Genomic DNA, 486,815 nt, shown 5'->3' on the forward strand with positions numbered 1-486,815 from the left:
TTCTTCTTTTCTTGTTCCCATCTGTCCTTTGTTCAATATGAGACCGAAGAGAGACAGAAACGAGATCATTTTGATATTCCCCTTTTTGTTCATATGCCTTCTCCCAAGGAAAAGAAACGCGGCTTGGTCCCACTCCAGGTGTTATTATAGAGGGTAGCTACAGAAGGATATGCAAATAAAATAAAAATAAAATCCCTCAACTCATTTTTTTAAATCTTATAGAGCAAGAAGCGGTGTATCTGGGTCTGCTCATAACCTGCTCTCGGGGCTGAGCTCTGGACAGTCCCTCGAGAAGATGCTCCAGGGACACCCACGCAGCCCCTTGGGTTTATCCCCATCCACACTCAGCTTTCGTCCCCCAGGTTTCACCCCGCATTGCAACAGCATTTCACAGTTGCTCTCAGCCCCTTTCTACCTCCCCAAAACTCATCCTGTCCTTCCATCCCTCATCCAAAACCAAAGGCCAAGGCAGCAAGCCAGCGGCCAAATGCTTCAATGCCCCTTCGGAGCATCCCAAATCCTGAATTCCAGACAGGCATCTCCACAGAAGCCCCACTCGGGGGCATCAGCGGGGGCTGCACACAGAAAGTTTTGAGCTTCTGGTGCTTTTTTTTTTTTTTCCTCAGTTACTAACATTTCGCATGTTTTTTCCCCCTGCTTCTGAAAATAGGAAGACTTAAGCTCCCGGCTGGGTCAGATAAGCGGGGATGCAACTGTTTCGCCCTGCAAGCTGGCAGTATTTTCTGTACATTGTGAATAATTTCAGGTATCCAGAGTCTTTCCTTGATGTCTCCTGGTTTGAAATTTCTTTTCAAGAAGAAAAGACTCTTTTCCTGAGTGCCCTCCTTTTTGAAAAAAATTCTTGCTTGCTTTTTGGATCATCCCCTACTTTATCTTCCTTTCTAGTATCCCTGCAAAACATTGACCTAAAAATCTGGTTTAAATGCCTTTCTGAAAACCCAAGCTGCCAGCCCTGGCTGGTATTTATTCTTTTTCCTAATAAAGTTCCTTTTTTATTCTGCTACCAGCAAAATCATTCTCCCAAATCTCAGCCCTTTTTGAAAACCATCTGGCTTTTCCTTTGCCTGGGTCTTCTGCGAGCAGCAGATAATTACTCGAAAGGGTGGGCTGCGAAGGATTTTTGCATCATTGCAAGAATACAGCCACTATTATTCTACATGCCATGCAGCCTTTTAGAAAATTAAAAAGGCATAACGAGAAACATCTTACTCTGCTCTGAAGGAAAATAAACTACGTTGAAGTTTCTCCGTTCATCTCAAAAGAAAATGCCAGGGTAATCCGAGACAGGGACCGGCTGGGAGGGAGGGAGGGAGCTGGGGTACATGTGTGCGTGTATATATTTTCAAGAGATGAGATTTTGAAGATGCTGCTGAAACACTATTTATAGCCCAGACCTTTTAATACAAAACACTGCTGAAGAGGCAACTTCAAGGACATGCTGAGTGGGATTCATTCAAAGTTTGCTCAGGAACCTCTTTCTAAGACCAGGTTTTCCTTGCTGAAAATGCCGGGTGCATATGAAGGGGGCTGGTATTTACACCGTTATCCTGGACTTTCACCCTTCTCTCCATGCTCAAGATTTCCACCAGCTCCCTTTCTCCTCCCTGCTCCTGCCCCCTCTCCCAAACTCACCCAAAATCCTTTGAAAAAGAGTTTTAAAAATTCGTAGAAAGAGAAATGGTGGAGACCATCAGCTTTTGCATGGCAGCTCATGATTTTAAGGGCTGGAGCTGATTTGCACATTAACCTACCCATGGTGATGCCCTACTGCCGGCTCCCGTCCCTTGAGTCCTGCCTGCTCTACTTATTAAATCCCACTGGGAAAAATAAGGAAGAAGCGGGGGAGAAAAAGAAAAGAAAGAAAACAAAACAAGACCCAAATGAAAAACACATCAAGCCTCAAACGAGAGGAAGTTCAGCGTGGGATTCATTGTCTCCCTGAGCGCTGAAACGAAGGGCTCAGCTTGTGCCGGGCACACACTGCCCTCCAGAGACACAGCCCAGCAGCGAAGCAGGGCTCCCTGCCAAGGAGATGCTTTCCTAAAGGACCCCCCAAAAAACCTCTTTCCCCCTCCATACCTTTTAAAAAATTCTTTTCTTTTGTCTCAAATAGCTGAGGATGGGCTCCACAGCTAGGGCAGTCAGGGGTTTTTAGGGTGCATGTGCCTGGTAGTTGGGACACTCAGTATTTAAGGCACACAGTAGAGACCACACTGGGTGTGCGACCACCCCCCACTAACCCTGCACCCTCCCAGACTGCAGCACCTGCATCCTTCTGTCTCCAGAATACTTAGAGAGAGGATGCTCTGGGATGGGGCCACCCCTTTGGTGCAGAGCTTTGTGGGGAAGGACCCAAGAACCTGCTGGGGGCATGGGGTGGAAATCCCACTCAGGGCTCCTGGGTTTGCAAGCTGCTCAAAAGACAGTGCTCGGGGTGCAGGATGGTGCCCCTGGGCCAAAAGATGGTGCTGGAAGCTCACCCAGCCTTGGAGAAAAGAGGCAGCATTGGCAAGGAGGATAGGGGAGGGATGGGAGCCTGTTGCCATAGTGGGATAACACCAGGCTGGTGTTCCAGTTGGGCACAAGTGATATTGATTTTTTTTTTTTCCCCAAAAATAAAGCCATAACACAGCTTTCCCCTGCTCCCCGCCCCCCCCCCCCCCCCTCCGAGTTCAGCAATTTTCAATTAGTTCTGTTAGTGTTTTTTAGCAAAGCAAGAAGAAGGGACATCTTTCATCTCTGTGTCCAGAAAATAAGAGGGAGGTTTGTGAGAGAGGAAAGGTATTGGGGCACAGGAAGAAAACAGCACTTTTGAGAACTAGGCTTTCTAGTTTTGGGAAGTTTGGGGAAGTCTGAACTTCCCTCAAGGATATATAGAATGAAGCTAAAAGCAACATGGCTCATTTTCTTGCAAAAATGCTTCATTTCAACAGCATTGGTCTGAATCTTGCAAACTGCTCATGTGACCTTATGATTAAGAGGAAACACAACAGCCCCACTGACACCCACAGAATAAATTGGTATTTCACTCATGGATGATGTGGGGTGCTGCTGGCTCCGAGTATTTCTCTGTCTCCTGAAATACGCACCCAGGGTTTCTCTAGACCATCTTTAGGATCGCTGAGGTACAAGGAGGTTTTGCCATTCCTCTCACAGAACTCAGTTTTCTTTGAAGGAAAACTGCCTTAAAACCAAAATAAACCTATGCTGCCAGTTAAAAATTGGGGAAAGATATTCATACCCAGTTTGAGCCACATTCATGGTTTTCTGAGAGGGCAAAACCCATATTCCTGCATAAAATAGCCTGGATTTATGATGGGAACAGAAATGAGTAACTTCAGCAATAACTAGGTGTTTCATGGGGTGCCCTGTTGGGCTGGTCTGGGGGTACCGGTACAGGATAACTCAGTGGCATTGCTGTCTTTCTGCATCCTCTACTCCTATTTGCATGACGGCGAGCAAATCCATAAATGAGTATTAAATATCCAGGGTGACAAGGCCTCAGAAACAAAACTTTGCAAAGGGTTTTTCGAGGCCCAGGTGAAACCATATCAAATCTCCAGAGCTGGCAGGCAGTGTGGGGAGGAAGTTGTTAACATTTTGGTATGAGAAGGTACCTGCTCATCCTTTCAGCCTCCGCCGTGCCCCTCGTCATTCAAGCCAGGCACATGAACAGTTACGGTTAAGAGCACAAAACCTTTGCACAAAACACTGCTGAGTGACCCAGTAACTAAAAGCTCATTTGCATTCATTAACAGTCCTGAGCCAAGTTCAGAGCTATTACTGCAGACCTGCTCCCCCTCCTCTCCATCCCCCGCCCCGTCCCCCTTACCTGCCCTGTGAAAGGTCCCTCTCTCCGGCTGAAGCTCAAGGGATCGCGCTGGGCTCAAGACCTATCAAGTGACAGAGAAAATAATTCACTCTGAAAGAGGATGCATCCCCAGGGCCAGGCGCTGAGGCCTCCAAAGAGGTGGCTCCGCACCGATTTGGGAGGTTTTGCTCCGCTGGGAGAGGCATGGATGTGTCCGAGTGCTTCCAGCTCTCGCTGCTTCCCATGGAGCTTGGGAAGGGGGTGGCCATTCCCGGGATGAGGTGGGAGAATGATCAGGGATTTTATTCCCCCTGCTGCATCCTTCTAATGGGTGATGGGGTTTAAACCTAGGAGAGATGGGGCATCTATGTTGGCATGAGTCGGCATACAAAGAGCAGGTTTGTTTGCATCTGCCTCCTGCAAACATCCCCTGTCTCCCTTGAAGGTCTCCAGGAGTGCCACAACACTCTCTGGGACACCCTCCCTGGGGAGGTTTGTTCCCCCAGGAGGAGCTCTCCTCTCCCTCCAAGGGGACATCCAAGTAGCATCCCAGCAAGTCCTCCTTAGCTCTTGGTAGGTACTCTGCACCCAAGGTTACCTTCAATGACAAATCAGTGCCCCAAAACCTCCTACATTTGGAGCCCGATCAGGCACAGCCTCCTAACCAGGAGGATGAGGAGGATCCTGATGAGCTGCTGGCAGCTCCGGGGCACCATGCCTGCGAGTGCCATCACCACCACGGCAGCTCCAAAGGTTGCTGATGCACCACCGGGAACGAGCACCTCGTGTCTGCATCAGCTCGTGGGTGTGCACCAGAGGATGGACCCGCAGACGCAGTGGTCTCCCAGGACAAGGGATTGGGATTTCTGCCAGTGGTCCCCGTTCGGGCTCAGCACCATGCAATGCTCATATTGCACAACACCGTGGCCCAGAGATGGGCTGCGACGTACAGGGATGGATCCCGATGCTCAAAGCTGCTGTAAAATCTCCAGGGCGCTGGGACATCCTTCTCCGTCTCGCATTGTCTACCTCTAACACTAGACGGTTCTCATTAAGGCCTGCAATTGATCTCCTGTCTTTAAAGGAAACAAGAAAGAAGGAACAAACCAAAAGGGATCCTCCTTCCTTCAGCCCAGGGGAACAAATCTGGCTTTAATTTCTTTTCCTTTTCTCATTCCAGTCGGGGATTTCACTTTAACGATGCTGCCTTCCCCATTCCTCTTCTTCTGCTCCTCAAGAAACAGGAAAGTACCCCCTCTGCTTTCCACGTTTCCTCCCTTTGTTCTGTGTGCTGCTTCTCTGATTTATGAAAGGACTTTTCTCTCCCTGTATCTTTCTTGTTGGGAGTTAAGGACCCCCAAAAAGTGGCAGTCCCCACCCTGGAGTTCAGAAGATCTGCTCTGCAGCTTGCTCTGATGTTTCTGACTGGCACTAAGCATTCCATCTCCACTGGGAAGATGCTGGAGGACCACACCTTTGGAGCTTCTCCTTTCGGAGGGGGCTTCAAATTTATGCTACTGAATGGCTTTGATTTTCAGTAATGGGAGAAAATCCACTCCAGCACCCAGTATAATTCATACCCGAACAGGTAGGAGGAGGCGGACGGACTGATCCATGGGGATCTCCCTCTCCAGCAGATTAAATCCTGCACAGCAGCACCGTGGAAGACCCAGGAGAGATGGTAAAAGTCACCTTCTTTCCCTGACCCGTGGGCAGACTCTTGCTGGCACTAATCATGGTGGGGTGTGAGAAGGGTGTGAGAAGGGATGGTCACTCTCACACAGATGGAGGGTGTGAGAAGGACCCTGGGCTGCTCCGAGGGAGTGGAATGATGATACCAGGAAAAAAGCAGGATTTCGGTGTTGAGGTGGGAAGGGGCATGGAGCATAATGGCCTTTTAAGCAGAAAATGAGACCAAAATATGTTTTTTCATTTGGCATATGCATCAAAAAGTTATTAAAAGGGACTGGTTAAATATCTCATTAATGAAGATGAATGATGCCTCAGATTTGTTTTTAAACAGTTCAAAGCAGTCTTTTTCTGACCTCCCAAAGTGTGCGTGTGGAGGGGGATCTCAATGACTTAAAATGTTCTTTTTTTTTCTTTTTTTTTTTTTTTAAAAGCAGCTTAAACTGATTTCAGTGCTGGAGTTGCTGCTGCACACCCTGGGAGGGAGACATCAGGCTGGGACATGAAAAAAAATCAGTTTGCTGAGTGCAGAAACACACCACGGATCTTAGGGGCTGCTCTGCAAATCCATACTCTCCATCACACTACAAGATGTTTATAGCTGAAAAAGCTCCCTCCTGCTAGAAAGCATGCATGAGAGCCTGGGACAAAAAAGCTCCAGAGGATGAGGCATCTTATTCCCCTGAAACCACATCTGGACCTTTCCCAGATGACAAGCTCCACAGGATGCAGGTTGTCCCATCACTATGTTCACCATCACCATCCCACAGTCCAGGCACCCCAGCCTGGGACACCAAGCCTTGCTGGGGACCAGGTTGGATGGGGTGCCTGCCTGAGCTCTCATTCACATGGTCAAACCCCCAGCCTGCCCCATGAATCCCGAGCCCAAAATAAAAAATATCCCAGCACCTGCAAAGGCCAGAGATGGGAGGGAGCGGAGGGCAGGGGAGGAGCATGTTTTCAGATTGGTTTTTGATACACAGCCTAAAATGAGGCACAGAGGAGCTTCTTTTAAGAATGATTGCATTAAAATAGCCCTCTCCATTACACAGACACTAATAGAGGCTCAGTGCATTATTTCTATCAAAGTGCAATTTGCATTTACAAAGGGGTCCTGGGAAGTGATGGATGGGGAAGGAATGGAGAAAGGCTTGTAAAGCTGAGCGTGCTCATCTTGGAGTAACTTTCAAGCACAAGGCGGTTTTTCTTACACCTTCCCCTCCAAAGAAACTCGTGACGTCTGCTTAAATGAACATTCAGGCTCTCGCCTTTCACCCCGCAGCCCATCAATAAAAGCCAGAGGAGCGGAGGAGAAGGGATATTCATTTATCTTCATTAGGACTCTGGCCAGCTCCTCTGATCACCACGTCGGTGTCACTGGGAAGAGAAAAAGCTACTGTTCCTTTCCCCAGCTTCCCTGCCCGCACACACACACACCCTACCACTGGGCCAGCAAGCGTCTCGGCGTGGTGGGACCCCATTCAGTACCTGCCCTCAGCCAAGGGAAAAATGGGGTTTTGGGGGTATTCCCCTTTCCTCTGCTCCTTCTCAGAAGCTGAGCTCCAGGAGAAGAGTGGGCAGTGAGGGGAGAGTCAAATTAATATCATGAGATACTCATCGGTGGAGGCAGATTAAAGAGGGGGGGGGAGCCCTATTAGACAGGCAGAAGATGAAAAGGGTGATACCTGGCTTGAATATCTTAAAGGGGTGATACCTGGCCTGAAAGTACAGTCCCCTTCACCAGCCTCCATGGTACCTACTTGCATTAGCCATTCAGAGGTCCACTCCTGCTTTGAACAAGCGGGATCATTCATGATCACCCTCCATGCCTTGCACCAGGTTTCCTCCCATGGACATGCTGAAAGACTCACTCCTTCAAAGCCCTCTCCAAACCTTGCTGGGATGCTAAGGAACAGAGCCACCTCCTGCTGTGCTCAGGGACCACAGAATCACAAAACGGGTTGATTTGGAAAGGACCTTAAAGATCACCTAGTTCCAGCCCCGTGCGCAGGGACACCTGCCACTAGGCCAGGTTGCTCCAAGCCCCGTCCGACCTGGCCTTGGACACTGCCAGGAATGTCACGTAATTGTCGCTGGACACTCTCCCACCTCTTCCTGTGAAGGATGCTCCTGGGAGCCAAGTACTGGCAGGCAAGTACTTACAGAGTGAATGGGGACCCCAGGTTCCCTCCCGAAACCCAGCAGCAGCTCTCTGAAACATCCTCCTGAAATGCACCATCAGCTTTCCCATCTCTTTCCCTGATCACCCTGAGAGACATCCATTTCTTCTTTGACCCTTGATAAATTTTTTCAGCCTTGGTGGCTTCTGGAGGCAAAAAGGTCCACTATCCACTTTGAAAAATAACCAGGAGGACCAGGCCTTGAAGAGATGTCAGATGTCAAATTTAGCCTACCTATTTGCACCATCATATTAAAAGATTAAACTTTTAAAAACAGTTTGCACAGCTTTGTGCTGCCTGGTTTTCACTGTTTCTGCGTTTAAGTTCTCATGGCATACCTGGGGATGGAAGTCCAGAGCAAGAATATCACACCCCAAAAGAAATCTCTTCTTTCATCAGGTGTTTCCAATCTCCCAAGGTCTATCAGAGCAGCCTTCTTGGCATCTAAAAGACATCATCTGAAATGGGAGGGAGCCCACAGGGAAACATGCTTAATGAGATGGAGGAATCACTTTACAATGGAAAAGTCATGTTTGGAGCCCACTGCTGACAGCGGGTTTGGTTCATCCCATCTGCCAGCTTCTCAAGAGCAGGGAGGGAATTGGGTATTATTTCGTCTCATCAGTTTTGGGACTATTTTTCTCACATTTTTTTCTCCCTTGCTTTTGTGTGGGGGGTCCTAAGCCACACACTAGGCACCAGCCCCAGCAGAGAGGTGATACAAAGCATGGAGCAAGGGGTGATCCTTTCCTTTCAGCCCTGGGCACACCTGGGTGACCCGAGGAGGACCAGCCCCTGCTCTGGCCACCATGAGAATCAGCACGGTCCCCTCTGCTGCACCATCCCTACTCACACCACAGCCTTATTCACCAGCAGCAAAAACACCCTGGAAAGAAAAACCAAGAATATACCTTGTGACTGCTGGGCACTAAAGATGATGAATTGAAGAGCAATATTGCTCTCACAGCATTTTACAGGCTTCCCCAGCAGCAGCTTCTCTGCTTCACAGGCAGTTATTGCCTCTATTTTCTCTCTGGTTTATGGGATTAACAACCATATCACCTCTGCCCTTCCTAACCTACCATTCTGCCTGACAACCACCTTTATTTTTTGCCTAATTGCCCAGCTGACATCATTAAGTCACATTCAGTCATCCTTGGCCAGGACTTGGCTTGAAGTGTGCTCTACCCTGGACCCACAGAAAGGGTCACATGCCTGAAAACATGTTCAGTTCCACTCACAGAAGTTCAATTCCACTTGCAGAAAATACCGCTTCTACCTAAAGCCCCACGTCAGAGCTTCAGAAATGGGACAGAGCAAATGAACTCCTTGCTCTCACAGGTCAACTGCCCACGTGGTCAGAGTTGGCTTGAGCATCTCTCTGCTTCACAAAATGCTGCAGAAGACACAAGGACACACCATGCACTCTGTTCACAGAAACAAGGTGTTTTATGACTGTGCGCTACAAGGAAGGAGAGATGCTGGACAGAGATATAAGCATGTCTAGGTACTTCCATGCTAGCCACCACTCAATGAATCATAGAATCACAGAATTGTTCAGGTTGTAAAAGACCTGTAAGACCAGTGAGTCCAACCGTTAACCCAGCCCTGGCAAGGCCACCACTGAACCACATCTCCAAGCACCACAGCTACCTGTCTTTTAAATCCCACCAGGAACGGTGACTCCCCCCTGTCCCCAGGCAGCCTGTGCCAGCGCCTGCCAGCCCTCTCGGTGCAGAATGTTCCCTCACACCCAATCTCACCCTCCCCTGGCGCAACGTGAGGCCGTTTGCTCTCGTCCTGTCGCTGGTTCCTGGGGAGCAGAGACCGACCCCCCTGGCTACAGCCTCCTGCCAGGCCGTTGCAGAGCCACCGGGTCCCCCCCAGCCCCCTTCTCTCCAGGCTGACCCCCCTAGCGCCCCCATCTCAGCCCCCCCCCCAAGGCTGGTGCCCCAGCCAGACACTGAGGGGCTGGAGCGTGTCCAGAGACGGGCAGCCGGTGTCTCCAGGAGATGCTGTGGGAGACGGTGCCAGAGGCTTCACTAAGGCCCAGGCAGACACCGGCCACAGCCTTTCCCTGTCCAGTGAGAGGGTCACCCTGTCACAGGAGATCAGGTTCACCAAGCAGGACGTGTCCTTCATAACCCCATGCAGGCTGGGTCTGATCCCCTAGTTGTCCTGCACATGCCACGTGATGGCCCTCAGAATGATGCTCCATAACCTTCCCTGGCACCGAGGCCAGGCGGGCAGGCTTCAGCTCAGAGCAGTTCAGTTCTGTTAAGCCATGCCAGCTTTCCACTTCCAGCCCCAACCATCATTATTTTGTTGCTTTTCTTCTCCTGTTCGCTAATGGAGGAGTGTGTTTGAACAAAGCATTTGCTTTTCAGACAATGCCTAAGGAGCTGGGAGTAGCTATCAGACCAAGAATGACCTTCAGCCCTGTGTTCATGCTCATGCTGGCAGCCCCAGTAATCTCCCCAAGCCAGTGTGGATGCACCTTGCTCAGAAAACCAGCGTGCTCAGTGGTGATCCCCCAAGTGTCACACAGCATCTGGGAGGGCTCTCCACATTGCATGCTTAGGTCCTGCTGCCTTATGGGTAAGCATAGTCACAGGCATTGCAGCAGGTAAGAGCAAACTCCTTCTTGTTCTACCTCCTGAAATATTTCCTGGTCTATGCACATCTTCAACTCACGCCAACTGATGCTCGGTCAGCTGATAGCTCTCCATTGCATTGACTACACAGACTAGATCTTCAAGCAAGTCTCACTTGCCCCCACAGAGGTACGAAGTGGTGTTTTAGCTGCTCGAGGTATCCGAATTGTCTATATGGAGCCAATGGTAAGAGCTCAGCACCTCTGGGAGAATCACATCCTCCTTGAAAACCAACTAGAGGGAGCCCAGGGTGGGCTCTCTGGGTGTCTCAGACTGGTACTGGCTGCTGAGGTGTCCGCAGCTGAATTGCACCTCTACATTTAGGTGTCAGGGTCTGGGAGCTGAACCTTGCCCAGTGACCAGCTGGAACACATTCACCAGGGACAGGCCAACCCCTCATTTATATTACTACAATAAGGCTGGAAGGACTTCCAAGGCAATCTCATTCAGGGAGCCCCAGATTTCATGAGTGGTGCAGTAAACTGCTTGGTTTCTAATTCTGGGAAAGAAAAAATGCACATTGGGGGAGACTCAAGGGAAGAGGGGGCGATGATGCTACTGTGTCTGCAGCAGCAGAACTGCTTTAAGAAGCCAAATTCCCAGCTGACTTAGCCACAGGATTATCAGAAAGATCTGGGTTTGAACAAACAAGAAAGAAAACCCTGAAAGCAGTGTTCAAAACAGCTCTGTTACTGGATTGTTTTGACAACCCAGCTTGCATCCTTACTATCGAGAAGACAGCAGCTCCCACCACCTCCCGACCCCGAAGCTGGGGGAACCTGAGCTCCTTCCACGGTTCAGAATCTCTCCAGATGCATTTTTCTGGCGTGGCATTCAGCGCATTGCTGACCCCCAAGCTGTGCAGGGGACCCCGCACAGCATCTGCTCCAGCACAGATGGCTCCTGACACGCATCAGTCCTCTCTCTTCTCCAAACTCCATGGAGGGAGACACTGCCCTGCTGCAGCCCCCGACACAAATGCCTGTCCTCACCATAGAAAAATGTTCCTCCTAACTTCAACCTCTCTGGATGTAATTTAAGCCAATTACCTCCTCTCCCGTTCCTGGTGAACAAGGAGAACAATTCATTCCCTTCCTCTCTGCAGAAGCCTGTTACATATTTGTAGGCTGTTATAAAGTTTTCCTAAACTAAACAACGGCAAGCCTTTTGATCTTCCTTCCTTGGCCATGATTTCCAGTTCTCTGGTCTCTCTTGCAGCCCAGCTCAAGCCTGTCTCCAACTAGTCTGTGTCCTTCCAGCACTGCAGCCCACAAACTTGGGCTCAGATGTCTCAGTAGCACCAAGCCAGAGAGGGAGACCGGATGCTTGGACCATGCCCAGCAGAACCAAGTTCACACCTTCCCTCTTCCATCATTTTTTGATGAGAAAAATGGTTTTCCTGAGCATCAGTTCTCCCTGGCTCTACCTGGACATAGCATTACCCAGATGCAGACGCACTCAGCTTTCCTTGGGTGCAATTTCCCCAGTGGGGTGGGGAAAGCGGCTGTAAAAAAGTATTTAGAAGGGAGCCAAACAACTAGGTGTGTCTCAGAAAGACCAAGGTGTACTTTAGTCATTGGCTTATCTATATGGGAATGGGGTCAGGGTGACCTGGGGTTAAGGATGTCCCACGTCACATTCACCTGCTTTCTAGTAGTCCTTGGGAAAAAAAATAATAAAAGATTGTCCACTAGGTGACTAGAAAAACAAATAAAAAAACAATATGCCAAAAAGCAAGGAAGGAGTCAGTCCCCTTTGTACGGGGGAACTTCCTTGTCGAAATTCCAGCATGCAAATCTCCCTGCCCATCCCACCTCCCCAGCAGACAGGCAGATCAAAAGTGCCAGGGAAGCACAAGGGTTTCTGATCTGCACAGCATGGGGCAAGGAGGAACAGGCAGCTCAGGCAGCCTTGGATGGCAGTGGAGACTTCTCCAGTGCCAGTTAATACATGCACTGCTGGGTCCCAGTTTTGGGGGGGAAGTGGTTTTCCCAGGAGGGCTGGGAGGCACGGCAGGAGCCAACTGTGTCTCGCCAGCTGCTGGGAAGGTGAGGGCTGCTTCTTGTCTGTGCTGCCAGGAATTAGGCCTTTCCTGGTTACAACACCAGCTGCCACAGACATGGCCTTAATCAGCAAAAACAGGCATCCTGACAGAAAAAAAAAAAAAAGAAAAAAAAGAAAAGAAAAAGAAAAAAAAGATACTACTGTAAATTAATATGAATGTTTGCAATTATGATTCATTACTATCACTTAGGTATTCACGGCTGGATGTCTGGTACTTATCCAAGCTGTAAAGACTTGAGCTGTAGGTTTGTTAAATGAGAGCCTGGTTGACCATGTCTGCGCTGCAGAAGCAGGAAGGTTCCATCTGCACCGGTGCAATGGACGTGTCTGGGACCATCCTCCAGCCCCGAGCCCACCTGGCAGTGACAAGCCTTTGCCCATTGGATTGCCCTCCCCTACCTGCCAAAACAGGGTGGCTACATCCAACCTGCCTATTGGGAAGGGTCTGGGGCCAGGCACACTCCCGAACCATGCCTGAGAATTACTGGGCGAGCGCTAATAACTTAACAGCGAGGATAATTGGTGTCTGAACCCTGGAACTGTTTAATTTGATGGTATAGACACAGCCTCAGGGCTTTCAGTGCAGCCCTACCCCGGGAAAGCATCCCAGAGGCTTGAAAGCATTCAAGCAGGTGTGAAATGTTTTCCTGGGTTAGGACTAAGGGTTTGGTCTTAAGCTGAAGTCAGTGGTGGGGAAATCTTGCCCTGGTAACCCCAAAAGGCCAGTCCTGACATATACTGTGCTCAGTGTCCAACACCAGGCTGGGTTTTCAATGAAGCCAGCACCCTCATGCACTCCTTCCAGCACCTTGGGGCCAAACCCCAGAGAGATGTTATCTATCCCTGCATGCCACCACACCCGTGCACGAGCCCTAGGCTGGTCTGCCTGCAGACAAAGCTCACAAACCTCTCCTGAAGTCAGCGAACACTGGAGCCAGGCAGGAAAGCTGCGACTTCACCACTCCTGGGGGCTGGATCTGCAGGATCATCCCCAGAACTGCTTGTTCATGGGGATATTTGGCCTTTGTAGGTCGCCACAGTGAAGCTTTTGATGCCAGGATGTCCAGGGCATGACTCCGAAGGCTGTGTGTAGCCCAGTCTGCCCTTGGGGATTAACTGGTTTTGCACCCCTTCTGCCAAATTGACAGTGGAGTTGTCTTCTCCTAAGCAGTGCTGGAGAAGGATGATTTTTTTTGGCTGAAGCAGAAACTAGTGCACAGCATGTGGCTGTGCTGATGAGCCTGCTTCATTTCTCCTGGGTCTGCTGGTGAGACAAAATAACTCAGGAGGGTGGGGAGTCAAACCTCACTGCAGCTCTGCAGCACTGGAACCATGACCCCCTGGGAAGCTGGTGACTGTGGAGAACGAAGGGCATCCTGACTGATGCTGCTCACATCACTTCTGCACGCCAAGGGCTTGCTCTGCGCTGCATCACAGCTTTGGGGGACTTCTGACCAGGACCTTAGTAACAAAATACAAGTTGTAGGTCTTTGGTACCCCTGGCTGTCTGCACTCACCCTTTAACCTGGTAACACCCTCATGCTTCTGACAGCATATGCAACCTGAAGCCCAGCTGCGCTATTGTAACCTCCTCCCTGTAAATGCTGTTGAGACCCCTCCTTACACCACCTGCTTTGAGATTAACAAAATATTCTCAGCCACTTTAGCCATGAACTATCCAAAGGGACCTGAACCCATATGCCAGGTACAAAGATCCTTTGATCGTCTCACCAGCCCCATGCTGGGCATGTTTTGCCCATCAAGCAACCAGGCTCCTAACTAGTTGCTTAACCAAGGAAGTTAATTCCTCACCCAAGTTTTGCATCTCTTAAGCAGTTACCTTTCCATAAATGGGAAGGAAGGTACCTTGGAGCAAGATATCTCTTAGCAGGACATGACAGACCATGGTGGGATGGGGAGGGTGGGGCTGAGTATCACAGACACACAGTGAATGCTCAGCTCGGGGCCTCAGGCTGTTGCACTACACTGCTCCACCTCCTGACAACAGTCCGATGCAAAACCACATTTTTCCGGCTGCAGTGACTGCTGGCTACCTTATACCTTGCTCTCAGCCCTCTGAGCAGATGGATATATGTGGACACATCCCAGTCTATACCTAGACAGAGGTGCACAGAAGAGCTGGAGGGGTTTCACAGCACAAGCTGCAATGCCAAGGCCAGGCTCTTCACATAGCTTTCTGCTTTTTCACAAGCCAGGGGAGCTGAGGGCAGCTGACTATCCTGAGAGAAATATCTCAACCCCTGGGGGATATCAGCCAGGGTCTTCCTCTTTACAGCCCTTTAGTATGTGTCTAATTCCCACCAAAAGCAAATTTAGACAATAAGCATTAGTCTCCCAGTGATCTCTCCCTTATAAAGCAAATCTCACCTTCTCCAAATGCCCAAAAGCTGTGCTGCAATGAACAGGAGAAGCTGTAGCTGCAGGTGGGGCTGGGAAAGCTAAGGGAGGAGCACCCACTGCTGGAGTTGCTCCAGCTGGTCTTGCAGAAGGTCCACCCCTCAGTGTGGGCAATATTAAGGATATTCACCTGAAGGGTGCTTTTCCCCTCTTCTGTGGGTTTCTTCTAACCTAAACCATGATGCTGTGAAGAAGTGGAAGCTGCAAGGCAAGAAGGTAGGAAAGACCTGTCCAAACATGACAGCTTAGAGACTGTTGCCCATCCTTTCTTGGACAGATGGGAACAGAAACATGCCTGGAGATCCAGTCACCCCCATAGGCTCTGCTCTGGAAAACCTGTGGCTTTGGATTGTTAAGAGGCTGGTAGGGTAGAGTGAAAGCTTGGTGCCAAAGATCTGGGGAGGAGAAGAACCAAGTGCTGCCTTCAGCCAGGGCTTTTGCACTTCATGGTGGAGAAACGTTACCGGAGCTGCAAGTGATAGCAGGATGGGGCCGTAGACCATCCCTTGTACTCTGCACAGTCCTGGGGCCACTGTAGCTTGAGCCTAAAAAGCAGATGATAGCAGAAAAGACTAAGTTCAGGTTCTCTCCAGGTCTCCGTGTAACCTGCTCCCTGCAGGCAGCAGCTGCCTGGCCCCTCCAGGATGGGTTTTTTTACCAGGACTGTGAATGGAGAAGAAACAGGATCGTCTTCCTCAGTTGGGAGTCCCCTGCATGGTGAAGCAACAAGTGCTCAGGGCCACCAAGGGAGAAGAAAACAGGTCCTGCCATTTCACCAAGGACCATAAGTGAGGACCCGGGCAGCAAGCGTGTGTCTCTATGCCCCCCTCAAAGAGGGAGCCGACATCTGCAGCAGGCCAGCTAATGAATACAAACGACTGCCTCGTGCCCTGCCGGGGGGTCTTTAACACTTCACACGTCTCAGTGACGTTGAGTAATCATCTCCCAAAGGCTGCTCAGGCAGCCCCTCCATCCCACGGCAAGCGGCGTAGAGATGAATGACTGCCAAGAAGACACGGCATTGCAATAATTTTTCATCCACAGTGTTGCTTAACCTTTCATGAGCAAATCAGATTTCCCTGACACTGGCTTGGGCACCGTACCTGCATTAAGCATTGCTGGGTCAGGGAGGGGCAGCTGTGATTTATGCCTTCTCCCTGCTAATCGGATTCTGGGGCAGGCAGATATTGATGGGCGCCTGCCTTTGATCCATGGCTCTCGTGAGCCTTCATTCAATTACTGCCCCACAGAATGCAATTAGCAGGGCTGCGAAGCCACGTGGGTCTCATAATCACGGCACAGAGGAAAGATGAAGGGGCTGTCACCTGGAGGAACGCCGCCCGGTCCCACTCTGGGGATCGGATGCACTGCAGTGCCTTTGGACAAAACACTAAGGAAGCATCAGGGAAGAAAGAAGAAAAGCCCTGTTTACCCCAAGCAGTCCCATCTTGCTTCTTCCTCATAGCAGAGCATCACCACATGATGCTCCCACCGCCCTTGCCTTCGTTGCCACCTGGCTTGACCACCCTTGCCCTCTTTGGGCATTGTGACTGCTCTGCCATGTTACCCCCTGCATGACCCAGCTTCACATCCAAAATCCGGTTGCTCCACCTACTGTGTCTCCCTGCCCACATTTCTTCCCCTGTATGTAATGCTCTCTGCTCATTCCTCTTGGATTTCATCCAGTCTTCTTGCCAGGAGAGGTGAAATCCCTTCCTTAGCTGCTTCATCTCCCTCACCCATCCTTATCACAGGTTGTGCTATCTCTGAACTATCTGTTCCTCTCCCTTCTCGTTTGTTTATCTGCTCTAACAACTGCCTTCACCTGTGCTCTCTGGGCGTGTGATGACAGCTGTCTCCATCAGCTTTCTTCCTCCACTTTTGCTTTAAACTCTTCAGCCCTGCAAACTTTGGTCCTTTTGGTCCAGTGTCCATCTTCCCACTCATTCCTTGCTGTCAGGACTGGGCCAAAGTTCATTAAAGATGCCCATATTCTTTTATCCATCTCACACAATCTTCCCAATCCTTCCAGAATTGTTGTTGACCCGTGGCAGAAGACACCTGGAAAATCGCGCCCCCCTCTCCGCCCCCACCCCCCCAACATCACCACTGACAGGGATCACAATGATGTCAGCTGGGATGAACGGAACAACCACAATGAGTGGAGTGAAGGCAGGAGGGTGTGGGCCACTAGAGTAAAGTGCAGGGTCATGCACCAAGCACAGAGCCCTTCACCTCAAAAGGGCCAACGAGAAGAAAGACCTGGATGCGATGGTCACTGCCTACAGCAATTCTGTCATAGCACTGAAAAAGGGTGTTTAGTATCTGGTGAGACATTTCCAGTTGAGACAGTGAAGCATTAATGCCTGTGCACGTGCCAGTCCTGGCAGCTCCTTGAAGCACACACCTTTTTGGTTCACCACGTTGAAAGAGAGGCTCAGATGGGAACATGTATGGGAGATGGGGAACACGTATGGAAGATGGCAATCAGAAAATGGAGAGGCACAGGGAGCCTAAGGCCCCTGGCCTCTGCTGAGCAGGGAAAACCCCAGGTGAAAAGACAGACTGATTTCTCTCTCTACACACACCAAAAGAGACAACACAAGGTGGGGAAAGAGCTAATAAAGTTGAAGAACAAGAGCTGACATAAAAGCAAGTGCAAACTGGTTTTAGATAAACATTGGCAGGACATGGGACAGAGACTTTCAAGTATCTGAGAAGTGAGATGCTGGAAAGGCTTCCAAATAGGTGTCTGGAAACAAAATCCTCACTTGTTCCAAGGGGGAATTTCAACATGACTGACATCAGTTTAACACCACAGGACCCGATGAGATCAGCCAACACCTCCAAGATGTAGATCCCCAGACAGAGGCTTTGGGGTCTGATGTGAGCCCAGCTGTTTTGGGCAGTATTCCCCTGCCTGTGTCCAGGGACCTACATCCGACCTAATCAACCTTTGGAGCCAGTGAAGAGAAGGGGATGTCTGGGCCATCAGTATCTGGTGCTTAATGAATCTGGGGGCTGGTCGGGAAGCTTTTGGCTTCCTTGCTGTCTCCTGCCTTCAGCCACCACCCTGACTCAGAGTTCAGCGATCACCCGCGTTTGCTATAGCTGTTTTGCAAAGAGTTGAATCCCAAACCCACAAGCAACCACAAGCAGGGAGGTTTTTTCCTCCTTATTTTCTTCGAGGCAGGCGAGACAAATATTTTCAACAGATATTCCTGAGCATTTATTTCCTCCTGTCTCTGTCCCTTCTTGCCTTCACCTTGATTTACCTCTTAACCTCCTTCCTTGATGAGATTGGCTGAGGTTGCAGGAAAGTGGAGTTGTCAGATGAGCCTGTCTCCAGCCCATGGGATTTTCCTCCTTAAGGGCGCCAGCTTCAGCAGCCCCAGGAATGGAGCTGCCATGGGACAGAGTAAGAGCTTGGGACTGGAAGACGGAAGCATCAAGCTGTGGGCTTGCTATGTTGTCATGTCCCACATACAGGACAGTCATCAGTCTGCACGCTTAGCACCCCTGGTCCCATCAGCTGCCTGGTGTCACCGTAGAAAGCAGTCACAAAGTGGGAACGAGGTGGTTGAGTATCAGCTCTGTCAGACCAGACCTAGTGGTAACAGTGATAACCAGGGTGACCATAAGCCCACAGTTACCGCCCTTGCGAGCACAGCAAACCATGCTCTCAGAGCTGTGTTCAGATTAGACAGTAGGAAAGTCTCCGCTTAGGAGGGTGGCGCAGCCCTGGGACAGGCCACCAGAGGTGGGAGATGTCCACCCTTGGAGTTTTTCAAGGCTCAGTCATATAAAGCCACAGCCAACCCGATCTAGCATTAGCAACAGTCCTGCCTGGAGCAGGAAACTGGCCTTAGAGATCTCCAGAGGTCCTGTCCCACTGGAGAGGGTGGGAGCATCTCTAGGTCCAAGCATGTTACAGCTGTGCTGGATCTTCTTCCTTGTGGTGTCCTGCAGACCCCACAAAGCAATGCCGATGGCGATAACCCAGCTAGACTTGCCACTTGGCCTTCATCCCCTCTGTGCAGGAAACGTAACACAGCGAGCCATCGCACAGAGATGTTAAATCCCCGCATAGAAACTCAGTACCCCACAGAAGACATCAAAATGAGAAATTCTTATTTTAAAGATGAGAAAAGCAAGGCATGGACAACCAAAAGAAGCGACCCAAGGGCTCAGGGCACACTGCCTGCACCTAGCCAGCGACATGGTATGAGGCCAGGGTGTGAGTGGAGGTGTGGGGTCGTGTCTCACCCCCTTGGCTGCACCGTCCCAACTTGCTCTTCTCCAGGGGTGCCTGGGCATGTTCCTGGGGATGGTTTGCTCTTGGAACCGCTTGTTGGATGGATGAGGCTGCACCTGGCATCATCCTCCAACACTGGGCTTGCAACATGTTCCTAGGGGTGGGACAACAGGCTCGCTGCTCTGGCAGCCCTCTGCATGGGATGGGGGGTGGGGGGGGGGTGGGGGGGTGTCTGTCTGTGTGTGTCTGTGTGTGTCTGTGTTCTGTGTGTGTCTCTGTGTGTGTCTCTGTGTGTGTGTGTGTCACAAGAAGTCCTGAGGACACCTGGGGTCAAAGTCTTGGTGGCATGGGGACAACCAAGTGGCTCTGCTGTGCCACTCAGCTGCAGTGAGGTTTGACCCTGCTTTGGCACTGTTTTAGGTGCAGACAGAGCCCACACACACCGTATCACCCAGTCTTTGGTGTAACATCACTGTGTGCTGCAGCATCCTGCATCTGCACCCCAAAATGTACCTGTGGCTGCAGCTCACTGATCCACTGGCTGGGATGGTCCAAGGAGATCTCTGCCCACCATCTCCCACCGCAGCCATGTAGAACATCTCCAGCTCTCCCACCTGGGGCTGCGCATCCCCTGTAGCACGGTCCTGAGCCTGGAGCATCTGGTCTGCTCTTAGCATGGCTCAGCACTCAAAATAAACCAAACCAAGGGGGCAGGGGCCAGCGCTGAAGTCCTTCACCCAGGCACCTTACACAGAGCTGCCCTGTGGGAGCAGACATCAGGCCAACCCATGGTGCTGTGCCGGCTGCTGGGTCACAGGGTGGGCTGGCCGAGCTTGGGGGACTTCATGCATTTTTGGGGTCCCACCTGGACCTGCAGTTGGAGGAGATGGCACTTTCCCCTTTGTTCATGATTGCAATTAACAGGTAGCACCCAAGAATACTCAGAGCTGAACAGATTAAATTTGGTGTGTTCCCATTCTCCTTTTATCCTCTTCTGCTCCATGTGCCCATGCAAACACCCTTAGCAGGGGTTTGGTTAAAATCAGGCACCAGGGAGCACTTTCCCTCTCCACTCCACTGAACTAACACACGGGACTCCCTGCCCCAGCAAGTGACAGAAACCAAAAGGGATACATAGCTTAAAAAGGGTTTTAGAGAAATTCATGCAATACAGTCCATTCAGGATCCTTTAACACAGCTGCTGCCTTCCACGAGGGAGTCCCCCAACCCATGAACATTCCCTAAATCCTTCACTCCTACACACTGTACCACATCATCTGCCTGAGCCCTTCCACCAGACCTCCCCATCACCCCTACCAGGGGGGCAGGACCTCCACGTCCCCCCCAGCCTGGCACGCTCAGCATCACCTGACCCCATGGAGATGCCCCAGTGCTGTGCCTCTGTTTAGGATTACACGCGGAGACATCCCAGTTAGCCAGTTTTTAATTAGCATGTGTCATGTTGATTTTATATCATTTTAATTTCCTAATCAACGTGCCATGTGGTACCAAGTCAAACATCTTATAGAAACCAAAGTCTACTGCACGTTCAGTTCCAAGGCTGGGAGGTATTTGGGGAATCTAATACCCTAATGCAGTTAGGGCCAGGGAAAAAAGAAAAAAAAGAAAAGAAAAAAAGAAAAAGACCAACATGCTAATATAATAATCAAATTGCAAAGGATGATAAATACCATGAAAGAAAACATGCAATGTGAGCGGGCAAAAAGATTTCCCATAGAAAGCTAATGCAGCTCCGCGTCTCTGCCTCGATGAACTGCCTATTATCTCTGCTCTGCCCTCCAGAGCCTTAATTCCTACTCGGGATTACTTTCCCCATCTGCAAACCTAGATGTAATCAACAAGAGCAAGGCGGCTACTTCTTAAAACACCAGGCTTGGGTTTAATCATGCTTGTTTATGATAGAAACCAATTAAAATAGCCACCAAATTAGGCAAAACTTGGCTTTAGCTCACAGCATGGCAATGCAACACGGGGTGCGGGAGGCAGCGGTCGTTAAAGGGTCGTCTCCCCATGGGACAATCTGTAAATCAGGGTGTTTAAGCAGCAAATCTTTGCTGGTGGTACAAAAGAGATGTTTGAATATTGTCTTTTATGGTAATTAGGATTTTTTTTTTTCCGGCGAGGTGAAGGCAAAGGCAGTGCCTTCACAGTGATGCACACAGCCACAGCGAGCACCGGCACTTATTTAAACAGTTATGCTGTATTGTTTAATAGAAGTTACAATAGGATAAATGTACAGTTGAAATCAACATGCTAATTTCTAACGCAATTTAACTTGTAAACCATGCAGTCCATTTTTTAATCAGTCCATCTCTTTTTCTTTTTCTTTTAATCAGTAGCTCTGCTAGTAAGTTTTAAGGAAAAAAAAAAAAGTTCCCTTTAAAGTTAAACCTAATTTACTAAATTTTCCCCTTATTGTGCAACGACTTGTGCAAAAAAAGCTGTTTTCACCACATTAGTTTACCAAATCACATCCTTTCCCCACCCACCCCCACCCTCCCCCCCGAAAAAAAGAGAAAAGGCAACACAAGCAGCCAGTGGACAGGGAGGGATGGGGACTGGGGTGTGGGTGTGTTTTTATGTCAAAATAAAATCAAGAGGGATGAGCCAAGGCAGAAAACAACTCGGTGCAGCCTGGATTCCAGAAGCCTGACCCTGAGCTGCCCACGGAGGTTTTGGGGTGCTGCCCCCAAGTCAGAGGAGCTGCAGGTGGGATGGATGCTCCCTCCGGCCAAAGTTCCCCCAGCCTGGCCCCGAGGACCCAGCGCGGCCCCAGGGGCAAGGGATGGGCTTGAGACCCCAGCAGCAGCAGCAGCAGCTTTGGAGGGGAAGCAAATCAACCCGGTCCCCAGATCACAGGCTGAGCTCCCCCTCTCCCTTTGGTGTTTTTGGGGTGAACCCCACCCACAGCATGGTGTATTTGGATCGCTTCCCTCAAACACACAACTTTCCCAGTTGACAGCAGAGATGGGCCCATCTTGAAGTCATTTGGGATGAGATTTATTTGTCAGTTGTGTTCCCTTCCAGCTCCCCAGCGGTGTGATTAACACAAGTCGTGCTAGTGGGGACACACGCACACTGGGTCTCTGGGCATCACGGAACCAGAGGAAATGGGGCACAGAGACCCCAGCAGCCCCGCGGCACCAGGGAATGGGACATGCACCCAGCTGGAGCGTGGGAGGCTGGTTCGATGCTCCAAACCATTTGACAGTCTAAAAAACCCACCAAACCCAATTCAGAATCAAAAGGAAAAGCCAAATGGAGGTGTGATGGAGAGGTAGGAAACAACCAAGGGCAAAGACTTCTCTGCCTGGGGTTTGAATACTGGTTTGAAGGGATGCTGGAGGCACACCTATCACAAACCTCCCTCACCTGCCACTTCCCATCATTGCTACCTCAGGGGGTAAAGGATTTTTACCCTAAAAACGGCTTCAGTACAGGAGGTGCCGACAGCAGCCAATGCCACCGGGCTGGCCCCGACTCCATCTCAGCCTCCGCTTTCCACGCTGCCTCCCAGCATCTTGCAAACAGTCTGGGGCCGGCATGCAAACGCCCACGCCTTCTGCCCAAACATCCATTCTTGCAGCAGCACAAAAGCAGCCAATTTTTAAGAAAACAAAACCAAAACAGCCCCTCAAACAAAGCATCAGCCAGCTTCTCCCCCTGTCATCAGAGCCTGGAGTTGCGGTTGGATGTAGAACAATGCAAAATCACTAAGAGCATCTGACTTGAACTCCAGCCCTAGGAATAAAAAAAAACAACCAAAAAACAACCAAAACCCCAAAACCAACCAACAAAAAAAACCCAGAAAAAACCTCCTCCTCCTCTGTCTCACACACATGCACACGCGCTGATGTCTAACAGAAGCCATCCCCCTCATGTATAGGTACGGTTTGGGCTGTAAGTTAGCACTTTAGAGACCTTATATAAAATTATTCCCAACCCCTGGGCTGCCTGCACAACCCCTGAAGATTACACAGAAGATAAGATGTGCAGATGCTTCTCAGGAAGCCAAACTTGTCTTTTTTGGGTTTTGGTTTGTTTGTTTTTTCCCACTGGTGCTGAAATATGTTGGCTGGGTCAGGGAAAATGTGGAGGATAACCCAGCTTTTTCTACAGCCACTGCTTAAAAAATAACTAAAGAAGGTTCAATGTATGTACATGGAGGTGTTAATAGCAGCATTACTTGTTTTAGGGGTTGCAAATCTTCAATTATAGCAGCGGGTTCTGCCCCTGTTTCCCATCCCCTTTATAAATTTATAGCAACAACCTTTCCCTTCTAAGCAATACCATCCGTATTGGAGGATACCAATCATTAGCGAGAGATTTAGAGGGGATTTTAAATGTCTTCCAGGGCTTTTTAAGCAATCTGTTTAAAAGATTAATTTTATTTTGAAGGGATGGAACTGCATCTCTCAGAACAAAAAGTTAATTAGGACCAGAGCACCAAAATGCCATTTTTTATCCCGGTCTGTGACTTGCGGTTAGGTGCTTGACCTCCCGAAATCAGAAACTCGCTGCATCTCTGCCTTGGCCGAGTCTGACTTTCCCAGCAGCAAGTTCTGAGCACCAGAAGCCAGTTTGCAGGATCCCAATCCCGGCCTCTCCAAGCAGAGCTTAAAGGAGCAAGGAAATCCACCCCGGGCAAACATGGTAATGCCGTGTCACTCCTCTTTTAACTAAAGCTCGGTGGAGACGACGGGAAAGAGAGCCAGGATGTGGGATGGGGAAGGCTGGGAGCTGTCTGGAGCATTTGAAACAAGGTCTTGCCCCAAGACCCAGCTGCTTTGGGGTTTTTATGCAGGTATACCTTGTGCAATGCAATACAGGGGTCACCCCTGGGAAAGGGGGGGAGGGGAGGGGGGGAAGGAGTTTCAAGGCAGCAGCAGGAGCTGGATGCTTTTTTCGGCTCACACCAACAGCAGCCCAAAGCCCCTTCCCTGTGTCTCGGGGACAGGAGGTGATGCTGCCTGGCGGTGCCTGCTCCTCCTCCCTTCATCCCGCACTTGGCACAGAGGAGAGAAAAATCATCCCGGCTTCAAAGCAGCGCCTTCACCTGGCAGCAAAGCCAGCAGCTGACAAAAGTGATTAAAAATAGTGTTTGACAGTCTATACTCCCACTAATAAAATCTGGAAATGCTGGAGTGCCTTATTTGTCATGCTTGCTGATGCTCAGTGATGCCATTGCTAGCATCTGTAGCAGCTTGATTTGAAGGATTTTAAAGTGCTTGTTACCATTTAATGGCCCTTAACCGAAGCACCCTGTGGACAGAAGCTTCCCCTGTTACTGTCACTATTGGGTAGCTGGGATTTTGTCTTAGTCTCCATCCTCTGGGTAGAAGCTCAGGTCTGATACTTGAACCAGCTGATCCCACCTGCTTTCACAACCCCTTTGCACTCTTGTCCCCACATCTCTCCCATGGTGGCATTGCCGAGGGATGGGGAGGAGGAATAAAAGTGCACTGTGGTCTTGCGGCTCATGGGACACGTCTTGGCTGGAGGGCTGAGGGCTCTCCCATTGGTGCCAGGACTATAAGGGCCCATCTGCTTCCCTTCCCTGGCAATGTGGCGAGGAAGAGTTTTCTATCGGAGTCCAGCATGCTGGGAATTTTTTTCTTCTCCGTTCTGCAGGATTTGGGATGCCAAGATCAAGCTGGGGATCGCCAGGGGCTCACAGGGGTCATGGTGAAGCCTCCAGCCTGGTTCACGCTCAGGTCCCTCATTTCGGACAGCAAGAAAGAGGTCACCAGCAGGGAATGGGCTGAAGTTCATTTCACCTGTCCCTCTGAAAGCCTTCGCTGGGTCATATGTAGATGTATCTACAAAGATGATCCATTTCTGGCCATGCTAACACCAACTTTCGTTCAGCTGCTTCTTTTCCCCTCCATCCTTCTTACATATACTTCAAAGAGGCATTAAGAAGAAAGTAACTTCTGATCCCCCTCAAAAGCAAGGAACCGTACGGCCAGGTTTGGTTCTTCCCTCTTAATGAAAATAATCCACTGGTCTTCATGGCTGGAGACCGCTGGGCCAGGACAACAGCCCAGAAGGTCATTGCTGATAACATGCCTATTTATTTTCAGGGTTAAGTAACACGTACCCTTATCAAAAAGAAAACAAACAAAAAACCAGTATTGCTGAGGAACAAGGAGGGAAGACAAAGCACCACCCCCTTCATGCATCCAGAGCTTGAGGGTCAGAAGAGTCCCCCTCAGCAAAAAGTGCACGTAGTCATAGAGCACAGGGACTGAATGCACCCACAAAATGCTGCTGCCCTTCTGGAAATGCCATGTGGTGACGTGCGAACAAGTCCTGTCCCTCCATAGCTTCAGGAGTCTGCACTGAGGGAGTGGAAGGAGAAGGAACCTTGCTCTGCAGGTCAGCAAAGCACCCTTCCATGTCCAGGAGCAGTCTGAGGGCTGAGCACCCACCGCCTTCAGACCAGGGTAGGAGATGTTGCCCGTGCTGAAGCAGCACTGCCAGAGCTGTAACATCCACCAGGAAGATTTTAATTCCCTTTAATGTCAGGGTTTGGGAGGTGGGGGAACCAGCTGGGTAAGCTTTCACTTGCAGTAATTAGAGTAAAAAGGGAAACGAGAAGATAATGGCGAAAGCCCCCTCTCTCTGTAACCTGAACCCTGGGATTAAAGTCCTGTTGGTAGTGTTCCCATCCTCCTCAAAGGCTGTCTTGATTTGAGCAGAGGATGTCTGGGCACCTTCAGAGCAGAGGGGAATTTTGTCCGTAGGCACTTCTAAGCTGGGGGGAGCTGAGCGATGCTGCTCCATGGGGCATCTCCAGCCACCTCTGCTTCAGGGACCTTCAGGAGGTTCCCACTCTGGGTCCTGGCTGGTGGTGAGTTTGCAGGGCTGCTCCTCAAGCCAGGGCGCTCGCAGGAAGCAGAGGGACTTTACCCCACCGCACAGTGTCAGGAGAGGAAAGATAGGACACCAGCATGGAAAAGCGATGCAGAGAGGAAAAAAACCCTGAACTGAGAGCCCTGGACACTGGCAGAGCCCAGCCTGCCTTTGCACCGTCCCTGCTGAGCATCCCTCTTCTCCCAACCCAACCGTGCTGGATGTGAGCCACAGCACCCCAGCACCAGACCCCCAGTGCCGCAGGACACCCTGCCAGATCACCTTCTGGTTCTCCCTTCTCAAATTTAATTAATGAGGCAGGTCTCAAAGCCCTTCTACATTCAGTGCAGGTCCAAAAGACACCAGCAGGTCCTAGAGATGAAGCTCAGGGGGTGGCTACGCTGATTACAGACATGCGGGAAAGGGTTGCAGCTCCAGCAATCTGCAGCCTAAGGTGGAAATCAGTCCCCAGAGGTAAAAAAGAGGAGAAAAGCTGGGGAAATGAGTTTGCCTCTTTTCCTACCAAAATCCAATATGCAAGCTGGCCAGACACGCTAACAGGTGACCCTCTTTCTAAACGTGCTCCTTTTACCGGAACCCATGAGAAGAACCTGAAACCATGACTCCTCCCTATATTTTTTGTTTTCATTTGTTCTGCAAGTGAATAAGTTAACAAAAGGAAGTCAGATAATTCTTTAAATTTGGCTTATTAAAAAAAAAATAATATCTGGGTGTGAACTCTGTGAACTTCTCTCTCAGGCTTCAAGATTTACCATCACTTTATAAACCCCTGAAAATAGAAGTTTATAATAGGAGACTCCTGACACCACCTTCACGAGCAGTGCCACCTATCTTCCCCGGGATTGTTTAACAAGGAACATTTTGTCATCAGGGCAGGTTTCATGAATACTATACAGGTGAATAAAAAAATACATATAATCTCTTTGAACAAGAATCCCAAGTCCAGGCATGTGGAAGGCTGTGGCGCAGGGACCGGCGTGGGCAGGAGGTCCCCGAGTCCCTCACGAGTGATGGCTGTTGATCAGGCTGCGGAGCTGCTTGGCCACGGTGTCTATCAGCTTCTGCTTGTCCCTCTCGTTTTTCCGAAACTGGGCAAAAACGTTGTTTTTTCTGCTCGTGTCTCTCATCCTGCACAGAGCAGAAAGAGGTTATGGCACAGGTATCACTGCTCAACGCTGCACCCAAGCCCCATGACGGAATCACACAGTGAAGTGCCCATACTCAGGCTCTGCTAGAGGATGGGACTGCATCTAAAGGTTCTACCCCAGTTTTTATCACCTTTTTGTGTAAAGATGGGCATACTAAGCCATGTGCAGGTTTTACACAGTTTCCATTTCTGCTTTAAACCCTGCAAATCCCAATCAATGTCACCATAGGGTCTATCTTGAATGCCAAAACGCATGAAAACCATAAAGTCTCTCATTCTCCCCTTCCAAACACCTTTCACTACATCCCCATGTCAGCTTCCGAAGTGGTAAATGACAACACTGCAATATTAGGAGGAAATAAAAAATTAGCATCAAATCCACAGCATTACAGCTTCTTACTTGAAATGGTGCATTGCATGCAGACAAGAGATGCAGCTTTTGGGGCAGCCAGAAAGGTTCGGAGTTGTGAACTTAAAAATACTATACAATATTATATAGTATAATTTATATTAAGGGAAGGAATCCAGCACTGGTTTTCTCAATTTACAAATCTTCCTGAGATTTGTACTTCTTTTAAAATTACATGAAGTAGCGCACTGGTCTCCATGAGGTCTCCAAAAAGCTGGAGACAAGAAGCACGGGTGGTGGGATGGGACCTGAAGGCGAAGCTGGTGCAGCTCCATCTCTCTCTGTCATGCAAAGCTGGGGGTTCATGCATGCTTGCATTTGCGGATGCATATTTCAGGGGGGGACAAGGTCTCAGTGCACGCTCCAAGCGTGAGCTTTAGGCAGGCAGGGCATGTGCTGGGAAGGGAAACCACCCCAACAAGGGGCAACCCTTCAACAGCTCCTGAAGGTATCAGGCTCCCAACATCCAACTGCTGCTTTTCAGCCGGCACCGCTCTTCTGTAACACCACAATTTGTAAATGATTTTCTCCGTAAATCAGATCTGGCAGAGGCTGATGGTGTTGGACGAGATAATAAACCTGTGTTTTCGGCTCTGGGGACCTAAATGAAGCATTAAAGTGACGGGACACAGTGCTGACAGTCCCTGGGAAGTTGGCACTTTATCAAACAGGGGAAGTTTTGAGTTAACAGTACAAATCAAACAACTTGAAACTTATTTAGCTGATTAAAAAAAAATAAATCTAAGTTTTTTCACGCTTCAATCTTCCTAAAAAGAGCCAATGGGAATCTGAAATGTGCCCAAAACCATCCAGCTTGGAACTGGAAACAAGGATAACAACTTTATCCCAAAGGCTAATTTGCTGAAGTTATAAGTGCCCAAAGACACAGGATTATAATCGAGCTGCTTTCCCAACAGTAACAAGATAGCTTGGAGCACTTTTATTCAGCAAAATAAGTATTTTTTTTCTTTCTCTATTTTTTTTTAACCTAAGTAGGTTGCCAGCTGCTCTGCTGCAAGAACCAGGGAGCGATCGCACCGATGGGAAGCAGTGTTTTTGAGTCGCACAGGTTAGAGGTGTCCCAGCATCATGAATTTTGGAAACAAGCATCCTCCCACAGGACAGCTCCAGCATCACTATACAGCTCCAGCAGGTCTCAAAGCACTTTACCAGGAGGGCTGAGAGCTCTGTTTGCCTTTCACAGGCTATATGGGGACATCAGAGGCACTGGAAATAAACCTGTACCTTCAGAAACCTCCACCCAGCGCTGTACCCATCACTCTCCATCACTGCCTGCTGCAGTTACCCCCAGGTAACGCATGGGGAATTTACAGCAAAGCGTCCTCTGCCCTAAGAGCCCCCTCATCCTGGGCATCCTCGAAGCCATCTCCAGTCCCATGGGAGCTGTTCAGGTCCATGAAATATTTATGAAGTAATGCATGCTGTATGCAAGAAAAGCTTCATGTCTGTTTGAACGATTAGAAAGGCGTTGCATGAATAAAGCTACCGGATCAGGAAAAGCATTACAGTCGGAGCGCTGATCCCATAACAAACCCATGCAGGTGGATCTGTTAAAGGGAGGACCAGTGTCTGGGAGGGACGGGAGCTGTTGGTACCTCCAGGCATCACTTGAAGGTAGAGGCACTAAGTTATTAAGTATTAACGAACTAAGTTGCCTACAGGGGACAAAATCCTGCAGAATTCGGGTTGTGCTGTGTCAGGGACCAGGCATCCTTGGGAATGGCATCCTTGGGAGAGGCTGAGCTTGCAGATCTGCTCAGGGAGCCCACGCCAGCTCTGGTTCTGCCATCGCAGCCCTGCAGACGGACACTGAGTCGACACATTGTGGTTGGTGTCAAAGGCATTCAGAAACGCCAGCCTGTTTCAGTTCCAGCATTCGGCTATAGGAAGCACCCCATCCCAGATCAAGCGGTGCATCCAAAGATCACGAATTATCAGGTCTGAAAGAGGGAGGCAATGCTTCTGAGCAGCTAAGCAGCTCTTTGGAGGATTGATGCTTTTATTTCTTTAGAGTGTGTGCCTGCAGAGCCCTGTGACAACCAAGCCTAGGTTTGTAATGTGGTCCCTGTGCGTTAGTGCAAAAATTAAAAGTAAGAGAAGGGAAAGAGAGAGCTCAGCGCTGTCCCCACTCCTGTCAACAAACACCACCTTCAATAGAGACAAGCTTTGTTTAAATTAATCTATAAGAAAAAAAAGCAACAGAGTAAAAGCTCCTCTTTTAGCTCTAATTAGTGCATTTGAGACGATAAAGTTACCGGAGGGAACCGTTTCAAAGACAGCTTGCATTTAGATCATTTAGTGCTCCATTTAAATCAAACAATAAAGTCACTGCAAGGTGAGGGTAAAAGCCCAAGCAAGCAGCATACTTACACTCGTGATATCCTATGAGAGATGTGTGATTAGGAAAAGAGATAATGATGAAAACAGGTTACAAAATGAACCAGCGGATCAGAATTTCACGTCGCCTTGTCGGCAAAGCTTGGCTGCCTAGGGAGAGGGCTGGAGAGGTGGGCTCGGAGTGTGGAGGGGAGCAGATGTGCCTGAAGCTATGGCCAGGTAAGTGCAGAGTCTTGGGGGAGCTGGTGGATGACTCACAGAGAATCCCCAGAGGGCCTGAAGCCTGAGCGGGGAGAGGGCAGAGCCCACGGGAGCATGCAGGTGATGCCATGCCAGTGATGCCACGCCACAAGGATGCAGGAGGTGCAAGTGCCAACCTGGTGACACCACTGGGGCTGCCTCCAGAAAGCAAACTGGATACATGAAGATGGGCCTTGAAATGAGATCCCTTTTGGAGAGAAGGCTGGCAAGCCGAGCTGGGGTTTGTGGCTTTTTAATACCACCACTGAGCATGGATGCTGCATGCTCGAGTACTACCTGGGGAAAGGCCAGGAGCATGGAGCTGCCCTCCTGTCCTACTGCATTCCCAGCAACTGCCACAGCTCCCAGCTCACTGCCTGCTTCCAATTCCCTAGCTCTTCCAGCTGCCTCATGTCCCAGCTCTCAGATACCTGACAGCTCTTTATTTTACCATTTTACTGATAGTTCTCAATATACCTCACACATTTGCATCATGGATGTCGGGTTGTGAATACGTTGCGAATAACACAGCTTATTCCACAACACTTATAAATACGTATATAAAAACATTGTTGTAATGTATAAAAGTGCTTTACACACGGTAGCTACCTAAGTTTAGTCTGTGTACCATACTGATAACACCTGGATGTCATGAGTTGCTGTGAAATTAGCAGAAGAGGAGGCGGCGGTGCGATTAGGTGGGCGGCAGATAATACAGACTCCAAAGCTCAGAAGAGGTGGGTCTTCTAAAAGCAGAGCCCCAACACTAAACTAGTTGGCTCCTACTCTGCCAGCAATAGAGAGAGGTACTCCAAAAAATGACTCAAATTCCTCCTCAGGGTCTGATTTCACGGTAAATCTAACTAAATCTAATTGCAGTTTGCTTATCCTGCCTGCTCCTCCATAAAAGTCTTAGCAGTGGAGTGCCCACGGCATGAGCTGCTTGGAAAATTATTAATTATAATTTTTGGCAGGTTACTTCTCTGTCAGCTCAGCTGGAAGACCAGCTGTGAGGTCTGATGCTAGCAGAGGGGGTAGGAGTAGGGCTGATCCTCCCAGTGAGACCTAGAGAAAGGGTCAGCTGGGGCACCTCCTACCATGGGCAGGGTGGGTGCCTGGTGGCACTTCTCTCCCACATACTAGAGGAGTTACAAGTGAAGCAAATCTCACTCCTCAGGTCTGCAGCAAACTCATGAGCTTTCCTTCCTTGCTGCTGGCTTGTAGGACTGGCACAAGCCTCTCTGTGCTTCAGGAGGGATCCCAAAGCTCTCCAGATGCCATGTGGTGCTTGCCCGGCACATCCCGGCGCTACTCCTTGGCATCTGCAGGGTTTGGGCTGAAGCTGTGCAAAGCATATGAGCTACAGGCTTCAAAGAGGCTCAGATTCAGCCTTATCAAAGCACATGTCCCTGCTAAGGGCAATCCCCAGAGCACACAGCCACCTCAAGGCACCGTCCCTGTCCCATAGCTGGGCTTTTTAGCACTTGAGCCTCTTCCTGGATCCAAGAGAGTGAAAGGAGAGGGAGAGGGTGAGAATATTTTCAGCTGGAAGTGTCCTACAACAATCATCTAATCCAATTGCCTGACCACTTCAGGGCTGACCAAAAGCTCAAGCATATTATTAAGGGTACTGTCCAAATGCCTCTTACAACACTGACGGACTCAGGGAAGTTACATGTACCTGCAGGCTCCCCAATTTTAAATTATTTTAGGAGCTTGAGATACCTTTACAGTGGAGTTCTGTAGTAAGACAAAGACAACTCTGCTGAACAAGTGAAGCAAGAAGACAGACTCTCAGCCAAGTCAATGCATTTTGGTACAAAACCTGGGATTCAGGTTAATGGGATAAACCAGGATTTTTCTATTTAACCTCCCACTGTCCACCCAGGGGGGCAATCTTTGCTCCTTGGATCACAAGGAGCCTCCTGCTCCCCAGGCTGCTCCATCCCAGCACTGCACACGATGGAATGAGCTACTAAAACACGCGCTTGCCCAGAGCGAGATGGGGATGAAAACTATCCTGGGTGTCCAGACCCACACTCACTTTTCCAGCAGGATGAGGGCTGTCGTCGGGTTCACGCGAAGATACTTGCACGTGGGTTGCCCGTAGTCAGCCAAATATGTTGACCAGTCCCACTGGATGAACAGATCTAAGAGCTGAAGCAGCCACCGGAAAGAAAAAACAAACAGATACAAGATATTAAAAAGCTGGTGAGAGAGCAGGTGGTTTATCTGAAAGCTGGAAAAGATCCTGGGCAGGTAGAGTTAGTGACAAAAAATGGTTTGTAGTCTTTATTAATTTATTTAATATTAGCTTGCTAATATTTATTAACTTATTCATATCAAATTATAAATTTATTAATATTTAATGTTAATTTATGTAGGGCTGTATTAATTTAGCCACAGTGCATTCCTGCTACGTTATCTCCACGTTGGGGGTGAACTAGTGGTACAGGGGATATGAGGACTGAGAGAGCCCAATGAGGTGTATGGCAAAGAACCCCAGCGCCCCGATGCTCGCAGCTGTGGCAGGAGGGCACTTCTGGGGTCAGAGTCACCACACAATTAAAATTCTTCTGTCCCCAAGTAACCCCCAGCATTGTTTGAAGCACGCCACAAGGTTTTTTCATCACACTTGCTACACCTCAACATCTTCCAAGCGCTTTGTAAGCATCTCTAATGATGAGAGCTCCCTGGGGAGGTGTGGGACCCATTCAGGACCTCAGGGGTTCATCTTGGGTGAATGACTGGGAGTCCCAGGTAGTTTCCAGACAATTGTAAGAGAAACCACAAGCCCCTGGCAGCAGGGTAAGGCAAAGGCAGATTAATTCAGCTGTCTGTGACGGTCCCTGCTCCAGACCCATAAAATTTGCACCTGAAGCCCTTCACCTCTGCAAAGGGCCCCCTCAGTGCCCCATTGCTCCCAGCTGATTCAGGTGAGGGATGACCAAACTACAGACCGGGTTTCCTAAATGCCCTCCTCCACCTCACCTTTCACATCCTTATTTTCCTTCAAACCCAAACAGCAGCTCCCACGTCTGTCCCACACGAGGACCCACCCACCCCTAAGAGGACTTGTCTCTCCATCCACCCAGCAGATCACAGCTGAGGATGTATGAGGTGCAGCCTTCATCTCCATCGTCTAAAACAGGTTAATTAAGAGCAGCTGCATTCCCCCCCCTGCCATCAACCTTTTGCCTCAGAGAGCTGCTGTGACCACTCTATTGCAGGACAGGCTGCCAAGTGCACGGACATCTTCATCGCCCACGTCTGTGTGTCCCAGCACCCACTGCTGAAGCATGGAGAAGGAGGACCATCCCACGGCCAAGCAAGGACCATAGAGGGCTCATTGTCCCCACGTCTCCATGGTTTTCCTGGAGGCTCCAGCACTGTTTAACAACACATCCCACCCTGCCAAGAAGGGGATTTAGCTCCTCCGAGACCTCAAGGTACAAAACAAAAATGTGCAACAAGATTCTTTTTGACTATGTAGGTCAGGGCAAAGAAAACAAGCTGTCGGGAACAATCCCCTGGCTGGCGGGGGGGACGGATTAGCCGAGACCTAAGAGGGCTTTTCCAGCCCGCAGTCCCGCGCGGCTTTGTACGGTGGGTCCATTGTGTTAACTACAAACCCGGGTTGAACATCATTGGCAGGAGTTTTTTCCAAGGGGCACCATCAAGAGACAACCTTAAATATGATTTCACAGGCTCTTTTCATCTAGCACAGCGGGGCCAAAACATTTCTATCGGGTTTGCTGGCTGCTGGGGGAAGTGGCATGGTTGTACAGGCTAAATCAGATCCCCCCACAACGCACTGAAATCCTCTTGCTGGTGGCCTGGGGGGAGCTGAACGTGCCTCTGGCAAACCACAAACAAAGCAGCACGAGTTATTGCCGCAGAAAGGGCATGGTTAGACCATCGAGGGGCCAGGTAGCCATCCACAAGGAGTGGAAATAATGCCTCAGGAGAAAGGGACAAAAGAAGAACCGAAATAACAAAGATGAAGATTAGAAGTGGGTTAGGAGAAGATGAAATGAAAAACATTGGGAGGTGTTATAAACAGGAAGCTACAGAGGACAGCAGAGGCTCAGGGAGCCGTGCAGGAGCTCAGAGGATGGGTAACGAGAGGGCTTGGAGAAACCTTCCATGCACGTTGAAAGAGTGTGCCTAATCCAGCATGGGGAGATTCTAAAGCAAAAAACAGATGAATGGCCATCTAGGGCAGCTCAGCTCTTGCTCTCCATCTCAGGAGCCCGAGCCAACGCTTGCCATTTCAACCAGGGCCAGACGACACGTACACGATCCCTGGCATGACGGCCACCCCCATCCCACAGCTTTCCTTCAGCTCTGCTCCAGCTCACCAAAACTCAGCTGGGCTGAAGCAACGTTGCTCTCCCGCATGAGGCTGCTGGGCTTTGCTGGTGTGGAAGATGCACCACCACACCTTCCACCACACTGGCACCAGCCTGAAGGGGCGGTCGAGGTGAAATACTTTATGGAATTGTTGGAGCAGGTCCAAAGAAGGTCACGGAGATGGTCAGAAGCTGGAGCAGCTCTGCCACAGAGACAGGCTGGGAGAGTTGGGGGTGCTCAGCCTGGAGAAGAAAAGGCTGCAGGGAGACCTTATTGTGCCCTTTCAGTATAGAAAGGGGGCTTATATGAAAGATAAGGACAGACTTTTTATTTGCCCATTAGTAACAGGACATAGGACAATGGTTTTAAACTGAAAAAGGGTAGATTTAGGTTAGATATTAGGAAGAAATTCTTCCCTGTGAGGGTGGCGAGGCGCTGGCACAGGCTGCCCAGAGCAGCTGTGGATGCCCCATCCCTGGCAGTGTCCCAGGCCAGGCTGGATGGGGCTTGGAGCAACCTGGGCTGGTGGGAGGTGTCCCTGCCCATGGCAGGGGTGGGACTGGATGGGCTTTAAGGTCCCTTCCAACCCATACCATGCTGTGATTCTATGAATTCTTTACTCTCATCATCATGCCATTCAGGTAGCTCCACCTGCACACATCACTGAGTGCAATAAGCACATGAGTGAAACCCCAGTGATCTGGTGATATTGGTCGGCAGCGGCTGGGCATGAGCCCCCAGCGTGCCCAGGTGGCCCAGGAGGCCAGCAGCGTCCCGGCCGGTGTCCGAAACGGTGTGGCCGGCAGGGCCGGGGCAGCGCCCGTCCCCCTGCCCTGGGCACTGGTGGGGCCGCCCCGCGGGGCCTGGGCTCAGCGTTGGGCCCCTCACGGCCAGACAGACACTGAGGGGCTGGAGCGTGTCCAGAGCCGGGCAGGGGCTGGGGCAGGGGCTGGGGCACCAGCCTGGGGGGGCGGGGGGGTCAGCCTGGAGAGAAGGGGGCTGGGGGGGACCCGGTGGCTCTGCAACGGCCTGGCAGGAGGCTGTAGCCAGGGGGGTCGGTCTCTGCTCCCCAGGAACCAGCGACAGGACGAGAGCAAACGGCCTCACGTTGCGCCAGGGGAGGGTGAGATTGGGTGTGAGGGAACATTCTGCACGGAGAGGGCTGGCAGGCGCTGGCACAGGCTGCCCGGGGACGGGGGTGTCATCATCCCTGGGGGTGTTCAAAAACCATGTGGCTGTGGTGCTTGGGGACATGGTTCAGTGGTGGCCTTGGCAGTGCTGGTTAATGGTTGGACTGGCTGATCTTAAGGGTCTTTTCCAACCAGAATGATTCTATGATTCTAAAGACGCCCCATCCCACATGCGCTCCCACCCCAGGCTGGACCTTCCCCGAGCGCTGGGAAGAGCCAGGCTCCCCCCAGCTGGCTCACGACAGTGACGGATAGCCTGTGTATTTTACAACTGTTTGCCCACATCCATCTTGCCAGCACGGCAGGTCCGAGGATTGCTGGGGCCGGCACCTTTGGCACAGTGCTTGGCATTGCCGGTGCTCACAGGGCTCTGCCTTGGGTCGTGCTCTGTAGCAGAGAGGTCTGGCAGGAGGAAACCTGACATCTCAGGGCAAGCTGTCTCAAAACAATTTATCTGTCACATAAATGTGGTTTTATTGGTTTTACTGTTTAAACTTTTCACCTCTGCTGCTAAATCTGAATGACCGAAAAAAAAAAAAAAAAGGCAAGGAAAAACCCGCCTGCGCAGCGGTGCTGGGCTGCAGCGGGCCTGCCGGGGGAGATTCCAAATAAAATATGCAAATACCATTAATTCTTCAAACTAGAGTCTCCTTTTCAAGGCTATAAATCAAACTCGACAGCACATACGCTGTGGGGAAAGGAAAAGTAGCGGGGAGGGGGGGTGAACGAGACGACAAAAAGAGGAGCTTTTACCATGACGATACGAAAGTGGAATAAGCTCAGAAATCTGCAGCCGTGCTGTGCGCACAGAGCAGGGTTGCGAACCTGCAGCTTCCCGCACCACCAGAAGCATCTTGCTGTGAGAGCAGGGAGAGGTTCATGCACATATTTATAAAATAGAATAAAAGAAACTGAGAATGCTGTGAATATGCTGCCAAAAGAAAGATACTAAAAAAAATAATATTTGTATTTATACACATACATGAACTTTCACCCAAATGGTGATTCAAGAAAGGGTAATGCTCGAAAGAAAGAATTAAACTGGGAACCAGTTCCCAGTCCTGCCCCAGAATCCCCATGGCAGGGGCTGAGAAGCACTTTCTCCCCATTTCCCTTCATTCTACATCAAAAAACACTTACTTTTCACTCCCCCTGTAATACCACCATCTCAGACTCTTCAAAAATATTACTTTTTTCAGAGCAGAGCCATGTTTTTACGCTCCTCCCATCAAATACAGGGAAAGGATGGTTGCAACTTCATTGCATGCTGGTAGGAAAGGTAAATGGGGACATTGCAGCAACTGCAAACTTCTCCTTCCAGACGCACAGCAAAGTGGGACAGAATGAGATAAGAGCACTGAATCTGGATAAAATTCATTAAGCCAAGCCAGAAATCATGTAATGTGAATCCAAACTGATTTAAAACACAGACTGTAAGCTCTGCCAGCACCCCTGGAACAAGATCAAAGAAAGCACTAACATCTGCACGCTTGCACCAGTGTCATAGTGGGCTCTGCACAAACCTGGTAGGTGATACGCGGTGGCTAGGGATAAGATGGCCAGAAAAGGAGACCTGTGTTTTCTAGGATGAAAATAAACCCCCTTGTCCTATCTCTGAGAAGTCAGGATGATGTTGCAGGAATAGCTCTAGATACAGGATCCTCTCGGCCCTAGAGACTTCTCCTCCCCTCCTCAAGCCTAAGATACGAAGGTCAAGTGGTATTGCATGACAGATGAAAATTCCTGAATTCCCTGTCTTCATTCAACATCTGGCTCTTCTGTTTTTTGCTTTTGCCTCTTCTGAGCTGATGCAGCACCACTCTGCGCATCCATGAACAGGGAGTTGAACCCAAATGTTTTTGACCTGCAGGAAACCATCACTTGCGATGCACCAAATGCTCTGGGCTCATGGGCAACTCTACTGGGAGAGGAGCATGATCATCCCCTGTTAGCAGAGTGATGAGCTTCCCAGGACAGAATCGCCACCACACCAGACACGATGTTACATCCACTGAAGCAAAACATATCCAAATTAAAAGCGAAGAGCAATGGTTCACAACTGGAGCTGCTCCAAGACATGAATGCAGCCTGCAGTCCAGCCAGAAATGGAAACCACATCTTCCTGCTCCCCAGCAAGCAAACTTTCTGCTTTTTTCAGTCCCTGCCAAAGGGATTCACTTGCCTAAGAGCCATGTGCCTTGGTCCTGTTAAAGTCAAAACAGCCACCACCACCCCTGCAATCATGTCTGTGTCTTCCCTCATGCCCTAGCCCTTTTGCTTTTAACATCCTGACTTTGCAGAGCCAAAATCACAAATAGACTATCAGTATTTATAAAAGAGCCCTCACTAGATGCAGTCTGGCACAAAAGCCTCGTGGCTACACAGTAACTGGATGGTGAAAGGAGAAACCATCCTGAAGACTAACTCTCACTTTATTTCAAGGTCTAGATCTCTTCCTGCGGAAGTGAAGGCTCAGGGGATCCTCATTGCAGTACTCCAGTACTTAAAGGGTGGCTGCAAGGAGGATGAAGGCTCCCTCTTCACAAGGAACCACATGGAGAAGACAAAGGGTAACATCTCCAATGGGAGAGGTTTCATCTCAGTATAAGAAAGAAATTTCTTACTGTAAGAATAATTTTTCACTGGAACCACTTCTCCAGGGATGTCATAGAGTCACCATTGCTGGAGGTTTTCAAGAGACTATGGGACAGGTGCTAGATCAGCTCATCTAGGCTTCTTTTCCCACAAAAGGTTGGACCAGATGATCTTCTAGGGTTCCTCCTAACCTGGGCTGCTCTATAGTTCTGTGAGGCTATCCTAGAAACAAACATCCCTTCTCTTATCCACCATGATATTTACTCCCAGCGACAAAAGAGAGCATCAAGATGGCTTGAACAGGCCTTCCCTCTGCCAACACCAACAGAGCATCAGCAGATCCACCAGTGACGAGGTGGCATGAGGGGAAACATTCCGTAAAGAACTAAACCTTCCCTTCCATAAAAGCCCAAAATAGGGAATTCTTGTGTCCCTGCACCTAGTAATTACCCTTTTAGTTCTTTTTCCTCCAACCACATGCACAGCAGGAGACAGGCTCTTCTCTACTAGGAGTTGTTGACTATCTGTGGTGCTCAGGTACCACACGCTGGAGCTGGCCAGATCAGGGCTGCAAGGTGTTCCTGCCTGACATGCCTCCTGTAAAGCACCAACTGCTATTAAAAAAAAACAGAACAAACACCATCAGCACACGTGCACACACACACTGAAGGATGAAAAGGGAAAGGCGACTCAAGACCATTAGCTGGCAAATCTCGCAACCTGTTTCAACAAATTTAAATGCAATTATCCTGGGTTTCTCACACCCAACCAAGCTAAGGGAATTAGAGTTTACTTGCTGTGACTTAAAAGCAGAGACAGTCAGGCGTCTGGAGAAGCCTAGCTGGTGCCAACAGTGGGTGCATGAGATCTTCCTTGCCATTGGTTTCTGGGGGAGGTTCAGATCAACGTGGAAGGGACAGCTATGCCACACGGTTATGGTCAGGTTTTCATGATGAGCTTTACATCCCCTGGGTGCCAGGGTGCAGAGAAGTGTTAATTAAGTTGGATTTGGTGGCTTCCCAGCTGGAGGTAGCACTCCTACCCTGAAACCTGCCAAGGGTCACAATCACAAGCAACTGCTCTCGCTTTCTGGGGGTAGGAGGAGGTCATATTTTCAGAATTAATCTGAACCCAGCTCTAAAAAGCTTTATTGTCCCTCGCCATCCTTATAACCCCTAAGTCTGATGCACTTCTTCCCCAGTCTGTGTTGCGGACATCATGCAGAATGAACAGCTTTCAACTTGACACCTTGTACAAACCAGCCGTGCTTCAATTCACAAGAGATAACACTGTTAGCTTACAAACCTACTGATATCTTTTCATTAAAAACCTCATTTAACTGATTTAACACCACAGCTCCTTGGATAAAAGTGACAAGAGGTTCAGAGGAAAGCAGCATGGGTTCTACTATCATCCCACCTAAACCTACCTGTATGAAGGGACAAGACACTTCCAGTGGGACCAGAAACCACCCAGGTAAGACCTGGTCCTGCTGGGCACCTCCATAAAAACACATGGAACTACTGAATTCAAACCAATGCCAATTCCCAGTTTGCCCATGCCTAAGCTTGCCCACGCCTAAGCTTGCCCACAACCCAACCCCACCACTGGTTGAACAGCCCCTACCACCAGCCAGCGGGTAATTGTTAGGGAGCACAAAAGCCCAAAGAGTTTCCAACATCAGCAACCACAGACAAGTACATCCAAAATAATTTATTTTGGTGAGGTTTCAATTATGCCTCATGGGAACATAATACCGCAAGAGAAAGAAATACTCTAACCCACGGGGAGACGTGGGTTTGGACAATACTGAGAAGAAAAGGCACCAGGAACTGGAACATCGTGCCTGTTTGTTCACTTGTGAAAGACACAGAGGGTAAAATTGTGGACTAAGTGAAAGCAGGAGCAGATTTGTCATGAGTTTCACTGGAAACTAAGATCTGCTCTACGTACTGAGTGTACTTTGTGTGAGGGGGTGGACAGCACCCACAGTAACCTGATGTTGCACAAGCCAACGTGATGCACAAGCCAACGTGATGCACAAGCCAAGGGATCTTCATGCATGGAGCACAGGGAAGGTTATTCTTATTTTAGGTGCTTACCAGACCTGCCTGCAAGAGAGAGATGGATTTCTAGGAGTTACTGCAGATCAGAGTGCTGTCCAGCCTGCTTGGACCTCTCTGTAAGGCACACTAACCCTAGGCTCACATGAGCCCTCCAGGTCTCCTGGGCTGACATCCCACCCAGGGCTGTCCTTCCTCCTGAACACTCACGCTGGAGGGAGGAGAACTGAATCCAAGTTCCACATCTCGCATTTTAACTGGACTGATTTTGCAAGTTAAGGCAGCAACTTTATCTTTTCTTCTTTTCTCTGTTTACTTATATCTGCAGAGGTGAAACAGAAAAAACGAGAAAGATCTGTTAAGATTCACGGTAGATGGGACAGTATGTAACGGAGAAAGGTCTGAGGCCAGCAAATCCCTAATCTGTCCAGTCTGGATTATTTTCAGATTCCTATTATTTCCTGTTTATAGGTTTTTGTGTTTCTTACATCAGATTTCCAGGTAAGGTCTCCAGAAAGTTTTCTGCCTGCCTTGTGTGTGCAGAAGGTCTTCTGTTTTCCCATCTGCAAATGTTCATCGTTTATTAGGAGGAAAACCTCTAGCTTTCCACCTGCTTTGAAATAACACTGTAATTACATGGGTTGACTTCTCTACTCTTTCAGAAGATATTTATTCCAAGGGTCTCATTAAAATCTTAACAAACACGATTTTACCCCCAAAATATTGCCTTTCTGATTGTAGCTCACTTCCGGCTTACAACAAAAAACTCCCTTTTGGGTTAAATATGGCTTTGAGGAATCCACCTTATCCTCCCAGCCTGCAACACGAAACCACACGAAGGAGCCATGAAAGGTTGTCGGCTTCAAGAGAAGTGATGCAAAGCAGCCCAAGAGCAAAGGGCGTGGATGCCAAGGATTAGCATATCGTGTTACGGTGACAGTCCTGAAGATGGCTGGAAAGTCCCTACCAGCTTCGTTCACACTCCTACTGACTTTGATGGTGCAGGATCGTGGCTTTAGTCATTCTCTGGAAGCCTGCCTGCAGGGAAGGCTAAACTGAATTCTAGGGAAATCCCAAGTTTCTCTGACCATGGCAATGCACTGTGCAATGCTGCTTGAAAAAGAAAAACCAAAAAAACCAAGGCATGAAAATTATTTGGTACAAAACCACTGGGATTTCAATGTTTCAAATAAAATCAGTTGGTTCCAGCAATAACTGCCCAGACAGGGGATTTTATGAATGGCCAAAAGAACAAAAGGAAGCTCTGCCTGCTGGATTTAGTAGCCAAATTGCGCTCATAAAAATAATTATTTAGACTCATCAAATTCTCCACACAGGTTCACAGGCTTGCATGGTGCTTTCCGCCCAAAGAAGACTACCGTATTTCTACCCTCCAGATCCTACAATCTGCAAAAAACAAAGAGACAATACTGGGCAGCAGCCAAAAGAAATGAAAGAGCCTCGGAAGACCATTCTCCAGGGACCGCTATTGAATAACACTTTGCGTTTCCATTTAACCATCACAAAGGCGGATTCATTCTGGAAGCAAAGATGTCTCCTTTAGAAGCATCCCCCACCTCCCCAGTAGCCTCTCTGGCTCAGATCTTTGGTGGGCACAGCCGGGAGGTGCACCCATTGCTCTGCCCAGCAAGGATGGAGACTGGCTAAACACTTGGGGTCAGCATCTGAGGTTACGGGGGCTAAATTTGGGATGCAACACTTGGAAAGTGCTCAGCTTGTAGATAATTACTCTCGGAAGCATTTTTGAAGCTATTACAGGGAGGAGAAGCTGGATTTGCTAATGGGAAAAGACCCTCTGCTCCGTGGATGGGAGATGACAGCACCGTGTGTTCAGGTACCCCTCGTACACAGAAATACCTTCTCTGTGGCTATAGTCTGGGTGCACAGCACCTCATGCATCTCTCTGACTTGCCCTGTCTGACCCACACTTCAAAATGAGTGGTTACGAAGAAAACGTTAAGAAATAACATGGAGAATCCCCATATCTCAGCAGCAGGTCAGCATGCTTTACAAAGGGAGGAGAAGAGTTAACAAGAACACAAAAAAACCCAGAAAAACCCTGAAACGCAGGGAGGTGGGTTGAGAGGGGAGAAAAGCACACAGTCCTCCAGATAAGCCTATAGGCAAACCACCTCCGTCATTGACCCTATAGTATCAGAGGGAAAAAAAAAAACCCAAACAATTTAAATGCCACCTTTCCAGGGGAAAATGTTCCGTTAATCAACAGAGAAGGTATTTGCAGCCAGAAAGTTTTTGGGCCAGGAGGGATTAATGCTCCCTATCTGCTGACAGTTCAGCAGCAAACCTAGGTACCTGCAGAGATCAGGGTCTGCCCAGAAGACCACAGAGCCATGTTCTCAGACAAATACAGCCCACTTGGTGCCAACAGTAGCCAGGACGTGATGCCCAGATACCTCAGTGAGGGGCACTGCGTAGTGTTTTTCCCATCAGGGCTTCCCACCAGCAGTGGGGAGCAGGGACAGGTGAACCAGCGAAGTCTTTCTGAACTTAGCAATTAGGGTTCCACATTTCCATGGAACACAAAAGCAATGACATTTGAATTAAACCCCTCCTGCCGTCCCTAAAGGCACCAGCATCACCTTCCCCGAGCCCTGCAGCCCGGCACTTGCTGGGTACCAAACCTCACCATGGGGCCAGCATGCCACAATTATTTTTCCTGTTGCTCAGCTGATGCCAAGTCCTCTGCAAAGTTGCATTTTTCTTTTGTTTACACATTAAAAAAGGGGATTAAAAAAAAAAAAAAAAGAGGTGACCTCCTGCTAACCCCAGCCAGTCTCTGAGAAGCTGCCGCTGCCTTCACCTCCAAATGAACTTTCAGATTATCTCAGACAAGATTCACCTTGCATTGAACTTGTACCCTGTGCGGCAGCACAGTCACGTAACCTTGATTAAACATTACAGCACAACGCAGCTATAAATTTAATGAGCATTATCGGCGCGCTTCCTCCCATCGTCCTGAGGCAGGGGGAGCGATGGAAACGCTGGGAGCCGCTGGGAACCGGCCTGGTGTGCACCGGCACGGTCAGGAGATGGAGAAGCAGCTATCTGAGGGCAGAGGAAGGAGATAGATCTGTGCTGTCCCCCACTCCTCTGCATGCAATGAGTTGCATACAGGCTCTGCAGCAGCTCCCGCAGGAGCAAGAGGCTCCAGGTACCTCTGCGAGCAAAGATGACCCGTGGAGGGCTTGTACGGCTTTCTGCTCAAAAGACCCAAGAAAAAGCAATAAGAAAAGCAACAAGGCGCAATAACGGGTCCGGCAGTCCTTTCACCCAGCAGGAAACCTTTCTTAGGCCATGGCCTCCTAAACTCTGGCTGCCCTTTTCACGCAAAGCACTGCAGCCCATCGCCATCCTGCCATTTATTTTCAAGACACACGTGTGATGGGAGGCAGAGGCAGCTGCCTCTTCATCTCCCAGCTGACACGTAGGGAAAGGGAGAGCTCAGCATCCGTGCTGGCGGCGGCAATTCCTGCCGCAGAGGTCACTCGGCTGGTCGAGGGGAGAGTGTCTGGGCGGCGAAATAGATATGCTCAAGTTCAAGTGCTTGAAATACCTTCCTTTTTTTTTTTTTTTAAAAAAAAAAACCACACTCAAAACTAAACTAATATATCCCCTGCTTTTCATGATAACTTCCTCCTTATCCTCAGCGGTTTTGTTTAGCAGATCTATTGTTCTCAGTGAGCCTTGCCCTGGGGTCCAATTTGACTGTGTTCTCATTTTTCCCCCTATGTAACTGATGCTTATTTCTTTAAGCTCTACTGTAAACAGAAAACACACTGCAGTGCCCTTGCCTGGCTTTGCAGGAGGCAGGCTCAGACCTGGAATTACTTCTTTGGTTTTTCTATATAGGAAATAAAAAGATTGGGCTTGCTTACTTCAAGGATTCAAACACCTGTGGGATGCAGGAGGGCAGCTGAGGTACCTGCGGGTGGTCCAGGCTCGGAGCAGGGACCACGCAGTTCCAGCGCTGGCTCTGCTGCTGCTTCGCTAGATAAATGGCCTTTTTCTGCTTGCAAGGCTGGAAACATGCCACTTTCCTAATTACAGACCTCTTTAATGTACATTAGGAGCAGGGGCTGAGGAGGTAAGCAGCATCATTTGGAGGTGACATGAAGTTCTTCAGGGTGCTCAAGGTGAAAGAGAAAGCCACCAGACAGCAGGCTCCTCCAGACAGGGTGGCACATGGGAATAAATAGAAAATAAAAATAAAATCTTTGCAGAGGGGAACACATCTTGGATTATCTGAGGAACACAACAGAAGCTGGGGTTTTGGGATGGGTGGGTGATGGAGGCACCAACACAGGGCTTTGTGCCTCCCATCCTTTACTTGCCATGGGTTTGGTCCGCACCCAGAAAAATGTCCTTGTCCCAGCAGATAGAAAAGGGGGAGCTTGGTGGGCAGGGGGGCCCAAAAATTGCCTGTACTGCAGCATTAGGGAAACATTTTAAGCAAAATGGGCATTTTTTCCCCCATTTGCTGTCCTCATGGCTCCTCTCTGCCTTGGTTCCTACACCAGCCTCGCAGGAGAATCACAGAATGGTTTAGGTCAGAAAAGACCTTTAAGATCAGCCAGTCCAACCATTAACCAGCACTGCCAAGGCCACCACTGAACCATGTCCCCAAGCACTACAGCCACATGGTTTTTGAACACCCCCAGGGATGATGACACCCCCATCCCCGGGCAGCCTGTGCCAGCGCCTGCCAGCCCTCTCGGTGCAGAATGTTCCCTCACACCCAATCTCACCCTCCCCTGGCGCAACGTGAGGCTGTTTGCTCTCGTCCTGTCGCTGGTTCCTGGGGAGCAGAGACCGACCCCCCTGGCTACAGCCTCCTGCCAGGCCGTTGCAGAGCCACCGGGTCCCCCCCAGCCCCCTTCTCTCCAGGCTGACCCCCCCGCCCCCCCCAGGCTGGTGCCCCAGCCCCTGCCCAGCTCTGGACACGCTCCAGCCCCTCAGTGTCTGTCTGGCCGTGAGGGGCCCAACGCTGAGCCCAGGGTTCGAGGTGCAGAGACTTACCCCAGCACAGCTTGCAGGGGCCTGCCCGAAGAGGACGGATCCAGCATCACTGCAGAAGAAACCGATGACACAGGGGTCTCTGCCCAAGGCAGGGGATGGAGAGGGCAGGGGTGAGACAATGGAGGAGGTGGCCTCAGATGCTGCCAGCTCCCACCACAAAGGTTTGCTCGGGTTTGCAAAGACACCGACTCCCAGAGATGTCCTCCCGAAAAGTGTCGTCGTTCCCCCTATCTAGTGGCATCACCTGCAAAACTAATTTGGCCCATGAAATAACCTGGCAATTTGGGTGGCTGATTATAAGTATTTTTATAAGGCCACAGGATATATATTTCCAGAGTCTGAAATAGTGTTTGGAAAACAGCAAGAGCCATTTAGAGCCATTTAGTGTATTCTACAGAGAGGCAGACGCACAAGCAAATGGATATTTAAAACAGCTGTGAAGACAAGACTGGTAGGAAACATTTGGTTAAAAGCAAACACAGAAATAAAACAACTTTGCAGAAGGTTAGAAATCAGTGAATTTGGTAATGCCTGACTTTGGGAAAAAAATAATTGTATTTCTTTGGCTTGTAGAGACTAATAAATTACCATGGAGAACATAAAAACTGAAGTCCACTATTTCACCTTGTATTTTCCATCCACACTGTAAAAAAGTCTCTTTTTTGGTTGAGTGGATAGCACCAAACTGCCCTCAGGAACTCTGATTAGCATCCTGTAGATGCCAAAGCCACAAAATTGCTGGGCTTCAGCTAATGGCACTGGGTGACTTGATGCTTTTTGGGGGGTTGCATGCTCTAGACTTTCAGGCGAGCCCCAAAAAAAGTGCTTTCAGGAAGAGTTAAAAGAGGAGGATTTAAAATTCACACTCCTGTCAGGTTTGTTTGGGAGTCTGGCCAGCAACCTTTCATCCGACAGAAACTCTTTCCTATTGAGAAAATACTGGAATTATTTGAACTTGTTCCATTTTTGGTGGGTGCAAACCACCAGGTGGGAACTTCAAATTTGCAGGAAAGTAATGTGTAGGAGGAAAAAAAATACAGTGTTCTTGTGCAGAGAGCATGCAACGCTTGTTTCTGGCATCCTGAAAAACCTCCTGAAAATACCCAGGGTGACCAAGTCAAGCTTCCAATTAATTAAAACCCTAAAACCTTGCAGGGCACACTCTCCTGTAACTAAGTACGATGAGATGACGAGGCTGAGCATCAGGAGGGATGCCAAGTGAAGCAGCATTTCATCCTGCTATTGCATCTGCCGGGCTTGCGCTGCAGCCGGGCAGCCCTGGGCACAGTGAGACCCAGCAGGATTTATGGCTATTTGTTGGAGATGAAAAAAAACACCCCAACCTTTGGAGGAATCTGAAAACAAAAGCAAAGGCTTTTCCTTACGCGCTGTCACACTAACCTCTGGATGGCCTTGCACTTATTGTCACAGCCCTGAAAAGGTATAAACAAAGGCAGATTTCGGATGCCAAGAGCTGGGTTAGGAGAGAAAAGAGAGACACCGCTGCTGCGAAATCCCCTTTGCGCTGACATCGAGGGTATAAATCCTGCAAAGAGATGTTTTACGATGTGCACGCAGAGTTATCGCCCTATTAGAAAGCAATTCGTGGGGAAAAAAGGTGATAGCAGACAACGGCGAGGTCCCCGTGGAGCGGGGAATTTGACACCCGTGGCCAGGACGGTGATGGGGAGGCGGTACGAGGCTTTGCGAAGGGCTGGAAAAAATAGCAGAATGTCCCTTTTGGGGTTAAATCTGCTCTTTAAGCATACTTTTAGGGCTGCAAGGAGAGGGTTTGGGGTACAAGTGGTTCCCAGTGGCTGAGCTAGGATCCCAAAAGGCACTGTCCTATTTAAGGACAGGTTGCATGGTGTGTTGCCCAAACCTGATGCTCCCCCAGTCCCACTGATCAACAGCATCTCAAAGGCAGATCTTTTTTGCAAAACTTTGCGATATTTTAGATGTGGCAGGAGAAAACTGCTCTGGTGAGTCTGAAGTAAACACAGAAGGGGGGAAAAAAAGGAGAAAAAATGAAATCGAAAAAAAAAAAGAAAAAGGAAGAGATAAAAAGAAAAAAAAAGAAAAAGAAAAAAGAAAAACTAAAAAGAAAAAGGAAAAAAGAAAAAAGGAAAACAAGAAAAAAGGGGGAACTGTAAGATAGAAAATGAAAACAATAGCAGAGTAATTTCATGTACAAGTAATTTCAGAAGAGGGGGATTTGCCAAAGCAGATAAAAACTCATACTGGAACCCGCATCTGCTTGAGGAACTGTCATCCAGATCTCGGCACCAGACTTCTGGTTCCAGGTCTGACAGACCCATCATCTCCCAACTATTTCAGTGGCCATAGGTGGTGAAAACCCTTCAAAACCAGCAGGACCCTCAAGAATTTGCCCAGCTCCCATGATGTCAGTGCATTCAAGCCCAAACTAAACAGGGCTCAGCTCTAAGTCCAGCCTCAGCACCTTCACTTTGAAGCCAAGCATCCCTTTCCTGGGCAATTTCAGCCCAAAACGATGGGGCTGCCTCAGCCAGGTGCTGGTACTATACAACACCACGCTGTGTGATTTCCTTCTATTGAAAGTGTTCCTTTCTCCTGAGGTTTCTCAGACACCAGGGCTCACCCATAGGTACGGGCATTTCCTTCGCCGCTTTGCTGCCCCATTGCTGCCGCCCGCCCAGCCCAGCAGGCAGGAGCAGGCAGCTGGGCCAAGCCGCCTGCTCGCCCCTTCCTGCCCTCCAACAGCGACGGAAGGATAAAACGACGAATTTGTCTTTATTTACACCAAACTGTTTACTTTCTCCTTTCTTTTTAATTTTATTATTGTTTGATAGGAACATAAAGCAGAAGCCCAGCGGATCAATGCCAGAGGCTCTGACCAAAGGGTTTCTTGAAAACTTCCTTTCGGTTGCTGTAACATTTTTACAGGGTTATGAACTCCTTAAACAAACAGCTGAGGTCATTGTTAGCAAAAAAAAAAAAAAAAAAATTAAAGAAATACAAAAGCTAGACTAATGTTACAGCCAGGGTGGAAGCTGTTCTGCAGAAAAGGGAGCTGAGATAGTGCACAGCAAAATCTATGGCAAAAATATCAAAGAACCGCAAGTCCCACACACGCTTTCCATCTGCCAGTCCAAGCCACACTCTCCCCATTATTAGGATGACAAAATCTGGATTCAGAAGCCCCACGATATTTTGAAGTCTCAACTCTGTTCTAAGGGTTGCTGCCCAGAGAAGAGAAACTTCTGGTGGCACTAATACTGTCCTTTCCAATCTCTTGACAATCACAAGAAAAGAGCGATCCCAGCCCTTTCAGTGCCCAGGAGACACTGCTGGAAGGGCAGCAGATGGTTCTTGTCCTCCATTCAAGCTTACCCAGAAAAACCACCAGCAAAGCGGCATCAGTGTGATAGTAAGTTATCACAGTTACATATCTCACAATAACTTCTATCAGGGATTCAAAAGACTTTTTATTCCCCTAAATCAACACTGATAACCTCTACTTCTTCCTCAACAGGAGGAACTTCACAAGAGCCATATGTCATCCCAAGGACATGTCCAAGCCACTGAGCAGCTCATTTCCCAAGCAAATACCGGCACAAGGTTTCCCACTGGCAGACAGAGATGTTTGCAAGTGCAGGCTTCTGTTGTGGGTGGACGGGATATTTTAATACTTCCCAAGAACTGCAAAGCTTTGGGTCCAGAAGGAAAGAAATTCTGCAGCTGAGTACTTACGAAGAGCTGATCAACGCGAAAATAATTTAACTGGGTTTGTGTGCTATTTGCAGAAGAGGAAGCTGATGTCCTCACCCATCTTCAGCCCAACTCTTTCAGGAGACAGTTATTTCCAGCAGAAACTTCCACCTGCAACCACGCTGATTGCACCCACGGCAGAAGGCACCGTGCAGTTAAAGCACTGAGTGGTAATAAGAAAAAGGGTTTGGAAAAGGAATGGGAAGGAATGCTGATGCTGTTATTATGGGAAGGAAATAAATCACTGACAGGGTATTCATCAAAGCCAGAGGACGCCTAAGTGACCCTATCAAAGGCAATACATGAATATCAAAAAATTTAGACAAAAGGAGAGAACGGGATATAAGCACATTGCAACAGAAAAGGCAAAGAGGCCTCTTAACCTGAAAATTTACAGTCAGAAAGAAGAGTCTGCCTGGCTGTCTCTACACCCAACCTCTTCCCATCTCTTGATCCATATGGGATAGAATTACTCGTACATCCCCGGAGGCAATCGCATGCAGGGTTTCATTTCCAGTTGCCAGCGATACTACAATTTCCACTCAGCAGGATTGCTCTCACCCTCTGGTGAACTTCGTAGTTTTGGAGAACCAGCCTGGAGTCTGCAGTTGCTGTCTCCCCAGAGCTTTGCTGTAAATCATACATGAAGAGCAGGATCCATCCCTATCACAATTCACCCTCGCCTACAGCAGATCCAGCAAAGACAACCCAGAGGTACAACCCCAGGACAAGTTGGGTACACGGCGCTACTTGCACCCCTGAAACCTTCATGCAATGTCAAAACTCCGCAGAGAAATTCCTGTTCACGTGCTGTTGCTCATCCCTCTCTGCTGCTAACAAGCCTCTCTTGAGCCTCATTTTTCATTCCTGCCTTAATGCTTTCTCCCACATTTCTTCCTTGCTTTGAGATTTTCCCCTCTGAACCACTGGCTGTGTCTGATACTCTTTATTCTTTAAAAAGGGCTTGTTTTCTGAACGGCCCAGAACGCCCCCCCCCCCCCCCCCCAGTCTCCCGAGACAGAAGCATGAATAAATTACTCAGTGAATTCAAAAAGAAAGAAAATATTAAAAATAAATAAAAGCCCAGCAAGCTTATGGCACGTGCTGAACTTTCCTCGTGCTCAAATACAAATTTTTCATGACATCTTATCACTTATTTAGTCTGTGAATCCGTGACTTCCTGCATATCGCTGTACTCCACCAACAGACAAGTAACACCTCTGTCCACCTGCACCCTCTGCCAGCCCCAGAGAAGACAGCAAAGCCTCCCGAAAACCCCAGCCCTGCTTGAAAGAAAGCACATCTTAAGAGCTGATCGTACAACCAATCTACAGGGCTACTGAGTTCAGTAAAAATGAAAAGAAAAAAAAAATCTTTGTAGATTGAGAAGATTTAGAACAAAATGTCGGCGGAGATGGAAATCATATGGGTTATTAATCATCTGCCTGCTCAAAGGCTTGCTCTGACGCCTAAAGCAGAAGCAAAAAGGCGATGTGATGGGCAAGAGGGAAAAAACACTGCTTTCAGCAGCCCAGAGAACCTTAGGCTTTTGATATTCTCCTCCTCCTCACCGCAGATGTGTGCAGTGCTAAATATTGCGTCTGTGTCCAACGTTCCCCTGGGAAGGAACCACCAGAAGGGCTCCAGAGGAACTTCTCCTCCTCGTCCTCCTCACCTGAAGCAACCTCACAGCCATGGCTGCTCCATGCAGGGCAGCACAGCTTTCTCACCCTGGAGGGACACAGAAAATCACTGAAGGGGAAAAATATCAGTTTTCTGCAGTCTTTGAGGATGTGTCCGTGTTCCCACTGCAAAACCCTTTGGTGGTGAAGACACCGCACAGGAGAAGCAGCTGCAATGGAGTTTCAAAGAGTATAAAGAAGCCGCGGGAAATACTGCGGCATGGTCGTTGTCATGCATAGGGATGATGTTATTGTGGGTGAGCTAAGCCCTAAAGTGCTCCAGGAAAAAAACAGATGAGCAAATAAAATCCAGCCATGGCTTCAGACATGCTGAAAATTGGCAGTTCCCAAAAAAAAAAAATTTAATTAGACCACATGGGACTTCAGGGTCAAGTAATTTACAGAGTCAACCAGGGGCTCATCAAAAAGACCATGGCCTAAGTCCTAAGCAAGTGTTTCAATTCCAAATTTTCAACACTAAATTAAGCAAGCATGGCTTTATATAAATTTATGTCTTGCGAATGATCAACTTTCATACAAAGACGGGCCAACGCTGCTTGAACCTTAGCCCATCTCTAAAACCCCCTTCCCACTGTATTCTCTGGGTGTAACAAAGCATGAGCTCTCAGCACAGCCCCTCTGTAGGGATAACGTTTGCTGGATTTCTCCTCTTATCCTATTTCCATGAAACCTGTAGTAATTTAATAACCTTCCACCCTTCGTGAAATTTCAGTGAGTTCTTTCGATGGTTTAAAAAGTGTTGGGAGGAGGAGGGGGGGGAAACGCATGGGCAAAACTCGCAGGCGCTGTGATTGCCTGGGTCTTCCTGTCGTTTGGAAAGGATTAGACTAGATAGAGGATTACATTGTATTATGTTATATAATATATATAATTATATATGATTATACATAATATTATATAATGATATGTTATACATTATATGTTTTATATTATATATTACATATTATATACTTATACACAATACACTATACTACATACTATATTACATATTATATAGAATCAAAGAATGGTTTGGGTTGGAAGGGACCTCTAGAAGGCCATCTAGTTCATTCCCGCTGTCACGGGCATGGACATCTTCAACCAGATCAGGTTGCTCAGAGCCCCATCCACCCTGTCCTTAAATGTTTCCAGGGATGGGGCATCTTCAACCTCTCTGAGCAGCCTGTACCAGCATCTCATCATAAAAAATGCCTCTTTTGTATCTAGTCTAAATCTGCCCTCTTTTAGTTTAAAACCATTACTCCCTGTCCTATCACAACAGGTCCTACCAAAAGCTCCTCTCCAGCTTTCTTGCAGCCCCTTTAGGTACCGGGAGGTGCTCTAAGGTCTCCCCGCAGCCTTCCCTTCTCCAGGCTGAACCCCCCCAACTCTCCCAGCCCGTCCCCACAGCAGAGCTGCTCCAGCCTCTGACCATCCCCGTGGTCCCCTCTGGCCCCGCTCCAACAGCTCCGCATCTCTCCTGTGCTGAGGACCCCCGAGCTGGAGGTAGCGCTGCAGGGGGGTCTCACCAGAGCAGGGCAGAGGGGCAGAGCCCCCTCCCTCGCCCGGCCGGCCACGCTGCAGGGGATGCAGCCCAGGGCACGGGTGGCTCTCTGGGCTGCGAGCGTACAGTGCTGGGTCATGCCCAGCTTCTCATCCAACAGCACCCCAGGTCCTTCTGGGCAGGGCTGCTCTCCATCCCTTCATCCCCAGCCTGCACAGATACTGGGGGATGCCCCAAAGCAGGGGCACAACCTTGCACTTGGCCTTGCTGAACCTCAAGAGGTTCACATGGGCACATTCCTTGAGCTTGTCTGGGTCCCTCTGGATGGCATCCCATCCCCCAGGCATGTCAACTGCACCATTCAGCTTGGTGTCATCTGCAAACCTGCTGAGGGTATGCTCGATCCCTCTATGACACTAATGACAATATTAAACATCTAATATATCCCAGGCAACCTTATGGGTAATTCAGCATCCTTCCTGCCAAGGGGCATCTCAAATAAGAAAAAGAAAAGGTTCAGGATGAAGAGACAATGTAAGAAGCTACAGCTGTGGGAGAAAGCAAGAAATAGAGGGCACAGAGTGTCTTCAGCTCAGGATTTAAAAAAAATAATCAGGGTGAGAGGATTACGGAGTGTGTGCCGGGGGAACTGGTACACACCGCATGGGAGAGGAAGCACAGGCGGTTCCCTGGGGGCTTAAGAAGCAGCAGACAGTTTATTAAGAGAACTGAGAAGGATGCTGCTGTACCTAGACCTGTTGCCACAGCCACGGACTTCAGCCACTGAAAGGATTAAATGGAGACAGATTTACTGCAATAATTAATATTAATTAAGATCTAGGCTCAGAAACTGAATGGATTTCTTTTTTTTTTTTAGTAATAGCTTAGTTGGAAACAGCAGCTAAAAAAAAAAAAGCAAAATCCCTAATTTATCTCAAATCCATGTACAAAAGCCATTTAACTCTGGGAAACTGAGCAAGTCTGGAGCTATGAGCATAGTTTAAAGCCGATAAAGATCTGACCCATCCTTTGTGGTTTATAGAGTTTGAAGGGAGGTAGTCTTCCCCAGCCTGCCTCCATGCGAGCATCCTCGTGGAGGTTGGGGAAAGGGGAGGGCTCGCATCTCTCATTACTCTCCCCCCCAAGGCCTCAACTGTAGTTTACAATTTAATTTTCTGCATTTGTAATCTGTAGCCCTTGTGTATATAATGTCTAATGAAAAAGGCCTTTTTTAAATTAACATGGTATTTGGAAAAAACCCCATGTGTTTCTATTTCATTATCAAACTACATTTATAAAGGAAAAAAATACTCCAGCAGAGGGTGATCAGATTTAGTTGGCAGGGACACAGGACAGTCAGAAAACACAGATACCCTCACGTAAATGTCTGCACAACATCAAAACGCCTTTGGGTACAACTTTGTTATTGCTCAAGTTAATAAACCCCCTCCAAGACTCAGGGCTCGATCCATCGACTGCAAGTGCATCCCTAGGCTCTTCTCAGCCTCTTCCCCTCGCCCCCAATCCTGCCCAGGGCTGACCCCACGATTCCACTCTCCTGCCAACAACATATGAAATGTGGATCCGGTGAATAAGCTGCTCTGCTTTTCTCTCCTATCTTTCCATCTCCTCCCTTTATGGATGGGTTCCTCAAGAAAATGAGGCTTACATGGTTATTCTCCATTCAATTTAATACTTACAAAGGTCAATCCTTACACCATCCCTGATCTCCCTAAAATACAAACTGGCAAGTAGAGACTTCACAGTTGTAAACATAGACTAGACTAGATTATTTTGGTTGGAAGGGACCTACAACGGTCATCTTGTCCAACTGCCTGACCAATTCAGGGCTGACCAGAAGTTAAAGCATGTTATTAAGGACATTGTCCAAATGCCTCTTGAACACTGACAGCCTTGGGGCATCGGCCACCTCTCCAGGAAGCCTGTTCCAGTGTTTGACCACCCTCTTGGTAAAGAAATGTTTCCTAATGTCCAGCTTGAACCTCCCCTGGAGCAGCTCTGAACTACTCCCATGGAGAACAACCACAGAGTATCTGGGGCTGGAGGGATCCCTGAAGATCACCTGGGCCCTGCTCAAGGCATGGGAGCTGGAACGGTTTGCTCAGGACATCACCAGTTGGGTTTTAGGTATCTCCAAAGATAGAGCCTCGACAACTCCTTGGGGAAATTACCTCTCCCTGTTTACCCAAAGCAGATGGCCAGCTAGAGAAGACAAGACCATACAAGCGAAAAGCTCAGCTCTATTAGACACTAGAGAATCCAAACAAGGGTAAGCTGATGAAACAAGACTTCCTAACGATGCTGCTTCCAGGACAGCATTGCTTCCCCTGTTTCAGATATTTATCAGGGTTGGAAGAGATGCTCGGAAAACCCAACTGCACACCTTCAAGAGGGCATCAAACCAACCTCATCTCTAAGAAGGTTCCCACTGCCTTTTTGAAACCACTTCCCTCCCTACTGTTTTGGGGGGATACGCACTTTTTATTCTTATTTTCTTTTCTTTTGCTACCACTGTGTCCTCTGGCTCCAGGCTTTTCCTCATCCCTGTTGCATATTTTTTTTTAATTTCAGCACCTCAGAGGGAGGAAGCCATCCTGTTTTCCTTATTAATCAGAAATTTCTGGCATTGACCACAATAAAAGCCTCCAAGAACACTGAACTTTTTGGTTCAATGCATTTCATCATAATAGAGCTACCAGCATGCAGAGTTGATTTAGTTTTGCAATTTTCTGTGCAAATACCTTCCAAGCGCTTGCCTTCGCCTCCAGAAATCCTCTGCTACACTCAGAGTCATGGCAGGAATGTCCCAGAAAACCGGTTGTGTTTTAGTAGCTACTGAATTCCTCAAAAGCATCAGTTAAGCCATTGTACTGAGCCTGCAGTGTTTAAAGCCGGAGGGGAAATAGTATTTCCATTTGAATCCTGAACAGCTGTCATTGAAACATCATCATGAAAGAAGTCCATCACCGGCAGCATAAGTCCACCACTCGTGTCTGGAAAGCAGTTCCCGTGACCTCAGCTGATGTCCCAAGCTGGGGACAAGTTGTTCCTTTGAGTACCCTCCTCTGCACCAACAGTGCACCTGGGATTTATGGTGTTTGTTATTGCAAGGCTGATCCAGGAATCATCTGTCGCACCTGCATTTCTTTAGAAGAGTCTAGATATGGACAAATCCAGCTCTTCTGATCTCCTCTCTGAACAGGGGGCTGTTTCTCCAGAAAAGAACATCTGAGCATATTAAATAACAGGGCTTCCATTTTCCCTGAGGGGTTATCCCATCTGTTCTTACAATCTAAGCACCCCAACTTCAACCATCACCCCTCCATCACCTCTTCTAGGATTGTTTGAATACCTTGCCAACACTGGAGAAGAGCAAACTGGTGCAACTGGGCTCTCCACCACTAAGCAATATCAAATGCAATGGTGAATTCCTGATAGAAGAGGACAGAAACAAAAGATGGAGGAGGGCAAATATTTAGCTACTGACCCTCCACTATGATCAAGACAACAGCCGTGACCATCACAGCCGGTGCACAGCCACCACAAAGTTCATCTATAAGCAGCTACATCTACCTTGCATCCATGCAAAATTAAAGATCTTAATAAAGGATGTAAGATACAAAATCAGCATCCATGTGAAGACGGACAACTGAGGCATGGAGGTGTTCCTGGCTAAAGATTCAACACGTTTCCCAAGGTGTAGGGCCTGAACCCATCCTTAATCCTCCTAAAAAAAAAACCAACAAAAAAACACCAAAACCAAATCCCACTTAACCTTATTACTATTCTCATGCCTCTCCAGGCGAACATCTCGGGAGACATGGTCCCCTGGCACACACCAACACAGCGTGCGCTGGTATGGTTTCAGGCTGGGAGAGTTCTGAGCTCCAAGTTTCCTTGATTTTTATCAGGGTTCACTCAGACTAACATAATTTCGAGATTGCCTTTGGTACTTAATCCTATTTCAACACTGGATCTGACCTCGTTGTGGCGTGAACTGTAAAGTGAGTGTTCCTCCGAGGTTACGGCCGTGAGAGGGACCGGGGAGGGCAGCTGGCAGGGCCGTAAGTAATCCATTTTTCTGCTGCAGGGCTCATGTAATTCTACTCAATGCAATTTATTAATTGTTCTTCCAGCATCTTGGAAATATTGTGTATCACTTTCAATGGGAGTTACACAGAGGGCACAAGGGACAGCATCCCAACGGGGCAGAAACCTCATACTCACAGCGTTGCTATTGCCTGCATAGACACCTCTGAAAATTAAAGGTATTTTTACTCAGCATAAAGCACACATAATGCTGAGAGGCGATTACCCAAATCCTGCAAATTTGGATTCTTTAAAAAAGAAAGAAACAGAAAACCACAACACCTGGGAAGAAAGGATATTCTGCATTACCATAGAAGCCTCCTTTTTCCTCATGTGCTCCTTTCCAAACTCACCTTTGGAAGACTTAGGCAGTCTGTGTTTTAAATTCAGCCACATCAGCTTTGATTTACTGTGGCAGTGAACTGCTGTTTCTTAAAAAAAAAAAAAAAAAAGCCAGCTTTGTCAGGATTCAAGTTCCCATCCCTTTCAGTTTAAGAGTCTTTAACTTCATTACCTTGTTCTCACTTGATGGGACAAAATAAAAAGCAGGACTGAATGCATTTTTCTCTCCTAAAGTTTTTTCCTACTGGTTTTCAGCTTGTTCATCCTCTCACCACCAAGGAAAGCATCATGATTCTTTCTGGTTTTGCAGGGCCTCAGCTACTAGTCTCTGCCCACGACACATTCCCCTTCTGTTCTGCATTACAATTCAAAGCTCCCTCTCTGCAATGACAACTTGTTTGCGGTGATTCCACATGCTGTTAAGTAAACGGAGTTGATAACTCGGTTAGAGAGGAGGTTAAGACAGGGCTTTTGCTCTCAAAGAAAAACCCTTCAAGTCCAAGAAGCCTGGCAAGGAACAAAGATGGAAAACAAGAGCCCTCCACTACACACTGCCGGTGACGCTGCTTTGCGTGGTGCTGAGGACCCAGGGCACAAATCCCACATTTAATCCATGGGCTGTTGGAGGAGGAGGAGGTTTGAACCTCATCAGTCTGGTGGCACAAGCTCAGCTCCTGGTTTTTATGGCTGCTTTGCCATGACTTTCAACTTGTGGCAGGCTCAGGCACCCTGACGTGCCCTGGGATGCTTTCGTGCAGCTCTGTTCAACGGTTCCCTCCCCATCTCAACTCCCTCGGCCACCTTCCCTCTGCGCAGTCTAACCAAGCATCTCAAAACACGCTGTGACATTGTATATGAAAACTAACCTTGCTTTAGCAGCCTCTTTTGCCAAGCAGATTTCATACCCAATATTTTTGTCCATACAGATGTCTTAAATTTTCTTCTGAGTTTATTTATTGATCCTATAACATTGATAGGATGTTCCAGAGATAACTACAGACCAAAAGCAATTAACCCAGCGTTGAACTTCATTCCGAAAAGCAGCCGCGTATAATCATGTGTCCGACTGGATGCAAAATTTTTGCAGTCATTCATGATATTGTTTTACCCAGTCATTAATAATAAATCGAGACTGCTCCTCAGCAAGCCGAGTCCTTCAGGTTGATAAGCTTCAAAGAGCCTCCCTGATAGAACTGCCACCATCTGACACCGTCACATCTATCTGAGCACATTGCCTGCATCGGGAGCCAACAGCAGGGCTGAACCCAGTTCATTGCCTCCACACAACAGCTCCATGACACACTTCAACTCAAACAGGGAGGTCAAGGAGAAACTAGAAGAATAACCAACCCCACGCTGGTGGAGCTTCTCGTCAATGCTGGAGAGCTTGCAGGGCACCTACACTGCAAACCGGCCTCGTGATTCAAGTTCACATGGATGTGCTCTGTGTGGCCCAGATTACCGGGAGGTTAAAACATTGGTGATCCCCCCAACCCTCCAAAAAATCAGGATCTGAATTAATTTTCTAGCCACCTTGTATCAGGGACAGATCCAAGATGACTGAAGTCACTCAGCCTTTCCCCCACACCACTGGATGTTCATATATTCCCCCTTTCCTTCCCCCCCTCCAAAGCCTCTGAAATATAAATTACTTTTGCAGAAGAAATGGAAACTTGATCATTAAAATTAGATAACCGAACAAACTCCCAGCCAGGGCCGGGGCCCGCTAAATCCAAAGCCAAGATCAATTTTGTTAGGAGGGGAAACTGTCATTTAATCGATAGCCATGTGCAACCTATTATTCTGATGCTTGACATAAGCTCTCGCACAGCGCGTTAACACGGCCGAACACGGAGACCTTGCCCAGCACAGGCTTGGCTGCTACTGGGAATACTTAAGACGATACCATCTGCTAAGCCTTTAAAGCTGGGGTGACATTTTAGGTGACCGGTGAAGGGTGGAAGTGTTTAATTTAGGACACTTTCCGGTACAATCATGGCAATAGAAGATTTCATAGATAAGTTACACTCACCAGCATCCTTCTGGGAATTTTTTTTTTCCCCTTTTGCTATCCAACAGGACAAAGGGGCCTTTATGGCATTTTTAGCAAGTCTGTTTACTTAGTGCATATTGTGGCTGATCCACTGTTGAAATATCATCCATTTCCCTCCCCTGAGAGATACTCAAAAGAGCAGCAAGTAATCAACTTTAAACAAAAAGGCCATCTACATATACAAAAAGAGGAGAACAATAGCAGCATAATTACAAACTAGGCAGGCGTGTTTCCAAGGGGAATTCATATGCAGGGGATTTGTTTCTGCACAATTTATTTCTCTCTCTGGGGGGTCAGGAGAGCAGCAGCAGCTCAGAGAGGCTCGAGCAGAGCGTTATTGCAGGGGATGGGGCAGGAAGATGATGAAGGGATGCAGGAAGATGAGGATGAAGGGATGCGGGAAGAGAGAAGTGTCAAATAAACTGGAACCAAGATGGGACAAAACTAGCAGGAGAACTAAAGCCACATAATTTTGAACTTGAAAAAGAGAAGCACGCGCTCGGTTCTGCTTGGCTGTTGCAAACAATAAATAGCAAAGGCAGGGATGCATCCTACAGCTCTGTGCAAAAGGGGGACTGGCTAAAATCTTCTTTTTCACTTTAATAGGACCCCAAAATCTTCTCTGCATATGGAAAATGTGCTGTTCTCAGACATCCTGTAATCCATTCAACTCCTCTCCTGCTGCTGGCCCAGGAATCTCTGAAAAAATCCCCCAGGATTATATGGCAGCTGGATGCTCAAACAGGAGCTGAGGGCTGAGCTCCAGCCAGCACGGCATCATGCACATCTATCTCAGTGCTTAAAAGGTCCCCAAACAAGCCAGGGAAGTGTTTTGGCTTTTAATTCACCTCAAGAGGAGCAAGTTCAAGGCAGGATTTGTGCTTTAACAAGGTGTCAGCTCTGCAAGCATTGGCCAAGCAGTGTCAAACCCTACAGCGAGCACAGGGTGCAATCATGGGGAAAACCTCGTCTGGAAGAGATTGCACTTTGCTTTTCTTTAACCCAGCAAAAGAAGGAGAAAGGCACATTTGTGAGATACCGGAAAGGAACAAGTAAAGGACTCTATGAGGGAGGTCACACAGGTACCCAGCCAGCCTCGCACACAGCCTGCAACCCGCCTCTGATGTAGGGGAAATAAATAGCCAGCGGCATCCAAAAGACTTGCCAGGGAGGAATGCGCGAGGAGCAGAGCTCTACACCTCATCAGCGGGCACTTCCCACCCCAGTAAAACCTCATGTGTTCCAGCAGCACAGGAAGAGTCTCTCTAATGATGATAACGACCCACACATTAAAAGCAAGTTGTTGGTGCCGAAAAAAAGGCCTGCAAGACACATAGGAAGTCACCTATACATCTTCCTCAGCTGATGTCATGTATCCAGTTTTGGAGATAGTGATGTGAAAGGGATGGGGATGGACTAGTGAGTAATCAGGGGACAGCACTGGGGACAAGTAGATACAGCAAAAAAAGCAGCTATACAGTTGAAGAAATTAAATATATTCACTGCCAGGAGGATCAGAGAATGACATGCTTAAATTAAAACCAATTAACACTGATGTCCAACAATAGAAAAGCTTTGGTAGCAGTGAGAACAGTGAGTGCTAGGACAGATGGTGCAGGGGAGCCCATGACTCCCCATCATCGTTTTTTTTTTAAAGAATAGGGTGGAAAAAGGCTGTCACAAATGGTTGAGACATAGTGATGAATACCTCTTGCAAGAGGGATCTCTCTGCATCCCTTCTAGACCTGCTTCCTGTGGTTGGGTTGGTTAGACAGCCATTCACCCAGGACCGTAAATGCAAGGAGAAGAATCAAAAAGTGATGCGGTGCAGCAGTTATCTGTTACCTGCCACTTGCAAACACCTCGGAGGAGGTGTTCATCCGGTGCAAAACAAGCTCAAAGCACTGAAACCATAAAACCTTACAAGTGGCCTCCAAAAGACACCAAGCTCTACTTTTTTTCCTTTTTTAAAGAAACCTGAAAACACAACTGAAACATCCTCCTTCCGTACAAAACAAGGTCTCCACCAGCTCCTTGATGCAGTGCAAAAGGTGACTGTTGAAGGAAAACCCAAGTATTTTGCCCTACCAACAACCCCAAATAGAGTGAGGCACACAGAGACGCCGGGTAACGCCGTGAGATTGGAAACTTCTTTATACGTAGCCATGCAAACCTAACAGAAAAGCAATAAATATCTGCACTACATGTCACAGGCGTACAAAGACACAGAGACTTTGGGTCCCATCTCCTGCTGGGGATCAAGGGTTGGATGCAGGAGAACAGAGAAGACGCATCCTTAGTTTGCACTGAGCGTTCCCACCTTTGTGTATCCAGCCAGCAGTACGGGGTGATTTCATGAGCTTTTGCTGGCCAGGTCACCACGGGAGGTATGGACTGTTACAAAAAAACTACTATGGACCTGAGTGTCCCAGCCTCACTGCTGGGATCTCGCCACTTGCCTGCTTCATCGACGAGTGCACCCACAGCACTCAAAATAATGGAAAAAGTTCTTATTTAAAAATCAGTTCCCAGGCAAACTTCATCCCAAACCTCAGCACTCTCCTATGGCACAGATAAGGATTTGAAACACTGCATGAAGCCACGTTTTTATCTATGGATTTTTAATGACAAACTGCAAAATCCCAGGGCCTTCAGCAGTTTATCATTAGAGCCCTCTACTGAAGTTAATGGAGCTTGGATCAGATCACTTAAACCCTGCTTTAGTTTTACAGAATATTTTACAATATATAAAAAAGCAGTGACTTTTCAGCACAAAACTTCTATAACTTCATTTTATATAAATATATCCTCCTATTCTTGTTAGCTCTATGGACATAACGCACTCGTGTGACGCTGTACAAACCACAGCTGGGCGTGATGTACCACAGAGATGCAAAATGGAGGTTTTTTAAAGGATTACCAAACTATCTGCTTCAGGGCACAAATCACCCTCCCACAGCTGAGGGTGAGGGAGATGTTTCTTCCCTGGCAGGTTCCTTGCACCTTCTTGGAAGCAGTATCAGGGTGCCAGGTCTGCTCCAAGACAGCAAATGCTGAGACAACACGATATGGCCATGAAGCAGCAAATTCCAGGTCAGTTTTCCAGCTCCTTCCCCGTCCTGGCCCCAAATTGATGCTGCTTGATGGTGCCCTTTGATTTGGGACCAGGCAGTTTGAAGCACCATCCTACATCCCACCAGCAGCCCCCACCACTCTGCAAGTCCCCCAAGGTGACACCCCTGAGGTGACACCCCAAGCCTTGCTGGTGCTGGAGTACCCAGGTCAGGACGGATTTTGCTTCAGCTCCTTGTGCATCCCCAGCAAAAACCTGAGCCGCAGCCGGCGGCACACAAGCACCTACATTTCAGCTCGATGGCAGCGGGGCGAGGGCTGGCATGGCACTGGCAGGTCCTGCCTGGCACTGGTCCAGCACCAGGGTCAGCCAGGGGTTTTGGCTTGGCTTTTGTGTCTCCCTGCACCCACATACTCACTGAGAGGGCTCACAACCAAGCCTTGGCCACGTTACTGTGGAGGGAAGGCAGGCAGAAGGGCTGGCACGGGGCAGGGTGTGGTGAGCCCAGCGCCTTACTGGGCCACAGGCAGCAAAGACAGACAGCGGGCGAGTGGTGCGGTGGGCCAGTGGCTGCCCAGCGAGCCCCAAGTTCGCTCTTGCACACAGTGGCGGGGGCGGATGTTATCTCATGGACAGCGCTGCTGGCTCACAGCACCCTGCTCGCTGCCTGTGCTGCTTGCTGCCTGCCCTGCTCGCTGCCCGTCCCTCTCACAGGACCAAGGGGGCTACCCACGGTGGCACAGTGGGGACAACTCCAATGGCAGCAGCAAGCTGGCCCCTTACCTCAACCAGCACAAATGAGCTGGGCTGACATGACCAAACCCTGCAGCGTCTCACCTGTGTTCACCTGCTTTTATTCTTATTTTCACTTCCCTACATATCCTTTTTTTTTTTCTTTTCTCTGAGCAAAAAGGACTTGGCTGCACTCCCCCACCAACACTGAAGCCTTCATTGGGCTCATCACAGCTTTATTCCCAACACATGCACATTTCAGGCTCCTTTCAACTCCAAATGACCTCACCTGCTTAATTTTTTTAATTCCCCCACCCCCCCCCCCCCCCCCCCCCCTTTTGTCTACACGGACTAAATTTCTGTCAACAAAGCTGAAAGGCCAAGTAGAGTTCACAGTAACAATTCACATTTCTTAGCAGGTTGCCCAGAACTAAACCCTAACCTTAAACACGAAGGTACAGTAGCTTTAAGGAACTGAGAAATATAAATCCTAGCATCGAAAATACTAGTATATCAGTGCCTGCTAGACTGATTTCTACAAGCAGCAGCCATAACTCAGTGAGCCTGGAGCACCTCATCTGTCGGATACTTATGTGGTGCTTTACTTGCAAGAACAAAAACAACTTTCCAAGCCTAACATATGCTGTATTTTGAAATCCTGACAATGGTGGCTCTCAGCCTCATAAATTACACTTGTCCCTGTTGCAGAGCCAAAGCAACACGTGGATCTGAAGTTTCTTTCTGGCAGCTCACTCGCAGGCAGGGCTGTGCCAGCTGTAGGCAGCATGGTACAAGATACCACCTTCAGCTGCAGGGCCGGGTTCAGTTTTGAATAAAATATAGGGATTGGGTTTGGTGCACTGTCTTGGGTACCACTGGCAAAAGGATGCCGAGCATCTCCTGCCTGGTTCCTGCCCGGTATGAAATGAGCACAAAAGGTGAAGCTCTTTGAACTGCAGCTTTAAGGACCAAATCTGCAGGAGCTGCAAAGGTTTTAGCCCCTTCCCAAGGAAAGCATAGCTGGCTGGAGTTTTGGCAAAGCTAGAGTTAAGTCTGCTGTCCCGCTGTCCATGTTCACGCCTTCCAGAGAAGATTTTGGGCTTTAGTGATGCCAGTAAGGGGAGGTTAAAGTGATTTTAGAAAGCATGGTAAAGCCAAATGTTATCCTCTGCAAACAGCTCGGCCGTCCTGATCCTGTTACCTGTAACTGTAAATCACAAAAACCTCTTTAAATAGGAAATTATTAATCTGCAGCTGCACAATGGCATTAAGGTAGGCTCAAAGCTCCTTTTCAAGAACGGTAATAAATGGCCAACAGAACGGGACCCGTGGCCGCAGGGCCGCCCGCTGCCGGGGCCGCCCATCGCTTGTGACAGCCTGGCGTGACAGGCTCCACAATATCCGTGTGCCCCCTTTCAGGAGATTTCTTTTGACAAGCCATAGTGAACAGTGAGCAACACGAGGGTTTGAACGCTCATGGCAGGCTCGAGCCTGGGGCTACCACAGGGCACTGCCATGTTATGCTGCATTTTCCTCCCATGCCCCTCCTTTTGTTCTTTTTTCTTTATTCCTTTTTTTCTTTTTACTTATTTTTACTACCATATCATGCTGCATTTTTTCCTTTTCTCCCTTTTCCCCCTTTTCTCTCTTTTCTTCCTTTTCACCTTTTCTCCCTTGTTCCCTCTTCTCCCTTTACCTTTTTTTCCCTTTTCTCCCTTTTCCCATTTTCTTCCTTTCCCTCTTTTTTTCTTTTTTCCCCTCTCTTTTTTTTCCAGGGAAGAAAGATGTAAGAGCACAAGGCGATCCCTACAACTGAGGGTATTAACGCGGCCCAGGAGTGATTCCCACCAAGGGCGCCTGCACGATGCCAAGCCTGTTGCTGCAGCTTAACAACCTTCACAGCTTGCTAACACTAACTGCATGTTCGCCTTTGCCATCGACTTTTCGGGCTTCACTTCACTCCTTTGCAAACCTCAGGTGGCTCTGGGACACCTGAGAGTTCTTTTGCATTGCTTGTTATCTGCAAAGCATTGTCTTTTTTTGGGGAAAAAATGAATTACGCTTAGCAACGCAGAGGGTTATTAATACTGTAACATATGGGAGGTGAGAGCATGTGAAGCCAAACTTTTCTATAGTCTGAACAGCTGTAACACTCCCAAGTTATAAATCATCCCAAAATAAAATAAAAACAATACACAGCCATATAAAAAAAAAATCACCTGTAATCAATTACACCATCAACTCCATCAAGGAATTTCACTGATGTGGCAGAGGAGGAGCACGCCAAATTAACGATTTCAGGCCACCACCATGCCTTGTGTTAGCCATATACATTACCAGCATCAGCATCATCTATTTTGCAGGTTTCATTTGTCTTCTGAATTTTCAAGGTGCTAAAAAGTAATGGAAAAGTGGTAAATGCTATTCTCTAGCAGAAACGGTAGTTTAAATGTTGACTGAAAAAATCCACCATAAGCTATGAATCTAAACAAGTGGCAAATGATAAATGCTGTGATAAATCTCCAAGCCAGTACACTGCAGCAGTAAACACACTGTCATCCATCCTTCCTAAAATGAAGCACATCATCATAAGGTCAGGTTTTCCACCAGGTTTGCTGGTGCTCCACATCCTCCATCCCTAAACCAGGGGGTCTCAACCTCCTTCTGATCTGCTGAACTCTTCAAATTCAGCAGAGAGAGATGTAGACTCCTGAATAATTACTTAAAGCTTACTGGCAAGAGGCTTGTCTGAGTTACCTTTTCCAGATCCCTCAGAAATTGTCCAGAGACTCAAACCCATCGCTTTCGCCTACAAAATCTCTGGGACAAGCCTTCAAGCAAACCAAACTACCTGACCCAGACTTTGCTTGCTCATGCTGGTGGGAAATCAGGCTTTTGCTTACTCACAAGCATCACAGGGTGCTTAGATGGTGTCATTCAACCAAAAAAATTAAAAGCATTTCCAAGTGGGGTAATTTTGAGGTTTGCAAGGTGTCGTTGCTTGTTAAGAAAGTTGCACTGTTATCCCTCGTCCATCTATAGATATCACCAGAAATCCCATGACCAGTTCCTGCCTTGGATTTCCACTACTGCCAACAGTAGGAAAGATAAAACCCAACACTTTTATGCTACGGCCTCTTTCCACCCCTCAATACTGAAATGCTTTGCAAACATCAAGCTATTGGGTCCAGCCACCCCCACGAGGTCCCGGGGGCTGTTGCTATTCCTGGGAGCACTTTGCCTTGCAGCAAGGGATGGAGACCTCGGCTAGAAGCTGCACCCCATGATTCCTGGACACCCCCCCAGGTCCCGCGTCTCCTCGCTGGACATCTCTCACCCCCTCTATCCTTGTGAAGGTGACGGTGCCAAGGGCAGTGCAGCTATAATTGACATCATGTGTGCATCAGGCTAGCTATGTTAGAGAGCACACATGGTACAAAATATATCTGGAAAAATGAAATAATAAAAAAAAATAATTGCATTTTCCTTCCCTGCTCAGGAGCGGGGCCTGTGTAGCAGCATAACCCAGTGTACATACGTTGTTAGACACAGTTTAAATATAGCATCTAACTATGAAAACATGAATAATTGCGGTGCTTAAAACGTCTGGCTAATCTTTAGCAGAACTGCAATCAATCACCGGTGTCAGACTGGGAAGCATTTCTCAGTTTCATACACAAAACCTTCCTTCAAATGCAAACTATATCCACTTTCAGTGTTTGGACTGACTTTCCCATCTGATATTAATGGAAGCACTCTCGGCATGAAGAGGCACTGGTCGGAATTGATTTTCTGATTTTTTTGCCTTTTTTTTTGCCCCTTTTTTTTTTTTTTTTTTTTTTTTACAATAATACATCCAGTTGGGAATGACAGTCATAGGAAAAAACCACAACCTTCCATTCCCTGAACAGATGAAGGGGAATTTGGATGGGTTTGTAGCTTTATGAAAGAAAACACAGGGAACACGTTCGGCTGATCTTGCTCTTTGCTCACCGACTTGCAAGCCCATGAAGCGCGCCTACAGAAAAGCAGCAAGGAAACGCCAGGCTACAGCCCAGCCCAAAACCCCGGAATACTTTGTGCCCACTGTCCTAATCGCCTCTCCTCTGGAAGCTTGCTAGTGCCTCACCTTCGGATGGCAAAATATATATAGTCAGAATTATGGTATTATTGACAAATTTGATTTTTGCTTTCTTAATTAATAGCTAATATTCACTCTACTGAACATCAGCTGCACCATTCAATAGCATGCTCCATCCCAGGTTACTGCTGCACCAAAGTCTGCCCACCCCTTGGTAGGCAGTAACACATCTCTAAGCTTTTCTAGGAGAGTATTTCTCATGTTTTCCCCAATTTCCTAGAGAGCTGTTGCATTTTCTGCTGCAGCATGGGGCACGCAGCTGGCTCATGTGCCTCTCCTTGGATGGAAGCAGATAACAACAAAGTAATCCCAGTTTAATTAATCTGAGCCCCGGCCAACCACAGCTCCATGCAATTACATATGAACTGAGCACAATAATTCACATTAGACCAGGGCACATCTTCCACAAGAGCACACACTGCTACACCAGAAGATGCATGAGCAAGAGCAGGAGAACCAAGTCAAGCCTCCTTCTCCCCACCAAGACCTTGCTCAAGATCAGCTTGTAGATCCTCCTGAGGGTCTACTTGCTGTTACAGAGTTAAGCGCACCAGTTAATTCAGTTTTACAGCCAGGATTATTTTTCCCACTTTATTACAGCCAAGACAGAAGGGTCCTGTCACATTTACCATATTAAACAAGAAAACCTCAGAGCTGGCAGCAGTAGAAACACTAATTATTCTGGTTGCTGGCATCAGACCACTGCAGAGCCCAGACTTCATCTGAAAACCTCTAGCTGATAAAGCTCATTGAGTGCTTTTAAGCTGTCAAAAACCTCTAGGTTGGCTTGAGGTATGAAGGAACCTGATCTGATCAGGTCCTACAGCAATGCAGATCAGACGTGGGCAAGCACGACCCATTTTGTTATGTATCTCTCGCTACTTCTTTCTCTCCATCTTTTAAGATTTTATTTATTGGGACTTTTTTTGTGGGCAGACTCCAAAAGGCAAAGTACTGACAAGCGAGCTGATGGCTGAGGCATGCACCTAAGAGCGGACATCTCAAAACAAGTAAACAGAGTTCATCAAAATTAAGCAGTGCTAAGACTGAATATGCAGCCGCAGTTCAGGTGATGGTATCTGGAGCCTGCACAAGGCCCTTTAGGATATGGAAAGTCTCGATAAAATCTGGTGAGTAATACCTGCATTTTTAATCAGTCGCAATCTGAGCACAAGGGCATACACATGTAAGACTGTCTTTTGTTTTACACTGGAACATGCAGTTTGTTTAGAGGTGTAAAAAAATACACCAAATCCCTGCCGGGACTGCAGGCAGCGTGCAAACCCCCGGGCGATGCTGCCTGCTCCAAGAGCATCCCTGCCTGCACTGCCTGCAGTTGCTTCCCACTTAGATAAATGATTTCCTCCTGTAAAGGTGACATTTGACAAACAGACACTATTTTCTTTTCTTTACCAGTTCAGCAATCTGGCTCTTACCATCTCGGCAGCAATGGGCATCTTCGTGGCTGAGGTCAGAAACTCCTGTCTAAGGATGCTCACCATCATTTCCAGCCCGCAGCTCACCCCGCACCCATAACCCTGCCTTGCACACATGAGCTGTAACCCAGAGTCATGCTGACTTGGGACACCTCAGAAAATACAGTGAAATAAAAGAAATCTCCCAAGCTTTTTCTTGGGCAGAGCTGCCTGCAGGCTCGGGCCTTTTGGAGCAGGTGGGGTCACATTTTTTGAGGTCTTCCCCCACATTGGACAGTTGTTTTCCACACCAATTTCTCTACATTCCCACAGCATCCTTGCTCTTATCCCTACCAGTACACTAAGAAAATAATTGCACTGCCACAAACGATGCTAATTCTCCCTTAACTTTGCCCATTTTCAGGACACACTATCCAATAGGAACACTGCAGGATCGGTGAGACTGGGAAGAAATGCCATCGTTCCCAGTCTGCTACTCCACTTGCAGATCACCATATGCTACCTCAGGATATCATCTTCTCTCTCAGCCTGTTTTAAGCAATTTTAGTGATGCTCTCACCATCGAATGCTGAAAGGACGGTAACGATGCTGCAGGGAGGAGCCCATGCTGCAGAAATAACCCCAGCAGGACCCTTGGATGCTCCAGGAATTACCACCACAAAGGTGTTTCTGAACTGATACCTGATGTTCCCAAACGCAAACCCATAAGCCAAGCTTAAAAATAATCAGCTGGTGAGCACTACCAGACACCTTGCACGCCAGCTGACGGCACAGTCCGAGACACAGCCATTCCACAGAGGTGGGGATTTGTACTTTGCCTCAGCCAAAATATGCTGGCGCCTATTTTCGGCTTCTCCTCTCCTCCAGGCAGATATGAGCCCAGCCTTCCCTCAGAGACACCCCACCATGCTGGAACGACTGGAGGCCGCTCCATTTTCTTGCTCATCAGATAAGTCCTTGCGGGAATTTTGGCAGCAAAGCTCCCAAGACGAGCTTGGCTTTGCTCCTAACAGTTAGAAGTACCTTCGAGGCAGGATTTGTTTTGTTAAGGGATCTCTGGCTTCCTCTTTCCCTTTGCCCCAGCGTGTCCACAGGTTTTCTGATCCTGTTAAGCTCTTGCTCCAGAAGGACAGCACCAAAGATATGCTGTCGGTGTTGCCTTTGACTTCATGTCCTTGGGCGGCTCCAAGCTTTGCCACCACTTTATGCTGAACGCCCAAGGACCCTCACAAACTTCTCCCATACCAATTCAGCCCTACAAAACCCACAACACCACAAAATCAGCTGCTTCTCTGATGGAGATGACCCCTTCCAACCGGGAGGAAAAGTTATGGCTTTATACCCTTCATGTGATCAGGATAAAACTCATTTGGTCTGCTCTAGCTTTTAGGAGAACTTTGTTACATAGCATTAAAGTTTCTCATCGTCCTTTGAGGTCGATGGACTAAGGAGGTTTAAATGACATTCCCACAGCAAAGGCAGCAGAGCAAGTCAGTGGTTCAGCCCAAAGCCATGGGCTGTTTGCCTGTGTTTGTAAGAACCCAGATGGCCAAAACACTCAGAAACCATACATCCCATCAGTCAGAGACCTGATACCAAGGGACCACATACAATGGACTTGGAGACCACACATCCCATCATTTAGAGACCTGATATCAAAATGCCTTACGCAATGGATGGGCCACAGGGACAACCCCCCTCATCCATGCCCCCACCCCACCCCCCTCCGTGGCACGGACCTGCATATTCTTGCTTGAAATGTGGGACAAAAACAAAGTGGCAAAGAGTGGATTTATTTATACAGAAGGTTTTACCACCTGAACTTTCTGATTCAGGACTGTTGGGAGATTTGGGATGCCTCTGGAAGGCAAAATCTTGCTGGAGGAGTCCAGCCGTATTTAACTGGAAGATCACTAAAAGCTGCTAACGTATGTTAGAAGCATTTACCTTCTCGTGCAAGAAAGGACACTGGGATATCAATCACTAATTCCTGTAGCATCAATTACTGAGGCTGCAATGACAAGGATGCGAATAAGGCAAAACCCGCCAGTCAAAACACTAAAGAACTTAAAATTCCTCCTGTCTCTTGTCCTCCACAATGAGCCTGAGCTATTCCAAGCTGACAACACCAGTTCCTCCAGGTTGTAATTCAGCAACTTACTGTGCACCAAGAAGTAACTGCTTTAGAAAAATATAATTTATTAGCAAGTCTCCAAGCCATCCATTTTTTGCCAATATTCAAACCAACAGCAGATTCTGCAGAAGATTTGAAATTTTCTCTCCCCTGGGGGAAGTCAACCTGGTCATACAAAACCTCACTATTTGTGACCTTCAGGTAGAGGAGTCACGGGAATTTTGCTTTGTTGGGACATTTTTTCCAGCAGCTACTATGCAATAACTCTTCCTGGAGAGACTTTGCTGGGCACGCCATGCACGGCTGTGGAACAACACACTCTGGAAGGTCACAAAGAGGGAGGCAGTGGGGTCTAAGGGAGTCAGACTCCCACTTAGCATCCCATGTGGGGGCAACACAAGGAACCCGAAACTCTGAGAGCCAAGGCTCTCTGTGCTGTTGCTCTGAGCTGTCTGCTAGAGAAGACAACGTGCTTGAGGTTAGACTTAGAGAAAGCTTTGCACGCAGTAAATTCGAGGAAATTAAGGCAGGATGGCAGCAAATACACTGTAAATTCCAATTCTGGTTTGCTCCCTGCTCATCGCCCCACAGAAACAGCCCCTTTCATTGACATTAATTTGCCCAATTGTCAGGATCAGCAGGCATCTCGCTGGTGCAGAGCTGCTCACTAAGAATTAGTAAAAAGCCAGCAACAAAAAAACTTTGACAGTAAGGCATTTGGAAAACTGCATTTCTGGGTAAGTTTCCACCCTGTAAACACCACAGGAGTTCGATCACGGCTCGGAATTCTTTTGCTTTCTGTTATAACTTAGTTCTTGTTCACATGCCAGGTTACATAAGTGAGGGAGCACAGCTCCATCATTAGACGTGGAATGGAGGACGGGGATGTGTAGTTGCAACCAAAGAGCCACTATGCTCCACTGTAATCACCACCTCCTCTTCCCTGGGTACCGCCTGGGCAAGGAGATGGTCTCTCCACGGAGCAGAGGTTCTTGCTCAGCGTACCCCCCACTACCCGCAGAGCACGCTCACATCTCCCCGTAAAGGTGCTAAAAGTACCTTTTGTTATTGATGGGGCCCCAAGTCAAACAGAGGTTAGGAAAAATTAAAGACATAAGCATTTAAAACCATGCTGAAACGAGCATTTAAGCCCCTGCCCTCTTGAAATGTGTTTTGGTCACTCCAGATGGATCAAACCACGCCTGTTCCTCGGAGCAGCGGGACTGGGGCTCACTGCACATGGGAAGGGATGGGGATCCCCACTGGCGCCAAGCAGAAGCTGTCAGAAAGCTGGCCAGATGTCTGCTCTTGCCACGGCCACCCTTCCAAGGGAGGATCCGTGGCACGGACAGCAGCCAGGTGGAGGAACAAAAGGGCGCCTGCTTGGTTTTTCCTCCTGTTATTCAATACCAGGGCTTAGCGGTCACACTACATTTGCCTCCTCTCCTCTCCGCTGATGGATGCTCGATGCCCGTCCCAGCTCCAACACACGCAACAGGGTTTCACCTTCCTCAGGCTGCACGCTATTGCCTCTTGATTCCTGCAAGGCATCCCAGGCCAAAATATAATGTTCCTTAAATTTGCCAGATGAGAGCACGTTAACAGGCTGATGTTTCGAAACTTTCCCATTCTTCTCATAATTTATTGATGAAAGGATTCCTCGCTGGTTAGGCAATATCCCTTCGGATGAAAGCCTGGCTAAGTTTCTCTTCTTTCTACCACCCTCGGTAACATACACCTCCTCTCTAAGGGCCCCCTGATGAAAAATTCACTACTCGCAGTGCTGCGCTGCCAGTTGTGCTGCTGATGGATTGCGTTACTTTTTACCTGTTCAGATTAATCAGGTTACAGCTCCAGCCTGCCAACAAAGCATGGCCTCACACCTCAACTCCAGGACCTGAACCCACGTCTAACATCCGAGTCGGGCAAACCGCAGACATGTGCCCAAGCTTGAAAGCAAGCATGCGACTCAGGAGTGGCTTTAGCCATCATTTCAGGTGAAGAGAAACCTTAATTCACACCACATCTAGAGTGCAAAACCCATCTATACGTGCAAACTGTAGCTGCCAAGAGCAGTGTGCCAGCCTGGACCAAGAGCTGTGTGGTGGGAACTAAGATGGAGGAGCTCTGCTACCCTACCACAGTATCTCTGTGTGAGCTCCTAGACTGCAAAACCATCACAATGCTTCCCCCTCCCTCTTAGGTAGAGCTGCCTGAAGTTTAATTTGTGCTTTTAATGATCTGAGACACTTCTGCATGAAAGCTGGGGTAGAAATACTCCTAATTACATCAGAAATTCAGTACCCTACCAGGCAAAGTTTATCACTGAGAGCAACACTCACCTTGCCAGAGGACAAGGCTCGTATGTCTCTTCAGTGCTTAAACCCAGCTTAGTGGTCCTTAGGATTTTACTGCATGTGAGTAAATTTGACTCTGAACTTGTTTGATGGAGCGCTCCCACCACTGATGCAGCCTACAACCAACCGAGCAGCTGCAGCCATGACCGAGCATAACAAACCCACCCTGGAAAGATGTTTTAAAATGCTAGGAGCGCATTTCTTTCCCCCACAAAAATACATTTTTGCTGTTTTAAAAGAAGGAACCGACGCAGCCATTCTACCATGGACACCGGCTACATAAGCTAGGGTTATGGATCGCGCAGCTGGCATTGCAGGGTGCTCCTTATTCGGAAAAGTTAATTCACAACAGGGACGCCCCGGTGCTCGGCTGGACTGTGTGGAAGAAACCTGCTACAAATTCCAGCCTTCGCTTTATCCACCCGTTTTGTTCAAACCAGAACTGTTGCTCAACTTTTTCTTAACCAGACAACCAAATACTAGTTAAATGAGGTAAGGCTTCAGCTGTGGGAAATGCAGGTAACTTCTGCAGCCAAATTCCTTAGTGGTGCAGTTCTGCTGCTGTAATTGTATTGTCACTCATCATGAATGTCATGGAGATTATTCAACAATTAAAACGAACTTCTGAGAATTGCAGTCCTGAGCAAATCAAAGGCATATGAAAACGCAGCAATTTTCAACTCATTACATTTCCAGCAAAATTCAGAGGCCAAGAGGGCAGCGTCTCAGGCTACCGCTTGTATTTTCAGAGACAGCTCAAACTGCAATATAAGATAGCAATAATACTACTACTAATAATAGGGACAGTAAGAACTGGTGAACACACTTCATGCTTTGGATTTTCAAGGTCAGAAGAGTAGCTCCTATGAAAGAAAACAATGAGCTTAAGTAATTTTCTTCAGCGATTACTGCAGGTTTGGAGCGCTGCTGAAGCTTGCGGTTCTTTGCTTACAGCAGAACCCCCCTGTGTTTTAACATTATAATATTTATCATGAAATTAAAATTTGCTGGTTGGCAATAACTCGCCTCATTACAGTATTTTACCATCACTGTACACAGTTGTGGAGCTCTCTACTGCCTTTTTTCTACAAACTAGAAACCAGCTTATGAACCTGAATGAAGCAAGCCTCAAGTCTCACACTAGGTAGAATACGCCCATTCAACAGCTGTGGAAAAGTCAAGGACACCAGTTGCCCAGTATCATCCAGATCAAGAGGCAAAGCCAAACCCAGAGCCTCCCAACTACCAAAACTATCTACAGAAATTCCCCTCCTTCCTTCTTCCAGCTAATCCTGGAACAAACTCTTGGAAATAAGATTGAAGAAGGTTCCTCCAACAATCCTTCTGCTCCTTGGATTTACTGCGTGTTCTGAGGTGGCTCTGGGTCTCCTGGCTCTTCATCCACTGTGGGAACAAAGCCAGCATGTTGTTTGTTTTCTGTAAATTACATCTCTACTTAACTTTTCCTGAAATGCCTAGAAGTAATTTATTAACAATGACCAGGATTCCCTGCAGAAGGCGATATTCTCAGAAAAGCAAAGCGCTCCTGCAATGAAAGGAATGTGCACGGACCAACTGGTGAACAACTAATGACTTCAAATAAAGGCCATAACATCTGGCTTAGTTTAGCCTGAAGCTATAACCAAACCACAGTCTCCTCAACTCTACTGGCACCGCGCTCATGAAAAATCACACAACTATGAGATGACAGTTCGGAGTCGGAGCAGCAGCAAGTAAATATCATTTGATTAGGTGTCAAGTAAAACCGTCTTCGCTGAAACAAAATTGATGATACATAGCTTTGATCCTCTGGGAATGTCATCATATAACTGGATGGCTTCAGCAAAGGTGTATGTATTTAACCCCCTTAGAGACACAGTCAAGCTAAGAGGTGTTGGCAGAGCATCATCAAGACTCCCAACCGGCAGGGAAGACCAAAAGCTTTCTCCACTGCCATGCAACGCAGCAAATTTGTATTCTCTGCTTCTGCTGCACTCTTTTTTTAAGCCCTTTTTTGAGTAAATACATGGGAAAGGCACACATGAAGCAGCTCCCGCAGCTCACATTAGCCTCCGTGCCTTTGAAAATACGTTCATGACTCAGGTTGTAGCTCCTGGGTGTCAAAGCCAGGGGAAAACAAGGGCATCAAGGCCACCAAAAGTGTAAGAACGGCACAAGCCTTTTTCTATTAGTTTACTTCTAAGGCAAAAGCTTGCAAGTTTACAGATCAGAGTAAATAAGCTGGGCTTTTACAGGCTACCAGACTTCTTTAAGACAGTGCTGAAGCAAATTTAAGCTTCAGGACCATTCCTAACAGAAGGAAACTGCTCTCGATGTCATCTCTTTGCAGAGATGCTGTTTGCACCTTCACAGGGTGAGAGGCAATGGGGAAAACATAACTTAATATAGTCTTGACAAATTTTATTATGTCACTATAACAACTGTAAAACTGACCAAAACATGTTGTTAAAGGCTATAGCCCACAGGAGAATGAATGTGTGCATTATACAAATTTTGCAAACACAGTAAAGCTCTTCATTGCTAGAGCCCCAGGAGGGCAAAACCAAAGTAAAGCAAAAGGATGCAAGGGTGGGATACGTTATCTTTAACACAAATACTCCAACCCATCAACCATTTTTCATGTGTTTTCAACATGTAATTTCCAAGGTTGTTCATTTATCTGGAAGGCAGCCCAGTTACTCTGCCCTTCACTTTTAAAAACACCATGCTACTGTGAGTTTGCTCATTTTATTTGAAAGCCAAAAGGGTGGCAGGCAGCGAGTGCAGAAATTCAATGTCTCATTTTCAAGTGAGCCATGGATGGGAGTGGTGGAGGAAGGGTGCTGGGAGCCTCGCTGACCTCCCAGACCTGGCTTTTCCCCTTACGCTGCTGGCTGGTGGGTGCCCGGCATCTCCAGTCCCCATGCAGGTCATCCTGCTCCAAGGACTCGGTTCCCAGGGACGAGAGGCTGCAGCATATCCAGAGATCCCAGGGCAGAGCAGCACTCTGCGGGGTAGCTCAGGGCTCTGAGCAAAACAAGAGTCTTTCTATGGGCAGCAGCTGCTCCTATGGCATGGACAAACATCGTTGAGAAACTAAATGCCATCGCACGTGTGGTGATTTCCAGCCTCATTGATGGAAGACAGATTTAAGCTCCTGTGCAAGAACCAGGCTGCTGTATCCAAATACTTCCTCACTCCCCAAAAAGCTGATTTCATCAAAAGATCCAATTGCAACCCTATCATTTGCAAAAAAAAAAAAAAAAAAAAAATCCTCTTAGCAAAATCTACTTAAAAACCTAAATCTTATTTGTAGGTTATTATAGCTGCTACAGCCTGTAACATTGGGGCATAGAACTCCCAGGAATTTTGAGAAGAGGGAGCCGGAGTCATTTGTACGTCAGTGTTTTGACAAGCTGCTGCAATGCTGGATGCAGCCGGCTCATTAGCTGCAGTGCCAGCCACAAACAGTTTCAGTAACTTGCACAAAACACTGCTCAAATAGACAGTGGAAAATATATGAATAAAAATCCAAATAAAAGTGATGGCATTAACAAGATCTGTGCCAAGTTCCAGGGTCAATCACTCAGCTCATTGTCAGCTCCAGCCTCCAGCCACCGTCTGCGTGTTTTCCATTTAGACCAGACTGACAGGAGCAATAATCATGTCTTTGCTACTCTTTGCAAACCACCTATCACGCTTCTTGGGCAAGACTGACTGTTAGCTGCTGGCCATAAACAGCTAAAATGACCATCTTCCATCCTACATTTTAAAGTATGTTTTAAAAAAGGAGCTTCAAGTCTCATAGGAGTTTGCAAGAAGGCAGTTTCCCTGCAAGAAAAGGAAAAAAAAAACCCTCTTCCCCCACCCCCACCCTCCCGCGTTACTACTTAGATCTTTCTCAATATCCATTTATATCAAAGCTTTTCATGGCAGAGAGGAGGAAACTGAGGCATGGGGACCTGGCCAAGGTACAGCCAGCACAGGGTGCAGAGCTGCAGCCCCAGTGCACCGCTCCACACCAGTCCCTGCTGACTCCATCCCTGATCCGAGAAACCTGGATCCTATTAGTGGCTTTGGCAAAACCTTTGGGCCAGCACTTTGCTCATGTGAACGACTCCTGTGACTTGAATGGCGGGACTTTCCTACACCCTGATTCAGTTTCCATCCCAGCACGGCTGCCAGGGCTGAGTTCAGAGTATCGGGAACTGCCACCGATGAAGAGAAGCAATGGGATGCTGGGAGACAGGCAGCCTCTGCTTTAAAAAAGTAATTATCAGAAACAGTGACAATTTGCTTTTCAGGTTTTTGGACCTGTAAATCAGGTGGAGGTTCATCCTGAAACACAGCAATGTACAGGCTGAGAAGGAAAAGGCTGGCCAGCCAGCAGGGCTGCAACTTTTCCCCAAATCTTTTTAAATCAAGGCTGTTACAAACCCTCAAAATGACCCAGACAGCAAAGGGCAGATGAATCCCATTCTTCTGTGACACCTGGGCAGATGGTTTCTTCCCAAAGGCAATTACCTGATTTTTCCAACTTTCCACTAGTTTCATTTAAAAAAAAAATAATTAAAAACCCCAACTATTTACATTTTCAGGACCACACTGGTCCCACTAAAACCTGAGGGTTATGAAGTTGATTTTTGGTACCTACCAACCTAAAAGGGAGCTACAGAGACAAAAGAACTAGAGCCTTCTCCAAGTGACCAGCAAAAGGACGAGAGGTACAGGTTGCAAGAGAAATCACAGTGGCATACAAGGAAAAAGCCAAGTATTTCCCAGGGGGAAAAGAGGTTTTCCCCTTCCAAAGGGTTTGGGGACTCTACGGACAAGGTCCTGAGCAACCTGGTCCACCTTTGGCATGAGTCCTGCTCTGCACAGTAGCTTGGGGCAGAGACACCCGAGGGTCCTTTCCAACCAACACTCTTCTGCACTACATGGTCATGTTCTGGAATTACTTTATTTTTTTTTCCCCAAAGAAACAAGACAGCTCACTGAATGTCTGAATCTGCTTCCTTACTGTTTTTTCAGGAAACACCAAGGATTACACATGGGACAGGACGAGACAGGTATGAGAAGGACAGAGTAAGGAAAGGAGATCTTTGTGGGGAAGAAAGTGATAAAAAAGACAAAACAAGAGCAAATATATATATACACATACACAGACAGATATGCCTGCATGCAGAAAGACTGCCTAGAATGGGGAGAATATACCAGTGGTCCCAACTAGCATGGCAACCTTCCCGTTAAGTGTAGCTAAACGCAGCTGTGAGAATCCACCAAGACTTTAATTACTCTGTAAGGGCCAGATCCTGCCCAGGACTTCAGCAAGCTTGCCATCAGCTTCATTTGGAAAATATCCAACTTGGTCTATCGGTCTGTTCAAGCTCTCCATCTTCAAGCAAAGGGTCAAAGCCTGCCATCAATCTTGCTCGCTATCACCACATCCAGGCTTCCCTGGGACACTGAAGGTGAGAAAACCTTAAGAAATACATTTCTGAAGAAATATGTGGAGAAACCTGCATTTCCATCTCTTACACAGAAAACAGCTGAAAAAGAGCACGCTGCTCCTGCCTGGGGCTGCAGTGCCCTTGCTGGGGTCTCTCATGTAACTTCCACTGTGGAGTGAGGTCTTAGATTCTCATTAAAAGAGTATTAAACTGCTTATTTGAGGGAAAACCACACCAAATTAAGTAAACTCTGCAAACAAATCCAATAGAAAAATAAAAATGAGCTTTCTGACCTTGGGGCTGCATCTAAACAGTTTTGCCTTGTAGAATAGCGCAAACACCCTGCATGCATCCTTAAATTGGCCTTTACCAGGACATCAGCAAGCCCAAAGCTTTAATTCAAGACTCAATTTCTGTATTAACTCACTGCACTGATCCATGCAGACCTGGAATGTGAACATCTCATCGTCCTGAGCCCCGAGCTCCAGCTGGGATGGGTGGGAACCACTGCACCCCACTGGGTAGGAAAAATCAAAGTTTCCCCTCAAATGAGGTGTCAAGAAACAAAACCCACACAGGAATCTCTTTGTCCTTCCCCATCCATCTCTCGCTTGAGTATAAGGTCTGCAAGTTCTGTACGGACCAGTCTGCTTCAGCGAAAGCAATAACTGACATTGTTCGCACACTTTTTACACTGGTTGGACTTACTTTGCGGTTTCCAAATGCACAGAAGGGTATTCCCTTGATTGAACTCTCCCATTCAAAACAAAACACAGTTTGTACAGTAAATCAGTAGGTACCGCATCTGTGTGATGCCCATTTAGAAATAAAGCCAACCAACACAGTGGCAGTCGATAATCTGAGTCAAACAGGCACATCTCAGATCCCAGCGTGACTGCAGAGCACAAGGTTTCCCTTCAAGCAAACGGCTGGGTGCTGGAATGCAGTGAAGTGTTAAGTGAAACATCAGAGCAGAAACACAGGCCTGCACATAAATAGGTTGAGGAGGAGAAATGAGAAAATTAAACCTCTACAACAACTCTAGCAAGACAGCCTACGAAGATGCAGAAGTTGGTCTTCGAACATACCAAGAGAGAAGAAATCCATTAAGGCAATGCTAGCACCAAACAGAAACAAAAACCCAGCATTATCTAGAGTTGCACTTGTTTAAAAGGGTTTAATAACAAGGCAGGAGGTTGAAGACAGAGCTTCAACTGCCCTCAAAACAATGTCCTGAATCGGGTGCATGCAGCTGCTCGGCCAGCTGTACTCACCATCATCAAGGCAATGCCCAGCTTCCAATAGGGAATGAAAAGGCGCAAAGACAAAGGCCAGGTCCTGCAGATTGGCCAGAATAGGGATGCTGGAAGAAGCAAACCAGCGAAGCCCTGCTGTTCTGTGGGTGGCTGTGGGTGGCTAACAGCTCAGGCTCAGAAAGGCTTTCTGCAAACACCTCTAGAGGGTCTAGGGAGGAGGGCTGAATGCAGGTTCCCATGGAGCAGACCTGCCTTGCAGATGCACCAAAGCAGGTGTTCGCTCCTTCAAGTCATCCTGCTGATGAAGAATTCTGTTAGAAGAAACCATTTAAATCTCAAACTCAGCACCGAAAACAGCAACCACCACTATCTGGAGCTCTTGTTTGAATGTAATCCAAGCTGAGATGTGCCCACCAGGATGGCACCTCCTAAGCATGGTGCTGGGACACGTCTGAGGGTGGTTTTGGAGAAGACAGGTGCCGCCCGTCAAAGCACTGATGCTGTCACTGACCATGCCTTAACCTACTGGGGGCAACTCGAAATCCCCCTGCGGAGGCGGTAAATGAGCTGCCCTGACCCCACCACAGGGTGCAATGGCAAATGACTCAGTAAATTACAGCACTGCACGGACCCTGCTTCCTCCAGCTCTCCAGTCTCCCTTTCTCCCGTCTATATGCTGATTCTCTAGGCTATTTTTTCCTTCTGGCCCTGCCTAATGAACTGCTGAATCGGTTTGACACCTCCAAGCCTTGACAGATGGCTCCACACATTGCCGCTAATGTGCTGGAAAGCACCGATGGATGCTGCTTGCTGCCTGAACTCAGCACGCGGCGATGGGGGAGCTTCGCCGGAGTAGTTTACATTTCCATGGGCTTGTGCCTTTTTCCACTATTTATATCGTTAAGTGTGATCGGATGAGAGAAAGAATAAAAAAAATGTTATTTCCACAGTCCATTACATCACCTTTTCCTCTTGGAAAACTTTGTAACTTCATATACATTTATGCATCCAGCCCCACACATGCTGTACTATCTCTTTACAAGAGCAGAATATCCTCATCACGTGTGTTAAAGGATAATCTAAAGAAAAATACACTACTGGAGAGAAATTCGTGCTGGAGGTCCCCTCTGCCTTCCGTTAAGAGCCCTTTGGAGAAAGCTTCAAGTGGCTGAAAGACAGAGAGATAATTAAATGCCCTACATGATAAAATCTGCAATTAAGTCCGTGAGCAACATCCCTCTTTAGGGCAACAAGCATCTGGGACACCAGGTGATGCTCACAGAAAACTTCCACCCATTTGAGGGGATAAAATGGAAGCAGCATTTTTCCACAAACTGGGAAGTGACATGTACCCACTCAATTCATCAACCTGTTTCCACAGCCAGACAGAATAACGTGCCCAAGAGGTCATACAGCAAGTTGGGACCCCAGTCATTTCAGATAATCATGCCTACCTCCACCAAGGCAGAAGAGAAATTTGTGTGAACTCAGGCTGACCTTAAAGAAATCCCTTAACCTAAAAACATAAAAGACAAACTGTTTCCACTGAGAGCTGCTATATAAAACCACCCTCAATAAAAGTGCCGGACTCCTTTCAAACTAACCTCAAACACGAAGCAAATTCCAGGCTGCTATTTTCCTCTGGCATCCTGGAATGTACATCTCAAGGACAGAACTGGCTGTTCAAATTAGCTCCTACTCCTGCAGAAGCGATTGTTTTCAAACAGTTTTGAAAAGCAGTTCTGCATAGGGTGTGCATTCCAGGGAGGATTCCCTCCCTCCTCCAGATTTTAAACATTAAGAGCAGCAGAGCAGTAACAGACTTCATACGCTTTGGTTCCAGGTTGCCACAAAAAAGAAGCAAAGACGCATTATCATTTTTGGTTGCTTTTTTTTCTTTATAGCGTACTCACAACAACCTAATACTGCACAGAATCATAGAATTATTTAGGTTGGAAAAGACGTTTAAGACCATGCAGTCCAACCATAGATGCCTCTGACCTTGGACCAGATCTTCCAGAGGCCAACAGCAGATGTAGATGAGAGCAAGCAAAGCCATTTGCAGAAAAAGTCAACTTTCCTGAGTGGCTTTGTGCTCTGAGTCAGCGTGTGAGGACGATTTCTGGTTACAGGGCACACCCGACAAGACTATCTACTCAGGTTCGCTTAATCTTTGAAACAAAAGATTCCTATCTACCATGGCTGTCATTCCCGATTACCACATCATTTCCCCATCAGCCCTCATGTCAGCAACCAAATTAAGGTATTACACTCTGGAACATTTAACATGATTAGATCGGAGGAGTATTTACTCTTCCACTTGGGCAGATGCGAGTGCTGTGAACAGGAGCATGGGGAGCTGCCAAGTGAGTCTTGGCGTGGTACACACCTACTGCTCCTTCTCCGTCTGTCTGTCTGACACCACGTAATACAAAAGCCAGACTTTTTTTTTAAAAAAATATTTTTATGATATTCAGCATATCAGGGTGCTCCAGCCCATGCTCAAAACATACACACACTTTAAATAAAATTTAAAGACACATGCATCCACCCAGGAGGACAACCTGAATTTCCAACATCAGGAACTCCCAGCCCCACCCAGCCCAGCAATCACCAGAGAGACAGACTCAGACAGTTCATGGGACGCTACCAAAAAAAAACACACAGAAATTAAACAATCTGCTGTTAAGAGGTCTCATCCCAAAAGACATGAAACTCCCAACTACGTGCCAGAAAGGAAAGCTCTGCAACCTCTCTGTTTGATCAAACCAAGCCAAAGCCCAAACTCTGACTGGCCAACCACCACAGCTGAGTGATTAATCAAAAAAGACAAGAACCAGAGTGAAATTACCCTATTTAATGAGCTCAGGATTTGCTCAAGCAAGATGAAGGCTCTTGGTGACTCACAGAATCCAACTGTCGCCATCCCAGCCGATTGCCCAGTAAGCACAAGTTGGGTCAACAAAGCTGGGGCAGCTAACATCTAGTATTACAGCAGTTATTTATTTTTTTGTATGTCAGAGCTGGTCCACAGCTCTTAATACTGTGAATATATTCTTACAGCTGAATTTTCAAACTTCAGTCAAAGTAACTCCCATGTCTCCTGAAAACCTTCCCTGTGACTGACCTGTTTCTCAGCAACACGAGTGGGTACCAGGGAACAAGCATCAGGATCCCCCCCTCACTCCTCTGTCACACCTTTCTAAATGTTTTTCCCAGGGACCTCCCCTCCAAATTGCAGAATTTCTGTAAATTTTCTTTCTGCAGCAAAAATTCTGCAAAGCACAGAAATTCTTAAAGCAAGTAAAAAGTTCCCCCTGTCCTCTGCAAATGGTCAGAGCTGCTCTGGAGAAGGAGAAAGGCAGATGCTTCTCCCCTCCAATGGGATCAAGGAGGAACTTGAGGTCTGGAATAGAAGGACACAAAACTCTACCCATTTTCTATAGCATGCTGCTGCTCAATAGCGATGGCTATGCAACTGCGTTTAACCACAGCTCTCCTACAGCAGGAAGCACCAAAAAAAAAAAAAAAAAGAGGATCCCTAAGCAATCCCAAATTGCACCAAGCAAGCGGCACAAACACAGCAATGAAGAGTGAAGAATAGATTTGGTGCTTCTTGTTCTACAGCAAGACCTTCCAGCCACAGCTATTTTTTCAGTCTTTTCTTTGCAGCAATGTAAAAGGACGATGCAGCTCCCTGAAGCTGACTTTAATGGATCCATCAAGCAACAGCCTCCCTCTGCAATTATCATGCCTATCCGGGCCAACTAATGTGCTTGTTTACACTATCTGGCAAACTCCAGATCGAGTGTCATTTCATCACAGGGGTTCTTTTGCCTAAGCCAAGACCAACAGACCATGGTGGTAATTTAAACGCTGAAAGCATGCACAGTATCGATCCACGAGCCTTGACGCCAGCTAGCTGTTACACGAAAACACATCCCCCAGGGAAGTGCTGTCACCGGGCCCTGATAGAGAAGGAGAATTTAAATGAATGAAGGAGAAGCCGGCTGGAGAGATTAATATGCATGAGCACATGGCCTGAATAAATGCTGCACTTCGTGTGGTTTGTTAGATTTATTAGAAGGAGCAAGGGATTATCCACCAGAACCATGTGAAAACACACCTTAAGCTGGTGATGGGTCTTTGCAGCAGAAACCTGTCTGGCATCTCATCTCATAACAGCCCTACCAAGGCAGACACGGTGTCCAAGAATGTGTTACAGCATCCAGCAATAACAGGTGCTAAATGAACAGATTACAGTTAAATATAACAAATGCTGTCTGGAGTCATAAGTCTCCGTTCCACCCACCTCTCTTCCTTCACTTTTGGGGTTGAACTGTCTTCAGTCACAGGAAGATGCAGCCCACGGTGGAAAACACCCTATTCTTCACCCCTGTCGGAGGCAGGCAAACATTCCTCTTTTTTGGTGCAGAAGACTCAGGTTCAAAACCATTACAAAACAGAGTTGTTGGGTTTTTTTTTACAAGAGGGGCATAAGCCACCCTCTCTGTGTGCGCTGGAAGGGCCTCCTGCAGAAGGCTTCGTAGATATGTTGTCTGAAGGACGTTTGCATCTTGCCACTAGCAATTCAAAGGGAGTGAGAGGTGGAGGAGAAGACTGAATGGTTCTTCCATCGCTTAACCTCAAGCGAGCCATCAGAAGCCATAGGGATGCCACAACCATTTCCAGAGGAAAGCTCATCTCAGCTGAAACCTCAACAGCCCCTGGAGGTACATCAAACCCTGTGACTGGAGAAAGGGTCGAGCCTGCAAAATGGAGTTCAGTCATTTGGCTTCACCTTAGCTCAGGCATTACTGCAAACGACGTGCGATGCACTGTGAACTGTTACAGAGCATAGTCAACACATTCTCCTGCAAAGCAGAAACTCCTCAGTGGGCCACTTCCATTGCCACCATGCAGATGTACCCTTCCTCTATCCCTCATTTACTCTCCCCTCTACATTGCCTGGACAGTCCTGAAAGTTAGGAGGTCCTCTTGGTCCAGAAGGAATCTGTCTTCACTTTATTTGATCTTCATACCTGTTCTTAGAACCAGGTGCAAAATCTGTGTGTCTGTTGGACTGGTTTCACCTTCAGCCAGATCTTCCAACAAGCCCCATAGCAGAAAACTGCCACACCTCTGCGCTGGTGGTCAGACCCCCTCAATCTTTATCAATTAAAGGCCATTAACCTAATTGCCCTCTTCCTTCCTATCGATCATAGCACACAGAGCCCCCTTAGCACTCTGCTGATCTCACACACCACCTTGGAATTCACGTTGTTGTTTTGGATACATATAAAATAGGCAATAACAAGGGTCCTTACTCTAATATTAAGTCAAAGTCGCACACCAGATCTCTAACGTATGTTAAATCTGTGATGCTGTGGTGAAGTTTGTTATGTTTCTAGGACTAACTGTTCATTTGACTAATGGGCAAGAACGTAAAGTCAACCTAAAAGCCAGAAAGTCAACTGAGGACGTTACTGGTTTGCTCACTTTAACACTGGGCATGAAGACTCATAGAATCATTTAGACTGGAAAAGACCTTTAAGATCATTGAGTCCAACCATTAACCAAATAACACCAGGTCCACCACTAAACCATATCCCTGAGTGCCACATCCACACGTCTTTTAAATAACTCCAGGGATGGTGAGTCCACCACTTCCCTAGGAAGCCTGTTCCAATGCTTGAAAACCTTTTTGGTGAACACATTTTTCCTAATACTCATCTAATATGGATATCTAATATCTATCTAGTATCCATTTAAATCTCACCTGGCACAACTTGAGGCTGTTTCCTCTCATCCTGCAAAAGAACTGCCTTTTGGCAACTATGTTCCCAACTCCTGGCCCCATGAAATTGCATAGGTACATTTAAGGATAGAAACTGAAATGGCATTAGCACATACACCTGGAATACAACCAGCCCATGGGCTAGAACAAAACCCACCTCATCTTCCATTACTTCTACTAGTAGCAGAGCTGTTACCTCAGAGCTCAGTTTTGTTACTAAAACGGACATTGACATACCTCTAATAAACCATCATTCAAACTATGTCCTAAAGAGAGGTATCTGGTGCCACTTTAGCCACCTAAGGGCATCCACCAGCTGCTACTCCAGCAAGGCACAAGCCTCTTGAATGCCTGTGTCCTGTCTGCCTGTGTCTTGTGGACATCTAGGATACTTCTGGGCTTCTACAACAGCAGCAGACATCCACATCTAGACACCTGTACCACTCCTCTCACACTACAGAGGAAAACCACACTTAAACACCGACGTACCGATTTAGAGCAAGGGCACAAACCTTCCCACTGTCACCAGATCAGTCTGTAATCCCTCCTAGCAGAACCAACCTAGAAAATAACGCATTTATACACCTAACAGCAACAACTACAGCCATGTGTTTAATATCAAACACGCGTGCCCTGGAACCAACAGAACCTGTAGGAATGCAAATTACTATTTTTATCATGGGATGGTGAGAGAACTAATAGAAAAGTTGAAATAAATCATACTGTAATGTTCCTTGCTATATAGTGCCACCTTGCTGTCAATTCATCAATAAAAATGACAACTGTGAAGGATCAATGTTTTTGTGCGTAATGTGCAGTACAATAACCTCAAGTGACCGAGCTCCATGTAGGAATCGTTGGCTGAACTATAACACTGAAGTCATCTTAAAATACAATCTTGAGATCCCAACTCTTGACTTACTTGGAGGACACATCTCCTCTCTGCTGGTTTCTTCTGAAGTTCCAGCACCGCTGCCATTCCTGCATGGGCTCTCCACTGCTTCAGCTCAAAACATGAAGAGGTCAGGTTCCCTCTCCTCTATCTTCTCTCCTTCACAGGGCCCTGATGCATACGAGTCACCTGCCTTTCCTCCCAAACCTTATCTCATTTATTAACCTCTTAATCCATGTGTACGGCACCACATAAATGCTAGTCAATACGTGTACTCTTTAAATCAAATGGAAAAAAATCAATGGGAGAGTCTGACAACAGACTGCTGCTCCAGGACTGGTTCTCTAAGAGGTAATCAATAGTTCATTCCTAAAGGATACAGGGTGGTACCGAAGGCTTCTCAAACCACCACCTTGCAACTGAAGTCACCTTGATGAATAAAAGCACCAGTAGTCCTGCCCTGCATACCTTCCCCAGGTATTCATCATGCCACTGGCAGCTTTTTGATTTGCATGTGTCGTTTCAGAGAGTTGACTGCTTGAGTGGCAAAATACCGCAATAGGCTTTCCAAGAGCTGACATTCCCTTGCTCTGAAAATGACAACCCAGCAATCCAGCTGCACTTGAGAGATCCCAAGGAGAAGAATTACAAGGATGCATCGGGATACTGTTTCCCTGCGGCTTCAAGGACAAGACTGCTCTGCAGAACTGACTTTACCACCCACCAAGGTCCAGCTGACATGTTCCAGGGAGAGCCACCAGCTGAGCTGAGCTGAGCAACTCTTCACTTTCACAGAAGCAACAGGAGCTCTCAGGGGGAAAAAAAACCCCACATTGCACAAGGTGAAGCTAGGATGTCATGAAAGGCAGCTCCATAAAGGCTTCTTTATGGACGGCTCTTCCTCACCAGCTCAAGAGTGACAGCTCCCAGGCATGCCCAGATCGCCGGAGCGGATTCAGTTTCACAGGCAGTGATGTTGAGGTGAAGGGCAACCACCTCTGGCCCTCTCTATTCCCCATCAATCCCACCTCAATCAGCAGGTTAAAGGTGAAAGTGGGCCTTATAACTCCAGCGGTGTCTGTTTCCCCGGTCGGATGACTGTCTCACAGCCTCCTGCAATTAGAGGGCACAGCAGGGAGATCCCTGCTCCCACCAGCATGGGCCAGCTCCTGCTGCTCATGCCACGGCAGCAGATGCCTGAAGCAACAGCAACCTGCTCCAGGGTGGGTGGACCACAAGCAGCCAGAGCTGGGGGTGCTCAGCAGGAGGCAGAGTCTACTGTTGAGTCTTAGAGGAATAAAACACATCGGAAAGGTGCTCCCCCTTCCAGCGCAAGGTTGCCTATCGCTGACGTTCTTCATGGAGTCCCGTCTGAGCAGCTGCACTGCTTGTGTTACCATAAAATATATATGAAAACAAGAGAAAGGAATAATGAGTGATTGCATAATGTTTTACTGAGTTGCTCTCAGTGCACAGCCTTGGAAAGAGGAAAAATATGTAATTTCTGCATTAACTTCAGCAGATAGACACAGTGGCATGGGGTGTATGGGACCAAACTCCAGACCTGGGGGTGGCCACAGCACCAAAAGCCCAGTTGGCTGCCAGAAAACCTCCAGGGTCATCATAAAGCACAGATTAAGGTGAGAACAAGTTATCTCCCACCCCACCACCTTCTGATTTCAACATGTACACACACTTGGTGCACTGTTTACATGACATCTCGAGGAATTTAACAGACAACCATGTGATAGAAAAGTCCATTTCCCACTTTCAGATTCCTCATTTCCTCCCTTTATTTCTTTTGTCTAGCACAAAAATCTCACAATGAAAGAGGATTTGATTGTTTGTTTGTTTTTATTGTTCCAGTCTATAAAGTGTCGACAGACCCCACAATTTCCATTGCCATGCCCTAACGAAAGAAACCCAGGCAGCAATCTCCACGTAAGAGAAGTGCTAACAGAGTATGTTTGCACTCTTGATTTCTTTTTTGTTTGAAGGCTCTGGGGAGCATCCAGGCACTTTTAATTCCTCACCATGCCACTAAATCCTTCCTGGATCAAAAGTGAGGGAATCTAACCAAGTTCGAGCAGCCGAAGGGACTAGGGATCGTTATGATTTTAATATAATTGAACTACAGAAGGGTATGTTTAAAGTAACACTAAGACTAGCTTAAACCCGCCAAAGCAAGAAAAATCAGAGTTAAGGCTCTAAATCTGCTCTGAGCTCACGCCTTTGCGTGTCTTTCCCTCTCCCCATCCCCTTTCTGCAGAGCATAGCAAGCAGCAGCTTGGATTTTCAGCACAAACTTTGAAGCATCCTGCCTTTGTGAGTCAGACATCACCGATTTATAAAATAAATAAACTACTTAATGTGCCCTTTTCAAATACTGTTGGGTTTTGGGCACCAGAAAAAAAAATAAAATAACAACCAACCCTGTACCCTGAGCCTAACAAGCCAGAAACACAGTGGTTTGGCCAAGACCCTGGAATGTCCTTCCTGGAGCACTGGGTTAGCCGCAGCCCAGGGGATTCCTGCACAGCTCCCTGGGCAATGCCTACCCAACAATCCATGTCTGAGCATGTCTCCATGGACGTTCACATAAAGGTGTGTCCAACTGGAGAAAAAATGCCTCTGTCATCCATGGTGGGCCTCCAACATGGAGCACCTTTTTGTAGGAGTACTTTAGGTGCTGAGCACCCAAGAGGTGCAGGATGCCTGGAAAAGCACTCCCACATGCTGGAGTCCAGCCTGACCTTTAGGAGGTTCCAACACAGCTTGCAAACCATTTCTTGCTACTTCTTATGTGTCCTAACTGCTCTGAGACACCTTTTAATCAAGGTCCAAACGGTTTCCAGAAAGAGAAAGCACCTTGCTCTGATGTTACCAACAGGGATTAAAACGGATGGTGCTAACATCAAGGCAGAAGGATCGGGTGATATTAAGAGCATAAAATAAGGCACAAAAGGCCCCTCCTTAAACACCTGCACGGTTTTGTTTGTTCATTTTGCTTGCTGCGTTCTTTTAAGTCATTCCCTCCATCTTATCTTTCTATTTCTTCACCTCTTCCAAGTTTCCTAGGGAGACATGGGGTGGGCAACAGATGGATGGAGACACCTAAATACCTTGAAATCAAAAGAGCACTTGAAGGACAAGGGGTGACATGGAAATAGGTCCCACAGCCTCATGTGATCTCCAGATGTCGAGGGCCTTGGGCACACCTCGTTAACAGGTTCTAACCTGAGCTGAAGGGCATGGCCAGCTCCACCTTCCAAAGAGCAGGCAACTCGTATGAGCACGTGAAATTCATAAGGTTTTAAACGGGCCTTAATAAATCTGTAACTTTACACAAACTGTTACTTACCACCAGGGGATTACAGCACACATTTTCAAAGGTAATTTCATTCCCAATATGGATTTAGGAAACAAATCCAGGCATTTCTCGAGGGAGAAAGCTAATGTACAAGTCTCTTTTTTGTTAACAAAATTATGGTATTACTCCATACAGATAGCTTTTGAGATGAAACTCAGCATGATGCTGGAGTGGCACAGACACCACTGAGGTCCACCATAAATTAACACCAGACTACAGCTTCGAAATTAGTTTCCCCAGGCAATCTGGCATTTAGAAAAAACAGCATAATGTGGGTCTATGGAAGTAGAGAGGTGTGACAGAGGATGAAGGCAATAATGTCTCCACCTCTGGGAAGCTGATGTGGCAATGGCTTCTGGATGCTTAGAAAAGCATCGTGATAGGAAACAAAATACCATTTAATTGGCAGTAATGTGTTTGGCTGTAAGTCAGATGTGTTTGGCCTGCCCCTCCTGGTCTCCATCATCTGTTTAGACTCTTCAGGTCTTCGTGTTTGCACAAGACCCAGCAAAATGGGCAGCTATTAGTTGGCTTGTAGGCACTACCGTAATGAACACGATTAATAACGGTGGCTGTGTTATCCAAAAGATACTAATCAGTGGAAGGAACTCATACAGCAGCAACGAAAGTAATTAACAGCCTGGAGATACGATCTTAACGGCAAAACCCTATATTTAATGGTAATGATAAAACTAGCTCAAACCCATCATTTCTGGGAAATTAAGAATTAAGGCTGCAACTGGAACATGTGTCTTCACACCTCTTGCTTCCTTAGTGCACAAGAAGATGACATTTGCAATGAAAGATTAATAGAATTCAACATTTCGCTTGACACCGCTTGGGAGACAGCTGCAAGCAGGGCATGCAGGACCGCTCTCAAGAGCCACTGAAGGGCTTCAGATGACTTTGCTGGGGAGGAGAATGTGGCAGAGGCTGTGTAGTAATGGTTAAATAATTAAAGCAAGCACTATCAAGCAAGGACAGAATACAGGGTAAACACAGGAGTAAAGGGATGCAGTTATAAGGAGAGGAGAAAATGTAAGCTAAGTGAGATGTAAAATTAAGTGTTGTCTTCCTATTGCAAAAGTCCCCTTGCAAAGGGCATCAAACACTAATGACCAGAAACCAAAATGTACAAGAGTGCTTCTCAAAAAAAAATAGTGTATAGTTCTGCCATGCTGCAGCCTTTAGCCAGAGCAGGGCAACAGGCATCTGGGAGAACCAGCCAAGCCACGAGGCTGAAGATGGACAAGGTAGCGGGCCAGGGGTGTTGCAGTTCACAGAAAAACAGCGACAGGCGAGGAGGCACATGAGCTGAAACTCATGAGTCACCTTTTCATCTCTGCCTTACTGCATCCAGTGATTAACGCAGCAGCTACTCTGTCTGAACTCTTAAAACAGACACCTGTGCTTCAGAGACACAAGCAAGCACATGCAAAGAGGAGACATCTCGTTGAGATAGTTAACTTAATTGATCATCCCTCTAATACGATTTTCAACTTCTATCAGCAAAATAAGTGGGGAAAAATAAGCCAAACCAGTTTCACATCTAACGAGCCTCTCTCCACACCGCTGCACACTCATGGCACTGGCAGTTCCCCTCTCAGCAGGCTCAGGACTGGCTCCCAGGCTCACCCAATGTCTTGTTTCCACACGGCTCCTCAGAGATCTCATTAGACATTGCAGGGCAGGGAAACCACATTCAACCACAAAATATAAAAACAAGTTAAGAAAAACAACCCAGGGCTTCCTGCCTGGTGGGAACAAACATGCACGCTGTCCTGGATGCTGCCTCGGAACTCGAGGAGGGTCTGTCTCCACCTTCCCACCATAACACTGCCTCAGGGAACAGAGCAGAGAGGTGGCCAGAGCCTTGCAGTGTCCTGTCCAGGCACAGACCCATGAGGCCTTGGCCCTTTAGCCTAAATTTGGAAGGGCTTGCCCTCAGCCACTGTGCCTGGGACTGGCTATGGAAGCCCTGGACCACATGGCAGCAGTAGGAGACAGGGTTACACCTCTCTCAATACAGGCTCACCTTGCACAGCTCCAGCCCTCCAAGTGCCTTTAAAGCAGCCAACAACCAAGTCAGACAGAGCTTTAAAAACCTGATTTATCAGCCGGTGTTTTCATAAAAAGCTAAGCTGGATATCCACGAACACCAGCATCACTGAATCTCTCAGCGTAACCTTACGGTTTGCTGCTTCCTACATGGCAGCAGGTGGTCCCTTAAAACCAAGCATAGAACCAAGAAATCCAGGTTTCACCATGGGTTTCTCCCAAGGTTGAGCCTAAGGGATGAGCACACTGCAACTTTTCTCCTCTATTTTGGCTTATACTTTTAGACACAGATGTAGGGCCGTTACACATTTGAGACCCATCAACCAAACATGGCCAAAACGGGCCAGGAGGTTCAAAAGTCACTAGGGGAAATTAAGATGGAGGCAAAGATGGAACAACCGCACATTTCACACAACTAAAAGCTCCTGCCTAACTTCGTATTTTGCCTTCTACATGAAAAAAAAGCCCCTTCAGCAACTATGCAAACGATGCAGAAGAGACAGGAAACCTGTATGAAGGGAAGAATGGGGCACAGAGCAGGGATGGAAGGGAACGGTGTTCCTAAGGGCAACACCCTTTTTATTAAGCATCTCCATCAGAGGTAACAGGGAAAAATTAATGCATCAGAGGGAGACCTCTCATTACCCAGCTAGCCAGCATCCAACACGCACCCACAATAACCACAACCAGCTTTCAAACACAGTAAGAAGACGCACAAAATGATTGCTACTGGGCGAGCGGTAAGCAGAAGAGCTGCTCCATGCCCAGTGATAGCGCTTGCCTGTCAGCCTCACTGATGGGGTTTGAAGAGCTGATGCTCAAATTCATCACTACCACCAAGTTATAACCATAAAGTACTCCAGAATAAATGATGGAGCAGAAGGGTGGAACCTCCCTGTCCTCATCCCTTGCAGGTCCGTGTGCCCCCAACAAGATGGGCTCCTGCCTTCCTTTCTCTAGATCTCCCTCGATGCTGAAGCTTGCACTTGCAGAGGAAATTCAGCCCACAGGATTTATAATTTACTGGACAGACAGAGAGGCCTAGAGTAAGGAGCTCTAATCCATTGAGTACGTTCCCTCGCTACAGCCCAGAGTGAAATTCTTCGAGTGCTGGAGACAGATTTTCCTTGGCGGGCGGCCATGAGTGTCGATCTGGCTTGTAGGAGAGATCAGCAAGGCTGTGGATTGCAGCGACTTCACAGACAAACATAAAACCTTCCTCTTCAACTAACTTTCTTATAATAAACCCAAGAAAATGAAAAGCTAAAACATTTCCAGCTGGCCAGAAGCTGCGGGGAGAACAGTGAACTTATTGCATGTGCAGGCTTGGGGCTGCTTTGAAAGCTCCTGGAGATCTTCAGTGGTATTTGGACATTCAATGCTATTTGGACAGAAGCGCCTAAATCACTTTTGAAAGGAAGATGCAGAAGACTAAATTATTTAGGTGCCTTTCATATTTTAAAGAAGGTTATTTATGGAACTAAATTTATTTCAGATTTCCAACATATAGCACTGAGTTCGTAAGAGCAAAGTTTAATGGGAAAAAGTAACTATTGTTTCCTTGTAAAGCCTTAAATATTTGAGTATCACTGTCAGACCCTTGTTATAAAAGGGCTCTTACAGAAGGATTTGAGATGCAACTTGGTATACTTTATCACCTCATTAAAGGCATTTGTGGATTTAGAATTGTCCCGGGATGGGAAGAAAAGTCCCTTTTAAAATTACTGTCTGCTCAGAATAGCAATTTTGATTCTCAGGGCTTTACTCTTTTCCTCTTCACCATTAAGGTGATGGAATTGCTCCCAACTTCCTTGAGCACAAGGGAAAATCAGGCTTGTAATGTACAGAGGGATCTAACACTTGAATCCACTGCACTGAACAAGGAGGAACTCCAATGCTCCTAGACCAGGGGTCCTCAAACTTTTTAAACAGGGGGCTGGCGTGCGGATGCAGTGGCAGGCAGTCATCTGCGGCTGCTTGGTTTCCCCCCTCAACCCCCAGCGGGGGGGAGGTGGGGGGGGGTCTGTAAATACCGGGGGGCAGATTGAGGACCCTGGGGGCCGTATCCTGCCCACCGTCCATAGTTTGAGGACCCCTAGTCTAGACAATGACATTTTATAGGGCTCATTTTCCACTACAAGGACCTGTATTCAAGACACAAACCAAATCACTACGGTTTTCTATCATTTTGTAATTTATCGTACTAGGAATTAATTTTGGTCATTCCCTTAAACTTAATTGTCCCACATTCCTTTGAAATTTTTCTCTCATCTACAATTGCTCTGTAACAGCCAGTACTGAAATATATCGGGCCGGGTGGGGGAAGCCTCTTTAACCTCCTTGCTTACTTGGTGCATTTTTTTGCACAGTCATTTTTCCTTCCTACATAACCAAGCCAGACTGCTTCTGCCTGCTCGTGCAAAGCCACGCTAATTGACAGAGCAGCTCCAAGGTAAGTATATACCTACCTGAAACATAAACCTGAAATTACTTGTAACAATTTTGAGAAGCCTGTCCAGATTTCAGGTTGGAAACACGCTTTTAGCAGCTATGCCAGCATTCGTTCCTCTGCGAAGGAAAACAGCCAGAAACACAAACACTATCAGGTGCTATCTTTGTCCTCGTTCACAGCTTTAAGTCAATATTGTGTTAACATCTGGTGGTTTAAAAGAGAAAGAATGCAATGTCCAAAATGAACAAACTATTAACAAGTCGAAGAACAAATCAAACACCTCTCTTTGTTGCACCCCTTCATCCACCCATCCTTCCAGCTATCCCCTGCTCCCTGACCCTGCACCTGGAGCTGCAGTCCAAGAAGTCCAAGGGAGCACTGGAGCTGTGACGGCCCCAGAGCAGCTGACGGAGCTTCACACAGATGGACTTTAGTGACACATGGCATGTCACGGGATTAGGTCATCAACAGGATGAAGGGAGCAGGGAACTCCTTCACCTTTGTACATTATTGCTAATCTCCATAAGCTGGTGATAGGTGGATTCTTCTCTAATTGGAGCAACAAGATGTCGTCCATTATCTGTATCATACTTGGCACCAACAAGCATCCCTGCTATCCAGAAGCTCTAGGACTGCCTGCCCTCACCTCAAACTCAACAGGCCAGAGCATCTCCCCCTTCTCCTTGCAATATTCAGAAAAGCTGTAATTTTTAAATGCAAGAAAAAAAAAAGTTGGGACTACCCTTCCAAAACCAAGCAGAGAACGCCGTGTACAAAGACAACCATTTGACAGAGGAGGAGGAATAGGAGAGCGCTACTGTTAGCTTTCTCCTTGCCAGAGCTGAATTCACTTGGCTGCGTTTTGCATTTATGAGCCGTACAAACATTTCACTGCTAATGCACTGGCTCAGAATAGCTGAACCTCACCGAGCATTTTTAAGGCATTTCACTCTTCAAACAGCCACAGCTTTCCTCTTCAAAATCCCCGCATTCATGTCCTCGTGCTTGGAAAAGGACCAAAGCTTCCCATTTCCTCATACCCAGAAGGTTGTGAGCGCATTGAGTGCCTCAGTCAGTAAAGTGCCAAGAAGCTAATGAAGATAAAAGTGTCAACGCGTAGCAGTGATAACACACACCTTTCCCATGTAGCTCTTTTGACCATTTTGCAAACAAATTTGGCAGTTACCGGCAGGCCCGCATTCGAAAAGCGAACGCGCAGCAACTCGATGATATTAAACTTATTGCTGCTCTGCAGAAGTGTCATGGGACGACAGATTGCTCCCTGCACATCAATTGGATTCAGAGAGGTTCTCAAACTCTTACGGGTTAAAAGCAGCTCCAGCATGAATCAGAGTCCCAGTGGTAAGGAGATCATCGATATAAGGGATTATGCAGATTTAAGAAATACCCTCGGCACCCGAAAGTTTTCAGAATGCAAACTACGTCAACCCTGAAAACAAGAGGCACTGCATCATGATGGCAGGAGGGACAAAGCCAGGGGGGTTTAACAGACAAAAAAAGATTGTTTTAATAGGAGAGAAGCATCAGTCATTGAGTCTTACTTCATTCAGACTTTCTATCCAACCCATCCATCTTCAGTGCCAAGAGATGACAGGACCACCTCACTTTTTCCCCCCAGCCCAGTATATCAATAATGCCCATTTCTACCCCAAACAAATGACTTGCTAGAATGGCCCTTTTCCCTAAACTGGCTTGCCAAGCCCCACAGATGCCTCAGTACCTGCTATGGTCAACTTGGCCCTAGTGGGGCCCCCTCGAGAGGTGGCCACCGATGGGTGGAGCCTTTCCCAATCATCTTCCCCAGGAGCCACTTTGTCATTCATGGCTGGGGACCATCTGCGGAAGAGGGGACTGGGCAGGGGGGGACTGTTAAGCCAAAGACGGACACAAACGGGTGCGCACACAGGCATACTCTCCCCACACAAACCCGAATGCAAATTCCTTCACCCTCGCAAAACGCCTCTGTGGGCATTATCTGTGAACAAAAGTCCTCGAGGCGGGCGGTCTCTGCATCACTGCTCTCTCTGTTAGCACCACCTGCTTGGCGTCAGCCGGGAGAGTCGCCGAGTTATCTTTTTGCCGCGTCTGCAGAAGCCAACGGGAGCACAATGGACCCCATCGGCCAGGGTCAGGCATGGCTTTCTTTCTCGCCCCCGTACCACCAGCCCTTTTCACCTCCACCATCTCCAGGACCCCGGCGCACTCAATAAGGAGATGGCTTCGAGCGCAGGGAGGAGGAGGAGGGGGGAAATATAGGTCTCTGGCGTAAATCACTGACGCCGTTTCCCCTCCTCTCCCTTTCCTTAAGACCTGATGGTCTTCAGTCACACATCTTAAAAGAAAAACAAAAAACAAAAACACAAAGACTTACTTGTCTCAAGTCGATGAAGGCCAACTGCAGCGTGTCCCCTTGGAACCCAGGCACTGGGCCGGATCTGGCAAACTCTGTGGGAAAGAAAAGAGGATAAAAAGCGCCTTTAACTAACCATGGACAGGGAGATTGGCAGACGGATGACAGGGAAGACAAGAGAGGCTGGGGGAGAGGAGGACCGCGCTTCTAAGGAGTCATGTCTCCCTCCCTTCAGCGTCTTTGTTCGCCCTTCAAAATTCGTGTCATCAAAACACCATTAATTCCACCGTCCTGACAGCAAGGAAACTGTACTAATTCGACCTGAAATTTATTCCCATGAGCCGTACTGGGCTTCAGAGTATTTGTTTTGTGAATGGACAAACAACTCGCCGAGAAGAAAGGGGGGGATGGGGGTGGAAAAGTTTTTCCTCTCAACACAATAAAATCTTCAGCTGTGAAACTCTTTTCAGTTCCGAAAGCTATTTATATTTTAGGGCGCTGAAGGAATTTTCTAATTTCACGCCTGTCACCAGGCTCCATAAGCATTCTTCAAAAAAATATGCCCAGCCACATCATTAATTATTCGGCAACAGATTATTTGCATTATCTGGTATGGTGCGCTAATGCCAGCACACAGTCACCCCAAATGGGAAGAATCACGGCCATTATGTGGCATATTTATTTATGTTGGATGAAGACATCTGACAACTGAATAACATTGGCTTCTAAAGGGAAGAGAGTATTTCCAAGGCCACATTTACCTCCATCCAGTGTAATCTGGGCAAAATTTCATACTTAAGTCATTTATTTTTCTTCTAATCCATTATTTAAACCAAGTCTAAAATCACTGAGGGGGACTTGAATGAATCCACATCAGAGGACCTTAGCTCTTCCATGCCATTTAACAGCTTTTGCTTGGTAGCGCTCACGAAGCCAATGACTGCACACATTCAAGTGTGTCTTTTGAAGATATGCCTGAGGTTGATTTTGCCCAACTTCACTTAATTTTCACCCTCTTTAGTTACAGAAGTAATGGCTTTATCTCTGCTCTCCATGCAACTTTTCATCACCAAGGGGACCTAATTTGTGAAGCCACAAGTCAACGTCATGAAAGACTCAAGAGGGAGCTTCTGCCTTCGGCTGAATTTTGTTGCTCCTGCAGACACTGAAGATGCTGCACGCTAGAAGGAAATGTTTTCTTGAGATGCAACCACACACGATGGCAGAAAGGAAGAAGGGAGGGAAAATATACACCAACATACAGATTCTGAAGTTGTAGATGGCCCGTTATCACCCAACTATTCTGGTTTTTACCACAAAGGAACTCAACACAGCTCCTGCAGCTCCACAAAGCTGAGGATTAAGAATGGCTTGGCAATAAGGAAGGAGGATTTTGCCTTCTATCTCCATGACTACACAGAGGTACTAACAGACAAAGCCTGTCCTGTCCTTAAATGCTAAGCATAATCATTTCATGCCAGATGGTCTTCTCCTTGACTTCTCCTTCCAAAAGTTATCTCAATTTTCAGGCAAATGACACAAAACAAGGAAAGCAAATCATCTCAGTCCTATTTTTAAAGACCTCCTACAGCAGCCCAGTCCCCCATGGCTCTAACGAGAACAGACTAATAACTTAGACACTGGATTCAGCCCTATTCCTCAGCCATCTTATTTCTGGAAACCAAAGAAGGGTTATTTGTCAGCTTCCTTGCTCCACCTTCCATTAAAATCTTTGGATGGAGAACATCCTTCAATACAGACACAGGTACCTCCAGGGACACAGCGGCCAGTTTTCAGACAGCCACAGCTTTGCTTTTTCATATTTTCTGATGCCAGAAGAGCTCTAAGATTAAAGCCATCACTCATCTTTGCTGCCATCAGTCAAGTGACAACTTCTGCTGTTCAATAGCAAACACGGCTGTAAAATCATTCCTTTTATCCAGCATTACTACTAGAAATGAATAATAAAAAATAAGAAGAGAAAGTATGTATGTGACTGTTGGCATTTGGGTTCTGGATTGGAAAAGTGTGACTCAAAGCCAAGAGAAACCACCCGTGGTTGTGCCTGCAGACTTTGCCACTTTTCCACAGGATGGGACTGGGCAGAGATAGGAGCTGCTCAGCTTCCAGCCAGTTTCACTGACCAATGCTGCAATGTTCAGGCTGCAAACAGTCCAAAGTGAGTTTACGTTTAACCCTCAAAACCTGTTTTAATTAATTGTAACCGTAAAGGCATTTTAATGTACGTTTGCTATAAAATTTGACTGCAGCTTGCCTGAGCCAGCACACACGCAAGGGAGGACTAACACAAGCTTTCTGACTCTGATCTGCAAGGGATAAATCATCTTTACACATTTGCTCTACACCCCACTGTCTCATCTGGAAAAATTATCCCCAAAGCCACATCAATCCTAAAACACCCCCACTTTGGAAAAGCACGTACCTGAGAAGCTAAAAACATTTAGATGCGAGAAACAGCATTTGAGCATCCCCTTGAGAGATGAAACTGCCCTGGGCAGCTCAGTGGCGCAGGCGTCCCTGCGTTGAGGTACCCAACAAACCGGCTGAACCATTATGTCCTACCCTCTAAGGATGGGGTCACATCATGTTACCGATTATATTTGGAGAAACCCTGGAAAACAGAAACCCTGAAAGGACTGCAATGAAAGAAAAAATTCTATTTTGGATTAAGGGCTTCCCAGCTGCTAGGGATCTATTTAGAAACACACATGGAGTTGTGAAATTTAAGATCTTCCCGAAAGCATGAATTTCAAAACCTCATGAGAAAATGCCTGTGACTGGGTTTTGAATGTTTTCACAAGACTGGTGGATTTATCACTACCATCGTCTGCTCATGAGCAACCCAAGACAGATTTCATCCCAAGACACGGTTGCTCATTAGCAGCTCACCTTTAGCCATCTCTTCCTCAGGAACTGTATGGGAGGAAGGCTGGGAGAGTTATGGAGTGATGCTACTCTTTACCACGGCACATTACAGCAACGGTAGCATGGTGAACCAACATTTGCTTCAACAGTAATTCTCAGCAAAAAAACCCAGATTGGAGTCTCTACTGCATTAACAGAGCACTTGACATCCAAGAAGTGAAATGACGTATGAGGTCATATTATTTGTCTTACAGAAGAAATGAGACCGGGAACACGGCTCAGACACTGGAAGAAAGCTGCTACAGCACTCGGCTGCGAGGAGCACGAAGAGGAATGAATGCAATGCTTCACCCCACGGTTGTTAGAAAAATAGCCGTACCTTCTGAGCACGAAGAGGAATGAATGCAATGCTTCACCCCACGGTTGTTAGAAAAATAGCCGTACCTTCTGTAATCGTAGGTCACATTTTACATACCAATGCCACAAACTTATTTTGAAGGAGGAATGAACAAAGTCTTAAAGAAAAAAAGAAACAAAGAAGAGAACAGAGCTTTAGAGGAAAGACACAGCCAGTTCTTCTTGGTTTTAATCTCTTCAACCAGATTTCAGGATAATTTTCTCGGAACAACCAAGCACAGTGCTGGCCTCAGTACTGTCGGGTTTGTTTATTGTACTGTCTCCACTACCAAGGCAAGTGGCAAACATAGCAAGCCACCTACAGTACAGCCCCTTGAGCAGAAAATCACAAGAGAATAGAGCAGATCAGTATGCGGCTGTTTGTACAAAGCATTTAGCCAGGCTAAAGGTTTGAGAGACTTGTGTTCAGGCCAAAAAAGTAATGTCTTTGCAAGGTCTACAGGCTTGGGCCACCCAGGGCAGGTCACAGGGGGACTCTAACCTCTCTTCCAAAACATTTCACTGATGAAAGAATCAAGGAACAGGAACCGTTAAGCCCTTTACAATGAACAAAGAATAAAGAGTTCAAACGCACACCAGAAAAAGAGACATCCACTGTAAATTAATTATACAGAACGGGGGAATCTCTTTTTGTATACCCTACACGGCTAGGCACACAGGGAGAGAGCCTTACACATATTGTGCAGTTCAAATGAACACAGCTGGCGACTTCATTCCTCAAAAACATCATTTTGAGGGCAAGGCTTTCTCTGAATTACACGACACCGCCAGAATCCATGACGGCAGACCTGCAGGACTGAGGTTACAGCAGCTCCTGCTGAGGGGAACCTGCACAATCTGCTTGCAGTTGCATCAGCCATGACCAAGACTTTGTATCTGGGGAACAGCCATCTCGGCACTCCTCAATGGAGGATGTAGGTCTCAAAGTCATCTTCCTTAGACAAACCCTTGGAAGACTATCTTAGAAAAGCCAAGCATCAGGACCTCTTGAGCCTTTACCCAGAGGCACATAATGACACCTTGAGGAGGCACAAGCAGAAGAACAAATCTCTGCGTGGACTCTGGAGAAGCTGGGAAGGGAATAAAGGTAAGACATGATGGGTAGGAATTAAGGCAAGAGGAACAGAGAGAAGATCCCAATTTCCATATTGAGCTTATACTTCACCCACACCATTCCCACACAGCCCTGCTTTGAAGCTGTTCCCCATTATAGGCGAAATTATCAAAGCTCATTCCCATCTGGGGAATTCCAGAGAGCTGCGGGGAGAGGGAGGAGTTATCCAAAATACATTGAAGTGGGTCAGATTAAATAAAAATTTCTACTCCTCTCCGTCATTCATTCCTCTGATGGAACAAAGATGAGCCTGGAGTCCTGTTACCACATAGAAACGAGTGGTCCCAGGGGCTGTGATGGTTTGCTGACAGGGCTGAGGAGCATTTGCATCCAGAGAGGCACTTATCACGGAAGCACCACTAGATCTTTTCAAGTAAAAGAAAAGGAAGCTCTTCAGAAGAAGTTATACGAGATGTGTGCCAAGAAATTTGGTCCCTGCCAATCCGTAGGACAGGTTTACAGAATCAAGTTACAGATCTACACAGGTTCCCAAACCCATAATCCAAGACGTACAGGGGAAGTCTCTTAGTAGATGTCAAGTTCTCAGCTCCATTAAAATACTAATACTAGGAAAAGTGGAATGTGGGCATCTCACCATTAGCTCATTCAAGCCATAAAGGCTGACAAGCACCAGTCGCTTGTGTCCACAATGGGCGGGGAAGGGAAGGGGGGTGGCAGAGCTGAGGAACTGTGTGCTCTTAAAATGGATCAAACAAAATGAGGAGTGGAAAGAGGCGTCTTCTCTTCCTAGAGTTGCAAAGGACTGTAAGGATAAGTAAATAAAAATCAGTGGGTATCCTGGTAACAAAGGAGAACACGGGAAGGTGCTGGAGATGGAGGATATCAAAAATGGTGCAGCAGAAGTTGGAGAAAAGAGGGCAGGAAAGGCTGTGATGCCACTGTGGGGTTAGCAAAGTTTAGAAAGAAGACAGAAGAGAAGGAAAACAGAAAGAGAAATACTAAAGCTAAAATGCTAAAGGAGACAAGGTGATAGATTATAGGACAGATGAAAGCAGAATATAAGGCAAAAAATCAGGTGATGGTTAGAGAGAGCAGAAGCAAGCAAGAGCTCTCAGCTCAGGAGCAAAGTAAAAAGGCTGGAGAGTTCATTTCCCTCTGAGGTCATGCAGACTCCCAGGATTTGCTCAAGTCAGACTTGCAAAGACCACTTAGTAGTGTGCCGTAGCAGAGTTTAAATACTTCCCATCCAAAACCAAAAAGGGCACGGTTTTGGTAGCTAATTGATGGGGAGTCATGCGCATCTCCTCCATGCATATTTATATGCACTAATTCACCAGGCATCGCTCTCTTTGCCACTGCGAGTACTTTGCAACCTCTAAGAAAGGTCAGCGGAGGGAAATGAAGGCAGCACTAAATAAATTAATGATATGCCCAGGGGAATAAATTCAGGGTGAAATAAGGGAGGATAAATCTAAGTGTAGGAAGGTGGCACAGCCGTGGACCAGAGGCTCCCCCTTCCATGCCCTCTGTCACTCGGCGCTCCAATAATTCACCCTTCCCATTTCAGAAAGCACGTACGGCTGCACTTGGAAAGCAGCTCTGCTGTCAATACAAATCACCCCACTCCATTTTAACAGCAGTAAAATGCAAAGTTTTGTTTCCCAGTGAGAGCTGACTTTTGACAGGTGAAGAGGTGAGAAGGAAGCGATGTGCTCCTCTCATCCTCCAAGGGAATGGCACAGGTCACAGGAACCACAAGCAACAGGCACGTGTGGGCGAAGGACCAGACAAACAAAGGGTCTGCAAGCTCCCAGAGATGAGCTGAACTATATGCTTGTGAGGACATCACGATCTGCTTGCTCCTCACTGAAAAGGTGTTCTTTCAAGCCATCCATGCAGGCAGCTCGTGCAAACTGCTCAGCCTTCTATTTAGGACAGTCAAGGACCTTAATGGCACTTTCATCAACAGGTAACAGCTTTCTAAGCTGCCAAAATCCATGATCCAGTTCAGTTATGTGCCTGTACACTAACTACACCCGCACGCCCTCGAAGCTCAGCGCCCTCTGCCCAGAACCGCTGTTTTTCTTGCTGCTCAGCCCTGCTCCAGGTTGCAGTGTTCCAGGATGCAGCATCAGTGCATGACCCCGAGCCAGCACTATGGAGGAAAGGCAAGGGAAGGAGCTGTGTTTGCTCCTGACGCACCCAATAAAGCGTTACTGAGTGCTACGATGAGCTGAAATTTAGGCAAGAAAAGTCACCAGGAGGGAAAAGAGGGATGCTTAAAGAGTAGGAGTATCTGAGCATGCTGCAGGGAAGGAAAGCAGCCTTGCCATGGAGCACAGCATCCCCAGAGCGAGTGCAGCAGACATCTATGAGGCTTTGTCTCGGACCTCCCAGCAGCAGGAGACAGAGGAACAGCAATCCCAGCCCATGGTGAAGGAGCAGCGATATGGCAAGTGCCCCAGGGCATGGCAGGCACCCGAGCCAGCCCAGGGGGTAAGATAACCAGTTTTCTGAGCAAGACCTGGCTCCAAAACAAAGGCTGGCACCCCTTGGTTCGGAGGACACTACCTTCAGGCACTGCAAGGCAGGTGGCAAACCAACCCTGCTCTTCCATCAGCTTCATCGGCCACCCACACACCATCATTGACCGCTGTCACCCCAGCCTGCGAACTCCTACAGCTCTTAATATTGCAACATAAGGAGTTCCTACCAACTGTCCAAACCACAGCCATGGTCCTTTGACACCATCACAACCCAGGACACATGTGATGTAGCTCTGCCTGGCATCACGGGCTCATACAGGACCTCTCCCCGGCTGCCGCCACGGGTGAGGAGCTCACACGCACGCAGTTGCCACCAGCTCAGCCAGCACAGAACCACCACTGGCTGCACTGACGCAGCCCTACAAGCACTATGTCTCCGGAGGATCTGCAGCTTTAATTTCTTTTAAACAAATACCATTTTTTAACCATACATCCAAGTGGCACAGAGAGGCACCTGACTGAGCCGGTGAGCCACTAATATAATAAAAAGCTATCATGTATTGCACGACTTGAAGAATCACAGAATGGTTTAGGTCAAAAAAGACCCTTAAGATCAGCCAGTCCAACCATTAACCCAGCACTGCCAAGGCCACCACTGAACCATGTCCCCAAGCACCACAGCCACATGGTTTTTGAACACCCCCAGGCATGATGACACCCCCATCCCCGGGCAGCCTGTGCCAGCGCCTGCCAGCCCTCTCGGTGCAGAATGTTCCCTCACACCCAATCTCACCCTCCCCTGGCGCAACGTGAGGCCGTTTGCTCTCGTCCTGTCGCTGGTTCCTGGGGAGCAGAGACCGACCCCCCTGGCTACAGCCTCCTGCCAGGCCGTTGCAGAGCCACCGGGTCCCCCCCAGCCCCCTTCTCTCCAGGCTGACCCCCCCACCCCCCCAGGCTGGTGCCCCAGCCCCTGCCCGGCTCTGGACACGCTCCAGCCCCTCAGTGTCTGTCTGGCCGTGAGGGGCCCAACGCTGAGCCCAGGGTTCGAGGTGCATGAAGAAATCAGCATCAGGGGCATGGAGATTTCTCTCCTGAGGTGATCTGCTAAACCCCTTCCTTCTGTCATTGCAACATCTCCTTTTCTCCCCCAAAATTCAAGTATTGCTGGTGCACTGTGACAGGATGGATACCAGCAAGCACACAGTGCAATATCCTAAATTCAGGAAGTTTGTCCTCAAACCCGCTCCGCTCACCTCTAGTGCCATGCACGCCAGTCCCCGCTGGGTTGCAGGTTGGAAGAACATCAGGCAGCCATCTGCACGGCACCAAGCCCACAGCCTGCGCTTGAGGGAGAGGACTGCTCTGGTGTGGTGGGCAAACCCCGGCATCTTACACAAATAATGGGATTTCCGTGTGGGAAAGTCCTCAAAGCCAGACAACGCAGCCAAGAAGGAGGTGGCAAACGACTGCACCGGGCCCTGTATCGGCACATTTTGGCACGCTCATGTGTCAGGCTGGAGGAATCCTCAAACTGCCAGAGACATCTGTGTTTCTTATTGACTGCCCCCAGGAGTGGGCTGACTGAAAATTGGGAGTTTAATGAAATTTTAAATATAATTTTTATGGTGCTCTTAATTTCTCATAAAGCAGCAGTTAAAAGACTTTAGAGATTATGGAACTGCTTATTTTATGATCTAAGTATTGTAAAAACAATCTGCCTCAACCACTGCTGGAACCAGTTACATAGATGGGAAACACTTCTGTAGGAGAGAGAGCAGCCCCCTTTTGTTTTCCTCTTTTGGTTGTAATCTCCAAATCTGGGTGTTACATTTGATTCCCACTAACTCTGAGGTACAAGAGAGAAAAAAGAATTATATACATACCAGCACCAGGAGGTCCAAAAAAGAGCAGAGCAGGGGACTGGGCTACAAGGCACACAGATATTACAAAAAGCACACTGCACACAGTTAAATCTTGGGTTACAGATGTACTCTGGATGACAGCAAGCCCATTTTAAAAAGCAAATGCCTACTCTGAAAAAAGCATCACCTCTTTCATTTACAGGTTCACAGGAATATTTGTGTTAGGTGGGGTTTTCTTTCCTCTCCAGTTGTTTTTTTTTTTCCTCTTTTCAAGTTGGCTTGTTGGGCTGGAGCCAGAACTCACTTCTAAATGGAGATATAATTAGACATGTCCTACTGTATCTTTCAATTCATTTAACCTCTATGCCTTATTTCACTTCAGTTTTAAAAAGGAGGTGAGGGAATCTCTCTTGACCACATAATAAAAGAGCTATGCAAAGCCAAGAAACAAGAAAGAGTTACAAGTAATACCTGGCCAACAACAGCATTTTAAAAATTACTTTTGCCCTTCGCTGGACATCAGCTGTGCCATCCCTGCACACGCATCACTGTAAAGCTGCACCAAAAGATTTTCCAATCTCTAACACACACCTTAGGAAACAGGTTTTTGCTGAGCCGGGGGGGAGGATATCCACAGCATCACAGAATCCCAGACTGGTCAGAGTTGGAAGGGAGCTCTGGAGATCACCTAGTCCAACCTCCTGCTAAAGCAGGTTGCACAGTCACATCCAGGTGGGTTTGAATGTCTCCAGGGAAGGAGACCCCACAGCCTCTCTGGGCAGCCTGTGCCAGGGCTCTGCCACCCTCAGGGCAAAGAAGTTCTCCCTCACATTCAGATGGAACTGCCTGTGTCACAGTTTGTGCCCCGTTGCCCCTTGTCCTGTCACTGGGCACCACTGGGAAGAGCCTGGCCCCGTCCTGACACTGGCCCTTAAGGCATTTGCAGACATGGATAAGATCCCCTCTCAGTCCTGTCTTCTCCAGGCTAAATGGGCTGGGTCTCAGCCTTTCCTCGTAAGGGAGATGCTCCAGTCCCCTCATCACCTTTGTAGCCTCCGCTGGAACCTCCACAGCAGTTCCCTGTCTCTGGAACTGGGGAGCCCAGCCCTGGACACAGCACTCCACCTCAACTAGTGCCTTACGTCTCCTCAAGGGCTTTGCCAAGCCGGAAGCTCCAGCACCACTGTCTCACCGGGGGGGATAACGTCCCAGGGAAAGAGCTCACACCTTCCCCAGGTTTTTTTAAATTTAAAAATCCAGCACATGATTTTTGCAACTTTGCAGCCCTGCTCTTCCTTGCCTCTTTCACATCAAAAATGCTGCTGATGTATATGGGACTATTCATAAGACAAAACATGCGAGATTTGGCTCATAACATCTATTTAACTTACTATTTCTCCCCAGTCCTCCAAAAGCTTTCTTTTTGAAGGTCATAAAACCAATAAACTGTACATTCAGTGCTTTGAATGTGCAAAACAAGCATGTTTCTGGGGAGGGGGATGTATAGTGTATGGCCTTGTGCTTCCCCCGAGCACCACCCGGGCTTGCAACTGCCTGGTGCCAAACCTCAGCCTGATGCAATGGTTCACACAGCCTTTGTATGCTGACAGGACAACAAATTATTTATAAATCAGGAAATATTTAACAAACACAGAAGTCTACAGAATTCATTTACCAGTGTCTTGTTTTAAGCCTAAGCCACCACGGTTTTCACCTCTATAGTTGTTATCCATTGCGTGTATAAACCCATTTTCTTGTAACACATATCTACTCTAATATGGAGCAAATTATCTGTACCACCTTCAAACCATGGTTAATACATGATTAAGTCCTTCATTAATTTGCCTCATCACTCTCTTAACCAGCTGATACCTTTGGCATTCACCAACAAACTTTAAAAAAAGCCTAATAAACTCTGGGATTGAGAATCTGAAGCCCCATTCCCACATCACAGAACTCTGGATGTGCTCCAAACAGCTATAAAATCCTATTTTAATATGATAAGTACACAATCAAGCTGCTAAACTAGGTAAGGCTTGGCCATCTGGGGAGGGGAAGAGGGCTGGAGGCACAGACATGAAGTCAAATATGCAACTGATATAATAAGGATGCGGAGATTTGCACCTGCGCTTTCCAAATCTAAAAAACAAAACAAACAAAATAAACCCCAAAAAACCAAACAAAACCCTTGCAAACTGAAATATGTTTTCTGAATATACCAGTTCACTCTTGGGATCGGCTTTTCCTAAAATTAAAATCCTGATGCATTGCTTCTCAAAAATAGAACTAAAATTATTCCCAGTGTCAGCAAAGTCAGCAGACAAACCGCAGGGATGAAGGAACACATTTTTGCTGCCGAAAAGGAAGAAAAGGACTTTGTCTGGGTTTACTGTTCTTGGGGCTGACAGTGATGGATAGGAAGGTTACAGCACCAGCATCTGTCTCCATTCCCCTGCCCGCACTGGCATCTCGGGCTGGGGCTCGGGGGAGTGGGTCACCTCTCCCGCTGCTCAGGTTGGCATCACCTGCTCTTCAGCTTCTGAGTGCTCCTGGTTTTGTCTCACCAAACAATCAGAATTTAAGGAATCATGCTTTTAAACTTGATATTAAACTTCATCCATTTTACTTAGCATCAGGGGCTTTTAGGGAAGAGCTGGTGCTTAGTGACCCACATTGCTGATGGGGCAGAAAACTGCAGGGTTACAAGTCTGTTTGCAGCCAAAAGAAAAAAGGAGGAAACTATTATTTATGACAAATGCTTCCTATTATTCTCAGCAACATCACCTGTCCCTCTGCAGACACCGATTGGGAACACAGCTGCTACCGGTGCAGCCCTGAAGTGCTGATGGGACACAAATTAGCAAGAATTTAGGGCTGAAGGCATTTCTGAAAGAAAAATAAGGCATTGCTTACATGATGACATATGCTATAGCTGCAAATTTAGGACAGGATTCATTAAACAGGGATCCTTCTCCCAGGCTTTCAACCAAGTGCTGGAAATTAGCAAAAGGACATTAAAAAATTAAAATACGCTCCCTACGAACACCAGAAATCTTACTGGGTGATGTTTCTCAGAAACGAATTTAATCTCACTATTGATGGGTACAGCTGAACTGAAACACAATCAGCAAAACGTTTTATAAAGCGCAGAAGAATATTTTTTTAAGTGCCAGATGATAATGAAATCAACACAACTGATTTCATTGAGTTATCAGAGACAGGACAAGCAAGCTCACTGCTATTTTGGCTCCAATAACATTCACATGGAGGCCAGGGAATATTTTGCTGTTGACATTATTGGAAGCCACATCGGGACAAAAAGCATTTCAGAAGACTCTGCAGTAAACAAGTTTATCAGTATCTAAACAAGATACATCCCAATCTCCACCTCAACCAAGAAAGCAAAAAAAGGTGGATATTTGGAAAATAACTTTCCCAAAATACTTTACCAAAGATTTCCTGAACTCTTTATCAACAATATCAAGCTTTGTGTTTTCCATAGCCACGGTCCCTAATCCGTCACAATATTAACCACAATAATAAATCCATCCCACTCATAAGGGAGAGAGGTTCCTGTGCAGAAGTGTGTTCACCCTGATACAGCTTAATTATAAAAAGGCGGGGGGGGGGGTGGCGCGGAGTTTTTTAACCCTTTAATTAAAGTAGGATAACAAGCAACTTGAGGGAAACCTTAGGATTTCAGAGCTATATCAGGTGAACCAAAATGAGCAGGTTTGAGAGCAAAGCCATGGTCCCGGCATCGCGATGCCCCACATACGTCTCTGAACAGATGTAGCCACTTTGTCACAAAACATCTCTTTTACTTAATAGTGATTTTGCAAGAAGGGCTCGCTTTGAGAAAAAGATCTCTGCAGCAGACAGGGAAGATGAGCAGCTGTGGTCAGGAGAGGACCAGAACTTCTTAAGAACATAAGCCGGTGACCATTTCCAGAAACAGCCATATGTAAACTGATTTCTCTTAGCCTCCTCTTTTATGCACTCTGATCTCTCCTATTTTTAAAATATTTCATCTCAAAAAGCTGGGATGGTCTAGAAAGCATCAAGGCAGCATTAAAGAGAAAAAGGAAGAATAAAACTTTGATTTCTTAGAATTTGCTGGGCTTCTTCTGTCCTAAAGATATTGCCAAGTACCCTCACGGACAGCAGCAGCAAGGTCTGCAGGTGCTCACCGCTCCCAAGTATTTGGCATCATTCAAAGCCCTGGCTTGGGTCCTGACACACAAAGAGGCAAAACGAGACATGGAAAATGAGATGATTTTGCATCTTACGTTCACACTCCTCCACGTCCAGGTTGAACTGCTGCAAGGCGCCCAGCGTCAGCTGCCGCACTTCGGCTTCCAGCAGCAGCTGCATCAGCGAGGTGGAGAGGTGTTTGCATGCCGACATGCAAGCCGTCTGTGCCACCTTCCCCTGCAAGAGAGAAGGGAGACTTATTAAAGCCATCAAGCACAAAATGCAAGAGGACCTCTTTAGACCAGCCTCTTTAATGTGCCCCACCTGCTATGGGACCTTCACATAGCGCTCAGTCTCACAACCACCATCAGAAAAGGGAATCGCCTTTCAGGATTCCCCATTGCTACTAGCAGGATTAGACCTTGTCAGGTGCAGAGTGCCTGGCAGCAGCTCAAATCCAGGACAGCCCTGAGGTGTTTAGAGATCTAAGCATCTCTCATTATCACATCCTAACACGGGCAAGACAAAACACCATATTTTATTCCACATCTTACATATATTGCCTGAAGTAACCTCGTTGATAGGTCAAAGCAGTGCTGATGACAATTCAAAACTCCAGCCTACAACTAAACCAGCATCCATATATATTCTGAGACAGGAATTTCAAAATCCTTTTCCAACAGCAGAGGCTAATAGTTTAAGGTTCAGTCTTGGCTACCAGGGAGCAGAGAGCTGAGGCCATAACATCGATGCTCTCCAGCCCAATTACAGTGCTGTGCAGCACCTTCCAGGTGTCAACAGGGACTGAGGAGAAAGAAACATCAAGGCGAGAAGGTGACTGAAGAAGTCAGTTGTGTTTACATGGATCAGGTTGTTCCCCAGGGCTGGGTGGTGGGGAATAACCTCAAGCACCCAGATGCATCTTGCACCTGCTTGTAGCGTGGGGAATGTGGTTATCAATGCTTGCCTTCTCCCGAGCCATCCCTAATTTCTGGTGATTAAACAGGGGGGCTACAGAGAAGCAGCTATGGCCAAGGCTGCCATGTGGAGAGAAACTACTAACATCCCTTAAAATATTCATATTTATAACAAAAGTATAAGAAGTTGAGTTTCAGCTATTAAGGAATTTGAGAACATTGTTAGGAAATATTTATTCTGAACACATTTTCTCTAAGCCACCACAGTTATGTTTCACTTGTGAGGAACAACTGAGATCTCAAGCTATAAATCACATGAACAACTCGTGGCAAGAGGAGTTACCCTAGATAGACCTTCCATTTTCTGATTGAGAAACAACTGCAAGGCAAGAGAAGAGTAATCACAACAATTTAATTAGCATACTTAAATTTTTGAACTGTGGAATTTGAAACAGCTGATTTTCAAATTATGGGCAAAGCCCCTGCACTGACAAAACTGACCAGTCAGGTAGGAAGCTCGGGATGCCTCTGAGGAATTATGGATGTTCAGAGAAGAGCGGTACTAAGGAAAAGGATGATAGTGGGGGTACATATGGGCTGTGGAAAAGGAGGAAGGGAGATGGGTGCTCGGAAAGCTCCATCTCCTGGAAAAGGCCGTAAGCAGGTCACTGAGCTCGAGCACCCATGCCCTGACCTGGCTGTAGCATCAGCTACCAGGACAGTTGCCGGCAGGAGAGGGAAGCTGATGAGCACGGCCATGAAGAATTGAGATCCTCCATAAAGACCTACAGATTCTTGATGCTCTTGAGATGCCACGAGGGGACAGAGAAGACCTTTCCAACTGCAACAAGATGTCCCCAACCAGGTGCTGGCTGGCCCATCCTGCGGAGGAGTGATGCTCTGCCATGTAGGAGCCCAGTCCTCCCAAGGGTCAGGCTCAGGAGCAAGCAGGGAGCACACTCTGCATTTAGCACAGTGCTTCACAAAATCCAATTTGACTGACCAGAAGCATAAAAGCAAACCCAAAGCACCCATAAGGCCATTAAACAAACTCAGACCGTCTCATGCACACAACACTTAGAAAGCTGAAGCTTCTCCTATTCTTACTGAATTTATTTTGCATCACAGCAAGTCTCAGAGCTTACAGGTACCAAGCTCTCAGTGAACTAAAACCAAGCGTCACTTTGGGGTGCTGAACACATGGGAGCATTTCTTTTTCAGCTTATCCGAATTTCTCCCTCATTTCCAAATGCTCAAAAGATTTTTCCCATTCCTCAAGTATTGCTGCCTGCCATACAAGATTTGGGGCAGGTAAGATTTGCCTGTGCCTACAACATGTATTAAACCCATAAAAATGGGGAAATCCTGTGACACGAGAGGACAGACTCGCACACAAACCCGCTGGCTGATGCTGCACAGAGCAATCCTGATGTCTGCATGTGCAACCCCATGGTAATATTTCTGCATAATGGTGCTACCCTGAAAACAGCTTCAGTAGGAGATTATGTTTTCAAATGCACACAAAAGACTTTAACATGCTTTCTTGAAAACAAGGAGTGGCTTACAAGATCTCACAGATTTTTACAAGCACTTTACAAATTGTATTTAAACTAGGATTAAAGCGAGGGGTTTACACGATGTTTCACGACAAGTATCACAAGTTTCATTCCGGTGGCACGGAACGATGAGCAAATGTTTGGCGCATGAGCTGCAAAGTGTTTTTACCAGCTTTGCAAAGTTGTTTTGGATCTTCAGGCTGCATTCATCTTCAGCAGGAGGAAAAGAAAATACTTTAAAAAAAAAAAAGAAATAGAGCAAACCCATGCATTATGGGGCAGGGTACTCCATCTCCGCTGTTCCCTGCCATTCCCAGGCTCCAGGAGTGTTCATTACTCACCTCCAAACACCTTTACTAAAATTAACATGAAGCATGGCAACCATAAAGTTTAGCGGAGCCTTGGTTTTTTTGTTGGGTTGGTGGTTTTTTTTTTGCTTTTCATCATTTACTTGTGCCTTTCTGACACATTCGGTTATTTAAAACATTGCTCTTGCCAATTCCTCATCCCTGACCGCAGTGGGAAGCACACTGCTACCCATCTGTGATTTTTCTTCATTACTTCACACAGACACTTGAGTTTTTGCTATGACCGAGTAGTTTTGATCTGTTATTGAGCAGAAGACCCAGATGGAAGCAGAGGATGAGAAAGCAAAGCTCAGAGGCTATGTCCTGAGACTGCGACCCATGCTGGGCATGGGGGACAGGGCTCCCTACCCTTTTTGGAATCACATGACAAAATCCCAACAAGTAGCTAATACCTGCACATCAGCATGAGTTTGCTTAGAGGCTTGCAACCCTCGGAGAAGCCTTGGAGATGCTCACCCCCAAGTGAAGTCAAAAGGAAAAGCCTCCAGGAAGGTTTTCTGCCCTGTTGACACAAATTTAAGAGGAGCAACCTTCTTGCATGCCAAGCAAGGGTCAGACCAGCATGCGTGGAGGTACCTAAAGGGTTACCTACGCCTGCAACAGCCACAACAAACATGCCTGCCACGGTGCGGTGCGCGCATTCCTCCGGCCAGCCAGGCTCAACAGAATAAAGAGTGAATGACAAGCGACACCAGGAGGGCGTGAAAAAAAGCAAATAATTGAGATGAAATGTCAAGTTAATAAGCCTAACGCAAGGAAGACGGGATGGAAAAAGTAATTTAATCATCAGAGCTTGACAGCACAACTCTGCTGAGTCTTCGCCACGAAAGCGGCGTGTAAGTGGTATTCTAGGACTTCTTTGGGAGTATTTTCTGCCACAGCTCATTGCAGAGATGGTAAAAGGGATCAAACTGACAAGCCCAGGAGCAGCTTCAGGCTTAGCTTTCCCTCCTCCTTCCTTTTTCACACAGGATCTGGCCTGGCCCAAAATTCTTTTTAGGTGCAAATGTGCACTGCGTCTTTGAAAACTCTGAAGCTGAAGCTCCTTGGGGCCAGCTGAGAACCTGACCTTTTATTTCCATTATTCTTAAGGTTTAAACACCAAAAAAACATTCTGCTTTAAAAAAGATGCAGTCTTTCATCTTAGATTTAAGAACATACAGATGCCTGACAGTTGAAATCCAATATTACTGGATGAAAGACAAGAGTATATACAGGTGGGGGTTTTTTCCGCCTTTTAAACATTAATCCACTTTTCCTTATATTTACTATTAAAGGGCTTGGAGATACCATAGGAGTTTAAATTATTGTGCTAAATGTCTGGTTAGAGAAAGGAAGGTATCACCAGGGATGACCAACACCTCACTCCCTGGGCACCAATATTTAAAACCCTTCTGGAATTTATCTTTTTCAATGTTATAAATAAGCCTGAACTGAGTCTTATAAATAAGACTCAACTTAATCCTTTTCTGCCTCACCCCTACACGCAGCGCAACAGATGCCCACTTACTCCTTGTAAGATCAGCAATGGCTTACGAACATCAATTTTAGACTATTTCCCTAGAAATAAAGTGCAGTATCTGCTTGATAAGCAGCTGCTGTTGACAGGAGAAAAACCAGCGCCAGGACACTGATATATCACTACTAATAAGCTGCTACTGCAAGTGAAGAAGGTTGTTTGTATTCCACTTGGGAAGGGAAGGTTTGGGCTGCACGCTGGCAGGCCTCAAGTACATCCTCATACCACAATGTGCTCATCTTGGTTCTCTGGCACTTATTTACGATTGAGGTTCACTTTGTAGTGTTATTTTTCCCTGCCTTGGTTCATTTTTCAGCTTTCCTGCAGTGCTGGGAGGAAGAATCCCGACTCGCCGCAGCACAGCGACGGACAGAGCTGAGCCCGTGATGGACGTGTTTTCCACCAGCCTCACCTCCCTCCCGAAATCATTAACTGCACCACCCATGGCAGCGGTGTCGGGACATGTGCCTTGGCATGGAGATCGAGCAAGATGTCTCAGAGATGTCAGCCTCAGACATTGCTGCTCCTAGAAAACGCCATGCTCAGCTGGAACGGCTCAGACCTCATGCTAATTACACTGATGATTTTTACGAGCGTGTGGCAGAACCGGTGGCACTCCCAAAGGCTCTCCCTGTGCCAGCGTCCTGCAAAATCGCAGAGTTACATCCTGATCCCGCTCCCTGGCATGGCTCCAAACCAGCTTGGTCCCTGCCTGTATTTCAGAAACACTTTACCTGCCTGAACGTTGTGGTTCCTCCACCTCAGGAACGATTTATCTAAAAGATGATCTCTGGAGAGGAAGGCAACGGAATAGGAATGCAACCATGACCTGAGCTGTCCACAGAGAAGGGGGAAAACAAACACTTTAAAGTCACCAGTAGCTCGTTTACCAACTTGACAGAAAATTGAAGAGCTTAACCTCTCATGAAGCAATTCCAGGAACACCTCTATAGTATCACTTATTTATTTAAGACCTTTGCAAACCTCATTAAAAATGAACTGTATTTGCATCAGAAAAGCACGAGTCATGGGTGGGAGCTGACAGAGCTCAACAGCCAAGCTGTCAGCCCAAGTGCCTGCCTGCCCCCTGCAAGCTCCACACTGGTTCAGTGAAATAAAGCAATTCTGAGCGGTATTATCAGAGCAAAGGCCATGGGATTTTGTTTTGAGGCCCAAATCAGTTTGCAACCTTATTTCTGGCAACAAATCCCTCTGTCCATGGCCTCTGATACAACCTCTTTGCAGTTGGGGTTTCCATGACACCTCTCAAGGCAAAACTGTCCTCCCTGTCCCACCAAAGCTTCCTCGGGGCACACAGGTAGATCATCTAGAGACGTTCCTTGTGGCCATGCAACCAGTGAAAGGACAGAGCCAAAACTCTAAAGGTCTCCCAAAGACACAACCCAAGGGGCACCTACCAGAACATATTGCCATGGGCTACCCCCCATGGAACTGACCAAATTAATCACACTTTTCACCATGAAATCATCTCTTTTCATCTGTATTTCATCCTTGGGCAGCAGATGGAAGCCTCCAAGTTCCCAGGAGGACAGGCAGCTACCATGGGGAAGGTCAGCACGGAGGCTATGGAGCCAGCACCGCTCACGGTAGCATTTTTGTTTGAAAATAGCAAGTATGTTAACAATTAGGGAAAGGAAACGCTGAAAGGCTGCCTTGTTAATTAAGGAACTTGCTATCAAAGGACTCATTAAAAGCTACTGAAATGGAATGGTTGTTAAAATAAATACCCATTAATCTTAACGCGCAATCAGGAATATGCGGCCATTACCCACCTCGCGGCAGGGGGAGAGGGGGCTCCTCGGCACACACCTACCGCTGCGAGAGCCACAGGGGTGGCACAAGCTGGTGACGGCCACCAGCCAGAGGGTCCCAGAAGAGACCCGAGCAGGTGCCTCTTGCTTTTTTCCTTGCCCCAAATTAGGAGCCATGTGGTCACTGACATGCAAACAAAAGTCCTACTGTAGCACCGAGAACGCTTCCACCAACTTGCCAAAGAATTAATACAGCATTTTCCATAAAAAACAAAACCTGACAGGCTTCAAATGGTCTCAGGGTTTCCAATTATTTTGGGGTCTTTGATACCAACAGAATTTCTGTTTAATCTGTAAGAAGCATTGGGATTGATGTGATTAAGTATATTTAGACATGCAAATCCATGGACTTCATACAACTGAAAAGCGGGCCAAAAAATTGGAATTCCTCAATATTAATTGTCCACTTTTCTATAAACATCACAAGTTGTCCAATAATTTCAATGCTGAGTTTGCTGACTTTTCCAATCCATAATGCAATACCAGTGGAATATTTTGCAGAAGATGGAAATGTGATGCTGTAACAATAAGCAATTGTTTGGTGGCATAAAACTGGGAATAATCCCAGCAGACACTTTCTGTGCAGGCATGGATAGACTTCAGACCCTGCAGACCCCCAAGGCGTGATCTCCTCCTGCCCCAGACACCTCTGGACTGCCCTTGCTTGCCTGCAGCACTGGAGCCTCAAATCTCACTAAACTAGGGGCAAAATCAGCTATGCTAAATCCTGAGAGAGTCTCCCGGCTTGCTCATGCCATCCTGATTTGCCAGGTTCTTAACACCACCCTGATGCATTTTTTAATTGCATTTAAAAAAAAAAAAACAACCTGTTCTGCAGTCACTGAGGATGGCAAAAAAACCTCCAAACCATTACCCAGATACAATGACACTCCCCAAACAGTCAAAACAAAAACAGCAAAGTACTCATGTACATTTAAGAGGCTTACTTAAAAACCAAATACATCTGTCATTAATTGCCCAGAAATCCACTCTCATTTTTTACAGAAGTGGTTTTGTGGGGGTTTTTGGTTGAGGTGGGGGTTTTTTTATTATTTTGGGGGGGGTGTGGGGGGTGTGGTTTTGGTTTGTTTGGAGGTTTTTCGTCTGTCTTAGTTTGGTTTAGGTTTGTTTTTTAAAAAAATAAAAATAAAAAAAAGCTGTGGATCTGCACTCAGTATCTTGCAAGTAAAAGTGAGTGTATCCATGACTAAGGTCCAGGAGTAACAGGTGAGAACTCTGAACAAAACAGATGGTCAAGAAGACCTCTCTGCATCGACCAAGCCTACAGACTAGTGCATCAACACTACCCCAAGCAGGGTGATCTCCAAGATGCCCCCCACTCTGAAGACAGGAGTCATATCAGCCTCTACAGGTGCATCTCTGATGGGCAGAGAGGCAATGGCACCGGGACCATGGTCCAAACCCAAACCTTGCACCTACGGACCCACAAGATCAGATCACACAGACCCAGTGGAGGGACAAGGGGCAGGAAAGTCCCGTAAATTGATGTCCCTTTTTCAGTGTCCTCAGAGCACTGAGGAGTTTGATGGAAAGGTAGAAAAAACATCTGCCCTGGTGTTTAAAAGAGAAAAGATGCTGATCTGGAGACCTGCAGAATACCACAGCTAAAGCAAGCCCAGATAAAGGCATGAAATGAGAAGCAACCATATGGAGTTAAAACACAACACCACAAGTGTCAAATCACTAAGAACAATACAGATCAGCAAAAAGAAAAGTTATTTTTTCTAGAAAGTTTTATGTTTAATACAGAAGGAGAATCAATGCAGTGTCTTTGTCCAGGAGATAATTAGACTCATTAAGTGCTACACAGTCAGACAACACCATGCGTCCCAGGAAATCAAATCCATCCCTAAGAGTATTAGCTTCAGAGTAGATATAGAGCGACTCTTTATTAACAAATTCTGTTTACCTGCCTTTGCAGCACCCTTATTAAGAAGAAGAAGAAATCACTTTTTCCTCCCAAAATTGTTTGTGTTATAGAAAGGGGATGACAGCAGATTTCTGGTTTCCAGCAGGGAATGGGCTGAAAGTCACTCTGCATCAGACGTGACCCGCGTGGGACATGAGAGGTGACTGACGTGTGAACATTAACACCCGCTTATTGATTTCAGTCACTTTCAAGCTCCATATTTGATGTCTGGTTCCACAAAATCATCCCAGGAGCTAAACACTGAAGCCAGCATGTTGACTTAGGGATCTGGAGAAAGGCAACTGGCACCAAACCACAAGCTGATGTTCACATGTTTTTGAAATTTGCCAAGGAAAAGAAGAAGAAGAAACCTTCCAGCCAACAAGAGAGGTGGGCAATAACCAACACTTGTGGGCCAGGGCTCCTGAGCACAGAGCAATACCTGCTGGGGAAAGGGACGATCCCCAGCCTTGGACCCCTGGGATGCTTCCCAGCCTCAGACCCCCATCAGATCTTTGTATTACTTGGCAATTACAAAGTTAAAGGTTTCCTGATGCCCAAACTTATGAAAGGAGAGGTAATGACATATGTTTCTTTGAGGAAGGCATTTCAAACTCAACGCACTGTGGGACCTACTGGAACAGTCAGCGACATCGCCTCCAGATAAACAGCCTCCCTTCCAACATCTACAAAATCCACCCTGCTACTCGCAGTGAACAGGACAGACATCTGTGTTCTCATCTAACTGGAATAAGAAGGGCCTTTTTCTCAACAGGATTGTCCACGCCAAAAGTGACTCGATGAATGACAGTTCCTGGTTTAGGAGGACCCATGTTCTGTGCAGGATGAGCTGCAGGTGTTGCTCCACTCCCCTCTACACCCGATTACTTGGGCTGAGAGCAGGGCAGGTTGTAGTCATCTACAGAAGAAGCTTTGGTGCCATTAGCAAATCACCAGATTTAAACACATTATCCCCATCAAGGTAATGTTGTAGCCTTTCCTGAGTGAAACTGGGATTTTGGTCTTCTGATGTCTTTGACCATCCCTATCACATGACAGCTTGGTTCAAGAGACAGCCTTCCACCAGTGAAATATCTCAAGTTCACCATAGCAAACCTCTGAAAAGCAACACCTTACAGCAGTGCCAAATAACACAATTCCAAGTGAAATTTGTCTCATGCAAAGACCCACTCACCTGGAAAGCTGAGAGCATCTGAAAAGTGAAAGAGCAGTTGCTCCAACCAACCAGGAAAGCCACAATCCTCTGGCTGGACCGGGATTGCTTTCAAACTCATGTGAAAGCTGAGCGCAAGCCCATGTTTAAGTGGCTGTCTTCCAGAGGTATTTAAAAAAAAAATCGATGGGGTGTCATTTTCAGAAGTAAACATTTACCACTTCTATTCTATTTTGAGCATTAAAGGGAAAACAGGCTGTCACAGATACGGCAGCAAGACAAACACATGGCAAAGCTGAACTTCCAACAGAAGCTTAGAGGCAACCAGACAAATAAAAAAGAAAAGGAGAGAAAAAAAGCAAATACAGCAATTATCCTCACCACACAAAAAATAAACCAGCCAGTCACACCAACCACTGCAGCTCGATATAAATCCCCTCACATTCCAATAAAAGAGGAAAAATCCTAACAGTTTGGCGGTGTCGAAGATGCCCAAGGTCAACAGCTGGAGGCTATTTTGGCTGAAGCCGGTGGGAGACTCAAGGCTCTCATACAGAGCAGCACAGTAGAAATCACATCAGGGGTGACTGTCACAACCAGCTCCCACAGACAGATCTGAAAGGGCTTGGCTTTTTTTAATAATGTTGTTTTATTCAGTTTGGGTTTTATTGGTCTTTAACCAAATGACATTTAATTTGTGGAATAACCAACTCTATGGCAAGGTTTTTCCTACATAAGCATCCAGGGGTCTTGGACTATGAACTGCATCTGCCTGCTTACCAGCAGGAACAAACATACCCAACAGCAAAAGTACAACTGATGGATTTTCTAACCACGTATAATCATGGGATCCAGGATCTAAAAGGATCCAGGACCAAAGCACGCATAGGAACACAAGATTCTTCCCTCACTTTGACTGCACTGTCAGAGTCAACAAGCAATATCTATTCCCCCCCCCCCCCCCTTTTTTTTTTTAATGGGGAAATAAATAGAAGGAAGGGCAGGGGGTAGAGAAGGGAAGTACCTCGGGATACAGCTGTTACAACTAAAGCCCGGAACAGTTCATTTGAAGCCTTACGGAGGCACACAAACACAACCAGGCAGAGGTCTTTTGTAGAAGCTCAGTAGTCTGTGGCAAAGCTGGGATGCTGCTGTTTTTTTCTCTTTCCTTTGCATATGCACACATGCAAAAAACCCCAGGGAAATAAGAGGATTCCATGATCTGCATCTTCTTCCTTGCACACCATCCAAAATGCATGGCAGGATATTTTTAATTAACCACTTTTTAGAAGTCTATAGCATGGAAACAGTTGTGTGCAGAGCCTGGCTCACCCAAAATGAGCAATGCCTGCGCTGGAGCATCCAGCTGCTGTCTAGTCTCTGAGATGCTTCAGAGATTTGTGCAAGGACCTTCACAGTGGACACAGGTTGGAAGGCACTCCTTCCAGTCCAGTTAGGTATACGACAGCATTATGCTTTGAGAAATGCTAGGAATTATATTCTTTATCCTTGTTAGCTTTGATTTAACTATGGACACTCTCATTAACCATGTAACCATCTGCTCCATCAGGCTGGAGGTTTAGCTCGTGGCATCAAACTCCCATTCTAAGTCTCCTGCCTTCTGCTTTCTTTACATGACCCTCTTTTTTTAAACAATAACAGATAAAAAAAAGTCACATTTACCTGCTCTGTAAATACTCCATGCTTGTTATGAGCTGCACCGCAAATGCCTGCGCCACCTTCCTGTGCTGGGTAACAGCATCATGAGCCTGGAAGGTGCAGGGGTCATCAGGGAAGCAGCTACCAAAACCCACGCAAAACCCTAATTATGTGGACAAAGCACATCACAACAGCTCAAACCACTTCTTCCCCCAGAAGGTATCTCCACAGCATGGCTCAACATCCCAGGCCAAGCAGCAGGAGGGAACCCAAAACCAAACTGCACCATTGACTGAACCGTACAAACCTGGGGCTTTTGACTCACCACGTTGGCAATTTGGCAGCCACCCCCCAGCACTTAATATTAATTTTTCAACATTTAAACGTGCTTCAGAGCAAACACCAGCAGCAGACCAAGAATGAGCAGTGCTGTAGATTCACTGAGACCTCAGGGAGAGGGTGGCAACCCACAGGCCTGCTGCGTGGGCTTGGACAAGGCACAGGCTCAGGTGCTCCTCCATCTTTTCCTCCCCCTGTGCCCACCACTGGGGTCTCCACAAAGATCATTCACCTCTGAAAAAGACCCCACGACAAGAGGTGTTGAGCAAAAAACTTGGTGCTCCAACAGCGGAGACATCTCAGCCTGCAGAGGAATTAAACCCATAAATAACCTGCATTTAATGAGTCTCCCTATGTACACATGAAGCGTGAAGTAGCCTTAATTCTTCTTGGTCCTATTTGTGCCCCTTAACGCGGAGCAAGGCTCTCTCCTGGTCCCCGTGTCCACGGGCTGAGACTTTCAGAGTTACTTGACGCAAACCAGAGCCATGGCCCGACCACGACTGGAGCGCACGGCTCCACAACTGGAATGAACGAGAAAATAAATAAATAAATTACATATTTCATCCTCCTCTTTTGTGGCTTGTATTTTCTTTTGTATTCACTTTGGGAATAACATTCTTTCCATTGGGAAGAGTCTGATTTTCCATTAAATACAAAGCAGCTGCCATTTTGGAAACAAAAAGTTGATTAAATACAGATTTATTTTTTTTATTTTCTCCCCTAGTGTACGAAGAGCTAGAACCACGCTTCCTTCTGCTGATTTATCAGGGCAAAGCATCTGCCAATTACGGCAGTAGGAAGACGTAAAGAGAGTGAACTGAATCGCTTCATCTTGGCGATATAATTTTATAATTTGAAGTAATTAATAAAAGGGGAAAGATCCTGAGGCTCACAGCACAGCACATTGCGCTTATCCTCACAGCAGAGCCCTCCAGCACACTGCCACCAAAGGTTTATCACCCTTTGCACACACAGGGATGCTCCAGATTCCCTGTTTACGCAGATTTCTGCTTGCCGAGATGCCGAAGGAAGGGTCAGCATGTTGCCGTGACGTACAGGCCGCCTGTTGGAAACGCAACTAATACATGACTTAAGGCCCAGATGTTGAACAGACTGGAAAAAATTATGAGCTCAAAATAACAAAAAAAAGTACCACCCACCCACTCCATTTCCACTCCATGAGCCATCAACACCCAGTTAGGGAGAATTTTTTTTTCCCCAAGCAGAGCTGATTGAGTGACCAACACAAGCAGCATATGAAACTTCACCTTGTTTTAAATTTTTCCAAAAACTAAATCATACGTTAAATTTCCATTTTCAATATTTAGATGTTATCTTAAAACAGAAGAAAAAGATGGATGGTCAAAGCTGCAGAAATTACTGTTGCCTTGTTTTTTTTTAATTAACCCATCAGGCTCTCCTTATTTGTTGCCTTTCATGAAACACAATGAAGAAGGACCATGGCGACCATAAGAAATCCATAAGGGCTTGTACTTTTAAATGCTTTTCCTGCTCTTTCTTGCTATTACATCTAACCTAGGTTGCAAGATCCAGAGAGAACTTATCTCCATGTAAAGGCACCCCCAAGATGGTCACAAAATGACATGTCCTTAATTGCAGCCACTTTGACCACACCAACAGCACTCAACTGCGCTCACATGGCTATTGGCTCTGAATGATGGGCATGAGCTCCCAACGCTCCTCCACGCAACCTCAACTCAAGTGCCCTCTGCACAGGGACCTCAAAGGATGTTGCACTTGAAGGCTGGGCTCCTCTAGGACAAGCAGGTCTCCTCCCATGGGTAGGTTAAGGAAGGTAGCTGGGGGCTTTGGCAGCAGTGGTGTTCATTGATACTCCTTAGCATGTTCACAATTTAAGAAGAGCTTTACAAGACTACAGGTTGCCAGGGGATGAAATAAGAGGAAAGCATGAAGCTGCAAAGTCTTTCACTAAAATTCATTAAAGGGGAAAAGAAACCCCATACTTGAACTTCTGATCGGTTTTTGAAAGGTATAGGCTGGGGCTCTGGTGCAGGAAGCAGCAAGCGTGTTTGGACTCCTTACGCTGAGGATGGATTTTCAGCTGCCAAATTCCCCACACCACACATTTGATTCTTTGTGTATGTAGGTGCATGCAAAAGTAAGCATAAAATAGCTTTATAAATCTAAGTTTGTAAAATGAAAATCAAAGCCAAACATGCCAAGGTGAGTACACAAAGGGAAGCAGTACCTAGGGAAGTATGCACACCCTGGTTTAAAGGATTTATGGGACTGGGCATTTTAGCTTCAATTAATTTTCTAAGTGCTGAAAGCAGACAAGAAACCATGTAATTACAAGATAACTTGGCTTACCCAGATTCGAGTTAACTAGTGCTCCTGGGTTAATCAGAGGTCAGCCCTCTCCCCAGCCAACAAAGCTAAAACCTCTGTATTTGAACGCTTTGCTCCCTGCTTTAAAGCAACCATTAGTTCTTGCTTCAACCCCTTCATTTTGGTGAGCATTTGGAATTTTGGAGACACTCGAGAAGCCCAAGAAAGCAACGCACAGCCACCAGCCCGCAGCAAGGCGGGCAGCATGGTGCCCCACAGTCATGCAAGCACTGCTCCAGCCACCAGCCCACCTTCTCCCCACCAAGGCACCCTCATTTTAGGAGCATTTTGACCAACCTTCGTGGCAAGCTGGTCCAAGTGCCCCCCCTCAAGAGACTCAGATCATCTCTGCAGAGCAAAGGGAGCCCCCTGAGGACCATACCAGGAGGATTTTGGATGCTGCTCATGCCCTGTTCATGTCTGCATCTCAGGCAACTCGGGTTTTTTTGTGTGCCCGTATCTACAACACCAAGAAACTCCCAGGATTAGCCACAACTACTTCCCACCGGACATTTTAAGCTCCGCTACAATTACTCCTTTGTCCTGCTGTTTTCTGCAATCAGATTTTTATTTTTCAATCTCTTTTGGACAGACAGATTAGTGATTTATTTCCACCAATTAATACAACTACCTAGAGAACAGAAAATTAGAAGGGTTAAAAGGAAAGTTAGAATCTGTTGCAGTTAAGAACAAAATGAGCAAAGAGCAGGCTAGCAAAGTCCCACCATATAAAGGGATTACTCCATCCCTGACCCTTTCCAGGGGACCTCCAGGTATTATTTTTCATTGATTTACCTTAATGAAACTAATGCACCCCTCTCCATAGGAAGCTGTCTCCATAGCTGTCTAGGCACTGGATTCAATTAAAGAAATAAATACATCTGGCTTCTAAATGGTTGAAAATCTTGAAAAGCCAGAGGCACTACCACTTTTTGCATCTGTCTCTCTTAGGGTACGCTCTAAGGACACCACGTCGGATGGTCGACATTCAACACCACTCCTGGAAACTCGTGGCTGCAAGGGGATGCCCGAAGCATCCCTGCCTGCTCCCCAGCAGCGCGGGCAGCTCCCGCAGCCCTGCCAGCAGCCAAGCCACAGCTTTGATGGAAGCTGGCCTCAAATTGCTTTAACAAGGCTCTTTCTTTCCAGAAGCTGGCGTTGATTTGAGACCTCAATGTTGACTTAGAAACCCCCAGGTGCCCAGAGCCTGCAAATACTCAAGGCTTAGCTATGCTCAGTTTCCAGGAAAAGGGGTACAAGCATCCAACCGTGGCATGAAATATCAATACTACCATGGCAGCTCAGCATTAAAATGACGAGCAGGGGTTAAAGGTGGAAAAGCAGAAGCTGGGGTAGAGGCTACACCTTCGCGCCGGCCGCATCTCACACCGCACAACCGCGTTGAGCAGGACCACACCAACAAAAGAAAGAAAAAAAACCAAACAAAACAAAAAAAAAAAAAAGAGGCACGCTTTGTTCGCACGTGCCTTGCCTTGCAGACATGGGAATAGAGGAAACAAGGTAGCTCAAGAGCACTTTGTTTGCGATCTATCCATGGAAATGCCGCAGCTTTTTCTCTCGCACATGAAACAAGCAGAAATGACAACAATTAGAGGTATTGGTTGAACCAGAAGGTAGGTCTGAAAGGTCTCCTACGCTTTCTATGTGATAATTGCCCTAATCCAAATAGGGAGACAGCAAACATCAAGAACTCACACTATTTTCTGGATAAAATACTATTCCAACACTCCAGACAGAGGGAAGGCTTAGCAGTCCAAGCCCCGGGTCAGAGCACTTAGATCAGGAGTAACGCCAGGCTGAAATCCCCATGGGGGAATTGTCTGAACAAAATACAGGGAGGGAGGGAGGGAGTGAGGGGGGATTTTGCAGAGATCTTTTCTCTTTCAAGCAGAGGTTGAAGATCCCATCATGCTTTCCCTAATAACAGGCATTTCCCCTAATTCCCTGCACATTTAGGGATTCATGGGGGATAAAAGGAGCCAGTTAAATGTGACATGCTCTAAAAGCCACAACTTAGCAATGCAACTGCAACGGCATGCTTGTGGGCAACCTGTCTGGAAGGAAACCCTTTCCCTTGGTCTCTAATTTATCCTATTGATTTAAACCTCTACTCAATCTTTTCCCTTCCAAGACAAAGGACCTTTTCTGGTTCAACTCACCCTCTAACATTTGAGGTGCGAGCAGAGCAGACCAAATGCGCATGACACGCAGTCTTGTACTCACCGACATTGTAGAGTGGACATCTACATCCCCCTACAGAGGACAACACAGGGAGTTGAAAGTCAAATGCAGAAGAGAGCAAAGCAACAGCGAGAAAGGCAGAGAGGTACATATAGATCATCACCCACAGGTGCCTACAACCCACCAATGCTCCAACCAAGGCACCAGCTGCTCAGCAGTTGGCGAACTATTAAAAAAACAAAACATGGGTTCTTTGAACCTGGTCTACGGAGGATGAGGAGGAAATCAAAGTACCACAAGACCAGTGTTATTGCCATTAAGTATACTCTGGAAGTCAACACCCACATGCCTCAGCTTTCCCACCTGGAAGATGAAGGTAATGGATGTCAAACCCTAGTGAGTGACAGCAGGAATCAGCTCTTGCTCAGCTCTTTCCAGGGCAAAGGGACATTATCTAAGCACAGACAGGACTCGTGCAAATCTAAAGAAGGTGTCTTTGGTGCTCAGACGATGTTTTCATGACTGTTGTTTTCCACTTGGGTCCCTCCCAACGTGGTCAAAGCTGTGGCTGGTGCAAAGTTCAAGACATTTTACTTTCAGGCACAGTGTCTTGCTTTTTAAAATATTACAGAGGGATTTAGCTTTTTAAATAACATAGATAATCATTCTCTTTAAAAATAAATACTTCCAAAGCTCTTTCTACTAAAGCAAGAGCTGTCGGGGCTGGCGTATTCATTTGCAACCAGAAAGAGATGCCAATATGGTGAATAAGGCAAAAATGTTTCAGGCAGAGCAGGGACAGTGTTCACGCAGATCCAGCTGAAATCTGTGCCTGCCATCTGGCAAAAATAAGCACAAAAGGAAAAAGAAAAAAAGAGGGAAAAAAACCCTAACCCAAAACCCACTTTGCAGAGAGTTCACACTGAACTGCTCAAGCTGACAGAGGTTACAGTTTGTTCGATTGCTGAAAGATTGCTTCCCCTTCCCGGGTCAGCATCACCTCTTGACCTGCCCTGATTACCTTCCAAAGGAGGTTATCAAGATACAAGACCAACAGAGGATTAAAGGAAACTTAAAATAAAAACAAAACACCCCCCCCTTCCCTCCAACCCTGCTACCTTCCCCCAAGAAAACATCCTTGCTTTGTTAACCTGACAGTTCACTGTAGGTGTTGACACAACCCTCCATCTCTGAGAAGCTTAATGTCAACAAATCAGTGTGTTTGGAGTAGCCCTGTCAATGCGATTTACATTAACTTGTCTAACAAGAAATAAAAACAACAATCAGCCATCAAAGACAAAAGGCTTTTTCAGTCATTCTTTCAAAAGTATAATGCTGGAAATGTTAATTTTTTGAGGCCATAGCCCTTTACTTGCTGAAAACCAGAAACCACCTTTTTTTTTTCCCCTAGAACACTTTTTTCCCCCCCTTAAAGTATTTTTTTCTTAAAAAAAAGTATTTTCTTTTAAAGGAGCCCCGAGCATCCCATATTAATAAGCTCAGCAGCAGCAGTAACCAACTCTCCCTGGTTAATACAGGAAGAGGGCAGCCTTGAAGCCAAATGTTAATTATGCTTTGATTTCCACCAGCGTTTTATTTGCTTTGAGACATTTTGGGCACTTAGTGGAGCATTTTCGAATTGTGGCTCTAAACCACCACGAAAATTTCATGCAGCAGCGGTATGCACCAAACCCCTGCTAACTTCACCATGAACTTTTCCCCGCTGCCAGCACATGCTGTGCCCACCACCATGCCCTTCGCAGATGGGGGCTCAGCATCCTGAAGCAAAGCTGCAAAAAGTAAATCGATTCCAGATATTCCTAATATCAAGCGGTTTCCACCATCTCCCACAATGTCTACTCTGATACTCTGAAGGGAAAAATTAGGGATTGCAATTCCTGCTTGAACACTAGAGAAAGTGGAGACTCTTTATGCCGCTCCACAAGCCAGGACGAGCTTTGGTCTGGGTTAGTTTTCATGCTTGAGCAGGAAGGTTGGACGAGATTGACCCGGTTGCCCGGAGAGGTGGGAGATGCCCCATCCTTATAAATTAGGGTCAGGTTGGATGGGGCTCTGAGCAACCTGGTCTAGTTGAAGATGTCCCTACTGATGGCAGGGGCATTGGACTAGGTGGCCTTTAAAGGTTCCTTCCTACACAAACCATTCTATGGCCTCCAGAAGTCCCTTCCAACCTCAACCATTCTGGGATTCCCCCCAATAAATACAGGAAAAGTTCAGCCTCACACATCCAAAAAGGGAGAGACAAAACCTAATGCCCAAATCTTGGCTCAGTCACCTTTTAGCTCGCTCAGCATCTCTGCTTTCCTTCACTCCCTCTCCAAAACGTTGACTTGAGTTAACCGGACCTTTCAAGGCGGTTTGATCTGCCCTGCGGCACACTGGAGCCTTGACCCCAGCAAGGTTTCCTGCAGACAAGCAGCCCCAGCAGAGACAATGGGATTACTCACACCCGTCACGTTAAGGAGCCGCCTGCGTTTTTGCAGGCTCAGGACTTTCGGCTCCATTCTATTACAGGACAGCACTTTTTGCTGGTGTAATTTTAGCACGGTAACCACCAACATGCCCAGGCTGAGTTTCTTTGATCAGCAGGTGAAGGTTTTTCTGGGTCTAATTACTGTGTGACAAAAGGCAAGTGAGTAGCTCAGCTCCTGCACTTAGTCATCTCCCGAGACTGCCACACTTTTCTTCTAAAAAGCTGCTGCAAGTTCCAGTACTAGGAGAACACTTTTCACTTTTTTAAAATTGTGTAAATTCAACATGGAGGTACCCAACTATCACCTCTGGAAGACGGGGGCATTTCCAAACCAGCAAAGGACATGAGAATAGGAAGGGACAGTGTTGCACAGAGTCCACTTCTAGAAATGAGAAGATGCTCCCAGGATAGTGCACAGTAACTTGCTTTTCTTTGTGAGCTACTGGCAGGGTGGAAATCCTGTATTTTACAGCTGGACCAGGCTGCAAACTCATTTCAAACAGGGCAGCAACTCCTCTTGCATCTTAACGCTACAGTGCTAATGATTTGGGCTGGATTTGGAACAGCAGTACAGAAACAGCTCTGCCTTGCCACTAGCAATCCTGCAATACGTTCTTATAGTTCTAATTCACCCTTTTTGGAGATACTTCCTTTCCCCCTTGAACCCCTCTCACTCTTTCCTTTCACAAACGAAGCTCATCCCACATTTTTGGTGCTTTCACAAATCTCTCTGTCATTTTCCTGCATTGCTTTAGACAGATGTGGGCTTCTACACACCTTATCTCCCATGTTTCATTTAGCAAAGTCCAGAAACTTTAACGTGTTTCTAAGTAAGCCACTGGAAAGAGGCCCTTGAACCCTGTAAAGACAAACCAGCAGAGACACCGAAGGACCTGGGTGCCTTTTAGATGTACCCTGACTCTTCCTGACTTGCTCTCACCCACCATTGCTTGCAAGGGTATGCCAGGACCCGCCAGCAGTGGTCAGTGACAGCACCTTCACGGCACTCCTCTAAAGGAAGAAACTCCAATGTATATAAAAATATCCCAGACCTACATCTCCTACAAACCACTGAACCAGATCTACAGCTTCACAAATCAGATTGCAGCATCTGATGGACTTGCCTCCGCTGTCTCATGAGGCTGTCAGGAGGATCAGTGCCATGCAATGCTTTGAAGATAAGGTGCTGCACTGCAAATGCAAACAGCCCTCTCCTCAGCTGGGCCCTTTCTAGTCCAGTCCAGGAATAGAAAAAGGCTGCTTTGATCTGTCTCGGTCCTTTTTAGACCAATTAGCTGTCCTCCCGGTCTCCCAAACAATTCTGACTCACTCAAAGAGGAAACATTAATATTTGAGGAAGATAAATCACCCCAAGTCCATCTCATAAATCACTGTGGGCATCTCTCCTCATCCTCATCTCTCTCGCTAGCCATGCTTCATGCTCTGGTGCAAAGACTCACGAGTCAAATTCCATTACTTGTGTAAGTACTCCCAGTATGATTTGTGGAAGCAGTCTCCAGGTGATCTATCACCCCTGTGCAGCCACATCTTCCTTTTTTAAGGAGAAATGCAGCAGCTGAGGAATACAGCCACCTCCAAGCACCTCCTGAGGTGGTCCTCAGGACCCGTCCCGTGCCTGCTCTCATGGCCACCAGCCACACAGCTCAAGGCTGCCAACAGAGGTGGCATTTCAGCAATAAACCTGGCCTGAACAAGAAGACGGATGAAAGCCATTCCGACCTCTCTGCCCAGGAGTGAACACTTTTTTTAGCAGTTTGCTCCACTGCTAACAGAGCCAAGAAAACACCTTCTCCTCAACACCACCTCTAGGCACAGAGAACCATGAAAGCCACTTTCACTTCTCTTTTGGGGGCTTCTCCATCCACAGCAAATCAGTTCTCATCTCCATCCTGCTGTCAAACCTTCCTGCTGTGATAAAAAGGCCAAAGACATGAGCCATGCAGAAGGCTGCACAGTTTTGGGGCTGCAACACCTCCTAAAACAGCTCTGGATGGCTTGAACATCCTTCCAGCAGAGCAATCATAGTGGCATAAACAAGCAGAATGAAGGAAACTGCCATTGTGTATTATTAAATCTTTTCTTCCTGTTTATATCCAAGCTAATGAAAGATGCCTGGTGCTGGTGTACTATAAACCTGGGCATCCAGCAACAACAAATAAATAACAGTCCAGGAAAGAAGAAAGCTCTGAAATCACTTTTAGAACAAATACAGTGTTCAGTGGATTTGCTATTTCAAAATACCTGCTGATTGAAGATACTTGTAAGTATATACCCAGACAGCTCAGAACAAATCTTATTTAAAGGGGGGGGAAAAAAGCTGTTTGAGCAAAAAAGAAACTCCCTGATGATTCTATTTTTCCTATGCAATGGGACATTACTCCGCCAACTGCAAAAAACCAACATAAAATACATTTTCTTGATTGCAATAACAGCATAAACACAGGCATATTTTAGACAGCAGAGAAAAGAAAGAAACATATGCTGCCTTCCAACAGAGCAATATTTTGATGTAAGGCATTCAGTGACTTGACAAACATTTGGAAATGTATCTGCAGTTCAAATAATAGACACCCAGATACTGGCACCTCTTGAAAAAAATCTTGAACGTCCATTAAGCTGAAAGTTAACATATCTAAAATATAGGTGGCTATTGAATTATGATCCTGATTCTGCATGGCGGACTGTGATAGTTCCCTCGTTCACGTATACGCAGACTTGCAAATACTTGGGGAGGCGCATGAAATAGCTTCCTTTAAAAACAGATTTGTTATTTCATAAGAATGTGGCAGTCCAAGGCTCCATTTCCATCACACTCCATAAAGCTTGAGCAACCATTAGTTTCAACATTGGATGCCCGTGCATTCCCCAGACAGAAAAAGAAAGTAAATCGCTGGAGATGGCTTACCGGGAGGTGGGTGAACACAGCAAACGTGCTGCGTAGAAAGCCAATGAGATCTACAAGGTAGTCGCTGGCCTTGCTGCCTGGTTCCATGGCCATCCAGTCGTAGTCCGCCAGCTGCAAGAACTGGTCTATCTTCTGGTTTAGGTTAGTGTAAATCTCCTCCTCAGCAGCATGGCGGGCATCCTGGGAAACAAGATGTCACATGGGATGGAGTCTCCATACCACAACCTCTACACAAGTGACAGGATGGGAGACTGACCCAACCTTTAGCCCTTAAGGTAGCACAACACAAAGCACCTGTAGGCACCTACATGGTTGCTACAGCCTTGGGTTAGCTCAGACCGGTGGGACATGTGCCACCAGGTCAGTGGTAGGCCAGGTCAAGCTGATGTCTGCTTCTGACACAACCTGGGAACCAGGAAGACAAATCTAGCACAGGATGGAAGAGAGAGAGCTGGGAGAGGAATGTCCCATCTGGAAAAATGTGGAGACCCACTGATACGTGTGCAGGTATGGGGTGCAGGAGGGCCGCAGAGGAACCTCCTACCAGAATAACAATAGGAAAACTCACCCTTAGGCCAAACAGGCAGATGATGCCCTAAGAGACAACAAATGGACTTCCCTGGGGACATGGGGCCTTAGTCTCTTGCTGAGTTATCCCAAGGGCAAACCTCACCTAAGCAGTTCCCTGCTGTTGCTCAAGTCCTCAGTGCTGTTCCCATCTCCTGCTCTCCAGCCATGGGACACAATTCAGGCACACCATAGTTGATCCAGTTACGGCCTTCAGATTTTATATAAAGTATCTGGGTGGACACTCCTGAGTTATGATTTAAATACTGGGAAAGTCTAGCACTTTCTGCCAGCCCTGATTTTTAGGGGATAATGCTAAAAAGAAGTGGAAAGATACAGAAACATAAGTTCTGAAAATCTATTCTCCTCTTGGGTGAAAGAGGAGAGCTTGTGTTCATGGCCAGACATGTGTAACACTGTATGGCACTCAAACAGCAAAATGAAAATTCATTTAAAAAAAAAAAATATCAGGCTTTTGTTTAAAAGCTGCTTATTCCTTTAGATAAGTGCTGCAGTCGCAGCCTATAACTTAGGGATACAAAGGCTCATGATCTTGACAGAAGTAACGCTCCAGAAGACAAACCCAACAGCTAGCCTGATGGCGTCAGCTTGCCAGGATATGCCACAGTGACCTTTCAGCTCAGCTCAGCTCCCTGCACGCATGCATCCACACACGCGCTCCGAAAGCAGATACTCTCCAACCACCCTGGAGATGGAGCCACCAGCCTTCTCACCTTGAAGGTTGTGGTCCCGTAGAGTTTCGTAGTGTGGACAGTTTCTGGAAGTACATTAGTGATATTGGTTATGAATTCCTCTAGGAACTTGCAGGATTTCTCCAAATGGGTCGTATTTATAATAATCTGTACAAGCTGCAAAGGCAAAAAAGTTATTCAGCCATGGTGCTCCTGAAGCCAGGGACGTGCCAGGTTAGTGGATGCCAATTTATAAGAACTTCTGGTACAAAAAGCTGACGCTGTACAAACATACTAAGCTCTGCTACATGCTCAAAGGCTCTCCTCCTTTAACAACATCAGAAACTTAAATAAAAGATAATTTTGGGGGGAAAGCATTTCCCATGACAGCCACTAATACCACAAAAGATTATTTTTTTTAATGACTTTCCTACATTCAGCTGTCAGTCAGTGCTCATTTCAGCACAGTCCAAATACAACAGGCTTACCAAAAAACCACCACGTCAAATCACAAGTATTCTGTCTGCTAACAAACCCGAAATAATCCGTATCTTGAGTGACACCAAACAACACCGTACTAAGGCATTTAACAAAGAATCCACAAGGTTTAACTTTTCTGAGGGTGGTGTGGGTGAACAGCAGATCTAACCCTGGTATCTTTTTGGTTATCATACCCACCATTATCTGCAATTTTCTTAACACTGTCTCCACAGCTGCCTTCACATGGCACTATTTTGGGACATTAAAGGCAACTACAGAGTAAAAGCCTCTGCTGAAGTCAATCAACACAAACATTCACAATCCAGAGCAAAACAATCCGGGCTTCCACTTTAGGATCACTGGCTTGGAAGCATCATTAATTCCTTAAGCAGATACCTTTTTTCTGAGCAGACTGCCGTATTTTCAAGGTGCAACATAAGCTATAACAAAACCTTTCCAAATAATGTCTAGCTCAATATCATGCCAAAACAGTCGTCTTGCAGACACGGAAGGTATTCTAATGCTCCAGAATGATATAATTTAATTGCTGGAGTACGGTGTGGCAGTCCGCAGTCACCTCCCCTAAAGAAAAGATTTTGAAACACTCACAAATCTTCTGAATGAGATGGATTCAACAGTGACTTGAGTGTTGCAGGCACAGAAATATTGAAGTTACACCACAAATGTTATAGTGCCCAACTCTTGCTAGAGCCAGATGACATGAGAAAGGGCAACGGTCACAGTTTGGGAGGTTCAGACTGGATATTAGGAAGGAAAAGAATCATTAGGAAGGGTAGTGCAGAACTGGAACAGCGTGCCCAGAGAAGCTGTGGAACCTCTGCTCAGCAGAAATTAAAAGTCGGGTAGAGAAAGTCAGGGTTGGCACGATCCAAGTGAGCAATGATCTCGTTGCCAGTGGGAGGTCAGGCTAGATACTTCCAGAGGTCCCTTCCAGCCAACACTTCTTTCATTCCAGTCCAACTTTTGTTTTTAAATCAAATAATGATTTATTTGAACTCCTCGTATTGTACTTGGTCCATGAAATGTATGACATGGGTAACTAGGAGGGTTTCTCATTTCTGAATTCCTTGGATTAATTTTGTTCTTGATTTTTGCCTTCAGACAAGCACTCATTTGTGCTTCCCTGTGTCAGATAACTTTGACATCATGATCATGATATTCCAGCTGTGTGAAATTCCTCCTAAATCTCTTCTCTGATCATCACAACTTACTGGTCCAGATCAGCTATCACACTTGAAGGACCTATAACTTTGATTCTCTTCCACCACTTGCTAAGAGCTTTTCTGCTCCCTCTCTGGCTCCTTCAAGTTATGATCTTCTCTTGAATTTGAAGGCATAAGACCTTCTTGTTGGGGTACTCAAATGAAAAAAGATAGCAGCATCTTTTCCTTCTCTTTCATTGAGGGATGTCAGGGTTATTCAAAACACCGGGATTATTTTTACAAACTTCAACATCCACTGCTAAGAGGTAGCCCCAAAAAACAGCAAAGAAAAATAAATTAAAGAGGATACAGACAGGGAAGGTTGGTACACAACCTTGCATTACCTTGTCTGCTGCTTGGAAAGTGACACTGGAGAGCCCAGAATGGATGCTGTTGCTTTGTGCATAAATCAAATCTGGGAAGTGATAGTTATACAAGGTACTTAAATATCTTCTGCAATCACTTTTGACACCAGGACTATGCTTGCATATGATCTAGGACCCTTCAACATACCCTTTAATTCCTGTGCTGCACAGTCATATCAACGTCTTTCTTAAGAGGGAAGGTCTGAGAAACACATCAGAAAAATGCCACATGCTTCCATTTGGACAAACAGGTCAATGGTTACACAAAGAAATGAGGCAGGAGGCAACAAAGATGCTCAAACAGTTTTTCTTCAATCAAATTAGAAAAAAAACTATGGTAGAGATAACCCCAGGAAAGAGCTAGTTGTACCTTGGTAAGTGGTAAGGAGCAAGAGGGTGAAAACATGAGAAGATACTCAGAGGAACACCAGTCTCTGGACATACTACACCTTTATTTTAAACTCAGGTTGTGCTACATAGGCTTTACTCGCAAAAATCCTCTTCAGCTCTAAAGCACATGAAGTAGTCACTCTCAGCCCAAAGAAAGGCATCACCTCCACTCAGCGTGGAAGATGCCAAGGAGCATCTACACCATCTAAACCGGGCACAAGCGGCTGAGGGGACAGCCACACCCAGCTTGCCCTTCCTACACTCCATCACACTGTGTGAATGTTTGCAACAGCAGCAAAAAAGATCGTTTGGGGGATGGATAGTGCAGGGATAGTGTTGCATTCCTCTGTGGAGGGAGTCTTGGGAGGAGCAGGAGGGAAGAGGAATTTGCCCCCGGGGAGCAGAGAGATTCCAGACTGTGAGATAAAGGGCTGAGGAAGAATCGTGTGTAAATACATACCCGCTGTAAATGCACTAAACACTCCAAAACTCACCTCCACAGGGTATTTACAGCGTCCAGAGAACAAGACACATTTCTACCATACAGTCAATTAAACAACTGCAGCTGTATTAATACCTACTCATTTAATAGCAGCATGCAGAGGCCCCACTAAGGAATCCAAACTGCCCTGGGTACCACACGACCCCAAACAGCCATGATCTGCACATTAAACTCTTCAAAAATCTGACTTTGTGCACAAAGAAGTATTGATCACAAAAAAGAAAATGCCAATATAGAGTTTGTACTGTAGCAACGTACTGAAACTGCTTGAAGCATCACCAACAGATGGGGACCGCTCCCTCATCTTCTCATAGCTCACATTTGGCTCTTCTCCTGTCCTCCTTGAAGTCCTCTTACTTTAATTCAGATATATAATGCTCTGCAAATTCCAAAGAGGAGTAATGCTAACAGCAACAGCAAACAATCTTCCTCTTTCCCACAATATAAAGTGTTTCTTGCTTTGTACAGCAACACTGTGTGGTTCCATTATCATTTTCCAGCCAATTTTTTTATAATAAATGCTCCAAACCAACATCTCTAAAAGTGCTGTATGAAATTCCAGGGGGCCAAACTCCCTTCCTGTCACCCTGCCCTGGGAATGGGTCTCCTCAAAGCCGTGTCCCACCTCCGTCAGCCCGACGTTTTTCCTCTTGATGACATTCTGTAAACAGTTGCTCAGTGTTCGGGTCAGCAGCAGGTTTGTAGATTTTCTAATCATATCATCAACTTCAGTGGAGCTGAAAAGTAAAATTAAAAGAGAGATGTGCAAAATGCTCTATGGGAAGAAAATCACTTGGAGCCCTCATCACCCAGTCTTCTTCCCAGCCCTCTTCTGACTCAGGTGTGATCACCCATGCACTGCTTACAGGGGCTGACACATCAGTATTTACCAAAATACCAACATTTTAGGCCTTTTTGTGCATATGTCGGTAATGAACAGGGACTAACGCATGCTAAACCTACACCCCTGAGCCTCTCCTCTTAGTGGGGCTGGTCCAGCATGGGTAAGAGCAACAGCACTAACCTGTGCAGCCCACCCAAAGCCCTGCACACATTGCTGGATTTCTGCAGGTTCAGTACGCAAGGGGAAAGGGATCAAAGACCTGCAATGAGGGCAAAATACAAAATCAACCCCCGAATACTCCCCTAACCTCCTCACGGCTTTTTCTTTAACTAAATCAGACTGGATCCTCTCGCAACATGTTCGTGGCCTTTGCTAGACGGCTGCATTGCTGAAGTTTGGGGGTCTGGCTTTCTGCTGAAGTGCTGCTGCCCCTCCAAGGTGCACACCAGCGAGGTGCAACCTCTCCTTTCCACGGGAGGTTTTGGAATCCCACCCTGACACAGGCTCCTTTGATCTGTCCTTGGCCCTGCATTAGCCCTGACACCACGGGGCTTTTTCTCTGGCAGCACAGTGACAGGCAGCAGTTAAGGCAAAGAAAATTTCCAACTGGAAGGCCGAGAAGCATTAATAACTTTATGGCTCCCAGTAAATCAAGCCCCTGACCTTTTGCTCCTTCTCCTGTTTTACCTGACAAATGGGCCAGATTACAAAGCAGGGGTTGACATGAGAAAAGAAAGCAAACCTTGCATTACCCCACCGCTGGCGTGCAAGTTGGGGGATGCTGGGGTGCTGCTACCGGGGTGCCTGCTGGCACAGGGGTGGGCGCTGCCAGCCCTTGGCCAGCCCACACTTCCCAGATTTCTATGCCTGTTTAACATTAGAGCAGATGCACTGAGCCAACCCCTGGTGCAGCAGTGCCTGAGGCTCAGGAAAGCAAGACTGAGCATTCTCCAACAGCAACCCTGTGGTCACAGCAGCCCCCTGGGCCCGCTCACCCTCCCCAAGTGCCGCGCGTCCTTCAATCTACTCAATTTTTGAAGTTATTCGGGACCATCCTTGTGCTGCTGCATGAGAATTTCACTGGAATCCCCCAAATTCCCAGGAGAAGTGGCAAATGCTGCTCCCTGCTCGCGTCTCTGAGCAAAGGCACGCTTGTGTTTCCGCGAGACCAAGAAAGCCGTGTCTTGCTGCAGCTTTCCCAAGAAAAGCCCAGCTGCACAACTCCCCGTACGCCCAGCAGCTGCTCGCCACACTGCGCTCCCCAACAGGTTTCTCTAATATTTCCTTTTCCCTGATGTTTAGAAGTCTGTTTTTCTGAGCTACACGCCTGCCAAGGGTTGACCACTGTCTCTTCCCAGTTGGACGCAAGCAGAGCAGGGCCAGCAGCTCAGCAAGACCCAGCTCCTGATAATTTAAATTCAACGTCATCAGCCAAAGTCTTAGTGTGGGTCTCTTCTAGATCACCACCACTGATCCCTGTGAGTTTATTTTCCTTCTGGTTAGCGGGGAAGCGCATCCTGTGCCAGCAATGATCAGAGTTAGCCCACTTCATGTCCCAGATGGACCCCTTGGCTCCTTCTCGCAGGGTTTTGATGTGCAGTCCAAGGTGATGCATTTGGATTTTTTAAAGTGGAACAGAAACCAATATGTGGAGGGAAAAGAAACCAGCCAATGAATTCTTCTGGTCTTTATACTATGGGTAGGGATCTCAAATAAGGTTTTACTTAAAGATAAACAAAAAAAACCCAAATCCCAAAACCCACCATGCACATACTCCCCAGGCCCTCCATCATCCCCCAGGAAGAACTGGATTGTCCCAGTCCCCTCCACCAGACAATAGCATGGTTAAATACAGCAAGCACAATAAAATCTAACCCTGTGATGATCTACAGATGGTAAAAAAAGACACCCGAGGAGATATAAAGCAAAGGGGTGGTACAAAAGGACCCTGTGACACCAGGGGCGGCTGCCTGCTGCTGCCGGAGCAGCATGGGAACCAGGGAAGGGGGCCAGGGAGCCAAAAGGGCTAGATCCACGCTCAGAGAGGGTAAAAAAAAAATATGTAGGGAGCAAAAATACACAAAGCTGTATCTTTGTACAAACACTGTGGCCCTTTCGGGATTTTCCCTGGGAAATGCTGAAATGCAATATATAGGGATTCACAGAGCAAGTCCCCAAGGATGCTGTAGGTGCAGAACGGGTGAGGCTGGAAGCGGAGCTGGTGGCTGGAGCTTCCAGCATCTAGTGGAACCAAGAAAGCAGAGATGAAAAACACAGGGGTTTGGACATGATGTCAGCTTTTCTCACTAAACCAACATGGCAATCAAATAGGTCGCACTGGAAAAGCTTGTGCTTTTTAATTCAAACGTCAACCTGTCATCAGGGCGTCGAAATTAAACAAGCCAGTTACTGTCTGGCTGCGTGTACGCCCCGAGACAGTCACGCTCTTGGCAGGAACAGGATGCTGCTGGCCTCTGCCTGACGCCACAGCCAGCACTGACGGCACGAGGTTGCCATATCACCAAATGGCTTTGGAAATTGAGGATTTGCTTTAATCGCTCACTTCAGCTGCAGGAACACCTCAACCACGATAGCCTCCAGGGCATAAACAAGTAGTGCTTAGTAATACCACTTAGCACTTCCGTGCTGCTTTTACTTCTTCAAAGCACTTCTAATCAAGCCTTCTCTGCAGACACACCATTTCCAAAGGTTTCCTACTCTGATTTCATTTGTTGGCTGCACAAGCTAGAAAATCAGGTTGTAACTTTAGTTACATGGTGGGCCAGGCAGTCTGGTAACCTCTGTGGTCGGGTTCCACCAGAGCAACAGGATCTAGAACATGTCCCATGAGGTCTACGCCCTGAGTAAGGAAAAAAAAAAGTAAGCATTCCTTGGGGGTAAAAAAAAAAAAAAAAGAAAAAAAAGGAAAAAAAAAAAAGAAAAAGAGCAGGATTTGAGCAGGTGCTGGACTGCAATCTTCCAAGCCTTCCCTGGTTCGACAGAAGAGGAAAGTGAGGGTGGAAACAGGAGTGATGAGTGTTAGCCACTGCCTTGCCCAGCACTCTCCTGGGTGAAATGATGAACCAAGTGGTAGTTCACACCAACCACGCAGAGCCAGTGCCCAGACCAGTGGGACCCGTTAGCAGAGAGTAATGGTACCAGTCAGCTGCATGGTGCTAACTCTCGCCTGTGAAGCAGAGGTTGGGTCTTGCGTCAGCAGATGGGTCGGATCTCCATTCTCAATACACAAGAGAACAAAACCCCCATATGAACAATATTGTTCGTGGGGGCTGCTTGCTCCGTATGTCTGATGGCAATTGGATCTATCAGCTTCACATCAGTAGAAGTTGGTCGTGGTGTGATTGTTACTAAGGCTATGCACCTACTCCGTGATCACAGACCAGTAGGAGCACAGGAGCAGTAATGCAAGCTATTAAAGAAACTACATTATCTCCTCTCTCCTAAAGCTGGCTTCCAAAGGACCTACCTGATGTAGTTTTCCAAGCCCCTGATATTTTATTTTATTTCAATAACCTTATGTACTTAGATTATTTTCAGCACTTTAAAAATTGTATCATGAGTTCTTTCAGGATTGATGCTTTGTTTGGAAAAAAAAACCCAAAAACCAACCAAAACCAAACAATCAAGTCCTGGTAGATTAGAGCTGACATCTCATCCTTCCACCCACTATTTTCCAAAGATATTCGCTATCTTTCAAATGGGAAATTCCACTGGATCGGGTGGAAGTCTTCTGGTGAGTAGATACTTTCAAAGCCATCTCATCGATGAACTCAAACACATGCTTTTTAACAAAGGCAGGACTGCTGAAAATATAAAGGAGGTTTTCTTTCTCCTAATGAAATTAATAGAGCCAAACCAAAAAATTACAACCCTTATAAATGCACACCAAGCTCCAAATTTTCTTCAAATACTTGAAAAGCAAAATAACTTTAACAAGCATATCAACATAAAGGAGAACACTCCTGTCCAACAAATACAAGAAGCTAGTTTAAAAAAATAATTAGAAAAAAAAATACAAGCTGCATTTTCTGCCATAGGCTCTGGTCTTCAGGAAAAGACCGCAGAGTATTTAAGCGAACCGTCTGGGTTAATGACAGCTGATGTCCTGTATCCCATAGCAGTAGTCATGACCTTCAGGCCTCCCGTGACTGACGGGCTGACCCCAATCACTCCAGGGTGCAAGGTAAATGACAACCAAAGAAGAAAAAGAAAGAGAAGAGAAAGAAAACTTGCTGCTGGCTTTGTAGCCAAGCTTCCTAATAAAACCTAATTCAAGCTGTCAGGGTGAAATGAAGAAAGTGTCAACAGGGGTTTTCAGAAAAATATTCCAAATTTTTGGCTCGAAAAGCCAAGAGCTGGGATCCCTTCCCCCAGCCCCCACACCACTCCTCAAAAAAGGCTGGAAAATCCAATGTCGAAAGGAATTTTAATAACATGTCCAGGGGGACCCCTGAGGAGGGACCCAAGGGGACACTTTTCTTCCCTTCCCTGACAAACCCAATCACCTCTGTAATGGTGAAGAGCACAAAAGTCATGAGGGAAGTGCCAACAGAGGGGTTTGGTGAAACCAGCATCCGTGTGAAACAGGACCATTCAGTCGGCTTTAGAAATCGAGATGTTTAATGGTGACCCACAGGTTAAGGGCCCTGGGAGCCACCAAAGAGAACAACCTGCCACCAGTGAAAGGCTGAGATCAAACGTGGGGTGAGAAACATCCTGTGCTTCCACATCAACCAACGAGCTACCGCGACCTCTAGCAGAAGATGGAGAGAAGGTGCCTCTCCGAATTACTATCCCTCGTACAAAGGAAGAAAATTAAAACCCTGAAGAGCTTTGTGTATGCACTGAAACATCTGACAAGTCCCCAGAATGCTGCCCTAGCTTCACACCAGCACCGGGGCAATGCCCAGTGTGTCAGGCCATGGCCCAGACGCGAAGCTGCCAGGGGAGGTGAAACCCCACACACATTCCAACCTCTCGCTAGTACGGTGCTGCAAGGGGAAGAAGGATTCCTCTCTTCCAGTAAAAATCTTGTTATTCATTTATATACCTCTAACCAAGCTGAAGGTATTATTGGGTGCAAAAAGAAAGCACAGCTTGCAGTTTCTGGTGAATATAGTTGTTTTCCAATCTCACATACATACGCACGGGGCAAAACCAGTATCAAGGCACCTTGGGATGGAGAAGGGAGGGTAAACACGTGGAGTATTTTGGAGGCTTTAAGAAAAAAAAATCAAATCAGATTATTTGTATATAAACTCCCATGGGAAAGAAGAAAAACAAAAACCTTAAACCAGCAGCCAAAACTCATTAACTCACAGGGTAAATCAAAACCTCAGGAGTTTTGCTGACAACACGCTCCTTGAGGGACAGTCCGGGGAGGCCATGCAGAGGCTGCAGATGTTACATCAGGCACTGACCCAATGACAAGTGGACACTGCTATCTTTCTCAAGACAACCACATTCATCGTTTAGCACAAGTGACTCAGAAACACCTTGGAGGAAACAGCCTCACCACCTTTTATACAGCTAGCGTGGTCCTGGGCTATCTTTCCCTGCGTGATGCAGCTATTTTTGAAGACTTGGCCAGTCCTTTGAACATGAAGGATGCTACCGCTCCAAGGTAACCACCAGCCATCTCCAGCCTGGACAGGGTATATTCCAAGCAGTTGAGCAGCATGAAGGGTTGAGGAAGAGAACTCATATTTTAAACCTGTTGAGATCTTTCAGTGCAGACAACACCTCCATATTACAACCGTTAAGCACAGCCATCTCCTACCTCAGATGAAGGTCTTCTGAAAACTTCAGACAGGCGTAGATGAATTCCTTAATCTGATTGTAAACTTTAGGCACAAACTCAGAAAAGGGGAACTTCTTTGGAAACGGTTGCTGTAAAATACAGGAGAGAATTCAAGTCAAAGAGCAGATATTCAACAGGAGTGACGACTGCTTTCCAGCAACGTGTTCCATGCAGTCAAATTAATTCTCGTATTTAGCTAAGTCCAGCAATGAAACAACAAGCTAGCATTTATTGTATATTATATAAACATTTCAGCCAAGTGAAAGACCAGATAATCACTTACAAATGGCACATGGGTGCATAAGGGATTTGGAGCCTGAAACAGGCTGGAAGGAAACTTGCAGCTCGGAGGGAGTCGGCAGCACAACAGGACCCTCATTCTCCCTCCTAACTCACTAACTCATATGAAAAAATCCTGTTTTAGAACTCCCTGGCTTTTATCTTCCACCAGGCACAAGGTGTTTTGCTTGGTCACCTCCCACAGTTGCTGCCCAAGGTGAACACTTGCTTACAACACCAAAAGCCAAGAGGAAACAGATGTACTACACCAAATTTTTCCAACCAGCTTTTACTCATAGCGCACACATGGCTGGGAGGTACAGAGTGTAATAGTAAGAAGCTGGACCCCATGATACAGTTTTGGGGGAAGGACATAGGCTTTCTGAAATCTAAACACTTGACTTGGATCAAAAACCCTCCCAGTTCTAATTAAGTTCACCAGGCTTGGAGCTCGCTGGCTGCCAGATGTGGAGCAGAAGGCCAAGCAGGCTTTTAAGGGACACTGGCTAGGTCAAATTTGGCTACATTTAGGTTTTGCAAGCACACACTTTTACAAAAGCCAAGATACACCACCTCATTGGGCTTTTTTCTTTTAAATATGAGATTAAAACAAATAAAGGTCAATAACACGCTTCATAAAATGGGAAAAAAATAGCAATGGAAGCAGAGATTTCTAGTCTCTTGTCTACTGCAAGCGCTGTTCAGCTGCGATAGTACACTGTGATCTGAAAACAAAATTGATGAGGTACTGCTATACACACTTTCCTCACCCACAGCAGGAGAAATGCATCACACGGAAAGCATATTTATTCTTTTCCCCTGGTTTTTTTGGGGGGAGGGGGAGGGGAGGGAGTGGTTTTGTTGCTTATCTAGGCTGGGGGTTTAGGTTTGGGGTTTTTTTTACTCTCTCATTTGCAGTTCTCAATGCCACTAACAAGGGTGCGGAATTTTCCTGCACCAGTGGACACACTGTGCCACTTTCCTCATTTCAGGATTACCTTTTCGAGTTCTGCATCTTGGAATGGGAACTGTCCAACTATTTTCTTATAAACTTCTTCATTTGTCACTGGGATGGGACTGTAGTTATCCGAATCAAGTATATTTCTAAGAAAAGAAAAGAAAAGTTAGTAAGACAGTTAGTTCTGTGATGACAGATCAACCACAACTTTGCAGATTCACTGCTGGGTCGGGAAGCTCTTAAGAAGTAGTGCCAGGCTATGATGTGATGCCATGGGCCTAAACTTCTCCCCAGGTTTGTGACTTTTGAAATCATCTTTGCTGCAGCTGGACTCAGTGATCTCTCCCAGCTCCCTGCCTTCAGCCTGCACAAAGCCACAGCCAGAACTTAACGGTGATTTTAATCCAGACTTGAGCTTCAGCAGCAGCCCCAGTAAAGGCCAGGTGAGCTTCAGTCGGGCCTACCTCAAGGAAGATGGATGCTGAGCTACCAGGGCATTGACCATCCTCCAGCATCTCTTCCCAATGCCCCATGCTTAGAGACAACTCAGTCCTCCTGGGAGGTGCAGGGAGGACCATCACAGAATGAGCTGGTGGCTCCAGAGCACAGCATGGGATCCTGGATAATACACCATGCCCTACCTGTGGGCAACTGCTCAGCTCACGGATGTGCCTACAGCAGCAGCACAGCGACACAGGGACACACCACGGATGTCCCGAGACACCCAGGACTCAGTGCTGGACCAACGGCACAGTAACGCTGCTGCCACACCAGACTTTTGCGTCCTTCCATCTATTGACTGTCAATGTGAGCTTCATAATGAAACCATAACCTTATCCCTCTGGGACATAAAACATCTGGTCTACACCAATTTATTGCACAGACCTCACCACACACAGAATCCTCACAACTGTATTTAAATTGGCCCTCCCTGGGTACAAGGAGAGCCCAAGGCCAAAAGCTTACTGTTGCCCAAAATTTAAACTTTTGATCTGAAAACATTTTATTTATGGGCTAAAACTACTCCGCAGGGTACATCTCATACGTTTGCTTAAGAGCTTCTTACCTGAAAACTCCTGACCATTTCTTCAGCAGGGTTTCACTATACTGGTCTTGGATCTCCAACAGCATGTCAAAGAGCTGGTTTACCGGGAAGCCGTATCCCTGCAGCAAGGTGGGGGAAGAGAGCAACTTCAGGTAAGAAAAAGTCACCAGCAGGCAGCTGAAGATTATTTTCTCAATGTAATAGGGAGCACGTGGGCAAATTCTCCCCTACCACCACCACAGAAATGAACGGTGCTGGTGGAGGGGTTTAGGTGGTGATTTATCAAGGTGGAGAACCGAGGGGTATTAAAAGCTGGGCTGGGTGCAGGCAGGGGCACAAAAGCTTGGCAAAGTGGCCAAGGTTCAGTTGCTGCCCACAGGCCAGCCACACCGCACACGGAGGGAACCAGGCTGTCCACTGGGCCCAATTCATGCGCCACAATGCCAAAAAAAGAAGCTGAGTCACTACAGCAAGCCCACATGAGCCATTTCACCCCACTGACTGACACCACCTGTGAGCAACACAACCATTGAGCAAGATAAAGAGCGGTCATCAACACCCGTGTACCTGGAGCGTATCTGCAAAGAGGACGATGAGGTTCTTCAGGTCTAACACCAGGCTCGGGTCTGAGCAGTAGGACTGCAAACAAGGGGAGAAATTACAACATGGTTTTAACTGCAGCACACGTGAAAAATATTACCCTCAGCCTTCCTGCATTATCACTTGAGCGATAATAAATACACAGGCACGCCGTACAGTCTTATGATCAGCAGCTTTTATCCTACAGCCCATGCCCTAACGCTGCACAGGGCAAAGGAAGGCATGCTGATAAGGGTATCTCTCCTCGTAACACACTGCTCTTGAGGCTCTCCATGATGAATAAGGATTTCAGTTGCTGTAGATATACCTGAAGTGTCTCTAAGATTACCCAGGAGCTGCTGGGGAAGCGAGAGGAGATGAAGCAAATCAGCGCGCTGTCATACCAGGATGACAGCAGCGCCTCTCATTTAATATTTAGTGTGTTGTGTCTGATGGTAATGAAGCATCGCAGCAAGGCATCCCCGAGCCCTGCATGAAGGCTGCATCGCTAAGTGGTTCAGGCTGAGAAAAAAAAATGCTGCATGCCTATATTTCAGCAACATTAATGGTCAGAGCTACAATGCAAGTATTTATTGCGGGTTGGGACACTGCTCGAAACCCTGAAGACACAACTCAGCGTAGTGACAGCACTGATCGTCCCTCCAGAGACACCCCACGTCACCCACAGGCTTCGTGCGCTCTCTGGACACAGCAGACAACCTCCCTATGCTGAAAATATGTAAAGTTTCAGACAAAGTCTTACCAAATATAGAACCAGTGATCATAAGCTGGAAAGAGAAACAGATTTAAAGCTCTCTGGAAACTCAAAGAGGAATGACTCCATTAATCAATGCGAAAGACTGGAAGAGACACATTTTCCATTTCACTGTCCAAAAAAGAAAGTCAGAAAGAAAGATAATGCCCTAAAGCTATCAGAAGCGATAAAAGATGTCCCTGTCTGCAGCAAGGAAGAAAACACAGGGATAACTTTGGCTGAAAGGGAAGAACTGAAACAGCCTCACCAACGTGAGAATGCTCCACCAAGTCTCAGAGGCGATACGGGATGGAGGGCGCTGGTCTACACGGGAGCTGCAGGCTGAGCAGCGCTTAGAGGGAACGGCAATGACCACAACGCTAGCGTTGAGAAATCATGCAACTTTCATGATTACTGAAAAAAGCTTCTCCTGGCAGCCACTTCATGCATGAAGTTTGGCATCACAACAATTTGTCATGGCAACAAAGTTGGTAAAATTGAAAAATATCGTGTTTGTACCTGGCTTACCATCACAGCTTCCTCAGAGAAAACCCCACTCAAAAAGAAAATGAACACAGGCTTACAACCTGGTGGGGTGTACATCGCTGTGTTTATCCCCTTTCAAAACACAGAAGCTTAAGTGGAAGGAGGCAGCTTTCCAGTCAACACAACAGCCATGCCAGACGGAGCCAGAGCACCCCGTGAAGCCTCTGCCCTCCCTCATCCCACCTAGCTCCAGGTCCATCACCAGGATTATCCCCACCTGCACAGATAAAGCCAAACAGCTCACCAGCAACACCGCCCGTGGGTGACCACACTAAGCTAAAGTCACGGGCACCTAAACGCAGACCTCAGCATGGTTCGCAGTGAGCAGCGTATTGTGTCTCCATGCAGAAATGTTAGGGTTTTCACAGCAAAGAGCAACGACATCATTATCACTTGGGTGCCACCACATGCACGTTACACCACGTTAGATGCAGCCCCGCAGCACACGATCCTGCAGCATCCTTGTGCTCTCAGACGGAACTGCCATCCCTGAGCAGCAGTGATTTAACACTTTTGGTTTTTCCTGGAGAAAATGGCCCAGCAGTTTGAAAACGCACTTGTGGAAAGACATCAATGCTTTTCCTTTTAAGGACAAATGTAATTTTTTCATCCCATTAACCAACAGGGTTTTCAGAAAACTCCAGTGCTCCCAGCTGAACCAGTACACCATTATATACCAGATCATACCAAACCAGGGAAAAACTCATTTTTTGCAATTTGCTTTGGTTTTTTTGCTCAAGCAGAGAAATACTGAAGCGATAAGCCATTTTTCCAAACTTCTTTCAGTATGAAATAAGAAAAGAAATCTATTCAGTGTCATTCTACACACCAATGATCTGCAGTTTGATAGCAACTCATTCACTGCCATGAACTTTAAGGGAATATCAAACAAGGTCATACTTCAGTGTACCAAATAAACGCCTTTTTGCCCAGTTTTCTGGGACAAACTGACTCCCTCTGCTGGTGCTTTTCAAAAGTGATCAGCGATGTATTTTATCCCGTTACCAAACCACTGTCGTCTTCTTTCCATTCACCCCAAATATTGAGAGTTTGGTACAGGGAAATGCAGTGCATCAAGAGGCAAAAAAGGCTGGAGAAAGCTTTTGGGGAAATAGCAGCGTATCTTCATGCTACTGCTTTAAACAGGGTCATTGGAAAAGAGGCAAAACAAAGAATACTACTGTAAAAGCCAGTATTTCCAGCATGTCAAGTCATACTCAAGCAACAGCTGAGCAACCCTGGGCTTTTACTTACTGAATGTGTTCTTAGTGCTGCAATAGTTTTTGATAACGCCATCTCCCACAGCTCATCAATATAGGCTCTATTTACCAAGCCCTGCGTTGTATGCAAGATGTGATCTTCAACTACAAAAAACCTAAGGGAGAGGAAAAAACGGCACCGTTATCAGAAGTTACAGGTTTCGAGACATCAAGAGCTCTGCAAACACCACATGCGAGGGGCACACAGCAGCTGCACATCCACAAATCTCCAGAGCAAGCTCAGATTTGCAGTAGTATTTGTATCAAACATAGCCAACGCCAAACACCTTATTCACCTATTTTTAACATCACAGTATTTTATATGCTGTTTCACTGTATTACAGAAGTGAGCTAAAACACAGTTGCTCCTAGTAATGCCACTCTGCGTAATACGCAAAGGCAGAATTTCCCCGGTCTTAAGTTCTCCACCCCATTATTTCAACAAGAACCACTGACTGAACTCTGCCCCAGCCAGCAGCAATCACCTTACAATTGGTTAACTGCAGGGAAAATAATGCCTCGCACCCGGATACACCACACGCTCAGTTCACTCCAATCTCCAGTTATCAAACATGCTGGCCAAAAAGAAACTGTATTTTTCAGGGAGCAAGCATGGCACCAGACATTCTAAACAGCAACACACAAAATCTCAGCTGTGTTTTGACAGGGAAATTCATCCCAGGAGCACAGAGAAGGTGAGCAGCGCACGTTGCATTTGTACTGGTCGTGATTAAGTGTTGAAATTATTATTGTTAGCTGTAGAAATTTCAACATAATCCCCTATCTTTGCTAGATTGGCAGTCTTACGTTGTCTCCTCTTAGAGCTTGGGTGGTTTTGGAAGACTCTTGTCAAATCTGAGTGCAATAAGAAGCTCATAGGAATAGAGGCTTGAAAATCACCTCCTTTACCAGGAAAATAATCAAAGAATAATTATCAAATATTAAAGAATAATTAAGGCAGAGGGCCTATTCATCTCATTAGTGGGGCAAGTAGATGCACATAGTCCACAGAGATTATTTACCCTCAAACTCCCAGAAACGCACTTGCTGGTACAAGAGCTGGCAGGTTCCTCCATGCACCCACTAGTGACACAGCAAAGTTCGTGGGAGCTATAAAATACACTCTAAAATGCTTTAAAAGCCCAAACCACCTTTCCCCCCCAGCCCCCTTGCTGTTTCAGCTCTCTTTAAAGGACCCTCAAAAAGATCAACATTCCTTCCTCCTCCTCTTTTAGCTCCTCAACAACAAAGCACACACATATTTAGTGAGGATGTATATAAAAAGAATACCTACCCTACAATTTGATTAAAATACTTCCTATAGCCATCTAAAGTTTCATGCTGCAACAAAGAAAAAGTGAGCAAAGATTAAAACAAAGGTGGCCACGAGCAATTGGAAATAAATCAGAGACAACCCATCGGCAATTGCACGCCCAGCAAGAACCCTCCGCTCCTTTTTTCAGCAGAGCAAGTGTGGGCACTGCAAGCAGGGGACCCGCATACCATGTTTGAAGGAGGCTGCAGGACCAATCTGGCTTGTTTTCTTCTCTGCTTCCTATAGTAACTCTCAAAGGTTTCTCGGGCACCCTGGAATACAGAGAAGATTAATTCAAGTAATTATAAAGGTTGGCATTAACAGATAACTTGCGATACTGAGCATTTAAGATGCGGATCTCATATTCCTCCAGAATTACCTATGCAACGCTCTCCTGCAAAATGCAAATCCAAATGTCAGAAAAGAGTTTTACTCAAAACACCAAGTCAAAACCCCAGCTGTTCAGGTATAAGAGTATCTGATGAACTCTTGTGTACCCGTTTTCCAGTCTCGCTGTGCAGATGTGGCATACAGAAGTGTGCAACCAGTTCCTTACTGGACCGTGATACAAACAAACATCCAACTTACTTAACCATAGGGGCAGTGAAACAACTGATACCTAGTGTTAGCAAGAAGAAAGAGGGGACAAACAATGCCAGAAATTCTTTCACTGATTCATGGGTGAAGAGTGATGCAAATCCACAAAAGTTACGGAATTTCAGAAAAAAGTGCTTGTGTGGGTTATAGCAATTTATAGGACCGGTCTCTATAGCTGGGAAAAATGATCAAGACAGAGTTTTGGGCTCACATTCTCCCAACTTTACTGGGGGTCTGAGCCTCCAGAGGAGAGCTGGTTAGTCCTGAAAGCCAAACCCAGGCATCGCCACCCACACCAGGCACTGTGGCAGGGACCTGAACCGCTCTTTTGGGGGCTTCATCTGTAGGTGGCTTGTTTTACCAAGCCAGGCTACATCTGAGCATCCCCACCCAGACAACAAACCCATGAGGATCCTCAAATGCCATCGACCTGCTGAAGCATTCAGATGTCCGCCTACTGCCCTGGTCCCCTAGGCTATGTAAAAGCTTGCTGTTTTATCCCTGCTTGTTCCTCCCTCCTCCACGCCCGCACTGTTTTATGTCTGAAATTGGATTATAAACACTTCAGAGAAGGGACAAGGTCTTGCTTTGAACTGTTCCGAGCCCCCCAATAAATAAATAAATAAATAAAATTTAGAAAATCTCATTTGGAATTCACAAAACAAACAACACACAACAACAAATATCACCTGAGCAAGGCACCAGACATCAATCTTCTCTACTACAAAAAATAAATTCACTAAAAGAAAAACCTGACGTGAATTTAACGATTATCCAGTTACTACGGCATTATACAACCAGGCTGCCTTAGGATGCCCTCAGCTAAAGGGGTCTTATGAAATGTCTGCAATAACTCCTTGAGGAGCTATAGCCTGACTTGCTCCTTGTCTCCTACAAGCTGGAGCTCAAGGCTTAAGGAAAAATTCAGCCTTGCTGATGTGCCCAGCAGCTCTCCCACCTAGCACTGCCCTTCCCAAATTCTAAATTTCATCCAAAAAAACCTTCTTGCCACCATGCACATGCACTGCAAAGACTATGCAGATTTATACCATCAATTCTTTCTCTGAATTATACTTTTTACCCTAGCCGAATATCAAGGGTGCACATGGTGGCCACATCCATCCAACCATCAGTGGTGCCAACAGCCTGGCAAGGAGCAAACTTGGGTCAGGTATAAATCTGAGCCTTTGTCCTGCAATCAAGTTAAGCATCAGCTTGGACCTACAAGTAATCTGACATTTTAAGAAAGCTTTTTAGAAACAGAAACTACCTGGGAACCAGCAATTCCATGCCATATTTCTTCTTAATGCTCTCAAAAGCTGTTTCCCCCTTGAAAGATAAGTGTCATGAGCCAGAAACCAGTATCTACAGGTTAGACCCAGAGCAGGGTGGGATTATTACCTACAAGCAGGGAGCTCTGACCTCCCTTTGAGCTCCTCTCCTGGGCCTGAGAGCCAGTGCTTCCCAGGATGCTGGTGTTACCCACCTCCTCTCAGTATTGGCAGCGCCACAGGAGAACCAAGACAGAAGGGCTGTCCCACTCCCACCCCACCACTGATGGGACTGGATTTAAAGTATTTATTAAATCCTGTCATGCTCCATCTCTCAAAACCTACACAAGTGGCACAAAACCCCCTGACCATTTCCATCTTGACCATGAGAGCAACTCATCTCTGGTAGCATCACTGAGATCTTTGAGTGAAGCTACTCACTAACCTAGCACAGCCCACTGCTACCAATGAGTTTGTGGTGCAAATTCAAAACTGAAGGTGTTCTTTCCCTATTTCTTTAATAAATTAATGTATAGCATCACCGAAGGCAAGAGCACACCAAGGTTCAGCCACAATCCTCAGTGCAGCCACCACAGCAGTCACTCACACCAGCCACTGTGTTTCGCCTTATGCACCATCATATAGAAGTCAGCAAGACATCAATTCCCCATTACTCAACATGCATAAGCTGCCGCTTCCCCAAGCTACACAGGTGAGATTTTTGTGGTGACCTCGAAGGCTCACTGGAAACTTGGAAAGCAGCTCATCAGGAGTGCGAGGCTGGTGTGAAAGCAATTAGCCCTTTTAAGATCAGATTTTGAAGATTTCTGCTCAGACTATGCCAAAGCAATTCAGTTCAGCTGAAAACACTTTCTCTTATCCCTCCAACTGAGCTCCAAGAAGAGATCCTCCCTGATCACCCCACCCTCACCATGCATTTCTTCAAGACAGACAGACCAAGAAGCCATCCCCCAATGCGGCTCTGCTCCCAGCACAGCTCTGCCCGTCCTCCCATTGCCCTGCCACACCACAGACCCTATCCCGTAGCTGTTCACCTCATTAAAAAGCTTCTTCATTTGATGTGTCCACTTTCCCACCAGCTGCTCAGGAGCACACATGGGATGGTGAAGGTCACCAGGTGCTGCGAGAAACAGGTGCCACCAGGTCCCAGGGGACAGGGCAGAGGGCATGTGTCTCCATGGCAAAGAACCGAAACCCCCGACCCCATCATTCAGCTCCTTCAGCACTGGGAATAAACCCCACACCAGGTTTCTATCCTTATTTTACTGATGGCTTTGAGGAAGATGAAGCACCTGGACCAACTTCATAATATTTTCTGAAAATTAAACTATTTTGGATTGCGCTTCCAGAGGAAAAACTATGTTTTCCACAAACACAAGTAGCAAGAGTAATCTGAGCTGGGCTGGAGACACTGCACAAGGAGTCACAATAAACCTGCCCCTCAGCCTTGGAGGGAAGCCCCTTCAGCCTCACAGGGTGCTCAAGGCTTTGGATGCCAGTCCTCCTCGTTCCCACCCAACAAACAGCTTTAACTGTAGCAGAAGAGAAGGAACAGCAAAAACCTTTGAAACCATTCCCAAAAAAAGTAGACCACATTCACATCTTAACAGTTTCCCTAAAGCTCACAGCCTACAGACCTGCCGACGTGACCAAAACCATCTCCCTCCCAATGCACTGTTCCCTGTATTTTCTTTCTTGAGCCTTTTTTGAGTGCCCCAAGAATTGGGGACTCTCTCATGAGAGGGCACTCCAACAAAAAACTCCTATCCAAACAATCTCCCTGCACACTATCCACGTTTTTCTCACATACAACTTCATCCTTTTCCCTCAAGCACATTCCTCCATCATCCCCCCAGATCTTTTCACTGCTCACATATTACACTCTTCCAAAACTGGGAAGTCACCCCACTTTCAGCGGGGGTTTTTTTGGCAGTTTTAGCTTAGACCACCCAGCTTCCCACATTTTCCCTATTTAAGACTATTACACCTATCAGGTCTTCAAATAATACTACTCCTCTTTATTTCTTAATATTGTTCTCCCCTGAGTGTAAAAAAAAAAAAAAAAAAAAAAAAGAGCAAAAGGCAAACAAACAGAAATAAACCACACCAAAAAATTAGCCAGAATACACCACGAGACCCCGTGTTAAGACTCTTCACCTGAAACACCACACAGTATTTATACTTCGATCCCATTCTCCTCTCACAGCCCCATGCCTGGTGGTTTTTCACATTTAACCAATCACCTCTTTACCTACAGTTTACAAACACAGTATTCTGGGACGTAAATGCTGTACACAAGGTATTGTGAGAAGTGATTTTTGAGAGCATCACTAAGCCAACTTGGGTTGTTCAGGCTCAGCCTCTCGTAGCAGCCAACAGAGGTGCAGGCAGGTATGCCCACATCTGCTTAGGCAGGCAATCTGCTGAATAAAAGATCTGTTCCAGAATATCCGGAGTGGTTCAGCACAGGATGGCACCCAAGCTGAACAACACCTTCACCAAACTTCAACAAAAATACTAGACTGGAGCTCAGCTGCAAGTCAGAACGTAAGCTCAGAGCAGAGCTGTATGTGCATGTGCCCTAATCCCACTCTCCATGTCCCCTTGGTGGGAAACAGCCCAACTTTTTTCTTTCTTTTCCTTCCTCCTAAAAGCAGCTATTTTATTCTGTAAATACACGTTGCACCTGCAATGTTTTTCAACAAAACCCTCGAGGTGCACGTTGATCTCAAGCAGCACATGGCAGGTCTGAGAACAAACACCACTTGGGAAAGACTATGGATGGCACAGCTCCCAGCCCTGCCTCTCGTGGGATCCAGATCCACCATCGACCTTCTGCAGAAGCAAGACACTGCTAACACATGTTGTTACAGCATCAGCATCCTTGCTCCCCCTGGGTTTCTTGTGAGCTCAACCCCTCACTCAGGGAAATCACATACTCTTGGTGGGGAGAGGAGAAGTGGGTCCCTCTCCTATTCATCTATTCTGTCTTAATGAGAAGAGGTTTCACCCAGCTCTCAGTCTCTTTAAGTGAGCAGGAAGAATCAAAAGCTACGCTTCCAAACTACACATTTCTTGTAATCACTGGTCCAGGAAAAACCCTCAATAATGCCTCATATTTTTAAAATTACCGGGCAGAACCTTCCTTCTCAAATTAGCTTCAGTGTTCACAGAGTTGGCAATGACAGGCAGATAATTAAGATCGTAGATGAACACCACATAAGGGAAAACAGAATATAATCACAAGAATGCAAAAACAACAGCTGAAAAAACCCAAAGTAGTTTCATAATTCAGGAGCAGCAGACAGCTGAAAGCAAATTGTGCTGTGAATTACACAGGGGAAAATGTGCTGGAAGTTGTATTCTGCTGTTGTCCTCAGCAAATAGTTAAAATGCCCAGTAAGATGGGACTTCTTGGATTCAGAACACATAGATGACAATGTTTGGATTACTAAATTTCTGCTTAGCTGGAAGCAGAAATGCACCCTGTGTACTTCATGTAACGATAATTTACTAGCTGCATACAACTGGGTAACACATGCCATCAATAACCCCTCGCTCCCCTGGGGTTATTACTGGCTGAGCCATCTCAAACACCTCGTACTTGCAACATCGTTAGTTCATTCCCTAAAAATGAGTGGATCTTCTAAGTTCTGGCATGAAAATATCATTGCAGTGACAGTAAGTAAGGTGATGTGCTACAATAATATATGCTGACCAGATTCCTCCTTTGATAAAACCAAATTGCACTTAGCTTAGTGTATATATGTGGATACCAGTTAATCATGTATGCAGAACCAACAGAAATAGCCCCAATTTACTTGTAACAGCCTAGTTTAAAATCCACTGGAGATCTGGTAGCACCTGATCCACAGACCATGCTATTTGCATCACTGCAGCTCTAGTTTAAGCAAAGAGTGATGAATTCAGCTGACTTTCTTGTGAGCAGGAATCTTAAACCCACCACCCATCTGGATTTATTAATGTATTAGCACTAGCTACTGCATGACCTAGGCTTCTTTTAAATTTATCTCTGGCCCTTCATCCTCCTTTGATTTTGGTCTGCAAAAATTCTCAGGCACATGTTTTGGGAATTCTCCCAACTTTAGGAGAGATTTACACAGCATCTCACCAAAGCACAGCTCCGCTCCTATACAGCCCGTCTCAATGACTTGCACAACTGTTTCCCGAGAAGCAGATCAGTATTCACCTATCTATGAAAGCCTGCCCTCAGGCTCCTTCTTCACAAGGGAGAATTCACTGAGGAGCTCCTAAAATCCAAAACATTGTACCTAAGTGTATGATTGATGAGCTCGATGGGTACCTGGTCAGTACACATCCATACCTCTGGATTCAGAGGGCTGTGGGTTAACAGGTCATGCTCCACATGGAGGCCCACAACAAGGAGAGAATGACAGCAGGGACCTGCCTCGCTTAATGTCTTCATCAAAGACCTGGAGGAGGCAATGGACTTTGCATTTGCAAAAATATCATCCACTTTGCAGATGCCCCCAAATTAGGGAAAAGTCAATACACTCAAAGGTAGGGCCACAATCCAGAGGGGTCTTGGCAGGCTGAAGGAACAGGCCAACATGAACATGATGAAATTCAGTAAGGACAAATGCCATATATCATATGTGAAAAGGAAGAACCCCTGAACCCCCTGCAACAACACAGTCTGAGGACCACTGCTTTGGGAGCACCTCTGTGGATAAAGACTTGTACGTTTTGGTAGACAGCAAGCTTAAAGGTGAATCAGCAGGGCATCCTTGCAGCAAAAAGCAGCCAAAAACATCTGGGGATCTAACCCTAATACCTACCACGAGGTCACTGTGAAGATGGAGTCAGGCCATCTTCGCAGTGGTGCATGGCAGGAGGAGAGGTGATGGGTGCAAATGAAACAGAGACATTTTGACTGGTTGTAATGAAAAACTTTTTCACAACAAGAACAGTCAGACAGCAGAAAGAGTTCCCCAAAGGTGTTTTACAGTCTCCATCCTTGGAACCTTTCAAGACCAGAGTGGATAAAGCCCTGAGCCTGGTTTGATCTCACAGGTGACTTGCTCTGAGCAGGAGGTTGGACTAGAGACCTCCTGAGGTCCCTTCCCACCCAGATGACCCTATCCTGTGAGAAGCACGCTTTACAAACATACTATACAGAGTTTTCAAAGCCCCCAGGTATTTCACATGTGGTTTATTTCCCAGCCTGGCCTGCAAATGTCCTGAACACCAGCCATTTCCCATGTGTCACGTTCTGCAAGGAGGAAGGGCCAGAACTGGGGCCAGGAGTCCCATTTCAGGGGTTAGAGTCACAGTTTAGCTGACCTCAGTCTCATTTCAACAAGAAACAGTATATTCCTTTTCCCCCATGTCAATGAGCAAGACTGCTGTGATGTGTCACCCCTCACCTGGCCGTAACGGCCCCTACAGATAGCGTTTCATTTTCATTTGCCTACAAATGCCGAACAACGCCTGGCATCGTATCCATGCCAAAGGGATGCTCGGTCAGACCTGTATCCCACTGCTACTACCCTCTTGTAACCCCAGAGTTTCGCAGGCATACCCAAAACCAGACCCACACGTACAACCCCTGTCCCGATGGCTCAACAGCTCAGAGCAGTGGTCTGGAGGGGACCTACCTTGCCAAAAGCAGCACAAGTATTAAAACCCTGCAAATAACCACTTTGCACCCCAAGATTACCCTAAAAGAGGCCGTTTGTTTTAAGAAGAGATGACTGTCCAGCACTTCAAGAAACCAACAGGAGCTTGTACACTACTTCGAAACAAGTTGCAAGAAAACAAGCTTAGAAAATAAGCTTAACATGCCCTGAAGATCTCTCCAGGGAACACCACTAATGAAACAGAAAGAAGTCAGACTGTTAAGTAGATGTGTAATTTTAAAAATGTAAATATTCCCAAACAGTATCACGGAGGCACACGGGTACGCATGCAGGTGCTCAGCACTGAGCATGTAAGCACTTTGCTGAATCAGGATCAAAAAGGAGGCTCCTGCTCAGCCCCGTGGAACCACTTGTTGACTGTAAACACCACCTCGATACTGAAAGCAAAAAGATAAAGCTAACCAGAAAATTGCGTGGGGGGAAGAGAGAGCGGCAACACGGCAAGTGCCGCTTTTGAGGTGAGCCTCTCCCTCCGAGGTTTGCAGAGCTGTGCATGCTCGCAAGCAGCCACGTTCATCTCCACGTGTCCTGCATAGCTGAAAGAGCACACGTGAGAGGAGAACAGTCACAGCCCCACCTTGTCCTGGCCAGGAACACCTCCGCTATCCTGGCTAAACCAATTTTCTGTGTTGCTTTGCTGGCTATCAGGAACTCACTGTCTCCTACAAATAAAAGGGCCATGGGCACATGCACGGAGGCATCTCCTTCTTACCAGCTTAGCCCATGCTAGGCAGGATTGGATCTCTGCTCCACCCAACCCTGACACCAACCTGTGCCCCAGACAGAAGACCATAACCTGTTTCTTTTCAAGTTGTTAAATCCCAAGTTTCAAAGTGAATTTCACATTTCAGATGCTTCAGGGCTTGTATCGAACAACAGTGCACTGATAGTAACTGCCTGACTTAATGGACTCGTACTCAAAAGCACTTCAAAAAACAAAAACCAACAAACTGAGACCTAGCAAAGTGCAAGAAGACCAAAGAGCATGACCAAAGGCTATCCCAAAGGAAAGGAGTGCTCCAGAAATTGTGTAGTACCAAGGTCATGAGCTAGTCAGTTGAAAGAAACTAACTGAGAACTAGCAAGAGCCACAAGAGCAGAAAGCCAATCCAGAAGGGTCCACAGGAGCTCTGGTGCAACCCTCCTTCCCTCCGATCGTTGGTTTGGGAAGCTCACTTAGAGCAAAGTTTGAAAGCAACAAAAATTCACAAAGCAAAAGCAAGAGGAAAACAAAGCTTGACATCTGAGTCAAACTGATAGTTACTCCATCCCGGTCCACCAACTAGCCCAATATGGCTAGCAGATGCTGGCGCTGCTACCTAGGCCACCTCCACCAGAAGAGATGGAGAAGATGGGAGAGAAATACCCTCCTGATCCCTCTGGGCAGGGCACCAGCAGCCCAGGTCAGCTCCCAGCCAGCCCCAGTCCATCAAACAAGGAACATACGGGCACCAATGCACCTGAGAATTGGTTTTAAAGCCAGTTTTCTACGGGATGAAGATGCACGTGGCTTTCCTTTAGCTCTGAAGCACAGTGACACAAGAGCTGCTGCTTGTCCTATGGAAAACCTGGGGTCCTGCAGCAGGTCCTGGCACAGCTTCTCACTGCTTCCCAGCGGCTTGGCTAGGAAATAGTTAACTATAGAGGAAAATAGGTAAGATTTCCCCCTTTTTCCCCCTTCCTCCAAGGTAGACACCCAACACCTCCTTTCTCACAGGAGCCAGGCTCCTTCCTCCCAGCAAATAAGGCCATTACCCCCCCTGTCCCACTGCTGGAGCTGGCGGCGCAGCATTGTTCCCCGGCCCTGTCTATAGGAAGCAATATCTATTTTCCATTTAGACGAGGGTAAAGCCTTTAATTTCACCCTCCTGGCTGCAGCTGGAGTTCCCTTTTAACTGCTTGGCCACAGGAGTGAAGACAGTTTTATATGGAAGAAAATGCTGAAAAGGCCACTTTAATATGCCTGCATGTGAAAAGGGGAGAGCTTTTCATACTGCACAGTAATGAGGGTCAGCGGGATATTACACTTCACCATATGGCTAATTTGCACAGCAGGTCAAATGCTCTATTTGCTTTTTAAAGACGGCCCTATAGATTAAGCTGCACTAAAACAAAACACATCCAAAAAAAAAATTAAATAAATAAAGAAGAGTGAGGAGGAGATGCCCTCTAATGTTCAAGCCTGGCAGCACATCCAGCAAGGCACACAGGGGGCTTTGCTAAAAAAAATAATCAAATCCGAAGATCAAGTGGGGTAGGGATGAGACAAAGCGCAGTGTTTCGGGGAACCCCGCCGCTTCGGCATCACCCCCTGTCTGCCACGGGTTACCTGCGCAAAGGACCATCCCTGCTTAACGAGGGACTCTGGTGATGAGCGCGATGGCCCTCATAACCCATGTTTGTCTTGGCGAGTCCTTGGTGTGGTGGCCCAGGCATGACCCGTGGAGCTGCTTCCCGTCCCAGGCCGGCAGCTGCCCGCACACCTCCCAACAAATCTGGTGGGGAAAGATTAGGGAGCCGCACGGCTGGGATGTTTGAAGAGGGTAAACACGCTGATTAACGAGCCTGGCTTTTGTAATCACCTCCCGCCCTCCCCGCCACAGCAGAGCGTTAATTTATTAAAAACCTTAACAAAGGGCCTTTATTAGTGGCCTTAGCTTGGCGGCTCCTTTCAGAGCATTGCTAATTTCATCTAATAAAGCTTTAATTGACTATTGCTTTTCACAGCCTCTGACCCGGGTTGACAAAGGGTGGGGCCACGCGAGCCAAAGGAGGAGTTTCCATCCCAAAAAAGAAGCCTGGCAGCTCGCAGGGATGCAATGCGCTCAGCTGAACCTGACAGATGAGAATTCTGGAGATGAGCATCACCTCGCTCTGCCTGGACCAGAAGCCAGCTTCTTCCCACATCAGCCCCTTTCATAGATGCTCCAGTTTTCCCAAGAGAAAGAAATCACAGTTTGATGAAAAATGTGAAAATTTTATGGCTTGTGTGACACAGAGGGGAGCAAACCACTCTCTTCTCCATTTAAGACCAAGGAATTCAGAAACAGACAACCAGACCGTGGTGCTCACCAGCTTCCCAGCCCATGGTCCCACAGTAAACTGGTGCTGTAGAGGAAAGAAAAAAACCCAGCATTTTCTCCTTCCTCTCCAAGGGATCAACACAAAAGCAACTGCAGGAAGGTCGGGACCAGAAGCAGAAAGTCAAATACCTTTTAGCTTTGGCCACGACGAGGGGTTCCCATCTTCTTGCAGTGGGAAGCCATCAACAAAGAGACAGCCAACTGCCACTGGCAACGTGATGGAAAATTGAAGAACTGAAGACTTAAAGGTAAAAAAGAAAGCCCAGAACAACTAAAATTGCCAGCACAAAACTGCTTCTTCAGCTTGATGAGAGGCTCAGGTGGCTCACTTCTCAACGTTTCCTTCAGAATCACAAGCCAGTTCTGGTGCTAGCTCTGCTCTCAGGATCCTAGCCCAGGACTCACTTGTTTTGTGTCAACCACAGAAGCAGGAATCAAAGATTGCTGCATAGCTAAGCCTTCACTGATGATAAATAAATAGGAATTTCTAATCCTTGTAACTGCAGGGGAAAAAAGCATGACAATGAGAATAAAGTGCCCTTCAATTGCTCAGCCTAGGAAAGAAATACTTTTTGAAATGCCGCAAGTTCTTTCACCTGTTATACATCACTACAACCGGGAAAATCAGACATTCCCAGGTTTAAAAAAGCAGTAGCCTCTGTTCTGCAAAGCAGCTAGAAGTATTTTAACCTCATTCAAATTAAAAAAAAATTTTAAAAAATAAATCAGAAAATGTAATGTCTTTCAAACCCTAGGCAAAACTGGAGCAGTGAGGTCTTCCACCACACAGTCAGTCACACAGCAGTGCCCAAGAGCTGACAGAAGACACTCCCTGTCCTGCCTGCACAGGGCTCAGGCCGGTGTTAGAGATAACTAAATAAAACCTGAATTTAACCAGCAGGAGCAACCAGCTTTCCTAACACAGGCGTGCAAACGCTACGTGGCGGCAGAGCAGGCAGAGCCCGGGAACGGCGCCCTGCCTCCTACGCTGGCCAGCACTAGACCTGGTGTTACTGAAAAATAACACAAGAACAGGGCAAACACTTAATCCAACTTTTCCAGCACAGTTTCTCAGCCTCCAGCAACTCACAGTACAGGGACGCCCAGAGCCACAAGCCAGGTCTTATTATTTAATAGCCCTTGATGGACTTTTTTCCATAAATTTGCCCAACAGCTTCTCTTGCCCATGTAAACTTCTAGTGTCCATAAGACTTTGTGTCAAAGTTTCACAGAAAACAGAGGTTAGAGATCAGAAAAGACTGCAAGTCTTTAAAAAATAGGGAAATATATCCAACTGTACCTTGGGCTGCATTAAAAGCAGCATGGCCAGCAGGGCGAGGGAGGGGGCTCTGACCCTCTGGTGAGACACCCCCCTGCAGTGCTGCCCCCACCACAACATAAGGCAGCTATGGATTTGTTGGAGCAGGTCCAGAGGAGGCCACAAAGATGGTCAGAAGCTGGAGCAGCTCTGCTGTAGGGACAGGCTGGGAGAGTTGCGGGGGTCCAGCCTGGAGAAGGGAAGGCTGCGGGGAGACCTTAGCGCACCTCCCAGTACCTGAAGGGGATGCAAGAAAGCTGGAGGGGGGGCTTTTCACAAGGGCGTGTAGCGATGGGACGAGGGGCAATGGCTTTACACTGAAAGAGGGGAGATTTAGATTGGATATAAGGTCAAAATTCTTCCCTGTGAGGGTGGCGAGGCGCTGGCACAGGCTGCCCAGAGCAGCTGTGGATGCCCCATCCCTGGCAGTGTCCCAGGCCAGGCTGGACGGGGCTTGGAGCAACCTGGGCTGGTGGGAGGTGTCCCTGCCCGTGGCAGGGGGCTGGAACTAGGTGATCCTTAAGGTCCCTTCCAATTCAAACCACTCTATGAGTCTATGGTGATGAAAACAGTGCTTATAATTTCATATTCTCTATTAAAAAAATTCAGCTTGCATGACAAAATTGTAAGAAGTGACTCCTTGTGCTATTGTGGCTCAGAGGAGGTAAAAGCCACCAAAAACCTGCAACCAAGCCCCAAAACCAGGGGCCACCACGGCAGCACAGGCTATGAACACACCCGAAGCCTTCCCCATACCATGGCTACCCATAGAGAATTGGGACTCAGATGCTCTTATCTTCAAAGCGCTCAATGGGCTGGATGGAGCACACTGAAAACATCTCCTAAAAACTATGGAACAAAGGCGGCATCAACAACTCGGCTCTCTCTGCGCAACGGATCTCCCTCTCCCACCAATAAAGTTTATTTCTGCAGCCAGCAAAGCCTTTGCAGGGGTCTGTCAGGCTGCACAGTGCAGTTCTGGAAGGAATTACACCCACCCGAAACCTCATCCTTTCCCAAACACAAGCAGAGAAGACCAGGTGAAGAACTGATGCTCCATGCTCAAACCCTGCAGTAAGTCCACTGAAGAAGAAAGACCAAATATCTATGCACAAAACAGATGGATGCTTTCTTCCAAGTAAAATCACAAGCAGCATGCCTGATTTCAAGCACATTCATGTTGAGAACTTCCCTTCACAACCCATTTCACTTTTCCAATAACAACGTAAGTTTAAGGGGGCTTTCGCAAGAGGAGAAGGGACAGCAATCTCCTCCTTCAATGTTATTCCCCTATTAATTTCACCTCTACGAAAGTTAAGGAGGACCTCCCAGGAAAAAGGGCATGTTTCACATCTATGTTCATCACTAACTCTGAAAGCAGAAAAGACAGCAGCCAGGGGAGAGCAGGGAGAGGACTGGTAGACCAAGACCTGCCCCTCTTCTGAGGCTTGATCAAAGTTTCAAATCAGAAACTTGAGATTTGAAATACAGCGACAGATTCTGTGACCCTGTGGTTTCCTGAGACAAAACAGTTTGTTGGGCAAGAACGAGGACAGAAGCCCCCCAAGGAAATGCAAAACTCTTTGGCCCACCAAAACGCTGCTGATGGGTCAGCCAGAAATGCTCCTCACCCTTATGGGTGCAAGGACCACACCGCAACAGGAGGACTCTGCTGACCAGAGTCCACCCAGACTCAACATCCCTTTCATCTCAAATCCTCAAATGTACTTACCAGTTGACTACATTAATTCTAGCCCTACACAGTTAAATAAGTGCTCTTATTTAACGTTCGCTAAGTCAAGTCACTCATCACGCTGGCTGAGCTTCTTCCATGGTGCAGGTGAAGGCATCTCAGCTGCAAGGAAAGCATCTGCAAGCGTAAGCTAAATACGGGGATTTTAGTGAACGGTAGGGATTCTCAGGGTAAAGCGAGTTCTCCTAACGTGACAGACAAGTAGCCATAGTAAATCTTTCAAGTAACCCAAGATGCAAATCCCACTTGAATTGCATTTTAATAGGTTTAAATGTTAACCAGAAATGCGCTTTCTTTTCCATTAAATATTGGTAGGAAAATGTACTGCTCAGTCATTGGTTTAGAGCTGCTGGGTTCATTTAGCAAGAGCAAGGGAGTGCAAGTTTTTCAGTCTCTACTACCCAAGCATCATTTGTTTTGTTACTCTGCTTAGCCAGGACTGGGTACCACAGATTTTCCTTCAACTAGACCAAGTAAAAGACTCTTACCACAGTCCAACATGAGATTTAACATCACATCATTCTCATTAAAGAGAGTTGGTTTGCTTGTATAAACACTGAACACATGGCCAACCTTTTAAAACAGTATTTTTGTATTTATCAAATCAATTCTTGATATTAAAAAGAGATATGTTCATCCAGAAGGAACATAAAGACAGACTCAAATACTTCAAAACATTTCCCTTGGGGGCCTTTGCTGATCTTAAAAATCTTACTTTTTAATAGCTAGAAAGAAGTAGTACTCCAAATCTGGAGTTGCTGTGCCTGACAAATGAAGTGAAGCGCAGAGCACATGGAGCTGTAAAAGGCGAGAAGGACATTAAACTTTTCTGAGATGACAGCTCGAGCTTTCACAGTTCCTCAGAGTTAATGCTGCTGCAAAGGAGTAGAAAGTAACATGCACAAATTAAGATTTGTCGAAGAGTCTAATCTTCTCCCATGATTAATAATCAAAAGTTTATCTCTGACTGGTAGCAGCACAACAGAAGATCCAGTGCATGTTCATACCCCAAAGACCAGTGACACTGATAAGTAGTCAAACACAAACCATTTTTTCCTATTTTTAATAGCTTTGGTTTTGTTTTCAGATGACAAAATACATCAAGTAACAGTGTACATTTCTAAAAGTTATGCCAATGACCAGCACCATACACAAACCCAGCCCTTTGGCCTTCCCGGTGTCTAATGGAACATTTCCTGTAACTGCTCCAAGGACAGATATGTAAGAGACCTTCTCCTACCATGAAAAGGCTTTTCTGTATCAACCTCAACCTCAATTCTGCTTATAGACTTCCCAGCCACCTGCATATATGTCCTGAGCATCTGATCCACCTGCTCACACACTGATCAACTCAATCTTCTCTCCAGTATCCCCATGGACACAAACCAACTTGAGGCAAGGGCGATGAGTTCATGGGGTTTTTTTTGCTAAGACTGAATCTTTTAGATGGTACCACAAGGCACAGAAGAAAAGCTTGTCCCCTGAGTTGTCCAAGATTAACTTACTTACAATTAGTAGCCTCGCATCCCAGAAGCCGACAGACTCCTGAGCAAAAGGATACAGATTTCCGAACAAGATCCTAAAAAGGATTAAACATTCCATTGGCACTTTGCAGCCTTCCTATCGTCCATAAAACCAGTCACAGAGTATGTATCTGTCCACATTGCTTCTCACCCTTAGAAATCTGAAAATACACCCAAAATGTGTTTTGCTGTTTCAGATTGACAGCCACCTTGCAGAGAAATTCCACCAAAGCACCACCACTCAGCTGCGAAGCAGAAGAGCACAAGACCCAGCAAGTGTCAGAGCAGGGCTCTCCTTCCATAGAATCATTTATGTTAGAAAAGACCTTTAAGACCATTGAGTCCAACCGTTAACCCAGCACTGCCAAGGCCACCACTGAACCATGTCCCCAGGCACCACAGCTACCTGTCTTTTAAACACTCCCAGGCACGGTGACTCCCCCCAGTCCCCGGGCAGCCTGTTCCAGTGCTTGACAGCCCTTTCGGTGCAGACATGTTTCCTAACATCTAATCTAAACCTCCCCACATCAGACTTGCATGGGGACACGTACATTTATCTCAGCTACAACTAGCCCTGTCTCTGAAATGTGAGTAATAGGTTCCTTACCCCACAGATATGATTTGTAGTTGAGTATTTTCTAGGGGAAACCATAAAAGAATATGTAGTAACTCAAAGTGACACAGGGCTAAGATACACTAATATTAAGGAACTTCTCTCATCTCAGCATCCCCCAAATAAACCTTTACTCTGCAGCACAGGATGCAATGCGTACATACGAAGCATCCTTTCAAGCATTTCTGAGAGCCCCAAGTGAGCTCATATTTTAATAGCTAAAGTGGAAACTTCACACATTTTGCACCGAGCTTTTCTTTCTGTGCAATCCCTCCTCCTATGGAGTCAAGCCCTTGGGTCTGGAGCACCCAGCCCCACGCCAGCTGACAGGCTCCAAGCTGGAGGAAAGCAATCGCCAAACCCCACACCGGGTAACGCTCTGAAGAAATCACTGCACGCTCAAACAATGGGATATTTGTCAAAGTACAGCTTGATCACCAGCAATCATCTGTTTTTCATAACTACATTTGACCTAAACTGAATTGACTGAACAAGTAGCCTGTGTTTCTCATTCTGGAAAATACTGCGGCGCAGCTTCCTCTCCAACCCCCCCTTCTCCTTTTTAAGTCATACTTTTGAAAAGTTACAAAGCGATGATGTAGACAGATATTTCCTCATTATAAACAGCAGCAGCTAAACATTTTCAGGTTGCATTTTTGGCGATCTCCTCCCGTTCCAGGTGACCTGCAAGGTTAAGCACATGGGGACATGCCTTTCTCCTCCACTTGCTTTCAATCCACCCTCTCTGCAGAGAAAAGCACAACCCAACACTTCCCAGCGTAAAAATGAGCAGAGATGGTGTCTCACCACGTGCTCTTTTCATAATATATTTAAAATTCATTAAAACTTTATAATGAATGAGCTGCCAGGGAAAAAAATATATTCAGGACAAGCCCACAGAGTCTTCCATGCAAGGCCACCGTGCATAAAACCTCTGGGAGGCAACTGTCTGCTCGTAGGAGAAAGCTTGCTCTCCAGTCTCGAGGAAGAAAGGAAGCAGTGGAAATCAGTCACAAGATTTGCAAGGAAGGATGCATCCCCAACAGCTAATCAGTTCTTGTCAGGGCTTCCATCAATTAAGGAAAAAAATTTTAAAAACTTAATTTAAGAGGAGTGCAGAATGAGTTCTTGAGGAAGATGAAGGACAGGTCCAGAGGGAGGCAAAGGAGCCAAGGGAAGAGGAAGGTGGAAGGATAGGAGGCAAAACAGACTGAGAAGAATGCAGTCTGCAACAAATCTCACCCATTTTTCACAGCCTGCTTAATATTGTGCAGCTTAAGCCGTATGTCTCCTACCAGAGAGCTAATTATCACTGGCAGGCAGGGGCTGCGTTCATTGTAGCCACACGGGGTGGGGGGAAAGCCCCTAAATGGGGATACTGCCATGAGGAGAAGGTGCTGTACTGCCATGATGTGAGCTTAAAGCTCTTCATTCCTCCTCTCCCTGAATCCAAGCACGTACTCGGAAGGAGCAGGAAAGCACCCATCCCACACACCACGTTCCAGTACAAAAACGCAGCTCGCTCCTACGGCTCTGCTATAAAATGTTTGCATTGGGAAATTCTATGTGTGTATTTGGTTTTTTAGTTCTGCCATCGCAGAATGCGGGGCAATGGTCAGGGAGCAGGAAGAAATAAACACAAGAAACTAACGAACAGACTTGCTGTTCCAAGCACTGCCGAGGAGCAGCACATCCAGTATTAGCTATAAACTCTGTATCAGGAACAAGTCATGTCCTAGCAGCCCACTTCCATGTTTGACAACTGGAAGGTTTGCCCCTCTTTAAGGCCACGATTGATATAAACCGAATTCAAACAGGCACACAGGATGCTGTACAGCCTACTCCCAACCAGAAGCGGACCAGCAGGACCTCTGGTTTGACCAGCTCTCAGCTCTGCCCACCTCAGCCAACGCATATGAAATAATTATGGGTTTATAGGAAACTTAAGTCAAGAAGCCAAATGACCAGGCAGTGAAATAGCTCTGTTACACAAGGAGACGTAAGCACAAGAACCAGCACTTGGCTCGTTTGAGCAGAACGAGTTCTCCTTCCCCCTACACATCACCCATGGAGCTCTGCTGGGTGAAAGCTGCCTTTGATCCCTCTACTCCCTCAAAATGCAGATGCCAAAACTGGCAGAAGCAACTGACAGACCAGAGGGGCATCCCACCATTCAGAGGGTCCTGGGCAGGCTGGAGAAGTGGCCCAACAGGGGCCTCATGAAGGTCAACAAACACCAAGTCCAGCCCCTGGGGGAGGAACAGCCCCAGGCACCAGCACATCTGGGGTGACCAGCTCAGAAGCAGCTTGGCAGGTAAGGACCTAGGGCAGGGGTCCTCAAACTATGGCCCGCAGGCCAGATATGGCCCCCCAGGGTCCTCAATCCAGCCCCTGGTATTTACAGAACCCCCCAGCCGGGGGTTGGGGGGGGAAACCAAGCAGCCGCAGATGACTGCCTGCCACTGCATCCGCGCGCCGGCCCCCTGGTTAAGAAGTTTGAGGACCCCTGACCTAGGGGTTCTGGTGGACACCAAGTTGACCATGAGCCAGCATTGTGCCACTGGAGAGAAGGAGGCCAAGAGACTCCTGGGATGTGTTTGGCAGAGCGTTGCCAGCAGGTCGAGGGAAGTGATCCTTCACCTCTGCTCCATGCTGGCAAGACACAGCTGTGTCCAGGTCTGGGCTCCCCAGCACAACAGACAGACAACACTGGAGCAAGCCCAGTGAGGGACCATAAAGATACTGAGGGACGGGAGCACGTGACATGCAGCAAGAGACCCGAGACTGCTCAGCCTGGAGAACAGAAAGCTCAGAGGGACCTTCTCAACGTGTATAAGCACCCAGTGGGGGAAGTAAAGAAGGCAAAACCAGGGTCTTCTCACTGGTGCCCAGTTGTCACAAATACAAAGATTTCCACTGAATGCAGAAAAACATCTTTTTACTGTGAGGGTGACCAAACACTGGATCAGGCTGCCCAGAGAAGCTGTGGAGCTTCCACCTCAGCTGGACATGGTCCTGAGCCACCCCACTCTAGCTGACCCTGTTTCTGTGGGCAGCTGGACAAGGTGATCTCCAGAGGTCCCCTCCAACCTCTGCCTGCGATGCTGTGAAGGTGAATACAACCGCAGCTTCCCTCAAGAGAAATAACGTATATATGGTGGACACCCGTACAAGTCAACGTACAGGTTTTAGGGTCTATATACAAAAATATCACGAGGCTTCCTATATAGCAGCAGCTGCAGAAAGCATGTTCTGTGGCATACCCAAGCTACGGCTACAATAAAGAGTTTGCTATATTGTTCCATGCATGTCCTTTGGTTAATGTTTGAAACAATCACAAGAGGGAACAGGAACAACTTTTTGGACTGTTATTCCCAAAAAGTTTTTTTATCCAGAAGGATTCCAAGGCGTTTTGACACTGTATGACACCATGGCTGAGGCAAGACAAGCTGGAGGTAGTAAAGCCAGGAGAAAAGATTTAAAGGCAAGAGACAAATCCCTGCTCTCATAACAGCTCTTGTGGGTTGTTCAGTGTCTGTAAGTAGATGATTACGTCTCCACAAAGCACAGAAACTAGAAGATCATAAGTCACCCAGACCTCCAGGTACCAGCTTCAAATGATAAAAGAGATGAGACACCTTTCTCAGAAGCCAAACCTCTCATTTGGAGGGGTTCAGGAGAGCAGAGCCAAGGAAAACCTCTCTGAGGGCAACCCTCACCTTCTGAACACGTTGCACATATCCCAGCTTTTGTGTACAGCAATTATCAACTCCCTGAATTGGAGCTTTTCCATCACCCTTCATAAAATAAGACCCAAGCTGCCTGCTGATCTCTGAGCTGAAGCAATTTTTTGTGTTGGGATGGCGGTCTGCGTGCTTCTCATCTTCCCACTGCCAGACCACTGCTGCCCCGCAGCAAGCAGCTCCCGCACCACGCTCCTGGAATGCAGAGGCGGTGTTTGTTCATTGTACAACAACTGCCTTGTTTCCACATTTTCCTGAACAAAGGACTGAAATAGGGGGTATATGCGTCATAAGCCCGTCCTGAACATTGCTCACCCTTTCCTGCACAAATATTTGTAAACAGATTGAGAATTAATGTCCAGCCAACTCAAGACCCTTCATAAAAATAGGGTTTTATTGAAAACAGGATGGCAATCATTTCCCAGATACAGTGCATATAGACCTTTAAGATGAGAAACAACATACATAGCAGGAAAACAGCAACCGCAGCTGTGCATCAAGCCATTTTCCAAGACGCATAAAACATGGTGGCTTATTATTTTACAGCCCCCTCCTCCCCCACAAACACACTCTTCTCTTAAAAAAAAAAAAAAAAAAAAAAAAAGTTGTTGTTTCTGGTCAGCACATGATAATTCCCTCCGGGGTTAATTTATGCACAAAATACACAGCTTCACTAACACGCATAGCTCAACAGTCCTTCTGCAGAAGGATCTTCCTAATGCCTCTTTTTCTAGCAGTCTTAAAGAGTCCACATCTTACACATACTCTGTCGAGGACCAGTTACAAAGGCCAGGGTAACTAAAATACTCAACAGCACAAGGTAAGGCAGGGACAGCATATTCTCACAGCCTTGCTTCCATGCATATCTTGTTGCTCTTGTTTTTCAGTGATCTGCACACATGGAGTCCAGAGGCAATGCTGCCAAGGGCAGCCCACAGGCAGGACCCTTCACTTCTAGGAGGGGTTCCTCATCCTCTGCTCTCCTTCCAGTTTTGGGGATAGCCAAGAAAATCTGGAACTGATCCACCAGGGTCACATTTAGGTGTAGTGTTATGTTGCAGTACCTCTCACATGTCACTACAAACTGGCACTGAGTGCCATTTCCTTATTTTTAGGAACAAAAATAAATCCTAAATACTGACTATCAGCATCAGCCCAGTGAAACAATGTCACTTGTGATCCAGTTGCAATAAAAAAGGGCTCTAAAAGTGTTATGCAAAAGAGCAGCTGTAGAGATATTGGTGTACTACACACTGAAGCAAGGCCAGCAGTGGCCACCGAGGTAACTGAAGGAGCTGGAGCACACAAGATATGAGGGAAGGTTAGGAAGAAGAAGGGTAAGGAAGCATATCTAATTCAGGATTTACAAGGTAGGTGGAGCCAGGCTCCCCTTGGAAATGCACAGCAAAAGGAGTGGCAAGAGACAAAATTCAAAGAAATAAATTCAAATTAATTTAATGGGGGGGAATACAGTAAGGGCGGTCAAACACTGGGACCGGGACCCAGAGAGGCTGGGCAGCCACCACCCTTGGAGATCCTCAAAACTCAGCTGGATGTGGCTCTGAGACCCCTGACATAAAGTCCAATTCAGCTCCGAGTGGAGGGTTGCACAAAAGTCCTCCGTGAGTCTCTTCCAGTCTAAACAATTATGAGTCTATAACCAGAGGATGAGAAAAGAGTGGGAACACTTGATAAAGATTTCCCTTTCTGTTAAGCTGGGGTTTACCTTAGAAAACTCAACGCTCTTGAGGGAAATTCTTTGCAAATCAGCATCCTTCCGTCTCTATCACTTGTTGTTTTTGAGATATCACCACTTCTGGACACCACCACAAAGTTCTCTGGGGTAGCTGAGGCATTTTCCAAATATTCCTGGGACCCTCCTGAGTCCCAATGCCTGGAAGCAAAGCAAAGCTTAGGAAGAGCCTTCCCCTTCCCACACTTACACAATACAAATAGTGGTGTTGGTCTTTAGCATTTTTCAGATGTCCTGCGTTCTGCACCACTCCAGGTTAACATCTCATAACAAATGCTCCTTTGAACAAAAGGCCCTGAAATAGTTAAAATACTATAAAAAAATAACACAGTTCCAACAAGTGGGAAAAGGCAAATGTTACAATGAAGGCTGCAAAGGTGATCTGAGGAACTACAGCACAATGAACGTCACTTTGGTCCCTGAGGATGTCATGGGCTGAGTCCTCCTGGGACACATTTCCAGGAATATGAAGGAGAAGGGGACTGGGGAAAACCAGCACATATTTAACAGGGAGGAGTCATTCCGATGATCCAACTGCCTTCTATGATAGAGTGATAGGATTTATGGATGAAGGGAAAGCAGTGGGTGCCATTGTCTTCAGCAAGGCTTTTGACATGCTTTTCCATAATATTCCTGTACCTAAATTCAGATGTCTCAGTCTGGATGAGTGATGAGCTGGATGGGCAAATAACTAGTGGGGCAGTCAGGTTCAGAGGACCATGATTAATGAACTGTACCCTACATGGGAGCTGGTAACAAGTGAGGAACTAAAAAGGGTCTGCTCTGGGACATTCCCTGCTTAACATCTTTATCGGTGACTTGGGAGAAGCAACACAGCATGCTCTCCTGTACTTTGCAGAGGACACCAAACTGGGAGGAACAGTCAATACACCTAAGAGCAGAGTCACCAGCCAGAGAGTCCCAACATGCTGGAAGAATGGGCTGACAGGAACCTGATGAAAATAAGGCAGGAGAAATGCCAAGTCCTGCACCTGGGAAGGAAGAGCCTCCTGCAACAACACAGACTGGGTACTGACTGCCTGGGGAGCAGCTCCATGGATAAGGACCAAGAGCCTTGGCAGACAGCAAGCTGAACACGGGCCAGCTGTCTGCCCTGGCAGCAGAGGTGGCCAACAGCCTCCTGGGCTGTATTAACAGGAGCAAAGCCAGTAGATTGAGGTAAGCGATTATCCCCCTCTATGCAGCACTCGTTAAGGCTGTATCTGTACCCTGCATCCAGTTTTGGGCCTCCCAAATACAGGAAAGACACCGATAAACTAGAACGAGTTCACTGGAGGCCACCAAGATGGCTGGGGCTGGAGCACTTGCCCCACAGGAGAGGTTAATGGAGCTTGTTCAGTCTGGAGGAGTGACTGCTTCAGGGGGACCTAACAACCACCTTCAATACCTACAGGTAGGGCATGGAGCAGAACAGGTTGCCCTGAGAGATTTTACAGTGTTGGTCCTTGGAGGTTTTCAAGACCAGGACAGATAAAGCCCTGAGCAAGCTGGTCTGATCTCCGAGCTGCCCACACTTTCAGCGAGAGGTTGCACCAGAGACCTCCTGGGGTCCCATCCATCTGGAATGATTCAATGAAATCAGGTGAACAGAAGCTATATATTTCCCCCGGCCAGGACTAACAGAGTTAGCCACTAAGAGTAGAATGGGATTGAGTGAATCAGGATGAAATCAGCATTAAATGTAAAGTATCAGCATGTTTTCAGGGACTGCGCAGAACTTTGCAAAGCCCTGGGAAAGCACAGCTGCTGATCCTAACCTCAGGTGACAAGAAGTCTGCATCAGGCTATTGTAGTAAACCTCTCTTTCCCCCCCCCCTCCCCCCTCTAACATGTCTGTTTTCCAAGCTGAATATTTTAAGAATCAAGACTGCCTGTGATCATATCTAGCCAGCTTAGAATGAACACTGATTTCTTTGCTGCTTCTTTGATCGAAGCCAAGTGGTTTTCTCATGGGTAATAAGGTCACAGGGTTAAAAGAGCAATATGACAATTACAAAAGTTAAATCTATTGCCACTACAGACAGACACACTACCCAGGGTCCATTAGCACGTAGTACAGAATGGTTATCACAGGTCACTGACACCAGTTCACTCTAATGGCTTTTCCTGTGTCCTTATCAATCCAGTGCACAAAGTGTCTCACCCTCAGCCTTTCCCTATGATCTCAGTGCTGTGTTTATAGCTATCTAACTCCACCAGGCACCAGTGGGTCAGCCAAGTCAGCAGACAGTGAGATATGCCAGGACACAACGATGGGACAATCTGCAAAGTGTCTGAGATGAACAAGGAGTTACCAGAGACTTCGAGAAGGAAATTTTTTCCACTGCCCCCCCACCCAACTCCCTCCCCGCCCCCGCAAAAAAAAAAAGTTTTAAAGTTCCCAAGGACACGGAGGGAAAAACTTTACAACACTCATCTCAAAAACAGAAGTAAACCACAGACTTTCCATGGTAGGGTTTGTGTTTCAGTATCAAATAAAAGAAACAACTAGCGTTACAAAGAGAAAAAAGAGACATTTTCATATGAAAGAGAGGGTTGGGTAGCCCTTATTATTTGAATTGTGGTTCCTATAAGAGGCTTTCTCATCCCTTGAAAGAAGAACTTCAATTGTTTTCCCCCGTTACGAGAGAACAAACATTTTGGTGGGGACGCTGGAGCTCCCCCCCGAGAGGTGGGAAGCGGGCAGGAACAACCGGCTGTGTCACTGCCACCACGGGCAAGCTGATGAGCAACCAGCCTGCCAATTTACTAGCCCACAAAGGCAGAAAAAGGAGGATTAATGCAGGCAGCACAATTGCTAGCACACTTCTAAGAGAAATAAAAACATACAATTATTTAAGTGGAGGGCTGGGAGGAGACCAACAATCCACCATCGGATTTGAAGCATCTCCCACTTCAAATGAAATCTGCTTGGCTTGGAGATCCAAACTGGTGTCTCCCATCCTCAGCCAAACAGTTCCCCCTTGAGACCCTGAGCCCATGAGTCCCCACACAACTTCTGTGACCAAAACACAGCAATTCTAGCAGTAAGCAAAAATAAATGCATGTTTCTCCCTCCCAAGGCCACTGGCTCCACACAGCTAAGAGATATTAAACATCATATTCTTCACTGAAATAGGTGAGCAAAAATGTACCAAGTGGGTACAGTTTATGCACAATGCTTGCATTTTAATACAGGCATTTAAAGACATTTCTACACTGATTATTTTTAGTAAAGTGGATGGGTTTTTTTAATTATTTGTTCTACATTTTTTTACCTTTCTTAATGTATTTCATGCATCAAAGCAGGTTTAGGGTTAGAGAGGCTTGGGGCAGAAGCAATGCAGCAGATAAAAATGTCAATGGCGAGATACGACAAATTTATAGTAAATAGCTGTCAACCGCTATTTATCTAAATTATGCAGCTCTGGGATTCTCCAGAAATACTTCATCAACTAGTAGGCAGCTACAGTTTTAAGCCTGTATTTACATCAGAATCTGCTCTCTTTTTCTTTTTTTTTTTTTTTTTTGGACACTTGTTCTTTACCCTAAAATGACCCCTTTGTAGCTCAGATCAAAGAGCTGGGAGTGTCAATACCAGTGTCTTCATGAACATGTTAAGAACCTCAAAGTAATTCGTAACCAATTAGCATAAAGCTAAAAAAACCCACCTAGCTAAGGCAAACCCGAAATGAGTACTAACAGGCAACAGCACTGGCTGAAGCAGAAGGCTTAAGCGACTTAAATCACCGTCAGCTGCCTATGAGACAACTTCTTGGGAGCACCCTCTGTGCAAACCGCTCTGACTTTTTTGGGTTTGTTGTTTTGGGTTTTTTTTAATTCCTTTCTAGTCTTCATTCACTCTTTGCTTTCTGCCTTGCTACAGCTTACGGGAAACATGAAACAAAAATTGCTTTTCATTTTCTGTTATGTAAAGCAAAGTAATTCCATGTCTTGGCCTTGAAATACAAGGCACCCAACAGCTGTTCAGATGCTCCAGCAGATAAACCATCTGGCCCAAACCTCACCTTTCCTAATTTATTTTGGATATCGATCAAAGCAACCGGAGCATTACATAGACTTTGGTCAAAGACAACATAAAAGATAAAAAAGTCAATAGCAAAATCACTTCACTGAAATATTCTTGTTTCTTCTTTATATAATAATATTACCATTTTCAACAAACTTCTCTATTAACTCAAGGAAAAGATATACCTGATACCAACAGCCTAGCAGGCTAACCACGCTGCAGATGAATGTCCTTAAATAGCACATTGCTGCTGAAGAGAAACTAAGTGGGGTTTAGCATTTACCATCAGCTAAAACTAGACACGGCCGTCGGCCAACTGACCAACGAGACCAGGACAGATCCCAGGACTCACGTCACCTGGCTCTGCTGCCAGCTCCCCACCTTAACCCCTTTACATGATGCTCTTGCCACCTGAAGAACCACTATATCCACTGTTCCAGCTAGCCTTTTTTCAGTTTTCCTAGGAAAAGGACAGTACACATTTGTCTAATACTATCAGGATTCCCACCAAGACACCAAGGTTGTTCAGCGGTTACCAATTCATATCGATTTAAAACAAGACCTGTCACCCGAGAAGCCTTTTCCCACGCAATTCAGGGGATATTTGCTGCATGCAGAAACCACAGAGAGGGCAAGGACTTGTTGTTCAAGGCACTGTTTAGATACATAAACCCATATCCTGAAATCAAAGGGTTATTTGAGCAGAGAAGAGTTATCCGTGTGTGCAACTCCCAGTATAATACACAAATACCCTCCTGTGATGTTTTGCTCGATATCTGTAGATATTCAAAATCTCCCCTACGCCCATTTCTTCCTCAAGACACTGTCAGCCAGCCCGTTTCTCACAAGAAAAGGAATCGCCAATGAATAGTCCCATAAAGCATCCCACCAGGGCCTGTCCTCCCGGAGCCACCACCACGCCAAGGTCCAACTCTCAATTAACCCCCGCCTGACCTTCCTTCACTTTCTTTCCCCCTCCTCTGCCCTTCCTGAGAAAGTTCAGCGTTTCCTGGAAAAGTCTCCTTGCCTGTTTGATATTGTACTTCGCCTTGGTTGCTGAAGGAAGGATTTACAGGTGCCTGGCCCCCTCTGTAAGACCATGACCGAAGGCTGACCTCCCGTTACAATATGTGAACTTCTGCCCTGCTGATAAGGCTGGCAGATATGAGTAGGATTTTTCAAATAATCCTTTGGGAATTTATAAGCAGCACAGCCATAAAACCGAGGTGACTGGAAGGTCGATTTCACTAAAAATAATAAATATCTCAATGTTTATTCAACGTGGGCCTTTTTAACTGCAGGCCAAGCATTTAGATAACGCTATTGTAAATGACAAATATTAGGATTTTTTGGTAACTATTACATTATGATCCTTCCGTCTGACACTGATGTGACTATTTCCTTCGATGCTTGCTGGATCTCTGACATTGTTCAGCCCAAGCTGGGCCTCGAAAGCCAGGGCAGGATTCAATCACAGGTCAGGAAAAGGGCAATCTTCTTTTCAGGAGCCTTTACTACGGCTGGTTACCTTTTTCTCTTGCTCCCATCTTACCAACACACTTTCTTTAGAGCTCTGCTGTATTTTATTTTTTCCTCATTACTAGGGCTTTTGGCTGAAATAGAGAAGGAGTAGGGGAAGAAGGACCGCATAAGCTCAGCTCAGGCTGGGGACAGAGGATGCTCACCCCTGCACTGGGTTGAACCTCCCCGCCACAGAGACCCCTGCACTATCCCCAGCTCCAGCAGAAGGCAATCCCCTCCAGATCCAGCACAGAGCACCAGCCACGAGACCTGTCTTCGAGCAGCAGCATTTCCCTACCACAGTCTGGAGGACCAACTGCTATTTCAGATTAAAAAGTAAAGCAACAAGAAAACAACAAAGCCCCAATAAAAAAACAAGACCATTTCAAATGCGCAAAACTGTTATATCCCCCGGCAAAAGCTCTTCATCCTCTTCATAACAGCTTTATGTATAAATACACAATTAAATAAATACCCCTGCATTAAACAAATGCATATAAGCTACACAAATAGGATTCCTAATCCTGTTTTCATTACACGTATTCTTCACTGAAGTTTCTCCAAATAAAGTGACACTTTGAAATCCACAAAGTGTTTTAGACCAGTTGTAATCTTCAATTAGCACACTCCCTGAACCGGGCTCCCAAAACCGGGTTTGAAGAGGAGGTTTTTGTCCAAGATAAACAGAGTAACACATTTTGGGTAGGTTAACTTTTTCATTCCAATAAAATATCATGGCAATGTAGCCAAATTACATAATTATTAACAGATGAGGGCACAAAAAGATTTTATATAAATGTTCTTATGACAATTCTTTTCCTTTCACAAATTCGTTTGTATGTATTGCTGGAGAAACTGGCTTTAGAAGTGCCTTAAAAACAATTCTCTCTCAAGCTTGGCTCCACCGTGGCAAGGGAGGAAAGCTGTGAACAGAGTGCTCCTTTCATCTGCTGCCTGGGCTTCAGATTGCTCAACCACAGGAGAAGAGCCCTCTGCAAGCTGCCTCCCTCCAAAGGATGTTAAAGAATGGATGCAAACACAGGTTCTTCGGGCCTGCAGATACAAGGCTCATACGCTGCTGGAGGCATCTTAGAAATTAGAAAGTTGAAGGGCAAGCTACAAAGGGCATCTTATACACCCTCGTTATAAATAAATAAGAAAATCAATGCCTTACATACTCATACTGCCTAGGAGAAAACACAGCTCATCCAGCAGCCTACATCCGCAGGGATGGGAGCTCTTCTAAGAAGCTCTCAAGAACACAATGTTGCTCAGAGTACACTTTTCAGACAATAACCAAACACCGACACATCACAGTTTCAGTTTGGCTGTGTGTTTCAGCGCACGCAAAGCCTATTGGGAAGCTGGGAGTGATAAAGCCAAACGGTGGATTTGGTGGGACGGCAGCAGACCTGCTCCTGCCAAACAGTATTTGAAGAGCGGCAAAGTTCTAAGTGCAGCAAACAATACCTTCAAAAACAACTGCTCCCCCACAACTTCTCCATTTGTGCTGAATAATGAAGCTACTGTGGTCAAAGAAGAATTCTTGGAGAAAAACTGCATGACCAAGAAATATGTATATTATAAACCCAGGGTCTGCATATAATTGGAGAAAATATCCCTTTATATTTCTGTGGCCTGCATGAAGTAACTGTGAGGTTTTTACTCAAATCCATCCACCACTGGCCTATTTTCTACCACAGGTAACGCACTTCCTAGCTAGGTGAACATTAATAAATGTTTTCCAACCTCCTCCTTCCAGCAGCAGCAATGGAAGGAGCGGCAACACATAGTCTTCTTTAAACCATAGTCCAGCGTCAGCACTGGTTTCACGGGCGGCAGTTACTCACCAGGACAGAGTATATGTGCAGGCAACGGTACACCGGTGAGAAGTCCACCAGGTCCTGGGCCCCAGGCACCTAAAAGACAGCAGGAGATTGGTGTGAAATAGGCAGAAGACATCTAGGCAAGTGCAACTCTAAAATACCACGTACAGGTAAGTGCAACTCCAATGCATGCAGGCTCAAAAGAGCAACACCAGGATTTCAGGTATGTAATAATTAGATTGATAATTGATATCTATCTACCTATATCTGAATTATAGGATGTATTTAATATATCCTAGATTTAAAAATTTTAAAGATACTCAAAGCAGGAAAATTTCATTTAATATTGGTCTCGCTCTATTTACACTCCCCTAGGGAATCACATTGTAGCACTTGGACCTCTGTTAGCCAGCTCAGCAGAGATTTAATTTTGACCATAGGCTTAAATACAAGTTCAAGCATTCTGGCACAAGCTATTGCAATTTATGCAATGTCAGGGGGTGGGGGGGACACACGACACATGACCTTATTCTCTAGATTTCTAATTTGATTTCTTTAAAAGCACAAATTCTTTTTTTTTTTTTCCCCTTAAAAAACATGCGCCACACAGACTCCACCACCTTTCAACAACACAGTGAGTCTTGCACAGGGACAAGGAAGCGCATTTCTGAAGGGTGGGATGGAGGGAGGGAGGGCGAGAGGAAAGATCAGAGGAGAAATTTGCATACAAGAAGCTTGTGTCCTTTGGATATGTTCAAGCCAACAGAGTATTAAGCTTGTTGGCCAAGACATAAAGCTAAGCAACCACCCTTCTCCCCCAAAATCCAGAGAGGAGGGGAGTGTTCTGTTGACATGTGGTGGAAAAAAGGGGAGAAAGATGAAAGGGACCAATGGACAGGCCTGGGAAACATGTTTATTTGATATATTTTTAATTACACTTAAGAGGCATTTCTGCTAAAAAGGAGGTAGGATGAAGAAGAGGGAAGTTTCTAGCTGGATGAGGGTATGAAAGCCTCATCCAACCGTGCCCAAAGTGCCTGGGGTGAGTGGTCCTCCTTGTCTAAAGCAATGGCTCCAAGCAGGGGAGTGCAGAAATGATGGGCTGGAAAGGGAATATGGGAGGTTTTGCTATTTCAAAAAACTACATAGCCTCCTGTATAATGCAGAACCGGAGCTGTTAAAAGATCTCCTCCATGCAGAGAAACTCAGTCCTCAGCGCTGCACAGGTTCTTGGTTAGAGCTGAAGCAATGGCAAAACTACGGAGCAGCAACACATGGCATGGGAGCATCCCATCCCGTGCCAGCAGCATCGCTCGAGACCCCCAAAAACTTGACATTCCCAACCTGACGGTGCGGGGAAGGGAAGCAGCCAGCTCATTGGGAACAGACAGATAAGAGTATTACTGGGGTATAGCATGAGCCGGCTCATCCATCCCACTGGGCTTTCCTTCTCACCCTGGCAGCAAGCACTCCGACATGCCATCTGAGTGGGTCTTACAGACAGGCAAGGTTGGCTCACCAGGAAGGAGGAAGGTTTCCAAGCGAGATACTGGGCTGGAATCGCCCGTGTGACCCTTTCCATGTCAAACCTGGCTGTTCAACATGCCCCAGCTGAAGGGTTGCAGCTGAACCTAGAGCAAGCAGCTGTGAAACAGAGCTCACCAGTCTCACTAACATTCTTGCTTTTAGCTTTTATAAGACTATATTTGACAACTGCAAACGACGGGCAGCAGTTTTATTGTGTTAATGCCAATTTTATCATGCCTTCCTTGCCATTTATTTTCCATTTGCAGCCTCCCAGGTCTTCTGTGCTCCTTAAATAGCTCCCAAAGCCATATTTCAGCTGGTTTGTGGACTCTTCGGGATACAGATTTTGCCTTGCTGTAGTCCTCCGGCATAAAGCGCAATTGGTCTCCAGTTGGTAGAACAGTAAAACGCTTCTGGCTCAGAAATCCCTGATTGCGAAACTGCTGGAGATCAGTAAAGCAGACAGAGAAGTATCGGTACTTGCTCGACCCAGCCATTCTCCGGCGACCACCATCAGCGTGGGGAAGCTGGACTGCATGGACCTGAGTCCACCCTGTGTTTTTCTAAGGGAGGAGAAATCTGTCATCCCTTCACAACATCATCAAAGCAGGCAATGTTTTCCTATGAATTTGAATTCAGGATCAAACGGTTTTGCTCCTCTTGGATTTGGGGCACTAGTTGAACATGGTCCATGGAGAAATATTCCTGATAAAGATTTGTGAAATCAGGACATTGCCAAAAACGGAGTTTACTCCCCCAGAGAAATTCTTTCAAAGCAGACTGCAACATTTTCACAGTCTCTGATCTTCTGTAAAAACTTTTAAGCCCACACACACACTCACAAAAAAAGATGCTGGACTATCCTGCAGAATTAACATCTCTGAGACATTAACAGCTTTAAAACTGTTAATCTGGATAGAACACTATCAGATGTGGAAGTGCAATTCCTGGACCACAAGAAAGCTTTCTGCAAACAGAAAGACAGGCACCCAAAAACTGTGCTAGGATTTTATGCAGGTTACAAACCTACAATATATTTCAAGGAAAAAACCTGACCACCTCTTCCACACACAGCCATAGCCCTACAACAAAAGACATAATAATCCTGTCCTCTGAAATCCTTCCAGAGTAACCAATCCAGGGACCTGAATATACAGAATACATGAAGCTATCTCTGTGGCTAGTTTAACACATTGCACAATTTAAACATATCTAATATTTAACATATTCGGGTATTTAGCTGATATGTAGATATTTAGACATATCTAAAAATTCAAGCTTAGCACATGCCCTTTAGGAGGGACTTGATTTTCTTAGCCAAAGCTGCACTACCAGTGTTCAAAAAAATAAACAGATCTTTGATTTCTGAACCTCAATGATGAAATGTGAACTAGAGCCACCTCAACAACAGGACTGATTACTCCCCTGACATCTCCCCTTCAGCCTGATCTTTTTTTTTTTCCTTTTGATTTACAGAACAAAGAATTTATTCATCTTGTTCAAAATTTTCCCAGTCAAACCTCATTCCCAAATCCTGCACCCGGCACGTTCCTGGTGCTGGGAGCAGAGGCAGACCTGCCACTCTCTGTAAAGAGCCAAACACTCTTTTTGCAAGAACATTGTCAGTTGAGTTAAAGACTGACTGTAGCAACTGTAACCCATGGAAGCCAAGTTTCCAATGGAAACGTTCAACTGTAGCTGCCATCAACACAAGGCTGGCCCATAGTTCAGGTATGCTCCAGTCTGGCTTTAGATAAATTGTGATAGAACACCCTGAATCTGTGATCCTTGTTATTTTTTGATGTGAAGACATGGCACAAGCACAGATACATTCACACCTCTCCCACTGAGGTGGGTGTGGGGGGTGTGTGGGGGAGGGGAGGGTGGGGTGCACGCGCGTATGTGTCTCTGTGTAACCTCCAGGCTTAAGGCTTAAACACCAGGCATTCAAGAGAGGTGTTTTATGAACCATCTCACGGGTCCACTGATTGGCATACATGGATGAGCTGGCGCAGAGGACCACGAGCGCACACAACACCACATCATAAAGGCTCAGGTCCCATGGAGGATGCTGAGCAGGCTGGGTCTCTTCCTGTGATGCATACACTGCAGAAAGCATCCGTTCACCTTGCAGAGTAAAAACTCTACTGCTGAAGGTAGCATTGGTTCTTCACTGCATCCAGCTCAGAGGAGACATAGACCTGTTGGAGTGAGTCCAAAGGAGGCCACGAAGATGGTCACAGAGGTTGGAGCTGCTCTGCTGTTGGGGGCAGGCTGGGAGAGCTGGGGCTGTTCAGCCTGGAGAAGTCTCTGGGGAGACCTTATTGTGGCATTTCAGTACTTAAAAGGAGACTTGTAAGAAGATGAGGACAAACTTTAATAGGGCCTAGAGCAATAGGACAAGGGAGAATGGTTTTAAACTAAAAAAGGGTAGATTCAGACTATAATGAAGGATTTTTTTATGATGAGGGTAGTAAGGCACTGGCATAGGCTGCCCAGAGAGGTGGGAGATGCCCCATCCCTGGAAACATTCCAGGCCAGGTTGGACAGGGCTGTGAGCAACCTGGTCTGGTTGAAGATGTCCCTGCCCACAGCAGGGGGGTTGGACTAGGTGGCCTTTAAAGATCTAAAAAACCCAAACCACTCCATGATTCAACAAATCACATCTAATCTCTTTGGGTACCAGCAGCTGGGAAGCACTTGATCCCATGCTGAATGGAAGTAAAGAATAAACTCTGCTGTAGATATACTACATCTTGTATGGTCTTGGCATCCTTTGACTGTCCCACTGTGTGTCCCATGGCTAAACCTCGGGGGGGGGTGGGGTGAATGAATGTATTCCTACGGTCAAGAGGATGTTCAGGATACTGTAATATTGGAAGTGGCCAGATGGTCCTGCAGACTAACTGATCTCAGTCTGGCTCATGTTATAGACAACAGGCAGACAGCTTTGTCTGGAAATAGAGAGGTTTGTCTCAGTGTCCAAAATATGGCTTGCATAATTACTAGTGGAAGCAAACAAAAGGTGAAGGCTGATGGCATCTAACAAAGCCGTTTATCAGGGAAAGCCAAGAGAGGTCCCTGGGGTCCCTGCTCCAGCTCCCAAAACTTTGTAACAGAGATCTATTACACTCACTTAGAGAATTACAACTTATTCCTACAGCCAGGTCAACCTGAAGGAACGCCAGAAGCATGATGAATTTTGGCTACACCTCACACCTGCTGATGTCGAGTGCCAAACTCAGTCTCCAAATAGAAAACTGTCTGGGATTTTTTAATTTATTCTTCATAGACAGTTGAGTGGCTGTTTTTTTCTGAAGTGTGATGTCCTTCCTTAGAACTTCCCTTCTTTCACAAGGGAGCACCAGGGAGTCCAACTCAACCCAACCCAACCACTTCACAGACACCTGACCAGTCTGTTTTGGGGACAAGAAGAAACGAGGCACAAGACAAGCGAGTTTGTCCTGTGGTATTCAACAAGATCGCAAAAGAAAAGTCACTGAAAATGAGAAGAATCTGGATGAGCTTTGTAGTCTTCTGGATGCTCTTTACTACAAAGGAAACAGCTGGCACAAACTGAACAGACTGTGGAGCTACTCGCTGTGAAATGCAAATTCTCCTTCTGCAACTTGACATTCATAAAAACGGAATTTAAGCCTTCTCCCAGCTGACTTTACAGCAGTGCCCGTTCCCTCACTCCGATTATAGTGGGAGCTTCCACCTCCGCAAGGCATCTGTACCTAAGTGGGACAAGTCTAGACCATAATGTCTCCCAACTGGAGAACATGAAATGGAGTGCAGTCTTGTATTTGTCCTCTTGAATGCAGCTAGCAGAACTCTCTTATGCTTCTCACTCCAAGGGAGAGAATGGTCTACACAGGAATACAAGCAACAGTGTAAGCAAAACCCTTCTGCTCTTTCTTCCCTTTCAAAGCTTTTCCTGTAGATTTTGTGGCAGGGATGAAGGGATTGCTCCATATGGGTAAGGAATCACAGGATTTCCAGAACAGTTCATCCTGCCTAGGTGGAGAACTCCGTAACACAGCCTGCTGAAGCACCTCAGATTTTTTTTTCCTCTAGGAAATATTTAGCCCACTGTGCACCAGGATCAGGAAGCTCTCCTGCCTCAACTTAATCAGAAACACCTAGGACCATCCTGTTCACAATTCTGGGCAGGAGTGGGTGCAAGGCACCCCTCATTCTTCCCTTTCTGTATTCAACTAGTCTTCACTGGCCATCTTCCAAATAGAAACCTGCAGTTACTGGTTGGCTTTACTGCCTGTGACAGGTCAAGAGCAATATCTACCAGTACAGACTTCAAATGCTTTAGGATAATTCCTTTACTTGTCTACTGACTTTATGCTACAAGGGGACACCTTTTCTTTCTCAAGGTTTTTCTGATAGTCATCTTCTGTATTTCCTTGAGAAGCATGAGGTTTAGCAATCTCAGTGATGGGCAAAGCACAGCAAACAACACATGCCCACTTGTTGCAGTACTGCCCCTCTAAGCCCAGAAAGCCTTCTCCATCACTCCAGAACGTGGGGCTGTGCAGAAAGCGAGATGCAGTTCACTTGCACTCAGGACACTTAATTTTAAGCAACAAGGATTAACTTCAGAGACTCAGATTCCGAATTAATAGTATTCCTGCATAGATCAGACAACCATAAGAAGAAAGAGTCACAACAGAAAATGAGAAGCTAGGAATGAATCCATCAACCATGAAAAAATAATTCTGCAGTTAGCCTGTAACTTTTGAGAACCCTTTACCAAAGAACTGCTCATTAAGATTTTACAGACTGTACTGGGCTGACCTGGAGTTCATTTTCTTCATTACAACCCACATGGTACTGTGGTTTAGATGTGTGACCAAACCAGCACTGATAACACGCCAGTGTTTTAGCTGTTGTTAAACTGTGCTTACATGGCATCAAGACTGTCTCTATTTCTTACTCTGCCCCCTAGCAAGTAGGCTGGGGCTGGGCAGCAGGGTGGGAGCAGACACTGCTGGGACAGCTGACCCAAGCCGACCGAAGGGTTATTCCATGCCATGTAATGCCAGGGTCAGCAATAAAACTGTGGGGGTGGCAGGAGGGGACAGGGTTTTGGATTTGATTTTTCAGAAGTAGCCATTGCTCGGACACTGTCTGCCCATGGTGCTGAGCATCAGGCTTACTGGTGTGAGGTGCTGCGTGACTGCCTTTGCAGCACTTGATGGGTTTTTTCCCCTTTACTTGTTAAACTGTCTTCACCTGGGCCCATGAGTTTCCTCCCTTTTGCCCTTCACATTGTCCCCACAATTATTCTAGGTGGCAGGGGGTGAGCGAGTAACTGGGGTGGGGCGGGGGTAGCCACTGGCCAGGGTCAACCTGTTACACACAAACCACTCCTTCAGGTTCAGAATCACAGAATCATTTAGGTTGGAAAAGATGCTAAAGATCAGCCAGTCCAACCATTAACCAGCACTGCCAAGGCCACCACTGAACCATGTCCCCAAGCACCACAGCCACATGGTTTTTGAACACCCCCAGGGATGATGACACCCCCGTCCCCGGGCAGCCTGTGCCAGCGCCTGCCAGCCCTCTCGGTGCAGAATGCTCCCTCACACCCAATCTCACCCTCCCCTGGCGCAACGTGAGGCCGTTTGCTCTCATCCTGTCGCTGGTTCCTGGGGAGCAGAGACCGACCCCCCTGGCTACAGCCTCCTGCCAGGCCGTTGCAGAGCCACCGGGTCCCCCCCAGCCCCCTTCTCTCCAGGCTGACCCCCCCAGGCCCGCAGCCGCCCCCCATCAGGCAGGTGCCCCAGCCCCCCACCCTGCCCGATGGCGGGGGGCGCAGGGCTGACGCCAGGCGGCGGGGGGGCTCCGCGCGAGGCCCCGCAGCCCGGCCGGGCGCTCCCCCCGCGCTGTTTCATCACCACGGACAGCGCCGCTCCCGCCGCGCCCATCCCCGCCCGGGCCCCGCCCGCCCCGCGGGCACCTCCCGCCGGGCAGCGGAGTGGGGAGGGTGCCCGAGTCTCCGGTGGGGGCGGGCCGGGAGAGCTGGGGGGGTTCAGCCTGGAGAAGGGAAGGCTGCGGGGAGACCTTAGCGCACCTCCCAGTACCTGAAGGGGATGCAAGAAAGCTGGAGGGGCTTTTCACAAGGGTGTGTAGCGATGGGACGAGGGGCAATGGCTTTACACTGAAAGAGGGGAGATTTAGATTGGATACAAGGTCGAAATTCTTCCCTGTGAGGGTGGTGAGGCGCTGGCACAGGCTGCCCAGAGCAGCTGTGGATGCCTCATCCCTGGCAGTGTCCCAGGCCAGGCTGGATGGGGCTTGGAGCAACCTGGGCTGGTGGGAGGGGTCCCTGCCCACGGCAGGGGTGGGACTGGGTGGGCTTTAAGGTCCCTTCCAACCCAAACTACTCTGTGATTTCACCCAACCGTGCTATACCAATTATTGTCTTTAAATTCTTCCCCCCTTAATGTTTTCCTTATGCTTTCCCTTATACCTCTCAATTCTAATAGAAACTCAATTCTAATTCCTAATTCAAATCGACTTTGGACACCCCACCAGCACCACCACGTTTCACACTGCTGCAAGAACCCACTCCACAGTAAGTGAGGGATTTTTTAGATTGAGAAGAAACAGGAACTATCAAAGGACTGTCTTTTAATTTTTAACAGGGAAACACCAAAACAGATCTATTCAAATCAATGTTTGTTTTCAAAAAAACATGTCCGTCCCACTCATTCTTCTTTTGTTTAACTTCTGCTCTACTTGCATTTTAATGTAGGAGTCAATAGCCCACCCAGATGGTTTCAGTGCAGTGTGAGCACTCCGGGTCGTACCCTACAGTTTGGTTCCTGTGCAGAAAGTGGTGATCTCCTCAGTCTGCTTTGGAAGTGCAGCACAGATGAAGAGGAGAGGATTGAACTGCAAAGAAAACGGCAGAACACAAGCACAGAACCACTGGAGCAACCCACACTATTTTAAACTTCAGAAACTTGTTCTTAAACCTCTTCTCTGGCTGGTCACGGACTGTCAGGTTCAGGACAACAAGCACTACCCGTTTCAGTTACAGGTTGCAGCTGAAAATATCATTCTTCTGACATAAGATAGGCTTCAGCAATAAGAGAAAAAGCATCCAGCGTGGCGGATAAAGCTTGCCGAAAGGTCCAACACAAGACCGCATTACAAGAAATGAAAAACACATCAAAAAACTCAACACTTCATGACCTGCACTCCAAACACCTATCTCCAAGCCGCCTTTCCTGAAACACAGAGGGACAGGGCACCCTGGCATGCTCAGCACCACAAATCCAAGATGACCCACCGCATGCACTATCCTCCAGCGCAGCGAGGAAAGAACCAACACCAGCAGCAGCGAGGTTATGCTTTGCAGTTCCCAGAAAGGTCTGAGGAAGCAGCAGAACCATCAAGGAATTAAAATTGCTTTAAAAAAATACTGTCCCCACACAACCCTATTCAACACAAAGTATGCCTCTGCCACCAAGACACAGGTCCCACAGAAAAGAACAAGTATCTTGTGTGCTACACAGTGATTTGTTTTTTTTAAAACGAAGCACAGCTACCAAACTGCCTTCCCAAGTAAGCACAGAGGTGCAGCCCTTGACCCAGGGGAGAGAAGACACAGGCTGTTGGCTCTCATACAATCCTGGGCCCCTCTGCTGAGCCTGCTAATGTGAACAGGGGCAAGAGTGCAAAATAATGCAACACTGAATCACACCCCATGTTCTGCACGGCAACATCAAAGACTGAGCAAGGCGCAAACATCGTTTCAGACACTACCGATCACCCCCAAACTGTCCAGTCTCCTGGGTTTGATGTTATACAGTTACCTCTTCATCCTCATCCTCATCTTCAACATCCAGGATACCCGAATCTTGCTCAGACATGGGGCTAGTGTTTTTTACCTCCAGATCTGAACTTGCGCAGACTTCTTTCTTGGACTTCTTCCCCCCGCTTATCCTGGGATGCTGTGATACAATACTGTCCAGGTTTCTTTGTTGCTGTGCCTAGAAAAAAAGCAGATTTCACCTTTTACAATAGCATCCTCCGATTTTTTAATTTTTTTTTAGCCAAAAGATGTGATCAGTCATGAAATATGACAAATGAGACAAATAAAACACACAACTTAATGGAACTTAAAAACGTTACGTTTTTCCTAACCCAGATATTCCAAAGAAACAGAAGATTTGTTTCAAAACCATTCCAGGGATTACGCAACAATACAAACAATATTCTGACTCTTCACAAATCAAGATGCCAAACCCATCATACTGCCATATTGATCTATTTACAGCACAGATGCAGAAATATTAGCCCATAGGCCATGTGGTGACTGTCACAGGCTAAATTAAAGGACATACTTAACAGTTGGATTTGTTCCTCTTTTCAACCCATGTCAGCACAAAACATTCCACATCTGGACCCCAGAGGTTCCTGAAAGCATTTTTGTGGTACCCCAGGAGAGTTTAATTGTACATTGCTGATGTACAGAATGAGCTGTAAAAGGTATTGAGCAAAAATTCACTCTCAGAGAAGCGCCACGATTCAGGGAGCGAAACACACAGATTCAGTAGAGCTCCCTGGAACTGCTGTTGGTATCTGTTCCTGGGGGTTTGGAGTTTGTTTGCAGCCGAGGTCAACACGTGTGCTCTGCTGCAAAAACTCCTTTGGTTTCCTCATTGTTACCAAGCACAATATTAGACAGGACAAACGGTTTAGCTCCAATTGTTCAAGAGAGTTGACCAAGAAATTCAAAATGAAAAGGCAGGGTAAGGAGGGGGAACAGCACTAACACACAAGTGGCCACAAGTGCCAAATCATGGCCAAAGAAGTGGAAAAAGGCCAAGCCAATGGATGCAGTGGCTCTGCACATGTGGGCTGATGCTCTGGTGTAACTAGAGACTAAACACTCTGAAAGCCTGAATTTTATATGCATATATACACATAGATTTATAGGACCTCTCCCATATTTTTCTATGAAATTTTAGTATGTAAGAAGAAAGGTGTATGGAAACCATCCAGATGTCTTTCTGAAAGTGATATTCTAGATGGTAGGTTTCTTTTTAAAAAATAATGAGTTTTTTATATATATATATATTTCAGTTATTAATATAAGCTCTCTTTCTAGCAAGTACCTGTACAACCAGAATCAAACCTGCACCCATGTATTTTATTGCTCCCCTACAACAAGAGACAAATGAGGTGGTGAAACGGGACCAGCCCCTGCCCCAAGCTAATGTGACAGCTTGGCTTTAGAAGGAAGGAATACTAGAAACCATATTGTAGATATGGTTGTCAGTGAAACCAACTGTGCTAGCAAAACAATGGAGAATTAAAACAAGTGGTACCTATTAAAAAAAAATAAATAATTACTTTTGCTCCCTGAACTGCAGAAAGTAGAAAGCTCTACCTAGAGTGCAAACCTCCAAAATTATTTCCCTTTAAACTCTTAAAAGAATTAATATCACACAAAAATAATTTATGAGCAATTTTTATTTTGACAGCCTCTCTCAGCTCAACTCCCTTTTGAATCCCTCCTTGGGAAGAAAGACCCCATCAGAGACCCATCACTTGTGTAGTTTCTAGATCTGAAGAATATTAAAACTAATGCAGGGCATGGATATCCCAACTCTTGCAAAATCCAGCCAGGCTCTACCATCATGTAAGGCAAAGCACCCTCCACACCATGCACATACAATTGGCTTTGTCTTAATTAATGACTATAGCAATTATTAATAAAATTAAATACTAGACACTAGACGAGGTTGCACCAGGAATTGGAACTAAACTCTACATGATGAGCAGCCCTGTGCTATGCCATAGCACAATCTTGACCTCTAGTGGTTGGAAAGCAGTAGTATCCTTGTTATTAACTACAAGTGCTCCTACAAGAGAAGTACCGGCTGAGCAAGGGGACTGCTAACCAAGCTTAACGAAAAGATCTCTTAAGGGATGAGTCAACAATAGGGGTTTTTGCAACAAAGCCACAGGAAAAGGTCTGTGTGAACACTGCTGAACACAATTTTTTCTAGCAACATCAATACTTGAAGCAATTGGGGGAAAAGTGGTATTTTTTGCATTAGAAATCTCAAACATCAGAGGCACAACTCTATAGAAAGACATTGCAACATCGTATAAAAAGAATTAGGACTTCAAAAAGGGGAGTGAGCGTTTGGTCCTTCTGAAGCACACACAACAAAGAGATTCGAGGCTCGATTCCACTCTCAGATACACCCATTTATGACATAAGTTACTCAACTGAAGCGTAATGAAGTTATAACACTGAATCCACTATAAATTATACCAAAAGAAAGCCCAGTGTACTCATTAAAATCTCTCAAATTTATGTAATCTTTTTTCCTCCAGAAAGGGAAGAAATCAAAGAATGGGAAAATGCAAAGTTTTGGATAAAACATTCTGCCTGAAATGGATCATTAAACAGGGCGTAGCAAGATCATAGCAGAAAAAGTGGTCATGGGAGAGGAAAAATCTGGGCTAACAAGCTGAAGGATGCTGCCGCCAGCTCTGAACTTCACTGCCGAAGCCTTAAGCACGTAACGTTCAGATTTTAGGCTGAACACAGAATTAGCCTCACCAGAGGAACTTGTGGACATGTTCTCAGAAGACACATTGTCTAGATCCCCCATCTCTTTTCAAACAAGAGGTGTTAATGTCTTCCCTCAGCTTCGGCTATGCTCACAAGAGGAGCACAGCAGTACATGACAGCTATCGCCCCCATGTCAATATTGATAAGATCCAAATCAAATATTGATAAGACCTGATAAATAATGGTATTGAAAAAATCCCAAAGTCAAAAAAATCTGTCCTTCTATAAAAAGCTCTATCGCTTTAGGCCAAGGAGCTCAACATCCAAATTCAAACACCACATTTTGCATACTTTTAAAACAAATAAATGAAAGTTTACCAAGAGAAGAATTTTGACCTGCATTCAAGTCCAAGGACCTACTGGTAAAAAGGAAAAAGGGAGACCAAAAAGAAAAAGTATGTCCCATCTCCCAGAGATCCACAAAAAACACCCAGAAGGATCCTCCTAATGGCACAAACATGCTTTTTTTGCCCATCAAGAGCAATTTTTACCTTTAAAATAATCGGGAGCAGGGGGGAAGTTCTACATTAGAAGAGTTTTTCCAGGGATTTCTACCTTTAAGACCAACAAATGGCCCAAAGTAACCCAATGTTTATTCCCTTCCGGCACACCAGTGCACATCCCAGCACATGACCGCCACCTCGCACAGCTGCTGTTCTGTCGTACAATGGGTGCAGCCCATCAACCGCCGGCTGGGAGCCCGAGGAGCCAGCGCGATACCAGCAGAGCCCATAACCTAGGTGTTACGCTGGAACGACACAACATACGTGCCAGAAAAAATAGTAATTGCTTTTCCATTAACAGGAGGGCATTTCCCCCACCCCCACTCTTGGCAGGAAACAATCTGGACTGAAGTGACCTATAAGTGAGAAATATCAAATTTTCTTTAACTTCGGCAAGCTTGGGTGAAGTCACCGAGGTTTCAGTTTCACCTTGAGAGAAAGAGGGAGCTGGGGAGAGGCCCAAAGGAAGCAACTAAGGAGAAATTTGGGCTTAACTGCCAAGGTACTCCCCGCTCCTACCCCCATCTCATTACCCGCACCTTCCTGGGTAGGGGGTGCAGCAAAACAACCCTGCAATATATTTGACATCACACATAAAGGATGAAAAATGACCTGCAGAGCAGGCACATTTGGATTTTAATGTTCTGTTTCACATAAAGGCATCTGTAGGGAGCCCAATGAAGAGGCACACTTTAGAAACCACATCAAAGCATAGGCGACACTCCAGCGTGCCCTCTGAAAACGGAGGGACCTGGCGCTACAGGGGAGGTGAAAAGCCCTCAAGGGACAAAAATCAAATAAAAAAATCCCCTTACCTTTTAGTGTGGTTTACATGAAAGCCAGTGCATTTTTGTATTATTGTGTAAAATTGCTTCTATTATACAAGACTATCAATCTCTTGACTCTCTGCTTAATGTGATGATAAAAAAAAGGTAAGAAACCAAATGCCTGTTTGTAGCTAACACTACGTTTAGCAATAACACACAAAGTGTTTGGTTCACGTAGCTAAAAACTCCCTCCAAGCGCAGCCGCTGTCTTCATCCGCATGGCCAGCACAGCAGCCTGGCAGCCCCCTTGCAGCACAGAAACACCCTCTGCTGCCCTGACACGGCAGAAATCCCAGTCTTCCTGACAGCAACACTATGTCCAGGCTGGTTGATATAAGAAACAAAGGCAGCTTTCCACCTCCAGTTTCAGGTTTAGATCAGTGCCCTACATTTGCTGTCGGAACTAGACTGAGGCTGGCCATCGGGCAGCCTAGAAGGACTTTCATCTCCACAGCTGAGAAGTTGGTAGGTTTTGTTGGCTGAATGCAATCAGAAGAATCAATCCTTTTTGCCGTTGTTCCTCGAGAAGCAGAGATTCAAAGGAACAAGGCAAGAAAGCACTTCCATCGTTACTACAGGTCTTCTCTCCCCAGACATGCACTTCTGCCAAGTGCTCAACCTTGCAGGATGTAGCTTTGGGAGTTTTGCCTTCAAGTCTGTCCAACAAGAGTCCTAAACACAAGTCCTTAACACGAGTCCATCCTGAAACGGCTGCTGCAAGCTTTGAAGCAGCGACTCCACCTCCACCACCCATCGCAACTCAACCAAGCCAACCCAACCAACCAAGCGCACAGACCCAACGCTTTGCATGAGAAATTAAAAGTATTGGCTTAAAACACTGGTGACAAGTAGTAGTTGAATTTTTCGTAGCTGACTTTTTCAAAGTAACTTGATGGCTTGTGATGAAGCGAACACAGCCCCAAACCTGCAACCCCAACCTGCATAGCTAAGCTGGGGAATGACACGGAGTAACAGAGCGGGTCATGGACTCCTCCAGGCTCTGCCTACAGCAGCCATACCCACCATAAGGGAAAGTTGTTATACCACCTACACAGGGAATGAGCTCCTTTAAAACTCAGATAGCTTTTTATAGGGTTTTTATAACTTTGCCTTGTGTTCTGCATTGGTTTGACAATGCATGAGTGTGTCTTGCCTCCCATCGCCTCCACGCACCAACAAACTGACAATATTTACTTCTTAGAAGAATCTAATTAGCTCTTTCCTGATGAGACAGTAGATAAGGCACAGCAAGAAAAAGGTTTTATGATTTAAAGGGAATGAAGTACTGCTGCGGTTAGCTTCGGTGGTTTTGATTAGTTTCTGCACATTTGCTGCTGTGATTGTTTTATAGACCCCTCTAATGGTCTGAGACACCGAACTTTAAAATATCATTTCCCAATATCCCTAGGAATGGGATATATATTCCTTAATCAATGTTACCAAAAAAAAAAAAAAAAAAAAAAAAAAAGCAGACTGGCTACAAGGGAAGAAAAAAGGAAAGTTAATAAAAAATGACAGTAGGGCTGGCTTCTTGCCAAAGACCCATTCGAAAGTTATAAAATCCCCCTCCGATCAGATAAAAGCATGGATTATTATTGCAAGGTGTAAACTCAACACACTGACACAGCTTCTGGTTTGAGTTTTAACAAAAAAGCCCGTCACTTGTCAAGATGATAAGAGTTTTTGCCTATCTGCTTTCTCGGTGTTAACTGGTTATCAGAGAAAACAATTTGTCAGAGGTTTGTCTGACAAAGTTCACCATCAGCACAGGAAACAAGGCCCAAGAACAAGATTTTTTAAAGTCAGTTCCTCATCATTCAAAAAATTAAAGTAAGTTTAGAAATGCAGCACTCAACAAGTTAACTCTCCCCAACACCCTCCACAGGCTTTGCTTCAACTTCCCACCCCTCTTTCCCTGAAAATGACTCTCCCCACCTCAGCCCACCCAGTGCTAAAATCCAGCTCATGATACTGATATTCCCAAATATCAGTTCTGCTCAAATATAAATTTACGGCATAAAGTATGCAATGCGGAACACCCAATTCTCCCTTTGCTTTTGCTTTCACCCAGTGATTTATCTTCGTCCCCACACCCCTGCTCCTTTTTCGGACCCACAAGACGAGGTCAGCATTATTTATATCCTCAGAGTCCATTGTAAAGAGTAACTTAGTTAATTCAGCTTTTTATACAAAAACTATTGAATCTCTACTGTTCTTTGGGGAAGTTCCAGCACCACAGTACTTGCAGAAATGAGTGATCAAGGCTCTCCTTTCCTAGGAGCTGTAAAAAGAAGTTTATCACATTAGCATTGATAGAAAGACTTGGGCAACCACATCCTCCAGGTCAGCTGTACAATAGAAGACCAAAAGCCATTTTTTAAGTCGCCCTTTATTGAGCCAAGTGTTGATTTACACTTCTGTGTGATCTAGCCTCCAGAACAAGATATCTACAGGCAGGCATCAAAAGTAGCTTAGTTATGTGATTACAAAGTTTATTTATCACATTTACACTGAGTGGAGAAGCCGAAAATTAGATAAGCGGACTAAAAGCAGTAGGAAGACAGCTGTTCTACAAGGTATTTCAAACACATTAAAGACCGTGGCCCTGACAACTCCACAGCTTGGATCTTTGTTTAATCAGTCCCCAGCACTTTGTGAGCCAGGCTGAGATAAATAGTTTACTGCTCACTGTTAAGCAACTGGATACATACTTTTTTGTTAACTTTCACCAAGAATTTAAAATTCCTTTTTAAATGCCGAGTGCCTTCATACAAAATCCCCTGCTATATGCAATCCCATACACCACACTCTGATGTTGGGGTTTTTTTAACGCTGCCTTTTCATACAGCATTGAAGAGGCATCTCTCTCTCTGACGAGACTTAATTATGACTCAAAGCACAAGTGGAAACTCCCACACTTTGGTTTAACCTCTCGTTAGCCTAATTGCAACTGAACCAAACCGCGCCGAGTAAGAGAGGGAGCAGCGAGGTAATCACAACCAAAACCAGTCACAGGTGAGAGGGTCCAACTCTCACCCTCCCCATCCCAGAATGACTCAGGTGCACACAACCGTGCAGGACCAAGCCTCAGCTTTAAGTACTCTCTCAGGCACCAGGGACTAGTAATTATTCTCTCAGCAAGGGTTTGTTTCAACACGCTCTCTGACAATCAGGGCATGACGAAGGTAATAGGGTTTTTTTTTCACTGAAACTATTAAAAAGGAAAAATCCAGACAAAAGGCTTGCTTTCCCAGAGACCAACGTCAGAAGAAAAGGGGATGGAGATGGAGAAGGGAGGGAGAAAGTAAGGGGACAGTCTCAGGCTTCGAGTTAAAGACACATTATGCCCTACTCTTGCTTGGGCTCAGAGTTTCCATTAAAGATAATCGCAGCAAAGCACTGGAGCTTGCAGCCAGCAGCCAACGTAGCACCAAGGAAATGCCCGTCTCCACCTGAAAGCACTGAGAGGTCTCCAGCCCCCAGCACCATCATCCCCAAAATGGGAACATTCCTAGCTCAATAACTCAAGCCTGCAGGCAACCCCAGCAGCAAGTGACAGCACACCAACCCTCACCTCCCTTCAAATTGACTCGGGCAACTCTCCAGTTGCTGCCCTACACCTCCAGCCTTGCCCAGAGAAGTTGCAACTATCACACCTACGACAATTTCGGGTAAAAAGAAGTCACGTATTACAGCTCACAAAAGGTTGAAGGCACGTTGGACTGTGAAGCTTTTCAGGGTTTGATCCATGGGTAATTCTGGAAAAACAATTAGAGCATGCTTAGGACTGCTGCTTCAGCTTGAAGGTACCACTGCCTCGGGGTCTGACACGCTACACGGCCCTCATGCACTCTCATAAACCACAGTAAGGCAAATGAAAGTCTGATAAGCCGATACCAACATTTCTCATTGGTTTTACTCTCATTTTTACTTCCCACTGTCTAGGGGGTACAGGTCATTCCAAGCTACTGGCATACTGAGGAACACACTGCCGAATATCCCCATTTTGTGTGTCAAGAATTGCAACAGAGGCAGGTTTGCTCACGCAGCCAGGACAGCAAACAAGGATTATTGCTCATCCGTGCTTGGGTCTCTGCTCCCTGCTTATCTACCTTGACCACATTGACCCTCAGAAAGTTATACGGAGAAAAGAGCATTAGCCCTCATAGCCTGGCCTCAGATTAAACCCTTGTATTTCATTCTCTGTGGGAGTTCCCAAACTGCTGTTTCACACACCCTCTCTCTGGGCCTTGTCAAGCACTTTGGAGACAAGTTTCCTTTCCAGATTTTGCTTTTGTTTCCATTTATCAGTCTGGTTTGGGTTTTTTGAAGGTTCTGAGAAACTGGCAACGTTCAAAGCACCTATCTTAGATGGTCCCAACTATCCTGGAACACACAGAGACTCATCTAAATACAAGGATAAAGCCCTGAGTGGTGAGTCCTGGACAAAACATTTTTTTGGCTTTTCCACAAGGCAGCTTGTAAGTCTTTTAAATCAGATCTGGGAAGATCTGCAGAGCAGATACCCTTAGGATCTAACTCACAGTTCAGATCTGCAGTCAGAAAATATCCTCGACTGTACTCGCAATGCTCTGAAATAACCAGTCCCACAGCTGGTCCTCAACTGCATCAAAGCAGTGGGCAGCTTTCCACCAATTCAAGCAAGGGCACAGATCTTCCCTTCCAACCTTCCTCCATGAGAAGAATCTGTACTAATACGCTCTCGGCAATGGCTTAAAGTAATGTCATCCAACACATCGGCACCAGTGACTCATCTGTTCTGAGATGCACCCAAAGGCATTTTCACAGAGTCTTACAGGCGCTGAACTCTGTGCCCTGACAACGCAGCAGATGACGCCAGGGCGAGACCTGGGGGAGATGGGACAGGAGCATTAAGGACTGCAAGGGACCGCCTAATGGAACATGTTCCATCACTGGAGACCCAAGAACATATTCAATGACCGCATGCTAGACATGGGTTCTGTAACTGATCATGTCATGGAAGAACCTGTTAGACTAAAGCATGTCTTGAGAGCCTTACCATCCTGTTTTCTGTGACGGAGAAATGTCTTTCCAGTGGTAGACTAAAGAGGTGCTCACCCAAACTGCTGTCTGCTTCAGAGCAGGCAGTGCTGCAAGGACAACTTCAAAGCTATGTACCAATGTACCAAAGAGTTAAATCATCACAGCATGGTTTGGGTTGGAAGGGACCTTAAAGATCATCCAGTTGCACCCCCCTGCCATGGGCAGGGACACCTGCCAACAGCCCAGGCTGCTCCAAGCCCCATCCAGCCTGGCCTGGGACACTGCCAGGGATGGGGCATCCACAGCTGCTCTGGGCAGCCTGTGCCAGCGCCTCGCCACCCTCACAGGGAAGAATTTCTTCCTAAGGTCTAATCTAAATCTCCCCTCTTTCAGTTTAAAGCCATTCTCCTTGTCCTACCACTACATGCCCTTGTAGAAAACCCCTCTCCAGCTTTCTTGCAGCCCCTTTAGGTACTGGAAGGTGCTCTAAGGTCTCCCCGCAGCCTTCCCTTCTCCAGGCTGAACCCCCCCAACTCTCCCGGCCCGTCCCCACAGCAGAGCTGCTCCAGCCTCTGACCATCCCCGTGGCCTCCTCTGGACCTGCTCCAACAGCTCCATGCCTTTCTTACACTGGGGGCCCCAGAGCTAGAGGCAGTGCTGCGGGGGGGGTGGGGGGGGGGTTGGGGGGGTCATCAGAGCAGAGGGGACAAACCCCCTCCCCTCAGCCTGCTGGCTATGCTTCTTATGATGCAGCCCTGGACAGGGTTGGCTTCTGGGCTGCAGCTGCACATTGCCAGGTCATGTTGAGCTTCTCCTCAGCCAGCACCCCGAAGTCCTTCTCCTCGGAGCTGCTCTCAATCCCTTCATCCCCAGCCTGTATTTGTGCTTGTGATTGCCCTGACCCAGGTGCAGGACCTTGCACTTGGCCTTGTTGAACTACATGAGGTTCACACGAGCCCACCTCTTAAGCCAAAGCCGCTCTGGATGGCATCCCTTCCCTCCAGTGTGCTGACCACATCCTTCAGCTTGGTATTCCCAAACTTGCTGAGGGCGCACTTAATCCCAGTGCCCATGTGTCCAACAATGATCGTGAACAGCACTGGTCCCAGTACAGACCCCTAAGGAACGCCACTCATCACCGTCTCCACTTGGACATTGAGCTGTTGACTACAACTCTTTGAGTGAGACTATCCAGCCAATTCCTTACCCACCGGGTAGTCCACCCACCAAATTCATGTCTCTCCAGTTTAGAGACAAGGATGTCATGCAGGACATTGTTAAATGCTTTGCATGAGTCCAGGTAAATTATGTCAGTTGCTCTTCCCTCATCCACCAATGCAGCAAGCAAGGCAAGGATCACAGCAGTTAAAGACTGAATCCTAAAAATCTAAAGAATCCCCTACGATCTTGTCATCTCTCCTGGGGGATGCAGACAGCAGCAGTACTTCTACCTTCCAAAGATTTAAAAAAAAAAATAAAAAAAATATATATATTTTTAAAAAAAGAAAGAGAGAGAGAAATCCTTCATGGAACAAAGAATATTTAGTTCTGTTTAGGAATAACCACTATGGTTTTTTTGATGAGAAATCCACAAAGCAGATGCCAAAAGGGCTGAGGCACAAAGACTAGCTTTTCTTGTTAAGAACTAAATGGCTTTTTCAAGAGTAATCATCTTCTCCATGATCCATGAGCTTTAGGGTAGTAGTAGAAGAAAGCAGAACAATATTATGTTATTTCTGGTTTTAATTAATCATAGAATTAAGCAGCCACTGCTTCTCCAAGCATGTTGACTATAAGGGATATTTAATCCCCATATGACAAGTTTCACTGAAAACGACTTTACAGAAGAGATTGAATTTCATTTGGCTTCCTTAGTCTCATGCAGATTCCTCTGACACTGTGGAATATTCTGCTGATAAACAGGTTTTTTCTAAGCAATTGTTCACCAAGGATAAGACTGCTGGGCATGAGGCCTGGCGATTCAGGGAAGAGATTATAGCAGAGAAGAATGAAATTACACATTCATCACACAGTATTACTCTCTAAAACCGCCTCTTCAAACTCAAATGATTTTTTGTGGTCTTTTTTAACATAAAAATGAATTCAGTCAACATATTACATAATTCTTCTCTACCAAAGTACGTTCCCAGGATTTTACTCCCCACATCGATAAGTAACTTTTTGCTTTCATCACAATTTTAGCACTGAAACTAGAAAGACTGTAAATACTCATAGATAAATCAAAACTTGATCTCATCTTGCTTCTGTAAATTGACATAATATTCATCCTTTAAAACACCAGAAGTTATTGCAGACTTGAAATTATGCATTAAAAAAAATTATCCATATTCAGCCTCCAAACTTTCAGAATTTGCAACCAGAAAATCAGGCAAGTCCCAAAATCTGCTATTTACTGGACGTGATCTGCCCTCTAAAGGCTAATGGGGAAACTGCAGAGAACCTTTTAGCCAGGAATAAAGACATGAAAGTGTTACACATCCTCTTATTTTCATTTTCCTTTACCTCCCTGCCCTCTCCCCTACAACCCACCTACTGTTCAATCCCCCAGGAGGATCCCAGGCTCACCTTGACCAATGTCAACCCACGCAGCAACAATCCTGGCCTCCTTAAACTCAAAAAACCCTCTACCATTGCCCTAATAGAGCCAGGATCTCATTCCTATAGGGACAGTCTTCTTCAGTGCCGATAGAGAGATGAGTATCAGGCATAAGTGAGATTCAATCAGACACCATCTATTTTACCATTCATACAATTTTGCAATAAAGTCGCCAGGACAACGGCACCGATGCTGCTGCATGACCCTGCTAGTTTTCTAACAATATATATAATGTTTGGCCCAACCACCCAAAAAAATCCTGCAAGTAAGCCTTTGACCTCAATACCGTGGATGTTTCCATCTTAAACCAAAAGTCAGTCACAGCTGGAAGACGGGAGGCTGTCACAGCTGGCTTTCTACTCCTCATTTCATAAGAGACAATATACACAGCCATTCCAATCCCCAGGGCCATCAGCTCTTCCAGGCTGACGGGCACAAGCCCTCAACAACATCCCTTGTGGCACAGCAATTCCTTGGTTATCTGAAGCCCGCTCCTCTCAATCAAAACATGCTTGTCCCCGACATCACAACAAAAAAAGACGGAAAAGCTCAGCATGCCCTTCCCTATATCTGAATATGCATCTTTTGTTCCTATTACATATTATTTCAGAAACTCCGCTTATAAATTCAGAAAAAGCATGATCTCTCATCAAGCACTTACACAAATTAAATGCATATTTCATAGAATACACGTTTTAATATTGCATGCTGTGCCTTTACATTACAGTTACTCACTACCAGTACAACACTCAGCAAAGGAGGAGCTGTGGTAGGACCACAGCTGCCCAGAAGTGATCACTTGAACACTGATACAGAAGTTTGCCATCAAAAAATACACTGCTAGCTTGAAAACCTGTAATCTCACTTTGTGTGCAATCATTGTAACACATCCGTATCACTTTTCTAAGGCCAGAAACAGGTTTTTGGATCTAGACATCCCCATAGCTGCGTGCTTAGCTCTCCCTCTGAATTCCCTATGCAAGGATCCTAAATGGGCGACGGGGTGTTAATATCCTAAATTGCCATTAATGGCATTCCCAAGTGTTACGTACTCTCCAAACAGATTGCTTTCATTAGGGTACCTTAATAAGGATTAGAATAATCCACTATTCTGGATAGAAATTGTTGGCCAAAGTACCTGCCAAAGAAGATGTGATGTATGAAATGAGCCCATCTTGCCTGCAGACGCAGCGTTGCAAAAGGATTTTCTGTTGAACTTCAGTTGAATTCACTGAAGTCAGCATTGGGGTTTATAAATCAGCAGTACTCTTCGGTGACAAACCTCCTTCAGAGCAATATGTGGTACACAAGAGGGGAGTCCAACCTGGAGGCATTTTTTCAAAGCTCTAATTCTAATTCTGTTTCTACCCAGACCCCTCAAGGTAGTTTTTTTTAGGAATATTCAAAAAGAAGAAGAAAACGCCCAGCTTCCAGGGCATCATTTCTTACCCTCATAAAGCACTTTACGTCAATTTAGATTTAAAGACTGAAATTTCAAACCATTTCACCATTGCCACGCTTCCAACAGCATGGAAGTAATAGCAAAAAAAAAAAAAAAACCCAAACCCAAAAACAAAAATAAAAAACACAACACCAACAATGAGAAATAAGAAAAGAGGGAGGGAAAGACACATTTCAGTTATCTGGAGTAGGAAACTACCATCTCTGCTCAAACAAGCTTGTACCCCTCAAGCACCAAGCAACTCCCATACACTTCCGCAAAGCTCTTCTGCACTTTAATCCCTCTTTGCCCATTACAGTGAACTAACTCATTTAATTGAATCATGCTTCCCTAACAACCTGTTTTTAAGAAAAAAATAAGGCAAAGCATATCTAATGTAACATACACTGCTATTAATAACTCGGAATTTAAGTAGAGCATTCATCCAAAGGCACCAAGGGATCCCCCAGCAGGAACATGCTGTCATTATTTTATGGATGTCATAAAGAAATCTTTGCTTGAAAAGAAAAGTTTAAAAATAAATTAAAAAAAAATATCCAAGTCACAAAATCCCCATTGGAAGGGAGAGGATCTGCAGGACTGAAATGCTGAGGAGTATTTCTGAGGTGTCAGGATTAGCAGAGCAAGAGCCAGCCAGCACTGCTACCTACCAGCTCACCAGCCCTTCTTCTGGTCACCAGGTAACGCATCCTTCCCACATGGCCAGGCCCTGCTTGCCTACATTTAAAACTTGTAGACTTCAGAATTACAATCACATTTTTTAAAGACCAAAATAAACAGCAGCTTGTACAAAAAAGAGCAATTAGAAAGTTAGCATACCTCCAACTTCTCGTTAGTAAAAGTTTTATAACCCTCCAACATGTGGCACTCCAGTATAAAACCTGGCAGAAGGAAAAATGCCCTTGTCTACCTTTCATAAATATAGCAACATTTCAGTGTTGGCAAAGATGGCCTGGTTCCTATTACTAGCTTTTTTCCATTTTAAATTTACTAGTTAATTTTATAGAAACAAATAAAGGGACCTGCATATTATAAATCTATTAAGGATAAAAAAACATAACTCTAAAAAAAAACACGAGAAAAATCTCACACCTTCCCTCCAGCCCTTTCCAATTTTAATTTATATACCTTTTAAAAGAAAAAAGCACCTCTCAATTGAGCTGGGAGGTCTTCCCTTAGTCCCCAGCAACTGGCACACGTGTGGCATCATTGTTCATACGTCCGCAGCATGCAGCTTAATTGACCCATCCCTCTTTCACAAGTACCTAACTCCACCTGGTACTGATCAATAGGAAAAATTATATTTTTTTTTAAGTATATTTTCATCTAGCCCCAATATGAGGCTGGTAAGGGAAGCTGAAGAACAAAATTCAATAGCGTTTCAGCTGTTATACCTCCATCTGGAGTTAATGGGGTTGCACCTGCTTTTCACAAGGTGTGAACGTGACCCCCCAAAGTGAGTGAGGCACTGGCACTGCCTCAAACCCAGCTAACAGCAGGGAGACAGCTCTGTGAGGGATAAGGTTAGGAAACAAAACAACCTTCTATCACGAGGAAAACATTAGATGAAGAAAAAAGTCTTTATAAGTCAATACAACCAACAGTTATTGTTTTCCTCCAGCGTCAGTGAAATTTTTATGCTAGTGAAAACCTAACCGAGCTTGCTGACCTGCAGCTATAACAGTGATAGGGACATGTCTGGACACAGGCACCAGAGCAGCCAGCAAAGCAGGTTCAGCTGTGCTTCAGCTCATGGTTGACTTGGACATTGCTCTCCTTAGGGGCCTTCATAGCCTCAGCCTGAGAAGTGTTCCTCACCACAGGACCAATCTGGTCCGCACATGGGACTGAGTAACTCCATGGGACTGGTCGGGATGGTAGAGGATGACAACGTGGCCGTTGGGATATTTACAGGAACATCTCCAACAACAACAGTTTGCATGGGGCAGAAGCGTGTCATTGATTCCAGCAGTGGGGCACAGATCAAATGGGAAAAGGGAGAAAAAAAGGAGAGGGAAAAGAAGGGGGGGGGAAGGAAAAAACCAGCATTGCCAGCACATGTTTCTCTTTCAAAACGCCCCTTGGACCATGAGTTTTCAGTGTGGCTCTAAGTCACGTCTAAGCCTACAACCAATTTCCAGCTCATCAGATTTGCCTTTTCTCGTGCTTTTTCTTTACTGATCCAGGATTTACACATGTTTTTACAAGACAGGATAGGCATACACATTCATGTGCTAATTATCCCACCTACAGCCACAGCTTCCAAAAGCAGCAACCAACCACTAAGCCATTGGTTAGAGCTCTGCACAAAGGGAAGTGAAGAACCTGAGCTTGACTGAACTTCTAAGTCACGTTGAGTCTTCTAAATTTCATTTCTTATTGGAAGAGGAGAACCCTTCTCTTCGCTCCTGGGTATTGTTACAAAGATATTTGTTCCCTTGAAACCAGGCAGCCTCTCACATTCATCTCTGAACCACAAAACTGGAATTTTTGCAGGCAATCAGGGCACAGTTGGGCAAGAAAAATGACAGAAGACAGCACTGAAGGCAATCCCCTCCACCCCCCCCCCCAAAAAAAAAAAAAAAAAAAAAAAAAAAGAAAAAGCTTTCTGCCTCGTTCCTCACCCATTTGTGGTAGCATCAGACATGAGCATGACGCCCAGAGCTCCCAGGGATGGATACAAGGAAAATTCACACCTAAAAAGAACCTTTATTTCTCCCCTAGCACAGTGACTGGTAGAGCCCACGTCCAGAGCAGCCCCAAAGATTTGCTGCTGCAAATAATCAGAAAATCTTCAAGGACCTGGAACCTCCTCATCCTCCAAATAAATTCCAAACTGCCTTTTTTCCCCTTTCCAAGCAGAGTGGAAAGGAAAGATCCTCCCATCTCCCCAATCCTTAATAGTGTTGTTCTTAAAACACTTTGGAGATACTTCAGTAGAAATCACTGAAGAAATATTAAATAGAATCTCAATCTTAAAGCCTTGCAGGTCATTTAAGGGCCAGATCCACAACTGCATTCAAGCCTCATTCTGTTTGCCAAATAAGTTCTCATTTAAGGATGGGCATCTGGGTGGTTCAGAAGCACATCAGAAAGCCCAACAGCTTTGCCAGTCTTGCACTACAGAGTTTATACATACCTCCTTCAAATATATATGTAAACTCCTTTGCGAGCTAAGTCACAGATTCTCTGCACTCACAGAACATTAAGTAAAAGTAAAGTAAAATCTGGCCGTCTTTCTATGATGCATTACTACAAACCATCAAACTGAAGAGCTAAGACAGCTTGACTTTCAGCTCCCAAAGTAGGCTTACGAGTCTGACACTAATGAAAAAAAGTAGGTCTGAGCACAGCTGCAATGTGAGACGCTGAAAAACAGCAAAAATATGCTACTAATTTCTTGCTTAGTATAAGCACACTCCAAAGATTTGTGTTGACTTTGTAGAACTACTGCAATTAGTTATAAATGATTAAGTGAAAGACTCCAACTCCATCCAAGTCACAGAGGATACAGACACTGACTTCAGTTACCGCTCGGCTAATTGAAGTACTGCTCAACCCAAAGTTAACTTAGCGTGCAGCTAGTAAAACGTCTGATTCTTTTCCTTTTTCCAGCGATGTTTTAAAAATCACATTATAAAAGTTAGCATCATGCTACAGAAATACACCCAGAAAGACTGGGGTTATTTCTCTGCCGATTCATTTTTCCTTAAGTTGAAACATACACCTTGGGTAGCCTTTCACATACGCTTACTTAAACAGAAAGCATGTTATGTATGAAATATGAACTTTCCATGTTCATCTTGGAAACCAGGCTCAGGTTCTCATCTTGCCTCCAGGAAAGAAAGCAAAAAATGGTAAAGAGATGGTCCATTTAATCATTGGGAGAGTGGAAAAAAAGATGAAGGAAAGTAATTGGTGTAATTCTGTAGAAGACTTCAAGCACTTTATGGTGTTTCAGGGCTCAAAAAGCAAATATCTTATTTACAGGAGCCACACTGGAAAGGAGCAGGTTAAACCTACCTGAGTTCAGAGACCACTTCTTACCCTGTAACATCCTTGGGGCTTCAAGAGGTGACTTCAAGGTCTCTGGACCCTCCTTGCTCATCTTCTACACTACCTCCCCTAGCACAGTAAGCAAAACACGCTCCCTTGGGTGCTGGGGAACTGTGCCAAAAGGCTTCACATCCCTAGAGGTGCTTGTCATCCCATCTCAAATCCACACCAGGTCCCTGCACGACAGCTACCTCAATCCTAAAGTGCTTCCACCGGAATGGAAAGTTACTCAAATTAATGACCTGAGTGACACTACCGAGTGCCCTGAATTACTTTCAGCCATTTTTCTTGACATCAGCTCAATGATTTACTGAACCACGAGGCTGCACTACTAAAATAAAAGTACAGTGTTGCATTACAGAAAAAAAGAGTTTGCAGGATAGGAGGTGGCTACGAATGTATTATAGCAAGCATTCACTCCAGCAACGGAAAGGGAAGCAGGGATTTACTTTCCCATCAGGGCAAAGGACTAATGCAAACCAGTAAATCACTAATCCCAAAAAGAGACAGACTTGTCTCCTGGACAGATGAAGGACAGATAGATGCAGCTTTTTTTTCTTACAAGTAAAAAGCTTCTGAACCCTCAGGTGAGGAAGTCTTAGTCTTTCACAATTCAGGATGAAATCTTAAAATGAAATAAGAAAAAAATCCAACATCAGCCTCGACCTCTAAGAAGTCAGGACATTTCTAGGCAGTTAACCTGCATAGAGAAGAATGCAAAACACGAACATTTCAACTGGTGGGGACAAAAGGGAGGAAGAGAAGAAATAAGCCTGCCTGCTACTCTAACTAGATGATGCATTTTTCTCGATGACTAAAAATGTGCAGGTTGATACTTACTAGCACAGTATTTTCTCTCAAGTGCTGGTTATTACCTTTAGGCATGAGATAATAAAATCCTCTAACCATTCCATTTTTACCGTTTTCAAGAATACCTGGCTTGGTTGCAAGAAACCACCCACCAGTCTATTCCCTAGGGACAGATTCATGTCAGAACACGAAAAGCTTTCTCAAAACCTTTACAAAGCAACCTTTACCTAAAGCATCTCACAGAAAGCTCTTCTTCCCAATGGTTATTTTTAGCATTTAAGGCAGCCACCCAAAATTTCTTTGGAAAAGGATTTCACATACTAGATTTCATGGAGAGCTGCCCTTTGTAAGGAGAGGTTTGCAGCTCACCCTCCTTGCAGGAGGATCCCCCATGGCTGGGCCATATGCTATTTGAGCCAAGAGGTGAAACACCCTGTGCACAGGATGACAGGCCAACATCCTGCCTAAAGACACCACCAAGAAGTTCCTGCAGCTCCCTAACCTGAAAAATAATACAGGCCAATCCATTTGCAACTCGAAGTCAAATAGTGAGGAAGAAGGAAGGTTCCAAAGAGGAAGAGGGAAGGTTCCAAAAAGGAAGAAACTCCAAAGTTTTGATTGGACCAGATAAAGCTTTTAAAACTCTAAAGCAGTTTCTCTGGTTTGTGCACAACAGTTTAAACATCAATGGTCAGATGCATTAATAAGATCAATAAAGGTAACAGAAATGCACAAAACTATGCAACACAGCACCAGCCCACCTAGCAGGTGACCCAGCTGCTCACTCACGCTGCCGCATACCCTCACCTCATGCTGTTAAGAGGGTTGAAAACACAACTAGAGCTGAAGATTAAATAATTAGGCTGTGCATGTTACCCAGTCCAAACTTCTTCACGCCCTTCAGACCTTTAGCAATGTTGGTCTTGGCTGTGAGATGATCGCTTATGCAAAAATGCCACACCTGGTACTCAGGGAAGGTAAAAACCACCATCAAATACAACAAGGGATTAAACTTTTATAGCAAACTAGATAGATAAAAGGAACTGTGAAAGGACACTGTCCCCTCACCAGTCCCAGGGAACACAGAAGGCTGATGCCAAGCCTTCTTCCAAGCAGCCATTGGGACTTGTCAGACACCAGGTAGGTTTTCTGCCCCTCGGTTGCAGCTCCTGTGTTGCCTGGCCTGAAGTCAGCAATCACCTCCTGCCAGCTGAGAGCCAAAGTAAAAGGTTTTAAAAATAACCTCGAGAGATGCTGCAATGCAACGTGCGAAAAGGAAGTTGGCTGCTCTCCTAATTGGGGGAGGAAATTTCTATTCCAGCGTGCTAAATGTGAAACAGAAGGAAAAACGAGAGCCCTCACACTTATGAGGCGCTACTGTGGGAAGTTATCAATAAACTCTCATCAAGGCTAACGGCAACAGCCCAATTTAAAGCACGTTTCGCTGACCAGGGCTACTGCCTGGTCTAAGACAGCGTACTGCACAACTTCGAGAGAGAGATGCTGCGAACAAATGGAAATTTTAAGTGGTTCTAAGTGAACCCACACATCGCCCATCAACAGGCTGGGTCTAGAAGATTTCAGAGAAAGCCAGGAACGGTAGCTGTAGTTCAGGAAGATAAATAGACCACCAGCCGTAAGCACTGCTTTCTACAAAGACAGGCAAGACAAGGGTCTTCATCAGCAGGGACGGACAAGCCAAGCTGAGGAAGCAATGCCAGATCTGTGAATGTGACAAGGGAGATTTGCCATGAAAGCTTAAATAATTGGGAAAGACCTAAGCAATGCTGAGTAAAGCAGCAGCTCAAAAGGTGGGTGAATGCCAGAAGAGAGCGAGCCATGGGGACTCATCCAGATGCCCTACATAACAGCAGTCTCCTTCAGGAGGAATGGCCAAACACCCTCCATTTATCCCAGGACTTCAGGAGTTCCAACGCAAAGATGGAACAAACTTAATGTCTGAGTAGATACTGGAATACCATGCTCCGCAGAAGATGGTTTTGTGAATATTCAGAAAAAGTACTTATTTATGAGGATACAATAGTCAATGTGACCTGATCCTCTTTAGAGGGAAATTTCAGCACTGATATTTGCCTAAACTGTGGGCAAACAGGGATACAAGTTTGATGGGATATTAGGACTTTACAGGGCAGCATCCTCTGTTGAACATAAACTGTGACAGACTTGGGTAAACAACTCCTGTAGGTCTGTATTAAGAACAGATCTTGAAGCAGGAGAAGGAATGTGGCAGGGAGAATTATATCTGGCCCATGACTAAAACCATTCCCATGACCCAAGCCAACCCTTCATGGGATGACCAGTGAAGCAATCCTCTACAATTTGCTTCTGACATAAAGAAAGCCTGTTTTCCCACAGTGCTGAAGCCATCATATCTGGGACCAATATGCTTTCTCAATAGCAATATAAAACACTTTTCAACCCTCCCTCTCTCCAGAAAAGGTGGCAACTGCCAGTCAAAATGACCAGTCCTACCAGCTAAAGGATCCTAGTACCCATGTTTTAAGATTTGACTCTTCAGCTCAACCTCAAACCCTAAATACGGACAAGCTGTGGCTCACGTACTAGCTTTGTAGGTCTTCTGGGAAGAGTTACCGAAGATAAAACAATCTTTCCATCTTCTGATTTAAAAGGGACTTCTGGGCTATGTCTATCTTCAAAGCCAATATAAATTTACATTTATCCCTGGAGGCTTAAAGTCCAATGGGAACCCTTTGGTACTCAAACAATGCAACTGCTCTTTTTCACAAAACAATGACAAATCCTAGTTCTCTTGCCGGATGCTTATCCTCTACAGAAGTCAACACCAAAAATGTTAAACGGATACTGAGCATCACTATGTTGTTACAAAATTGTTTAGCCTCCTCAGCAAAACACGATTAAGAACTTGGCAACAAGCAATGAAGATGTGTTGAAAGAGATACCAATCTGAACATAAAAGCCACCTCAGGTTCCTCCCAAGCCCTTTCAGCAAAATGGATCTCTGCTCTTCTGTAGGGCTTTCGGCAGAGATTTCATTCCTTGTTTTGTCAAGATTGCCCACTGTAAAGGCTTTAGAAGAAAAACAATAAAAGGAAAGGGAAAGAAGCTAAAGCAGTGCAGAGTCTAAGAAGTCACCGAACTACTGCTCACACAAACTTCAGAAAACCATTCATCTTCTGAATAGACCCACCAAGAAAGCCATTTCAGTGGCACTGACACAACAGCCATCCTTGTGGGAGGTCTAGTGAAAATTCTCAGTGCCTAGGATTTACAAAGCTGGGAGGAAGATAACACTGCTTAGCGGGATCACCCCAGAAAATCAACTGTCTTTTTAACAGAGAGGATAAGGGCAAAATTCTGACCACACACTTACATACAGGCAGAGGCAGCTTAGCAATGGGTACAGGTGGCACTTCAATAGCAAAGATCCTCTACCTAGCTCAGGAGGTCAGAAGACTCCAGGAAGACCACTGAAATTCCTACAGACCCACTGGCCACTAGCAAGATGGGGCACTAGGAGGTACGGCAAGTTCTGCATAGTGTATTTGAACCAACCCAAGGAACTTCCTGTAACAAAGAGTGTTTGGTCCTCAGCAGAAAACCAAAATTGATTACACTGGACTCTCACCCATTCACAGGGTAATAAGTATTTGTTGATAATTACAGATACTTACTAAGTAGATTACAGCCATCATTCTTAAGCAAGGACACCTAAATCCAAGTTGAAATACATCATATCCAGCTGAGGACTCAGGCCAAGAATCCAGCTTTGCAATTCATGTCCCTCAAGAAACACGAAAACACGTTACCATTAAGTAGAAATTTCACAGCCTGACCTACACATATTGCATCTGCTGCGTGCTACAGCTCAATGTCCAAGAGACCCATGAAAAACAGACATTTTATATCGCTTTCAAACAAGTCCCATAACAGAAATGATCCTGGAACAGATGAAAACCAAAATCGTTATGTGGATTTATCCCATCAGCACTCATGACTTGGATCATTCATAAAAGCACAACAGGCTTCGAGCAACACGGACACTACAGCAAATTCACTTTCCCCTCTTTCCTTCCCTTTGGAGGTAAGAAGCAAGAGAGCAATTTTCTATGGTGAAAATGTCAATGCAACTCCAACGCTGGGTACCAGCTCCACAAATTCCTTGGGCTTGGGCACACTCCACTTTGCCGAGCCAAAACCCAGAAGCACAGCAACTGTTCGCTTTGTTGTGCAGGATGATTTGAACAATGTGAAACACCTGTGACAGCAGCTTCGCACCCAGAGGCACAACCGCTATTAGCCAGCAGCTTTACAAAGGTTGTCAGTGTTCATAGATAAGAAAAATCAACAAATCCACAAGCTCAGCTGCAATCTTTGACAGACCTCCATCAAGCACATCCTCTTATTCAACCTCTACATTCCATGCATCTGGCAAAAAAGCTGGACATCTACCAGTCCAACCTGCCTGCCCCAGTGGTTAGATCGGCTGGAACAGTTTTCCTGGCTCAGACCCTGAGCTGAGCAGATGCAGCAATGACCGGTGGAGAAGGTCAAAGAACAGAGATGGGTAGATTCCAAATTTCCTCCTCTCACCCCATATTTCTTTGCAGCAGGGGCAGGTTCCCCATCACCACGGTTTTCTCCCAGCACCTGGTTCTTTCTAGAAAGGAGTATTTTCATCGGAGACTTGACATTTTATGGCAGCAGTGCCAGAATATCTTACGATACAGTTCAATCTCCAGCTTGCAATAAAAAAAAATAATTAACTTTAAATGTTTTACAAAGACATTTTTACTTGTTTTTTTATAAAGCAGATATGACAGCTTTTGATGCAAAACTTGGGTTTGTTGTTCTTGGGGGGGGGGGGGGGGGGGGTGTTAGGTAAATCAGCAAATACGTCTTGTACCAGGTAACAGGAAAACAATAAAACTCTGAATAAGGTCTAAAAATCACAGCACCCAAGACTGATGCGGGGCGGCAACCGTGCCTTACTCCCTAGGAACCAGGCATTCTGTTCCTCACAGGTACTTTGCAGAGGTCTCAACATCTCTACGTGCACACCGCTCTCGATTTATATAGAACAAATGTATAAACACTCTGGAAGAGTCTTTGAGAAGAGCTGCTAACAAAAAACAAAGTTCCCACGATAAGTCAAATGGCAGAAATCATCGGACATTGCTACAGAAGTATTCTTACATTCAAATGTACAGTCGGTTTTAATTATATTGCAATAAAGAGCTATATACATGGGCATTTTTTCTGATTTACTAGATCGCGTCTTTAAATTATAAGCCAAGCTGTGTTTTTAAGAAAAACACTTTTTTAAAAAATAATTAAAAATAGAAACAGCATTGCAGCAAACATTTGGAAAATTTTTGGAGTCAATTGTTTATTGGGACTCCAACTGATTTTAATGAAAAATATGGTTATACTTTTTAAAAAAAACAGCACTTTTATGTTTCGCATAAGGAAAGTCCCTACAATGCAACCTCCAGGGCACTTTTTAAAGAAAAAAAAAAAAAAGTCTCAAATGGTCGCAGGGTGCTCTGGCCAAAAGCCCTCCTCAGAAACCAAAAGATGTGGGTTACAAACTATTTCAAGTATCCACAACAAGTGAAACTGGATGTAGAAAAGTATGTTCTCAACATTTACTTCTGTTTATGGTGAAACTGGAACCAGATGACCCCTAACAACATATTGTGTGAACGGGTAATTAACCAGCTGCAGATGGAGCCCAACTGCTGATCATTTACATTTGCAGCACTGATCATTTCCATCCAGCTCAAAGACAAGGTCAGCTGGGGGGTAATCTAGGATGGTCCCTCCCATCGGAGCTTCCAAATGCATCCCCAATGCTGTAGGCTTGATCCAGCCAAGGAGTTATCTGTAGTGCACAGCTCCAGGGAGAGATGCTGGCCCAGTGCAGGACATCTCAGCGGCTCCTGGCACAGGACATCTCACTGGGGCTGTGCGGATGAGAGGTTCAGGTCCTTCTCCCATGGGTGGCTGCTGCATGTTGGTTCTCCCATTTGGTTTCCTTGTCTCACCTCTGCCATCGCAACCCTCTCCTGCTTGCTCCACCACAAATGTTACCCCAGTTTGGTTTCATACTGCTGTGAAGGTTATAGGAAAGATCTCCAGGTGACCCTAACTAGACAGGGACCGGGCTGCAGTTACATTGCCTTGATCTTCCCACAGCAACTTGGCCTTTTCTTCACTTTTCCAGTTCATTCATGTAAAGCTTCCACCTTCCCACTACAGGCACGGCCCCCCCACCAGCTTTGCAGAGCATGAGGCAACACCATTTTCTCCTGTGTCACCTGGAAACCCATGCACACCGCTCTGATGTGGACCACAGCACTTCTGAAGCCAGTGTGGAAGCAGCATCTGTCTTTTTAAATCACTCTTGAGCTAACATGGCACTAACCTTTGGGATATTACACACCACACGTCAAGTTCAGCAGGAGCTGAGGTTGTTCGGACATCAAAGGGATGGATATGATGCCCCCTCACTACAGAAGTACCATTTGCTAAATGCCGATAAACCCCTGAATCAGTCTCCCCTGTGCTAGTGCCCATTTGGAAGAAGAAAGAGTTTTTAACCAGAGTTTTAGCCATGTTTTAACCCACTCTTTTGATAGCTAAAATGCAAGTCACCATGACTTGATCACAATTCTATATGCACTCAAAAAATGTCTAAATTAGGAATAAAATAGCAGTGCCAACAGTACACAAACATATGCATACATACATATATATATATACACACACATGCTTTTAAAAAGGGCGAGTTTCATCAAGCTGAAAACAATTATAAGCCAACTCAGTTGGGAAAAAGAACGTAATCAGAAAAATATGAAGACTAATTGAAAATTGTTTAAGAACATTTTAACTAGATGCTCCAAAACCCACAATCCCACAACTGAAAAAGGCGGCCACGCTAGTTAAAAGGCAACCTGGCTCAGACGGAAGTTAAAGAGGCTATAAAAAACAGAAAAAGGGAACATGACAAATGGAATAAAGGAAAAAAGCTCAAGCTGACAAACAAAAAAATCTGGTGTTAGGATATGTAAATAGCTGATACGGGAAGCCAGAGGATACATGAAGAAATCAATGGCTCGTTGAGTTTATCAGTGCTTTCTATTTTTTAAGGACATTAAGGGCAAAACAGTCCAGTCGACTGTTCCTCTAGCAAAAGGAAGGGTTATTTCTTTTTCTCCTGTGGAAATATGGAACTGGAAAAAAATTGTTCAATGGTATCTTATTCTGCACTGCCAAGGGAGGTCATCATAGAATCATTTCGGCTGGAAAAGACCTTTAAGATCAAGTCCTACCATTAACCCAGCACTGCCAAGGCCACCGATGAACCATGTCCCTAAGCACCACAGCTACACATCTTTTAAATACCTCCAGGGATGGTGACTCAAGTCTTCCCTGAACATATGCACAATACCATGAAATGGTTCTTTTAAAAATAATAGAAGAAAAACTTGTGAAGAAAAAGCTCAGGGTAGCTCATGTTTTCTATCCCCCAAAATGAGCCTGAAAAGCTCTCGATTAGTAATGCTGTTGCTATCTTTAGTCTTAGAGTAATGGCATTGAGTCTTATTACTAGAAGCTGAGTTTAGAAGCTTTTTGATGTGACTTTTCTTGAAATGCCATCGCTATCCTTGGTTAGAGCTAGAGGTACGTGCAAAATTTTCCTAGGACATAGGGCTAGAAGTGTTGGTTAACTAGTCCTGTATGTAAGACTGCAGTACAATTACTTCACATCTTGCACAAATTGCCAAATATGTAGTAAAGTTAAAAAAACTAGGCTGGCATTTTAAAATTGAGCTTTCCTGTCTTGAGCCTAAATCATGTTTCCATATCACAGACACATAGAACACTGGTCTTGCATTGCTATGCACTGAAATGGCAGGTGGGACAGCAAGCTGGTTTTATTTCAGTACACAGTACAATTTAGATGTGCAAGTATGGAAATATTGTCATGACTTCTCCTAATATACTTGGTTTAGTGTTCATGTCCAAATTCAAGAACTTCTCTGGTTCCATACCTCAGCAGATGACCACACTAGAAAATTTGGACGTTTTCCATAGGGAAGCAGAACTTGACTGATTTCTTCTACCACAGCAAAGGTTAGTGAACTGTAAATACTCAGCCAGGGAACTTGGGTTTACAGTTTAGTGCCACAAAATCAATCCGAGTATTTCAAAGAGAGCAAAAGCAGACTAGAAATTAACTCCATGTTATTACCAGAGCAATTAAGTGAATAGACACATCAAGTGCAAAGTACCTTAATATTTGGAGAGAGCAGAAGACTGAAGAATATCTTGGCAATTACTTTCCACTGACTGTATCTGCAATCCTTTATAGGAAATGAAGGGAACAAACATTAAAAAAAAAAAAAAAAGGAGAAACAACAACTAAGAGAAGACCGACAGAGCAGACAGGCAAGAAAAATTCATGAAGAGCAGAAGCAAACAGCACAGAAACCTGCCAACCACACTAAACCAAGGTACTGACACAACTGAAGGCAAAAAACTTCAAGGGAATTTAAGGGAAATTAAATCAACAAATGGTACACCTGGAAGGACCAGTCAGGGGACACATTCAGGAAAGACTGAAGTCAGGAGGGGATAGAAAGGTGAAGTATCAGCCTGGGACCCAAGAGAGCAGTGACAGCTGAAGGAGCTGCAGTCACGAGAGATGAGAGCAGCCTACAATCCCAGTGCCTGGGGAAGTGGCCGGTGCGGAGCTACAACAGCTGAAGAGTTCAAAAGGGACAAAATGAGTTACCCTGCTCTACAAGGACCATGGAGGTCCCCTTGCACCTGTCTACAAATTACACAAAGCACGGGCCACCCAACTGGGACAAACATGGTACGTGAACCCAAAGGGAGAAGGAGCATGGAAGAGATTTAAGAGTTGTGTCAGGAAACACTTAAAAACATTCAACTAGCACTGCAGAAATGCCAGATTTTCAAAGCTTATGTGATGAGAAAATCAACAGCATTGCACCCTTCAGTTGTTTTGCTACCTTTAGTAAATATATCTGGAGAGGACACTGTGCACTGTCCGGGTTTGTTCTGTTGAGCCTTTCGGATTTTGTGAACACTTAAAAGTAAGTGGCAATCTTCTTGCTTAAAGTGAGTTTTTTCTACAGAAAAACCATTGTCCTTTAAGCTGCCCAAACACCTCGGTCCAGACTGAGGGCCAGCAGACAACCCTTAAGCCTGGAATGGGTTGGTTCGAGGCGGGGGGGTGGGGGTGGTGTACATATATTACAGTAATATAAGAGTGAAATTCAGAGAGGAGCACCAAGACCATGTCTCAGCCTTAATGGTAACACCTGATATCCAGCAATGGTAATTAATTCAACAAGAAGATGTATATGCCAGAGACAACCAAAGAAATACGTTCCTAGTAAGACAGACTGCGGTGTGTACAATGCTGCCCTCTCCCCCCAAGGTCAGTCCTCCTCTGTGAGTCAGAACTTGATTCATTTTCCCGTAACACAGCAAATTTAACAATCCAAGAATTGAAGTTTCATCAAAATCCATAAACACATTTTATTCTATCCAGAAGAACATTGAACTTGGCAGGACAGAGTACCACAGCAGTGGCCCCAAGTCAAGAAAAATCCTCTTTTGAAGAGTCAAAACATCTCCCAGGAGTTAAATGAAGTAGGTCTGGAAAATGGGCATCTACTCCAAATACAACTATTTGCCTCTGTCATAAACAAAATAGCCATAAAAAGCTTATAATTATTCCACATTTACATTAAAAGCATGTTAAAAAAACATCATCTTATTAGGTGAATGAAATTATCAGGATTGGACAAATTGGCCAACTGAGGCACACATGGATTAAAAACTTCCCCAAGGCCACACAATAAGCATTATCAGAGTCAAAATCAGAACACCAAAATCCTTGGCTAGCGGAGCTGTGCTCAACTTAATTTTTCTTCAAACTTTTTTTTTTTAATTTGGTCTCTGCCACAAGAAGAAAAACATGAAGTGTGAATCTATTATTCCTATAGGCATAAAGTTTTAAGAGATCACAGTAGTCAGGTAGTCTGACATCTTGAACAACACAGACAAGGAGTCATCTGCTAATTAATACCTATTTCAAGGTCAGTAGTTGTGGTTGAACTGGAACATAAGGCTTTTAGAAAATACAAGTCATCCTGATTTTAAAGGTTTCCCAGGGATGATGCAACGTCCACCACAAATCTTCATGGATTGTTCCAGTAGCTCATTACCTCCATGCCCATGCCTTTACCCAGCTTTGACCTTTGCCATTGCATCTTATCAGACTTTTGGCTACTTATATTAACACAGTAGCTACTATCAGTATTTTCTTACAGACATCCAGAGAAGCAGGGGTCGCAAACCTCTTCTGTGATGTATCACAGATACTGAATTCCTCCAGCCTTATATTGTAAATCCTCTTTCCTAACCTTGATGAAGGTTCAAACTGTCACATCTTTGTAAAACAAAACCATGAATAACTCTAGCAGTATTAGGACAACCCCTGTACAAAACCCTAATGGCTCAACGAAGCCAAATACTGTGCTGCATGGTGATGTTTTGCAGGTGAAATAAGACTAATGCTCACCATGAGGACATGAAGTATGGCTCATGACTCAGCTCGTTTGCAATTTTTGCCTGAACTGTACTGTTCTACATCCTGCAAAGTGCAGCAACTGGGGAGGACAGGTCAAAAAATTAATTTAAAATTTTATTTAGAAGATAACACTCCAAGCAGAGGTGTCGTCCTCTACTTTCATTTGTCAGAGAAAAAAAGTAGGTCCCTCAGTTCCTATATTTTGGCCATAAGAAAGCTCATTCCTTTAGGACATCCTAAGGTCCACTGAAACTGATTTCACATCAAAGATTATCTTTTTTTACTCCATCCTACCCAGACACCCTATGTACCCAAAGGTGTCTCCAACATACCCTCAGTAACATTTCTCTTAGAACCTTTTAACTTCCACCCCCTCCTCAGCGTATCTGTAAAACCAGCCCACCATGTCCTTTAGCAGTTCACATCAACTTACCCGCCACATTCTTCAAAGCTGCTGGTATAATCATGGCTGGTTGAAAACAGATTCACTGATAAAGAGCAAGACATTTAAGAGCCAGACATAACCAGAAGGGCTTAAAATCCACCCCATGTGATTACAGAAAGACTACTGCTCTGCAGGAGGAAGACTCTTCCAGTTCTTTCTTCATCACGATAAAATGAGCAGCAGATTAGCCATAACTAACCATTTAATAAAGTGAAAATGAGCTGAACATGAACTAAGAAATCCTGTACAATTATACAGGAGAGGCAGCAGGAACAAACAACACCAAGCCTAAACCCAACAGAAGGAAACACATGTAAAGATGTTCTCCTCAAGAGGCTGCAGGTCAACATGACTATGGGAATTGAACAAGACTGTACCCATCGTTAAAGAGAAGATTAACCATAAAATATAATTGCACCAATCGATAACCTCTGAAAAAGTGCTCACAGTTTTCAGACAGCTCAAAATCTGGTGGGAAGAACCCATCAGGTGAACAAGAAATCAGTTGTGGTTTTTTTCCCTGCTGACCTGCCTTCTTTCTGAGGAGACCTCACTGAACTGTGCACCTCTGCTACATGTAGAGTCTGGATGATTTTTCCCAGGCATGTGTTGAGAATACACTTCACACATCACCAGCCACATCTGCATTCCCACAAATTTGCATGATACAAACACAGCCCCCGCCAAAACTAGGCTAAAGCAAAGCCTGAGAGTCCATTATACTACTAATGTGTGTGTGTCCATAATGTGTCCATTATACTAAAAAGTGTGTGCTTTTCAGGAGCTACCACCCAGCATTCAGCGACCTGACTTGAAGTTCACATTTGTTCAGCACTTCTGATAAACAATACTTTCCAATTGGTTTCTACTGAGGTTTCCAACTGAACTGTAATTTTCCACATCTTCAAAGAAATTAAGCCTTCTTTGTGTCCTGGATGGCCTTCAAAGTTTTTATTCAATCTTATTTCTACATTCTCTTATATTACTCCTCCTAAGATGGCAAGGGGATTATTTTTCTACGACCATTTTTAGTAGTAAGTGGCAAACTTAAAAGTCATCACCTAATTTTTATTTTTTTAAAAAAAGTAAAAAAAAAAAAAAAAAAAGGAGAAGGGGAAGAAGTAAACCTGTTAGACATTTGTTTTACTCTCACAACTAATTTTAGACTGGGTTAGGAATTCTTCATTTTGTCTAGAAATCAAGTAGACCATAATTTCTCATCACAACTGTGCAGGAACATATTTCAGGTGAAGTCTGAGTCTTGGGGTTGTTGGGTTTTGGGCTGGGGTTGTTTTGAGGATGCCTTAAGGGAGAGCTGGAGTGCTGAATGTCGCTCTCAGACCAGCAGCTCTCAGGCTGCATCTTGGGAAATCTTCCTAGCAGCAAATACCACATACAAATCCTCCTAAACACAGTGAAATGGAAGAGAGAGAAAAGGTGGCCACATGCTAACAGGGTATGAAAAAGAAGCCTACAAAATTCCAACAAAACAAAGTAACCCCAGAGGACACAAGAAGAACCTTCCAGACTAGACTTCTGATTTGGAATTGCAATTAATGACATGCAATTAATAAATCAAGAACTTTACCCCTTAAAAGAACACAGACAATGTGAAACAGACTCTACAGTCAGATCAGGTGTTTACATTCTTGGTGCTCTTTTAAGACACTAAATATGCCAAGTATCAGTGATTTATCCCAACACCACATCCAGCGCCTTGAAAAAAATTGCCGTATCTCCTCTCCTTGCTGGTGGGGTTCATGGACATACAGGACCCCAGTCCACCACCCACAGGACAACCGAACTATATTTCCAAACCCTGAGAGAAGAAACATCGCTACCACCAAGGCAGCAGCAAGAGGAGGCTGAAGGCATCCTCCACACCTGCAAAGGTGTTAGAGGAACCACAGCAGACATGCAAGGCAGGATGAAGAGAAGGCTGTGGGGAGACCTTAGAGCACTTCCCAGTACCTAAAGGGGCCTCCAGAAAAGCTGGAGAGGAGCTTTTTACAAGGCCATGTAGTGACAGGACAAGGGGAATGGTTTTAAACTGAAAGAGGGGAGATTTAGATCAGATATTAGGAAGAAATCCTTCCCTGTGAGGGTGGCGAGGCGCTGGCACAGGCTGCCCAGAGCAGCTGTGGATGCCCCATCCCTGGCAGTGTCCCAGGCCAGGCTGGACGGGGCTTGGAGCAGCCTGGTCTGGTGGAAGGTGTCCCTGCCTGTGGCATGGGGGTAGAACTCTAAGGTCCCTTCCAACCTAAACCCTTCTGTGATTCCAAGAATTGCACAGATTGTGCAAAGTTTGCAAGCTGAGAGACATTGTAGACACACAGGGGTGTGGAAATTATGTTTCTAAAGTTGAAAAAGCCCTCCACAGCCAAACATCACTTTTTTGGTCAAATATTTTCAGCTGTCATATGGAGCAATAAGGGCACACTGTGCCATGTGCTGAACAAAACACATAATTATTTATTATGGTTTACTAGAAGAAAAAACCCAACAGACTAGAGGTTCAGAAGGGCCTCTGAGTCATGTCCAGTTAAGGCAGCTACCACACACCAACCCCTTCAGCACACACCAGTTCTCAGCCCTCCGTATGGGAAAATGCTTACTTGGCAATTTCTCTCTTTCAGCCATGATGGGAACAAGGTCCCCTTCTGAGATCTGCAGCACGACCAGCCAAGAAGGGAGAGCAGTTTTGCTGAAGGCCACATAATAAGTTTCCTGGTAATTACCCTCATTCCTCGCTCACCAGGCTACACCGACATCAGTAGCTTCAACCTCACAGCCAATAAATAAAACCTTTAGGAACAACGTTAAACAGCGTACATAAAGCAGGGGACTCTGCGGAGCATGCTTACCTCTCTGTAAAGATGAAAGAAGCCCTTGCAACAAACCCACTGAAGTACAAAACCTTACCCTGGAAACCTGCACCACTTTGTCCGAGGGCTGCAAACACAGTGATTATACAGAAACAAAGCAAGTCTTTCACCGCGACCCACAGCAAGAGGAGTCAGACCTAGCACCAGGGACATCTGAGCCACTCCAGGTCTTCAGGAGCTCGAAGCCTATTCAAGAACAAATGGATGAGTTTTCATTTTAGCCTGGTTTTCAGGATCTCAGAGGGGCACCTCTAACGCCTGGCAACCTAAGACAGGATTTATACAGATGACATTACTACCATCTTTTATATTGGATGTAGAAAAAAAATTCTGAACCTGATGTGAGCAATCATTACCTTCTACGGTTTTGAAGTTTTGCATTTCCCCAGGCTGTTTCTTGCCCCCACTGGCATCCTACCCTCACTATACCACAAATTCTGCCAGCCAAAAAGCCAAAAAGCAGACGGTAATTTAGGAAGACATAAACTAAACTAATAAGCATCATGTCATGCTTTACCCAGGACACATCTTTAGCAGCCAAGACACAAATTCTTGGATTTCTGGGTCACATAAAACACCTTGGTGCCTCCCTCTGAATGCAGAGAAGAGTATATTGTCAGTAGTGGTTACTACAGTCTCAAATGTCCTATCCCATTTACTTAAAACCAATGTTAAAGTCAAGGGATCGCAGCTACACAGGCACATTTAGATACTGGGACATTAAATACATTGAGTTTCAAGTGTTTGGTGCCTTTAGTGAAATAATGCCAGCTGTATACAGCAAGTTAGCAAGGTCTGGGCAACCTTTTAGTAAATCATTTTGGTCAAAGAAATAACAGAAAAATGTGTGGAAGTTAAAAGTATATCTAAAAACCCTTGAACAAGGGAAAACACAACTTTCCTTAAAAGTTTCTCTTCTGATCCATTGCCTGATACAGCCAACTGCAAGGAAATGGTAGAACAAACACCACCTATTTTCAATAGTGCTGTTTTTACCTTCAACTATTTGGAGTATCACAACTCTAGCACCTCTCTGCCTGTATTTTGATTTGGTTTTAAATAGCAATTCCTAATTACCTTCTTTAGGTCGTCCCCCCCCAAGTGCTGTTTGGTCCAGTTCTGTGCCTTTCACTCAGCCAGCTCTGGCTTTGCCAATATAAAACTCACATCCGAGGTGCAGTTATGTGGGATGCTGAAGGAGTCTGCTCTAAACTGCTCCACAGAAGATGGCAGCGAGCAAAGGTGCTGCTCATTTCCTCCTCACACCGACTTCTTGGTAACACACCACTTCTCTTCAAGCATTGCTGCCTTCAGCTCCTAAATGCTTTTGTTCCCAGGTCCTTTATGGATCTTACTGTCCCTCCTTAATGGAAGTTCACTTTGTAGATAGGTTATTATTCCTTTCTCCTCATTAGTGGTAGCAATAGTAGGTGTCATCTGACATTTGCATATCATAGAGATCACTCACTGCTGCATTAATTAATGCACAACTATTGCAAATACTGCACTAGTCATGGCAATTGGTAAATGCAGGGACAAAGTCAACTTCTGTCCATCACACAGATGTCATGCTCACATTAGTAGCTGTAGCATTAGTGGTACCCAATCCTAACAAAACCTATTCAGATAATAAACATCCAATATTAACAGCCCAGACAGCAAATATTCTTCTTTTATTCCAAACCTTGTGTTCATTTCAGGTCATCATGGAGGTATTTCACATCTTTTTAAACACATTAATAGATAATGGCACTGGTGAAGCAACAGTTAGACAAGGAGGCAGAACCACCTGTTGCTTCACAAACCCAGTAGCCAAAGATAAGGTTGCCCTTCACCTCCAAGTACTTACTTACAGGTATATGACATGAATGAAGCAAAGCAGGAGTGAAATATGAGTGCAGTGATTGCTTTGACTCTTTAACAAGCAAACATCCCGATTATCGCTAGAGAAAATGACTGTGTAAAAATCATTTAACTCACACTACCCTACCCTTGCAGTGTGCTATGGAAGTCAAGAGGCCATAATCACACATCTCCCTCATTTTCATCTGAGAAATTTCAAGGCACAGGTTTTCTCTGGAGAGAATCAACCAAGATGAGATGGATGGCTTGTAACCACTCAGCCCAGCTCTCACAGGAAACACAGAAGGCTCCTTTATGTGGCATATCTAGCTTTATTTTACTTACTTCCCCAAACTCTACAACCACAACCATTAGGATCTTTGATTTAAAGCACAAATTAAAAGGGGGAGAGAGGGAAGTAAGACCAAAAAAAAAAAAAAAAACCTAACCACAAAACATACATCAAATGCAGAACAAAATAACTGACCCGTAGCCGATAAAGCTGCCTCTGCTTCTTTCACAAGCTACACCAGAGGCTGCTCTGCCAGATGCCATTTTTGCCACTCAACCAAAAAATAACCTGTGGCGATTTCATTTGATTTCCTATCATCTAGTCTCTGAACCTCCTAAGACTTCCACAAAGATTATGGTCCTCAGATACCAGAACAGGTCTCATTTGGTAGTTGTCCAGCCATCCTAGAATACGTACATGGATGCAAGGGGAGAAAAATATTTGATAATAACCAACACAGTACCTGGTATTGTGATCAGCCTGCTTACAGCCATAACAAACGCGTGAAGTGACTGTGTCATTTCAGACTCCTAAACTCACCTACTGGAACGTGTCAGACAGCCACTTCTACAGATAGCAAATTTGTCTAGAAGGTGGCCTCACACACTAACCTATCCTGCCAAGGATTAATAGGATCTAATAATAATAAAAATTAGAGTTAATGATTAAAAAAAACAGAAGTCCCAGAAAGAAGATATCCAGAGCACCTGCAGCAAGGAAGAAATGTTTATGAGCATGAGAGGTCTCCTGAAGATACAGAGTCATTAAAAATACCCCGTACAACTGTAGCTGGGGACCCCCAAGTTATCAGTTTATGCTTTAAGGGCTTCAATAGAAGCTCGCATAGCACTGATCCTCTAGTGACACATATGCAACCTTAAAAATCATTGAATCATTGAAGTTAGAAAAGACCTTTAAGATCATGAGTCCAACTGTTAACCCAGCACTGCCAAGCCCACCACTAAACCATGTCCCTAAGCACCACAACTACATGTCTTCATCAGTTTTACATCACCTGATTTACCTCAAAGCTGTAGACCAAAGACAGAGTCACTCTAAGACTCAGCTCCAAGTCTGCCCAGTTTTATCACTGGGAAAACGGAGAGTGCATCTGATATGGACAAAGCAATTACTAAGATTTGCTGGTAAAAAAAATTCTCAGTGCTTCCATCTAAACACTCCTCAACAGTGCCTATATTCAGAAACACACATCCCTTAAAGATACCAATGGGTCAGCAAGATAAATAAATCAGGCATTTTATTCAAATGCAGTTTTTCATGGATTAACAAAGCTTTCCCAAGCAGCGACTGTGGTTTAATCCATGCACTCAGCAAACGGGATCCCGATTTCAAAGCCTGGCCAAGATACATGTGCCAGAGGTTGAATCCTGCCAACAGAAGCTCTTCCCCTGCCCTCAAAAGGCTGCTTTAGAGGGGCTGCTCCCAACAGTAGGCTTTGCAGTGCTCCAGTCAAGCATTTCTATCCTACAGTCAGCACTAGTTTTTACCATGCAGAAATTAGATTACTCTAAATCTATACACACACCCTTTCTAAAACTTTGGGGTTATTCTAACAAATGGAAAAATACTTCAAAATATTAAAGGGCACCTCCTTAATACTTCAATTTTGACCCTTGTTGAAGTCATTCATTAAAATCTGACTTCAGGAAAAGGGGGAAAGGAGGAGGAAGAGGAAAGGAGCAAAAAGCAAAGGGGGAAAACTCAAAAAACCCCGCACTTTGCTCTCATTTTGCAAGCTAAACCGAACACTGAGTATCTTCCACTGCTTTTATTTAAACCAGATCCACCATCCAGGACAGACACACTAGTGGGCCTACCTGCGTCAGGAACCTGTCTCATGAGAAAGTTCACTCTGGAGCTTGTGGGTGGGTCAGAGAGGTGTTCACGGCACCTCCAGCTCCCACCGTGTCCTGGTTGTTGCTGAAGGGTTCTGCATGCAGCCAGGCCAAACACAGACCCCAGGGCTGTGGCGTTAACACAGGTGAAGGGTGGAGACACTTAGGAAAAAAAAAGAACCATGTTTTCCTCGCGGTGTCACATCATCAAGCAGGAAAGGCTGAAAACAGAGCTAAGTCTGCTGAAAGGGCACCAAGCACAGGCAGGACACAGGGATGGACCGGTGCTGCTGCTAAGCTGCCACAGGATGCTGGTAGCTGTCACACATCTGAGCACATAGCAGCTCCCTCCTGCTCCTCATCCCCTACACAGCATGCTCTTGGAGAAGAAACCACACTCCCTACTGATACACAGTGCTCCACACATCAGGGGCAAGTCTGAATTTCTTTTTCCCACTACACAGGAATAGCAGTTCAACCTATTGAGGCAAACAGTCAAGAAGTTTGACATGGAGGAAGTGCATTCTGGTTCCACCAAGGCTTGAACAAAGGTCCCACACAGCCAGCAGCACAGGGAACACAGCCTCCCCCTCTGCCCCACTGCCCCTTCTCCAGTCCTTCTCCCATAAAATGGTACTGAACTTTGGATCTCAGTTGTTTGGACCTTCCTGGCCACACCAGGGAGCAGATTCCATTCCGTTCTTTCACTGCTTCTTCTCCCATCAGATTTTGCATCCAGCTCTTGCTGATAACCACTGCTAATTCTCACTCCTTCCACTGCACTCACATCCACAAACCCCGCGCTACCTCTGGTCACTGCTGGAGCAGCTTCCTTCAGCCTCCCCATTTGCAACAGCCCCTGCAGATTTGCTCCACCAGCAGTTTCTGCCCTCACGAATGCAACACTGCAGACCCACACAGTAACTCTTCATTACGTCCACGTGAGCAACCCCCCAGCAAGAGTCAACGCTCCCGAACAGAAAGAAAAGAAACTTAATATGTAAGCTGTAATGTATGCACAGGTTGAGGGATGCTGGCAGGACAAGACCTCATTCACCATTTGCAGCTCATTACTTCTGGGTTTGGACAGCACAGAGCCTTGGCACACCAAACCCATGTATTGAACCCAATGCAGATCATCACCATCAACATCCACCAGCCTGGTAGGCTTGTGCACGGCAGGGAGGCGACCAAAAGCAGCAGCAGTACTGGGAGACAGCAATGAGGTTACCAACACAGCATGTTTTATCAAATCGTGAGAGTCTACATTAAGTTCTGGAAAGCTTCCTGCATGGTTTAGCTTTCCATCTGTCGCCAAACAGACCCTGTAGCACACATACTCCTATTTGCATCCTGGTATTTGGCAACAGCGAGAAATATTTCCTAGCAAGAATACAAAAAAGGCTTCCATTCACACTGAAACATCTACTGGACATCCCTGTGGGCCTAATTCCCAGAATACTGAAATCTAAGCCTACAAATGGGAAAAATATACTGATTACCTGCCAGTAACCTCAAGAGTGGCAAGCCAAGCCCTTAATAACAGTCTGCATGACCATCTGGCTACCACACAGTAACTGGGAAAATGTTACTGTTCTGAGTTTGACTTACTTGTCAAGATAATTGTTTCAGTATTAATTAAATGTTCCTCTCTGCAGCTGCATAGAAAGCTCACGTGGGTAATGTACTGATTGCACAGTATATGCTTCCCTTGAATCAGTGGGCACAGCGTGACCGCTTGACCCAAATCTGTCTAAACTTTAGCATTTTTGAGTCTAAAAAACTGAATATCTGTTTCAGAAATTCAAAGGCCAACTATAAACATGACTTTTTTCACTCTTAAAACAATTAAAACACTGAGGGAGGGAGAACCACCCCAGCACCTACTCAAGCAAAGCATTTGGTGCCAGAGTCACTATCCCAGACACCCACTTCACTTACATCTAAGCCAGCAAAGTTCACTGGCACACAAATATTTTTCAGCTGAGGCTACAAAGGCATTTCATAGTCACACAGCTGCACAGAGCCACCAGGAGAACATTCACCCAAAGCTCTGCTCAAGGCAATCCAGAAGAACTGTCCCTGTTTGCAACCAAGCGTTGCAGTCACATCTAGAAGATGCTTGGCCCACAGGTGTCCTCCTTCAGCTACCTTCACCCTTGGCTTCAGTGCAGCAGCCATCGCTCCCCATGGGGTGGCCCAATCCCAGCTGCTTCCCACCTTCACATGCCCTGGCCCACCCTCAGGAATAAACACATATTTCTTTAGCCACCCCTCATTTTTTCTAATGTTCATCTGCTGCTAATCCTACTTACAGTCCACCTAAACTTTATATGCATTAACTAAAAAGGTAACAGCAGATCAATGGGTCTGAGAGTCCAGAAAGGCTTGCTGGCAGTTCAGAAATCTTGCTGCAGATTACCTAATGGGGCTGAGTGTCAAATACTCCTCAAAAAGCCTTAACTAAGTACCTTAAAGTAACTGAAGTACCTAAGTACACAAAGTACCTGAACTAAAGAGCCTGACAAAATATAATCAAGACAGGATCATCATGTTTACATACCTAAAACTAACTACCAATTAGCCAAATCAACCACCGCTGCAGCTACAAAACACTTTGTTACTTGCCTTTTCAGTTCTAACAAAATTGCAACAAATTTTCATCAGTGTCCTAAGCCTGACTCAAAAAACTGCCAGGCATGTAAAATGATATTTATTTTCCTTTAAGTTCTGCAGCTCTACTTCCACACCATCCTTCAGAGAGAATATGAGGCATATATCAAGATCTTCCATCTGGAAAGCTCAGGCCAAATCCTTTCCACATTCCCCCAGCCGCATCTCAACCTCTTCCTCTTCTGCGTTCAACACATGACGCAGTTTGAAGGACCCGAAGAGCCCAGAGGTTCTCAGGAGGAGAGGGAAGGGACTGTTCTGACATGGATTACATTGCTATGTTGTTAATTACATCAAGCCAGTTTTCTATTGAGATTACAGGCTGTGACACTGCCGTTGTAACCTCTGAAGTCTCTCCAAAACCTTCTTTCACTGTTGCTAGCTTAGTGCTCTTGGTAGAGTCCCACGCTGTGGAAATTTGGGCTGTGTTTTGATCAAAGCCCTCCCTCGTGTTCCGTGCAAATTTCAACACTTATGGTTGCTGGGTTCCCTCGCCAAGCTTGAGCCGTTGCCTTTCAACACCCATTGCTCCCTGCTTCTTTCAAGGGGTGATTAGGCACGGCTCTCAAGTGAAGCTGGTATTTAAGTTGTTTGAAGGCCTGGGACAGGGTTTTTACAAAATAATCGTGAGTTTAATTAGGCTCTGCAAAATGTTTCAATTTCAGATCAAATCATTCAACTTTTTATTCCCCTTCTCAGAGACGCACTCTATCTTGAAGGAGCTAGGAAAATTTAAAAAATTACTGAAGCAAATGAGCTCACAGAGAACCGTTTTAGAAGGACACACTTCAGGCCCACCTAAGATCTCCCCGCACAGGGGCTCCCCAGCAAAGCACAGCTCCCGTCCCCAAGAACATAGCCTTTGCTAACAAAGTCAGAGCATTGTCACCTCATCGTGACGGCAGCCTGAAGACCAAATCAAAGCCATACATCACTGACAGGGGAAGAACTACCACAGCTCCCTTTGAATTACACTAAATCTACTTCTCCCAAGTAGTGCTCGTATTAGACACACAGAAGAAAAGCCGTAACAACCAACCACACCACACAACTAGGGAATTCTCTTAAGGAAAGAAACCAGATCACTCAGCGTCACTTCTGATGTACACAAGAACAGCTTTCTCCCTCCAGGACCTTACCTGAAGAAATAAAATGTCAAGCTTTTTCACTGTGTTACTGTCCAACACAGAATCTTTCCTTAAATGCAGAAGTCCAAAGCAAGATCCTCCAGGGCAAGCATTTCCCAGAATAAGATATAGAAAAGGCTTCTGCCAGAAAAGGTTACCAACCGTACTTGGGGCAATTTGCGATCAGTTGTGCACACAGGTTGAACAGATGAAGATGCAGGGCTGTACCGGATGGAACCAGAGGTGCAGTTTCCTCACCCTGAGCCTGTCAGTGCTGCCAAGGACCAGGTTCTGATGGTATTTTAACAAAGGAAAGACCATTTCCCACAAACACTCTGAAAGCTGATGCTACAAATGCTAACAGAACAGTCTCTCTTCCTTAAAAAATCATCATCATCATCATCCAGGAAAGCTTCCGATCATAAAACCACCTCCACATTAATGCAGCAATCATCAGAAGTCCTCTCCTAACATGGCAAGCAAACCAATCCCTCCTGCAAGAGTTCAGTCTGTACAACCAAGAAGCATGGGGAAGTTTTAATGCCTGAGAGGTGATAATAACAGTTGTTGGTAGGGAAGCATTTCACAGACCTTCTTGAACACACTAATGGGGTACTGCAGGCTCAACCCTCTGGCTGGACACGTAGCTACGCTCTAGGAAGGGGTCCAAACTGTCCCGTGCTGCTTCTAGATGTCAGCAAAAAGATCAAATGGCCAACGAGACCAATTCCTTCCCCTGGCCCCAGAAGAAGGTTATTTCTTCTGCAACATCAGAGTTTTGAGTTCATCTCGCCTCAAGTATGGTGCACAGGCACTCTGCCTATGGCAAGAACACAGCTGATTTACTCTGGGACAGAAGCAGCAAAGAGTAAATATCAGGTAAATAAGGGCTGGAGCTTCATTCACTGCAGAAGAGTTTCCCTCTGGACATCCCGACTCCTTCTTGTACACAAATACCAAAACACCATTTAATTAATCACAAGCAGGACAAGAGGCACCCAAAACGAATACTTCTGTTCAAAGCCAACAAATACTATGCTCCCTCCCCACGGCATCTTCTGGACCAAGCTAAGCCCTGAATGACTCTGCTGCTTTTCTGAGCTGGCATTTGGTAGTGAGGTCACTCAGCCTACGGCACTACAGCTGTGAAGATGCAACCCAAATTTGGTTGGGTTTTGTTCAATTAGCTGGGAAAACAAGGTCTGACAAAATCTCAAGCTGTACCAGTGGATACCAGGGTGAAATGAACTGAGAATAACAGGAATTTCTGAACTGGTCTCAAACTAGCACAGAGAAGCATGCCTTAAGGTCAAAAATCAACAGTCCCAGTTGGCTCCAACATGACTGGGATTATTCTTACCCTTCCATGATCAGCTTTCTGGTTTTTAACACCCTTTGAAGACAATGACAAAACCAAGTAGCACTAGTCTTTCACATAGACCCACAGCTGAACTTCTGAAGCATCATATATGCGTGAGTTTAAGGTGCGCCAGAAATCATTTTAAACTCTCTGTTCAGAGTCTTGAATGGATAAATTATTCAGCCATGTTCCTTGAAGATGCACAAGGAGCACCCATGAGATCAAACAGAAGCTACTGAAGATGAGAAAATAAAGCTGCTATCCATATGCATGAAGAAAGAGTCATCTATAAATAGCAAACTAGGAAGTTAAGTCTCCTCTAGGAACATAATTTATATGAAGTTGTTTTTGTTCCCAACTTCAGAAGTGAGAAATAGGAGGAGGAATAAAAAATTATTGCAATCTGATGTAGATGTTGGATGGCAGCTTTCATATCTCTGCATTCCCAGAAGCTGCTTCACGTGAGAGTGAGCTACAGCTCCAGAACCCTGCAGAAAGCACAAGCTGCAGAGCAGCAAAGCACTTCCCCCAGCACGCACAAACGAATACACTCTCAGAGCTCGTTGACTTCGTTTTGCCCAGTCTGTTTGCTGCCTTATTAAAAACCAAGAGGCTAAGAGCTGCAAAATCAGAGATGAAGCACAGCACAACTCCAGCCCTCTGCTCCGCACCGCAAATAGTTGCGTCCTGCTGCACTTCGAGCCGTGTCTTTAACCTACCAGCACTCTCTGGTCTTTTAGATTGTCTATAACTGGGAGGTTTGCAGAGAAACTCAGGCTATGAAAAGCTCTCCTGAAGTCTTCAAGAAGACACCCTATCTGCCCAAGCTTCCCACCACTCCATCGGAAAAATTTTTTAGTGAGAGAGCCCCTAGGTCAGGGAAATTTTTTAATCAAGGATCTTGTATTCTGTACCTCTTGGTCATGTTAGCAAAGCAGGGATGCTTGAGATTTCAGAGGATACTTCATCTTATGGGGTGGGAAGCCTGTCTACTGCTACTTGGCAGTTGTCACATGGAAGAAAAGACAACGCAGTTGCCTACGCGCTGTCTGCGTAAAAAGCAAGAGAGACGTGTCCATCACTGCTAAATACCAAATTGCTGAGTGATGGGGAACACAGTAACATTTGCTGGCGGGAGCAATGTCAAATTGAGTTTAGACAAATGCCTGGAATGTACTAACAGCTGGGGAAGAGGAAAAAAAAAAAAAAAAAAGGCAAAATAAAACCCACAAACCTTTTGACTGAAAAAGGCAGCCAAGAAGCTTAAAAATAAGTGGAGAGCCAAAAATCTGCTAAACACCTTGCTGCTCTTTCACAGCAAGGCTATTGCCTCGCTCATCACTTCGTAGCCAGAGGCAGCAGAGGTTATGGGAACAATGAGCAAAAACCCTGACATTTGGGTTTGGTGCGATGAACTCTGTATCTCAGCTTGTGCATTTCCACAGAACAAAGATTAAGAGGCAACAATACTTTTTCTAAGACAACCACAGACAACCAAGACCTCAGCACCGCTTGCAAAAGGCTCTTTGCCGGTCTGTGTGTGGCACCATAAATACATGAAAACGCTCCTTTAAGTGCAATCTGGAGAGATGTTTTCTCCCAAGGCACACAGCCCCGAGAAGCATCTGCGTGCACGTGCTCTGGCTGCTCTGGGATTGAGCCCGTGTGCCACACTCAGTGCAGAGAAACAGGGAGCAGCTCTGATTTTATCTATTTCCCCTGCAGAAGATTTTCCTCCATCATGCCGGGTCAAAGGCAAAAGTAAGCCCTGACACTGCTCCAAAAAATAAGATTCTCACTGCTGAAGAGCTGTGTGTACCAGATGGGGCTATCCCCCCTGGACAATCCAGCACGCGCTCTTGATAGAAACCCCCTCGACGAGCCCCTGGGAAAGGCAGGAGCAGGACCGATGACCCCAGCTCTCATTACTGGCCCTGTCAGCAGTCCAACCCCCTGCTCCCGATCCCCCGCCGCTGAACCAGACGGGAATCAATGGTTTGAACTTTCCCTCCAGACACATCTTGGCAGCATGGAGACTCGGGCTGTCAGCCACCAGCGAGGGAGGAACAACCCAGAGGGAATTTCAGGCAGCAGGAGGCTCACCCCGCTGCCAGCATCCAGAGGATCTGCCTCTGCCCCCCACACTGCCAGCAGGCTCCTGCTAGCAGACCTAGGGAGCTCAGCACAATAAAAACCATCAATCCCATCCACTAAACACTTCCCTCCCCTCCCCAAATATCCAAATTTCTCCTCTTTCCCTTCCCCTCAAAGCTTCTCAACAGTCCTGTAATGTTTCAATTTTCAACCAGAGGACCTCCAGGCTCTCGCTGCTCCCAACTCCGTCACAACCACTGACGCTTCACATCTTCTGACAGCCCGAATTAGAGCCCCAAAGTCTCCCACACAGGGTTCCTGTAAACACGTCCCTATTACAGAGTTGTTTCTTTAAGTGAGAAAAACCCACTAGGGAAACTTCAATACTTTTATCTTGAGCAAGAAGAGTGGATCAAGAGCTTCGTTCTCTGTAACGCACCCTGCACCACTAATCCCTGCTGCCCGCCCAGGGACAGCCAACAAACGCATGTACTGAAGAAATGAGATGGAAGAAAGCTGGTTTAATAGGTTTTTTTATTATTTCAAATAATCATTTAAAGCTGCGAGGGACCTTGTTTTTAAAATCACACTGTGTGCGCTCTATATATTACACTCAGACTGACACAAAGAATTATAAAAATCCAACTGCTAGTGAGCTACATCAATACCGCTTATTTGTGATTTTGCTGTTCTGGATTTTCTCAGGCTGCAGACAATGCAATAAAAGCTCTCTATAAAACAATATTCTTCCATATTTTAAGAACGCAGTGGAAATATTTCTTCTGCTCTTAATGTTTGCTAAAACAAAATTTCAATCTAATGCCAAATTTGAGCTATTTTCCAGCAAGCCTCAGTAATTTGGGATGTTGGAACTCAGAATCAGCAGCGCGCTTAGAAGCAAACTCAGCTTTAAGCATGTGCTTAATTTCCCCTAAAGGTGACTTAAGCATGCTGAAGCACTTTCCTAAATAGTCACGGTTTGCTGTATCGAAGCATTAAAAAGAAAATAAAGTTTTGAAATACAGTTTAATAGTGACTAATGGTTTCTCTTCTAACTGAAAATGAAAAATTAATATGTACGCAGTAGTATTTTTCTTGGTCACTGGCATGTTTTTGCAATCCTCTGCATGTTATTGCACTCCATTTTATAGAGAAGCATTATTTGTTCAGCTGAATTATTCCCAGTTTATCCTGTATGATTCAGACATTCATTCGATTTTTGGACAATGGCGACTCCTTTTCAGAAATCAGAGGGGATTTACAGATATTTATTCAGTAAAAGTAAATTCTGCAAAGGTTGAATTGACCCGAGATTAATTTTTAATATTTTTTTTCAATCTTTTCTCTCATACCAGGGCTCTCCAACTTCTGCAAGCCAGTGGTGTTGCTTCTGAATTCCCAAGTGTACAGATGCCGCAGTTCACAGGTCTAACATCTAACGAGGCATCAGTAAACTAGAAAGCTTTAAATAAAACCATCAGGGCACTGGACAAAAGCAGCCTTCTCAAAGACAGTCTGCACCACGCTACTTACTACAGCTTAAGGTCCACACCACTGCTCACCGCAAGAAACATTGGAAATGTTAGACTTGTAAAAGCCTCCTGGTGACAGTGAAATCCTAACTCAAGCACACACTCAGCTCTTGCCTTCAAATTTGCAAGACTAAATATAATTAATTTCACTGGGAGGCTAAGCGCAGAATTTGGCTTAAGCGCAATAGAAGCGGGTGTTGCTAACACAGTCCTACACTCCCAATTACACCTAGGTGAGAAAAGACTCTTACAAGGTTTCCTTTCTCTAAGACATCTTAGAAAATGTTCTGTGTTAAAATGGGGCCTTATCATTCTGTAAGATCAGTAATTACTGAAATTATTCCTGTCCAGTTAATTCCTGTTTGCAATTCTATAGTCACATACCACTTTTTTTCCCCTTTCCCTATCATTTCTAAGATCCCAAAACAAGAGAGGGAAAAACAAGGAACTCACGTACAGAGTCCAAGCACCTATATAATGTCCCTAGACACACACAGCACTTCACAACAGACTTCTCCCCTTCCTCCAAACTTTCTGTCACACTGCCCAGCCATGTTCAATTTTTCTGAAGAGTTAATATTTCCAAAGACGGGCTTGGTTTTAAATCAAAAAAATCACCTGGCAGTGCCAACAGCAGATGGTCCAAGGGTAGAAAGGCTCCTAAAGCAGCAGCGGGTTTCTGGAAGGACATTCCCAGACTTGACCGCAAACCCCAGGCAGATGGGTGGTTACCTGGGCTATAGCTTGCCATTCAACTTAAATCAGAAGAACCAGAACCAAACCAGAGCAGCGGGGACCCCTCTGCTCCCACCAAAGCTGGGCAATCTCACGTGATACACCAAAGACAACACCTAATTTATAAACACCTTCTTCCCAAAGTGCATATTTCAGCCAAATTCACTTGGTTTACCCACAATGGCACAATGCAAGGGGAACAAGGAGAAAGGCAACACCACTTCTTTCCAGCAGCGATGCCAAAAGCGAGCCAGCAACCCCACATGGTCACACTTCCACGTCCTGCTCATCCCTCCTGGACTCCGCTGCTCCACTTGCACAGCCCCAAGGAAGCAGCCACCGATGTGCAGATGGACAGTCACAATGGCGGTCATTTCCACGGAGAAGTTGAGGGATCGCAAAGGAGGGTCAACATGGGGTCACGTGAGGACAGGAAAAACAAAAGCAATCATGAAAAGCACTCGGGACCACTTGAAGGCAAACTTGCCATGTGCCTCCTGACAGCTTATCACTGCCAGCTTGCCCACCACAGCCAGCAAAGAGCAACTTCTCCCCAGCTGTGTCACTCTGCATGCTGCTCTTAAAAATAGCACTTCTGCAGAGAACGCCTTATATTTCCCCAATGGTAAGACACATGTGTATAACATGTCCTGAGGTTAATTTGCTAATTTTGCTCTTGTTTAGGATTAGCTAGGTTAACAGCAGAAACCCAAAGGAAAATGTCAACAATCACGTCTTTCCTAGAGGGGGGCAAGGGGTTGAAAAGACTTCTTTCCTGACATGTGTCTGGTTTTACACTGTTGGTTTTGGCTCTTCAAAGGAAGGAAATTAAATGAACAGCTTCTTTTTTTATCCTTTTGGAATACTAAAAAGGATAAATGCTGAGCAGCAAGGCTGCACAAGGACGCAAGGGCCTTTTCTCTGGCCACACATTTTTGTCAAAGCTGTTTTAAAATTCTAAAGTCCCTCCAATATAATCCCCTGCAGCTGTCATCACCCACACACCAGGTTCCCAATAAAGGCTCAAGCCACAAATCTCCCTCAGCAAGATTACAAGGCCATGGATATTGCAGGTTAGGAACCAAAGAGCAGTAGAATATTCCTCCTGTGGCACCAAGCCAGTTGCCAGGTCTCATCCTCCAGGACAGTCTTCGTAGTCTCACCGCCTGCAGTGGTGCTATGCTCACACAAGTCCGTTTTCAAGCCCGCAGTCCAAACTCTAAAGGGGTTCTGCACCACTTCAGCAGCTCCTGAGCTGGAGCGATCCTCTACAAACATGCTCAGAGACTGGGGTCCTGCAGAGGTAGCTGATAGTGTTAGGAAACCGCTTTCCTCTGCCCCACCACAGAGCCTGCAGGAAATCTGTGAGCATCCCACATCTGCTCCAGTGCAAAGTCTGATCATGAAAGGTAGTAACAGAAAATGCTACAGATATTTTTGGAGCAAGTACCACAGATATATCTGCAGCAAATATTAACAGCTGCCTGGTCCCACTCCAAGAAGGCTTATAAGTTATAATTTAGAAGCCAAGAAATTCAATTCTTGCTGCAAGACTGCAATAAGAATTTTTAAAGGTGTAAGATAGAAGAAGAGTGTGGTGCAAAGACAGGGGAAAAAAGAGGAGTAAGATGGTTAAAATTCCCAGGAAAGCAGGAGATAAAGTTGCTTTCCAAGCTGGAGGTAAAGGTCTGAGCTACTAGAAGTCATCAGACACAGTAGGGTGCAAGACACAAGGTACAGTAACAAACCTTTCTTGGACCACTTTTCCAAGACAAATATAATGACAGCGTCAATGTTTTTCATTTATAACACAGATACCTTTGTTGGTAGCCAAGAGAGATACAGACACGGGGGTTTGGCAACAGCTTACTAAAAACATACGGCAGCCTTCCTGCTCTCTTATTTTACTTTGCTCCGCCGTGGTTTCTTCTGTTCTGGCCTCCTTTCTACAGTCTTTTCTTGACCTTTCCCTTCCTAAATACAAACTCCTTGTTCCCCTGTCTGCCACCCCTCCTTGGCAAATCCTGCTGGGAACGTATATGCCCAGAATGATTGAACGATTTTACCTATAAATACATATAGTTACATAACTGAATATTGGAAGTAGGTTTGTGCTCTGTGCACAAGCTGCTGTACCAGGTTGCTTTCTGCCATTTATAATTTTAATAGACATCAAAACAGGAAAAAAATTAACGTTATGCAATAGGAGTGATTATTAAAAACAGAAACAGACATCAGCTCCTAAAAAAGAATTTGGAGCAGCCAAGCAGTGTCCGCGTAGCTATCCCAGTTCAACATTATCGCCACCCCCCCTTCTCCATCTCAGCATTTCCCACCATGTGTCACACTGCCTGAAATGGAATCAAATTCCCCAGGAGAGGGGCTGTCCTGCTCCTTCAGGCCAGCAGCTCATTCCTGATGGAAGTATCTTCAAAGGTGCTCTTCAAACAGGCACCTTGACACACCACCCAGCTCCATCCCTGCCAAATCAGCACAGGCTGCAATAACCCAGACGATATTTTTTCCCAGGCTCTAGGAATGTTTTCTGGTTTATAACCTTGCAAGTTTGGAGCCGAAACAATACAGGAGCCAGTGGTGAACGCTCATCTCTATTCTCACATCGCCTAAGCAAAACCAAAAAAACAAAGCTCTCATTTCATTAATACCGGGGACGTGTCTCTCCCTAATTTCAGCTCTTCTACAGTCGGGACACCGGCCAGCTCCCCCAGAACAACGGTTTATAGCAGCTCAACCCTGCCACTGATTAGGAATTTAAAGGCTTAAAGAAGCTTTCTGTATTTAAGAGGCAGCTGCAATAGGCAAACATTAACAAACAAAAAAATATGAGAAATAAATAATAATCAAGTAAGATAAAAAGTCAAAAGACTGGCTTTCCAGCTTCCTCCCATGAGGGCTGAAACAAGAACAAGGGAGAAGTAAACGGTCAGACAATTTAGCGGGATGATGAGATTTTTAAAAGCCACAGGAAGGGGATAAACAGAGTGCAAGTCAACAACAGGCAAGAGTATTTCAGTGTCTCACAACACCAAATTTCAAAACACCAATCATCACAAGACTCCTAACCTTCCAGACCTGGGGTCAGCAGGGTTTGGAGGTGGTGTCTCCTCGTCCCTACACACACAGTCTTCAGAAAGCAGCAACAGACTATGCAACAACATTGCAGTAGGATCCCAAGTATATGTGAATGCGACACCAAGCAGCTGCCAACCCTATCACCACTCCCTTGTGTCCCTGGTGCAACACCCTGTGAAGCCCAGCCCTGCCCACCACGTACCACGCGATCTAACCATATTCTTTGCCCACTGACAGAGGGACGTAATGCCTTCCTGCAAGCCACAGATCATAGGACCACTGAGGTCTGGAGATGACCTACTCCAATGCACCTGTAGAAGGTAGAGTCAGCGGAGAGCAGATCCCCAGTGAATACACACACACCACAACTCTGTTGTGACACACTCCAAGGAGGACGTTAGCAAGCCCTGGTCAGGAGGAACAAGGAGAGGTATTGCCTCCATGCGCCCCAGCCTCCCTCTGCCAGCAGCTGGAGTCTGCTGCTGCTACGAGGTCGTGCAAGTAGCATGGCTTGGCTCCAGGAGGCCACTGAGAGACCTAACACAAGACCCTACAAGGCATCAAAAGGATGGGTACCATCTTCTCCCACAGATCTAATAATAGTAGCAAGGTCTGACCTCAGATATATCAAGGATTAAGATGACCAAGGCATCCTACAAAGTCCAGTCCTAGTGTAGGATGGGCACAGATGGTAACACAGTAGGAGTTAAAATAACTCCTTCATTCCCAAAAGTGAAGGACAGTTCTCCATTAATCTGAGAGGCTTCAGATTCTTTAGAAATAGAAGAAATTAAAAAAAAATAATAGTAATAATACAAGTGACACATTACAGATATTTCCATGAAGTAAAACTGAATCTAACAAAAGGATTTCAGGTGTGGATGACAGGGTAATCCAGCTGCACACAGACAATTCAGGAGACAAGAGAACATCAGGGCTCAAAACCCTTGCAGTACTCACAAGGATTACCCTATACCTAACTTCTACAAGGATTTTGACAGACGCTGTCAAAGCCATAGTCAGGTAGCGATCAGAAATAGTGGAAGCTCAAGAAACAGTTACTACAGGCAGCACATCCCTAGCATCTTTATTTCTTAAGTAAGAAATGCAGTATGTATTCCTGTACAAACAGTAGCTAGGGATATTTTCATACTCACATTATCCAACAATATAACAACAGACAAAATTACGGGGAACAGGTTTTTTTAATTCAGTCATGCACTTCAGCATTTAAAGGAAAACATAACAACATCTCTTCACAGCTGCTCTTGCCCTTGAACCTGCACAAAGCTCTTTTCTTCAAGTCTTGCCCAGCCTGCTGACCCATTTCACAGGTTGTTCACCTCCCCAGTGACCACACATGTATTGTTATTAATGCCTTACTTGATCCACCACAACACAGAGCATTGCCACAAATTATACACTTAAAACGATCCACAAGAATTTAACAGAGAATCAACAACAAATGAGACAATACAATTATTCTTTGGGACTGGAAGACTAACGTTTGGGGTTTTTTAATTTTTAAAAAAAAAAAAGGGTCAAAAAGCTACCTAGGTCATTCTGTTGTATAAGCAATGGTTTGAGAGATTATGTTCTCCAAATAATCAAATCTGTTCCTTCTGGTCTATCTGAAGCCTTGTAAACAAACTCATTATGTTAGATCTTAAAAGAAGTAAACAAATAGTTGGCATGTGACACCACTGCATTCTTGCACAACTTAAAACAAACCCATGCCACTTAGAAGTCACACTACCCGCCTCGCTGCTCGTTCATCATGCCCCTCAGAGACACACATGGTAGCAAGGACACGAGGGGCTCCTCCTGCTCCAAGCAAGAGGGGACTCTAGTGACAAGCAGTGTCACTTCAGACAAGCCACAGTGATGCTTGGATAAGGCAGAGTGAGCGTCCAAATACATGCAAGGTTGTTGGATGCCATCACATCAACATACAAGTGGGCACCGAGCCCGGTATCCCTGCTTGCAGTGCCCAGCTCATCCATAGGGTGCTGCCAGCCCCAGCGTGCGCTGCCCCCGTCCCTGCCTGCACTGCTACTGGCGCAGGCACTCTGCACCAAGAGAAAGGAACAGCGGAGAGGAGCCTCCTAATCCCGGCAAAGGTCCAGATGCATGGCCAGCAAGCCTGGGGGGAGCAGATGAGGGGACACCACGCTAGACCAGGCAGCCCCATGGCTGGGAAAAGCAGGGCAGGGAAGGAGATGCCAGCGCTACTCCACTGCGCCTGCCATGATGAAGTCCTCTTGGCACAGGTCACGCTCCCCACTGAGATCAAGGCAGTTCAGAGACAGGAACAACAATAACAGGTTTCTAGTCAAATACCCCAATATTCAGTAGCAATTTGTGTGAGATCCAAGCACGTCCAGCGTGCTGCTCAGCAGCAAAGCACTCCCCAGGAGAGGGCAGTGGCACACGCAGGACCCAAACCTAAAACATTCCCTCCTGCGTTTACATAGGGCCTTCCCCATTTCAGTGTATTTTATACAAGTCTCAAGGCTTGCAATAAAATAGAACTGGGAAAGAACACACAGTCTGAAGTGAAGCAACAACAAATAAACAGCCCAGCTGGGCTGGAGCTGGCAGCTTGCTTTTTCAGTTAGTTTTGGTGTCCTGCTAAACCCTCATCAGTACCAGAAACAAACCCAGCTCAGTCCACTCTGAACACAGACGTGAGCAGAGCAAGAAGGAACCTTCCAGGAAGGGTGACACTACCCACACTGCAACATCGGGCAATGGAGACGTGTCCCCTTTCACCCCACCAAGCTGAGACTCCAGCTCCACGTGACAACTTGGCGGCACGGGCCATGGGTGGAAGACTGCAGCCCTGTGCCAGCATCGCAGATCATCTGGGACCATGTGTCATGACGGCTGATGTGCACCAGAGGACTGAGGAGCAGATATGATTTCGTTTTTAACATAAAAGCTGCAAAAGCCTTTACAAACTTTGAGAAATTGTTGTTGGAACCCAAACAAGCCTTCCGAGAGCCACCTACAAGAAAATAATCATGCCACCCTCCAAGTAGGCATAATTATCAACACTTAGAAGAAAAGAGTACCGAGGGCAGTCATCCAACACTATGACCTCTCTGCCAAGTCCAAACACTTGGACAACCTCTCTTTCCACAAACTCCAAAGACTGGTCAAAACTCTGCCCCTGGTTATGGGATCTCACTGCTCTCCATGCTATCTCAGGCAAGGATCTCTGCCGCAGAGCAAGTGCATTCCCATCCTGCAGGATCCAGCCCTCTGCTGTCAGCATTACAAACGCAAACCACAGCACCTTGAAGAATTAGCACATGGTATGTAGTAAACACAAAAAGGAATTTTAGATTTGTCTCTTGCAGCGTAAACATCTGGAGGAGGCCACCCTACTCCTTCAATAGCTGGACAAAATCAAAACACTACCTCCATAAAACCACTTATTCCCAATAAACTGCTCCACAATCCACTTGATCCCTTTCCTCGGGGTTTACTCCATGAAAAGACCTCCAAACACATCTACATTATCACAGGTCATCCCCTGTCAACACCCTCACAGATAACCCAGACTTTTATTCATTTGCATTCCATCAAAAGCAGAAAGCAGGGTTGGCTTTACTGACCCCAGCACAAGATCAGGTTTATCATGATCAAGTGGGGAAGGGGACACATCGGGTACCAGGGACCTGTCCTGGATGAGACTGCAGCATCATCTGATTTCCTACAGTGCACATTATTCCCTGGTCCTACAGAGGGGCCCATCAGCCTTGTTTCTTTATCAAATTGCACTATGCCAAAAGCCCCTGACACATGAATGAAAAAAAAAAAAATCTATTATTTGTTTATTATCTCCTTTAGAGCACAGATTTCATCCCTAGCCCTGAGTGCCAGTGCTGCACGTTCACACGTACCACCTCCAAAAGCAGGGCCAAGCGGGCTGGAAGCCAGCAAGCAAACACTGAGGGTGACCAAGGAGGGGAGAGGAGAGAAAACTGCACAGGCTGGCACAGAACTGAGCCTGCAGTGCCTGCAAAAAAAAAGATGGCAACAAAAAAAGAACAGAGACTGGCCATTTCCACAGGTTTGCCCTGCTCCGGTTCCCTGCTGGCATGTCCTACCCGCTTCCCAAAGTTGTGGCTGAGCCCCGCATCTCCAATAGTCTCTTTTCTTCCAGTGATTCCTCTGCTCAGAAACTCAGTTTGAGATCCCCAATGTCTTACCCGTGAGAAAGGGAGCGAGAGAAATCTGTTCACAACTGCATTTCATTTGAGTCCCCCGCAAGCCTCCACGAGGTTCTTTATCTTGTTATTCTAATGCAAACAGACTTCTGTGATTTTTTTCACATCCAAAATTTCACCATTGCAGTAACCGCAATCCTGGCAGGCTCTCTCCTGCCTGGAAAGGGAACAAACTTTCAAATCATTTATAAATAACCATTTCAAGAACATAGCTTTTATTCTTTCATCCCACAAAAGGCAGAAATTTTGCTTGGGACCGCAAGCTGTCAACTTCCCAGCAAACCCAAAATCCCACTTAACTCTCTATTGTAAACAGTATAGTATTGCGCTACCACATCAATAAATAAAATTCTTGAAGGAATTATTTTTGTGTTTGATTCACATTTGTTCTGCATATGCCACTGAGCCCAAGGTATTCATAATGTTAAAACTCCTAAAAGCCTCAGCTTTCAAAAGGACCGCGCAGAAGGCAGAAGAGCTAGCCTTCCTGGGCACTACTGTTTTAGCCAGAACGAAATCCTAAATAGAGGATGTCATTTGCCCCCCTCACCCCTTAATTTAAGGATTAAAAAATTAAATGGCTCAAAGCTGCCTCTGAATTGGGTCGCAGCACGCTTCAAGCCCCCATGCGGATCACACTATCAGGATGCTGCCTGGGTGGCCAGTCCTCCAGCCTGGTTTCAACTATCGTGACTTTACTGTTGCTGCCTGATATCTAGGGGTGAAGTTCACACTTCTTCACCTCTTGTCTCCCTCCAAACCTTTGCTCTGGGAGAGGAAAGCACCAGGACCGTGCCTCCTGACTGTGTTGCATCTGGGAGTTGTCCTGCTACCGAGCCGCTACCTGGTCTGCTCCAGAGAGGACTGCTGATTGGCAAAGAGCAAAGCAATCCCTGATGCTTCCTGAGGGCTCTAAGAGGCTTCAGAATAAAAAGCTGAAAGAAATTACCAAGAGAGAGATGAATCTGGAAAATACAAGTAATATTGGTTGCAGACAGCCAAAAGTGATTCAAAATAACTTTTCAGGAGTGGGCAGGAGGCATCTCTGCAGATTCCTGCAGGTGGCTTCTCCACCAACACCTGCAGAGAAGATGCTCTCCAGTGTCACAGAGACTTCTGCTTAAAGCAGAAGCCTCAGCCCCACAGAGGCAGTGTCCCCAGCACACATCCCTCTCTTCCTCCACAGGAAAGCTGGAAGTGTGAGCAGATAAGTAGCCCTGATGAAGATTAACACATTCAAAATGAAAAATCCCTAAAGTAAATGCTTATTATCTGCCATCCTCACAGCCGACCCGGCGCCCAGCAGCAGGAGAGGATTTAGGTTGACCATTTCAACTTTCCACAGTGAGCGTCTGTCTCACTGCAGTAACAAAGAATTCCTCAGGAAGATTTCGGAAACAGAAGGATTATTTAGCCACCCACACACAGTCAAAATTAACTAGTCATGGAAATTCAAGATAATAAATGCCATAATTTTGCCTTTAACTTTGCAAAAAAAAAAAAAAAATCCCCCAAAAGTGCATGTTTCTAATTTATGGAAAAGGAGAAAGAGAAAAAAAAAGAATTAAGAAAACCTTTCATTAGTTAGTTTTTCCACGGATCGGAACTCCCCAAATATAAGAAATTAACACACTAATGTAAACACACGTCTGCTCATGGTCCTGGAACAGATTTACCCAGGCACTACAAAAGGCTGCCCCTCACCGATTAGCAACCCCAATTTGAGACTTATTGTATGAAAACAATCCTATAAAGCTTTTTTTCATCTTTGCCATCTAAAAGGGAAAGTGGTGGGCCTCCACACTTTTCAAAAAAGCTGGAAAGGATGAGTTACACCAACAGAGATCAGAGAGAGACATGAGACGTGCCAAAGCAAGGGAAACCTGGAAGGGATATTAAACTGCCTACTACAGATATTAAGCACCATTCTCTAATGAAATTAATAAGGATGAAAACAAATAAACAAGGAATTTGGTGACTATCAGAGCTGGTGAGACTGCTTCTAAAGGCTTTTAGTCTCACAGCTTACAGATTTTGGTGTTTAAACAGGACAAGCCACAGCAGTGTAATTGCAGAGATCCCTGCCCACACGTTCTCCAGCATCTAATAACACAAAGTTACTCTGCAGCCTTTTGCTTCAGCCACAGCACTTCTAAAAGCTCTCCTTGTGTACCCATCACCATTAAGCCCTTGCAATGAAGCCTTCCAAGAACCTACACATGGCCTAATCGCATGCAAGTGACCCCAGAGGCACAAAAGCCTTTTACTGCACTCAGCAGAAGACCACTTGCCCCAGCAGATGCTCTCCTGGCTTTCATGCTTTCCTCGCTTTTCACACTCTCCTTGCTCATGTACACAGCAAGTGTCTAACAGCAAGCAAGGCCTCCCCTCCCCTTGGCACTCCATGCTGTCTCTGCAGTTAGCAGCTCCAAACAAGCTGGCTGATAAGACACATTATTGTAATACAAATAACAACAGTTCCTGCAGCTTATCTTAATGTGAAGCTTATGATGGGTGGAAGCTGCAATTAAGAGACCTCTGGCCCAATCTGCTGTGGCTGCTCCCCTGTTTTGCAATATCCAAAATGACGGGAGCCAAGGTTAGAGCAAAGCTACTTGATGAGTCTGGGAAAACAAGGGAGTAGTGAGCTGGCGTCTCAGAAATAGAAGGAGGGGAAGAGAAACCACGATAAAGAATGGCCATGAGATGGGTGTAAAACCTAAAGCTACCATCAAGGCACTCAGGTTCATCAGATATAACATGTCGCTAATACAAAGCCCGTGTCTGCCTCCAACTTCAGGTCTCAAGGCTTTCCATTCCCAGCCCCCTTTGCTATGTCCTTAACTTAAAAGGAACAATGATTTAAAAAATGGGGTTTAAAAAAAAAAAGGTTGGTTCAGTCTGAGAAGTCAGTCAAGGAAAGCCTTTAGTCCTTGGATCTCCAGTGAAACGGTACATAAGGGATTGATTGCTCAAAGTTTGAGAGTTCCTTGGGCCCCTACTTAGATAATCTTTATAGCTCACAGGACCCATTGAAGTGGTTTCCAACAGCTAAAGCCTCAGATCAGCCCATCAAACACTGGGACTAGTAAAGTCAGAGCAAGAGAGCAAAAATGCTGGAAGTGTAACTCTGCCCTTCAAAAACAAGAGCATGCACACACCAAATTAATAATACACAGTGGCAATCTCATGCTCCGCTTTTATGCAACCCCTTCCATAGCAAAGTCCCAACAGCACTGTTTCATTACAGCCCTTTCCCCTACGGTTAAATCTCACTGCAAATGAAAATTTCTGGTGAAATTGTGTTTTTCACAATCATAAGCCTCAAATGCACTTAGAATCAAAGAATCATATGACTGCGACAACCACCAAGCCTATGAAGTACGGGATTCCTATAGCCCAGCAGGGATCAAAAAGTACTGCTGAGGGGAGGTCACCAAACATGAAGTCACACAAAACCTCTGTCTACACACACAAAAATCAGCACCTTATTGCTGCAAACAAATTTTGGTTACACAGATGGCTCCAGACACCCATATTCACTCTTCACACTCCAGAAGATGGACAGTTGTGACCACACGGTGTTAGGGCTCAGCCAAAACACACCTCACCCACTAAGGAACAGCATCCCAGTAATGGAGCTAGCTGGCTGCCAGGTGGGAAGTGGCTCCCACAGAGTCACCCAGAAGACTGACAGACACATCCATGATCCTCTCTCCGTGCCCACACGTAGGTCTGGATGATCTACAGGACAAGGGCACTGACAACTACAAGATCAGTTTAGAAAGGAATCAGGGTGAAAACAAGAGCTTTGGGAGGGATGTGAAGGAGCACAAATATATTTAGCACACAGGAAGAGGTGAATCCTGCAGACACATGTGGGGCAAAAAGGGACGAACACAATGCTCCTACAAGCAAGGCAGCTTTGTGCAAGTGGGCGAAGAACAAGTAAACGGCAGAGATGCAGGCATGATTTTTTTAAGATTATTTTTATTCCTTGTTTTTAAGGAGTTCCAAAAAAATGGAAAGCTTCCCTGATTGGCACTTGTTCTGCTCCCTGACTCAGAACAGAGAGAAACATGCTCCTAATTTTTATCATAGTACAACTCATTGTGATCCTTCAGAAAAGGATGCTCTGGCATCCATGAACCCGGAGCACATTTTTCAAGCAGGCACTAAAAAGGACGGCTCCAACACTACAAAGAAATGCACTTTCAATACCTATTCAAGCACTCCCCGTTGGATGCAGATGTCAGCAAAACATCATACGCTGTATCCCCTGCATACCAGGGAACAATTTCAACTTGCACGTCACATTTGTTTCAATGGTTTGTTCTTTTGTCTGGGAAAGTAATTTTTCAAATGAAGTGCTCAGCCTTTTGTCCCTTGGTACAGTACAGCAGAAACCATCTTTCATGCACTGCTCTAGCGCACAATAGGCTTTGTCTCATTAAACAAAAGAACATGGACTTTCTTTCAATTGCTTCCAGCTGTTTGATCAAGGTTTTACGGGATCAGAAGTCAACAGCAATCAGCATCTGGCTACCTGCACAAAACCAACTCCGAAAGTCTGAAGAATTGGGTATGATTAGCAGATCTAATTATCACTCCAAAGTAAAACCCACCCCATGTGCTTTTACAACAGCTGTCTCACTGGATCCTCGTTAATACTCTATATAGACTTTGAAGCCCTCGAGCAGCACGTCCTCATCCGTTGTGGGAACGTTGTTTACTTGCTTTGCTGAAGACACATTTGTTGGGCAAAACTCATCTGTCAAATCACTTTTTCAGCACAGGAACAAGGTCAAAGCACCTCCCATGAGAACAACCCCAGGCCCCATCACCCATGCCAAGCCTATGAGCTCAGATGGGCTCCCTGTGCTTTAGCTTTGGTAACTTCTGTATTTCTGTATATAAGTCAGATTTGTTCAGGTGGAATTTCTTAATGAGAGGATTTCAGGCTGGTGATTTCTAGAATGAAAAAAAAAAAGGAAGCATTACTGGGTTATTAGGACTGATGAAAATCCCAAGCGTCTTGACTAGGAGCGTTAATAATCTGAGATGACCCCTCGGTGGGTAGGGCAACCCTGAGCCACGCCATCCCAGAGAGCCCTTACATTTCTGCTGGAGGCAAATTAGTCAAAAAGGGATTTCTTCAGTTCAAAGGGATTTTCTTTGGGATCCAGTCTGATGCCAAGATGGGAAACTAGCTGTGGAACTCCTCACGCCTCCCATCCCTACTCCCCCATCCCCTGCCCAGGTACTGGATGTTACAAGGCTGAACTTGCACATACAACTTGACAAATTTACACAGAATTACCCAGAAATCTGAAACTCCAAAGGGGCAATTATTGCAAACTCCTCTCCCAAAGCTGCTATTACAACACTTCACACAATTCTGCCTCAGTCCCAGACATAACCCTACACATTGCCTTTCCCCAGATTTTTGCTCTGTTACATGTGAAGTGGCCACAAGTTAAGAATAATTATTTTTTAGTAGAAGTTTCATGAAACTTGAAAAAAATTACAGTGCTTAGACTTAAGCCTAAGACTGTTATAAATACATATACTTCTCATTTAGATGATTTCTATGCTTTTAGTGACAACGCACATGCTGCATATAAAATACCTGTGCCATGCAAAGAAACACATGATGAAGAAAAAACCCAAACCCATGCGTGAATCCTTAGATCAACTCTTATGTCATAACTGCATTAAAGAAAGTTCCACCAGGAGTTAGTAAGTACTACATGCAGAAATTGTAAGTGACAGATAATATTTTAATTTACAGATTGCCTTCATTATTTTGGTGCTACATAACATCTACACAATTCTAACAGTTAAGTACTGTCAGCAGACTCTTACTTAAACCCTTACATAGCCTCCATCACCAGAACATCTCTGAAGCTAATGCTGATGCTATGGACACAGAAATCACATCTGCTTCTCACGTGCACGTCAGATAACATCCTTCCGAACTCCTGCATGTCAACTGCTTGTCCACCATAAGGCAGCAGCAGATCGTAGCATACAACAGTTCACCAAGGGGCTATCCATCCTTTCTGAGTATCTGTGGAATTCAAAACAACTGAGAAAATCATTGCTTATTCACTGGCCATTAAGGAACTTGGCCAAAGTTGCACTTGTTTCTGTCCACAGAATTATCTTCTGCTGCTCTCTGATGCCACAGGAAGGCCTGGAGAGAAACCAGTGTCCACCAGAAGCAGAGCATGTACTCCCCTTGTAAAGGGAAATCACACGCAAAGTCCAACCTACATACACTAAAGACATAGTTAGCCTATACAGAATCCTTCTTCAGCTTTCCTAAAGCAAAAAAAACCCAGAACAGCAAAACCAGCATGCTTAGATCCAAGTTATGATTAGAAACAGAATTTATCACATGCCACTTCTCTTCCAACTCGTGCTCTGTCCCTCCATGTATAGAGTCATTAGGTCAGATAGGAAGCAAAAGTGTCAACTGTCAACATTAAAAATCAGGCATTAAACTATTCTAGAGCCAACACGGCATAAGCAGCTACTTTATTTCATACCAGATCTGTGCCGTTAAAACACCTGCAGCTCATCTGCCACTTACCAGGCTCTCTCATACCCAAATCTCACCTCACTGCAAACCCAAGTCATTAAAAGGAGAACCAGACAGATGAAAAATGAAGCAAACACTGGAGGCACCTTGTCAACTGTGCGAACAGCCTACAGCCATTACGCTACACTAACACAGCATCAAATAAACGGAAGAACAAGGAAAGAAGCTATTAGGAGGTCAGTATTAGCAGTATCTCATTTGTTTCCCAACGTAAGACTATTATCAAAGCCCAAATATTCCATGGGGTTAGAAAACAAACAAACGGTACAGGAGCAACCCATCAGGTCAATGCAGTATCAGCACCCCTGACCACAAAGCACGCTGATGTGTCCCTCAAGGACTGGCCTCACATGGGTGGCCAGAAGCCACCTGTTCCAAAAGACCATTTCAGCTGGCTGTAGGACAGCTAAATAAATAATAGGAGTGGTGGTCTTCTAAGAAGTTGACAAGCCAGAGGCTTTCACTTCTGAGGCTCTGCGGGGAAGGTTAACAATTCACCTTCAACCACCATTCACTTGGAAATCAAACAGAAGCAGCCAAAACCACAAATTACACCACAAGCTTCAGCAACAGAGACAACTTGTAGCAATACAAGGATGAGGTGACTGAGAAGTCTCTTCACAGGGCAAATCTGAAGACTGACAAGCCATTACTGGAAGCTCCGTTATCGCACGTGCTCTCTCCTTGCCCTTGGAGATGGTAGGTTATAGCTGGAGCACCAGTGACCTGCACACCACAGTAGAGCTTTGTAAGGCAAAGTAGAATCAGAACATGTTTCTATGGCTTAAGAAATAGCTGGTCTCCTCAGAGCCTGCCCAGGCTGCAAAGCTGCTTCTTTCTCACTGCCCCCCCATTCCCACAGAAAACACTCCCTCCAGAGCATAACTCATCTACAGCACGTTCTGCAGCTCTAAGGTCTTCAGCGCCCAACAGCATTGATCTTAAACCTTTCAGAGACATTACACTTACCTTGAGAGGCAGAATGACAGCTGCATCTGCCAACATTTCTGTCAGGCTCTTCCTAAAAGCAGCAAAAAGCATCTTCAAATGCCACAGCACTCTGCATCCAAGCCAGAGAGATTTGTGAAATATGGAAGACATTAAAGTACTCACTTTCTCTCAGCAAAGAAAGAACATAGACCTATAAACAACGCCTTGAAGGCATTTCAGCAGCTTAATCTACACAGGGTATTTTTTTATTATTTTTTAAGTCAATCAGAAATCACTGGCTCTAGGAAGCAGTAAATGACAAGAATTTGGCTTAAAAGGGAGAAAAGCAAATAAAATACTTGGGGGGGGGGGGGGCGGGGAATGAAAATCACTAAACGTTTCCAAAGACTTGTTTGTTTGCGATAAAGGCTGCAAGGCTCAGCTGTATACAAGCTGTCCCACCCATGCACAGACTATTGACATTTCATTCCAGTGGCACCGTACAGACCGCCAAGCAAGGGGGTCTGTCAACATTTCTATCAGCAACAACTGTTCACAGGGGTTTATAAGGCAGAAAAGTTAATTTTCCCCAGCCTGGTTGATGCTCCTACACAAGGTCTCTGACTAAGAGGAAACTATTAGTATTTAAAAACCACACCACACAAGCAGGATGGTGCGGGAAGAGAAGTGGACACTGAGACCTGAAATCTGTAGTTCTGAGAAAAAGCACCCCAAAAAAAGCCATTTAGCATATATGAAATAAACTGGGGAGTCCTAGCTTAAATATTAAAGCCTCATAAGCACTATTAGCCAGGAGCCACCATGCTGCTAAAAGTAAGACAAAAAATTTGAGTCAGCTGCAACAGCAAACTAGTTGTGCCCTTATTTATATAAAAAAAAGCAACAGCATAAAAATTATACCTTAGAGACACTCTAAGGTCAGAGCAGATCTTTGCAGACCAGTGTAAAAGGCCACATAACACACAGACAGCAGCTGAAGATGATGCAGAATGCAGTTAGCTGGGCTTCATATAATAAAGATAGCGCTTACGAGATTGCCTCCAGTGTGGTGTCCAGTCCTTGGCCACAGTCCCACACAGTTTCACAATTAAGACTGAATGTCTCGGGACACCTGGTAGTGCTCTCACATTTTAGAGTTTTCTATAAAACAGGCGAGCAAGACACCTGGGCCACGTGCACCCACAATAAATCCCATCATCCCTCTGCGGGAGACCGATTTTTATTGTTTGTGCTTGCGGAAAAGCTGATCCAAGTCTCGCTGGATCGGATAAGTTTGCATTCCAGGACAATGATATCATGCAAGGATCTCCCCTTCTGAGGCCCAGCACACAAAGCTCATGGGATAGGCAAGTGTCAGTTCCAGCACCGTCACCAAGCTAACACCCAAAGTTTCTCCCCATGAGTCCTTCATCCTTGACAGTGATGGGGCAGGCAGGTCCTGGTGCTTCATAGGAACTTCATCCAAGCAGCACGAAGCAGGCTATCTGTCCTGTGTAAGGTTCACACACACAGCACCACGAGGAGTCTTCTACAGCTACATTCACATATTCCCCAAGATCCCAAAAGCTGCTCAACCTACAGGCTGTTAGGGCCATCTCCTTGCCAAAAGGGCAGTAGCACAAAGCTAGTGGCAGGCCCAAAAGAGAATCCACCAAAACCTGAGAAAATACTAACTAAAAGCATAACAAAAATTGGAGCATCCTTTGGCCAGGGACTCAGAGCTAGGGGAAGTAGCTACATGAATCAACCCTTGGAAACATCACTAGAAGGGCTTATCCTTCACCACATCCTAAGGACCTCAGCACCCATTAGACCACAACTGGAACAGTGTGCCCATCTGGCTCCCCTGGGACAAGGATGCCATCGACCAGATGAGGCAGGTAGAGACCACTAACATGGTCAGGGGCTAGAGCACAGGCAATGGGAGAGCTGGCCTTGGACAGCCTAGAGAATAGAAGGCTTCAGGGTGACCCGACAGCCACCTCCAATCCCTACAGGTAGGTCATCGAGAAGATGAAGCCAGGCTCTTCAGTGGTGCACGGTGGGAAGCGAACTCAAAAGAAGCATTAACAAGAGCAGTTCTTACTGGATATAATGAAAAAACAGGTTGCTCAGAGATTCTTCAGCCTCCATCCTTACACGTTTTCAAGATAAAACCTTGAGAAATCCAGCCCGACATAAAAGTCTGTTTCGAGCAGGAGGCTGGACTAGAGACTTCCCTGGATGTCCCTTCCAACACAAATGATCTTACGCCCTCTCAAAGATCATCTTAGTTGAAGTTTCATTGCAACAAACAGGACTGCAGCACCATGGAGGTTTGGTTTTGTTTTGCTCCAGGCTACGAGATCTCTGAAAACAATTCAGCTGAAGGGTTACAGGCTCCTTCAGCCCTCTAGATTTGTGTACCGTTTCTGAAGTGCAGGGAATGTTTCTTGCCCTTAACACCATGCCCTGTCCAAACCTGCCTGTAGATGCTTCATCGGGAATATCATAAAAGGTATTTCTGTGCATATGCATACATGCCCCCCAAACAAGCTCACATACAAAATTAGATCTGCAGTAGCTGCAAATATAAGCTATCAAAGCTGCAGCTGCAACACCAGCACAGTGCTGTAAAGATACTTCAATAACATCTGATACATTAAATTTTAAAAAGTCAGATTTACAGGGCCAGCATCCCTATTTAAAAAATAAAGCGTGCACAGGTGGCTAATAAAACTGGACTTTAACAGCCACACTTGCAAAAGAAATTTATAAGAGTTAGCAAAGCTCATAGCCTTTTAATTGCATGTCAAATATTGGGCTTTCAAGAACTAAACCAGATTTCAGGCAGTCTGTGCCAAGTGCTTCTAGATATTACATGTCCAGCATACGTGCAATCCCATTGGATACTAAGGAGTTAACTCAACCTCCAAGGCCAGAGACTGCTTGAAGGCAATGCCACCAACTCTGAAGTAAAACAGAAAACATTTCTGCCAGCTTTGTTACAAATAAAAGGTTATTAAAAACATTCACATTCGTTGCTAACAGAAACAGCACAAGAAGACATTTAGAAAGCATTTGAACTTGTAAATACATCAAATTAATATACAACAAATTTCTTTGATCCAGAGGACATGAATTCCCTTTCCCTACAAATCTGTTCATTAATACTTCAGTGATCCACTTATGTCACTACACTTGCCAGCATTTTATAAGGAAAATACTTCAAGTAACAAAAAGCATCTATAGCTTTTACTCTGCCAGTGGGCTTCTGGTAAGTTCACAAGAGAGGCTGACGGGGAGCAGCAGGACACTCCTTGGAGCTCCCATGCAAGGCTCTCAGCTAAGGTGGTCGCAGTTTTACTAGTAGCAGTTAAATATGCCTCAATACCCCAGACACCCAGAGTTTCAGAGACAGCGGTATGAAATAAAATGCTACCACAGTTCACCTAGAGCATCATGGAGATAGGGATCTAGGCTTTCAGATCACAAGGCTCAGGCCCATCAGCAAGTTAATGCGAGGTCATCAGTTTTCCGAACCAGCTGCCATGCAATAACCTGTCTGCATAACTAGTCCCTGACCTAGCAAACGGGTTATAGGTGACTTCTGCAAACCTAAACATACTGAGCAGTATCCCAGTGACAATCTGCACAATCCCTGGGTGACCACACGCAATTATGCTGAACCAGGAAGGGCAGGAAGGAGACCCCACGCACGCTGCCCAGCACGCAAACCAAAGACAGTCCTTGTGCCCCACTGATCACAATCTAGGTCGGACCAAAACTCATTAATTTTGTTGTTGTTGTTATTTTCTTTCTCTACGTAACATCTGCAATGCTGGAAGATGGGAGTGCCGAGGACAAGGTAACATTAAATTAAGTTACCACTGGGTGCACAGAGAGTTGATCTGGCCACCTTCTCAGTTGTAAGCAACCACAAAATACCTGGAGACAAAACGACCCTCACTGCCAGAAGAGAGATACTCCCATGAGGCTGGGCAGACCTCAGCAGGTTCGCAGACAGGTCTCAGCCCTCTCCAGTCACAGATACCACAGAATAAAGTTAAAATAAAACACAGAGATGCAAAATTCACAAAATGTTTTTTCATGCCATCACACTTCCACCATCACCAAGTTCATCGAGTTCTCACTAGTGAGGACAACAAGACAGCAATGAGTTTTGCAAGTTTTAATGAAACATGGCCAGAAAGAAACAAAGAGGCTAGAAGTAGGCAAAGCAGCAAAAAGGAGAACAAAAAACTAATCAGAATTATGTTGGAAAGAAGGAAAAACACTACCAAAAGCAAGAAGAAACCGGAAGACGTGAACATTCACAAACACATCGGCCAACAGAAAAGACTGTATTGGCTGGCAGTGGGAAAGTCAACAGGAGGGACAGCGAGTTATGTGAAGAATAAATATGGTTACACTTAATGTGCCGCACCAGCTGGTGTTCACACACCCCATCTTATACACCTCCAAAACAGCTCAAGTAGCAAAAACTGGTTTTCACTGTTGATGTCCATCCTTTTTATCATTTGGGCCTTTCTAAGACTTCTTGGTAACATTCTCCTAAAAGGATAACAACACAGTTGCCCAAAGTCACAGCAATTAAGATGTCCAAAGATGCAGTCACCAGAAACAAGAAACACCAGAGGACTAGGCACTGGAAACGCTGACATTCCCTAGCAAATCCCAGACAACCGACACTTGCTCTTACTGGAAAGTGTTTCTATCATTGACTGGAAACACTGACACCTAACGCCAAAGGGGAACTGCTTCTGAACAGCTTCAAAAAAAGCTACTGGAAGCTAAAAAAACCAACCCTGGAGCAGAAGATACTCTAAGAAGGAAGGCTCTGTTTATTTTTAATGGGAAAACAAAGGAGAAAGCTGGCATAGAATATATGTAAATCAGCATACAAGTGCAAAAGCAGCTGGAAAGCAAGTCGACCAGTTTTACCTGCACACAAAAGCACTGTAACGTTAATAGAGGCCAGCTCCCTTGGTCTCTCTGATTTAGGGAAATATTTTCAGGAATAACATCTACAGGCACATCTTTGTCCTACCTCTTCGCATACAGCAGCAGATGCTGCCCCAAAATCAATAGGCACTTCTCTGCTCACCCCTTGCATCACCCATATGTTGCATCGCAGATGCACGCACCCAAGAAACACATTCTGGCATGCTACATTTCACAGCTTTTCCTCTCCATTTTCCCAGTATCTTCCCCTTCCCCCCCCCCCCCCCCCCCCTACAATTGCTTCTTAAACGCTTCCCATAATTTGCCTGCAGCACAGGAAGGCTCCTTGCCCTCTGCTATCAATTCTGCCAAAGCACAGGGCTGCACACTTGCAGCACCAGAGAAAATTCACGCAGCCCACGAGGCTTATCTCAAAAAGGTACCAGACTGCTCCCATCCATCCATATCTATTTTTGAGTGGGTTGCGATTTTTTTTTTGGGGGGGTGGGGGGCTTGTTGGCTTGTTCGGGGGGAGGGGGGGGTGTCCCCCAACTGCTGAGCTTTGCAAGACTCTTGAGACAGCAAGTTATCCAGGTTGTACTGTGTGTACAAAGAGGATGTATATAATGGCAGGAAGGGGAACGCATCAGGACCCACATTTTCTTTCCAATTCTGCAGCTAAAGCATAGGTGGTGCTTGGTCCAAGTGAAAACCCCATAACACAGTGCCATCTTGAAAAGAAAATTAACTTTTTGTGCATGTCAGAGGAAGCTTCTGGAGCTAGCTATTAAATGAGATGCATGGATTAAAAAAAAAAAAAAAAAAACCAAACACAAACAAACACCGAAAAAACCTGTATCAGTGATACACCAAGCCATATCCTCACCGAAGATGTGGAACCAGAGAGCAACTGTGGTGGTGCTGGAGCTCCTTCCATCACCTGCTGTCCGCAGCAATTGAGGGCCCAATGTCACCACAACCCTGGGCTGGCACACACATCTTGCTCGCCTGCACCGAGCCAGGGTTTGATGGTACCTGCCTTCATTTATTCCCTCACTTTTTTACATCTGCTCTGTGGAAACACAAAGTTGAAGGACATGACGGGGTTGGGGAGGCAGGGGGGGAGGCAGTATTATTTCCATATGGGTTTGAAAATAAAAAGGCTTTAAATGGAAATACCATATGAGCAGAGGGCTCACACAGGACCTATAAGTGCTTGTGTGTGTGCACCATATAGGACAAACACCCCAGCAAGGCTTTCCCCCTTTCAGAGCCTGATTCTGCTGAGACAAGTACTCAAGCCCTATATTGTAGCAAGACATTTCTTTGCATGTCATTTGGCAGATGCAATTGCGGGGCCCTGCCAATTCACCCCGAAGCCCTCCGTTTTAATCAGTATCACATAAAGTTTAACACATGCTTTGAAATGTGCACCAGATTCAAAGCTTCGCCTCAAGGGGGTCCTGCTGAATAACACATACCATCCCAGCCGCTGCTCCTCCAGCAATTATCTTTCAACTCTGGCTGAACCATTGGAACTGTCAACGCCAGCGCGCTGCCAACCAGAGGAAAGGTTGTGGGGTCAGAACTGAAAACAAGACTCCTCAAGGCTGGAGCGCCAGGAGAACGGTATGGGGTGTTTGTTTATACTGCTGTCTGCTTATAAGGAGAACTCCCAGGGCGCTTGTTTTATGGCTTAGCAGAACTACAAACAGTGTTAAGAGGGGCTAGGAAAAAAAAAAAAAAAAGAAAAAAAGGTTAGCAATGAAAAGGAGCATCAACATTCACCAGGCCCCCCTGGAAGGCGAAGAGGGCTAAGGTTGTTTGCACCTCATAACCAGCAGCATCCTTCCAGCCCTGCCAGAGCCACAAGCTCCTTATCGCCAATCCCAGACATCACTGGCTTGCCCTGCTGCCCCCCCAGCCCATGCGCATCAGTGTTCCTGCCCACCAAGTGATGGGTAGCATGCACCAGTCCCACCTGGCTGCCACAGGCAGAACACCAAGAAGGCACAACAGATTAGGAAATATAGGAATTATTCACATTGATTAGGATTTCACAGAACTGGAAGGAAGGAAAGGACAGACAGATGTAGTGGTTTCAGCTCTCCAACATCAGCAGTTTCCAAACAGCTCCTAATCAACGCAACTAAGCAAAATCCTGCCCTCAAACAGTGATTACGGAGAAGACTCCATTACAACTAGAGCCTCCACATGGACAACCTGCTCATTACTCCCTTTCTGTAGCCTCCTCCCTATAGCATCCATCAGTCGATCAGGTCCCTGCTCAGAAGCAGGACCACAACACCCCGTGCCTGACATCAGTGGTGGCAGCGGCAGTTGACCTCAAACACAAGCTCTCACCCAGCTTTTCCAGCTGGATCGTGTGATGCTCCCACTTGTTTATTCCCATAATGTGTAAAGCAAAGAGAGACACTTCAGAGGAGCACTGAGATGCATTGGTCTTCCCAATCCAAGCAAAGAGGGTGGCACTGGAGCAGCTGAACCTCACAAAGCCACACATCTCCCTACGGCTTCTTGCGGAGGCTTGGATGTTAAAAGGCAGCCCTGTAAGTCACAGAGGGAGGCAAGGCGATGCCTTCTTCATATTAAAGTAATTGCTAAGCCAAGGAATTTATACATCAGTCTTTCAAGCTAAACTGCCGCTGCTGTGGGTTTCCTACTACAAATGATGGCTGAAGTCACAAGAAGTGAGGGGGAAAAGCCCGAAGCCAGAATTCACAGCAAGCTCAGACAACCGTCAGATGCAATAGGGAGTGCTGGGAAATTCACTCCGCAACAGTTAGAAAGCCATAAGCCTGTATTTAGAGAAACTGCATCTGGGGCTCTTATGGGTGAATTAATTCAGAGCTGCATCTGTATCGTGTTTCTGGGATTAGACTAAAAATTAGGATCATTGGTAACCTAAGTGGCCTGCAAAGCAGAGCAGCCACATTTACCCTCCCTGTCCCTATGTTTTCCACTCTAAAATAAGCTCCGCACCCCAGCAGAGGGTCCCACCAGCACCAAGCAGGACCGGGGGCAGCTGATGCCACAAGGAGCAGCCATTCAATTGCTGAAGTGAGCTACAGCCGGAAGAGCAGGTACCACTGAGCATCCACATCCCCTGGGTACTTCTGCAGGCTTTTAGCTTATTTTCTACCTTCCTCTAGAAAGGAGGCCTCCTATACAGCCTGCTAAGCCCAGGCGTAAGCTCAAAGCATAAGGAGGACAGGAGACACATGCAAATCTGTGCTTCCAGAAAGAGCAGTGCTCAGTTACATGGAACAGCCACTGTCCTCTGATGTTTCAGGCTCCACAGTCCACAAAATGGACAAAAATGGTGTGGTTTTTTCTCCCTCCTCCTCCTTGACCCTTTTGCATGTTACATTCAGTGTAGATCCAGCTGCATGCAAGAAAAAAAAAAAAAAAAGTTCAACAGCCCAGGAACTCACCAGAGACCAGAAGGTGGCAAAAAAGCCAGCTGCTGTACACCACTTTTAGCACCTTTAGTTATTTATTTTAAGGTAAGGGGGAAGCCCCATCCCCAATGCAACTATCCCCAGCCTTACACACACACCCTCTGCACGGTGTCTGGGTGCTTGCCCAACTGCCTGCTTTGGTATGTGCCATCCACTTGTAAGGTAATCATAACTTTACAAGAAAAAAAAAAAAAGAGACCCAAAACGAACACCACATGGCAAAGACTCACTAAACACTGCCCTCAATACTTTGTGCCAGCTTGATCTTCATTAAGCAAGACGGCTGATAAGCCACAGTCCCCCAATTATTCAAAGCCCAGAGGTCTCCCACTATCCCAGTTACACAAACCACCAGGCTACATTTGAAATCCATCAGGCAATGCCCAGACCAATTTCAGTGTCCACCTGAAGATCATCGCAAGCTTTATTTTATGAGCAGTGGCATGATTTATTTCTATCTATCCTATTTGCACAGTAGGAAAACATGTGCAAAAACCAGCTATTTCCAGCAATTTACATGTTGCACCTTGCACTGATGGAAGTTAGCGAGCCTCCTCAAACATACTAAAGGCATCAAAATTAGATCCTCCCCAGCTACAGTACTATAATGACATCCCTCAGGGTGCCACTGCCCTGCGCACACCACAGCCAGCGAATGGAGAAAGGACGATTAGAAGTCCTTTCTCCATTCTCTCTAATCCAAACGCAGAGGTTTCCCTTTGCACATCGGCTGACAGCAAGAGCGAGCAGGCTTTTTACTGCAGTTCTCATGCAGCCATGGCCTTTACATTGCCATTTTCCCCAGTCTGTGACAATGAAACAACTATTTTCCTTCATAGCATCTAGGCATACTACGGGTTTCTCTATTTTGCTTAAAAAAAAAAAAAAAAACAAACACCAAACTGTCAAGGGGAAAGAAAACCACATTCTCCCTCCCTTCTTTCCAATCTGCAGGCCTTAAAGCAGACACATGCTGTTGTGTCTTTTCATTCCCCACACTGCATGGAGACTATTTAACCCCTAGATTTTACTACCCTAAAATGAGCAGTCAATTAAAAAAAACCTACAAGTGACAGTGAAGCCATCAAGAATACCCTTTATTTATTTTCAGGATGCCATTTCTTCCCTGGAGTTAGAACCCAGGTTTGTGGGATCCAACCGGGCAACCACACGTGATACTTTACCTTCATCCTTTGATGCAATCCAGCACAAATGACAAATACTTCCACCCTGCAGGGCTGAGCACCATATCAGTTATATAGTTCAACTTTTCCTGGTGTGGCAGGTATTCCTCTCTTACCCAAGAGAGGTTTCAACTTCTCACAAAAATCAAGCCTTTGAAACACTTAAAACAGTGCCATTATCAGACTCTCTGGTTGCAGTGACGAACCGTGCTCCGATGGCAGCGGATGGAGACTCCTAAAGTCAAACACATACAATGGTGTGTCTGAGACATCCCTCTCCTGTCCCCCACAGGAACCTGCCAACTCTAGAAAAAGACAGGGAAGAGAAACAAAGCCGAGCTGTCCTGGAGTATCTTAAGCGCATTTTTACCCACAAATGAAAGCTGTTCTAAATTTGCTATATATGCGAATTAGAAGAATATGTTGAGAGGCTTAAATGACCTGAGCCTGTCAGCAGAACTTTGTGTTTAAAAAAAAAAAAAAATTAAAAGGGAAGTCTTAGGTTGCTGAAGGATTTCACTTGGGGATTTCAGCATACACCCGTTTGCAATTTGTACAGGAGTGTCATGCAAAGGGCACACTGCACGGCACAGCTCTCAAGTCTTCTCCCTGAAAACTAAACCATTGTACCTCCACTGTAAAAAAAAAAAAAATACAGCCCTACTAATACTAATGCATTTTCATCTCATTAGCAACCTGGAGACCAGAACTCCCTGGTGACCTGACATTGTTTCATATGAGCCGTTCCCTTCCCCCATCACTGTGAAGTGGTCACAGCCCATCAGCTGAAAAGCGACGGCTGGTATTTCAAAAACTCCCTAGAAATTACATGGCAATGCCGTTCCCCTAAAGGGAAGTTTTACACAACTGGCAACCTGCTTCAAGAGGTGTTATCCTCCTTGCAAATAATAAATATGAAATCTGGCACACCTGGCTAAGAAGCCAGAATCCAAACTAAATGGGCAGTGACTATATTCAAGTGACTGGTGCTGCAACTGAAAGGGCTTCAGCACTTGCAAGGTAACCCTGAACAAAGTGCCAGTACTGCTTTCAGTGGCATTAACAATTTGCCATCCACAAACTGTTTTGTTTGTGGGGAAGGTACATGACAACTCTTACATGACTGTGTTACACCAGGAGTACCCAGGCTCCCAAAATCTCCTTGGCTTCTCTTCCATGTATGCGCTGCCAGCCACAGGGCAAGAGTATTCACCAGCTGCAGAAGTACAGAGAGATCAAACCACTCCATGTGCAGCACGAGAATCTGTTACCAAAACCACTCAAGGAATTTTTAAAAGAAGAAAGAAGGAAAAAAAAAAAAATCAGTTAATTTAAAATGTTTATTAGCAGCTATATTACAATAAGCCTGAGACATTCAAATGAAAACTGAAGAATTTATCATCCCGGGCAGCAGCATCCTGATGGGAGCAATTCCCAGCACTTTTTGAGCAAGCCATATTTCCATCACCTCTCCTGACATGGCTGTTCTGTCCAGACCCCCACACTCCTCCACATCCTTTCCCACACGTGATACACCAAAGCAGGCACGCAACCCGGTTTATTAGTCTGAGGTCTATCCATGCTGTCTCATCTCCAAAGCTGGCACGTCTGCGGGAGACCAGTGCACCAGGCAGTGCCTTCCTTTAAACAACTTAACAGTCTACATAATTAAAACCAGTAGAAGCAAGACCAGTGAAACTTACAGCACCGAATGCCTGCAGTCCAACGTGAATAAAAAAAGTTTAATGGCACCTCTTTTTTCCCAGCTACAATACGGTAAGCGTAACAGCAATTACTAATGGCTCAAAAGAAGGAGCAAGGGTGCTCTTATGCCTCAACTTGGCACTGCGCTTTCTCTAGGCTTTTTAAAGCCTTGTAAACTGTACCATCTATCACAATGGCTGGAAGATACAGGATTTATTTTAAGAAACATCTCTGGATTTCAGGGGTTTAAAAAGGTCTAAAAGGCAACCACACAAAGAGCAGGTCCAGCATAAGATTGCCCTGTAGTTAAACTTTTGATTTTATGATGCAGCCATGTCCACAGAACATGCTGGATATGCTACTGGGGATACCGCAGTCCCTGTGGCCATTAGTCATACATATGCTGAAATAAAAAAGGCCCATGATTTAGCAGTTTCATTTTTGAGGTCATAAAAAGAATTCAGAGGAATACCCATTTATTAATAAAGTTCCTATGGAGTATAAATTTTAAATGCAGACTTAAAGGCACAGAATTCCTCTTAAATAAACAGAGAAACCTTCCCCAGAAAGCCAGGAAACGTTAAAATAAAAAGTTCTTTTATGATAATAAGCACATTTGCACTCAAATTATGTGATGTGGGAAGAAGGAGAGTTAAAGCACAAGGAAGTACAAAGACCTCAAACAACGTGCACTGGGGAACAGAAACATGCTTACATCTGCACATACCCCTATCACCACCTCCCCAACGTGGCCCATATGCACTGTTGGCCTCTAGTCCACCCCTACAGACATCCTCAGCAATGCCTTCATCTGCTTTTCCCATCAAGCGGCTGCCCTATCTACCCCGACCCAAGATGCTAAAACCGGACTTGTCCAGCTGCCACAGCCTGTCTGTTCCCACGCCCGTTGGGAAGCCGAGGGATCACATTTAACCTCAAGCTCCTGGCTTGACAATTCGCTTCAGGAGCCACTTCAAAAAAGTGTATCCAATTCTCAAAATCATTCACATCTCTTCCTCCTCCTTCTTTCCCCAGCCTTCATCCTTTCTGCAAGCATCAGAGCATCCTGCAGCCATAAGAGGCCTCATTGGGTACCACTTCAATTCCTGCAGGTGAGCTCCAGCCTGAATATGCAAAGAAGGGGACAAAAGATGGAGACAGATCCACACACAAAGCCACTGCGCTGGCTCTGACTAAGGGGCGCTGGGGTATCTCACATCTCATCTTCAAAACTCATCAAGACCGTCGCCAAGACAAGAACAGAACGGGCGGATTGAGTTAACAAAACGCAGACACTTCACAAGGATTTGTCTCAAAAAGCTTCCAGATCAAACAGAAAGTGTCAAGTGATTAGTCCAGCCACCATCAAGATGGTGTTCAACATGATGTTAAGAAAACAGTTTTCAGGGCCAAGTCTTAATGAAAAAGTAGCAAGTTATTAAAGACTTGTCTGTAATTTTAATCCAGTGCAAAACAAAGATCTTTTTACCAGTTTTCTCAAGTATATTTTTGAAGAGGTTAAGCAAAGCATGCTGAGTATAAGTGACCAATAGAAGTCACTACTATTTATCCATCTCTTTCTTGGTAGAAGGGAAGAGGACGGGTGTAAACAATATAATAAATCTTCTGACAATAAACATTTTTACCAAGGCACTTGAAGGCATCTCAGAGCTCACGCAAGTCTAATGGCAACACCTCTCTTCAAAAACCAAAGGACATTAATCATTTCTCCACTGGGCTACAGTATCCCACTTCACCCCCGCCTCCCTCAGCCTGGTTTGTGAGCCTCTTCCCCAAAAACCTGCAAGCTGAGACCATAGCTGGCCATCAGACTTCTAATCTAAACAGCCCCAGAAGATGTATTTCCTTTCATTATACTTTAATATAACAAGTAGACAAGCAGCAGTATCAAAGATTAAGGAGGTCTCGTTACTGAATTTTACTAGAAAATAAGTTTCTGCTTTACAAACCTGCCCAGAAGCGGAAAACACCGTCCCCTTAACCCCAACTTTGTTGTGTAAATAGTCACTGCAAACCCAGCCACCAGACTGACCTTTTCAAAAGGCTCTCCTGCCTGCATCCAAGACTATAAAATTTCCTTGCTTTTAATAAACAACATTATTTTTACTTTTTGTGCTTGTTAAAGAAACCCTCTGGAATAAGAGACACCACTTAAACCAGCGGGAAGCTCATATCCAAGGGTGCTTTTGGAAGTCCTGGGGCATGTTGATAAAGCACAGCCCCCATGAAGCAAGCGGATGCAGCGATCTTCCAAACACTATGCGTAAGCCCAGACTTGGCACCAGCAGATCCAGCCCACGTGGCAGGGGAGACAAAGTCTTACACGGGGCTCCTGTGACCTTTAGAGAGTATCATCTGCTGCTGTAGCATTGACACCCAGCAGAAAGATATTCCCTGCACGGCACATCCAGAGAAAGGCAGTAAAATCTAATTTACTCTAAAATACGCATACAAAGCAAAAACAATTTCCATATGTGTTGCAGAAGATTACATAAAGTTAAAAAATGCCAGGGATGAGGATAATTAAGAACACTACACAAACTGGATTTTTAAACATTTTGCCGGGCCATCATAAGGCCACCGGGCAGTATCTGGAGGCTGAGAAAATGTCCTTCTGTCCCCTGCTGTGCAGGGAACCACTTGCTCGTGTGGCTTGGGGTAGCGGGCATGTGTTTGCATTTAAAATGAAGCACAGGGAGGGGACAGGATTTCTCAATAAAGCTGAAATCACCACATGCTACGTCTCTACTTAGCACCATCATTTCAAATAAACTGCCCGACAGAGCACCCTCGTGTTTTCACAGCTCAGTTAAAACTACCTGCAACAGGAGAGCCTTGCATGTCTGGCACGGGTGCCAGAGCCAACACAGCCTCCAAGAGACATGGTCCCTCCTTCCCAAGGGGCTGCCTATGGCAGGAGACCTCCCAGCTGCAGGGCACAGGGACCAGCCTCACCTTGCTTTTGTGAACAGGCATCACCAGTAAAGCAAACCTGCACGGCCAAGGTGTGTTTGCTGTGACACGTGACCTTTGCAGACCAACCTCTTTGCTGCTTTCCCCACCACTCATTCCCTCCCCTCACACATCCCGATTCTGCAAACTCCCTAACACATGCCTCCATTTCTCATGTGCTTCTGGGGCACACCGTCAGCCTGAAGCTGCATGGTATCCACCTGCTGCCCTCCACAGCCAGAAATCACAGACCCTCTAACTCTCTGTTGCCCATGTAATCCCCTCACTACCATCATCTTTTTTAGAGAAATCCTGAAAGAGGTCAACAGGATGAACTTCAGAGAGAGGAGCAGAGGCAGAAAGCCAGCACTGCTGGGCAGGACGATAGCTGCCGTTGCAAAACACCATCTTAGGATCCAAAAACCAAGGGAAGTGCTTGAAACCGCACTTGCAGCGAGCCAAGGATACAAGCTCCATGCGCCGGCAAGCTGACTGCACCCAGTTTTTTTCCATGGCCATCGTGCAGAGAAGCAGGCAGGGCAGCTTGCATATGAGCCAGGTTTTTTAAGAAAATGCAAGCTTTCCATTTAGTCTTTTCAAAAATTACATAATAGCATCTTTATTACAATACAAATGTCTTCAAAATTACTTTCAAGTTAAAAATCAACCAATAGGCAGAACTCATCACCAACACGTAGCTATTTCTCTGTATTCCTATGAAAAACACACATTGAGATTCAGTTACAGTCATAAGAACAAACTAGCAGCATAAAGCAAACTACACAAATAAACATGCATCCTCAAACTAATCATCATAAATCCAGGGAACTTGAGGTCAGAATTAAATTTAAATCCAGACATACCTAAAATATTGAAGCACACAGCTGGGTGCTCAACAGCCTTAGCATGGCCCCGTAATCATGCAGCACAGCATCCCGGAAGTCACAGGGAATGCCTATTAGCAGCTGTCATTTCCAGTCCAAGTAATTGGGGGAAAATAAAAATAAATCTCCTCCTTCACTTCTCATCCACAAGATATTTTTTTTCTAAGGCCAGCTGCATTTTGATCCTGTGCTACTGAAAATTTCTATAGTGGAGAAAAGCGTATCAGGACAGTGGCAGCTGCGCATACTCATGTGCTATTTAGGCATCTTTGTCCAGGCTATTTGAAAGCACAAGAGGCCATGTTAAACAGGAGAGGAGGCATGGGGATGCTATGCGCTCTGACCACTCTATGTGAGCTGTTCTCAGTTCAGCTCTGACCTGTAGGAACAGTGTGTGAAGCAAGGGAAGTCACCCAAACCCTAGATCTGAATCACTGATTTCAGTGACATAGTTGTCTTTCTACAGAGCTGCTGTTAATCCATGCTCTGAAGAGCTTCATCTTCTCCAGCTGACAGTCAGAACTGCATTCCTACCAAAATCTGATCAGCGTTTTAGTTGTGCACATCATCGTGCAATGTCTTGCCTCATTTTTTAGGTGTACATATACACTCACATCACCAAGTTGATCCTTTCTGCCACTGTGCAGAAATACACTTACACAAACCTCACATTATACTGCTCAGAAGTGACACAGACACCCATATCTGTTGGCAAGAACAGTAAACATCACCTTAAAAAAGCATAGCCAAAACACCAATGCATTCAAACTTGTACTAGATCACCACCTATTAAACAACGGCTTTGACAGTGCATTTAAGTAAGGCTAAAAAAAAAAAAAAAAAAACACACACATCACAAACCACCAAAACAAACACTGGTTTGTCTCCATCTATGTGAAAGGCACACTGAGTATTTTGGCCGTTCTGACAAACTTGATCCAATAATGGCTTTTGGATGGGTTATTCTTGGCCCCCTGCGTAGCAACATTGACTGAGCTTACCCTGGACGCTTTGCATGCAGCACCATCCTAAGTGACCTCCTCCACATGCCATGCATATTTCAGACATTAAGCTAGATAATAAAACCACATACCGGATATCAGCAAGTGTTAGTAAGATGTAATTCATTGCTGGCAAGCCCCAAACTCAGATCTTTAAAAAAAAAGATCAACAAAAACAAAACACACACGCAGGTTCACAGGGCCAAAGTCCAAAAGGAGTTCAAATGTGCAGAGCTACTTTCATCTATTCAAGCGCCATGTAATTAAGACCAATATTTGAACTGCAGCAAATTTCCCCAGAACCAAAAGTAATAAAATTCAGATCTAAAAAAAAAAAAAAAAACCAACCACACTACACAAGAGTAAGAGTCAATGAGAGCTCATCATTCGTACAGTGAGACTATAAGTTTCCTCTGTGCGCTGTGAGATCCCTCCAGTTCCCGTGTCCGGCTGACCCCGGGAACGTCTCACTTGACTTCACCTCACCACAGGCTTCCTCTCCGAGAGAGGGGCCGGCAAGCTTCCCGCATCCTTGACTGCCGGCCAGAAACGCAGCAAGGCCTCCAAGCGCTCTAAGACAGATCCTTCTGATTATCACAAAATGAAATTTTCAGCTCTTGTCATCATCGGCCTCAGATTTGTAATGTTACAAAAACATTATTTCCTTTCCCCATTGTATCAAGCCCTCTTCCATTCCCGCTGGTGAAATCAAACAATTTTAAAAGAATTTATATGATGCTAATTTAAACCGAATGTATTAAACTGCCAATCGCAGTTCCCCGACTCTCCCAGGCCTCCTGCCAGCTCCGCTCCTTTTCCAGAGCGGCTATCAATCATGGCCAACAGACCAAGGAAAAAGCCCCAGCGATGCAAGAAGCGATACTGGTAATTCTGGCAGTGGAAACCCTGCCCTTCACTTTCGACAAAATGACGTGAAGTGACCCCACACAACGGATGGCTCCGAAAGCTTCAGCTCCTCATCACTTCTCATTGGTGAAGCAGCTCATGATACTTTCTGCAGGAATAAACCTAGCATGTTTTTCAAATTCAAACATCACTTCCAACTCGGCTTTTGCAACTGGAAGTGGCACATTGACCTTCCTCCCCAAGCCACTGTGCGGGAAAAGTACGCCTTTACTGCTGCAGAGCCATTGAGACCAACCTCAGAGGTAACTCTGTTCCCATAAAGGGTGAAGGAAACCTTTTCTAGAGGCTCACCTTGCTCTTATACATCAGCAGAAAACTGGGATTTGGGGGAGACTGAAGATGTGTGCTTCGCTATTATCTGTAGGCAAACTAAAAGCATCTCAATGTCAGCCCTTTGGTGCATCTTGTTTTGATGCTGCCTTCCAACAGCCCAACTAACATCTACATGAAAGGAAAAAAAAAAAAAAAATCTTTCCTACTTCTGTATTTTTCTGTTGGATACATTCAAGCAGACACGCTGGCAACATCAACAGGCAAAGAAAAAAACCGTCATAACCCAAACTTCAATTTAGAAATCCTTACAGTCCAACATGGCTGGAACTTGAGCAGACAGTGGTGAACAATGAAGAACTTATGCAAGTGTGTAAGGTAGAAGAACACTGAAAGGAGAAGGCACAGAGCATTTGTCTCTGGTCAAAGCAGGGACTGCATTGCTGGTGGAGAGGCTATCTGGAGCTAAAGAACAAATAACGAACTTAAGGGAAGCTCAAAACATTAGCAGCTGAAATAAACACAGAGACAAAAGGTGATGAGTAGAGAAAGAGTCTAACAAACTGAGAGGAAAAAGAAGTGAGAGTTGTTACGGGAAGAAGGAAAACAGTCTTTGGAGGTTTCGTTCAGATGCATGGCTGCTTGCTGGCCCACAGCTGGAGCTTAGATAATCCAGTATTGCAAAACCAAACACCAAACTCCACCAAAGGAGGATGAGAACAGGGTGAGTAAACACAGTTTTTACCCCCCAGGGCTTCTCCCAGCTTCCCACTGTTGTCAGATCAGGCACTTGAGCCCACAACAGTTGTTCAGTTAGCAACCCTTGGGGAACCTGGTAAAAGCACTTGGCCAGTTTGCCCTTGAAGACATGGAAAACTGCACAAGGAACTCCACAGGTCTATCACCCACAGAATGAAGAAGCAACCTTCACCCAGGCCTCTTTTAAAGCATGGCCCATGCTGGTTTCGATTTGCTGTGCCTGTTTTTGTACCTGGGTAGGGCAGGAGCAGCCAGTTCCCACAGACCCCCCCCCAATTCCTCCCCTGATTATGCAGCTGGCAAGTATCACAAGGAGGGGGAAGGCTCAGAAGTGGTGAGCAACACACCTGAGTACCCATGGCAGAAAAATAAGACACCAGTATGGGCTACTGCAGCATTTTTAGCTTTGCTCTAAAAATACAGATTTCTTTAGAGCAAAAGATGGAGAATGAGTGGAGCTCCAGACAGGGCACGAGCTCTACAATTGGTAAATATCCTTAAGAGAATATAAAGAAGTTATCGATTTACTTAAAGTAGCATATTTGCTGCATTAATTAGGCACCAAAAGACAAATAAAACTCCTACTCCCTTCCAGCCACAGGAAACAAGAAGGAATGATTTAAAAATGTATGGCTGCCATAATACAAAAAAAGAGTATTTTTTGTAAACAATTACTGTTCTAGAAACTGCTCTATCAGGTAAATTCACAGTAACAACTGCAACCATCCCAGACATTGCCACCATGCACACCTGCCTCCCCAAGAGGACATCCAGGTCACAACATGTTTTCTGCAGGTTCAGAAAGCCTAGTTTGATTCAGTGCAACAACTAACAAAGTCATCTGAACTCTCATATGCAGAATGGCATCTCTCCATAGCTCTGTTATACAATATAAAGCTTAGTTTGTTTTTCCAAAATACCAGAAAGAAGCTGAGAAGACAGTAAGGCAGCAGATATACTGGAAATTAATTAATAGAAATTCTAATTACTAGAAATCCTCAAGCTAGACCATTTTACAGAAAGGATGGTGTTTATAAGGCAGAAAATTGAACTCTACCTATAAACACAACAGCATGATCTTGTGAAAAATTGTAGCAAGAATCCTTCCCAAAAATCAACAAGTCAAACCCATCAATCACTATCAGAGGAAGTGGTTTACTGCTCGTTGAGAGGTAAACATTTCACTACCAGTGGATTTAAATTTCATCAAAGTAGCAAAGTTCTTTTTAAGAGCCACTGTGAGCAATGCTCCCCAGCTGTGGTAAGAACTGTACTGAAATTCAAACCTAGAATATTAAAAACAAGAGGGGGCAAAGGCAATTCTATTTTAATAAGTGAACAAGGATGTTCAGCTCATCAGGTTCATCTTTTACAGACATCAATTCCTAGGCAAATGCAAGTAAATCACAGTGAAAGTTTACCCAGTATTTGAAAAACTGTTTAAGACGCAAAAGAAGTTAACTTGCAATCAGTGCATGAACTGCTATTGCTTCACCCTGAACCTGGGAAATCAACACTGGTGTCTGCAGGCCTTCCAGTTTACACCAGGCATAGCAGCACAAATGCCTCTGTCCTGCTAAGTGGAAAATATGAGTTATACACCGCAACTGCACTTCCCAGGCTCTGGGCTACCAAGAGCCTATGGCAAAATACAGGTGGCAGAATATGACAACAAAAATGGACCACTGTTTTTCAACAGTATAAAAGTCAGAAGATAAAAAACTCTAGTAGCAACCACAGAATGAAGAATCATTGCTTCTCCTGGTGACAAAATTACTTCTATATGTAAAACTAAATTTACTGCCCTGGGACTAGAAAAGCAGAACTTTGTTTTAACATGACCATGAATCACCCTCCGCTTTCCAGAAAACCTCCAACCTGCGTGCACACACAGAAGTCCTACCTGTTTCATTGCTGTCTCTCCAATCTTGTCGGAGTGCTTACGGATACTCTCCAGGAAATCCTTGAGGTCTGACATGGAAACTTCTTTGATCTCTTCCCGCAGCTTTGGAATATTATCCACCATGATCTTGCAGAAGCGGTAGTGGCTCACTTGGGGCAGGTACGTGTGCTCAAGGTGCTCCAGGGTCTTCAGTGCAGGGTAGTGTCTGGGGAAAGCAAGGCAGGCAGATGCAAAAAGAAGAATGGCTATTTCCATCCCACTTCCTCTCCAAAATGTGTGTTAAATGTAAATTATTCAATATATCTGAGAATCTCAGCTCTCTTCAAAGGAACACAGCTTAGCAGCCAGGTAACCACAAAACATCGTTCTCCTCTTGAAGCAGAGGAACACAAATGCAGTAGGCAGCTCCTTACTCAGAGCTCTGATGTGCAGACAAGGATCAGCTGGGTCACAAGTGATCAGGATCAGCTGAGCCCAGTAGCAGCTCTCACCCACAGTAAAGCCTGTTTTAGGCACTATATCACAAAAGAAGGAAAAGTTGGCAACCGCATGTAGTATTGTTAGGTTAACCAAGGAGAAAGCTCAGCCCCACATGCAAGGAGGAGCAATGAGGCACGATGGCTCATGGGCATGGGGGAACCCCAGGAAGACCCTGCACTGGTCTTGCCAGGAGAGCCATCAGCCCCACAGATGTAGGTGACACCCATCAAAGTCAGCAGGTATTCCCAGTTCCTCAGACCAAGGCATCCATGTCAGGTATGAGGCATATTATGGGATGCAGGGGAAGAGCATTTTGGCATCGCACCTCTAACCCTTTCCCTGGGTGAAGGACTCCATTCTGGGTGCACATCACCTTCATCCTGACCAGCCAGACAAGGGAACGGGATGAGGCTGTTGATGCTTGGGAGTGCTGAGCATTCCTGCCTGTTGATCTGTACAGCCAGCTAAGTGTACACAAGCCTGCATGTTGGACCAGGTGTTGTGTGGGTGCCAGCTGGGAGCACACACTCAGCCTCACTCCTGCCTGGACCTGGGGCACAAGGCTGCAGCAGATTTCTCTCTGTGGGGCTGCCAGATTTGGCAACCTCTAACAGTGAGGTGCCGTAAGACAGAACGTGGAGATGTGAGTATACTGTAATACACCATAGACTGATGAACTAGTGTCTAACACACATTAATTTCCAATATATCTACTACTAGCACAGACACTTGTTACTGTGTTGTAAAGATCTTGGACATGAGAGCTCAGCTTTCCTTCCCCGTGCGTACCAGGAGTCTGATCCCACCTTCCTCCCAGCTGTTCTAATGCTACTAAGCACCATTAAAAACACTTCCTACCCAAAGCGCATTTTATTTCAGTAGAGGTAAAAACAGTCTGGATACAAACCTGAGATTAGGGGTCCAATGAATCCATTTTTTAGAAAGACCCTGCATCTCCAGCAACTACTGTTGTACCACTGGGATATGAGACCTTTTCAATGTTGAAAATTATTTCCCCACTCTAAAAGCAATATACATTATATATACATATATGCAAAAATCCCAATGTTTATTCCCCTATGCACAACGCATGCCTCTGTATTTTTTGTCATGCCTAACGGACTTAAAATTTATCCTACCTTTCTGGATAAAAGCAATCTTCATAGCCTCACAGAAGATGTTAAATGGGAAAGTAGCCTAAGCAAATCATTCTTCTCAAACACCCTCCCTCCATTCTTTTCCCTTTGGGAAGTGGGAGTCCATAGGATTTGCCTGTTCACTGGAGTATGGGAACCCTCCTGAATGGTGATGTAAAATGTGAAACTGTCCTCCTCCTGGTCTGACCACAGATCTGGTCAAAGGTTAGAATAAAAAAAAGTTATGAGGGAACCATCTAGGAAGCATTAGCAGAGTCTATAAAAAAATATTTAAGACTAACAGTAGGTCACAGTCACCTCTAGGGTGAATAGACTTCAGCTGACTACACCCATGGTTAATCTCTGCCACAAGCACCTGCCACTTCCACCGTGAATTTTTGGGGGAGAAAAAGTGTTTAGTCATAAGAAACATATTAGCACCGCTGAAAAAAAAAAAAAAAAAAAAAAGAACTGACACTTACATCCCCATTCAAAACAATCCTTGCCTGAACTCCAAGTAGGTCCACAAGGGAGTTATTTTAACCAGAAGTGGCCTGTCCTGTTCCCAACACCAGAAGTCAAACTGATTAACCCCATAACCTGTCCAGTGTTTACACTACAGTAAGGTATGAAAAACTATTTGCAATAAAATGCAAACCTCTCTGGAGAGAAACTTCAGACTGCACAGAAAGCCAGAAATTAAACCAGAGGAATAAACACACGCTGGGAGGGTTGTTGTATTTTAGGCCATTGTTTGTTGCACTAGAAGCAGTTAAAAGGTGGCCAGGGGGGACAGTGCAGTCACTGATGGGGTCTGCGGCTGCCTGCCAAAAACAGAGTCCAAAACACATGGGGGCAGAGGAAAGGTCAACACTGCTCTTGTGTGAGATTGGCAATTCCTGCGGCCAAAGTACTGCTGCCTCAGCCCAGACTGCATCCCTTACGTTAATGATAAATGCATTTTGATAAAACAGAGTCAGAGCCTGAATTTTATTTTTTTCTCTCTCTCTTCTCTGGAAATACCCAGGCCCTGCTCAGTGGGCACAGCTCTGCGGAGGCTTCTCAACTACGTGCAGGATGAAGCATTCTCATTGCTTACTGCTTGGGAACTGTATGGATATGGCAAGTGACCCAGGGGTAAAAAAAAATAAAAAGACTGATCCTTCCAGAGCCCTGCAGAACCAGGAGGAACCTCTGGAGGCAGAACTATTTTCTTTCTCATCACTTTGCAACAAGAAGCAACATGTCTCAGCCACTGCAGCAAAGATCTTTCTCTGTCCCTTCCTTAAATTCTGGACAATGTTTCTCTCCATCTCTTCTCTCTGCTGACAAAGGTCAACCCTCCGAGTTCAAACCATGCTTTGTTCCCCATCTCCAGCTCCAGTTAACAGCCACAGATTCTGCATTCGGCAAACACCTACATTTGGTTTATACACATCACGCAGCAAACAGCACATAACTCATTTTTTCTACCTTGGGAGAGTTGAGTTTATTCGCCTCGAATGCAAAGCCTATTACTCCTCTGAGACCATGTACCCAAAAACCAAGACTCATGCTAGTAACCAACCCCCTTGCTGGCTATCATGAAATGATATATAAGTGAGACCGGGTGCAGATACAAAAATATTTAATATGTTGTGCTGTGTTTGGTGAATGAAGCCATCAAATCCGGACAAAGAAAGACGGAAAAAAAGAAAGCCAAGGGTTCAGATTTTCCTTAAATGTGGCTTTCAACTTCTATTTGTTTCAGAATGAACTAATTCAAAAGGGGGGAGGGGGCGGGGGAAGATGAAATTCTTAGAAGCAGACGCTGGAAACACTATCCAGAGCAAGGGAATCAAGCAGCATGTGGATTCCCTTCAAAAGTTCACAATGCTGTGATCAGCTCCAGCTCTCCACCCCACATCTGTCAACGGATAAGCCCCTTGCTGTTCCTGTAAACAGACTAAAAACAGTTGGACAAACTGTACACTGCCCTATTCTATACCGAGCCATCCCAAGAAAGAGAGCGAGCGCTTTGTGAACAGCTAAATAAGCTCCCTACAACTCCTCCGGCCAGCCCAACTTTCAGCAGTAACACTTATCTGTTTACCCACGGCTCCTGGGTCCAAGGACCACAGAGATCAGCAGAGGCAGGAGGGGAAGTGTAAAAATACGCCCATCCAATTAGTTATCGCCTTGTTTGAAACATCTGGTTTCTTCTGTATTGTTTCTATGATGGATGGCAGGCACAAAACCAGGCATCCGATCTGACTGCTCTCCCTGCGTGGCATTCAGCTGGAACCTGCCACGTTTTCAGCTGACCTTCTAGCAGCTGCTTTTTGCCCAGTTTGCCACCCCCAGGGCTACAACGCGCCTCCAAAGTCCCATGCTGTTTAAACAAACTGTCCCCCAGGATCCCAGCCATGCAAATATCCCGGATCGTCATTCAATCATTCAGCATAGCAACAGAAGCAGGGTGGGAAAAATCCTAGATTTACAGCTCATGATTTCTGAGCCACAAAGTCCTTGTAGTTCAGCTCACTCTTCTGAGCAACTATTTCTACCACAAAATAAGCCATATGCCTTCTCACCAACTTCTACCATCCTGCACATTTCTTAAATGTTTGGCATCCATTTGTGTTCATCAGATTCTCTCGGATTGCATCAGGTTTTGTATTATGACATGTGTTATGAACTAAATTTCATTCTATGAATAAGTACCAAGTCATGCATCAATTGCATGCATTGCAACAGCGAGCTTCCTCGAAAAGAAAAAGGTTTTTAATTAAGGTGAACATTCACTAACACAAAACAAAATTAAAGCCTGCTGCAATCCCAGTTTTAGGCTGTACCACAGGAGACTGAGCAAGACTGTGAAGATACCAGCCAGAAATCAGGCAAGTTAACTTGGAAAGACTGATTTTTGAAGTCTTGAGTTTTCAGAATGTCTTTAATTTATCCAGCACCAAATGGGTGCTTTTCAACTCTTCCAATGCAAACACCAGTCTATACGAAATTTACCTTTTAGATTTCATTTGCTCTCGCAGTTTGCTGTACATCTCCAGGACTGGAAAGAGAAGGAAAACACACAAGCATTGAGACACAAGCACAAAAACTAAGAGGCCTGAATTAAAATAAACAGCTATACAAATAAAAAGTAATTTCAGATTCCTCACCAGGAAGACACAGTGTTAGCTTATCAACCGTCGCTGAAATATTTCTCTGTTGTAATCGGCATTGCTTCAGCTCTTCCATTGCTATTATCAGCTTTGGAAAGGGGAAAAAAAAAAAAAAAAAAAAAAGGTTCACCAAGAGGAGTAAAGACAGAGCAGAGAGGATACAAACTGCTTTGCACTTGTCACAACTATCCAAACTGTAGGTGGACAACGAAGCCTACTCCAATAACTGCAGAGCTCACCAAGCACTGCAGAGCATTGCTGAAATAAGGAGGACAGGCAGCTTTGAGTTGTTTAATCGAGTAGCAGAAGCATTCCCTTAATTTCAAGTAAGCAAGCAGCAAAACCAAAGCCATCAAAATACCAGCCTTGTAGCACGTCCTATGAATTCCAAAAATGACTTCCCCTTCCCATTTTATTCATCTCTTCCCTACTCCCTCTCCAAGCTTCTCTTTCTAGTTCTTCTCAAAGACAGGATGTGGCCGCTCATTCCCAGGGGGATTCTTACCATCACAAGCTAACAAGGATTTTTAAATGCTCAGTCGCCAACAGAAAAACCTGTGCGTCTGAACAAGGGCAAAACAAGAATCAGCCATTGCATACAAAAGAAAACTCTTTGGTTTCTTTTTTCAAAGGGGCAGGTCATAGACTTTTTCTCTAGAGCACCAACTTATCTCCACAGTACAAGACTGAGATTGCAAAGTCCTTTTGAAATCCCAGGCTTTTCTACCCTTGTAGGCAAATCCTCCGGTCAAGGTAACACAGAGGTATGTTTATTTGATTCAGGAGAGAAGCTGCATCACCTCTTCCCAAAAGGGCATTTTTAATCTTTAATCTTTATTAGAATAATTGGTCTGATGCAGTTCAACATGGGGATTTTCTCATTTGTTTTTCCAAATGAAATGCAGTTGACTGAAACAGCAATGCCTATATGTACCCCCAGCAAAATGAAGTCTGGGAGGGCAGTTAAGAAAGAAAACAAAAGCTGCAAAGAGTAGACACATCGAACATGAGGAGAGTGATCCAATTGATCAGGAGCAAAGACAAAGAGGGGAGAAGGACCATCCCTGGGAGTTCTCAGACATCTGCATCTTGGGCACCTGAAAACCTTCAAGCATCAGTGCCTTCAGCTCTGAAGTCCCCCCAAGTCTGTTAATGTTCCTTGTTGATTAAGAGGAAGAAGAGTGAATGTCATTAGAGGCACATCACATCCAGGACATACTAATCACTACCTTTGCTCCATGCCTTGATGCCTCTATCCATGCAGCTCAAAAACCACCCTGACTTTAACTGCTGCTGTACTGCACTGTGAAGCAGAAGCCAGACTCTCCAGCTCATATTCATAGAATCACTGCATGGTTTGGGTTGGAAGGGACATCTAGTCAAAGGTCATCTAGTTCCAATCTCCTGCCATAGAAAGGTGTCCCTGCCACCAGCCCAGGTTGTTCCAAGCTCCGTCCAGCCTGGCCTCGGACATTGCCAGGGATGGGGCATCCACAGGCTTCTCTGGGCAACCTAGTCCAGTGCCTCACCAAACCCATCCTAAAACATGTCCAGTCTAAACCTTGCCCTCTTCCAGTTTAAAACCGTTGCCCCTTATCCTGTCACTATAGGCCCTGGTATAAAGTCTCTCTCCATCTTTCTTACTAGCCCACTTCAAGCATTGAAAGGCTGCAACAAGGTCTCCCCGCAGCCTTCCCTTCTCCAGGCTGAACCCCCCCAACTCTCCCAGCCTGTCCCCACAGCAGAGCTGTTCCAGCTTCTGACCATCCCTGTAGTCCCCTCTGACCCCGCTCCAACAGCTCCACATCTCTCCTGTGCTGAGGACCCCCGAGCTGGATGAAGTATTCCAGGTAAGGTCTCACCAGAGCGGAGCAGAGGGGCAGAATCACCCGCCTCAACCTGCTGGCCTACAGGTGAAGCAGTAGTGTCGTGAATGATCCAAATGACACCATTTAGGGCTGCAGGAGCAAGCCCACAACCTGATTATTGTTTCAAGTCCCTCCTGCTTCCTAGGCTTTGCCTCTCACCAGCTTTGAATCCACAAGCGGTACAAAAGAAAAATCACTTCCCAACGCAACTCATCTTTCATGCAGAAAAGCAAAATACAGGAAAGGGAATCAGTGCTCGCTTTAATACCAATGCCGTATACATTAGCAGTTAATGCTGAGCAGTTATCAACGCTCAGTGTAATTTCCCACAAGCACAGCCAAATAGTGGAAACTCAAAAAAACAGACAGAATGAATGAATGTATCACTCACTTCTTTTCCCTCATTCTGCAGCTTTCGGTTGGTGTCCGTCACTTGATTCTGCAGGGATAATGGGGAAAAAAGACAAAGCACATCTACGTGTAAGTCAGGACAATGTTTTTCACAAATAAGAAACTGTACATAAACACCATCGCTTTTCACACAATCTTCTCTTGCATGGCATGAAACTGTTTAATGACCCATTTAATAGTTATCGCCATTCTGGCACATGGGACGCCAACAGCCACACAGCAAATACCAAGGGTTTTCTTCCCTGCTACCAGAGAAAAGAAAAAGGCAACAAGAGTTAATGCTGTTGCATGGCAGCCTCAAAATCCTGCAGTATTAATGGATCAGATTTTGTAGCTAGCACTCACATGTGTTCTCATCTTAAAAGCTATTTTACCTGAGTGGTAGAGGAATTAAATTTCCCCTCCTCAACATCAAACAGATTACAAATAGGTTTTAACTCCTTAATATCATGGCAAGAAAAGAACTCTTCAATGTGGGCTTTACCTATACAGTTCAAATACTTTCTTTTAGATCTTCAGATGCATCTCGCACTGGACCCCTCCTCCTGTTGGTATAAAAATGTATTTTTATATACCTGGTATAAAAAAAAAGTATGTATTTTCCTTACTAAACTGTCTTTCTGTATTATCCCATCAGGCTGGGCCCCACAGTTCAAAAATTTCCCATTTTGCAAACTGGTAGGTTCCCTGGACCAGCAAGATCACAGCAGTTCAGCCCTTTACAGCTCTAGTTGACTCAGTACAGACACACATGAGAACAAAGCTAATTTTTAGACTCGTCAGGCTAGAAAATAAGCAGCTTGCACATTATTTAGACAAGTAGAAGGATGACTTTGGGAATTCTCCTGAATGCTCATTCAAGTTCAAACAGGAGAAGGTTTGTAAATCAAGATATACCATTTTCTACAGACCAGCTGGGATAGCCGAAACAAACTTTGAAGTAAACATGCCCAGCTTCAGGTCTTCAGCAGAAGCAGCCATTTATAAATGTGAATGCCAGCAAAGAACTACTCTGAGTTCAGGTGCCTCATATCAGTCTGAGACTAAATTGCCATAAAACCACGTGTTTTTTCCCCATAGACTACCCTTTTCACTGCTACTAAAGTTGTAAATATTCATCTCCAGGCTTGTCTCTAAGATGTCTCAGAGCTTTCTAGTTTCACTCAGGCTCATTGTACGGTGGAAGCTGCTGCTGGATTTCAGCCGGCATAGTCAAATTTTATGAACTAGTTTCTGCGTGTTTTCAGGAGTTTTGTTTATTGCGTAGGCAAAATCAGTAACAGAGCTTGGGCAACAGCATGAGCTGTGACATGGAGCTCTCAAAGTACATCCAGGAGCATAAGATCACACAAACCAACTCAAGACCTTTATTTCCTGATTCTTTTCAACAATTGCAAAAACAAGCTGAATTTTTCATGAATCTGCCACTACTGAAGAAATATCACTTGATGCTCTGCAATTACCCAACAGAATGTGGATGGTGCACAGAGCAGAGAAAATAGCAGAGCAAAGCGGGACAAGCTTCAAGGTGGATTCAGAAGGTAACAGCCACCTCTTTCTCTTTTCAGCATGCCACAAGGCAACCAGTTCAGATAGGAGTGGAGCTTTGTATTAATAAATATAAAATTGGTTCAGGATCCAATTTGTTTCCTGCTGACTACTGAAAGATCCTGAGCAACAATCATTTCCCACACTGGTCCAAACTGCAACAGGACATCTCACACTGAAAGGTCTGCGTGGCTCAAATGAACAGAGTTATCCAGCCTCACAGGCTTCCTTTTGTTTTAACAATGGCCATGCTGGTTTTTAATCTTACTGTGATGCAAGAAGGGGAGTCATCCCATGATCTCCCTGCACACAATTTCGCTACAGCATCTGCATCACATTGCTCCCTCTTCTGCAGTAGCTTCAGTGCTCCTGGCCGCTTGCCCTGTGCAAAAACTGCTCATTTCCTTTATGATGTATTGAGATTTTACAAGCAGGAGCATTGCATCTCTTCCAAAGATTATTTTATTTGCTTATATCCTGAAAATCCCACCAGGAAAAAGGAATCCATGTAGGGTAATTTAAAACTGCTCCTAAAATAATGCCAAGGCTATACTAGTCTCCTATTAAAATTACATATCAACTCCAGCTAAAGCAAAAAAGTAAGAATATATTCTGCCCTTGCACACTATGAGTTTTCAGGGGGCAGGGAGTTGTGTTTTCTTTTATTCTTAAGGTCTACATCCATACACTGAAAAAAATAGATGACTATTTATATAGACTCTCTGTAGACACATTGAAGCTTTTCAGACGAGGAGATTTTATAATCTAAGACAGACGCACAGCAAGGGGGGACAGACAACAGGTGGGCACATGTGAAGAAAGAGACGATGGGATCACACAAGGGGCTTACGGGATGCTCAAGTCATCAGTTCATTTATCTATATACAGAACATGTGGTATGGAGCAGGGCTTTGGTTTGGGGGTTTTTAAACATCACTCTGCTATCATTTAGAGAGTGTCAGCGTGATGAGAGAGAGGAGCAAAGGGCGCTGCAGAGGAATCCTGGGAATGGATCCGAAGGGCACCACCATGACCCCACGCGGCTGTGCCGACTCCATCCCGCTGTCCAACACCCACCTACTGCTGATTTCCAGCCTCCCTACGAAAGGGAGGGTGACTGTGGAGTGATCCTTCAAGTTGGCAACTCATGAACTTTCCAATCCGGAGGGTGCACTCAAGGACGGAGTTCATTACCCACCACCACAGCCATTCTCCTCTCATTAATGCAACCCCATGGGAATCCACTGCACGGCTGTTGTGCTTTCAGGTCATCCCACATCGTGGGGCACCAAGATCCCCCGCTTGGTTTTGCGTGGGTGAAGGTGATCTTCCCTTCACACTAAGCCAGCTGCCTCAGTTTAATTAAATCTACCTTAATCTGACTGCACTAAGCAATAAACGTTGCTTCCTTATTAATTTTCTCCCCCTGTCACACTCATAATTTCATAGATCTTATGACTTGTTGGCAGAGAGGGTTAGAATTGCAGATGTCTTTTCAGAGAAAACCCCTTTTATTAACTGCTCTTCGATAGTGGCAGGTGGGAAGAACTAAATTTGAGCAGAGATCATTAGCTACACAAAACAAGGCAACAAGTGATTCTACTGTAGCTCTTTGAAAATGGTCCTGGTGATCACAGTCCATGAAACTGAGGAACAGCCAGTGCCGTGCTGTTACTAAGAAAGCAACCATCACACAAATATGCATGAACATAATCCTACAATGTGCTTGAAATAACCCTTCTGCACCATTTCACTGGTGCCTGATTGCCTGTCCTAATGTAGAAACCATGCTTATCACCAAAACAGCCCCGAACACCATCAGCTGGAAGGACCTTCAAAGTAGGAAAGTAATAATGGTGATATGCCTAGAAAGCACAACCCTCTAGGATGGACTGGGGCTACCTATCTTACAGAGGACAAGACCAGAGAAGAACATTCCTCTAACCCGAAGACGACAGCTGCAAAACTAAGAGAAATAATCCCTCTTTTGTGTCTGACAGGCCAAACAGTAGTAGACCTAAAAAAGGCTTTTCAATCATGCCACTCAAGTTTCCTAGAGAAGGAAGGACAGCAGTACCTGGGCGATGACTAACATTAGAGGATGTTACATAAAAATCCATCAGGTATGACACAGCTGAAGAAGAACTTGCTTAAGAGAAAAGACAGACTACGTGATTTCTTGAAGTTGTCACCAGCCCTGTGGCTGTGATCCTTTCCCCTTCATGCCTCGAGTCAAGTTTCCCAAGTTGAAGCACGCTAATGTATAATCTATCTTTGCCCTTTTAAACTCCACTGGAATCTTTATAAGCTGTAACAGACTGGTACCTGGTTCTCGAGACCCAACAGCACCATGCATTTATAGGTTTGAGAACAGGTCAACATCAGGCTGCTCATTTCCTAATGAGGAAGAACGATTCTGCAGCACAAGATACAAAAACATTGAAGATGTGTAACAAAACAAAACAAACACCACCACCAACAAAACAACAATATTTTTCCTTGGAAAACATGTAAGAAATCAAAAGTAAAGAGAATTGTCATGGTGAAGCTATATAGTTTCAAAAAAAAAAAAAAAGACTAAGCAAATGCAAAAAAATTTCTGGTTTAAAAAACGTTATAGTTTAAATATCATCCAAAGGAAGGAGATGCCTTTTGAAAAATGTATCCTGTGTATTTTCAATTAACTTTACTTTTTTATCCATATAGAGATTACTAATCAGTGACACAGCACCTCTTGAAAACAACACAAAATATTGCCTAATGCAGAAATTCATTGCAGAGGAGATCCTCTGCTGATCAAGAAGATAAAGTTCCCAAATGAGTGCTAGTCCTTCACAGGGCACAAAAGCAGGTGAGAAGGTTCATCAATCCAGCCCAGATTAGGTTTTAGTTCACTTGGGGCCACCTGAAACACAGCGTCACAGCACAGGGGGAAGAGGGCAGCTGTGTTACACATGAATTGGGGAAGATAATGCATCCAGCTCACATTTAGCATGTGCATTCTTAAAACAATGAACACCAATATTTCTGCAAGCACGATATTATACAAAACATCCCAAAGCTAAAAGCACACAAGTGAAGATACATCCTAGAGATGCAATAGGGAAGGCATTTATTTTGTTGCTGGTTGCACGTATGTTCAAAGACAAGCGCTATTGAGAAAAAGACCAAGATCAAATAGAGAATGAATAGCTGGAACAAAACACACTCTCACCACTCGACCCATGGATGATTCCCTGGGGAAGCCCTTACAAAGAGGGCTCAGTATTTCTCAAATAAGTTTCTGTGTATATTTTTCCCATGTGCCGTTTTATAGATCACATAGTAATGGAAATCAAGAGAGATCCTGAGGGTACAGAGATGGACTTCACAGTGTGCCACCAACAAAGTAGCTGTTTGTAGAATGGGAAACAGCAACAAGCCTTTGCAAACAAACAATGTGGAATTCTTGGCTAGAAACAATAGCTTTTTTAAAAAAAAAAAAAAAAACTTCCATGGTCTTTCCAATAGCCTCATCCTGCAATCAACTGCTGAATGAATCCTTGCCATGGAAATAATACGTATGTAGTAATATGGGTGCTTCAAGTGTCAGGACACCCCCCCCACAAAGTTGCTGCTGCAAGCACTCTTCCATTTGTGGGATGGAGACCTGTGTGTGTAAAGCTAGACACCTGCGAGGAAATGCCAGACATAGCTTAAAATGAATAAATAAACATATGAAAAGCAGCAGTCAGCACACTGAAGTTAGAATTCTTCCTTCTTTTCAAGAAAACTTGCTTTTCTGAGATTTTTTTGCCCCTTCCCCCCTTATTTATAACTTCATCTTTTCTAATGCACATTGAAGGGTCTTCCACACTCCTAGAGTCCCAGAAAGGTCCTTAAAAGGTCAGACTCCCCTCTGCCAGAAAGACTTGTTGTGGTCTTTGGAGTCAGTCCATGCCTTTTTGGGTGCCACACAACTCAGCTCCAGTCACTAAGTGACTGCTCTGGGAGGCTGCTTTTGGTTTTCATGTCAAGGTCACACCTTGTTGCTGCAGCAAGGGATGGCATAGTGGTCTCCCCTGCCTCTGTTCTAACTTGTGTAGGAAAAGGAGGAAGGTTCTCTGGCCTCTGACACCAATTAACTCATTGCTGTGCTTTTTTATACACCCCAAATTGTGAAATATTTGTATTTTAAGGCGCAGGAGCCAAACAAACCACAAGCTCACCCAGCCCCTACATGCAGAAACACCTCTAGGTCCTTTCTTCTCCCCGGAAGCCTGCCTACTTTCCTTCTCACCACTTACCCACATTCTGATACTACAAATGGCTTTTTCCAGATACTACTAAACACAGTTTTTCCAAGACATGGGTAAATTCCATCTTTCTCTCATGTTTCTGCACAGCTTTAAAGGCCACAATATCTGGAAAGTCCATACCTGTAATCATTTTACTTTCTTCTTCCCCAGCTCTAACCATTTTGCCTTCTAGTTAAGCCAACCAAACCTGGAGATGCTACTGAAAAAAAGAATCAAGCTGTGTGTTTGTTTACTCAGTCTTTTAGTAGTTAGTGAAATTAGCAGTTATTTTTCACTACTGTTCCTGCTTACACCTGAACACCCTACAATGCTCTGATGTTCATTTGCTTTTAAATATTAACATTCCACTTCCCAACGTTGGGCAGACACCTCGTGACTGATCTGCTGATTTGTCTGACATAATGTTACCTGTGATGAGAATTCAGTGTTGGATGAGGCACTAGAGTAGATGCTGCTACAGCAGATTTACTTCTGACCGTAGAGCTTATTCTTGCTTAAGAACATGGTATAAGGTATACCAGGAAAAATAGCTTTCCTAATGCAGAACAGGGTTAGCTTTAATCTTTCTTGTGTTTTTAATATACCACACTGTTCCAGTTTGCCCAAATAACTATCAAACTTCAAATGACTAACCTATTTGCTACAGGAAGAATGAAGATCTATACACACCTTTCTTTATTTTTTAGCTAGAGGAGAGACGCTCTAGACAAAAGGAGAAAACATGGCATTCACGCGGTTTCACAGAATCCCAGAGTGGCTGAGTTTGGGTCATCTGGTCCTAGCCCCCTGCTCAAGGAGGGCCACCTACAGCAAGTTGCCCAGGACGAGGTCTAGACAGCTTTCCCTTACCTTCAGCTTCTGAGCTTCTCCTCTCACTTTCAGCAGCTCTGTGATGGAGTCCACAAAGCCCTGGTAATGGAAGTTGCACATTTTCTCAATCTCACGATCATGGTTTCTGATTCGTGCTTCCAGTTTCTCCATGAAACGACCATGTTCTTCTCCATCATAGACAGACCTAAAAAGAAGATACCAACATTGGTCAAGATGCCAATACCTGTTACTCTCATTACTTACAAGAAATATCCAAAATACAAGCTTTAGAAAAAAACTCCTGTGATAAAGGGATAGTTCTGCTTTTAATGTGCACACCCCAGGCACCAAACTCAGGTTTGAAAGTCTTTCTGTTCCAGCCCTTCTTTTTCTTTTTTCCACTTGCCAAAGACCAGCCTGATGTTCCCTCAGACTGCAACACGGCCAACCCAGCGCTGAATGCTCTGAAACAAGCCCTTGTGCTATTTGAGCTTAGCCACCCCTGATTACTACCTGCTATCATATGCTGTAATGGTGAGCACTCCTCTTGGACAATTTTCTGAATGTTCTTTGGGCTTCAAGGGTAAAAGCTACAACAGAAAAGCATCACTGCTACAGCTGCCAAAATCCATTTCCCTTACCACCCCCAATTTTGCCAGCATAGTTAGCCCTGGTACTGAAAGGCCTACGCAGCTGAAGACTACTCAAACTGACAGGGACTATTCAATCCAAGACACAGCGTACACTGTGCAAGCTGCAGGTAATGGGTGATCTTTGATACACTATTAAATTTAAGGGTGGAAGTTTAAAAAAAAAATCTATCCTTCATATTTTCTTAAATTCCACCCAGCTGGAAAAAGCAGCTTGAATTGCCACGTTAAAATACTTTTTGTTCTGTCCACTACCAACACACGCTGTCTGGTAATGATCATTATTTCCAACAGTTCTGTAAAGCAGCCTAGAAGGCGACACACATCTGCAGAAAGAGCCGCTGTGCAGAAGCAATAGATTATGACTGCAAAATAAGCGAATGTTATTCTAGAAGGCAGAGGGATTGTGTCACACCCTGAAATGGTATAGGATTTTCAGGGGTTTTTTTCCTTTGTGTTTTTAACAGTAAACATAGATATTTTTATCGGAGTGTGGAAATCCTACCCTTAGACCTGTCTTTGTAAAGTTTCAGTATTTTGAGAAGCAGTGCGAGCTCCTAAACCTGAATTCTCTCCCAGTCCAAAAAAATTAAGTGCACAGTGAGCTTTGTGGGGTCTGAGCTTGTACTGCGTCAGAAAGTAAGGCTAAATTAATTATATACTGGACTCCATGCAGCGATTAGAGATAAACGATGGGGAATGACAGAGCTGTAACAAGCTATAAAAATAAAAAGAATTAGTAATCACAGCAGTGACAACCAACAATTTAAAAAGAACCAGAACGTGATGAATCCAACTGGACAAATCAAATATTTCTGGCTGCAGAAAGCGATGTGATCCTTCAGTGTAATCTGTGCTCAAGTCACTTTGGAGAATCCCATCTCTGCAATCCACAAAGGTCTCAAAGTAATACAAAAAATACCAAGACAAGACTGAAACCCTGGAGGAAATCTACTTAATTACCATTCTTTAAAATCTGCCCTAGCAGTTTCATTTATACAGTTTCAGTAAGCCATTCTCAACAGCAAAACAAAAATGCCAAATCTGTATAAGCCTACTTAAAACTCAATGTAAAATAACACTGTCACCAAGAGTAGAAGTCTTCAAAAGTGATCACATTGTGAAAGAGACAGAACTTCCGCAAATTACAGGAATGTCACCACTAGTATGATGCTAGTGGTTTTTCCTTACAGCCTAGCAGAGTTTGACTGGTAAAATACGAAAGTTGGAGACCGAGCGCCATCTAGTGCCGCACAGCCCCTTTGCAGGGGCTCTCAAAACAGCAAGGCACCTCTGCTCCGACAAACCTAGCTTCAAGCTAGTAACTCACATACAATAAGCAAATAAAGCTAGACAAGTTGTGTTTTCGTTAAAGTATATTAAAGCATGAAGTAAAAAAACCCACAACGGTAGTTACAGGTGCCACATAAATGTGTTTACATTCAAAGGAAAATACCACCTGCATTTACAGAGGCATCTATCTATGGAGAGAAATAGAAATCACTCAAAATTAATAACAAACTCTAGCCAAGTTTCCTTTGGAGATGGCTAACCTACAACATAAATGTCTGATGACTAAAACGCTTTAATGATTTTCTTTTTTTAGCCAAACTCTAGTGTAAAAAAAATAAAGTTGATGACAACAAGCAACAAAACCCCAGCATCTCAGGGATCAGCTCTAAGCTCATATTAAAAAAAAAAAAAAAAAAAAAAACACACAAAACTTTTTCTTCCCTTTTGAGCTTTCCTGTTCATCCTCAACTCTCCCCTCCAATGCAGAACCACTATCCTTCACTCCCATCCTCCCTGTAAAACACTAGCAAACCAGCCCCAAACCAAACAAAACAGCAATGCACTTCGAGGTTGCAGGATGTCAACTCCAAGGTTACAGGATATCAACTTCTTGCTCTGTATCAAATATCATATAAGCAGACTACAGCGACTATGCAGTCACTTAGATCAAAATAAACAATGCAGGGACTCACAGTTTGATTGCAAGAACAAATCTCTCCCCCCTGCAACCACATCAAAACACTCTCAAGTCCAAAACTCTACTATCATGATCTTTAGCTCCTGGCTCTGGTAGAGGTCCAGCTTCCTCAGCTGTTTCTTCAGCTGCCTGAGCTACAGCATCACTCTTGAAAATTCATCCTTGTGATCTTATACCCTTGACATACATGCACGGTTACCTAGCAACTGTCAGTTTCTCAAGACCAACTCTGGTTCTCACCTGATCCACTCAACCAAGCACCTTCATTACACATTTCTTTCTTTTCAGGATTACCACATCTGGGGCATTCGATTTCCCACAGGCTTACCAAACCTTCGGGACACTCACTGCCTTGCTCTGGATCTACAGGTCTCTCCAGTCACTCCTCTCTATCTCATTTCTTCTGCACATGAACTCTGATCCTAGTAACATCCCTCCTGGTTCAAAGACTAACTACAGTCTGACCTGGATCCTCACTTAACTGTCTTGAAGTGAGAAGTGACTAGTAATTCAGAAGACATTAGAAGGTGATGCACAAAAAAATTTCTAGAAAGAAAAAAAAAAAATCTTACATGTGGATTTATACCCACTAATAATCACAACAGCACACAATGCGAAAAAAAAGTAAGGAAAACAAAAATAAGAATCCGTTTGGCTGTTCATTCTCTCAGTTGTAAACAACAAAGCACTGTAACAGTGCTATAGAAAATTACCCTTGAGGCTGCTTTTTTTTTTTTCTTTGCTACAAAAAACTGCTGGTCAGATAGCTTTAGTAATAAGCCTCCCCCACAAAAAGCCTTTTGATTAAAAAAGTCTGAGAAAGAGCAGTTGCCCCGCATGCACTTATCTTATAACTCTGGAGCAGGCTGTAATTCTCAAATTGAAGACTATGCTCAGTGACAGATCTGTCTGGTTCACATTTTTTAAGTACACTCACTAAACAAAACCACTTAAGATGACTTTTAAAAATTCTTGGATTGTATCATTAAGTTTCACAATTTCTACACTCATTAAAAATCCACTTCATTTGTTTCCAAAAGGTCAACTGGAAAAATCTTTCCAGGAAAGCCATAACAGGCAAATGCATCAGGAATTTGCATCTCCAGCCTTGCATTATTGCAAAGTTTATTTCCCAAAATAGGGGCAACCAAACCTGGCCCACACCAAGTGGCCAGATCATTAACAATGTGGATGCCAGAGACATGGATTTGTGGCACAGCTGGATGCTCTGGTGTCTTCTCCATTTGCCAAGCGGCAGAAAGCAAGTGTCAGCTCACAAAGAAGCACGACACGTTGACAGTGAACATTTCACACATTCACTCTCCCCCCCAGCACCCCAGAGCCTCGGTTGACTCTGGCTGTACTCAACCCCCACATTGCACTGAATGCTCTACTGCATTCTCAGTAACTTCATCATTCACAAAAGCAAAAACTAGGGAAAGAGCAGAGGTCTGGGGAATACAGCACAAGAGAAGGGTAAAAGAGACAACACGCTCAGCTACAAATCTGTACAAATGTACAAATACAGAACATGGTCAAGGCATCTTGGGTCCTGCCACCAAGCACCAATACAATGTACATTCTCTCCAGCTGTGCTTTGGACACTTCATCTAGCTGTTCTCAGGCTGGCAGGTCCTATTACCAGCCACCACACACACTGAAAAAATGCCACAAGACCTTAAAGTTATTGCACATGTATAAATTAATGCTAGAAAATTTTTAGGAACTAGCTTTTCAGGTCCTCCCTACATCTCATGCTTAAGACGGCTTCAGGCAGCCGCGGAGAAGGCCAAGCCATGAAGCTGACCCTGCAACTTCATTCCCAATGACAGCTGGCTGCAGGACGGGGACTCAGAAGTAACCTAAATAAATTCAGCTGAAAGTACAGAGGAGGGAAATCTCTAGGGGCAAAATGAAAGAAATCTGGAACAATGCAAGGAGGACATTCTGGGGACAGAGGAACAGAAGTGACTAGCTTTTGTTTTCAATTAATAAGCGGAACAAATTCCTGAGTCTGTTGTGGACTTCAATTTTATTTTATTTTTTTTTCCCTTTAAACTTCTGTAGTGGTTTTAATCCTTCAGAAACATTTTCTTCTCATTAAGCTACATAAAAGCATTAGCAGTTTTGTTTAATCTTAGTCTAACTTTCGTAATAAACAAATTAACTACTGAGCAATGCAAAAAAAAAAAATTTCAAGAGTGGTGCAACAGCTCCATGGAAAAAAGGTCAAAGAAAGTTTGCAAGACTATATGATACCTGTTTAATATCGAACTGTCACAGTTCACAGCTTCAAGTCTTCTGCTTCATGGAGTTCATTTGCGTACTGAGACAGCACCAGCAAGTTGTACCCCACTTGGAGCACTACACCTGGAATTATCTCTGTGGAAGCACAAGTGTAGATTTCGCTTTTTGTTTTCATTTTGCTAATTAAACAAAATCTAAGCCCACTCTGCTTTGTCCTATCACCCACATAGGTTTACAAATACAGAGAAAGAAGTCACTTTTTTTCCAAAAAGGAAAAAAACTTCCAGAAAGGAAAAGCATAACATGTTTAATCATAAGTATTTTTTATTATTACAGTTCAAAGCGCATTTCCATGTGTACTTTTCCTACTTACACCCACATACCTTGCACACAAATTTATTCCACCACTGTATTTTCAGTTTACAACAGAAATCATTCCAATCACTGCAGAATTCAGCAAAATATCAGCAATAACCCATTATCACAGGGTCCCAGCGTACAAAAAGTAATTTCTGAAGAGCACTGCTACATTTTATTATTTGGCAGAATGACCCTGGCTTCATAGGTGGGAACACCTACCTTGATTTCAGCAAGGTCCTGGCATGACCCTGGTGGGTATTCTCACAAGCACTCCAGAAGGAATGCTGCACAGCAAACTGCCATAAACCACATGCGTACGCTGCTCAAAAACCATCCCAAAAACGATGTTACTTGTCAATGACTGGCCTCAACAAGAAGAAGCTTTTCAACAGGGCTTCCACATGCATTTGTTCTGGGCCTGGTTTTCTTCAGCGGTTTTTTTAGCAAATTGGAAAATATAATGCAAGCTGTACTTTCAAAATATGTTGGTAACACCATAGTGAAGGGAGTTGCAAGCCTTCTGGAAAGCGGCAGCCAAAGGCCTCGAGAAACTGGGAGCATTTCCAGAAGTTAAGAAGGGTGAAGGTCAATAAAGGCAAGCGCATGGTAGTGGTCCCAGCAAAGGTCAAAATCAGCAGCACAAGTACAACGGGATCAGAGCGGAGGCAGGAGAGACCACAAAGTCCACACAAGCCACCTGCCACTGCACCTTATTTATTAGCCCATGAAAAGCCAAAGGAATTGGGTTTCGATTTGAAGGGAAAGGGCTGGTGAGAACACAGGTAGCTCAGAGCCATGGAAGAAGTCCCCTGCTATGTTTAAGAGGGAGGAAGGTGAGGAGTTCTTGCAGGGCTGTTACAGTAAGAATGAGAGCAGACCAATTTGCAAAGAGCTAGGGCAGATTTTGTGATGAAACACAACTGAAGATAGTCAAAGCCCTGGAAGAAAGCATGCTGTGACACTGGAAACCCCGTTTATCAGTTTAAAAATAAGTTGAACAGACATTTGTTCAGGGATGGAGAAAGGATTCAATGCTGCCTCACCTCAGGCTCTCAGGCAGTCTTGACAATCCGGGATGGTAGAACAGGTCAGCAACAAATAAAATACCTTCCAGCCCTTTTTTTTTTTTTCCCTCTTTTTTGTTTTTTAATTTCTTGGGAGGTTTTAAAGCAGGCCAAACAATTAAGAAACTTACACACTGAACTGCCAGAGGTAGAAGTGGACTAGCACACAGACAAGAACATCAGCCCAACCTCACACCTTCCACGCATCCAACATGAGAGCATCTTTTCAGCATCACCAGAGAAATACACTATGAACACTAAACTACTAACAGAATACAGCCAAGCAGATAAGAGTAAAAGTCAAATTAAAACATTATTTATCATGTACAGGCACCTGCCACAGCAGGAGCCTGGAAGCCACCAGTGCAAGCAACAGGCAGGTATAATATGAAAACAGAAGAAAAAGCATTGTGTGAAAGAAAAGTAGGGATATTATTAACATGCAAAATCCTTGTCTTTTTGACAATATCTTTTGTATTACAACCTTTATTGGCACCGCACCATACGTGAGCTCTAGTCACACCTGAGCCCAGATGTTGCATCTGCAGCACAAGAGTTTCTACCAGTCCCAACATCAGTGTAGTGATGAAAAATTTAAAGACCAGAATACCAGGACAAGAGGCACAAACTACCCTACAAAGCCACTGCCACACTAAAAATTCTACCTGAACTACCAAATGTCAGAAAAGGTCAACTTCTCTTCTTCTGTATATATCTACAGATTGCAAAACAAAGAAAAGAGGGAAAGAAGTGGCTCCAAAACTAGATACGACGTACAAATACTTCTGGTGCAAATTATCCCCTTCTTAAAAACCTTTCAATACTCTCACCACGCAATGCAAAAGCTATGACATGAAGTTGAATACCACACACATTGCCCCATCTTTTTCAGAAAAATCACAAAAGATTGCAGTTTGGCCATGTCTCACTCCCCACTCCCAAAGCACTGCGAGACAGAGACCATCTCCATCACAAGGGTGACAGTTTTGGAAACAAGCCCTTTCTACTAGACACCACTCTTCCCTTGCTGTGCTATTTACCCTATCAGCAGCACAAGAAAGAGGAGAAAATGAACACTTGACTGTGAAGAAAGGCACCCTCCCAAAGTATCCACAAATCAGATTACCGATAACACCCAGTATCATTTTTATTAACTTTACAGAATGTTTCAGCCATTACATCTATAAAAGTAGTTTAGATCACCACAGAAAAAGTTTAATGTCTATACTTGCTGTGTTACTGTCCAATAAAAGTTTTTTCCTACTAACAAAGTTCATTTTGTTGTCTTATGCATTGTTTAAACAAGTAGATATTTTTTTTTGTGCATTCTTGGCTTTAAGTCTTGGACCCTCCTTTCTCTGTGAAGCAATGTTGTCATAACATCCAACAGAGGCACAACAAATCCTCAAGACACGCATAATATTAAAAGCACTGCATTCTAAAACCACACAAAGCACGTTAAAATTGACAGCAGCATGATTGATAACTTCCATGCTCAAAGCGTACTGGCATCTTTGAAAGAGGACTCGGGCAGCAACACTAGCCAGCATGACACATGGGCTTACGCGCTGCTCATGCAGTCTTTCAAGACCAAAGCAGCAGCTTCACCATCTCCATCACCTCCACAGCACACAACAAAACAGCATTTGGCACAGACATCCCTGCCTGGCAGCACATGGTGCTCAGAGTGCCAGCTTTCAGCTCCTTTCCTCTTGCAGAAGAGCATGGTTCATTATCAAGGTCAACTGAAGGTCTCACTCGCAGGCAAAAGTTGAACAAGATGGCACAATTCAGCTCTTTGCTGCCAATTCATTGTGTCAAGAAGTCCCTGGCTTTCAGCAGCAGACAGATTTGTGCTTTGCACACAGCTTTGCCAGTGGAAAACAGCTTTCTGCCAGCTCCTACTTCAGTCCCACTAACAAGTCCTGCCTCCCTGCCCAAGCCCTTAGACCCTCTCCCGCACTACCAGCACCCCAAAAAGACTGTGGCTACTTTTAAACATTTTTGTACTCTTGATCAATTAGATCAAGACAGGATTAAGAGTAATCAAGTGGCTCCATAATGAAACTTGATGCAAAAGGCACTTCTGGCAGAGACAAGTATCTTGCTGACCCAAATCCTCCCATCAGCACAGACCCTGATAGAGGAGGCTCACTCTCATTTACAGTCTAATAATTGCTTTCTAAAACTCCCATGCAAGTCTCAGATTAGAAACCAAGTAGGCTTCAGTTGCCTAAATATAGATGCCTGGCACCCTTTGAGATACCTGCCTAGGGCCAACCTGGCACGGGACCTACAAAGGACCAGTGTGTTGTTAAGAGACACAGCTGGAGGCCAGATAAGATGTACCTAGTGCTGCTGGCGATGCTGTGATACATCTGCTTCTGTGGCCGAGTTGCTCCCTGCCTGGGTTACCTCAGTTGGAGACACCCTTTCCTTCAGTTTGAGAGGACACAGGTCCCAAACCCACAGTTACACATGCCAAAAAGCAGAGAGGTTCTGTAGGAGACATGCTCAGAAATCAATTTGACTTGATGAACGTACGTGCAAGGGCTTCCCCAAATGATAAAACTGGGAACAGAAGAATACACTTACTGCATTTAACTCTGCTCTTGTAGTTTTCCATTATTTCATTTCTCCAGGTAGATACTCCACCACATCCCCAGGACCCATGCAGTCCAAATAAGACATAACAGTGATGCACATGATGATGAACTTTCAATTAAGCATCACAAAAGCTGCATCAGAAATGAATGTTACAGATTGTGTTTCAATTGAGGAGGGAAGTGAAGTGACTTTAAGGCAAACCAACAGGTCAGGACCAGTTCTAAGAACAGAACTCAGATGCAGAAGCTTAGAGTGTATGTGCTAGGGCTTGGGAGCTCGATGTAAGGCATGCATTTGCTACAAAAAACAGAGTTAGCTGAGCTAGACCCACTCAATGGGAGCAGCATTCTGGACTCCAACAAAACCAACTAAAAAAGGTCTGTAAAAGAGAGTTGCTAACCCTGCCTTAAGCTTCTGTTGTCCCATCTGATCCAGGGATTGAGGTTTGGGATTCTAATGAAAGTCTCGGATGAGTAAACCTCTCCTTGCCAACAAATCTCAACTTCGTCCCCAAACTGCTGCTCACTTCTGAATTGCAATGCCATAACTGAAAACCCATCCTCTTTCTAACTAGAGATGCCTACCCTGGCAAACTCATCTGAAGGACATGAGACAAACATCCTGGGGGAAAAAAGCTGGATTAAAAAGGCAACAGCATTTGGTATGTATGACTACCAGAGGAGGCCCAGAGTCACATTACCATGCAAATATTTGTGTCTATTGAAAAGAGGAAAAATAGTAATGGACTTAAATTGCCCAGGAGAATTAGGTTAAACATTGACAGTTTTCTAATTGCAAGAGTGACAGAAATCCAAAAGGGATCATCAAGGCATGTTACAGAATCCCTTTCAACTGATCATTTCTAAGACTAAGAAAAACACCAAGCAGGAGCGGCTTAGATGCATTTGCTGCTGGAGAGACCAAATGCCTCCTCAGATAGGAAGAGGTTTGAGCAGGTGGCTTCTCGAGATCCCCTGAAGCCCTGTTTTCTATAGGTCCAACCTACTGAATAGCTGAAAATCTTTGGAAACCACCTGATCTTAACCAATGCTGTACTAAGCTCTGAACCTGAAAGAAACGGTACCTCCAACCCCAGGTACTAAATCCTTCCACGTTTTTACAAGGATTTCAATGAACCCAACTCAACTTCCACTGATGGCAACCAACAAATTCCCATTTCCTTCATTTGTACAAGATCAGGTCTTTAGTTATATAGTACTCTAAAGCCTTTCTTGGCGTGCACTTATGACAACAAAGCACTTCTAGGCTATATATTGCTGGAAAAAATAGAGCCGCCATAAAGCCACAGCCATCTCCAGGGTGGAATATAGCTATTCTGTGCCAGACAAGATTCTGAAAGAAACGAAGAATAATTACCCTAATTGACAATATAATGGAATGACTTGGTTATAATGTCCCTATTAAAAAACGAATTTCAGACGATAAAAAGACGTTAAGAGGGAGAGCTTGAACAAATTAGTGTTTAGCCTCCAAAAGAGCCAGGAAACGTCAGGAGCAACCCAAAGCCAGGCAAGCCAGAACAGCTACAACAAACATGAATGCCCCCAACCGAGGCAAGTATGGAGAGAACTGGCCATGAGCAGAGCTTTCAACTTCCCTCCTCTTTTTGCGAGCACAATGGAAACAATTCCCCCAAGAACAAAAGCGATGCGTCAGCAGGCCCTACTCTCTCAAGCTCTTTCAAGTTGGAAGGACAGTTGATTTGCACCATGTGTAGGATAGGAATGCTTGCTAGAACCAAGCAAGATAAATTTTATCCCATCCAAGCTGGTTAACATTAAGACAGAGATGAATCATCTTTACAATGCTGTAAACAACACTGTTTAAAAAAGGAAGAAATCTAATGATACACCCTAGTCACACTTTGCAGGAAGTTTCTGAACTTTTATACCACATGTACCATTGTTAGAAAAAGTGTCAGAATAAGGGGGCAGACACAAACCCACAAGAATCGGAGGATGGGGACGTAAAGCCATCACAAATGTTCTAATCTTCCTTCTGCTGCGCTTCCAGTGGTGTTCCAGCACGTCTAATCCTTTATGACAAGCAGAGGCTGGGGGGAGAGGACACACAGCAATGGAGTAGATGTACATCAGATGTGTTATTTATAACAAGAGACAGAAAAAGCTCAATGGAGTCATCTGTGCTGTCTCTGGTTGATTCTCACTCTGACCTTTAGTGAAGAACTGGTTTTTCAAGGGGGAAACCAAAATATCTAAAACCACAGCCATGGGTTACCTTTATTTGGTAACTCAGATGTGAAGGAAATACCAGCACCAGAGCATTGAATATACAAGTCCCAGAGCTACGCAATTCCCAGTCACAAAAGAAGATTCCTGGCTGGACAAAGTGCCTTGGATGTATCAGGACACTGAAAGATCTCCCTACTTTGATTACACAGAGGGACACTGAAAAGCCATTTAATTACTAGACATATTTTTCTTTATTTTTTTTTCTTTAAAAATAGAATGTCCCATGGAGCTGTTTAATTCAGGGAATAAATAGCATAAAATCACTGCAATCTTAAGCCAGCTAAATTCCAAGCAGAAATGAGGTATAGTATTTTTGTTTGCTGCTTCCAGAGCTATTGGTAGAAACAAATAAAAGAAGCAGAGAAGCCAACCTCTCCATCTAGTATCTTCCAAGCTGGCAACTGCTCAGTACAACATACACTAACCAGACAGGTTGTCTTGCTCAATATAAGCATAAGAGTGAAAATTTACTGTCTGCAGCATACAGATATGCTGTGCAGTACATCCTTCAACACATCTTGCCACATAACAGGGTACATAGTCTTCTCTTCTCTAGGATAAATAGGCCCAGCTCTCTCAGCCTTTCCTCACAAGGGAGGAAAGTTTGGGTTAGCTGTAGAGTTTTGTCAGCGTAAGGAGCAGACTGAATAAGAATCTCACCCATGTCTACAACAAATGCCTTAAGGGCCAGTGTCAGGACGGGGCCAGGCTCTTCCCAGTGGCGCCCAGCAACAGGACAAGGGGCAACGGGCACAAACTGCGACACAGGCAGTTTCATCTGAATGTGAGGGAGAACTTTACTGTGAGGGTGGCAGAGCCCTGGCACAGGCTGCCCAGAGAGGCTGTGGGGTCTCCTTCCCTGGAGACATTCAAACCTGCCTGGACGTGACTCTGTGCAGCCGGCTGGAGGGGAACCTGCTTTAGCAGGGGTTGGACTTGGTGATCTCCAGAGGTCCCTTCCAACCCCGACCAGTCTGGGATTCTGTGAAAAGAGCAGACACTGCTGCTAAAATATTTTGCAACACCTTGCAGGTGATCTAGAGTAGTGGTATAACCCCAGGGGTCAATAATGGGACCAATACTGTTTAACCTCTTCATTAATGACATGGATGTGGAGACAGAGTGCACCCTCAGCAAGTTTGCAGATGATACAAAACCAGCAGGAGCAACTGACAGACCAGAGGGGTGTGCCACTGTTCAGAGGGACCTGGGCAGGCTGGAGAAATGGCCCAACAGGAACCCCATGAAGGTCAACAAACGCCAAGTCCAGCCCCTAGGGAAGAACAGCCTCAGGCACCAGCACATCTGGGGCTGACCAGCTCGGAAGCAGCTCAGCAGAAAAAGATCTGGGAGTCCTGCTGGCCACCAAACTGACCATAAGCCACCAATGTGTCCTTGCAGCAAAGAAGGTGAGCAGACTCCTGGGCTGGGTTAGGAAAAGCATCAGCCAGCTGGTCAAGTGAAGTGATCCTTCCTCCCTGTTCAGCACTGGTGAGGCACAGGAGAGAGACCTGGGTCCTGGTCTGCGCTCCCCAACACAAGAGACAGCCCAGTGAAGGACCACTAGCATGACTAAGGGATTGGAGCATCTCTCATACAAGGACAGGCTGAGAGTGTTGGGACTGCTCAGCCTGGAGAGAAGGTTGAAGGGAGAAATTCTTTACCAGTGTATATAAGTATCTGATAGGGTTTGGGAAAGTAAAGAAGACAGAGCCAGACTCTTCTCCTTGGTGCCCAGTGACAGGACATGAGGCAACACACAGAAAATTCCACTAAACCTACAAAAAAAAGAAGAAAAAAAACCAGGATTTTTTTTTTCCTGAGCAGGCGATTAGACACTGGAATACATTTGGCCAGAGAGGCTGTGGAGTTTCCATCTCTGAAGAAATCCAAAACCAGACTGGACACAGTCCTGAGTGACCTGCTGTAGATGATCCTATTTCAGTGGTAGGATTAGATGATGTCCAGAGGTCCTACTCGGCCTCAGGTATTCTGCGATTCTCTGAATACTTTTGCCAACAGAGATCAGTCACCAGGCTTTTCTTTCTTTCTCCAACTCAAAAAAAAATACAAAAAACAATTCAGCATTCAAAGGGGCCCAGCAAACTGTTAAGTTGATGATAAAACAGATCACAATTTAAAGAGATTATTTCAGATGTTCTTATCCAAGCAAAAATATTGCCAAAGAGAAACAAAATTGTTACAAGTAAAATTTTACTTCTGAGTTATACTGAAATAGAAAGCATTTCTAATCAGTCTGGCATTTAACGGCTATGTGTTTATGAAGTATAGTTTCACATGACATGTAGAGAAACTTACCTCTAAAGGTCTAGATAGTACCATTTCCAGGGGAAAGAAGAATCAGGTGAACAAAATTTAATGTTTTATTCCTTTATTCCATAAATTTCAGGAAAGCCCCCCCGGCAGCAATACCCCAAGTTACAGGAGTTTTTTTAGGATAGTTACCCCCTGCTATAGCCTCTTTAATAACAGCAGCAACCCTACAACCTGCAATATCTGCATGAGAGCACCGATGGGCAAAATCTGCTTCATTTCTGGGTCTGTTTTCCCAAGTCAAACATCCTCCTCCGTTTTGCAATTTAAGAATGACTACGTTTTAGACTGTTAGCTAATCATCTTCTAGGGACAGCACATTATCAGAATCCAGCAGCATCTAGACACCTTCACCCTGCAGCATCTCTCACAACAGGGTCCTGCTCTTAAGCCTTATCTTACTCTTCCCAAACAGAGTATTTCAGAAGGTTCCAAGACTTCAGCAAATGAAGGCACTGTTTTCAACTATGCTTAAAGCAAAACTCAATTACACTCACATTTGAGCCAACCAAGTCTTGTTTCTCACAGGCTGCTCTCCTGTGGTTCATGGATATCAGTGTCTCAGAAAGTGTAGGCATCAACATCATCAACACCCCCATCCTATGAATGGGGCATTTATACTGTGCATGTGCATTCTTCAGTGTCAAGTGAGACAAACTTAAATCATCTACAGTGTCTTCTGATCTACCAGGCTGTGGCGGTGTGCTCCCCCCATCCTGACCTTTGTTTCCATGACAATGTTCAAGTGATAACCATCTGTGATGGTCAGGATGGATGTATCCTGGTCTCCTGATGGCTGTACAACTCAAAGTGAATTTGGGGGAGATAGATAACAACACAATAGCCCTTGGCTACTGTGAACAATGTGCCCACCCTAACAGTGCTGGTCAACGTCTGACTCAAACTAAGTGTAAAACAAGCTGCACAACAGGATCTCCCCTTGAGTAAGGTTACTCCTCAAAGTTGAGAGATTCCTTGCCCCAACAGATTCTCAGCAACTGATAAGCAGCATGCTAAACTTTGATATTTTAGCTAAGTACTATAAAAGATTGATTGAACATATATAATTATTTAGATATAAACGGCTGACCAAGCCTGAGACTAAGTCTGGATGTAGCCAGACCTAAACTCCCCTCTGAGAAGGGATTTAGAACGCAAGGGGGTCCCCTTCTGTACCTCATGACCCAATGAGAAAGTCTCTCTGACAGTTTTGTCTGACCCTGTTCTCTGTGCAGTAAACAGTCAGGTATACCTTGCCATCAAACTTAAACCACTGTTGCATTTATTATCAAACTTCATCAATCTGTTTTATACCAATAAACATATTGCTACTACTCTCTTATGAGTACAGTGTTACATGTCACTCCATCCACAATGCAGGCCATCTGCCTTCATGAAAGCTGTAGGATGTCAACGCCTTTGAGATTCCCACATCCCTGTCCCATACATTACAAAGGCAACCAAATCCAAGTACCCTTAGAGAGGTGACCCAAAGGCATCACAACCACTTTTAGCTTAGGGATCACTTTGGGAACACAGGCTAAAGGACATTATGTCCATTACTATAATATCTTGCAACAAGGACAGTAAGAGGCACCATCAAAGTGGGGGTAATGGGATAGCCACAGAACCAGTGCTGCATCTCTCACTCCCCTTGGCCCATCTCCTGTGATAGTAGGGAAATAACCACAAAACCTGTCACACATTTGGGAACGTCACAAGCTTCAGGCTTCCTGCAGTTTCTCCATACATGCAGCTATGGTCCCTGGGTCTAGGCAGGTCATCCCTCCTCCAGCTCGGGAGGAAAGAGCTAATATTACTGCCTTTAAGCACTTAAAAAGAACAGCAACAAGGAGTGATGAGATGTGGTTTGCTTATTCTGGCATATAGTTCACTTAGTTCATGCCTCAGCCATAACAGATTAGTACAACAAAACATCAGAAAACATTCAGACACCGGGAAGTGATTTTCTATCATGCCACTGATAAGCATTTCACTAACTGAAAGCTTAAGATTGAAAGCATGTCTTCACCTTCGATATTTCACATGCTTATTTGACCTTAACTATACAAAGGCTTCCCATTTCCAACACAAGGAAGAGCTACACAGAGCTGGGTAACAGAACCACAGGCAAGTTGCCTAGAAGCATACTATAATTCAGTTAAAGAACAGAAAAAATAAAAATAAAAACTGCTTCCTAAATGCTGCACAGACACCATTCTAAAACGTATTTTTTCCTTGGATCCTGTTGATTAGCTATACAGTTTAATAGAGGGAAGTCAGATATCCAGACTCCCACCTACCCTACATAAAGGCTTCCAGAAGGATTACTTCATGTGACAAGGGGCGGGGGGGGGGGGGGAAGCCGCACGCAGTGGGAGGCAGTTTTGTCAGCAATTCTTTTGCAGTGCTGATTTTCACAGGCTGGCTTGCCTTTCGAAACAAGATGGATTCAACCTTGCTTGAGAGAGATCGTGTAGGCACTTCTCCAGCTCCTCCTGCTTGTCTGGTCACAGACTGATAAATGACTAGGACAGGCTCAGCCAAGGCAGGCTGGTCCTTTAAGCCTGGAAGAGCTGGGCTGGGAGAGTTGTTCTACCACGCTTTCCTTGGGGAGAGTGCTGTGGGATATGGGATGTTTCTATAGCAAAGACAACTGCTTAGTCCCAAGCAGAGACCTGCATGTCAATTGGCACCCAAGCTGCAGAGGACACCCTCTGAAAAGGCTACAGGGTCAGCAGCACAGGAATCACAGAATGGTTTGGGTTGGAAGGGACCTTCAAAGATCATCTAGTTCCAACCCCTGCCATGGGCAGGAACACCTTCCACTAGCCCAGGTTACTCCAAGCCCCCTCCAATCTGGCCTTGAAGTTTGGGGTGAAACAGTAACGCAGGAGCATGCTCTAAGTTCTCCTACAGGCAACTAGTTATCAAAAAAGAGCACACAGAAAACAATGCAAGAAGTGCTGACAAGAGCTTAATGCACTAGACACTAAACAGAACAGCTGCACCAGGCCAAGAACTGGAAGGAAGAGACCTCTGCCAACACCAAACTGATCTTGCCAAAGCCAAGCAACAACAAAGATGGCCCATAGGTGCCCAAAGGCTCTCCCCAATTAAAGGGGAATGTAGACTCCTAAGCGGAGATGCCAAAAAACATTTTGCTCCTGAACTTGTGTGATCCCTAAAAGGGCTTTAGGGCAATGTGTTTTAAGAGTCACAACAGCTCTGGGTTACAGAGACAAACTCAAGACAAAAGGAAAGCCATAAGGAGACTGGGACACTCAGGGAAATTTAGGAAATAAGACTGCTCTTGGGGCAGAGCTTGGCTAAAACAAGCCACACACACAGAAACCCACACCGCTCAGAGATAGCACTGTGCAAAGTTGTGACCATACCAACACATAATCCGCTAAAGTCCTCACCAAGCCAATGTTCAGCCAACAGGACCTAAAAGGCAGATTTAAGTCAAGAGGAAGATCAAAACGAGGGATTAAAAAAGACTGAGAAGGTGAATTCACGTGTGCCAGGTATAGGGGTGATGTAACCATTGCCATAAATTCTGAGGGCTCCTCAACCCACAGGATGACTCCTGACTTCCAAGCTTTCTCACCAGCTCTCCCCGCAAATGCTAGCTCAGTGGCTGTTGGCTTACCGAGCAGAGGAGGGGGCTCTGGAAGCAGCAGACAGACGAACAGTAAGGTAACTCAGAGCCAAGGGACACAGTGCTAAGGACAGCGAACTAAAAAACGAGATCCCAGCCTTTGGGCCACCAGACCTTTAAGTGTCACCGCCACCCTGTGTCGAGATGGCTGAACTGCGCTGAGGTTTAGCTTCCCCCAAAGCACAGGAACTGTCAAACAACGCGGAACGCGCTTTTCCGTGTGAAGGCAGCTAAAGCAAGGCCAGCTTCATTAGCTGGAAGGCCTGAAGTTGAACTCTGCACGCAGACAGCCCGAAGCCAAGTATTTCACGCTGATGCGTGATTCAGGCTCCGACTGCAGCGCGTTTCGTAAGAGTTGAAGCCAGACAACAGAATCAGCAAGAGGAAAGTTCGCTCAGGCAACGGAAACCTGACCAGCAGCATTACCAAAAGCAATCTGGAAATAGCGTATCACCTCCTGGTTGAATAAGCTCGGCTCACTGTTTCACAAGAGCTCGTGGTGCTGAACATGAGGATGGCAGCATGTAAGTTTTGGTTCCAGCTTGTAAAGGTGCATCCAAAGTGTGTGCTCTGTAGTATTCCTGGAAGTATAACATCACCAAGAGTATCTCAAAACATTTGTGTTTATTCTGGGATCAGTGGAATACTTGAATTGTGTATTCATTAAACAATAACTTAAACCAACCACATAAACACTATCTCTTCCCAGAAGCCACCAGAACACCTTACAGACACCAAGCTGTCTCAGTTTCCCTTTGGAGGGAAGCATCATAAATATTTCACACTCCAGCACACACAGGCGCAGAAGGATTAAGTGAAATGCCTATGGCTACACAACAAGCCTTGGTTGTGCCAATTCTTCCACCCACTAGGCCTTTCCACAGGAGCAAGGTGAAGCCAAAGAAGCTTTAACTTCATCACAGTAAGCCACCCAAAATTTCAGACCATGAACCAGGCCAGTCTTCCTCCAACCCACCTCAGAAGTACACATGTTCAGCAGTCAGCTACTCCAGCCTCCAAAGCAGGACAGAAAACACACCAGCATACAGCATGAACAACTGGAGTGTGATGTCGGATACAGCAGCTTGTGCTGCTCCATCAGCTGCAGCAAGTATTGCACACTTGAGGTGTGCAAGCCCTTCAATGGGACAGGATAGCCAAGCAAGTGATTTATCCCTTCTGCCAGTCTCCAACACCTCCCATTAAAAGCCCCTTCTCTCCCATAAACTCATTATCTCCACTATCCCTCATTCCACTTCCACCCTCCAAATTAAATAGCATCCAAGCAACAGCGAAAGCAGCTTCAGAACTGTGAGGGTGGCGAGGCGCTGGCACAGGCTGCCCAGAGCAGCTGTGGATGCCCCGTCCCTGGCAGCGTCCCAGGCCAGGCTGGATGGGGCTTGGAGCAACCTGGGCTGGTGGGAGGTGTCCCTGCCCATGGCAGGGGGTGGGACTGGGTGGGCTTTAAGGTCCCTTCCAACCCAAACCGTGCTGTGATTCTGTGAATAGGGGAAAGCCCACCATAACACACAGACACCTTGTCTTAGTACTTACTTCCTAAAAATGGTGCTTTTTTTACAGAGGACAAGCTGTCCATGCAGATTGACCAGTTCAAAGACGACCATTGTCAGCTGCCATCTGTGCAGGTAAAGATGTAAGTGCCTTTGTACAAGACTGTACTGTGCTAGAAAAGTGTTGGGGGCAGGGGGGTGACCCTTGAGACATACCAGGCCACACATAACCCCTGCAACAGCACCAAAAAAAACTATGCCCAAGTTGTTCAAAGGGTTTCACCCGTTCTTCTTCCCCTGTTTGCAGGAGCCAGTTGCCAACAATTGTTTTCAGCAGCAGGGAAATTCCCTCATGTGCTCCCAACTGCTTGTTGCTCAGGAGCTGAATGCATTCATCCACCACCACCCGTCACCATCTGATGGCAATTGTCACTGCAGAGCTGAGTCACATTCACACTCTTCCTCCTCCACTCAAGTCAAGCCGACATTTCCCCATTTCAAATAACCACACTCACTACAGTTCATTTCAGTGAACTTAAGGTTAGGCTTTTTCTTAACTGGCAAACAACCAGTCCATTATGTACGAAAACAATTTATAACTTTAACGAAGAGTTTGGGGGAGAAAAATCAGCCAGCACTGGTGTTTTACACTACGTTGTTTAAGGATGCAATACTTCATTACTTTAATTACTACAATAACAGCATGATAGAGCAGGAAAAATTAGGAAAATCACTTTCGTCTTTATATGCAAACATCTAGGCAAGACAGCACGGTTGGTCTTGTAGGGAGGTATCTGTTCAACCTGTGGTTTTTAGAAGTACCAATGACCTGACAGCACATAGCAAACCTTTTTCATTTATTTGCAATGACTGAACATTATTTTATTGGCAAGTGAACAGCAAGGAGCTAAAAAAGCTGCAGCAGCAGCAATCCTGCATAGCTACCAGAAAAGGAAGCTCTCCTCAGCCACACACAAAAATAAGCCGTCTCCGATGGCTTGGAGAGAAATAACATTTGTTCTGAATTTGTTTTACAAAATGACAGCAAGAAGCAAAGTACATGCTTGTTTAGGCTTCAAATTGAGGTAAGCACAAATTTCAGCTTAAATATACTTTCCTTCACAAAGAAGGAAGTTTCAAAGCACAGCAAGCCTTAAGTGGCATTTGACCCACGTATAAAGAAACTGTAAGACTTATTTTTTCCCCTCCTATGTTCACTACTTGTGGATGAGGTAACAGGGTCTGATCAAGAGCCAGGCAGCTGCGGATGCTCAGCATCCAAGAGGCAGACACTGCAGAGAGGACCCAAACACCAAGGCTCCCACCAGAAAAATTTCACTCCACATTTATGAATTATTTATTAGAAGAATTTTCAAGCTTCTCCTAAGGAGAAACTTGAAAGCACAGTTTTAGCATACCAGATAGTGACTGTGCTGATAGAAATCTCCTAAATACTAAGCCACATGTTAGGCAAACATTTTTTAATATCTAAATGGAAATAAGGGCCAAAAGGGCTTGTTGCCACCAGGATGTTGTTCACTCACTGAGATGAGCAAAAGGAACGTGACTCTTGTTTGCACAGATTGGATTGCTCCAGCTGTCACAGCTCTGCACACACAAGCTATGAACCAGGACATGACACTCGCCAATATCCAGACAGGGCACCCAGGTCCCAAAGATGACAAAACTAAGGAAGAATACAACCACTATTCATCATATTTACTGCCTTTAATATAGCAGACCTTCACGCTGCTTTATTAAGACACCTGGTTCAGTAGCATGGCAAAGCAGAACAGAGCTGGATACCTGCAGCAAGGAGCAGCCAGACACAGGGGGCTGAAGAGGGCTTCCCGGGACCCTGGGGACCAGGCAACATTTGCTGCCACACTGAAGAGAAATAAAAAGGTCTTGACCCACCTTTACTGCTGCCTTCTGTATCCTACAAGTCAGTGTTTGTGGACTTTACTTCATCTAGCTGTATTGATTTCTTTCTTAGTTGCCTTAACCTAAATAAAGAAGTTAATTATCCCAGTTTTCACTCTATTTAAACTTGGACCTTTCTCTATTCTTTTTCCTTTTTTTTTTTCTTTTTCTTTTTTTTTGTCATTTGAAAGCCTTACAGTTTTCTTTGGCAGGTTACTATTAGAGGATCCAGGCGCATCTAGGTAGCTCTTCTAAATCAAGGGCCACTCAGAGGATGCTACATTATATGGCAAGGCCACCCCCTAAGCAAGGGGCAGGAAGGAATAAAAGATAATGGACAGAAGCAGATTCCAGGCTAGATGCCTCATCTTGGGATGTAGCACACAACTCATAAGCACTAAGTACCCACAAAATAAACTGTGAGGTCTTTTGAAAGATCTGTTTGACTGCTTCATGGGACTGGGGGGTCTATCCTGAAAGCAAGTTTCCTGCTTTAATTACACTTTGTGCTTTTACACACTCTGGAGCAAAGACCTAAAAAAAAGGAAGATTTTACAAATAAATACAAAACATCAGTATCTGGATGATGACAAGGCTTTTCCGTGGCACCAGAGCCTTCTTGGTGGTCCTGCAAGAACCTGACAGGCAACCAAAGCAAGGAGTCTGGCAATGTTGAGCTGGGAAGAAAGGGAAGCAATTTCAGTACAGAAAGCAAGCAGTCAACCAGGGAGGAAAAACCCACTGCCAACAGCCCCAAAACAGCAGCAGAAAAGTTATAGGAGGGGGAAAAAACCCCCTATCTGACCTCACTGCTGTAGGCAAAGGTGAAAGAGCTGCAATTTTAAGTATTTCCAAACTCCTCACAGATACCCAAAGCAGCAGCCAGGCAAAATGCAGCACTACCCAAGGCAAACATTACAGATCCCCATCTGAAAGCATGGCTTGATGTGATGAAGGGAGCACACTAAAGCCTTGAACTATGAAGGACGTTTCCTTTCCCTTCTTACGCTTTTGCAGGTAAAGCCATCCAGAACATGCTGCTGAAGAAAGTCAAACCTAAGTTTTGAGAACATTTCTCATTTAAAGGCTGTGTATTGAAATTAAACCCAAGCAGCTAGTTTTTAAGCCAAGAAAGCAATTAATCTGTCAGCAGCTGATAACACTGACCATTTATATAGAAGCCTTGCTGTCTGAAGGCGCAGGCTGAGCTCACTCCCAGCATAGCACTCCACCAGCTTCAAGGGGAGGCAAGGGACAGGGCTGGCAGAGCAAGGGCTTTCACGTCCACACAGTTAAAACAGTAGATTTAGCAGTTAAAACACATCAGTAACACTGAAAATTTATTTCTGCTTAGAAAAAGGCTGGAAGATGAAGGAAAATAAGCTGGCCAAGTAGATGTACCAACAGATACAATACCAACAAATAACCTGAATCCTGTACCCACCTCTGCACAGAGGCACGGGATTTGGTACCCAGGAGTTTCTCCTATTCTGTGTGAAATAAGCAAGCATTATCTGCAGTTCCATAATCCCCAACGACATCAACAACACTTACTGAAGGATCAGATCCACTCCCTAAAGCTAAGGAGCCCTTTCGGATACATGATTTAAAAAAAAAAAAAAAGAAAAAAGAAAAAAAAAAGAAAAAAAGGAATACGTGAGTATTTTTCACAATTGTAAGATGCAACCTATTTTGCACTTTCTAACTATATTTCCAGCCACCAGAAGCAACTTTTCTTTCCCCTAAGAGGGGTACTTGAGACCGCAAACCACCAAAAGGCATCAGCCAGTAGGATATGCAGAGTTTTGGGGCTGTGGGTAGCAGCAGGCAGGTGTTCATGCATGTAGGCGAGCACGCAAGCGCAGCGTCCAGGCTGCGAGCGAGGCCGGACACATGCACTGCACACTCCAGATGGCAGCACAGGAACACGCTGCACGCCGCAGCTCCCCAGCAAAGGATCTGACCAACTTCGGCAGCGAAGCAGACGCCCACACTCTGCATCATTCATCAGCCTTTCCATTTATTTCAGCTGCTGTATAAACTAACCCTGTTCGATTCAGGGCTATATAAATCAGGTGGCCAGATTATGGGTTTGAATTTTCGAACTATGGTGGTTATAGAGTTCACAGACCGCTGCCCATCCAGCCTACCCCTTTAGCTGAATGTTTGCAACACATGCAAAGTCTAGCAGGAAGAAAAAATAAAATCAGCATGCCTCCAGCTGGCTGAATCACTGCTTCTAAACCACGTTGCTTGAAAGTTACACTTACAAGAAGCAAACTCCAATCTCAGTGTGACTGAAGGACACAGCACTTCATTGTCAGACTCCCCGAGAGGTTAAGCACTCTTGGGCTGTATCACAACATCCACACTGTAGCTAGCACAGAGCGCAGCCCAGCACGCCAGCCCAGCCTCAAGGGCTGTAAGGCAAAGCAGTAATGGGTTTAGCCAGGAAACTGAAGACATTTAAGGCATGCTGTCTTTCAAATGCTTTCTGTGCTCAAAAAACAAGTAGTGCTCTGGCAGAAAGCAGGCATTTCTGCATCATGGAAAATGTCACTTGTCCAAAAATCCTATTTAGCAATTGACAGTCGTAACTAATCCTCCTCAGCCAGTGTGATAAGCATTAACAGTCAAAGCACCATGCTTCATACTCTGCATCTTCCATCCTGGTCCAGACAGCACCATATCACTCCACACCTGCCAACCTGCCCCAGCCAGCTTGCCCACAACCGCAGTCAGAGATGGAGGCACAAACCAGGGATGAGTTTAGCAGAGAGCAACTGGTAGGCAAGGTGAACATCAAACCTGATCCATCACAGGATCAGAACACTAGCGTGCAGTTCAAGAAATGAGCGGATTATGGCTAATTAGGTTATTTTGAAACCACCGGATGAGGTCAAGTGCTGACATTCATACCTTTAAACCTCCCTCTCTGCATGGGAGGAAGGGAATCCAGATTGCCAGGTGGGACTGAAGAGCTGCAGAGTAATTACTTGGCTTTTCCAGCACCATTTTGGGGTCTACGGCTTCCAAATAAACTACACACAGAGTCCCACTCATCAGCCAAAAAGCTCGCTGCACATGTAAGGTAAATCCTTATCCCAAGGACTGCACAACTAAACCGACCAATGGTCCTGCTTGTCCTACAGCTGCTGAGCATCCATTTGGAAACGGCTCTGTGCTGAACAGCCCTCTGCTTACAATCCATGGATAGTAAACACTGACTCAAATGGAACAGCTCGGGCTCAGGAAGATCCCAAATGTCTTCAGTATTTGAAGTGGAAAAGAATATATATGAATAACAAGGAACAGGACACAGAGTTATACTTTCCTGAAGTACCTGCTGCTGTTCTCTCTTGGAGACTTCTGGCCCATCTTTGTACTCTTACCTGGTTTTGCATTACATATAAATAGTATTGGGGGTGGGGGTGGGGTAGGGGGAATGGGCTGAAGCCTTATACATCAAGTATCTGCTTCCAGGTGGTTCTCTCTCCTCTTTAGAAGTTTCTTATTTTACACCTATCAAAACAGCTCAGCCACTTCCACAGTTCAGACTTAAGAAAAGAGGATTTTTTAGAGTATTTTTTTCCTCCTGGAAAACTACCATCCTCAGGATTTGGTATACAATGTCTGGTGTTCGTATATACATCATACAATCACACAATCACAGAATGGTTTGGGTTGGAAGGGACCTTCAAAGATCATCTAGTTCCAACCCCTGCCATGGGCAGGGACACCTCCCACCAGCCCAGGTTGCTCCAAGCTCTGTCCAGCCTGGCCTGGGACACTGCCAGGGATGGGGCATCCACAGCTGCCCTGGGCAGCCTCTGCCAGCACCTCGCTACCCTCACAGGGAAGAATTTCTTCCTAATAGGTGATCTAAATCTGCCCTCTTTCAGCAACACTTAGCTATCAGCCAGGCTGGAGGTCTGCACTGCAGATGGGGAGATAGAGGTGCACGGGGACTGCCCCCACCCCAAGCCTGATCTGAACATCAGTGCCACACTGCCAAGGGAAAGTCAGGCACTTGCAGCACACCTTTCACGCTATCAGGTTTCACTCCAGCAATTGGTAAAATACCATCAAGGCCTGAAACATCACCTCCACTTATTAAATTGTAACCTGCAGCAACAAAACATCTGTGCACCCGTTTCAGCTCACTAGAGCAATAAGAAATAGGGGAAGAATTAATTAGAAAACTTTAATGAAATTGTATATTCAATTAATAATCTTCCCAACAACCAAAAACTACGCTTTGCAACAAGACCTCAGATTCAAATTAGAAAACTGGGGTTATGAAACATCATGGTGTTGGTTTTTTTATTAGAAGCAGCAACCCCAAATATATCTCATGGCAAGTATACCATGTAAATACTGTCTTCATCCCTCCTTGCCCACAGCACAATACGTGATGGAGGTTTTGGCAGCAGGAGAGAAAGCACAATAAATGGGCTCTCTGTTTCCAGCAGTGCTTTTATATATAAAGGTAATTTCATGGAGTGGAAAGCGCAAGAGGTAGAGAATGTGGGATGTCCTCTGCAGGGTAAAATACAGTATACTTGGTCATGTACTTCATGCTCAGCACTGCTGTCAAAGAAACGCAGGGTTCAGTCTACACTACCCAGCACCCTCTACTCACTGTTCTTGCTGCTCACCAATACATCTGACTGGCTCTTCAAAGCTTAATGTAAGAATTAAATTATCAGTTTGCTCCTAAGCAGCCTCTGTGTACTCCATGTAGGTACGACTGATTGCATAAGGTAGCGCATGAGATTAATCTGAAGGCCAGGAATAAGGAAATAGAAGGAAACTCATTAGATCCTCCATAGCATCTCTCTTTTACAAAGTTAAATTATTCCTGATATTCTCATGTCCTACCCTTCCCACACAAGGCACACCCCAAGTAATCTCACTGAACCCTTGAGCAAAGTCACTTGTTCCCTAATCGCGGCCTCTGGTCGCCCCCAGAACAGCCTCAACCAAGCAACAATACTGTATTTTGCCACTTGATGGCACCAGAGAAAATCCTAAATTTTCATACAACCAGCCCAGATTCAGAGGAGTCAGGGAAGACAAGATTTAAACCCTAAAGGAAAAAGCTTATGGCCAAGGCTGTGCATAAGAACACACGAAAGTAAGCGCCTCCTGGACTACAATATACCTGTATCCAAACAGCACAGCAAAAGAGATTGTGCTGCTTGCATCTAACAGGCTACAAAAGCACAGCCTTTTTCAGAGTCTTCATCGGTTAGGTCACACTTGACCTAAAACCAGCAACTCAACTCCAATGTCAAAACACAACACAAATCCACCAGCAGCAGCTGGTGACAAGATATGGCACCAACAAAAGAAAAGAAAAAAAGAGGAGCACCAGTTATTCACAGTGGAAGATAGCAAAGCTTGAAGGAGGCCGATTTGCACATCAATGCTGTTAGATCACAGCTTATGCTGCTCTTCAGAGAAGGCCCTTCTTTTAGTGGCAAGCACAAAGCTGGAACTCACCATCTGCAGAAGACACATGGCCTTTCAGCACAATCCTTCATACCCCAGCACTACTTTAGCTGTGTGCTGCCAAAAGGCAGGGTGCTGGGAGCAGGGCAGAGCAGCAAGAAACCAGCTCCAGGACTGGGGTTTCCACCACAACCTTAGTGCCTGGGAAAACGAAGCCAAAACCAACACTGAGTACATCCAGCCCTGCCAGCCCCAGCTGGCCCTCCACCAAGCCAGGGGTGACAAGGCAAATCCACAATCCAATTAAAATTACCCAGAGTTAACCATGAGTCAACCACACTGCCAAGGTACCAGATTACCCAAAGCTTCTTCATTCAGCATGCAAAAGCAGTCCTGGGATACCCACACTCCACACTGGCGCAGGAGACTCAGGACCACCTCCTTCCCTGGACACCACCCATTCTCCTCTCACCTGGAACAAGAACCAAGCAATCACCCACTTCAAGTATTTAAGAAAACTCCCCAGCTACAACTGGCCTGGATTATCCTCCTGTCACCTGCTGCCCTGCAGGGAACTAAATGAATTACTGCTTTTTATTTGCATCTCTGTTAGTGGACAAAAATTTCACCCCCAACTCTTGGCAGACTATGTATGTAATGAGAACCTGTGGGAGTCATACCAACATTTATAACTGCTTTCCCCAGAGCACTTCTTAATTTTGAAGACTTACTAGCCTGAACTGGCTGCAAAACAGAGGGGGGAAAATTTCAATATTTTTTTTTTAAAAAAAAAAGAAAAAGCAGGTTTGAGCTTTTTTTGAAACACAGCATGTTCCAGAAAATGTCTGGGATACGCTTCTACTTGTGCCAGGTACCCAAGAAACAAATATTTACTATTTGTTTAAAAGGACCTACTAAGAAGTACTAGTCTTAAGAAAATGCAAGATGATTATACCTCTAATTTATCTCTGGTGTTATTAGACTAGACAGCCTTCCACATTATAGCTGCATGAAATCTTAATTAAAAGCCCATGCTGAAAGTTAAAACCAAAAATACAAAGCGAGCTTGTTCTCAGCATTGGACAGAGACCGCCACAGCCATTCATCTCCAGAGCCATACATCAGCCACAACAGCCAGAAAAATAAAACTATCTTGTGGAAGCAAAAACAAAAACCCTAACTACAAATTAGCTTTACCACAGCGGAGAATGCTTTGTAGACTATTGCTCAATAAGCGTATTAAGTCTTTGCTTTAACAGCATATACTTATCTGGGAACTGGGAATGCAGGTCTTTTACCACTCAGTGACAATTGAGGAACGCAGAATTACAGAAAATAATCTTAAAATGATTCAGTGCACTGACATTTTATAGATAGAAAATATTACATCGTGTATATAGGCAGGGAATGCTGCGTTTAGTGAGGTGCATACGTGCTGCTGCACATAACACTAATGAAATCACTAATGAAACAGCGGATTTGATTCATAGAATCACAGAATGGTTTGCGTTGGTAGAGACCATCAAACGTCATCTAGTTCCAACCCCCTGCCATAGAAAGGTGTCCTTGCCACCAGCCCAGGTTGCTCCAAGCTCTGTCCAGCCTGGCCTCGGACATTGCCAGGGATGGGGCATCCACAGGCTTCTCTGGGCAACCTAGTCCAGTGCCTCACCAAACCCATCCTAAAACATGTCCAGTCTAAACCTTGCCCTCTTCCAGTTTAAAACCGTTGCCCCTTATCCTGTCACTATAGGCCCTGGTATAAAGTCTCTCTCCATCTTTCTTACTAGCCCACTTTTAAGCATTGAAAGGCTGCAACAAGGTCTCCCCGCAGCCTTCCCTTCTCCAGGCTGAACCCCCCCAACTCTCCCAGCCTGTCCCCACAGCAGAGCTGCTCCAGCCTCTGACCATCCCCGTGGTCCCCTCTGGCCCCGCTCCAACAGCTCCACGTCTCTCCTGTGCTGAGGACCCCCGAGCTGGAGGCAGCGCTGCAGGGGGGTCTCACCAGAGCGGGGCAGAGGGGCAGAGCCCCCTCCCTCGCCCGGCCAGCCACGCTGCAGGGGATGCAGCCCAGGGCACGGGTGGCTCTCTGGGCTGCAAGCATGCACTGCTGGCTCACATCTACTTTTTCATCCACCAGCACCCCCAAGTACTTCTCCACAATCCTCAATCCCTTTACCCCACAGTGCATTCTGATACTGGGGGTTGCCCCAAGCCAGGTGCTGAACATTGCACTTGGCCTTGCTGAACCTCATGAGTTTATCAACACTGTTGTTACTTTACCAGCATTTGTCCAATCCAAGTGTAAACTCTCAACACACTTCCTTCAGCCACAACCACCCCAAGCATTACACCTTGTGGTGAGCCACAACATCTCCAAAAGACAGACTCATGCCAAAAACATCTACTGCTGTGACACGATGATACCTGGAGGAACCATCTTTGCATGGCTCTTTGTGGACACAGGATAGAGGAAACTGGAGTCATGCGGAACCATCACCTGCGGCAAAATCACCCCAAAAGACCAGAGTAACAGCCTTTGCTTGTCACAAGCTGCTTTCAATTTTCATTCAAGAGTAATGCTCATGCCATGAATGTAACAGTATATCTTTGATACTTAATACTTACATGGTGGCACTACTGATGCAACATTTGTTTGAAAAACTGGAAGAGAAAGGAGAAGTTGAAACAGATTTGGAAATACTGATACAACGCTCAGGCAAACTGCTCTCCAAGTGACCTAAGAAGTGCCATCTAGTTTGGCTTAAAGAGAAGAATAAAGGAGTCAATGTATAGAGTAAGTTGAGCTGTTAAGATTATTTACTGTTTAATCACTAATATTACTTCACAGGAGCGCTTCCAGCAGCAGGACTCTGTCCACCCAGGAACTGAAGGCAGGCAAATTCCCATTAGGAACAAGGCAGTGTTTTACAAGCAGAGTAATCCGCTGATAATAAAGAATCAAGAAAGACAAACTTTCCATCACAGCCTCTTTGCAAGACACCTAATCTCAACTCAAAGTTGTACTCTGGCTCAAGCAAAGGTCACAGCCTCAAATCAGGAATTTATGATCTGTGTTGTGCAAAGGTCAGGGTAGATAAATTAATTCACACTTCAAAAAAGAAAAAAAAAAAACACAAACAAGCTTATAACACTGTTAGTGAAAGCAATGCTACTCACATAGTTAGGATGGGAGGCTGAACACAGCCACAACACGTTGGTTCACACCTGCCTTGAACAACACTACCTGAACCGATCTAAGCCAGGGCAGCCCCTGTTTGAGAGGGCACCAAGTCCCATGGTCCCACTGAACCAAGCGGCACCTGGGACTATGCAGCAGCATACCCAAAACCCCATAAGCTTCCCTATTTTCCACAGCTCAGCCAAATCATACCATGGATTTAGAAAGCCAAGTGAAGCAGGGCAGGCTCCCACAAACAAGAACAGGCAGGGAAATCCACCTTTGCCACCCACAAGGAAGAGACCCCGAGCCGAAGCAGCATCTCAGGGAAACAAAAGAGCCCAAACAAGCATTTCCAGGGCAGCTGCAAAAAAAGGGGGATTTGTAATCACTGGTCAGTCAGCCACTACACCATGGTCCCCTCTCTCAATGCTACAGCATAGCCTTCTGGGGAGGAGACAATAAAATAAAAATTTCAAAAAAATCCATACTTAACATCAGGTTTGTCCAGCTATCACAAAGCTTCATCAGTCCTCAAGCAAAGCAAGTACCTTCAGCAACAAGAAAAAAAGAATTGATTAAAAGCATTCTGAACTGACTCAAGAGTTGAGTAAAAGCATCCCCACTTTACATTCCTTAATGTCTAGCACATGGATATTTATACTTCTTACAACAGATCTAGCTCTAACAGGCTAATGAAAAAAACACTTACGAGAAATCCAAGAGATTGAGGGTAAAGAGATAGCAAAATATTTAATTTCCTGCATTAACTAAAGATCAGGATACATCAGGGCCTGTAAACAAGCAACTAACATGAGCATTTAATGCACAGCAAAGAGAACACAGACTTCTAGATGAATTTTTTCCAGACCTAGAAAGACTTCTGCAAATCTCCCTTGAAAAATGTGTTCCAGAAAAGGTATGAAAGCAGGGAAACTCTGGCTGCACAACTTACAAAAAGCCTCCTCTTTACAGAGCAACAATCTCTCATTGCTGCTAGGACTGAAGAGAAACAGCTCCCAGTCCAAAGGCTGCAAATCTACCCGCATCCACCAAGCGTGTGACAAAAGAGGGAAAAAATTAAATCTGCACGGTTCTGTAGTATAATGAAGCAGCAAAATAACAGCAAGTCAGCAGTTTTCAGACAAAAACAGCTAAGAATAATGCCCCTAAAAATTGTGCTTTGACAAACAAAAATGAAGATAGTTTCTTCAGTGCATTCATTAGTAATCTGCATCACCTAATTTTGTTTTCTGGATCCATTGGATGAGATCCAGTTAAAAGACCATGGCCATGACAGTAATATGTAGCACTAGAATGGTAGGGCAGATCCTGCAGAGCAGTGCAGGTGGTACTTTGACTATTCAGCTGACCAGCTGCTCTTACGATACCTTTAAACGAAGCTATCATTTAGGTGCCTCAGTCCAGGAGCCAAGACTCACCCTTCCACCTCCATCTTGCCAGCCATCGCTTCGACCTTATCCCTCTCCATCCCAGACAACTCCTGGATGCAGGCTCCCTTTGCCCATTGCTCCCCCAGTGGGATCCTGGGACCCACCGCTCAGACTTTAAAAAACATCACAACAAATAGCATGGATGTAGAAGCATTGCTTGCTCATTGCTGCTCTGAGCTTGCATAGATGCAAGACTCCAGCCACAGATTTCAAAATCACCAAGCTGTTTCAAAATGCAAGCAGCTCATTATTTATTTTTGAAGTGCATTTAACAGAACAACACTAAAAAACCCAAATGCAAGTAACTGAGAAGCACTAATAACCCCAAATGAGGGGGGGCACCTCTCAAGGGTTCCTAGAGAGTTTTCAGACTTCAGCTTCATGTGCTTACTCAAAACACAACTATTACCAAGGCAGAACAAAGCGACTCTCTGCAGCTATTTAGGACAGGAAGCAAAGGATGCTGTGTCCAACTGATAGTGCAAAAGGAATTTTAAAAAGGCAACATGTAATGTCTCAGGCCTGGAGCCAATTTGCTTCAAAGGACCTTGGTGTCCCCAAAGGGAAAATTCAGATAAAATAAAAAAAAAAAAATGAAAAAAACCAAACACAACACCCCACACACACAAGTAGAAAACAAAGAAATTATGCACGAAGCTATTATATTTTGCAGGGTGATTTGCCTCCAGCAATGGTCCATACACTATGGACCATGCAATGCTGTGCTCTTAAATCTGTTCTTCAGCCCTGGGGCTGCAGAGCTGCTCGTTATCACAGGACCCAGGAATTTCCAGGCCAGGAGGGGCTATCCTGGCCATCGGATCTTCTTCATAAACAGAGCAGCCTGGCAACTCCCAAGCAGGCAGAATCATTCTGAAGTTACTACATCCATGAATGCCTAATCCAGCCCAAACAGGGCACACCAAACATTTCCTCGGTGGGATTTAAATCAGTTTGCAACTCTATCATGGTTTTAGCCAGAGAAAGTGGAAAGCGAGGAGTGCTGGCGCCGATCAGGGGATCTTCTCTCCAGCTACATCCCCTCCCAACGCACCTTCCATGCATTTGGTTCACGATGCTTTTGGGTAAGAGAAGTTTCCCTTGTGATAACCCAGCAGTGCCCCAACAAGAAGAGCCATTTCCCAGAGGCACGTCATTACCCCACACAGTAAATGAACCCTCTTATCTCTGGGTATTTTCCCCAGAAAAGATCAGCTTGCAAAGCCACTTCACCTTCAAGCCAACAAAAGGCAAAGACAGCAACCACCCAAGGCAGTTTTGTTGAACAGTGTCCTGCAGAAGAGATTTCTTTAGGCCCCGTCCTACATGAAGACTGAAGAGCTAAACACCATCTCTCATATATTTACACCTTTGGCTTGTCAAAATACGGGGATCGTTCAGCAGCACTTTAAATGTCTTCCTTGAGAGGAAAAAATAAAGTCCTGACTTTTCCTGTTTGGGAAGTGGGCAAGGGGAAAAACACCATAGTACACTGGTTCAATTTAAAAAAAAAAAAAGAAACAAAACACATACGGCACAGGATGTGTAAAAATAGGGCTCCTGATTAGATCAGGACAATCGACTATTTATGAGTCCCACCTTCTTGGCTTGTAGAGGGACTTGTCCCTCTTGCCCACACCATGCCAGCAACCGCCCAGGCTTGCACGCTCCACGTGGGAAAGCCAGCTGAAATGGGTGCCTTGCAGCATTAAGTTATATGAATTTAAGGCACACTTCAAAGCTTTGAAAGGGCACACTGGTTTAGTTAAGATCAGTTTGATGCCAGTCAATTAATGCAGCTCCTGCCTTTACAGAAGGTCTTGGGTTTGGACTGAAGTCCCAGTGAGGCAGTCTGCCTCAACACAAAACTATCCACAGTGACCCTAAATAGCAAAGGACAGACCCCAGCTACACTGAAGCCCGCTCCCCATGCCATGGGGTGGGTGCGCAACCCCAACATGGCTCAGGGAGAGATGGTATAGCACATATACATCAGGCATTTAGCAACAAAATCTGGGAGCTCCGGGGTTCGTCCTCCTCCAAACCCGAATCAGGTCCCCAAATCATCCCCCAGTTTTTCCAGCCCACCTTCTCCATCCCAGCTGGGGCACAGGAAAATAAAAGCCAAAAAAACATCAAACTTCCCACATAATCTGTACCCATGTTGTTCCCAAACATACAAGTGAACGGAGACACAGGTCACTGGAGCAGTTGCACGGAGCTGGACGTTCGCACACGTGTGCTCCTCCACCTACCCCTTGGGAATGGCTATTTTCAGCCAGTTCAGACAGTGAAGCTCACAACTGAGGAATTATCTTTACGCAGCTGTAGCCGTTTCAAGCATGAGCTGCTCTAAAAATACAATCCATATTAAGGAGACTCAAAAAAGCAGCCAAGAGCTCATTAAAGAGCAGCGGAAAGCCTAAGTGAAAAACAGCCTTCCAGTTTGTGCTTCAGCCTGAAAACAACGATGGGGAGGACTTCAGAGAAATATCCAGTCTACCAAAATGTCACGTGAGAAAAGCACACCCCCAGACAAGAGCTGGGTCAGCCCCCGCAGCACCTGCAAAGGCCTGTCTGTAGATACACACATATATACATACACGTGTATAGATATGAAGTTTATATGTAACAGCTGGAAACCACAACAATTGGAGTGGACGCAAAACATGGCATCCAATTGCATTAAACAAATAACAGGACAGATGAGGCAATCATCACTGCTGTGGTCTTACAAAAATAAGAACAAAAGTGCTATTGTCCAGGAAAGAGAAGGGAAGGAGAAGTATTCACGTGAAGGGCTTGCAGCAGAAATTTAGCTATCTAGTAGTATAAAACCATATATATATATATATAAAAATAGATATATCTCGAATCTGATAGCAGAGGGAGGCCATGAGTCATGATTCCAGAATTGGAACAGTTCCCTTGTGTCCAAATCCTCTTGATGGAAGAGGAAACAACCCACTAGGAACAGGGAAATGCTTGGAATGCCTCATTATTTTAAAGATGCAAATGCACTTAAAAAAAAAAAAATAGGAGCAACCTGTTTGCCCTCACATTCATAAAATCATCTCACTACCAGCCTCAGACTTCTGGTTTAGTGGTGTCAGACCAACTGGCTCCAGAAATGCAATTATTTCTGAATCTGAATTAGCCTGCATGCCACAGTGTAGGAGAGTCAGTTCATTTCATGTTGTATGTGGACCACTGAGACATGCTGGGAAGTGCAAAAAAGTCCCACAACAGACAGATGCAGGAGTTTGTTGTGAGCAAAGGGTCCCAAGAACCTCACACAAACACCTCTGTGACATCTCCCATGCAGAACTGCTTTATCTTTGAATTTTCTTGTTGCTCAGTTTAAATGACACCTCCTGAATGCCACAAATTAACAGACCAGTAATTACCAACCCTGCCAGAATGAACACACAGACCAGGCTACAAGCTTCCAGAAACACACCTACTTCTTTCCCTCCTGCCAGACGGTGGGCAAGCAGACCAAAATTCTTATATTTAAAACTTAAAATCTTTCAGGGAAAGCATTCCAAAATGCAATTACCCTAAATACAGCAATTTTTATTCTGTATCTCTGCCAACGTGAAGTCGTTGCTTTTTTCATGGCATTTTTCATCTTACAGACAGGAATTTATCTGTTTGTATTATCCCTCCCCACTTAGGAGTGCTAGCTTCTCCCAAAACTCCTGGACAATCACACACCAAAAATAAACAAATTTTTCCTTTATTTTACCTTTTCTGAGCAAACACAGCAAAAAACTCTAAAGTTTTGACACCACATAACATGTTTCTGTGGAAAACCTAATACCCAGCTTGCTACAGCAATACCAGCTAAAGGACTGGATGCAAGCATCCCATTCACACACAGACATACTGCAAGTAGCAGCCAAGAAAGAAGAAATACTGAAAAAACACAGATTTTAGTGAAGAAAGTCATCCCTGGGCAACAGTTCACTCAACTGAAAATAGGACAGAAGTGGTTTTCTGTATTTTACCTTACCAAACCAGCTCGCATTTCTAACGCAGGGTTCAGCCCAGTCCCTGGTGAGCAGATGGTCAGGTCAAAAAACTCCCTCACTAGACACAGTAATTGCTGGTGATTTTGAGCAGAGACCAATGGAGACTGTGTTATCAGCACTCCTGGGACAGCCTTTGGTCTTTGCACTGATGGGGCCAGGCCAGAGCATCTGCACTGTCCCTGCCTGGTTGTATTTCTCTTAGCCAAGGGAAGTTGCAGACTGCAGGGATACTAGCATCAAACTTTCACAAATTCATGAAAAGGATTGAAGAAAAATACCTTCATATGCAACAGCTGAAGAAATGCCTTAAGATACCTCGTAGTCCTGTGACTTTTAGCTAGTTCTCCCAAGAAATAGAGCAGAAAACAGGGATACTCACACTGCTTGCAGAGATAGGAGTGCTGCATCTATCAGTTTATTCAGCAGAGCTGCAGCTGCAAGCCCTATGGAAGGGGATGGTCCCCAGAAGACTGAGTCACAGACATCAGACTTGGAAAAAAAAAACCAACCTGTTAAAGCATTCCTAAGTGTCACATGGAATATGCAGAAGGATATCAACACCCTGGTTTTTGAACTAGCCTTTGCAGGACTGCTCCTTACAACCCTGTAACAGACCTTTCTGCTAGTGTAAGATACGACTCAGAAGAGAAAAATGCTGCTTTCTCTAACTCAGACAAGTATATTTCACTCCAACATGAAAAAGCACATAGACTTTCAGCAAAGCACATTTGTGTTTGAATTTATGCATGTGTACTTTGTATAGAGAAAAAGCATGTAAAATAAACTAAGCTGGGGGCAATTCAATCAGAGCAGCAGTTTCAGCTTGCTTCTGCAGCTTCACTTTTGTTACTTCGGAGGTTCAGAAAACACCCACCACACAGTCTTGCTGCTCTTACCCCAACCTCAGTCACTGAGGCTGAGCTTGGATGAAGCATCTTCTCAGTCGACACTTGGAAGCACAAGGAGACAATTAACAGCACATTTTGGGGCTATCAGCATCACAGCGTTCAGCTAGCTAAACAGTCAGACAATCTCAATCTCGAGGTGGTTTCCTTTCCCTGGAGCTCTCCCACACCCCGTCCCGTCTTTCAACACTGACTTCCCTTCTCCTCAGGTCCTCTCCCTGAAGGAAAAAGGAAAGCAAGGTGAAGATCTAAGCATGCCAAGCCCTGCAGCACAGAGGCTGCGGGCAGAGCAGCAGGTACATACCTAGTCCTCAGAGCCAGCACATATCACAAACTACAGACTGTGCAAACACAAAATCAACTGGATTTCTACAATAAATTCCCACTGGCAGTACCTTTCAAGTGCTCTGTTCCCATCAGGACTCTTTGCTTTAGATTATATTCTCCTCTTGACAAGGAGCTTTATTTTTGTGTACACTGCCAGACACTCAAAGGCAAGTTATTTTTCAAATAAACGTCACTTGGGTTGAGCCAGGTTGAATCTCAGCTTGCACTTCCTGCTTTTATTTCCAGCTTCCATTTATTTTTCTGCCCTTGCCGCTGTGTGCAGCCTCTGCAGTGCAGTTTTATCCACGTGTGTAATTAAACATGGTTCTGTTATTATTACCTCTTAAAGATTTAGGACTTTGAGTACAGTCGGGGAGAATAAAGGCACTTAAGCACCTACATCCCTCATATTTTACCCTTCTAACTCAACTGTCATTTATTATTGTTACGTATAGTTTCCAATAAAAATGAAAGCGCTGCTTAACTAGCCCAATTTGCATTTATTACCCTCAGACTAACTGAGCATCCTGCATATTACACTCCAGTACCTGACCCAAATCTGAGCATTATCACTAGAAACATTCAAGAAAAAGTAAAAGCAATTATGCTTTTAACCTACATGACCAAAATCTTGTCCTGGACAAGACACAGACCCATTCAGAAAGGGCAACCCAAAGAAACAAGCCTCAAGTCCAAACAAAGCTGTGCTCTGCATCCCAGCTACTGGGCATTTCACAGTGCTTTGGATCAAGGCATTAGAAAGCCTGTGTTTGACCCCACCTAGATCTCCAACAGACAGCTGTTTTTAAGGAAAATAACAAAACACAACTTCATTTCAAGGTTATTTTGCATGAATCTCTATTATTTAAGAGATTAAGAAAGGAATGGAATTAGATCGCACTTCCCAGGAGAGAGTATTTTGTTATTAACTTCAGATTTTCATATATTTAGTTTAAAAAATAAATCAAAAAAACAGACAAATGAAGATTAAGAGCAGACAAATAAAATGGACAGAAGGTCCATAAAATGATAATAAAAGTACCAGTGGGTTTTTTTCCTATTACAACTATTTGTGTCAAAAGAGTTAACTCCACAATACTATGGGAGGGTTTTATGAAAACACAAACACCCCTGACATATTTTACAGCAATCCGTGGATGTGTCATCTATCAAGTTCCCTTCCAGCACCTAATTTGGAATTCTCTCCAAAATAAAGTGCACGCAAGTTTGTCTGGCATGCAACAATTCATGGCACAATACCAACAAAAGATGTTCATTTTTAGTTGCTGCTTCCGAACCAAGAAGTGAACAAGCAGGACCAACATATGATGAAGTATATTGAAAGAAGCTGTTGGTTTAGTCGGGAGGTTTTTTGTCAACGGATAAATTCAAGACTAAAACCTTTTCTTAACATAATTTCACTCCAAAAAATTGCTAACAAGTAGGAGCAGGCAGACGTGGAGGAACCATCTACCTAATAGTACTGCATGGCTCCAAACCTACTTCTGCTTCTGAAAAACACATTTATTTATTATTTTTACCCTGCCTGTGCTACCCCGCTGTTAGCGGGCTGTCTCAAACACTGCAGCATGCATTTTGGTCACTGGAGAGTGCCACCCAAATTCCCAGAGACTGCAAGATAAATCCACACCTGCAGCAAAGACCACAATTACAGGACAAATTGGAAAACTCCAATTTCCAGTTTGTCTTATCCAGAACATAAATGTCCCTATCTGTTCGGGCCAACTCAGCTTGCATTGCAAAAAAAGTAAAATTCTTACCAGGACCACAGCGTCACATGCTGTGCTACCATTTCAGAGGGGTGATCACAAAGATAACCATCACTACACGGCTTTAGCTTCTGTTGCTTTGTTTCATAGAATCACAGCATGATTTGGGTTGGAAGAAACCCTAAAGATCACCCAGTCTCACCACCCTGCCATGGGCAGGGACACCTTCCACTAGACATGGTCACTCCCAGCCCCATCCAGCCTGGCCTTGGACACTGCCAGGGATGGGGCATTCACAGCTGCTCTGGGCAGCCTGTGCCAGCGCCTCGCCACCGTCACCATAAAAATTCCTTATGTCCAATCTAAATCTTCCCACTTTCAGTTTAAAACCATTGCCCCTTGTCCTGTCACTACAGGCCCTGGTAAAAAGTATCTCTCAAACCTTCTTATAAGCCTCTTTACATATTGAAAGGCCAAAGAGAACTCTTCTTAAAAAGCAGCTTTCTATAGTCCTGCATGGGAGCGCAGGATCTAAGAAAAAGCTCAGAGTGGGGTTTCTCTAGCACTTAAATGCAAAGGAGGTCCCACAGCATCAAATACTGCTGAAGGATTCCACCTAAAACTGAAAGATTGTTTCAGTTTCAGTGAAAGCACCCAGGGCAAAAGAGTAGAAGTAAATCAGTAACACAGACTGCACCTTTCCCAGGCGAGCTAGCCAAGCTCCCTGCATTGCGCTGTACAGAGCAGCCCCTGGAGCCCACACAGCTCAGGGCTGTGATCACCCTGAGCACCCTGCTCAGGTCCTATGGGCAAAATACCCCCCAGTTTGTGTTGGGCTACAGGATGCAAGACAGATGCAACAGCATTTTAACTTGAACTAGAGTTATGACTTTTAATTATTCAGTTTCCCAGACATCTATGAACTTTTTAGACTAAAAGCATGATAGCAGCACAAGGGATTATTCAGAACAGGAGGCAGAAGACAGGTGAGCCATCTACCATGTATTTTTTTCAGAAGCAGTAGATGCCAAGTGCAGCATGGTTAGCATCCAAAAGAGCTCTGCTACACATGTACACGTAATCTATATCCCCAACACAACCGTGCAGCCACAGCAAGCACTGCCTTTTTGCTCGCTAGCTGAAATGCTTTTGGCATCTCAGTTAAGTTCTAGAAGAAACTGAGAAGGAAAATGCATATTCCCCAAATGGAGTATGTGAAATTCCTGGACTCTCCCTCCAGGAAAGATGCTTCAGCTGAAGTTGCTTGGCCAAATACCAGGACATATCTGATTTCAGTTCTTTATGAGAGGACCCGGGCATTTCATGGACATTACCTATCAATTAAATGCTCTTCCACTGCTTCAAAAGGATGATGTTAAGCTTAAGAAAAAAATGTATCTACAAAAGTAAACAGGCAAAGTCACAAGACACTGAAAAACAACAGTCCATCAGGACAGAGACCATTCTTATATGTCAGTGCACAACACAGCTGGGACCTCGTTCCCCAGCTGGGGTCTTTGGCTTTGGTGGAACATGTTTTGTTCTCAGTCCTGCACCTTTCCTGCAGCATGAGAAAGTGATTCTAACTCTGAAGACCCCCATAAACAAATTATACTTCATCCTGAAACCACAGAGATAGAAAATCTCTACAGGTGTAGAAATTTTAAGCAAAGGAAAACTGATTTGAGAGACCAATGGCTCCAGAAGATTCACAAAGCATTCATGGTGAGCAGATCTCTAGCCTCCTTTTAAGAAGTGATTAGCAACGAGCTCTGTAAACTTGAAGGGTTAATCTAGAATCATATACTCTTACTGAAAGAGCTGAGCATGGAGTTTCTATTTCTATTGAAGGCAACATCTCACTCACAGGAAAATCCCATGAGGTTGGTTTCTAAAGCAAGACCACAGGTAAATTCACTCTGAATTTAAAAGCCATCAGTTTCCTCCATTCCCACCCCAAAACCAGACCACTCGTTCAGCCTATTCGCCTAACATCCCATACCCTGCATCAGCTCTCCACTCCTGGATTTTGCTGTAGCCCCAGCCAACTCTTCTCACTCGCACGCAATTATCACTGCATCCTCAGCTTCATGTCCTCCAGCAGTTTCCCAATGCAGGTCACCAGTTCCGGTTGTCTTCTCCACACCTGTACATGCCACCCAGCTCAGGCTCATCACACCAGCTTATGAAGGAAGCATCATATTATGTAAACTTTCAGGAAAGGGAAAGCTGAGAACAATACCGATATACTCTAACAGCCTTTCAAGAAGGATATAATTTCTCTAACAAAGTCAGATTATAATCTTTTGGTGTCCAATTCTCTCCAAATCAGACAGAGAAAGAAGGAAATGGATTCACAAGATGGTTCAGCTGTCTTTACTCTCTCTAGATCCTAACAATCATCCACCCAGAAGGAAAACAAAGGCTAGCTTATGAACAGTGATATTTGGAAAATATTCTGTTAATGGGTACCATCTTCCAGGAGAGTATATCTATTAGTAAGGAAGTTCCTATCCACTTGTGCTTCAAGACACCAGCCTGAAAGTAAAGTCTACAGCCTCATCCATCACCTGAAACACTGCCAAGAGCCGCCTACACATTTCCAACAACTTATCTTACTTTTGAGCTCTTCATTACTCAGCAGAGAGGAAAAAAATACTCTTTACACTCATTTTTTCCCTTTCTGTTCTTCTTGGATGGCCATGGGGGGCGGGGAACCCACAACAACCACTTGGCTTCTCAAGTGAATCTTTTATGGCAAGCCTGGCAAATCTCTTAACATTACTAACAGATTTTAAGGAGGAGATTTTGTTCGCTTGCTCTTGCAAACCTGAAACTCAAAGCAAGCACATAACTAGGCATCAGTCACAGCCACACACCCTGCTCTGCCGTGTCAGTAGCCTTGGCCCTGACATCCGCAGAAGGTACTGCATGGGGCGGGAGCACAGCCAGCTAGCAGCTTGGGAGAGACTTTTGGACCTTTATTTGTCACAGAAAGGGAAGCATGAAATTATTTCAATGATGAGATGAAAGAGCGGGGGGGAAAAAAAAAAAAAGCTCCTCTGGGATGCACATGAATCATCAGCAGGCTGGCCCAGGGAGAGAGGTACAGAGGAGGGGCAAGGTTATTGTAGCTTTACCAGCACCCCTACCCCCTTGGCACAAAACACGAAGCATAGCATCTCCAAACTGAGCAGCGGCAACTGTGGGGACACCTGAGCTCAAGAAGGTTTCAGTCCCTCTGTGTATCTTGTGTTCTTGAAAATCCAGAACTGAAACTCTTTCACTGGGACAGCAGCTTATGAGTGTAAGACACCCAAGCCACAGCTCATCACACAACTGTTGAGCTAAATCCTCATCTATTAATACATCCAAGGGCAGATCTTCAGGCTTCCTCCTCGTCCACCCAGGGCGGTGCAAGGACATGTGCGCTCACAGCATTGCTATCTATTGTGTAGGACACATCACCGCACCCAGAGAGGACAACACAAAGTGAAATCAGCTCCGTGACAGTCCTGCTCAGACATGAGGATGTCACACAGACATGTCAGGTCATTCTCCACAGCACCCTTAAAAGCCTCTCCCTGTGCACAGAGTGCCCTTACTCATGTGCTCCTGCCACACCAGGGACAACACTGGGCACATTCACAGCACACTGGACATGCAGGCCAGAAGCAAATTATTAAAAAAACAGATCAGATAACAGGTTGCTAAACAAGAACCTAACGTGCTACAGGGATTTCAGGAAGAAAATGCTCGCCTTTGCAGATTCGGACCTTTCCATCACTGCCACCTGTAGTTTAAAATCCCAAAGGCACCAGTTCACCCCAAAAAGCAGGATTATGACTAGCCTCATCCTCAGCTTTCTTAATAGCTATGGTTGAGAAGCAGCAGAAACAGAGGATTTGCTCACCTGCTGTTCTGCCTCAGCTAATGCTGCTCTCAGCTCCTTTGTGTCTAAGTGACTGAAAGAGCACAAATCAGTGTGTGTGTGTGTGTGTGTGTGTGTCTTGCCTGAGCAAATTGCCAGCCCTAAAGCCAACCCAGCAGGAGAGATAATTATCCGTACACGGACTTTCCAAATCAAAATGGATTTGGAAGCAGAGAGAGGAAGTTCCAGCAGACAGGCACACCGTGCATCCTCGCTTCTGCAAGACAGACGGCACCTGAAAAACAGGCTGCATATTACAAAGGAGCAATTCTTTACAACGACCTAAAACTGCGTCCAGAGATTTCATTAAAGAATGTTACTTCCCAAGGTACAGCCACAGGAAATCAAAAAGCCTGGACTCCTGTCTTCAGATTTTTCAAGAAACTTTGGCACCTAACCCAGTGAGTGGGACAAACTCTCCCCAGAAGCTTGGACATGTGCTTACTGGAAATGCCACAAGTCTCACATGCATGAGGCAGCTGATCTGCACAAGCAGAGTAAGCCAAGCTTCAGCAGAAAGGTAGAAACACACTGACCCCCCCAAAACTACCATACAGAATTCATGATGGGCAAAGGACCAAGCTGCATGGCACCACCTACTACTGAAAGGACATCACAACCAGCCCAGCTATCGCTTTTGGACCTCTGCTCATGACCAGATAGACCAATGGAAGAAAAGTCAAGTACCCTACTGATCCACAGGGAAAGGACTTCCAGAAACCACCTTCTTCACTTCAGTCCCCCCCACACGGTCAACCCTCCCTAACGCACTACTGACAGATGTACAGCTACCCTACTTTTCCTACCCTTCAGACAAGATGCTCTGTAGGCAAATGAGGGAGCCATGACAAGATTAAGGATTTAGGTTTGTCAGGGGGGTTTGTTAGCCAAGAGTCAGGACAACCTACAGAAGAAAGCACTTCTGCTCCAACCCTGCAAAGTGCTCAGAATTAACGCCAGGCTCTCTGCAACAGTCACGGTAAAATACCCAAACCAAGCACCTTTGTAGGAGCAGAAAGAAAACCGTTACTGTCGCGTATCACTACAAAGGAGGAAAAAAGCGTGCTTCTTCATTTCTTCCCTACCCAAAAAGGAAATTAAAAAGGAACAGCTAGAAGTATTAAATGCTTGTGGGTGGCAACGAAACTGCTTAAAAGACATATTTATATGCTCTAAGGCAGCAGTATAGTAACTATGAAAACAGGCTTCAAACATTCACACATACACACCCTCAGCCACCATGGTTAAACAGCAGTACAGGAGGCTTTCAAGAAATAAAAGAAAATTTTTCCAACTCTGGAAAATTAAAGAGCACAAATTCAAGTAAGCTAAGCACACATACAATATAAGCCGGGGGGGGTGGGGGGGTGGGAAGAGGCATGTGAAAAGCTAATTAGTTAATATACAATAAGCTAGTAGCTTCTTCAAATATCAGAAGTAGGAAACCTGCCAGAGCAAGCAAGGGAACAGGAGCCTTTTCAGGAAAACTTCTCTGCTGTGCAATGGCTGGAAAAATGGTTTGCAGCATCCCACGAATAGGACTACAGAGTTTCTGCCCCAAAACTTCCCCAGCTGCTGCAGACTGAGAAGTTAATAGAAGACACTCAGACCAGCTCAGTAAAACAAACAGTTGTGTTTGTTCCAGAACACTCAAGGTGCATTAGACAAAACTGCCAGGCCACAAACACCAGGTCAGCAATAATCTATCACTAATATTGTGGTTACCGCGAGAAAAGCGGAATATGGAAAACATGCTACTAATTTCTTTAGTGGCTTCTGCAGTGAGTGAAGAATCCTGCAAGCTACAAAGTACTAAATGTGACTGAGCAAAGTAGAAGTCTTTTTTATGAAATAGTTAGCAAACACATAAAAAGTACAATCCAGTGGAGACAACAGTTTCTTTGGGTGCCACTCACATCTTATTCACTAGCACTCTTTGAAGGAGTCAGACTTGTTAACAAGGGGGATCTGGTCAACCTAACAGACATGAATTAAAAGCATTCAAATGAAAAAATAGATGGTTGATATTCTTCTAGTTCAGTGTTTCACAGTGGTTTGGAGAAGGGGATGAACATCAAGATGACATTTCGCAGAGGACACGGAGCTATTGAGTTGCATAAATCCCAAAGGGAAAAGCTGCAAAGGATCTTACAACACCGAGTATAAGGTGACAAAATAACAAATACAGCTCAGCGTCAGCAGTGTAAAGCAAGACACTTGCAGGGGAGGAACAATGTGGGGACAAACCTTTTATAATACACCAACAGCAAGGTGCTCCGAATTAACTACTACTGCTGAGGAGGGACACCAGCAGTATTGTGGTTGTATTGTCGGAAGTGTTGGCTCAGACCACAGAGACTGCAAGGAGAGAAAGTAAAGCAGAAAACATCACTGTGCCACTTAATCTCAAGAAGTGAATCTGCATCTTGATCACCATGTGCAGCTCTGATCTTTCCAGCATCATCACAAAAAGGCGATAACTGCATGACAAAAGATAGGAAGAAAAGCAACAGGGATAATGAGCAATTCAAAACAGCTTTACCAGGAGAATGGAATGAATTGATTATGAACCTTCAGCTTGGAAGGCAAAAAAAAAATAAAAAAAAGACTGACTTACTATTTCTTATAATCCTTTGTGAATGCCTAGACCTTGTCCTAGCAAAAAAACCCACCAATTTTAAACCCTTAAGGAATACACAATCCACAATTAAACCACAGAACTCATCACTGTAAAATGTTTTAAGGGCAAGAGCACTAGCAGACTAAAATGTTGATGAGGGTTGTGGAGAAGAGATCTATGGGATGCTCCTGAACAGAGAAATGCTGGTACAAACTGTGCTGAAAGGCTCTAAAGTGCAGACTACAAGACACCAGAAGCATGTATCTGTATTTGCTCTGTATCTCATTTGATAATCACCTACTCCTCACTACCCTCAGGTACGGGATGATGAAGACGAAAAGCTTATGATGCCACCAGCATGAACATTTTCATGATTTTCTCAGCTAAAGAAACAGCTGTCTCAGAAGACACTTTCTTGCATCTATCCTAAATCCCCACTGCTGCAATTGCAGTCCAGACCCCAGCCTGCACGCAGTCATGAAAGAAGAGCTTTTCTTCATCTTCTCAACAGTCTATTCTGCATTTGAAGATTGATTGTGTGCTTGTCTTCGTCTTCTCCAGATTAAGCAATCCCAGTCATTTCTTTTTTTTTTCCTCCAAAGGCTGTGTTTGCTCTCCTTTGCGAAAAATATCCAAAAAGTCATATTACTAGGCTTCTGCAGCCACAGACTAAAGGCCAGTTCATTTATTTATTTTTAGAAAAAGAAAAAAATCCTTCAAACCATGAGAAGTGGTATCAGAAAGAGCATGACAGAAAGGACAGTCTAGGCAGACTGAAATGCCACAGGACTCTGCCTACAGCAGTACAATCAACCAAGCTCCCAAGCTACTACTATTCTGCAATCCTCTGTAGGCAGGACAGCAGAGAGCTCTAAAGATGAGCTCAGCTGCCAGCTTGAGATGAAATACTGCTAAGTCATATGCAGTAACAACTCCTGAAGCCACGAAGACAGGTTACTAGAGCAGCCTTTCCCCACAGATTCAAGCGAAATATCCCCTTTTACCTTACTACCTCATAACACTGCTGTCACATACTGCTACTGCAGACAAGGTGCAGGGAGGGTAAGTAGGAAAATAAATTCAGTGAGCTACCGAGAGCCCAGACACAGGACCATATCCCACAGAATAGGAACAGGCATTTGATAAATCTGTTCTTTGACAGTGATTCATTAAATTCCATAAAGGAATGTACTTCTGTAAGAAAAGCCAAGAAAATACAAGGTATATATAATTAAGCAGTACATTCCTGCAAACTGTTCCCTTCAGACTGCATCAGGGTGCAGACTGAAATAAAAAGGGTTATATGAAATATAAGATTTCAGCATTTCAAAATTGTTTGCAAAACTTCAGGACTGCAAACAGGAAAGAATCCATAAAATCTGAGATAATTAAGTAAGGCATACCTTCAGGCAGAGATTGCCGATGCTCGACACATTAAACCAGACCAGTCCATCTCCCAACGGACCGCTAATGCCAATAGAAGATTATTTCACAGAAGCAGCTGCTGATACTTTTTTCTCCACAACACAAAACCTGGAGCTAAACAGCATCAGCCTGACCAGAAGGGAATGCTAATATAATTCAAGCAGTATTGCAATGAACTGTCTTTTAAAAGACGCTTAATTATGTACATATGAACAGAGACCCAGGCTCATTTTCAGGAGATTGCAGTTTCCCAGTCTGGGTGGCAGGAGAATGGGCTGAAAGATGCTTCAAACGATCCTGCAAGGCTTTTATTAGCAGACAATTTACAGTTGTTACAAGCAGCTTCCTGAGCAAGCTCTGTGGCCAACAGTTAGTGTCTAGACGTTCTGTGCTATTTCTTCACAGCATTGCTTTGCTGGCAGTTAGCATTTCACGAATTACTGTGTAAAGCAAGGGATGGGATGTGTAGAGATGGGACTCGCGACCCAAGGCAAAGCGTGGCACGTGGCACAGCTGAAGGGTGCTAAGTCAGAACAACAACTCAGTACCATTTTAGCCCTGTTAACATGTAAATTCTCACAGTGTTCAACCTCAGGGGATTTTTTACAGATACTGTGTATGATTTTCAGATGATCTCAGTTCTTACTGTGCCTGGGACCTTGAGGAGGTGCTTCTTATCCAGCCCCAGCATGTGCAAGAGAAGGTCCACTTCATCCCAAAGCTGATCCAGGGTCTCCTTCCTCTCTCCTCATGCAAGGCAGGCTTGGCTGAAGGACAAACCACAGCAATCACAGCCCCCTACCACCAGTAAAGGTGGTCCCAAGAACAAGCAGAATGACACTGTACCATCTTTACTACTACACTCCAAAATACAAATAGGGAAGCTGTTAAGCCAGAGGCCTATCATTACTCCTTGCTTCACATCTGTAACACAGACAATTATCCTCATCTCACCCCCTGGAGCAAAGATTAGGACCAGCTTGGCCAGCCTTCGCTCTTAGCACCCAACCCAGAAAACTCAAGTCTGCTGCTTCTGCTCATTACTGTGTCATGGTTTCCATGTTCACCTAACCCACCATAAACCACTTACATTCCCCAACCAAATAAAACAGCCTTGTACCAGGTGAGGGAATTGCACACAGCTTGTGGAAGAAGGACATGTTCAAGTTCATAGACATTAGATGTCTAATACCACAGCTGCCCTCCAGACCCAGTACCCCGTCACCAAATTCCATGTGCCAGTCTAGATGCTGGGAAGGCACAAAACAAGCCCAAGATAAATTGGGGGTGAACTGGTCCAGCTGAAAACCTGCCTTAGCAGGGGGATTGGACTAGATCTCCAGAGGTCCTTTCCAACCCCAACCATGCTGTGATTCTGTGACTTTTGCCATCACCAAGTCCCACATTCCCATCTCCACCCTCCTCCCTGGGCTGGAAACAGTATTTGTGCTACCACACAGCAAAACACCTTGAAGCAGAGCTGTGTTGAAACAAAACGTTTTTTAACTGGTTTATTTTTCCATCCAGATCCATTTTCCAGCCAGGTTTACCACCAGGCTTGTACTGATGCTGCAACTTTCAACTAAGGAGATGCTGGGGAGCTCAGAGGGGCTAAGTGAGAGCCCCAGCACTTGCTGGACCCCCTCCATAAGTTTGTGTCTAAGAGCAAAGCCTCAGCTTTCCCAGTCCAGCACCAGAAACCTGAATGACACAGGAACAGGGCTGTAATAGTTCCAGCTCAGCTCCATTTGAAGCTATAGAATAAACCAGAGAACATCCCCCCTTCCAGGACATCAGCACCAGCTCAGGAGTCAGGATCTTAGACAAACTGCTGCTATGTGCACTGTGACATTGCTCCAGCCTGGACCCAAGGTAGCACCGAACCATGTCAGCAAGATGGGCTGCAGCAACAGCACCTCTGGCTCCCACACGTTCAGCTCAGGTATCTCAATGCTCCCCCCAGAGAGCCAGCCAGAGCCTGAGGATACCAAGAAGGACCTAAGGTGATGCTCCTATGGGAGATGAGGTTAGTTAGATCCGTTAGTCCCAGATGAGAACATTATTTGTCAAGAATTCAAGCCAGAAGACCCAGAATCCTTAAAGAAAAAGGCAGCTGAGGACCTCTGGCTCCACTGCTTAAGATGAACCTGAGTATGGGGGAGGTTACAGGCAGGGGATGAACACAGCGCGCTGCCAGCACTGTAAACGGATCAGCCAGGTAGTTCCAGGTCAGCCAGAGCAACACTAATCCCAGACACAGTCATGGAAGAGTTGATAAAGGATTCAAGGAACAGAGCTGAATTACAGTCCTGCTTTAACCTCAGTCAAGAGCTGCTTAGTAGAAACACTACCCTATCAAGTATGCTTAATTTCATTTTTGGGTAAAACAACATTGTAATCTCTCCAAACACATAATTAGCAGACAGATATGAAACTCCTATTAAAAATATAGTTCTATATAAAAGCACAGACTGGATGATTAATTGCTGTCTGCAATACAAAATGTCTCAGTTTTCTAAAGGGGCACAGGCAAGTACTAATCCCAACATAACTGATAAAATCTCAACCACGAAAGAACAATCTAGAAAGCAAATATATATCTAAAAAAAAAAAGGGGGGGGGGGGGGAGAAAAAAAGACCAATAATACAATTTGCAGATGACACAAAAGCTGGAAGAATAACAAACCATGAAATCAGACAGCCGTGGAGAACAATCGCTTGGAAATCTTGATCCTTCCCAGCAATTTGCACTACAGGAGAACCAAGTGCCAAGGTACAGATGTAGCAACGAGGAGCGTGATCCATAGCTACAAACAACTGTGCCCCCAAGAAAATAACTCTGCATTAAGTAACAATTCTTGTTACAATGCTGAGGAGAAGAGAGACTGGAGAAGCTCTCAGTGCACAAGCAGGAGACTACTACAGTACCGATGTAATTTTATCTGCATCTAAATCGGAGAGGAGACAGCAAGAATACTGTAACTACACCTATGTGGCCAGATAGGGCTTTTTTAATTTATCAAATGCTGTTTAAAAATCCTTCACCAATTTCAAAAAGCTGCAAATGCAGCTCGAGAGCAGGAAAAGGCTTTTCAAGAGACTTGCAGAGCTCATGCTGTATAATCAAAAAAAAGATTAAGTAGTGACTTGAAAACACAAGCCAGTATTTAAACAGTGAGGAGACACCAGGTGTTAAAGGACACTGCAGAGGAGCACAGGAAAGGACAGTAAAACACCTGCAGGCTGAAATCAAGAACTTTTTCTAAAATTATTAGCAATTCAGATAGTCACACAAACTCCTCCTTAGATGACAGGCTGAGCACAGGGAAAAGTGACTGAAGGTATACAGCCCACATTTGTGGGGTGCCATACAAGACAATCTCCCTGTTTTTCCTGCCTTTATTCTGTACCAGTTTGAGTCGATCATTTATAATCTAGGAGTACAGCACAAAGCACAGGACATTTTATACAAAGAACTAGGGAGAAGATAAGGGGAGGAAATAAGTGAATCACAGAAGAAAGCAAGACAGCATCAGCCATGCAAATAAAGTAATCGCTCAGCAAATGCTGTATGAGGTTGCAGAGTGAGGGACTAGCCTCTTCTCAAAGAGTAACTGATTAGAAACCACAGAGACATCCATCCTTACTTCCAGTGAGCACAGCTAGAACATTACAGACCAGGGTTAGCTTCCCATCACACACACACACACACAAAAAAAACTAACAAAAAAATCACCCACAACACAACCTAACCAACCAACCTGCTGAAATTACAGAAAAATCACCAAAGAGCAACAAACTTGATCAGTCAATTGAGCATAATAAAAATCAGAGTATTCAAGCGTCACAGCTTAGCCAAGAGGTGGTTTTAAGCAAGAAAGTTTCTTTTCCCCTAGAAGGTTACCTGATCCCGCAGAATTAAGTGATTCTTAGAAACCTAGATACAGAGAGGAGATCCAAAAATACTCTGCAAAACCAAGAAGTGTAACGCAAGGAGGGGGGAAAAAGAGGAATTAGAACAGCAGAAGGAAGTGGAATTAGAAGCAATGGATATAATTAGTAGAGGCTGAATAGCAGGAAAGACATCCTGAAGAGGATTATTTTGATTCCAGGAGCATTGCAGACTCAAGGGGATCCCCACAAAGACTCACTGAACTTGTTCAGTGTCCTCCTTCAAACACAATGACTTTCACTGTCGGGTATTGGGCGGTGGGAAGGGAAAAGAGAGACACCTTGATGGCATCTCCCATTTTGTATTTCGAATTAAATTCCTCTCCTTGAGGAGGGGCAGGCTTCATCCCACATCTGCACACTGCCCAGCACAATGGAGTCCCGGCTCATGCCACTGAATCCCAGAATCACAGCAAGAACAGAGCAGAAAAAATAGGGCTGGAAGGGACTTCAAGAAGGCATCTTTTCATCCCCTGCCCCAGGGCAAGAATTACTACACTTGCTATTTTTCTAACAGAAAATGCTCTCCCTGATGGGTGGGACACAAACCCACCCAGACAGATGAATTTTTTGGACCTTAAATTTAACATCTTAACTCCCCCCCCTCCGTCACCCTCTGATAATAGCAACTCAGCCTTGAGCACTATGCCAGGGCAACACACACCAGCTGCAGACAGAATATTTCACTCTGCCGAGTCAGAAACTGATAAAAGCGTAATTCTGCAAACAGGCCCCACTGGCAGCTGAAGCCCAGCCGTCCAGCCTTTTTCTGAACTGTGCTTTGGGACTGCTGTTCCTAGAAGGGAAGCCAGGCTGGCTCCTGAAGACACACTTCTTCCATGATGCCTACAAGAAGTGAGTCACCTTTTTTTTTTTTTTTTTTTTTTTTAAAGTTTCCATCATCCTCTTTTCCGGACTCTCCAGCACATCATGTTTACCCTGGGCTGGTCTAGTTTCAACTCTTAAAAATCCTTGGAGCAGGTATTACTTACACTTACATCATTAATACCACCCCTGATGAAGTACCGCTGCGCTCCAACAGTTAATGCTAGCAAAGCACAAACCTTTCTTCCCCCAGACATTAGAGTTTCTTCTCTGGGTATGCAAAGATAGACATTAAGCCCAACTCCTCATCTACCCTTAATACTGAGAAACAAGATCAACTGCACTTAGTGCTACGAAATGGAAGGAAAACACCCACACTCTTCATTCCAGCAGTTCCCAGGCATTTGAACCAGTTTTTTCAGTTTTGTTAATAATCTAATTCTCAGCATCTCCTACCATTCAGTTTACCTGTAAAGGCTTCATTCACAGGAGAACTTCTGAAAGAAAACTGCAAAAAGTCACAAAAACTAAACGAACAGGCAACCCTATAGCAAGATAAATCCAGTGCTCTATTGCTCCACAAGTGAAAAGCTTTTCCATTTTAATTTTGTGCCCACACCGCAGCATCACTGCAAGTCAAACAGCTTAAAAGCATTTATTTTTAAAGACAGCCACACAAGTCATTTAAAACCATGACTTTGTAAAACTTAAATACTGAAAAGATATGAAGGGCTATTGTAGAGGGGGTGGGACCGGAGGTTCCAGCCCTGTTTATACCAAACACTCCCACCTGGCACTGTGATTTCCAGCTCAGCAGCGACGCAGACTAGCTGAAAGGGGAAGGTGAAATTGACTGTGCTGCCCTGCAAAAGGGCACCACGCTCTTCTTGCCACAAAAAGCAGCAAAGCTTAGCACCAAATTTAAGTCTGCAATAATACCACTATTTAGAGTTTGAAGCCAAGTATTTCTGGTAACACACCTCTACCTTTCCCCACCTCTCAGCCTGATCAGTTTGGTTATGATAAGCTATAAATATCCTCTACCCATCTGTATCATCAGCCTTCCAGAGAACAACACACACGCTTGTGCTCAGCATTGCAAGTAATGTGTTTTGGTTTAGATATGAAGTTTCTTGGAGAACTTCTGTTTAAAGAGGGGGAAGGAGGGACGAGGTGTCTCAGTTTGCCAAATCCATTATATGGCTTCTACAATATACAAAATACAGCTATACTAATAGCACATGGTCTGGATAGCAAGGAAAGGTCTTAGATGTCCATAATTCATGTAAAATACAGTATTTTTAAAAAAACATCAGGTGGTTTCTCATGAGACGCAGGCTTCAGTTAAACAGTCAGCTACCGCATCTTTCAGATTTAACAACGCAGCTGAAGCCACTGCTGCAAAATCCTAATCAGCATCACAAATACCTAAAAGGCTAAAATGCCAGCCCCAAGCTCAGGAAAAGCAAACGGGCAGCACTCCTGGGCACACAGCTATATCCATCTGTGCTCCTCGGGCAGGAGGAGAGCTCGGCAGATGAAGCCACAGCTTCTCCCAGCTGAAGGATACTGCAAGAACCACTGGGAAAAGATGCTTAATAGGAGAACAAAGGATCCATTAAGCAAACAGAGGCATTAACTCATATCATCATCAGGATGGTAATTGTACCCATATCCATTGCTTCACAATTAGCCATGGTTTTTGTGAAATGACCAGAAATCAACAAAAAGGGCAGGCAGCGGTTTATATGAATAACTCTGACAGATTCTGGGCGAAGGGGAGGAAAACCCCCTCCTTCCTTCCCTGACCCACACCCCGTCGGGGAGGGCAACGCCAGTCACCCCGAGAGCTGCCGGGGGCCGGCCGGGGCGCAGGCCCCGAGGAGGGGCAGCCGGGCCGGCCCGGGGGGGGGGTCAGCCGGCCACAGCGCTGCCACCACAGCCGGCCGGGAGAGGCCACCCCGCGGCCCCGGCCCGGGAAGGGGGGCGGCCGCCGACCGAGGGTCGCCACTCACGGCGCTCCCGCCCCCCGGGGAGCCAGGCGGGGGAAGCGAGGGGGCTGCGGGCACTTCTCAGAGACCACTATTGATAAAATAAGAACACAAAATCTCCTCACTGCTTCCAAGTCCCTGGGAGAGGGGGGCAAGGCGAAGCCTGCCCGAGCCCCCCGCCCTGGCTGGCCGCCCCGAGTCCCGCCGCACCTGAGCGTGGGGCCGATGCAGGCCGTGTCGGTGCTCTCGATCTCCCGCAGGATCCGCTCATGCTCCGCCGCCGTCTCCAAGCTCTCCAGCTCCGCCATCTTCCCCCGCTCCATGGGACTCCGCCGGCCGGCCGGCCGACCCACCTGCCCTGCCCTGCCCTCCCCGCCCCGGGCAGCACCAGCAACCGGGGCCGCCCGCTCCGCTCCGCGCGGCTCGGCCCGGCCCGGCCCCGCCGCGCCCGGCACGCCGGGAAATGTAGTGCGGGCGGGCGGGAGGCCCCGCCGCGGCCTGCGCCGCCGCACGCCCGGCAGCCGAGAGGCGGGGAGGGCCCGGCGGCAGGGGGCGGCCCCATGGCGCTGGGGGGGGGCGAGGCCGGGGCCCGCCGGGGCGGCGGGTGCGGAGCTTCCCTGGCGGGGCGCGGCCCCGCGCGTTCGGTAGTTCCCTGAGGGGCGCGGCCCTGTGGCGGCATCGCCGTGAGGGAACACGGGCCCCTTGGCCGTGACACCCGCCATGAGGGGACACAGCCCCGTGGCAAAGACACCATGCCATCCCCTTGAAGACAAACAGCCCCATGGCAGTGTCACCCACCATGAGGAGACACAGCCCCATGGCCGTGACACCCACCCCGAGGGGATACAGCCCCATGGCAGAGATCCCATGCCATCCCCTTGAAGACAAACAGCCCCATGGCAGTGACACCTGCCTTGAGGGGACACAGCCCCATGGCAGTGACACCATGTCCTCCCCTGTGAGGGGCCACAGCCCCACAGCACTGCTGTGTTGCCACCCGCCATGAGGGGAGGTCCCAGCGGGAACGAACCTGTGTCACTGCCCAGAGCAAAGGCATGACCCTGCCCTGGGAGGGATGAACTTCTACTCCTCCTGCCCCAGCCTGTCCCTCAGCCCCATAAACGATGTCACCCCCACCCTGAGAAGGTGTCATTGACTGTGATCCCAAAGAAAAATCCCTGCTGACACCAAACCACCTTTCAGCTTGATCCTAAAAATCCCATCCGCTGCCAAGCCCCAGCATGTGCCCCCCAAGCTGCACAACCCAAGAGGCATCTTCAGCCAAGGACATGGCGGAGCTTCCTCCAAAAAGCACTGCCAGCCCTAGAGACACCCTTGGATATCAAGGTCTCAAGGTTTAACGCTGCCTCCCTTGGAAGCAGCCAGTTATTATTGTTATTATTTTTTGTTGTGAAAACAATGCTGGAAGGGTCACATTCCCAGCCAGGCGTTATCAGGTGCAGCAGAGCTGTCCTTGCGCGGGAACCTGAGGCAGGGCAGGGATGAAGAGCAGGACTGAGAGCAGGTGATGCACACTGCTGCGGCTTTCTGCATTTGCTTTTGCTGTTTCATCTTCCAAGATATAAATACAACTACACTAATTGTATGAGCACACCTCGGGCTTCCCTCACTGCTGCTTGCTGAGGGTGAACGCTGCCAGTCTGAATATCCCAGTATCATCACTGAATTAAGTGAGAAAGGGATAAAAGAAATTCCCAAAACATGATGTACCATGACTGGATCAACACAGGAGGGGCAAGGAGAGCCTGGCAAAGACTTCGTTAGTTCACGTGAAGTTCACCAGCTCTCGCACATAATGCCTGCGGTTGCCAAACACGGTGCCGTGCAAGACCAGATGGATGTCACTTTGGATGTGCTAACACCAGCAAGGAAATCTGTCCTCTGACCGCAGTCACCATGGAGACATGGTAGAAGCTTTCTGAGGACCAAGAAGCAAAGATACACGTCAGCGGTGGAAGGAAAGTGGATAAAAATAGCAGGGCGATTTCTGAGTCCATCAGCCTGGCGCTGCCTTCCCTCGGGCTGGGTCAGGAGCTGTACGGGGGAGTACGGTGCATTTTGTGCCTGCCTCCCCCGGCTGCTCTGTGCTGCAGGCAAGGTCGGGCACCCATGGCAGCAGGCTGGTGCTTCCAGCACCGCAGCTTACAGGGGCGATCTCCCACGGCAAAACACCATGACAGCTGCTGCAAGGAGCAAATCATTTGTGATTTTAACTGCTTTGGACTGCAGACTGTTGAAATGAGCTACCTGTGGCTACAGGAAATATATATAATGTGCTGCTCGATGTGTCATATGTACCCAGCTCTGGTGCAAAATCTGTAGATGCCATCAAAGCTAAGATTACTGTTTTCATTCAAATTAGTAGGAGCTTGTGCTGTTAGGGACTGAGCCAATATTCATGAAGTCAGCGGTAACCATTGCATTGTCTTCACTGAGCTTCAGAAACAGCATTAAACAGTGGCTGAAGAGTGAGAGGCTGGCAACAATCCTTAATGCTTTTCATTACAGGAGGAGAACTGCTACGAATGACACCACTGCCAGGTTCAATCCCGAATGCTCAGTTAGGCAATGGTGTTACCACAAATAAGGATTCAGAAACAAGGTCTGGTTTTCTCTGGTATGAGGACACTGCTTAGTCCACTAGATTACAATAGAAGAGGTTTAGGCACAGAGATGGAAACTTAGAAATCAAGTAGTCATCAGATTCTGAAGTCTTCAGTCTTACTTTAGTCTCACTCTCCTGCACCAGCAGAATGAGGACCGCTGTCTCAATGCCACAATGTAGCACTTCAGCAAGAAGAGGAGACTAGTGCATGGAACATGGTGTGACTCAGCCAGCAAGACCACATCCTGGAGAAAAGCAGAGCGTTCACCTCCACAAAGCAACATAGGAATATGCTATGAGGCAGTCTGTCTAAAAAGAAAAGTTAGGTTTTGAATGGAGTATAAATAAATATTTTTTTAAAAACTGCTCATCAAAATGTCGCATTTTTCTCACAAAGGCAAAAGCACCAAAGCCACTTCCATAGGTTCATAAATATCCACATCAAACGGGGATGGGAAGGGATATTGTTACCTTGCAGGAGGACCTTCTAAGGAGCACCAACCACAAATTTTCTATACATCAACTGGCTTCTAAAGCAACAGTGAAATCTGAGCATATTTTTAGGCAGAAAATTCAGTGCTTTTTTTGCCACCATAGAAAATCCCACCTGGCCTCTGACTTCAAATTCCAGCCACAGATCTCTTTCTACCCTTCCTGGTAGAGTTAGAAGTCTTATCAAGTCTTTGGGGTTCACGTATGGTCCTGAGGTCTGGGATCAACCGACATCTTCCCTGATCACTTGAACATATCTAGTTCTTGGAGCCTTTCACTCTAAGGCACATTTTCCAGTAATTTACTCATTTAGGCATTTTTTTGCAAAAATTGCCATATTTCAAGAAGCAGACAGAGCAGTGCCTTTAGTAACAAGCCCAAATATAATCCATCTGCTCCTCCTCAATGTTGTGTTGGTACCACTGCTGGTACCATTAAGCAGTCCTGTCAGCTGCGGGGTCGTGCGGAGGCTGATGTTCAGCTGATTACCCACCGTCACCTTCAATTCTTTTCAGGCTGCTGCCACCTGGGATAAAATTTTCCGTTCTGTAAAGAAAGCTACATTCTTTGTCCCTGGACACATGGCATTTGGTCACCTTCGCATGAATATTCATTGCTTGCGTCTGGCTTATCGAGCAGTCTGGGACTTGCCCTTGTTATTTGCTGCCACACAGGCTTTGTACCATTTGAAAGCCCGTCCTCAAGAAGTTTATTTATTCTTACCAGTCACTGACATAAGCATGCTGAATTTGTATTGTTCTAATTTATTAATCAAATCATCATGCAGTACCAACACAAATGCATCAAAGTTGTCTGTTACCAGCTCATAATCTCGTTGAAAAATTGTATCGAGTTTGCCTGACAGATTCTATTTCCTTTAAAACCATGCTGGCTGACATTAACTCTTTTACGTTCCCTTAATTTCCTACTAATGAAGTTCCATATAACTGTTTTTTATGGGACTGACAACAGCATGATGAAGCTTTAAAAGCTCTGCCTTTCAATTACTGACCTCTCATTAGTGTTTTCCAGTTCTCCAGAACTTCCCTAGTGTTCCAAAACTTCCTAAAAAATCAATGTAATGGGCCAGAAACCTTGAGCAGCCTTTCCCCAGCCTCGTGGGCAGGTCACCTGGGGCTTCTGGTTCAACAGCCTACCTCTGCCTGCAACCGCTCGGTCTCTTCCTCACTGCTGAAATAAAAAGTCATTGCCAACTGTCTACAAATTACTGTGGCACCTGGGATCTTCCCAATTCCAGGACCAGTCGTAATTCTTCCATTTCACGAGAGCAACACCACCATCAGAATTTCGTGTTTGTTTGTTTGTTTTTTAAACTTAACAATCTCTTTCTTATTGTGCTTATTTTGGTTTTTCACATTGTGCTGTTACTTTGCTGAACTGTTTTCAACATCTTCTGGCTTCTCTGCTTCCTTACCCGCTCCCCACTCTCACCACTGGCTTCTTCCCTTCTGGTTGCCTCCATGCTCTTCTGACCGCACCTACATTCAAATAACGACAGGCAGGCGCAACACCAAGCTACTCTTATATTTGGTCTCACCAGTGTCATTCAGGAAAACACAGCAAAATGAAGGGGCTAGAAAACAGATCCAGGAATTAAAAGTAGAAAGAAAGGAACAAACAAGGCCAGATGCTGTTGAACTGGAAGACCAGCCTCCTGCAGGGACCTGTGGAACTCGTCCCGCATGCCGTTAGACACTCAAATAATCTCAAGCAAGCTTTCTGGGCAGGTCCCTTCTTCTGGGCTGTGGGCTGGAGTCCTGCAGCCCCTGCAGTTGCTTCCACACTCTCCTCCTGCATCCCTAGCCTCCGCCTTCTCCCCACCTCTCCCTTCTGCCTTCAGCAAACCCCTTTGGCCATAACCCCATTCTCGGCCAGGCTGGGTATCCGCAGCGTTTGCTTTCTCATACCCAATCACTCGAGGCTGGACAAGGAAAGGCACACAGTGTTTCTAAAGCAACAAGAACGCTGCTGGTGCTGACTAAGCACACAAGTCAGCTGGTCCTGTTTGCTCTGGGTGTGCAGCAGCCGGGTTTCCTTCTTAAAGGCTGACCTTTAGCACCCTCCGCCTCACCCCCAGGGCTGAAAAAATCTCTGCTGCACAGAGAGGTGCCTGCATTTCATTTATCCCCCTCCCTCAGCTGCCTTCCGCCTTTTTGCCGCACAGTACCAACTCAAAGCACCCCCTGTGCGCCTGTGAAATGCAATCTCACCCTTTCCAGGGGGAAGAGCTCAGGACTTGGCTGCCCTTTTGCAGAGAGAAGGGGAAAGGGCTGCAGCTGGGATGGAGAGGCAGAGGAAGTGAGGATCCATGGGGAGCCGGCTGGCTGCTCCTCGTTCTATGGAGGGTGGGAGAAGCGCTGTCAGCAGCTGCTGCTTCTGAGAAGGGCCACAGCTCCCTCTGCACTGATTGCCACTATCCCACACACTTGGATGCCACCCACAGCAGCAGCAGCCAGCCTGGCTTGCCAGAGATTCAGTACAGTGATTCCATCGTGGCTCTTGGCCAGGTGCCCTTGCCTAGACCTGGTTCTACGTTGTGTGTTGCCCCCAGGTGCATTCATGTCCACATGTCAGTAACCACAATATAATCTGGTCTTCCACAACGTATTTACAGAGGATAAATCCATGTTTTCCAGCCACTAGGCTCTATGCCTAAAATCCTGTTTGGCTTTATATTTCAGGACTGAAATAAATATTTAAAACCCTCTGGTATTATCACACTATTCCCCAAACCCCTGTTTGGGACATACCTTGATGCTTCTAATTACGACTCTTGTTTTCTCATGCATTTTATTATACCTTTTTTTTCTGAATACAGACAGACTGAAACAGCAGCGAGTGGACTTCAGCCACCAAGTTTTGGCTTTCAGCCTTTGTGGAGGATTTTTCAGATCTGAGCTTCTGGTTTAATTAAATACAGGGATGGGGATCTCTGGTGGCAGTTCTGGGGTGAAGATCTTTGGGCAAGCTGTACTAGGATTCCTAAAGTCCTGCCAAAACCCACATGGCATCACATAGCTTCATGTAGGCAGGATTTGAAGACCAAGGAGATGGATCCCCGATCTGAGGCTCGGAGCTGCTCTGTAGCTCCGGAATGTTTAGCTGAACCTGGGAAGCCCATGCTGGCAGAGAGCAGCACAGTGAAGGAACAGGCTGGTCTCCCTGTCTTTGTTTGGAAGCAGAAGGACAAACACATTCACCCTTTAGCCTGAGCAGTGCGTGATATATTTCTACTCCATGTACGTCAGGAAGTGGTTAGCACCATTGCAAGCACTGAGTTCTGCTCTCTGCCACAGCTTGGGGCTGCCTGGCTCGCCCATGACAGCAGCAGAAGGGGTCGTCATTTCTGAGTAGGAGGGAGACCCTTCCTCCTAGCCTGCAATGCAGGGAGATTTCCTCCCTGCACGTTTGCCTTCTCATCACAGACAGCTGCAGGAGTGAGGTTCCTGCTGTGCCACTCAGCCTGTCCTCATTATCCTTGCTGCCGTGACACCCAGGCAGACAGCAGCCCCGCTGTATGGAGCAACAGATCTGCTGGCATCCAAGGCATCTTGTCCTTAGGAGGTCACACAATTAGCTGCTGAACATGATGAGATCCCACAGTTGGGGTGGCCTTTGGGCTACTATAACAACAAGCAGAGCTCAGGAGCAAAACCACAGTTCTCCCTTCCAGCAGCCCATGGGTAGTCAAGGCAATGATGACTACAGCCAGGGCCACCTTGTATGACTTCTAGCCCTGCCCTTCTTGGGTGGTAACGCCAGGCAGAAATACCCAGGGCTCTTCCTGAAAGCTATTGTTAACAGGCCTTTGCAGAAGGAATTTAGTGCTTCCCTTACAATACGTGTGAGCCCTGGGAGTGTTACGGCAGCTGCTGCTTGTGAGCACCAGCTCCACAGCGTTGCCATCACCCCTGCAGCACACCGGGTGAGTTTTCCCCCCTGGAAGCCCTTCTGCCTTCCCCTGGATTTGTGGGAGCCATGTTATAGCCATCAGAAGCTGCTGAGAGCACTGCAAACACACCCGCACAATAGCTCAGTGCCACCAGAACCCGTGCCACAGCAACAAAGTAGCTTGGGTGGCTTCTCCAGATAAATTCAATAGATACAATCGCATATGATGGATAATTTGGGCAATTTTGATAATACGCCAGTAGGTATTTAAAATCAGCAGCACCAAGAGAATATGTACCCCTCTGCCACTTCTTTGCTGGCTTACACACACGACTCTCCTTCTCCCTTCAGTGTGCTGCCCAGGAGCCGAGCCCCCAGGGCCCCCCGCCTCCTCCCAGGGACCCCAGGCTCAGGGGGTGCCCGCAGCTCCCTCCAGATTTTAAATGCCGCTGACACCTAGTGCTGGTTCTCTCAACTACAGCCTGAGCTGCAGAGGAAGCCCTAGCCCGATGGATGAAGAGCCAAGGGGGTTGTGGTGTGCCTGATTTCGTGATGCTCACTCTTCTGGATCCGACTTCACCTGCCTCCCGCTTTGTGAAGGTGAAGAGGTGCCTTCACTGTGTTGTCGCTGCACAGGACAGTGCCACAGGGTCTGTCTACATCAGCTGCAGAGCTGTGCACCAACAGCAAATCTCTGCAGGAACTAGGATGGTACTCAGGGCCCAGTGTCCCCACTGCACACAGGGTCGGAGGGAAGCAGAGCATCTTCCTTCTTTTAAGAGAATGACCATTCCTCTCACTGGTTCTGGTATGCCTCTATTCATTTTCCTGACTAATATCCTGGAAAGAATTCAAACTCTCCTGTTGCCAGAGTGTGGTCCTGACATGCAGGCTGAGACCCTGGCTGAGCAGCTCCCAGCACCCCAGGAGGGGCTGTGTCAGCCTGCTCATCCTCCAACAGCTACACACTCACCCAGGGATGAGGTGATGCTCATATTCCTTGGGGGAAAAATCATCCCCGGACCAGCCCCACCAGTCCCATGTGCCTTCCCCTTACATTCATCCAATGCTGCCCAGGCAAAGCCTGTGTCACTAGCTAGGGAAGGTGTCCCTGTGGTGGAGTCACATCCATACAACAGGTCACCTTCCAGAGCTTTCCCAGCTCTACCACCTTCCCAGCCTACCTTACATCACTTCTGAAAACCCAGTGATGACCTTTCTACACAGAGCCCTTCCCACTCTTCCTTACACCATGCATTAGATGCTTCTATACGGTATTTCTTGATGTACTATTCAAATCCCCAGCCAACAGCAACCATTTATGTTTTAAAACATACTCTCTTGAGAGAGCTCCAGAGCAGTCCAACCAAAATGCAATTTTGTTCCTAGTTCCTAGCAATTACACCAAAATTGTATTCCACTAAATGCCCTTTTCCAATATTAATTTTTGCAGCCCTCCTCTGCTCAGATAACAGCTGCCATTTCTGGAGTCTTTCTTCCATGAGGAAACTTTCTTTCTGGGCACTATCCCTGCGGTTCTATGGCTGGTGCTGGATGATGGATGAGGAGAGGAGCTAGCAAGCTGCAAAAACACCGATATAGAAAGACAGGCAGGAAAAAAATCAGAAGAAAAAAGAAAAGAAAAGAAAAATGCCAGGGCAGTATCTACACCCTTCACTGGATTTGGCCCTTAGTCCAGGTATCCTGATGCTAAGTTCCCTACCCTTACTGCAAACCATCTCCTTTTCTCCCCAAGGTGCTCTGGCAGCAGCACTTCCAGGGTGCTTGGAGGAAGGATAAGAAGAGTGCTGCTACTTCTTGTCTCTGAAGACGTAAAATATGAGACTGCAGCAGGCCCTGAAATTGCTGAGCAATGCTTAGGATTGAGCGTTCCCCAAGAAAAGTGAAATTGCCACCATCAGCATGATTATATCAAATTAAAATCAGAGGGCTGGAATACCTCTGCTGTGGGGAAGGGCTGGGAGAGTTGGGGGTGTTCAGCCCAGAGAAGGGAAGGCTGCAGGGAGACCTTTAGAGCACCTCCCAGTGCCTAAACAGGCTACAAGAAAGCTGGAGAGGGGCTTTTCACAAGGGCGTGTAGTGGTTGGCCAAGAGGGCATGATTTTAAACTGAAAGAGGGGAGATGCAGATTAGGTATTAGGAAGAAATTCTTCCCTGTGAGGGTGGCGAGGCGCTGGCACAGGCTGCCCAGAGCAGCTGTGGATGCCTCATCCCTGGCAGCGTCCAAGGCCAGGCTGGACGGGGCTTGGAGCAACCTGGGCTGGTGGGAGGTGTCCCTGCCCATGGCAGGGGGTGGGACTGGGTGGGCTTTAAGGTCCCTTCCAACCCAAACCATTCTAGGATCCTAAAATCCAGTGGAAGAAGCAAACTGCTGTCAGGGGAGCCAGAAAGCATCTGGTATAAGAACACAGAAACACCAGGGAATGAAGCTTAACCTCTATAACTACGCAGGCAGAGATCCTGACGTCACACTGACCATCACCAAGCTGCTTACAGAGCGTCTCCACCATGCACAGTGTCCATCACGCGACAGAGGTATATGTCTTGGATACAGTCTTAGCAATTTTGGTCATAAATCAGATTTTGCTGACAGGTCAGAATCTTCTTGTTTTCTTCTTGTTGTTTTCTTCTCTTGCTTTCAGCACACAGCACGCCACCCTACAAGCCGCCCACCTGAGGTCAGGAGATGCCCTTTGCAGCATAAAGCAACATTCAACAAATCCTTAACATGACTGACTTAAAAAGCAAGTCAGGGACTGAAAAGACAGCTGATCTGAGGGGGATATTTCATAGCTTTCATGGGTTATGGAAATTTATTTCCCTATTATATCAACCAGTCTTCATAGTTTGAAAGTGCCTTGACTTCATTAATATATATATGAGTTCACATTATACATTACAATGTGATTAAGTAGTGGAATTTTACTGGAGATTTTGGTATTGCTCATACTTAGGTAAAACAAACTGAAGGGCAGCCCAGCCATGGAAATAAGGAGTTTGCTTTTTGGAAGCTTAGAGCTGTCCATGAAAGCTAAAGGATTCCTCGGGACAACCAAGGTAAGGCCAACATCCCAGCCCCTCTGACACATCTCTGAAACCCTCCCATCATCATCTGGCATCAACCATATCAGGGTGCTCCAGTTTGGCTGAGGCACTCATCTTCCAGTATAAAACAATATTCACACCACTCATCACTGGTCTCCAGTTGGACATCGAGGTGTTGACTGCAAGTCTTTGTGTGTGACCATCCTGCCAATTCTTTATCTGCTGTGTAGCCTGCCTGTCAAATCTACGTCTCTCTAGTTTAGAGACAAGAATGTCATTTGGGACAGTGTCACAGGCTTTGCACAACTCCAGGTAGATGGTGTCGGTTGCTCTTCCCTCATTCACCAACACTGTAACCCTGTCATAGAAGGCCACCAAATTTGTCAGGCACAATTTGCCCGTAGTGAAGCTATGCTGGCTGTTACCAATCACCTCCTACTGGGCACAGAGGTGAGATTGACTGGTCTGTAACCTCCCAGGTCTTCCTTATTTCCCTTTTTAAAAACAGGGATTATGTTTCCCTGTGGGGACCTCACCGGACTGCCGCGACTTCTCAAATATGACTGATAGTGGCTTAGCCACTTCATCTGCCCATTCCCTCGGGACACATGGATGCACTGCATCAGGTCCCATGAACCTGTGCACCTTCAGGTTCCTTAGATGGTCTCAAACCTGATCTTCTCAGACAGTGGGCAGTTCCTCATTCTCCCAGTCCCTGCCTTTGCCTTCTGCAACTAAGGCTGTATGGCCAGAGCACTTGCTGGTGAAGACCAAGGCAAAAAAGTCATTAACTCAGCTTTCTCCCTATCCTGGTAACCAGGTCTCCCCTTTCCTTCTGGAGAGGGCCCATGTTTCCCCTATATTCCTTTTATCACCAACGTACCTATAAAAGCTTCTCCTGTTGCTCTGGATGTCCAAGTCTACCCACCCAAGGTCAAGGCAGACAGCACACCGGCAAAACGCAGAATCTGGCCTCCATAAATGATGTGTCTGAGCCAGAAGAGCAAACACAGCAGTGGGACTTCCCCAAGGAGCAGGCGGCAAGAGAAAAGGTAACGAGTTTTTGTTCTTTTCCTACAGGCAGCTGTAGCTGCCAGGGCTCAGGTACCTCCAGAGGTTATGTGGTATTGCAGGGCAGCTGTGCAAAAGCAGCACCATGAGTGCAGGAAATCATTTTGCCGAGGCTGCAGTGACAAGGAGCCAAAAAGATGCATCACATCATCCTCAGCTTGCCTAAATATGGACAGTGCAAGGTCCATCCTTAGCGAAGCCTTTTTTTTTACCAAGGAGCACAAAGGACAGAATGAGACATTGGGAGGAATCTTATGGATTTATAATTTCTCTGCAGGTCGACACTCCAGTTCCAGCTCTGGGCTGGTTTGGTCACCAGTTCCTCCCTCTGATTTTTAATTTTTAGTGAATATTAGCACAAGCAGCATTCATCAGCTAGAAAAACCTGCTTCCCAGACCCTCACTCCTACTTCTACACCCTTTGGTGTAGCCTGGTAGCAGGTTGGATGGAAGAAATGGTCTGCTGGAAGGGAAATCCAGCGAAATAACAGTTATTTCCAGCTGGCCCAGTTCCGTGTTGAGCACAGCTAGGTGGGACAGGATGCAGTGCCTGGCTGGGAACCGGGGCAAGAAGCATGAGGGATACAGGAGACTGGAGCTGCCAAAATAGGAAGGGGGCAACTGGCAGCCACTAAAGCAAGTTCTGCCATCAAGAAGCCACTTGTGGAAAAAATACACATTTGCTTTTTTCTTTTTTTTTTTTTTTGCTGATGATCTGAGATTTTACTGAACATGTAAGGTTTACTTTAGCAAAACAAATATCACTCTTGGGTTTTTGTCACACCATGATTTTTTAATGCTTTATTAGAACACTGGAGGGTTTCAGCCCAGTCTGCAAGTGCTTAATAGAGTGAAACACCGCTTCCCTACCTGCTCACGCACCAGGGGGGCCATCTGTCCTCAGGATTTAACAGCTGTGAAACCAAGCCCAACTGCCAGCTAATTCCAAGCAAACCAGGTACTCCTTGCAAAAACCCTCTTTGAAATCTGTATGCCTTCAAGGACAAAATTACTTGTTTTTTTAAAAAGCCTTTTAGGACTTTTGAGGATCAGACATGCTTTCGCTACCCAATAAAAAACTGCTGCCGAGTGCCAAAAAGAGCGATCACAGAGGAAAAAGGTGTGCGAAGGCTTTGTAATGGTTCGGTTCGGGCCAGGGGGAAAGCAGCCAGGGGGAACGCGGCCGTGGTGGCTGGTGGCAAAGTACCAAGGCTGCGGGAGGCGCGAAGCGGGAATTTACAGCCGCGCTGGGAAAAAATGTATTGGAAAAAGAAAAGTTAAAAAATGTGTTGAAAAATGTATTGGAAAGTGCACTGGAAAATGCATTGGATAAAAAAGGATTGGAGCAAAGCACAAGCACTGTCGCCTGACCCCAGCTCTCGCCCGCCCGCGGGAGCAGGCGACGCCTTGGCGCGGCCGGAAGGGGGCGCGCCGCTCTGCCCACGCCCACCCGGTACGTCGGCATGCCGAGGCGACGGCGGCGACCAATCGGAGGCTGGCGGCGATGCCGGCGCGTTCGGAACGGCCATTCACGAAGCGGCGGGAGGAGGTTATGAATGGGGCGGGGGAGGCGGGGAGGGGCGTTCCCGCGGCCGCCTGCACTTGGCGCCGGGATGGAGCCGGGAGCGGGGCCCGGGCGCTGGGCCGCAGCTGCCTGCGTGCTGACCGGCGCTTCCCGGGGCTTCGGGCGCAGCCTGGCGCGGCTGCTGGCCCCGCGGCTGGGCTCGGGCTCGGTGCTGCTGCTGCTGGCGCGCTCGGCGGAGGCCCTGGCCGAGCTGGCGGCCGAGCTGCGGGGCGGTAGCGGTAGCGGGCTGCGGGTGGAGTGCGTGGCCGCCGACCTGGGCTGCCCGCAGGGGCTGCGGCGGGCGATGGCTGCCCTGCGGGAGGTGCTGCCCGCTGCTCCGCATGGCCGCCTGCTCCTCATCAACAACGCCGGTAAGGGCCTGCTCCCCCCGGGACTCAGTCCCGCCGAGCCCTCCCTCGCTGCACAGCGGCTGAGACGGGGCTCGACCGGGGCTTCGGGTGCCGGTAAATAACCATGGGAGCAGCAGGGATGTCACCTTGTCCGCGTTTTATTTTGTTAACGTAACAAATGCGGGAGCAGGTTGCAAGGTTTTAGCCATTGCTGATGGCACAGGAGCCGCTGGCCACCACCCCCTTGCTGCTCTGCTCTCCGGGTGCAAGCCATCAGAAAAACTTCTAGCCCTGCCTTCTGGAGCTTGGCTTGCCATCTTTAATTCCTGTTCGCCTTTTTTCACCCATTACCACTGTAAACAAGACCATGCATTCCAGCAGACAATAGGTGCCACAGGAGTGAGGTCCTTTGCCGACTTGGTTGCGAAAGCAGAGGCCATGTGGTGGCCCGCGGGGACATTGTACTTCAGGCTGGAGGTTGGGAGCTGTTTTTTGGCAGAGGATTGGCAGGTCTATATCCTGTGTCACCGCTGCTGGTGCAGCAGGTGATCCGAAGGCGCTGAGCAGAGCTGGGCGGTGCTGAGCTCCTCACTATGCTGTGACAGCCTGATAGGGCTGAGCCAGCAGAACTGCAGGCTTGTGTCTGTAATAGTGTTGCATGTGGAAATGTAGGAGAAAAAGGGATCTGCTGTGCTGTTGAACCCATCTTTGATTACTCTTGACTCATGTATCCTTACTTCCTAGGCTCCCTGGGAGACATCTCCAAATCCTTTCTTGATCTCACTGACCCAGATGAGATCAACAGTTACTTTGCCTTCAATGTCACCTCGGCGCTTTGCCTCACCTCCGCTGCCCTACAAGCCTTCGGGAAGAGGCCTGGCTCAAGCAGGACGGTGGTGAACATCTCCTCGCTCTGTGCCATCAAGCCCTTCAAGAACTGGGCACTGTACTGCAGCGGGAAGGCTTCCCGGGACATGATGTTCCAGGTGCTGGCACTCGAGGAGCCTGATGTCCGTGTGCTTAACTATGCCCCAGGTGAGGAGAGGAGCTCATGGATTGCTATTCATTTTCTCCTGGCTTTGTGGATAAAAGGTTCTTGCAGCCAAGCCAGGTACAAGAGGAAAATGAGTCCCAGACTTTGCTTACTCCCCATGTGATTTCTTTTTTGTTGCTCTTTCCCCAGGTCCTTTAGATACGGACATGCAGCTCTTGGCCCGGACTAAGACTGGCGACCCCGAGATGCGTCAGTATTTCCAAAGCCTGCAGGAGAGCAGGCAGCTGATAGACTGCACTGTGTCGGCCCAGAAGCTGGTGAATCTCCTGGAGGAGGACACCTTCCGCTCCGGTGCCCACGTGGATTTCTACGACATCTGAGTTAATCTCACCTCTGTCTTTGCTTTCCTGCTTTGCTTTCTGCTAAGACATGTCTTGGGTGCCTCCAGCATGTTTGGTGACCTTGTGTAGTCCCGTGCAGCTTTCAAGAGAAGACCTCTGGGTGCCTTATACTCTTAGTGCCCCAACGGGAATGAGAGGCAGTACCCTCCTGGGTACCTGCTGACAGGAGCAGGGATTTCTCAGTGGCTGGGTATGGGGCAGCAGAGGTGGCTTTCCCAAGTGAACGGGCATAGAGGCTTAAAGCTGTCCTGCGCAGGAGGGTGTGTGAGCCAAGGAGCTACCGAGGCACACCAGGCCAAGTCAGAAAGCTATCCCAGAAGGTCTTAAAGAAGCCAACAGCAGCGTTAGAGCTGAGTGTCCCTGTGTCTGTCCCCTTTGTTCCACAGAGGCTATGTGCTCAGCACCTGGGAAAGTCACCAAAGGGCAAAAGAGCCATTCCCAGGGCTGGAGGTGGTGGCTGGCACCCAAACCCAGACTCTGACCCCCATCTCACCAGTGGCTTGTCCAGAAGCTCCTGCAATTCTGGGATTGTCTTTGTGCAAGTTTTGTTTATTAAGATGTGGAGCAAAGCTTGTGCCTGTGGTTTTTGCACAAAGGTAATTAATCACCAGGAGAGGGAGCTGCCCATGGAGGAGATGTGAATTTTGGGCGCCTGGCTGGGATCACCAGCTTACATGAACCTGTGCACAAGTGCAGCACGGGTTAGCACACATCTGAGGTGCCACCCTGAGTTCATGCAGTGTTCCTATTTGCACATTCTGGGTCCAAGCCTGGATCTGGGGCTTCAGCCCCTCCTGGGCTGTTCTTTTAATTGTTTGTGGGGTTTTATTGTCATTTTTTCATCAGGTTCCAGGAGGCACAGGCACTTATAGACTGGCTTTTCTAGAAAGCAGCTGATATGCAGTGTGTGTTGGTGGAGGAGAGCCGCTCTGAAGCACAGCGGCATCCCCTGTGTGCCCTGGAAATGCCCAATGTCCCTCTGTGCTCAGTGACAGCAACCTTCCTGCAGTCTTCTGTCCCACCCTGTATTTCAAGTTTTGTCCACCTGGATCTACAGTCATTAAAACTTTCGCATCTGGTCTGGGTCTTCTGATATATCTTTAAAAGTAGATAAATTTGGCGGAGGGTGAGAGGAGACATCCTGGGTTAAGCACTGTCTTCATCCAGCAGTGGCCTCCTGGAGTCCTGTTCTTCCATCTCTGAGCCATTTCATTAATTCTGTGTTAACTTAATCCTGTCAAGCTCAAAAAAAACTTCTCTCCAGCTAGTCTGCTGCTTGGTTTCATCTTCCCTCTATGCCTGTGAAACTCATTATTAGCAAAAACCCCTCTGCTGCTCGCTGTGCTGGCAACAGGGTTGTTTTTCTAGGGTTTGATGCCTGGTGGTGTTTTATGTGGTCTGTGAAACCTGGATGGACCTGCTGCTGCTAAAAATCACATTTCTTCACTGTGCATCTATATGGGTTTGTCTCATCCCGTCTTGGGCAGAAATAATTTTCTGGGATCTGGTGCTCTGTAAAAAAAAAAAACAAACTTAAGTGCTCAGAGCTGGGCATCCCCAAGTCCTGCCATTACAGGACTGTGGGCTGAAGGCAGGTAAGCCCCCACCAGAAGGGCTTAAGGAGCCCTATATTGCAGGAGAAGGTGGGAGGGTGCTGAGGGACAGGGCTGCTCTGGCCACAGGGATGATTTGGTACCAGCCAAGTAGGAGATGCAGATGGGTTCTTCAAGGTAAGACATAAAAACCAGGGTACCCAAGGGGGAGGATTATTTTGGGGCTGTGCATACTCGCTTGAGATCTGACCGTGCTCCAGTGGCTGGGGGTGGGTATCAGCAACTGTGTCTTCCTGGAGCATCTGTGTGAGGGGTTGTGGCATCGTAGAGGTTCCACTTGGAACCAGGCACTTCTTCAACCCAAACCTGTCTCCCAAGAGAGGATACATAGGCAGGGAATGCTGACTTTAAATAGCGAGGTGCTTATGTCCCACTGCACACAATGTTAATGGAATCATTAACAAAACACTGGATTTGTTTCATAGAATGGTTTGAGTTGGAAGGGACCTGAAAGATCACCTAGTTTGAGACCTTTGCCATGGGCAGGGACACCTCCCACCAGACCAGGTCGCTCCAAGCCCCGTCCAGCCTGGCCTTGGGCACTGCCAGGGACGGGGCATCCACAGCTGCTCTGGGCAGCCTGTGCCAGCGCCTCGCCACCCTCACAGGGAAGAATTTCTTCCTAATAGCTGATCTAAATGTCCCCCCTTTTAGTTTAAAATCATCCCCCCTTGGTCCAACCACTGCAGGCCCCTGTAAAAAGCCCCCCTCCAGCTTTCTTGTCAGCCCCTTTAGGCACTGGGATGCTGCTCTAAGGTCTCCCCGCAGCCTTCCCTTCTCCAGGCTGAACCCCCCCAACTCTCCCAGCCTGTCCTCACTGCAGAGCTGCTCCAGCCTCTGAGCATCTTTGTGGCCTCCTCTCACCCTGCTCTAACAGGTCCACGTCTGTCTTGTGCTGGGACCTGGGGCACTCTGCTTCATTTTCTCTCTCCCTTGTTGCCCAGGGAGCAGCAGGAGCAAAAATCAGTCTTGGTGTCCCTATCCCTTCAACTGGGAAACTACATCTGCTCAATGAGCAAACCTACTGCAAACATCAAGCACATTCTAGGCATGAATCCTACAGCTGCGGTGATGTCCTGTGGCTCACGCTGCTGAATTTTGCTGGTGAAGCAACCACATGCTCGCAGTTCCATGGAGCAAGTTTTTCTTTAGCCATTGGCCACTTCATATTTTGTCCCCAAGTTGTCTCCTGGATTTTTTAACTTTTAGGGGTTTCAGCCCCTTGGATTCACTGTGCATGTGTTTAGATGTTCAGTATTGCTCTGTAATCCCAGAGATGCGGTGAGTTTTTGGCTCCCATTCCAGGAGCAGAGCTTTGCCCAGGGAGAAATACCAGTGATGCTTTCAGGGCATCCCCCGGGTACCACCATCCCCTGCTCAGGGACCGTGCCCAGTTCCTGTCCTCCGTGGGTCCATCCAACACCTGTGCACCCATGGGCACTGTGAGATGCAGTGGCAAAACGATCCAAGTATTTTTCTTCCTTTTCCTATCATTTTCTGTGACCAGCTGAGGGCGTGCCGAGACCGGGTAACGGACACCAGCCCGAGCAGAGAATCTGGAGGGTCAGCCAGCTTCAGTGCCCCTGGAAAAGCGACGGGCCGTTGGGTGGGACGAGCGGGACGCAGGCTCAGGCTCCCTCCTGCCTCTGCACCGCCTCATCACAGGTCCCTGTGGCAACTTTTTTTTTTTTTTTAATTAGGACTCCATGTCCTGCAGCCATGGGACCATGCCAGAAGCTCAACGAGGAGAAAAAGGAGTCGTTAAAAAAAGGTTTTGAGGTTTCCCAGTTTCAGAGACAGGAGCTCACAGCTCACCTGGCAAAGTGTATGCGATGAGACTAACATGCTCGGCCCTATGGGCACCCCCAGTATTTGGGCAGTGCTCCCCTGCGGGCTAAGGAAGAGCCCTGTGGCTGCAGGGAGGCACCCTGAAAGCAGCTGTCATCACCTCCTTCCCAGACAGGACCCACAGGCTCAGTTCTCCCTGAAGGGGCTGAAGTGGGGCTTGGCAAGCCTAAACTCTTGCATGGAGCATCCCTCCAAGCGGCTCTGCTCCCTCTCCAGCTCCCCACCCCCTGCCTGCCTTCCCACTCTGCCTCCTGCAGCAAAATACTCTGTAGGGCATTTTATCACTTCCCCCCTTTTTTTCCCCTTTGCTTTCTTCTGCCCACACCATCCCTGTGGCAGAGTGCTGGGGGTTGTGGCAGCCCCAGGAAGGGCTGTCCACTCCTGCTCTCCTGGTGTGTGGCTGTAAGAGCTCCCACGGGCCTGCCCGTCCCCCCATCCCCTCTTTGCTCTGAGCTCACATATTTCAAAGAAAAGCAATTTACCTGCTGCTGTGGGGTAAAGCAGCGGGACGGACATGCTGCCGGCGCTCGGCCCTTCCCCACTGCAGTGATTTCGGTGGTGGCTGGATCCTGGTGAGGGTGTGATGTCTCCCTGAGCCCTGGGAAACAGAGAGAAGCAAAACTGGAGCGTGAGCTGTGCAGATGGCCCCCTCCCCCCGTAAAGTGCTGCAGAAAACCCCTGTGATGGCCTCGATAGCAGATTGGGGGAGAAGGGGAGTGTGTGTGTGATGCTTAGGGGTGACACCACCTGAGCAACTGGTCCCAGGTCCCCAGGGGACTCTCCGCAGCCCACTCCCCATGCCGGGGAGACACTGCAGCCTTTGTGTCCATGGTGAAATGCAGGGAGCTGGGTTACGGAAGGAGTCAAAGTCAGTGCTGGGGTTTTGTTTCCATATGTGTGACCAGGTCCCTGGGACAGCAGTGAGGGTGAGTCTCCTAAATTCCCCTCAAAGCCTCCCAAATTAAAACCAGCGTGCACCCAACGACCTCTCAAATCTCAGCCGCTGCCCTGGGCTGCCCCTGGCTCAGCGGAGGGATAGGCTGCAGCCAGGTTCCTCTGCCCCTTATTAAAAGTTTCTCAGCAGAGGGAAGAAGACGACCTTTATTTTCCCATCTGGTGACCAGAAATGCTGAGTAGGGGCCTTTCAGCCAGGACTCTGAGTGCCCAGCGAGCTTCTTGTTCGCAAACAAGCAGTCACCTCTGGCCAAGGGGCCAAAGGTAAATGAGCTGTTCCTCCGGCAAAGGTGCTCCCAGCAGGGTAAAAGGTCTGGTGGTGCCTACGCTTCCCACCCAGGGACTCCCATCTTGCAAGCAGAGACGCCTGAGTGTGTCCACGCCGACAGCTGACCAGCCATCCCAAAGCTTCCCACCTCTCTGTGTGACAAGTCAGGAGCTTTGCAGGGTCTTCTGGGGGCTGTGGCTGGGGTTTGGTGGACACTCACCAAGCCTGAGAGGGTTAGAACAACAAACACCTTTCTGCTGAGCCGGCACGTTTCTCTCCGACTCTTCTCCCTGAGACTGAAGACTTGCTTGCACATCCTCCTGCTCGTAACTGCCCTCCTCATTCTCAGCCCACTAACCTGCTTTTATTCCTCTCCCTTCTACACTGTCCCTGGTTTTGGTGGCCTTAGCAAGGAGAAGAAACAGCTCCAGGCTGGCCATGTCCCCCGGCACAGCCATTTAATGAGTAATGAGGGACCCACTGGTCCAGCAAGGAGAGATGACAGATTAACCCAGTTTAGAGCCAAAGAGCAGCGGGTTTGCTGGTAAACTGTCCTGTTCCTGTGAGCTTCAAATGCCTTTAATGAGTTATTATTTAGTTGGCTATAGAGGTTAATGGGGGGACATTGCAGAAATGATCTGTGATTAATTAAACCATCTTTATCCGTCACGGGCGGAGCAGCTGGACTCACTGGGCTGGGCGCTAAGCTGGGACCAGTGCTGGATCCCCAGCTTCAGTGCTGCTCCCAGCACTGCCCTGCACACACTGAATTCACTGGTGACTGAACCAGGCCCTGCAGACCAACGGCCACCTCCACCCCAGTGGGAAAGAGCTGCCAGGAATAGGAGGCTCTCCCTGTTTTTTTACGCACCACCCCAAAACCAGACCTTGTCCGTTTGCTGCCGGCCCATGTGGGATGCAGCTGGGTGCATTTCCAGTCTCCCAAATATTGAGTGCCAAGCCAGAGGCAGGCTGTGCCTGAGCTGCTCCCGCGGATCCCCTGGGATTTGGGGATACCATCCAGTCCCAACACTGGCTGCTCTCTGTCCCCTTGCCTTCAGCAAAGCCGCTGGTTCAGATCAGTGCATTCACCCTCCTCCACCATGGCCCATCCTGTGCCATGTCTGCAGCCCATCATCCTTCACCCAGCCCTGAAACCCTCCCGGGCTGATGGTTCAGCCCTTCCCCGAGCACCCAGTAATGCCAGTGGATCCCTGTCCTTCCCATTAGGATGCTGGCAGGCTCTGCCAGATCCTCAGTGCTGGCTTTAGACCAGGAAGGGCAAGCTAGGCATGCCACACTCATCAGTCCCAGCACCCCATCCCCTGCGGGATCCCATGGGAAACCCAGAGCATCTCTGTCCTTAGGAATCTCCCACCACCCAGCCACCAGCGTGGCCTCACCCTGCCCATGCCACCTCCAACAGAGCTACCGCCAAGGCACTGCGGCGAGGCCGGGAGCCGCATTCACATTCCTGCCGCGAGCACACTTGTCAGCCGAGCTGTCAGCCGCTCCCGTAATAGGGCCACAGCGGTCACTCGTGTTGGGAGTAAACACAGCCGAATCTGAGAAAACAAGAGCAGAGCAGAGCCTGGGTGCTTCCAGCAAGGCTGCAAAGTATCAGCACATTTTGGGGGTGGGATGCCCAGCCTCCTTTCTGCTTCCCCATTCACCCCTCACCATAAACCCCAAAACCCCCCTGGGAAGGATGCTTGGTGGCAGTCTCCAGCATCACAGGGGTACTAGGATGCGGTCAGCTGCTCCCAGACTGAGACACTGGGGGTCTGGGATTAAAAAATAGGTTGTTTAGTGGCATTGAAGCTGGTGCATGGGATAGGTGGGGACAGCCCTGGCCTGGAGCTGCTCTGGGACACAAGGTGGTGGGAGCTGCAGATTGGTGATTTCTAGCAGAAGCCCACTCCCACCTTTGGCTGGAGGAAGAGCACTTTTTTCCCTTTGGCTTTTTTTTTACTAAAAAAATGGCATTTTGCACATGCTAGAGCTGCCCTGAACCTGAGGAACCAGTTTGGAGAGAGGGTCCAGCCTCCTTGCCACCCTCTGGCCAGCATCCCCCAGGGTACCTCCCGCTACCTCCACCCGTGTCACCAACGCTGGAGGGGACATCTCGGCTGGGTGGGATAGATCCAGGCTCCATGCTAGCCCCTGACATGCACCACAGGGAGGGTCAGGGGGTGTTTGCGTGGGGGTCTGGGGACAACGAGGAGGAGGAGGAACAGCCCCGGGAATAATTACCGCTGGCTTATTCGTTTTGCGCTATTCCTCCAACTCCTAAACCCTCCCCACAACAAAGAGGCGGCTGGCCTGAAAAGCCAAGGATTTAGGACAAAGAAGGGAGCAGGGCGGCCGAGGGCATGGTGCAGCTGTGGGCAGCGCGGGATGCAGACCGTGCCATGCCAGGGCCGTGCAGGGATGCCTGTTGCGTGGTGCCAAGCGCTCCATCCCTAACTCTTCACATTTAGGGAAAGCTTCTTTCCCCCTGCTCCAGCCTGACAACTTCCCGGTGCCTGGCACAGTTTCTTCACATCTAGGAACCCTAAAAAACTGAAAATAACATGAAATATTTTCTCTATGCGGGGAGGGGAGCGGGTGGCTATTATCCTCATCCAAACCAAACCTGAAATGTTGGGGTCACTCCGCCTTTGAAATCTCCCGCGGCCTTTCTTCCCATTAAACCATCTCCCAGCTCAGCTCAGAAGTTTCTTCCCCACCCCTCACCCCCCCCCCTTTTTTTAATTTAATAATAAAGCATCTCAGATCTCTGAGTTGCAACTCATCTCACACCTAAGCGAGATTGCGTTTTGCACAAGCCTTTCAGCTGTTTTCTCAATCTCTCCTCTGTCTCATTCTCAATTCAGGCAGTTGCTATAGGTATGTTTTAATCCCCAGCATGGTAGATTTTAATTAGTCTTTGTACAGATGGCCAATTAACATTCATTACTTTTGCCTTGAGCGATTAATTATGAGTTTGGATAGAATGGGAGATGGAGACAGGAAAGATGGGCAGGTGAATAAAAAAAGGGATTTTAATCAGAGTTTGGGATTTTTTTTTCCTTGTTATTTATATATATACACACACACGCAGAAAGAGGAGGGAAAGGAAAAGTAGCAACACAGTGTGAGTTACGCTCCCACTGAACTGTGTCCAGTCCCCGGAGCCGTGGGGATGGGCTCCAATGGATTCTCCAGCCAGCAACACTGCGGGACTCGGGAGCCATGGCCCAGCCAAGCCCCCTTGCAGGGATGGGGAAACTGAGGCAGGGAGTGCGGGGGTGTCATGAGCTGCCCGAGCACAGATGGGCACTTGGTCTGGAAATCAGCACACCAAGCTGGATTCAGGCACCTGGGCATCATGGCTTTGGGATTCTAATGGTACTGGGGTGGTAGGGACAGCAGAGGCGCGGGAACACGCTGCCACCTTCTCCTGGATGAACCCACAGAGCGATGTGCAGGATAGGGCTCGTAATCCTCCCCACACAACACCCGTTGACACGTCGCTAATTCTTCCTAATTGATTTTTCATGCTGGCGGGAGGGAGACGGTGACATCCAACAACAGAGCCCTGATGTCGCGGCTTTCTCCTCCATGAAAGGGGCCGGCACCCTCCCCCCGGAGCTGACATACTTCTCCCTGGCCTGGGTAGCCATGGTGAGACGTTGCCCAAATCCTTTCACCGCCACCGCCGTGCCGCTGGAGGCTGGCGATGCTCCACGCCACCCGTGCCAACCCGCTCGCGGCAGCTATTTTGGGCATGCAGGCAAGCCAGCAGGAAAAATTAAAATAGCAAAAGCCCCCCAGGGCCATATCCTGTCCTGGTTCCTTGGCGGAGGGGCTGTACCCACACTTCATGCTGTCCTGGCACGTGTGAACAGCAGCGGATTCTGGATTTGGCATTTCTGGGTTATTTTGGCGGCAGGTGAGGTGTGCTCATGGTGCGGGGCAAGTGGGGAAGCTGGCGGGGAGATGGAGAAGGGCCTGATCCTGCTCACTGCTGGGAGGCCTCCCTCAATGGCAGGTGAGCACAGAAAAGGGGGTTAGCGTAAGGATGCTGAGCAGCAGGATCTGTCCCGCAGGACTTGGAGGGCTCCTTCACAGTGCCGCTGGCTGGGCTTTTACACCCGCTCTGTTGAAATCTGGGGATCTCTTTTTTAGCATGTTTTACATTTTGGCCCCAACCCTCTCAAGATTGGCATTTCTCCGCAGCACAAGTTTTCTTAAATCAGTCACTCAGGCGCAGGAGGAGGGGTCCAGATCTCTCCCTGCATGGCAGGGATGCGGTTGCTGTGACCCATACTCAAGGCATGACTGGTGGATGTGCCACCCGCATCCCAGCGTAGTCTCTGGGTGGATGTGCTACCTGCATCCTGGCATGGCCCCTGCCTGGACGTGCCACCTCCATCCCAGCATGGTCCCTGGGTGGATGGGCCACCTGCATCCTGGCGTGGTCCCTGGGTAAATGTGTCACCTGCATCCTGGTGTGACTAGGTGGATGTGCCACCTGCATCTCAGCATGATCCCTGGATGGATACGCCACCTGCATCCCAGCGTGGTTCCTGGGTGGATGTGCCACCTGCACCCTGACATGGTTCCTATGTGGATATGCCACCTGTGTCCCGGCATAGCCCCTGGGTGAATGTACCACCTGCATCCTTGTGTGGATGGGTGGACATGCTACCTGCATCCCAGCACAGTCCCTGAGTGGGTGCCCACCCCAGGCAAGTGGCCAAGCCCGTGGCGATTAACCCCCAACAGTGCTTGAGGACTGGCTCAGCTCATCCCACTTGTGGGATGGTGGCACTGCACAGAGCACTGGGGACCAGGTGGGAGACCCAGAGCATCAAAACTGTGCTGAGCACCCACCCAAGGGACCTCCCCTGCTGCAAACACCTCTGTCTCCACGCTTGTAGCTGGATCTGGCCTCTGTGACCAGCAGGGATAAGCATGGCCATATACAGACCATCCCCAGCAGCAAACCCTTAATTTTGCAGATTTTTTTTGCAGATGAAGTTCAGGTCCAACATACGGGAGCTGGCGGTCCCCGCTGCCTCGTGCCAGCTCAGTGCTTCGTCTCGGGTGAGGAAGAGGCTGGGAGCGCAGGCGCCTCCGTACAGCACCATCCCCACCTGCAGAGCGGTGGCAGGGTATGGCCCTCTCTAAGTATATGCCATTGAAATGTGCACATTTCCTAAAAGCAATATGGAACAGCTAAATATACTGCTCACAAATCTGTTTACACTAATAATGGCTGGGAGCCTGCCATCCATATGACTGCAAGGAACCATTGATTCAACATAAATTAACTGAAAATTACTTGCGAGAGGGAGAAACTCACGGCATTTTATATTTAATGTTTTTTCCCCCTGTCTGTTGGGTTTTTTTTTCCCTGCATTGGGAAAGGGGCAAATGCGGAGACATTGACACCTCCCCTACCGACAGCCACAGCTGCATTTGGCAGTGGTTCTGCTCTTTCCTCTCCGGCCCCTCTCCCCATCCGAAGTGATAGGGACCGGGATACCTGGTGAGCTGGGATTTCCTATCCCAGCACCGAGGACTGGAGATGCTTCTGAGGCTAAATGAACACAATATTTACCCATTTTCCAAGAAACAGCAGTGGAAATGGAAGGGTCCGAGTCATTATTTCGGTGCAGGCAGATTGCTAACTTGTTTAAATTATTTTTTTTAAAGGGGGAAAAAAAAGAAGAAAAAAACCCACCAGAATTGGCAGCTTGTTGCGTATTAGTCGAAATGCTGCAGACTTGGCTCCCGCTCACCTCCGCAACATAATGTTAAATGGCATCAAGACAGTATATCAGTCATTTACATATGTTGCTTATAGACGCCAAAGTTATTAACACAATAAAACTGCTACTAAGAAGCTTTCCTGCCTATTTTTCTCCTGGAGAATGTCAGTGTTGGAAGCACCTAGCTGCCTCGTATGGAAACACCCGGGGTTGCCTTTCATATGGCACCCAGGAAAATAAATACATGAATCACCCAGGGTCCCCCTCCGACCACTTCTGAGGCAAAGCGGAAGGAAGATTCATTGATTCAGTGTTGTGCATCAGAGGAGACCTCCAGCACCCAGCCCACCCAGCAGCACCCCGTGAGCCCCAGCATCCCCCCAAGGCACACCACATCCCCAGACAGGCACCCGGGCTGGATGGTACGGCTTCACCCCAGGACTGGCTTTAAACCCTGCTGCTGTGAGGTGTCCCCAGCTCCCTGCCCTCGCAGCTGGGGTCTGGAAACACTGGAAAGGGGACCCTGGGTGATTCATATATTTATTTTTCTGGGTGCCATATGTAAAGAAACCCCAACTGTTTCTGTATAAGGCAGCTAGGTGCTTCCAGCACCGATGCTCTCCACATAGGAAAGGAGGCAGGAAAGCTTCTTAGCAGCAGTTTTATTGTGCTAATAAGTTTGGCGTCTATAAGCAACATAAGTAAGTGGTTGATACACTGCCTTGATGCCATTTAATGGTATGTTGCAGAGGTGAGGGGGAGCCAAGTCTGCTGATCTCCCCTAATATAACACTGCACAGTCCCTGTGGGGTTTTGGGGGGACTCTCCCAGCACCCAAGCAGGGATAGCACCTCTCCCTGTGGTTTCCTTGCCCCTGCAATGGTGCAGTCTCACAGGGCATCTTTCTTCCTTAGCTGCTGGAGCAAAGCCAGCATGAGCCCGGGGGGTCCGACGTAAGGGTCACGCTCCAGTGCCATCCGAGGGAGCACCTGAATCCTCCCTGGGGCTGGAGGCATAATTTCCTGTGTCGAAATTTCCTGAGCTCTCCTAGAAAGGCATTTTTGCTGCAATGATGACCCTGCCGTGTGTGGAAGAACATTTCTAAAGGTGACATCTGATAGCCCTGGAGAGAGGTACCTGGTGGGACATTAGCTGGAAGACTGGTCTTCAGCCTCAAAAGCAGTGGGGAGGGTGGCTGAACCCAAACACTGCAACTGAGATCTTCTTCATGCTGTCAGCGGTATAAACCCTCAAAACCATGCCCAGAAATCACAGTGCTAAAGCACGAAGCTCCTGGCCATGGCATCCCAAGGAGGTTTAAAGGCTGGGATCAGAGATGAGGGAGAGGTTGGCTCCTGGCCAGGGCATGGTGATGCCACACACCTGCCGCTGCTGCTGTCCCAGGGACCAGGATGGCAAACCAAGGTCAGAGGTTTGGGTTTGCCACAGGGGGGCTGAATTGCACCCCTCACTACAGAGAGGGGCTCAGGGACCCCAGGACCCCAGAAGCTCTGGTCCTCTATGCTGTCCCCTGAGCAGGTCCCTGGGGAGGACCATGTCCCCACCTGCATGTCAGTGCCACACATGGAGCTGTCTGTGTGTGCTGCCGGTCCCTGTGGCATCAGTGCTGCTCTGACAAGTTGTGTCACAAGCAGGAGATGCAGGTGCTGCCCCAAAACCATGTGTTTCAGTGCTGCTGCCCTCCATGGGCTCCAACGTGGGCAAACCAGCTCATTGCCCCACTCACCTGTGGGCAAACAAGGGACATGGAGTCACCAAGGTCAAGGGGAAAGGTGCCCAGTTGCCCAGCCTCTGCACACCACTTTCAACTAATGAGTTACAATGACTTTCCCCAAAACTGTGGTCCTGTGGAACCACCTTGCCTAGCAGAAATGACAGGAGCCATCTCTGTCCCAGGTGCGAGTACAGCCTCAGTGCCGGATGGGCATCGCCAGCAATGGCTGGGGGTGCTGCAGCTTTCTAAAAGGCTTTATCAGGGCTACAGGCACCTGCACAACCATCATGAGGTGTTTCAAGACTTGCAGATGATCGCTTGAGGAGCTGGGGTCTACAATGTCTACAGGGAGCTGAGTACAAAACCCTGCTTGCTCTGCAAGAGCAAAATTCCTCTTCATGACCTGTGGCTGCAGCTGTGTCCACACCGAATGGCCTTCAAGATCTCCCACCTCTGAGTATGATGGAAGCCCACCAGGACCTGTCACAGCAGAGCCCACATCTGTTCAGGGTTCTGTGCCAACAGAGCAGCCAGACCATGCTGGAGACATGAGGGTGAATGCAGACCCCATAGAAAAGCCAATGTGACCATTGTGTAAGTGAGTGAGGATCCAGCAGCACCTTTCCTTGCTGGAGTGACCTCTTCCAGCCCACAGCTGTGTGATCTGGGTGGCTTCCCTTTCCTGGGCTGGGTGGTGGGATCCTTGCTCCATGTCAGCCTGACTCCATAGACTAAAGCTATCTCACATCCATGTCAGTGTACTTATCTACCACTATTCCCATGTCATCTTCATCCATCCATCCATCCATCGGAGCACCCATCCACCCACCCACTCACACATACATCCATCCGTCCACTATCAATGGAACAGTTGATAAAACCACCTTAAAAAAGGGAGACTGAGTGAGGTGAGATGAATTACTTGCTGAAGCTCACTGGGTTGTGCAGGGACAGCTTATTCCAGTCCAGAATAACCCTGAACCAAGTGAAATGGAAAAAAAAAAAAAAAAAAAGCCAATGAAGCAGGAAAGGGGGAGCAGCCCGGCACAGGCAGGCTCGAGACCTCCTCAGCCCTCCAGCCCAAATTACAGCCCCATTCCTTCGCTTTGGGGTTGCACTTGAAGGCTGACGAGAAGAAATCGGGGCGGGGAAGGAGCTGTGCCCACGGGAAGAGCAGGTGGGAGAGGTTAGGAGGAAATGATCCAGCACTTTGAAGTCTGGTCAACTTTTAACATCCCGGCAAGCTGCGCCCATGGCCACGCTCCGAGGCCCGGGGCCTGATTTTCCACATTCTGCCCTTTGATGCTGGAGGCCGATGTGTTACAGATTAACGAGCCGGGGGACGGGGACGAACAGCACCTGCCGGCGCTGAGCCGGATCCGGCCCCGGCACTGCCTGCCCGCCTGCTCCGGCTGCGGAGGGCAGGCAGGGTGCGGCCAGGGATGTGAGCCCGGGCAGGGAGTGGTGGCCAGGGCTGGGGGATGCAGGTGGCTGGGGATAGACCCACTGCCCGTCCCCGAGCATCCCCGGAGCTGACCCGCTACCTGCGACCCCCAGGCCGATTTTTGGTGCCTGTCCTGTCCCCCTGTGCCTCTCCTTCATTCCCCTTTCGTTTGCTCCTTTGAAAAGCCTCGCTGTTGTATTTTAACAGGCATCAGACCCCCCCTTTCCTCCGCCAGCACCCCCTAATCCCAATGCAGCACTCCCTGCCTGCCCGGCGCTGCTGCCGGCCGCGTCCCTCGGCTGCGCTGGCACGCGCAGCGGCTCTTTCGTTAAAAGAAAATGTCTTTCTCTTCCACCCGGAGCTCCTCCTGGCCAGGAATCCAGCGGGAAGGCAGGCTGCTCCCGGATCATCTCCTCCCGGGGATGCCGGGGCTAAAGTTTTCCTTTTAATAAACCCGAGACACCGAGGACCAGAGCAAGGCACCCGCCGGGGGGTCCCACGTTTTATTCCCGTGGGGGATAAAGATCCTGCCTGAATTATCCTGGAGGTGGGAGCAGGCCTGGGAGCTGGAGGGGGAAAAAGAAATAGAAAGATAAATTAGGGTTTGTCGCCCGGTTTCAGCGTAGCAGCTCCCCGGCTCCCTTCGGAGAATCCAGGGAACCTCGCCTGGACACCGAGCCGGGACTGAATAGGGGGAGAAAAAATCAGCTTAAAGGTTTATAATTTTCTGCGGGAGTGGTTTATCCCCCAAACCAAAGCAGCGACCCCCAAGAAAGGTTCCTGCGGAGCCGGGGCTCGGCAGGGAGATGCCGCCGGCGGGGATTCCCGTGGGTGCAGCCGGCACCCACCGGCTTTGCCTCTTCCCCTCGCAGAAGATGCTGAAAGGCGGCGAGATCCGCACGAAACGAAATCCCGGCCCCGCGCAAGGCTCCGTACTCCGCGGCTCCGCCAGCACCCGGGGCCAGCGGCGGCCGAGGGGAGCGGGGCCGGGGGGGCCACCTCCTGCCGAGCCCCGGCCCGGCCCGGGAGCCAAGGCAACGGCGGCGGGGGGGGAATTAAATTATATTTTATGAAATTGATTTACATGAATTTCCACAAATGCTCCCGAACCGGGCACAGCTCCCACGTCTGAGCCGAGCGCTGTCCCCGCATCCCCATTCCCTTCCCTTCCCCTTCCCCATCTCTCCGCGGGTGCGCCCCGCTCCGCCAGCCGGCTGACCCAGCCCCGCTTCTTTATTTCCATTTAAAAAAATATAAATATATATTAAAACATAGATTAAATTTTTCTCTTTCGAAAATGACCGTTTTCTAAAAGCGCTTTGCGACACGCTCGCTCCGGTTTAGGCTTTCATTTTTGTGGGGTTTCACGATTCCCCCCCCCCCCCCCCCCCCGCTTTCTTCGCCGTAGCCTGTTGCGGGAGTGTGTCCGCGCAAAGCCTGCGGGCGCGCAGCACCGCTCCGCTCTCCGCGGGGGGAAGGATCCGCGGGTGCCCGCGCGGGGTATTTCAATCCAGCCAAGTGGAAAATAGACTTTCAACCCCCTTTGTGCGGGAGGGGAGGGCTGGCCCCCGCCTCCGCGGGCCAACAAAACTCAGAGCACAGCCAAACTGCGGAGTGAACTCGGGACCGGCCCGCGCAGGGGCTGCGCGCCCCGCGCATCACACCCGCGCCGCAGAAAAACCAGCCAAAATCGTCAGTTATCGGGGAGTGTGTGTGTGTATAATTTTTTTTTATTTATTCCCAGCGCAGGATCGGACCCGTGGGAAGAGCGGGCTTTTGTCCGGGGGGAAGGTCCTGCCTTTGAAGGGGGGGTTACGCGGAGGGGAGCGGAGCTTGCGCGGGAGGCGGGGAGCCGCGGGGGAGGGCTTCACCTCCCCTCCCTCCCACCGGCCGGCAGCTCTCCGAGCCGCGGAGTTACAAACCGCCGCTGCGGGTATTTTTATTTAAAAAGCGAAAAAAATAAAAGGGGGGGGAGAGAAAAAGAGGATTTTTTTTTTTAAAAGATATTTTATTTTATTTTTTTTTAAAGAAGAAGGAAAAAACACCCCGCAGCCGGAGCCCCTCTCCCACAACTTCGCGGTGCGCCTGCGGGAGCGGCTCCAGTCCAGTTTTTCGGGCGCTCTCTGCCTCCCCCTGCCCCTTCCCTTGCTTCTGCCGCCCCTTCCCCTGCCTGCCCTGCCTCCCTTGCCCCTGCCTCCCCTGCCCCTGCCTCCCCTGCCCCTGCCCTGCCTGCCCTGCCTTCCCCCGGCCGAGCAGGTGAGGCCGCCCCCTCCCCCGGGGCCCCGCCAGGTACCGGCCGTATTTGTACCGGCTGCCCGGGGCTTGCGGGTGCGTGGGCGCCCGCGGGTGGGCGGCGGGGTGTGTGCGTGGCTGGGTGTGCGTGGCTCGGTGTGTGTGTGTGTGTGTGTGTGTGCGCGCTGCCCAGGGGGAGGTTTCTTGCACACGCACACACACACACGCGCACCCGGAGGAACAGCCCCACTCCGGCCCCCCCCGTCCCCGCCCGGCTCAAACCATGTTCCAGCCGTCTGCGAAGCGCTGCTTCACCATCGAGTCTCTGGTGGGCAAGGACACCCACCTCAGCCCCGAGGACCCCCCGCGCCCCGCCGCTCTCGGCTACCCCGGCCCCGCTACCGACGCCGCCGCCTTCGCCCCCGGCTTCCAGGGCGCTGCCGCCGGCCGGGCCCTCTACGGCAGCGCCGAGCTCGTCTTCCCCGAGGCAGTGGGGCACCCGGCGCTGCCCGTCGGGCCCCACCAGCTGGGGGGCTCGGCGCTGCCGCACCCCCACTCCTTCTTCGGCCCGCAGCACCGCGACCCGCTCAACTTCTACCCTTGGGTGCTGCGGAACCGCTTCTTCGGGCATCGCTTCCAAGGTGAGCGGCGGGGCAGCGCAGGCCGGCGGCGGGCGCGGGGCGGGGGATGCTGCGGCGGGCGGCGAGCGGCCGCGTCCCCCCCGCCGCGGGGCCCGTTATCCGGGGACACCGAGCAGGACCCGGAGGCAAAACCTGTTGCTGCGGTGCCTGCACGCCCAGCCGGTGCTCCGGGCGTCTGCACACCGGTGCTCCGGGCTTTTGCACGGCCGCTACCGACGCGTTTGCACACATCGGTGCTCGGTGCGTTTGCACACCCGGTGCTCAGTGCCGATCTGTTCGCACGGCAGGTGCCGATGCGTTTGCACACCCGGTGCCAATGTGTTTACACACCCGGTGCTGAGCGCATTACCCAGGCGGTGCTGAGCGCATTGCACAGGCGCTGCGCTCCCGCCGCCGCATCCCCGCAGCCGGCGTGCGGCTGCCCCGCGGGGCCGGGGCCGGGAAGAGCCGCTGCCCGCGGGCGGGGGGCCCGGAGAGGGGTCCCGGGGAGGTCCCGGGGCCAGGACCGGCGCTGCCGCCTCCCTGCGCAGCCCCACGGCTGCCGGAGTTTGGGTTTCTCTTTCTCGGGAACGAAGGGGAAGGTTGCGGCGGATCTCGGCTGCGCAGCGAGATTTTGTTGGATTTCCTGGCGTTTCTCTCTAGTCCGTCTTTTTCTTGCCTTCTTTCTTTCTTTTCTTTCTTTCTTAATCTTTCTTGCTTTCTTGTTCTCTTCTTGTTCTATCTCTGTCTCTTGCCTTTACCTTTCTTTTCGTTCTCTCCTTTTCTGTATCTTCCTGTCTTATTTTCCTCTTCCTTTCCCTTTCTGTCTGTGTCCTGTCCCTTTTTCCTTTCCTTTCCTTTCCTTTCCTTTCCTTTCCTTTCCTTTCCTTTCCTTTCCTTTCCTTTCCTTTCCTTTCCTTTCCTTTCCTTTCCTTTCCTTTCCTTTCCTTTCCTTTCCTTTCCTTTCCTTTCCTTTCCTTTCCTTTCCTCTCCTCTCCTCTCCTCTCCTCTCCTCTCCTCTCCTCTCCTCTCCTCTCCTCTCCTCTCCTCTCCTCTCCTCTCCTCTCCTCTCCTCTCCTCTCCTCTCCTCTCCTCTCCTCTCCTCTCCTCTCCCCAGCACGCCGGTCCGCTCGCTGTCCCCGCACTATGCCCGGGGGTCCCGGGGACCGCACAGCCCCGATTAGGGTTATCTGCTCGGCAATAACCCCCCGCCTGGCTCCGGCGGCCGCTGCCGGCGGCGCCCGGGGGCACAAGCCCGCGGGGACACGGCTCCGGCCCGGCCCCTGCCACGACCCACGGTGCTGCCCGGGAGCGGCCCCGGCCCGCGCTGCCGCCACTTCCACCGGCCCCGCCGCTCCCGGCCCCGGCGCCGCCCGTCTCACTTGCCTGCCCATTCCTCAAGTTATTTTTCGTTCCTTCCTTCCTTTCTACCTTTGCTTTCTCTCTTTCCTTTCTTTCCTTCTCTTTTTCTTTTCTTCTTTTCATGCCTTTTTCTCTACGTCTCTCCTTTCCATCTTTTCTTCTTTCCATCTTCCTTTCCTTCTCTTCCCTTTCTTGCCTTCTTTCCCTCGCTTTCCTTCTCTCTTTCTCTTTCTTTACTTCTTTTTCTTTCAGGCTTTCCACTTTCTTTCTCTCTTTCTTTACTTCTCCCTTCCACTCTTTCTTTTCCTTCTTGCTTTCTAGCTTACTTTTTTCTTTCTTGCTTCACGCTTTCTCTTCCCCCCCCCCGTCACTTTATTAGGCTTTCTCTTTTTAAAATGCTTTTTCTCTGTTTTTCCTCTGCCTCCTGCCTTCTCCCTCTCTTTCTTTCCTCTTTCTCCTGCTCTTCTCATTCCATCCCTTCTCCCTCTGTCTTCTTACTCTCCTGCTGCCCCAGTGTCCAGCCCCAGCCCCGCCATAGCACGGGGGGCAGCGGGGAGGCAGCAACGGTGTGAATGCTGCAATCTTGGGGCGGGGAAGGTGCCCAGAGACCCGCAACACCCCCTCATCCATTCCTTCCCATGTCGCAGGGCAAGAGGGTGTCCCCAGCAACCCCCCTGGTCCCACAGCGGGGCAGCTGGGGGGGTGCGGGCCCCTGACCTGGCTGTCTGTCCGCAGGGAGCGAGGTGTCCCAGGAGAGCCTGCTGCTCCACGGCCCCTTCGCCCGCAAACCCAAGCGCATCCGCACTGCCTTCTCGCCGTCGCAGCTCCTGCGGCTGGAGCGGGCCTTCGAGAAGAACCACTACGTGGTGGGCGCCGAGCGCAAGCAGCTGGCCAGCAGCCTCAGCCTCTCCGAGACACAGGTACCCCCGGTACCCCCGGCTGCCCCCCAGCTGCCCCTCCCACTGCCGGTGCATCGGGCAGCAGGGACGGGGCCAAACCCACGCAAGGCTCAGGCTGATGCCACAAAAATCCCAGCCGGGTTTGTCCAGGAATCCCACATGGAAGCTGTGGCCAAACCGTGGGCTAGGTTTTTTTTTTTCCCTCAGCGTTCACTTCTTCCAGCGTCCTTGGCAGGGCTGGAGGCTGGGAATGCAGGTCCCACATCATGCCACTCTCCGGGGCGGTTTTCCGCTGTCATTTCTTGCTTGCTTGGGGTGTTTTTCCCCGAGAGAAAAATACAATTTCTAAAATCCAGTTAAAAAAAAAAACAAAAACAAACAACAGAAAGGAGCAGCAGGATGCTAACCTTCCCTGGAGAGCTGCAAAAATGCACCTCGGTTGTGCGGCTTTGGTTCTGTACGCAAACACCACCGTGCCTGAAAGTCAGGATGGGTGCAAAGCTGGGTGCTAGCCAAAGGGCACTGATTTCAGCTGCAACTTTCTGATTTTAGAAAGCACATTTCACAGACGTTTAGATATAATGAGACCCGGGAGAATCGTAGGGATGAAAGGAAATGGAAAAGCATATAGTGCTGGGGGAAAACAGGGGAGTCAGGGCTGAGCATCGCTCTGTGTGCAAGTCCGGTGTCCTGGCGAGCAGCTATTCCCAAATGTTCCAGGAAAAAGTATGCTGTTTCCCGTGATGTTCAGTAACTGCATTGATGGAGGAAGTTTTATCCAAATTCTGGCAAGGTAGTTTGGCCTATATTCTGGATTAATTTAATTTTTATCCTTTAATTTAATTGCAAAATAAAAGCTGGAGCCGTGGGTGTTCCCAGTACCCGCCTGGCTCATCCTCACCCAGGCTCTGCCAAGCAAAACCTCCAAATGCATCACAGTGAGAGGGAAGTTACCAGGAGGAAAATGTCACTGTCATGGGGACAGCGGGAAACCACAGGTGCAGATATCGGGGAGGATGCACCAAGCCCACAAAATCCAGAGGCTGTTTGTATCCTGACGCTATCCTGACCCCCCAGCCCCGCAGCTCACAGGGCACAGCAGTAGCTGGTAACCCGGCTCGGGTCCTTCCCTTGCTGCTTCTGTCACTGCTCCGGGCTGAAAATGATGTTAAAGGGAAATAATTAAAAAAAAAAAACAAAAAACCAAAACCAAAAAAAAACCCCAACAAAAACCCCAGAGGTCAAAGAACAAACAGCAACTTGTCTAGGCGGAAAGGGCAGCTGTGGGATGCCCGAGGGGAGCTCAGCAAGTCCCTTGGATTTTGCATCATGGCCCAGAGCCTAAATGCAGTAATGCAATTTATTGGGGAAAAAGCAGAGGCATCCATCCCTAAATCCGGGTGAAGATTTAGAAACGGAAAGAAGCAATACAGATAAATATATATATGTATTATTTTTTTATGCCCTGCAGCATAATTTGTAGTATGATATTTCCATGGTTTTGGAAAACTGCTGCAGCCGCTCGGCTCCAGGCGGGCACTGCGGGCGGGGAAAGAGCATCAGGCTGGGACTGGCAGCAGCAGTGGTTTGCAGGGGGGCATCTGCAGGGTGGCTTTTTCCTTTTCAGTTTTGTGGCTTTAGGAAAATAATATTTTCTCAAAATCTTCTTTTAATTACCCGGAGAGAAATAACATGCAGAGGGCTGTGATACGGGATGGGCATCAAAGTACCGGGACTGGCAGGGTGAGAGAGCCAGCCTGGCTGTGGCTGTGCCAAACCCAGGCATCATTATTATTACTATTACATACCCAGTGATGAATCCTACACGCACACAAACCTCCCGTTGAAAACCACCCGTGACACACATCTCCAGTGTGACACTGGGTGACACAGGCATGTTTTCACTGGGTGCAGACACTCAGCCCCATGTCCAACCCCACAGGTGGGTGTGTTTTATTATTTTAGAGGAGGTTTAGCTGCTCCTAGAAGGGGCTGCTGGTTACAGCTTTGCTTGGACCTATTTCCCAGCCACTTCTCCCACTGGAAAAGGGAGCTTTTCCCTTTGGGCTGTGCCCGCTTGGGGTCTCTGGCCAGGGAGCAACACCTGGAGCAGCCCAGGGGGAAGGTGAAAAGGGTACAGGTACCTGCCCAGCATCAGGAAGTGCCTTGGGATATAGGGTGGGGAAAGGTGGAGGTGTTTAACCCCTTCCCATCCTTTCACCTACCAAGGAGGTGCATTAGTCTGCGACAAGACAGGCCCAGGCAACAACAACAACAAAAAAAAAGGATTGGGGAAAAAAAGCAGTGACACGGTCCCAAAGCAAACACAAGCGTTGGGTAAATGGGATGAGGCTGGAGCACATGTAGGGAGGGCTTGGCGGGGGCATGTGGGGTGGTCTGCGCCAGGGGAGCCATCCGTGGGGTTTGTGTGTGATGGGATGACTGGCAGGGACACACGTGCGTGAGCTGGGTGGCGGCATAAGCCTGGCGGTCGGCGTGCTGCGGGGGTGCCAGGCAGTGTGGGTGCGCTGGGGATGGCTTGCCGGGGCTGGGATGCGTGTACTGGGTAGGTGGGGAGTGAGGAGGAGGTGGGGGTATCATGCTGCGTGCTGAGGTCGTGCTGGGCTGGGCGTCACGGGTGGTCACACTGCTGAGCCCATCACCAGTGGCGTCAGGTCGCTTCACCTCCCAGGGGAGCGTGCTGGGCTGGGAAATAATTTCGCTGAGTTAATTTTGCATGACACAGCCTGGATCTCCCAGCAGAACCTCTCCATCCTGGGCAGGACATGGTGCGAACCCAACCAGGGGTCTCATCCACTTTCCCAAAGCAAAGGCCTCACCCTGGCTCCTGCCAGCGGGAGGTTTGGGGTGGTTATGGAGGCACCATATAGCGCAGCACCCCCTCCCAGCTTTGGGGTGATTATGGAGGCACATATAGGGTATAGCCCAGCATCCCCTCCCAGTGTCATGCGTGTGGGAGAGGTAATAATTAATCGATTGAATGCCTGGGAGTCACGGAGGACAAAGATGCGTGCCCCAGATACAGCTGGAGTGTGGCCCCGCTGCAAAGCCCAGTGCTGGCAGTGATCCCCACTCCAGGGACTGTCCCCAAAACCAAGCTTTTAAAAGTTTTGGGGTGTTTTTAGAAGAAAAGTCCTGGCTGGGACTGCAGGCATAGATAAGGGTGCAGTGCTGACGCCTGGGGAGCTCTGCTGCCTTTTGAGGTGGTGGCAAATTTGAGTGACAGCACGGTACAGGTGCTGTCACCATATCTGGTTCCAGGTGATGGTGGGACTGGTCCCTCTCGGTCGCCATCCAGACCCATCCCTGTGCTCTCGGCCTTCAGCAGGGTTTGGGTCATCCTCCGGAGGAGCTGCACATGAAGCCACTGTAGTTTAGCTGTCCTCAGCTTGGTGATGGCAATGTCACCTTTCAGCCAGAGCTGATTCTCTAGGTGCTGTCAGCACCCCCAAAGCAGAGCGCAATTTCCACGGTGGCCTGCAGGGTGTTGCACGGGTGGGAGTACGTCCTGTGTACAGGCAAAGCAGTGGATGGGAGCTGTGTAGAGAGGCAGGACCAGGGTGCAGGAGCCATCCAGGGACCATCCCCATCCCACAGCAGGAACATGGGGATGGCAGTGACCCTTGGAGGCCAGAGCTAGCCCCGGGGAGTGGCTGGGCCGGGACCCAGGGAGCATCACACCGGTTGGATGCACAAACACCCGGCATGACAAAGGTTAATGCGGCGAAGGTTTGGGAAGGGATAAAACCCCTGGCCTTGAGGGTTTAAACCAATTACTCCCGGAGTCAGGATGAGGCATCGTAGGGGGCAGCTTATCCCCTAGTTGCCCACTGTGAGGTTCTCACACTACTCTCATTGTGGCTTCTGGCCTGTTGGAGCAAGGGATATGGTATCCGAGGGGTCAGGGAGCCCATCCAGCCTGGAAACATCCCCATTCCTGCAGCTGAGACAGTTGGGAATCGCAGAGGAGCCTCATCCCGCAGGAGATGGCCATACCCGGCTGGGTTTCTTAGAGCTGAACAGAGCCGGGGAGAGTCGCTTCACACCCACCCCTCATTTCCACACAGCCTCACTCAAGCATCTTAATTGCTTTATGCCTTAGTTTCCCCTTCTATAATTTAGGGATAAGGCAACTTCCCTGCTCCCAGAGGGCTGAGAGCTTTAATTAAAGTTTGCAAAGTACTTTGCAGTCATTGAATGAAAGGCGCCAGCTCAGTATTGTTCCAGAAATGCCCCAAAGCTAGGAAAGCAAATGGTTTGAGTCTAGGGCAGGGAAGGGGGGTGGTTTATAATATATACTGGTGCCATAAAGCAGCTGTTTCAATAGACTAAGCATGCCTTAAAGTCAAAGGCTTGTATGGCGCTGGCTGCATGGCACCCTGCAAGGGCTTTGCTCACCTGGGGAATGCAGAGAGGTGTGAACACTGGCCTTCGCCTCGCTGCGAAGGGCTCCAGAGCGGAAAGCAAGCCTTGCCTGCAATTAGTGCTGAAGGAGAAGGGGGAAAGGGGGTGAGGGTCCCGGGGGATGAGGTGTGGCAGCAGCTGCCGGAGGGGCTGTGGGCACCACGTCACCTGCAAGTGGGTAAAGGCTTCAGCCTGGCCTGGGCTGGGCAGGCAGCAGCGGCCAAGCAGCGGCACCTAGTGTCCTGCGGGGCCTGGGAAGCTGGGCAGCATCCTGCGTTCCTGCCTGCAGCATCCCACATCCCTGGCATCCCATATACCTCATCCCCAGCTGCAGTATCCCACACCGCTGCCTGCAGCATCCTGCATCCCCAGGTGCAGCAACCCACATCCCCGGCTGCAGCATCCTGCACTGCTGCCTCTGGCATCCCGCATCCCTGCTGCAGCATCCCGCATCCCTGCCTGCACGGCATCCTGCATTGCCAGCCACATGGGTGCCCGCAGCATCCACCACCAACAACTTAGTGGGTGCACTCAGCATCCTAAACCGACTGCCATATCCAGCCTGCACCACAGGCCATGCTCCTGGCGCTGGGACCAAGGGTGTGCGGGGTCCCAGTAGGGTTCTCGGGGCCTTGAGGGGGTGAGGGGGGTGTTATCTCCAAGGATGGAGACCCTGCTGCTTCTCTGGGCTCCTGGGACAGTGTTTGACCACCATCATGGTGGAAAAGGTTTCCTGAAACCTAAATGTGGTAAATTAAGTATCTATAATTGTAATTATAATCTATCTATAATTAGTTCCCTGGTTACATAAGAGTCCAGCCCGAGCCTAATGATGCCACCCTGGCCCTGGGACATGGGTCCTCGCTGTGGATGGCTCTGCTTGTCATCTCACATGGTCATTGGAGCCATGGCCGCTGTGCCCGTGGCATCCTAACACCAGTAACCAAAATACACGGGGCTGGGTTTAGCTGCTCCCACCATGCTGTGCCGATTGGGGCGCAGCCCAGACACCAGGGTGATGGGCACAGGGTTGCGGTGCTGTAAGGAGGGATCCGCCTGCCTGCTGGCCCCCTGTCTGAGGTGTGATTGAGTGTCCTTCACTCCTCCTGGGCTTCTCCAAGGCCGGGACATGCAGCAAAGCAGAGATGGGAAGCGTCAGCATCCTGCAACCCACTGCGTTGTCCCCCGCCTTGTCACACCTTGCAGAGGGGAAACTGAGGCAGCACAGAGTGGCTGTGGGAGCGCTCCTGGAGGGATGGGGACTTCTTTTTTGCCAGTCTCTGAGGAAAGCTGAGTACGCTGTCTGGTTGCAGCACTGAGCCTTGCCGGGGCCAGCTGTGCCAGGACCCCCACGAGCGCCCGTCTCTCCTTTTCCCTCTCCCCCAGGTGAAAGTGTGGTTCCAGAACCGGCGGACGAAATACAAACGGCAGAAGCTGGAGGAGGAAGGACCCGACTCGGATCAGAAGAAGAAAGGTTCCCACCACATCAACCGATGGCGCCTCGCCACCAAGCAGTCGAGCGGAGAAGACATCGACGTCACCTCCAACGACTAAGGCAGGGACAGGCTCCTGGTGCTGCCACCATGGAGAGGAACCCGGGGGAGGAAGGGGGGACACAGGCGGCATCACCAAACAAACTCTAGGGACGCCGCCGAAGCCGCTGCCGCCGCCCGCTGCCTTTCCTCCGGGGCGCCCGGCCTGACCGGGGACCCACACCCCGTCCCCCCCTGCCGCCCGGGGCATCCCTCGGAGGTGCTTTTCGGGAAGCTCCCGCCGCCGAGCCGAGGAGGAAGAGGAGGCTGCCAAGGCGCCCGAGGCCCCGGGACGTGACCGCGCATCCTCCTCCGCGCTGGAAGCCGTCCGTCAGCCATGAGATCAAATAAAAACGTCCTACCTAGAAGCTCAATGTACCCAACCCCTTTTTTCATTTGCCTTTTTATTTTTATTTTTCACCTTTTTTTTTTTTCACCACCCTCCTTTTCTCCATTGTTTTGTTGTTGGTTTATTATTTTTTTAACAGTTTTATTTTAATTTATTCTTTTATTTTTGTGCCTGTGTGCGTGTGTTCCCTGTTGTAGGTAGTCAGCAGCTGTAGTGTGTGTTACTGCGTGGTAATAAAAAGCAAGATGCGCTGAAAACCTGTCTGGTTGCCTTGGTGGAGGGGACACACACAAGGGGACCGTCCCCTTCTCCCATCACTTGTCAAAACGGCCATGGGGATGCTGGTGTCCTTGCAGGGGGGACATGACAGGACTGGGTGTCACTGGGGAGCAGCAATGGAGCCAGGAGGGCTTGGTGGCCCCATGGTGGTGGGCGTCGGGGGTACAAGGATGGGGGTCTCCCTCGGGGGTCCCCAGTGGAGCGGGGCCGCCGGGGTGGCTGCAGGTATGAGAGGTATGCGGCGGCTCTGGGGCCGGCAGCCTCACACCTGTGCCGGGGATTGAATGTCGGGGAGAGGTTCCAAACAGCTCTGCTTCCCCCCTGCTGCCCCCGGAATAACCCCCCCAGACACCCCCCGAGACTGGCAAGGGGACCCCTGCAGTCCCTGGGCAAGCCTGGGGCCCCCCAGCAATGAGGGACCTGGCGGGGGAGCTCAGGGGACAAAGGTTGGGGGTGTCCTTCCCATGTCTCACTGAAGTTTAGGAGGAAGGACACTTAAAATAATTTTTTTATATATGTAAAAATTATATACACACGAATATAATAATTATATATGATATACCATCTATATACACATATTCACACACACATGCATACAATATATACACATGTGTATATACATTATATTTTATAATGTATATTTTAATAGAATATTTACACACTATACACACGTGTACATGTATTTTATAATGTATATTCTGTGTATTATATATTTTAATAGTATATATACACACACGTGTATCTAATGTGTATATATTGTATTTTATAATGTGTATTTTATATATTACGTATTTTAATAGTATATATACACAATATATACACACGTGTATCTAATGTGTATATACACCATATTTTATAACGTATATTATATATCATTATATATAATTACATATTTTATAGTGTATATTTATACATTGTACATTTTGCTATATAAAATAGATCATAATTGTATATAATATATATTTTATATATATACACACACAAAAATGTAATAATTCCTGCTGTCAGGAAAGCCCCCTCCCCACGCCTCCACACTGCTGGGAAAGCCCCCTCTGCAAGCAGCCCCTCCCCAGTACAACTAGCCCGTGAAAACTGGGACTTTTCAGAGAAACCCCTTGAACCCCAACACCCTTCCCACCCTTCCCACCCACCGCTCGCAGGGAGGCTGAGCCACACCGCCACCTCTTCAAACTTTTTTATTCCAGACAGGTCTGAGCGTTACACAGAGTGTCGTGGTCAGTAACTCTACTGAGAAGGTTAAAAAGAGCCGGTGCACAGGGCAGGTGCCGGAGGGCGGCCGAGGGACACTGGCCGCTGGAAGACATGCGGGTGCTGGCAGGTGACCCCCTCGCCGCGTCCCCAGGGACTTGCCATTGGCGCAGTTATAAGGTGCATTCGGACTGGGTGCCGGAGGAGGGGCGGCTGAGGGTGCTGGGTGCAGAATAAGCCATAGAAAAGGGGAAAAAAAGCCAAAAGTGGACGTTGCCTAAAGCGACCCCTGGAGATACCCAGGGCTGGGGGGCATCTACACCACCAGGACCACTTCAGGCCTCCACACCTGACACTGGGAACACCCTCAGAGCCAGGCCAGCTTCTCAGGTGGGCTTCTTTGTAGCCTAAAAAACTTTGCTCAAAGGCTCTCAGGGTCCCACCGCAACATGTCGGCAGCCCCTGTGTTCCCCCTGTGTAGCTGAAGGGCATCCCAGGCTCCGGTTCTCCATCACAGCCCTTTGAGAGGAGCCAATCGAAGTGGAGGGGACACCTACATCTCTCATCTATGTGGCATTGGTACAACCCTGAGATCTACCAGTGTCGCTTGTCCCAGGGCAGCAGGGTCCAGCATCTGGTGGCTCATCCTGCATCCCAACGATGCGCAGCACTGGGATGGGCAGCAAACAAGGTGACCTGCTGCCCGTCCTGCCAGGAGCTGGGCATCTGCCCGCGCCCAGCCACACACAGGGATGTGGAGCAGAAAAATAAGCAATAAGCAAAAACGGAAGGAGCTGAGCTGTGCCCAAGCTGAAAGGTGAGTCTGGGACGTGGGTGACACAACCCCCAGGTTGTCCCCTGGTTGTCCCCCGGCCGGCTCAGGGAGCAGCCAACAGACACATCTTCCAGGAGAGACTCCAAACTTCTCGCTGGCACCTTTTGCTGCAACCTGGTCCTCATTATTTCTTAATTAACATATCCAAGAAATCAATTAACTGCGACATTTCTAATTAAATACTACAGGAGATGATCATCTCATTATTATTATCTGCCGAGGTGAACAACTTGATATGTGTGGTGGGTTTTTTGCTCTCCGTTTCTTCCACTTCCCCAATTATAGGAAATAAGAAATGCAAATGGTTGGGTTGTTCTTGCAAACCGAAGGCTCCTTTTTGTACATTAGGAAAGTCTAAGAGATTAATTAGTTATTAAGTGAATGTGCATAATGTTATCATTAGCTGTTGTGTGTAGTCTTTTCTGGCACAACTTGCTGTCCTAATAAACAGAACTAATGTGCTGCCGCTCTCCCAGCTCCATGTTTTTCATTTCTAACATAGAAGAGTTGAACGTGGTATTTAGGTGCTCACTGGCGGTCCCACCACGAACGGCAGCAACTGTGCCCAGCCAGTGCTGGAACCGCTGCACGAGGGAGCCCAACCATGAGCCCCCTGCTAGCAAAATGGTCTTTTAAGATCCATAAGGGTCAGGTCGGTGTCTGCTGAGCCATTCTGCTGCTTTTCAATAAAAATGCATCTTGACACCCACTTGCGTTGGGATGGTGGTGGCTCCAAAGCTGAACTGCATCAGGCAGCTTCAGCGTCCCAGCATGGGGACACCGTGGTCTCGTGGTGCCCAAGAGTTTGGGACCATGGGGCCACCAAAATGTGCTCTTCATGCATGCACCTTGTCCCACTCACCACCAAGCCAGGGGACAGCGAGGGGAAGGGCAGCAAGAGATGGGTCTGCACCATCCTGACTGTCCAGAGGCAGAGGATGCATGTGGTTTTGGGAGATGCGAGGTCAAGTCCTCAGGTCCCCAACTTCATGGGTATCATTGATTGCAAGTGCCAACTCGCAAGGCAAGACCTGCAGATGCTCCCAGAAGAGGTGAGAAAAGGGAACTGAACCCCATGCGGTGGTGGCTCTCCCTTCCCAGCTCCAAGCAGGAGCATCTTCCCAGCGCTTTGGGTATGGGGCACAACATTCTGAGTTGCATTTGAACAAAATCTGAGAGCAAACGCTGTTGCCAGCCTGCCAGAGGCTGTGATGGGCTGCCTGCTCCGGCTCTTAGACATAAACACCAGAAAACGCCTGACTCAGGACCCTGGGATGTATTTATTTCTCAGCACAAACTCTGCCGAGTTGACTGAGACCCATTTTCATGACACATACAGTGAAACAAGTTTGACGGGGTTTGTACGGGAAGATGATAAATCCAGACTCATTTAGACTGTTTGATTGTCATTTGTTCGACTGTGCAGCTGCTTTTGAGCCGAGCCATAATCTCGCAGCGCAGTTCCTCTGACATCCCTCAAGCTGGTCCTCACCCCCTCAAGCAGGATCAGGCCCTCGTGAGTCACAGGAGCCGTGTGGCTTAATAAGCCCTAAATCTATCCTCCTCCAAACCAGTGCAGTCCTTATTAAGCATCACTGGATTAACACGATGAGCACCCCCTGCCAATTAACAGCTGGCGCAGCTGGAACTCTGCAGGTGATGTGTGTGTAGGGAAAACATCCATACTTGCTCCCCATCATAGAGAAAATTCGGAACTGGCTCCTTCCCGAGGCAGAACTTGCTCAATCCATGCTTTTCCTTGGGTGTCTCCTAAAGAACCATAGCAGGCAAAACCCCGACCCCTCTCCCCCACTGCAAATTCCTCGCTCCATCTGTGGGCCCTGCAGGTAGCTGGAGCTCACAGCCACCAAAATCTTTGACTGGTGATCACAATGTAAAACCAAATCAGGGTCTCCCTCCCTCCTCCACCTCTCTGAAACCTCACAGCAAAGTGCAGTCTCCATCGCTTCTCCCTCCCCACTCCCCCACCCCCAAAAATCAGAGCCTGGGATGAACAAGCTTGCAGCAGAATGGTTCAGGCAGCAACAAAACCCACTGGGGAAGGGGAAATGATCCACCCAGACAGGCACCGGAGCCAGGAGGCTTCTCCCTGTCAACACAAGAGGCTGTTTCTGTCTCAGCCTCGCATTTCCATTCAGGAGGAGGAAGAATGCAAGTTGTGCCTCCGTGCAACACGATGCGGCTTGGCTTCTAACTTCTGCAGGCTCAGCGGAGCTGTAAATTGAAGTCTGAGACTCAGAGTAGCTCTCTCCCTGCTGCACACACATGTGCATGTGTGTGCAAGGGGTACCTGTACCCTCAGCACCTGACAGTGGTCCTCACCTCCTCCCACCCCCTGCAGCAATGGAAAGGGCCCTTTCCAGGCACACAGTTCATCCCAGCTGACTCTCCAAAGACTCACCACTGTGGTTCCCATCAGCAGGATGCTGTTTGGGGATTGCCAGCATCCCCGCCCTGCTTCCTGGGGCTGGAAGGCTGCCCCCCTCTTTCAATGCTGCGGGGAGTGAGTTACTCCCAGGGCAAAATATGGGGCCTGATTCTGCACTGTGCTGCCCGTGGGACAGATGCCCATGAAAATGTCCATAGGACAGACGCCACCTCCCTGCAGCCTCTCCAAATCCCACCTGGAGCAGATGGGGTGGCTTTGTTTCCTCCAGAGCATACATTCATCTCATCTAGTGCATTAGAAGAACTCTACTGGGTGAAATCCAGCTGTCCCTTACCCTGGTGTAAATCCAGAATAGCTCCATGAGTGTAACTGGACCCACTCTGCATTTCCACCAGTGTCGGTGACCGGGAGCTGGCCCATCAACAGTAGCTGTGGAGAGCCCAGAGCTGGCCTCTCCTCCCCTGCACACTGGCATGTAAATCCGCAAAATTTATTTGTTTTGTGCAATTATTTCTGATTTACACCAGTGTGGGGACAGAATCAGTCTTCCTGAGCTGGCCTGACCGTTGCGTAACTCCAGTTCCTACAGGTCTGACTCCAGTAGGGAGTGCGAGCAGTCAGCAGTGGAGGAGCACACGGCAGGGCTCAGGCCTCCCAATTTCAAGCATTGCAATAAATCTTTCAAATACATTCTGTGTCAGTGGCAATTTGGTTTCCCTCGCTCCCCCCACCCTCCCCAACCCCCCCAACAAACTGGCATCTGAAGGATGATAGCCTGTGCGTTTATCACCACTGCAGCTCCATCCCTACAATGATCCCAGAGGCAGAGCTCACTATTGGCATGGTCTTCTGCTGGTGACTATGTTAAAAATCCACATTGACTTCTCTGGCCCTCAGGGAGTCACCTGGGGTTTACTCTCGGGTACAAAATACCAGAAAGCCAAATTATGGCCCCAAACCCATGCAAGGGCAGGATTCAGTGCAGCGCTGGGGGGACGTGCCCCGCCTCACTTTAAACACCCCAAAGTGGAGCAGCTGAAGAGACAGCCAGGCAGCCAGCTATCTCCAGAGGGCACTTCATCCCTCTGAGGTTGCAGTCTCATGAAGCCATCAGCTTGGCACGGCTGCCAGGTGAAGCTGTCCTGCCCACTGGTTTCTGCTTTCTGATCCTCCTCTGCACTGCAGCAAGGCTTTGGGCAACGTTGGCTTTGCTGGCTGAAAGCACTGGCAAAAACAGACAAGAGAAGAAGAGGAAGATGAAGATGAAGAGGAAGAAAGGAGAAGGAGGAGGAGGAGGAGGAAGAGAAGGAGGACAGAAGAGAGAAGAGAAGAGAAGAGAAGAGAAGAGAAGAGAAGAGAAGAGAAGAGAAGAGAAGAGAAGAGAAGAGAAGAGAAGAGAAGAGAAGAGAAGAGAAGAGAAGAGAAGAGAAGAGAAGAGAAGAGAAGAGAAGAGAAGAGAAGAGAAGAGAAGAGAAGAGAAAAGAGAAGAGTTCCAGTTGGAAGGGACCTACAGTGATCATCTAGTCCAACTGCCTGACCGCTTCAGGGCTGATCGAAAGTTAAGCATATTCTGTCCTTGGACAACTAGGTTAGTAAAGCATGGCTTAGCCAATCAGCTGAGATTAACAACCTTACTTTTAGAGGGTCTGTGTTAGGTGGGACAAACTCCATCCTTCCCGTCTGTGCAAAGAAGAGCGGATCGATCATATGTTTTATTGTACAATCCCTTCCTACTCAACATGTGGGCATGTTGGCTTTCCAGTATCTTGAAACCCGGGCCCTTGTGGATATGCCCAGCGGTAAGCTCCTGTGGCACTAAGCTTTGCAAGTGCAGTGAATGACAGGATGCCGCCAGGACCATCTGCAGAAGAAGGAGGGAGGGAAGAAGGGCACACAGGCTATGTCCTTCGCTGTGCTAATGGAGCACTGCACATTGAACCATGGAAGGCTACTTTTGCGCATGATCACTGGGGCAGGATTGGCATGAAATCAATACAGGACACTTATCAAACACCTTATCAAGCGCTTCACATTCATGCACCCGTTGATCTCTATGGAATTACTTTTGTGCAGCATCAGTGTGGAGATTTAATTTGCATCAAAAATAAAATTTGCTTGGTGAAGCCTGCTTTCATGTAGTTAGGTATAACCACGTAAACACACCATTAAACATCCCTCCATGCAGCGCTATTAAGTTCTGAGATTCCTCTTTAGCTAGTTCTCTAAAGTGTTTCAATGTGATTTTTTTGTTGCTGCTCCTGTTGCTAATTTAAAATTTTTAATATTAATCTATTTGACTGGTGTGAGGTGTCAGTTCTCTGCAAGTGTTAATTTACTCCCAGTTCGCCAGGAGCAGTAATACGTTACTATCGCTGAGCTCTATTATTTGTTTTATCTTGATGCTTTCTTTTTCCCAGTCGGGACCTTAAGTTTCCCCCTTTCCCTCCCCAAATCTTCTGGGCTGAGATGGTCCACTTCCACTTACAATCCTTTATTGTAGACTACAGTCTTACTGGTAGTGGCCATTGCAATTTCTGGCTCCAGCCGAGATGTCTCAATCTGTGAAATCAAAGAGGAGGCAAGATCAGAGATCAGAATCGGTACTGTGGTGTTGTGCTGCAGCAGGAGCTCAATCGATCAATAAATTAATGTGGAAAAGTATAATATGTAAATACTACAATGTCAATCATGCCTATTCCATGTCATTTTAATGTGCTCTACTCTGCTCAAATCTCCAAACAACTCCATTTGAATTGACTTGTATTACATGAAATGATGCACGCTCACTGCCTTGCAATGTTCAATGAATTATAGAGTGTCTCTAAGAATCAAACGGATCCCACCCGTCGTTTTCCAGGAGACATCCCTTCCTTTTCCCACAGCCGAGGTCCCCTTGCATGGTGCTAGAAGGAATCCAGTCCCCAAAGCTGCAGTTTGCACCCATAGGGACCAGGTGAAGCCGAGGGCTGCCTGGTGACATGAGGGGACAGCAAACCCTCACTCGGCTCCTGGACCATGGCTCTGTATCCTCCAACAGGGATAGATCACAGCTAAAATCCACCTGCCCCTTTCTCTGTCTCCATAAAATCTCCAGCCCTTTCCTAATTTTTTCCTTCTGCTGGCTTCACATGAAGCTCTACCCCTTGCTCTCAAATCACTCCGAACCTTTGCATCCCTGGGAGGGATCCATGGCGCTCCCGGATCCAACACCAAGCAAAGATCCCACTCCCAACTGGGATGGGGCACCTTGCAAGACCAGACTTTTAGAAATCCTATACATTGAATTGATGCTGTTGCTGACACAATGCTAGGAACCCACGTTAAAATCGAAATGCTTTTGAAAATGTTTAACCTAGTTAGACAAATTAGCAAAAATTTGTGCAAAACAATTTAGGTATTTAAAATATTCAATGTTTTTAAAAACTGGAAAAACTGTTCTTAGCTTTCAGCTGCAAAAACCCAACAAAATATAACATCAAAGCAATCTTAACATGAGGTGCAACATAACCCTTCAGCAAAGCTGTTAAACAGCTACTGAAGCATCATGGGAAATAGCACTTCATTTATTCAAATGCACATATGTCAGGTTTTTGCACCATATGTCATTCCAAGCTATTTACAGTAATAATTAAATCTTAATCAACGTTTAACCTCTGTAAAATGTTTGAAGGGATCTAATCACCCTTCAGACTGCACTAATGAAGGAGAAATATATAAACATAAAAAGAAAATGATGCATAGATAGCACACCAGAAAGAACAGTAATTGCAAAATTGTATTTCTTTTAAATATAATCAGCAAATTATGTAAAGTAAGCCAACGAGTATTTTAAGTGAAGACATCTTGGGTGTCAGAGGTGTGATCAGCTAATTTTGTACTGCTATCCATAACAGATGTAGCATATTTTCTTTTAGTGCCATTATTAGCAACTTCACCATTTCTTTCTGTGCTGAAACACAAAGTGAAGCATTGTGCCGGGGAGAGTACCCAGCAAAGGTGCAGGAGAGGCGATTCTCACGTACACCACCGGCGCTGACGGGATCCATTTTGAGGGAGGATTAACTCCGATCTGCCTGGCTCTGACGCAGCTTTTCTTCCTATTGTTTTCTTATTTTTCTGCCAGAGACAGAAAGAAAAGCTCCGAGGCATTGGGGCTGGGTGGTTTCACCCACTGGTATGAAAATATCAAGAGGAGAATGCTTTAAAATGACCTGGATTGGGGTGTCCAACCCTGACCGTCCATGCTGGTGTCAGTAGGGCTTGGGGATGTGGGGCAGCTCAGCCAGAAAAAACACAACCTACTAGTGGGAAGTCTCCATAGAAAGCTAACGGAGAGCCACCACGGTCCCTCCCTCTCCAGTGGAGGCTGGAGAGGTGGGAGGTCCAAGGAAAGTCACATCTGCCACGGTGGACCCCGGAGGAGTGGTCTGAAAGCAAGACCTGTGGGAAAACCACTGAGGTTGAGTCTGGAAGAGAGAAGTTCAAGGGAGGCATGGTGGTATTGGTGTATGCAAGAGGCTATGGCACAGAAGAAAGGAGTAATGTTTTGTTCACACTCTCTTGGGACACAATTCAAAAAGCATCGAGTAAGATCCAAGCTGAACAGCAGGAAGAGTATCCTAGTGGGAAGGAGCAAAGTATTGCAACCACATGCTTGGGGAAGGTGCAGTGTCTCTGTGGTGGGAAGTTTTCAGCACAAATTAGATCAAACTCATCAAGAAAAGTTTAAGCAGAACTGAGCTTGTCTTGGTGGAAGGAGACAGATGAGGTAACTGCTTGTAGGTCCTTTCAGCTCCCTTCCCACGGGTTCAGGAGGGAAACGGCCTCCTTTCCCTGCACGGCTGAGCTCTTCATTCATGGCAAGGCTGGACACAAGGCTGTTAGACAGGATGGCTTTAGGAGGGACAGGACGGCTTTAGGAGGGACAGGACTGAGGTGTGATAGTTCAGAGACAGATTATGATGTCTGAGCAGAACGACAAGGGGATGAATATCTAACGCAAGATGGACACATGGTCAAGGACTCCTCTGAAGATCGTGAAAGAAGATGCAATCGGTCACAGGCATTGGTTTGGAGTTGGGTATTACTGAACCCACTTAAGCCCCTTTCTGAAGCCTGGGAAGATGTGAAATAAATTTGCTGGGGGTGACTGGCTGAACTGGAGCAATCCTGTGGATCTTTTTCTGGTTGGCTGTAAAAAAACCTGCTCTAGAGCTTCAGCTATGGGTGCGCCTGCACCAAGGAGGCAGGTACAGGAGGGATGTACTCCACAGCAGCACTGGCAAAGCCATTCAGAAATGCGTCAGGAGTAACTTACTCCTCTCCCTGGGAAATCAAATGCAGAGGGACAGGGAGAAGCATCCGGGTGGTGGGCTACGGATATCAAGACAACATTAAGACACAACCTTATTGTGTACCAGTTCAGTATTTGAATCCCTCAAGGGTTTTTGTAGGAAAGTATAATTTCACCTATTTTGGTGTAAACTGCTATTCCAGCTGTCCAGCAACCTGGACCTGCTCAGCCAACCTTCCACTGGACATGGCATTGTGAAATGGACCTGGAGACCAACAGAGTTTCCTGTCAAGTTCCTTGTCTCAGCTTCAAAGGAGACCCCCAGCAGGGTCCACCTTTGTCACGGCCATGCTGGGAACCCCTCTAACAGGGAACTCCTGCCACGGAGGGTGCTCTGGGGAACAGGTTCTGCCCTGTTTGGACTAACACCGACAGGACATGCCCCACCTACACGGGGTGATTTTGTCCTTTCAAACCGAGTGCCCACCATAGGACTGGGTTTGAGTTGTGTCCATCCTCTTCCTCCCAATGAGGCACATCTACCTGTGCTGGGGCGAAGGATGGATCCCCTTCCAGCCTCTGGGATGACAGCACTGAGGTGCCTACCAGAAAAGGGCCTTCCTTCAACTCAACAATGAATCCAGGAGAAGTCCAGGAGGGAAACAAGCTCACAACAGCAGTGAGGGAACCACAGTGTAAAAGCACCACTCCCACAGAGTGCTACAAGGGGCTTTTTGGGGGAAAACCCCATACTTTCAGGCTGATGGTTGCATGAGCATCAGTGCAGCATTGACTGCTCATATCCTGACATACCAGCATGGGTGACACTGTAACTAGGCAGCAGGAGAAGGGGGAATTGCTTCACCCACCCTGAGAGGCTACTGGAAGCTTTGCTACAGATGCAGGGAAGTCCTCGCTGGGGACATGGCCATGGTGCACCTCCAAACTCATCCAGAAATGCGGCTGGTGCTAGCCCAGCCCATTGCAACACCTGGGAGTTGATGCAGCCCAAGGATGTTCCTCTTCCCTCTAGCAGATAGCCACGTGCATGAAGAAAAAAGGGAAAAAACTCCAGAAATGGTGTCCCCTGACCTTATTCAAGCAACTGTTTATAAACCAGTATCACCCAGGTAATGCAGTCAGGATGACAGTGCTGGCTTTTTAGTGGTGCTCCTGACCCGGTGAAATCTATCCTTCCCAGGGAACAAAGCCGCTGTAAAGAGAATCGCCTCTCACGGTGCCCACCACACGCCAGCTCTCTTCCCCCCATCTCTGCCTTGCAGTGGAAGCCTCTCTCCTCTCATCAGCACAGACAAGGCTAATTGGGGTGATAAAGAACTGGCTCTGAGTGCTGGCGTGGGCTGGAGGAACAAATGGTGCGGTGGTCACAGCTGGTGCTGCGGAGACGGAGAGGGAGAGGGTGTGAGGCAGGCTCCCGGCGCCCAAAGTTTCGTCAGCCCATGCTGGATGCGGGGCGGCGAGGTGGGGGGTTGTGTGTGTTTTGCATTCGCTGCTGACACGGGTGTAGCGTACATGCGCGGCCGGTGAAGCAGAAGCAGGCAGAAAGCAGATGCTTTTTGTTTGGGGTTGATACTCATTTCTATCCCAGCTCGGGAAAAGGTGTAGAAAGGAATGTGCTCCGAAGAGTGCAGGGAGAGAGATAGGTCTAGGCTTGCTGCCAGGGATCCTGTAATGATATGGAAGGCAGCTAGGGGAGACAGGAGCAGATGGATTTGGCATACAGCTCATCACTCAGCCAAAAAAAAGGAGGGGGGAGAGAGAAGAAGGAAGAAAGCAGCCAATTTTGGTAGGGGGAGGGTCATGCGGACTGATGGATGCTGCACTGGGAGGTGGGGGAAGGGAGGATCAGGCTGGTCACCACATCTTCTGCTGGTGCCTTGGCCATGCCAATGAGAAGATTTGGTGGTGGATGGCCCCAGTTCAGAGCTCGGGAGGGCTCTCCTGGCCCTTCCAGCAGCCCTCTGCCATCTCCTCCTGGGCCATTAGACAACAGGGCAGCAGCCAAGAGCAGTGCCAAGCTAACAGAGCCCTAGTGAAGCTCCGTGAGGTGTAACAAGGACTGTGGTTAATGAATGGCACCACAGAACTGCAGAACTGTTTGGGTTGGAAAAGACCTTTAAGAACAGCCAGTCCAACCGTTAACCCAGCACTGCCAAGGCCACCACTGAACCATGTCCCCAAGCACCACAGCCACATGGTTTTTGAACACCCCCAGGGATGATGACACCCCCGTCCCCGGGCAGCCTGTGCCAGCGCCTGCCAGCCCTCTCGGTGCAGAATGCTCCCTCACACCCAATCTCACCCTCCCCTGGCGCAACGTGAGGCCGTTTGCTCTCATCCTGTCGCTGGTTCCTGGGGAGCAGAGACCGACCCCCCTGGCTACAGCCTCCTGCCAGGCCGTTGCAGAGCCACCGGGTCCCCCCCAGCCCCCTTCTCTCCAGGCTGACCCCCCCGCCCCCCCAGGCTGGTGCCCCAGCCCCTGCCCGGCTCTGGACACGCTCCAGCCCCTCAGTGTCTGTCTGGCCGTGAGGGGCCCAACGCTGAGCCCAGGCCCCGCGGGGCGGCCCCACCAGTGCCCAGGGCAGGGGGACGGGCGCTGCCCCGGCCCTGCCGGCCACACCGTTTCGGACACCGGCCGGGACGCTGCTGGCCTCCTGGGCCACCTGGGCACGCTGGGGGCTCATGCCCAGCCGCTGCCGCCCAGCCCCCCCGGGCCCTGTCCCGCCGGGCAGTTCCCAGCCCCCTGCCCCCAGCCCGCAGCTGCCGGGGGCTGGTGTGACCCAGGGGCAGGGCCCCGCACTCGGCCCTGGGGACCCCCACACCACCGGCCCCGGCCCCTCGGCCCGGCCTGCCCGGAGCCCCCCGCAGAGCCCCCTGCCCCCGGCACAGCCACGCTCCCCCCGGCTTGGTGCCCCCTGCGACTGACTGAGGCCGCTCCATCCCCTGGGCCGGGCCGTCGGTGAAGACGTTAAACAGCCCCGGCCCCGGCGCTGAGCCCTGGGGACTCCCCGTGTGCCCGGTGCCAGCGGGATGGGACTCCGTTCCCCACCGCGCTGTGGGCTCGGCCAGCAGCCAGCCCCTAGCCCAGCACAGAGCTCACCCGCCCCAGCCATGCGCAGCCGGTGTCTCCAGGAGATGCCGTGGGAGACGGTGCCAGAGGCTTCACTAAGGCCCAGGCAGACACCGGCCACAGCCTTTCCCTGTCCACTGAGAGGGTCACCCTGTCACAGGAGGAGATCAAGTTTGTCAAGCAGGACTTGCCTTTCATCAACCCATACTGCCTGGCCTGATCCCCTGGTTATCCTGCCTGTGCCATGTGATGGCACTCAGGATGATCTGCTCCATAACCTTCTCCAGCAGCACATAATCATTTTGTGATCCTTATGGCCAAGACAGCCTCCAACAATGAAGCACCGTGAAGGACCAGCAGCTGCTGCTTCCATGGTGGTGGGTTCTGTGCACAGCTAGATGGAGAGGTGGAGGACATCCAGCACTGCTAACAGGCTCTGCTCTGTCCTCAGTGAAAAAAGATCATGTTTTGCCCAGGATAGATGAGCTACTGCTCATCAGCCATGCCATGGCCACCAGGCAACTCTGATTGTAGCTTGGCGCAACCGTGGTGTGAAAGCACCTCTGTACAGGTCTATTGAGGCTTCGTTTCACCTGCAACTCATGGTCACCTAATGCAACTCTGCCGAGAAGCAGAACCTCTTTAAATTTGGTTTAACATGCTTACTTGGGGTCAAACCCCAACTTGACTGGGTTTTCAATGGTTTTGTTCCCACGGTAAGACTGCCTAATGTTCTCCTTTCAGATGTTTTTTTCTTCTTTTAATTGACAGTAGCTGAAAGCACGCTGATGGGGCCACAATCACAATTCTAAACTCATGCTTCAGTTTTATAAGGCTTTCCGAAATTGGAAAATGCATGCTGAATGATTTAAACACAGCAAGATTTTTTTCTCCTCTGTTCAGATAAACTCTTTCCAAAGCTTTTCCCAGACATCAACAATTCAAGTGCTCTCCATGGATCCACTCACTAAGGAATGAGATGAGGAAATCAGTGTTTGCTAAGGAGTGTCTCTTGGAAATGCTATGGACCTATGACCAACTGAAGGTGACCTGACAAGGGAGAGGAGCTGGGAAATGCCCCATCTCACCCCAAACCTTTTTGATTAAATCACAGAAAATGTTGTTCAAAAGATATTCAGCCTCTGGTTAAGGAGTCCAAGCAACAGGGGAGCTACAAGACCTCTCAGTACCCTGCTTCAAAGAGCATCAGCCATCCCCATGGCTTGTGTTTTTCTAAATTCAGAATTACAGCTTTGCATTTATCTATTTGCTGCACTATGGAGCTCTCTCCTGCCAGAAATTTTCTTCCCATGAAAGTATTCAAAGATAATTTAACCATCTTTGTTAAAATTTACAGATAAAACTCATGCTCCTGCTCTGCAAGGCTCATTATTGTTTGAAATACTGGTATTAAAGCTCTTTTCTGACCACTTCCCAGTTTTTCTACATAGTTAAAAAACCCTATGTACCCCCAAAACTGAACACACTGGTTGAGAGATGATCTCATGGCTAACGTACATGGTAACAAATAACTTCATAAATAATTGATATTCAGCTTGCTGGCCAAATCACAAAGCTGGGGGAAAATGAATTCGTGATAAATGCGGATTTTGTTAGGTTTTCCTTCAAATTACTATTAAAAATTGAACTTAAGAGTTGGCTGGTACAGTTCTCTTCATTCTTGGTTTCTCTCAAGTCTTTTAGACGCCCCTGTTTTAAAGAAACATTCCATTTTCATAAGAAAAAGCATCGTACCTAGTCAAAATGCTTTTCTCAAAACCATGTAAACAAGTTGTTTTGACTCCATTTCTACCCCTCACACTGGCTAAGGTGTTAACAAAGCATAACCAGAGCCTGGGAAGCCACCACTGCCACTCGTAGCCCATCAGCTGGGTGTCCTTCCACCCATCACTGTCACAACTGGACCAAATCCAGCCCCACCTGGGATGTAAGAGCCCCATGGCTTGGTGGGAGCCTGCTCACAGGTTTGACACCATCCACCTTCCCAAAGAAGTGCTGACTACTTTGGGGTTGGTGCGGGAAGGGAGGGCTGGACCCCCTGAAATGCAGGGATCAAAGAGCTGTGTGCCAGCTGGTGCAGAGGCACCGGGCGCTTGCGGGTGAGGGGTTAGAGCCTCCTTTCTCGCCATCCCTGCTTTGATCCTCTCCTTTTGTCTGACACACCAAGGTATTCAACTGCACTGGGGGAATGACATTCCCTAAGAGCTTGTGATTTCCCCCTGCAAGGAGTAGGGCAGACGTGCTTTTTCAGCCGGGGCTGTGCCGAGGAAGCAGCTGTGCTGGTGGGGCAGAGCCTGTGCATGCTGCGAGCAGAGTGTTGCAAAGGCTGTGCATCTGCACGACACGTCCACACAACCTGGGGTGTGCAGCGGTGTGGTCCAGGGCAAGGACCACCAGAAGATGTTCTGGGAAGGTAGTGGCTTTGGAAGGAGAAGACACTGAGGGCTGGGAGCTGCTGCACAAGAAACAGATTAAACCTCTCTGGTGCTCTGGACCTATCTATTTAGGAAAAAGATTAAAATGTCACGTACTCCTGCAGGAAGACAACCACTACCACTAGTGCCTGGCTTACACTTCTCATGAAATCATGGCACAGCCTCACTCAGTGATCAGAGCCTACAACTGTGGATACAACTAAACCCCTGATGCAACACGCCAGGAGAGCAGACACACGCATGGAGTAAGAGGTTCCTCTCTTACAAGTCTAGAAGCAAAGCAAAGCCAGTAGCAGATCAGGACAGCTGAGGAATAAGCAGATAAGAACAAGCTCAGGAGTGCATTTGATTTATACTACCCTTTCACTGCCATATAAGTGGATTCACGTGTAATTCAGCATACAAGTAAAGTAAGGAACTATCAGGCAGTCCAGGTAATTGGCAAAGTTTCTTGTTTGACTACAAATCTGGAACTACTGCCATGTGTTTAGCAGGTGGGTAACCTGCTAAATCCCAGCAATGTAGTAATTTCGTGGGGGATTTCGCATAAATGGCTCTGAATTCAGAGCCCTGTTTCCAAACAGTAAGGTTTTAGGGATATATCATTTCTCTGCAGAGAGTGAACCAAGCATACGCTGAAGTGAAAGAGAGAAATGTGTTGCCTCTGACAGGACCTGCAGTCAGCACATTTATACCCAAGGTGTATCTCAGTGCTGCTGTCTAACCTCCAGCTGGACATACCTAGAACTGGCATTAAAAAGGACCACTACTTGAAATTAATTTTATCTCCATTTGCTCTCTCCTTGAAACAATAAAAAAGAGGAAAGCTGGAATATTTGGCTGTTCTGGCTCTTGAAGTTTATCCATTTCAGATTTTTCTGGTTTTTGCCATGGATGCTCTGACCACCAGCACCCACCTCCAGCTGCCTGTAGGACAGGGCAGAAAACATATTCTTCCCGGACCAGGCTGGAAAGGGTCTGAACATGGCATCACGCTATGACATCTGTTAGATATAAAGTATATCAGTGACGCTGTTAGTGCCACAAGCTATTCACACTCTATCACATCTGCTGACACCTCTGCACCGTCCCCTGAAAACGTCACTGCTTTTAGCAAAGCATGAAATGCAGAGTGTCAGCAGCACCTTGGGTGCCATCAGGTTTTTGTATCGAGACAAGCAGGAATACTCCTCGTGCTCAACAGATGTTTAGGTAGAGATGTGCAATTGCTTTTGCAACAGCTACAAGGCTTAAGATGTTACTTCCCTCACCTTAAATGGGAACAATTGACTCTGCCCTAAAGCAGAGCAGAATGGCTTGCCGGATTTATGGGTCAGTTATGGGATAGCAACTTCACCACTTCATGGGTGGCCTTGGCAGGGCTGGGTTAATGGTTGGACTCGATGATCTTAAAGGTCTTTCCCAACTTCAACAATCCTATGATCAAGGGTGGAAGTTTTTAACTTCAGCTTCAGGAGTTATTAGCATATCATAGATTCTCTGAAGAAAAATAATACCTGTATCAAAACCCCCCACCATTTTAATCAGATGCAAAGAAAGAAAACATGGCATTTTAGGCTACTGCCCAACCAAGCTGGAGCAGAGTGCCACTATGAGCTCCCCTCGCCCAGCGGCATGTTTGTTTCCAGTGCTCTAGAAATGACTGATGATAACAGTGTCAGCAGGTGGGATAATAATATATGACAGCAGGCACCTAAGGCTGCAAGGGAGCTTCATCTGTTTGGCGTGTCCCTGCCTGTCCCGTAACAGAGCAGGTCAGCAGCCGTGTTCCACTCCTGTGCTCCAGCTCCCATGTTCATTCACTGCCCCAAACCAGTCCTGCAGTAATATACCAGCTCTAACCTTCCAGTTCCCCATGGAACCCTTCTAGTGTATCAAGATCATCTACGATGAACAGATACGGTGAGATGAATGAGAGCCACTCTTAGGGGCTGGGTTTGGTTAGAACTGGGCTTGCACAGCTCTCAGACCTTCTCAAGTCTTCCAGTTTTATAAATAGATTGAAAGGTCAACCCCCAGCATGACAGCATCTCCACATCATTGCAAAATTGTGGGTTTGAGTCTTCTGGAAGAGAAAAGGGTTGCCCACAGCATCAGAAACCTCAAGTATTTAAAAAAAAAACAAACACCAAAAAATAAAGAGAGGCTCTGAAACCGTAAGGTTTCTAAGTAGCAAGATAAAAAAAAAGTTATTTCTGTCTGTCTTCCAAATGAAGGGGATGTTCCCAGCTCTCTCTGGAAATCCAGGAAGGTGAAGGGCTTTCCTTTCTTTCACACATTCACTGCTACCCAGGAGGTACCAGTCCATGGCCCCAGTGAGCAAGGCACTTCGTTCCGCAACACTTCACAAGGAACCAGGGGTAAGACACAAGTGACACAAACTCACCACCCATACAGAAAAATGTAGAAGCTCAGGCATGAGACTGAACGAAGAATCAAAGTGAAGTTGTGATGGAGAGGAGCCAAGACCATGGCATGATGTGTCTTCCAAGAAGGGAAGAACCACACGGAAGGCCTTTGCAGGATCTAAGGTGCCTTTTCTCCTTTACTCCAGAGAAGGTCTGCTCATGTGTAGGACATAAGCACTCATGGGGTAAACTCTTAGTTTGCCACATTAAATAAATTTCTAGAGGAGCTTCAGAAAGGTGGATGTCTTCAGCTGTTATCACAGCAGAAGCATGTGTGTTCTGACCTCAGGTCACCCAGCCTCATGAGGTAAAGGCCCTTCTTCAGCAGAGAATATTCTTCCAAAACTGTTTGTGCAGGGCATTCAGTCTATAGTGTGTGGGGCAAAACTCCTCCTGCCTGGCCTCAAGGAAGAAGCCTCACATTACATGACATAGACTTTTTGGGGGATCATTCAAGCCAACTGATGGGTAAAAAAGTCATCAGCCTGCTTAAAATATCACCTCGAGAACCCCCAGAATCACAGAGTTTAGCTACGGTCGCTGCTCCTTGCTGGAATGAAAAGCATTTTCAAAGAGACTTAAGAGTTGTCTCTCCTCTTTTGAAAGAAAAAAAAAATCCTGCTTTTGAATGCAGGCATTATGAATGTGGCAAGTTTCCCTTTTGACAAAAATGAGCTATTAGGTCCATTCTAGTACAAACCCTCAAGCAGCTCTGTTGTGGAAAAGAGCATTTGTTGCTATTTGGTGAGAACATCACATCAAACCCTGCAATTCTCCTGCTATTAAGGACAGCATGATGGGTGTTGCAGGATTTAGGGATATATCCTTCTTGCTTTAAAGAAGCTAAGCAAGTTCCTCAGGATCCCAACCTCCACCACATTTCCTTCTCTTAAGGACCAGCAGCCCCACTAGAAATAGGCTGCTAGATCCAAATGGTTTAAAAAGCAGTTACAGATAATTATATGTACCTGTGCTTGGGAAATGTGATTAATAAAGCATTCTCTGCAGTAAAGCAAGCATGCTTCCAGCAGGCAAGTCTGGAAAACTGGCTGCCTTCCTTTGCTTGTATCCTGTATGTCTCCCTCAGAGTAGTCTGAAGTATGGTTGCTTCAGCTGAACTAAAACAACCATCTCCAAACATGCTGAAAAGGACATATCCAACCCTGTGCACCATGAGAGGGGTAAGCTGGGGAAGATGCAAGGATGAACCTGGTTGAACCAAATAAAGAGGCTGTTGGTGACCAAGAAAGAGGACTGAGTTTTCAAGGTGGGCTGGAAGAAAGAAAGGAAATAGCAAGAGGAAACCAGCAAAACCAAGAAGCACAGAAGGACTGCACAGGGCAAGAGGAGATGGGCAGCCACCTCTGCAGGCTCCCTGGCAAGCAGGGCAGGAATCCTTCGGGAAGTGCTTTGGGAGGAGCTGCTCTGTTTATAGTAGGTGCTGCTGAAAGGTGTCCTGAAGAAAGACAGCAATTAACAGGCCTGGAAAAAAATGGCTTCTTTCCACAAAGTGCCTTTTAAGTATGTTTTTCAAGCCACTTTAAGGGTTAATGTTTAGCTGTTTATCCGGAGTTGTCGGATGTCAGCTCTTTCTTTTGACTCCTAATGGCTTATAGCCATCAGGAGGTGAAGACTCCTCAAAAGAGATGGTGTCAGGAATGTTTTTTTATGCCCACTAGCACCCACACACCTGCAGGAGCCTGTGCTTGCAGGATAGATAGTTTACATACTTGAACCTGTATCCCAGGGACAGAGATATAAACATGAAACCAGATCCTGTCTGCTGACACTGCTGCTGAAGCCCCTGGGCAGTACAAAGGGGTCCTTTCTCCCACACCCACCTTGAATGACCACAAATAACAGTTCGGTTCAAGCTGTCACTTCCCAGCAAGAACAAGCTCTGCTGGTCCAGATTGCTATTTTAGGGACAGATCCTGTAAAGTTTTCAGCACCTTTGACTCCTGCAAACGCTGGTTGTGAAACAAAGGACCACTCTCATGAGCAGACTTCAAAAACCAGCTCAGTCACAAATCAAAGCCTCTCAGACAGGGAACGTGAGAACAAAGACAGAGGCTCCAAATCAATCAGAGCACTGCTCACTCATGACCTTCCCCAGACTAGAGATGTCACTGAGACTAATAATTACACCATGAGGTGCAAACAGGCTGAGCAGTTGTAAACCTAACCACCCCCATGTTTCCTAGAGTCTTGCAAAGCGTGATGGTGGAGCTAATGCCCCTGAAGACCAGATCCTTCCTCTTCCTCTTGGAAAGAATCACAGAAGCTTTTATGTTGGAAAAGACCTTGGAGATCATCATCAAAGAAGGACATTTGCTCTCAGAAGAAATGACTGAGACCTCCCAACCACAGTTCACTGTGGAGCAAGCAGGCACATGAAATGCTTTGATTCTGAGAAAGACATGGGGGGGGGGGGGGTGGGGGGGTGGGTGGCGCGGGGAACACAGAAAGGGGAGATGTCCTGATCCAGAAGTGTTCTTTGCTTTGTGGAATGGGTTCCTTGTCTCCTGATCATGCCTCAGGTAAGTGACCCCACAGCAAAAGGAGTATCAGTTGTGACAGGACACGAATCACAAAGGCACTGAAATGAAGCATACCATGAGTTTGGGAAATGGGAGGTGTCCCTACGACAAGGCAGACACTGCTGCTATGAGATTACCACCCATGGGTTTGCATCTGGAACAGTTGCTGTATCCAGCTGGAAGAGGGTGGAAGGAAATTACTGTGCTACAACATCTTCCCTATCCTCCTGCTACAGTCCCAGCAAAAGAGCTTAAAAGAGCATCACATGGTAGTGATGAGGCGTTACAACACAATAATGAGAATGTGGGTGTGTTCATGACTTGGGGGGAACAGGAATGTCACAGTGATGTAGATTTCTAGTTTGTTTGGATTTTAGAAGCTCTCTGCAGAAACATCGAACACTGAATTGAAGCCCTTCCTGAAGCAGGAGGGAGCTTGTGGATATTGGTTCAACAACTCAGGCTAAAGCACCACTGGAGGAGGAAGAGAGGACTACTAAGTCTGAAATGTCCCTAAAATGTGTTTAGGAACAACTCCACCTGGGAGATGTGCTCGAAAAGGGGGTTTAGAGCATGTGAGCCTGCCTATGTCCTTGCCTTGAATGTGCATGCCTGAGCTCCCCCAAAAGCTCTGCTACCACTTTGACTTGGAAGTTTATAGTATGGAGGATGGCCTGACCTTGCAAGCTCTAAAGCAAATAAATACAGCAAAAGCTCCGGGCTTCTTTCTGTCTGTGTCACACTGGAGACGATGGCAGAGAGAGAGAAACTTAAGGTGGAAGCAGGAACCGGGGCAGATCTCTGCAGCCAAGAACAAGTCATAGACTCATAGAATAGCATCATAAGAGAGGAGAGCGGAGGGGTTTGGGCTGGAAGAGACCTTAAAGATCATCTAGTTCCAACAACCCTGCCATAAGCAGGGACACCTTCCACTAGATAGGTTGCTGCTGACAGAAGAACCTGTGTAGGAGGCCTGTGATGGGTTGGGAACAGCCCATGGGCATCTACGGGACACAGGAATAACATCAACAGTAACTGTGATAGTAAATGGTAACAGCTCATCGCCATCCTCTGGAGAGACCCCTCCAGCTCCCCACATGTCTCTCTGCAAGCCTGGGCATGACCACAAACCCAGGTAAACCATCCCAGGCCACCTAAATACTTGGAGTAATGCACAGACTCCCCCGTGCTAGCAGGCTCCTGGGCAGCAGCTTTCCTGCGCAACACAATTAGAAGGAAGCTACAAGTTGTTGAAGGAATTGAGGGAATCTGCAGCACAGGAAACAAGCTACTGTGATTTTTACTTCTTTTCCTGGTTGCTTTGACAGGAAAGGTGTTCTGCAGATGCCAGGCTGCTGAGGTGGGCGAGGGCGGGAGGAACGGTGGAGGTGTAAAGGGAAAGCCAAAAGGTAGGGCCAAGGGGGAAGCAGCGTGTGAAGTCTGGCTCCTTGGGAAACACACCAGGTCTGCAAACCCTTCCCTGACAGCTGGCACAGGTGAAGGAAAACCTAGGGAAGTGAGCTAGGGACTGAGAAGGGGGGGCTAAGCCAGGAACACACTGTCTTCTCTTCTGCTTGATGCTCACAACCAGACAGGGCTGGGAGAGCAGGGAAGGGAGACGTCAGAGAAGCAAATGGTAAAAGCACTCCTGTCATAAACCACAGGAGACTGAAAACTTTCCAAAAAATTGGCTGTTTAGCCCAGAGCTGGGTTCAAGTTCATGGCTCACCCCTTAGCGAGCAGCTTCAGGTCAGCCTTCCCTGTTCAGCAGGCTGCAGTTAACTGCACAGTCACCTTGGGATGTACAGGTGAGGACCCCTGTTGTGCTGCATGACTAAGGTCTCATCTCTCTGCATGAGCTACCGAGACAGCAGAATTGAGTACTGGAGACTGGTTCCATGGTGCTTTGAGCTGCTCTGGTGACCTCATGAAGATTCATGGCCAAGGTTGTGATTTGACTTGGAGCAGGGAAGGATTTGTCACAAAAAATTCTGGTGACAAACACTGCGGTCTCCAGACTTCAGGTCCATGCCCAGGCTGGCAGCAAGGGTAGGGTCCTCCAGAAGTACGGGAGGACAGATGTGCCCTTTGCTTTGTGTGCAACAGTCTCAGACACTTAAAGCAAAAGCTAAAGGATCTTTGCTTTTCCACTGCTTAGCTGAGGCACAGTCCTGTCATGGTGCAGGAAGACATGACTCTTCTGCAATGCAAGGTTAAGACCGTGGTCCTCTGATGTCAAAACTCAGCTCAGATAAGCCCTGTAAACCATAAATCAAATTAACCTAGAGACACTTGCAATGTATTTTTATTCCTCAATATTTTTTTTAGTCTCAATTTTTTATTCCTCAATAAAAATTGCAAGTATTCCTCAATACTTGCAATGGGACAGGCAGGGCTACAGCTGTGTGAGACAACATGAACCAGAATCCAGGCTCAGGGACAAGTGGTGTGGCACAGTTTGCACCCATATGCCTAAACTCTTCCCTCGGAGAGGGAGGCTTTATTCAGTGGGAGCAGTCCCTGACACTGCTACCCCTCAGCATGAACTGGGAAGCCCAAACTGATGCAGAGAGGATGCAGACACTTAACCAGGCTGGGCACCGTGGGCCAGTGACCCAGGTATGCTCAACCTCTGTACTAAGCATAGACATAGTTTACGACTTCCTTAGGCTATTCTTTCTTAGGAAAGATGAGCTAGCAGCTTACATTTGAGTTTTGTGTAATTATGTCCAGCCTTTGTGTGCAGTCATGGCAGTATCATTCTGCTGTTCCCCAAATGACACCTCATCTTCCACCACTTTACCCTTCCAGGTGCAGGGCTATGCTCTGGAAGGGGTAACTCATTTGCCTTCCAACTTCTGACAGCAATGAGTCCATCCTTACCAAAGAGCACCAGACAATAACCTTGTTAAGCATCACCTTTCATCTGAAGGCCAGAACAGGGCTCAACACACTTCCAAATACCACAGGTTTTCTCTCCAGCTCTACCTGAACCACATCAGTATTCAACTACTCAGTATCACCTAAATGCTGGGGGCTTCTGGTCAAGTAAAAAGTTTCATGGATGTTAAAGATTTCACACAGATCACCTCTCCATTTTAACTTCATGTGGAAAATAAGATACTCTTGCCTACGTCAAGTTACTTTGCCAGAAGAGAAACTGGATCAGTACACAGGCGAGGAACCTCAGATGAACCCCTTAATGCTTCACAAGTCAACGACGGGAGCATCACCTGCGTGTCAGTATGAAACCAAGCCTTGACGGCACAGCTTGAGTCTTCTGCAGTCTTTGGGAGACACATGCCACTGAGCTTCCATGCTCCTGCCAGTCCTTCAGGACCTTGTGCCACTTCTTTCCTAAGAGCAGTTCCTTCCAAGACCAACTCCACCCCAAGGGTAGACTTTGGCCAGCACACTCAGATTACCACTCTCAGAAAACCATTCCTCAGACCCAGGAGCAAAGAAATACCACAGAACTTCTCACTTCTCAAACATTTTTCCCCATGGCAGCTGGCAATTCCTTTCCTTTGCTTCTCATCCAAGTTGGACAAAATTACTGCAGAGAATCCCTCCTGCTCCCCTCCCCCTGTGCAATGTAATCCCAAGGGAGAAATGGTTTCATGGGGACCCCCTGCTGTCTTGCATCTGATTTCCCTCCTAAGTATGGTATAGGGAAGCGTCTCGAGGGCTATGGCTGTGACCTCCATACAGCTCTTTTGTCAAGTGCCATTTCATTAAAAAATCAGCCTTTTAACTGTGGACACATTTCAACCTCACCAAATCTGCTAATTATTGACAGTTGGTGAAGAGGAGATTTCACTTGTTCCTCCTGTTAAACTGCATCTAATTAGTAATTACTGGTTCACTGTCATCTTTACTGCAATAATCCCACTGCACATTGGCTCATTAACCTTTTGCTTTTCTAAAGCAGCCTGCCAACAAGATGAAGGCTAAAACAGATTGGAAAACAATAGCTCAGCCTTGGATTTTAAGCTGTTTATTCCCCTTGTCCTGGAGATCCAAAAGAAAGATTATTTTTAAAAAAAGGCTTTCAGCTGAAATCAGCCTAATTCCGGAAGATGGCTTGTTTTGCCCTAACCAGCAACCAAGGCCCTTTAAACTTAACCTGCGGTGAGGGCATGTGTATTATAACTAGTGGAAGGCTTTCTCTGCCATCAGCTTTTGCTTCAGCTCCATTTCTCACCTGGGTTTATCCTTCTTTATCAGCACAATCCAGCACGTTGGGTGCGGGATGAGGCCAGTTTCGGTGGGTTTGCAGCACCCTGAAGTTCAACAGCATCCTCTTGGATGCTGAAAAATGAATGATTTGGATGAGCAGGGACCAAAGGGTGGAAAATAGGTGGAGCAACCCCATGGTTATTTCTTTTGCTGCTACACTGAATTTCATTTGCACAAGTCCCATTTTCAGTTTGGAACTGTCACAGCTGTTTCTATTGGCAGTGCATAGCTGAGTAGGAGTTGTCAGTGGGGATGCTGTAGGATAGGCAGTTAGAAAAGAGATTCCCCGGGGGGCATGGGAGGCAGTTGGAGGTTGTGGGCTAAATGCATTAACTAGATGTTTCTCCTAAACTTAACAGCAGTGAATTACTTAATGCATATTGATGCATTTAGGTACTGGAGTTAACGCTATATTGGGATGTAAAGTGTATTTCCCAGCATCTTAGGCGTGCTTCGTCACAAGGACCCGTGTCTTTATGGCTGACACTAGGGTTTTATTTTTATAAGGTGATCTTCAAAACCATAACATCTAGAAACAAGCTGGAATTCTGGAGCACCGTTGCAGACATCAAAGTGGATTCCATCTGTACAAAATCAAGGAAGGTATAAGGCCTTTGCTAGACTAAACACTGACCCAAGAGAAGATTGGGATGCATCATCCTTTCCAGCACATGAAGGCTGTTCAGCTCCAGAATTTTCATTTCCCTGATGCTGGTGTTTCTGTATGCAACCAGAGCTGAATCCTGATTTCTCTTAGTTTATTTTAAAACAGGTGTAACTCTGAAGCAGCGATAGCTGATGTGATAAGGTGGCTGCGTTTATCTAGCACTTTGATTAAATCTACTGGAAGGCTTCAATTCTGCTTGAAAACTAATTGTAAGTTTGAGCCCCTTTAGAAGAGTGGATCAAAGGCGACCAGTCAAGCTCCCATGCTAAAACAAGCACTTAATAACACATCAGCTTCTATGTTTGCTCTCTGACTAAAGAAAAAGGACTGTGAATGTGTGATTAAGGGCAGAATTTGGCTCATTTACAATTTCTGAAAGGGTTGCTGCTCAGACCATAATCATATTTTTGGAACAGAACGCGCCTATTACATCTTGTTGTTAATAATTTACTCCCTGGGTAGTGCTCATTAAAACAGCATCATCTTACTGATGTTATGTTCATAGCTGCTTCACCTACTGCAGTTCTGAGAAAAAGCAAATACACACATGCATACATAATACACATGCATATACAGAGAGAGGTCAGTGTTCAAACACTCAAAAGTCTATTAACTTAGTTATCTGACAAGTTCGTGGACCAGTGATGAGTGACCAAGAAAGTCACGTGTTCTGAAAAGTGCTCTTTGCAAGGAAACTCAGATTTGCCACCCAAGGCTGTGAAGAAATGGCTCTGGAAAGATTGCTTCAGATAAGTCACTTGCTCTGCTCACTTGAACATCCCCACAGCCACCACCAGTGAGATTCTGCAGAATGGGAGGAAAGCCCTTTACACACACACTCACACACACTTAAAATGGACACAAGCATAACTAGAAGACTGATCAGCCCAGGCTGCTATGGAGAATCTGATCCCTTAGCATTAACAGATGTGAGAGCCAGCTGTGCACACGGAGCTAACTCCAGTTGAGCAGAGCTGAGATCCCAGTAGGTAATGAGCTATACCACCAGCTGTAATGGTTTCTTTTCATTGACATGAAGTGTGGGCAGAGAGCACGTCATTCTGTTTGATCTACTAATCAGCGCTGATTCATGTTTACACTGCAGATAACATTTAATCTGCTTTTAGAAGGTCATTTTCAAGTGATGCTGTATGGTTTCAGTATTGCCCGATGCCTGCAATTTGAATATCCTTTGAAGGAAGCCAGACCTTAATTTTCCTTGTGAGCTAGAATTCATTCAGCTGTTAGCATCAGCACAATTTTTCATGCTGTAATATCAGATACTATACATTATAAATTATCTGCCACCCATAAAGCTAAAATATAAAGGGCAAACAGACATTGTGAGCTTCATTTTTAGATATACTAAGGCAATGAATAATTATTTTTGTAGAGCCCTAAGTGATGCTTGCCTCAGAATGCCTGAATGCCTCAGATTCTGGTACCAAAACTTTAGTTCCCACTGACCTTAGACACTATTTCAGAGAAGCCCATGCTAAGCGATGCCTACAGAAAAAACTGGAAAGGTATGAAATACTAAATTTCAAAACAGTTTTAGGGTGAGTTTCCTGTCTATGCTGAAAGAATGGTTTGGTTTGGCCAATACTATTAAACGTGTGTGGCATCAGTAGGAAGGGAGAAGATACACGATGCCTACTGCGTAAGGTTTGAGATGACACAAAGTCTGGGAAAGTGGTAAGTAATTAAGAGTCCAAGCCACTGATACAGAGACCTCTGGATCACATAGCCATCTGCAGAAAAGAAGTCAATGTGTGTCTGTCGTGGTTTGGTCACACAGTATTACCTCTGGGCACAAAGAGTGTGCGTACCGATGGCATGGGGCACCGTTTTGGGGGAACAATGGCAAGGTCACCTTTGGGGTGAATGAGGTTGCTGGCACCTCCTGTGGTCTTGCTTCCCTGATTATCTAGAGAGGAGACCTCCCAGGAAAGGCCATGGCTACCTTCTGGTGGGTGAAGCTCCTTTCCCTGGAAATCAGAGCAGAAGGAATGCTCCATGACCAAGTCTCCTACCAACAGGAACTTTGGATATACTCCGGGCATCTACCTTGAACAGATGCGAGACCTGGAAATGCTCCTCAGCCTTTCATAACCAAAACCTCTGAGCAGAACTTGGGATCACAGCAAAAAACTGATGGACAGGGAGCGAAGGTTGAGCTCATGCCAAAATGACTAACATGCTCTGTGGATGTATGAATTCAAGTAGAAGCAGGCAAATCACACTGCTCCTGCAACTTGTACTTGTGCAACTTCTTACTGGAATACTGTGTCTGGTTCTTATGGAAGTGCTCCAAAAAGGATGTTGACTAATTAGAAAAAGTTTAAGGAAGAGCCATATGAATCATTAAAGCTTCACAAAACACGTCTTTTAGCAAAAGACTCCAAGATTGAGATATATTCCGTTTCTTAAAAAGAAGATTAAGGGGACAGTTTTGTCTCAGCCTGTAAACAGATAGAAGGACAACAGGAAATTTGTAACATGTTTTTCAGTCTAGCAGACAAGTGTACAGCAAGATTCCCTGGCTAGAAGTTGTGGATAAACCCATCCAGACCGAAAAAATTTAACTAACCAGTAGAGACCATGATACCAATTTCTGATTGACTGTTCCAGTTGACACAAAAAGAACTCCAGCAAAGTCCTTTGATCTGTTTAATAGAGGTTTTATCACTTCATAATAGCAAACCTCCCTGAAAATGTACAAATTTACAATCTGCAGATCTATAAGCTCCAAACACCGAATGGTCCAAATTAATGACTTACAAATAAATACACCTTAGCTATTTGTTCAACTAACATAGGTGCGAGTGATTTCATTAGTCATTCTGCCTGTTTCCTTGGCTAGTTTTCCTCCGTTCATCCCCAGGCTGTGTCTGCCCAAAGCCAGACTAGAAGATGAAAAGGCAGAACTCCTTCAAAGAAGCTCCTGGGAAGTATATCCACATCAAACATATATCCCAGGCCCTTTTTTTAATGGACAAAGACTTGTTTTTGCTATGTTAAGATGAAGGAAACACCACTGTCATGGGAGAGGGTGACCTGAACCATGCTCTCCCTGGTGCAGCTCAGCTGTCACTAAGCTCACGTCCCCGGACAAGAAAGGACAAACCCAGCTGGAGTCTCAGAGCAGAAGTCATCAGTCAGAAACACCAACATCTCTTGACTTGTGATCTGACCAGACCTGACCTGGGTATCACTGAAGAGGGACAGGATACCCCCTGTGCTAGCTGAGATGCTCCTCTGGCGATGAAGGAGGCAGAACATTATCCTCACAGTTGTTTTTTTTTTTAAAAAAGCCTTATTCCAACCTGGTTGTCCACCTGATTCCTGGTGTTTTGATTGCTGAACATCCTTCACATGGGAGAGGCCTGGAGCAGGCCACTGCTACAGGAGAACAATGGAGTGATGGAAGGGAGGAGGATGACATGTGACCATCCCTTGCCTGTAAAAGGTGCATTTGCTGGGGGGAACAAAAGTTCCTCTGTTCAGTTCTTCCTCTGTTTGCTTGGAAGGTACATGTCACCAAATGACCTGCACACTGGTTAAAAGCCCAGCAAAACTGTGTGATACTAAGCTGCGCTAGCATGTACCAACAGGAGGGACTAACACGACCATCACCTGCCCAGTCAATCTGCCCTTGTTCAAGGCAGCAAAAAACTTCATCCAAAAATGGAAGGGGCTCCATAGGAATGAGACTATCATCCAGGAACGCAAAACAAGCAGTGGTATTGGTACGCCCCTCTGAGATACGCCAGTGCAGTGACCAGACGTGTACTGACCTCGGACATCTGCGGGAAGAGACTGATGGCCAAGGGGAGGGCCAGGCCAAAGGCAGCGAGGCACACAAGGCTTTGGACTGGGAGAATCATCCGGGGCCGGGACCTCAGGAGCGATGTTCTGGAAAGAAAAGGTTTTGTTAGAGCATTTCATAGACAGGCGTGCCATCATCAGAATGGACACCGGTGTTCACCCAGACCCATTGATCTCCCTCTCCCTAACTGGACTAGGTTCCTTCTTAGCAGATCATCAACAAGTTCACCCACAAAAGATCCCGAGTCCTGCACACTGTGCTTTTGCATCTGCTGGGATTACACAGCCCATGCCAACCTAAGTGCTTACTTCTAATTTAAAATGGGATCACTTCACAGGCTTCCCCCATTTCAAACCATCTTACAGCAGAGTAAACAGTGCATGAGGTGATCTGGCTGCACGCATGTGTCACCTGCATAAAGGCTTTGGAGATGACATGGAGTGAGCAGAAGGAAATTAGGTTCTTGAGAGAGACTGTGAACTTTATCAGCCTCAGCAGCAGCGATAATGGGGTAATAAAGGGGTAATAAAGTAGTAAACTTGACGATACCTTAATTTGTTAAAAATCAAACATCTACAGGTGGGTGATACGGATGTTTTAACACTTGCTGTCCCCAGGGGATATTTATGAGTTTCAGACTTGTTAACAGCAAACACTTTAAGATACCTGCAAGGTCAGGTTCCGATACTGACCGGTTAAATGACCCTTCTGATACAATTAACACCGACTGACAGGGACAATATTTAGTCAGTAGAAGGTTTTGTTAAATATATTCCAGGATACAGGACCTCAGAAATTTTACAAATGGTAAGGGGAAAAATGTAAATCTCAAGGGGTTTGTTCTGCAGCTATTTACACCAAAATGGCACCTGTCATTCAACTCTTTTCTACCAATCTGAAACAATGGGGAATATAAACCAGCAACTTGCTAGTGAGCTTTTTTGAATATTCAGTGTATATTAGCAATGTAGAGAGCAGATTTGCTGCTGGGTCATCAGCTATTTGCCTTAGTCCCAACACACATCTCTTCTCTGTCCATCCCAATCTTGAGAACGCTGATGCCTCACAGTCTCTGGCCATCAAATGCTGGCAAAGATCTGCTAGTTAATGCCTTTCCACTGTGGTGATAACATGGGAGCTTTCTTTGGGTCTAGGAAGGTACAATCAGATTACACTAAGTGCTAAACATCACTGGGGTTTAAAAAAGCATTCCTAATTCAGTGTGCACCGCTCACAAGGTGCCCACCAAAACCAAGCCAAGCAACCTTCCCACACCAGGGCATGCTGCTAGCCTGCTTTGGCACAGGCACATGTGATTTTGCAGGCATGTCTCCCAGTGCAGCCCGTGCCTGCAGCCAATGCAAGATAACAGATTACCTCAACCCCCCATCGGCTCCATGTTTGCTGCAGGCTACAAACACGCACCTGATGAATTATAACGGAGCAGCTGATGTGTGGGAACTTGTTACCCTGCTGTACGCTGTCTGTGTGTCTGAACATTCAGACTCTTCACCCTTTGCTAGCAATGCTTGCTGAAAGCTGTCTTCATCTTGAGAAGGTTTGGGTGAAGTGGGGAAGGAAAACAAGATTCAGAGACTTAACTCCTCCAGTACCTCAGCTCCTCACTAATAAGCTATTGAGATGGAGCTGATCCTATCAATTTGTGCTGTGAAATCCAAGCTTCTGTTCTCCAATATTTAGCTACTTTGTTTTGCATAGAGCACGATCTAACCTAAAAGACTCCTGCAGCAATCCACAAGGATTTTGTCTGAGTCAAGAAAGCAGGTCACCTTGCTCCACGCTCTTTAACAAACACAATGTTCAAGAATTGCCATCAATAAGCTGTGATAACTAGTCCCTGGGATGCAGAAGGGCAACTCCTGGAGCGGATTTGTTCTCCTGCTTAAGCTGGCATGACCCACGAGAACCCTTGCTGAGCAAACCATATGACCAGCATCCTTCAAGACTCCTGGAGTACAGTTTAGAATCAAGACATCACTGCTTACACCACCCCTGATATCTTAATTTGGAAGCTGCACCCTCTTTAATTACTGCCCTGTTGGGGACCTTATAATCACCCAAGTAAAAACTCAACCAATTTAAAATGATCCCCAGTACAGCCCCCAGGTGTGATTTCCAGGAGTGCTTCAGACTCAGGCCAGTTCAAATTACAATGGCTAACCTCCTAATTAAGAAGAGTTATGGCTTGATTTAAAAAGTAGAGTGGATTAATTAACACATGTAGTGTAATGTCTTAATTGGGATTCAGATTCTAAAATTTGTGTGGTTCAGAATAAATGACTCATAATTAGTCAAGTGGTCCACTTTTCTTCTATCCCTAGGATCTTTGCTCTCGACACAGATCTCAGAAGAATATTAAGTTAAATATTGCATGCTGCATTTTGTTAGCTGTCAACTGCAATCAAAACCCTTCTTTTCACCCATTAGCCCCCCATTGGAAGTGAATGATTAGATGTTTCCAAAGGGTTTAACTGCAGAGTATTATAGCAGATGATAAATAAATAATATTAATAACCATTTGTTGAAGAGTGAATTAGTTTACAACACTGTCCTGTGTCCTCTGCCAAAGGGGTTTGATCAGGGATGCCTGAACATTTAGATCCCCCTGACAGCCCAACTTTGTCACTGGCATCTTCTGAAGCAGACTGCTACATTCACAAGAGCAAATATCATCTTGCCCTACCAGTAATTCTGCAGAAGTCTATGGTCATATGAGAACAGTAGTTTTACAGACTGTCACCATGTACTGGCCAGGCTCTGGTGAACTACACCTTGGTGCTCAGATTAGACAACACAGGACTGAAAAGTTTGCGCCAAGAGAAGTTCTCATTGGAAATCCACTTTTTTTAATAAAATTTTTTAGAAATAGGAAGACAATAATATGTATATTTTATTGTTCCCAATTTTAGAAGCCCAAGTTTTGGCACCAATGGTCTGCCTCACTAATATAAGTAAGTGATCCATGTTTATACATCGACCTTTGGATGCCAAAGAACGTGCATTTTTTCAGTACTTCCCTCCTCCTCTCTCTTTTTCCTTTTTTTTTTTTTTTCCCAAAGATTTTTTTTCTTTACCTCCTTTCAAAAACCCCTAATGCCTACTCTTGCTGCAATTTGCCTTCATAAAATTTGCCTACCAGGTATTCAAAAGGCAGCAACACACTGGGGAGCTTCTGGCTTCCTGATCCTAGGTAGCGGTTACTGTTAACGGATATACCGAAAACAGCTAGACCTTAGGATAACTTTTCAATATGCATGAGCGTGCACGTACGTAGGTATATACACACACGCATACTTGTACAGACAGTACATCTGCTCCACAGAGACAGTGTGTTGTAGATCTTGTAAATACACCTTCATTCAACTTTCATCACATTGTTCATTAGTGGTTTAAATTTTGCATAATTTGGCAGCTGCCGCTGGCGTTTTTCAAGAGGTACTGTAATTTATTCCATATGGAAGTCAGTTGCTGTACTAAAAAGGAGTTATCAGGTTCAGTGAACCAGAGCTGTATTTGTCTAGAAGGAGGTGTCAGATGCTAAACTAAATATGACAGGAGTTAACCAAAGTCTCCCAGCTGACAGATTCTGTGGGGTTTCTGTAGTGTTTGGTATAAACAGGTTCAAAGCTAATATATACATCGCAAGACGCCGAGGATGATGGCAGGGTAAGAAAAGCGCTGGAGGCTGAAGCTGGGGGTATCCCGAGGCCTCCCAGGCTCCACAGAGCAGCCCCCGATGTGCAAACAAACTTTGAGGTGGTTGTCCTACCCCAGATCCCGGTTCTGCTGAGAACCTCCCACAGCCAGCACCATACCAAGTCTCTGCTTCAGAGAACCCGTCAGGTCTCTCTGCTGTTCTGCAGAGGGTGTTTCTCACTCCTTCGGGGTCATTTGGGGAATCCTGAGCTCTTCTAGTGACCAGTAACTCTGTCTGCTGTCCTCTCCAGCCAGGCCACCGCTGTCCTCACCAAGGAGCATCTCCTCCTCTTGGCTGTAGCCCCAGTGCCCCCTTCAGAGGACACACCAGATGCAAAGCAAATGAGGCTGGGGGATTTTTTGTGCTTGATTGACATAATTAAAGGAGCAGTTTCAATGTTTACTCTGGAAACAGCCACAGCAGTTTAAGGTGTCACTGCTGGCAGCTGTTTAGTTTAAACAAACTTCAGCAAGGGTTTAGCTGGACGGAGAGACTTTGCACTTCAGAGGAGGAAGAGTTCCTGTAGGAAACATTCTGCACACACTGTCAGAAGGCAATTATCTCCAGCAAAAGGCCCTGAGCATGAGGTCCAAGAGGGCCTTCTACCTCACACGCATTTCTACAGTGAAAAACATGGTTTAAGCTGATGAAAATGTCCATCCAGCACCACAAAACCATGGGCTGAGCACTGGCTATTCGTCAAAAGAATGCATTTTTCACTGTTAGACTGACTTAGCTAAGCCAGAGCAGCTCTGTAATGTTGATCCAGCCTGGGAGTATCCTAATTTTATGAGCCTTACAGGAAAACAGCGCTGACAACTGCTATGCAAGGTTGCCGACATGCTGTGGCAGCTCTGCCATAAGATCAGGATGATGTGGAGATGAAGAAAGAGTAGAAACGCTCCTCTTACAGCCACAACTATTCGGCTGCCCACTCCTCTCTCAGCTCTTGCCTATTGCTGACAGTTCCAGCTTTCTCCTCCACAAACGCTGCATGGTCAGCTCTAGGGCTTCCTCTTGTCTAGCCTGACATACATGAGCTCTTGAAGCCCAACCTCAGACTTCTGCTGCACTTCAGACCCTCTGAGGTTCCTTGCACTGTGAGGCAGAGAAGCCGGAGGATAAGGAGATAAGAAGAGCTTACGTTCTTTAATCTCCACTGCCAGCTGTCAGTTCAAAGCGTCCACAGCAGACACTGCTGGTGGACTGACCTTGTCCACCACTTCTCCAGACCACATGAACCAAGTACGACTGGATTTGGGCTCTCCCACCACAGGGCTCAGCCTACAGGGGAACCTGAGTTTGCGCTTACACACAGACCTGGACAGTTACACATAGACCAGCTGCATGATGGGCTTCAACTCTGCAAGGAGTCAGAAGCTGGACAAAGACCACTGGAGAAGTCTTGGATGATGGTTGGGAGTAACCTGCACCATTTCCCAAATTTCATCATAACTACTAGACAAAAGGATTCACAGAAGCATCTGAATAACGGGAAATGCCTGGGGGAGGAGAAGTCCAGCTTCATGCAGTGGTTGCAGTTGTCCCCACATCTCTGTGACATGGAGGTACTAACAGAGTTTCCATTGCCTGCTCCACAGTCAGCTACATCCCAAAGATGAATCTTCGTCTCATAGACAATGCAAAACCAATATTTTTCCGTATTAAAGTTGCCAATACAGATATTATTTATAAAACTTAAATGAGAATACATCTGCACAAAATAACTAACACCGTGTTCCCCGCATGGCATATGTAGTCTCAAAATAAACATTGATTCTATATGTTAGCTGCTTAAACAGAGCGTCCAAGCAGCAGGAAATGCATGAAACATGGGGAAAGAATGGCGCGCTGCGGAGCTCAGCAGTGGGAGGTAACATTGAATTACTTGGAGAGCAGAGAAGGCGGCCCTGGGAGTTAAAATACACAGCAGGCAAAGAGATGAGAGAAGCCAAGAGAGCTGAAAAAAATGGCACAAGAGACGAGAGAGGCAGCTGGGGGAGTTAAAACATGCAGATGGAGAGATGGCTGAGAGAGAGGAAAGACCTGGATCCAAGTGGAAAGACGACGACCAGGAACTGGCCACTTAAAATAAACTTTTTGAATACAGAGACAAAAAAGAGGGGGAGACTTTTCCATGAATCTGAAAACCGCTGCTGCGAGCACATAGCTTGCTCCTGGGTGATACAGCTCCCACCCAACTGCAGCACTGTCACCTGTTTCCACCCGGACTTAAACACAAGGCAGGAGAATCGCTCTCCTCCCTCGCCACAACCCCAAATGCAAATGACTTAGTAGAGGATCCAGATTGTGACTTTTGATTCCAGATCTCCAGCCTCCAAATAATAAGCCATCACTCTCATCTTTCTCATTTATAGACACTGTAAGGATTTCCATAAATAAATTGATAATGCACGCCTTGATATGACTCCCATTAAAAATGCCCTAGTCTAATTAAAATTCTACTAAATTTAAAAAGTTAAACTCTTTACCAAATGCTCCAAGTTTTTTTCCAAAATGAGGTTTCACCTCTGACTGTGTCCTGTGAGTCAACACGTGGACTGCAAATCCCTTGGCTATGGAAAGGGATGCTCACCATGTCAGGTGGACACTTCCATGTCCTACAGCGACACCACCACCTCTAGCTGCGTGGCCAAACCCGCACCCCACTCCCTATCCCTGCTGTTTCTCACTCACAGGCTTCCAGGAATCCAAAGACATTTGATGGAAAATGAAACAGTAGGCACAAAGCTCTAAGGAGAATTTAGGCAGGCAAAAGCAGTGCCCACATATTTTTATATCTACAGAGTTTCATTTGGGGGTGGTAGGAAGAAAGTATTATCTCACAACCCCAAATTAAGCCCTCCTGTTAGTTAAAATGACGACTTTTACAAGACAATCTCCTGTATGTCCACATTTGTTTGACAGATAGAATTAGTTTCAGTAAGTCTTGCAGAGAGCACAGATGCATTTAGTAAAACTCATATCAATACAAGAAATTATGGTATCTCCAAGTACAAAGCAAATTTTACTGTTCATTTTGCTTAAGCTAGTGGATGTTTAGCAAGACCCATGATGGTCCTCAGCATTTGCTGTTGCAGACAATAATTTAGAGGTCAGTTTTTAGAAAACTTTGAATTTTTCATAGAATCACAGCACGGTTTGGGTTGGAAGGGACCTTAAAGCCCATCCAGTCCCAATCCCCTGCCACCAGACCAGGTTGCTCCAAGCCCCATCCAGCCTGGCCTTGGACACTGCCAGGGATGGGGCATCCACAGCTGCTCTGGGCAGCCTGTGCCAGCGCCTCGCCACCCTCACAGGGAAGAATTTCTTCTTAATATCTAACATAAATCTACCCTCTTTCAGTTTAAAACTGTTACCCCTCATCCTATCACTACAGGCCCCATTAAAAAGCCCCTCTTCGTCTTTCTTATCAACCCATATATAGTGCAATACAAGTATTTTTGCACATAAAGATTTTTGTCTTTTCATGTTAATAACCAGAATAGCAAAGATCCTCTGAATTACAGCAATAAAATAGTTTGTCCTCTGGGGTGATCCTTCTTGGATGAGCTAATCACTAATGCATGGCTAGACTGGAACCAGGGCCTGTGTGAAGCCAGCAGTAACACACGCAGCCACTTCAGTGCAAAGCCTCAGCGCAGCAAAAAGGCAAAAAGAAAGAGCTCTGTAGTAAGAACATCACAAATTGGTGGCATTTCTGAAGTGTCTGGCATGTGGACAGATGAAAACAGAAGTCCTTTAGACTGACAACAGCAAAGCAGCTTTGATGGGATTATAAAGGCTAGAATCACGCGTCTGAATTTGAAGCAGGGAAGCTGCCAAGATGCTGGGGTACAAAGATAAGTGACACTCCCTGTTCTTACATGTGACTTTGAGCAAGCCAAAGTAAGGTACTCCAGAGTAAGGTACTCAAGAGTAAGGCATGGTCACTCCTGAGCACCTCCCCATGCAGACCCTGCAGGGAGATCATGGGCTGGGGGACTGTGCAGGTGACACAGGGTCTTAGAGCAGGAAAGAGGCTGGAGAGCTTTTGTCAGGGAGGAGCATGAAGTGAAAATCAAATGCTCTGCACAAAATTAGGGGGACTGGAATCTACCCCTTGTCCTTGTGTGTCTCCAGCAGCCATCTCCAAAGAGTAGCTTTGCAGAAAATATTACTAAGACTGTGACCTGCCACAGGGAACCACCACAGTACCTTTGAAAAAGAGAGGAAAACAGTCTATATTGGCCAAAAAGGGCTGACAGACCTTACTTTATAGTTCCCAAAACAGAATCTGTTGCCCTGTTTCTTCCCACACTCAGCCCGTCGGAAGAAAAGATCTTGGTGATAGCCTCTAGGTGCTGCAGGGGTACCAGACTGTATCTACATTTTTAAATTTAGATCTTAAAAACCAGTCCCCAAATTTACAGAAAGAGCCCTGACCCTTCCCTTAAGGAAAGAAAATTGCCCAGAGGTGTTTCTATAAGGGTAAACAAGCCAACCAAAGTTATGGGTCAATCCCTAATCGTACTAATTGCTATTTACTTTGTCAATTGAGTGCTTTAGAGCAGCCATTATCAACAGATTTGTTTAAAGAGTGCTTCCAGCCTGGCTGTCTGGACAAAGGTAGCAAGCCCTTTTAGCATCCCCATCTTTCAATGCACTAATCAGTCTCCAGAGGTTGGCAAGGTTGATCCCCACCCCACGGATCATTCGCACCGAATGAGCTGCTGATGGGAGCCCTAAGGAGCCACTGACACCCAACAGGTCCAAACTAGCTCACAGCATCTCTGGGCAGAAAAAGCAGAGGTGTTGGAAAGGGAGGTGGGAGAACGGCCAAGGGACGGGGCATTTTGGGGTTTTTTTGCTATTAAGAACTCTGATAGGAGGTAAGTGGACATGAAATAACCCTGCCTTTTCCCACCCACTCTCCTAGCACTGAAGCTCTGGAGACCTCTACCAGGAGAGATTCTGACTTAAACAGTGATGGAAAGCAAATTTCTGCAGAACGTGTGAAGCATATATTCTTCTGGGGAAGTCCAAGCCACAGGATGTTATTGAAAGAGAGTACAAGTGAGTTCAAACAGGGCATAAGCAAATCCAACAGTGGCCGAGGTGCATGATCAGCAAGTCCCTACCCTCCCTGTAGCTGGCTGAGCATGAACCAAGACTTTTAGTCTGACCCCACGTGGCAGCTTGAGTATTTGTTAAGTGGAGGACTGAAAACTTATGGACACTTTTCCACTGAATTCAGAGTTTTGGCTCACAGTGACCCTACAGAATAGGGTTCTTTAAGCTGCTGGGGTCTCAGAAAAATGACTTAAAATAACCACATCAATATAACACTTCAACAGGCTACAACAATGGTCAAAAATGATGGAACACAAAAATTTTAATAAGCAAAAATGTCTTTGATGGACCAATGCTAAGAAATATCAATGAATAACACCTACTGAGGATCTTTTCTCCCTTCCTCTTGAAAAGCCCTCCCTTCATATTACCCAATACTTACTTTTCCAGTATGGACATAATAATTGGAGGTAGAACCAGTATAGGCATTGGCAGGACGACTCTAGTCAGGGCTGTTTCTATCAGTGCCTGAAAAAGAAAAACAAACAAACCCAAGACATTTAAAACAAATCTGAGGAGGTACCTGCACTGAGCAATCAATGCGTGGGCTCAGGAATGGCTTGGCTGGCCTTCCTTGTGTTGCATATGTGAATGAATGTATCAACACACACTTTCAACTTTGCTATCAGCTATTCGTATACACTCTATTTTCACTCTTTTGCTACAAACCATGGGCTGCAGCCCATGCTTGGCCACAAATCCAGCGGAATAAACAGAGACACCTAATAGCTTCCCTGATTTCACTTTATTTGACCACAAGTGCTCAAACATCTCTGCATACTCCTATGCAATCATGTTAGTGCTGCCTGGAGGAAGGGAGGCAAAACAGCTGCCTGAAAGATGTAAGATGAAATGGGCTGTGCAGGAGCTCCAACCCTTCCTCCACGAGTTTCAATTTCAATTACATGCTGGGGGAATGCAGCACCTTAATTTGCCTGCTCCAAGACTTGTTTCTGGGTTTTAATCACTGGTGGTTTATTGCAAAATGTTGCAACACACAGGTCTCTCCTCTCTTAGAAAAACGCCTGACTGGAACTACGGTTGTCTTTCCACTGGCGCTTTCTCCCTGGCAAGATTCACCAGGAAGCAGCAAACAAAGTAGCACGATACATATACATATGAATTACCCTGAGATGAGACCTAGAGAAGATCATGGGCACACTAGCAAGGTGTAGAACCACTACTGTCTTTGAACACTTTTACCTCTTTGAACCACCTTTGTCAGCACCCACCTGGGATGCCCCAAGCGCTGCGATCACGCACGGGGCTTTGGCAGATGTAGGCAGAGGGTAACTGTGGATTTTGGAAGGAAATGCTGAAACTTGTCAGGCTTGAGAGCACTCGATCCTTCCAAACTGGGAGAAGGTCTCAGAGAGGCACAGAGTGTTACGCTACAGATCTGCCAAAATTTACATGACAAAACCCACTCCTAAACTATTCAGGAAGAAGAATTGGGATTAGATGGCAGCTGAGCAGAAGTTCTCAGAAGTCCTGAATATATGTTTAAACTCCACCCAAATCACACTTACAGTACCTTCCCTTTTAATATTTATTTTCTATGTTGTCTGTCTTCCCCTGGACCATTAGGATGGAGAGGGGAAGCTGGGTCCTGAAGCCAGTTAATGTAAGTGAGAAAAACTGGCTCAAATAAGTATCTCCGAGCCCTTCAACAGATTGTTTTAATCTCCTTGTTAAACAACAATATGGAGAGATATTAGAGATCTCCCATTTCTTGCCGAGGACTGTAAATCTGTACATTAATTGCTGTCTATGAAGTGCCTTAAGAGCCTTGGACAGAAGGAGCGAGAGAAATGCCAAGCATTATATTATTAACTCCTCTGCCTGGGCGTGTGCTTTGGTACATGCTTTACATTTCAGATTAAAGCCCACTTGGAAACAACATGCCTCAGACAATCAGATGATGCTCAGAAGACAAAACTGTGTAAGAAGGGAAGAAAAGGGAATAATTGCAGGCAGATGGGAGAGAGTATAAAGTTACGGGGGGAAAACAAGCCAGGTGTTAGGACACAGATAAAAACATCTGGTTACCCTCACAAAGCTTTGGTTAGTAATTGTTAATGCAGTTTTGACGTGGCAAGGGTTAAAAAGCTATTCAGCTTGAAAATGAAGTCTTCCTCATTTAGAAAAAGGTGTAAGTTATCTTTGCTTCGTATTCAACATGAACTGCTTACAAGTTTCCACAAAGAAATCCTATGGCTGTGAAAGCATCAGGGTAGTACAGGATCTTCCTGATGTCAGTCTGTACCCTTCCAGTCCATCAAGGTCAGTCACTGAACGTGCCTGCATGACACGAGCCTGTGTCCACCAGCACGCTCAGTTTTGTGACTACATAACTGCACATGTGGGCACAATGCAGGCATTAAGTTTTGCCACTTCATTCTTCCTGCATGATAGGTAAAGCTCATCTATTCCTAGCTCCTTCAAGTCATTGATTCTTACATCTGTGGCATGTTGAAGCTAAAAGCCAGTTGTGTACAAGCTCACCCAAGTGCTCACCAGGGACATCGCAGGTACATACATGTTTTGCAGCAATTCTAGAAGACCCAACAATGTTTCCGTTATTGTCCAAGACGTCAATTCCTTCTTCCAGTTCTGTGTGCCTCATCAGGACAACATTGCAGATATTGGCACTAGCTGAGGATGAGAAAAGCACGATGATTAGCAATGCAGCCCTGGTCAATACCAAATGGCAGGCTTCTGTTCGCCGTGACAACCATTCAGCTTTGCTTGCATCAATCTGCCAAGAAGTTTCTGCAAGTCAAGGAGCCACTCTTACATCAAGACAAAGATGTGACTCTTAAGAGGAGAATAATAACCAAGAACATTTTCTTTTACTTGCAAAGGGATCTGCTGCCACAATCAGAAACATACTGATGCAAACAAATACCAGTGTTTCCAGATGCTGGTGTTTGCACATGCTCCCACCTTCCATACTGATCCTTCACCCAACATTCTGATCTACTGAGTCAAAACAGGTTCTTGCACAGGGCTGCCACTTGGTCTTGGCCAACCAGGCACTGCTGATTGACAGCTGCCTCTTCTGACGGTACATCCCAGAGCTGGTCTTAACTCACTAAGACAGCAGACAAATTCTTCTTAAATAACAGATTTTAGCAGGTATGATGGAAACACACTCCAAGGGATTTCACTGAGCTATGAAGGACTGCTTAGATCTGAGCTCTTAAGAGGATAGAATTATTATATTTTTTTTAATCAAATAAGACAAGGTTGGGTTGCTTCCACAGCCACATATCCCATTAGTGAGGGTCCTACTGACTATTTGCCTCTATTTCACATGTTTCAGGGTCAAATGACTCTATGGGCCTATTTTCTAGACTTATAAACCCATTTCTTTGCTTTAATGATATTTTTCTGGACTATGACACAAACCAGCAATGTTTTGGACATCTCTGGCTTCCAACAGACATTTCTCAGATCTCAGCTCTGCATTCATGGCAAAGGTGAAAGCAGGTCTGGAACCTTTTCTGACAACTCCCCCCTTGCCCAGCCTGTGGCTTTTGTAGTCTTCTCAAGATCACAAAATCACAGCACGGTTTGGGTTGGAAGGGACCTTAAAGCCCACCCAGTCCCACCCCCTGCCACGGGCAGGGACCCCTCCCACCAGTCCAGGTTGCTCCAAGCCCCGTCCAGCCTGGCCTTGGACACTGCCAGGGACGGGACATCCACAGCTGCTCTGGGCAGCCTGTGCCAGCGCCTCGCCACCCTCACAGGGAAGAATTTCACCCTTATATCTAAACTAAATCCTCCCCTCTTTCAGCCTAAGGCCATTCCCCCTTGTCCTACCACTACATGCCCTTGTGAAAAGCCCCTCTCCAGCTTTTCTGGAGGCCCCTTTAGGTACTGGGAGATGCTCTAAGGTCTCCCCGCAGCCTTCCCTTCTCCAGGCTGAACCCCCCCAACTCTCCCATCCTGTCCCCACAGCAGAGCTGCTCCAGCCTCTGACCATCCCCGTGGTCCCCTCTGGACTCTCTCCAATAGGTGCGAGACCAGATAGAGACAACCCCAAATTCTGCTCCTCAAGTAACATGTTAAGAGTTGGGGTTGAGAAACACTCTTCCCAGGTGCAGCTCCTCTCCTGGGCCCAGGCACTTCTTAAGTTCTTCCAAGGAAAAGCTGTTACTCACTGCAAAAGTTTTGGTTTTGATAAACTGCCACTTTCCAGCAAACTCCCCCCCTACATTTTGTTGCAAACTTTCCAGCCAGAACTAATACAAACCCACTGCAAGTACCACTGCTTCCAAAAATGTGTTTCTGTACTTCTTGATGGGTTAATATTCACTAATTAATCTCAATTCATGTCATATAACAAATGTCTAATTTTTTGAGGGTGGTGGGTGGGTGAGCCCTATACAAATGCAGCTCTCTGCAATCAAGGATGATTTGTGGTGACAAATTCTCCTTACACTTGAGAATAAGAGGAACATACACACACGCACACTCTGTCTCTCTCTTTAATATTCAAACTACCGGACCACTCTTTCCATCTATCAAAATATCTGTGTTACCAACCCTTCAGCTCCTTAATCCAAGATAAAAAAGAAAAGAAGCATTTCATTTAAAGCAAGTTGAGCCCCCACCCCCCTTTTTTTAACACATGCCCCATCCTTCTAGCTATCAGTCAAGACTGAAAATATAAAAATACGCCAGAAGAGATGCTCTGGCCAAATCGGGATGCACCGGCACAAGGCTCTTGAAAGACTCATGATGGAGTGTCCAAACCTGAAGCTCCCGCCACAGTTAGATGCTTCTCCAAGTCTCTGGATCCTATTAGGATTTCACTGACCACTTCCCAGATTCAAAACCTGATTCCAGCCCATTTGTCTGAGACAATCAACTGTCTTAGCTGCTCCTATTCAGCTTTCTGAGAAAACAGAAAATGCTGTTAATTATGGGTAAACTTGGATTTTATGGACAATTCAAATAGAGAGGGGAATGAAAATGAATAAATATACGTGTGGACAATTTGATTTTCAGAATCTGGAAAGAAATTGTGGTAATATAGCCTGGAAACTACTTCTGTGAAAACACTTAGTGACATATTGGAAACTGGTTCAGACACAAAAGCAATCCACTACCCTACTTCTACGTGTATATATATTCTTTCTAAATAAAGGTGTCCTCCACACACTATATACGTCCTTGTGCACCGCCTAATCACATTTAACGATTTTAACCCTACCTAAAAAAAAAACATCCAAGGGGAAGAAATCCTTCATCCTCCTCACCTCCCTTCCCTCCAACAAATATCCTTCTACCAGCTTTAACTTCCTTAGGATCAAGTTTGAGATATACCTTTGGGGTTTTCTGTGGGTTTTTTAGCCATGTACATCTCCAGTATAAAGCACATCACCACCAGCGACACCTCTTACCTTCGTGACAGCTATCCACACCCAGTGCTTGGGAAGGAAAGAGTAAATTTGATTTCCTGCAGTAACCCATGGCATTGATATCCTTCACCACCTACACTCTGAGAGAGGGTCAAGCTCTTTCTTGCTCAAATTCAGGGATCATGGCTCTCCAGAACACAGTGCTGATGCACTCCTTCCCCACTCCTGTTCTCTTCATGAAGAACAACTTCACCACTCAGGTGATGCTCCAGGGTGGCCAACACCAAGCACGAGTCCCTTGTACATCAAGCCTGCCACTGGCTATGCAGAGCCTTGGCCATTTCCATGAGGTGTTCCACCTGGCTTGGTTTCCTGGATCCATCTCCTGGGGCTGGGGAGTATTTTTTAGGACAACTTGTGATTTTCAGCTACTACAAACTACCTTTGGGGGAGAGCAAGGGGACAGCCCAACCTCCTAGCACCCTGCTCCAGTCCCACCAACCACAACATGGGGATCAGAGCCTGGGACAGCTACCTACTGTCCACAGTTTGTTATCACAAGTGAGGTCTGGAAGCCCCTGCAGATACACCCCCATGCCCTGTACTCATCTCAGGGTCCCATAGTGAAAGTGGGATTTCAAGGAGGAATCACCTTTTGTTAAATATGCCCTACAGGCAGCATTTCTACAGATATGGTTTAGTTTATCAAGCAAACCCAACAGTTACATGACCCACAGAAGACAGACAGAACATGCAGAGCACCTCTGAGGGCAGCAAGACCCACAGACCAGCTTTCCCAGCCTACCCCAGCTTCCCAAAGCTTTACAAAAGGCTTTATGAACATCTCTCCTAGGAGTCTGGTTGCCTTCTACCCAAGCAGTAGCTGCACTTCCCCAAGTCTCCATCTCTCATGACCCCTTAGGATGAGAGACCATAAAGCTTTGATGCATATCTCTAGTTTTCCAGCTGCTATCAACAAGCATAGCTCAGCCAAGGCCAGTGTGAGAGGGAGGCAAGGGTGGGCCAGGGGAAAGCTGCTTAATGGTAGCGGAGCAAAAGCTTTACACTAGCTTACATCTGGCTTTTCATGTAGAAAATGCAAAATTCTGCCCTTTTCCTGGGGGCTGTGGTTCACAAGCAATGGGAAGATGCATCTTAATTAAACAGTTTGTCCAGGTCTGAAAACCCGTAACTCGCAGCTTTCAAAACCACAAAACAGCAATTAGTGGGAGGATTCCTGATGTCCTGGCACATAATGAAGCACGACAGTACACCAATAAAATAAGAACTAGAGAATTAATTGCAAGCTAAACAAATTAATTACGGCTCCTCAATCAATGCCAACACAAGTGCAACCTCTTTCTCCTTACACCTTGGTATGAAAAGAGATCAACCCGGCAGCAAAGACTTCCCGCGTGCATCTCTGACAAACCCAGCCTCAGAGCTGTCTCACAGGTCTTGTGCTTACCTCTAGTACCCTCTTGGTTATAAAAATCAAAAGAAAGCTGAAAGCCTCTAAAATTATATTCCAGGGAAGTTCCAGAAAAAAAATAACAACATCCACAGATCCCCTATGTACAAGCAAAGTGCTCAGAAACAAGACTGAGTGCAACCTACAGACCACAGTCCCCAGCACCCCCTGCTCCGCACACAGGGCAAGCAGCTGTTTTTCTGGCAGAAAAGGGAAATAAAACACAGCAACTTGGGAACTGAAGTGTCAGAGCAACCAGTCTCTGTGAAAAAAGGAGCAGAAAGGCTGGAGAAACTGAGAGAATAGCTAGGTAAAAAGGCTCAGCATCCTCAAGTGAAGCTCTGAGGACATGGCCCTTGCACAGCAAAAGAAAAAGCATAAAGGACAGTTTTGCATTAACAGAGTTGAAAAGGGACTTGCAACAGCAAGCAAACCCACTTTTTTTTACTCATTTCCTCCATGCTTGGACAATTTCTGCACCATCTTTATAAACAGCCAAGCTTATATAAAAAATTACACTAGTGTCACCGGTGATTTCTTCACAGCTAAAATAACTCATCATTCGCTGAACATTGTAACCACAGGCTTCAGCAAAGGCTGAGTCCAGTGTGTCCCTCACCTCAGACACTGAGCAGTTAACTGATAAAATGCAGAAGGGTTTATTTTGTGCTCCAACAAGCCAGCAGCAGTCTTAATTGTTCACACACTTTGGTCTTCTTTTAATCATTGGCTCTTAAAAATCTGTATATATGGAGTAGAAGCATTTAATTGCATTTTTATTGTAAAAACCCCCTAATGCTACCGCTTATTTGAACATTTGACTTGATTCAAACCAGATCTTGCAAATTAAATGCTCTCAGATTTGGGCAGATGAGGACCAGTCAATGCTAATCACTTCTTAAACTGCTTGAAAGTGGAAAGTGCAACTTGATAAAGCCTCGTGAGCTGTCTCTGCCAGCAGCTTTGCATCGTTTTCCTACCAAAATGTTGCTTTGCATCACCCCATCGCTGTCTACACTGACTCAGGGACCCACCACAGAGGGTAGCAGCGATAGAGTAAAGCAGATAGGCAGGAGTTAGGTGTCCATCCCAGTGGCTTTTAGCCACCCATAGGTTTACACCCAGCACTTTGAATATAGAGAAAAGGCATTCTTTCTTACCGACAGCAGGGAATGGCACAAACCTCTGGATCAAGAGACGAGTGGCAGGGGTAAACTTGTTTGCTCTCTGAACCAGAACATTAAGGCCCACCTTCGAATAGAAAAAAAACAAAAACAAAACAGAGAAGCATTAACATTTAGCTAAAAGGAACAGAGCAGATGCCACAGCTTGCAGACAGCAGCAGAGTTCTTCAGGGGGACAGATTAGGGTCTCTCCCCATGCAGAAGCATTTGAGAACCAACACCCCCCACACACACACTGCAGGGTTTAGCTGTGCTGCGTTCAACCCTTTATTCAATTGAAGGGTTGAACCCAACTGTTGAGTTGAACCCTGCTGTTGAGTTGAACCCAACCATTGGGTTTAAATGAAGGGTTGAACCCAACCGTTGGTTGGTAGAACACAAGCTAGAAACCACAGCAATGCTGTTCAGTCCTTCTGGAAATGCCCCTAGTTTCATTTTTACCCAGTTTACTAGCATTTTCCCCATCCAGTACAAAATCAGTGGGGCTGGGAGTCCTCTCCAGTTTTTTCCTAGTCCTCTCCTTTCCTAGTTCCAGCTAGGAAAAAAAAAAATACCAGTGGCGATGGTTGGCCCAATACAATTCATTCCTCCTCCCAGGGTCTGTGCAAACTACACCACCCCACTCTAATGCAAACATTTGGGCCACAAAGGAGCTATTAATGGAAACAACAGATAGCAGGCAGTTTATTATAACCATGGATGATTTTTTTGTTGACTCCTCCAACACTTGAATAATGCAGAGCTCTCCACAGTTTTTCAAGGATCTAAGTCATTGCGTATGTTAATATAAACAGCACGGAGGAGAGTTGCTGCCTCGTAAGTCTCAGTGTGGTTGGATAGTAGTGATAGTCAGAGAATTTCCATCAAATTTTGTTTCAAGCAGAACTGGGGTTATTAATTAAACAAACCTATTCACAGGGAATGACTTTTGTCTTCAAATTACTTTCCCTCACAATATTTTCTCTTCTTCATCTGAAAAATCCCAAACACGCAAACAAAACCCAACAGCCCCAAACCGGGAATTTTAGGCTGAAAAGGGAAGTCTTTAGCAATGCCTGGCCAAAAATTTTTCAGCCAAATGTGCAGCAAAATTTAAAAAAAAATCAGCCAAAGCCAAAAAGCTGCCAGCAAATAGTGATTTGGGGGCTTTTTTTTTTTTTTTTAAAAAAAAGAAAATAAAATAAAAGAAAAGCATAGGAGAACATATTTTACAAGTTGCTACATTATACATGCATCCGCAGTGCATCTCGTCTTTTTGGAGGCTGAGGGGAAGATGTTGAGAAGCACAACTGCTGGGTAAGACCTGCATATGTAGAGTGCTGGTTTTCAAAACCCATGGAGTGTTTCCAGAGCCCCACAAGGCTTTCACCAAGACCCCCAGGCACAAACCTTTCCTCCTCTTCTTGGTCACCGTGACTCTAGCGCTGAGCCCAAAAGAACCACGGTGGTTCTTCTTAGTCTGGTAAAAATGAGGGGTTTGTCTTAATCTTTTTCCCCCTCAAAAATGTCTGATTTTTTTTTTTTTGCATTTCCCAAGTGCTGGGATGCATATTTGCAAAATCTGAATGCTTCCAGAAACTGTAAAGCAATCTAAAATGTGTGGCTTCAAGAGTAAAGGTAAGACACCTCCTAAGCCTGGCTTTGCTGGTACTGCCCCATGGATTCAGGTATTTATAGCCTGGATGCAGTTCATCTGTGTGGATGACAAATTCTGTAGGGTTTGCGGCCTCTGCTTGTATGTAGGTTTGATGGAAGGATTTGACCGTGAAGTGGAAGAGCAGCAGCTTTTGAAACAAAAAAGATGAGTCTGGGAGAGACACCGCTGTGAGGCTAGTGGTAATAAAAGCATTTTACTTTCAGATTCAATTTGGTGCTGCAGATGAACTCGCTCCTCCACTTAGAGCGACCACCCTGCTGTGACTATGAAATTAAATGTTGCTACAGATTTAAAATCAAATCTCCCAAATTCCCAACACGAGGACTAGATTTAGGGAACTAATGAGGGTTTATTTTTTACAGTTTTGAAATTGCTTTAGCCAATCTGTGAACTCTTTCCTGCAGGTCCATGAAACAGGATGAGGGGAAACTGGTCAAGGAGAGCATCCAACAATGAGCAGGTACTCCTCAGCATCAGACCACTGTAAGCAAAAGGGCCATCAACAAGGACAGCTCAGTAAGTTTAATTCCTAGAGGATGGCCAAAAAACATTGACTGTCAAGGCAAATTCATCACTAAGAAAACAACCGCAGGAGTATTATTATCATCACCCTGCCTACAGCCTGAGTCACAGATCTGGGATCTACAACACTGGCGCTGTACAAACACGTAACAGAGAGTCAGGTGGGATTCATCACACCAAACATGGTGGAATCATAAAATCACAGAATTATTTAGGTTGGAAAAGACCTTTAAGATCATTGAGTCCAACCGTTAACCCAGCACTGCCAAGGCCACCACTGAACCATGTCCCCAAGCACCACAGCTATGTGTTTTTTGAACACCCTCAGGGACAGTGACTCCCACCCATCCCCAGGCAGCCTGTTCCAGTGCTTGACAACCCTTTCAGTGAAGACATTTTCCTAATATCCAATCTAAGCCTCCCCTGCCACAACTTGAAGCTGCTTCTTCTCATCCTACAGGCTCCTTTTGCAGCCCAGCACAGAGAAATGAGCCTTTTTAAGGGTTTTTATTTTCTTCCCAAGACAGACATTTACAGGTGCTCACATGAAATGCCTCCAACAGTTCCCATTCATCCCAGCTGACTATCAAAGGAGTCCAGGCACGCAGCTCAGATGAAGATATCTACACTGGTGACGTCTCAACTCAGGCAAGACAAGTGCAGTGGGAGCCCTGGGCACTGATTTGCAGTACTGGTTTCAGTGCAGTACTGGTTTGGGATATTCCTGCACTGTGACTCAGACTAGGGGTTAAATCCAGCTTTTTACAAATTGCCTGTTTTTCTGAGGTTTCTTTCTCCAGAGCACTTCTTCAACCTGGCTGACAAAGCATCCCAACAAGCTAGGGGAAACTGGGCATGGAGGACACATTACACCACAACAGGTGCTACCCTCCTGCAACACAAAACCAGGGCCGAACGCTATCAATGAGAGAGCAACCTTACTCACAGCTCTACTATGCCTCCGGCAGCACTCTGCCCTTCCTCACTCACTCCCTTTTCTTCAAGTGCTGATAATTCCTCCTATTTATTTTGCTTTCAGCATCAACATTATTTTAGAAGGACAGAGGTATGATGCTGCTGTACCTGAAGCCATACCATCAGACACTGTCACAGTGACTGCATAACAATAAACCAAGATTTCTGTTTCCTTTTCTCTTCCTTATTGATTTCTAAGTTCTGACCTCATGTCCACCAAGACATGAATTTTAAAACCACAGGAATTTTTGAAAAAATCCTTTTTATTTTTCTTTTATGACTACTAGGATTTTTGAAACCTGAGAGATGGCTTTTGAATGCCTGAAGTTGGCAACAACTGAGCCTTTTGGTGAAAGTCTAACCCTACACCTATTAAACCAGTTATAGAGCAGTAAATATATCACCAGTTATTTCACTGAATTTTGAGAGGGATTTTTTTTTTAATAAAGGAATATTAGGAGTCCAGCAAGCCAGGTGGACATCAGCTGGTAGACAACACCACCTAAACATTGCTGAGCAGCTCTCTAGACTTCATTAACAGCGTTGGTGAGATCTCCACTGATTTACGGGATTGTACTTTCCCAGGTTCTAGTAGCATTGGGGCAATCCTGACTATTGCAGTTGGAGCTGGATGCTCCAAGTGACCTAGAAAGTCAACATCGAAGGAAGGAATGGCTCCAAAGCAGCTCATCCTTCAGCCCTCATATCACCAGATTGCTGAATTAGAACACTAATTGGATCTGATGAGTTCCATACAGCCGAACTGAAGAAAAGAGCATTAGGAGATGGAAGGAAAAAAAATCATTCATTAGGGCTGAGAGGTGAAGATGGAGGCAGAGAGATGGAAAACTGGGCTGTTTACCAACTGGAGCTTTACCAAGTCAAGGAGAACAGAATGGATAAGTGTAAGGGAAGGGGAAGCAATAACAATCTGAGTGGAGAAGGATGTTAGAGAGAAGAAAGAGTAAGGAAAGGAGGGAACTTGAGTGATGCCCAAGATGACTGCAGAAGGGATGACTGCAATAGCCCCACGGTTGGATGCTTCAGTGGAAGAAAATGGTGTAATCTCGTGAAAGCAGCGAGATTGCAGGAGAGAGACGAGTAGGACAAGAGAGGATTAATGCTGATGAGACAAACTTGATTTGGCAGATGATGGAGAAAGGAGGACAGCAGGGGCCCCATGCCCAAGACAAGAGGTGGATTGTTTTATGATCAAGTTTTCTCTGCATCTGGATCCTGCCCAGAGGCAACACCACACCTAGGTGCTTGGGACTGGGCTGGGGCATAAAGAAAAGGCACAGATCAGAACAAATTTGCTGGAAATGAAGACACACCAGTGAAATGAGAGAAAACGCTGCAGAGTTTGGAAGGTGGCAGTCAGCGATGCTGCCACGCACTCAGGAGCCCAGAGGCAGGGTGATGGGCACTGGGTACCTTCTCAGTGCATACCACATCTTTGCCTCCACTACACCAAAGGCTTGGGGCTGTGCCTTTGGAAAACGGCTGCTACAGCTCCAGTGAGTTATGTGCTTAATGGAGGAATCACCGGGCTGGATTTCCAGTCTGAGTGATCACACCACTCCCTTCTGCTGTCTTCTGGTATCTGGACTTGGTATCTGTGAATCATTAGAGCACAGGCAGCTTTTCAGCACAGGTATCCAGAGTTTAGAGCTGGGCACCGCTCCATTTAAAAACTTCAACCAGCAAACAAAAGTTTATCACCAGCTCCTCCAATCTACTGTGACTTTCCTCCTGCTCCTGGCTCCCCACAACAGTTCACCTCTGAGAAGGTGCCCGGCCATGCTCCATCCCCTCCCATCCCTCGTCCTACTTTGCACCGACTTCCTTCAGCTTCTAAGTGTTTCTTGACCGCCCTAAGTGGCAGATAGTCCTGAGGGCAGTGGGTGGCCTCCTGCACTGTCTCACAAGCTGATTACGGGCATCACACCAAATTCACAGGCTGTCAATGCTGCCGCTCCACACGGCTCACAAACAATTATCAGGAAGAAGGAGCTGGGATTAGAAAAAACCACAGGGGCACCTCCACCTAGAGAAGAGAGTGAAAAATTGCATATGTGTGTGTGTGTGTGAGTTGTGTGCAATGGGAGCGGGAAAGGAGGAACAACATGTGGCTAGTGGCACAGATGGTACGGGAAGGAGCAGGGTTGCTGCCCCGGAGCACTATGTGCAAGGATTCTCTCCCTGTCCCGAGTCACATGCAGTGGAGAACACAGTAGAGACCGAACACTTGGTCCAACAAGCTCATGTCCTTCCTGAACATGGCGGGGGGGAGGGGGGGGGAAATCAAGATCCTGGTTTGTTTTTTTATTACTCATGAATTTTATAAGATAAATCAGAGTTGTCATTAAACTAATTAAATATTCAGATTCTCCTTCTAGCTTTGGTTAGACACTCTCACGCATCACCTGGCTTTCTTTTAAAGGACAGAGCTGTAAAAGTAACTTTTTATTATTCTCACTCCCCAGAGTCAGAAGATTTTAAAATCTGCGTATTGGAGCAAACATATGCCTTGTAAATGGTATCAGCGATACAGTTCGCTGAGCTGCAGGAGCCAGGGCTGAAGGGCAGGTATTGCCAAAGCTGGCTGTGGTGACACAACCATTACAACGCTAATATTATTTTACAGCGATAATGGACTTGAACAGCTTTCATGTCTCAGCTTCCTTAGGAGAAGAAAAATAAGATCTTTCTGCCAGTCTTTCTGTGGTTGTGAGAATGTCTTGGGTTGTGAGGGATGTTTTCAAGACAAAGCACATTTTGATTTTGCAAAATGTTAACTTTTTTGGGGGGGGAAATCCAGTTTGTTTAAAAATACCATTTTTGCTATGCCTATTTGCCCAGAAACAGCCTCTGCTTTACTCTGATCTCTCAGACCCACACTGAGCTTTGCTGATTAGACTCCTACACAACTTTTTTTTACTGAACCAGCTAAATATAAAAATTAGCGGTTATAGGTTTTTTTGTAACCTCTGTGCTTGACCAGTTCCAACTGTGGCTGAGATTCCCGAGTGAATTATAATCTACAAACCCTGTAGGAATATAACCCAAAATCTCAAAGACAAATTACAGTCTATTCAGAAGCTCTGCAGAAACCCTGCAGTAACTACAGGAGTCCCCCAAAAGCTGCATTTTCTTGGAAATGACATCACCAAGGTTTCTGTGCAGAAGAAAGTTGCCCCAGGATAACTTACCAAGACACCTGCATCAGAGAGAAGTGATTTCTCACTGCAAGAGCAGGAATTGGAACCCTGGAGCAGCTAGGTTTTAGTTTCTGCCCTGAAGAGCTTCCTACATCAGTCCGGACACCAAGTCATGTAGCTCCTGTCTCCATTTCCCAACTGTGCAACAGAGCTGAGAACTAAGCCCAGCCTCCCCAAAGACTTGCAGGGGCTCTCATACAGCGTGCTGAAGGTTACTGCAGCACATGCATTACTCCAGAGCGAGAGCTCTGCCCTTTGCTCCTGTCCAAGGGATTTAGTTGCATTTAACTTTAGCAGATTGTTGCTGGTTTCTCCTTTGAACTCCTGTTGTGGGCTTGTGCAGGCACTAGCCTTCAACACAGGCTGGAGCAGCTGGAAGGACTAACCTCTACCTTGGCAATGCTGGTTGCAACCACAGACTCACCTCAGCCACCTTTTTCTTTGCCCAAGGCCAAGGAGCACTCGCACACTCCATTTCTGCACAGCCACAGTAGGGTCAAGAAGGGTGACAAACCGCTGAAAGGGAGGCAATATATCCAACTGCTGCAGCAGCTCGCTGGATGAAAACATATCCAAACCCACAAACCAAGATCAAGAGTATCAGGGGTCCTAAAACTGCTCTGTACAAAGCTCCAGATTAGCAGGAATGTTTGTTTCCCTTGTAGTTTTCCAAGGAAATAAAGTATCATGGGATACCTCAGCAAACCAGATTAGGTCATTAAAACTGTCTTGCTTCTCTCCAGTTTTAACCTAGTTTGGTTTTATACATATTCACATCTAAGTCCATATGCTTTCACAGTTCATGAAAGCACCAGGTGCAACACCATACAGTAAGCCAGAGCACCAGTAAGCCATACTGGCACCAGTTCCCTACCTCCACTGGCTTGTCCAGGGTCAGGATTTAGGGTCAGGAAGCAAGAAGGCACTTTTAAAATGAAAAGACCTGGGTCTGTCTGTACAGAGATGCTTTAAACACTCTCCTGTACGCCGCGACCGGCAGTGACTCCAAGATGACTCATTAGTAGCTGATCAACACTAAAGTTATTAATGGCATTAATCACCTGATTTTTTTAACCCAAGGTTACCCAGTAAGGTAAGCCAAAAGGAAACGTTTAAGTTCTGAGCCGGTCCATTTTAAGTGTATAGATCAATACATAATATACAGCCTGGCTGGCAGTCATGGTTACAGGACATGGCATCTCTCTCTCTTATACAAAAGACGACAAAACACCTACTTTTGTCAGAATTTAGCTCAGGTTGCTAAGTGAGAACAACGTACTTATTTGCCTCTGTGCTGACAAGAGCATAAATCCCAAACTTGCACTTAATAAAAACCTTGTTAGAAGTTACAAACCTTGGTATATTTGAAAGGCAAAGGAGGGAGCCTGGCTACTTTTTAACTGGGGCAAACTCCACCATCCCGCCACTTAAAAGGTGCCTGATCTCACACATGTGGTTTTGCTTCCCCTTTCATCAGAGCAGAATTAGATCCCTATCACACAGGGGAAGGGCAGTGCCATGATGCCTAGACAGTCACAACAGATGTTTCCTGGTTAAGTTACACATACCTGTATATGTAAAACACACTCAGTATGCCTGCCAGGCTTGCTGCGCTCTAATTAGAGCCCATCCTGTCAACAGGGGAGGGCAATGCCAGCAGTACCATGTATGTGGCACCTCCAGGGTACATGGAGCGGACAACAGATGGACAACGAGCTAATGACCTGAGCACCACGCTGAGCAACAATACACTGCTTACTGGGAGATGTCAGAAACATGGCCAAATGATACTGGCAAAAGAGAGGAACCCCTAGGAGTGTCTGCACAGGGTCTTCAGTATCACAAGGAGCAAGATTTGGAGCTGGTCTTGGCAGCCGTGATCATGGAAATTAAAAACCTGATGTACGAAGCTCTGATCCAAAGACTACTGAAACCCATGGCAGTAACACCACTGCTGTGAGATGCTTCAAGGAGAATGTACAGAGAAACCCAAAGGCTCACCACGATGGGCTCCACGTGAGAGGCAACCCCTGGACTAACACCAATGGTCTCCAGTCTGCAGGTCTCAGCACCAGTGACAACCCAGAAACCAGAGGGCGGCTGCTCACAGCCCTTCTCTGGATCTGATTTAATTTTCAGGCACTTAATTACAGCTGCAAGAATCACTTCTGACCTCAAACTGAAGGTACAGTCTAAGGCCACAGTACTGAAGAGCTGAGTCTGAAGCAAAAGGGATCAGCAATGCAGTAGCAAGTTGAGTTTGGATCTGAAATTAAGAAACCTACTTATAAAATATGTAGAAAACCAGTTATTAATAATAAAATTGAGTTTGATTATGTAGCTTTTTTAACCTTTTAAAAGCGTGACAAAATTAGCAGAGCAAGTGTGTGTGTGTGTGTCTGCTGGAAAGTTTTGTATAATTACAAACCTTCCAATTGGTATAGCTCTTGGCACTAGAATATTTGGGGGGAAAAAAAGCCCCAAGCATTTAAAATATGCTTGATCTTTCTCAAGTCTTTTTACTACTCTGCCTTTGTTTTCCTTGCTATAGGAAAACCAGTTGGTATTAATTGTGCTTCATATACCATCATTATGAACAGCAGCCAGATATCAGAAAATAAGGCCTAATCACAGGAATCCACTCTATTTACAAAAATTAAATAACAATTACCACTCCATGTTCAGAAAAGCAGTAAAACGAGAGTAATCAAAAGAAAAGGCAGGAGGGAGGCTGGTATATGGAGAATGTGATAAAAATAAACTACAATCGCAGAAGGAGAAACAGATCTAGGTTACTTAACGGTAATCAGACTCCTCTAAACATACTGTCCGCCGCAAGCAAAGCTCAGGAATGTCGCAGGCAGGTGCGGAGCGGGTAGCCCAGGTCTCAGCGTGTGCCTGGCGGCAGAAATGGTGCAGAAGTGTCATGTAAGATGTTAGAGAGGGAAGAGATCTGTTGTATCAGCGTTTTCACCTTTTTCCCCACACTCAGTCTTAGCATTATCCCTTCTGATGTCTTTTTCAGCCATATGCCAAGTGATTGCTTCACCTCAGTGCTGCATGGGAGGACAGATAAAATTCTGGAACTGGTATAGCTTTTCTTGCATGAAGCTACGCTGTGAAAGGGGTAGGGCTGGGAGTAGGTGGGGAAAAAAAGAAATATTGAGGAAAAATGTTGGAATATTGAAGAAAAGAACATTGATTCCTGCAAAAACTCATCCCAAAAGGCTGCAAATCAGGGGTCCCAGATGTAGCACCGGATCGGAGAAGCATCGCATCTCTCTGACAGCAATTCCTCTCTCTAAAACGGGAAAGGGATGTGGTTATTTGCAAAGATTTGCTAAGACTTCTAGTTTAATTGCAAGAAGCATAAAGCTAAAATCTGCTCTACCGTACGCGTCAGAAAGCAATTTGTTTGTCCCTCTTGTTAGATAAAGACACGGAGGGTGAAGATGATGGGAAGCACAATTACAAGTCAACTGATCTGTCATTTTGTGCGCCTTCTTCCCGTGTCGCTTGCCAACTGCAAACATGGAAGGGGCTCACTTTAATTAATACTGGGTCTCAGCAGACCACTGGAGGCAGTGGCACTTGTTTTCAGGTCATCTGGTCCTAATAGGCTCACACTGGGAGGTGATTTGCTGCTAACTGACAGCAGAGAGCAGTTAATGAGAGCTGAGGCCTTACAAGCCAATGTAATGAACCTCAGGGCTATTTCTGTATTATCTGTCACCACCATTTAAAAAAAAAGAAAAACAAAATCACAAAAAAACCCCCCGAAGGAGATTCTGGTTATTAATCTAGATATTTACTATACAAAAATCACTCCCTGCTCTGCAGGATTTTCTCTGGGCTGCTCTGCATTGGGAATCCAGCATGCAGTAAGTACTGCTACAGATTATCAGGAAACAAGCTACTCTGTGGTAACACACACACCAGTAGTGTCCCCAGCAGCTCGTCTACAGGGGACACTACAGGGACATCAGTGCACAGCAACTTCATCTCATTTTCGCACACTGTATCTGCCATAGCATGCTCTACTTGGAAGAAGACCTCCTTCCAAGATCAGGAAGGAGAAAGCATCTATGACGGCTGTTGCACTTCCCTGATCCCCCAATGACATCAATGGGTCTAAGGAAAGTTCCTGCCTTCCCCATAACAATATTGTGACCCTCAGAGCACCACATCCACAAAACCACTGCTATTACAGAACTCACGGCACTCCTCACACACACTAAGGGCATCCCAGTGTAAGCCCAATCTGGTGGGGCCATCATGGCCCTTAGATAAGAAGGCAGAAACACCCTCTCAGCATCCATATCACTGAAGGAAGAGTTCCTCTTGCACAAGCTACAAATGCTCTAAGTATAGAGTACTGTGGCATCATCTTTCCTTGTAGTGCTTTTAAAGCTCTGCCATGATGGACAGCCAAGGTGTGCAAGATAACCAGGCACTGGGGCTCCTGCTGGAGATGCACCTACAAGTTATGTGGACAGGTAAATCCCAGCATAATTTCAGTTGCTGCATTTATTCAAAGCTCGTTGATCTGCACAGACCATCAGCTCCTTCACCACCACCAGGGAGTAAGCAGTACAACTAACAGGTACAAACCACCACGGGACAAAGAGCTGATCTACCACCAGCAGACTGATGAACACCCATGTGTCACCAGCGGTGACAGCCACACTGCAGTAACAGCAGGCCACTGCTGCTTTCCTTGAAGTTCTTTCATCTAGAAGTCTTGGTGTAGCTTTTCACACTGCTTCAGAGAACGAGTGCTTCTCACAGCACCACTAATTGTCATTTCTGCACTATGAACTTATCTTTCTGCTTCAGCTCCTTTGTGGTCAGCCTAGGAGAAACCAGAGATTTTAAGGACCTGCACCAGCTGTCCCAACCTGGACACCTCAGCTTGCCGCCCAAGTGGTTTCCTTACCAAAGCCTGTCAGCTTCTCGGGGTGACAAAACTCTGCCAACATCACTTCTCCGTGTCTCCTGCCCTCTATCTGCCCCTGTTGCCAAAATGGAGAGGAGCATTAATGCCAACAACATGGAGCCATCATCATCTCTCTGTTGCAGCTGTGCTGAGGGCTGGAAGGCAGGTTGTGAGCGGCGGCAGCACATCAAGCTGAAGAGCTTCACTTTACTAATTCACAAGGTGGAAAAAATTAAGGACTGAGGAGGACAGTCAAGATCTCCCATGCTAGACTGGGAAACAGCAGACAGAGAATGGCTGCTAACCAAAGCATCGAGGTCGGTGGGATGGGGACTCAGGTAGTACATCAGCTGCAAAAGTGTGGAGCTGGTGTGGACACATCTCCATGGGGTTAGGAAGCACGGGAGCTCACACCAGTGCTTACACACTGCTGGTCTGTGTGCAGTCTGGGTTAATTCTGCAGTGAAGGGATAATACAGGTGATACAGAAGAGAAGTTCAGCAACCAGTGAGCAAGCCAAGCCAGCAACACAGAAAACTATCAAGCAGAAGCGTATCCAATAAAACAGACAGTTTCCATCAAAACTGCAAGGCACTTCACTAACTCTACTCCCCTTGCAAAGCTGCCTGGCTGCCGCACAAGAACACAGATATTCTGCAGAGTTTTTGCCGTCCACTGTGGACACAATCTGCCAAACTGCTCATTGCCAGTTCCCAGCCAGGAGCTTCTGCCTCCACAGTTCTCCTAACAATCCTGAATCTGTCTAGACAAACATTTTACCTTGTAAAGAAATCTAAACAAGCCCATGCAGTTTTTTCCAGAAGGTGAATTGGGGAACTTGGGTATAACCAGTGTGGTGAGCAGGCTGAGTGCTGATCCCCTCCTATGGCACTGTCTGCAGAAAAAATGCCTGGAAAAGGATGTCTGTGGCTTGAGAAAAAGGAAAAAAGTCTTGGCCAGAGGGAAAAAAATACAAACTTCTTTAATATTCCAGCAGAAAAGGTACAACCATACGTTTCAGAGGCTTATCTGAAAATCCAGAGTAAAAAACTTCCCCAGGTTGCTACTGAAAAATATACCTGCCTCCTTGGGAATTAGCTGACCCTGCATGCAGATGTACTTGTTTCCAGGGAATCCGAGTATTAAAAGCCTGATGACTGCACCACAAGACCACAACTTCAGCAACATTAAAAGTTCCTCTCTTACGGACTATTTCAGATACTACTTGAACACCGTTTCCAGCTTGAACACTGTTCCCCCATGAAATGTCATTTTGAGCACTGCGGTTCTTTCAGTCCGAGGTCCTGACCCAACAGGAGAGTATCTCCAAAAGCCTGCCTCTGTTCAGCATGTCAGCTGTCACACTATCACTCTGCAGCCCCAAAGTCACTCTCTTAACTCAGACTAGGCTAATTTACCATGAATTAATGTACGTGTGGATAATTTGAGTCCACCCAGTAGCAATGCCACAGTGCAGAGACGCAGGCAGTGCATGGCGCAGGATGTGCTGGAAGCCATCAGCACTAGAAGTCTCCTTCTGTTGAAAAGTTTAGGCATGCAGGGACAGAAACACCTCGCAGTTAAAATATTTTCTGGTTATGTAGAATGAATTCCATCAATTAAAAGATAAACATGCTTGGCAATTCAAACAAACATTTCAAAAGCACTGCAGTACTACTGTAAGGGAGCAGTTACTCGGTAGTGAAATATATAAAGCGTTACCCACTGCTATTGAGACAGCACTTATGACAGCTCCCAAGTAGCCCTGGATGAACTTGGATGTCGGAGAAGGCTTTGGAAAGAAAAACAAAACATATTTTCAATAAACAAACTTCTGGTTATTAAAATGCAACCAAGCTTTTTTTGTTTGTTTTGCTTTTGTTTTATTTGTTTTAATCCAGAGACAGGTTTAATTTTGTCATATTGTTCTGTGACACACGGTCTGTCATCTCGCAGCGGCAAAAGCAAGGAAAATTGTAGCCTCATGAGCAAGGTTAAAGGGAATGGAAAATTAATTGGCATCAGAAAATTATAATAATAGCAGCTTAAAGGAAGTATGTAAATGAAATTCAGCAAATGGTACAAAATTAGCATTCTTATACACTTGTGATGAACCCCAAACTCTCCACATTACTTGTCTTTCACATGTTATCTCCATGAGCTGGCTGGTTTCCAACTCTGCTTCCCATCTTGAGCTTCCCACATCCCCACACAGGATGAATGAAGGCTAAAGCGATGGAAGAGAGCAGGAACAGCCCCAACACTTCCCAGCAGCACTGCTAGTAGTGCCTATAAAGTCCTCAGGAGACAGCAGTATGATCACGGAGCCACTTTCTGCTCTCCAAAAAACCAGACACCATTTGCTTTGTGCTCATTTACACTTGGAATTAAACCATTTCATACCAGTTAGACCTATATACTAGTGCAGCCCAAAGGCACTGAGCATTACTTATGTGCCTCGAGTGATTTTGAGATCCTCATGCCATTTACAGCTAAGGCTTAAAATGCAAGCCTACACAGGAGAATAGCCAATCTATAAATTCATCACAGTGCCAACTCCAGAGTTTCTATTAACAACAAAGAGACAAGACTTATGTTTCCGTGTAAAAACAGACCTAACGCACTGCATGTGCCACATATGTTGGGTCTCCTCACCTTTGTCGCGTTGCGGTTTGCATAGTTGACGCAGGCATTGTGGCTCTGATTCAACCACTAAAGAGGAAACAAGAAGAGATAGGCATAAACATAACTTCAAAAAACAAACAAAAAAAATTATCTATAAACGTCGGAGTGCAGCAGGAAAATTCATCTCCCTTCGGACCTGCTCACAACTTGCCACCTCTTTTCAAAGGCTCATGGAGGCCCAATACCTGATTTAATGCTCTTTGAAGTGAGGGACAGATGTCTCAAGGCACCCAGGGCCCAGAGGGCAGTTCTGCTACCCTATAAGCTTGACACGCAACTCTTTTCCCGGCCCAGTCCACCTCCACATGACACCTTGGTGCTATTGGTCTTTATTTTTGTCAGCACCAAATCCATACTGCTGTTAAGATGTAGCAGTAAGCCCAGCAGGCATTTCATCAGTCTCTTATTAAGCTCCATGGTTCTCAAACAGAGGGTCATAGGAGGCTTCAACTGAGGAACAGGAGATTAGATGTACCATCTTATGGATACGGGTGCCACTAAACTGGTATTTCTGTCCATAGTGTTTTGGAGAGGGATTTGTCACCAAAACAGCACAGCAGCAGGCTGGGGATGAGTAGCACCACGCTTCTGCTGTGGTTTCACCCACAGCAACTTCTGACAATATAAACAAAATTTTCATTCCCAAAACACCATGTTCTCAGTTCAGAGCGTGTCAGAACTGGACTCCTCTACAGCTGCAGCCTGAACTAAGATGGAAGAGGAGGAATGAAGTGAGGGTGAGGAGAGAGTGAAATGAGAGACTAAAACACAGGGATTAGCCCAGTCATTGTTGAGTTCGTGGCCCAAGAGCACATTTTTCCTGCTGACCAGCTCTCTAGCCTGGAACTCTGGATCTAGCAAACCTTGCTTTGTTTTATTTACATAATAATAAAAAAAAAAAAAGTTACAAAGTCAGCTTGCCAGTAGGTGCTGGAAATCTGCCTCAGTTTTCCAGGGTTCTTTTTAACCCCCACATCACCTGTCTACATTAGCAGGTCCACAGGACTAGGCTAACCTGAGACACGCGCATTCTGGGCATCAGCGACAACTGCTGCACCGCACAAGCCTGCTGCTATAGGAGCCAGTGTTGTTTAATGCATTAATATGCACTGTCCCTAAATCCTATGTTATTTACCCACTTTTCAGAGAGATATAGACATACTTGTCCTTTATTGTCCTTAATCTAAAGTTTCAGTCATGTCTAGGTTGAAGCCATGCCCAATACCCATTTATTAACTCCACCATCTTCCCAAGTGGCTGCCTGACACCCTCCTGGGCTTTTTAGGTGATGCCTCTCTAGGTTGCTACTCCTTCTACTTGCATTTTTCAGTAAGAGGTGACCCATGTGCTCATCACAGTGGAGGGATGAGTTTGAGAACTGCTTATTAAGCAGCAGTGGTTCAGAAAGGCTGCGACTGCTGGACTTGCCTGCTATGGCTTCTTCCTTGAGTGGGCTTGTTTTGGTTCTGCATTTGAAACAGCCTTTCTAGTTTTAAAAGGGTTATTCCATCCTTTTAAAGCCCAGTTTCTCCCAGCTATGCCGTGGTGGTGGGAATAGCAGCTCCGCATGTAAAGCCATTTACAAGGCCCCCAGCCCAAGCCAGCTATCTGGGCTGGCTTGCTCCTCACTCACACAACTTCTCCAAAACCCAACTCTTTCCATCGTAGATGTCTACAAACAGATGAGGTAAGTTGCCTCCAAAGATATGAATAAGTCCAGGTGTCTGCAGGCACTATCCCACTCCCAGCAGGTAAAGCCACATGGCACAACTTACAGCTAAATACACCAGACCACAAGTTACTGGCACATACCAATATATTCTCAGTTCTGCAGTCTTTCTAACGTACTAGGCAGATCCCATTCTGCTTTGATATTTCTTAACAGCATAATTCTCTATCATCACTTACACTAGACAACAAAAAGACATTCACAACTAAAAATAAGTCTGAAAATAACTTGTTCTTTCATTTCAGTTAGTGCTGAAATTATACTTAAGTGGTGTGTTTACTATGGATATAACTCATTCATGGGCACAATTCCTCCCCTTACTCTTAATTCCCAGAATTTTAATGGGAAAAAACACCAATACCTCCCTACACATAGACTTATTTACCCCAAAGCTTCTGTAGCACATTGAACACAGTGGTCCTTGGCTTTGCAATGCAATTGCAAAAAAGATTGCAAACAAAAAACATTCCTGAAATTCCAAGGCACAGGGCCTCCTGCACCCCTAGCCCTGCGCCCAGGTTGCACTTCCAACAGGAATTCACCAAGGAAGATCCCAACTACTGGACACGGTGTCTTTAAAAGAAGCAGATGTATGAGCTTAAGGGCTTACATCTTCATGGAAGTACACAATGTGCAATCATTTAGACCTGTTCAAAATGGGTCCAAAAAGCTGATTTTGAGATCCCAGGCTATTTTGCATCTCCCTTGTGATGGCATAAATAGCCAGGTGCCGGAAAGCAAACCCAGTAATTTGCTTACAGCCCCTTCTAGACCTACCAAATCTTTCCTTAACTATGTCCAGCCACACCACCTCCCTATTAACTAAAGCACTGCCAGTGCGGAATAGCCATGTGTATCAGTTTGTCTTCTAGACAAAATTCAACTGCTCCTTTCCTTTCCATAACATTCTCCACCCATTCAGGTGAGTGTTACCTGCCAAAACACAGTGGATGCCAGCGTCTGGTTGGGCAAGAGAAGACCAACAACCTACAAGATAAGAGATTTTCTCATTAGTAAATGCATTGCTGGTTTGCCCTCGGTGCTCTTCTAGGCATGCAAACAACAAACTTATTTCTAATTACTTGAATGAATTATCTTTATTTTGATTTTATTTCATTATAGTTATTGAACTTCCCTTCAGCCTATTGTCTCTTAGTTTTCCAGTGGGTAACGTAGCTGCCCTTGAAAGCTTTGCATCTTTAATTATTGCTTGCAACACACCTTGAAAAGAGTCTGGCAGCAGATACCATTCAAAGATTAGTTCAGTAAAATGTTCTTTAATCCATGTATTTCTGGAGGATAACACAAACATTGCTTGAATGCAAGAGTTCAAAGTTGTCCCCATTGGCAGTGAAGGGGTTTTTTCTTATTTTCCTTTGGCACACTCACAAGAAAGAAATCCGATTTGAACATCTGAAGACAGGAGTGCCACCTGGAAGCACATGTGCTCCTGTTTGGGAGTTTGAATTTTGTTTTAAGAGAATTGTTGCTGTGTCATACTCGGAGCTGCGAAAACTCCTGCTTGGGCTATGAGCTCAGGGTGACAACCACTGTCTCCCAGAGGCATATGGCAGCCTGTCCTGGCACATCTGGCCAGATGCTGCCCAAAAGTGAGATGCCACAGGCTTTGCAAGGTCACCTACTGCAGCACCCAAGCCACACACGTGTTGCCTATACAGTCCTGAGAGCATCCTTGGGACATCTCAACACAGCGCACAGGTATACCCTCTGCAAATCTTCAAAGACCTTTGGAAGCACAGCACTGCCAGGCTCCTTCCTACCTTGTTTTATGGCAATCTTTACTCTTAAAGCCTAAGCAGCTGAAGAAGAGGAAAGGGATGCAAAGCAAGGGGACTCCAAGTGATAAACCGAACAAACACAAGATTAGTTCTCAGGTAAGAAACAGGTGAGGTGAAATACTTCCTAACGTCATTGTCATTTTCTTCCCTCCTGCGCATTAAATGTCTGACAGTTTCTGAAGAAGATGGTGGTCTTGTTGCAAAATCACACTCGTGTCTTTGTTAAGAGTACAGACTGGGTAATTCCTTTTAAATTCCAAATACATTTATTTTTAGGACATTCGTGTGAACTGAAATGTCTCCAAGGCATCTGGGCAAGGAGGCTGTGAGTTCATTCCCACACTCAGACCGTCTTCTGCACCATTTTCTTTAAGTTTATTCTTGAGAAGCTGAGAAAACTTCCCTGTTAGGGCACTGAGAGCCTGCCACAAGGAGGGATAAGCTAAAGCCGTCTCTGCACATCTGCAGCAGCATCAGTTGAAGAGGAGGTAACTTCTATGCTTAAGGACATAAGAGAGAAATAACAACAAACAAAAGGGTAATAGGGTTGGGAGGCCTAATTTCATTTACATCTTCCTTTCTCCTCCTCCTCCTCCAGCTTTTCCTCCTCCAGCCTTTCGTGAAGTTACAGCTACTTTGTAAGCTGGCCGAGTGCCAATCTGTGCAAGTTACACTAATTTACCGCTTCCATTCAATATGCAGATCTTGTCATTAATTACTCCATTGCTGGTCTTAGCCAAACGAATTCAACAGGCGATGAACCTACTCACCCCAGGACTGACTTACGCCCCTGAAGCCAACAGGCTAATGAGGCTCCAGAGGAGAGGGAAGACTGCAGGCAGCTACTTACATTGTCAGCTGAAGCTGAGCGCCGAGAAAAATAAAAGAGGAAAATAAATAAATAAAAAAGAGCACCCAAAATCTGTATGACTGAAAGAGGCACGTTTAAATGCAAACTCTCCATATGTGCAAGAGTCTGTCAAGAAATGTACAATTTCACTTTTAATTACTGTCAGGGGAAAAAATAACTAAGAAGGAAAACAAAATAAAAAAAGCTTCTAAACACTAGAAAAGTACCAGCTACAAAATTTAATTGCTTCTCAGGTGCGAACGGCACTTTGTGGCCCCAAACTCAGGGCTAAAGCTTGCCGCTTGGGCAACAAGACCCCCAATTTTCAATGGCTGGGGAAAATAAGGTGCTTAAAGCTGTGGATGGCAGCTGGGAGCAGCAGCACAGCTTCTGCTCCATCTTCACTGCCTGCATCTTGGGCTGAATTTCCTAAATGTAGATAAATCTTCCTCCTTGGAGGCCTTCATCTGTGCGATCAAACACAAATCCAGGGTGAAAAGTTACAGCCCAGCAGCCACCTTGCACATCTCGCCCCTCCAGCAAAAGGAGACAATGTGAGAAGCTGAATTTGTTCCCTTCTGGGCTGAAATCTATGTTGGCAAACACAAACTCTCTCTACACTTACACACACCCCATCCTGTCCCCGCTCTGCCACTGCAACCCACTCTGGGGTTGAACCATATACCTGAGCAGGGAAAGGATAGAGGCTAAAAAGAAAAGCAACTGATCGCGACTTGGGGCAAGAAAAAACAGCCAGAGGATTTGGTTGTGTCAAGGGAGTAGCTGCTTCGGCCAGAAAAGAAATTATTATTTTCAGCAAGACCTTAATCTCTTTCACAATGAGCTAAACCATACTGAATTATTTTGCATTAGCTATAGGGGAAAAAAATCCCCAACACATATATAGGCAGCATCAGGTATTGACTGGTAGGCAGTAAACCTGTTAATACATAATCTGATCACGTCTCTGCCGGTATCTAAGCAGGGTGTTTAATTGACTCCCCTGAACACCGGGACAATTAGCGCGGGTGCAATGGCACGCCAGCATGGCTTTGCGGGCGAGGACAGCCACGCTCGCTCAGCCAGAGCCCACCGCAGGCACATTAAGTCTCTCTTGAGGAAATCCCATCCCCCTATGTGAAATGCAAGACTCAAACTGTTTTTATGCTAGAGCAGGCTGCCAATTTTGTCACTAAATTTCACAGATCGATTGGCATAAATGTTACATTTTAATTTTAACATTTGAAACGTTTGGTTTTTTTTTTTTTTTTTTTTAAATGACAAGAGGTTCCAGTTTATCCTTTACAGCTAGTGAAATTGGGCTCATCTGACAGCTCTCGGCTCCTCTGACAGCTCTGGATTTGGGCCGATTTCATTGTCAATTTGATCGTTAACTCATTTTTGTTTAACCTTTTCTTTTAAAATGCCCCATACAAAGTTACCACCAAACCCTTACACACAACAACAAATAGTAACAGCCGCGATGATTTCTGGTTTCAGGTGCTAGCAACCCTGCTATCACCATTTGGGAAGGGATCGTTACCTTTAAGCAAGTACTGTGCCATGGCCCACTGGGTTTAGGAAGATTAAATTCAGTAGATTTTGCTCCTTCAACCACTTAAATATCCATGATCTAATAAACTGAGCCAAAAACTGGTGGCCAGTAGGACCAACTACCTTCTGGCACCAACTTTGGCCAAAACTCTGTGCCTTAGTTTCCCCATTTGCAAAATGGGGTTAATTAATCATTCCTGTCCCTGAAGACAAGCTGAGGTTTCAGCATTAGGAGGACAGGCAGAATTATCTCCCTTCTGGTTTTTGCTATCAAGAGCACCCAAATGCTTTACAAATTTCACAATAACAAGTACAAACTAAAAATGCCCTTAGCAATAACCCCACGGAAAGCACTTGCTGTTTTAATTAATCAAGACGAGAGCATACAACACCGGCCTCGCCGTGCTGTAGCTCATCATGTTCAGGAAGCGACTTGTAAAACATGTAAATTAAAAAAAAAAAAAAAAAAGTGTCCAAAGATGAAATCTGAGAGTTGCAGAAGTTGCATTTTGCAGGCAATGAGCTCATCTTGGTCTTCCCTTTCCAGAAGGGAAAGATAAAGCTGAAGACGTTGCAGGGGGCTGGGCAAATAACATTAAATAGATAAATAAACTCAAGCACAATGTCCATAAGGCAGGTATTACATGACAAAGCCCTTGCTAATGTGCAATGGGAAAGGTGGGAACCCTGCGTGAATGTGTCACAAGGCAGTAAGGTGGAATGTGCAGAATTGTCTGCGAGTGCTAAAAAATGCATTTCTTAGTACTCGCAAACAGAACAGGGAGAGATGATAAAGTACTTACGATGGGTGTTCCAAAAGGAATGTAACCTATTAAAAAACAAGAAAAAAAAAAAAAAAAGAGAGATGTATGCATTGTAATACAGTTTGGGGATGGAAAAAAAAAATCACATCTAAGACATCTATCAGTTTAGAGTAGAAGCCACACCTAGCATGACAGGCTGCACTCACTTCCACCAGCTGCATACCACTGCAGGGACGTCTGTGGACCTACACCAGACACACCAAGCATCAACTAGAGCAGCGTTCTGATTTTTGCCCAATCCCCTTCCCATCCTCTATTGGCTTGTCTTGGGTTGCAGTTTTAGAGTTTCTCTGAAAATCTAATAACATCTAGACCCTAAAGCTTACTCCAGTAAACCCAGTCTGTGCCAGGACGTGGTATGAGGGCTTCAGAGGGCACTGTGTTGTTGAACTGGGCTAGGCAACCAGCAAAAACTCAAACCAGCAAAAGCAAAGGGATGATGGCTCAGACCAGGAGCTGCTTGGTACAGACCAGGAGGAGATGGGTGCTGCCACAATGGTGCTAACTGACCTGACCTAGTGGCTCACTGCCAGAGAAAGAGGGAGATCCTGTCCCCCTTCCCAGGCTCAGTCACGCAATCTGTTCCCTCCCTCATGCTAGCTCTGTTGCTCATCAGACCCTCCCACAACCTACCCTTGCTAACCCAGAAGAAAACTCTCCAGCTTTCCATGCCCATTTCCCTCTTGTTGAAGCCGGTCCCACCAGGACAGGAAGGTGAAGATGTTCATGAAGCCATCTAACAAGCTGAAGAGCCTGTGCCAGTTAAGGAGCAGGACCATGCCACAATAGGTGGGACCTCCCTCTTTCACCACCTGCTTTATCAACATCTCCACTAGTGATTTTACACCAGGAGAGCTCATTTATTTCTAGGTCAGTAGAAAAAGGAACAGAGTATAAGCTGAAGAAAGTAAATTTGCAGCATGGAGGAGAGAGGGACTATTTTAATCATAGGTGTAAGTTAAAGCTCTCTATATTAGAAATAAGCCTTTACCCCAAATCTTATTGAGCACCACAAAAATCAAATGCTTCACATTTTTCCCCTGCTAAGTCTGCCAATTTTTGTGCTAATTATAACTCATCTCTATGACTTCCACTAGAAGGTCTTGGAACATTTTACCAATATTACTGAATTAAGCCTCATGGATCCAATTTACAGTCAGAAAGGGCAAAGACCTGAGAGGAAGAAATTTTTTTTTTTAAATTAAAAAATAAAGAACAAGGCAGCAAAGTGGTGGGTCCTGGTTTTTCTCCCTCTACTTTACCCTTAACATCATCCTTCTTCAAAGAACTGCAGAACAAAACCCACCAACCCTGGTATTTTCCTCTGTGCTCAGTATTCAAGTGAAGATGTTCCTGCCAAAAAACATCGAAAAGGTCTTATTTAAATAGATCCTTTAGGAAAGGACCAAGGCTGCCCTTGCATACTCAAGAGAGCTGCTATTCAACCCACAGCAGAGGTAGCTGTGGACCTGTGCATGGCAGAGGGACATCCCAAAACGGGAGGAAGAGGCAATGATTTCACCATTAAGCAGCCCAGTTAAGCCACAAGGAAGCTGATCCTTCCTGAGCTCCCAATGCCATGGCTATTAGCTACCACCACACACAGAAAAATAGGGTTCATCCTATTCTCTCCTGGAGAGCAAAACCCTAAGCTGCTCGTTGGGCATCAGGCTTCACTGTTTACTGCAAAATTAAAATGCCTGTTCTAGTGACGGATACCTCAGAAATGCCAGAAAAGACGTTAGCTTGAGTCCACATTAAAATACCTCAAGGAAAGGAAAATATTAAGCACTAGAGCACTCGTAGGCATTTGGGATCCTAATTTTCCTCACTTGCAAAGGGATTTTAGCCTTTATCTTTCTGATGTCAGTCTAAAGATGCAATTCAAAAACAGGAGGAAAAAACCCACATTTTGTACAAGTTCTCAGTAAAATCAATGATTGCCCGATTGGGACATACTATACCTGACATTCGGAAAGGCATGAAGATGGTCTCATTTGTATCAGGATGGATGATGGCCTGTAAAACAGTCAGCAAACAGACAGTAAAGCACAGCAACAGTTGGCAAGGTGCAGTGAAGCCAGTATTCAGCCTCTACAAATAGCACCTTCAAGCAGAGTGTATGGGGGGATTTCATGCATTTCAGCACCCTCCTTGCTTTTGCAGTTCTGACCAAAGGCAGTTATTCTTCAGCAACCTTCAAAAAAACTCCTCCTAATGCTGCTTTCCCCTCTCCTTACATAATTTAGCATAGGTTAATAATTTAGAAGTAAATAATTTAACTTGAAATACAGAAAGTGGCTCTTTCTTGGTACCGTAACATCCCCAAGGGCAAAGCACCACTGTACCTTAACCCCAGGGGGGTTAATGCAGATTTAGCAGGGGAAAAGGGAAACCTAATTTCTGTCCCTGCCTGTTTTAAGCATCTCCACCGAGGTGCGGCTTAATGTCCTGGCTGAAACTCTGCCCTACGATAGAAAGGAAAAGCCCTCGCTATGGCAGAGGAATGGTGAGGGCAGGGCTGCCTGCTTGGGAGGGAACAAGGATGTAAATCACTTTTTGCTGCTTGTAAAGCAAATGGGTCACAGGAGACCTCTGTAAGGACTTGTGTGGCTCAGCCATGATGGATGGATTCAGCCTGAGGAACAGCCCCCGTCTGCAGGTAGGCCTGCATAAGCCTGCACGGCACATTGTAGGAAGCCTGAAATGCTGCTTCAGGATCCAGCTGAATTTGGATAAAAACACAGAGGTATGGCCCACTCTGGTTGTCACTATAAGGGTCATCCAAACAAAATCCCCTCACATGCCACAGGATTTGGATTTGCTGTTTAACTCAGCCCTTACATGTATCCACAGCTTCTCGGCCAACGCTGGTGGCTGTGGACAGCCCAACCTCCACGGAAATCTGAAATCTGCTTTACTGATAAACAGACAACAAAGCTCACTTGGCCCATTTTTCATCAAATTTTACAATGAGCCCAGGAAGTTGCACTGGCATTAACTGGCTGGGGACAAAAAAATCAACCCCCAAGTGACCCGGGACTGCAGAGGAGGAAAGTACGGCACAGTTACAAGCCTTACCAAAGAACTGTCAAACTATTTTCAAAAGACTGGAGACAAGAAATCTCTTGACTAGACAGGGAAGAGAAAATGAAGACATCAAAATATATAAATACAAAAAAAAGTAATTCAGACTCTTCGGTGGCAAGAGTGTTCTCTGCATTTACATTTCTGTGGCAAGACAAAACAGCAACTGGCAAAGTCAATAATGGAGAAGAGGACAGCATGGCTTAGCAAAAAGGGAAAAAGCAGCAACAGTTGAAAACAATAATGAAATATTAAAAAAGTGTTATTACCTGCTTTATTTTTTGAGCTCCCCACAGCTAGAAAAATAAAAGAGAATATTGTATTAAAAAAAAAGAAAAAAAGAATAGTGTAGTTTTATATCAAACCCCAAATATTCATCTTTTAGCTGCTGTAGTAAACGAACGCGAGGGACTGCTTTAAACAGACTCATTTTCTGCATTCTTCCAGGATGTATTTAAAGACACCAAGCTCCTTCAATCTGTGCGGCCAGTAAGACCAGCAAGGCAGAGAAGATATTCTTTCTTATATTGAATGCAGCCAGACTTCACGCTCTGCTATAAGCTTTATGAATCAAGAATTATCTCGGTAACTCTGCCACACGTAGAGCTAAAGGTAAATTTAGCACAGCCTTTCCTTGGATGAGCTTCCTGCGGAAATCGAGGCTTGCTGGGGAACAAAGGTGGAGCAAGTCCTGCAGGGAAAAACAAGAAATATCTTTTCAAATAAAACCTGGATTAAAAATAAACCACCACTAGCTTTCACTTTTCACAAGGGAAATGCACTAAAAAAATGTTCGTGAAGAGGAAAAATCTCATTTAAAACTCTCATGAGCCCCTACTGTTATTTACTGACTGTAATTCAGCAGCATCAAAACACGTCAAACCTGGCTCAGACAGTAGAGATCCATAAGCACCGAGAAAGAAACGTCCTACATGAGATGCAGGTAGAGCTAATGAGTAGGTGCACAACATCAAGAGACGCTCTGGCATACACATAAACCCATAGTTTGCCCCCTGCTTAATAAAGCCAGAGGTCTTTCCTCCATGAATTACACGTAAATGCAAATTACAATCTCCAAAAAAAAAAATCTCAATTTTGATGTATATAATTCTAGAGATGGATGAAAAACCAGGGCTCCCGTAAAATAACACAACAGATCATTGCTTTTACTATTAAAAACTGTTCTGTTCAGCTCAAGTCTGGCTTCAACTTCAGGCACTGGCTTGCGTTACACCTCTGTCTGACAGCCTCCAGCGCTGCCTATTTTTGTTCTTCACACAGGTACTTGGAGCTGCTAAAGCCACCCTTTAACCTTCCCTTAAAGAAAAAAAAAAAAAAAAAATCATCTGAGCCAGGAGACTGGCTGTTTTGTTGGCAAGGAGCATTTGCCAATCTTTTAACCACCCTCATGGCTCTTTTACATCTTTCCAATTTGTCAACATCCTCTTGAATCGAGGACGCCAGAAACCAGACAAATTATTCCAACAACAGTTGTACCAGTGCCAAACCAAGGGTAGGATAACCTGATGAGTTCTGCTCTTGCTGTTGATAAATCTGAAGACGGCGATAGCTCTTTTTGCTTGGAGAGCTCACGATTACCCACCAGAATACCTACCCAAGCACCGGTGCGTATTCTGCAATACAGGCTTTCACGCTTAAGGTTTCATCGTTATGGTATAAATTAAGCCCCATTCTGCCATTCTTCACCCAAGTTTTAGTGACTTCCCTAAATATAAGTCCATTAAAATACTGTTGGAATAAGGTAATTACCCTATTATAAATAGCATAACTTGACCCACTGATACCAGCAACCCCAGTATTTCACTCCAAATTCAGCTCTCACTCCAGAATTGAAGCCCTGTGATGGACTCCACTGCATGTGATGAGTTATTGGAATATGAAATGTCACAGGCTGATGCATATATCCACAGGGTTCTTTCCTGAGAAAAACTTCCCTTTTTAAAGAAAACCATTATTTGCCCATCTTGCAATTGAAAAACAGCCTGAGGGACACAAAGAGACAATCTTTATGGCTAGCAGAGACAAGATGTGTCTACCCTCACCAATCCTAAAATCCAGAGGGTGGGAGGCTGCATGCCCTGACAGCTACCAGGGCTTTTCTGCTCCTGCCTGCCCACCAGCTCAAGAACTTCCATGGGGTAAAGGTGAAAATCCTTGAGCTGCAGGTGACTATTCAGAGTGTTCCAGTAACCCTGTGGCTGCCCAGGTCTCGCATATCTTGGATATGACACAAAGCCATGGGATTTTCTTCTCCAACTGCAAGCACCAAGACTAGCAAAAAGGAAGAGGGATGGTTTCCGAGCCAGCGCTATGGCTTTTTTGGTCACATTATCTAATTTCATTAATTGATCCCAATATTTATGCATTTTCCTGCTGCAGTGCAAATATTGTTAGAATATGCGATTTCATTACTTCTCAGAAAGAGACTTTACAAGATGCACCTGATGAGTCACCTAAAGATTCTGCCAGCTCATTTTCACTTTTTTATCCTCTAATTCATTTTCTGTCTGCAGCATTTTTCAATAGCTCCAGTACTCTGACAAGTCTTGCCAGCTGGGGGGCTCGTTTCTGAGAGCAAGTCTCTATTTTTGCTGGGGATTTCATTCACGCTCTCTCCGGCCATCTTCGAGAAGCAGCCAGATTTTTATGTCATTTACACTAGCGTGAATCCAAAGCATCTTCACTGGAGCACATGGAACAACTCCAGATTCGTGCTCAATTTATGTTAGATTTAGGTCTGTGATCTCTAAATATAGTCAGCCTGTACTGGTTGGGTCTCCTGTAATAGACGATCTTCCTTTACATCAGCTTAGCTGAATATTACTGGCTCAAAGTTAGTTACACAGGGTTTTGCCACCATTCAAATTTGGATGCAAGAGCCAAATCTGCTCATACGTGGGTTTACACCAAAGGAGATCAGAGGACAAGGGGACAGAAGCATTGGAGCACTGTTAACATATTCCATTATCTGCTCAGCAACCTAAGCAGGTAGTAACGGACAAGTTTCTCCAGCCTGTGGCCATTGCAATCTTCCACCAGGACAGATCAGGCTCTGCTTCATGGAGATGTCCTTCATGGTCGTGGAGGAATCTGCTCCAGGCACCAGCACTTCAGGACACTAGACTCATGGATGAAACTTCCATCCATCCATCCACTCTTCCAAGGATTCTGTTTTTTCTACAATTTTTTGAGGAAGAGATACTCACCAGTTTGCTCACCAGCTACAGCAGATAGCTTTAAAACTCTGAACTCAGGAACTGAATTCAGTTATACAGAAACATTATGTACTTATGATGTTTAAGGAAGGGTATGAAAGACTGCCATGATCTAAAGAGAACCAAAGCTGCAGTAAGGAGCGAGAGGCTGGAATAAATTTTGGGGAACAGATATGATCTTTGGTTGACAGGACATTCATTAGCATTCCTTATTTAGCAGCAGAATCACAGCTTAGAGATAGTTTTCAAAAGAAGTATTTATTTAAAGAATATAACCAGCCCAAATCTATTAGCTAACACCTGCCACTGTAAAAACAGTAGAAAGGGTACCAGTTAACCTTAAAAGATTAACCTCCCTCCTACTAAATACAGTAGGATTTCATGGTCCTCCTGGACTCAAATATGGGAATTTTTTCCCCCTCTACACAAAGTTTCACCTAGATCAGAAAACCATGTTTACAAACCATTCATCCATGTTTACAGCAGGCTCCAACACTGCTAAAACAAGCAGCCAACTCCACCCTACACGAGCGCAGCTGGCTGTATCCAGACCACCTACTACACCGCTGAAGCTCACCTCTGGTGTCTAAGGTCAGGAGAGCACTGACAGATTCACACCACCTACTCCCTTGTGTTGCCAGCAACCACCTCCCTACCGTCAGTGGAGGCACAAAGGCAGAACTGATGTCGGAAATCTGCAATAGATGCTCTAACACTTCCCTCCCTCAACTGTATGCACCAACAGGAGATGAGTCCCTTGCACAGTACAGTAATAGACGTTGAAATGATCTTAAATCCACGGGTGTGTGCTCTGGATATGCCACGTCAGGAACAACTCTATGGAGAAAAGCCCTTACCAACTAACTGCAAGTTAAACACACGTAGAAATACAGAATTGTTGAGGTTGGAAGAGACCTTTAAGATCATCAAGCTCAACTGCTAACCCAGCACTGCCAAGGCCACCACTAAACCATGTCCCTAAGCACCACAACTACATGTCTTTTAAATACCTCCAGGGACAGTGACTCCAACACCTCCCTGGGCAGCCTGGTCCAAACGCATAATGTCAAGGCACGGCTGTTTTCAAACAGCTGATGAAGAGTCACATGGTAGATGAGCCTTGTGTGCAAGAGAAAACACAACAGTTGTTTTGCAAAGTTCTGCAAAGACTAAGTGGTCTAATCATGTCAGGCTTTGCACCATCATCACTCACAACAGCTTGCAAAATCCCCCTAGTAAAGACAAGGTTGAAGAGGAAATCCTCAGAAAAATGAGTATTTTTAGTTAGTTTATTTCATTTGTCCAGTCAAATGGAGACAGAGTTCCATCTCAAAATCTGCTCAGCCCTTTTCTGCTTTGTCAGGGAGGTTCTCACCCTTTCACAAGATCCTGCCTGCACCCACAAAAACTTCATTTTAAAAAGGTAACAGCCTGAAGTTTGCAATCCATCAGAAATCATCAGTAGTTTCACACTCCAGGAGTTGCAAGGTTTATTAAAGCAAAGCTCAGATTATCTATCCCACACTGAATTCCAAATATTGGGTGTCAGGAGTGGAATGTGCGATGCAGCAAAGCTTATTCTGAAGAAGAGCAAGCTGCTTTCATGTGAGTGGCCATTCGGAGGGACAGTCTCCAAAACCAGATGCACTTTCCAATAACCCCAATTGCCTAAATGATATGAAGCCAGAAGAAAAAAGGCAAAATTTACTCTTTACAGCAACAGGGATCCAGCTTCGCTTTAGCGCCAAGCAATAGTGAATGCTCAAAACAAGTTTTAACCTCATTCCAGATCCCTTAGCTGGCAGTTGAACAGCCAGAGTAAGACACCTTACTGGTGGTAACTGATAGTGGGACTCATCTCCCCCAACAAGCATCTACAACATAATAAATACCTACTATGGCAAATACTCTGGATTTCCTTTATGTCAGTGGTTCGACTCATCCTGACTAGGTGACCAGTACAGGCTGCACAACTTGCATCCCAGCAGTGCTTGCTTCTCTCCATTGGCTTTAAGATGGGACCTACACAGTTAGTTCAGGCTCAAACTGGGATTGGCTCAAGCCAAAGCAGCTCATACGGACTTTAGCATGGCTTACAAAGATACAGTTTCTTTGGATTCTAATAAGAATTTGATGAAAGTTGAAGATTTTCTGCTAGAACATTTAGGGATTTCAGACTTAAGCACTACATCTTTTCCCAAAAGATCTCCCACAGATCTACCTGGGCACATCTGGTCCTTCCACATGGCCACCAGCCTGAAACAGAAGCACTCAGCAGCAGCTCCACCACACCCATGATCAGGGTTAGCTCACATTAGTCTTCAGCATAAGATTAAACATATCGGAAGACTCACATGATCCCTTTTGCCAGCAGTACCGTGGGACATTCCCATTCAAAACTGCTCCTCACAGCCCTTTTGGCAAGAAGGTGGAACCTGCAGTGGATGGAGCTAGAAAAGAACATCCACGCATGGCCTCACCACTGAAGCCCTGCTTGCTGAAATAGGATATTCAACCCCGACAACAGGTGCTTCTTATTGATATTATTTCACTTTTTTTTCCACTATGCTTCTGAGATTTTTCATTGGTTGTAAGGTTACACTGTTACAGATGAAGATCTCCGAAGTGCCCGCCACACTGCACTCTCCAACATGTCATCCTCTCTTACACATTCTTCCCTACTGCCTTCCTAGTTATTAAAGGCATTTATGGTGGTCAGTTCACTCCAGGCAGCATCCCCAGAACCTCTCAGCAGGTAACATGAAAACAAATAAGTATCTATGTATTTTTAGTATTTCAATAAAGCTAAACACCAGTGCCAAACTCAAGGCAGTCTGGTGCAGCTGAACAGCTACAACGCATTCTGCTTTGCTCTCCACCCGTTCTTTCTCCCCCAGGAGTGCGATCACTCATGCTTTGCATGGCTTTCTCCCACTTCTCTCCAGCAGTCCCAAAATCCCACTACTTGAAAAGTGATACGTAACGTACAGACAAATGCACACCACAAGCTCCAGCCAAAGCATTTGGTTAGGGCTAAATGCTTTTAGCAAGATTTATAGATTTACAATGGTGGAATCCCAGACCTTCTGGTTCCACATTTAGTATCACCTGAATGTCTGAAAACCTGGATGATGTGCCTAACCCTACCTGTTAATAGATATGGAATCTGATGTCTGGCTTTACTAATAAACATGGAAAACAAGGTAACATAAACCACTGTCCACACTTGGTCCTCAGTAGGAAATCTCACCAATGGACCTTTTACAACCCTGGTCCTAATAATCTTTACATTAAAAAGGTTTTGGCTCCAAGGAAATATAGCTCAAATGACCCAATGCATGGGATAAATCACACAGCATATCTGTGTTTTCTGCCCTGCACCTGGCACTGAAATAAGTCAGCAGAAGAGGCATCAGAAGCCACTGCTCTTCTTGGATGCCAGTGGAAAACTTCCCTGTCGTAAGCACCATTGAGTCCCAGTGTCATGAGCTGTTGCCCATCTGCAGAACCACAAAGCCTTCTAGCAAATGCACGTGTAGAAGAGCATCAACAGAGATACCTGTATGCACCGCAGCACGTCAAGGCAAACATCTCCACATTGGGAACCGGATTGGAATCCACAAGCGATTCCAGTGCAATACACAGACTGACACAGATATAAAACCAAGTGTAGGTGGAACCAGAATCAAGTCCTGACTGATAAAAAAAGATAGCGCTTAAGCAACACTTTGCAGCACTCAATAAATATTAACTAATTAATCCTCACAGCATCCTTCTGGAAAGATTTACGCAGAATAAGAGGCATGGACTGAAAACCATGACTTGCGCCGGGGTTGGAGAAGAACTTAGATGACATTACACGTTTGAAGTGCAGATTTGGAAACCAGGTTTGCTAATCCAACTAGGTTGCTCAAAATCAGATTTGTTTCAGTTTATTTTAGCCACACAGAGATTGCAAATCTAATCTGATTTATAATCTAGATATGACTTTAGATAAACTCTCTTAATCCTCAAATGATGAGATGAAGCAAAGCCAGTTTGTAACTGGGTAAGAGCATCAGCAGTAGCATTTAGCATGGTTTCTCTAAGGTGCATTAACCTACAACACCTCTGTCCAAGCTCCATAGGGGCGGCCTTTTGTCCTCTGACAGTCTGGAAATGACACCTAAAATGTCTGACCTATCTTAGACCATCTTAGCATCACAGAGAACATTTAGACTGCAGAAGAGAGAAGGTCCAAGTTCAGCCCTTGGACCAGCAACTAGGCTACTCTCTTGCGAAGAAAAGGAAGCAGCAGGACAACTGATATATCTACATTTTATCGTATCCTGCAAGAGACCAGAGGGGGAAAAAAGTACAGTTTACTGCAAATGGACCTCTTCGCTCTTCATCAACACTGTTAAGAAAAGCTATTATTCTCCAAAAGGGATGCTGTTTAGACTCTGATAGATTCATTGTTCTCTGCTGTGTCTGGGACAGCATGAGCGGCTCTTCCCGCTGCTAACATGATTGAAGGAAGAACACAGTAATAAATACATGCCCATTAAGCTGGTGAGCCTCTTTTCACTTCACTGATACTAATGGGGAAGAAATGAAACAGTTTCAAAACAGCAAGTTGCCAAAACTGCATTTGGAAAAGCTGAAGAGTGAGAAGTCACAACTGACACACCACAGTTCATGCTCCGCCAACGCTCTCAGGAAGGGGCTGGCTGGAGAATAGCAAATGTCTGTCTCCAAGGGACAATTTCAAAAAGCTCCCTTTTTCCTCTCACTACAGATCATTCAGTTTGGGTTTATTTTTAATTATTTTTTTTCCCCTCCAGCTGAAGAATGCTTTCTGCTGAAGGGGTGAAGCTTTCAGGCTGGAGTTCCTGAGGGTACAAAATCAGGTAATGGAGTTGTTCCACTGCTACCTTGTTTTCTAACAAATAAGATATTCATGCATCTTAAGGTGCATGTATAAGTAAACATACAGTCAAACGAACAGACAGATTTCCAACAATTAATCTAGGGACCTGTCTTGGACTAGATGACCTCCTGAGGTCCCCTCCAGTCTGAATTAGCCTACAATCCTACAGCAGACAAAGAGGAAGATCCAGAAGGATCAAAAATCTCAACACCTGGTGTCTCTGAGCTACAAGGAGTTTAAGTCAGCAAAAGATCCACAGCTCAAGATGTGACCTTGGTCTTATGAAACCTGGATTAATCTCCTACCTTCATCACAGACATACCTCACCTTCAGCAGCTCAAGGTGGTATATGTTTATGGTACCACAGCCCCACCACCCCTCATCCTCAGCGATGCACTCTATCCCCTATGTGGTATAGACCACACACAGCAGACAGAAAATATAGGGAGCTGTTCAAATTTTAAAAATGAAGCATTTTGGGAGTGGGGGAAGGGAGCTTTAGTTTTTATTAAGATCAGCTCTCTGAACCAGCTGTGCCAGTGCAAGCCAGCAAGGAGGTGGGAACACATGGCCGGGAGCAGAGGAGGCAGAGACATGGCACTGCTGACTTAGATCAGCTCATGCTGCCATGGCATCACACTTTCCCTTGCAATATTCTGGGCACAGAACAAATTTGTACCCGTTCACATAGAAAGTTCAGGGAATGATAAATTTAATAGGTAACATCTTTATTGCAGGTGCATGTTTAAGGACAGAATCATCTCCGTAAGACTAATGGCTGCAAACGTACAAAGGCTGCATTTAGTTCATTATACAAGTTTTTAAACCTCTTATTGGCCTCATCCTGGCATTAAAAAATAAAAACCATACACAAAAAAATCATCACTCATTCTCTAGAGTCCTTGTTCAATGCACATGAAGCACCCTCAAACACTTCTGCTATTCTGTGGCTCTTTACCTCTCTCTGCTGGCAGGACCATAGGGAGAAGCCAGGGTGCCAGCCTGAGATCACGACCAAGGGGACAGACAGGAGGTAGAAGAGGACAATGAACCTTCATCACTGTATTTCTTAGACTGTATTCTACTTCTTGTTTAGATACTACATTTTTAGGACAGAGTGGTATGAATCTACAAATGGGGTGAATCAGGGCTCTGATCCTAACTTGCTCATCAGCCTAACATCACTCCATATATTGAACAGCAGCGCTGCTCTTCAGTATTTGGAGCAGTATCAGGCTGATGAGTGGTGATATTAGGCAGTGATATTAAGCTGATAACTTAGCAGCTATTTCTACCCTAATTTTGAAGGCAAAAATGATTCAGCGCACAACGGAAAGGACACGTTTTGCTGGGCATGCCAGCAATGTAGTTTGAAGTATAGAATTACTGCAGGGAATTTTAGTAAAGAAAATAAAAGTATAAGGCATTGTGGGAGGAAATGCTGAAAGACAAGAGCAGCCTGAAGTTCACAGTGAAATTTCCCCAGCACTGACACCTTACTGCAGTCCTTCCAAGGCAGATCTTCAGCGACTGAACACCCTTTCACCATGTTCACCAGCCTTTAAAAGGGCTTTTCTGCCATGCACGTTTGTGCAGCACTGAGCACAAAAATCACACAGTAAAAAGCAGCTGTGTTGTAAAATGGGAGTGATTTAAATCTGATAGCCGCTGAGTGCTGCTTCTCTTAACTTTTACCACTGCTGACATGCCAGCATCAATCTGTTCCTCCAATCTGTGCTGGTCTGTTGGACAGGTTGGGAAAGGGACTCACACACACAGAGGACACAGATGCAATCCTACAAATTAGTGAAAGAAGCCTGAGGATAAAGGACAAAAGCCACATCATTATGCCCTGCAGTTGGTACAGCCTTTTAGTTTGAGGCTAAACCTCAGCACCGACACTCCCAAGCTAAAGAAAACATCTGCTTTTAAGCAAGCTGGCTCTTCGTCCTTGTTTATCAGGCTGATATCTTACAGCCCTTGTTTTTATAGGAGAAACTATTCCCTCAAATGAAACCTTTTTACTCCAGCGGAGTTTCCCTCCAGGAGGCAGTTTGGGGAATTGCCTGCCCTGTTTAGAATTGGATATGTTACAGTCTATACCTTCTGCTGCAAATTGGCTCCCAGTGCACTTGTGTGTGTCATTTTCACCTACCCACTCGCAGATCACACCAGCCACCGGAGCTTCGTGCAAAGGGCCGGATTCTGCCAACCCCAGGAGCCGCCAGCAGAAACCATCATTAAAAACGGCTTGCAGCAGCGGGCCTTTTAACACATGTCTCTTGCCATGGAGCGGTCTGTAAGGAATGCAAGCTGAAAAGGTTGCTTAAGTATCACGAGAGACTACTTCAATGAGAAGCACAAAGTGCAAAGAATGCATGATCAAGATGAAGGAATACTTACAGAAGGGCAATAATACAACAGTACCTACAGAGCTAGAAAAGATGGGACATAAATGACAACTGAACCAGTTTCTTCCATCAACATGAATCCCACACACTTCCTTTTTTTCCCCTGCTTTCTAAGGATCCTGCTAGTTTCTAGCTTCCTCTGGGACAGGGAGATGAAAAGGGATACATGCCATCAGATGACACGTTGGCACTTCAAATGCACTTAACCTTTGCAGAAGGAGCCAAATGAAGGACATCAATGGATACGGCCACCAAACAGAACCAAGCAATGGGAAGTTTACTAAACTCACCAGTTCTCTTGATGTTTCCACAGCAAAATTTTGTACTTCTAAACCATCATAAGAAACAGCTGTTTCTTCCATCAAACTCTTCTGGATCCATGGAGTTCAAACACCCAATGCAGAGACACACAACCACCCAAAATCTCCCACCAGGAGACCAAACCTCCCCAAAGCCTTCAGGGAGTTTATTCTCCAAGCACGTTCTTCAATCCTGTTAAAATACCTACCCCAAATGACCAAAAGAACTGAACTAGAATCACATAATTGTTTAGGTTGGAAAAGACCTTTAAGAACAGCCAGTCCAACTGTTAACCCAGCACTGTCAAGGCCACCACTAAACCATGTGCCCAAACACCACAGCTACATTGTTAAATCCCCCCAGGGATGGTGACTCCCCCCTGTCCCCGGGCAGCCTGTTCTAGCGCTTGACAGCCCTTTCGGTGCAGACATGTTTCCTCACACCCAAACACTGCCCTGGCACAATGTGAGGCCGTTTGCTCTTGTTCTATGGTTGCATTATCAAAAACACCCTTTTTTTTTTTTTTTTTTGAGAAAAATTATGGTATCATAAGAACCTGTCACAGAAGGGGCTTAATAACAGTGTGAGGTATTTCCGCTACACAGAACATTTTTAGTTAGTGGGGTTTTAATAAGTGTAATGTGAAAGACTCAACTTCATGTCTAATAAAAAAGAAGTCTGGCTCTTAAATATTCAAAGAAAAAGTTGGGTAAATAAGCTAAGCTGAAGAAGCAGAGACCAGAGCACATTTTCTTGCTCCAGTACATAGGACTGAATGAATACTTACCAAGCAGCTATTTGTCCTCTGTTTTGCTGACTACATAATTGATATACCTATGATAAAAATCATGCTTTTAAAACATTTTTCTAATGTAGGAAAAGACCCTATAGTTTTTCCTCAATAAAGAGCTATCAGCAGTCTAGCAGCTATTGACAGTTTATAGAGATCAACCCTTCATTTTACTAATGATGCCCATGAAATCGGTTTTTACCACCCTGAGTTAATGGTCATTTTCCCTAAGTGGTGAAATCACTCCAGCTCAAGAGCAAGTTACAAGAGCTACTGGACGAGTGTGAGACCTGAAAGTGGAAGAGATGTAGGTGTTGGCAGTGTTAGTGTCCATGAATCATTTCAGAGACAGTAACTGGAGCGAAGAAGCATTTATTCTGGAAGCTGGCTTACAGATGGTCACAGGGAACTGGAGCAAGGTACAATTATGGCTCTTTGGAAGTTTTTTTCTTTAGATGATGATGGCTCTTCAGAGGCTTGGCGTTTTTTTTTTCTTTAGATAATCCATAATTGTTCCATTTCAGCTCATTTTGAAAAACCTGCTCTGAAAATGCAGAAGGAAAAGGCTCGCTATACAAGAACCCTGTCAAGAAGATAAGTGTGGAGGAGATACTTGCCGTTACATAGCTTTAGGCTTTTATATTTTCCATTTTTCATGTGGTGAAACCATTTCAGCAAGCAATATAGATTGTGCTGAGCTGTTGTTATGCTTTCAGCTACTGCCTGCCATCCTTCATGAGAACCACAAATTTCTGAATGAGGATAAAAAAAATGGAATTTGAACACTGTCAAATGTGCCGTACCACAGAAGTGGATCAGTTGGGAGATTAGTGAAACAACTCTGTCAAAACAACTTGTCTTCTTGATCTCAGAGCTGATATTTGGCGGGGGGGGGGGTGGGGGGTGGGGGTGGGGGGTTGGATTCTTAGAAAGCCAATGCATTAAAACTCTGGCCAAACTGTTATTTTTAAAGGCTAAGGTGATTGTGATTTTAATTCTGATTATGAAACCCGTAAGACCATTCAGGCTTCTCTTCTACACGTGTGCCGTATCTGACCCACACCCAAAGAGCCTGTTATAAAGGTACAATTGCATGTCTAAGGTTATCTAGCAACCAAACCTGAATCATCTGTTAAACAAAGAAGATAAAGGGTGTTTCTCTGTTGAGCATCATATGAAGGCCTACCCAGCCTTTCTGATGAGTAGTAATAGTGAATTAGCCCCTCTCAGATACAATTGCATTACTATGTCAGATGAGTCAAGTCACCACTCCAGTATACACTTCTTACCCACAGTGAACATGAGTTGATTAGCTCTGTTCACAGCCAGAGAGGTAAAAAAAAAAAAAAAACCCCAACCAGTCAAAAATCAAATTACTTCTCATCTGCTGGTCTTCTGCCAGCATATGGCAACTTCATCAGTGCATTAGAGGTGTGTGTGACACTCAGCTATCAGCTATGTAAAACATCAGACAGCTCAGTCTTTTATTCCAACATCAACCCATGCACGTGAGCCACAGAGTGGGCACCTCTCCAGAGCTCCATCAAACCCTGAATTAGCACTAGAACAACCGCAAATTGTTAATGCCTTGTAGCCAGAGCCCATCCTGCAGATAGTGGTGCATAGAAAAGCTATAAAAATGGTAAAACTCAGCTTGAGGAAAGCAAAAATGTATTCTCCAGGTGTCTTCGGTTAGCCAGTAGAAAATTTGGGGTGATATCTATGCAAGTGAGATGCTTCCCCTCCCCCAAAGCAATCAAGCAGTACTTCGTATGTTCTGCAAATGCACCAGCAATTAATGAGACACTTACAGCTGTATATATCTGGCACACTCATATTTAATTCAGCACTGGCAAGCTTGCCAGCTACACAGATCTCCCTGCATGCTCCTCTCCACCTTCCTCACTGGCCATGGAGTTAGAAAACAACTGATACTCAGAGCACAAGTTTTGTGGCACGCACTGACAGCATTGTCCAGCCCTACGTCCTCCTTGCAGAGACAGCAGTCACAGCCCTGTTTCCATCAGACTGACTGTTAGATCTTCCTCAGTCTCAGAGAAGGAAAGGAGAATATTTGGTTAATGAACAAGAGAAGCATCCAATGTCTGATGTCACCACAACTTTAATATTCAATGAAAACCCATTTTCATACAAATCATCTGGGCCTTTTAGTTCTTTGGTAGAAATGGTCATCATTGGCAAAGCTGAACACTCAGTGTTATTTTGTGACTGCAGCATAGCAGTAAACACAAAGGCAGAGTAATACCACGTGAGCTGCATGACAAGAAGATGCCCCAGGGTATGGAAACAACTAATGCCAATAAAAGACTACAAAGATCACCTTTGATGCAAAGAGAAAAGCACATAAGAATATCCATGTGTGCAATGACTGATTGCAGTGTGCAATTCCACAGCCTAAAACTGCAAAGTAACACCTTCCTACAGGAGAATTTTGTTTCTAAATTGGTGCTTTGCTTGAGAGGATGAAGATCCATCCATTTGGCGACAACCATGCTCTCACACAAGCTAATCAGCAACAACATCTTGAAGATTTTCACCAGCTTCACTGCAATCACATGCAGGTAAATGATCTGTTCAAGCCCACTCAAGAGTACATTTGGGAGAAGAGCACTCAGACAAAAGGGACTCGGGGCTTTCAGATGTCCCTTGAACATCTCCATCATGGCCCAAGCGCTGGCCAGCCCATCATGCTGCTAAAGCTTCACACTGGGAAGCTCCCAATTAATCCAGTCTGAAGTACCCATTTACTTCACCCAGATGGATCACAAGAGTGCCAAACAGCATTTGATACTTTTATTCCTCAATTTACCTCCTGTTTCATTACAATGAGCCAGCTCCAGAAGTAAAGAAGGACTAACACCTGCTGGCTTCACGGATCCTTTCTCTGGGTTAACAAGGCAGCTTCAGCTGCTTCATAATTGTGGTTGCTCCTGTCCCACTGCAGCCTAGGCACACTGATTGTCATCTGCTTTCAGGTCCTTTCCATCTTTACCCTTTTTCGAGTGGTTGTGGTATCCTGGGTGAACATTCAAGTCTCACAGCCTTATGGGATCTACCTGTAGCTCGCTCACCTCTCCCTGTGGTTTGGTTTAATTAATGCAGCACAGCACAGTTAAATACAACAAGCACATGCTGCAATTCCACCCCAGGCTCCTCCCGGGAGTGCTACTTTATCCTACAGTCAGCAAAACTACATAACCTCCTCTAACATAATTGACATTGTGATCAAAGTGAACCGTGTCACGACAAAAAAATTATTTTTGACACTGACGTGCTAACATTAGTCTAGGAAAGGCATTTTTGGCATCATTTTCTCTCTCCTCCTCTGCCCCATGCTTTTATTTTACAGTCTGAACCCTCCAACTTGCATAACAAGGTTCACCTCCTGCATATGTTGCCATGACTGAGGGAAACAAGAAACGCAGTGCTTTTGTTTGCGCTCTCTCAATGCAATTCTGAATGAACTCTGGGTTTATCCTAGGTCTTTCACTAGGAAAAGCCAAAATGTAGGTCAAAAGTCCATGTGGTTTGCCATAGTGAATGACTTATATTTCATCTGCCTGAAGGCAGACGGGAACTGAGTCATCTGCTGCTGCATCACTTTCTGCTTTTCTCCTTTCCTTGACCCCGGTTTCTTTTTTCTTACCATCAGATTATCATTGAAAAAATGCAGTGACATCAAAAGACCAGGACAGCAATGCCTCATACTGCACATCATGCAGGGAGGAGATATTTCCCATTGATTTTTTGTTCAAGCCATGCCTCTCTCTCAACACAGCACCTACCACACAAGTAGTCACTTTCTAAAATAAATGTGAGTTTTAATTTTCTTCGTTTACATGCTATGCTTGTCTTTTATGAGGAGCAATAATTACATGTAAACAGGAAAAAAAATAAAAGAGATTATTTGATATACAGGTTGTGAGAGAAGAGCTCTCTACCAGTTCCATCACTGTTTACTTGGGAGGTGCACTGGTCCTTTGCCATGGCTGCTTCTTACATCTCCTTACACTTTACAGCAGGTCTGCCAATCAGTTCATGCTGTTCTTTATATTGCATTGTTACATAGGGCTGAAGTCTTTTGTGCTAGATGCACAAACACACACCACAAAAAAGCCCCCATACTGGTGTTATGGTCAGGTGTCTACACATAGACAGGTAAGGAGGAGAGTTTGAGATAATACCCACAGAAAGACCGATTTCTGTTTCATGCCACTGATTTGGAGGTAAAAGGCTCAAAAAGCAGTCTGCCCCTCTGCAATACTCATCTCTGCTTCCACAAATTTCTTGTGTTCATATAGATGAATCAGACAAAAGTCCAGAAAATAGGACTGACAGGGTTTTGGGAGAGATCACCCAGCCCATCCCTCTTGTCTCACAGCAGAATCAAGTTCTACCAAAAATGATCCTTTTCTCAGCAGCTGCCTAAACCCTGCTAAGACCTTCACCATCAGTGAGGTTTCCACAACCTCCTTCAGCTTCCATCCCAACAGTAGGAACACCACCCAGCACACAGTACTACTACTGATGGTACAATCTACAACAGGAGGCCATCCAGCGGGTTATATGCAGCCCAAACAGTATTTATTTCCATGAAGAAGTGGCAGTTATTATAACCAACAGGAACACAGTAGGAGAGGGGGCTGATGCATCACAGTTACTAGTACAAGAACCTACAGGACTGGCCTTCAGCTCAAAAAAGAAAATCACATTTTTTTCTTTTAATAGCACAAGCACACTTTGCAAGGGAAAGGGAAGCAATAGCACTGACCAAAGATAATCGGTAAGTCTGCAAGTCAGAAACTGCTAACTTTATACTTATTCTAAATAAAAAACTTGTATGTTTGTACTGCAAGCCACTTGCTGTCACTTCTGCTGAGCAACATTTATAACATGGGAACTTCAGAACAACCCAAATTCACTATAACACTGGCAGTTGAGCTGCAATGGTGCTCAGAAGCACCACTGCAGAAGTCAGCCATCAACTAAACAGAGCCAGTATGGGGTTTTACCAGTAGAAACACCCAAAAAGTCCTGCAGTAGTGCATTTGACTAGACAGACTAAAATGCCACCTCATCCTCCCAACTTTAGACTGCAGGAAGAAGCAGAAATTTAACAAAGGTTTCTTCCTCTTACCTCTTTGTTGGTGACTCCTGGGGGTAAAGTCCCGTGCTTGTAATCCTCCAACAACTGCACAGCTTCCTTCAGACGACTCTGCAAATAAAACAGCAGTGTGTTCTGCAATGCTTGTCCTGTACTGTATCGTTTTAGTGAAGGCAATGAATTTAAGTTACAGAATTATACCTTCTTTCATGCAAACCTCATAATGGGTCCTTTTACCCATATGATAGAAAAGGAAAAAGAATGTAGGGACACCTGTTTTGCTGGTTGGCACAGCCCTGCTGTTTTGTAGCTAACCACAGAAGCAGTATAGAGGAAGAGAACAAACAAAAGAGAAAATAGAAAAAAACTCCCCCTCGCAATGCGTCTATAGAAGATATCACAAAAACCTGAGTCTTTAGTGTGGTACCAGAGATCTAGTGAATCTTGGAGATTAATGAGTTCTCACTTAAAGGCAGAAAATAGTTCAAAACAAAACAGATATGTTCCGGTGCAACGTAGAATTACCCATCTCAGACACTAGTATCACTCCACATCACTCTCAGATTAATATCTCCCAGTGATGTCAACAGGGCAACTGCTTAGATTGAAGACCTGACCTTGCCTCCATGTCCTCTCCCAGTACATGCATTGGTGGGGGAAAACTGAAGGGAAGAGCAAGGCAGAAGCCTTCACATAATAAGCATCACCATTAAGAACTCAGTGCCTACTAAAAAGTTAAAACACAGCAAATTTTAGGCTGATCACAGCACAGCTGTGTAAAGAAGAGCAGCTCCCCTGGACCTAGCATTCATGGCATGCAAGGCAATGTTAATATCACACTTTATAACTGCACATTGAAGTCCAAGTTGAGTTAATTTATCTGAAATACTGTGATATTTTCATATCCTTCAGATGATCTCCAAGTGCCACAATGCCGAACCACTGACCTGTGCTGCTTTTATACAGCGCCTGTTACACACTCATTCAGACGGGGGTTCTGCAAATCAGTTATATCCTCTCTAAAATTACCGAAGTCAGTCATCAGTGCAGTTAAAGTTGGAATCTGACTATCACCAGTGATTCAAATACAGGCATGTGTAAATAAAGATCTTCCTCACATTGTGATAAAATAGAAGACTAAATACATTTCATGTGTTCACGGGATGACAAGAGCATCAAGCCATGCTACCAGTCTGTCAGAATAATCAATTTACTCCCAGAACAGTTATTCTTATATATAGAAAAGTGTTCTGCAGTTGAAGCATTCAAGGTTTATACGCACACACAATACTTTCAAGAACTATATATATAATAATTTTAACATATATATATATAGTGTGTGTATAGTGTGCATACTTGAGTATATACATATATACTCTGTGTAGTTCTTGAAATTAAAAAAAAAAAAAAAAACACAACCCACAGGACAGAAGCAGACAGGTAGAAAGAGTCTTTGACTAGACCAAGCTAAAGAAGAACAACTTAGGATATGAAGAGCAGCTTCGCTGTGGTTAAATCTGCTTATCCAAGCCTGCAGCAAGCACCAGATCACTGAGTAATGGCTCTCAAATATTTAAGCCAAAAAAATCACTCAACTAAACGTTCCCAAACCCCTCCTGCAGGTTATCTGTCATCCAGATGAGTAACATCGACTTCGGCTTGACATTTCTGCACTAGCTGTTGTTTTGGCAGCTTTTCTAATATTAGTGCTGAAGGACATTTCATAAATACAGAATATTTTCTCTGAAATAACACGTAGTGTCATGGTGCTTCATCTAAAGCCCTGTGGTTTTAGTGTAATCGTGGCAAGGCTCCTTGTCGTCACTGCAAACTCCACTCTCACAACCCTCCTGTAAATAAGGCGAGCGCCCCTGAGCTCATTACAAGCTTGCATCCATGGGATCAGTTGCAGGGAAACTCCTTTCTCCCTTTCATGCAAACATCAAAGAGTACTTTGTTGTTTCCTTGGAAGCGCCAGCAGTTACGCCAACCTGAAAGCAGCAATTAATGAATGACTATTGTCCTCAAAAACATTCAACATGCAAGACATATGGAATAGTGGCAATTCCTTCACTAAGCAGAGCAAGCAGGTTGGGATGGGATTCATGGCTGTTTTTACACTGGCTGAGCTCACATCATCAGCACCACATTATTTCCAGCCTTGATATTTTATATGTTCTTGCACTGATTAGCAGCGACTCAGCAGAAGCAGAGAGTCTGTACAAAGACGTCAAATGAGGCTTAGCATCAGATAGAAATGACCTCTGCAAAAATCTATATATTCTTGGCAAAATGTGGGCTCAGAGATGGGGTTTGTTCATGCTGGGTGATAAAGCTGAGGTCAGCACTACCAGCCAAAGCTCATAGCCCTGTGTCACTACACATACGCAACAAGTGATAATTTTTCTGTTTTCTGCCCTGTTTCTGGGTGTGTTGGCCTGAAATTGGCTCTCTCTGACTTAGCTTGTCCCATGCTCTGTGCCTGACATGCCCCTGCAGAAAGAGCTGCCCATCATCCTTCTCACACTTTGCAAAGCCTCTTGCTTGGGACTTCCCAGAGCTGCTCTGGATTTCTCTGACCAGATGGGGCTCAGGTCCACTTGCAGATCCAGGCATCACCCTTGGCTGCTGGCGCGCTCATTCCCCATTCCAAAGGGGACAAGGCTATGATGAGATCCTGAAGGGTCTCAAAGACAAACAGTTAAGGCCAACTCTAGACTATATTTTAGTGCTAGGTGTGAGCACTTTCTTTTGTTCTTCTACTCCCATTTTACTGTGGCACTGTGAAATTCAGAAAGTTATATTCATCAGTTTTTATACATTTTACAAGAATATCAAAGGTGAAGTATGATCGAGTGTATTCAAGAATCTCCCCCCCTCCCCCCCCCCCCTTCTTCAAAGGCTAAGCAACCACTCATTTCACCTAAAAAGCTGGCTATGGAAACACTGCCTTGCTCCAAAAATCAGAATTACTTAACCTATAAAAGTTTTCATTACTGGTTCAGGAAAAGCATCCACATGACTCAAACTTTCTCCAACAGTGGCCACAAACAGTGCACAGGGCAAAAAGCAAGAAGGCAGAAAGCAGAAATAATGTCTCCCCTAAGCACCTTCCAGGCTCCCACTGCTTTCAGCCAAGCCTGATGAGGTTTTTGCAGATTTAGTGATCTCCAGTAGATTTCTCCTCCAGCTGCTTGCTTTGTATCCCTTTGAACCAAACTACCATCATCCAAGTAGACATAACAGACAAGCTGTATATAGCAACAAAAAAAAAATGTGTCATAACTCTTAGCCCCCTTCCCTTATGCATATATATGCTAAATCTGTCTTTAAATTTAAACTTATCTTAATAAAAAAAAACATGCAAGTGATAGAGTGAATACATGAGTCCTTTCCTGGAAGGAGCTTGCATTCTTTAGGAGCATAAGTGCATCCTGAGTACTTCAATGGATAAGGCCAGTCACTGGCCATACTTTTCCGCATCTATCCAATAACCCAGACAGAAAAGTAAGTCCTCATTATTTAAGCCAAGTCCTCTCGACACTGGGCAAAAAGAGGAATAGTTATGGATTAGGATGATATTTTCTGGTGATAGAGCACTGGGTGACGCACTGTTCCTCCAGAAGGGCTGAGGAACTGGGTAGAGAAGAAAAGCTGACTCTGAGAAATGGGCACGTGGGATGAAATCCAACAGCACAGCATGTGGCCATGCTCCTCTCGGCAGGCTCAAATTTCTGCAAAACCCTCAAAGCTCTGTAGCTGAAACGACCAGCTACAAGAAAGACCAGTTGAGAGCATTGGTTGATCACCAGATAACTATGAAGCACTGCAAACATGAGAAACAAATGGGATTTTCAGGCTGTTTCAGGCATTTCCAACCTGTGAAGAAATATAATACAAGATCACAACCGGACTTGAGCCTCTGAAGTTGTTCTTGACAGCACCTTCCCCTGTTGTCCTCATGGCTGTTTAAAAATATCACACTAAGAAAAAGCTATTGCCTAGCATGAGTAGCAATGAAATATCACTGTATAATATTGTAGACGTCCCAATAATCCAGAGGTGAAAAGCCAGACAGCTGAATGACTAATGACTGCAGATCCAGGGAAGACAACCCTTCTTGCCTCCAAAGCTAGAAAATAACCCAGGAGTGCCAGCACAACATTCTGGAGAGCCATTTGTGCTCATTACTGGTATGTGTTTTTGTCACTGAAATTACCTACACTGTGTGTCTTGCAAATTATCTCCACAGAACAGCATGTAACTCTGAATGAAAAACTGGAAGTAATAGATGAATGGGTCTGTGTTCTATTTTTTTCTCCTTCTCTTGAGGAAATCTTAGTAGTTACTATAACAACCCTGGCCAGATCCCATCTTGTTTAGTATGGTAACAAACAGAAAACAAAAAAGCCCGATTTTGCTTTTAAAATTGCAGTCTTCATGAATTTCCTCTTTCAGCTCCATGGGGAGAGAAGGGAACTTTCTCAGAGAAAAAAAGTCCTAGACCAACACTGCTGATGGTTCCCGAGATTGAAAAAAAGAGTGGTACAGAAAGAGAACAAAAGTGTTAAATGCAAGGACCACATTAAGAAGACTCCTTTCACATGGCTCTGAGGTGTTCAGGTAGTTTTAGCAAACAACCCACAGCCTCAAAATTTCATTGGCGAAAAGACACAGTTGCCCTGTATCCCTACTAGAAAAGTCAAGCACGCTCTTTTAACCAAAGCCTCCAAAAAAAAGGAAATAACTTTACAGCGTGCAACAGCTCCAAATGCCAACCAGCTCCACTCCCTGGCTTTTAGCACGATACAGCATTATTATAGTAGTTGATAATGTCTAAGATTACACTTCATTTCCATTTTCATGGGGAGGGGGGGAAGAGGCCTGTCTACAAGGTTGTGCTACTGTTTCAATATTTATTGTTGCTTGACTTCTCTGCTGCTATCTGTAGGAAGAGGTGTCACTTGAGTTTTTACAGCATCACTTAAAAAAACCACAACCACAGTTTTTACTAGTATGTATCATATCTTTCATACCCCTTTCCTCATAAAAACTAGAGCACTTCTAGTGGTGGATGATGGGGTCTCAGCTATCACAATAGGGTGCTAGACGGACCATCTGCACCCAGAGGATGTTCTTACAAACCTAAGCCCAGAAGCAGTGCCAGGGATCTACCATGCTCAGTGATTCAGAAGCACAAACTCCACACTTGGTCCTCCACCACAGCAGCCACGTCCGCCTGGGAAACACTACCCAGGTACAACCGCCTTTGGAAAAAGGCTCAATCATTGCCTCATGCTGGATGCAGCTGGGAAACACCCAGCTTTTGAACTACAGCTCAGTTCACTAAGCCCATGAGAAGTATGCAGTGGGCTACCACTGATCCACGAGCCTGGGTGCAATTGTTACAGCTGCACTATTAAACAAGTCAGAGCCCAGGCATGAGCCTGTATCAGCATGATCTCTGGCATCATTTTGATTCAGACCATCCAGCCCTCTGTGAAGTGATTCCCAGTCACAGTTTGAAAGTTGCCATGGGCCAGGACAGCTGCCAGCAGGCACCTTTTGGAGAGGAACAGCACTCACCTGCATGGCACAAGCCACATCTGCTGGCTGCATGGCCAAAACCCACTACCTGACTCAGTTTGAACAAACCAGCTTAGATTTAACCCACAGGTTTTACCACAGAGAGCTAATGTAACCTGTTGAGCCCTGACTCAGGCCAACAGGCGTTAACTCAGAAGGTCCTTGCCTGGAGCAGGCTGGCAGGGCTACATCAGCAGAATGTTTTAGCCTTTGTAGAAAGAATTGCTGAAGGACTGTGTTATTAGGGGCTTAGTTTGGCACACCAAAGAAAGAAAGAGAAAGAACAAAACCAGAGATGCCAGCAGGAAAGTAGCCCACATCACACTGAGATGATGGCCACCTCCAGGAACCCTTCACTGGCACTCCATGTCCCTCATGGCCATCACTCCAGCACCCTGGTGGGTTAGAGGACAACCGCCTTAGGTCCCATAGATGACCGCACACGTGAACATGTGTGACACTTCCAGCCAGCATGTGAGCTCTTGTACTGATTTTTCACCTTGTCCTCATTTTTCACCTTGTCCTCCTTGCTCAAGGGCACACTGTTTCTGTCTGAAAGATCTGTGCTTTGCCTTCTCTTGGATCTCAGCTGATGCCTACACATGGCTTAGAGCTGCCTCCAGAAACCCATATGTGCACATACAGACCGTAATAACAGTCATTGTGCCAGTAGCACAACAACATTACTGTTACAAAATCAACAGAAAAAAAAGAGTCAATTTCTGCATTTGAGGCTTTTAAAAGAAAATCCACTGATGGGACAGGGCACACTGGAACAGTTTGCATCTCACTCTGCTTGTACAGGGCTTGTATTGGAGTTTTGAGGTCACATTAGCCCAGTGATGATCCAGTGGGTGCCTGTGACTCACTAGTTTCAGGTTTGGACCAATGATGACTTACAGGCACCTGATCCAAAGCAAGTCTTCTGGCCACCAGCCCCGCAAATTCCATGTGGGTACAGAAATCCAGCTGTGCTCTGCCATCAGTGATTCAACCGTTTCCGATTTTGTCTCACTATGCTACGGATGATACATACGGCAGACTTGACTCCAGCTGGCCCTATTGTATTGGATCTACAGTGACAGACAACAGGAGCCAGAAACTTTTTGTTCAAGTAGAGCCAGCAGATGTGACACTGAATAAACACAGACAGTCAATCTGCTGAGTAAGAAGGTATCGTTCATATAAATAACATACATCTAATCCTGCTTCCATTTTAAACCCAAATATGGGAATGCAAGATGCTCAGTGCTCTGCAGATTTATGCTTTGAACAATGAGATAAAGCAAAAACAGATAACACACAGCCCCTCTGAGCTCAGTTTAATTCTTACTTCACTTCTGCTTTGAATTATTATCAGATCCACAGCTTTCTCCATGTAGAGCTTCCCACAGAGTGTTAACAGTCTGTCCAGGCTAATGTCAGATGGGATAAGTTAGCCTTATCAAAATATCTGCTGGACCCTACTGCTTCTCTAGATGAACCTTAATTACAGAGCAATTAAAAGTATTATTTCAATCATTTTAACCTCACACATTTTGAAAATAGGCATTACACCCACTGAGGGGTTTCTCATGGTCTTGGCGACAAAACTTGTTGGGCTTGACCTCTGCAATGACACATTCCCTGCTTATTGGAAAACTTTGCACATTTGCAGCTGCCAAAAAATTATTTCATTAGAAAGCCAGTAATGATATAAATTAGCACACAAGAAAACCTCCTCTTTGGAGGTTACATGCAATATTGACACGAGGTTGGTGCCTTCTTTCAGTATCATATGTGCTCTGAAAGCAAGTAAAATTGGTAGGTAAGTTTGATACAGATAATTATTCTACCAGAACCCACTGAAGGTCAAACGGGAGCAGCCAGCTTCCAACTGCCCCTGCCGCATGCAAAAGCATAAGCACACACTTTCTTTCTGTGAGTTCACAGACTGCAAAGTACAGCTACAACATAATCCAGTACTCAGTATGCATCCCTTGAGGATTAATGCTTAAGAACCTCTAAAAGACAAGGAAGTTTTTAATTATGTTAAGAATTTGCTTTATTGAAAAATAAATGAGTAAGAGAGGACTGTCACTGAGGCTAATTATACTTGATATTACTGTGCTTGGTTTCCCCCACTCAGAGGGATCACTGCATCCTTCCTCCAAACACAGCCACCAGTAGGACGCAATGATGTAACACACCGCAATTAAAAAAAAAGGATGTAGGAAAAAAATAATATTACATTTCCCAGCATTTTCCATGGGATTAACCTCCATTCTCATTAGAGACTCATTTATCTACTTTTTTTTTTTTCCATTTGCTAGTGAGCTCCTCCAAGACAAACAGCAATTTATTTGTTCCCCGAGAACCCCAGGCCTGAAAGATGCAGCCATCTGTCAGCGGGAAGGAGCAATCCATAAACGGCTGCTTTCTCATCAAACCCTTTCTAGATTTTAATTTGCCACCTAAATTATCAAAGGAAACGAAACAGCTTTTAGTTGTACATATACACACCCAAAGTATATTATATTAAAGCACAAGATTAGATATACAGAGCACAGCAAGTAGGACAGTCAACAAAGCAGCTTTTCTACTCTGCAAAGTGCTTCCCGTAACCTCAGGTGTTCATGTCTATTTTACCAAGAGACCTCTCTAGGGAAAGAGGACTCATGTAGACTTCAAAAGCGTGCTGCAGAAGGTCTGGTGAAGCATCACTATCATGTAATTCAAATTCCCAAAGAAAATGCTTGGAGGCCATTTCCTACCTTGGAAAGCCACGAAGCCACTCCTGAAGACCATGTTCAGACCTATGCTTGTCAGACCCTCTAAGAACACCACCAAACCTCCCTCATTTGCTGAGGTTCAGTTTGGGGTCCAGAATTGCCTGAGGCACTCAGATCTTGACAGCCATGTCCAGGGTAAAATTGGGCCATTTGAATTTTGCTCTTTTTTCCCCTAGGTCTCACCTTCTAAGGTGAACCTTGTCAAAAGGTGTCTGGGAAAATTGTTACACCAGCTGACCACTCTGTACTCTCAACCTTACCAACCTCTTCGAAAACTTGTAACAGTTTGAAAAGGTGACAATACAAACATAAAAAAGCATGCTGCTGGGCCAAAGGAGGGATCATCTCATTGAAGTTCAAAGCAAGTACCCAACTCACAGATAGCTTACCCAAGAGTCTAGCCATCCTCTATACCCGATGGAGCATGACAAGCAAGGTGAGCACCCTCAAAGGGCAGAAGAGATTCAGCCCTTAAAGTAAGGCGTTCACAAAGAAGGGGAAAAGTGAGCCCTTCAGGATCTAAAGTACCTGTTTTCATTATGGAACCAGAACTGTTTGCTGCTGGAGGTAACAAAATGGGAAGACAGAACAACAGGGTTTGGGGCACACAGTGAAACCAGACTGGTTATAGTCCTCAGTTTAAATTGTTTCATTATACTACCATAACCATAGCGTGAAAGAGCTTACTCCATCCCAAACAGGAACCCAGTGCCGCTTTCTTAAAGCTATTTCATAACTGAAAAAAGTAGAACCACTAACTCAGTCAAGGTCACTCATATCCCCCAACTTGAGGGATGCTCAAGAAGTAGGCTTGAGAATTCTCTTTTTTCTGTACTACTGTCATTGTAAAATTGACTAGTTTGGTCCTGCATTGTGCACAGCAAGTTATCCAGCTTAAAAAAACCCAACAGACTACATACATACACACACTACAGGCTTAAAAGGAGATTTAAGAAAGGTGAGGATTACTATTAGAACATGGAAACATTCCCAAAGGAAGAGAAATTTTAACTAAACCAAACTGGATGGATGTTATACACCCAACAGAATTTTCCTCCAAAAAGAGGAAAAGAAAATAAGTTGAGGCATAACAAAATCCACCAACAAAGTTAGCAGAATCATCTGCTTCTGTCATACCAGAAGAACCTCTGTCCAAGTGACCTTGACTCAGGTGACTTGGACCACCTGATGCAGCTGCCTGGAACCCAGAACCCATGTTCCTCCTCAAATATCCCAAGCATATCCTGTCCCAGACGTCGTGCCCCAAAGCAGTAGGCTGGGAAGCACATGCTCACAGAAACCCACCAAATACCAACTGTGCAAAACTTTCCAGTGCAAATTCACCTGGTGAGAGAGGGGGATTTCAGTGGCTGGCTGGATCCACTGCTAAGCATTAGTTTCCTCACTGCCTTTAGGTGTTACATTAGCACTCTCAGTGCACGACAAAAATGGACAAAGACGGTCTCATTTCTCCAGCACCCCGTTCCCTTTTGCATCATTAGGTAGTGAAGGCCCCTCCCATCCATTTATGAATTTCAGAATCAAAATTATGAAATGACGTAAAGAGAGCTTGCAAACCTCATACAGTCAGCACAAATGCACACTGGAGGATTCCCCATGCTGTCAAACACATGCCTTCGATACACACCACGATGCACTGAACACCAGATCTCTGCTAAGGTAAGAGCAGCATCAAGCCTTTAATGTGTAGAATTGTTTTTATTCTGGTATATGTGCTTACATCCTCTCTAAATAGCAGCTCCAGCATCTGCAAAGTGCACTGCATCCTCAGGTAATATTGTGATTTTAATTTCTTTTATCATGACACAACAAAGTCTCTTTGGAATTGCAACATTCTTTTCCTAGCAGGTTACGTCCCCAGGCTGAGTTCCATATTGAGGTTGGTGGCTTTTGAAAATTGATCTCAGATGTGATCTGAGCCTGTGCTTTTACAAGGGAAAGTATAATCTTCAACTTGATGGTATAAGAACAGCTGCTTTAACGTCTGCAGTTCTCTTGAGCACACATACAAAAAGTACTCAAAATAAATGACACGATACATCTTAGCCTCACGTTTTTGAAAAAAGCTAGCTGATTTAGAAGAAAGATTATTTAAAGTTGCATCAGGTCTTTTTCCCCCCTGCAATCACAGGGTGCAAGGAACTGGACTCAGTTCACCACTAGCTACAAAAAGCAGTTCAGCTCCATGTGTTTTGAGAATTCCTTGTACGTTTATTTTCATCTTACACTACCCCACTGAGAGAAAAGAGATGAAAAAAGGAAAAGCAGCTTCCCTTCACTGAAAGCAAAATCCTAAGTCTTCTGGCCAACAGGCAAAACTTACGATCACCAACAGAAATATTTCTTCTAAAGGATTCCCCAAACTATTACTCACTATTTTAGAAAGCAGAGAAGCTCAATAATGCTGGACAATGCTAAATTGGGCCAGAAACCCAAAACTCAGTTATTAACAGGGTAATAACCACAGAAGAACTACAAGACTGCTCAGAAAATGCCTTTGTGAGTGCAGCCACTGAAAGACTGCGGTGCAAACCCACCCAGCTCACTTTCTCCATGAGAATTAATATTTGCTCTCACCTACTCACCTGCCTTTTTCGTTTGGTCAGGTTTCTTACATGAAGACTTGTAGGAATTTTCCTTCCGAGAAGACTGCACTGGCAAGTTTGACTGAAATGAGTTCAGGGTCTCACCACTTACTAGAGGGAGAAGGGAGACCGCCAGGCGTGGATTCACTGATGTCTAATAAAAAGCAAGTTTATGCTATGGATTTAACAGCACTTAGTTGGGCAATCAATCAACTGTGAGACAGAAATCCACTGGAAACCTGGCTTCATTACTTCTGCTGTTCACAGAAGAAACTGTTTTTAATCTAAACCTGTCTAATAAACAGTACTTTCAGAAAACAAGGTGTGTATACATTACCTCAGTAACAAAGAGAGTGCGCGGATCAATGATGTCCAAGAAGTGCCTGAATCTGCCATAAAATGAAGTCTGGAAGATAGGGAAAAAAAAACGAAAACGTGTACAGTTAGAAATTGCCATTCACCTGCTGTAGAGAAAGGTTTTCTTTCTTCTGCAAAACTAAGTAGCAACTAAAAAGAAGTAATGCAGAAGCTATTCACTGGTAGTTTGTGATAGGAAGTCTGAAAGGAAAATATGAGGATTTGGACCCAGCTAATAGCAGCATTGCTATTAACAGGCTACCAATATAGATGCTTTAATAAAGGGATACTGTCAAGCTGCTAAAATACCCTTTACTTTTCCCTCAAAAATGAAATATGCCTGCTTCCGTATGGGACTCCTGGGAGATATGTGAAGCCACAAAAACCCAACATGCAGCCAGACCTCCCACACAGAGCAATGCAGTCAAAGGAACTGCCACCCTACATCTTTAGTGCACTCCCTGTGTGCTGCCTGTCCTCATTCCCGCTAGCACCCATCTCACATGGCCACCAGCACCACAGGGTCCCCGATTTTGGGGACAGACTAGCATGAAGAAACTCCTCCACCCATATGCTTCTGGGGAAAAAAAAAAAAAAAAAAAGATAGGTGAAATTGTATTTTCAAATGTTCTAAAGAGACTTTAAAGATTTAATAAGGGAACAAGTCGGTTTTCCTTGATAGGAAGAATAAGAAAGGTAAAAGATGAGACCAAGTACAAACCCACTTTTACCTCTTCCATTTATTGCCAAATTGTCTAGGTACTAAACAAGGTCTGGGTTTCATTGTGCCAGTCACTCCACAAACACAGAGCAGAAGATGGACTGTGAACCTTAACATACGTAAAAGAAACTGTAACTTTGTGGCTTGGGCTTGTTCTTAGTGGCACATTTGGAAAAAAACCAGTCTAGATGCACTTGCATAGGGATAACATTATGCAAAAGCTGGTGAAGATGCTTTCATCAGGAGCAGCAAAAGTATTTGAAGGACCAGGAAGGGATGCAGAGAACAGAGGACAATCTGAAAGAAGAGGGAGATGTCTGTGAAACAGGCTGCAAAGATCTCTGGCAGCTCCAAAGGAAAGGAGAGCAGTTTTGACTCAGTATTTAGAAAAAAATAAAAAAATCAAAATTTAATTTAGGCAAGCTCAAAGCACCAGACCATGAAACAATGATACGTCAAGAGCACTGAGGATACACGTACATCATTACTCAAACATCAGTCTGGATTCTTCCCTCTGGATGCAGATGTAGGCTGAGTGCCAGTGCTGCCTTTCTGCAGCCTAAACTCTCATCTGGACATCAGCAAGGCCAAACAGACCCAGGGCAGCCTGGTCCAGCAGCCGCTGTCTCCCCCATGGCCTCTACCCAGCAGCATTTGCAGCCCATCATGGATGCAGAAGGGACACAGGTCACGGACCTCCACGTGAATATTGGGACCCCTTTGCCCTGGGTGCTCTCCACCCACGAGCAGGCAAATCTCTTTTTGCATTTGTAATGCCGAAACACACAATAACTACAGGAGCAGAATACAGATACAGCAGTGTGAATGGCATTTGATCACAGCCTAGCATAATTTTATGAAACATGCTGGTTCTTCATTGCTGAATCCATCAAGCACTGAGAAATACCAGTAATACTACCAACTTATTGAGGCAGAAATCCCTCTCCAATGGCAGTTTGCAGCAACACTGCTGTCCACCACCTCATGTCACAACACCCCGTTCTCAGCTGCTTACAAAACTCTGCTGTTATTTTTCCATGTTCTGCACTAAAAAAAAGAAAACCCCACAACTAAACAAAATAGCTTCACATAACTTCCCCCCCCAAAAAAAGCCCAGTGGATTTTAATTAGCATCGATTTACTTAACACTAATTCTGGTACTTTCCAGCTTTTGTGAGCTTGACATTTTGCTCCCTTACTTTTATTTTCAGTATAAAAGATCTCTGCAGATGCCACTGTCCTCCACATCACTACGGCCTGATGCTTGCCAGTGGTGCAGGGAGCGACATGACTAGCGCGTGACTCACTTGGCCCCTTGTCACGTTATCCTGAGCGCTCCCACCTACCATCATCCCTCTCCCACTGCCCATCCTTCTGCACTTGCTCAACACCAAACAGCAACAAGAGAATTCAGAGCAGTTCTAAGCACGGGGTTTAAACAAGAACAGATGGGGGAGATTTTTAAATTTAAGTGGTCCCAATTTCTTCACTACCTTTATTGTTGCGATATGCATTTCACAATGAGAGAAACAGTATTTAATAGAACAGTATTTTACACCCACTTTACAAAAGACGTAAATGACACTACAAGGCACAAGGAAAGGGGAATGAGACTGTAAGTTCAAAATTGATTGATACAAATGTTATTTTCGAAGCACAGGTTTAAGTTTGCAACACTGCAGATGCTCTCAGGATGCCAGTCCTGTAGCCCAAGGTCATTGTTTGTTTGGCTCAGGTACAGTGCTGGTCTCCTGCTCTGATCAGCCTCAGCGACACCCAGCTAAGGACACGTTTCAGCAGCTCAAACCCATCCTGCTGCAATCTCATTCCCATGGCCACCCCTCCTCTCCTGCCCTGTGCCAGCGCTGACACTCACCCGATGCTGCAGCCATCTGATCGGGGAGCTAGGAGTGCCAGAAATCTAAGCCATAAAGGAGGGATCTGTTTTCAGGTGGTGGTGTTGCCTGAACTCATCGGTTCTGTGGTCAGACAAGCCCCAGGGCAAGGGCAGGACCATTCCAGCTGGGTCAGGACAACAGCCCTCACTCAGGTTGCCATGGAAGTGTGCAGTAAGGTCCTGAGGTAAAAAAAAAAAAAAAAAAAAGCGAACTCTACCATGCAGAGCTGTTGACTTCAAACGCTAGTGGCCAACAATCTAAGTGGACACACAAAAACTAACCAGAAATGCTGCAACCCAGTAAGGAAAGAGGTGCTTTTCCAGCCTCATGAAACTTAAAAGATCTGTATGAAAACATCTTGGGGCTTTCCGAAGGCTTTCTCCAAGAAGCAAAATTGCTTTATCCTCCTAGCCTTCTTCCTGGGAAAAAAAACCCCAAAAAGTCTGAACATGCAGGCTAGGCTAGGCACCAAGAAAATTAACACAGCCAATAGCAGGCACTGCACTATGGGCTTGCTAGAAGATGGTGGCCAAAGCGTCCTTTCCTCAGATACCACCAGGCACTTGATGGCGTGAGGTCACCTAGGGCCAACCACTTGTCTGCCAACAAACTATTTCAGTGCTTGCTTCTTTCATCTCCACTTTAAAAAAAAATAATTACCCTCTTGCTACAGCTACTTCAAAGAAAGGACAACGAGAATACACGTGCACTTCTTCCCTAGGCTGAAACACAAAGCAGAAGCCAGTTCTCAAGAACATATCTGACAATCGGGGTGCACAGAGACCAGGTGTGGAGACCTGAGCTGGAGTCCATCCTCCCTCCCCTAAGGCAGGCAACAAGACCCAACTCATCGGCTGTGGTTTCCACTTTGTTTGAGTTACCATGAGCTCTCTAAAATGCAATTGCATAAATGTGCTTTTCCTTATTGCTCTTACGAACCGCCTGAAAAGGTCCTCTTAGAAGTCTCCCATGAAGGAGATTCTAGTGCTTAGCCACCACCCAACCTTTCCAGCAGAAGGGCTACTGTCACCATGACACTCAATCTCCATCACACCAATTGAAGCCAAAATCTGCCTGCTCTCTTTCCCAGATCCCAGGAAACAGGATGAGCTGCAGTCCCATGACAGCGAGTTATCCTTTAACTCATCCTGATCAGCTTGGCACGCTCACAGGTCAGCTCAACATCCCCCATCGCCACCACGGGACAGCACAGCAGAAGACAAGCCATTAACAAACTTCTTGCTCTGCTGTTTCTAGTCCAAATATCCTCAAACAAGCAACCCCATTAAACCTTACTCACTCCCATACCCAGGCCAAGATTTTAAAGAGAGCTTTGTTAATCAAGCAACTGGAGAAAAAAAACAAACCAACCAACATTCTAATTGGTAAAAAAGCCCTTTCCCCATCCCACTTCTCCCCCTCATGCACACACAAGCTGGGCTCACTTGGAATCAAAAAACCCAGGGGAAAAGCAGCAAATAAAGCTCAGCCTTGGACAGGAGAGAGCAACATGAAAGCAAGATGAGTGGCAGAGCAGAATGGGTGGAAGTGTCCAGTTCTACATCTAAACCATCTCAAAGCCAATTAATTCATGGTGCCAAACTTTGTTTCATTAAAAAAAAAATCCCAAAGAGTAGAGCAGTATGAGTTTGAAGAAGTTTTATGTGTTTGCTTTTTTTTTTTTAAACTCTCATGAACGAGAACCTCATTTTTCCACAACAAAAGCTCTTTCTGTGGTCTCGCAGAGAACCACATAAAATGGAACCAAATTCAAACTAAGAGCAAAGTTGTCTTCTTGAGGCTGCATCTACACATCATCACTGTGTATTTCACTGCTCAGCCCTCCTAAGCAGCAATGTATTTACCATGGGTATGCAGCCCCTGAGCAAAAATACCCATTGCTTTTACTGCCATCCAGCCACGAGACTTTGTGTTTTTCCTTTCCAGATGACTATGGAAAGCTGCTTCACTGCTAGACCTTCCTGGTTGCCTTTCCGTCATCCAAGTCAGTTCCTGCTTCCTGGGTTTAGTCTCCTGACTAGAAGCCATCAGAAGTTTTTTAATTAAAGACTGGTATTTGTTTTCACAGAGCTGCATGCAAAACAAAAGGCCAAAATAAAAAGCTAAATCTTAATAATTTAGAAATTTAGGGGTAAATTAAATCAGATACAATGTTGCACTTCAACTGCAACTCAAGATGCTTTCGTGAACATACCCACAAAACTCAACTCACAGAACAGACCAAGATTTTGCTCTCCACCCCTGATGAAAATACTTTCCTCCAACTACCAGGTTTCTACAGCATAAGCAGGAAATCAATAACCAAAATACAACAGACTGTTTTGCAGACTGACCACAGACAAGAAGCCTTCAAGAAGGCCTTCTTTGGCTCTAACAAACTAAAAAAATCAGTTCCCACAGTGGGGCTATGAGGACTCAACCCAGACACCCTCAACATCTTTACTTTCATTTACACACTGACATTTTATACTCCTCACGTGCACTCAGGCTTCACTGAACACTTCAGTGCTTTGTGTGATGGGAGTATCATGTTTAGCTACGAATAAAAAGTGATGAAAAATAAGTAAATAACTTTTTTTAAAAGAAAAATATATTTTTCCAGTTAAAATACATTCAACTCCCAAATTATTTTCCACTGCCAGATGAATCCATTGCACATTGCTGGCTGTCTTTGAGCACTCCAAAGCACCAAAGTGATCAAGCAGGCACTGACCTGTTTTCTTACAGACTCTGCTAAGAGGAATGGCAAAGACCCTGTGAAGAAGCTAATTGAAAACAGTCCGAAGAAACAAATTTAGAAACATGTTAGAGACATTTTTCTTATTCCTTTCTCATCAAAAAAAGCTATTCAAAATTTTTTAATCTATATCAGACCAAACACTGCCACATCATAGCCCACACATCATGGGGCTTCTGCAGCAAAGAGAGATCTCACTGAAAGCCTCAGCCTCAGGCAAACAAGAGGCTGACCTCAGGTGAAGTGCAGTATTGCAGTTTCTAGGCTTTTTACCTTTCTTCTGTAACTGCTTGAAGATCTGCCATTGCTAACAAGCGTTTAGGTCCCTGGGTTAGGAATGTTTCTTTTCAAGCTCTGTTAGAGGGCTTTAGGATACATGAAGCAGCTGGTGCTCTTGCACGTAACAGAATTATCTCAGCAAAATGGTGCCAAAACAAACTCCTGGGGTGCAGGACAAGCAGGGAAAGGCCAGGCACTGTGGCAAGTACTTGCCCACAGTCCATATTGTAAATCCTTATATTTAAGGAACACTTTCTGCAGGTCCTCATTATGGATCATCCTGTTATTCCTGTGACTTAGGTGGCCAAGGCACTGCTCAGCCCTCCTCTGGCCACCTACTGCCTTGTCCCAGGCTCTGACAAACACATGCTCATTCATTATTACAATTTCTAAGAAAAGAGAATTTTATTTTATTTGCCTTTTAAATGCCCCTTCAGTGCTAAAACAGTGCTATTTGCTGTTCCAGGATGTTGCCTTTTGCTGTACATAAACTCCTTTCTTTTCCCGAAACTCCTCCTGACCCTTTCTCCTCTATCCTTCCTCCATCATTCCATGCCCATTATCATCTAATAAGGGGAAAGCAAGGTATTTTCAACTCACTCCAAGGTTTGAACTGGACACACCAACTCAGCCTCCATCCAGCAAACCAACAGTTATTACGACAAGCAAATGGGATGAGAGGATCAAGCCCTGGGACACAGGAACTGTCCAGTGCACCAGCACAGCGGCAGCCCTACGACACACTGCAGTCAACCAAACCCACACTTAAGTGAGAATTCAGGATAGTTCCTTTTTAACAGGATCATTTCCAGCTCTGGCTGTCATGCAAGGAATGGATCTTGCAAGACATCCAGAAGTTTGACCTTCAGCTCCTAAATATCCATCTACCACCTTTTTTGCCATTTTATTCCTGTAACATCTGTTGTAGTAAACAGTTATCTGGAAGAAAACTGAATAACACAAATTTCCTGTGATTAATCGCGGCTATTTTGGGACCACTTCTCACCAGCCTGCAAGCAAGATGAAGTTCTGCAAAGTGGCTGGGAATATTAATTCCCTTACATGGCACAGCAGTTCATAGCAAGCACAGGAGTACATTACAGTTCCAGCTCATTAAAGTGGCTGTGCCACCGGCCACACAAGATCCAGCTGCCTCCGAGATAAGAACTAGAAGGAAACTACTCCTTGCAGGCTCAAGAAATTTTAAGAAGGGTACTGAGAGATGGGTAAGTGACCATTAGCAAGCGCTTGTTTATCACCTTAAAGAGGGCGAGTATTCCTCAAAAGTGTATGCCGAGTAGCCCTGGCAAGAACAGGAGATATGCACTTCCCCAATTTAATTACAGTGTGATTTTAAAAAGGATTTAATTAAGCCAGAGTAAAAGGCATGCAGACTTGGGGGTGTTTTCGAGCTAAAAAATCAGGCTTACATCAGCTTTAAATTAATTACGAAGAGATTTAAGCTAAACCAAACAAAATTAAGAAAATTCAAGCCATTGAGCAATGGGACTCTGGCACGGTACAGCCAGACAGCAGCACACTTGCTGTCCAGCCCATTCCAAGTTTAGGCTAAAGCTGCAGACTCTCAGTCCTTTGATGCTCTCAATTTGACTTTACAATATTAAAGGGCCAAGAGTCAATATGGGAGTAGCTCCTGCATCTCAGTAATTTCAACCACCTGCAGCAACAGGTCTGCTCATGAATGTGAGCACAGCCAAGATGCAGCACAGAGACCTTTCAATAGGTGTTACATTGAGTAGTAGGGGTTTACATCTTGCAGCACAAGATGCAAACAAACTCCCTGTTTAAAATCCAATCCTGGCTGATAGAGATGTAAAAAAGCCAACGGATGGCTTTTTTGGCAGGTTCTGTGAAGTTAACAGATAAAGATGAATTGCAGAGAAGAAGGGGAAATACAGACACCTTTGGGTTTGATGTTTAAGCATGTGTTTGCGGGACCCAATAGATTGCATAGGATAAACAGGGTCAGCCTGTCTTCAGGGCTGAGAAAGCCGGGTTTGGCGACAGCAAACACCATTTAGCATATGCCAACCTCATCTCAAGCAGCGTGTACATGCTAGGCTGGACCTGCACAGACACAGGAGTTAAAGCAGTTATGAACCAACCTTAACCATCCTTCCACAGCCTTTTAAGAAAATCCCTTCTCCATAATGATGACCCTTTAGGAGAGAGGAGTTTCATTCACTCTTTTAAAGCGGAAAACAACATTACACCGAGTAGCACGAGGAGAAATGTCTGTGTTAACATTACAGTACAGCTCTGGTTCCTCCCGCTGCTTGTACCAGGGCTTTCGGCAATCGCAGTATGCTAGCAGCAAGCCATTAAGCTCCTGAGAGGCATATCTAATCAACAGCTTCTTTATCTGTGTGTTATTGCAAGGGTTATCTTGGACATAGGAAGCATATGGTTTTGCTAAGGAGGGTAATAAATGCTGGTTATGCTTTAAACTTACCAGATTAAAGTATATGAACAGCAAGAAAAAATATTTTAGCACTAATGTCCTTATAAGCATTTCTGAGATTAACATGTGTTGAGCACCAACATTTAAAATATCTGCAAGGTCAAGCTCTGACAACAGCACATCTTTAATAATGCTGTTAATATCAGTCACAGAAATTGTACGTTTGGCCAACAGAATAAAACGTCCTAAGCACATCATGTACTCCATGACAATACATACATGCTGAGCTGTTCAAGGGATAAAAAAAAAAGTTTACAGTTCTGCTTTGGGTTTATTCCCTTTTATTTCCCTCTCCTTCCCCTGAAGGATCTAAGATCTGTGACTTCTTATTTCCTACTTAGCAGAGAGAACAAGGCATGCTCATGAGTCACTGAATGGTCAGGGTTGGAAGGGAGCTCTGGAGATCACCTAGTCCAACCTCCTGCTAAAGCAGGTTGCACAGTCACATCCAGGCGGGTTTGAATGTCTCCAGGGAAGGAGACCCCACAGCCTCCCTGGGCAGCCTGTGCCAGGGCTCTGCCACCCTCACAGTAAAGTTCTCCCTCACATTCAGATGGAACTGCCTGTGTCGGAGTTTGTGCCCCTTGTCCTGTCACTGGGCACCACTGGGAAGAGCCTGGCCCCGTCCTGACGCTGGCCCTTAAGGCATTTGCAGACATGGATAAGATCCCCTCTCAGTCCTGTCTTCTCCAGGCTAAGTGGGTCTAGCTCTCTCAGCCTTTCCTCGTAGGGAAACGCTCCAGTCCCCTCATCAACTTTGAAGCTTCGGCTGGACTCTCTCCAGCAGTTCCCTGTCTCTCTTGCCCTGCTTGTTGAGACGATCACCCTTGACTTCAGCTGGGAAGGAAGTCAGCGCACTCCTTGTTCAGTTTTCCCTGTGCATGCAGTCAGTCCTCCTGCACTAGCCAAGACAACCTCATACTACTTTTTAGTGGACTGACCCCAATAAAAACACCAGAGTTTAACCAGCACTTTCTCCAGCAGTTAACACCTCCGATTAACACACAACCGCACCCAGACTTCATATGGGCTTTTGCTGGAAAGGTTTTCTCAGCTTTCTGATAGAAAAAAACCCGCATTTATTTTGCCCAGGGTAAATGTCTGGGCTACAAGCAAAGAGCCCAGAGCACTGGAAACATTTAGAGCTCTGGCTCTAAATGAGGGAGCTCTTAGTAAATCCTTGGGGGCAGGGGGTGGGGGCAAAGGAAAAAAAAAAAAAAGAAAAAAAGGAAAAAAGAAAGGAGTATGCCTAATAAATTAGAACTACTCATCAGAAAATTAAGTCCTTATCACACATTCTCAAGCCTAACGTCCTCATTTTTTCTTTTACCTAAAAATAGCCTGCTTCCATTGGGAGACAGAGGCTCTTCCCAGCAAAGAAAAAAAAAAAAAGGTGACTAGACAGAACATCATTTGCCCGAAGATGAAGAAAAACAAGTGAACTGCAAAACAAGAAAGGGCAAAAGGGAAATTTAATAATGGCCAGAGGTGGTGCTGGGGACGGACATCTCCTGTCTGCTGTCCTAAATTCTGCTCAGCTGCTTTCTGGGAGCTCTGGGTCACAGCAGGGGAAGGAAACCACCATGTCTCTGAACCAAATCCCCAGGCAGCTGAGTTTGCTCTCCAAGGTTTTTGTTCCTAACACACAACTTTTCCTTGTTTCTCCCTGTAGGGACAAAGATGCTTAGCACAGCTCCCTGCATCAATCCCAGCCCCAGTTTTAGTCAAATCTCCCCTTAAATAGCCCCAGACCTGCTCCCAGCCAGCATTTCAGAGGAAAAGTAAATGCTGTCATCACAGAGGGCTATGTCTAGAATTTAAACAACCACCCAAAGTGACACTAATCCTTTCCAAAACAACTAAGTCACCCTTTGTCAGCTGGACCGTTAAAGCCTAGATCTTATAAAACCCCACAACAGGCCACTGAAAGAAGGGGAAAGGCAAAGAGCTGTGGGGGAAAGCCACTGAACAGCTGATAGAAATGAATCGTGGCGTTTAAGGTCTGCCAATCCCTCAGGCTCACACAGGTGTTCTTCCCCAGCACTGGGAAACAAAGTCTGGTAGCAAATGCCAAGGTCAAGATGGGGGAAATAAATAACTGTAATTGTCTGATCCAGAGATGAAGGACCTTGGCCCTGCCAGCTCACACGATGGGAGCAAGCATGTGGCTGCACCCACATGGGGCAGGCTGCTGTGTCCCAACCCCAGCAGAGCCGACTGCACGATCCAACTGGGTGCCCTAAGCCCTGGCAGCACTCGAGCCTCTCTTGCTCTGTAACCCCATGATGCTGCCAGATCCCAGACTGGGCCATCCAGCTGCACTTCGTGTGTGGGAAGATGGACCAGGAGAAAACAGGGGAGTGCAGGGCAAGAGCTAGCAGGACACCAGCACTACGACCCATCCTACAGCTGCCACTAGACCGCCACGCTGCTTTGCAGAAAATTTTATGGGAAAAGAAAAACAACACTATAGAAGATAAGAGGAATGATTTCCGATGCTCAGTGTGGCCGTCTGGCAAAGCACCCCTGAAAGCATCCAGTCACAAGTGTGCTTTCACCAACGGGCAACCCTCACCCAAGATCCAGGCCACAGTGCAAGTGCAGTCGGCTCATCTCCCAGGAGTGGCAGCGAGGAGAGAGGATGTCTCCGCTCAAACGCACACGCAATCATTAACATCCTGCCATACCCCTCGAAACATTTTCTAAATGTTGCTACAAGTGACAGTCGCTCCTTAATGAACAGAACGCACCGATTCTGTGCCTGACTCGCTGCCAAGTGTGCCTCGAATCATCTGTGGTGTCTAGAAGGGAGTAGCGTCTCCTCCTCCTCCTCTCCTTATTAAAAAGCTCCATCTCCCCAGCCTGAGCATCCTTCAGCTAACGCAGCTGAGCAGGCTCCCAGCACCGGGAAGTCACCCCTTCCTTGCTGCGAGGAAACTGTCACTCCAAGGAGGTTCCCCCATGACCTCCCATCCAGGGATAAGGCAGTGGGGGGAAAGGCACATAGATCCACCACCTGAGAGCTGCCCCCCCCAGGGAAAAATCAACAACTGGACTTCTCAGCAACCCAAATGCATGGCTTTGGTCAAGCCAAGCTCTGCAAGCTGCAATTAGCAAGTCAGATGGTTGGCAAACAGCAGTCCCGTACAGATTTTGCACGAATGGTGGGAAAAGAGTCTCCTTGGAGATTGCCCCAGTAGCAAGGGGGGACACACACCTATTAATGAGCAGACTTTGCTACTCATTCCTGATTTGGCAATTGCAATGGCTTATTCTTCTCCAGAGGAGTCCTGCCCTGCTGAAAAGCAACTGAAGGAGGTTTTACAAACTTTTTGTCAGCCTGACACAGCTCCACGAGAACCAAGAGCAGTCCATATCAGCTGTGCAATGACAGAGACCCTGTGAGCACTTGCAAAGGGAGGCTGTGGAAAGCAGCAGCGGGGATGAGCTGCTTGGAGCCCTGCACCTGCTCTCCTCACTGGGGGACAGCTGCTGTGGACCACAGCCCTTCCTCACCATTCCGTCATCAGTAGGTACCAGGCCCGGCAGCACGGCTGCCGCTTCCTCACCTCACCGGTCATTGCGAGCCACACTTCCTCAGCAGCCACCTCAGACACCCCACACGACTCCACTTCGCGTCAGCCCCTGCCTAACCACCGCCTCAACACCGCGGAGGCGGCCACGTGAACCCGCAGCATGGCCAGCCGGTTGTGAGGGGGCCAAAGCGCCCACTCGGGTGCAGCCCTTGCCCCTACACCCACCGGTCCCCCCCCACCACCCCCCGCCCTGCCCTGCAGGCCCTGCTCCCTCCCGGGGCAGCTCCTCACATCCCCGCGACCTCAGGCTCGCCGCCACCCCGGGGCAGGGCCCAGCCCTCGCACCATCCCACCGGGGAGAAGGGAAGGACGAGGCCGCGCCGAGCGCTGGCACCGGGACCCCGACCCAGCCCTACTGCCCAAGGAGCGGCTCGAACCCGCCGTCCCGGCCCTTCACACCCCACACACACACCCCGCCCCGAGCCACAGGGGCACGGCGGGACGCGCCAATCACCGCCCGCCGCGGGCGCCGCCGCGAGGCGGAGGGCGGTGGCTCTGAGTGACAGCTGTGCCGCCCAACCGCAGGGGGGCTGCGCACCAATCAGCGCGCCGTCCCGGGGGAGGGCGGGGGCAGAGGAGCAGGGGGTCTCGCCTCACGGCGGCGAAAAGGGGGGGAGGGCAGGGGGGCACACGATGCCATCCGCGGCGGGGAGGCGGAGGGGGGGCAGCTCCCGCCGCCGCTCCCTGTCCCGTCCCGTCCCCCTCCCTCCACCGGCGGTACCTGCTCGAAGCGGGGCTTCCCCAGCTGGAACGGGGGATAGTCCGCCGGCTCCGCCATTCCCTTCGCGCGCCGCAGGCGCCACTTTAAACAGCCTCCCCCGGCGCCGGGCCCGCCCCTTGCGGCGCCACCGCCCTCATTGGCCGCGGCCCACCGCAGCTCCCGCGGGGCATGCCGGGACGTGCAGTCCGCCGGCGCCCGGCGCCTCACGGGAGGCGGAGTCCGAGCGGCGGGATCGAGGCCCCCCCGCCAGCCAATGGGGAGCGAGCAGTGGCGCGGGGCGTCATGGGAAATGGAGTCCGCAGCGGGGCGCGGCCAGGGGCACGACGGGAAGTGGGGTTTGGCGGGAAGCTGAGGCGAGCCCACTGAGGAGAATCCCCAGAGGTGGGTGAGGGCAGCGGGGGAGAGGGGGCTTTCCTCAGGGCGGGAGGGTTGTGCGACGTGCTTCCACTCTGCGCCAGCGGTGGCGCCCTCTGTCCAGGCTGCCGCTGCTTGAGGGTAGCGTGAGGCCCCGAGGGAGCGGCCAAAGGGTTTGAGTACAGCAGGGCATCCGTACTGCTCCCTTACAGTGTAATCCCACAAGGCGTCAGGGCTCTGCGAGGACCACACACAGCATATGTGAGTCTTCCCCTGCCTCAGTTCCTGCTGCTCCTTTGCTGTTCTCCTTTTTGTGACATAACAGATGAATTTAGCAACTAACAGAGATGTCTGAGGCAACTGGCAATGCCCAGATGACAGAGCTCCGTTTTTCCTGCCGTAGAAGCACATACACCTCGGGGCACACGTTTCTGACTACAAGGAACTCCCTCCAAAATGTTCTTCCTTTTTTGTATGCAAATGAAACCTGCACGACAGAATACATGTGGTGACAGAGGATGTGCGGGAACATGACATGGAAAGCAGATGTTTGCCTTAATTCTGAAATTGTTTCAGCAAATAATAACACGTAGAAAGGTAAAAGCCCCAAAGCTTCTGAAAAAAACCTCAAATTTCATAATTTCCTTGCAGAAATACATATTCTTACAATGATGGGAGCCTAACAATTGCTATTGACCTTTAAAATACATGATTAAAAATAAAGAATAGGAAACCTGGCAATAAGTTTTCTTTGATGCAGACTTACTTGTCTGCTTCCTCAGTGTTACAATTTGTGGAGATCAAGGCAAGGTTGTGTGGGGCTGGGGGCAGAAGGGGTGCATACAAAGCGATCTCCAGAATCCTGTTCTCTAGATCAGTGGAGTAAGAAGTGTCTGGCCTTTCAAATGCTGGTGAAATTGTTTGGAGGATTAGGATCAATTCTCCAAGGAAGAGCAAAGGGCCAGCAAATAGACTAGAGATGCAGATGAAGCAGGAAGGGCTGTCAGGGTATAAAAGGAAGGCTTGGCGCAGCAGAAGTAAAGCCAACATTATAGAGCAGGTCAGAAACAGATTTTCTGTCTAAGAAGGAATTAAACAATATAACTGAATAAAAAAAACCCTTATTTTTTGCTATAGGGGGAAAACATCATAACATTTTGCTGTGGGGATGCTTTATGGATATGGTGCTGATTTTTTTCCCCCGCTCTCTTTCCATCTGCAAAACCAGTTTCCGTTTTTAGGCTAATTCACCACTGATCCCCTTCACCGAATCTCAATCTTCTGCACCTTCAGGTAGAAAAGGGGCAGCAGAGGGGCCCGGTGCAGAGCCTGCCACAAGTACAATAACTCTGGTTGTGACCAAAGCACTTACCCCATCACAGCTGGCTGCTCGGTGAGTGAGAAGCTCCACCAGCTGCTGCCAGGGCAGGGAGCTTGTGCCATGCCCCGAGCCTGGTGCTGCCTTGCTGCCTGGTCTCAGGCCGCCCGCTGCCTCACAGCCCCTGCCCCTTGGCCATGTTTTCTTGAGGCCGGGAGTCCTGTGGTGTCACTTGGGTTACGTGGGAAGAGGTGAACCATGTTTTACCAGGGCTTTAATCCACCGTGGGGGCAGACACTGTAACACACACCCTGAGACTGCACACCAAGGTGCACATACCTACCCCTTGCCCTGCTACGAGGCAGGAGCTTCCACCAGAACAAAGAAGTGTCATTTTCTCATTTCTTGTTCCTTAAAAATCAAGTTCCTTCCTGTGCTGCACCAGCCTGCTCCCTCAGGGTTACAGGCTGCTGGCACCCAGCATTGCCTCTGCTGTTTGCCTTCTCCCTGCCTTCTTGTGTGCAAGCATGAAAACGCAACTCTCCTCAGGAACACATAGATGATGAGCAAAGATCTGGTCCAACAACAAATCCTGCGTGCCAGAGAATACCCACTGGTCCATGTACTGGTAATGGTTTGCTTTGCTTTGCTTTAAAGTGGCTGCAGTGCAGGCTAGGGACTGCTTGCTGCCAGCTAGCCCAGCTGTGCCACCAGGGCAGGGTTTGGTTTCTCCTAGGCAGGGTCTAACACCACTTGGGAGCCCTACATGAGAGGCAAAATAAAATCATTTTGCTGTGACTAATGCTTTACAAGGCAACTCTTCCTTTTCTAAAGGTTTCATCCTGTACTTCACAACGCAGCAAAATCTTTCCAATAAATATGGATGATAACCCAAATCCCTCTGTTTCTACACAAGGGAAATCCCCCTCCCTCCCATCACAGCTAGAGCCAGATAATTGATACAATCCCTAATGTTGACACACGAAATGTTTTGTAACAACAGAGGGGAGAGAATCTGTTTATCTAAAACCACATTTGGAGTGACATAAGACTATCACTTTTTTGGTTAAATACCAGAAAGAATATCAATTCTTTGGCTGATACCAGTCTAACCAGATCCATTTAGACTGACAACTCGCATTTCCCCGGTTTTAGGAAGAAGGAGGGGGGGGTTGCTTCTCCAGATCAACAACTGTTAAGTCAACAATGACATTTCTTTCCATTTTGTTTGGGGGGAGGAACAAGCACCCCAGCTGTTGAGTGAGCTTGTCTAGAAACCGAGTATGTTGGGTTTGCTTTGCATGGCCGGGTTTTCATAGCAGGGGGGCTGCAGGGCGGTTTCTGTAAGAAGCTGCCAGAAGGTTCCCCGATGCCCTACGCAGGGAGCCAATGCCAGTCGGCTCCCAGACAGCCACGCTGGCATTGCTCGGGGGCACGGATTTAAGATGGGGGGGGAAAAGTGTGGAACTGCAGCCGGAGAGAGGAGCGAGCCAGGGGGAGAGCAGCAGCCCCACAAGCCCCCAGGGCAGGGACCCAGGAAGCCAGAGCAGCTCCAGGCACCAGAGCAGAGGTGCCCCCCAGCCTGCAGGGCAGCCCTCGCCCAGGCAGGCTGTGCCCCCCAGCCCGGCCAGGGGAGCCCCGGGGGAGCAGCTCACCCCCCCACACACAGCCCAGGTAGGACCCCACGCTGGGGCAGGGTGTGCCCGAAGTGGGCTGTGACCCACAGGCAGCCCGCACTGGAGCCGCTCCTGGCAGGGCCTGTGGTCCCCCGGGGACCCATGCTGCTGGGGGGCCATGCCTGAAGTGGTGAGGGACTGATTGCAGACCCCACTCCCTGTCCCCCTGCACCACTGGTGCGAGAAGGGAGAGAATTCCGGAGTGGAGTTGGGCCCAGGAGGGGTCAGGGGGAAGATGTTTTTAAGTTTTGGTTTTCTTTCTCATTACCCTACTCTGACCGTTACATCTCCCTGGGCCCAGCTGAGGGCAGTCACAGAGCCAGAGCGGCTGGGGGGGCACCCAGTGCCCAGCCAAGGTAAAACACCCCACGCCGAAGGAGATTTGGGGGTCTCAGACAGCCACCCCACACATGACAGCTGGATGTGGGGCTGGGCTGCCTGCTGGCTTGGGGAGAAAGTCACAGGAACACTTCTCATTAGCTTCCATCTGTAAAACCA

General features: G+C 46.3%; 4 protein-coding genes across 7 annotated transcripts; 2 read left to right on the top strand and 2 right to left on the bottom strand.

The window, feature by feature from the left end:
• Window positions 1-21,294: 21,294 nt before the first annotated feature.
• On the bottom strand, window positions 21,295-333,433 carry EXOC6B (exocyst complex component 6B). 3 transcript variants are annotated; one of them, XM_055706488.1, is made up of 22 exons: window positions 333,127-333,433; window positions 280,505-280,670; window positions 273,790-273,837; window positions 271,528-271,618; window positions 271,373-271,418; window positions 266,754-266,958; window positions 186,367-186,468; window positions 176,948-177,016; window positions 148,379-148,462; window positions 148,170-148,216; window positions 146,871-146,991; window positions 144,305-144,376; window positions 143,759-143,856; window positions 142,733-142,838; window positions 141,435-141,544; window positions 135,416-135,527; window positions 131,873-132,007; window positions 130,572-130,751; window positions 109,378-109,519; window positions 96,384-96,457; window positions 32,188-32,300; window positions 21,295-27,117 (listed from the first exon to the last, which is right to left on the bottom strand). In XM_055706488.1, the coding sequence occupies exons 1-22, from the start codon at window positions 333,237-333,239 to the stop codon at window positions 26,991-26,993; spliced, it is 2,361 nt and encodes a 786-aa protein (XP_055562463.1). In that variant the 5' UTR covers window positions 333,240-333,433; the 3' UTR covers window positions 21,295-26,990. The 3 variants fall into 3 exon arrangements, with proteins under 3 accessions (XP_055562463.1, XP_055562459.1, XP_055562466.1); XM_055706484.1 differs by having other exon boundaries at window positions 186,292-186,468; window positions 333,127-333,432; XM_055706491.1 differs by lacking the exons at window positions 21,295-27,117; window positions 32,188-32,300 and adding an exon at window positions 40,020-40,666 and having other exon boundaries at window positions 186,292-186,468; window positions 333,127-333,432.
• Window positions 333,434-345,666: 12,233 nt separating this feature from the next.
• SPR (sepiapterin reductase) lies at window positions 345,667-348,845 on the top strand. The gene is made up of 3 exons (XM_005435426.3): window positions 345,667-346,018; window positions 346,742-347,032; window positions 347,181-348,845. Exons 1-3 carry the CDS (start codon window positions 345,697-345,699, stop codon window positions 347,369-347,371), a joined length of 804 nt encoding a protein of 267 aa, XP_005435483.2. The 5' UTR covers window positions 345,667-345,696; the 3' UTR covers window positions 347,372-348,845.
• A 14,683-nt stretch (window positions 348,846-363,528) lies between these two features.
• EMX1 (empty spiracles homeobox 1) lies at window positions 363,529-372,235 on the top strand. Its single transcript, XM_055700816.1, has 3 exons — window positions 363,529-363,886; window positions 365,963-366,147; window positions 371,938-372,235. The coding sequence occupies exons 1-3, from the start codon at window positions 363,529-363,531 to the stop codon at window positions 372,103-372,105; spliced, it is 711 nt and encodes a 236-aa protein (XP_055556791.1). The 3' UTR covers window positions 372,106-372,235.
• Window positions 372,236-376,016: 3,781 nt separating this feature from the next.
• Window positions 376,017-483,122, bottom strand: SFXN5 (sideroflexin 5). Of its 2 annotated transcripts, XM_055697932.1 has the most exons (13): window positions 482,970-483,122; window positions 470,495-470,563; window positions 442,693-442,719; window positions 441,301-441,355; window positions 439,316-439,341; window positions 435,243-435,296; window positions 432,551-432,607; window positions 431,622-431,687; window positions 418,561-418,651; window positions 413,100-413,215; window positions 410,943-411,028; window positions 401,678-401,795; window positions 376,017-379,724 (listed from the first exon to the last, which is right to left on the bottom strand). In XM_055697932.1, the coding sequence occupies exons 1-13, from the start codon at window positions 483,024-483,026 to the stop codon at window positions 379,647-379,649; spliced, it is 900 nt and encodes a 299-aa protein (XP_055553907.1). In that variant the 5' UTR covers window positions 483,027-483,122; the 3' UTR covers window positions 376,017-379,646. The 2 variants fall into 2 exon arrangements, with proteins under 2 accessions (XP_055553907.1, XP_055553915.1); XM_055697940.1 differs by lacking the exons at window positions 376,017-379,724; window positions 401,678-401,795 and adding an exon at window positions 459,228-459,305 and having other exon boundaries at window positions 410,939-411,028.
• Between the last annotated feature and the right edge of the window lie 3,693 nt (window positions 483,123-486,815).

This window comes from Falco cherrug, chromosome 1 (assembly GCF_023634085.1).
Source record: "Falco cherrug isolate bFalChe1 chromosome 1, bFalChe1.pri, whole genome shotgun sequence".
Taxonomy (NCBI): domain Eukaryota; kingdom Metazoa; phylum Chordata; class Aves; order Falconiformes; family Falconidae; genus Falco; species Falco cherrug.

Excerpts from the sequence above, each read along its gene's own strand:
- EXOC6B (XM_055706484.1), bottom strand. The coding sequence starts at position 333,239 with ATGGAGCGGGGGAAGATGGCGGAGCTGGAGAGCTTGGAGACGGCGGCG. Across the intron at positions 143,857-144,304 it reads TCTTTGCAGATACGCTCCAG|GGATACGGCTTCCCGGTAAA; the intron begins GTACACGGGTGT and ends ACCTTGCTGCAG. Across the intron at positions 32,301-96,383 it reads CCTTCATCGACTTGAGACAA|CTCTTAGATCTGTTCATCCA; the intron begins GTAAGTCTTTGT and ends TGGCTGCTTCAG.
- SPR (XM_005435426.3), top strand. The coding sequence starts at position 345,697 with ATGGAGCCGGGAGCGGGGCCCGGGCGCTGGGCCGCAGCTGCCTGCGTG. Across the intron at positions 346,019-346,741 it reads GCTCCTCATCAACAACGCCG|GCTCCCTGGGAGACATCTCC; the intron begins GTAAGGGCCTGC and ends CTTACTTCCTAG. Across the intron at positions 347,033-347,180 it reads TGTGCTTAACTATGCCCCAG|GTCCTTTAGATACGGACATG; the intron begins GTGAGGAGAGGA and ends CTCTTTCCCCAG.
- EMX1 (XM_055700816.1), top strand. The coding sequence starts at position 363,529 with ATGTTCCAGCCGTCTGCGAAGCGCTGCTTCACCATCGAGTCTCTGGTG. Across the intron at positions 363,887-365,962 it reads CTTCGGGCATCGCTTCCAAG|GGAGCGAGGTGTCCCAGGAG; the intron begins GTGAGCGGCGGG and ends GTCTGTCCGCAG. Across the intron at positions 366,148-371,937 it reads TCAGCCTCTCCGAGACACAG|GTGAAAGTGTGGTTCCAGAA; the intron begins GTACCCCCGGTA and ends CCTCTCCCCCAG.
- SFXN5 (XM_055697932.1), bottom strand. The coding sequence starts at position 483,026 with ATGGCGGAGCCGGCGGACTATCCCCCGTTCCAGCTGGGGAAGCCCCGC. Across the intron at positions 441,356-442,692 it reads GAGCTCAAAAAATAAAGCAG|GCCATCATCCATCCTGATAC; the intron begins GTAATAACACTT and ends ACTGTTTTACAG. Across the intron at positions 411,029-413,099 it reads CTAGAATTGCTGCAAAACAT|GCACTGATAGAAACAGCCCT; the intron begins GTATGTACCTGC and ends TTTCTTTTTCAG.